Source organism: Falco punctatus (genome assembly GCF_963210335.1).
Source record: "Falco punctatus genome assembly, chromosome: 1".
Lineage (NCBI taxonomy): Eukaryota > Metazoa > Chordata > Aves > Falconiformes > Falconidae > Falco > Falco punctatus.
Genome location: NC_137580.1, coordinates 23,601,041 through 24,055,359, shown reverse-complemented (window position 1 = coordinate 24,055,359; position 454,319 = coordinate 23,601,041). Strand labels below are relative to the sequence as shown.

General features: G+C 45.2%; 12 protein-coding genes across 35 annotated transcripts in view; 6 read left to right on the top strand and 6 right to left on the bottom strand.

Annotated features, from left to right (window-relative positions):
- Nucleotides 1–9,376, top strand: part of SDAD1 (SDA1 domain containing 1) — a 15,866-nt gene extending 6,490 nt beyond the window's left edge. Inside the window, exons 11-21 of the mRNA XM_080405948.1 lie at nucleotides 131–188; nucleotides 759–817; nucleotides 1,200–1,276; nucleotides 2,328–2,425; nucleotides 2,843–2,919; nucleotides 3,315–3,447; nucleotides 4,864–4,961; nucleotides 5,425–5,615; nucleotides 6,140–6,224; nucleotides 6,660–6,821; nucleotides 9,052–9,376. Of these exons, the coding sequence (XP_080262074.1) occupies nucleotides 131–188; nucleotides 759–817; nucleotides 1,200–1,276; nucleotides 2,328–2,425; nucleotides 2,843–2,919; nucleotides 3,315–3,447; nucleotides 4,864–4,961; nucleotides 5,425–5,615; nucleotides 6,140–6,224; nucleotides 6,660–6,821; nucleotides 9,052–9,102 (1,089 nt within the window). The 3' untranslated portion in view covers nucleotides 9,103–9,376. The remainder of the gene's footprint in view (nucleotides 1–130; nucleotides 189–758; nucleotides 818–1,199; nucleotides 1,277–2,327; nucleotides 2,426–2,842; nucleotides 2,920–3,314; nucleotides 3,448–4,863; nucleotides 4,962–5,424; nucleotides 5,616–6,139; nucleotides 6,225–6,659; nucleotides 6,822–9,051) is intronic.
- A 1,654-nt stretch (nucleotides 9,377–11,030) lies between these two features.
- Nucleotides 11,031–23,659, top strand: NAAA (N-acylethanolamine acid amidase). Its single transcript, XM_080409363.1, has 11 exons — nucleotides 11,031–11,315; nucleotides 11,872–12,036; nucleotides 13,940–14,066; nucleotides 14,834–14,924; nucleotides 17,575–17,651; nucleotides 19,049–19,221; nucleotides 20,102–20,164; nucleotides 20,762–20,828; nucleotides 21,382–21,410; nucleotides 22,369–22,450; nucleotides 23,271–23,659. Exons 1-10 carry the CDS (start codon nucleotides 11,110–11,112, stop codon nucleotides 22,442–22,444), a joined length of 1,074 nt encoding a protein of 357 aa, XP_080265489.1. The 5' UTR covers nucleotides 11,031–11,109; the 3' UTR covers nucleotides 22,445–22,450; nucleotides 23,271–23,659.
- Nucleotides 23,660–25,798: 2,139 nt separating this feature from the next.
- PPEF2 (protein phosphatase with EF-hand domain 2) lies at nucleotides 25,799–47,268 on the top strand. Of its 7 annotated transcripts, XM_080408677.1 has the most exons (18): nucleotides 25,802–26,046; nucleotides 30,319–30,505; nucleotides 32,221–32,250; nucleotides 34,520–34,647; nucleotides 35,203–35,260; nucleotides 36,422–36,597; nucleotides 37,622–37,736; nucleotides 39,025–39,071; nucleotides 39,498–39,664; nucleotides 39,749–39,785; nucleotides 39,867–40,016; nucleotides 40,800–41,135; nucleotides 42,559–42,744; nucleotides 43,426–43,568; nucleotides 44,083–44,189; nucleotides 45,228–45,391; nucleotides 45,963–46,050; nucleotides 46,660–47,268. In XM_080408677.1, exons 2-18 carry the CDS (start codon nucleotides 30,445–30,447, stop codon nucleotides 46,836–46,838), a joined length of 2,172 nt encoding a protein of 723 aa, XP_080264803.1. In that variant the 5' UTR covers nucleotides 25,802–26,046; nucleotides 30,319–30,444; the 3' UTR covers nucleotides 46,839–47,268. The 7 variants fall into 7 exon arrangements, with proteins under 7 accessions (XP_080264802.1, XP_080264803.1, XP_080264804.1 ...); XM_080408676.1 differs by lacking the exon at nucleotides 32,221–32,250 and having other exon boundaries at nucleotides 25,799–26,046; nucleotides 39,498–39,785; XM_080408678.1 differs by lacking the exons at nucleotides 32,221–32,250; nucleotides 36,422–36,597 and having other exon boundaries at nucleotides 25,806–26,046.
- Nucleotides 47,269–48,466: 1,198 nt separating this feature from the next.
- Nucleotides 48,467–63,834, bottom strand: NUP54 (nucleoporin 54). Of its 4 annotated transcripts, XM_080409085.1 has the most exons (13): nucleotides 63,686–63,824; nucleotides 61,212–61,373; nucleotides 58,801–58,884; nucleotides 58,537–58,671; nucleotides 57,725–57,954; nucleotides 54,762–54,949; nucleotides 53,685–53,881; nucleotides 51,888–51,942; nucleotides 51,204–51,297; nucleotides 50,602–50,709; nucleotides 50,095–50,214; nucleotides 49,640–49,750; nucleotides 48,467–49,303 (listed from the first exon to the last, which is right to left on the bottom strand). In XM_080409085.1, the coding sequence occupies exons 1-13, from the start codon at nucleotides 63,735–63,737 to the stop codon at nucleotides 49,175–49,177; spliced, it is 1,665 nt and encodes a 554-aa protein (XP_080265211.1). In that variant the 5' UTR covers nucleotides 63,738–63,824; the 3' UTR covers nucleotides 48,467–49,174. The 4 variants fall into 4 exon arrangements, 3 of the variants coding, with proteins under 3 accessions (XP_080265211.1, XP_080265209.1, XP_080265210.1); XM_080409083.1 differs by lacking the exon at nucleotides 61,212–61,373 and having other exon boundaries at nucleotides 63,686–63,834; XM_080409084.1 differs by lacking the exon at nucleotides 61,212–61,373 and having other exon boundaries at nucleotides 58,810–58,884; nucleotides 63,686–63,834.
- Nucleotides 63,835–65,485: 1,651 nt separating this feature from the next.
- SCARB2 (scavenger receptor class B member 2) lies at nucleotides 65,486–88,339 on the bottom strand. Its single transcript, XM_080409191.1, has 12 exons — nucleotides 88,119–88,339; nucleotides 81,553–81,710; nucleotides 77,604–77,751; nucleotides 75,954–76,142; nucleotides 75,096–75,187; nucleotides 74,226–74,345; nucleotides 73,114–73,292; nucleotides 72,441–72,559; nucleotides 70,485–70,558; nucleotides 68,987–69,038; nucleotides 68,181–68,339; nucleotides 65,486–66,609 (listed from the first exon to the last, which is right to left on the bottom strand). The coding sequence occupies exons 1-12, from the start codon at nucleotides 88,233–88,235 to the stop codon at nucleotides 66,568–66,570; spliced, it is 1,449 nt and encodes a 482-aa protein (XP_080265317.1). The 5' UTR covers nucleotides 88,236–88,339; the 3' UTR covers nucleotides 65,486–66,567.
- A 17,336-nt stretch (nucleotides 88,340–105,675) lies between these two features.
- Nucleotides 105,676–108,587, top strand: STBD1 (starch binding domain 1). The gene is made up of 2 exons (XM_080409379.1): nucleotides 105,676–107,210; nucleotides 107,319–108,587. The coding sequence occupies exons 1-2, from the start codon at nucleotides 106,961–106,963 to the stop codon at nucleotides 108,116–108,118; spliced, it is 1,050 nt and encodes a 349-aa protein (XP_080265505.1). The 5' UTR covers nucleotides 105,676–106,960; the 3' UTR covers nucleotides 108,119–108,587.
- A 5,542-nt stretch (nucleotides 108,588–114,129) lies between these two features.
- CCDC158 (coiled-coil domain containing 158) lies at nucleotides 114,130–148,431 on the bottom strand. 6 transcript variants are annotated; one of them, XM_080408534.1, is made up of 22 exons: nucleotides 148,321–148,431; nucleotides 145,376–145,412; nucleotides 143,134–143,264; nucleotides 142,528–142,751; nucleotides 142,042–142,151; nucleotides 141,460–141,787; nucleotides 141,042–141,118; nucleotides 139,036–139,150; nucleotides 135,729–135,848; nucleotides 134,054–134,251; nucleotides 132,324–132,806; nucleotides 131,415–131,604; nucleotides 129,923–130,075; nucleotides 129,351–129,463; nucleotides 128,420–128,578; nucleotides 126,643–126,735; nucleotides 125,177–125,302; nucleotides 122,944–123,107; nucleotides 121,812–121,871; nucleotides 119,811–119,878; nucleotides 118,075–118,293; nucleotides 114,130–115,627 (listed from the first exon to the last, which is right to left on the bottom strand). In XM_080408534.1, the coding sequence occupies exons 2-22, from the start codon at nucleotides 145,399–145,401 to the stop codon at nucleotides 115,572–115,574; spliced, it is 3,213 nt and encodes a 1,070-aa protein (XP_080264660.1). In that variant the 5' UTR covers nucleotides 145,402–145,412; nucleotides 148,321–148,431; the 3' UTR covers nucleotides 114,130–115,571. The 6 variants fall into 6 exon arrangements, 5 of the variants coding, with proteins under 5 accessions (XP_080264660.1, XP_080264661.1, XP_080264662.1 ...); XM_080408535.1 differs by having other exon boundaries at nucleotides 114,130–114,332; nucleotides 115,527–115,627; nucleotides 145,376–148,404; XM_080408536.1 differs by having other exon boundaries at nucleotides 114,130–114,332; nucleotides 145,376–148,404.
- Nucleotides 148,432–202,296: 53,865 nt separating this feature from the next.
- On the top strand, nucleotides 202,297–318,157 carry SHROOM3 (shroom family member 3). Of its 6 annotated transcripts, none has more exons than XM_080408015.1 (10): nucleotides 202,297–202,480; nucleotides 276,936–277,064; nucleotides 287,604–287,735; nucleotides 290,562–293,820; nucleotides 296,897–296,973; nucleotides 300,670–301,581; nucleotides 302,644–303,162; nucleotides 304,000–304,150; nucleotides 308,360–308,632; nucleotides 309,266–318,157. In XM_080408015.1, the coding sequence occupies exons 3-10, from the start codon at nucleotides 287,677–287,679 to the stop codon at nucleotides 309,623–309,625; spliced, it is 5,610 nt and encodes a 1,869-aa protein (XP_080264141.1). In that variant the 5' UTR covers nucleotides 202,297–202,480; nucleotides 276,936–277,064; nucleotides 287,604–287,676; the 3' UTR covers nucleotides 309,626–318,157. The 6 variants fall into 6 exon arrangements, with proteins under 6 accessions (XP_080264141.1, XP_080264138.1, XP_080264137.1 ...); XM_080408012.1 differs by lacking the exon at nucleotides 202,297–202,480 and adding an exon at nucleotides 228,861–257,690 and having other exon boundaries at nucleotides 302,647–303,162; XM_080408011.1 differs by lacking the exon at nucleotides 202,297–202,480 and adding an exon at nucleotides 228,861–257,690.
- A 1,993-nt stretch (nucleotides 318,158–320,150) lies between these two features.
- LOC308072705 (16 kDa beta-galactoside-binding lectin) lies at nucleotides 320,151–323,042 on the bottom strand. Its single transcript, XM_080409955.1, has 4 exons — nucleotides 322,922–323,042; nucleotides 321,391–321,470; nucleotides 320,841–321,012; nucleotides 320,151–320,358 (listed from the first exon to the last, which is right to left on the bottom strand). Exons 1-4 carry the CDS (start codon nucleotides 322,928–322,930, stop codon nucleotides 320,206–320,208), a joined length of 414 nt encoding a protein of 137 aa, XP_080266081.1. The 5' UTR covers nucleotides 322,931–323,042; the 3' UTR covers nucleotides 320,151–320,205.
- Nucleotides 323,043–323,173: 131 nt separating this feature from the next.
- Nucleotides 323,174–346,334, bottom strand: SOWAHB (sosondowah ankyrin repeat domain family member B). The gene has a single exon (XM_080408738.1). The coding sequence runs from the start codon at nucleotides 341,824–341,826 to the stop codon at nucleotides 339,649–339,651; it is 2,178 nt and encodes a 725-aa protein (XP_080264864.1). The 5' UTR covers nucleotides 341,827–346,334; the 3' UTR covers nucleotides 323,174–339,648.
- Nucleotides 346,335–346,469: 135 nt separating this feature from the next.
- Nucleotides 346,470–415,409, top strand: SEPTIN11 (septin 11). 3 transcript variants are annotated; one of them, XM_080408922.1, is made up of 11 exons: nucleotides 347,164–347,319; nucleotides 377,162–377,276; nucleotides 381,031–381,226; nucleotides 385,552–385,738; nucleotides 388,013–388,174; nucleotides 389,940–390,036; nucleotides 391,832–392,000; nucleotides 396,740–396,872; nucleotides 397,907–398,094; nucleotides 409,627–409,754; nucleotides 411,618–415,409. In XM_080408922.1, the coding sequence occupies exons 1-11, from the start codon at nucleotides 347,293–347,295 to the stop codon at nucleotides 411,797–411,799; spliced, it is 1,584 nt and encodes a 527-aa protein (XP_080265048.1). In that variant the 5' UTR covers nucleotides 347,164–347,292; the 3' UTR covers nucleotides 411,800–415,409. The 3 variants fall into 3 exon arrangements, with proteins under 3 accessions (XP_080265047.1, XP_080265046.1, XP_080265048.1); XM_080408921.1 differs by lacking the exons at nucleotides 347,164–347,319; nucleotides 409,627–409,754; nucleotides 411,618–415,409 and adding exons at nucleotides 346,470–346,889; nucleotides 406,642–409,600; XM_080408920.1 differs by lacking the exons at nucleotides 347,164–347,319; nucleotides 409,627–409,754; nucleotides 411,618–415,409 and adding exons at nucleotides 346,470–346,889; nucleotides 402,261–406,262.
- Nucleotides 414,675–450,300, bottom strand: CCNI (cyclin I). 3 transcript variants are annotated; one of them, XM_080409232.1, is made up of 7 exons: nucleotides 449,982–450,296; nucleotides 432,258–432,414; nucleotides 422,255–422,389; nucleotides 418,414–418,488; nucleotides 418,107–418,247; nucleotides 417,040–417,270; nucleotides 414,675–416,353 (listed from the first exon to the last, which is right to left on the bottom strand). In XM_080409232.1, exons 2-7 carry the CDS (start codon nucleotides 432,369–432,371, stop codon nucleotides 415,895–415,897), a joined length of 1,155 nt encoding a protein of 384 aa, XP_080265358.1. In that variant the 5' UTR covers nucleotides 432,372–432,414; nucleotides 449,982–450,296; the 3' UTR covers nucleotides 414,675–415,894. The 3 variants fall into 3 exon arrangements, with proteins under 3 accessions (XP_080265358.1, XP_080265360.1, XP_080265359.1); XM_080409234.1 differs by lacking the exon at nucleotides 422,255–422,389 and having other exon boundaries at nucleotides 449,982–450,300; XM_080409233.1 differs by lacking the exons at nucleotides 432,258–432,414; nucleotides 449,982–450,296 and adding an exon at nucleotides 427,358–427,378.
- Nucleotides 450,301–454,319: the final 4,019 nt, after the last annotated feature.

Below are 454,319 nucleotides of genomic sequence, written 5' to 3'. Positions count from 1 at the left end.
GCAACAAAATCTAAGGCATTTGGAGAGCACACTGTATAGAAACATAGATTGTTTTACAGTGTATCAGCCTGTGAAGGTGATACCAAGTTAAAAGACAAGCAGCTAATCTGTTACAACTCCTTTCTTGCAGCTTTTTCTTTTTAATTTCTACCCCTTTGTTCAGAGATTCCTACAGCCCCATCAGAGAGGTGAGTAGCTACTAGTAGGTAACACTGCTGGTCCATCATATCATATATACAGCCAGTTCTTCGAAGTGGTGCTGCAAATGAGTATTGGTAGCAGTAGCTTAGTAGCAAATAGGAGTAGTCCAGAGAGTGTGGCTGAAGGAAGTAAAAGGCCCTGACGGCCAGAAGTGCAAAGCGATTTGGATTATATGGAAGTTGTGTCCACTCAGTGCTCCTTACCTGAGCATTTGAGAATCTCCAGCGATTGAATAAAATGAAGCTACCGAGTCCCTAGTTCCTTTCAAATCCTGGCTAGCTGAGCAAAGCATGACTGCCTTCTGCTGCTTGTTTTACTGGTGTTGCATTCTAGCTCTAGAGTGTTTCTTATTGTCTTACCTGGCTATTAAAGGCCTGCACTGCTGCTGGGGTGGAGGTCAGATGAGTTCCTAATGCTTGGTGGGAGAGGAGAAATAGTTATCCCAAATAGCTTTAGACTGAAATAGCTTTGAGACTTTGAGCAGCTTGTTGAGTTAACTGTTTCGGTAGGTAAGTTTATCACTCCAGCTTTGGATCTTTTTCCTGCTTTTCTTCCAGAAGTGACAAAGATTCTTCTGTTTGCTGCACAGGCTTCGCATCAGCTAGTACCACCCGAGGTCAGTACTACACCTATATTTGATGATGTTAAAAATGGACAGCAGGCCAGCAGGGAAATAGAACTGAATGTGTTTTGGGGGAAGAATGAGAGGGAATCTGGTCAGACCCTTTGCCTTTAAAAGCTCATGGTAATTTTGGCTATTTCTGCAAATTCCAAGAGATTGTTTGGTATAAAGGGGAACTCCCCCCCACAAACTCATGGCTGATGCTTTAATTTCTGTGAGAGAATTTGTGTCTGAAAGTATTTGCAGGCTATAAAGTGACAAGTCCTGAACTCTGTTTTTCTGTGGAAAGGGCTCTGTTGTCTGTTAATAATGTGTACTAATTTTCATTGTTTGATTAAATAGTCATTGTCTATTGAATCTTCTTTCTTATTTTCAGATTATCCAGTCAGTGTTAATGACGATCGCCAACAACTTTGTCACTGACAAGAATTCTGGGGAGGTCATGACCGTGGGGTGGGTACAGAATCTTAACAAAACTGTAAAACTCTCTGAACATGGAAAAGTATTTTTCTTTTTTAAGCCATCTGAACTCAATCCTGTTGTTCATACTACTCTTTCAAGAACCTGCTTGAATAAAAAGAACTTAGGACAGTATCGCAGCATAAACTAAATTCCCCAGATGATGGGTTTCTGTGCTTAGTGCTATGACTAACTTTTCTGGATTTCATGATGGTGTGGGTTTTTTTGCTTTTTTGTTGGTCTTGCTATTGCTACTTTGAGGGCTGACCTCTTGTCTGTGAAGTAATACATTTGTATATACTCAGTGAGAGGCTAGCATCACCGTTCAGGACCCTTAACTTCGGTGTTTTATGGATGAAATTTCACTACTGTCAACAAATTTAAATGTTGTTGGTAAAGAAACTGTAATGTTACTTTCTTTGACTAGTCAAAAGAGGTATTTGTGAAAGCTCACATGTAATTGGAGAATGATCACTAAACGTAGAAGAGAGCTGAAATGTCCTTTTAGACAAAGCACTCAACAGAGGCAGACTATTTGTGTAGACATGTTGTGAATGTTTTGTGAGATATTCCTTTTCCTCTTGGCATGGTGTTAATCCAGGTATGTAGCATACTGAGTGTCTCCATGAAGACGGTTTAAAAGGGAAATCATGTCAGCCCACAGACTTCTGTTAGACTGTCCTTAGCCTGCTCATAGTTGACTCCAGAACTGTTTCTTGATTTATTATTTTTCTATTTGTTTTTTCCCCTTGGCCTAGCAATTGTTTGACTGCTTTTCCTGTCTGCCTGGACCCAGACTTCAGTTGCAGAATCCTGAGGCCTAGGATCAGACAGAATAATAGCTGTAGAGCATGGGGCAAAGATGGAGGGTTTGGGAGAACCATGGCACAGAGAGCTCCTTGTGATGCTCTCCTCTGGTACACTAAATATTGTATAAATGCTGTATAAGGTTCTTCAAGTTCCAAATAATTCAGTCTGTTACTGGGCTAGTGGGAGTCTCTCCAACTGTGGTGTTCAGAAAATAATTCACTTCCAATATTTTTAGAATCAATGCAATAAAAGAAATCACTGCGAGATGTCCATTAGCCATGACTGAAGATCTGCTCCAAGACCTTGTTCAGTACAAGACTCATAAAAACAAAAGTAAGTGTATTACATGGATAGAACTTCTAAATCTTTTTTTTCTTCTGTATCATCTGGTCCTCCATTGTTACAGTGATGTTTTAATTGTTTGTGTGCTGAGAGGTATAATTTTCAATATGTCTGCTGCATTTCTCTGTATTTTGTGTGTGTATACACAGAGTAGTTATGGCAGGGGAACTTAATTGACAAAACTGAAGAAGGGAAACTGCTTGCTAATAAAGATTTAGCCCTAGGGAGGAGCCGGATCCTGCACTGGAGAAATCAGAGGGAGCTATCATTTCAGAAAAGGCACAAGCAGGCTGTAAATACTGTTTATCTGAGTGGAGTTTCAGTTTGCTCATAATTCTGCGGGTTTTTTTGTCGTTATCCTGACTCTCCCCCCTTTTTTTTTTTCTTTTTTTATTTTTTCCTGGGTAGATGTGATGATGTCTGCAAGGACTCTGATACACCTTTTCCGTTCTCTGAATCCAGAGATGCTGCAGAAGAAATTCAGGGTAAGTGTTGTTTTATGTGCATTGCATTCACCATAAACACAGGCTCGTGGGCTCAAAAAGGACTATGAGAACTAGTCTCACAGCCCCTTGAGAATGAGGTGGAATCATGCCTTCATTCTTTCCCTGCCTGCTCCCTTGCTGCCTTCTGACATGGCGTGCTATTATTTCAAGATTTCGCAAGTTCAGATTTATCAAACTCATTAACAGAAGAATCACACTACAGAAGCATGACTGTCTTCCTAGAGTTTGTTCAGCTTAGTAATTTAAGAACTTGTCTTATTTCATCAGGCAGAATTTATCTTTTCCACCTGCAACCTTCTCTCCCCCAGATTTTTTCGTGGATTTGTGGGCATTAAAATAGCAGCCTGCTTAATGTGTTTTTTGTGAACTTACAGGGTAAGCCTACTGAAGCCTCGGTGGAAGCCAGGATTCATGAATATGGAGAACTGGATGCCAAAGATTATATTCCAGGAGCAGAAGTATTGGATGTTGAGAGTGAAAAAGGAAAGGGAGGAACCCAAGAGGAAGGTTGGCCTTTTTTAATTTACCACTTCTATTCTGAGCATCATTGTCATGAAGATTTTCTTTGGACATAAAACTTAGTGTTCACATATTTAATTTGCTGCTGTTGCATGCTGCATGGCTTGCATGTGTTTGTATTTGTCCATTAAGTACTGATACTGTCCTTGAGTAAGTGCAGCTTATCCAGTGAAGTCTGTTACTGTGTGTTGCTTTGCATGGTAGACACTGAGGGATGGAAAAGTAGAGGGACAAACATTGTACAGCTGTGAAACTTGATGTGTACAGCTCTTCCTAAAGCAAAGGTTTTGTTGCGTATTATAAAACACTGAAATAGCAATTTGAAATAGTATTTGGCCGCTTTAATTCACTTCTTGTGTAAATGCTCCACGCAACGTGAAACTCCTGCCTGAATCAGGAAAAAGCCAAAATAGTCTGGCAGATCAAGTTTGAGTGCATTCAAGATTGTGCAGTGGAAGTGTACTGAAGGAATAAACACCCTGATATATCGTGTTTCTTATGCATGTGAATACAGCAATTAGTGTAACAGTTGTCTTTGCTTCAGTTTCTGAAGCTGATAACTTCAGCACATCAGTCAGTTTGAACAACAGTGAAGAGCAGCAATGCATATACTGTAGAAAGTAACTTAGCTATAAATCGCTTTGCTTCCCTCCTTGGTTTAGATAGCAGGGAACACCATGACTGAACAGTGTAATAAGGATTAGTATCTGTAAACTACTCTGTTTCTTCAGAGGTTGTTCCACATGCACTTTGTTTTGAGGATCTCTAGCTTCAGGTGAGAGTTAAGCTTTGCAAAGCCTAGCATTATGGTACAGCTTGCTGCCATGCTGACTTGTTGCAGGCTGCTTTGAGTATTTTCTGTGGCTGGCTTGGTTTTGAGTGAATAAGGTGTACGTAAATGCATTTCCTCTAAAGGCTCTTATCACCACTTTTCCAGCTTTGTTGAAAGCTCGTAATAAATGCATGCATTGAGGCAACTGCAGCTCACAGTAATGACAAAATACACAAGGTCTTTTAAGCAGTTTGTTGTAGGAGGTGCCATATGCAGTTATTGCTATAAAAATTGGTGTCCATAGCTGAATGTTCATGTGATGTGGGTGTGCCAAGAAATCAAAGCTGGGGTTTTTTTTGCTCAGCTCTGAATTGGTTGCATGCCAGATGGAATTTGGTAGCTGAACTCGCCGGTGGGCAAGCATGGGAGCTGCTGGTCTGTTCAACTGTGGATGTCTTCTAAAAAATCATTAACTGAAAGGGATCAGATGTATGAAGTATCTTATGCCTTTGTAATGTCTATGTAGCTCTAAGACTGGGACGCTGAGACCCTACAGCTTGCCTGTTATTTCAAACTCAAGCAGTTAAGCCAAATCTGTTTTAGCAGCTCTGTGCCCTTCTTCCCTTGAGCAGATGGATGGGAAAGTGCTAGTCTGAGTGAGGAAGAAGATAATGAAGATGGAGAATGGATTGATGTGCATCACTCCTCCGATGAGGAGCAGCAAGAAGTAGTGAGTGTCTTTTACCCCAAAAACAAATGGGTATTGTTAATAGCAGGCCAGATTCTCTTGCTCTGTACCTTGGTGTGGCTGCTTATAAATAACTCTACAGGGCTGTGGAGTAGCTTGACCAGAATCAGTGAGGTTGAAGTACTATTGAGCACCTGTGCTGAAGTATGCATCTTGTTAGAGGGAAAGGGAGAGACTGGGGAATTCCATCCCAGGGTTCAATTCCTTCAAAGCTATGACACTTACATGAGTGCTTTTATTCACTCTGAAATATGGAGTGGATGTACCACTTTATTCTAATACTACATGTTGGATATAAAACTAGGAAGAATCCTAACAGCTGGTTGTAGCATTTCCCAACAATATTGCCTCTACGTAGGTATTTGGGAGGCAAGGATCACGGATCACAACACAGGAATTGTTTGCAAAGCTATGCGTGATTCTTCTTTTGTACTTTTCTCAAAAGGCAGAGAAGGTGAAAAACATGCCCATAGAGGAACGAAAAGCCAAAGCTGCAGCAGTCAGTACAAGCAGGCTGCTCACTCAAGAAGACTTCCAGAAAATACGTCTTGCCCAGCTTTCCAAAGAACTTAATTCTGCACCTGGCAAAGCTGCAAAGAGGAAAAATATTGAAATAGATGATGAAGAGGAGGGCAGGTAGGATATGGACTATTGTGACAAGTGCTTTCTCTTCCCTGTAGTATCTGGTGATACAGCTTTTAATTGCAGCAGGGCACAGGGTGCTCTGCTGCTGCTCCGTGTTCCCTGGTGACGGCTAACAGCCGCATAGCCCAGAAAGGATCCTGGGCCCCCAGGGGATTTGTTTATATTTGGGAGAAAAGACAAGAGGAGCTGATGGAAACTGTGAGACTGTTCTGCTTGTTCAGACCAATAGGCACGTGGGGTGCTTTTTGTAGCAGTAGTTGCATGGTTATACTTCCAGAGTTTCTTAAACTTTGTGGACAAAGCAGGACTTGGGAAAACAGTAAGGAGAGACTTTTATAAAGGTTGTCCCAAGCATGAGGATTAGCCTGAGAGAGAACAAGAAGTGCTTGTGTGAAAGTTTCTAGGAAGACAGTGGTGTAAGAGATGGGTGAGGGGCAAAGGGTTGAGAGGGAGCCTTGTTCTTCTTGCTAGATGAAGCTTTGTGTGTGATGGCCTTTTCTTGGATTTTTGTGTAGGGGAGAGTTGCTTTCGCTCAGAGATATTGAACATCTGCATAAGAAGCCTAAATCAGACAAGGAGACCAGACTGGCAACTGCAATGGTGAGGAACTACGCTATTTCATATCCTCTGTCTTTCTCAATATGGGTTTGTGGGTGGGATTGGTTTGGATTGCTGTCTCCTGCAGGAGGGAGGAGGTGGTGGGGTTGCATCTGTAAGAGGGTGCCCAGCTGCCATCTGTGTTGTGAGAAATGTTTTGTATTTGTTTTGCTTTATGTTTTATCTTGCTGTTGCATCTTGGCTGTAAAAAATAAGTAGCCTCTTGCTGGTCACAGGTGACAGTGAAAATATAGACACACCCAGTCTTCACTATGACTCAAGAAATACATCCACGGTGGAAGAATGCATATAATATACACAAAGTCATACTGAACCTGGGTTTATTGTTACTGCCATAGAACCTGTCACCTTAGCAGCTGATGTTAACTGTAGGGAAAGGGACATGACCCTGTTCTTATATTACATTGTCTATTCTAGGCTGGAAAAACAGACAGAAGAGAATTTGTGAAAAAGAAAACAAGAATTAACCCATTTGCCAGCTCTTCCAACAAAGAAAAGAAAAAGCACAAGAACTTCATGATGATGAGATACAGCCATAGTGTCCGGACGAAAAATAAGCGTTCTTTCAGGGAAAAACAGGTAATATTTAATGTTGAAAATAGATGGGGCTGTTTGAGCAAGTTACCTTACAATGCAGGTGAAGTGCTCTCTGTCCAGTGCCCTAAGTCGTTGCTGTTTGCTTTGATGGATTAATTGCTGGAAAGGCCTGTGGGCTGGGTGGCTTCTCTTGAATCTTACCCCTGAGGAGGGATATCGGAGACTGTGGTGGTAAAGAATGCTTTTGTCAATCTTGTATCTTTTTACTATGCATCGAGGACCAAGCCCTGTTGCAAAGTCATGCGTAGGTTAGGAAGGCAACTATAATGTGGTTTGTTTTCCTTTATGTAAATCAAAGAAGGTCATATTAGAACCCTGACTGTAATCCTGTGAGAGAAAAAATGTTTGCCTGATACAGAGGACTTGTTTTTCAGGACAAGCTTTTAGTGTGTTTCTTCACTCTCCATATTTGTTCTTTGACCTTTCTCCCGTTACTGTCATGTTACGGACTCCTCTGTCCTGGCGTTGAGGTCATCTAATAGCTTGTCACAAACGTACTTAAAGCACAGACATAAATGTATGCTTCCTGAGCTAAAGCTTGGCCACAGCCCTTGTGAAAGGGTGTACAAGCTACAAATATAGATTTGGCAGTCCAGTTACTGTGTTCCTGCAGGCAAGCTGTGCCAAGGGTAGCTGAAGCGATATCTAAAAGGCAAGGCAGGAACTTCAGGGGATGACTTTGCTCCTGGAGGTGCTGGGCAAGGAGCCCACAGAGCTCTACCAGGTGACTGGGGTTAGGTGAGCTGGCAGGAATGGAGTGTGGATGGGGAGCTCCCCTGCTCCTGTGATCCACCTCAGCTGGGTGGCAGCAGGCATTATTGCCTGAGCTGTGTGTGACAGCTGTTGCCAGAGCATTGCGGTAGGCATACTGCCTTGCCCTGTTTCACCTTGCTGTGTTTCACCTTGTACCAACAACAAAAATCTGTTTAAAATCCTTTTATCTAGCCTGGCAGGTGGCCAGGGTTTTACAGGGTGTTATAAAATTAAAATCCTTTGAACAGGTTCCAAGAAAAACTTCTAGAGTAATCAGTTATGCAGGGGTCTTGTTTCTGCACAGTGTTAATTTTTGTGTTTTCTTGCTAGCTTCTGTCTTGTGCTAGAGTGCATTCAGATGCTTCTTTTACAAACCCTCCTTTGTGAGTTGTTTCCAGGATTGTATCATTTGGTTAATGTGTATTTGTCTGCAATTTGTTGCCTTAAGAGCAGCAAGACTGAAAGTGTTTATAGACCAAACAGAGAGACTGTCTTAAGTGTTTCTGTTAAACAGGAAGACTTGGAGTAATATCCTCTGTAGTCTTTTTATTTGCTGTCATTCTGCCTCACCTTAAGTAAGGCTGACCACGCTAACTCAGCTCTCAAAACACACAAAAAATGTCACAAATTAACAATTGAGGCACTTTAAGGAAACTGCTCTTTACCATGATTCTTATACTTTGCTCACTTCTTCTAAAAAGCCATCTTAAATGGTTTCAGTTCTGACTCCTGGTTACTGTTTTGAGTTTAAATGTTATAGCTAAACAATGAAAGAATTGTTTTTTCATACTTTTTTCACTGCAGTTAGCCCACAGCATCAGTTCTGTTGACCATGATTTGAAAATAATTGTTAAAAGTGGGTTGGAGTACCATAATTGCAGGATACTCTTGATCTGCTGCTCTCTTTGGTGGTTGAATTTTAAGAGACTGTTGTCTATAGTCCAGAGCTTACCAACTAAAACATGTCTGAAATAAACAACAAAATCTCTTTAGGGTGATACAGCACTTGTAAAAATTCTAGCATCCCTCCTTTCCCCTTTGAAAAGAAGCTTTGTAATACTCTTTCAGAAAATGCCATTTAATCCTACTTACCTCTCACCTGGACTGAAGTCTTTCTCTTGATGTCTTCTAATTGAATATTAGTGAGGCAAGATCAGTTTGTTACTTTACAATCTCTTTCATTATATAGGTTTTCCTAATGAGGTCTGAAACATGTTGATTTTTTTGAAGTCCAGCTCTTTCTTTAGCTCAACTTGGTAATACAATTAAATGATCACTGCATTTCTGTCACAGTAGTCATTAGCATTTGCCAGTTACTGCTCCCAGTTTTATCTGATAAACTATTAGTGTGTTTCTCTGAGGCTGAAGAAATTGAAGAGGGTTGTTGATGTGACAGTGTTGTTGTCTCATTACTTAATATTCTCCTTACCTGAATATTCCACTCTTGTTTCATATTTAGCTGGCTCTTCGGGATGCACTTCTGAAAAAGAGAAGACGGCTGTTGAAATAACAGGAACAGAAAGGAATACTTAATCACCCTCGAAGAAGTAGCCTTAGAAATGCGTATTTCCACCCACCACCACCCCAAAAGAAAAAAGGGACTGAAACGCCTTATGGATTTCTCGATTCTTCAGAATTATAAACTGAACACTTTGAAGCTGTTGGATATTGTATGTATAGGACAAATGGAAGAGGCCTTAGTCCTTGCAGGATGTTTTTTTTTTTAAAGCATTCTAGGGAAGAAGGCAATTATCTTTTATTAAATATAATTTACTTACACCTGATTTTATATGTGTAATTATTAGAACATACAACCTTATGTAAAAATATTTTACTTGAAGCAATTAATGAATAGGTAATTGGAAGGAAAAAATATTCTGGCTCAGTCTACAAAGTATGTGTATATGATGTCTGTGCCTGTCTTAAGGATGTGATTTTACAGACTAAGCCATTTTCCAAGTGGCTGTTTTTTACCTGTTTAATGAAACCGAATTGTTGTAATAGAGATAAATTCAAGTGAACAGTTAGGAGGAAGAACAGTCTCATTATGGTTTGTGAAGAAAACAAGAATAACATTGGTATATGGGAGATGGTTTTCATGTTGCCATTTAAATAGGAAGGTAGCATCATATGCAGGAGAACTAAGGAATCTTTATGTTCCTGTATCAGTGCATCTCATGGTGGGACTTGCTGGCGTTTGATTTTTGAAGTACACATGGATATACTTCCATGTGTACAGATCCATGTTACTTATATGTGGATCTGTGGATTCTTTACACCAGAGGTGGAACTCTTGCTTCAGCCTTGACTTCTACTGGGACCATTGATGGGTTCTTACCCAGCCACCTGCTTTAATGGAATCTTGAGGGAGTTACAACACCTGTTGCCTCATTGTGTTTGAAATGGGTTTTCTTGTGTGGCCAAAACAGGTGCCACCTGCACAATATAATGGAAGAGCATTTGGTAGGGTGGCTTTTTTCTTCTTGGGAAATGGCATTAATGTTTGTATTCCACATGGGAATGCACTCAGCCTAGGTAGGTTTGTTATGTTGAATACACAATTGTATTCACTTTAATTCTGATTATGTCTGTTGGGGCTTTTTTGTTCTGTTGTCACATCTTGTTTCCTAAAGCAAAAAAAAAACAACCAACACCTTAGAGCCTTCAGGGAGATAGAAGAAAAAAGTAGAAACTTTATGCATCTTCAAATGCTACATTTAAATGCAGTGCTCCTGCTGAGGGAAGGGCAGGGATTGCTACTTGGGAATGACAGCCAGGAGCTGGCCCTGTGGAGGATGTGCAGGTGGGAGCTGGCGAGGCGAATGGATGCAGAGGAGCCGTGGCAGTGTGGGGACTGAGTGTGGAGCAGGGGCTGAAGAGGCCACAGCAAGTGGAGGACATGCACTTTTACATCTAAAACCTGTCTTTACTGTTTCTTTTTTGTCCTTGAACAACTGAGCCCAGTTTCCCTTGGTGTGCGTGTGTCCAAAACCGAATGACAGCTGAGGCAAAAAGGGAAAGGCAATTATTTTTTTGTCCTCTTTGACTTTTAACACAGGTGTCTAGTCTCCTCTCCTCTCTTTTTCCCTCCTGTTTACAGCCTTGCAGTGCCCTCCCGCATGCTGCGAGCTACCCCCACTTGCTGCCAAGTGTCTGCCTGTCTCTCAAAAGCGAGATTATTGGGCTGCCTTTTATAAACGATTTCACAAATGAACTGCCGCTGTCAACCGCAAGTTTAAACCTGTTTTTACCGTGTTTTCATCGCTCTTGTCCCTGCCTCCAGGCGGGCGGGGCGGGCTCGGCGGCGGGGACCGGGGCCCCTGAGGGGATGGCAGCGGCTCGGCGCCCCGCGGGCCCGCTCCTTCTCTGTGCGGAGGTCAGGCCGTTCCCCCGGGGCAGGGTCGAGGGCGGCTGTCAGGCCTCGGGGCGGGCGGGCGAGGAGGGCGGCGCCCGCCATATCCCGGCCCTCCCCTCAGGCAGCCCCTGCCCGGTGCAGGGCTGCAGCCGGGCTGGCGCCATGGGGCGGGCAGCGGCGCGGTGGCCCCGGCAATGGGGGCTGCTGGTCCTGCTTTGCGGGGCGGTAGCGGCGGCCCCGGCTCCACGCGCGGCGGCCCCGCTGCTGTGTAACGTGAGCCTGGACAGCCCCGCTGAGGAGCGCTGGCTGCCGGTGCTGAGACGCTTCGATCCCGCCTTCCTGCGCGCCGCCGTCGCACGGATCATCGAGTGAGTGTGAGGCGGCGGGGCGGGAGCGGGCAGCCCGGCGGGGTGCGAAATGGCCGCCGGGCCCGCCGCCGTGTGCCACTGGCGGAGCGGCGTGAGGGGTAGCCGCAGTCCCCGCCGCTCCCGCGTCAAGGGCCCGTCGTGCCCTTCTCCCGTGCGCCGCCTGACCCGCCGCTGCGGGCCTGGGCGGGAGGGAGGGGGAAGCCGTGCCGCAGGGCTGCTGAACTCCCAGCTCAAAAATTCGGGGTGGTTTGGGGTTTGTGTTTGTTTTTTTAGCGTTAACTCAGTACTACCGCAGTTCTCATACGCTTAGGAACCTTGCCAGGGGATAGACCGGGGAGATCTCTGGTAAAAATAAGAAGAAATTGCACAGTAGGAACCCTGAGGGGCTTCTGTGGGGATGTGGAGAAGGCAGTGAAGGGCTTGGGATTCTCAGGGGTGGCCGGCTGGGACAGCCCGATCAGAGAAACGGCAGGCTCTGTGGGTGTCTCGCTGCCAGCTGTATGTTGCAAATCTCTTGTGTCTCTTTCTTGGCTAACGCCTTGAGCATATTTTGCAGTGAAAGTGTACCAAAATGGGTCCACGAAGTCATTCGGCCGATAGCAGCAGAGTTGGAGTTCTTTATGCCGCAGCCCTTTGCAGGGGAAATTCTGGGGCTGTGCAAAGCCCTGGGAATAAGTCTTGGAGATGGAGTCCTGCTAAACTTCGCCTACGAGTCTACTGCGTAAGTGGCTGGTGCTTAGAGAATCTGGTAGAAATGGGTAGAGGTTCATTTTGGTTCAGCATGGGAGAATGCACAAAAAGGCAGGTGAAGACATGATAGATGATTTGCACTGTTCGTCTCACCCTGTTCTGTGCATTCAGCTGTAAGTTTTCATTCTCATTAGGAAGTTTATGTCCTGAATTGAACCAGAAATGCAGAGCAGTGTTTTTATTAATAAAGGTAACAACGTAGCAAAGCAGTGTGTTTATTTGTTAATAAAGGTAACACATAGCTGTAATGTTTTTGCGTACATATATCTGTGTAAATGTATAAAAGTACAAAAATAATTTCTGCTAATAAGGAAGGGCCACCCATTCAAAGTAGTTGGGTTCATTTATCATCAAAGTGCATCATGTAATGCACTCTTGTCATTTAAATTGTCCTATTTCCCCAAAAAGGAAACTAGAAGAATTAGTTGCAATTTAAGTATTTCAACCATTCATCTGAGATATGGTTGCTTCCAGACCATTTTCTGAATGAATGTTCACTGTATAATGTGAATTTTATAAATGACTGTATAATGCCATTTTTTTTATTTGCACAGTGTAAAATGGATGTAGTATCTTTATGACAGCAGACAACCTCAGTGGAAAAACCACTCCATTTCTTTGTCTTTTTTTGCTCTAGAAGCATGTGCAGGATAATAATAAACAATTGGCATTGCCTGTGACGATTCTAGAATTATTTTTCAGTATAATTTTAATAAAAAAACAGTTGCATACAGCCACTTGTATGCATTTTGATTTTTATTTTTCTTAATGTGTGGTATTTGGTGTTTTTTTTTCTTAATAAGGATTAATATCAGATAAGATAGTAATTTAAATGCTAGCTTTCTTAGTATTTCATAGAGGGCACTTGTCAGCCCTGGTAAGGCCCATGAAATTTTAAGTTTCTCAGCAATATTAAAGAAAAATCAACCGGGAACAAACTACTTGTCTGCAGAATTTTTTTACTCTTGCAGTTTTGAAAGACAGTTCTATGCATCACTGGAATGACAAACTCATAACTTCACAGAAAATAAATTTTTAATTCCCTGCTAATTCAATATACTTCATAGAAAAGCCTGTTTCAATGAAACTGAAATTGTTAGTAAAAAAGGAACTTCATCACACTTCCTGTTCTAGAGAAGAGGTTAGCGTATTACTGAAATGGCTGATACTTTAACAACAGCCGGTGTTTTCAGTTTGAAAGGACGTTGAAATTTTTATCTAGTTGTGATTAAAAATATAAACAGGGTCCAAATTGAAATAATCTATAACTGTCAAAATGAAATCCACAAAGTTTCAGACTGATGCTTTGTGGATGGTTTTAGACCACTTTTCATCTCAATTTAGAAAAGTGTTAAAATGAAATAATGAAAATTTTCCCAAGTTGAAATGCTGCTTCCTACCTGGTCTGTAATATCTGACCTGATGTGGATGGTAGTGAGGCTTTTGAGTTTCTGAGCCAGGTGAGACCTGGTAAGTTAAGTATCATACAGTTTTATATGTTAGACTCTGCGGGAAAGGACTTTCCCTTAGAGTTATCATGCCTAAGTCATATTGGACATTGTAGTGTTGTGCAGTTATGCAGAGCTTCAGTCAAACCATTCTATCCCCCCCTTTTTTTTTCCAATTTGAAACTAAAACTTGCAAAAAAATTTGTCAGTAAGTGTAGGGTGAGACTGTTCTCTAGGGTTGGGAAGTGTAAGTGTTAATGATGTAATGCAAGTTCCCATTTCATTTGTATGCTTACGTTACTAAAATACTTCACAGAGGATAAAGTCAGTTACTCCTCCTAAAACGCTGAGTTAGTTCAAGTATAATATTGAAAGCGTTGTCATAGCTTTTTCTTAGATCATTCTTTCTCCTTTTTGTTTTTGAAGGTTCTGTACTAGTATTGTCGCTCAGGATGACAAAGGAAACATTTACCATGGTCGGAACCTGGATTACAATTTTGTCGATATATTAAGCAAGATTACAATTGACGTGCAGTTTATAAAAAGTGGGCAGGTATCATTTCTGGTGGCTGGGTGGTTTTCCGTGAAGGAACAGGGTATGGTCGTACAGCTGTATAGGCAGCAGGATTTAATGTAGGAATGTGGTTCCTATCCCAGGTTTACTGTATTATTACAGCAGCACAGCCAATCTCTCTAGTAGTGTGTGATGAATGCTGGTTTTCTTTGCTTTCTGGACATGCAGTCTGGTGTGATAAACTGGAACAAATAGAACAGCATAATCTAATATCTCAAGATCGTTATTTGGAAGGAGATGTTGAAAGAAGGAAATGCCAAAATATTAAGAAGAGAGGTACTAGAGAATATAGAAAAGAGATAAGTTTTGGCAGGGACTGATTTTGAGGCTTTTTTTCCAAGGCCTTGTTAACTTTTTTGACCAATGTGTGTATGTTAGATGAAAATTTCTGAAAATGAACTACTTGCTAATGCAGTCCTCGTTAGTGAGATTTTCTTTATATTTATTAGTCTGTTTTGCAAATGGAGAACTTTTTGTTTGTTTCTTGCTTGGCAACTTGCTAACTTCAGCAGTACTTTTGTAGCAGTCTGTGATCATTAACAAATGAAATGCAGTGAATTTTGGTCCTCAGAGTCTTTCTTTACTTTGCAAATTTTGCTGTAATTTAAGACAAAGCATTTTCTAATAACCTCTGTATGAAAATCACAGAAAAAAAAAAGTACAGGATGCTGCTTCAGAAAGTTGCCTGTATTTTAACTAGTGTTCTGTTCCAGAATGCTAAAATACTGCATGTTTTCTGGTTTCAGATAGCGTATCAAGGCACCACGTTTCTTGGTTATGTAGGCTTATGGACTGGACAAAGTCCACACAAGTTCACAATCTCCGGTGATGAACGAGGTAAAATAAATCTGTCTGCCCCACCTGATGTTACGTACATTATTCTAGTTGATTGTTTCCTGCTCGGGACCTCCTCTCATACTCTCCTAGAGGGAAAAATGTAATTCGGGTTGCCAGGAAGAAGCTGATGTTGCATGACTTCTCTTGCCCTCAGGGAGTGAAAGCACACAAGCTGCCAGGTTTTTGGCTGCTACATGGGAGAAAGGTATTTGTCAGCCCAGCATCATCTGACCTTGAAAAGTGTCAAAGGAGACAGAGAACCTTGAGGAAAGCCATAAAAGACAAATTAATGTGTTCTGTTCGAGAGACATAATTTGAGATAGCAGAGTAGGGGCTGAGGGGAAAAAGGTGCAGTTGTGTATAGTAAATTAATGGCTGCTTTCCTAGTTCTCTGTCCCTTTCTCTGTCTTCCACAATTCTCTGTCCCCATGAGGCAGCTTCAAAGAGAGGCTGGGAAGAGAAGTGTAAGACTGAGAGATCTAGGGGAAAGACAGCAGACCCTGAGAGAATGCATGGAGGTACTGGAAAGGCAGCCGAGGACAGATCCAGTAGTAGAAGGAAGTTGAGAAATGTCACTACCGAGAAGTAAAGCTTGACAATAGGAGGGCTGGTAACTGTCAGGAGGGCAGAGGAATGGTCGCTGCCTTTTCCATCAGCCCTTCAGTTTCACAGATATTGAATTATGTCTAACTCAGAGCTTGGGTTTGCCCCTGCCATTGCTTCACTCCTTTTTTTTCTTTTTTCTTTTCTTTTTAAGAAGCATACTTCTAGCTGTTTGTTAGAACTGGAAACAATGTAGTCTGAGTTAGAACCAACACCTAAAATAAATGTTTGTTTTTCACTTGCAATTGTGGTAAGCATTTTTTCTTTTCTTTTTAATCTTTTCTTTTAATTAAACAATCTTTTGTTTTCAGTTTTTTTAATGTTAAGCAACCGCTATTCAGTGTATATGTTATATACATATTCATTGTATATGTTATATACATATTCATTGTCTCTGTGAGTGGGGATTCTACTATGGAGCGTGCACCTTTTGATTCCTGTTCCCTTTGTTAATACTGCCTTGTTGCATTCACTAAATTATTTCCATAGTTTACATTCATGGTTTTTTTTAAGAGCCTGCTTCTGATGCTAGTGTAGTTATTTAATCCTTTCAAAACTCAGTATCCTGGGCTGATACTGAGAGATGCCAACTGATTTTGGTTCATACTAACATCAGCTTGGAAATAAAGTCTTAAGTGTATAAAGTGTCTGCAAAAGGCTTGATATAGAAGATCTTGCAAAGTCCTATGTCTGTGAACAGGCACAATCTGGGGACAAAACCAGTGCCGTCCTGCTTTCCCTGCTGTTTCTCAGCAGTGTGCTTCAACCTGCAGTACAAGGATCATCTGAGATGACAGTGAGGTGGTTTAGTCCATGCACAAACCCATTCTGTTCTCCTGATTCTGATAGAGGAATCAAGTACTGCAAACCTGCGTGTGTGGTTGGCCCCACTTGTCCATCAGCAGCTGATGTGCTGTCATCCGTGTGCCTCCACTTCAGCCATGTGTCACTCATTCAACACATGCTGCAGTCCTGTAAATCAGTTGTTGCTGACTGCTTGCTGCTTTATCCGAACTAAAAGTTCAAATTTTGGGAAACAAGCATGTGAACTACAGCTGGAAAGGGGGGTGACTTTAAATTAGGGTGAAGGTCTATCAAGTGACAAGCACATTGTTTCTGCTGGCTTTTTCTGGTTTTGGCATATGAGTAATTATAACCTTGTCCTTCTGTTTTTCTTAGTTCTCTTAATTTTCTCCAGTAATACAAAAACACCATCACTACCTCTTTTTTTCAGCTGTGTAATTCTTCCTGTTGTTGAAATAGTTCAGGAAGATGAATAATGAGGTGATTGATGCTGCTAATATTTGAGTTGACAGACGTAGACTATTGTAGGAATGGACCAGCAATTCTTTTGGAAATACTTGTTACAAAGTGCTAGTCCTGGTTACAGTCACCTTTGACTCTTCGTTACTTATAATTCAGCTATGAATAAAAACAGTTTTAAAACTGAGCAGCTAGCAAGTTATCAATACTGGAAGAAGTGTGGTAGTTTTTGATAGGACTTGCCAGTGCTGGCAAGTTCTGAGAGATATTGTGTATTCTCTGTACAATGTTGAACACTGTCTTCTTTATTGTCCACCGTACCTCAGACTCCTGCTGTTTTATGGCAGCCTGTTAGGGTTGTGGGCATATTGTACCTTTCAGAAGACACCAAAAAGATAATGATCGCTCATTGTAGGTCTGACATGCTTTCTGGAAAGCAGGGTCATTACTTCAGCTGCTGTGGTTCAAGTTCAGCTGGGATTGTTGCCTATTTATATTTCAGCTCTAGTTTCACCTGGGTTTCATGCTTTTTGCTAGCCCTTCTTCTGGAATGTTGGTATTTTATGCTGATATGTAGCTGCCCTGTTTATAAATTTATAAAGCTGCCCTTTAAATAAACTTAAAAGAATTTATTGCACCGCTCTTTTGTAATACAGTAGAGAGAAAGATTGTAGAGCTAGAGATGGGACGTGGAGAAGAAAGGAAGGCAGGAGGCTAGATTTCACAGGATGTACGTAACATGCATACATAGTAATTTTTATTATTTTCTTTTTTTTTTCCCCAGAGGATGGTAGGTGGTGGGAAAATGCAATAGCTGCTTTTCTGAATCGGAATTACCCTGTCAGCTGGCTTGTCCGAGATGTAAGTGCACTGAGTTATTGTCTCATATTTCACAGTGATGTCATTTGTACTTACAAACTTCCTAATAAATTTGATGTTCCAACTTCTAGTTTCACAGAAAATTCAATAAATTGATAAGTAAATGCATTTTGTAAGAGGAGATGGGTGTTGTCCCCAAAAGTGATGTGTAGGAGAGAGGCAGTTCTAGCCCTTCAGGGAGGCGATCTCTAATCAATGCCAAAAGGCCTTGAGAAGCTGTGCAAAGACTTCTTTCCTAGGGACTACTTCAGCTAGTTGTGATTTGTAATTTAACAAATTGAGGCAGCTGCACTCTTAGATAGTTAGTGTCTCACCCAGTGGTTATTTCACACTACATTTGATATGTTACCATATTAAAAATGCAGAGTTCACCGGTGAGTGGAAGGAGTTGGACCGGTATTTCATATAGCACATTTTGAGTACTGTGTTAGGGTACTACTAAGATAAAACAGATTTGCTGCTTCTCAGATTCTTGAATTACGGTAAGCATGAATGATACAATTGCAGGTATACAAACTCCCTGCAGAACTGGAATGTCTACTGGAGACTTTACTGTTCATAGTTTTTTGAGATTGAGATGTGTCTTGAGGCTGTGACTTGAAACTACTAGCTGCAGTGTTGCTGTCAGAAATAATTGTTCTCTAGGGTTTCCCCTGTCTTTCTGAACAACGTTATTTGATGCACGTTCCCCATATTTGTTTTTAGTTCCTGCACAGCGTTCACTTTTAAAGACGTACTTCAGTAGGTTGTGGCTCTGTGCCTGAAAATAGCTTCATTGGCTGCAGTGACTGTCAGTTTATGCTAAGTTAGTCACCTGGTTGTGGCAGGAGAACACAGGCTTGCTGTAAGCAATGCCTCTGCCTTACTCACCGTTGTTACCTAAATCCTCTGAAACCACTGGCAAGACAAAAACATTGAGTAGGTTTTTCCCCCCCCGCTTCCATCCACTTTTCATCTATCCTGTTGTTCACATTGAAAGACTGAGGGTGTTCCTGAGGATTCAGGAAAATCCTTTGCTGGAGGTTGAATTTGCAGAGTAAGGATATGTCTCTGTCTTTTGAATGGCAGATTTTCCAGCTTTTTTCACTTTTCACCATATACAAATGTGTACATGTATGGGTGTGTATATGTGCATTTATATTTACTGTTTTCTTTGAATATTTGCAAAGTTGGGATTAATGAGTTAATTTACTAGTCATAGGCATTTCATGTTCATATGATTGTCTGTTTGGAAACATGTTTCAAGTAGCACTTTACAGTCAATTGCTATTTTCAAAAAAGCTGGACCTTTTCTTCTTTTTAAGATGTCCCAGTGCTCGTTTTTGTGCTTGGCTGTGCTCTGTGATCTTTGTTTCACTGTGATTTCCTTTTTGCATTAGACCCTGAGCAGAGCAGAGGACTTTCAGTCAGCTGTTCTCAGACTAGCTGGCATTCCCATCATTGCTGAAGTTTACTATATTGTAGGAGGTGTATCACCCAAAGAAGGCATGGTCATAACGAGGAATAGAAGAGGGCCAGCCGATCTCTGGCCTCTTGATCCTTTAGGTGGAGCGTAAGTATTAAAAACCAGTTTATTTTGCTTTTTCATATTCCCTTCTGAGTGAGAGGTAGGCTTAGTGACCCAACATTCTTGAGAGATCCAGGGCATCTCTTACTAATGCTTACAGCTGGACAGGGAAAGCTTGAAAGTCTCTGAAAGGAACCCCAGTTTCTCCTCTTTGAGAAGGAATCACACCACCTTGTCAGGCTGGGGCAGTCCAGAGGGTTGAGGGTGGAAGGAACACCTGTATGTGTTTCTTTTTTAGCCAGATTCCAAAGGAGACAAGACTTGAGGGCCTCTCCTGTCTGGCTCCCAAATATTCTACCGGTAAATTCAGCAATTCAAAATTAATTTTGACCCAATTTGGTAGAAGGGTTGGTAGCTCAAAAATAATTGTTCCTGTCAATTAATATTGACAGCTTAATATATGAAGGAGATAACAAGATAGTTGCCCTGCGGTGAAAAAGGGCACTTAATGCGTACAGTCAGCCAGCGAGTACTGGCTTGGCAACAGCCAGGTGGCCTGTTGGCTCTGTGCACTCCAACCGGAATGCTGCAGGCTGCATCACATGCCTACCTGCAGTCTTTTCTCCGATCATCTCTTTAAAGATCTGATCTTCCTTTTATTGTAGTCAGTAGTAGCTTTGTCACGGACACCAGCAGGAGTTCAGAGGTTTCTTCTTTTTGATTTGTGTTCAGTAGTTTATGGTAAAGGCTGCTATTTTTATCAACATAGGACCCCCTGGGCTTGCAAGAGACATGGGAAGGAGGCTTTTGAGGGATTTTTTTTTCCTTTTGGCAATACAGAGATATTGTATTCTTTGTCTTTGTTAATTACCTACCAATTCGCCTTTTTGCTTGTGTTTATGTTTGTGTGTTGTGTTACATATAGGTGGTTTCGTGTGGAGACAAACTATGACCATTGGACTACCCCTCCTCCTTCTGACGATCGAAGGTAAATTTAGTTTGGAGCTCTGTGGTGATATAACACTTTTATTTTGAAAAAGCTTAAGAGACTTGGGTGTTTTCTTCTCCAAATGGGTGTTAGCTCATTGAGCAGGCAGCTTATTCAGTTTCTGTAATGCCACTCAAAAGGGAACAGATGAGGTAAGGAGCAATATTCATGCGTGCCAGAGGAAAGTCTATGTGGCACTGAGTGGCATAAAAGATGAAAAATTGCAAGGATAAGGCATGTACCCAAAATTTCTTTATAAAGCAGTTTAGTAAAAGCTAAAGGATTTAGATTCACAATGACAAAAGTATTTGATGGCACTAGGAAGGTGCTTGCAGATGACATTTTTTAGGTTTTAGGCTGTGTGGTATGCAAAAAGTTGTTGACAGATTCCTGTTGGTCTGTACTCAGTGTTGTAGTTAGTTACAGAGTAGCTTCAGCAGTGTGAGACTAGATTCAGTCATGCAGAACTCTGGATTATTTTAGGCCAAGGCAAGCATTTCAATGTAAAGGCGTTTAGTGAGACGTTTTTCACATTGGTGCTTTGTAGCCTTTGGAACAGTAAGCTGTGTTTAATGATACTACATTGTTTTCCTGCAGAACTGCAGCTATCAAAGCTCTCAACGCTACTGGACAGCAGAACATCAATTTTGATACGCTTTTTAAGGTAAGCTTTTAAATTCTGCATTGTGACTTAATGTTCTTTTTCAAAGCAGAAGGTGCAGTTACATTTTTGTCAGGGATTTAAAAGCTGTGCAAGGAAGGCATGGTGAAAAAGGTGTACTTTACAACCGTCTCTGGAGAGTTTAAGACTGCTAAGTTTGTTTGTTAAATGTTTCTGAACACGCTTGCATAGATAGTCATTTTGTAATAGTGTACCAATCCAAGTGGAAGGTGCACGAGGTGAATCCCGTCGCCATCATCTTTGTGCAGTTCCTTATTTCAAGCACAATTACAAATATTATGGCAGGCAGATAAAGTGTTAGGCATGAGTGTTATTTACCAGTTAGTTTTGAGAACTTAAATGTTCTGTGTTTCAGAGGGCTTTTAAAAAATATTTTTTGTGAAATTATCTGATATTTAAAAAACCGCAAACAGCAAGAGAAATTCTTGACTTTGCATTATTCCTTTTCATAACTTCATTCTATTGCTGCTTCTAAATAGCCTTTTAATTCTCTCTTCATTTACCAAAATGACAACTCTTCAAACTTTCTGTACAGGTGTTGTCAGTGAAGCCAGTCTTAAACAAGTAAGTACTAGATTCAGAGATGTTCATCAATGCCTCTGGCCATGCCTTGCACCACTTAGAAGTCAATCACAAACTTCCTTAGGATCTTCCTATGTGTCTGTCTGAAGATCTTGCAGTTTCCCAACTTAGATTTCTGCTTGTGCACGTGGCATGCTTTTTTCGCTTCCACAGTGCTCTTCCTCTTTGGTCTGTCACTCTAGCCAAGAAAGTACACTTTGTTAGGCTCGGACTGGTAATGGGAAGTTCCTTTGTAGTAGTGAAACAAGTGACTGCTTAGAGGAGGAGCTGGACTTTATCCTGAGTCATTTGTGCCTTTCATTTTTGGAACCTTTGTATTTGCATTAACACTGAAAATGGCTTTCTTGGGAGCTTCTGATGTAGCTCTGCTTGATGTGTAAAAAGGGAAAAAAAGAAAAGGCAGTAAGTGGGAACATAGCTTTTAGGTACCATTTATAGGATTTCTAAGACAGATTTATTTCAGTGTGCCATTATTGTTCTGCATTATTCCACAAATTGCACCTTTGCAGGTTATCCTGTTTTGTTTTACTTCTGTATCAAGCTCAGTATATTCTCTGGATCAGCCATTCGCGTTAGAGCTTGGCAATGGCTTCTTCAAAGTTAATACTAGGACTTCCTCTACTCTGTTATAAACGTGAGGAAATTTGGAAAGGAGAAGGTTGTGTCCGTGTAACTGCTAAGATTAGCAATGCTAATTTTTTAATACAGTGATAAAATAGATGTAGAAATATAGTTCCTTTGCTGTACTGAGTGGGGGGAAAAATACTAAAAATTTGTGCCACCAGCCTTCATTTTTATCAGTCTCCCACTCTTCCTAACCCTTGTGTACCTAAGCAGAACGTTTGTTTTCACTAAGATTTGTTCTGCTGCTTTGCTAGTTTTATAAATTGATTTTCTTGCCTTTGGAGTGTCACTTACTCTTTGCCTCTTTCCCTACCAGTAACACAGTGTATACCACGCTAATGAGCGCTGCACTTCCAGATAAGTACCAGACATGGATCAGAACTGTGAAGTGAAGAGGTGTAAGTAGCATGCTGGTGCTCCTAGCTAGTGTAATTAAATAAAAATGCCAGCTGAAGAGTCATTGAGGGACAAAGCACTGCAGTGGCACTCAAGTGATCTAGTCTGAATTCCTGATTCTCCTTTGCTTTGCTTATTGACCTTGGATAAATACCTTCCCCTGTTGTTTTAGAGGTAGTTAAATATTGACATTCTTTGCAAAACTCTTGGAGGTTAGCTTAGGAAAAGGGCTTTATCAGAGAGGAAGGGGTGGATGTTGTTGCAACGTAAAAGGTAGAGGTTCACTTTGTGAACGTTTTAGCTGTTATTTTTACCAGTCGTACTACAGTCATGTCTCCTGGTGGTTGACCAGGACAGGAAGCCCTGCCAGAGTGAACTGAATCCCAGAAAGAGGGGTTGGTGCGCTTGGCATGGAGAAAGATCAAGCTTAATTTGCGACAGCCACTCACAGGCAACTGAGTATTAGCATCCTTTGAGGGCTTTTGTCCTGTGAACTTGAAGAAAAAGTCAAAGTGCTTGAACTCACAAGCTGCCTCACATGGTAGCTTTATTGTGTTTGGAGAAAGATATTAAGTGGTGTTTGTTTCTATTCCGAGAAACTCTGGTTGCATTGTCTTTGCAGGAGCACAAGAAACTGCGTTGCAGCTTGAATAGTTTTTTAAACTATTATTAGTATTGTGTTTGTAGAAGTTATATTGTACATTTGATTTTAGCAAGAGTAATTCCTTTCTTTTAGAGATTCTGCACCATTTGTTTCTTTGTTAACTTGATACAAACCTGTGCTCTTTTTTTTTTTTTTTTTCTTTTTTTTCTTTTTTTTAGCTCAACAGACAAAATGAGTAAAAAGCTGAAGCTTTCCAGGACTGGCATATGCTTTTAAAATCACTCTCACAAGCAGGACAGTTGTTTTGGCTTATTAATTATAGAATCGTAGAATTATTTAGGTTGAAGTGTGAGCCATTCAGGAAGTAATGACTTGTTAATTTTAGGTGTTGCAGATGATACTGTTAATGGACTGTAATGGAAGTTTGATTTTATTGTAATCGATGCTCTAGCAGATGTTGATGGCTAAAAATGCTTTTACTGTTTTTGGAAAGAGTTGTGCAACCTGAATGTACTTATGCGCTGACTAATAAATAAAAACCTTATATATTTTGCCTGGCCTGTAGGTCTGAATATAATTAAATAAACATATGCAGCTGATCACTTGATTTATGAAGACCTGTGGTGTTACTCCTAATGTCATCATCCTTTTCACTGATCTTGTGATCATGAGCCTAGCAGGGTCAGACGCAGCAGTCAGCTGCATGCATATCTGTAGACGGTCGTGATTTTATTCATCAGAAACCAGGACCCGTTTGAGGAGTCTTTTTAAAACAGTCTTTCCCCCCCCCAGTAGATGACAGAAGCTTGTGATGGGATAGCAGTGAGGTTGGAAAAGGTTTTCCTTTTCTGTAGTTGAAAGTTGCCTTCAACAGAAAGTTCACACCTAATTTCTGTGGTACAGAGGTGTCAGGGTTTTTTGTTTGTCAGGTTGTGCTGTGACTGCATATTGAATTCAGGCGCTTTTTGGGAGCACCCCAGCAATACTGAAGGATGTGATGAGTCAAAACCAGTGGATACTTTCATGTAAAGCTTAGAGGTCCCATTCATGGACTGCACAAAATTCCTGCTAATGCCAGTGAGAATTTTACCAGAGAAGGTGTGCTCAGAGTGTTGGGTCAGAGCACCATTTCTAGATACATGCAATGTCACCTGTGGTATTTGTGCACCAGTTATGCAAACTGTTCCTGAGAGAGCTTTCTGGAGATGTGGGCCCTTTATCTCCTTGTGCTGAGTTTGGCTCTGGCATAACCTACTTAACTTGCATCCTCTACTTCTGCCTGGATAAATGCGCTGCAAGCTTTGCCTTGACCCAGTTTGTACAATGATGTTAGCAGTCATATGCCAGAGCAATAAATTTGAAAAAAGAGTTCCTGGAGGAAGATGGAAATAGCAGTGACAATATCTCTGAGATTTCAGAACGGCGTTGCTTTAATTCACAGAGGAAGCACTGACTCAAGATACAGGCAGGTTTTCTTTATGTAACAGCCGCCCACACCTAAAGACAAAAGGTTCCCTACAGGTGTGACTTGTCTTCTTGACCTCAGCACCGTTAGGCTGATTATCTTCTGGCAGCCTTGTGCCCAGATTCTCAGTGGTATGTAAATCTAATCAAATGTAGTTGTTTCAATGTGTACAAACAGACCTGGAGTGTATAAGTATTTAGTATCCATGAATATTCAGGAAACAATTGCCTGCTCCTGTTGTGTTTGTGTCTCATCAGCTGTTCGGAACTTGCTCAGGCCCAGCCACAGAACGGATCATGGAAATGTGGGGGTTTTGAGATTTAAACAAGAAATGAAACTAGATTTCAAGAAGTCTTAATATGATTTTCTTTTGCTTTTTTCTTTTAAATTATTTTCTTAAAGAAAGCCTTGCACTTCATCCATTTATAAAAGTTCAGACTTCCTGATTGCCAGCAAAATAAAGCCTTTACGCCAACTTGAACAGATTTTTTGCTAACCAAAAGGACACGTATCTTTCTGGTCTTTGTTTAATGACAAGCTAAAAATATAAACACTAAGAAAGTGGCAAATGACACATCTTACACACTAGATGATTTAACCCGTGAAACGTGTTGAGCTGCTTTTGCGTAAGAATTGAAATTTGATAGAAATGCAGAGAGACAGGATTGTTAATGCCTTAAATAAAACTGTCTTAACAGTGCTGGAAATGTGAAAACATAGAGCTCATTGGTTTTGGAGGATTTGGGTGGTTTGTGGTGTCCTGTTTGTTTTTAAAAGAAGGAGGATCATTTCTCCTTGCGTGAATTGTTTGCTGATTGTCCTTCTGTTTGAGATTTCATCTGCTTTGTGCATTCGCTTTTTGGAGTCTGGGAAGTAAACCAGCTTTTCTGCTTTCTCAAGCCAGTCAGATTCATGACTTAGTTCTATTTAATTACTTAACAATTCTAAGTTAAATACATTATCCTTGCTTCTTCCACCCTTTCATTTCTGTAGTACAGATTCCCTAGCTACAAAGCCCAGAAGATTTTTCAGCTCAACATAGGGAGCAGGTGAAACCTTTTAGTTCTTTTGCCTGCAGGAGTTTTGCATTTGGCAGAAGGCAACTTGAAAGTGTGTAAGAGCTGACTTAAGATGAGAGAGGCCAACATGCCGTATTTCTCATTCATAATCCTTTTCAGTAATCCTAATCCATTTCAGATCTGTAGCCTTTCTTAAGTGTCACATGGGAGAGGATTCTTAAGGCTGCTCAAAACAACTGCAGTAAATAAATCGAAGAGTCTGCGCTTGTTGCAGAACAGCGCACACATTCTGTACTGTGGGTGCTGAAAGACCACGGCACTTTCTGCTGCGTGCCCAAGGGAACAGCTTACTTGATGATTTAGATTCTGAAGAGGGGTTTCTGAATCAGTCATCAAGCAAATCACTTCAGGGATCAGTTTGGGTACTGAACAGAAAAAAAATATTGTTAAAGTGGAGACCTTCTGTTGTGTCTATCTTAATAAATCCATGAGTTAGAAATCAGTGGCAAGGTAAGTTGCTTTTTTATTTCTCTGTAATGATGTTTTGTGTTCAGAACTAGTTACTTGGCACCCATAATTTGAGGTGAAATATCCTTTTTGTATGTTAAGCTGTATAAAACTGCAGTGACGAGTTTTCTATCTGAAATTCCCCTTTTTGGCCCTGCAGTAACTGTGCAGGTGCAGAGGTCAGTGCATGTGTAAAATAAAACAAGCTTCACCACCTTGTTTCCAGCTACAAGACATGCCGAGTCTAATGTACACGTGGGACATACATAGGTATTTACTCTAGGAGGGCAAGGCAGGATCATCGCTTTCCTTAGTGCTAGCTAGCATTTTTATTCTTGGGAGAAGTATTTAATTTTCTTTCTTTTTTAAATTAATCTGTAGCTTTTAAACGGCTCTTTTTCTTTTAGCAGAAATTAAAATTTCTGTTTCCTTCTGGCATCTCTTCCAGTTATTTTCCTTAGTAAACTTTCGGTGAGTCTGCTGTATCCTATTGTGCCTTCCATGTTCTGCTCATCTCTTCCCTCAGTTGTTCAAATGTCCATAAAATTGTCAAGTTAGTGGGGGCTTGGCTGTGCAGGTGATATTCGAAGCGTGTCATCTTCCCTGGGAGCCCCGCTGTTCCGGAGTTAGCTTCGTGTTCACTTTGGCATTCCGTGCAGGAAGCCTTTGATTCGTGGGCGTGGAGCACCAAACTGCACAGATCTATAATGTGGACAAGCTCAGTGATGCGACGCAGTGTGTAGGGTTTGATTCAAAATGCTGTCACCTGCTTTGGTTTTGACAGAGCTAAAGTAATATTTACAGTAAGTCAGGAGATTTACTTAGGCTTTTGTTGTTTTGGGGTGGTTGACACAAATGGATTTGTGCAAGTTTTCCTTTAATGAGTTTTATGTCTATTATATGGTATTATTAAATGAGTCGGTAGCTTGTGTTTTAAAAGCTGCAAAAACAAGTATGTTATCTGTTGGCTTGGGAAGTGTATGTGGAATCTGGCTTTTCTGTGTTTCTCCTGCCTTCAGTAACGCTACCTCGGGTGAACAGGGAATGTGCGTCTTTTCTATGTCTGTGTTCTGCTGAGGCACCAAACTTTCTTGTTCTGTTAGTTGTCTGTGTCTACATGTAGCTCTTGTGCCCATGCTTTTATTGTGGTGGTAGTTCTGCTCTGGTGTAAGTGAATGCAGCAGGTTTTATCGCCTCGCTTTGATGAGCGCGTGTGAAACGGTGAGAAAGGAGCAGTTTAGCCGTCTGTTTTCTAGATGCGTTGTTTTGTCTTGGTTGTGTAATGCAGCCTGTGTTTGAGGTTCAGCTTCATCACTGTTCAACTTCATCATGTCTTCCAGGCTGTGTCTTTATGGGCCTCTGTTCATCTTTTTCTTGGGTACAAGGTTTTAGGAAGGGGAGCGGTGCACATTGCTGTTGGGTGGATGAGGAGGGATCAGAGGTGCTGAGCAGCTGGACTGGCTCTCTTTCCTCCTTGCTCTTCCCACCCTTGAAACAGGTTTGATTCCATCTGGAGTCCCTGGTTTACTGCTGTGCGCTCCTTTGCTCAGGCTGTGGCGCTCAGAAAAATAGCAAAGTGAAAAAGTTCACAGGTCCAGGAATTGCTTGGGAGAGATCTGTTGACAAGACAGTTCACGGTAACGTAAATAGGTAGGTGCCTGTGCTTGCTCTCTGGGACCCTAATACTAGACCGTCCCTCTCAGCAAGGATGGCCAAAATGTATGTTTAAAGTAGGGCCATCCAAATAACAAATGTTTGTTTTGGAGGGAAAAGAGGAAAAGTTCTATTCTGTGTTTCCAAAGGCGATCTCAAATCCAAGGTCCCATTTTATCACAACAGATAGGCAGTACCCCTGAACACATCCTAAACCAGCAAAGTACCCAACTCTGTACTTAAGTGTTTGCTTCAGATTTGTTCTCCATTTTTAAAAAGTGATCTGGAAGTTTTCTAGTTCCTGCAAAAAGTACTTTTTACAGATATCTTAAAAGGCACCCAACTCTTCCAAAAAGCTGAAGCACCCGTCTGCCTCTGAAGCTGGTGCTGCCAGGCTCCTGAGCGGCACTGAAGATACATCCAGGTGTGCCAGGCTGTATTGAGCTCCAGTGGTCAGCCCTTCAGGGATTTCTCTTGGGACTGGCTTGAATTGGGTCCTGTGGACTGAGCTCCCATCAGGAGCTGGAGTGTGTCTTCTGGTGTCATTTCATCTGAAAGGAATCCATGTCGGGCTGTTTCAGACTGCCCTGCTGCGTTATACTAGCACGCAGTAAGGGGAGGTGCTTGGGGGTGGCTGTTTCCAAAGCAAGATCCCGATACAGAGCGAATCCTTCATGCTGTTGCTTCTCTGCTTAGCTGCTACTTGCTGAAATCTTCAGATCTGTGTCTTTGAAAAGAAATTTTTGTTTGGATAGTCGGATGGGAGTTACAGTTCTACACTCAGAAATTTTGAGCTTGAAAATTGGTTTTTCCTGAAATGGGATTTGCCTTGTATAGGAGGTTACAAATAAGTGCTTTAAGTGCTAGGGATTCTGATTTTTGTGTGCAGTTTCCATTTGAGTATTTAATGGTCTGAGAGGTTGTCAGAGTACCTGCATTATTTAAGCACAAAGGCCATAAAACACCAGATTTAATTGGGTGTAATCCTGCAGTGATTTCAGGCCGTTTCTTGACACTGATATAAAACAACATTGTTAGAATAAAACTGGAGTGATTGGTATTTTGTTGAGAGCATTGCTATGGATCCTCCTGTTGCATCACTCGTTATTGTGAAGATGCCGTCATGCTGTTGAGCATCCTGGGCAAGGTAGGGAGTTTCAGCATTTCATCTGCCTTAGAAACTCCCCATGCTGAAATGTTGCGTAGCAGGGCTCATCCTCCTGAGCAAAGCCTGCGTGTACGCACCTTAGCCAGCACCAGACACCTTCCCTCAATTAGCGTGTGTGCAGCTCTGTGGCTGCTTTGAGAAGAAAGACCTGGGTTAGGTGGAAAGAGATTGAAGGAGGCAAAGGGATGGCGGGGAGTAAAGGAGAAGGGCTTTTCCCTCTGCTGGGGAGAAGTGCCTCTGTGGTCACGCTGTCCTGTGTGACCTTTCAAAGTCCTTTGAGCTGTGGTCACCTGCTAGCACCAGGCTTAACGGTTTTACAGGTGTTTATTATCTTCCCTCCCTCTCTCAGCTTTCTCCTCCCCCAGTTCTGGGTTAGAATAAAAATCCGTGGAACTCTTAAGCGATACAGCCTGGGACCGCTTCAGCTGCAGTACGTGACTGGGTTTATATCCCAGAAGAAACATGTCTGACTGTGGATGACATTCTGGTTGTCCTCAGAGTGAGAGATTTCTGAATTTGACCTCATCTCAAAACAGGATCCATTTGCTCTGACCAGAGCTTTCCACAGTAGTAAAGTGACAAAAGTTTGGCTGTCCTGGCCTTTTATACTGGCCAGGATTGGAGCAACTAGTGGTATAATAAGCTCCCACACTCCAGCAGATCCATGAGGTGAGGAAAGCAGTGTTTAACAAAGCTGATTATTTTCTTATGATAGCCAATTGTTATTTTAGACTTACCTCCCCTCTACCTGTTGTACTGCAAATAGATTTAAATACCTTCTGTGTGTTCATCTCTCATAATGAGTTATCCTTCAGATGGCTACATGCGTGATGATTTGTCTACATATACCAATTGTTAATGAAGCAACTTAATGACTTTTATAGTTCCTGATCAGTACTAAATTTTTTTTCCTCCTATACAGCCTATGACTGCCTCCCTTGAGCGGTCACGTGCAGTATTTTAGCACCTTTGTCCAGCTGCTTCAGCTATGCATGAGGAGCGGGGAGAAAGTACGAGGGTTCGGACGTGCAGTCTGCTCTCAGAGCTCAAGATTAATTTATTGTAGCATCTGAAATGAAGGCTCTGGTCAAAGACTGCCATATTGCTAAGCAATGGGATCCCAAAATCAGGCATGTGAAGCACTGTAAGGGTACACAAATGCCTGATCTATACATCTCCTGTACAGTTACAGTGCCTGGCTATGCAATCTCTGCTTTTTTTTTTTTTTTTTTTTTTTTTTTTTTTTTTTTTTTTTTAGGAAAGGTGCTGAAATGATTCCTATTTATGTAGCTGACTTGAAATTTGAAATAGTGAGACAGAAATACAGAAATCCTCACCTCAGATTGTCTAAAAGATACCAAAGTAGCTGGAAAAACCTGGTAGTGGAAGATACAGTTGGACACAAGACAGGTCATCTGCTCATTGGTCTTAAGTGTTACTATCTTTAATTATAGATTCTTGGCACTGTGGGACATTGCAGCTGATTTGATTGGTGACCGGATGGTCTTTCCTGCATCTCTTCCATGGTTTTGATGATACTGGATCAGCCTGCAATGTCCTAGGAGCATCGGTCGTAGAACATGGGATCTGGTAGTTCTGTAAATGTCAACTACAAGTACTCCCTGCAGAAGTCTGAAAATGGTGAGTGATTCTTTGAAAGGTAATCTTTTCCTGTCTGCTCCTGCACATGCTGTTGGGAGGCTGCAGTGGATATGTTTCTTTCCCGAGTTACCTGGTTTTCTTGATAGTATTGAGGCGAGGTTTTGTCTTGCAGTATCCTGTGACAAGGAGTCTCAGCTGTCAGACAGAAGACCAACAGGCTTGAGAAAAAAACGGGTATTTAGACTAGGGTTAGATTAAAATCAAGCAAAACCTGACCAGAAATGAAGCAGCAAATAGCAGTTCTCTTTGAACTAACATCCAATGGATTAATCAGTTGCTGGCTGACGTGTGTGTTGCCATGTGCTGACAGCAAGACAGACGGTATCACCCTGCTGCTGCTGCGGGGCTCCTTTTTTAAAGACTGTTACTGGCGTAGGACTGATAAAGCAGAAGCATTAGCAAAGCCAGAATAAATCTGGCTCTGAAGAAGGTAAGATGGTGTGGCTAAGAAAAGCTGAAAAGCAAAAAGTGTGCTTTTTCCTAATTACATCAGCAAAATGCTCTTAATCTTTGCTAATGATCTGTTGTTTATGGCTCTCTGTATGTATGCAACGATTTGTATTTATGAAACCCTCAGTATGATAGTATCCATTTTCTGGGGGTGTGTTTAGGTCTGCTGTGGAACAAAGGGAGTTTATGAGTGAGACTTTACACATAAGGAAGTGTAAAAAAGTAAAGAGATTACTGTGGCGTTTGAATCATTCAGTCATCAGCACTGGCATAACAGCAGTATGGTGCAACCTGCAAGTGCTTTGAAAAGAAAAATAGTGATGGCATGGAGAAATAAAGCAAGCAGGGATACTGTTGTGACTTAGTCTTTTTTCGTTTGTGATTTTTCTTTGCTGAAAAACTCCACCTTTTATTTAAGCAAGCTAGGTATGTCTGTTGTCTATAGCACCAGAGAACCATGGATTTAGATTAAATGGAACGAAGACGTTCTTTACCGTGAGGGTGGCGAGGTGCTGCCACAAGGTTGCCCCTGCAGCCTGGGCGCTGCCACAGGGTGCCCCATCCCTGGCAGTGCTCAAGGCCAGGCTGGACAGGGCTTGGAGCCACCTGCTCTGGTGGAAGGTGTCCCTACCCATGGCAGGGAGTGGGAACTGGAGGGTCTTGAAGGTCCCTTCCAGCCCAAACCGTTCTGTGAGTCTGTGATTCTAAGTTCAGGGCTATTTTATGATAATGGCTTGCCTATAACAAACAAAGTGTACCATAAAACTAGTTACTTATTTAAAATTCTGCATTAGATCTGATATCTCATCTACAGTTTCCCATGGCAGTAAAACCTCTCTGAATTTCTTGCATCTGATTCTCAAAATCCTTCAGATCTAGTGATCTGCAGATGTGGAGCCACTTAGGACTTTCCACCCAAGTGTAACATGCCAGGTGTCATCCTGTCCCCCTTGTAGAAGGCCCAGAGGCTGTTCCCAATGGAAAACATAGCCAGCAGAACTCTATTGAACTGGCCCTGCACTTGAGTGAAAAAGGGGATGGGGAACCCAAGAGAGGGCGCAGGCTCCTTTTCCATAAGCTGACGCGTGAGCTACGCTGAACTGGCGTATTTTGGTTAGAGTGCTGCCTTTGGCATGCTTTCAGTAGCTTATATGATGATGTACGATTCAGTTTACTGCTTGGATCCTCATAAAATGTGGATAAATCTCTTTCTTTTCCTTTTTTATTATTTTTTTCTAAACTAGTACAAACACTGCCAGATGAAACTCACCCAGGTAAGCTGGTCAATTAGAATACCTGGCTTTTTCAGTTGCAGGGTCACTCTGTAAAAAGTAGTGTAAAAATCCAATGCCTCACCCATCTGGAGCTTAAAATGCTGTGAATGGTGGTATATATGCTCACTGTGCGCTTGATAACAAGTCTTTCATAGACTTTATTTTTATTGTTTTAAGGGATCTAGTTTTCATTGGTATATGTGGATTCATAACTCTGAATTTCTGCTCGACATTCATTTGAAATGCATCTGACATACCACAGTAAATGGGCATTTATCCACTCTTAGAGGAATGCAAGATATTCTAAAATTGTTTATTTTGGAGAGTGATTGTGACTGTGATTCTGGTTACATGCCAGCCAAATTACTGTACAGGGAGTAAAGCAGCTGGTGTTGGGTCTTTTATAACAGAGGCTTGAAGAGATACTGTCAGGAGAACCAAACTGCTGAAAAAAAAGCCAGCCTTTTTTAGTTTTGCATAGCTCAGCAGATCAGTAAGCATTTTCTCAACAAGATATGGGGCTCGGGCAAAGAATATCTAAGTTATTCTTGAATTAAGGCTGGCCTGGTCTTACCTGCTTGCCCATGACTTCAACATGACTCGGTTTCCCAGCTGCACAATAGCAGCAGCTCTTCCCTTTTTGTGCTCTCCAGCTCCCAGCACTGTAACAGTAGCATAATTTAGAAGGAGTATTATTTTCAATACATAAGCCATCAGGATATCTTATTTAGATAAAGGTCAGTGTTTCCTGCTGAAGTGCATGGAGGATGGTTTACGTTTTATAATTATTGCAAGCTAATTGAATTAATGTGACCTTTTTGTCTCTTGCCAGTACTTAGCAGCTCTTGGGGTAGGGGTGGGGGATTTCCTTCTTTTTCCTAAAGTTTCTCCACCACCACCACCACTGCACCCCATTACTCTCCCTGCTTTGGTGAAAGCGGCAGTGTGCTCCTGCAAACCAGATGCCAAGGGAATACCAGCTATCGTTAGAAAATATTTTAACTGTAGGTCTCTAGGGTAGAGCTCCAGAAATGATCAGGAAGGAACACAGAGCGTAATCAAAAGAGAGATGCCAAGTAGCAGAGCTGGTTGGCAAGGTGTTGTAAAGTAACCAGGTGGTCCAAATGGGGTCAAGACCAGCTAAGGAGGATGGAAGAGGTTCTAGGGCAGGGGTCCTCAAACTTTTTAACCAGGGGGCCGGTGCACGGATGAAGTGGCAGGCAGCCATCTGCGGCTGCTTGGTTTCCCCCCACAACCCCCCCGCGGGGGGTGTCTGTAAATACCGGGGGTCAGATTGAGGACCCTGGGGGGCCGTATCCAGCCCGCGGGCCGTAGTTTGAGGGCCCCTGATCTAGAGGTACCTAGAGTTCTATGGCAGAACTTGGAAAAGGAAATGGGAAACTGCGCCAATGTACTTCGCTTTAAATATGCACACACCCCATAAATATGCACTTTTAATGAAAAACACTGGAATTGGGGAAATGCAGAGGAATGGTTATGTTTTAAGGATCAGGGCAAATAGGCATCATTTGGAGGGAAGAGCGTGGTACCAGTGCTGGCTGTGGATTGAACCACGAGCAGGCATCTGCAAATTCCTGGCATTTCATTCCTTCTGTGTCATTCAGTGGCCAAAGATCTATCTCCCTCTTCACTGTGGGTGTTCATTTTGTCTTTATTTTGTTCCAGGGTAATGGTATGTTAACACTTATGCTAGAACAGATTCCTTCTGAAATTTGTCCAGAACCACAGAAACTGAGGTATTATTTGGCTTAAAGGCAGGCAGGCAAACCCCGTATTTTTAAGGCTCTGAAAGGGGACTCAGTGTCTTGTTTTCCCCCGACTCCTTGTGTGGCCTCAGTCAAATCTCTGGTCTCCTGAAGCCCCAGTACCTAGACTGTAAGAGAGGCATGAAAATGATCAAGGTAGATAGAAAGGGAGGAAATTGTCTATTAATTCTGAAGAACGTGTTTGATATTTACACCCTAGTAAGCTGTCGGTAACGCTGGTGCTGAGGAGCCAGCAGTGACGGTTAGAAGTGCTTCAGTGGTCTCTGCTCAAGCAGGGTCAGATCAGCCTCTTGTCATACGGTGAAAAGGAGTGGGTGTTTTGTTATCCTCAGTATTTAGGCATCAGAACACCTTTCCTAAAAATTAGCTCCTGAACAAGAAAGGTCCCTCTTCAGTTTTCAGGGTCAGGAAAGGAACGGTAGCCGGCTCCCTCGGCTGCAGCCACCGGTGCTCAGCACGTTGGTTCTGTTTCTGTCCCCTAGCTTTCAAGGCAGCTGTCTTGATCCAACGGTGGTACCGGCGCCATGTTGCTCGGCTGGAAATGCGCCGGCGTTGCACCTGGAGAATCTTTCAATCCATTGAGTACGCTTGTGAGCAGGATCAGATCAAGGTAAAGCACCAAGGAAAAGAGTATGTAGGAAAATACATAGCAGGGTGGTTTCTTGTGCCACAGTCTCAGTCGTTTCTGGCTACTGGCTGGTAACCCCACAAGTGCTTCAGTGGGCCAAGGACTGGGCTTCCTGCCCCTTTTTAGCCTATTGTTTTCCTGCTTATGTCTGATGAAACCCTACTAATGAGTCTTGAAAGCAAGCCATAAGGACCATTTACCATTGTTTTTCCTGAGTCCAAACACAATAGGCAAGCCTAGTTAGCTTGTTATACTTTAACTTTGATTAATATTCTCTTACACGGTTGCTTTACTGTCAGGCGGGGAGAGGGCGGGCTTGTAGGTGTACTTCTCTCTGTATGGCTGAAGGTAAAGCTCCTGCTTTGACTTCATCACAAGATACTCAGAACTAGAGTTGGTATGCTGTGATTTGTGGTATGTACCAAACAACACGAGAAGGGCATAGATAATACTTCCAGAAAGAAGGTCATGTTAAGTTGCCACTCTACAGAATTTCGTTCCAGGATGAATGACGATGGGCTCTCTCTCTTCTCACAGCTTCACAACTTCTTCAGTTACCTCGTGGACCACTTCACGCCAAGCAGCAGTAAAGAGAGTAAGTTTCTATGTGCCATTGATAGATACGGCGCCAGCAGCTCAGACGGTTGCCCCCTGTATGCCTTCGTTGCCCCATGCTGGCCCTTCAGGATGGCAAAGGGGGCCAAAAGTGTCTGGCATCGGGAATTTGGATAGGGAGTGAATTGTCTGGAGACTGTCCGAGCTGTGTGAGGGATGTGAGGCAATTCCTGCTCCTTAGGAGCTGGAAGGGGGAATAAAGCTCAGTATGTTTTCTACAGGCAATATTAGAAATGTGCCTTTTTTCAGTGATCCCTGGTAACCAGGGCTTTGCAGAGTCCATTTCTGAAGCAACAGAATCCATCTTCAGGGAACTGTGCTCTAGGGTGTCTGCTTTATATTTAGTCTCTCACTTAAACTGGGGCATTGGCGGGGAGAAGTGCTGTAGGAACCAATACGGTACCTTTCTGAGCCTGCAGAGAGCACTGTAAGTTATTTGTTAGTGCTGGGAACTTGCTAATAGGCTTAGCTCTGAAATCTGATGGTAGTAAGTCAAAATTAACTGTTTGCTTTGCTGATCATAACCTGCTGAAGTGCTTGCTTCTTTCTTTCAAACTGGCACCTTTTTTCTCACACCCACCCCACGCATTTTACAGCAAAGCTCTGTTGTGGAAGATACTTCTTTTCAGTGTCTGTATAAAACAGAACAGTGATGTCTTGTTCCTTGAGTTAGACTCTGAGGTGCTAAAGCGATAAAATATGACGTGTTTTATACAAATTTTATGCAACACTGAGAATGTTGGTGCAAGCTTAGAAAAAACAGTGGGACTTAGAAGATAGTTCCTTATTATACAATTTGCTTTTGCATGTCATTGGAAATAAGATTTCAGTTAGCCATGGCAACTGGTGTCCATCTGGCTTTACCAGAGTTTTGCAGAGACGAGCGTAGCTGCCAGCACTGCTGGGCACAGAGCACGTGGAAACTTCTCCCTGCAGCCTTGTCCCCACTGCAAATTCTGTACTGGTGTCAGACCAGGAACTAGCCTCCGCCACTGCTGTGGCTCATGGGCTCTAGCCTAACCAAACACACCTTGCCTTTAGCAAATTATAAGAGTGGTGTTTTGAGCCGACTTAACTTTTTCTTCTCTTTCTTTTCTTAAAAAAAACTACACACAACCAAACCGACCAATTTGCCACCCAGGGGATTTTATCAGTCGCATGTTCATAAGCGGGGAAAGCTTCAAAGAGGCAGAGCTGGAAAAATACTGTGACTATGAATCCATGGAGGTGCCAGACTCCTACACTGGACCCCGTCTTTCTTTCCCACTCCTTCCTGACCAGGCGACTGCCTTGCTGGAAGCTTTCAAACAGAAACAAGTAAGGATCCCAAAAGGAACCACGCTTTCCCCTTTTCTAGGCAGGCATGTAGGACAGATAATTTGCTTTTAGCCTTCCTAACAAGCTGAGCTGCTTGGAGTATAACGAGCTGGCAGGCTGTTTTAAGCAAAGGGGGATGGAAATGATACGATATTTCTACCTGCCACAGGAACTTTTTTCCCTTCTGAAAATGCAGTTCTTAGAAAATGGAAAACTTTTTGGAGGTGTGCATTGATATTAACCAGAATTTCATTTTAAAAGAAAAAAAACCAACCACAACAGTCCATGTTGAACCATTCTGTCATTTTCTTGTTGCAATTCCTCAATTTGTAAAAAAACTAGAGGATGGTCTAGATGGAAACAGCTGATTAAATGTATGTTTTGTGCCATGCAACTTTGACTCATCTAAAATGTAAAGCCCAGAACCAATTCAGCAGCACTAAGACAAGTCCTTGCACCATTGCAGCATTCTGCTGCCATCCCTCAGTCAAGGCGCTGAACTGCAAAATAAGCCAAAACATCCCTTCTCCAAACAAAAAAACTTCTAAAGCAGAGGTCTCTATCGTCTCGACTAACATTAAGTACCTACTCCCTGGCTTTGAGCGAACATATTCCTACGGGACACGTGGCTGCTCACAGCCTGGTTTAATGTGGAAAAGCCAAAGATAAAGATCTAGAGGAGCAGCTTCTTACCTGTGATACTGGGCTGGAAGTTCTGCTGCTCTAGCAGGTGGTGTTGCCTGGCAGATATCGCCTTGTCCACAGGGTACTAGGGCTTTTGGGTTCTCCTGCCTGCCCTACCAGTGCTGAGGCTGGGCTGCTTTAATATCTTCTGTCCTGCTGTCTCCCAGTATTTGCCTCATCTAGTTTGTAAGCCCGTAGGTCAGCACTGAGTGTCATCCCAGCGAGGGTTTCTGCCATCCCGGCTACCGTGGTGGGTCCTTGGGGCCTTTGCAGACAAAGCTGTGTTGCTGCTCCGAGGTCACTGATTTCCTGCTTTAATCCCTTCGCTTTCTCCTAGTAGCAGCTCCATCCTCGCTATGTCTTAAACCTTCTGCATGAGACCAGGAAGCATCTCAAGCAGTTGCCAAACATCAGTCACGTCTCCACCTGCTACAGTGAGGAGGTCACCGTGTGCGGTACGTCTGGGTGGGAGGGCACTGTGCGGTCTCTGGGGCAGAAAACCCACCTGGAAGGGTGGGAAAGATACAAAATGGTAGCATCTGCATGATGCCCTGCTCTGTACCAAATGCAGAACACAAATGCAGTCTGTCAGCAAAATGCATGTCGTGTTGAGAGGCGAGTGGGGCTGCCTAAAATATCGGGGTTACGCTGGGATGCGGTATGTGAGCTGCTACAAAGACCAGCCTGGAGAGAGGAGGGAGCACACTTGCATCGTGACCCTATTTCTGCTTGGTCTAGAACGGGTGGGCATGTTGAGGGAAGGTGGTTTGTCTATCTGTAGTCTATTTGGGATACGTCATTTACAAACCCTGCCCCTGGATGGTAACATTCAGCTTGCACAGCCTGCTGTAGCAGTGGTGCTGGCATGGTGATCATACAAATGCAAGGAGAGGAGGAGGTATGAATGGAAGAGGATGTACATTCGTCTACGGGAAGGTGAAAGGTGCTAATGATGGCCTGCGGCTCTTAGATTTGTTATACATTACAGCAAAGATTTAAAGCATTACTCAACTGGATTCCAAGTTGTCTCTGTCCTGTTGCCCCAAACTTGGAGTTGTTTTACCAAACCACAGAAACTGCACCCAGTCGACCTCAAAACTCAAGTAATTTTCTGTTCTGTCCTGTGGCCTGGGATTATTCAAACAACAAAGTCCTGAAGCTGTTTTGGCTGAGCCTTCATTAGCAGCAGTGTATGCCTGCAGATCCAGATTGCTAATATGTCTTTGCATCCTGTCAAGTAAATTTGAAAGAGACAAAGCTTTTCACCAGTATTTTCCTACTCTAGGATTAATGTTTAAACTTTGAGATATTTCTGAAATGAGGTACTTAGCACATACTTTTGCATGCAGTCAGCTTCTGGAAAACAAACCTCTCTGTCCAATATCATGTGAGATGAGAATTTAGTTTAGTATTTTGTATGCACAGCTTTCTCCCACGTAATGATTGAAGGCAGTTTCTTGTGCCATGTTGCGTTATCGTTACAGATAAATGAACAAAGCTTCTGAATCAGAGTCTTCAGAAGCTGTTGTAGGTTTTTTGCTGTCCTTCCCAGGCTTCAGCTCAAGCCTTTACATCATGTCCTTTTCCTTCAGGCACACTGCCTCGATGTAAGGAAACCTGTACCTTGAACTTCTCAAAGTATTTCAGTGGTCATTAATTTCTAGAGGAGATAGTTCCTAGGAAATTATTTTTGGTGTCTTCTTAAGTTAAACATACTGTGACTTTTCTTTTTGTGCCTGTTAGGAGACTTGCATGGCCAGCTGGATGACTTGTTCCTCATATTTTATAAGGTAGGCACTGTATTTGGAGAGGGAGGCTGTCCAGGTGTTGTGAGAGGTATCGCATGGATAATGCTGAGAACTGTTTGCAGAATTGGGCCCCTACATGTGATTCTCCAGCTGTTTGGTTAGTTTAAAACAGCTTCACAAAGCAGCAGCTTATTCCTGACTTTGTTATCTGATATATGTGTACGTTTGGGAAGTGCCAGTGGACATTTTTTTTTAAGTGCTGATACCAATGGCAACCCTTCCTGACTGCCAGCTTTCACTTTTCAGTGCCTTTGCCACTGGGAGCCTACAGGATAAAAATAAGAGTCAGGATCTATTGTACAAGGTAACCTGGGACAGGAGTGAGCAAGCGTGTGGCTGGCGGAAGGGAGGTTTGTGGACATCATGGGCAGGGCTCTTGTAACCCCCACCTGTTCCTTGCTTTTACAGAATGGCCTTCCTTCCCCTTCCAAGTCCTACGTGTTCAACGGGGACTTTGTAGACAGAGGCAAACAGTCCCTTGAGATCCTCATCATCCTCTTTACCTTCCTTTTGATCTATCCAAACGAGGTTCATCTCAACCGTGGGAACCATGAGGACCACATGGTCAACTTACGGTACGGGTTCTGTGTGGGGCCGATAGCGATGTCAAGTGTGTCACTGCAAAGTCCCACTGAACTTGCTTTCTCCTCTTCCTTTAGCTATGGGTTCACCAAGGAAGTAATGCAGAAATACAAGGTAGGTGTATGTTTCTGTCTCCTTTACCACCTAAGAGGTGGACTTAGGCTTGATGCTTCATCTTTTCTCCTGTCCTCCTAGGTGCACGGGAAGAAAATCTTGAAGATGATTCAGAATGTCTTCTGCTGGCTGCCCCTGGCCACCCTGATTGATCAGAAAGTCCTCATCATACACGGGGGCATCTCTGACACCACCGACCTGGACGTGCTTGAGAAAATTCAAAGGAACAAAGTAGGTTTTATTTCCTAGATATTGCAAGAGACAACAGTGTTGCTGATTTGTGGTGAGGAGCTTATTTTCCTACATGTCAACCTGGCTGATAATGAGACAAATCTAAAGGATGGTCTTCCCTAGATAAGCTGTGTTTAGGTAGACTTGGAGCGGATCACTTTGCTTTAATAGTGTGTGTGCAGGGGGTGTGAAGGGAGAAAGCATTCTTGGCTTCTGGAAGGTGTAAGGATCATAGCCAGGGAAGTGGTAGGTAACAGCACAGGTAAATCAATGTGCCGGTGCCGACTGTAAGAACACAGTGATGAAGAGACTTTGTCCCACAGTTCCTTACCCTGTTTTCCCCCCACTTTTCCAGAAGGATTTTGATAAGTCATTTAACTTGTCTCTGCCTCACCTTCTAGTGGAGAAATGCTACTTCCCTTCTCCAAATGGAACGACAAGCACTAAGCTTAGTCCCGAGTCCTTCCCTTGTTCTGCCACCCGGTTCCCATTGCACATTAAATCCATGTACGCTGCCTTTTGTGAAGCATAAAGTCCATGAAGGGGAGAGAGACAGATGTGTAGTCAGGATGGATGTGGGGCCTCAGCTGTAAACCTGGAACAGCACATCCAAGAGGATAGCACTAGTTAGTAATCTCCTACAATTAATCGGCATTTGATGGCAGCGAAGGGAATTGAGGCTGGGGTCACTTGGCAGCCTGCCAATGGAAGGTGCTCAAGCTGGAGATGTAGCTTTCCAAGCCCCAAGTGGTGCGATCAGCTCTCTTCTCTTACCTCTTTCAGTTCATTTCTGTATTAAGAGGGAAGAAAAGAAAGGATTCGAATAGAAACGTGGAAATACAGGAAATAAACAGGGAGAGCAAAACAGAGGCCGACCCAGCAGAGAAGGAGGCAGCCCCCAGCTTGTTTCCGCAGCCCCGGCCAGCCCCCGCGCCCAGCATGAGCAACAGGCAGGAGTTCTCTCGGTGGGTCCGGCAGACGGTGCAGGAGCAAATCGAGTGGTGCCGCCGGCTGGTGGACATCAGCGAGTCGGAGGAGGAGGAGCTCACCTATTCCAGCATGGTCTCTTTGACGGATCTGGACGGGCCGTGCAGGACTCGCGAGGAGGACTGGAAGCAGGTGAGTAGTCCCAGCAAGGCCCCGAGCGGTGGGCTGGGGGTGCCTCTGGTGTTCTCTCAGATGAGGGATCTCAGTACAAAATCCATGGGTCAGTGTCTGCAGGGGGGCTTTTGTGCTTTATAGAGCGGAGTTACAGAGCAACTCAGTGCTGAAGTGCCAGTGGGCAAGGTGCTGGGGTTTGTACCTACTGCTTGGTATGCCAAGGCAGGCTGCTGTTCGTCCTCAGCGGTAAGCGGCCAGGAGGGGCTGCACGGTGTGCATCTGAGATCTGCTGCTCGGGGGTGTTCTGTTGGATACCCACACTGCATCCAGCCGTCCTGTGGCATGGTTCCCGAGCGACTGGAGAGCTGTGTACGAGAGTCACATAGGCCGCGTGCAAGACTGGTGCCAGCTGCTGCTCTGCTGGCGCCTTTCTCCTACCCTTGCAAGCCAGCCTCTTCACCGGGCTTTTGGCTCTCTGTGCTCAAGGCTTCGTCCCAGCATTTGCTCCTAGCACAATCCTCATCTGCTGTCGTATAAATAAAACTGCTGCTCAGGCACTGAGTGAGGCAACAGGCTTCCGTGATCCACTGCAGGGGAGAGAAAAGAACAGACGAGACTGGTTGTAGAGCCCAGCGGTTCTATCGCTTGCTGCGTACATGGGGTACGTGAAGCCAGCTCTGTCTGTAAGGAACGAGCACATCTCCTTTGTTGCTGACGGAGTCGCAGCCTTGGGCACAAGGAGCAGCCTGAATCATGTGTGGTTTTACCTGGGCTGCACCGCGAGGCAGGTCAGAGCCTGGCAACTTGGTTTCTGTTTGTTAGAGCAGTCTGTCTGTAAGCCCTTTCTGGGCGCTCTGAAACCATCGTTACTTACTTCACGTTACACATGGCACACCAGATCGGTATAAAGCTATATATCGAGGTCAGGGTTAAAGAGATTAAACTCTAATCCAAAGAGTGGTTACTGAGTCAGCACTTACTTGCATTTCTGGAGGCTGCAGAATGTCCTGGTGAGAGAGCAAAGGAGTTTAATGCTAAGCCTGCTCACAGCCTCAGGATCTGCTGGGTGTTCTTGCCCTGGGACCTGCATTTTGGGATGAAGGAGGACAGGCAAGACTCTTTGAGATCTTAGAGGCAGCAAAGGGAGAGCACGTATCAGGCCTGATTTTACAGACACCCCTCTTCCCCCAGGTGCTTTGGGTGTGCTTGTAGCTCCAGGCCATCAATATTGTCACCCCTGTGGTGGCCAGGTCTGTGCCAGTCCTGTGGAGCAGCACAGTGGCTCAGCTGGGATGCAGGAGATATCTCTGCTTCCCTGCACTATGGTAATAGCAGCAGTCCAGGGAGGGAGTCAGAGACAGAGCTGTATTTGCTTAGTAAAATTTGAAGGATAATGTCTGCTGGGTGCACTTTATTCAGTGAATTTTTCTAATCCTTTCAGGTTTTAGACATCCTCTGGAGCGACCCCATGCCTCAGGAAGGCTGCAGAGCAAATACAGTGCGAGGTGGCGGCTGCTACTTCGGGCCTGATGTGACACAGAAGATCCTCGAGAAGCACAACTTGCAGTTCCTCATCCGCTCCCACGAGTGCAAGCAAGAGGGCTACGAGTTCTGTCACAGCCGGAAGGTCAGTGAGGGTGAAGGATGCCTGGGTTCCCCTCCTGCCAGGGTGGGGGTTCTCTGGTGGCTTGTACAGCTCAGCAACAGGACTTTGTTAAGTAAGTACACATAGAATGGTGGAACAGCCTTGTTGGGAGTTACTAAGTGTGTTCCCGGCTGAGGTCTTAAGTCAGGACAGTCTGGAGCCACCCACCTCATTGGGGGCAGCTGTTGTGCAGGCAAAGCATGTCCTGGCGCGTGGGAGCTGAGGAAAGATCCGAACCCGTTTGTGCCATCGCCCCTGCTTAATGCGGCTGTTTCTGCAGGTGGCGGACAGGAAGGTGTTGCTAAGCTGCTGCAGCAACATTTTGCTCTCAGAAGATTCAGAGTCACTTCGGTGACTTCAACAGGAGCACTTCTGACTCCGCTCACTGCAGCGGAGAGCAGAAATCTGTCGGGCGAGTACAGTGAAATCGCAGGAGCCCAGCGTATGGCCAGATCCGTGTCAGACCAGCGCTGCCCTCCAGAAACTCCCGCCTGTAAGGCTGCTGGGCCAGCCGCCACCGTGCTCTTCCTTTTCCCCATAAAACGTGGTGCTTCCACAGTCTGTTGACTCCAGATGGGATTGGTTGTGTTGCTTTCACTGATACGTGTATATCTAATACAGGGTGTATTTACTGACTGTAATGCCTCTCTTCTTGGGGGTTAGGTGCTGACCATATTTTCAGCCTCGAACTACTATGAGATTGGCAGCAACAGAGGAGCCTACGTGAAGCTGGGACCGGACCTGGTTCCCCATTTTGTTCAATACCAAGCCAACAAGACGGCCCACACTCTCACCATGACCCAAAGGCAAGGCTTTCCACTTCCTCTGTATTTACCCAGGGAAAATTCTGGAAGGGAAAACTACAGGAGCTTTGAGAAAGTTTGACTGCGGAGCTGAACTCTCACAGGTTGCTTTACTAAAGAGTAGGGCTGGAGGAGGATTCAAGCTGTGTGCAGAAATTACTGAGGGAGGCTCAAGGGGTGAGATGTGAGCTTTACGAGATTGGAAAGGACTCTCTTTTACAGACTGCTCATTTTCCAGCTTCTCTTTTCAATGTCAAGTTCTAACTTTTGACCCTTGCCAAGGTTCCTTTCTGCTCTGTTACTTCGCACTCATGCAGGGATTCGCTGCGTCAGCTGTGGGGAACCGTGCTCCAGGCGTGCAGCGCCTTGTCACGAACACCGAGACGCAGCCGTAGCTGTGCAGAGCAGTTGTCGGGTCCGGGCAGTCCGTGGACAGGCCAGAAGACTGGGAAGCTGTAGCTTCCCTTTCACTTGTGGCAAGTCCTTCACACGCTCCTCGCTTTTCTGCATCCTCCAGAATCAGCAGAGTGGAGGAGTCAGCCTTTCGAGCCTTGCGGGAAAAGCTCTTTGCTCACACCTCAGCCCTCATCAGCGCGTTCAAGGCCTACGATAAGGACAATACGGGTAAATCTGATCCACGGGACACTCAGGTTAATGCCCTGGTAGGACAGGGTGGGAGCGGCTAAGCTGAGTGTGTGGCTGGTTGGGAGACTCCTCACCGATAGCTGTCAGTGACTGTCACACGGGGGGGCTGTGTCACACCTTGGCAGAGCGTTGGTTGGTCCCTGTTGGGAACCTGCTAATGCCTCAGAGTGGCGTTATAATGAAGGGGTGTTGGAGAAGGAAGAGGTGATTAGCCTAATGTATAGCTATTTAGGCTTGGTACTGGTAGAACCCTTTGGAACAGGAGTGTCAATGCAGAGTTGGAAAGGACAATCTGGAACACATCTGTCACGTGTCACTTGGGAAAGGCTGCGTGGTCTCTAGGGCCCCTTCATCCCTGGAGTCCAGAATCACTGGGAAGAGGAAAGCGAGGGATGTGCTCTGTGGCAGCCGCCTCTGTCAGAGCCTTAAGGAAGGAGCTGAGAGCTGGTAATGCTCTGGCTGGCAGGAGTGCTCTGCATTGCTGACATCTGTCCATTTGTGGGCTTGGGGAGAGAAGGGACACAGTGGTGGGCAGAACTGCTTTCTTGCTTTCTTCCTTGGCAGCAAAATTGTTCACGTAAGTCCCATTCAGCTGCTACAGCGGCTGCTAAACTAGCGGCTTTTCTACATTCCTGGGTCACTGAGGATGTACTAGTGCAGTCGTGTAGGTCACAATCTGCAGGGTGACCCTGGCTGTAAGCCACAAAGATATAATCAAATATCCAAAGTTAAGGGTCTCCCCGTTGTTATTTGCAGTCCCACAGCCCTGATTCGTGGCAGCGACGGAAAGCTCGCTGAGGCTGGGGGGACCAGCAAGTGCGCTTGTGCCTGCAGTGGCTGATGTCGCTATGGCCACGTAGGGTTTTTTCCTGTACCAAAGTACTCAAGTCAGTACAAAGTACTGTCAGCAGCACAGCAGACTGGCCATGCGTACTGCTCTAGGCTTTTTACTTGCCTTCATATGCTTTCAGCTGCCCATTTCTCGGAGGTCTCCATGGCTCTCCCTTTTCCTTACAGGAAGGATCACGCTGAGCAACTGGGCGACGGCAGTGGAGTCAGTCTTGCGCCTGGGATTGCCCTGGCGAATGCTGAGACCGCAGCTGGTGCGCAGCACGGTGGACGGCATGCTGGAATACAAGTCCTGGCTGGATGACCTGGCCATGGAGCAGCGGAGCCAAGAGGTAAGGATTCACCCCCTTCCATCAGAGCAGCTCGCCAGAACCTCAGCATGTGGAACCAAGTATGGTACGAAAGGAGAGTGGATGGATCCTGTATAATCCAAAATCCTGCTGAAGTCAATGGAAAAACTTGCATGAATTCAAGTAGTCCAGAGGCATTCAGGCCACTGTAGAAACAGATGATGCACGTGAAATCAAAACCTGGAGGTATTTTTGAATGCAACCTTTTGAGTAGGAAAACTATATTCCATTCTGAGCCGCAGTTTCTTAACTACACCCAGCAAAACCAACTCTGCAATAGTTTAAAAACATAGCCCAAGTCACTGCCTTCCCTGTTAGCTCAGAAAAGCTGTTTGGAATTGACAGTGTTGCAGTGATGTGCTGTATATGCAGAGCTGCACAGAGGGCCCAGTCATCACAATCCTGTGTCATAAAGCATGCGTGATGCAAAGGGCATTGCTGGCAAACTCTTGAGAGCAGCAAACATTTTTATTTGTGGGAAGGTCTGCAGTAACTGCTCAGGGAAAGCAGAGAGTTGTCAGAAGGGCAGGACTGTGACCATGTTGTCTTTCAGCACATCCAGTCAAGCTTGCTGGAAGTCATTTATCGAAACAGATCCAACTTGGAGACCATATTCAGGATCATAGACAGAGATCATTCAGGTAAGCAGGTGTGCAGAGGGTGTCAGTCACTGCATTGTATTCCATTCTACTATGTACATATGTGTCAGCATGTCAGCGATAAAAGTTTTCATTTAATAGTTTAAGGCTTGGGTCTTTCTCCTCCCTCAAGAGCTTTGGAAATGTCATTGCATGTTTCCACGAACGTGATGCATTTTGAAGGACTGTGTGCAGTCCAGGTAGACAATCAGTAATTAGTTGTTCTGGGGGAGCTCAGTGGAAAAAAAATAGTGATGACAGTAAGGCAGCATACTCAGGATCTTCAGTGTTAACCCACTTTCAAGCAGTCATCGCCACCAAATTACTACAGGAAAGAGAAAAATACAACAGTCTTTGCCTTCTTTTCTTCTCCCAAATTGTATTATGTCTCTTTACTGCTTTCAGTTGTATTTTAGTCAGTGTTCTCCATGCTAGCAAATTTAGTTGCAGCACGTGAAACGTAGATTATGAGGGATTCCTTCGCTGCCTTTAGGATATGCAGGCAGCAAGGGTGGGACGAGGTCAAACCTGAGCAGGGGCCCCTCCTGGCGTGCTGAATGCAGCAGTGCCCGTGGTGACCTTGCACTGAGGTGGCTGTGCCTTCCTTCGCAGGTCTCATCTCATTTGAGGAATTCCACCAAACGTGGAAGCTGTTCAGCTCCCACATGAACATTGAACTCACGGATGACGGCATCAATGACTTAGTTCGCAGTATTGATTTCAATAAGGACGGAAACATCGACTTCAATGAGTTCCTAGAAGCCTTCCGCCTTGTCAAGCAGTCACAGTAGTGAGGACCTGCTGCGTGTTGCCACGTCCAATGCCTTCACTGCCTGCGAAGCCAGGGGTACGGCTTCCGACCTAACCGCAGAGCCTGCCTGCAGATGTGAAGCAGGGAAAGGGAAGGCAGGTACCTGTAGCACTTACTGGCTGAAAACAGTCAGCGCTGTAGCCAGCTGCTGTGATCCGTTTGAGGAAGGTAACGGGTAAAATAGAGAAACTGCACTTCAATTCTAACCATTTTTAAAAACGAGCTGTGTTTTAAGTAGAAATTCCTGCTCAAAGAGAAGATGCAACTTATCTTGTCAATGCACACGCTGGAATGTTACAGGGCTACTCAAGTGTAGTAAAATGGAGGTAGTTATTCTCTGCAGGCAGTTTTTTAACAAGGTAGCAACTGCTAGAGCACAGCTTTCATTTTAATAAAGTTTTTTTTCTAGATTGCTGGCTCTGGGCTGTTTATGCCTTCTCTCGTTGTCAACTCTGTTCACAGCAGTGCCATGGCAGCGATAACACCTGCTGCCCCCCCCGTTGTTCCTTTGCTGCAGTAAGTTTGTTCCACAAGTGCAGTGGAGCAACACCTCGAACAAACGATCAGTCTGTCACTAGCCGGGGGGCTTTTTTAAGAAATCTATGGAGACCAGTTCTTCTACAGAGACCAGAGTAGTAGAGCAAGCAGCCCCCTGCTCGAGTGCCTGTTGCTTGCACGTTCAAGGTATTTTCAAAGCTAAAAAGTGGCGTGTGTGTGTGTGTGTGAAGTGTTGGCAAAGAAAAACCCCAGCATATTTATCTCAAACATGCAGCATAGTCACTCTAGCAGGGGTGCTAGGGTAGAAGACTTCATGCAACGGTTTGGGTTGGAAGGGACTTTAAAGATCCAACACCCCTGCCACGGGCAGCGACACTTTCCGCTACACCAGGTTGCTCCAAGCCGCACCCAGTCTGGACTTGACAGAGGCTGCTACCCCAGCCCTTAAAAAAAATTCTAGCTTCAATTGATTTGTCAGAAGAGCCCCTCTGCTAGAGCCTGTATCGCACATTTGAGATACCTTATTACCTGGCACTACGCTTCCAAAAATTAATCCTTTTCCCCCTTTATGAGAGTTCCACATACGCTTTTTTTCAACTGTAATGGAGGAATCATGCTTCCAAAACTACTCTCTCAAACGCACAATACAGGCTCCAGCATGCTGCGGTTGCATTTCTATTTTTCTATCTTCCAAATTTTATGATCAGAAATATTTTTATTTTTTTTTGTGGCTAATGAACAAAATGATTCTGCCGCTATTGTGTTTGAGTTGTTTCTGCTGTACAACCTCCTACTGCAGCAAATTTTTCTTCCAGTTATTTTCAGTGACCTTTGTAATGAGGAAAAAAGGCAACTTGGGGTGGGGAAATGTTTCTCCACATAGCACCTACCAGCTCTGCAGTACTTGGTACCAGGTAGGATCAAAGGGACATGACCTTGTGTTTTAGTTTGGGGACCGAGGCTGCCACGCGGCTCTGGGGCATTGGCTGTCATAGCCCATTCCCTGCCTGCAGTGCCCGGAGGAGAGTGAAGTGCAGACCCTGGAGTTGTTAGCAGCTTCACTGCTTTGCTGATATAACTGAGAAAGAAAGAGCCAACACCATGCACAAGTTATTACAAAGTCAGACTGAATTTATTACTTTCCAGCAATTAAAAAAAGGCAGAAGACAATGGTCTAGACATTCTGTTGTTACTTATAAGGGGCAGCAAAGCTTTGTATAATTCACATACATAAAGTGGTAAAAACCTTTAGATCCTTGCAGTCCAAAGGAAGGACAGAAACTGGAAACAGAAACTTCCCAGCAGCTTGCGCCAGTAAACTACTGATGTTGCAAAGACTGACATAGTTACAGCAACATACATATCTGCAACAATTTAAGTTAGCTGTTTACATAATAATGTTGCTTGATTGTTTTGACAAAAACATGGAAGCAGGCTAAGCTTTCCACAAACCAAGTCACAAGTGGAACAGTTCCCTCGGCACTGCATTTCTAGGACAATGCTGTCGTAAAAAAAGGAAGGGAAAAAAAAGAAAAAAATGTACAATAGTACATATAGTTTTATAGTAAACCAGTATCTGAACAGATTCAGTTTTCCTTCTTTTATTAAAGCATATACAGCTTTATAAAATATAATATAAACCTTCCAAAGGTCAAGTTCAAAAGCTTAGAGGAGGCTTTGCTAATTCTAAAGATAACAGCCAAAATACCATTGCTCCTAGAAGATACGTGTTTTATTTTACCTCAACAGTTTTAGCCTTGGAAGGTGAACCATGAACTCAAGTGACATGTTCTGTGTAAGCCCAGAGCATTCACCACGTCAACTGAAGACTCCTCCTCTGATGGGAATGCTCTCATTCAGCCCATGTTCTATAAGTTTGATGTCCTCCAAGTCATCTTTTATAATGCTAATTAGGTGACTCAGACCTTCTTGCTGCTGCTTCAGATGCTGTAGATGGATAGTTTAAAAACTGGCATGAGCATAGGTCAACTTGACAGATTTTAAGTAACATCTCTTACAAGTGCCACGGCTGGTGGCCTTGGCACATTGAAAAGCCAGGCATAATGTCTTTGGAAGATGGAAAACCAGCATTTTCTGCACTTGTAGCCTGAACTGCATAGAGTGGTTTTGTACAACACTGAGGCACGGTCACTGAGAACAATAAAAACTACTTCGGCATCAATTACAAAAACATGACATTCTACATACATCTCCCAGCAAGCATAGCTGGCTTTAATTTTGAAGTTCAAAGAGTATCTCAGGATTCTACCCAGTAATACTTACTTGCTTGATTTCCCTTAAGAGGTCTGCATCTATGTAATAGCGCTCTTCCGCCCGCACCGCTCCAAAGTGGTTTTGCATCCTGATTTGGGACATGAGCTCATTCAGTCTGCCCTGGGAAGAGAAACAGGCTTAAATCAAATGTAACTCATTTACATCTGTCAGAGCTCCAGCATGTAACACTCCTCAAGTCACCAGGGCAGGAAGCACTGCCATTCTTTCCATTTTTTATTTTTTTTCAGTGACATGCAAAGGGCAAGAAACTCCAATACTTCGAAGAACTCAAAAATATTTAAATACCTATCAGTCATGCAGCAAACAGCATGATGCTACAGCCTAGTAACACTGCTGGACTTCTGAAAGCTTTTCACAATAAATACATATGCACAGTTTAGAAAACTTACATTCTTTTGCGAGGAAGAAACAGAGTTGTTGGCAAAGTTCTATTAACAACTCACCTTGAACTGTGTAGGTGCATTAAGTTCACACTGAATTGTATCTAACTGTACACGAAGCTGCTCTTCATCTGCTTGAATGGCATAACCGCTCTTCCTTTGGATCTCCTGCTTTATCAACACCTACAACAGAAGCCTTTGAGGTTCGTTAGAGAAGACTTTGCCCATCTCTTTCCTCACTAGCCCATTCATATGTCTTTTTGCCCTTCCTCCAGCATGTCTCTCATCAGATTTGTTCTGTCATTTAGTCTGCTGCTCCAAGACCTTAAGGCACTCCCATGGCTTCCGAGTAAGTGAGAGAGAAGGTTGCCAAAATGGTAGGACATGCTGCACACCTGAAGCTTTCTCTGCCAGCTCTGCCTGTTACTAATACCATTTAAATAAACTCCTAATTTAATTTTCAACACTGGCCACACAAGATTACATGGGTCATCCTAACCCCTCCTCCTCAGTTTGTCTTCTGGCACAAGGCTGTGCATCAGAACGAGTTATTTACACTATCCATGTTACCTGTAATGTTCTGTGAGAAAGCGCCATCAGTTTCCTTTTGTACTGTGCAATTTTTGCCATAGTTGTCGTTTGGTTCTTCTGTAGCTCGCTGATATCTTCTGATATGATCTGCAGAGGAGATGGAGTCAGTTGGAAGTCGCAAGAGTTTCTGATAACAGAAAACATTAGTCCCGATGGTTTCAAAACAACACTCGGTCCAGCAACTTAGCATCCTCACCAAAGATGCTTTCAGAAAGCTTTTTGCTAGACCTCTACTGTTCTGGTTTCTATTTATTTTTACATGCAACTGGGATTTTCAGAAGGCATCAGAAAACTGGGTGCCCAAATTAGCATCCACGCCACTGCGACTTAATTCAGCTGGTTTGACTTGGCCTGTAACAACACAACAAGCTTGAACCCGAAAAAAAACAAAGCTAAACCACACTGCTCAGTTTCTCCTCAAATGATATAATTACGGAATATATTAAGAAATAGTGATAAGGAGTCACAGGCCCATGCACATGGTTCCAGTTTTCAACACACAGGAGGCAAGGGGGGAGGCTCATTTAATAGCACATCCATCATCAACAGCAAGCAGTCACGACAGAGATGAGAAACCTTACATCTAATCGAGTTTGATGCTGTTTGGTCATCTGATCTTGGACCTTCAATCTTCTTAACAGTTCCTTGAAACCCACCATTGGCACAGGAATAAGCCTACAAGAATACAAATATTTCTTACAACGCATTTTTATATTAGACAGGTGGTAGGGATTAATAATTATGAATATAATTTTATGTAAAGTTACGGATAATCTTGGCCTATTATAAATTAAGGTAACACATAAACATATCTTGTTTTTCTAAGCTCTAGAGTCCTCGCTATTCCTAACAACCTGGGGTTGTTTGTTTGTTTGTTTTTCACAAAAAAAAAAATCAGCCTAAGTGATCTGTAGCCACTGGAGGGTACAAAGGTAAATTGCTTCCACTTGCAGGAATAAAGAGAAACAACCATAACAGCTGCAAAAATTAAGTCACAAAAGCTGGTCCCCATGATGGAGTACACCACAACTCCAAGTAATGCAAGAAAGTAAAGCTCTTGATCCTGACAACCCTTAAGTGCCTAAATGGGTAAAGGGATTAGACAGGCATTCCTAGTAATCCTCACTGCTTCAAATGAGATCAGCACTTGACAAAGTTATTCTCTAATAAGTTTCTTACAAGTTACCTGAAGGGTATTACACAATATTGTATATTTCTCCCCTTTCCAGTTCTTTCTGTAATACTTGGGACACTGTTAGACTTACTTGTCAGGATCAGGATTATCGACTTTAGCTTGTTCCCATATAATAGGATCAACACCTTAAAAAAAAAAAACCAAAACAGTGAGTTTCTAGTATGCCTAGATCTGAATCAAGATCACATCTCACAACTGTTAAGCAGGAAAAATACTAGGAAATACACAGAACTTATGAACTATGCTAACCTGAATGACTGTTATTCAAATTAAGGTTAATTAAACACAGGTAGTTCTTAAAAGTCTTGTTCCTGGACTATGGCACAGTAAGTTCAGTCCAAAAGGCTGTCAAGCACTTCTGCTGGTTTGGATGCATGGGAAAGGAACAACCCACTGGTGATCAAATTTGACAATCCATTCTTCAAGGCGAAGAATTCCTACTGTTTCCACTGTCTGCTACACTCACGTCATCTCTCCTCTTCAAGTTGCTTATTGTATAAAAAAAACCCTTAAAAAGTCAATAATTAAGTGATCGAAGTACCAAACCAAAGTTGGTACAAAAGTCAGCAAAATAATCCCAGTAGACATTATTATCCTTCCTAACAAGATTTGTCTAAGGATTTCATCTGTTGACAGAACAGTTGCTTGTTTTGCTGTGAACTGCTTCATCAGGTAATGACATAAAATTAAAGCAGTCTAATTGTACACGTACATCAGCTTCATGCAAGTTATTATACTCTCCAAACCTTACTGCAAATCTTAAATGCACATACCTACGTCTTAAATGCACATACCTACGTCTGTGAGGAAAGAATGGGAAGCAATTGACTTTCTGACCAGAGGCACACATGTCAAAAAGAAAAAAGTGCTGGTAATTTGACATTTCAGGCCAGCTTAAAAAGGAGACCAGGACAGTTAGCTACCATAACATTCTTCACTGCCCAACAACTCCAGGTCACTCCTCATAACAGCTATTGTCTTCATACCAAAACTCATCTCGGGGTGTGACTGCTGCTCTAGTGCTCAGCGCTGACACCTCTTCTCGCACACCTGACCGCTAGATTAGCCAGCCTGCAAGCTCAGTTGCCTTCTCAGTCATGGACTAACAAGCTGCACCCAACCATCGTCACACAGGCCTTGCAATACACCTCCAGTACTAGAGCAAGCCAACTTGCTCGTGCACAGAGCAACTACTTCTCCCCAGTGCTGCGGCGGCTGGAAAACACCGCTGCTTGCCTCTGACTTTTCTGCAACAGCAGGCTGAGTTCTTTTTGCAATCCAGATACTGTAACTTCTGCTGTGTCTTTAAATGGTCTTCTTGAATGTGCTACATACTGTCTGCTGGAAACCACAGGCTGCTTTCCCTGACCCACTGCAGGATGTTCACTGCAAGTACTACGTGGGATACTGTACGGACACAGAGAGTAAGCTACCATTATCCTACGAAATGGAATGAACAGCACTTAACTACTCTGAAACAAAGCTGTATACGTACTGCCTGCGGCCACATAGGCTAAGCGACCCCTCTGAAAACTAGGAAGTGAATATAGGACATGATTATTCTGGTATTTCACTTTTTTTTTTAAATTGGGCCAGTTGAAGTGATTGATGATGGCCAAATTATATAGTTTAGTGTTGTGTGTCATATTACTGATAAATCATAACTGTCTTGGTAGACTACACTGCACTTCAGTGGGAAAGCCAGCTGTAATTAAATCACTACGTCAGCCTATCAGAGTGCCTTGGGAACTCTTGTAGTTTTAAAAGGTGTCTTCCAGTGGGCTGACACCCACTTTTTTCCCCCTGCCACCCAAAAAAGCCCCAGCAAAGGCCCAACTGTGCCCCTGCGCAGCCCCAGCCCACGTACCAGCAGGAGGGTTCTGCAGGAGCTGTTTGACCTGTGCCGGGGAAAGCTCTGTCCTGGCCATGGAGAGGCTGACCCCCAGCTGCTGCAGGGATGATTTGATGTTGGCTTGTTCAAAGTGGGTGTAGAGGGTCGTTGCAGGAACTCTCCTCGAAGTGCCGTTGGGCGAGCGCTCCACAACGTAAATGATCACTTCTGTCCTGAGCAAGACAAGATTCTTATTGTCAGAAAAAGGTCAGCAAGGGTATAGAAACTAAACACAATAAAGAACAACCTTAAATCAAAGTCATTGCCTGTCCCAACTGACTGTTCAGTTCCTTTAGCTAACAGAGTTGTAAGTACCAGCAAAGGCAGGGTTTAACACAACAAGGCAGAAAGGGAAAAGCTGTAAACAGCCTACAAAACTACGTTCTCCACACCTCACCCCCAGTTTTAACAACCATATTATATGGTGATACTAGTACCACATTAAGAATAACCTAAAACCTTGGGCTTTAAAACAGAATGAAAAAACTGCGGGAAAGAAAGAAGCAGAATGTCAGCGTGCTGAAGTACTTCAGGCAGACTAGCCTGAGGCCCCCAGAAAAGTCAAAGCAGACAGCACACTGACATAACACACCGAGAACGAGCCAGCTCAACTAGCCTTGGGAGAGCCTTCCCACCGAAAAAAACGTCTGATACGGAACACTGCAAAGACACTGTTACTGTACACCCCAGCGCTCTTCCACTTTATGCATGACCAAGTGAGGAATACCTCATTGCTCCGAAAATATGAAGTATGTATCCCACCCTCATGGCTAACTTCCTCATCTCCAATTTTTGCAGCTAAGCAGGGTCTGGAGAAGCCCATTTCCTGACCTGAGCTGAGGTTCTCAGCTGTGCACTCCACCAAAAGCAAGTAATATACACAGGAAAGATACGGGACTTAACGCCTTAAGAAAAAGCAAGAGGAAGGAACAAGACACGAAATCAAACTCGGGAGAAACAGATCTAAAATCAAGGAGAAAGGGAGACAAGAGTAGAGCAAGCGCCAACATGCAATACCAGATAGAAAGGCAAAACCGCATAAAGGTCACATACTGGTCATCCGGCATCGTTTTAACACCTTCTACATTGACAGTGAGGGTCTGGTTTCCTCCCAGAATTTTGTGTAGGGATTCTACAAGCTGCTGCTGCTGGCTTCGAATATCTATTTCTTTTCTGTTAAAGACCAAGACCACGAGGCCATCTTCATCTTTGTTGTTGGGCATTAAACTGTAACCCACAGCCTGCAAATGAACAAACAAAAACCGGGGATCTATTACTTAGCAAAAGCACATCTATGTGGCCTGAAGGGGAGGGGCTAATCCCCTCCATTTTTAGAGCAACGGGTTCAACATTAAGTTACAACATAGTCTGAGATGCAGACACATAAAATCAGTCCCCCTTTAAAAATATTCTCTCAAAAGGCCACCAGTACAGTAGCTTTTGAAACAGTTCAGACTTTTACAAAAGGTTCGTTAAGTATCCATTCCCCATCTCAAACCAAGGAAAGCTATGGACCGGGAGATGCTGACTCAGTAGGGGATTTATGCTGCTTCGGAGCTGATATCCATCGGGAACACTGTACAAAGTCACACTGTTCCTAAGTTGCAAAAGGAACCAGAGGACCAGACATAAATACAGAAAAATTACCAGAGTTCCAGAAGAGTTTTACAACATTATTTCCAGGTGTCTGAATGAAAAGTTACCGACAGAACCTAACTGAAAGATAAGCCAACCATAAATCTTTATGGATTTCTTAGCATTTTCCTACTGTAGATCTGGACAGTTTTCTTGGAAGTACAAGTCAAAACATGGGACATGGAGTATTTCTACTAGCTAAGACATGCATCAGGTGAGGTTCTCGCACAAGAATTCAGGACAGCCAATTTCCCTTGTGTTAGCAAGGGTCACGGATTTTCTTGTACAATTGCTTAGCGAGGGTCATGGATTTTCTTGTACGATTGCTTATAAAGTTTAATGTTATCTTTATCCTTGCTGTGATAAAGCTATAGTAAGTTCAAGATGTTTAATTCAACATCATGATCTAATACAGGAACAAACCCTGCCAGCTCCGGTGTAAACTCCATGTGACTTGTAAGAAAGATCTAAACGGTTAACTCGTTATAAGCAAAAGCAGAGCGGCCGTTTTCATCTCATCTTGCCTATGAACTGTCAGTGGACGCATCCCTGGTGAAATGGCTGGCCAGCAGGTGCTTTTTAAGGCATGTGGGTGGGTGGGTGACTTGTACGTTTTCCCTTGTGTAAGTTCAGCTGAAGAAAGAAACGGGCTGGGGATGTGCCCAAGAGCCCGGTCTTTGTCAGCAGAGAGTAATTCCCTGCCGCGGTGAGCCTCGCAGAATTGGCCTCCTTCTGTTGGGCCGTCCTGCCAGGGAGCACAACGGTGACAGCTGAGGAAGAATCTGGGTTTAAGCACACGCCTTTCATCGTTGTGAAAGGCCCATACTGTGGGGAAACACCGGCCAGCACACGGAAGACTAAATCTCATTATGTGCAAAATGGTACTAAGACCACACATACGTGACTGCTCTGCTATTTGTTTTAAAAAAAAATATCTATCTTTCACATTTTATACAATTAAGCATTTTCAAACCGTAACAGATTTTTTTACTTTGTTGTGGTCCTTCAAATGACTGCCTGCATCACAGACCTCAGAGGCACACTCTTCTTAGTCAAGAGCTGCATGCTTCTCGTTTGTTCTAGAGCTGGAGCTGCATGCAAGTGGATTCCTTGAACCCCTGTGACAGCCTTCGAGTAATGCTTCACTCTTATCAGGTATCTGATGCTTACAGAGGCGATAAACCCAACTAGCACATGACGCTTCGCTCTGATACCTGTGCTACCAACTTTCTTAGGCATATGCCATTGCCAGCACACATGGAACTTTTCAGTCCTTCACTTAAGGTACGGAAATTCATAATGGCATTAGTAATGCCATAGGGCCAAAAGTAAACCTAGTATGTGGCACTGTGTAACTTGAAAGAAAAACTGAAACTCTTTAAAATAACTAATTTTGCATCACACAACTTATACTTCGCAATTTTTCAAAGCCCAGAAAACTCTAAAGCCCTTTCAGGCAACAACTTGGAAGCAAGTAAGCCTGCGGGTGCTTTATCAATTAAATATTCAAGGTAACACCTAAAAAAGGTAATACAACAGAAGCCAAACATTTGTTATGCAGGCACTCGTTTTCTGCAAATATTTTATAAAAGTGTCATGATACACACAATCAAAACTAGTCTTACTTAAATATTAACCTACATTCAGGTTAGAAAGCTTGCACTTCAAAGAATCAGCTCGGGAAAGGAGGGTATTGCCGTGCCTGACCCAAATCCACTGACAAGTCTGAAGCTTAGCAAGAAAGTCAGCAGGCAAGAGATCTGCAGTGCCTGAAGACCTGCATGTTCTTTGTTGACATGAGAAGCAAGATCTGGAACTGCTGATGATATCAGACAAGGAACGGAGTCAGCTTTAGCACTGGCAAGGATAAAGGCAGAAGAAATCCAAAGGCTGGTGTATTTAAACCGGCATGCATGCGCCAGGTTCACGGAGGGTTTTTCTAATGTAGACAAAGCAACAAAGACAGTCCCTGAAGTTCTTACCCACATGTTAAGAGTTTCTTTCAGATGTGAAGGGTACTTGAAACAGTTTTTGTAATATTGTAACCTAAACAAATGCACATGAAAATTCATTTCCAGAGATCTGGCTCAAACTAGACACACACACTAATCTGAATGCTGTCATAGAAGAACATTAGTTTCAGAATCCACATACGTACTCGTTATCTAGTACCTCAACACTACCCGGATTTCCAGCATCTATAAACCTTCAAACCTTTTAATGAGCACGTAACAGAATCGTGCACATTACCTGGAAAAATACCGTTGCAGAATACTCTTAACAGTAACAAAATCTGATGTGAACACTCATAAGACAGCAGACACTCAGCAAGCAGAGTAACTGCTTCAGAGCTGTTTGTGGGCAGATGAACAATTCCATACCTTAAACCGGCAAAAGGGGTTTTCCTGCGTGAACTCCACTGGAGCAATGTTATTGTTGAAGTACCCTTTGCCTGTTCCCCAAAAGGCCTGAAGCTGGTTCCATTTTGCCAAAATAGCATCTCTCTCATCTCCCAAGAGTGTTGGAGCCGAGAGGGCGCTGGCTGTATTGATGAGCTGGTTTGACTGGGCAGGTGTCTGAGCAGGCTGGCTGAACAAGCCGCCTCCTAATGCTGTGTTGGACGAAGAAAAACAAATTAACTCCTTTACCCATGACAGACTTGCTTGCTAACACGGACCATCTGCCTATCATTGGCATCACTTCACATTTTGAGAAGCAAACAAATGCACAGAATAAATAAATAAATAAATCCAAACCAGATAACCTTTTTAAAGTGTCTTTTTACACCCAATCTTCATCGGCAACAGAAGTTCCCGAACGCTGAGTTAGAAGATAAATGGTCATTATCCAACTCACTTAAACTCGACACTGTTTTCCTCCCCTTTCTAGTAATGCCATGACTGCCAACATCAATGCTATAACTACTCTTCCCACCACTGCCAAACCAAAGGGGTAAATGTTGTCAGAAACTCATGGGTGAAGCTCAGAAGCTTGCTCGAGCTCTAGTTTAAGAAAAAGATGAGGGCTGCAAATTGAGGCATTTCAAAAGCCACATTTCTGAGAAGGTTCCATCAATCCAGAGGTTAACTGTAACAGCCCCCTTTTATAATACATTTCCGTCTCACTACGTATGTGCCTGTTGCATTCATGTTTTTGTTGCTAAGGGAGTAAGTCAACAGAAGGCCATACTTACTGGTCTGCTGCTGCTGGGTACCGAAGCTTCCAAAGCCTAGCCCAGTTCCCAAACCACTACCCAAGCCAGTTCCAGTTCCTGTGCCAAAACTAGTACCAAATCCAAAGCCTTTGTTCTGGGTAGCACCAAAGAGTCCTGGGGAAATAAGCAAATAATTATTGAGAAAAAGAGAACAGTACCTGTGCAATCCAAAACATTACTGTGAAGGGCTGATGCCCCAAGGTTCATTCTAAAGCAAACACTTTCAGGCTTGTACTCTCTTACCGCTGGTACCTGTATTGGTGGGAGCCGAAAAACTAAACGTTGGTCCCGCAGTGGTGGCAGTTGTCCCGAATCCTCCAAACGCACCTAACAAACAAAGTTTGCAAGTCAGGCAGGCAGCACGCTGTGAGCGGCAGCTGTGCATAACACAACGATAAACTGCACGCTTCAAGGGGTGTTATGAGAAGAGATGTTGACGGATGGATGTATTATGTTACAAGCATGTAGTTCACATTGATCATGGGTGTCGAGTTCACTGTCCAAGGAAATGGGGGAGGAAACATGAATCAGAAAGCAAATACATCTCTGGTGTGTCAGGAAAGCAAAGAGAAAAGCAGCAGTTAAGTCCTGTTCCTTTACCAGCAGGATGTGCTTTCCTTAGTGACAGACACAACTAATAATATTATTTCTTAGATTAATTCTTGGGAATACTTCTAGGCCATGTTGTTGCTAAGTGTTTAATGAACGATCTGATGTTTTGTGAGCTTTTTAAACATTCCTAACCTCTTCAGAACAAAAACCAGAAACAAATCAAGTAAAGCCTGAGGCCAGGGTGCAGACAATTGCTGTGTTTGCACGGGAATGCTGTCACAGCAACAATTTCTTTCTACACACAGGTAAAATTCTACAAGTTTTTTTGTTTGTTTTTTTTTTTAAGCCTAGTTCCTTATCATCCTTCCCATTACATCTCATATTGAGGTTCAACCACTATCAGAGGAAGACAGATGCAAAAGCAATCAGCCTTCCAAAGGTTTTCAGGACAACTAGTCACTGGCTAGCTGGAGAAGACCTAAGTGAGGGCCTGCACCCCACGGTACCAGAGAAAGCCCCAAGAGATCCCTGTTCCCATTTGCCCCCTTAGAAGAGACACCCGACTCAGGGTGGCTGTGCCAAGACAAGTACTGCTGGCCCCAACACCAAGCTGTCAGGTGCTGGATGCCACCACCCCATCTTTTTGCTATGGTGGTGACAACGGGCCATTGGCCCAAGGTACAGCCTGGGGACTTCTGATTAGCCCTGGAAAACCAAGCTGTCTGTGTTTCAAGCCATTTTTACACTGTATTCAAGTGAAGAAAGACAGTCTGATACATAGGATTTGTCAAAAAGATGCTGCCACTGCTAACACGCTCCCACCCCCCAAAATGTCTCTTTAGACCTACTACACTTACCATCCTCTTGTGTCCATACAAAATAAAAAGGTTAAACCATAGCTGACATGCAATCACATTTTATTTTCATTCAGCAAACATCTTAATGCAAGGGGATAGAAGAAGTTGTTCCCTGTAACGTTCAAGTTTTGGTCCTACCAGCAAGTGAGAAACCCTAGGGGAGTACCATCAGATGACACACTTTTTAGGCAGCTTGGTACTCACAGCAAATTTAGTCTTCAAAAAGGATCTGAGAGTGCAAATTGCTGAACAAAATGAAGCATCCAAATTCTCTCATGGAGTAGTTCCAATTCAGCTAAAGAAATACAGCCCAGTAGTGTTCATACCAAATAAAACCAGAATCAGGTCCCTCAAGTGCACAGAACAGGGAAGAGTACGCCAACACAGGGAGCGATGACACTGTGGAATGAATAGAATTCCTATACGAGCAGCGGCAAAAGACCCCAACTGGCTAATTCTACATGAGCAACAGCATTAGAAATCCATGCAGTTCTGCATTTTTATACAAAATGGAAAAGATTTAAATCGAATTGTATCAGCTGATGGCTCAGAACTGATGGATCCACATGGGGCCATGAACTTAAGGCAATACCCAGCGCAGACATCGTGCCCAAGAGCCTCCCAGAAGCACAGAGAGTCTCTTAGCGAGCACTGGGACACGTGCTATCTCAGGGTGCCGCACAGCGTTTAGGAAACTGAGATCACAGTGAGGGCTGCTCATTTCGTGCTGATCGTATAAAATTTGTTTCTCCACAGAAACTGTTGAGGTGTAGTGCATTCATGACAGCCAACAGAAGGCCAATGAGGAGACACAGGGGAAGATGAAAAACATGACTGCAGTAGTCCAAGAATCTCATGTCGGAAAATGTGGCGTTAGGGGCCAGCTCGGCAATTGTGTGTCATCACCTGGATCCAAACAGAGAATCGATGTTGCCGTTTGCTGGGTAATCAAGGCTCAATTTTAGACTGGGTCAGGCTGGTAGGTTACCGCAATTAATTTCCATTTCAGAGACTGAGTATTTGGTACATGGTTATTTTTCATTAATAGCTATTTCTGGAGAATTTAGTAGGCAAAACCCCCTACAAGCCTATGGCTCTCAAACCCATTCCACCTTCAGAGCTTTCACCTCCAGTCTTCACTGGATACGAAGGTTAGTACTAAACACAGATTAGCAGTTCAGAATGTAATTCTTGGACCCCTGCTATTAACATTTATTACAGAACAAGTATTTATGCATTATCTACCTGCACTTGCCAGACTGTTACCAAAATTGAATGGTGGAGTTGAGGTAGTGGAAACACCGAAATTCCCAATATTAAAATTCACTGCAGGATTAGCAGTTAATCCGAAACCCCCAAAATTAAACCCACTGGCAGTGGAGTTTGTAGTTTCAAGCCCACCAAATCCTGACAAGCGGGAAGCAGAAAAAGAGCAAGGTAACATTAGTTCTGAGTAAAAGGTAGGTTCAGGAAAGAAAAGTGAACATATTTTTCCATCACCACGGACAAGACAAACACAGTTAAAAGCAAGAGTAAGATATTAACTGGCATTAAACATTATTTATTGAACACAAGGAGAACAGTCAAAAGCTTTCTGTTTAACCCACTCTCCCTACATCACTGCTGTAAGCATGTTATTTTTCAGCTATACTGCATATGATACAGCTAATGTTTTTCCCATTTTATTTCAAAGCTATACATGAGAATATCCAAGTGATTCAACATTCCCCTTAAGAGTGAGCTTGAACCCCCCAAGACTGCTCGATACAGCTGCATCTGTGCTAGCGTCACGGACAATAGCATAATTATTTCATAAGCTATCAGGAAGGCAGGAATAACCTATCCTCATGCTAACAGCATACCCACACATGAACAGCAACAGCAGAATAATCACAAAATACAACTCCAGCAGCTGAGGCACGACACCTGTCAAATACTCCTACGTGGACTTATTCAAGTTGTATTTGCAAAAATCTGTCCACTCCAGCGCTTGCTGGTGACTTACCTGATGCATCCAGGTTTTTCAGCACTAAGAAAAATGCTAACACAGCAGCTCCCCGATTCCCTCTCCTGGAGTAGCTGTGAACAGGTTCACACCAGACAGACGAGAAGTCCTGTGGTGTGATCCCAGAATTCCTTCTAACGAGCACAACAGACCTTGTAACAGTGCACAAGCAGCGCAAGATTATCTTTAAGATGGGGCCAGAAAGTCTGCATCTACATCAGCCAAGTCAGAGCTGAAGATCACACAGTATAGCCCAGGCTAACTGCAGCAAAGATGAGCCCTGTCGAAGAGCATGTACTCTTAAGAGGCAACAAAGAATTATTTTACAAAGTGAGAGTAAGGAACACTCTGGCTTACATTTCACCTAGACTGCCTGTCTTGCAGCAAACAAGTAAGAAGGAAAAAGCCTTTCTTCCTTTACAAGTTAAACACGTTTACATTGCTCAAAACTTAACTTCCAAGACCACCTCATCCAAACAGGAACACTGCTGCGATCAGAAGTGATGACCCAAGTGACCTGGCAGCATTAACCATGTACCACTGTGCACCACCACATCACAAGCGCCCTAAGAGCAACACACAGTTTTCTTTTGGCAGGACCAAGCCCTGGACGCCTCACTGCCATGGACCCATCACCACTACAGAGGAGTTGATCATGCAGGAGAAAGAAAGCAAACAGAGAAATCCCAGCTGGTACAGTGGGGACAGTGTCCAACTGCAGAGAAGCGGGAGAAAACACCTGGGGAGCTCGCATCTCACCGGCTTCCCCGAGAGGTGAGAGGAGATGGCTGCACACCAGCATGGGTTTATGGAAGGCAGGTCCTGCCTGATGAACCCGATCTCCTACTGTGACAAGATGATGAGGGAAAGGCTGTGCATGTTGTGTATGTGAACCTTAGTAAAGCCCCGACACTGTGTCCCACAGTATTGCCCTGGAGAAAGGGGCTGCTCGTGGCTTGGATGGGTGTGCTCTGTGCTGGGTGAAGAGCTGGCTGGATGGCTGAGCCCAAGGAGTGGTAGGGAACGGAGTTATGTCCAGCTGGTGACCACCGGAACAGGTGGTGTTCCCCAGGGCTCAGGATCAGGGCCATCAACAATCTGGACGAGTGGATCGAGTGCACCCTCACGTCAGTTTGCAGGCAACACCAAACCGGGGGGGAGTGTTGATGTGCTGGGGGGCAGGGGGCTCTGCTGAGGGCTCTGGCCAGGCCGGGCTGATGGGCCGAAGCCAGCTGTATGTGGTTCAACAGGGCTCCGTGCTGGGAGCGCTGCGCTCGCGGCACCGCAGCCCCACGCCGCGCTGCGGGCCGGGGGCCGGGGAGCTGCCCGGCGGGACGGGACCGGGGGGGCGGCTGATGCCGGCTGGGCGTGAGCCAGCGGCGTGCCCGGGTGGCCGGCAGCGGCCTGGCTTGTGCCAGAGCCAGCGTGGCCAGCAGGGCCGGGGCAGGGACCGTGCCCTGTGCTCGGCACCGGGGGCTGCACCTCGCACCCCGCGCTCGGCCCCTCGCTGCACGGGGGACACCGAGGGGCTGCAGCGCGCCCAGACTGCCGCTGCCAAAGCCCCGCCGAGCGCGGCCCCGAGCCCGGGGGGCCGGTCCCCGCCGCCGCCGCCGAGGAGCCGCGCCTCACGAGCGGGGCGGCGGGCAGCGAGCCCGGGCCGCGGCGGGTGGAAAAGGCGGCTCGTTCCCCCCCGCCCGGGACCCCCCCCACTCACCGGTCGGATTGGTGGCCCCGGCGCCCGCCGTCGCCCCGAAGTTGAAGGCCATGAGCTGCTCGGTGGGGGCCGCGGCAGGCGCGTGCAGCCCCGGCGGGTCCGGCCGGAAACAGACCGGGGCCGCTTCCGGGCGCTGCCGCCAACTACTTCCGGGTGGCGCGCGCGCAGTGACGCTCGGCCGCCACCGCAGCGGGCTGTACCACTGCGAGCTGGGGGGGGGTGCGGGAGGGGCCGGCCAGCAGCGAGTGCCCTCCCGCGGGGGGACAGTTCAAAAAGGGCTGAGAGGCCTCAGCAGGTTTTCTCTTCAGCCGGGAGAAGGGAATGTCCTGCTTTGCCTTAGTAGGGGTGTAAGAAAGCTTGTGGGGGAAAAGTATTGTCAGAAATGGGAAGGAGGTACGGCAGCGGCTCGGTGAGGAAAAGCGTGAAGGGGCATGTTGGAGAAATACTGCCAGTGCGTCCGCAGGCCAAAAAGGCTTCAGGAGGCCAAAAAACCTTCAGGCCGCCAAAAAACCTTCAGGCCAAAAGCTTTAGGAGGCCAGAAGCCTTCAGCAGGCCAAAAGAGCTTCTGCAAGCCAAAAACCTTCAGGAGGCCAAAACACTTTCAAAAGGCCAAAAAAAGCTCCAGCAGGCCAAAAAACTTCAGGACGCCAAAACAGCTCAAGCAGACCAAAAATGCCTTCAGAAAGCCCAAAAACTTCAGCCAGAGCAGTGCCGCAGGGCGCGGGCTGTGAGGGTGCAGGGCGCGGGCTGTGAGGGTGCAGGGCGCGGGCTGTCAGGGTGCAGGGTGTGGGCTGTCAGGGTGCAGGGGTGCGGGCCCCCCCCCAGGGCAGGCGGGCAGCCGGCAGTGCAGGAGCGCGGCCCAGCTCCTGCAGCTCCAGGCAGGGGGGAGCCGCCTCAGCCCCCAGCAGAAGGCAGGGTGTGCTGGCTCCAGAAAGAGATGGATGGGCTGTACCATGCTGGTTATGGGACCCACCCAGCCTGGGGTCTCCTGACACCCCTGGGGTCTCCCGACACCTGCAGGCTGAGAAAGGGCACTTCGTGGGGATCTGCCTTATCAGCAATTTTCCCTTGTCCCTGTCTCGACACCATGAATTTGGGGTCAGGCTTTCCCCGCTGTAGGACGTGGCAGGCAGCTAGGAAAGAAAATTCACTCGACTTTCCCTATACGACAGGATCTTTGCAGCAACTGGCTGAGGAAGATTGTGACTAGCACAAAAGTGCTGAGGTGGCTTAACTCCGAACAGAGTGTCTGGCATCCAAAACGTGGCAAGGAGAGCAGCCTCTGGGTAAAAGCAGAGCAAAGAAAGTTCCCAAAGTGTTTTCACAGAGTGTTATTTTTAGCCTAGCTATCCAGGAAGCAACGTGGGGTTTTTTTGGGGGGAGGGACAGACACACATGGAGAAGAGGTGACAGATTCAGCCCACGATGTCAACTAGAGATGTTGCTCCAGAACAACTCCTTTGAGACAACTTGGCTGTAGTAAGGCGCGATGAGTTTCTCATTCCCTGGGCGCATGCTTGCAGTTTGCTAGGTGACAGGTAGCTGAATGTCCGACCGGAGTCCCGCTCCTTGGCTGAGGTTTAGGATCGCAGCTCTGGCCTTCTGCTGAGGCATGTACATGGAAGAGACAAAGCAGCACCTGCAGTACTGTGAGGACCCTAGGCTGTGCCAGCTGCTTTTAGCTAATACAGATAATAAATAATTGCAGTCACCATGAAACTTCCTGGTTGGAACTGCCTCCAGATGAACAAAACTGTTGAACAAATCACCAGCTAGGAAAAAAAACCCAGACCAAAACAATGCAAAAACCAATGCCTCTATTTAGAAGACAATAATACATTTTCAAAATATGTTTTGCTATCTAGATCTAATGGAAATACTTCTCAATGAGAATATTATTTTAATTGGGGAAAAATACTTTTGTGATTTTTAAAACAAGTTTCCACTTGACAAGTAAAAAAAATGTTATGACTTCTCAAGGCCCTACATATACCTTAATATGAAGGCGTGCTTTTGTCCTAAACAGTAAAAGTAACTGCCAAGTCTGCATTCACATTAAACCACGCAGCTGATAACTGTGACACAAATACCAGAGAAGAAAATAACACCATTTTGGTACCCTCCACCATCAAGAACAACATTGTGTTGTCTTTTGGTTTATAAGTTGAAGAAAAAAACCCCAAACCTTAAGGATAAATGCATTGCTAACATGCAATGGGATCCTGTGCAGAGTTAGAACGGTTAAGAGGTCCGTACGGAAAAGCATTTCAGATCATCGGCTTCTTTTTACCTGGTAACTACAGATGCTTAACAAAGTTTCGCTTGGTGTTTCAAGTTAGTTGTACAAATCATTTTTGTGAAAGGCCCAATGACATTAATGATGAACAGTCAGTGCATACTGGTAGTAAATAGTGCGCAACACTTTACAGAAAAGACAACGCTAGGCCTACAGCAAAATTGTTCTTTGTTTCTGGGTGATACCAAAGCCTGCTGTGCTTCCAGAAGGGTACTTCGCAGCCCACACTCTTAAGGCCATTTGCAAATTTTACCCGTGTCATTTCTGTAACGAATCAGGCCATTTTATTTTTGCTGATATAGTGGTTACGATCGTCTGTGGCTGTCAGTGCAGGTACAAAGAGAGTGCAGTGTTGAAAAAAGCAGGATCTCAAGCAGTTTTAAAATGTAGTTTTAAAAGTTGTAACTTAGCTGGTAAGAAAAGTCTCCTCCCTTGATGACAGCGCAGATTCCCTTCCGTCTCTATACCACAAAAATTATACTTGACACGACCATTTCTCCACAGTAGACAACGTTGGGCAGTGGTAGTTGGTATTAGGTCAGCTCTAATAGTTTATTCTCCAAGCTCACATGTTAAAGAAAATCTACTAAGACGTCCTGATCAGTGGGGACCTTTCATCTTCAGTACTCTGAAAGAAAAAAAATGGCAACCCAGCAAGTTAAATGTGGCACACTGGAGAGCTTCCACGGTGGGGAAGCTGGATTGCCGAGACTCCAAACAGGAAAGGAAAAAGCTCTTGGCTACTACGTCTAAGTACAGTTTCCTGTAAGAGAACAGCAGTACACTAAAAAAAGCGCCAGAGGGTGGATGGCAGCGTGGGCAGCGGGCTCACTGTAGCACCTTACAGAGGATGGAAGGCTGTAACCACTCTGGTGGGAGTGGGGACCACAAGGAGACCTATAACTAGCTGCGTTACTTTTGTTTGCAGGAAAAGCAACAAAAGCCATGTAGAGAAAACATGGCCTTCAGGTATCCCTTTGCCATTTTAATCCCTGTGCAGTGTTCAAGAACATCCAAGAGAGCTGGTGTGAAGCTATCCACCTAGGGTGGGGCAGGAATGCCTGGGACAGGGGCCTCAGGTAATGGGGCAATTTTGACTCTCTAGCTGAGCCTGCTAGTAACACAGGCAGGCTCAAAAGCTCAAAGGAAGAAGTACCAGTCTCTCTTGTAAAGGAACCTGGAGTACAGTTCTGAGAGCATCTGCTCATGAAAAGCGCCCTGGGTACCCAGAGAGAAGAAAAAGAATGAAGCCAAGAGCCAAAAAGCAGCTGCTCAAAGCCACTGCTTGAGAAAAGGAGGCTGCAGACCTCGCTGCCAAAGTGCCGCCACTACTGCCACTACCATCACACCCCCAGTCCCGCCGGAGGCATGATGGTAGTGGGTCCCACTAAGATAAAGCATACACATGGTGTGGCTGGGTGCTCAGGAGGTAGGCGTGAGGGTGCTGTCTTACACTGTTGTGAGACAGTATTTAGGAAACACCGTACAAGCAAGACCACACCAAGAACACAGCAACTATTAGGAGAAAACAGCCTACTAGAGTACCCAGTTTATTTCTCCAGGCAGAGGATCCGTAGTTTGTCTCAGCTGAACCAACTGCCTTGCCTATTAGGGTGGAATTCTGCCATCAGCTTTCAATGTGACTAACAACCTTAATGCCAGCATGCCATTTTGGAACAGAACTTCTCATCAACAGACGTACAAACTAGTACTGCCTGGATAAAACTTTCTGCATGCTGTTGTCTATAAAATTCATCTGTTCTTTGGTCAGAAATCTGCATTATGATTCTGAAAAATAATCAACTGGCACAACACAACTGTTTCTACTGAGAATACTGTCAGATTGTCGCTGACTAAACCTGCCCATCAAATAGGGTGGTCTTTTTGCATCTTATCCTTCACGGTCCTCTAGACAGGCTGATTTTTTTATTTTATTTTTTTTTTACTACTGTTGGGAAGGGAATTAGGCACAGGAGACACAACCTGCCTTACCACGTTTCTTATATTAGCTCCATTCCTTTGCTTTGGTGCATTTATTCTGAGTCTATTAAAACTTCCCTTCCCTAGAAAAGTCATTATAAACAAAAACAACATATAAAAATGTTTGTGTGCAGAAAGACACTGAATCAGTAAAATCAACCAAAAGAAAATCAAATACAGGCAGACGTACAGTAAATGTCAAATTCAAATGCTACTTACCTCTTCACTTATTCCCCGGGACCTGCACACGAGCACAATAAAAACAATCCCAAAAACAATTCCTAGAGCCATGATTACGAAGGGGATTGCAGTTACAACATTGGCTTCCAGCAGGACATGCTTGAGTTTGCTGGCAGATGCTTCATCAATCAGAACACTCTGGAGCAGAGAGGGATGAAGAGGGAAAAAGATTTATTTCTGTTCTTCCTTTATATTAGCCCGCATTACTTTTTTGAAGGGTAGGGAACCAACATTCTCACAATTCTACACCTCTGCTTCACTGCTTCTTGATATACTTTCCCTCTAAGAATTTTTAGCTCTCTTATGGTTGGAGAGATTGTCTAGTCTGCATTTCAAAAGAAAGCAGTGATTTTTAACTGTCAGTTTAGGAATGAAATAATATTGGCCTGGAATAGTGGTGTACATCACCGAAACTAGTTCCCTAGAGTCCTCTCTGCATCCAATTAATTCAGTGATCCAGCTGCAGCACAGGAATATTCACAAAAGGCGGTTCAAAAATAGACGTGATCTTGTGAACTCCCACCTCCTCATCCAAGCATCCCTTTTCCTTGTGGCAAATACCTTTGAAATTAAAAGGACTGTCTGACTGAGAGTGTTTTGCAGAGCTGAACTTAATGCTATGGTCAACAAGCATTAGGAGAATGTTAGTTAAGAAACAGCAACAGCTTCCTACCTATCACTGTATAAACCAAGAAAAACAGCGTTTTCTTTTCTGGTTAGCTCAAAGACAGTATTTTTGCAGGCATAAACATACCACAGTGCTGCAAAGAAGTAACAGTATTTACCTCGTTTATATACATCACTGGAAAAATTAGCGTTCGGATGTTGCCTGTTTCACTGTGTAAAAAAAGAAATAATAAGTTATAGTTTTGCAACTTGAGGGCTGTGAAGACAGCTTATAATAGAATAATGATCGAGGAAACTGTCCCTAAAAAACCTATGGGCTGTTCCTTCTTATTCTTGATTTTCACCTCCCTACTGGAGCAGAACAATCTCGATCTCCAAGATGGGTAATAAATCCTGTTTTGGGAGCAATGGCATGTTTTGGGACTTGGTGGGGAGAAAGAGAGAGAGATCTGTAAGAGGCTCATTAATAACCAACTGAATGACAGATTTGTGCCAGTCAGCAGGAATGCTAAGCTAAGCTAATGTTGAAGGTTACTCATATTTGTAAAACACAGAAACTATTGTCCAAGCAACATGCGCACAGCAGCAACCCCCCCTGCAACATTTGGCACACATGAAATAACAGCTTATGCCTAAGTTGGGTTCATGTGCAGCGCCTGGGCACTAGAAAACAAGGTGGTACTTTTCTATAGAAACATTATCAACTCTCCCAAGAGGAATGGGCAGATAGAATACTTCTTTTTTAGTTATAGTATATAGCAAAGCTGTGCCAATAAACATCAGTTCAGAAGCTAAGTAAGAAGAACAGCTACTACACAGCTTCAGCGACAAGTAAATCAACATGCCAGAAAGACACAAGATGAGGGGAATGGTATTTTTGTGCAACTGAGCTGCAGTTTGGGGACATGCCCCTCAAACTGGAATGCCCAGAAAACCAGGCAGAATTCACTTGCAACACCAAAGGAATGAGGCGTTTCACTCATAGGTTACCTGTGCCCATTCGCAGGGTAGTACTGAGTGCCAAAGTTGCAGTACAAAGATTTCTCTTCATCATACCAGTGCAGTCCCAGGCAAAATACTTCTCTCTACCTGATCAAATGAGCCCTCCCTCCTGAGTTTTGGACAGGACTTGCCGGCTGTGATACATTTTGTGTACTTGGTCTACATTTTGTGCTTGTTGGGGAAAGGCACAGGCAGCCCTGTCTGGGGTCATGCCTTCTCATTTGGTTTTCACGTGACCACTGCTGAGAAATGATAGTAAACTGCGATATTTTTGACTCCTAAAAGCTGTGAAGAATAGGACAGCATGTCCTCGCTGCAGTGAGTAGCCACTCTCTGAGTTCTAGCCACACTCCACTGTGGCAGACCCTCTATCTGAGCAAGCCAACCAGTGTGATATGACTGGTGCTACCACAAGCATCACATGGAACCTGTGCATAACATCTTGCTTTTCTTGAGCACTGTCTCTACTCTGCACATGGAACTGCAAAATCTACTTGCTCTGTGAGAAGATACTGCCACTTGTAACTGAGATTTGACTGGATTTCTCTCTCACTTGCTCTCTCCAACCAATATTCCATCTAAACACTGCAGACAAATTCATTTGGAATATCAAATCAGCTATAAGATATCCACCTGGCAGCAGAGAACACTTACAAAAATTCAGGTAATTTTCTGACGTGAACATTGATTTGCATCCGCTTGGCTGCTTGCAGGACAAGCCCTGTCAGCTGGGGAATAAAAGAAATCAATGTTAAAAAAAGAAAAAAAGAAAGGAAATGGGAGAACACAACCTAATATTTACACAGGTGTGGACTTGACAAGGCAAGACAAGACCTCCTTAGGGTTATTACTTATTTTCCTTCACCAAGATATTATTGTAACTCATATACCTACATTCCAGTTTGCCTCTTAAGGATACATGAAGAGGCTGCAATGGAGAGAAGGGTGCCATTGTGCTGTGCAAACTTACACTTGTAAGGCTACAGAGAGATATCCCCTTTCTTCCAGATCCAGCTGCAGTTCTGGAAAAGGCTACCACCTACAGCGTTTTATTCTGGTTTCTGAGTACTGCTACAGAGACTCTGCAATCTCAGCCACAAGGCAAACCTTCCTTCCTCAAGTGTGAAAACCAGATGCTGACCACAGTCAGCGGGAGCGTATGAGCACAGAGTGAAGTGAAACACTTCTCGCAGTAGTGCCACCACTACGTAAGAGTATGCACTTGCATGCACGTGAATATTTTCCTCATTCGAGCAAGAACATTTAGGCTGCAGAGCGGGTGGCAGGGGGGGAGACGCAGAGCTCATTTTGTGGTAGCACAAAAAAGCTGAGTAGCTAGAAGCAGGGTAACAGGAAGAACCTGGCACCAAACCAGGTATGAAGCAGCATCTGCACTAGATCTTAAAGAGAGGAACTATGCAATTGCTTCCTGCTTTAGCTACACATAACACCTTGATGAGTCAGAGCATGATTTTGCCCTTTCCCTCTACCGACATTCGTATGCGTGGATGTAGAGATCAGTGTTGCAGTGGTTTTAGCTGGGATAGAATTTTCTTCACATAGCTGGTATTGGGCTATGTTTTGGAATTGTGATGAAAACAGTGTTGATAACACATGGGTGTCTTAGTTATTGCTGAACAGCGCTCACAGAGCCTTAGGCCTTTTCTGTTTCTCACGCTGCCCTGCCAGTGAGTAGGCTGGGGGTAGGCAGGAAGCTGGGAGGGGACACAGACAGGACAGCTGACCCAAACTGGCCAAAGGCACATCCCATACCATACAACATCGTGCTCAGCAATGAAAAACTGGGAGAGGAAGTTTGCCAGGGCTGCCATTGCTCCAGGACTAGCTGGTGGTGACCAGCTGGGATTTTTTTGCATCACTTGTTTGTCTTACTTTCATTTCTCTCTCCCTCTCCCTCTCTCTCAGTAAAGCATCTTTATCTCAACCTGAGTTTTCTCACCTTTACCCTTCTGATTATTTCCCCCGTCCTGCTCACGGGGAGAGAGTGAGCAGCTGTGCGGTGCTTAGCTGCCTACTGCGGTTAACCACAAGTGTAAAACCATGGACCATCAGTCAGTTACAAGCTCCCTTTATTTCTGACATTTCACAGCAAGAATACCAACAACTCTGTAAGCTGTCATGAAAGACATTATCACCACGCTTCTGTATCTCCCCTCTCGTGATTCCATGCTATCTAAACTGAGTCCAACATCCACAGAATTTTTATTAATTTGCTCTCTTGGACCACATATCCTAGCTTCTTCAACTTGGGGAAAACACATTCAACATAATACTCAAAAGGTTGGGATGGCATGGTGAATGGGAAAAGTAGCCTCATCTGCTGCTAAGAAATATTTCAACCCCTTAATCTCATCATTACCAGTCTGATGGCATCCCTAATTGCACAGGCAGAATGGGAAAAGTATTTTAACTTTGGCTATCCAGCACAATTTGCTCTATACAGCAAATACAAATAGATCAGTTCCAAATAATCTAGTATAGCTTCCTTGAGGTCAATAGGACTATGGCGATACACACCATCCAAGAAGGTGACCTGAACCCATGTGCTTGGATTCACCTACATAACCCTTTAAAAAAAGCTGCACTTACAGGATTGATGTCCAGAAACGTCTCATGATAAGCCTTTTTGGGATGCATGCCCTCTATGTCCTCTATAAACTTTTGATCTGCTTGGTAAAAATGTGGAGCTGATAGAAATATTGGAGCACCTGGAATGTGAAAACATATAAAGTCACCACCTAAGAAAGGCAGAGCAGGATTCAAAGAAGTCTTTGAGGACCTCAAAACTCTTGCCACTGTGCCATTGACAGTAAAAGGAAATGTCCATTCTGGAGCTACAGAATCAGCACTCTGACTCCCTGTCTCCAGAACAAGCCAAATTTTCCTTGTGCAGCATCAGCATGGCTTCATGTCTCCAGCTTGCATGCTGGTCTTTTGCACAATTTTCATTCAACTACTCAGGCATGACAGCTACCCGGATAAGAGCAGAGGATAAATGCCCAAGCTGTTCAGTATGGATCCTGGTACTTCCTTCTGATTCCTTGATTTAAATAATTGCTGGAGCAGATAGCATCTGACAGGAAGATCCCCTCAGATCACTGCTGCATTTTACAACCAATCAATCTCTTGCTGGTGGCCAATTTCACGGAGCACACTCAGAACACTACACGCCTCAAAACGTCCTCATGTATTTCAGATAGAAAGGAGAAATATGTTCCCCACTGATGTCCCTCCAACCTGCTTCCACCACCTAGTAGCATACCTTGCTTGCAGATGCTGACATTGAGGACACCAGTGCCCGGGCAGTTTCCTGGTGGCACACAGAATCCAGCATTGTCTGGGTTAACTGTTGTGTTGGCAAATACCATTGCAGAGGGCACAAAACGGTAGGTTGGGATGCCTGCAACAGTTCCTGAGCTGTCGTACACCAGGTAAAAAGATCTGCAAGGAAGAAAAGCCAGACTCAGATTTGTTAGGTCTTGTGCACACACTGACACCTGCTGCAGAAGTCTGCTGATGCCTGTGTACTAAGTCTGCAGTAAATGACAGACTTGGTTTAAGCCCATTTCAACAATCTTCTATATTACATTTAATAGCTTTAGATCAGCAAGCACACATCTCGTCATTCTGCTGCTGCACAAAATGGACACTCCTGCACCCAGCTGTGCTGCTCCAGGAACACTAGCGCCCACCTTCAGCATTTCAGGGTCTTGCTCTGGGCCCCACATTGCTACTGCCCGTTGTGTGAGACAGTGCTGGTATTCGCTACTGAGGGGGAAAAGGAAAGGAACACAGTCGTGGAACACAGAACAATTTGGCAAGTCCTGAATTTAGCATAACACACATCTATATTGATTTAAATAGAGAATTTCTGGTTGGTTTTGTTCTTCACAGACAGGGCAGTGGGCAAGGGAGGAGACAAGGTGGAACACAAAGAAGGAAGCATCAAGATTTTCTGCATCTTGTTGCATTTCAAACAGCATTACATCAAGTCATGAATCTCTGAAGAAGGCAGCCTGGGTTCTCTAAAAAAGCAAGACACAGAGGAGGGGGTCTGGAGGAAAGAAGCTTCAGGCAAGGTTCATATAATTCCTTCCATTTGCCTCATTACTAGCCTTGCAAGACAGTCCAGTCCACCTTTGCAGTCATCTTCCAAATTTTCACTTTATTTTGAGATAGCACATCCTTAACTTGATGCAGATTGGGGTTTTTTTTGGTTTAATTCTCTCATCCTTCATACCATGAATAGATGCAGAACACTTAAACTGTTAAATAAAGTCACAGGAGGAAAAACAACGGCCTAACATGAAACCTCAAGAGGAATGGATGTAAATGTTCTGCTTTAAAGTCTGAGCAACATTTTCTTCTCCTTACCTGCAGAAATCAGAAGAAAAGATGTAAATGTTCTCATCTTTGCTAATCAGTGGGTGAAAGGACGTCCCATCTGTTCCATTGATCATGTTACATGACTTTGTTGTCCACCAGCTCAATGACCTGAAGAAAACAAAGCAAAGAGAGTAAGGGTTAAAAGATCCTTGAGCGGTGTTCAGGCAATGACAGCTCATGGTCTAATAATTAGACCTGTACCTGTACAGGGCTAAGTCCTATCACCTCAGCTCCGCTAACAAAAAAGGGGATTAAAATGGGTTTAAATTGCATCTGTAGTCTCTTTACACTGGTGCCAGGCAAGCAAGAACACATCTGCAAGTGTTCCTGCCATATATGCAGTTGCTGGCAGATGTTTTGTTTAATGGGAGGCGGATGTTTTAGGCAGTTCATCTTTGGCTTCTCTGTAACACACGCTGCCCACTGAAGAGGCATTAGACACCTGGGTACAAGTTGGCCCAGCCTTGACTCTAGGTACAGAGCAGTGAGGAAGCGTGGTGTCTGGGAACACTGGCTGCGTACATGCAGGAAGACACCCACAGGTGGCTGGGATGGGTGTCCTAGAGGAGGGAATGGAGAGGGGGTCACCTCTGCCAAGAGGCGATCAGGGCTCTGGAGGAGAGTATCCACAGCAGTCTGCTCGCCAAGGGCCAGGGCTGTCTTCCTGTCACAGCTATATGACACATACCAAAATACTGGGGGGCTGGTCTGAAGCTACAGTCGCTAAGAGCTACTGCCATCCTCAGAATAAAATGACTTTTTTTTTTTTTTTCCCTTTTTGTGAACAATGCTTACGTTCATCCAAAATGTGAAAAGGGGCAGATTTGGACAGAGGCCACACCATGCTGAAAAACTTACTCTTTTCCTTTCCATTCCACAATCCTTGAGAAGTTCAGGTAGTTTGTTTCCCCGCTTAGGAAAACATACTCTCCATCATCGGTTCCATTCATCTGCAAACAGATACGTGAGCTTTTAATCACTCTGCTCATTCTGTAACACCTGGCTGGTAACTACAACAGAGTGGCAGGAGCTGATGATGTCATTATGTCAAATCCACCCCAGGAGTGATGGACTTCCCCTGCAGTAAGTGCAATTCATTAAGCCCCACCTTGAATATAAATGCGGTGGAAGTGACTGGGCTCAATTCTTACATCTCCCAAGTGAAGGAAATATAACACTAGAAGAGCTTTTTTTTTCCCTTCAAAATTTGCCACTAAAAAACAGCCCTTAGCAAAAAAATAAACCCACAGCAAATGACCTGAGCACTGCAGATGATTTCCAAGAAACAAGGAGCCCCCATAGCCCAAAACATGCAACCAGAAACTCTGTGGAAGCCCGTAATGGCTCCAGCACAGAAATAACATACAATTTCAATCAATTACTAAAGAAATTGGTCAGGAAAATTTTCTAGGAGTTTGCACAACCAGCCCCACAGAGCTCGTGTTATGCAAGCGAGCACAGGCAATACTGGTTAGTCCTTGGGAAGCTTATCCACACCTGATAAAGAGAAGTCAGATAAAAACACTCACAGCTGTGCTACCAGCCAGTGCCTAGACACAGCCAAACTGAAGAGGGAACATCCTTTTGCTATCCCTGCAGCCTACGTCCTGGCCTCAGCCCAGGCACATCCTTCTCAAGTGGTGATGAGAGTCCAAACTCTGCAGCAAGGAAATCATTCCCCATGTAAAACATCAGAAAATCTCACATCCCAGTTACCTTATTAAACAAACCAAATACTGGATCGATCTCAGGATGCAGAAGATGAATGGTGGACAGGAGCCTGTCTTTGTAGCCCCACAGTAATTCATGAACTGTGTGAACTGTAAACAGGGATTCTTGGTACAGAAGCAGCAGCACTTCTGTGGCAAACTGAAGAGGAGTTGACCTGGTCCACTCCATCGCTGTCTGCCAGGGAATTGGAATAAGGGAGCAATGGTCAGATTTATTGTAGAATAAATAATACTGGCTGAGGCACACACAGACACATTTCAGCACTGCACATGTTTCAACTGTATTTTCAGTTTCGTTATTTCTACTCGCAGCAAGTAATGTGCTGCCTAACAGGTTCTTCAGCTCTTCTCCCACAGGGATGTGCTCTGGCAGATTCCCGTTCAGCCTGGCACTGGCACACAACCAGCTCAGTTCCATGCCATTATCTGCCACAGTCTTAAGATTTTAAGTGAACTGTGCAAAACCGCTTTCTAAACAGCCTAAATTTCACAAGTAAGTTACAGCCGGAGACATGCTTTGAATTTCACCGTTAGGAAGTCACTGTTTACATTTTTAAAAGCCATTTTTCGAAGATAGCCATTTCTCCAAAATGCAAACACCACCAAAATTTCTAGCTGACGAGTGATTTTACAACATGTCCTTAAAAAGGCAAAACCAAAAGAAGGCAATATTACTTGAGCGAATCAACCTGTAGTTCTAGTACTGCCTCTTACAGCACATCACAGTCAAAAATCCGAATAAGAGGTAATCCTTACCACTGCTCAAATGCCTGGGAGGAATTGTAAATACAGTGACTGTATTGTTTGCAAGTTTTAGTAAGCTGAGTCCTATCTACTACTATATACAGTGCATTTATGTATTAATCCATAAAATCAAACAAGTTATTTTTGGAAATGCTGGGGCAAAAGTAGAAATTAAGGTATCCTGTAATTGAAGTCAGTTAAACTACTACAGGGATTAGTTACACAACCAGCCAGTATTCTAGTACAGTCTAATTTCCTTTGGAAGGTATAACAGCTTTAAATTTGCATGTTGGCGTATACGCCTGTACGAGACCAAAAGTAATGGTCTGCCTCTGATCACCAAAATGAGCATTTGTTTGCAGAGTACCTTCACCTAACATAGCTTGGGGTACATGTTTTAACTTTAATTTTATTCTGACAGCACCCTTTCATTCAGCTGTATCTGAAACTCCTCTGCTATAATTTTCTGTTTGAGATGCAGACTTGCAGGCAATTTTTGCGATTTTGACAAAAACAACCTCAAGCATTCCAAACTTTCTCATTCAAAAGTCAGAGTTCCTCCTATACATTTGACATGACTAATTCCCTAGTTTCACTTACTCATGGAAACTCAACAATCCTGATTTCTGCTCATCTCCAAATTGTGTGTGTCAGCTCTCAGCGCAAGGGTGAGGCACTAACACTACAGAGGCGTATGGAGAGGGAGGAACATTAAAAAAAAACACCCCACAACAGTCCAAACTAAAAGCAGTAACTGCCCCAGACATAGACTGACTCTCTCGTTCTTCAATCACATTTATCTACCACAAAGGGAGAGACAATATGAAGCAACAAGCTGCTAGTTATAAAGCATATTAAGATGATTTCTAAGCATAAATGAAAGAGAACTCACCACTGCAGGAATGTTAACTGTTCTAATCAGGTCCACTTCAGGGTCTCCAACTGACTTCTGAGGTTCAAATATATACGTCTTTGGATTCAGAGCAGATACTTTGGTACCGTTGTCCAAAAACTGAACATGCACTCTTGGCCTGTATTCTCTGAAAAACAAGAGAATTGGTTCTCTAATTGAGTTAAACAAGTACACATAACATTAATTGCAATTAACTTATGGCTAGTCTACTGCTTTAAGCACATAAAGGGTTGGATTTTCAGCTCATTGGGAGTAGACTCATTTTTGCTACTGTTGCTGTCAGCAACAAAACTCCCCTTGGTGTCAGTGTAAGCTGAATGAGACCTCACAGGGTGCTTCCAAAAATGCCACCCCACATGTTAATTGCACTTCATATTTTTGCTTTGTCTTTAAAAACCTCCAAGGAAAGAGAACGATTTCAGACCATACAGAAGGATTTAGAGGCACTATATATGGGACTGTCCTTGAATTCTCTTAAATTGGAAAATGAAACTTTTGCCTCTTTGCTGCAGGCAAAATTCACTTCCAGGCTGAACAAGATGTAGGTTTCACATTAAGTCTCATTAACCTGACCTAAGAATCTACCAGAATCTTTCTGCTGGCTTCAAAGTACTAGGAATTCTGGGCTTACATGTGACAGGACCACAGAACAAGCCTCATTTAAGGCTCTTCTCCTTCAATTCTCAGGCAGGAATCCGGGACACAACAGAAGTCCAACTGAATTTTTGCTGTGAACTACTCATGGCCCGGGAGGTTGCTTCTGTTACTGTCTATGTACTCTGACAAGCAGCATAAGACTCAGGATTGCTGACAACCAAATGCAATTGGCAAGAAACATCAAATGCTACCTGCTGGTCTGATGAGGAAGTCAGATCTTAATTACTCTGAAACACATGTCATTACCATAATTCAGTCCCTTGCCACTACAATTTTACTAACAAGAAACATACAATTCTGCAGAACTGTCTGGCTCAGGCTCAAAATGAGTTTTACATGTGGCTTCAGCAAACCTGAAAAGGGAAATGGCAGGCTGTCTGCTCACGGCACCATCTTTTTGGCGTACACATGAAGTGCACTGTATTTCAGAAGTCTACATTGACTCCAGAGTTTGTTGGCTTTTACCTTGCTTTGCTTCCTGTGTAAATTTTAAGTCTCAAGACGTGAAGGTGAATTATCCTGCAAGACCCTGTGCTATGATGTTTTTCATTCATTTCAGATCCTGGCTGCACTAGATCCATCAATGCAGCTTCACGACAGGCTGTATTTCTCTGGTTCAGTCTTTCACATTTAAAGCAAACTGGAAAGGCCTGTGAACCTGTTCTTATTAAAACCCAACCATTTCCCATCTTCCCTACACAAACAGCGTTATCTACCACTGCCACATTTTGGCTTGATTTCGCAAGAGCCTCTTGTACAGCAATCTGCTTCATGTCCTAGGGCTTGAACTGAGGGGATGGAAATTGACAATTGTGAAGTGCCTTCCCTAAAATAGGCCAGAGTTAACCTGAGAAGCCTCTCCAACTCTGAAAGGGCCGGAGAGGAAAATAATACTCCCTGATTAGAGATACAAGTACAAGGCTCTCCGATGTTAAGGACCAAAATCTGTAAATGTGTGCAAGACCAGACAACATTCAAGCATTCTTTGGGACTTGGCAGGCTTGAGCAAATAAACAGCTTGGCCTTTTTATTATTTTATATGCTGCAAATTCAACTTTCAGGATTTAAAAACACAAGCATTACTACATTTTTGTTACAGAAACTACCTCTGTACTCTGTAAACTGGGTTTACAATGTATGTTGGTCAAAACAATGAACTGCAGGAAGGATCTGCAGGAAGAGATTTGATTTAGCTGTCCCACCTCCTCTTTTTCACTCAGATTTTTTTCCTCTGCTTGTCTGGGCCAGTTTACTTCCAGCTTTTCTCCCCAATACTCTGTTTAACAAAAACACTGGGCCACGCACTTCATGTTAGGGCATTTTAGGTGTTCTGCCACATGCTAAATCTAATGAGTCTTTAATGCTTTGCTACATGGGGCCTGTGAGACAAACTTGGTATCTATTTTCTGGCTCGAGCAGGCAGTATGTCTGCAACATCCCTCCCTTCTCCTTCTCCTCCCCCTCCCACATGCCTCCTCTTTTCCCCCACGCGCTGCTGACAGTTTGGTAGGGTTGGCAGTGACAGCTAGGCAAGGATTAAAGAATCTCCTGGAAAAAAAGCACTCCACTTTCGAACTTTCCTCTTTATTCTATCAGATGGAACACAGTACAATCGAATCCTGTTCAGACATGTCAAAATCAGGCTCACCAAACAAGCCAGAAGCAACTGAAACACACAGTGCTGGAACCTGCAGCCTCCCTCCCTCACCCACAACAAACAATTCAGCCTGTGGCATGTATTAAAGGGGAAGGCTCTGCCAGCCAGCCTCCAACCAGCAGCCCAGGCTGGGCCCCTCCTTGGGCACACACCAACCCAGCCAGCTACATCACCAGCTCTGTTCATCCCACTGAACTCTTTCATGGATAAGCTGCAGCTTCACAAACTGGACTACACGTGGTACCCAGAAGACACTCGGAGCTAAGGAAAGGGCAAAAAAAAGAGGCTAGCAAAGGGTGCAAAAGAGCATGAGCCATGTGGTTTCATGTAGCTGTATTACATCTAGAGCTGGCCCTATTTATCTTCCTGGCAGAGAGAAAGCACTGCTGACTAATTATCAGCGCTACACTACAAAGGCCTGAATAAAAGCTTGGGAACTTGAAAGTTTCATGTATCTTTTCTCCAGCTTTACTGGTTTATCTAATACAAGGTGTTTTGCCAAAGCACCACATGTAGTTTTGCCAAGGCTGAGGAGACACAGTACTAAAATACAGAGGAGACAGGGAAAGATTGATGGCAGAGGGTGAAGCAAAGCCAAGGTATGGGAAGAAAGAAACAGAAAGGCAAGACACACCACAGAGAGCTTACTACAAAGGCTCTCCCTATTCTACAGTGCGTTTTCCAAATCCTGACAAGCAGATTCTGATCATTTTACAGCTTAGGTAAAGACAACTCCTTCTGGCACTAAGCTGGTACCCGGTCTGAATGAACATGTGTGACCAGAAGTGAGACTGACAATGAGAAATCAACCTTTTTGCCATGGTTCTCTTACCTCCATGACTCCAAAGACAGTAACACTTCCTGCCACAGGTCTGCTCCTGGTTTATGCTGCTATGTGCAGCAGAGCAGAGTGAAGCTCTAAAGGAAATCTCATTTGTAAGGTGACTTTAAAATCTCTCCATGTGCAGCAGAGTCCTACTGTTCAGTGTGCAGCCCTACCACACAGAAGGAGAGTTCAAGAAGCTGGATAAGCTCCAACACTGCACATGGCCTTAGTAAGTTTGTCTGTCTGTAAAAACAGTAGACATGTCTAACTATAAAGTAGGTTTTATAGTGAGGGCTGGCTGAGAAAGATCCCTGTGTAGTACCACACTCTAACTGGTTTTCTGGCTGCATTTTTACCAACGTGAATTATGCAACTTCGGCTAGGAACTGAGTTCTGAGGGAACACATGAATCATGCTTTTATGCAACCCTCCTCTCTCCACTCTCAAACATCACCCAACTGTTTTTTCTCTCATAAGACAGTAGGCCAAGATGCAAACAACTTCCTCTGTGTTCAGCAACTGAGGAACAGCAGCACACAAGCAAATCTTGCCCAAAATCTGATGGAAGTCACTGCCTTAAACTGAAACTGATTGCAGGTTCTCCAAGTGTCAGCCTAGTTGTACTGTCTGGGTGGGGTATGACCATCGTCCCTTCAATAAACTTCTGCTCACACATTAACAGGTAGGTTTTCTCCTACAATGGGACCCCGACCATTCTGGATCCCACTTTTCAGCTTCCTTCCACACAACAGGTTTGATGAAACATGCAAATAGTGAAATGGTCCTACCGGTAGGTGTATGGCCCTATTTCCTCTACAAGAGGAGTATCGCCTTGAAGCACTTCCAAGGGATTTGTCACATTAAAAAAGTAGAACTGCATGTAGACTGGTGGAGGAGGATCCTCCCAGGCTTCAAAGGTTTCCGTGCCATTTTTCAATACTGTTCCCTGAAACAAAAGAAAGACAGATTAGCTGTTAACAGTAGATTCTGTATAATATGTATAGGCAACAGAGGAATTGTTGTCCTCAGAACAAGTGCAGGCAATAGGATTTGAGACCCCAATTCTATGAAGGCTTATAGATATGTTTTGGTTTGAAACATCTCACTAAGTACAGACAAGATAAGGCACACGCTACAATGGCTTGCAGGCTAGGGGCATGCATTTGTTGTGTTGCCTGACATTTTTCAGAATGAAGGTTTATCAGCTATTACACAGCAATCCTGTTCCATTTCCCATGTCAGCAAAAACCTAACTTAGTGTAAGATACCACAAGATGTGCCAACATTACAAATAAAACTGGAACTCAACAGTGCAAGGCCAAGGGGTCCTAAGAGAGGCCTCTTAGGAGAAACAAGGCCAGAAAAGAAGCTTAGATTCCATGTGTTTTGGTTTTGTTTTCTTTGCCTAAGAATGCCAGATTCCAGTACAGCTGCAAGATTCTGTCTCTAAAGCAATGAGACTTTGTTTTTCAGTGGGCTGTGAGGAAAACTTACAAGTGACAGGAACTGCTTTCACGTAGGCATATTAGGATTTGTGCCTTTCTGAGGTCTCTGAACAGGGCAAAGATTCTTCGCCCTCTGTCTTTAATCACTTTCCTACAGCAATGACAGCACATGCATCTCCAGACCCATGGACCGTCAGTCTATTTTATAAACAATAAAACCTGGACCTACAAAAGAAAAGCTATAAATCATAATTGTACCACAGAAGCACTTAATTAATGGATCAGTAATTCCATTCCCTACTAGCATACACACTATAAGGTAAGTCACAGCTGTACCTGTATGTAGCTCCTTTAGAAACACATAATAGAGGTCTCAACACCTCATTTTACTACCATTCCATTTTAGATAAAATTCACCCAACTACAAAAGCATCACCACCAACACACCAAAATCAAGGCTTGTCATATAGCTGTAACACTGGTACTGCTACTGTGGTAATAAAGAGAAATTTGGCTTGCAGAGTGGAATTTTCAGGAATTAGCACAAAGAAAACTGTATCTTTGAAAACCGTATCATCTGTAGGCGGAAGAAGGGGAGGGGGGAAATAATTTGCAATTAAATGGGTCTTATCAACACTTGCTCCTTTTATTCTTCTGAGAAAACAAGTCAAATATTCTAAGTGCAAGCTCAAAAGCAGGGCAGTCTGACTGGACAGCTGCCACTTCTGGGTTACTGTTTATGGGGTCTCATCAGCCACAGTTGCCTCAGGACTCATTCTTGGCTTTCGCACTTCAGGAGCTGTTTTCTCTCCATGTAGATTTTAATTTAAAGAGAAGACTGTTTCAAAGAAAAACTTACTGGCAGGAGCTTGGCATGGCAGCAGTCTTGCTGAATGGCAATGAAAGCCAGCCCAGCTGGTAGCACTTCGCAGTTTCAGACTGCTTTCCCCTGAGAATTTCAAACCATGTTTTCTGTGCACAGCACAAAAAATAATATTTAAGACATGCTTCAGGAGCTTCGAGCATTTCTTTGGAGCTACCAGCACCTCATATATACCATCTATACCATATACATACAGCCCTATGGTTTTTGATCCCATTTTCTTGCCTTCTATGCCAAGAAGACTCCTCCCTGTATTCCCACAGACCCCTCCTGAGGTTGGTGTGTAGGATCAGGAACAGAAAATCTCCCCAAGTCAGGCATGCTGCTTTCATGATGTCACCACAAAGGGCTGGGAGCAAGGCAGAAATGTATTTAAGACACCTATAGATGACCGTGATAGTTTTTCTCCACACACAGAGAAGCACATTACAAAGCCATTATTTCAGAGGTGGTGTGTACTGAACTAGGGATGTCTGCTCCCTTCCTAAGTTGTATAAATCTCACATCTCTCACGTGCATGAAACGCAATGACTATAAGCTTGACACTGATAAACAGAGCAACTATTGCCTGTCTTGATCGTAACCATCCGTATCTAGGAATTTAAACTGTTCTCTAACAACTACTAAGCATATTCAGGACACCTATCTATTGCTCAAATGTCTGACATACGAGGCAACTAAAATGAGAGATTACTACTCGGTCTAAATGTGCAACGTTTAAAAAAACAAGTTCACCCTGGTCATATTCATTCCAGTTTGAGGCTCCAGTCTATCCTTTATGATGGAGGGATCACATTTACAATGTGCAGGGAGGCTGTGTCCCCTGCCTTCCTCTCCTGAATTAGGCTGAAAACAAGAAGCTCCCCAACTCCATGTAGCATCCCTATGTGTAGGGTTTCCACCACACTCTCTCGATTTGCACAGAAGCATGAGATTACACGCAAAGAGCATTAGTAAGAAGGAAACGAAGGAGCTTTTATCTAGCAGGTTGGTTTAAATACAGGCTCCTGAGATTCTGAAATGGTAAGTGAACCCCTGGGATAGGGCTGTAGAGCAAAAGGGTAGTGGAACAAAAGTCATCTGGTGATTTATCTCCTGGATTCTGCAAGACACCATTTGGCTCTCCCACAGAAATGACATGACTATTTATAGCTCTGTACAGTGACAGCCCCAGTTGTAAACCCAGATTCACAAACTTCTGAGCTGGATTCAGATAGACTCCTGTGAAACTCTCCAACAATAAAATATGACAAGCTCTTTTCTTCTGGTTTTTTTTGCCAAATGTTACAGGGATATTTGGGTCTACCACATGCTATTACACAGCCTAGATCTGAGAGAAAAGGATGAGGGCATATTTTTGAGCAAAACATATGTCCACATCCCTCAGCTGGTGGTATTCAAGTTTAGCTCTGCTGATTTCCTTCCACACCAGAGTAGGATCTGATGTTACACGACTGGGATTGCTTGGGTTTTGTCAGAGCTTGTGTTCACTACTAGGTTGGGCAGGCTGCAAGATACTAGAACAGAGCACTGCTCTTTAAAATATATAAAAGATAGAGCTCCAGTGTAGATATTGCTGCTGTACCATTTAAGGCCAGAGAATCGGATCTTTCCTCCTTTCACATTTATGTGCAAGAACAGGAGACACAACTGCCTCATCCGCTGATGTCTCCTTGTCTTGACAGTGCTTCACACAAAGGAAATAAAAAGCAAGCTTTCCCTCCCAAATATAGCTGTTACTTGTAGTGACAGTGCAGGTGGGAAATGGTACTGAACATTTTTGGAATCTACACAGAAAATTAAATTTCATTTTTCTTCCCTGGAACTACAAAATGTTCTAATTCCAAGACATGTTTTTATGCATTCACCTGCGACAGAATTTAATTGCAACTTTTTAAGACAAGTATAGGGATAAGCTTTCAGAGCAATATGAACAGACTTCTCTAACCCTGCGCCTTGGGAATGGTCTGCTCAAAAGCAGCATCTCAACGGATCCTTCATCTAAGCCTCCAAACTAACTGTGCCAAGAGCTATAAAACAACATAAACCAATATAAAACAACATAAAACAACAGCAGCAAAAAAGGATCAATACATAAACTACATCAAGGGACAAAGTATCTCCCCTGTCCTTCTGGGCCCTAAACACTCCGGACAAACCAGCTCTAGAGAAGGCTGGCAACAAAAGCCCAGTGAAATTTCAAGGGGTCAGAAGACTAAGCACCTTCTAAAATGATCAGTGTAAGGTATGTGGCATAAAGCAAACACTTGAGGTAAAGGACTGATTGCCCACATTTGGAATTAGGTGCATAGATCAGAGGCTGTTATAAACTGCAGGTTATGGCAGTAAAATACATAACCATATAACCAACACAGAGCACAAGGCAAACACTGTGAGCAGCTAGGAAGGCCTTTCTCCTGTAGGCAGCTAATTTATTCTTGTTCATTACAGGCTTTTTCCCCCATTATTCACTGGAGTTTCAGGTGCTAGCCCCTGATAATAAACAGGTATTGGCCAAGCTGGACATTTGATGCGGCGTGGCACTCGAATTCACAAAAACCCAGAAGACTGGCAAATGCTACAGAAGTAAGTTGACAGGATTTAAATGCCTTCTGGGAAAGGTGCTCCCACTGTCCTTGTCACTACGCCTCCGCCTGCTGATTTTTAAGGGGATGTGAGGTCTGACAGCAGGCTGGATTCCCCACTCTTCCCACATCCCCTCTGTATCCAAGAGCCCTGTCTTCGGCTGGAAAGGATGCAGCACACTGAAAGCTGACCCACCCTCAGCGGTTCACAGGTCCTAGGTTTGGACACACAGGTGCTTCAGCTGCTCCAAAATGTGGTCTTCTGTTTCAGCTGTAGTTGAGACTGCAAAGACAGCTCTTCACGATGAGTCAGCTCTGTTTCAGGACCACTGGAAAGCCCTCAAAGGAACATGAACTACCTGTCAAAAGGGCAACCTCTTGCCCCTTCTGCAACTCCTCCAGTGACAGACAAGTTGAGGAGGCTAAGGGCCAGAGCTCAGAGATAACGTTTCATGTCCAATGCCCTGGACTGCAGGGAGCTGGAAAAGCTCAAGTCTTGCCACATTTCAAAGGCAAACTGAGATTTGTCTATTTGCCCAAGGTTTTCTAAGCTGTATACATGATTACACAAGAGACAGCAACTTTCTAGACTACGCACAAATGAGAAAAAGCTCACATGGAATAAGACACATATGGAAAGTAGCCGAATCAGCAGAGTGATTGGGAGCACACTGCTTTGGGGCTGAAAGTTGTACTTCTGCAGCTTGTGTGTGTGGCTCCTGGAGAAGGCCAGGAAGGAGTCCATAGCTAGCGCAGGGAGCAGGACACTTGATTCTGTTCATCCAGACATATGGTAGCACAAGCTGAAGAGCAGGAAGCAGGAAAATACTGAGCTCTGGAAACTTTATCCTGCATTACTGAAAGCTCTGCTGAGCGAATACCAACTTACTCTTACATAATCAACCACTAAGGGTAAGGAGCATGCAGCTAAGAGATAATACGCATAAGGAGGATCACGCCTAATTCCTAACAGTCTTATGCTCTACCACCAAACTATTTTTTTTACCCCATTGCTCTTTTGACAGGAGCATGAAATAGACTTGAAACTAGACCTTCTGCTGTGATGCGGAGGATGACAGACTCCTTTCCGAGGAGACCCAAGGTCTCGGAGATGGACCTGCAAATAAAAGCCTATGCAAAACGCTACTGATTTGGCTTGGTTTGCATACAATCTGCATACATTAACATTCACATCACACCTGGCTTTCAGACTGGCTAGAAAAGGTATGGGCTGACGATCAAATGACTGCAGGATAAACCACCCATTATTACCCATGCTACGCTCCAGCATGGCAGAGGCACATACCTGAGAACAAATGCTGTAGGAGTAGCTGTACGAGCAGTTCCTGAAGAGCAGCTGGTGTGCTGGCAAGCTGCAGGACTGCTTAGCCTATGGCAGCCTTTTGGGGGTTTTTTTGCTACCCCCTGAAGTTTACAGGCACACAACCTGCTTTAAGCTGACTGCCAATCTAAAATTGCATTTGCTAAACCAAACTGCTCTAAGTTAAGACAATACAGCTTCTATGTTAGGAAATGCTCCCTGTCAATACCCCAAAGAAAAGAACAGTACAGTGGTTAGGACATCACAGGGGATCAGCACACTTTGGTCACTAGTTAGACAACAGCACTGGTCAAACCCCTTCATTTGTTAGCACTCTTGGCTTCTGTGTCAAAATAACAAGAGGATAATATATCTCGGACTAGGTTAATAAATAATTGTCCATTTACATGCATCACAGGTATTTTAAGGGAGTTACTAACACAGTTGACCCTTCTCACTGGACCACCAGATAAATGTATCACCAGTATGAAAGAGGAACAAAAGCTCAGACCGTGAACAGTGACAGGCTCTGCATTCGTAACAACACTAGGACGGGTGTCCCTGACCTGTGCTACAAGCAGCCTTTAACAACAGGGTGACATACCTCGCTGTCATCACCCAGCCTGGGAACCTACCACGTGCTTCAGCCCACAGCACCTCTGGCCGTGCTCCAGAGGCAGCGCTAAATGGAGCTGCAGAACAACCTACTGTACAAAAGCTGCAACAAATCTGCCACAGGGATGGCAAAACAGGAGGGGTGCTTTAGGTGTCCCCTGCTCGCCTCGTGAGAGGGCTCCTCACCGCGGCTGCTGCCCCACCGCCAGCGCAGCTGCCCCAGGAGAACTGGTTTTCGCTCCCACTGACCCCGTTTTACCCGGCCCGGCCTGGGCCCAGCGCAGCCCCAGCCCCACCCCGCGCCCCAGCCCCGCCGGGCGGTGGGGCCAGGGGGCTCCCTGCCCAGGGATGCTCCTGCCCTCGCCCAAGCACAGCTGGGGCAAGGGGGGAGCCAGGCAGCGCCTCCCGCCAGCCCCATCCCTCCCTCCCTCTCCTCCCAGGGTGATTCTGAAAGGGAATAAACCGCTCCGGAGGGACCGGGGTGGGAATCGGGCCGTGCTCTCACCTGCTTCACCTGCAGGTCCACCACCGTCTGGAAGACGTGCGCGACCAGCAGCGAGATGCTGGCGATCAGCAGCGTCATGGCCAGGACCCCCACGGTGACGAGGCACAGCGACTTCATGGCTGCTGCCGAGGAAGGACTAGGGGCCGGGCCGCCGCCGCCGCCGCCCGCAGGCTCCGGGCCGGGCGCAGGGGGCGGGCGGCCGCCTCGCTCCGCCCGACGGGCCGGGAGGGGCCGGGACCGGCCGCCGCCGCCGCTGCCTCCCGCCCCCCCGCCCCGCCCGCAGGGGCCGGCGGGGATCCCCGGGTGGCGGGGCCCGGGGTGCTGCCCCAGCGTGGTCCCCGCAGCCTGCTGACCGGGAGAGGGGAGAATCTGTCCGAGAATCCCGGGGGGTGGCGGTGGCAGTGCCGCTGGCGGGGAGCCCGATCCCCCTGGCTGCTGGCGGTGGAGCTGCCAGTGCGTGGCACCATGCAGCGGGCATCTTTAGAAGGATTTCTGGAAAACAAGCAGAAACCCAGCTTCCTTCAGCAAGATGATGAGGGGAAAACTTGTAGGGAACACAGAGTGCCTCTTGACCGAATTAAGCTTCATAGGGATCAGATTATACCCGTCATTCAGTACAGTTCAGCTTCCGCTAACACAGTTAAGCCATCCTGAGAAATAAATTGATGTACCCATTTCTCTAAAAGGCTCCGCAGTCGCGGCCCGGTGCAATGCCAGCAGGAGGGAAAGATACCTGCAACTGGAGCTTTCCCAGCGCTGGACCCTGTGCTAATTGCTTTCCGTTGCAGCCTTCATATTGCACAAAAGGAAGGAAAGGCTTTGCCATACAGGGCTCCCGTTCCGTAACTGTGATCGAGCTGCCAGCAGCGCTAGCGTTTCCAAAGTCTTGAGGCATCCTCTTGCCCTTCCAAAGCAGGAGGCTGGCAGCTTGCCATCATCAGCCTGATCCAAATAATGCCCTCCCTAGGAAAGAGCAAGTAGACCATCAGGTGGATTTCCTGCTTAGAGGGACTGAAGCATTTTCCTTTACAATCACTGTTTCCCGTAATTGTAATTGCAATAACAGTATTTTGTTCCTATGTGCCTTTTTTTTTCTTTTTTTTTTTCTCTTCTTTTTGTTATGAAAGGTTATGAGGTCACATTTCGCAGTGGCCTGGAAAACTAGAATTTTCATGGTTCCACCCATGCGGTAAAAGAAAACAACAACATTGTTCTGGCAGCTTGTTTTCATTTAGATTCCCACTCCAAAGTGGTTTTCTTAGCTCTGTTTCATCATCATCCCTCCAAAAAAGCAAGCAACAGGGTAAATAACTAGAGTCTGGTTTTGAAGGCTAATTAAAGTACAGAATTCTCCCCCCGGAAAAAATCTTCCATGGGAATTCTCTCTCTGAAACCATAAACCTTCCCTCACACCGTAAAATGCTGGCCTTTGGTGGGGACCAGCTGCAGTGACAAGTTTTACAAGCAGATGCCTCCTCCTGCGGCACATTGAATATATTTTCCATGGCTGCTGAAGCAGTGGAATGGAGCCTTTTTTCTTGTCTCATCTAAAGTAGTTTAACTGCTCTGTGACTTCTGTTTTTTAGTAAGAATATCCTGATGCATGCACTCCAGTGTAAGTAAGAAGCCGACCAAGCCCACTGTCTCTAAATCAGAGATAAATACAGAAGAATAAAAATAGATAACAATCCTCTAGTTATGCAAAGCCATTTAAGCCATAACCACTTTTCACAACCATGAAGCAATCTTTATTAACGATGTTAGAGAACATGCTGTTTTATCTGAGCACTGAAACCCTGGGAAATCAAAAGAAAGGCAGGAATATTTAAGGAATTCCAGCAATCAGATATCTTAATCAGGAGATATTTTTTTTTCCTCAAGGCTAAATTTGGTTTGCTACTGCAACAGATAAAGGATTCTTGTAGCCCACGGGACCACTGAAATTCTTTTAGCTGAACCCTGGCATGAGTATTTATAGATAAAGCAATGATTTCTGCAGAATTTGGGGTTTGCTTCCTTCAGTCTATTCGCTTATTTTATCACAAAAATCTACCTTTGCGACACACAGAACCACATCATTTCTCCATACAGATTTTCCAGAGTCTCAGTGTGAATTATTTTCTTTTTCGGCAAATTATTTTACCTTTGGAAATCAAGAAACTGCTTAGTAGCAATGATGCATTTAAAACATTCCTGTGAAGACTCCACCTCTGAAGTGCAGCGTGGGAATGCAGTGGGTGCACTGCTGGCTCAAGGCACAATACTGTGTCATAACTGCAAATCCCTGAAGCAAGCAGAGGCGTATCTTCCTATTCCAAAATCACGATATTACAATGGGGAAAAGCAGATAAGGCCCATGTTCAGTAAAACATGTAAATGTGCTTACCCAAAGAAGACCTCACATCCCCATTTTCCTTTCTTACCCCCTCCCATTAATCTGCCCTCTCCCCACTCTTTTCACTTTTTTACTATTTAATTTGCTATTCCCAAGAATCTCTGCCACTTAGAATGACAGCATTTACAGAAGTCCATGACAGTTACTCTGTTTACATGCTACGCCATTGTCTTATCTCCATTGTGAACTCTTGGCACAGTTTTTTTTCCTTTTCCTGTTCTGGTCCCATCACAACTGGGATCTCAGCTGTGGTGGCCACCTTGCACTAACATTATAAATATGGTGAAAATAATAGGCAAATCCTACTCGGTAAAACATACCAGGTGCCAGCTCCCACACTGTGGCCTCACTGACAATTGCTTAGTGATAAAACAAAAGGCAAACTCATACCTGGGACAGACTGCCCCTTCCCCGTTGGACACCATTCCTCACGCTCGCTGGTAGATGCAACAGGCCTGCAGGCATGATGTCGGGAGCTGTAGGAGAGAAGCTCATCAAAATGGATGCATGTTGCCAGCAGGATCCCTTTGGAAATGTAAAGTTGCAGAGGGTGTGGAGGGCAGGTAAGTCAGAGAGCATCACGTTGTTAGAGTCTGGAGAAACCCAGCTGCAGGAGAACGCACCAAGAAAGCAGTCATGGAGTCTGCCACAGAAAGCTGCCGTCTCTTGTTCTATCCTCGTCACCCACATATATACCTGGGCTACCCTCGATTTCGCAGTGCCTTGTGATGAAATGGGCAAGCTTCATGCTCCCAGGGAGATAGTTCAGGGCCTCTCCTGATCCTTTCCATGTGATAAAATGTTTTGAGAATCCTTTTTAAAAATTCAAACCATGAATGAAATAGTCCTGTCCCATGCGCTGGGAAAATCTTTAAAAAATACAAAAAGTCATTATTTACTGGGTTGTCCACATGGCTTCTTCAGCCTAACACCAGTGACTTGGCTCCTTGGGGTCTATGTAAGGAAGGAAAAGACTTGACGGAATCCCTTGACGGAAGGGATTAGAAATCATACAGCACAGTATCAGCCAAAGCAGAACAGATCCCAGAAAACCTTAATCCTACTCCTGTGATTTAGTAACTGTTAGACATTTCTTTAGTGAATGTCTTATGTTGGCCACAACAGAGGGGTGGAAACAGCAGGTAAGAGGGGCAGGATATTTTTTGTTGTCTCTGTGTGTGCATCTGCGTCTCTTCATGGATCTCTGGCCCTCGCCACCCAAGATAGGAATCATGCTTGTCCTTACTTCAGACTTCAGTGCTATAATCATCTGTCACTGCTGACAGACCTGCTTACACCAGGTCTAACTGGATCCAAATCTTGCACTGCTTCCTTCAGGAGCTATGACTTGAAGGCATACAGAGACATGAAACAGCTTTACCAGAACCAAGTGTAGTTTCATCTCAACAGTGAGAATGCAATTGTAACTAGAAAAGTGTTTTACTTGACAAATACTCTGCCAGTTTCTGCCTTATCTAAAATTTTGGTAGACTTGTCCACTCAGCTCCTTCTGCCACATGACTTTTGCAGTCTGCTTTCATCTATGTATCTGTGGTGTTCTATTTACTTCCATCTCCATCACCATGTTTCTGAATCCTAGCTGTATTTTCCTCTGGAATATACAGTAGAAGAAATTTGGAGGTAAATATTACAGACTGGCATCTTGTAGTTATCAAGAATAGTGCTTTTATGAAGGTGGGGCATCCCTCTCTTTTGCATACTGTCAGGAATTTAACCCCTGGTTGCCATTTAACTCAGCCCAACTCATCAACAGAACATTAAACATATTACAGGTGACTTGCAGGTCCTTAACACTTCAAGTTTCCTGATGGCTCACCCCAAAGAGCCTCTGCTGGCTGGATGTTCCACAGCATGGGCCGAGGAGGATGGCAGAAGCAGCTTTACATGCAGTATGCTGCCAGTCTTAGAGGAGTGGCTCTTGGGAAACACCCAAGTGCATCAGTAACATACAAAGAAAGGTTTTCAGAGACTTTGCTCTTCTGGCTGCCACACGCAGCTAATAAACATACTTGTCATCAATGAATTTACACATACTAGTTTCTAGTACTGTATGCATAATAGACCAATAACCTAATTATGAGATACTGATTTCAGCTGAGAGTTGAGACATTTCTGAAAGGTTTGTAAGTGGGGAGTGATCAAATTTCACTGTACTCATGCTTCAATTTATTCTTCCCACACAGCATAAATTAATGCTGGCAGGTAAGTAGTTCACTATAGGGCAGAGCTACCCTGCGACTACGAGGTTCAACAGCAACCTCAGCAAGGTCTGTGAACATAGCTGCTGTTTGTGTAACAGCAGCCTTTGCTCTTGGCTTAGCTGCATAGGGATGCACATGAAGTAAGTGCATCAGACAGGCCAGGCTGGGATTTGCATTTAGAACACTGTTTGACTTCAAGATTTGGGACAATGACTTTTTAGGAGATGAGAGATTTGTCTGCAGCACTGGGGCTTGCTTCTGAGGAAATAAATACTTTCAACTGTTACGAAAACAGCAGCAAAAATGTTCTTCCTTCTGCAGTTTGGTCCTGCTTGACTCTCATGTTTTTGACACTCCAGCTAAATAACCAGTCCTCATGAACTGTAAGCCACACATACATACACATACCTCTACAAGCATGTCATAATTGTGATATTGATCATGTAGTACATTTTAAAAACACACATTCCTCATAATCTGAGCTATACCAAAATTAAGTGTGGTAATTCACACCCATCAGCTGCTTCTGGTTTGGTTTGCTGCTTCCCTGAATCATCAGCTGCTTCTGTATACACAGCCTCATGACTCAGAGGTGGCAAAGTGTGCCACCCGTGTAGGAGGATAGAGGGTTGCTTCAGGCCACATTTCCTTACTGTTCTTTTCACCCAGATTTCTCTCCTCACTCAACTCTGCTCTCTTCCAAACTTCACCTTAAACCAAATCAGCCCCCGTCCTCTTCTCCTGACCGCATCGACCACTGACCCACACTATGTCCCCCTTACTCAGTTGCACGTCTGGTTCTCACCACTGCCACAGAGCAATGTTAGAGCCCTTGCTGCTGAGCTAGGGCACTAGGAAGCTGGACGTGGCCAGGGAAGCATGCTAGGGGATGGGGGAAATATCTTGTGGGGTGGCTGCATAAGACAGGCTGTGACTTGCACTAAGCTGTGAAACAGAGATCTTGCTAGGAAAGGAAGGAGAGAAAGCTGCAGAGCATGCACTGGGATGTATGGGAGACTGGCAAATGGCATTGTCTGGATAACTTAAACAGCCTAAGAAATTTGCTGAGGACCTGGCTTGCAGTGCCAAACCCATCTAATCAGTAAATCTCCTATGGTCGAAGTTTTACTACCTTAAATCAAGTTAAAGCTGCATATTCCTCCAATGCAGACTGCAGCAGGCAAGAACACTATCTTTTCAAGGGCTTGATCTTATACCCTTGCGCATTAAGTCTTACTCTCCACCAGCTTTCTTCTCCAAGGACACTTCAGGTCATGGAAGGACCATGATGGGTTAGACAGCTAGAGCCCAGGGAGACTGACAGAAATTCTCCAAGCCCTCAGTATTCTATACAGCCCTGAAACAACTCCAGGACCAGCCAGGTTTTCTTGTTCTGTTGCTGATGAGTGCTGCAAACAGCCCTGGACTACCCCCTCTGCATGCCAAGGGACAAGCACGAGTGCAGGATCACCCAGCGAGGAATCGAGAGTACACAACTGAGATACGCCCATGCTGGTCACAGCAGCAGAGCAAAGGAAAAAAACCCTGGCTGTGCCAACACAGAAGAGGCTACCCATACATAATTCAGCTCGGTTTTCTTATCTGCAACAGCAGTGAAGGCAGTAAATTACCTGGCAGGGCTCCTGGTAAACCGGGCAAGCATGGGGACAGGCAAGAGGAGCATGTGGGGCACATGTCCCAAGGACACAGCAGAAAAAGCAGAGAGCACCTGGGGATAAGTTGCATGACCAAGAGATTCTTCTGGCCCTGCAGGCGCTTCCGGACACAGTCTCTTAGCTCATTGTCTGTGGCCCAAAGGGGCTTTCACCCATCCTGCTACAGAGTAGATCCCACCTGGCTCAACAAAAGGCACAGAAAACATTGGCTAAACCCAGCTGCAAGCTCAGGTCAAAGCAGGAAGCCAGGAAGAATTTCACAAAGGAGACGGACCACCACCTAAGCCACCACCCTGAATTATTTCACTCTCATTTGAAAGACAGCATCTTTCCAGAGGTAAAGACAATATAGCTGTTGCTATTCTTCCTTGAAGTGAGCATCCATCCAGCACCTGAAATGCAAAACCAGTCCAGGATTGTGTTCCCTCTTGCCTTACACACTCCCTGCACCTCATGAGTACTTACAATCAGGAAGCTAACAAAGCCTGAATCACCATAAAAATATATCTCTGATCTTGTTCTAGGGAAAGCTATAAGGAATTGGCAGGTTTCTGAAACACCTTGCTAATATGGTCAGATGAGGCATGCGGGTCAGTTACTGAACCGGCCTCACACTTTCTCATCAATATAAGACACTGGAGAGCAGAGCCTTTACTGTCCAGCCTTGAAAACATCTTGTAATAACCCTGAACATGCCAGAAATAGTAAAGAATGTCTCATTCAAACAGAACAAATGGTGATCATATACTTTTTCCTAGATTATGACTCATATGCCTCATAAAAAATTGAGGATTACAGCCTACAACTGTCAGTGGGACTTCAAGGCGCAGATCCCACAGCAGTGGATGAAACTCTGGCCCCTGATCCACACCCTCTGATTTGACAGGAGCTTTGTACATAAAGAGTGCCGAAGTGCAAAGCAAATCACAAGTCAGTTTATTCTGTAGTGCTGCCAAGTGCATGTTTCCTTCAGCATTTGCTGGCATGGGGGGAGGGGACAGAGGGAGAGACCTGTTATGTTTATTTGCCTCATTTGGGATTTAGTCTGAGTGAGTACAGTTTTAACAACCTGTAGCTAGTTTTTAGTGAACTGTACTACAGAGGGCACATGTAAAATTAGCAAACCGATGGCACACGTTTCCCTGACCTGTGTCAGGACATCGTATTTCACATGAATGTGACTCTGACATTACAAAGATGAAGGATGCTCCACTGGAATATGCTAGGAGAGACTCTGGGGAAGCATAGCCAAGATGTTGCTACATCCATGCTCGGCACTCCACACCATTCTTTTGAAGTCAAAGACAAACTTTCTACATACTCCCAAGGGACAAGGTGACTCAGTACTTTTGAAAATCCCACTGCAATGCTGCAGGAGTCTTGTTTTTTTCTTTTGTTAGCCTATGATCAATTTCTTATTGATCTGAAAGAATTCAAGAGTAGATTCTGGAGCTTAAAATGTATGCTGCTGCATTAAAACGTAGATGCTCACTAATTCTACATATTTTATTGAGGAAAAGTGGAGACCTTGCATACTAAGTAAGTGATTTTTACAGTCTCTGTTAACTGCAGTTGACTGTGCCTGCACAGTTGAGCAAGACCACAGACTTAAAACCAGTGTCTGATTTATTTTGAACCAGTCTTATGTCACAGACTGGTATCTCCCCTTGTTCCTGAAATAAACATAGGTATTGAGGGCTGCAATTGGATGATTCTGCTAGCCCGCATTACATTATTATTTATTCAGGTGATCAGCTAACTAATTAAAATTCTGAAATGTAGGTATCTTCTAGCAGGCAGTATCAGCGGAGCGAGCGCAGCACAGCTGAGCTCTCTGGAGTCTTCCCACACACAAATCCTGCAGTCTCAGTCCTTAAGTGCCCCATACTTACTGGCACAGATGAGGAAAGAGACCAAAATGGCTCACATCGGGAGCCTCTTCCTGATTCCCAATGTCTACCGCACTTAAATGCACACTTGGTAGGCCCAGAAGTAAGGTCAGAATGCATCATTCTTACTCCCTAGCCTTACTCCCGACTAGTCAGTGGCAGCTGTTCGTAAACAAATGCTTTATATGTCAGCCTTGATACAAATAGCTTGTGTCTACCAGCTTATACAAAGAGGCTGTGTGTGTGACAGCCCTCAGCTCCTGTCCCAGGGCAGAGCAACACTAGCTAAAGGCACGACAGGCACTGGCTTCCCGGGAAATATGCCAGACAGTGGAGGTTTTAACTGACTGGTGCAGGAGAAGGATGGAGGAAACGATATTCAAGGAGCCCAGACTGGGAAGTTAAAGAAACAAGGGGGCCTAATCCTGGCAGGAAGCCTATGGCATCTCCTTTCTTTAGATCTGTGCACATGCACGATCTGGACAAACCGTTCCCTTCAGTGGATGTAGTCCATCTCCGAGCCCCACCTGAGGAGATGCAGAGACATGCTGCAGAAGGTCAGTGGCTCAGAATCGCTGCCCCTCAGTCTGCCTGCTGAATGCAAAGCTTTGGCACTACGACGTGATGAGCATCTGTGTTTAGTGGGATTTTATTCGGGTACAGTAAACAAAGTTCACTAACTGTCTGGTTGGGCAGGTCACCAGCCTCCCTCTGGGAGTACAACTGCTCACAGCTGTTGAGGGCAATTCTACCTTCAACTATTTGCACCATTTTTTCAACACAAAAGTGACAACACTGAGAAAAAAACATTGCTGGGGAAAGGGAGGGTGAACGCTGCCTGAGAACGACCCAGCACCCTTTTGCTATTTCTAGGCCTGTGCACCTTGCAGAATCTAGCTCATCTGTCCCTGTTCCTTGTCAGACACTGTGCACCAGCCCCAGCACAATGTTGCACTTCGTTGTGCCTGTCAGCCTCAATTTTGAGTATTTAATATCTTGTGGCCAAAAGCAGTGCTGGTCCCTGGGATGGGAAGCATTAAGCTAGACCTTCAGTGCAGTCTGCAATACCTTGTATAGGTTAGCTGTATCCCTTGACACCACAGTAAGGGCAAAGCAGGGAATACTTTGGGGAAGGAAAAAAAAATTACACACCTGCTTGGTTCTAGCTTGTGATCTGGGTCTCAGGATGGAGTTACTCATGTCTTGCCTTTTCCTCCTACATGACTGGGTGGGAAAGGACTTCATGCTTTCTCCTGTCATCAGACCAAAGCAGCACATGACTAAGTGACCAACAACATCCTCCTCCAAACATTCTTAACTCAGGAAAGAGGAACTTGTGGGAACAGTTTCAGAATAGGGCATGCAGATTTGGTATCAGTAAATCTGTATTTCAAGGTGCATGAAAGATTCCTGTGGCTGCCTCATTTATATCCCTGGCTTCTTACTTCTGGGAGGAGAAATATATAACATCAATGAAGATACCCCCCTGCCACTCTGTGATACCAGACCTGTTATCAAACCTGTTTGGGTTGTGATGATAAACACTCTACAACCACAGCTTATAGACCATTTGGGAGAATCCTTTCGCAAGAGAGTTGTAAAGAGTCCCCATATGGTAAGCAGCCAGGAAACAGAAAAAAAGGCAAATTCAGGGAATTGAGAGCTTCATTTTGAATTTGCCCATGTGATTTATGCAACGACCTAATCACTTTCAGCTTTCAGGAAAGCATCATCTAAACAAAGGGAGCATGAACACCCATATTCAGAAATTCTGCAAGGGTTTGGCCTAAGTCATCTGCTGAAGATTAGGAGTATCTTGTCCTCCTGAGAATGAAATACTTGCACTCAGTGATACATGAAGAAATGTGAAAGAATAGACAGCCAGGCTGGGCGTGAGAAAAGTGGTTGTCAAAATAAAGCAAGCTCACTTAGGGGCCTCTGTGACTTAGTGCTGTTTTACTCCTCTACAGGTCATTGGCTCATGTGATACTTCATTTCGATAAACTTCAGACACAGGTCAGCAAAATGTTTACTCAGAAATGCAGATTATTATGCCTGGCACTGAATCCAAAGGAATATTTAAGGTGGTGTAATAGCCATATTTCTATGAGCCTGGTGATGACACCAGTGACATGGCGCTAAAGCCCCCTTCAAGTGTGACAAAAAGCTTCATTTCACAGTAAATAAACATCACAGCTAGGCTAAGAGAATACATGTGGGATGATCCAGCTGAAAGAAGACATTTGCCTGTAAAGCTTGCCGCTGTAAGAAAGAGTGCAAAATGATACCACACTGTACACCAACTCCCTGCTGAGTGTCCTCTCAGAAGGTGTTCTTTCCACGAGGTACAAACGCGGTTCTGGTACTTTCTCAGAATCAACTGTTTTCTGTCTCCAGCTTAGAAGATTATACCTGCCAGCTACAAACACAGATGTCCTTTTTTTTTTTTTTTTAATCACAAAACTCAAGCCTGTGTCTGTTTTTTCAGTGCTCTTTAGACTTTGGACTTTGATAACTTCTGTGTTAAAAGTTATATGAAAATAAGTGTTTGGCTGTCTTTTTTCTATAAGCCTGACAACATACAGAATCTCCATGGAAGCCAAAGCATAATGTCTCTAGGATGTTAGACAGCCACAAGAGTCTACCAGCATGAATTTGCTGGAACATTTTATTTATGACTCTGTTTCTAAAGGCTACTGGGTACTACACTGGGTACCACAACTTCAGTGAACCTGAGATGAGCTTGAGACACTTACCATTTCACAGAAATTAGCCAAATATATTATACTGTGTTTTATGCTTTGGGGTCTCTGCTGCTCCCCATCACTGGCAAAATAACATACTATAATAGAATGGTGTCTTCTTATTGTTTTAGTCTATTCCTGTATGGTTGACCCTGCCACTCTGTTGCACATAGAACTTCCACTGAAGAACAAAGACATTTTTGGAGCATATCTCATTATGTCTCTAAAGAGCATAGAGATTAAAATACTGTGCACACAGAAATACTTAATTGAGCAAGATCTACAGATCTGCAACTTTAACCTCTTTCTACTGGGCTCCAAGGAGAGATTTTCACTGGTTTCTTTTCCTCTGCCTTGCAGTGTCTTGTATTTTCTCCCTCCTCCTTCAAATCCTTAGAAGGTATTTGATTCTCACCTGGGAGGAGGTAAAAAGCATCAGGCACCAATCATGAAATAGCATATGAAGTGTAACTGTACCAGCTAGGGAAAAGGAGAATGGAGAAAAACAAAACAGAGAGCATGACTTGTGGAGACAGTGACTGACAAACTTTTTCAAGCTGGCAAATAATGGCTCGTGGAAAACAATTCTACAAGGGAAAGAGATTTAGGGAAAGCTGTCATTCCTTGATATTACTGGCACAGTACTCAAGTTCAGAGAAAGCACAGGAAATGCAGTAAGATACTGGCCTGGGCAAGCAATAAGTTCTACCTCAAACCCAAGAAGGAATTCCAAATCAGATTACTATGGGTAAGTAGGAAAGAATGGCATTAGACCTGTTAGATATTTTGAGTCAGCTAAGTGAGGATGAAATGCATTATAATAAGGAAATATAGTAGACCAAAGTCAGAATGACAAGCTGTTTCCTTCAAAATCCTTGAAAAACTGGTGTATTTCCAAAGATTCTACTCAATTTGCAGATGACCCCCAGTTAGAAAACACCACAAAGATGTTAAAGGACTTCAAATGGATTCAAAGTGATCCAAACATATTGGACAAAACCTGGAAAATAAGGGAGTGTGAAAACAGGGCCAAATAACTTCTCCCAAGCAGAACTTCTCAGCTGAAATTTCTGAATGAGGAACAAATGGCTAGGTAGGAGTTCAGCAAGGGAAAGATACAGGGATTTTGGTACATTGTAAATGTCAGCAACATCCTGGTTGTGCAAAAACCCGAAGCATCCTATCACGAAAACAAAGACAAACATGAGAATAACCCTCTCTACTTCTCAGCCTGGGTAAGACCACCTCTGGGGGTGATGTCTGTGTCCAGGTTTGGTTGCTGTTCTTTAAGAAGGATATAAACAAATTCCAAGGAAAACAGGGAGAGCTACAGGAATGATAATACACCTATGATCAATGTGCCAAGATGGAGCAAACTGAGTTTCTAATACAGCTAAGAGATAACTGAAAACATACATGAGAAGCTCCAACTAAGTACAAGGGTGATAAAAAAAACCTGGAAATACTTTGCTTCCCATGTTTCTTTGGGACAGAGTAAGTGAGTTCAGGGGGAGTGGACAGATTTAGATTAAAAACTAGCAATGATTTTGTAACAGAAAGGACAGTTAAACAGTGAAATACATCATCCTGAAGGCTCTGGTTTATCCCTCTTTCAGGATTAGCTTACATACCCATTGGCAAGTTGATGTCTTACAGCAGAAGGGTAAAACAGACCAGCACTTCTTGATTGTTAAGATAAAAAGATTTTTTGAAAAGAATCCATGGACCTCTTGTATTTTACAATTATTTTGGTGGCTATGAGGAATAAAGCCCTTAAGATATATCTAAGCTTTACTGTCTTACAACATTTGGATTTTGCTAATAGCAATATAAACATTCACATTTGTAACTGGCAGTAGTTGGGACCCTGTGCCTGTTGACAGGCAGAAACATATCTGCCATCCATGTGGGTGTTGGGGGAGAGCAGGTTAAAAAAAAAACATTCATGGATGACGTCCAGGCCACCAGCAGCCTACAGGTGCCCTGGACTCCTGACATCCCTTTCAGCCTATTGCCTTTGATTCTTTGGACACAAGGAAAGGCTCTGATGGCACCTGGCTTTCCTTCACCATGACTGTAAGCCCTACAGGCACACATTCACTGATAGCTGATTCACTATGAGAAATAGCTTTTCCCTCCTCTTCACTGGCTGCCTTCCAGATTTGAGTGGCTGATAATGTAAAGTAGGTCTGGATCTGGGGTACCCTCATTACTAACCACTCTGAAGGGCAGTTCTGAGGAGGCACTCCCACAAGGTCTAATCTGCCTGCTTCTCTTCTCTCCCTACATTCCTCAGTGTCTTAGTGCAGAAAGCAACTTCTTGGTCAGCAATCTAGGACAGAAGGTATGGGAAACATTGCTTTTCAAAGGCTAGGAGAAATTGAGAGGAACCACGTCTTCGCTGTCTGGAAACGAAGGGCTTTTACTGTCAGACATGCTCCTCGTGCCACCTGCAGGCTACTGTGAAATGGTGCACAGAAAAGAGCATCCAGTGTTCATAGTCGACGATACTCGCAACTAATATGGAAAAAAGATGGTACAGAAAGACAGTCAGGGTTACAGTTTCTTCCCGGAGTGTGAGGTCCAAAGCATATGATTACTTTGCCCTTCCCCTTTTTCTACCTGGGTGGGTGGGGACCCAACGCAGAAAGTGTCAAGCCAAGAAAATCTCCATGGCAGCAGAGTCTTGAATTTTAGATTTTAACCTGGCTTCTAGGCAAAGCTACTTTAGATTGAGCTTTGTGAGCTATGGTTAAGATATCTATGAGATGATGTTGCTTTTCCCATCTCCTTTTAGCTCTATCTTTGGGCACATTTTCTCACTGGGGACAGAAGAAATGAACAAAATACCTTCCGTAGTTGTTTCCGCAGCTCCATCTGTGTATCCCCTACTTGCCTTCCTTCACTCTAACGCGCTTCCTCTTTCACTGCAGAGGTATATTCCCAAGCAAATCTGACCATTTCCACTTAAACTGCCTACGCTTTTTGGCTGTAAAGAAAAAACAAATCACTAGCAAATGGCTGGGTTAGAAAACTTAACAAGAATAGTAGGCAGGACATAAGTCTTCTGTATAATATTCTTCACACTGAAAGAATCAGCATGATTATACCTTACAGCCACTGCAAGTGGTAACTACCAAAGCACACCTATGCAGCACTAGTACTTGGCATCTGCTCTATCAGTAGGAAATATGAATAAGGGAGTTACTATTCTATACTTTTAGGAATCGTGCCAGCCTGAAGTTGTTAAGGGTAGATATGCTGCTTGGTACCTTGACCCTAAAACATGGAAAGAGCAAAATGTGGGTGAACCTATAACAGATCTGAGAGAAACAGACAATGGTGTTCACAGTTTTATGACACCACCTGTTAAGAAGGTACTGTGAGCACTGTGTACCACTGACACGGAGCCCAGTGGAGTTAATGACTGCAGAGCATGTAGGTTATGGGAATGTGCCTGTGTACATTCCCACTTGCTGCGAGAATAAGAGGCATAATATCTCTTACTATTCACCTGACTGGTGACAATGACTGCTTGGGTTTTCACTCTGTGGCAGTGAGAATCCATGGTGTAAGGCTTGGCACTGAGAAAACACTAACAGCTCCTATTATCAGAAAGCTGCTACCTGCTTCCAACCTCACCTGTGACCTGTTGTCCTTCCCCTCGTCAACAGAGTTTCATAAAAGCACCACTGGGTTTTTTACATATGCTGCCCTTATGCTCAGGAAGAGCTCTCTGCAAACCCCTATAAAGCTTCCCCTGCCAAACTCATTCTTGAGTTGTCTGTGGAATTTCCAGAGGCTCCGACAGTATTGCCACAGGGAATACCAGGGCTCCTTAATTTGTATTTCTTCTGTACTTGTTCATGTTTCCATTTTGTTCTATTATAAAAGTAAAACTGGAAGAAGCACTGTGCACACACAAGGCTTGTTTAAGATCAGTACTCTCCACCATTCTTAATACAGCAGCTGTGGATCAGACACTGGCCAGGCTTAAAAGCGCTCCCTAAATAGCATCTCCTAGTGCCACCGCCAGAGCCAGAACAGTGGGATAAATTCACCACGGGTCTGGTTCATCACGGCATTTCTCACTCGCTTTTAAGCCACAGCTGAGATTCCCTGTCACCACACTAGATGGCACAGCTTACAGGATAAAATTCAGAAAGTTCATTTGAGACTGCATGTGGGCCAGGACTTCCAAGCAACAGCTATGGCTGTAGAGTTGTCTAATACAACAATGTAATAGTAAATATCTGCCCTACTGTTTTCGTTTTGAAATACAAAAAGGTGGCAGGTTTGAAGGTCCTGAACTTAGGCCAGTCAGCTGGCTAGTAATTCTGCAGTCACATGGAGCTTTTCAAAATATGGTCCAGCAACTTTACTGAATAAACAATGGTGCAATGAAGCCTCAGTATTCACAGAACACTAACTTCCATAGTAATGCCACAGCAGAAATGACTGCATGAACAAACTAAAATCTTGAATTAATTAGAAACAGAACTGTGTCCTGAGATTTTAAGAAACTATCTCCTTGCCCCTTTATTGCACTGTTGCTTTGTTTCCAATTAAAGCTTTAAAAAAATGCAAAATACATTTTGGAGCACTTCTGTTAATCTGCTTTGGAAATTCCCTTAGGAGGCAGAGGTCTCTGTGTTCTATGGGATGTGAGCATTTCAAGAATTCCTAGAGAGGAAGGGCTACCAAAACCCAGGGGTAAGTCACCATCTGCAATGATCTGTGCGTTTGCTTCAGAACAGGAACCACAGTCCTCAGCATGCTGTGAGCTCTTGGGCTGTGACTCTTCTCACTTCTCTTCTGTCCAGCATCCTTCCTTCTAACACTCAATAAGTGATCAGTGACTCAGGAATTTCAGCCTTAGTATTTGCCAAGAACCTGGTTTTAAAAAAAAGGAAACAGAAAATAAATTATAGACAACCTAAGAGGAGTTCCAAAGCACAGTTTCGCTGCTACCTGGACAGGGTATCATTGTTACAGCCATGACTGAAGCACCTAAACCTAGTTATATCCAGCATAAATGCACATTACTTCTGAAAGGGAAAGGTCTGCCTTTCCTCTAGCCACCGGTTCTTGTTTTCTGTTGGCACAAGTATTTGTCTGGATGAAAAGAAACATTTTCTAAATTTCCTGTGTTAATTTTCAGCTGGATCAATTACCTAATCTGACCCACTTCAATGGGCACATAAAAGCAAAGACCTGCACAAAACAGGAGGACAGGAGAGCTGAAGGGTCAGATAACTCTTTTCTGCAACAGTGTGGACTTACGCTGGACTAAAGTGCAATTCAGCCAGGAGGTTTGCAAATTATGAAGCCTTTTCAGGTCCTGTCACCCACTGCAGCCACTGCAAACAAGCAATCATTGATAAAGCGGAATGCCTTGCTCACAAAAACCTCCCTCACTTCTGAACTGTGGCTGTTCCACAGCAGATTACAAGGATGGCCCTGGTCTAGGAGACCACAGCACTCAAAGTACGTTCGCATCAGCGGATGCTTGGATGCTGATGGCACCTGGAAGCAACTGAGCAAAAATTGCACATGCCCTCTGGGGACTACGCAGGACTTGTGTGGGAATCCAGGATCTGGGTTACAGAACTGCCCTTCCCTGCCTGGCTGGGCAGCAAGCTGGTCTCTGGTGGCACCTAGGTCCTCTGCCTTTGCGACTGCCTCTTTCTGTCATCATTCAAATTCATTTCTAGTAACAGCAGTTACTCTCTGAGCACTCAAAGCAATATGTGTGCTTCACTTTAGTTTCTTCCGTAGATACTGGCTAAAAAAAAAGAAGTCTGGCAACAGAAGAGACTTGTATGAGCATGGAAGATGAATAGAAGCAGAGGAGACCTTTGCTCTTTTCTTGCTCATTAAAGCAGCACACTGCCTTTCATCACATGCATTTTTCTGTCTTCAAAATAAACTGCTCCTTAAGTATTTCTTTAGTAGTCACTTCTAAGCTGTGTTAGTTTAGTGTCTCTTCCTTCCTAAGCTGTTTCATCAAATATATTGAAGAAAAGAAATACTGAGGTAAGCAGCTCCAAAGGCTACCTCTTCATCTGTGCTGAGGGCTGGCAGAAGGATGCTTTTTTAGTTAATGATACAATAATAAATGATTTTTGTCTGCTCTGTTTCAGGGAGACGACTAGGAATTTTAAATTGCAGTACACCACATAGTACCTAAAGAACAGTAGTATGTAGGTGCCCTAACTGATCATCCCAACTGAGCAAGGTGGTGTACAAATACAGACCATGGGACTGTCTCCATTTTAAAGGCTAGGAAAAAGGAATGTAAGTGAACTGTGAAAATGTCACCTACTGTGCAGAGTTTCAGTAGTTAGCACAACTCATTACAGTCAAGTGTGTGTTTTAAGTAGCAAGGCTAAGATGCACCTTGGAGTGGTGAAAAGTAAAAGAGAGTGCAGCCAAAACCACATTCACTGAGAAAGTGCCCAGGCAGGTCCTAGCTTCTCAGCTCTTTTTTTTCATTGTATCATCGAGTAGATTGCTTAGCACATGCCTGAACACGTCCCACACATCAAAGTACCAAAATAGATACTTTTTACTTAAGCACAAGCTCAGCACTTCGTTGGAGGAGGGCTTCAGAGAAAGAAAGCAAAAATATTTAGATCATTAATACTGTGTATTTGCACAGGCCTCCATATTCTGTATCAGCCAAGGAACTTCACCACAAAGCCGTCACACTTGTGCTTCTATAAATTCCAATGACATTTACTGTCCTGTTAAGCTGAGGTAGCACTGCTCTAAATGACACTGAAAGATTAAGAAGTTCACACACTGGAAATAGATTTATTGGGACATCTACTTAGCCATTCTCTTTTCTAATGAGATAGCAGATGGAATCTCATCAGCGGGCTTTAGAAATCAAGTAATGACAATGCCTTTGTTCAGATAAAGGGAATGGATTTTAAAAAGGCAGCAGTCAAAAGTGAATGGAACTGCCTCCCCTAACGCCTTCTCTCTTGTTAATCTTTGGTATTAATAGTCTACACTGATAAACATTTTCATAGTTTATCACTTCAAAATTAACAATTCAAAACAGAGAGTCTTGAGTTGTGTTTAGTAGATTTCTTGGGTTCCTAGTAAGATTTATCTGTTTTGAAATAAAATTTTACATCATCACTTCAAGAGGAAAACTAGGTAGGTAAAATGAAGGTAAATTAAAAAAAACCCATCAAATATCCTCTGCACTAATGGACTCTGAAGTGCTGGTAGGCCAAAAAAGCATCCTGAGCATAATATGGAAGACAGGAGAGCAGGACAAAGTTAAGAAATCCAGTTGTAGTCATTTGAGTATGGTGCAGAAGTTCCAAATTAGTTGTTAATTCACTTCTCAGGGATACCAGAGAAAGCCTGCATTTTCACGAGCTCAAACATCGAAAGCACAGGCGGATCAGACACCCTCCGTGCACCCTGTTAGAGCACACAGACCTAAGGCCACGGTACTGCTAGGGCTAAACTCCACAAGGTTCCGCAGCTGACAGCTCCAGTGCTTGCTTCCATACAAAACCGGGACAAACCTCAGGCACGCGGCCCCCGACCCTCGCGTGCAGCCCCCGCCGCTTGCGCGTTACCCGTGCTGTACGACACTGGCAGCACGGCTCCCCTGAGCAGAGTGCCGGGCTACGGGGCCAAAATGTGGGAAGATACGGGGCGGGGGGAAGGGAGAGATGGTAGAAAAGGGAGGGGGGGGAGAAAGCAAGCTTTCCAACTTTTGCCCCCCTGACTTCCGACTTTCTCCCTTCTGAACCGCCTTTCCCCTGCCTCCTGCCGCCCCCGCCCTCCCGGCGCCGAGGGCAGCCCCTCCCGCCGCGGGGCGGCTCCTCCCCGGGGCCCAGCCCGGCTATAAGCGGCGCCGGGGGCGGCCACCCCGCCGTCCGCGCTCGGCCATGGCCCGGGACCGCGGCCCGCCCGTGCTGCAGCCGCCCGCCGCCGCGTCGCGCCCCACCGCCCTGCCCGCCGAGGGCCGCGCCTGGGGCTGGCTGGGAGCGGGGCTCTGGCCGGCGCTGCTGGTGGGGCTGCTGGCCGCCCTCGTCGCCTGGTTCTGGTACGGCGGCCGCGACGGGCGAGGCGAGGAGGGCGGCCGGGCGGCGGCCGGCGAGGGGCCCCGGGGGGCGAGGAGCCAGGCGGCGGCCGCAGGTACCGGGGCGGGGGCGCTGCTCGGGGCCGGCCGGGGGCTCGCGGCTGCGGGGCTGGGCCGGGCTGCGCCGCTCGACCCCCGCCTGGTTAACGCGGTGCCGTTCGCAGGGGAACCGCCGGGGAGCGGGGAGCCGGAGCTGCGGGGCGCCGAGGCTGCTGCCCTGGCCTTGCCGCGGGGGCCAGGAGAGGATCCAGCGGCTGTAGCCGGGAAGGAGCATAACCACGTCCGCACCAGCGAGCCTCTGGAGGTGGAGCGGCAGCTCCCGAAGCGGGGTGCCACCGACCCCAGGGAGCACCCGCCGGCTGGCACCCACGGCGGCCCGGCAGGCGAGCAGAGAGCCCAGGTGGGACCCGCAAGTGACGGATGGTGCACGAACTCAGCCGGAGCCTCTGATGATGTTTGTAAGGATGGGAGTGAGGAGCGGCCGGGTCAGCCAGCTGAGAGCAGGGACCTGGACCAGGAAGAGTGGGAAGTTGTTTCCGAGCACCTGGCCTGGGGGGAGGCTGGCAAGAACAGCAGCGTGGAAGACTCTGACAGCAAGGAATGGGATCAAGGAGACTGCCCCGATGGGGACTTGAAAGCCAAGAGAGTTGCAGCCGTGCCCCCCATGTTCCAAAATATCCACGTGACTTTCCGTGTACACTACTTCACACACTCTGATGCTCAGCTGATTGGTGTTACTGGTGACCATGAGTGTCTGGGCCAGTGGCACAGCTACGTTCCCCTCAAGTATGACAAGGATGGCTTCTGGTCTGAATCCATTAGTTTGCCAGTAGACACCAAAGTAGAGTGGAAATTTATCTTGGTGGAGAATGGGAAGGTCCGACGTTGGGAAGAATGTGGTAACAGGACCCTAGTGACTGAACATGAAGATCAAATGGTTCATCAGTGGTGGGGATACCATTAATGGGGGTTTGGAAGCTGCTTATCTAATGGCAAACCTGCATAGACTAATTACAGAGCCCCTAAACTTCAACCCTCCTTCAGTAGCAAGCCTCAAGTGCAGAGCTCTGTAAAACCCCCTATCAAACCTGGTAAAAATGCGAGCATCAGATCTCTGCCCTACTCTTTAGGAAATCATTTGGCAACCTGAAAAATCAACTTCAAACACATTCTGAAGATGTGCAAGGTAGGCTACGAAGGCATGAGCAGCATTCCAAGCAGCTGCCTGTCCAGGTAAATCTGGACCCTGGACTTGAGTTTGTGTTGCTTTGAGTGGGGCTGTGGGATGCATCTTTGTACTGACTGCTTAGGGCTTTTGAAGCATACTAGGAAGTGTGGTTACCTACACTGTAATAGTAACTTAAGTGTTTTAACTTATGTAATGTATTAAGCAACAATAAACATTTTCAGACCGACAGTCTGTTACAACTTGACCAGTGAACTGACTCATTTTAATAACTTTGATAGCAGTGAGTTACTTGACCTGAAATCTTAGTGCTAAAGAATTCCTGAAAAGTAGCTGGCACTCTTGGGAGTAACAAAGGTTTAACCCCAAAGGACTTAATTCTCTACTCCCTACTTTGCAGGAAGCACCTCTGCTCCAATGAAGGCTTGGCAGGTAAGTCCCTTTTAGTCAGATCATCCTGCTGAGAGTAAAGGTCAGAAAGGACTGTCTGGGCTTAATGAATTACTTTGTCAGGGTGGGAGCAAGCTTTTTTTTTAAAAAAAACACACACAAAAAAACCAAAACAAAAAAAAAAACCCAAACAGCAACTGGACTGCTGTGATGGCTAGGGAGTAAGATTCTTTCTGAAAGAATTAGGTGGCATAGTCTGCCTACCTAGTAACAATACCCCACAGTATTGTTAGCAACTACTTGGCTTAAACTCTTATGTTGTTTGGTTTTGGGGTTTGTTTTTTTTCCTGAAGACTAGGCTTTTCAACACCAATTTTAAGTTGTGGCCTTCTATTATGCCAGATAAAGTAGAATACTTCCAGCTTCAACCAGTTGATATATTTTTATATGACAGAAGCAGAAAGCTGCTCTGCTTGCCTGCTGTTTGTATTTCTGGTTACAAAGACCTGATGACACTTCAAGTTCCTCTTTCCATAATGAGGAGCCTGGCTCTAGCTTGCAAATATCACCTCCCTAGAGTGAATTTAGTCTGAAAAGCAGTTTTGTAGGAATTCTGGAAGTGCATAAATTACCACTTTGGTCTGGAACATTCACTTCAAAAGTGCGTTGCTGATCTAATTGCTTGTGTGAATTCCTTCCTGCTTTGCATGCTGCAGCAGTCTGAGTATGTGAAATAGAATGGATTTTGGTGATAGACTGGAAGATGAGTTTCAGAGGCTTACTTCCTGCATGTAATGGTTAATGGACATCCAGCTGGGGGGACAATATTAGAGCTGTTACGAAGAACCAGTGTCTGAAATGTTGTTATGGGGACTTCAGATCAGCTGCTTCATGAAACAAATCCTTGGGTGTGGGCTGGCATAGCCACAAAATAGCTAAAGAAAATTTTGTAGGGGTGTTGAAGGGAGAGTGAGGAGTGAGAGAGACTAAGGCATATAAACAACTGCATCGACAAGTTGGAGCTTTCTCTTTCTCATGTAAAACAAGCCAGCCCAGCTGTTGCTACATGACAAAGCAAATTGTTCTATGGGTCAGTTATTCTGTAGATGCTAGCTTTGTTTTCTGGTTGTCTTGAGCAACCTGAAGATTCAGTTGAACACATTTCATTTCCTTCAAGACACCTTTTACAAAAAGAGAACAAGGTAGCAAATGTGGGTGGGAGCTAAACTCAAGACTGACTGTTAGCTTTTTGTTAACTGTGCTTCCAGGCTGAAAAGCACCCCTGTAACTACTTCTGTATGAGAAGTACTGCAGCTCTGGAAGGAATGTGGTATCATTTCTGGCAACTGACTCAAAAGGGAGGACAGAGCTAACAATTCAGCCTGTGATTGATGCTGCTTCAGTGGTCTTTCAACAGGTGCATGTACACACACTAGTCCTCAACTGTCTCAACAGGAAACTCATAGGGTACTTGAGTTACTTACTACATAAACTCAAAAGGAAAACAGGATATAGTTAGCATGCCCTGGGTTAAAAAATGAGTATTAACATGAAGCTCTTTTCATTTTAGGGGCTACTGCTTTACTGTAACAGGTATTTCTACTGTTTAATTATGACTGTGCTCACTGTGTATAAACAGAAAGCTCTTAAGTTCTGACCTTGTGCACCACAACTGAGTACACAAAACCTTTGTGTGGGTTTCGGTCAGTAACTTACAGCTTTAACTGAATGGGTGAAATTGTGCTGGAACTAATGGCTTGGTACCTTAACTGCATTTCTGGCACTTAGCTTTTCTGTCAATAAATGTAAGTGAACAATATACCTAATATACAAGGGTACAGTTGAAATAGAAGTTGATCTTCAGAAATCACTGAAGTCAAAGCTAAACGTTATTTCAAGACGTTTACAATTCTTTTTCCCATTGATGCAGGCTCTTCAAAGAACAAGCTACTGTCAACTTAAAAATCACTTGTCCAACAGCCACTGCCATTTGAGAGTATTTATATGCACTGGAGGCTTGTCTGAGAAGATTAACTGTGGTATTAGATTAAGAGATTTACTAGCAAGCCACTTAACCTACACTAGAATAGATTCTCTAATGGAATGATGAACATGTTTCAAACAGACTAGCCCTGAAAAGTCTCTCAAATTAAGAATTTTTTTTTCATTAAACACCCTGTACTTTGATCCCACAGATAATGCATATAGTTCTCATGATTGCATCATCTTGCTGGACGATCAAGCAAGGTTTATGCTAAGACCTGCATTGCACTTTTGCTGTAACCTCTTAAATTACAATGCCATTCACATCACTGCTAGCCTATGCTAAGTAAATTAAATGTTACTTGCATGGTGAAAGAACACACTAATCTGCTTGTCCAATCTAGAGTATTTTCTCCAAGTTTACAGAGGTGATTTCTCATTATTGAACAATCTATTCACTCAAGCATGAAGGCAGATTTAAACAAAGTTGCCTTCCTGCATAAAAATGATTATGCTAGAATGGGCTGGTATCTACTACTGTGTCCTGGCTGTGAGACCAGTGACGTGACATGTGAGAAACAAATGCTTGCTGACATTCCTATGTGGCTGTAACACCCTAGCAGCCAGCAGCTCAGGATATCTAAAAGCAAATAATAAACACTCTCACTCACAGCATGGCAAAGCCAGAAAGACTGCAACCAACAATCTACCTTTTAAGTTCACCTGCTCATACTGCTGACAATGAACTTCTGACAAATTAGACCTTTTATTACTTTTAGGTGAAATGCAATCTACTCCTATTTGTGAAGTAGTTGGTACAAATGCTAAACGCTGTACCTGGATGGTAAACTGAGCAGACAGCCTGAGGCTGGAATGGGTGCTGGGCATACATCAGTTCAAAGTCACATACAAAAAATTGCATTACAACTTGTTTACTTCCTATTCACTCTACAGGTGTCTTTGCAAAAACTGTGCCCATCCCACATCTTCTTTGGGAAATAAACTTACTGTTTGGAGTGTCTCCACGTGATCCATTAAAAAATATTAGATTCGTATTAGGTTTTTGCTCCAGGGGGGCTGGTTGCCATCTGTGGTGTCCTGCTGTGGTCAAGATTTGCCTAACAGTCCTCCTGTGTTATCCACCTGTATGATATGGAATAATAAAGTGCTATTTGTGCTGCACAGTCCAGGACATATACAGCTGCTCTAGGGCCCACAAGTCTATGACCCTTTTTTCAGCTCCCCAGGCCAATTCTTTGCCTTCTGCTGGTGGCACGGAGGAAGCCCAGATCTGTTTCCAACTCCACTGAGTTCCAGCGCAAGGATGTCAATGCTGCCTTTCTGCTTGGCAGATCTGCCTTCTCTCTGGCTACCTGTACCTCTCCACCTGCTCCCTTCTATTCTCACAGAGCTGCAGTCTGAAACTCTTTTTGGCTTGGTTCCTTGCACACAGCTGAGGTCTGTTCTCATTGCACTTTTGCAGCCTGCTGGGCTACAGGGTGAATACGTGCTCTCATTCTCTACAGCCCACCCTTTCCTACAAAAACTTTGGTAGATCCCTCGAATAAGTATAACAAGTCCAAACTGTGACACACAAGCCATCTAAAATGATACTTTCATTTTCAATACAACCAAAAGGGGAGATGCCTTTATTAACACTTTCACTAAGCTTGCAACACTGTTGCAAAAAATTGCAGAATCAGTGGAAAAAAATTATTAGGAAATACAGAAAATTACCTGAATTAAATCAAAATATGTTGACAAACAGAGGACAGCTTAGGAACAGCTCACTATTCTCTCCTTCCCACACAAGAAGACCTCCAGAGATTTGACCTGCTCTTAATTTAGCTTTGTAGCTTTAAAGACAACAAAACCAAGCTTGTACCTGCATGGCTTGTGCTCATGAAGCTACTTTTGCCGAGTGGTGGTTACGTATCATTTGGTTTAGGCAAAATCACAGGGTAAGCCCCTTGAATTCAAGCATGGCATTCCATGCTGCCACAAATCCAAGGCAATAATTGTTTTTCGGAAAGCAGATGAGGAAAAACACAAATGCTTGCCCCTTGTTTTGTCAGTACTGTTTGCAGCAAGGACGCCCCTGCTACCAGCCCAGCAGTGACCAACTTCTCAGACAGGCTTGCTAAACTCTGAAGGGACAGAACTATTAATCTGCTCTTCATGAAGAGTCCCCAGACAAAAATCAAATGGCAAATTCTGGAAAAGTACTCAATTTGGGATGAGTTCTTCCTCCCCTGTCTTTCTTTCAAAACCTTGTTTCCTGAGATATTGTCAAACACTAATGAGGCTTTAAATATCAATCTGATACTTCAGTGACTCTGTTCATCTTATTATTTTGGAATTGGTTTTAGCATTGGATAGTCTTTTAATTCTTTTAAGTGCAGTAAGTCATTTTCCCACTGCTGCAAAATCCTCAAATGTCAAAAGACATAGGAGGTTTTAAAATAAATTACTGTATGTGCCAGGTGTGCTCAATATACCTTCCTGTTTATTACCAGATCTTAAACTAGGAACAGCCTTTGAAAACATTATTCTTAGGCATTCATATTAAGAGAAGGTTGTCTGTGCTGGTGACTCAAGTGAAGAGCATTTTGGAGACCAGCTGAAAATAGTATGTCCAGCTATTTTAGCAAATTTAATATGGGTGGTGGAGCCTGATATTTAAGACCAGTTAAGTAAGTCTATAACTAGACTGTTATAAGGAAAAAAGTCAGTATAGATTCAAAATGCATTTTTTGCTGCCTAAACGTCATCTATTTTAGTTTTTATAGAGGGATATGGATTGAAGAAGGACAAAAAGTCCCAAACTAGGAACACACACCCCCTCAACTGTAAGTCAAAATATGAGGGCTGTGCTTACAAAGCTAATCCCAAGGCAGACTGTGGACTTTCCATTTTTACTATGAAACGAGCCAAATAACCCAACAAACAGTGAAAATTACATTACAAATACCACTTGATTAGTCTATTCTGCTTAAAGGAATCACGGTAAAGGATAAAATCTGTGCAGTCTTGCGGTTCTAGGTGTGAGGTTCAATACTTTATCTTAACATTAACAGGAGGTATAGGCAAGTTTCCTGCTTTTATTGGAAACACTTGGCAGTTCTGGGACATCTAAATCAATCAGAATTTATTGAAGGAATCACATGAATATGGAGGGAGGGGAAAGCCAATTTATTTTAGAAGGGGAAAAAACCCAAAGAACCATTTCAAAACTAACTTTATAAAAACCAGGACCTGAAATGGTGTGCAAGATCCAGAAGACATGGAAGAAAACCAGGAACTTGAAGCAGTAAGCAATGCCCTGTGGCCAAGTGCTCCTCACAGCACACACCTACTGAAAACGTGTGCCAGCGAAAAAGTCTATTTAGGATGTATTTCTACTCCTCTGTACTCCAAAGAGTGGCATGGTTCCAGGCAAGAATTACAAAATTGTAAGAAATTTTATTCTTAATCTTTAAAAACAGAACATAGTTTAAACACAATGTACATACGTGAAAGTAATCGTAATGTATACAGCATCTTCACTTTGATAGCTTTTTCTCTTTTTAATTTGCTTTCTTTATCTTCATTTCCTGAGCTCTGATCATTGGCGACATGGCTGAAAAAAGCAGCAAGAACGGATTATCTGAAACACCACCTAATGTTAAAATGATTGAAGCCTCAGATGCAGACACCTGAAGCTTTGTAATATCCTCCTACACATTACACTGTACTTAGCAAGCCCTTATAAATGCAACTTCAGTTTGCAATTCTTTATATGCAGGGCCTTAACAGAAAAGATAAACCTAGTTATAAACAGGCACCATCTCATCTGCTTTGTGAAGCCAAAGCACCAAATGCTGGAGTCGTGGTGAAATGCTATTCATTTCAGAATCTCTCTTACGGGATGGAGTGAAGTCAATCCCTTTGCCCCAGCGCTCATGGAAATGGGTTAAATTAGTGCGTACACAAAAGGCTTCCCCCCCCACTTTTCTATAGTAATTCTTGACACATTACAGATATGAATATATTTTTTTATGTGTATATAAAAACCAGGCAAACTGATGATGTTAATGGATGGCAAAGAATAAAAATAAGAACACTTACTTTGTAACTTATATAAACAATTTGATGAGTTTTACCTAAACTGGGTCACTTGTATGTCTTTGACACGTGTGCACTACATGATGTGGGGAAACTATAATAACAAATCTATGCAGTGAGACTTAAAGGGGCAAAGGGGAATCAACAGCAACATGCAATAAGAAAGAGTGCAAAGAAAAGAAATTCCCTCTCACTTGGCATCCTGCCATCACAGGAGCTCATGAGCATTTTCTCAGTGACTTCAAAGGGAGCCAGAAGATAACCTGAAAAAATTCTCCGTCGTCACTGTGGTCATCTCAGATTTTAAAAAATGTTGAGGAAGAAAGGTTATGCTTCTGAGGCCACTGCTTTTGGAGTCTACCGCTGTTGAAGTATCTTTCAGTTTCCATGAGAGTCATCAGCTTGATAAAAATCGCATTTAATTGGACATGACAGCACACAAGGGCATCCCTGACCAGCTGCCATGTTTGAAATGTCAAAGATCTTGAAGCTTATTGGAATTAAGGGTCTGAGCAACAGTGCATTGCGGAGTTAATCTACTCTCCTAGGAGCAGGATAATGTAGAAGTGGGTACTGCTAGTAAAACAGGCACATCTCAACTGAACTCACACAAAAGCACGGGTAGTGCTTTGGCAGGTAACAAGAAGAGTTTCTGGAAAGCATTAGTATTTTAAATAAAAATAGGAATATTTTTGGTAAATTATGGCACCTTGGTTTTTTATCTGCAATGATTGCACCAGGTTTTGCAGGCTTTTCATCTTGTTCTTAGCCTCCTAGGTGTATTCTCACTAGTTTCCAGGGGCTGAGAGGCTAATGAGAAAATTATTCATCAGTATGTTATCACAGATTAAAAAAATTATACAGGTCGTTATAAATTATGTAAACATTCCACCTAAAGTAAAGTTCTTAGAAAATAAAATTTAAAACAACAAAACTTCCAGTAGCAAAGAAAATTAGTAAGAAGACAAGGTTATTAATAGAAATTTATATTTAGCGGTATCTAAGTGAAAATACAACCACATTTCTACTTTGCCTATAAGTTTCCCCATTTGGGGAATGGAGAAAATGTGCTTTTTGTTACTAAAATATTATTTATGCCTACAATATCCAAGTCCCTCCTTGCCAGTAAAACTGCAAGCGTTGTACAAACATTGTACAAAGGAAAACAATAGTGTCAGCTGCATTTTACAAACAGAAAACGAAGGTACAGAATGATGTCATTTACTACGGCCAAGAATAAATCCAGAAATTCTAAGTCTTTGAATATCCAGAGCAGTGCAGAATTCAACAGGCATTGTGCCTGTCTGACTGAACACTGACACCCACAGACAGCCATGGTCACACCAGTACTTTACACACTACAGTCTCTCACCCTGGAGCCTCTTCTGACCAGAACTTGGATCATTTTATCTTTGTGGTAGTCATCAATTCTCAAATAAAAAGAGGCAAAAAAAAATAATAGTAAAAGCAGCCTGAGACGGACATAACTGGCTGATCAGATTAACAAACAAAACAAAAGCCCCAAAACACAACCAAAAAAAAGTGATGCCACTTATCTTCCTCTTTGAACTGAACAATGACTGGTGATTGACTGAATGTTACATTTGTGACCTGCTAGATCTCCTGTGGTCTACACGCAAAACAATTTGTGGTTTGCATCCAATTGCAGAGATATCCACACCACAACGTCTGCGTGTTTCCTGAAACAGGTTGCTCTACAGGTATAGAAACATGCATGTACTCACATAGCAAATTCAGCGCTTTGACAGGGAAAAGCCACACATCTTTGCGCTTTGCTCACGAACAGGTATTTCTCAGTTGTTAAACATGCACTGAAAATACAGATGAACTAAAAAATACACACTTCCTCCTTGCATATCCAGACAGCTAGGGGAAGCAAAGGTCAATGAGCAACAACATTAATGGTCCAGTCAGAGTGACTGTTCAGCCCAGCAGTTTTAGATACCACTCTGCATAAAGAGAAGGTCCTGATGCTTCCAAAACGCAAAAGATAAAGTGACCGAGGAGAAGTCTGCATTAATAAAAACAAAAACACAATACAGACATGCTAATGTTAGGCTGAAACTATACAACAAATCCCACCTGAGAAGCAGGAAACGTTAGTCCTTTTGAGCTCCCTGGAGCTAGGGTTAGATTTCTGCCTGTACTAGCTTAGTGACAGGTTTGCAGCACCTCTATTACACTCATACCTGCAGTGCTTATGTACCCTCTAAGAGAAATGGTGTTTTCAGACCTTGCAAAATAGAGAAATGTAATGTTTTAAAATGGTATTTGGTAGGTATTATTTGAAAATGTGGTTGGTTACCTGTTTTTCCTATCACAGCTACTCATTTTGGGGTCTTTCTGCCACTTAAATGTAATAAAAGCAGTCCTGACAGCCTGGCTCACTTGCAAGTAATTAATAGCCTACCTTGAAAATGTTCATCATCCTCATATGTATTTTGTAATGCAGGAAAGCTTATTTTTATCACTTAGAAGCTACACAGAAACAGCCTTACATCAATATTATCAATAAACCCCAGAACTTTTCTAAATGTGTTACAGGAACCACAATATCTATTAAAAATATTAATATCAGGCAATTGTGTTGCCTGTTACTGCAAATACTGATGTTAAGCATCCCTATGGTCTATTTACCTGAATAAAGCAATGTACCAGTTCTTAAAATTTAGTGGTGTATGGAATTAATCTTCCCTTCCCCTTTGTATAATACATTAATTAGCTGCTACATTTTACTCAATTCATTTATCACAGAAAAAAACCTTCTACTTGAACAGAACTGTAACAGGGTGAAGGCAGTTTGACATAAGCAAGAACAGGTCACTTTTAGGTAAGTGGGCCAGAGCTGCTAAAGCAGTGCTTTAAAATGAACCATCAGTAAATTATGTTTCAATAAATTTGCATAACGTAATTGCACTTGCTGGAACACAAATGGAAGATCAATCCTGTGTCAGCCCTGTACATTTAAGAATTGCTAATGTTTACATTCAGCAACGTGAATGGATTCCATAAGCAATGTATTACAATGGTACATAAAAAATAAATGTTGTATGAAGTACAGCTACCACAACCATAAACTGTGAAAGACTGTATCAGTGAACAATGATGGGACTCCACTGGATTTTACAGAATTGCTGAATGGCTGAATTTAACCCACAGTTTATAACTCACTCACTGTACTGGCTGGGAAGAGACCCAGCCAAGCTCTGTGAATCAGTAAATGGAGGCAGACTTACGTATCTGGGGGACTGCGGCTGCACCCTCTGGAGAGCCAACCTTCCTTGCAGATGGGGATGGTCCATGCTGTGGTGAGGTGCTGGGGCCAGCTGCAAGGTCATCAGGTGGAGTAGTTAATAGTAAGTGTACTGGAGACTTTTCTCGGCATCTCTCCTCCTGAGAGACCTTCTTGGGGGAGGATGTATAACATGGAGCTGCTGAGGAGATGGATGCACTTCCTAGGAGACATCCAAGCAAAAAGCAGTGAGCACACACCTGAAAAGAAACCTGCACACAAGCTTTGACTTTATCTCTGTAACAGTTACAGGACTGGGTTCCCTTCATGGCACTCTTTCACCCTTTTCATTCCTTATTAGCAGCCAAGGTCGCAGGAGACTATAGCCTTTTTTGCAAAACATGCTTGTTTCTGTTAAAGTGATTGTTTACAAAGGCCATTGTAAAGTGTGAAGAATGGCCAGGAAACCTACCTAGGAGAAAGCAGGGCCTGCTTTTTTCAACAGGCTACTTGCTCCATGTTTACCTTCAAAACAGCCTGATGGGAATATCCTAGCTGCTAACAACTCAAGATTCCCCATATGTTACAGCTGATTTGGATCTCATTTCTTAGGTATAAGAAGCAGAAAAAACAATGTTGCTTACACAGGTCTGCCATTTCCCTCCTTTCCAGTAACTTTTTTGAATAAAGCAAATCATAAAGAGACAAGATATGCATACAAATATGCAATCAATGGATTATGTAACACATTTTCATATGTATATCAGACTATGTGTAAAAGAATGAAAAAGTTTGCATGCAACTAATGAGAGGAAGAATTTACTACAATGTTTCTTTTTCTTTCCATTGCCCATTTCCTTATTAACACCCCTCCTGGGATGTCCTGAAAATAATGTGCAGGGTTTCTAACAAACTCCCCTTGTTTAACTACTTCTCAAGTCTTCCATGTGAAAAATGCTACTTGTAGCTATTTTGGAAGCTAAGAAAAATTCCTGGATGTTGCAGTAGGTCTGCTAGAAGGCTGACAGTAACTGCCCACGAGCTTTTCTTTAATGCTCAGAAATATAAAATGAGGATCCATAGCAGTCACTCCTCAGGACACAGGAATTCTAGTCTATCTCTGAAGCACAGGCACTTAAATACTAATTGAGAACGATTAAATATGTATCAGCATCTGCAGGCGATTTTCATAGAAAATTCACAGAATGGATAATCTACGGGTAAGGAAACAGAAGGCAGCTATGACTAGTATCTTCAAACCTGATGCTCAAAGCCATATCCTTACATTTCTGTATAGGTTACTAAATTCATGTTACCACATTTTAAAAGGTACTGAGCACACAGTACTTGGAAGAAAACCAAGAGAATTTGCAATGACCCAATTCCTCTCAAAGCCCATCCATATTCAGATACCTGAATACAGAATTCAAGAGCCTAAAATTTGGCAATTATTTTCCACACCAATTATGCAAGACTATCGCTATTCATGAATAACTACCACAGAAGGTATCCATTTTAGGTGTGCTGGTATCAGCTGCCATGGAGCTGGTTTGCAACAAGATACAGATTTTTCAGTAAGTGCAACAGAGACTTTGTAATAGCACCTGCTAAGAGGTATTTGACTAAATGACCTAAGAAAATGTATTATATTTGAACTATATTTTCTGTAATATTCTGTAATGTTCCAGTTTGACATTGGTATGGCACATTCATCCTCAAATGCAGCCAGTGAAAACTTACCAAGGGCTGTAAAGGGCTGGGTAATGTCTTGGGAGTGAAGATCTGCAGTATGTAAGCATGAAGGAACCCTGCAAGCAAAACCATAGCATAATACTTCCAGAATGCAAGTTTTGCCAAGTTTTACTAATGCTACCACAGTGAGAACGTGAAGCTCTCCTGTGTAATCTCCAGGTCTTATACATGTAAATTAAAAGCAGACAATGTAAATAAGTTCCAGAGCTCCCTCTTAAAAGGGATCAAAGTAACATCACAGCTTTGTTTTGTAATTCCCAGGAAGCTTTTAGCATTATGAATAAAACAATACAAACAAGCTCAGGACTGATGCTGTATTAAAAAAGCTTTAGGAAACTGAATCTCAAATGAGTACTTCAAGAAGCAGGTTACTCAGCTAAGTGAAAGCTTGAAAAAGTGAAAGCCAGAAGTATCCTTTTCCACGATGCTTTCAGTAGCTTAATCTCTAGCTGCAGTCTCCCTGCACAGAAGAAACATACCACTGTTTAAAACCAGCAAAAGCCGTGCCAGTGGGATTGCTGCATTTCACATTTTTAGAAGACTAGCTTGTTTTTAAGCAGGATGCAATGGCAGCCATATTGTAATAGTGAAGAAAAGACATCCTAAAATTTTTGTACAAATTCACTAAAAAGATTCTTACTAGAGTTGGAGTGACTTCAGACTACCGAAGTAATGGGTACCTTTGGGAAATAAAGGGCTAGATCTGTTATGAATACCTGGTACTCATAAAGATGGAAAAAAGACAATAAACTGCTTTAGACAACTAATGCTGTTGTGACCTTCCTTCTGATTACTCACACAACAGTGCTTCTATTTAGCTTCTTCAGACCAGCTTCTGGTTATTAGGTGCCTTTTAGCCTGTATTTCACCTAATAGCGTCAGATGACTGCCATAACATAAATTCTTGCCTTTTCCAGGTTTGGACCTTTGTCTTTTCTCAGAGACTATGAATTCTTAGAGTACAGTGGTATTTGCTAAGGGAATGGAAATGGATCATTGATTAATTTCAAAAACATAGCTAGGCTCATTTTAAATATAAGCACCGAGAGACACTGGAAGTGTCCCAGACAAGAAAAATCTTGCAGATTGTAATGCTGACCTTTAGTAGAAATGCTCCATTTTCCACCAGCAGCTCTGCTATTCCATCTGTATCTATCGTCACCCCACCCTGCCCCAGCTAAGCATGCTCAAAGCATACAAAGTGCTACCTTTCTTTATCATACAAAACCTTCTTGCTCTATGTCAGGCTTTTGTGAGAACCTCAGCTTTGGCACAGACAAAAATTAAAAAACACAAGTAAGATTTTATAGCAAATGGGACTTGCCATCTGGCATCTGATATTCTATTACAGTTACTTTGGATACAGCACAATTTTTAACCAAGGCACTGAGAACAAAACAAAACAAAAAATTGTAATTGAGCTTCATCTCATTTTTCATAGGAGATCATCAACAAAATCTTAGCTCTACTGAAGCTACCTGGAAGCATGTTGTTCTAGCTTTCCATATACCACCTCTGTATCTTTTGGCAAAGATTCTCTATTTAATTAATAAAGTACTCATTTAAAAGGAAATTAACTAACTTCTATGGATCTCAGCAACATCCTGTGGATGTCATTACCACATTTTTCTTTACAGAAAATGCCAAGGTGCTGAATGCCTTTTGGTAAAACTTGTTTAACACCAATTTCTCACTTGTTTAACACCAATTCTGTGGTACATAGAAATATGGGCTTTGGAGGTTAAGGAGACAAGCCTGGCCAATGAATTTTATATGTCGCTATTTTATTGAGCTATCTCAGAATTCTGATCTACAAGGAACTTCTCGTCTTTACTATAACATAAACAATTACTTTCTTTCCAATTTAAAAAACCATTTTGTACAACTCTTTTTATTTCTCAAAATATTGACTGTATCATCCTATTGTATTCACTCAATCAACATCTATATCTGTGTTGTCAGCAACCTTTCCAGAGGTTGATTTCTCACCTCTTGCAAGGATCCGATTGTAGACTGAAGAGAGCAGCGCACCCTCTACTTGCACCATCTCTGTGTAGAGGGATGTAAAAAGACATCAGAACTAGCACTACCAACAGCACTGAGACAGTCTGACAGACAGCTTTGTGTATTGAGAGATTAGGTGTGGGATTCTCCCATCCTCATTTCAGCTCTGCAAGAGAACACTGTTGCAGGAGAGAAAATTTCTCATAAAATCCACGTGGTCTGAACCATAAAAGCTTGTAACAGTATGTAGGGAAGAAAAGTTCCTCCTACTACTGCCATAAACAAAGAACATAGGCAATAATTATACAGTACAGGCTGGCAAAGGACACTGTTGATTGTCATGTCTCCAAAGGATTCTACGGTAGGCAAAGCCAAGGTAAAGGTAGTATATTTACTAGTTAAGAAAAACAGACAGACAGACCAACTTCAGTGCATGATTCCTTTTCCTCATTGTGAAACATAAGCTTCTATATTCAAGTTAACAAAAATTTGCATGCTGATAACAGGCAGACCTGTTGTTCAATAAAAATACCCAGGAAAAGCAGAAAAACCCAGCATACACAGAATATTGAGACTGATGTGATTTTGTTCCACCAGCATGTATTATGGGAGAAGTGTCATGGTTCAAATAAATTTGATCCTAATCAAAGGCCAAGAATTGTATTCTTTTTTATGAAGTGTATCCTCATGCTCTGGACTAGAAACATCAGAATTCGTGCTGTATTCACTTTTCAACTTCATGTACCACTGTCATTATCATTATTTCTGTAAAAAAACGAATTGCCTCCTTTAACAATGAGAGAAGGCATTTTTACATAAGGCAGAAAAGGAAGAAAGGAGTTCTAAATTAAAATAAAAGCGGCAATGCCAAAAAGCAATCAATAAAGGTAAATGGTGTGGTCACCTTCCGTTTCCCTACCACCTAAAGCATCTGAGGAACCTGGCAAACAACAGAAGCTTTCGAAGCTTTCAGATTATCTCAAGTTTACTCATAAACCCAACTTTCTTGCAAAAAGGCATCCTATATTTCTCCTAAAGTACATCAATAGTCACATCCTAGTTTTACAAGGCAATACAAGTACAGCACATAACAGAAATAACAGTATATTACTCTTACACTGTATTCCTCATGGTTGCTAAAGGTGATTTTCTCTCACCATTGCTGTCATCCCCACCAAGATCCACAGAGGGAATGTCATTGTCTGAGCCTGCTAATTCTTGAAGAATCCTCTTTAGACCCTGCAATGGTTCTTCCTTCAAAATGCCTGGCTTGGAAGGCACCTGAAATAAAATCATTCAGTTACAAAGTATTTATATGAAGGCACTCTCTTTTTCAATTCTTACCTATACTCGTCCAAATTCACACGTTTCCCCCCCCTCTACTCTTGTCTTACCAGTTAGAAATAGGGCAAATTGTTTGTAATTTTAGTTAAGAGGTGTTGGAGGCTAAATTATGGTAACTTGAAGACTCTCTGCATATAATCATGCTTTTATCTGGAAGTTATCTGACAGAAACGTGTAAAGCAACTAAATATAATTGCGGGAGAACATGACTAACATCTGTGTTTTGAATAGATGTTGTAAAAAGATGATGACTACTGTTTCAACATCAAAAACATTAAAATAAGCCTTTAATTATGAAAGCTTCCTCCCCACCCAATACAACTATTACCTTTTTCAGTACTCAGAACCAATAGTCTTCACTTATGTGACAACTCTGCTTTCTCCTTTTTAACCTGTGATGCCAGGTATTACTGTATAGTACAAAACCACAGCTCTGAAGACAGAAATACTAGTATATCAGGGTGTTTACTATAGGCACTCATTTCTGTAACAGCTGAGTTGTCTGCAAATATAAACTACTTTATTGCCCAGCCAAACTCTGAGATGAAGTGCAGTATTACTCTCATTTTACTGATCAGGACTGGAGGCAGAGGCCTGGTTCAAAGAATCCTTTCTGTGAAGAACTGGATTTTTCAGACTGTTCAGCGCTTCACACATTCAGAGCACTGCTCCCACTGACTTACACTTCAACTGTAGAAGGAACTGGCTAGAAACATTTTGCGAACATGTTTTCGTTGCAAAAAATGCCATTTCCAATGGGAAGACATTAGTTTCAGTAGAGCTTATATGGAGGACAAATCCTTCGCTTCTTAACAGGTCAATGTGATGCTGAGTCAGACCAAACCCTTCTTTCCCACATTCCAGCTAAGAAACCAGGCTACCGAGCAGGTAGGGTTGCTGTCTCAAGTGCTGGAGCTGCTTCAGTTTGTACTATCACATGAGGGAACCAAGAAGATTCAAGTAGATCTTGAATCAAGTTATCCTACAATCTCTTAGGTCCTCACCATGGTACTACATTAAAAATTGGTCCTTTTTCCTTCTTCATCCTCAGAAGTATAAATTTATTAACTCAAAGAAATGAGAAAGGGAGTGCCTGATGCTGCAGGGATTTCTCAGAATGAACTACCCTTTGTTCCTTGTAAATGTTTGTCACCACATCAGAAAGTAAAGCTGAAAACATTAATGAAAAATATTTGCACTAACTTGTAGTCTCCTACAGATTTTGAGGTAAAAATTAATGAAAAGACCTCTAACAATTTCTGTGGGAGGTACATCAGGTCCATTTCAGACAATTATACAAAATCCATACAGAAAATGCCGAAGTGTTTTGTTGGGTTTTTTTCATGAGAGATTCCAGTTTATGTTTTCTATAATGAAAAATCAGAACAACACTAGCATCTCTTTTATATCTAAATGTAGATGCACAAAAAAAAAAAAAAAAAGAGGAAGGAAGGACAATGGTGTATCTTCTTGAATAATACTGGTCAAAATCAGGGAACACCAGCTTGGAGAAAGTTTTAAGTATTAAAAGCTACTACAGGTAATCAGATGATGAAATTTATCAAGAACTATGTACAAGTCTATTTTCACTGCCAAATATGATTTACAGCAAGTAAAGTACTAACAAATAAAAAACCTGAAACCCAAACTGCTTACAGATCAGTACCTTCAATTGTAATAGTTTATAGATGATATTGGTGATAGAGGTAAAATAAACTTGCTATTACAATCTGTTGAATTTTTTATTGCCCAGTTGGTTTTTACATATATTTTTCAAACAGACAAAAAGAAAATCCAAAAGACCGTAATGTATGAGAAGCTACAAAAAATCATTTAAGCTTTGATGTTAAGAATCTGCTCTTGGACACTCCTACAGATGCTCTCCCATTTAGAAATTCCATTTTTTTATGTTAGAAATTCCATTTTGCTATGTTTCTAGAGTTATTCTGACTCTTTGGAACACCCCTGTTTCCCATGCAGTGCCCCATTTTGAGGCAGGTACTCACATGAGAGGCACAGCTGGCCAAGTTCAGGGAAGGTGGCATGAGAGCAGAGTGCAGCTGAGAAAGAGGCACTATGTGCCGCAGCCTGCCTGAAGCAAAAGCTGATGAGTAGCCTGGGCCCTGCAACTCCTGCAGAGAAATGTTAGCCAAGCAGAATAAGGAAGTGTAGCCAAGCAGAATAAACAGGTACAGACAGCATGCACTCTGTAACAGGGCATATCTCCTAGTGAAATCTTTTATAATATGCAGCACTCAATTCTCAAAACACTTCCTAATATTTATTAGGTGTGCTCAGACATATGTGTGTCAGAACCCTTTTAGTGACTGAACTGGCTGCAAGAGTGGAAGTTTCACTTATTTTCAGAATTTTAACATATGCACTGGAACATCAAGTGGAGAATGTCTCAGGGCCACACAAAATTAAGCAGTCCCACAGTACTTATACCTTTATTTCCCCACTTGGGTGAGAATTTCTTTTGTTGGAGTACGAGACTCCCCACCTTTGCTGTGCTTCATATGAAGTACTTTTTGTATCACTTACATAGATTTGTATTTTTGAATGTAACATGTCATTTCTCACTCAAAATAGGAACTGGGGTGGGTCACTAACATTGACAGTAATTTCTTTTGAGAAAACTACTGTTCCAAGTGTACCATTCATTTATAGTAGTATTTTCACTGCAGCCTTAATAGTTTACAGTTATAAATAAGGCAAAGGTAAATAATATTCTTTATTAAACTCATTAGTAAAGATAGAGTTTGGACTAAATCTCTTGGGCAATAAAAATTTTCCCTATACCCTACCTTTCACTAATGACATCTGTTGAGCTACATAGCAATCACATCCTTCTTTCTCTAACCCTGATGCCTCATGATAATATTTCCTTTCCCCTTGCTAACATTTCTCTTTGCTTCTTAAAAATGATTAATTATTTTTTTGTGCTGCCTAACTAACTAACGTAAGCAAATTAAACTCGGAGCCCTTGCTTCCAGCCTGTATGTAGCTTTAAGGTTGCTGGGTTTATTTCAGGCCTGAAGAAGGATGTGGGTGCCCAAAAGTTTGTTAGTGCTTTCTGTCTCAAACAGTTACAGTAGTAAAAGGCATCCCTACAGACCTTGTCTTTCTAATTCATTTTTTATAATAAAGCCATGAACATTTCTAGCTTTTATTTGCCAAGCACCACAAGAAAATGCTGCAGTGTCACTGAAACCAAACCTTAGCAGCTGAAGCATATGGTCCAATAGTCCTGTAGCTGTTTAATTTTTTTGTTGTCCTTACTGTAAATAGCACTTCAAGTAATTGAAATTAGGGACATGACTTGTGCAGCAATGAGGTATTCCATGTAAAAAGCACTTCAGAACACAAACTGAATTTAGAGTACTTTGCAATAAATGGGGTTAAACCTAAAGTTAGGACACAAAGAAAATGCATCTAACTTTATACCCATGCTTCTTAGTAGTGTGCTTACTTTTACGTCTGAAGTATGCTGCAGTCTGAAGCGTATAGCTTCTTGTTCCTGACACTGGATTATGCACCGACATTCTGCAAATTGCATGGATACCTGTAAGAGAGGATAGAAGAGACATAAATTATTTTGCTAACTTTTTGTGGATTACACTCTTTCCTGTTCTATTTCTGATAAAGAAAGAGCAAGGTACATGTACAGATGCTATCAGTACAGAAATATTGCAGTATGAACAGATGTCTTTCCTGATAGGCTTACAAAAGCAACTGACCGGTTATGTGATCCTAGGAGCTATAATATGCACACCATAATACCACAGAAGGGAGTTAAACCTGTCAGAGACAATCCTAGACCCACTGAACACCTCTGGGATTACCAAATTCAATTGTGCTAGTGAGGCAAAACTACACTGAAAGTTTTAAAATGGATGGCTGATAACTTTGTTGATCTGTCTTTGTTAAGTTGCTATGCAGTCTTTTAAAATTTTACTCTGAAAAGACCTAATAATATAGTTATTTTTCATTGAGTGCTTATCAAGATAGCAAGAGATGAAGCTCTAAGCCAAAGCACAAAAAGAGAAATATCTTTATGGACCATACTGCTTTTATCACTCCAGCAGAGTTTTGTCTCCGATTAAAAATAACACCTGGCTCTCTTTCTGTGCTTCTTTATGACTGCCAGTGAGGCACGGGCAGGCTCCCTGAGACACTGTGGATGCATCGTTCAAAAAGCTGCTGCTTCTAACATTTAACTGAATTGTTAATAATGAGCAAGACGGCCAATTACATTTTATGATGTTTATACAATGGGTGCTCTGCAATGGTATATACTAACATCCTGTCAGACAACAGTACAACCTTTATTAATTTCTAAGAATTGTTACTCTGTGTATCATGTGTTAGTTTTCAGTAAGCACCTGCCTCCACTGTGTCTCAGCTTCTCTGTCAGGTGGCTAGTGCTGTGCACAATAATACATACTATAAAGAAAGTCAAGTTTCCAGCATTTAAAGGAAGAAATGCCACACTTGGGAGGAGGTATCAGAATTACTTTTACTATTTTTTTTCAAGTAATAAAGCAACTTGAGCGCAACACCTCACATGAACATTTACATGCCAAAAAGCTAGAATTCTGAGCAGCTAAAAAAGAAATCTTCCTTCTGGAAGACAGCACCTCACCTGTAGGGCACATGGGATTTATGGGCTCGTCAGACCAAAATGTAGAACCTAGCCTTAAGAGTCAGGTAGGTCAGCAACAGAAACCTCAACTAAAAAAAAGGCAAATGAAACAACACAATGTTCTTAAAAATTTCTCTCGCCCTGAGGGATTCACGGCTGGTTGACTAAGGCCCCAGAAAGGGCTTAGCATGGACAAGAGTGTTGAATCAGGGCATGCCAACACTCAGTTCCAGTGGAGCTCCTGTTTTATTGAATAATAGTCTCTCTCATCAGAGACAGGAGCCATGCCAAGAGTCAGTGGAAGGTATGGGCGGTTGATCTACTGCCTGCAAGGTCAATCTGCTTTAAATTCCCTGCAGTTTGTATTTCCCTGAGCTAGTAAGGAGTAAATCAAAAGCTCTCAAAGAAAATAGTAGCCTTTTACCATTAAAAAAACAGAAGGCAGACTTAACTATAGATACCTCTTCAAGTAAGTAACTTAAGTACCTGTGAATAGGACATACTAAATACAACCTATGTAAGAGGTCAGACATCTTCTGTTCCCAAGTGACTGCAGAGGAAGACACCCAGAAGTCTCACTAAACTGAAAGCTGCCTCAAATTACCTTATCAAGGGCTGTCTCCATCTTAGATATTTTTTCATTCAGACGTTTGTCTTGTGATCTCAGGATCTCCAGTTCCCCGGCAATCTTGGTATTTTCTGCTGTAATATAGCTCAATTCTTGACTTAGTTTACTATTTTTTTGTCTGAGGTAATGCTTCTCCTGAATTTAAGATGAGGACAACAAAGTACGAGTCAAAAACTTAGAGCTACCTACATTATACGGGTTTTTTTTCCTGCAAATTTTTTTCTCTTTGAAAGACTTGAATTAACCCTTTCAGAAGCTTAGCTATTGCATCTTGCAGAAAGATGAGTTTTTGCAACAAGGAGATAGGTCTTACGAAGAAAAGTAAAATTGGACTGGTCTTGATGAAATAACACCTCAGATTTTAGATCCATGCTGAAACTGGAATCTAAAGCTTCAGGATCCAAAGCCAGTAAAGGAGGACAGGTTACAGTGAACAGACATAAATGATCATTTAGTAAACTCCAGCTGTTGGTAACTTAATGATTTCTTTGTCACAGAAAATGCTAGCAAGATCTCAATAGGCTAGACAGACCCAGGTATACAGAGTTTACACCCAGAACTGCAAAGAACCACCCCAAAAGAACAGAGGAGAAGCACTGCAGGCCAAATTCAGCATTAGTCGACATTTTTAAAACAAACCAATATGGAAGAGCATGATTCTCATTGAAACTAGTACTGTTCTTTCAGAGAACAAATATAAATAAAAACTTGCCTCTACGCAAAAGGCCAATTTATGTGGTGGAGGTATCTCCTGATATACGTTAGTGGGAAGACAGAGAAGATGCCCATTGCATCAAGTAAAATTCTTTTTGATCCTTTGTGGGCCAATTGTGCTTTTGGCCATGCATTTCTCCAAAGAAGAAGTTACCTAAATACAGTTAAATACTTTTACACAGACTCTCGTGACCTTAGCTGAATTTGTCATTGCCTCTTCCAAGAATTTAATCTTGCTCTGTAATGCATCTATCTGTCCTCTCTTGGCTGTGATCTGCTTCTGCATTCCCACTGCAGCTTTCATAGCTGTAAAAGACAAGGTTAATTCTCAACAAACAACATTGATTGTGCATTCTGAGTTCTGACAAAAGACTCTGGAAGTCAGCTATCAGCAACATGTTAGAATAAGTAAGTTCACCTAGGATCCCATAATCACTTGTCTATGCAAACTACCCATTGGGATCAGCCAGAGTTTCATCCAAGGTAGTGGCACCAGACCCATCACACACACAAGACAAGAAGACAGCATTCCCTGGTAATATGCATATAGATCATATACAGTGAGAAAACTTAACTCATGGTTTAAGTTTTACAATATGTAGTGAATGGTAAAGTAAAAATATATTTTCATCTGCAATACTGTTTATTTATTTCACAAAATATCTGGAATGTTATTAAAGCATCTATTGAGGGATCAATACTTTAAAAAATCCTTGTTAAAAAGACAAACGTGTGTGATTTTTGGGAAGCTTAATCCATAGTTACCATTGCCATGAGATTCCTCCATAGTCCTTAGAGCAGTTCTGGTCTGTTCCAGTTCAGCTTGGGCAGATTTCAACTGCATTTTCAGTCTGTTTGCAGTACTTTCCATCGCCTCCATTTTATCCTGGTAATACTCCTTCAAATCTTCAAACCCCTCTGGTGAAATTAAGTAAAGATTGAAATTATAGTGACAAAAAGTTATCATCCTTCTAGACTAAGATTACTGCTCTGTCACCTACTCTCTAAAGGAGTATTAGATTCGCAGAAAAGTAAGACATAAAGCAAATAACCATTCACTGCTAACAAATACACAACTAGTAGTTCATTGTCCTGCATGTCAGCTAAAGCTCTGTTTCACCAGAAAAAAATGTGTTCTTTGGTTGCTCACCAAAGCCACCGTCCAAGAAAGTCATATAAATCCATATTTCTGAGTTCCTGCTGCTAGAACCAAATGCATATTGTGACAGGTAAGGGTATCAGTGACAGACAGCATTTTGCCCTGGTCATTCTTCTCTTCAGCCACACTTAGAACTAGACTTAGGTCTGAACTGATCTAATTTGTCAAGCATTCCCCTGCAACCCTGCTTCTCAGCTCTGTTTCTTATATCTCTCTTCAACTCCTCTTATGTCACTCACACTGCTACAAGCCAGTCAGCTGGGTGCTCAGACTCTGTCAACAGCTTGGCCCTAATTCCTCTGTGGTCGTTCACTCCAATAAACCTTTCTTAAAGCTCATGCACCTCGACGGTACCATACAAACCTAAGGCAGATCTTACATGTGAAATCATGGTATATATTTAATTCTTACAATACTTAATGAGTATAGACATATAGTCAAGTTGTGAAGAAATAAATGTTGCCAATGGGTATTTTATGAGAGTATGTGGGTGTGCAGAGAGCAAAGCATGTGAACAGTATCAGCTAGCTGGCTGCAGTGCAGATTTAACAGAGGAACTCCCTGAATTTCAGGGGTTGCCTTGGGTCCGACCCCTAATAATTTTTTAATATATTTTTAAAATATTATCTTGATTGGCTTCCCCACACATTAGTTGTGAAAATAGTGGAGTTAAAACACACAACTTTTATTTAAAATTTTGGCAAAACTACTGTAACACAGAAACAAAGTTCCACTGTAATATGACCATAGATGGTTAATGGGATCCACTAGGGCTCTTAAAAAACTCAGGAAAAAGTGGTCAGGTTTCTATTCTGTGATTTACTAGATCTGCTTCTTTGCTCCCCAGAGTCAGGCAGGTTTAAGTATTTTTGTTCAGGGTAGTGAGAGACTGCCATAAAGATTGTATTCCCATCATCCTGTGCCAGAATCTCAAACCATGACATAGCTCTCTGAAGCAATCTGACCATCCTGTGCTGGCAGGGAACCTTCTGCTGTACCAGCGGCCATATTTGGATTCAGCAAGCAAGCTGCCCTTTTATTTTTAACATCAGCCCGATTTAGCAGCTATCAGAGCTAAGCTAAGTTGCGGCTCCCTACCTGCAAGGCCAGCTAGCTCACTCTGACAGGTGTGGAGTTCATTTATTAGCTGGTCTTTTTCCAGTTTCATATCATTAAGTTCATGGAGCCTCTCGGTGCATGTGTTAACTAATTTAACTTTTTCCAGTTCCAGCTCGCTCAGTCTGGCCTCCATTTCATGTATTCTGGCTTCTTTCTCATCCTCTGCAATCTACTTACATAAAAAACAACAGTAACTATGTTAATATACATAATTATATAAAATAACCACAGAGATGTGCAGACATCATCATTACTTTAAATCTCAGTCACCAGAGAAGTTTGAGGCAAGAAAGAAAAACAGTAAAAGAGACAAATTTCAGATCTGATGTCTTTACAGCATGTTTAACCTTACCAGGTGTATGATATAAGAACAATTTCCATCCTCTTGTAGCAGTACCTGCATATTCACTCCTAATGCTCAGCTGTCTTCTCACAGAAGAGGATGAAATTCCCTAACCTGCAGTGAATTATTTCTGGAGATGCTGACCTGCATAGGACTATCATCCTGTAATTCCTGCCTGAGAAATAACCAGCTATAAACAGTATCCTCAGTTTGGAATTCTGAGTGCTCACTGCCTAGTATTTCTCAGTAACACTTTGTATTTCTGGTTCTGTAACTGGTGTGGACAATCATATCACCAAGGACAGCATGCTATATTCCAGCTTTCCCAAGCCTTTTGGCAACTGCTTTTCACCAGTGAATTATTCATTTTTGGTGGTAATGTGATAATATTATTCTCTGCCCACTAACTCTTTTAGGGCTGTTAGGATTCAAGGTACACTGTCTGACCTGCTTTAAAACCACAGCATTAGCACATTAAGATACAGATATAAAACCAGGAAACATTACTGTCTTACAGAGACATAAATGCAGCATCATTTGCACACCTTAAGTTTTTCTGCTTTGAGTTTCCAGTCATTTATTTCTTCTATAAGCTGAGATTTCTCAACTTCCATTGCTCCAGCAGTTTGACTGTGCTGGCCCACAATCTGGGTCACATTATCAATTTGCTTTTGGAAGACCTCAATAATCCTTTCCTTCTCTAACACCTGCAGTTTCAGTACTTCACACTCCGACTGCACGTTGTGTAAATGGTCCTCTTCATTCTTCAGCAGCTGGAGCTCCTGCATCCTGCTACCAAGTTGTGAATGTAGCTTCTTGATTTCCTTACTGGTAACCTCAAGGGCGCTCTCTTTTTCCTGCAGGCAGGCTGTCAGATTTGACACTGTCTTCTCAGCTGTCTCCAAATCGGTCTGTTTGGCTGTCAGGTCTTCTTTAACTTTACAGAGTGTTTCCTTGGTTGACTCCAGCTGGGTAGTCAAAGAGGAGATCCTTCCAATGCTTTCATTTTTTTCCTTAATTGCAGCCATCTGAATAATAGCAATATAAGGATTAACCAAGATAGATGTTTATTTCTACCTTTAGAATTTCCTGTCACATTTCTAGTTTCCTATAGTTCACCTTAAACATCTGAGATTTACAGGAAAATTAAGTCAGCATGGTCTAGTCTACAATGACTGTGTGATTCTTCTGGTTTTCTTTCCTCTTTCTCCATTTTAATAAAGCAAGTATTGCTTAGCATATTGGTTTTTAGTCATTGAAAATGAAAAATGTTAAACTGATGTAAAAAAATGTGAATGTACTAGCAATGATGGTATAAAATTTAGAGCAGTTGAGGCTAAAGAACTTTAAGTGTTAAAACTTGACTGACTGCACTGTAAGTTGGGAAAAAAAGGTATGTACATGAACAATTTATTACTGATTTTATTCCTGCAGGCAGTAATGTGTACAATTTAAAGCACAAAGTACTGTGACTCAGGAACTGCTAAAAGTACAAAATAGAAGAAAAAAATAAACTTCCTGGTAGTAGGATTTTAAAGGAAAAATAATGGATTGAGAAAATGCAGAACAATGTGTGAGGTAGCACAAGTCTGTGGTTTGGTAGTAATAAAGGAAATAACTTTACCTTTAATCACAATGTAAAGTGAGTTACCTAATTACAGCTTATTTTTGAGGGGATGAAGTCTTGAAGAAAGGGGATTGTCAAGTCAGTGTCTAGGAATCTACTTTGTCAAAAGTAATTCTTTCTGACATAGCCACTGCATTCAGCTTAGGGTTACAAACACAAACATCATTATATTTTCATTAAGCACTACATAAAGTAAGGCATTATGAAGGCCTTTAATTTACTAATTATTTTTACAGAAGTGCTCACTACCAAAAATACTACCTTCAGTAGATTGTTTGTTAGGTCTGGCAGCATCAAGCTTTCCGGAAACTTACAAAATATTTTGAAGGTTTACAGTCAAAATCAAACATGCTATCAGCAAAACATTCATTTTTTTCTAAGGCTTGTATGTCAAAAATTAGAATTAAAAGTAACACTCCTACCTCCTCATTCAGTAAAGAGAAAGGAAGGCTGGACAGGTCAGATTAATAGAAAAAAAATGCAAATTCTGACTGTCATGTATCTGTTTTTGGAAGGGAAATTTAGCATATGAGCTCCAGAGGCCTCTCAAGCACAGTAACCACAGTTACAGTATTTCTATCTGAAGTACAGCCCCCAGTGGGTGCACTTTCTGTCCCCAACCCTATCACGCTGCAGTTGGTCACCAACCTGGCTCTCCATTTGTCTGTGACACTCAGTCCTCATTTCCTTCACGGTGTTTTCCATGCGCTGCAATTGCATGGTTTTGCTGTCTAGTCGTCTTCTCAGGCGGTCAATTGCGATGCTGTTCTCTGTGTTCCGATCCCAAAATCGCTTGTTCTGCTCTTTTTCTAGATTTAGTTCTATCTCTTTTTTATGAAGTTCAGTCTACAAGAAATTGAACCACATTTAGCATTTTTTTGTTCTTTCTCATAAAATTAGCAACATTCAATTACACAATTACATATCCAAATAAGGACTACTGCATGGATTTACACTTGGCAGAAGACAGGAATATTGACTAAACTAGTTTGATACCTTCTACACGTCTTCTTCCAACAACACAGTAACTTTCAACTTCATATATTGCTGCTATATTTATTCTGAAGCATGTTACATCTCAGCATGGAAGTCTTTCATGTAATATATATCTATCCCAAAATCAGTATAAGCTACAAAATGCAAAAAAGGTTATATTGTGTCAACATCAAATGAAAAGCAATGAAGCACTACATTACACACCAAGGAAGGCTGTTCTTGATAAATATCCATCTTTAATACTAATAAGAGTTGTTCATTGCTTGTTTCATTCCATGCAGTAATTTGTCATGTGTTCTCCAGAGCTTAAATATTTTCCACCTCATAATCCTAACATACATAATCTCAATTATGTACTGTTAGGTTTATAAATTAAAATATTAAAAATACTGACATACACATTTCAGAGCTACTCATTCCAAAAATATGCATTTAAAATGTGCCAAAACTGAATTATCAATAGGCATTCTGCTAACCGTAACTTTTGCTGTTGTTAACTATCTGCATATGGTTAAAACTGAAGAACTAAGTAGGAAGCTCAGGGAATGCAGAACGAAAACCTGAGCTGAAGACACAGAAACAAAAGGAATCCTAAAATTAGATTCTTAACCTTCAGTTATGCAATGATTATTCTGACTCCAGTCTCCTCTGTAGCTAGGTACAATCTGTAGGAAAAGATTTACACTAACATATTCTTGAACAGAACACCATATGTAATGGAGTAATTCCAACATCTCCTTCAGAAGCACTGTGACACTAACTGGGCAATCCAGCCTAATGAAACCACAAACTAATACCCCAAAATTCAGTCATCAAGGAAAATCTTATCCAAGAAGAAAAGCAAGGCTAATTATACTACATGAAGCTGTGTGGGATGAAACCAACCTCAAGTGGCAAATTCTTTTTATGCTGTACATTCAATTTGTGAATATTGTCAGTCAGTTTCAAAGGAATGTTTACTGCTGTTAGGAAAATCCCTGATATGTCTTGCAAAATACGCGTTAAAGGACCAAGGTTCCTTAACAGAGGGATTTAAACTGTGAGGTTAAAGTGAAGGTGACTCAGCATCTTTAATATGATTTGCATAGGATTCAAGGATTTTGAATTTATGACAAAGTTCATCTTAATTCTGAATGTCCTGCATTGCTAATGGCAAAAGCCTTTAGGAAACATAACTAATCAAATTTCTAGTAAAAAAATTAAGTTCGAAGATTATTTAAGGGGACTGCTGCACTTTGGAAACAAGCAAAGTACAGATCTGAACACCAGCAGTAAGGAGAACCTTTTTGAAAGCAAGCTTTTTTTCAATACTATCACTTGTTTTTACCAACAACCGATGAAGCCTGTCATTCAGATTTCCAGATTCTTGGCTGCATTGATCTCGTTCTGTCTGAGCTTCTGCTATCTCGGAACGAGCCAGATGCAACTGCTTCGCAAGATCTTCAATCTAGAATAAAGACAAATATTAAGAATTATCTTAATGTATTCTATTTTAAATAGTACATTGGATTTCTTCTAGGTTTTCTTCTAGATTTTACTCAAAAGAAGTCTAAATGCCATCTTTTGCCTCAGCAGAGCTATTCCCTAGGTGTTCTCTGAATTGTGTTGTCTTCTTTCAGTGATTAAGCTCAATTTCATTGCAGAATTGACTGAGGTTCCCAAGAATGAATTGGCTTCCACCCTGATCCACAGCTCTTCAAAAATTCCTTACCTACACTGTAAACATTGAATGGAATGGGAAAAGAGCCACTTTAGAAAAAAGTTCAAGGTTCTTGCTTGGTTTGCAGTACTACTATTTAGAAAAGACAATATAATGCAAGTATAATTAAAATGCAATTTACATGGAATCATCAATGAGAAAATACACAAAATCTTCTAAAGTCCTCTTCTAATAAACACTTGGGATCTGCAAGTTCTCTTTTGGCTAACATTGATTAGTAATGGACCATTTATGCAGGGCTAGACCCAAAACCTCATGCCCTTCACCAAATGGGGGCTTGAGAACATCAGAATGATATGGGACAACACTGTCAAGGAAAAAGTTTTTTTTCACCAAAATCAGATAAAATCACAAATCTTCTCTTCCTAGAGCTCCAATGCCTAAGCAGCAGCAGGACATTATCAGGACCTTTTCTTCCTGTAATTGCCTGAGATAATTTTCAAAAGGGGTTTCTCTCATCTTGTGGAGCCCTCCATCAGGAGAAATCTCAGTAAATCCTAGATTAGTTCTCCCTAAAACCCACCTTACACAACTACTCCATATTTCCACAGAAAATCTCAGCCTGAAGTACACCCTCTGCAGAGCTCAACAGCTGTGTACAACATTACCAACAGGGCTTCCACAGACAGTGACAGAAAAAGCTGTCCGCACACAGGGCCTTTCCTATACAATTAAGTTAATTTATGGATTATTTGGTCCCAAGCATATATTCAGTCATATTCACTTTCTGTTTAATGATACAGGGAAGTTCTTCAGACACACCTAGGCCTAACAGCAGGTTTTATATAGCTAAGGCAGGGAGGTATATTCCTTCACTATGAATACATCAAGAACTCTACAGGCAAACACATTTTGCTCCCATTGGTAGTCACTTTCAATGAAAGGATGCAGCTTCTGGCAGTGTATGAGATGATGGATCAGTCTACACCACTTTGTAATAAATATATTGACATAGGCATATTCAAACAGAACATTTACATATTTACATTTATATCCACTGAGTACCAGATTTTCTGACTGCTGAAACTATTTGGTATCAACAACTTAAACTGGCTTTAGCCCCTTGAAAATTTTCTAGTGTTGAGGTGTTTTCCTACCAGAGAAGCTGCAGAGGAACGCTTGTAAAAGAGAGACGTACAGTAAAAGCTTTATTTAGATCCTCTCTTGCACCTTCCCAGGAATGACAGTCTTAAGATCAAATGATCTCCAGCTATCAGCTTGTCTCTCACTAAGTCCTACCTCTGCAATTCAGTGTATTACACTTGCTATTCAAAAGCAATTTTTATTGGACCAAGTAGTATATTCTTTTATAGATATATAAACCCAATGTGGAGTTGGTAGACTGTGAAAAACAGTCTTAAATTGATTCCCAGTTTCCAATTTTACATCTGTTATGAGGTAAACATTATGAAAGGGAACATGCCCAAGGAATATACACTACAGTTGTAGCTATATATGTGACACGACTCTATGTTGTGCGCTGCATGATTTAAATCAAAAGAACTCGGGTAAGTAGACCTAACATGAAAAGCATACCGTACATTGTACTCTTCCTTGAGATGAAATACAGTAATGGAGATTAATTTACAAATTTTCCATAGTTTGGTCATGACACTGTGAAAAGTCACTTTTGGAACTGACTAGTGTGAGTTTTGATACATGTGAATCAATGGAATCGATAGAAGTGGAAACCTACAAAAACAATAAAAACCAACGTCCCTCCTGCTCTGCTTTATAGTGCAAGCACACATACACCATGGGTCCACAGCCTTGACGTGCACATACCTGCCATTCCATTCCCAGACCTTTTTGGATCAGAGACTACCAGCTCTGCCAAACTTCATGGCACTCCTGTGACCTGAACTTTCCCTTTCCAATAGTATGTAGGAGAAGGATGCCTAAATCCTCATGACTTGTAATCTAAGCTGGATTTGGATCCATTAAGCATTTCTGCGTGGGTCAGCTCCACTGATTTTTAAAGGGACTGGACAGCAACTGTTTTCAGGTAATTTTCTAAGAAACCCATAGATTATCTTTCACCAAAAGTAAGAAAGAACTTAAAGATACTGAAATGGTTTATAAAACTGGAAACCAAAGCAGTGAAATAAGTGAAAGACACAATGGATGAGATACGGAAACTGGATATAAAATGCTGCAGTTAGTGACATGGCAGAGATTCTGTGGTGGGACCGTTAAGAAGTTCCCTCCATTTGTCTGCAGTAATTCCCAGCTGTACTACCTGGAAAAAAGTTGGTGTTTGGGGAAAAGCATGGTTAAAAACAGTTTGTCAAGACTAATGTTTTCTAATAGGATTAAGAAATGGTCTGAACACACAGGTGCTGTCCAACCTCCCTTTTTTACCTATTTATATCCTACTGAAAAGAAGCCTTTGGATTTCAATGAATGTTAAAGATTCCTAACTCTCAATGGGGCATCCCCGGGCACCTGAATTCTTCTCAGGAGCTGCTGTAATCTCTATGATCATCCTTGCATTTATCAAACCAAATATTTTTTCTGGGCAGTACAACTTAAATGAGGAGCTACTTTTACTGCCTGTTTTTTGCTCATATATTCTCTAGTAGTATAGTGGAACAACGTTCTTGTCCTGCATGTCCAGCCGACGTTTGTAGAGCAGAATCATTTTAAGTATTTTCAGAAGGCACCATTTATGGTATCCTCTCAATACATTTGGCTAAGTTATTTTGTGTTCAGTAAGGTTTGCAAAGCTATTTTGTGTTAGAGAAAGAGAACTTGTTCTTAAAAATAATACAGAGAAGCAGAGTTAAGGATAATGTAATTTATCTTCTTGTTCACATAATTTTTCTGAAGCAATCCCTTATTTATCTGGAACATTTTAGATATCTATATATACAGTTTCATTAGCACTAATGTTAACACAGAAATCCATACACACCTTGTCTTCATATATCCTCTTAGCTTCTTGTAATTCAGAATGCAGCTGAGAAACTGTAGATTCCAGGTGACTCACTTGATGTGCATGCACTGAATTTTGTTTTCTTGTTTGTTCCCTAAGAAAAGTTTCAGGTGCAGCAATTAGAAACTGTAAGAACCATGAAAGCATGAAACATTTGTGGTTGCTTTCACTGCAATCAGTATGATCACTGAAATTTACTGTTTTAAAGTATGATTATCATTCACAGTGGGATCACATAAAATTTATGACTTCTGGTTAGATTTGCTCTCTGATATCTGTATCACATAAAATTACATAAACTGAAACATCGATGCATTTATTCCTGATAATAATTCATTTATTCTCAAGCAAGTTTTAAGAAAGCTAAACCTGCTTTCAAACCTACCCCAACTATTCTATGAGCAGAACAGAGAAGCATTTTGCTATCAGCTATTCAGTCTCAACTATGTAAGTCATACATTAATGCATACCGATATTTAATCTCATCTTAAGTTTGTAACACTGCATGGCATGTCCTCATTTTTTTAACTGACACACTCAGCACTGATTTCTGACTCATCAAGTGGTCGGTGAGAATTAAGTGTCCTTTAATTCTCACTCTATTGTTAACGAAGTCAACGATACCAACACAGCTATTTATCCAAAATGAGTATTACCCCTTCTTTAAAATTACTACTCATTACTATTTGTACATATACGCAAACAACGTAAATGTTTAGCCATTCTTGTGATTCAACTGATAATGCAACTGGAAATTAATTTTGTATCTGAATCTACAAAACATGTAGAAAGAAAGAAGAAAAAATGCAGTCACCTAAAACTGCACTCAGCCACAGCTCTTATATTACATACTCTTTCATCCCTTAACGCAAGCCATGTACTCTGCAAAAACTGTTCACAACTCAGACAGCAGAGATTCATCATTCCAAAAACTGGTGGCAAGAACAGAGCCGTCAGCTCAAGCCAGTTTGAACTTCCACTGACTTTGCTGGCCTTACTCTCCTGAACCACAGCAGTCTGAGAAGAGAACCAGCCCTAGTCTCCCAATTCTCAGTCTGCTTAATACATGGCTATTTTTCCTCCCCTCTATACAGCATGGTTTAATATTTTTTTTCCCCTTTTTGTCTTCATTCCGTAACTTAGGCGAAGAGTGCTTAACTCTTTAAATAAAGGCAATACAAAACAAAAGCACAGGGCAGAGAGTAGAATATACTAGCAGCATAAGGCTTCTCCCAAATTAAGGTCAGTCTTAACATTTTCTATACTATAACCAAAAAACATACTATCTCCATCTGGCTTTGGATACTATCTGCATAGCTGCGTACACCATGTGTTTTATCGGTTAGTGCTGCCACCTCCTGTTCACACTCACTTATAAACTGCTCGATCCCATCTCATAAAGAACACAGTGGTTATAATTTTAATCTTGGCAAAAAGTAACTTCACCACTGAGAAGGTAATGGGATTTTTCAGTAGTCAGAAATATAATAATTTTTATGTTCTATTGTGAATGAAATACCATGTTTCGAATTACCAACCTTTTTGAACAGCTTACTGTATAATTCAGGTGGATAGCTGGGGAAATCAGGACTTGAACAAGGAAGGACAACACTCTTGGTGGAATTAGGAAGAAAAAGCTGATGTAACCGCTCTAGTGGTTACTTTCAATCTTTTTCCTTTAACGGTGGAACTAGGCTGCCAACAAATTCTACATGTCAACCTAAGTGACCAGTGACACTTACAAAAGTGAGGTGTGCAGATTCTTCCAAAACAGTATTTTTTGAGGCAGTACGTAAAAGAAGAAATTGTCAGCACAAGATCAAATAAACATCTGGAATGGGAGAAAATTTATTAGGTCCTCAAAAACATTGCTTGCTGCCCCTCAGCCACTCCCCATCGCACCTTCATCAGAAAAGAATTATCTGTGGAACATGTGAAAAAACATCTATTTATGTTTTATGAATAAATAAATGAAGAACAGGTACCTATTTTGATGTTGCTGAAGCAAAAGTTGTTTTTGGGTTTGTGAATCTTTTTTCAATGACTCAAGTTCTTCTTCCACCTATTGTAAACAGATGACAATGCTAAATCCTAAAGAAAAGATGGTCTAAACAGTAGTTTTCAAAGCGTAATTTCCTTCCTTTTCCTTCCACATTGAACTGTGAAAACGTGTACAATACAGGTTAAATTCCAGCGATAAACCCGATCTCAAGTTGGGGACTGCGCAGAAGACTGGCATACCAGCACCTGCCACCTTAACTGTGAAGTAGCATTTGTACCCCTTTATGCCATAACCATTTCCTCAGGCCTGTTTAGATGGCAGCTCACGCAGTTTTCAAAAACATTTTCTAAAAAACAGAACACACGAGTGTTGGAAGGAAAAGCAGCACTTGCTTCACATACCAGGACAACCTTTTCTTTGAGATAGGACACCTCTGAGTCTAAATCTTGCAGGATGTCAGCAAATGCTGTGCTCAGGTTGTGGATGTGTAGGCTAGTAACGTTCTCATGCTCATAATGTTTCATGCCTGTGCTGCCTTCGTAGTCTGTTAGGATGTCACGTAGTTCCAAAAGTACTTCCTCATGGCTGTGGACCATCTTTTTCAGATGCTCAGTTTGGCTGTCAGCCTCCCTCAGCATCTCCTCCTGCAGCTGGTTGGCAGCTTCCAGCTCTTGAATAGTACTTTTTAACTCTATTTTTACATTGTCTTGGCTCTGGGATTCCTTTTGTCTGAATTGGGAAAACAAAGAAATAGTTTAGAAAATAGGATTCCCAACATGGATTTTTATCCTGACTATCAGGTATAACACTTATGTAGATTCACTGCTGCTTTTACAACTACATAATAAGCTGTCTTCTAAACCAAGATGCCATAGTCTCATTGCCTTCCTTCCTGAGGGCAAGTTTCTCACTCAGGAAATCTGGTGTGCCTCTTGAAGCCCATATATACATTCTCCATAACACATCTCTCTTGGCCTTCATACCTAGCATCCTGAAGCGCATCTCTTTCCAGCTGCACTTCCATCAGTTTGGTCTGCAAATCAGCAATTATCAGTCTTAAACTGATTTTCTGTTGCTCATGAAGCTCAGTGGCCTAAAGGACAAAAAAAACCAAACCACCAAGCTAAACCAACCCAAATACTGAACACACAACCTAAAAATATGAGGTTGAGAGGAAGCAGTGTGGGTATGGGAATTATTAAGAGGTTGGTTTTGTTTTTTTAAAAAATATTTCTTAATTAACCAGCTAGTCACAAGTGTGCTGTGGTGGACTGATGGTGCATGGAACGTGATTACAAGGATCGTGCCCACATTACTGCCCGTTCTCTATTTCTGCCTGTCAAATGGCATGTGGGAATCACGATGGCCAAGTACAATTTACAGCAACCAAGGGGCTGCTCAAAATAGCACTGGCAACACCACCACAAACTCATCTATACTTAAGAAGCTGCCCCAGATTTGCAACTCACTTCATTCAGCCTCTTCGGCACATCTCTACCTTTCTGTGAGTATTCTTCCAGAACGTTTTCCATCTTGGTTTTTTTCTCAGAATCAGTATGCATTTCATATTTGGAACAGAAGACACTACTGGGTGAACTGCTACAAATACTAGAAGAGGCTGAGTTTTCCATCACTGTGCTAAGAATGCAAGAAGCTAAAACATTCTGGTTTCCGAGAAATGAGCTAGCAGCACCTGAAAAGCAGATTAAGTGTTGAAACAAAGAGTTGTTACATAAGAATAAACCATCACCTGTACAAACTGGGCATTAGTGCCACTCAGTGCCTATCTATTGACAGTCAAACCTAAGAACTGCCTTTTCTAAGGACAACAAACCCAGCCAATTCTAGGGTTGCACATGGGGTGGGGAACGCCACAGTGTTCAGAGGACATTTTAAAACTGTTCTGCCTTTAACTTTGGCTTGTGTCTACAAGAGCTTTACAAGATGCGAGGCCTAAAGAGGATTAAACTTGAAATATGAAACAGGAACTTACGAGCACTCTTCTAAATCACATAACAAGTCTGCAAATAGTGATTTACTCCCAAATCTTGTTCTGGAATCCATTTAATACTTGCCCACATTAGGCACATTGCCACTCGGTAAAGATTCCTCACAACTTAAAGAAGGTATCACTGATTCCACTGGGAATTTGGCGATTTCTTCATGGAGTTTCAGAGCCTCTTTTGTTTGTCTTTCCAGTGCCTCCCTGCAGAACAGCACATAAAACATTTGCTGAAAAGGCAAGATGGAATACAGAAAAGTATCCAACAGCACTGTGTCACAAATGCAACCTGAAACGAGTGACTGAAAAGAGAAGTGAAACCAAAGAATTTGTTTGGTAATGCTGTTGTATTTTCCTGGTTTGCACTTACATTTGGCAACACAGTGCCAAATCTTCAACTGCTGTAGCTCCACTGTAGTCCAGTACACTACCGTGTTTTGCCACTAGCAGGCATAATGTATAAAAGTCCAAGCAAGTAAAATAACACTTCATCAAACAAACAGAACAAAACTGGCTTATGAGAAGGGATCTCCTTTTCTTACCACGTTTTTCACCCTTGCTGGCTAGTAAAATGTTACCTTACTGACACAAAACTGTAACTTTATGGTCAAACCCACACAAATCTGTCAAATACTTCATTTGCAAGCACAACAAGAAACATCTCAGAAAACCTGCAGAATCAGAGAAGCATTTGGTTATATAAAACCTTGAGCACAGAAGGAAGGACACCTGTGCCAATTCACACCATCTTATTTTATTGAAATTGATCAGGCAACAGGTCATTCACTACATTCCTGGGGTGGGGGGGAATGTGTGTGTGTGCAAAGAAAGTAGAGAGATAAGGGTGTGGGGGTGGGGGGAAGACAAAACAAATTGTTCTGTCCAAAAGAGAAAGAAATCCAATCTAAGTAAGAATAATGGGCAAGTTTTGGCAACTCATCTATAAGCTGTAAACAGAAAAAAACTAGGAAGAAAAATGAAGAAAAAATAGCTGAGGGACAAAAAGGAATCTGAAATAATGGGAAAATATTTTAAGTGACAATTCTATAGGTGAGGGAGGAATATCAGATCAGCAGTGAGATCAGCTCCTTGTCATTTAGCATCAGTACTGTTGTGTGTACATTGCAGGACCGTGACATTGGCAAATGACCCAATTACAACACGCACAGTTGATTTCTGTCCATGCAGCACTTTTTTTCACAACGCAACAAGTCCCTGTGTCTGCGCGCTGCACTTGTTATGCCCCCTCTCTGCATTTGTATTAACACATCCCGATAAACCTGGATTTTCATTCTACAACATCACTGATAAAAAAGATTAGAGGATACAAACGCAAGGAGACTGCAGAGCATGGGGAAAAGCATCCTGAAGAGTCTGTTACCCTTGAAGTAGGAAGAAGGGGCATCAGCTACAGGCAAGGGTGGCAGTTCTACCAACAGTGCCCTGTTATCGCGGAGTATAACCTAAATGCATAAACAGGTTAAAAGAATGACTAGACAAATCCCCAGGACTAATAAATGTCACAGTTGGGATAGACATTCAGATTCACTAAGTCTTTACATTCTAATTCCATGGACACTGGGATACTGAGGCAGACTAAGCAAAAATACCACTTTTTCCTGACCATTTTTCTATGCGTCTGCCACTACACACTGTTGCAATAAGCATGATGGTGAGATGACACTTCATTTTGATCCATCAAAGTCTGAGTGAATCAATAAATCAAAGCTTTAAAATGAAAAATACCATCCCCATTCTTCTCAGTTGGCCACTAATTTTCATACTCAGTAATGATCCTTCTTTGGGAGAAACTTTCAAATATTTGATACACAATTGGAGATAAAAATCACTAAATTCAAGCATCACCTTCTGGGCAGGGAAAAAAAATATCACCCAAAACTGTAAAATCACTGAATCTCACAAGTGTTACTTTTCCAATGCTGAATGATTCTGAATCTAACAGTAGGCAGAATCCTGGAGCCGTGCAAACTCATTATCAAAGCGCGGTACTATATCCTGCTGTTTGTGCAGAAATCCCATTGCCAGCAGGAAGAATGCATTCCACTGTGGACAGAAAGTAAGCTATTATCCTGGCACACAAATTACAATGATCAGTGTAATTCATCTTTCACTGCAGAGTGCCTTGGACACCCATACCCTTAAATTTTGTGTTCTTATCTTTCCTGTCACATTAGTGTAACAAACTACACCTTAGGAATCTGCTGGCTTTCATTTTCAGTGAGTGTACTCTTTACTGTAATGACAGATAGCAGGCACAGGAATTTCTCTGATAACAAACAAAACCCACGTACTACCTTAATTCCTGGATATTCTCATTCATTGTAACAGCGCCTGTGAAGAAAAAGACGTGCCTTTATTTCCCAATATATCAAAAATCAACTTTATGTAATAAGAAATTAATACTGCCCACCTAATTTTAATACTGTAGGAGGAATTAAAGGATACTGAGTGACACAGTTCCTCTCCTTTTTAAAGCCTTATGCTTTGTTTTGGCAGGGTAACACAGATGCAGGCTTCTGTAAGTACTTGTTAGCATCACCTGTTAAGTTTTGCAACAATTAAGTGGTAAATCCTATACACTACCAGCCTTCTATGATGTTTCCAGACACAGAACTTCTCTACAAAACCCCCCAGAGATGAGATTTCTATAAATGTCTGCCATGACCTCATCTACAATTGTTGTCTATCTCAATCTGCTTGATTAAAGCCAAATGACCTTTTTCCTCACAAAAGCACTTTTGGAGGTGCCCAAAAGAAAAGAAAAACTGAAGTCTGGGGCAAGCCCAAGTGGGCAAGTCCAGACTTGTATGCCTTGAGTTTTGGGAGTGTGATTGCTATTAACAGCACTTTGGGGACAAGTCTGTGAACCTTTTTCTCAGGCAATTAAACCCCCAAAAAAGGAAACAACAAAAAAAATTTATTACCCAGGGCTAGCTTTGATCTGGATGGTATCCGATGGGATTTTATTTACACTATTTGGATTTTCCCAAGTGACTGGTCCTCTGGAACACACAGGACTAAACTGGAAGTCAAGAGGTAGCTGCAACAGCAGTTTCTGTACTGTGGATAATTTGACACCTTCAATATACCCTTTTGATTGAAGAAGGGCACCATGGGTGCTTCCTAAGGTCACATAACGAAGAGAAGCTGAGCCCTTTATCCCACCCCCAAGCACCAGAAATGCTTCCTTAAAATCAAAACATTGCCTCCAACCCTCACATAGTTCAACTGCCCCACAAGGACAGGACCATGCCGGGCTGGTGGCTGCGGGGCTCCCCAGCGGTGACACATGCAGGCCTGGCCTGTCACCCAAACGCGGAGTAAGAAAACTCCTTAACACCAAAGTAGCATTAAGAAGCAAACATTCCTTATTGCAGCACTGGATGCATGGGGGATTCTTCCACCTAATATGCGTGCCCTGTGTTACATTCAGGCAAGATTATATAGATCGTTCATATGTTTATGCATTACGTTTCTCAGAAAAATCATACATACTCATTCAGCAAGCAGTATTCTGTTAATTAAGCATCACAAATGCTCCCTGCAGTATTTTAAAGAGTCTTATCAGGGTTTCAAACAGTCGACCCTGTAGTAATCAGCTCACAGAGAACAACTGAACCTCCATTTGCTTTCCCTACATGAACTTGCCTTGACCACAGTTCAACTTCTTTTAGCCCATCTGGTTTCAACTCTGGCTTCGCCAGAAGATCTCTTGTCTTAGTTCCTTCTTGGACTGATTAACCTTCCCTTAACAGTATGAAGTTGCACAACAAACGTTTGATGGTAATCATCCATAGTAATTACACTGAAACAAACAATACAGGGTAACAGACCAAAGGTCCACAGCACGCAGGCACCCTGCCTTTCCCAGGTCCCTCCAGCCTCTATAAAACACCTCAGCTCTGAGGGGCTTTACCTCACCGGGCCGTGTGCCCGCTGCTGCCTCCCCAGAGAGGCCGCTCCCTCATGGGGAGGGGAACCATCTTGCCCCATCTCCGACCTCCTCACGAGGAAAGGGCCGTCCCACGGCTGCGACCCGATCCTCTGGGATCTCAGCGGGGCCTCGGGGAAGCCGTGGGGGAGAGCGCAGCCCGGGCACCAGCCCCCAGCCACAAAATGGCGGCTCACGCGTGCCCCCCTCAGGCTGCGTACGCTGGAGTTAAGGCGCCCTGAGGGGCGCTGGGGTGTTACGGCAGGTGAGATGGCGTTGCTTAAAGCTAGGGATAAAAATCCTCTCATAGGGGTGCTTGGGAGGGTCTGGGTCATCTTTCTCATGGTGTTTGGGGGAAGTGTGTGTGACTGAGCAGACTGAAGGCAGAAGTTGGGGTGGGGAGGCTTCCTCCTGCCAGAGAGGCCTTTTCTTCCCCACAGTACAGTTCAGAAAGAAAAATTAAGACCTTGTAATTTTTACACCAGTCTCTTCAGAGGTGAAATGTTTTTTGAATTCCCAAAGATGACTGCCTCACTGGTATTTTCAATTTTCAGTGAGAGAATGCGTGCAGAGACAAGAGACAGTCTCTTTACTTCAGCAAAGAAAACGATATGGCTGACTGTCCCATTTTGCATCTTTATTTAAGGAGTGAACACACAAGTGTCAACACGCTGTCCCTATTTTCAAGTTATTCAGAAAAACAGCAAACAGCTTATACCAGGCACACCGTGTTACAAGTTTCCAGGAACAGGTGTATGAACCAGGCCCAAAATAAAATCATCAGAGAGCTGAAGGTCTGAGCAAACCGAGATCCTGAGCAAATTCAGGAGACAAGACATATCTATTTAAATACCTGACTAAAAAGAAAACCACATAACTATTCCTCAATGGAGAGCACACCATTTTAATTTAGAAAAGATGCAAAACCATTCATCTAGTTCTTAAAGACAAAGGATGGAAAGTGAATTTTATGTGCACTACTTCAGACTAAGGGAAGAAAAGGAAGAATTAACCAGTTGAAAAAAGACCTCTCCTAACTGCTCCATGCTGCAGAGTTGTCAGTGCATCGACAGCAAAAAACCACACACAGAGCATGAAAAACAGCTTGAGGAAAGAAGAACTTTATATTGCACTACCCAGAAAAAGAGGCAGCACCGAAAAGCAGTATTTTTCTTCTGTCCGCAGAGAAAAGAGGCAAAGGACTTTACAGGTAAATATGCTATACAATATCCTAAAGCCAGGTTTCAATGCTCAGTCTCAGGTGTTAAGGAAGCATGAAAACTCCCGTGGGAGGCAGCCCACGCCTACCTGTGACAGACAGCGGTGAGGTTTGTCTCCCCTGGGTTTTGGACGGCGCGCTGAGGCTTTGCTCCTTGCTGCAGGGCTGGCAGTGGAGGGGAGCACTGATCGTCTCGTATTCCTTCCTGGGTCCACCGAGCAGCTCCCGAACCTCCCCCCCGAGCGGTGAGGAGCCACCAGCCCCTGACCCCTAGCCCCTTTACCCGACTCGGTAGCCTTGGGAACAAACTCCTCCCTGTGGAGCTGATCATGTGCATGAGGTGGGAGCCAATAAATGCTGCATCCAGCGTTTGATTTCTCCGCAAATTGTCATTCAAAGTCGGCTACAGGGGGGGAAACTTGATAGCTTTTCCCCATCAGGGCCCGGGCGCGTAGTCGCTTTGTGCGGAGCGTTATCTCTCTTGGAAAAAGGTGCCCGTTTTGTCTAGTGTTTTTTGGGAGTTTAGGTCCTGAGCACCCCAGCGTCTTTGTTGCTTCGACCTGCTAATCCTGAAACGGCAGTTACAACCTGGGGACAGAATAACTCTTGTGGGATGTAATTCCTGAATAACTTTTCTTCTATTTGGGGAGTATCTTTGAGAAGAAAAATCTAAGAATCACTACAGGTTTGCCAGAAAGAGGCAAATATAAAGTTCTTACGTTTAAAATGATCCATTACTCCCACAGAGAGGACTATGCGCGGTGCAAGGGTAGTACAGCTTTAGAGGAAGGTAATGGAGTAATTTGTGCCAGCAGAGGCGCTGCTTCTAAAATACCAGGGCCATATCCACCAGCCATTTCAGATTTGGTTAAAGGAATTAATAGTGGCTTTAACTGTTAAATATTCCATTATTTTGGGGGACACCCCACCCCACCAGAAACTAATCTGTGTGAACCTCCCATGTTTCTGCATATGCCACATATCAAAAATAAAGGTCTACAGAATTTGACCTGCTCTTTACAAGATGAGCTCAGACACAGGGCTGTGTCATCACAGCTTGCTGTGGTCTCCAGCCTTACAGTAACAGCATCTGGCCATGGTGTCTCAGGTGACTTCAGCTGTAATCCATCTTGCACGAAACAATTACAAGAAATAACTAGTCACAGAAGCCTCTGATCTCAGCAGATGGGTATATCTAAAAGCTGTCTAGTCATCTACACAGCCTGCTAAGACAGAGATAAGTACTACAATTCATTTAAATGAGGTGATGGCTGCCCTAAGCATTTTGTGCTTCTTCTTTTTCTAAAGTATATAACTGAGCCTCAACAAGGAAATACTGGATAACTCCATGGAATCGTGGAATCTTTTATCTTTGATGCCCCTGCTTTTGTGCATCTTGTTAAGTTAGTCCATTCAGAGTGCAAAATGGCCTGTTTCTCTGGAAGGTCTTATGGTAATATATAGAAAACCAGGGATTGTTACAGCTCAAGTGGCCTCGGTATTATTACAGTTATAATGCTTGTATAACAACAACAACAACGTAGCTGATATAAGTTTTTGGTGTTGTCCTGTCACAACTCTTTTTTGATTCCTGGTTCCTGATTCAAACTCATTTCAGCAGGGTGATTCTCTTTGCATTATGTCAGATAGGTGGAAATTCAGATGAAGAGAGAAAATCTGCAATTCTGAATTCAGATACCTTGAATTCACTGCCTTCAGCTGTAACAGCACTTGTGCACTCCTTAGAGGGGTGGATCTCTCACCTTTGCTTGTTGCTTTTCCATTTGCTTTGAGTGACTGAGGGACCCACAGCTAGTTTGTGCCAGAGGTAATATTAAATGGAGATACTTTTTTATCTTCACCAAAGAAAATTCTTTCTTTTCAGACTTCGAAGACAAGTTCCATTTCCAATGCAAAAAGGATGCAGATTCATGAATTTTGCAGCTTGCTTCTGTTTCTCAGCTTTGTTCTTTCCTTTCACTCTCTGATCTCTGTCTTTCCCTTTCTCTGATTTTTTCATATTTCACCTCAGGCCTGTCCAGAAAAGCAGGCTTATACTGTGTCCTGGAAGGATGATGAACTCAAATCCAACCTGGAATCTGAGCAGAGCTTCCTTGTGTATCCCTAGGAATGTCTCTTCAGAAGGAGATTTTGAACATTGGTAGTTGTTTGCAATCTCTTTGAGGCCATACAGAATCTTAACATGTGTTCCTTCCTGTAATTTCTTCTTTCAGATGCAAGACTGACATTTTACAGAGTTGAGTGGATGGATATGTTATAGCCAGCTCAAGCTGATTGGAGGTAAATATAGAAAAGATGTATTTTCTATTTACTTGTTTCTAATTCTTTATATAATAAACCTTCAGGGAATTGTCACCCGAAAAAGCAATGATTCACTTCTTAAGGGATCCTGGGCTGATTGAGGCGAGTTGTCGTTTGATACTTGTGTTTTGTTCAGTCCTACTGCATGTGTAGGTGAATGGCTTCAGGCCTTGGGGAGGGGGGTGGGGGTGAAAATGAAGAAGCTGGGGCCACTGGGGCTTGAAGGCTGTCCATTATTATTTAACATTCCTGAAGCTCTTCAGCTTATACAGAGCCCTGCCTGGGGGCGGGGGAGGGGAGGGGGCTGGAAAGTTGTTCTTGATGAAACCAGTAAGCTAGGACAGCAAAGCACTACTTTCATTTTTCAGCCTTTTCATGCTTTGTATATGACCATGAGCAAGTCACCCATTCCCTCTGTTTCTATCTGTGAAAGGTATGAAGACTCACATTTCTACCCCCTTTTGTCCACCTTGCCAATTTAAAATATAAATTCAAACAGGGCTGTTGCAAGCCTTTTCCTCACTCAGAAGCAGTTTGTGTGCAACTAGAAATACAAAAGACTGCAAAAGGAGGAGCGGATGCAGGTTGATCACATCCGCTTCCTCATCCTGAGCTTTTTGTCAACCTGCTTGTAAGAACAAATTTCTGCCAAACTGGATGTATTGGGTAATCAGTTAACTTCTGCTCCTCTGATACCCAACTCTGAGCCATTTTGGCATGCTACTCCTCCTTAGAAGTCTTTTCTGTACAGGTGAGGGCTGCTTTATTTTGTAGTTTTCTCTTTAGAGATAAATTGTGAATTTGCTTCCTCTGAACTTACAGGATATAACTGAACAGCAGGTAGATTTCAGCTAAGCATAATGTTTAATTCCCCAGCCAAAAAAAGCAGTAACAGATGTGTACAACATTTAGGAGATCAATTTTCTTTCTTTGATATCTAGGTTTACCTTTAATAAGACCTGATGATTTACCAGTTCAGAGACCCAGGTAAGATCAATAACACCACTGAGAATACTAAGTAAAGATTCTGCTTCCTTTCTGAAAAGGAAACATATAGCAAATGCCTATGAACTAAATTGTGCAATGTTTGCATTTAAATCTATCTTAAACAGTGACGACTGATGCTGACAGCAGATGGGGGCAGTGTTGCCCTGATGAACTTCATTTGCAAAAGAAACTTGGGATATTTGAAGTAATTTAGGAAAAGTCAGAGCAGCTGCTGGCAAGGAGGCAGTGCCTTAATGATAAATGTAGGGTTTGGTTGTGATCTCTGAAAAGTGAAATCAATGGTAATTTCTCTGGCTTTAGCGGTATAGTACTTGATAACTGAGGGTGAGGATTCTGATATTACTCTATTCCCAATTTATTTTTTCTTACACTGAAACTGCAAAATTTTAATTCAAATATATTATTCTGTGTGACCAGAAATTTTCTGAACCCAGGTTTCTTCTATTACACCCCAGCATAGTGTGTTTAAGCTCTGTCCTGAGAGGAATTCCTCACAGAAGAATTCCTTTCTTATAGCAAGTAGTGCTAAAATACTTGTGCTATTTGTGGGTCTTGCCAGAGGCAAGATGAGAAAAAAAGATTTGTATTTAATACTTTGAAATGTTTATATGTAGGTGAATGGTGACTGTTGCTTTAATTGTATTCAGCACTGAAATTATTTCTCGGAAGAATTAGTTTTCAGCTAAAGCACAGCAATGCTACTCTCCATGTTGTTAATCCCCCCTCCTTCATCAATGGTTGCTGTATGTTATTAAGTTATCTTGCACTGGTTTTGTTTGCATTGTGTCTGGCAGGAAGTTAAATCCCATGTGTGCAGGCTGGAGTTGCTCCTATCTCTAGTGTTCAAAAAATGCTTTGGCTTCTTTGGGTATTACCAAGAAGTTAGTATTGTGAGGGTGGCCCAGACAGTTTTCTTGGATGAGAAATGTACAAGTAACACAGATGGCAGTGGGGTTCTGTGAGCACCTGACAGATTTTTAACTCCTGTGTAGAATAAGAGCCTGCTGAGAAAGCAGCACAGTATCTGGCATCCTGCTTTGGGTGACTGATCAAACCTTTTTCCTTATCTCATCATGGGTCTCTGATATAGGCAAGCACTTGTATGTAGCCTTTTTAGAGCTGGATTGATAGTATGAAGGATGAGCAAATCTGGATGTAGTTAAGGGGAAAAAATTATGTGCTTGCAAAGGTGAAAAATTTAATAGCATTATTGGCAAAAATGATGTATTCACTGAAACAAATTGCAGTACTGAAGAAAAACTGTACCTTGGAAATTGTGTTGATAACTGTTAATCATCAGCCACTGTAGGCACCATGAGAAATACAGCTCTTATTGAAATTCTGGTGTCTGCAGACAAGGTGTAGTAACCAACATTTTGTATTGAAAATTGACATAATCTGAAGTATCTTAGCTTGTTAACAGGCTGGCACATTCTTACACAGTCTTAAATAGTCCTGATGGCTATGGACAGGAGGATGTATGGCCCCAAGAGACAGCTCCTGGAGCCTTGGTCTGTCTTTAGAAGGCCTGTGGAGGGACAGAAATGAATTGCTCTTTGTGGTACTTGGAATGAGGGTTTTTACAGTGAAACACTAGGAGTGTAAAACTACAGAAATCTGATTTGAGTCAGACTGAAGGGTGAGTTCTGGATAAAAGCAATCTGTGAGCCTGACAAGGATGTGAAGCTAATGAAAACTCAGCCCCTGCGAGGGAAGAAGAGGGGACAAAGCTCAATATAAGCAAGGATTGAGGATCATCTACCATGAAAAATAAAGGGAGGAGCCTCTTTTCTGCGTTCCTCTTCCTGGCTATTGGGAGAGCATTTTTTGCACATGGAGCAAAAAGAAGGCTCTAGGGAAACTGTAACATCTTAAAGGGGATGGGAATAGAGCAGCCTGAAGGGCATGAACAAATGCAAAGAATTCTTGTTTTAGTCGCAGCTTCAAAGCTTTTCCCTCACAGTTCACTATGGGTTTGTTAACACAAGATATTCACAGCTTTCAAAGCCCATAGGAGAAATAATGCATGTCCCAGGCACTATAAGATCAAAAGCGTGAGCGCCTTAGAGGCATAGGCACTGCTATTTGTTTACTCAGCTGTTCCAGCAGTCAAGGTAGTGGTCTGTGGGCTACCCTCTCTATCATCCAGTTCAAGGGCCAATAAAAGAAAATTTTTTTTAACATCTTCAGTATATATACTGTCAACACCCATTTAAGTGATGAGTCAAATGCCTAAGCCTACATGCATATATGCCAGAACAGATGCACCCGCATCAGTAAGTTCTCCAATAGTCATTGGTGATTGCCTACATTAATAAAAGTATCCTAAGTTTGTAGTGTTATTTCTTGTTTCATATACTGGGAAAGCATTGGCCTTTTATGGCAATGTAAATGAGGGAAAGAAATATGCCCAGGGAAGTTGGTAGGCTGCATGTGGAGGAAAAGCACTTTATGAGAGCAAAATTATTAGCAGTGCTTTGCTGTGTTCATTTGGAACAGGTCCATTGTATTTTCAGCAGCTGGCAGTTTGGATTGTTACAATTCCTTGGCAAGTACAATAGAAAGATGGTGGTTTCCGGGGGCATAATAAAAGGGTGAGCCCCAGCTTTTGCACACTGCATTTTATAATTGCGTGCTTGATGTGCACAATTGGGCAGCACAGCCTTACTTGCCTTAATCCATCTCTCTCCCTTTCTCTCTCACTTCCTCACCCTCCCTCATAGCAGCGGTAGCTGCTGCAGCTTTGGCAGATCGTCGGGGAGAGCACAGAAAATGAAAAGAGCTCAGCTATCAACTTAACATTTTTCCCAAAGGATTAATTTCACCTGCTTCTTCAGTTTTTGTGATAGACTTTTTTGCATTTTGTAATGCAATAAGTATGGAGTTATTTAACATTTTAAACCTCTCTAAATAGTTTTAGGAATGGACTGTCTCTCTTCTCCTCCCCCAGCCTTTTTTTTTTTTTTTTTTTTTTTGACAAGTCAGAAAATTGTGAAGTAAGCGAACAGAGTAACTGAGAGCGTGAGAGGGAGAAGACGCTTCCATTCTTTTAGTGCAGTGGGCTGAGGCAAAAAGGCCATTGTAATGGTAAATCACATGCAGAAAGGAAGAAAAGACTGATAATCAATCACAAATGAAGCATTCGTTTGGATTTTGGCAATTTGCTGGCCAGGGGTTTTTAAATCTATAAACTTTTTTTTTTCCTTTTTTTGCCCACATCTTTAAAAGCACAAGTTTGATATACTGAAGACAGGAAGAAGAAGTCTTTACAAAGCTATCATGGCCAGAATACCTGAGAATGGGGAAAGCACAGTGCTGAAACACTAGTAAAACGTTGCAGTTCTGAAGGAGAAACAGCATGCTGAAATGTTGATGGGAAACATTTTTAACCCATCGCATTGGACTTTAGCTCCGAAGAATTTTCCATCTCGGACTCTTCTTGTTTGATGTATTCAGGGATGACTTGTGGTGGGCTTCTGGGGAGTTTAATTTCCAATTTGGTTGCTCTGTGATTGCCTGAGTGGGTTTTGTATTTGACTGAGTATGTGATAGGACAGATGAAGATGTTAGACAATATTAACACCAGCATATCATCTTCAGAGTCCAGCATCGCCCATAAAGGAAGATACATCTACCTGGAGGCACTACTTCAAGGAGGCGCTCCATGGGGATTCACACTGAAAGGTGGACTGGAGCATGGGGAGCCATTAATCATCTCAAAGGTATTTTTCTTATTTTGAATGAAATGCAGACAAATTAGGAATGGTGCCCAATTTAAAGGGAAAGAGTTGTAAAGTAACACTGAAATGTTATATTTGATGATGTGTTTGGCTTGGTCTTGAAAACTCTTGAGCATCTCTTCAAGTCAGTAGGTTTGCTCAGGAGCTACGTATTTGAGAAACGCATGAGAGCTCTTGGCATTGTTTAACTACGAAAGTGCAGGTTTTGTCCCCCAGGAAGTATCTTGGCTTGTAGAAATTTGCTCTATTTCACTGCTATGAACGGGACTGAGTAGGGGACTCTCATGAGGTGATCTTGTGTTGTGAAGTCATAGCATATCTGAGCATATTCTGTAATCCATTGCAACCTCTTCTGAAGAGGAAAGTAAGTGCTTTAAGTCACAGTATGTGGTGTTGGCTAATTAGAAGTGTGTGTGTGTGTGTGGAAACAGTAATAAATACTTGCAGCTAGTTGGTATGTGTATATATTATGGTATTTAATGGTTTTCTCACCCTATGTACTCTCTACTTACAAAATACCTATTAGATATGGTACGCCTTCAAGATTTTTATTACTTTAATTATTCACAATTGAGTATCATCAACAGGCAACTAGTAGCGTAGCTCATAAGGATATTCTGAGGGGAAAAAAATGAGTGGAGAAGTTCCTCATTCTCATCAGAACTGGACTATTAGAAGTACCCAGGTACCTCAAGGTGCAGATACTGAAGCCAACAGATTTTCAAAAGCAGCAAATTGAATCTGTTAGTATCTTAGATATGTTTGACCTATGGCCCCAAAACTGATCCTGAAATTAATTAACTAATTCCCCTAAAAATTCTGAAATTTTATCTGTAGTGGCTCCTAACCATAGTTCTCTTCTGTGGGTGCATTCTGCTTGCTAATAGTATGCATTTATATAGCAAGCTGCTAGGTGCATGTATGTAATTATGTCTGATCTTAGTCCCTCCTGTAAACTGGGACATATGTGGGGAATTCAAAGGATCAGAACCGTTGTCGGCCAAAAGAAAATGCTGATACTCAGAATCAATGTTATTCAAATCCTGCATCTCACTGTGCAAATGCATTCACATGAAGACTGTCAGTTACTGGAATAGTTCACCTGAAATTATTTTTAATTAGTGCATCTACATGTTGAAAGTAAAAAAAAGGGACTTCCATAGAAGTTCTTTTATCATAAAGGAATTTGAGAAATTTCACATAATCATCTTTCTTGCAGGACCTTCTTGGAGATAGGTTGGCATAGCCACATAAAGCAAAACTAGCCTCACTGAAATGGTGCTATACTTTTTAATTTTAAAAACACGAGGTACTAACACTTCATTGATTGCTAACTTTCATTGGTAGTGTTCTGCATTTAGGAGGAAAAAGTTTCTTTTTGCTTTGACATTCTTCTGTGATGTAAAAAGCACACACCCCCTCCTTTTTTTTTTTTTTTTAATTGGGGGCAGGGAGGCAGAGAGGAAGAGAGATGGCTCTGGCTGCTGAACATTAATTAATCTATGGGATTTGGTTTCCACAACAACCAAGCGCCTTAATGTCAGACATGCCTGGAGTGTGCATAGTGCCACTGGGAGCTGTATGACTTGTGCCTGCCTTCTGTGAAACAACACTACAAAAATGTGGTGGGTTTTTTTGGTTGGGGGTTTGTTGTTTTTTTTTCTTTTTAAACTTGTAGCTAATGCTTGGTTTGTGCTGTCAGCGTTAGCATTTCGTTTTGCTTGTGCATCGGTGATGCAGAGCTAGAGAATGGCTTATATGTGAAAGCTGTGCTTTCTGGAATTCATGCAGCACCTATAGCTGTTTCCTGGTTTCCAGTTGCAGCTGAGAAATTCCTCATGTTTGAATTCACTATGTGCTCATCAGAATTAATTGAATATTAGTCATTTAGCTAATTCAGTATTCTTCTTCTGATTGTCCTGTGAAGTAATGAGGAACTGTGGAGAAATAATACATTGAATCATGTTACAGGTTGAATTCTGTACTCGCACAAGAGTACTTACAAAATCATAGAATGGTTTGGGTTGGAAGGGGCCATTAAAGATTGCACTATTCATGCAAGTACACACTAGGAATGATCCAATAACAGTTCTAAATAATATTGCCTATAAGTGCCAGAAAATGTGGATGTCAGTTCTTCATTTCTGATTATTCGTAATTAAGATAGGTGTTTTATTTCTGTGCTGGCTCCCTATTTTGTTTTGGCAAATACATCATATTTATGTCCACTTAATTGTCTGTTTGCGTTGACAGAGTGGTGTTAAATGGCCTTAGTGTAAATAATGTAGATTTCAGCAAATGTTTAACCTGGTACCCATGAAAGCTTGGAGCATGACTTAAAACGGTCAAAGTAACATTGATGTATTGTTAATAGAATACTAGTCATATAGCACGTCTCTTTAAATGCAGTATTCTTCTCTAGCCACCAGGAACTGATGCTTATTTGGGACCTACAAGTCTTGGCCTGTCTCAGCTTCAGATGAAAGGCTGTGATAGAAGTTAAAAACCAAGAGGAGTGAACTTGCAAAAGGCCCAGATGCAGGGAAATTGGTTCTCGCAGCCCTGTGCAGTTCTTTGGAAAGACAGATTTTTCCATCAATAATATGCCAAAAAACTACCACAAAGCAACAGGAGCGATAATTGGGAGTGTAATTTGCAAAAAACAGGCCTGTATTCTCAGCTGGTAGAAGGTGCTGTTTTAGAGATCTGATGGCCATAGTTTTTGTATTGCTTTCAAAACAACGAGTTATCTACCGCCTTTAAGTAAAAGTCCCTTTGCTGTATAGATATGTTGCTGTGCTTCTGTGTAACAAGACAGGCTGAGTTCTCAGTGTGTGTGTGTGAGCGTGCAGATAGGCAAACTTACAGTTGAACACACTAGGAAATGCTTTGCTGAATCAGCCATGATGTTCAGCACATCATGCAACCAAGTCTAAATCAACTTGTCAGAAATGTTGGTTGTGCAGTTGACATGAATTCAGGTAGTTAAAACAGATGACCTTTTAATGCTAATGCTGTTCTTTTTTTCCCTGTGGAAAGACAAACCTATACTGAAGCAGTTTCATGACAGCTAATTCAAAGTCCTCAACACGGGTCTTTTTGTGATGTATATTGCTGGAGGCAAGGGCAGACCATAAACAATTTTTTTACATCCGACCCACATTTTCCTCTCTCCATAGGAAGTTGCTTTGACATTCTCTCTAGTCAACTTTTTTCTGTCTTGTTTCTGGACTGACTATATACAACTCATCACATGAAGGCTGTCATAATATGTTATGATTGGGGCTGTATAGGACATTTAAAAGAACATACTGACTTTCAATGAAAAGACATTTGGAAATGCTAACAGTGCATCAGCAAAATGGAAATTCAGGGTGTTGAGTGTCCTAGAGCAGCACTTGACTGTCTTGGGAAGGTAAGGAAGTTCCCCTTGTCTTCTGGAGCTGACTGTCAGGCCCCAGCACATTAGGACTGTGTGTGGTATTCCTGGTCTGACACTAAGCACAAGTTTTTGAGGGAGCCTCAGAAATAAATTTTGCAGAATCTTCCCAACATTCATTTTTGTTGTACCAGAAAGGAAGGAATGGATGAACAGGCAACAGGTAGTCAGTTGCATGTTCCTTTTCTGCTGTGCCTCAAGGGAACATTCAAAAATCAATACCTAAATTAGCACCAGAATATCCCTGGTTATCAATGGGACAGTGTCCAGAAGGGTGAATCATAGGCTGCAAATTAACAAAATGTATCTTCCCTTTTGTATTGGTTCTGTGTCAATGAAGAGTGTAGGTGAATGTGAAAGGGAGCTATAGTTTTAACAGTCCTCCTGGGGAAGAATTTCTCATTTAGATGAGCTTTATATGAACTTGGAGAATAGCTGTCAATCAGATTCTTTGCTTGGAACTGTTCACAGTTTCTCCCTCTCTTTTCAAATAAATAAATGTCTTGCGGAGGTGAAGAGGAACAAGAGATTGGTGGCAGTACTAAAGTGCCTTTCTAGAATGAGCAGGTTATGCTGATTTTTTCCCAGCTGAGGGAACTTTGCAAGTTTTTTAATTGCTTTCCTTTTCTCAAGCATTGCTGTTTTCATCTTCTGCCCATTAGTGTTTAAAAGGTAACCGGGTATCATAAATGTGTCACTAATACTTCAATCCCCTGTAGTGACCTCTGCTCCTCTGTTTTCAGATCTTGGTTCATATAGTCCAACTTCTGGGGTTTTATTATACCTGTTTAGTAATTTAAGAACCATGTAATTTTGGCCCAGATTTGGGGAGATTTGCTCACAGTGGAAATCTTATTAAGCAAGTGGTTTCTTCAGCTGGAACTAGAAATTTCATGAGAAATGCAAAAGTGAGTGCAGGTGATACTGAATGTTTCATTGGAATCTGATTTCCTTTGTTCTCAGAACTATGATAATACCCAGAAGCAAACCTAGATTTCCATTTCCATATTACTTTTTTTTGGCTCATCCTGAGCTGTAAGGTCGATATTGCAAAATGAAAGTAATGTTCTAAGCAGTAAAGGCAAACTGGTAACAGAAGTGTTCATTCCCTCTCAATTTCCTGCAAGAATTTTAATTTAAGGTAATTGACATTAATCAGTCTTAACTATTCTGGAGCCAGACAATCTACTTCTGCATTCTGTTTCTCATTGCTACCCATAAACCTTTGGAATAGTTTTAGCTGTTGTAGGCCTCTGAAATGCCCTTTTATTTTGAGCTCTACGTTGATGATGTTAACAAAAGAGTTGTTTCTCTTGCCTAGGAATTAAAGCATCGAAAGCGTTCTTTCTCAGATAGTGGCTATATGGGAACACTTTTCACATGCTGTGCTGTAGTTCATCGGTTCCCTTAATTCAAAAGGGTAGGTCATTTACAGGGACCTCGTGCCAGAAGCATGACACAAACTCTGAGGTTTACCTCTCAGCAGGGATGTAGGAAGCAATAAAAGTTTAATAATAATAGAAATAGCTTGGGACAGAGCCTGTGAAATAATCCTGAATTCTTGTAAGGTGTTTAAACCTCGTTAGGAGCCTGATCCAACTTCTGATGAAATGAATAGCCCTCTAGCAATTGGTCCTTACAGCAGCTGGATCAGACTGTCTTCCAGGAGGCTCCCATGCCTGTGCTGCTTCCGTAATACTTCTGGCTATGATGCCTTGTTCACCTTACTTGAGTGAGCTCATAAAGCAGTTAGTGACATGTAATGAGAGTCATCCCACCATTCTTGACAAAACAAAACCCAAAAGGCCATTCTGGTTCCAGCTGGTGCACAGACACTTATCCCTGTCTCTGCCTTTGATCAAAACACTCAAAGTCAGTGTTCTACTGTTAGATCAGTACCAGGAGCACATTGCTTTTCCCCATTCGAATGCCCACAGTCCCCATAAACAAAATTGAATTATCTTATGCACTGACAGGCAAAGTTTCTTCGCATCCATTTCCCACATCCCTGTCTGTGACAAATGGCAATTCAGAAACTGTTAACCTTTTTGTAGGGCTACAAGCACAAAAAGACAGCCAACGCTCGCATTAGAGAGGCTTGTCTGAAGTTGGCAGTCACAATAGACTTATTGGCCCAGGCATGAGGACCTGAAAGTGAGCCAGAGGCATGGTGACTTGTTCGTGATTATCATTTTTTAAAATTATTTTTCCTTTGAAAATGTCTACATTTGTTCTTGTCTGGTTCGATAGGAACTTTTATTTTTCTCCTCACTGCTGAAGAATAGCTTGAGGCCTCTGTGTTCTGAATGTTTAAAAAAATTACACCTTTTCACTACCTTCTCATATACTGCAAGTGGGCTGATGAAGGTTTCCATTTCAAAGCCATTGTTACGCTCATGACTTCTTGCAGAGCATTTTCTGCACTGGGCCATAGATATGGATGTTGTGTATAATGTGGCAAGTTCTTAGAAATGTGTTTTTTCTTGTGTAAAAACAGTAAGAATGGTGTATTAGAATTGCCTGAGTGCTGATCTCTTACTGTTTTAACTACATCAGTTTACAGGGCATGGAGGATTGGAATATTGGTTATTCCTTCACTACGTGTATTCATGGGGGAAAGCAGTAAATGGACAGTGAGTGGGCAATAATTCATTTAGGACTAAATTTTTTGTGCTAATTTTTTTTTTGCTTTTTTTGCTTGTGCTTTGTCTTAGTCCAAAGGCAGGTGAAAAGGTGCTTCTGTGAGCAAAAAGAAGTACAGATGTGCAGTGGCTGGCATCCTGTCTGTGTTGTAGTAAAAAGATCAAGTGCTAAACCAGCCTGGTCAACAGAAATTATTACTTCCTGATTCCCCTTTCCCTGCCCCCCAGGACTTCTTTAAGGTTTGGCAATGGAGAAAGTTGTGCTCTGTCTGCTGATGAGCTAAGGGGTTCATTGTGCAAAATACCTGCCTGCACATCTGACTCTTGTTGCTAGACTGTGGCAATACACAAGGCAAATGCCTAATCGCAGACAACAAGGAAATCTGGATGATGCAGACCTTTGCTTTCAGAGAAGCAGAAGGGAACTGATGCTGTAATTGTTTCGGAAAGCAGAGGGGCAGTTCCTCACCACTCTTCCTTGTTTCTCAGGGCTCAGATTAGGGCCTCACGAAAGACTGCTGATGCCAGCACAAGGGACAGGATCGTCTACCTTTTCTTAAAGCTGGGGAGTTGCTTGATGAACAGGCTTCTATTGTCAGCCCCTTCTATTAGGCTGCTGATCGTTCTGTAGCACAAAAAGACTTCTGTTCACTTCCACAGCACTGAATTAGCAATTGCAGACAAACTGACTGACTGACGTGAGCAGTGGCTTGCTGGGCATTGCTGCTGCACCAGCAAAGTCAGTAGGAGCTTTTCAGACTGTCTGAAGGGGTAGTGCCAGTTGGCCTGAGGTGCGTCATGATGAACCCATCTACCGGGAACACCTTGCTTGTCCTTATTAACAGAGATCAGCACAGATCAATTCCAAGGTGCACAGACAACTCAGTGACATGACTTCTATGGATGTGCATGTGGAAGGAAATTACCCTTGAAAGAAGTCATACCTCTGTGCTGACAAGGGGTGGGGAGGACAACGGACAGGTGTCTGTCTCCATTTGACCAGCCATGCTTTCAAGTTACCACCTTAGTAGAAATCAACCCAAGCTGCAAAGTTTTGGTCCAAATCCACAGGGATGGGTGATCTGAAATATCAGGTCTCCACCACTGCATTGCAATCACATGAGTTACAGAGGATGATATGCAGCTTAATGTCCTTCAAAGACAAAAAAAGGTGTAATAAAAGAAATATTTTCTTCTCAGGTTCTTGAACAGAGATGAATCCTGTGTGATCAAACACAGTATGTAATCCTTAGTCATTAAATGGAGTCTTCATATATCCTGCCCTTCTTTAGCTTACATGGCAGAGGTTAGACAGAAAAATGCCATGTTCTCTTGGCTCTAGCAGGTATAATCAGAGTTAAGATTTACCCTGATCCTAGAATGGAAACCAGAGAATGCACTCTTGAAATCAGTGTTTGTGCAGAATAGGTGATTGCTTGTGAAAGGCTCTACTACATTCAACCTGTCCCACACCGCTTGGGAGCCCAAGGCATAAGAAGGAAAACCATCATCGGTAATAGAGCTGGACCTGAGCTAATCTTATCTCAAATTTCATCAGTGTTTGCCTTCAGGATCTTTTGATGAAGCTCAAGGCTGTGGAGCATGAATCCAGCATGGATCTATTGTGCGTGAACTACTCAGACTTTGGGAGGAATCTTTGAAAGTGAAAATGAGATGAACTGTAATTTTCTTGCCAAGAAACATCAGTAGTCAAAGAAAAAATGTCCAGAGGCCTTGGAAAATTGACTGCTAAACCACAAACCCTGTGTCATTCGTGCATTTCCAAAGCCCTGAGTGGATCACCTGGTGGCAGCAGAGAGCATCCAAGACCAGTGTCAGAAACCACTGAAACGGGTTGGTACCCATCAGCCCGGAGGCAAATCTCTCCCCGACTTGAGAGTTGAGACAGTAGATACTGCCTTTGAGCATGAAGAGCAGATGCTGACGGCCATTCTGCCATCATTCTGGAGTCTTCACGCTGCATTTCTGATCCTGCCTAGGAGGGGCTTTTCTTTCCTGTCTGACACAAACCTGCCTTTGTGCTTGGAACAGGGAATATCCAGTTAGAAAAATACAATTCATCATCAGGACTAGCTTGTCTGATGGAAGATTTGGCATCCTCTAGCTGCCTAGCATGCAGCCACATCAACCTCATGCTTTTGGATTTCTTCCTGTGAAGTCAACAGTGTGGTCTGCATTATGAATGCCTGCCAAGGTGGGTGCTGAAAAGGACCAAGCCTGCTTAGTATATATGAGATGTGGAAGTCAGACCCTTGGGTAGTGCTGATTATCACACAGAAGTAATGGAGCAAGGGTTGCTAGATATTTGGAAGTTCCCTGAAAACTTGTCATGGCTGGAGCAGGATAATGGTCATTGCTGTGTGTGAGATGAATATAATTTAGCAAGTGTAGATTTTTAAGTGCATTAAATATGGCTTCTCCTTTTCCTTGTAAACTCATGTCACATAGGCTGCCGTATCTCACCCAAAGGGTTCCTGCCGCCTTTGTAGGTCCACTTAAAACTCTCAGCTTTGGATCACTTGCTAGATCCTTGTTTCTGAGGGAGATCTGTACTGTATACTTCAGTATATGGACTTGCCAGAACCCTAGCTCATTGAAGAGACTCAGGTCAGAAATCGTTAAATGCCAGGAAGCATCTTTCCTCTGTGGAAATCCAGTCTGTGTCTGTGTATCACACTTAGGACTCCTAGTGAAAAAACATCTTCCTAAATGTTGTAAGTTTGTTTTAAGTAAGAGAGGGCTTGTGTACGTTCATTCACATGGCTGAGCTGGAAATAGAGTTCTGGTCTTCCCATTTTCCACCAGACACTGCCTAAATCTATTTCCATAGCTCTTGTTACTTTACCGTGAACGTAAAATCCAAACAAATAAAAGTTTCCAGCTTTCTTGGTCAGTTGAAATTAGGAAAAGGACGATAGGAACAGACAAGACCAGCTTATCCAGGACACAGCCTGTTAACATCCTGACGGGTATTCAAGTATAATATTAATTTTTCACACTTGTATTAAAAAATCCCTCCAAAAAAAAAAATCAAACCCCAGTGAAGAATGATTCCTGCTGATAAGAAAATCGCGGTGCTTAAATTCATTAATAGAATAGGCTGTGGGATACATTTCAAAGCATGGGGTGAGAAATAAGCTCCCAAATCCCATTAAGAAATAACAGGATTTATGTGCATTCCTCCCATATATTAACTTTCCCCTCTGGAAACGTCTTGTGCTGAGTTGGTGCCATTTTTCAGGCAGGTGCAGTGTTTTGCAGTTCCCACAGACCTCTTCAGATAATCTGCCAGCCTGAAAGCCATTCCCTATTCTCACTCAAGAATGGGGATTTTCCGATGCACGGATGAATGACAAGTTTGGCTGACAAATGTCATAGCTCCATGTTCTACTGGGATTCAGTCGCACACCCTGCAATGATGCTGTAAGCAGTTTTGTCCTGTCCATATCAGCAGTTAAAATGTTTTAAACACCAGCCAACAGAGATAGAAGAGATACCGGTTTTTAATAGCCGTTATCAGTAGTGGGTCATTTTCTGAACATGACTTGACATGTAGAAGTACAATTTGTGATGCTGAAGTCTTTGGGGAATTTGTATTGTCAGCAGGGTCAGTATTCTTGGCACTGTTAGGGTTTCTTCACCTTTTTAATGGAGACAAGTTTTTGAAAATATACCCAATCTTCACATTTGCCATTACGTGTTAAGAGTTTTCGTGACTTTTCCTTTTAAAGGCATGGATAAATGTCATATGTTAATTCACATAAAAATTGAGATAAAAGTATTCTTGAAATATTTGCCAAAGAAAGGGCAAACAGACCCATTTCAAAAAGTGGAAACAGTTTCATGGAGCAGGAGGCCAGAAAGGTCTCTAGGATCCCTGAAGAAGATACATGTGGCAAGAGCTGTTTTCAGAAGAATTGAAAGAGCATACAGTCCACTACATGTTGCAGAAGATTTCCTAACACCTATAGAGAACTACTGACTTCCTGATAAAAAGTGTTAACTATAGTAATGCAGAAGTATTTTTCTGGGTTTTCTGTTCAGCTTGTAAGCAGTATTTATTTTTTCTGTCATGGTAGTGCCAGCACATCACATTTGAAAACTGTAACCCCTTTATGCTATTTATGAGTGTAATAAAAATACCTGCTTCCAGGCATTCAGCATTTATAGTTGTGATATAGTCACAACATGTAAATATAAAAAACCAAATATGGCAATGGGTGAAGAGTGAAGCAGGGGTGAGTCTGCAAATGCACCAGTGAATTTTGTACCTTCTATAATAATGTTGTTGCTTGGAGTTTATGCATTATTTAATTTTGGATTTTAAGATGTTTACAATACAGCAGAATTGCTAGCAGAATTGTATTCTTGAAAACTTGCAGTAGTGCTGGATCCATTATTGTTTCTTTTTTTATTTTTCTGTAAAAATATGCATTATCTAAATGAACACTTGATTTAGAAAAGTGGATTGATTCCTAATGTCAGACCTTATGTTTTTATACATTGATTGATGACCAATCCTGCCAGTGGACAGAGAGATATCCATATTTCTCAAATGCAGTCTCATAGAAACTGGGAAATGAGCTGATGAAATTCAGACCAAAGATCTGGCTGTTTTCCAGGAGCAAATACATGGCAGGACGCATTTCCAGTTTCAAGAGAGAGGCTTGAAATGGAGAAAGAAATGTGAAACATTTGGGCAGAGAGGGGTGGGGTCGTGAGGGAAATCTTCATTTTATCAATGATCCTGCTCCCCTCCCTCCTGCCCTGCTCCATTTCATGTTTGCTTAAAAGCAGTTGCCAGTGTTTGTTGAATAGTGTCAGCACAGAAGGGATGCAGCCACTGACCTGACTATAAGGCAACAGCAAAAGGTTAGCAGAATTAGTCTTGTACTGCAGACTTGTATTAATAGTTGTATTGTGGTGTTGTTGGCACAAACTCTGCAATTAAATAAGTTGTTGGCACCCTTCCCTAGGTTAAATTACTACTACTGTTCCCCCTGCTTGCAAGTCAATGAATACAACACTTTTGGGGAGGCAAGTTCAAACATTTTTGTTCTTTTGCAATTCTGCACATTTCTGATTTCAAGCTAAGAGGTTTCTGCTGGCTTTCCAAGTAGACGTCTGTTGTTCTCGCTCTACAAACAGCCCATGCAAACTAATGCTGGAATAACCAAGCAGGGAAGGAGGTGGGTGAGGGGGAAAGACACAACAGAAGACTGATGTAGAAACAAATACCCTTAGAAGGGGTCCTTGCTTTCTCTCATGCTCGGGCCCGTGGATGTTTCTTAGCACTGGACTATTGTTGTAGAGGATTAGTTTTCCATCACAGTTTCATCAGGGGCACCTTACCCTTTTTATCAGCCCAGAAAGACAGCCACAAACATGGGGGGTGGGGGTATCCCCACCTAGCCTCGCCCAAAAGAGCAAAGCAGCCACTTTTTCCAGCCCAAGGCCCTCTTCCCACTTCTGCTTTAGTCAATGGCAGTTGGGTTTGGCCCAGGGGCCGTGCACCCCTCTGTGCTGCTCTGCAGGACCACTGACAGCAATACACCTCTCCAGTCCTGCTTACAGAAAACTTTGTATTTCCAATTTATTAAGAATTCCTTCTGCTTTGGGAAAAGGAGTCCTTGTGCTTCTTCCCAGGTCTGTCTCTAATTTAGCAACAGATGTTGGCCTACCAGGCAGCACCTATGTCTTTACCTGTTCGCTAGTGGGTAGGTCGAAAAATCCCTCTTCCCTGGCGTATCATAACTTTCCTTTTCTACAGTATTTTCAGTAAAGCTAGCGAGTCAACCACAGTCTGACTTCTCTTCATGACCTAAATTAAGACTAAGTCTAAGACACAGTCCAGTCCTCTGGGGTAACAAGCTGTAAACATCAGACACAAGAACTGGAAGTGTTTCAGTCTCTTATTTCCCTGCAGCCAGTGTTGAAATGCAGAAAGACTGTAGCGAGGCTGTGCTACTTACTGTACGACTTGAGAAACTTGTACATACAATGGTTTTGTAAGAAACTGGTTGTATACAGAAAAATGTCTAGGGAGAACCTTAATCAATGCTTTCCTTAAGACTGGCTGTTATTTAAGCAATCATAGGATGTTAATAGCAAACTGCATTTAGAGGCTTCCCTGTTTGCCAATGACATGATCTTTCTGTGGCTTATATCAGTGTTTAATGGAGATTGATAGAGAGTGAGCCACTAGCACACCAATAGAAGTTGGAGGTTAGGAGAAAGGAGTAAGCAGAAACAATAGTAAGTGTGCTTGAGTGACTCTCTGTCTCTACAACTTCTTATGTATCTCATCAGCTGCTAAAACAAAAGGTTCCTCTGCTGAAGAGAACCAGGACGAGCATCTATTGTTCTGTGTGTTTTATTATTCTCAGTCTGTGATCTTGTCAGATCGCATTAGCTTAACAGGTTGGACTGTGTCACTCCTTGGATGGGAGACTTTGAAATGCCATGAGAAATGACATAAAGTGGTTCAGTCCATAGCCCTGCTCCCGCTGAGTCAGTGCTGAATCACTGACCCATCAGAGTTTGAGGTGGAGAGGGTGTGATAGCACTGCTCTATGAGATGTTCTGGCCTTGGTGATGAGATATTATAGAAGAATATCTCTATATTGGTGGTCTATATATTGGTATCTAGTTGGTGGCATATTTTACTAGAATAAAAATGTGATCCCATGAACCAGATTCTATTTGGGATAAATTGCATACCAACACCAGCACCATCATCTAGACGGTGCTAGATGCAGCTAAGGGTTGAGGGTAGCTGTTGTGAGGTACTTTGGTAGCACATAGCAGAGCCTGCAGCAAAGTGGTTGCATGTGTGTGTGTGTGAGCTGAGAAAAACACACTTTTGAGCTGAGTCGGAACATAGCCTGGAATATAGAACTGAAAGGTATTACATAACTGGATTTGGAGGGGTCCCTGAACACCAATTTCATACTCTACTCTTGGCTTAAATCAGTGTTTTATAGGCAGTGAGAGCGAGCTAGCCATTAGTACTAAAAATAGAGATGTAATAGTTAGGGAGAAAGGAGTAAATATGAAAATTCAGTGCTTGTGTAATATGCTTGTGACGTTTTGATGGTGACAACATACAGCTGGTGCTAGTGAAGAGGTCTGATCTATGCATCCAGTCATCTCAGTTTTAAGCCCTTTTTTTAATTCACAGGGGGTTGTAATCTGTCCTTGTACTTTTGGTGACCAGTTGTAGACCAAGCAGAATACTCAGTCAAATGTCTTTGGTTAGTTGCTGAGTCTTCAGCATTCAGGAGTGAGTCTGGTTTTCTTTAGGGTAGTTTGAAAATGGTGGTAATATCCTGCCATTTCCAACAAAAGCAGTATCTTCCATCACACCCGTGGCTGTGGCATTCACAAATAACCTAAAGGGCACAGATTACTCCAATGGTAGTTGAATCCGAGTGCCAATGCTGCAAGGCTCCCTACAACTGTGGGATATCATTGCCCATCTTCAGTAGCAACACCTAGAAATCTGCAAGGCAAGTTTATTGTGTAGGGGTTTGAAGTATTTCCTAACAAAGTAGTTCAAGGTCTGAACAAATACATGTTCTAAAAGTTGGTAATGTGGGAGCTAAGTAAGGAAGCCAAAGTTATAAAGACACCTTTCTGCACATGAGAGACTATGCCTTTCCAGACTCTGCATATATCCCTGCAAACTCCCTATCCAAAAAAAAAACCATCAAAACCAGGAAAGAAAAAAAAAAAAAGATGGATAAAAGGAAAGTGTGGTTGTCTCATAGCTGCTCAACTGGCAACTCTGAGATCCTTCTGGCAAGATCAACTAAAGCTGAATTTGTCATTGTTTGGCTTGTGTCACCCAGCTGGTCGGGTCAGAGAGCTTCTCTGACCTGAGTCCACCAGTGATGGACAGGTCTGTAGAGGGTATTATCACAACATAATCACATGGAATGAAAGGAAAACTCTGTGCGCCTTTCTTAACTTCCAACCGGGCCCTGCCCCCCGTTCTACAAATCTTTAGGAGAATACATCTTTTCTTGGTTTACTCTGAATCTGTTAATGCTTCTGTTATGTAATAAGGTTTTCACAGCAAAATATGGCCTGGAGAGTAGTAAGTGGAGCTCTTCCAAGGATCCGCAAAGGTCTGCAAATATTCTGTTGTGCTGCTAAAGGGAGCATTAATCATGGTCAGAAATATTTCCTGCTGGATTGTAGTGTGCTCTCTGGTTTCCTCTGTCCCTCAGGCATGAGTGGAAATTCCAAATGACAAGGAGGTAGCAGGTTTCTGCTGGTTTAAGTTAGCTAAATTGGTTTGGAATAGAACAGAGGGTCTGTTAAGTTCTTAGCAGTATTACTGCTCTTGCCAAAACCAGCAGTAGCCAGGAAGAAAAACGCTGGAAATCCAAAGACTGTGGTCAGGAGGAGACCAGAGGAAGAATTCTGTTGGCCTGGGGACTTGGAAATCCCTTTTATCTTTTTATATATCTGTATAGATGCATGCTGGTGGGGTGAGGGGAGTGTAGGAGGAGAGTACATTTGGAGCAGGTGGTGTCAGGAGTTTGGTTGTTCACTTGGATTTACAGGATTTATTTAGTCACAGCATGTTGATCACAGCATGAAAAATAAATTTTAATATATTGAAAACTTGAAGAACATAGAACTATGAAATAGTCTTGGTTTGGTGGCCCATATAATGAGACTAGTTCTTGTGGGTCCTGAACCAAAATTGCTGCACAAGAAGACAAAAAGAATAGAAAAAAATTAGGGGTTTGTGTTGAACTGAAAAGTTTTGTTCAAACCTGTAAAATAAATGCAGGTGAACTTTGAAATGAAAATAATAACCAAAAGCAAAACTAAAATATTCTGCTTTAAAAATGTTAAAGTTTCAAGTTTCAACCCTTTTAAATTATTCTTTCTTCACTGTCTTTTAGGGATGAACACCATTTACTGCATTTAACCTGCATGTGGAAGCAGTCTTGTTCTTGCCACTCAGAATCACACTATAGCTAAATAATGATGCCTTACTCTTGTCCACATATGTCTTTCAAAATGCTCTGCTTGAACATGGAGCAATTTAGACTTCATACAACCTATGAATGACATTCCTTATCTTTGTGACTTATTTTGACCTTTTGTCTTTCAGTTAAATAGATCTGAAACTTGCCAGAATCCTCCTTTTAAGACCTTTTCGTAATAGTGCAGGGAAGGTATTAAGCTCCTAGGAAAGTTTAGGTAGTGAGGAAGAATTTTCATGAAGGAATGGATATGGTAATATCCCTGGATATTATTCCTATGCATTTCATATTTCTAATGCAATTGTGATGCTTAAAACCACATCTTTTATAGGGGTATGCAATGATATCTGCCAATTTGCACTGTTATTCTTTTTCCTCTTGTGTAGAGGAGCAATAAGGATGGATTGGAACCACCCTGTGCTGTATAGGCTGAACAATAGCAGCTGCTGAGACATGAACTAGGGAAAGTGTGTCTCAGATCAGCAGTTCTCAAACATAATTCATAAATCCATCAAGAGCTGTCACAGTGCATCAGCATGCAACAGTATTCTGCTCCTCTTACAGCTCTCCATGTGTCCTCTGAGCACAGCATCACAATGAGGCCATAATGAGCACTCGGGTACTGGCAGGTGATAAGAACAGGGCCTGTGGCTAAAGGCTGTATAAAATTAATAATAAGAGAGGGAGCGGCAGTCAGGAAAAGCAATAGTGGCTGACAAATACAGACTTGGTTTTATTATGCAGCATTGCTAGCATTATTCCAGCGTGAGAGGTGTCAGCAGAAGAATCCCAAAACACAGAGTCATTCAGAACTGTGGGTTACTTACATACAAAGAGTTGCTTTTTTGTCTAAGAACTTCATATTTCTGCTTGCAAGAAATGCCAATTCATTTCATCCTTAGCTACCAAGAGTTTTACAATGGATAGCAAAAAAATGTTTTATGGGCCCCTTGATCCACTGCAGTTTATGGAGTAATGTGCATCAAGCAATTGTTGCTCAGCAGCTCAGGGGTGCAGGTGAGTGAATCCATTGTTATTCTTGCACTTGTGAGGCTGAGGGACTACTCACATTAAGGAGAAACTAATTTTTAATGTTTTTCAATTAGCATTGACTGAAAAAGGCAGTCTGAGCTCTTCTGCACGGTGCATTATTTGAAAGAAAAGACATCTCCTCGGTAGTACTGTCCTCATAATCAGGTGTTATTGTAAACAACAATATCCACAAGATAAATATTTATTGATCTACATTTGGGCTGTATGTGCTACGTGCTGCTTAGGAAAACATTCTAGTCTCATAGACATTATCCTCTCTGGTTGATGGAAACATTGCAAACTGTGGACTGGATATAGCTTGTTTGATGTCAAACAGGCAGTGTCACCATCTCTGATCCTTAGACATGTTTGCAATTGAATAGCTGCTGGCAGAGATCCATGCACCAAACTCCTGTTTAGAGGCCCAACACTTAATGCAGGAGATACTTATTTTTGTCTTTTACCAAGCACCAGTGATTTTCAGTTTTCCCTTCAAGTCTACCAAGGAAAACATCTCTGAAAATAACACTGAGCAATGGCACAAATGAGTAAATGCATTTTTGGAGACTATGACAATCTCTGATGGAGAGGGGTGCGATAGGTAGCAAGATATACAAAATGATGTTACACATCCCAAAAGTGCATTGTCACCTAAATACCAGATTGATGTGCTTTCGGTCTTTGTGTGTTGGGCATTTTTGGCTGCTTGGTGAGTTGAATAGAGTTGAATAGAGGTGATGTTATTGTATAATCTCTTATTCTGATCCAAACTGATGAATCTAGTCAACGTTCTCTGTGATTTGTTATGCTTCTTGCTGGCATAGTATCTATTGTGTGGTCTTCGATGAACCACAGGTGTGAAAAAAGGAAAATAACTTAGGAAAATAATTCTTCCATGTTCCCTCACCTATTTGGAGTCAGAGATTTTGTTGCTGTATGGGGAAATAAAATGTTAGCAAAGGCCTACAGTCTTTGTACCTTAGTGTTATCATAGCTACAGGTGGTTGCTTTTTCCATTTCTGTCTCCTCAGACTGTATCTCCTGGGCAGACACTGGAGTAAAGATATGTGTGTCCTGTTCTCTTTTCTTCCTATTTCTTCAGTAAGGAAGATAAACATACACCCAGCAAACTGTATCATTTAGCTTTAAATGGTGTGGCATTGTCAAGACATGTGTGGGAAATACTAAGCAAACAAGACTGCAAAACAACTGTGCTTTAATTCCACTTCCTTGTGTACGAAAGGCATTTTTAACAGCCCTTCCTTATCTGATACACATCAATGAAATTATTTCTGTAGCGTAGTCATCTGAGGCTGTCCTTGGCTGTCTGTAAAATGCTGGCCAGATGTGATACCTATTCTGTTCTTATATTGCATTGCCAGTAAATAGCACTGCCAAAAATCTTCAGAGAAGGTAGTGGAGAAAGATATTTCTCTTTATTATTATTGGTAACTGGAGCTGAGTGAAAAATGGATTTTCAGGTCACTGGATGTTAAAAAAAAAATATTTACACTTGATCCAGATGGTTTGTTTCAATAACAGTTTTAGATTTGACAATTCCCAGAAATAACTTGAACTACTAAAATCAAATCAAATAATGAAATTTTAATTTAAACTGAAACTTTGAAACTTTTTGGTTTAAAAATAGTGAACTTCAGGCAGTTTTCTTTATCATGAATATCTTATCAGAACCAGTATGTGTTTGGAAAATGTTCCCACTACTAACATGTCACCAGTTGGACTAAGTCACATAGGCATTAGAAAAGTTGATGAGCGGTCTTTAAAGCAAAGTAGCTGATAACTGGATTTGCAAGAACACTCTGTGTCCATTGAGGTTTCCCTAGTTCTACAACTAAGTAGGATTGAGTACTCTTAAAAAATCTGACTTTCTGACTCCATTTCCCTGTTGGCCACTGCTCTTATTTATTGCTACTCAGAAGCTCTTACCCATGGTGTTGTTCCACCCAGAGGGGAGGCTATGGCCCTTTGCCCATGAATAAATACTGCAGTGGAGAGAGGCAGGGTAAAAGAATGCTGTGAGGTTACTCTCCTATGATGACCATCATCCCCAGGATGGGAAAGAGGACCTCCAGAGGAAAACAGATGTTTCCGCTGCCTGAGCTAAAAAGCTCAGCTCTAAGCAGAAGGTTGTGAAGAACTGGATAAGGCCAAGAAGTAAATACTGTGTGCTCAACATCAGTGCTTAACCTCCCCCCACAGCCCCAGCTGCTAAAACCTTATTCAACTATTCCAAATAACTTCTCAGATTTGTCTCTAAATCTCTAGGGGTAGCACTAATCCAGGGAAGGAGGTTTTGGTAGTGTAAGGTCTTGTCAGTAGAGCAGCTTGTGTGAGTGATGCAACTTTCCTTAAAGCTGGCACACATACTACAGTCGAGTATTTCTATGCCTGTGTAAGCTGTTGACTTTGTGCTGGATTCACCATGTAGGCTTCATTGGCACTGGCACCATACGCATGTGTTAGTGCCCGTAGCCCTAGCCCAAAGAGGTCTGTAGCTCTCCCACGCTGAGACTGAAGGTTAGACGACTGACACTTTGTTACGTGCTTCGCCATTCTTTGCTCAGTGTCGCCGGGCCCACACCTCAACTGCTTATTTCTGTCTCTGGCTGCGCTGTGCTCTTTGTGTTTGGCATCTAACTACATGTTGCTGGCTTGTATCAGCCTGGTGGAGCATGCTGTGGGAGTGGGAGCTACCTGGGTGCTGGTGCTCAGCATAACCCTCTAGCATCCCACAGCAATGTTGGAAGGTCATGAGACTGGGTGTTTCTGTCCAACCTTGTTCTCAGTTAAGTATTGAGATGGCTGTAATTCCCGGCACATGAGTTATCACCCTCGAGGGCTGCCTAACTCAGCTCGCCTTGGCTGAGGAGTCGTGGTGTTTAACCGACTCAGCCAGCTCTAAGGTTAACTGAGGACAGCTGCTGTATGCAGGGTGCTGGCTTGCTCCGCAGCGGCCTCATGCATCTCCTCCGCACACGAAACATGGGAACAGTCAGAACGGTATTTGAGAGGAGGATGGGAGCGCAAGCCAGCTCTCTCTGGGATCTGTGCGTGTGTGTGCTAATGAGGCCCAGAGGTGATGCCAGCCAGCTATCTCAAAGTGTAGTTTGCACATGAGTGCACCAAGAATGCACCAGCTATTCAACGATAATAAGTTTTTATAAGCACACGTTTCTGACCATGTCAAATTTTGTACCCATTCAGCTGCTAAAATCCATGGAATTTGACACTGGGGAAACAATCACATTTGAGAAGAGCTTGTACAAAGGGAGACTCACATTGCTTCCCAGCTAGAGCCTGAGCAGTTGATTGGCTTTTCTAACACAATATCACACGTTTATTCCTTAAGCAAGATTGGAACTTTAGAAGAAGGAAGACTAGTCAACAAGATTAGAATAGAAAACATTCTTAGAGAGTTATATTAGCCATAAAGAACCATCTGCTGGCCATAACTGCAAAAGTAAAAGGAGATTTTTCTTCCACTGTTTAGTATGGTAGGGTTCTACAAACACAGAAATGGGGCCTCGTCTGTTCTCAGCTCAGAAATCCCAATATTTTATCTCACATTACTTATGTAAAACATGCTTAAGGGTATGAATAAGATGAGCAAACAGAAAAGAATGATGTTCCTAGAGATCTTGGTGTCCAAATACCCAGACAACACCAGAAGATGCTGATGTGCCCAAGGGGTGCTCACAGTGAAATGAGGGGAATGAAGTAGCTCCTCCTTTAGAAAAAAAAGATGCTGGAGTCTAAATCATTCCTGCTGTAGAAAATCACTGGTGAGAGAGACTCAATAAGCATCAAGGAGGGACAGTGGAAAGAAATGGGGCCTGGGAATGAAGAGAAAATAGGGATCAGGATGATCCTAAAAAAGACAAGAAAACAAAAATCAAAACTGCTCAGACTTCCATCCCCCTCAGGTGGGATGGACAGGGTGTGTCAGGTTTGATCTGGTGTAAATTGGTATCATCTCATTGATGTCAGGAGGTTCACCTTCAAGTGTGTCACCTCTTCCTACTTTTTAAGACTGCCTTACAAATCACATTGCCTCTCAGCACTGTCCATTCCTTAGTTTAGATCAAAATGCTGCTGGGGTTTAGTAGTTCCCTGATTCTGGGGACGTCATCACTGCGCTAGCAACAAGGTGTCATCCTTCTTAAAAAGAAAAAAGCTCTTAGACTGACTTTTTTTTGTCCACATTGCCTTCCTGAATGAAGTGTTGAAGTACAGGAGATGAATGCACTGAAATCTCATTTCCCACACTGCTAGTCTGATATCGGTTTACCACAGTAACCACTCTCTGGAAAAATAAACATTAGCTCAGAAGGCAAACTGCAAAATACAAAGAGATGAAATATTAAGGAAATTGTGAGCAGTCACTTGAGCTTGTACAGTAACACTTAACTTTCTCACCCCAAGGGCTCAAGTGAGGTGAACAGAGTTACTGAAACTTATTAACCATGAATCCATTGTTCGTTTTAAGCTTTTTCTATGGGGTGATCGATACTTTAAAAACTGCGTGGGAACTGAAGAGAGATTAGGAACAAATAATAAAAGTGAAACCAGATTACAGGCCTGATCCTTTCTCTGCAGTGGTTTTGTGCAGTTTAATTCCTGGGAAGTGAGGAAAGCAGTATGGTTCAAGAGAAGGGGCCCTGCGGGTGGACCAAGGAGCTTCTGCTTGCCATCTGATTCCACCTCTGTCCCCACTCACACCATCTTTTGTCTCACTTTTGTTTTGGGGCTGGAAGAGACTCGGCATACTGTTGAGGGTGAAATAAAATTTTCAATTCTGCCATGACAAACTTGCTGCCTTTGACAATAGCTTTGTACAGTGCCTGCAGAAGTAAGGCATGGTTTTTCAATAACCTGTGGTTCATATAGAGTTATTTTTTTGTGATGCAAAACACTGCTGAACCCTTCCCAAATATACCACCAGAGCAACCTGCTGTGGGACAGCACATGGTTTTCAAGATGAGGATTTGGATCAGCAACATGTATATTAACAGTTCAAGACAAAAACGCAGTAGGAAGATACTCATGCTTGAGGTCTACCCACTGACACATGGGAGATGCTTGGCAAGAGTGAACACTTCCAGTAGTAGCAGGTAACAAAGTAATAGTTGTAGGTGATGGGCATGAGACTTTTGAAGTATTGCACAGCAAGGGCTTTAAAAGCAAGACTGCTGAGTGCATCTGTGAGGGGCATGATGAACCCTCAGGACAGAAATCTGCTCTTGAAATTGTCCTGTGGTAAACCTGGAAGGAGTCAGTGAAATGTCAGTAGTATTACTTCAGCTGTGCACTGGTGTAACTGAAGCAGAATTTGGTTCTAGCTATTTAAGTGTGATGGATGAGCATTATTATCTGTGTGGAGAAACTCAGAGAAGATGGCAAAGTCATCCAAGGACAGCCCTTGGGAGTTGGCCAACATCCCAGATCTGCTCTGTGGCATCAGAAAATGGCCTTTTTTTGTCTGAGCTGCTTCTCTCCCAGCAGCAGAGGAAATAGCCTCTTTCCTGTCTGATACACCTTTGCTTCATGTTTACCCTGTCTTTTCCAGGCCACAACTGGACTTTAAATTGCTGTTGATGGGAAAAAGAGAAGTGGGAGATGTGTCTGAGCTATGAAGAGGGCACCTTTCATAGGACAGAGAGGCCAGACCTTGGGAAAAGGTCTGTCTCACTCTGGGATGGGGTTTAAATGACCCTAATCCCTCTTTAAGTAAAAAGTTAAGCTGGTTTGGGCTTATTTTAGCAGGCTGAAACTTCTCTTTCCCCTAGATGAAGACAGTGGCTGAGGCCTGAATGGGCAGGTAGGGACTTGAGCAAAGTGATTAGGGCTGGAAACAGGGAAAATTAAGGAGTACTGCTGTCAGCTGGGCTGGGCTGGTTCACAGTCAGTAAAATGGCATGCTCACAGGATCATGCTGTCTGGGGAAAAATAAAAAAAGGGAGAAATTGTGTGAATAAAGTAGAATTCATTACTGCTATAGAAATAAAATATGATGGCCTTTTCCTCTGAGTTCTGAGGAAAGATGTATATCATGCTGAATAGCCATGTGACCTTTTTCTTAGATCCTGGGTCAATTTTGCCTCCTCCATCACTCCCATGAAGCTATCTGATTTATCGATTTCCAGAGGCCAGTGCTTTAGCTGATGTCAATCAACACATTGATCCAACTGGAATGACACCAGGATCTCAGCTGAGAAATTGGTCTGTGTGTTTCTTTCACTCTTTCTTTTACTGGAGTGAATAATGCATCCCTAAGGTACAAAACTAATTAGTGCAGGCATATTGCTCTCTCACACAGGAAAGACTCAGGAATTCAAGTAGGCAATGTTAAGCATAAAGCTCAGGCACAACGTTCAGCAACATTTTGAGAGAAAATAATTTTCCAGCTGTCTTTCAGACTAGGTCTTTTGGAAAATTCACTTGCAGTAGTTGCAGTGGGGTTTTCCTTCCTTGCTCTGCTCTTTGAGGAAGGATGCCAGCAAGACCAGAGTAGGATGCCCTGTTATACTATTTCTTAGAAAGCTGGACTTTGGAATAGAAATTCAGCAGAAGGAAAGCAACAGTGGAAGCGAAACCATCCTGTAACAGAATTCCATGTACTGCTTCAGCAGTACATTCAGCCTCTGAACTGACATTTCAAAGAGAGGAGCCAGGAAAGAAATGCAGGGAAACATAGTAAATGCATCAGGTCATTCACTTGACTGAGTTCTTTTGCTACCCAAATAAAGAGCCACACCGGTTTTGTTCAGAGGAGTCTTGCCTTCCAAAAGGCCGGTTTGGCAAGGAGCACTTCTCAGCATCGTCCCAAGTGAGAAAGAAGAAATATATGTTGGCTGACATTTGCTTAAATGTCAGCCACTTCCATGTTTGCTTGTGAGATTGGAAGGGATCGCAAAAGAATTTGATTAAGCAACAGCATGGGTACTTAAAATGTTGAAAAAACAGTTCCTAAGCTGAAAGTTTCTTAGACTGTACTATGGATGGGGTGTCAATGCAATACAAAAAAGCTGCTGTAATGAATGGTATTGGACAAGAATATTTTATAAGATCCAGTGCTAACAAAGTGCTGAGATTCTGGGGTGCATAATGAGATGTGGTAATTAAACTAAAGTAAATGTTTGTGATTTTCAGCTCTTGCTGTTTCATGCGCTTTTTATTCTTAATGTTAAGGGTAGAAAATGATAGGTTATGTATTTCAATTCTATCCTCTTTTCTGTTGTATTGATTTTGAATGTCTACATAATTTACAGGGCCTCTTGGCCTCTTGTTTCTGCTTGCATCTGATTTATTCTTAACAAAAGACAATTTAACCATATAAATCTCACAGTTGTGTATGCTTGTGTGTCTTAAGTCATTCATCTCAGCATCTGTGTATATGTAAACTTGCAGGATGCTTAATAGAGTATTTGAAACCTGACTGTAATAACAGTTCATGGTCTGCTTTATTAGCAGACAATATTCCTCTGTGATTCTTTCTCCTCCTTATGAGAAAGTGAACAGGCATTGTCAAGTATCAGTGTTACCATTTATCATATCTACCTTACATCTTAGCTGACACTTCAGACAAAAACATGGAATTGCCAAATGTGTCAGCCTTCTCCCAGGGCCACTGGTAGGGCTGGTGGTGGAGACATGCAGAGAACAGATAGTTGGGGAAAAGGGTGAGTGTGGAGGTGAAATGGCAGTTGCAGGATGTTCCTTAGCACTTTGTCCTTGAGCATTTGTGAAAGCTACTGAGTAAATATCATCTGGGAGAAGCAGAATCCAGGCTCCATAAAAGCTGTAAGTCGTGATCTCATGGTACTCAGAGAGTAACAGTGGGAGAATGAAGCCAGCGGGAGCTTGTGCTTTCTGATGAGAGAAGGAGGTAGTTTGCTGGGTAACTAAGGTCACTGGAAGTGGCAAATTCTCTTTAGGTTCTTTTTCTTAGCTTTGTACCAACTTGGCTGGTATTGGATTTCTTCTTTGCTGATCGCAAGCTGTAAATCATCAAGGATGTAAAATGCTGCTGTGATGTTAGCTGTTCTGGCATAGTCTTTGGTCTGTGTGGGCATGGAAGAACCTAATCTGCTGAAAGTGCTTGTGGTTTCTTTTTATGTGTGAGGTTCAAAAATGCCAAGAAAAGGATTTGGGTGGTCATATACAGGTACATTTCCAGCCTAAGGGAACCAGAATAACTCCAATGCCTTTGAAGTCCAGTTAACACGACCTGGGGAGCTCAGCTCTACATGCTACATGGCTTTAGTTCCCTGAACCCAGTAAACCATCTGAATACAGTGAATCCTATGGCCAACTTTCTAAACCTTCTGCTGAGGTAATGGAGCTAGACAGTGGAAGAACCACTAGGATTTAAAATGTGGTTTATGTTTTTGGACCGATAAGGAAAATAATGTGTTAACCGGTTTGAATGCATGTGTCTATCACATTGGGTGACCTGGATGCATTTATTTCTTTGTCGTCAATCAGATAGTCAAATTCTGATTTTAGAACTGTGCTGTGTTCTCAAAATACTTTAAAATCTGCAAGAAATTATATGTACATGTAGTATTATGATGCCTACCTCCAAACTGATTTCACCTGTGTGCATTTGGGGACCTGAGCCTTTATATTGCTCTGCACTGATTTCTTCTCTGTACTTCCAGAATGAAAAAAGCATTTATGAGATATGAGATACTATAGTGTCTCAAAAGGCAGCAGACACCTAAACATATTGTGAGCATTTGGGCAAAAGCCATTGTTTTAAACAATACTTTTTAATCCAAAGCAGTTTTGCAGGGTTGCAGTTTTGCCAGAGTGGGCCAGGGAAGAGCCGTATTTGAAGTTGTAATAAACCGGCAGCTTATCTGGCTGTATTTCAGTCTGCCTTATCAGTCAAGCTGACATTTGTCTTCCAGTTCCAGAACTGTTATTGTGATATGATGTGTGAAATGGAAACAAGACAATTAGTGTTTCAGACATGCTGAGCTGGCACGTGAACCCACTTACTCTAACTCAAAAGGAACAAATCTGACGTGGAGACCATTCAGTGTAAATAGCAGCTACAAAATAGCAGTATGGCTTTATTTTCTGATCATGGTAGGTTAACAACTGCTTGTTAGTCCCAAGGTGTTCTTTCCTTCCCCAAGTCCATTACTTTGGAAAAGAAATGGGGTTTGGCCTTATTACTCAAATTAAGAACTTTGATCATGAATCTCAGTAAGTGATGAAGCATGTATTATGAGCTATTACAACTTTATTGGCAAGTGTCAGGGCAAAATTGTTTAGGGACTGAGCACAGGAATGGATGTTAAGAGCCTTTTCATTTATTAATCACTTCAGTTCACATCTGAAACTCAGTCAGCTGAAAAGTAATCAGCTCTGGAGAATGGGCACATAAAGCAGAACACGGTCAGCTCATAGCTTGGTCTGATATCTGTGTTTCACTACTTGCACTTTAGGAGGATATGCCAGGTTTAATGGCTCCAGACAATGCTGAGAAAATGTTCAGTTTATATAGAAGTTTATTAGATTAACTGACTAGGAGACATTATGTGGAGAACTGTGTGAGACTGCCAATCCTGATACTTCATGTTTTAAATTGCATATTGAGTATTTTCAGTTTAACTACAAAAAATACACCACCAGTGGCTGGACGCTGAAGCCAGAAGATGTGTTTAGAAACAAGGGGTAGCCTTTTGTTTGTGAAGGACCATTTATCAGTGGAACAATTGACCAAAGATCTACCACAGCAGTTTCTTAATCCTTGGAATTTTTAAGCTGAAGATGGGTTCCCCACCCACCCCCACTAAATGTTTCAGGTTGGTTTATGCAGGAATTAATTAATCATGAACCTGTATTACTATGCTGAATGTTCACAACCTCATTTTCTGGCACTAGAATCTAGAAATTTATCCCATAGGGTTTATGTGGTTTACAAACTTGACTAACAAACTACAGGAAAATTGTAGGAGTCATTCATAAGTCCTTGCAGAAGTCATTACCAGCTCACAAAGCATATGGGATAAACCTGTAACTACTTCCACAGGGTGACAGATTTTAAAATCTTAGAAAGATGATACTTCAAAGACTTTTTCACATTTTCATTTTCATCACATTTTCAAGTGATTTGTGCTTGCAAGATTTTCTAAGAATTGATAAGTGCACACCTTACTAGTACTTCTGGGCAGGAAGGTGATTAGTTGTGAGAATTCAGCACCGGGATTCAGTGTGAGCACTGCAGGATACAGTTGGACTTCTTCTGGCAAACCCTCTTGTAAAGTATTTGTTCGTAGAAACTGAGTAAGATTCTTTTCTGGCTTCCTACCATTCTTCTAGCTATCTTGGGATTGATAATGTCTGCTCTCAGTGTTTTGCAGAGAAGTGAAGGTAAGATCAGGAATCAAACTGTTTATCCGTTTGAGAGGTGAAATCAGGACTATTTAGGAAAATTCTTACTGCACACTCACATTTGAATTATAAAACTACCAGTGCCGTGTCAAGGCAACTGTATTTGGTACTATGACTGTGTTAGTGCTAAAAGAGTGTTAGGTCTCAGGAGAGCAGAAGGGAACATGATTTGCTGTCAGAAGCATCTTGCTCTAGGCATAACCAAAGCACACAGCAAGAGACAATCCTTGATCACAAAGAAGATATCACTTAACCAAAGGGATGGAAGAGAGAAGCAGACACAAGAAGTAATGCTGTTTGGTTTGTAACAGAGCTCATTTGATAACAATTCCATAGTGTTAGCCTCTAGATGATACAGTTTCTTACAAAAGGTGTGTGTATTCAGGGGTCTGGGCTAGACAAAGTTGCTGGAGTTTTTAACAGCTGGACTGTACTTTTGATTTGCTGATATCTGAGAGTTACTTTTTTGTTTGAGGGCTAATAGAAATAGCTATTATTGTTTAAACATGTTTTTAGCTGTCAGAGCCTGAGTTCTAGAAGTCTTCAAGACTCAAATCCCCTGTAGCCCATGGAAGTGGAAGTGGCAATAGATATCTCCTAGCTGATGCTATGAAGCACGTAAAATCTCACAGCCTAATAGGAGAGGTGCGTGGGGAACAGGAGTGCATTGGCCATCACAACCAAGAAAGCAGTTGACAGGTACTGATTAGCTACATAGAGCTGTCCTTGTACCAGGGTTACCTTTTTGCTGCTGCTTGGAGTGGAGGGAGAAGGAGAGGATTTAAAACATTTTTGTTCATTGAAGTACGACAAAAGACCTTATTCTGCCCAGGCATACAGCCCACAAAGCTGTTTAGGGAGTGAAAGAATCAATTGAGGCGATCCAGCAGTAGCAGAACAAAAGATCTTGGCCAGTGTAATTAGCTAAGTACTACATGCTGTTCCTTCAGCCCCCATTTAGTTAATCAATCAGGACAGAGTGTCGATACGTATTTCAGGCAGACAGCTGAGTGAAAAACATCTCTTCCTCTGATAAGCAGGCAGAGATCATACACTGGCCAGAATCACCTGGGCTCCTCTGAAAGCCATGTCTGGGTTGTGTTTATATGGATACATTTTATCGATAATTGAAACGCACTTCCCAACAGAAGGATATCCAAAAATGAAGGCAGTTCTTGTGACAAATGGTGACAATACAAGTGGCAAGTACAGAGGACTGGTTTTGCAAGTGAATGCCCTGTGAAGTGAAGGGTGTCTCAGTGGTTTATGCCAGCTGAGGTGCTGCCTGAGGGAGACTGATGGCAGCATGGTCAGTGCTTAAATGTAAAGGACTCTTGTAAAAGGAGCAGGGGAAAAGGAAGCATTTCCTAAAAGGTAAGTTGGAATGAGCTAGCAGGAACAGATTTGGTCCCTAGGATGCATCAAAAGCACTCAGAATGTGGGCTCCTTCAGTACTTAGGTAGCACAAAGTTGAGCGCTGGGGCACACATTTTCACGTGCCTCTGTTAGGCATTTAGGTAGGTAAATGTCGCTGTGCAGCTGCACCAACTACCCCATTGCAGCAATTGTGAGCTAGTGGCAGTAGAGAGCACAAGCACTATAGGAAACTTAATTCCTTCTCCCCAGAGCTGCTAGTTAAGCAAGCCTGAGTCTGGTACAAGGCCTGTGTTTCTCTTTGTCTTACAGATTTTGGGAGGAATTCTAGTAAGGAAAAGAGTGGGGCATCTTTATTATATCTAGCTTCTGCTTCACCCAGACTGGGCTTCCGGAGTGAATTTCTGGCATGGAGGAAAGATGAGCAGAAGGACAACCTGGAAGCTAAACATTGGGCTAGGACTAAGGAATGTCTTGGTTTGGTTTTGGGGTCAGTTGCAAGCTGGTTTATGCAGTCAGCAAATCCCCCAATATGCTACGCTTTCACGTCTGAAATGGATAGCATAGCACTCCATCCCTATCTATGCTTTGCATGTTTTTTAGCTCTGTGAAGGCATCACAAGCATACTGTTGCAGCTCTAATCTTGGTAGGGATCTCTGAGATCCACTCTTGTGCTGAAAGTAATGGTCAAGAGGCCACCACCAACACAGTGCTGTTTTCATACACAGTGAGAAACTCCATATTTTAGCTATCCATGTGATTAAGGCATTAATCCTTGCCCCAGTAAGGGCCAAAATGGTGGAGAGAATCAAACTGCTAAGCCGCTGTTCAAATCTGGGGGTCTGTCCTGTCAGCAAAAAGGAGATTCAAAAAAAGAGGGTCAGCTGGCTCTGGTCCTAATTCAGCTTGAGGAACAGATGCTGAGATTTTTACTGTAACTGTTGCTCTGTGCAGCTTTTCAAAGGGGCAGCACTGTAAATTTTTAATTATTATGTTGGCGAGGGGGAGAGTAAACGGCAACAGTTCAATATTAGCATTCACAAAAGTCTCTGCTGGGACAGCTAGAAAGTCAGACTTGCAGCCCTAAGGTTTGTTGTCCCACTTCCCTGTGGCTTTGCTCTTCTCCTACCAGGCCCTTTGAATGTGATCTGAAGTCTTTAAAGCTTATCCAGGTTTTTCACATGTTCAACACAGTCTGCTTTGATACAGACTAGACAGCACCTGTTTTAACTTACTCATCCTCTGAGAGAGAGGATGTCTTTAAAAATTATCCCTTCCATGAGCTACCCTGCTTTCAACCTGTGGATATGGGTCCAGGGTCATGTCACACACAGCCCTTGCTGCTCTCAGTCTGCGCAGTACCTTGCTCTCTGGCCAGTGCTGGTGGAGGAAACGTTGAAGGGCTGTGGTGGTGTTTGGTGTGAAGAAAGCAGGGGAAAATTTTGCCCAAGATTTAGATCATAATTTAGGTTCTGGGGTTTTTTAATGTGTAGGGTCAGTGGCAAAGCTGATGGCAACACAACTAGTCTTGTGAATCACTGCTCACTACTTCTTGGATTAAGCCTGGCACGCACAGGGATTGCTTTTTGAGGTAGTGGATTGGGCTGTTAAAGAGAAGAGGCTGCAGATTTCAGGGTTCAAAGTGTGGGTTTTCTTTGGATTTGTAGGCCTTGAGGAAGGGTTGCTACTGGCCATCTTTAGTCATAGCAGAGTGAAATGCCCATTCCGAGCCCTCTTACAGTGGGAGGACTTTCTCTCTGAAAAATAATTTTGTGTAGATATATATATACACACACATATATAATATTTATACACACAAACACATATATATACACATATATAATCATCCAAACCCCATTAAATGGGAAAGACATATACTGAATTTAGCAATGCTTGGTCAAGTCCCCAGAATGCTATCAGTTAAACTAATAGTTAAAACCCGATCAGTGTCTGCCACAATATTTCTGCTTTGAGGTTTTGAGTGTACTTTTTGTTCTTTCCTCCTAGAACTTTTACGCAATCTTAAAGTTTTCTGCAGCTTGTTTGACTCAAAGCTGTTGTTGCAAATTTGTTTGCCAAAGGGAACGTTTTCATCATTCACAGGAACTATTCTTAAATTCTGCAAAGATTCCTTAGGTGAGAATGATATCCCAGAGAACTGTACAGATGCTGTGGGTATGGCAGCTGATCTCAGGGACACTGCTAAGCAACTCAGAGCTGAAACAATTGACCATATTCATTGAAGTGGTGGGCAGACCATAGGGAGACAGAATGTAGTTACCTTCACCGGAATTTGGCCAGCGTCCCAGCTACTGCTAATGCCTCTGCTCTTACAGAAATGTCCTGGGATTTTCATTAATGTATGATTCAGCTTATAAAAACATGTGCCTACTGCCCTAGCCCCTGAAGCTATGGCAATTAAAGAAATGCTCTTTAGCCAATGTGTAATGACTGGCTTTAGCAGGCACATTCCCTTCCTTTCTAGTTATTTATGCTCCCCTCCCCTTCTTTCTCCTCCTCATTCCCAAGATACAAGAGTAAAGTTTCCAGTGCATTGTGTAAAAAACACATGTGGTGAGTCCCTGTGCCCCATTCAGGTAACGTTACAGTCTTCATGTAGCTGCATGGTCACAAAAGTGTGCTCTGTAAAATCAATCAAATGGGTGTTGGAGGGTAACCATCTCTAAGAAGGCCTGATTCTGGCTGTCAGACTAACTTACCTTCTGCCAGGGGATGAGGGCCCCATGAGTGCTTGCTCCCATTGTGTGTGAAGCAGGAGTATGATTTTTCAGTGCTTAAGACTGAAGCTAAGAAATAGAAAAGGTTGTGCAGTATTCAGATATAGAGTGCTCCATGTACCCAGCTGAGCCCATCTGCATTCATACATCAACTTGTGTCTTTAATGCTGCTGTCTCTGGGACCCAGCACTACATGCAAGAAGAGAGGAGGCTAGCAAGTCAAATGGGCCTTTTCATCATGTGGGAGCCAGGTCACCTTTTTGTGTGCTGCCCTAGTTTAGGTATAAAACTGGCGTAAGCCTAGCAGCAGTCATGGAAAACATGCCCTTGTAATCCAATTCTTTCCTGCGATCAAGGGCCTTTCGCTGCCGATAGCCAAACAGGTCATTTCACATTGCCCTTGTTAGTGGGAATCTCGTAGTTGTTTGTCCTATCAGTTTATTTTCAATGACATTTTTGGAAACAGAAAAGCAGCAAAAGAATTGAGAGAACTGTGAGAAACCAGGAAATGGTACCATGTGTAGGAGAAGGCAGGAAGGGAATGTACATTTTCAGTTTGTATTTGAGATGCTTGCAGTGGACTTTTCCCTGACACACATGGCAGGGTAAGAATTTGAAACCCTTACTCTAGAAAGGTGTTTACGTGTCATACTCGTGGGTCTTTTTATTTTAGATGCAGGGCAAGGTGTAGATATAAGCTTCCACAAAGTTACCAGCCATCTGAACTGAATACTGAGGTTTGTCTTCACACAGAAAACAGTTTCAAAAGACAAGCTTAAGAGCAAGAGCCCTCTGGTATGCAGGAAAGAGGAAGACAGTGGGCAGTGTGTCTGGTGGTTTTATAGGTATGTTTACCTCATCCATCTCCATGGCACCTGACAGCAGCACTGGCTCTGAAAACTTGGACCTGCCTCAACGTGAACTGCAGCTAAATTCATTTATGTGTCTACTGCAGCTAAAAATAGTTTTGCCACAAAATATTTGGCTTGATAAATGAATAAACTTGGAAATGCAGCTATAAATCCCCTTCCCTAAAAGAAGATAAGACAGTTCCAGAAAAGATGGGGCTGCTTCAGAGGATTCAAGCAGGGAGAGGGATAGGTGCTGTGCACATAGCTTAATGAACTTCAGTGGTGCTAGTACAGCTGGGACAGGACAAAACAGAGCACAGCCTTACTGCCTGAGCTGTTAATTTGATTTTCTGAGGCATATTCTGGAATCTGAGCTCCATGCGCAGCTCTACTGCTGGTAGTCCCAAACCAGCTAAGTTCAGAGTCACCCCTACACATCCATACGAGCTGCAGTATTTTGGGAAACTTGTGTCTGCCAACAGGACGGTTGAGCTGGGGGAAAACTGCTGCCCTCATGAGAGGATAAAGGCTGGACCTTAGGGAAACAGGCATTGTACTTTGTGAGGACTAGGAGCAATTCCCATACGTCATCTGCCAGGATACCTGTAAAAAAACCACAGAGAGCAGGCACTAACATCTTTGCTCTTACTATTGTGAGAGTGGCTTTAGGGAGTACCTTTCCCGGTCACCCACATCTGAAGGGATTTTTTGAAGGTAGAACAAATATGCTTCTGTGCATGCTCTACCAGCTTTTACATTATTAGTGTCCACATCTGCAGCATAAAATTGACAAGAAAGTTCCTGATTACTGTGAAATGCCTTGCTAATCACTAGCTAAGTCTGCTCTTACTGTCTTCCTTGCAAAATTGCTCCAGCATTTTCTTGAGCTGGCAAAAAACACTCCCTATGCAGGTTGAAGTCATTTCGGCTGACCTGTGGGCAGGGAATTTGGGGGTGCTCTTGGCCTCTTGGGCACTAGTTAGAGAATTGACACAGAGCACAAACAAAATGCATTCAGTGCTTATTAATGTGAATGTTATCCAATGTTTAGTAACCTAAGGTCCTTTCAGGGCAAACCGATAGGGAGCATGCTCAGAACCACAAGGTTAATGGTAGTATCATCAAAAACCTTAGCAGCAGAGCAGAGAGACCACAGAGATTGTGCTGGCAATGGGAGGGATTGGAACGTATCAGCCAGACAGGATGAAGAGGTCAGGACCCCTTCTCTCTCGTTTTGTAATCAGAGGACTGCAGCATTCCCTGTGAGTCCGGGTTTTCAATATCTAAATTAAGAAATAAGGTAATGCCACTGTTGAACAGTTTATTCTCACTTTTCCACACCATAAAACTTATTCATCCATCTGCCTTTAAACCTTTGAGATATTTACTCTGGCTTAAGTGCAGCAACTGCTCTATATTCACAATAATAGTAATTGAACAGCCTTTCAGATTAATTTGCCACTTGTGCATAACTCATGTTACTGAAAACAGAACTACCCATAGTTTTGAAGGGTGAAATTCAGACTTAGAACTGAGCTGACAGGGTTTCATTCCTTTTCTCATTAACACTACATGAACTGCTCTTTTGCCCCATCACTAGAAAAGCATCCCCTCACGGCTGAGTCCCACCAGCTACAAATGAGAGTGGTGCAGAGAGCAGCAGTTGTCCCTTGAATTTCCAGCTGCCGCGGGGTGGCAGCAGGGGACAAGGATAGTGACTACAGGGTCTTTGAACAAACCGACCACAGCTGCTGTCTCCCTCGCAGAATTTACTGCTCCATCTCCTTGCTGCTCCCAGTAAGACCACGAAGTCCTGCAAGACATCCACAAGGTCTGAGCAAGAACAGGCTTTTCAGTTCCTGTGTTCTTTTCTATTTGGGTAGCCTGGTAGGACCCTGTTTAGGAAAACGCTTATGCACAGCTAAAACTGCATGCTTTCACGTGGGTTCATGGTGAGCAACTTCTCAAGTGCTCGGCCAGCCTATCCTGTCACGAAGTCACGGTATCATGTGTGTGTGCAAGTAGGTGTGCACAGCAGTAGGTGGATGGTGGTCAGAAGTACATGGACACTTTGATCTTTAAGATATTAATTCTTCCTGTGTGAAATTGATAGCTTCACTGCTTCGTGTGCTTTAGATCATTTCAGAGTACTTGATTGTGATTCTTTACTCTTTGGGGGTTATGGTAGCGGCACAGAAAATGCTGCCAGGGAGTTCTTTCCATGGGTCGATTTCGAGCAAGAAGGCTCATAGATGGTGACATGACATGGGCACCAGTCCTGCCGATAGCCATGCCTTTGTACCATGTGCTGTCATGCTCCAGTACTTGGGGGACCAGAAGCAATGCATTTTGTTGCACAAATGCCAATTTTTTAAAAATAGCTGCTGCACTTGGATCTGTGGAGCTGACGATCTCAGCAGCAGCACTGAGGATCTCAGAGAAATAGTCTTCCTTTTGTCTCCAGGAGGCTCTTCCTTCAAGAAAGTACTAAAGCACACTGGAGGTACAGTGGGGAGAGAGGTCAGGGAGGAAAGGGTGACAAGCTGATCTGTAGGCAAGGAAAATGTATCTCCAGGGCTGTAAGTCTGGCGTCTTTCATGGGCACTAAATTCACTTGAGAAGACTTTTTAGTAATTATAGAAGGCTGGGGGAATAAAGAAGGGGTTTGCCAAGTGTGATGTGATGACAATGGCTTAGACCATAAAATTCCTCTTTTGTACTGGCACCGTCACTCTAAGCCGTGCGCTGTTGCCATTATCTGGTCCAAGGGGAGTTCTCGCTGCGTTATTGTGGAGTGTGTGTGACCTGGCAGCGAGTAAAAAAGCATTGAGCCGCCATGCTGTGATGAACCGGCCCAGCTACTTCTGGAGAGTCCGTTAGCATTTCCTTCTCATTACCTAGGGATGCCAGCAGTACTCTCTTGCCCTGAAGGACACGTCTCTTGATGCTGAGCTGTGTTTTAATTGCTGTTGGCTGCTCTAAGCTTTGCTCTTCAAAGGGTCCCTAAAAATTTTGTTGTCTGATTCTCATTAAAATGAGTGAGAAGTGAATACCTAAATCCCTTAGGCAGCTATTGAATGTCTGGCAAGAGCTCCAGTCGGTTCATCAAGCATGGCTCTTATGCATCATCTGGTTTTTTTCCTCTCAGATGTAGACCATTTAGTGATTATTTGTTTCTATTAGTAGGCTCAGGGAGAAAGGAGGAGCATGATGAAGAAGGGAATATAGGGCAAAAGAAAGAAAGGGAAATGATACAGCAAACAGAGAAGAACAAAAACTATGGAGACAAGTAGGGAACCAGCAATATAGATGGAAGGACGTCCAAGGGCAGTCCCTCTTGGTTGTAGAAAAGGGAAAATTGCCATAAGAGAAAATGGCTGAGAAAGTACCATCCCCCAGTGCTGGGGATGTGGTAGAAATATTGAGGGGGGGAGTCTCGTTTGGCATCAGTACAGTGTGACCTGGCAGTCAGAGAAGAGAGTGAGACTACAGCACTAATGTGTGATTGTTTCTGTGACCCTGGAAAAGTTACATAAACATTGCTTCTGTTTTTATTCCTTTCTGATGTAGGAACAATACTTCCTGCTGTCTTCCCATGGTGTTGAAAGGTCAAACTAGTTAATGGAAGGAAAGTTCTTGAGGATCATTACTATGTTGTCATTACTATTATTATTGCTGTTTATAACAGGTATAATGGAAGTGTTAATATTGGGGAAGGGAAATAAGGGAAAGAGAAGTGACAAACATCAAAAGCAGTAACTGGCCATGCTGGAGCCAAGTATCTGTCTCCAGGAGAAATGAGTACTACGTGTTCCAGTACCCAGAAAATCCCATAATTTTAGGTTTACCTAATTTATGGAATTACCTGATTGCAGGACAGATTTTCTTGACGTTTTTGTTTTGAATTCATGTGAGCAATATGCCAAGACAGGAAGTTCACTGTCTAATCATGTGGTGAAAAAAACCCTCAACAGGTGTGCTTTCAGAGTCTGCTGGTTATCTTCTTTCTTCTCCAAACTGATCACAGGTGTACATCTCAGCTGTATTTTCTTACAGGGAAATATTGTCCAGTTACCCCAAGAAGAGACAATCCAAAGGAAGTGTAGTGGCAGCTGGTCACCCTGTCAAGCTACAGCCTCTAGGTGTTATGGCAATATAGGCCATAACAGCAAGTATAGAAAAGTAATACAAATGTCTGGGAAGATGTGCAAAGCATCCTGTGAAAAAGGGCTTAAAGTAGTGCTATGTAACAAGGATTGAAAGGCAAGTTCCAAATGTCATTCACTCCTTGTTTTTAGAACAGGCAGGAAGGAGATTAAAGAAATAACTGGATTTCCTACTATGGCAGTTCCTGTGATGCTAGGTTTGGCTTTCCCCAGGCTTGAAAAAAAATTGTCCTTGGAGTAGGTAATAAACATTATTTTGCAGACATGTCTTCAACTGGTTTGTTTTCCTAGATGGCAAGGACAGGAGGAGGGAGGGTACATAAGGTCATGCTGTGAGAAGAGAGTATGCAAAGTAAAAGGAAACTGCCAACAGCAAAAATTAATATGTTCCTATGCCTATCCCTTTGCACTCAGTGGAAAAGGTGGTATTACTTGAGGTGGGACAGTCTTTGCACATTTTACATCTTGGTTTGTGAGTGAATGTTGGCTTGTGACATCCCAGTTTGAGGGATACACTGCAACCACCAAGGAGGGCTGTTTGGACATGGTATGGGGGGGTCCATACAGGTGCCTGTGGAAAGGATTAGGGATCAGTTGATGTCACTGACTGAAAATACCAGGGTTTGTAGGGGTCAGGTGGTCCCTTAATAGTGCCTTACCACTGTTTTAATAATTGGAACTGTTACTACAGAGCCATCAGCTTTCTCTGGGGCATGGCCCTGGGTGAGAAACATCAAGTGCCAGGCTCAGTTCACCTTTGTGGGTAAAGCTGGTATATGCTGCGTTGGCTTCTGCCACGATGATCAGGATAGAGATGGTGACAGTGATGTGGAGTCACCCTGCACACTTGGAACACAATAGGAAGAGGAGTGACTGGGGAATGGGAGTGTGTGAGTAGACCTGGGTTTACCAGTGATCCTCAGCTGCCATGCTCTTCCAAGCTGCACTGCTGCGATGGACTCAGTAGCCATGCAGTAGCTTTGAGGCAGTACTCTCTCATATGTTGGGTAGAGCCACATGTTTGATAGCCCCCCACTTAGACTGTAATGGGCTCACTGTTTAAATGCCATAGGAACCTGGGTTTTAATTATTGAAACTTTGTGAGAAATGTGAGAAAGGACTGTGAAGTTGGGGGCAGGATGGCAAAGCAGGGTGAAAAAAAGGAGTCCTGAGTGCGGAAACCACGGGTGTGTTTAGGGCAGAGCAGAAGATCTTTCCAGTAGACTCTTGGACAAACAGCTATTTTTAACCTTCACATTGCAAAGCAAATATTAACTCTCAGACATGTGCAATCACTGGCTTTGTGCCTCTGGAGAGGGGCGAGCTGTATCAGATACAACAAAGTAACAGGGAATGAGTTCTTGTAGCCCCTTGAGCTGATACCACCCTGATAATTGCTGCAGACCAAACAGGATCAAGTTAACACCCTCCAGGCCCCAGTATTTGTATCACCTGGTAATATACCCTCTGTGGCATCCATGGAATGGATTGTTCACAAAAAACAAACAGCCAACAAAGAAGTAATGCTCTCAGATTCCCACGTGCCCGGGTAGGGTGTGTTTTGCAGGCAAGACTGCTGGGATAAAAGCTGGCCTGATGCAGGAAACGGAGAAAGCATTCCCTCAAGTTTTAATGCTACGAAAGGGCGAGCGTTACTCCATCTGCACAGGCATCGCTTTTCCGTAGTTGCTCTGTCTGTGACTCAGGTGTATATTGGTGGTTTTTTTCCTTGCCTTGCCTGGTTGCTGTGTGCTGTGAACAACAGGAGGGAAAGGTAGGAAGAAACATTAATGACGTTTGAGATATTTGTTCCCTGAACACCTTGACACAGAGCAGCAGGCAGCTGAGTGCTGAGAGAGCTAGGGAAGAAGCCATCCCCTGTCCTTTAGCCACCTTTTTCCTGTCTCTCTAGGCTAGCAGAAGGACTGTTTGCTGCCACTGTTAAGCATGTCAGGATGTTTTGCAGTCAGTTCCTGGGCACATCACAGGTGGCTTTATGCTGGCTGCAAACAAGCTGATTTTTCCCCTGTCCTGCAGGTTCTCTTGTTTCTCCTTGCCTCTGTGTTTTGTTCACACATTGCACACGTCTGCCGAGACAGACATTGTAGCTCCAAATGTAGCTGAGAGCAGGCTTTGCTATCTTTCTGCTTGCTGTTGTCACAGCTTTTCCACATCTCTTGTTTCCTGTCCCTCTGTTTGTCTAACCTGTCCATTCAGACTGTAAGGCTTGGGGCAGAAACTGTCCGTGATAATGTGTTTGTACTGTGCCTCTAAAAAAGGGACCTGATATGGCTCTAGGCATTACTGTAGAGCAAACAGAGATTAGTTCCTTGTCTTGTATATATGAAGAGGGGTGGAGAAAATTTATTGTTAGGTTTGCTTCTTGTTGCAGAAAAGATCCTGGAGGCTTCTTGAAGGCCCGAATCAAAGCTGTAGCATAGATCCACCTTTCTATATGCATTAGTTGAAAGAAGACTTGATTTTCCCTGCCCCTGCCACTTTTAAATGTAAAAATCTCTGTGGGAGCCTAACAGTTCTGTGCTTAAGAAGGTGGAAAATTATCTTAAGAGTTAAGCCTTCTTTCCTCTGCTGGCTTAGGAATTTAGAGTCACCAAGAGGAGTCAGACTCAAACTCATCCAAGCATGTCTTCTTATCTCTTGTAGCCAGCAATCTGTTTTCCATTCACTTCTTGCCACTTTTTGCTGAGGGGCTGACTGCTGAGGTTAACCTTGCTCACAGGACAGGAAGCAATCACACAAGAAATGGAAAGGTGTGGAAGTGTTGGAGCCTGCAGAGTAGTCCTAGGAATGACATTGAATCCTCACCACTTGTCAGTAACTTGCATCAATCCTGTATGGATCACAGTGGCATTTCTGCAGCTGGATTGCTGCTTTGGTGCCCACAGCCACTTTGCCTTGGCACCTGCCCTTGGTAATTTATACTGGAAAAGAACTTGGTCCTTCAGGGAGCCTCTTATCTGCACTGGCAAAGGGGCACTTCAGTGTATTGCCTGCACTCCCGGTTTCCAGATCATCCAGGTTTGGAGACTATGGGAAAACAGTCTGGTTACTCCTGAGCTGGGTTTTCCCCTGAAGTGGGGATAGCCAGGGGTGCAGCCAGGCACTGTAAATGGCACAGGGCTGGCGATGGCCCCTGCTGTCCTGGGGTAGCGCAGGTGCAGGTGGGGAGAGAAGGGGCAGCAGAGAAGGGGTGGTGCTCAGTCATCAAGGGGTAGCAGGTTTCCATCTGGATCTGTAGCACTTCACGGGGAACAGGCAACACTTTGCTATTGCTTCATGTGCTTCGTTTTGGCTTTTGGGAATACCCATAAAAGGTGAGGTCCTGGTCCCCTTTGTGTCAGAGGCTCTGTGCCATTTTCACTCAGCATCCTGGACAGATTCCAGTTTGAGTAAATACCACTGGCTTGCCTGAAATCCCTTGTCTGAAAAACACATGAGCAATTCCTGCTCATTTCAGCTTTCATCAGGTCAAGCTTCAGGCACAGACAACATACGGATTGCCTCAGGCAGCAGCTCAGGGAAACAGGAGAGGAGCAAATGACGGGGACTAGGAGTGATTTCTGCAGATGTGTCTTGAAGGAAGCCGCTCTGCCCCAGTGAGGGGTGGATGGCCTTTCTCTCTGAGTAGTGCCTACCTTTGGGCACCTGGAAGTGGGAAAAGCAGCTTTACAGCAGAAGCAAATCCCAGCAGTAGGGAGGGGAGAGGAAAGGGGCTGGGAGCTGGCTGTGCTCCTTGGTACCCCACTTTCTTCAGGCTAGCTGCACCACTTTATCTGAAGCCAAGTGCACCTGATGCTGGCAAAAGAGATGAGAGAGGGTGCTGAGCTCTTGCTGTCTTGGTCTCCTCAACTACCTGAGGAGGGCACAGCACTGGGGGAAGCTCTCTGCCGCAGCCCTGACATTCAATTTTGCCACTTCTGAGAATCGAGGTAGCATATTGTGTGTATATATATATATATATCCTTAAAGCATGAACTGATGATTCAGTGGAGGGGCTGGTGAGCTGATTTTGTCCTGACAGATAGGAAATGAGTCTGCCTGTTCCCGGAGACACATATACACACACATGCTGCAAGGAAGCTGTAAGCTGTCTGTGACAGTCTGGTGCAGCCCTGAGCTCGTGACTCTTCTCTGTATGGGGTCAAACACTGCTGAGTTTCTCTGATGTCAGCCACAATGCTAAAATCAGAGCTGGTGAGTGTCACTGCGGACACGGTGACTAGATGTCCCTCTGGGTTTACAGTGGTGCCTCTCTGATGTAGTATCTGGAAAATAAGCCTGGGGATGCCAGAAGTGTTAGTTGTGAATGGTAGGGGCTGGAGTTCTTGCTAGGTGTCTTGCTCCAAGCCAAGTAAGTATATTCATCAATATGTTTCAGGCTATATGTGGGAGAAAATATGTTGCCTTGCCTGTGTTAAAAAAACAGATTGGTTTTTTTGGAAGTGTCAGAAAGGTCTCATAGCACTGCTAACCCTTCAAAATGGTGTAGTTTAGCTTGTTCTTCTACTGAATCAAGTTCAGCTTCTCAAGATGAATTCAGTCTATGTGAACCTTGTATGACAACCTGGAATACATTAGTCTCTCCAGTACTATATGCTTTGTACTTGGGAGCAGAAATGTTACTGTACAACAACCCAGAGCACTATGAGAAAAAATCCCTTCCTTGCTTCCCTGCAGAATAGAACAATAACTAATTTGGAAATGCTTTCTTCAGCTTGGAGTAAATGTCAATAGCTAAGTTCTCTTGAGATGCATGTCTGCATCAGGAGTGGAGAAATCCAGCAGAGACATGGCTCCAGGGGGAGACCTTTGACTTAACTAGTTTTTGATTGAATTGTCTTAACTGCTCTGTCATGCTGACACAGAGGTTGGGGACAATAGGGAAGAATTTCTGTCTGCTGTATGGGAAACACTTGCTGCCCCCAAGTTGTGACATGGCATTAAGTCTGAATGAGGGGAGCAGCATATTCTCTGGAGTCATTCAGCAGCTCTGCAATTTTGTTTTTAGGTTTGAGAACCATCTCTGAACTCCACAGGGACTTAAAAATCTCCATCTCTAATGTGAAGCCTGAATCAGTCAGCTACTCAACGAGTTTACTGAGCAAGCCAGATTTGGCTCAGTGGGCCTCTGTGTGCACTGCTCTGTACTGGGTACAACATGCAACTGGTCTGGTGTGGCTGTATTATACCTATTAGTGGACAGGTAAATGAAAGACCCCAGTCTTGCCTGTTTGGTGATCCAGTCTGGGCACTGAGAAGTCATTAAAGCCTTGACTGTTGAATCTGGAAACAGGTACAATCAGGTTTTCTGTTGTTTTCTCTCAAATACAGCTGGTCTAACTCCTTCCCTCAAGTTATACCAGTGCTAATGACTTTGTGAGGGACAAGGAAGAGATGAACCCCAGATTCACTGGAAATGCATCATTCCACTGGAAAGAATGAAAATTATTCCCGTAAAATATTTGAAAGCAAGAGATCTAAAGCAGAGAACATGTTTTTGTAATGCTTCTCCTGGGTGAGTCACGGATTCCCTGCAGCAGAGGAAGCTACCTCTCTCAATGCCCTTGTGGAGCAAAATTTCTTCCTCTCTCACCCTGTCGGTTCCTATAAAATCTTTTTCAGCAGCTCAGGAATTCTGGACAGCCATCTCCAGCAGTTCATTTGTGATGCTTCCCTTCCCATCGTTACAATATCTGACATGAAAAGGGCAGTAGTTTGTCACTGCAATTGCTGCTGCTTCTGTCAACACCCAGCTATGCTGGTTTACTGTTTTTCCCAGAGCATCTCCCAGTGTCAGTCAGGAGTTGCACTAACCTGCTGTGTGGCACAGCTCTCACTTGTGCAACTGCATACAATGTGCATACATATTTGCTTGCTTGCTTTTCTTTCTTATTGAGAAACTTCAGCAAGTAAGTTTACAGTTTAGGAATCACATGCACCGTTCATAATATAAAGGACACAAAGATGGAATAATCCATCTTAAAAGCTACAGAGAATTTGTTGTTACAAAAGCTCCTCAAAGAAAGGGAAAAGAGGAATAAATAAAGAAAACTTCTTTAAAATAATCAAGAAAGGATCTCAGTTAGACAGCATTCTCTGAACCTACAGTAACCATAGCGAACCAACAAAAGACAGTAGTAATAAGTCTTATGTATCCTTGGTGATCTGCTTAAGCAACTTCTTGCTTTTACAGTAAGCCAAAAAAAAGGGAGAACAGATGGGTTCAAAGTCTGCTGCAGGATCTATTGAATGACAAGAAGCCTCTTCTAATGCAAGAAAACGGACTGGAGTGTTAATGCAAAGCAGGACCAGGGGTGGCCTTTGGGATTTTCAGGAAAGGGCAGTGCGCATGGAAGGCTTTACTGGAGTAAAGACAACTGAAGGGACTTGAGTTTGCGTCAGCCCAAGGAGACTATTGAGGCGTATTGAAGTGGGTGTATTTCAGGAGAGGCCAGCTTGGCAGGGAAGTTCTTGTTCTCGCCTTCTGAAAGAACCTGAAAGAATCAGCTAGAAATGTTTGTGGAAAACAGGAGAAAGAGGTGTGGGGGAGATGCTGAATTCACAGAAGTTTGGTGGGATTTCACAGGAAGTAGGAACCATCTTGTAGGTGGTTGGTGGAACAACCTCTGGAAGGGGAGGCTTTACTGTTGAATGGTTCTAATTGACATGGACTCTGCCAGGGTCAAGGCCTGTGAGCTAGGGATTTGCAGAAGCCCTGGAATGAGAGCCAAGGTTTGGATCATCGCCACCCGCAGAGGGCTCACACATTAAATAGACAGGATGGGCAAATTTAGTAACAATTGTGTCTGTTTTATAGGTGGGAAACTGAGGCATGAAAACTAAGAGTCTTTATGTTATTGTTGAATGTTTTGCTGTACAGACGATCCTGTTGATTTCAAGGAGAGGGGTTCTTCTCCCCACGTGGCAGTGCCTGGGCAGCTGGCTCTACTCACAGCACCTGCACTAAGACCAGCTATTGAATCCAGCCCCCTAAGGTTTAGTCCAGAGCATGAAGTTCAAAACCAGCCTCTTTTTTAGGTATTCATCCACCCTGTGCTTGTCAGAGTCACCTCTTATAACTCAACTTGGCAGAGTAGTTGGCTCAATCTGACCAAAAGGAAAAAAACTTCAATCCCTGGCCAGCTCCTGCTGGCTTCTGCTTCTGATGGATGAATGACAATCCTACAGCCAGAAGGTTTGCTGGCTGCATATCACCTGGTTTTTCTCAGCTTAAATAAACCATAAGTAGTTATTATTATTATTGTTGTTGTTATTATTAATGTTATTGTTATTATTATTATTATACCATAAGGCCAGTGGTGTCCTGGAGCGCATTAGGAGGAGCATGGCCAGCAGGTCTGAGGGAGGTAATCCTCCCCCTCTACTCTGCTCTGGTGAGGCCACATCTGGAGTGCTGTATCCAGTTCTGGGCTCCCCAGTTCAAGAGGCACAGGGAACTACTGGAAAGGATCCGGTGGAGGCTATCAAGATGATCAGGGGACTGGATCATCTCCCGTATGAGGAAAGGCTGAGAGAGCTGGGCCTGTTTAGCCTGGAGAAGAGACAACTGAGAGGGGATCTTACCAATGTCTGCAAATATCTTAAGGGCGACTGTCAAGGGGATGGGGCAGGCTCTTTTCAGTGGTGCCCAGTGACAGGGTGGGCACAAATTGCAACACAGAGAGCTCCATCTGAATGTGAGGAAAAACTTATTTACCTTGAGAGTGACAGAGCACTGGAACAGGCTGCGAGTCTCCTTCTCTGGAGACATTCGAAACCCACCTGGATGTGGATTCTGTGCAGCCTGCTCTAGAGGAGAACCTGCTTTAGCAAAGGGTTGGACTAATGATCTCCAGAGGTCCCTTCCAATCATGACCATTCTGTGATTCTGTGATAAGAAGTCGTCCTGGATATTGATTGACCTCTTATGCTAGGTCCTGTAGCTCACGGTGATTACATTTATGGCACAAGTGACTGTTGCGGGTGATTTTGACGATGCTGGGGCCACTCAAACTACTCCAGTACAACTTGCACGCTTAAAATGGACTGTATCGCTGGCTCTGCCCTTACTGACTGACAGCAAGCACTTAGAACCACTTCAGGTTTAGGGAACAGCTGAAGACTTGCCTTCTCATTTCCTCTCACTTGGGACCTGGTATACAGGGTGAGATGGGTTGTTCAGAGAAGGTAACCACATGCAGAAGTGGCCTGCCTGCATATTATTTGTCTGCTGTGGCATGCCTATCTCTGCAAGCATCTTCCATCTGTAAGTGCTGAGTGCATCACAGACCCAACAGGGTTCCATCCTTGACTTTGTTCAGCCTTGGCTGGTGAGGCAGGTGTTCATTTCAATAGGTTACATGTGCACTGAGGTTTGTTTGCTTTGTTGATAATTGTTGCATTGGGTAGAGAGAGAGTTTTGTGTTTATAGTGCAGCTTGTTTTCTTTGAATCATTCAGTCCTTTCCTTGAAATATCACCACTCCTTAAACACAAATATTTTCGGAGGCATTCAGAGAGAAGAAATGAATGTGGAGCATCTGAGCCTTGCTTTGGGAGACAGTGCCTTGTTTCTAGACATTTGGTGAAAACTTGGGAGTCTTTTTGCCTCTTTTGACTCTCTGAGTGGTAGTGCCACATTGTAATGTGGCCTGTTGTGAATGCTTTCCTTCAGGAACTATAAGGAATTTGCATCCAGGGAACCCCAGTAGAATAGATGGTACGACTGTACCTAAGCAACAGGCAAATGAGAAGACTAGCAGATTATTAATGGATGACATAACTATGTAAACAACAAAAGATCAATCCGTATCTCCATTTATATTCTCTCTAGGTACGTGAGTAATACCGTTTCAATGTTGCCATCAGAAGCTTCTAATCACAAATAGTAGGTCTTGTGTTAGGCCTTGCTCATGGATAGTTTAAGTACACCGGAGCCAAGCACATCATTCTCAGCCTCTGAGTACAGATGACTCGGTGCTCCTGCTAGCAAGCTTTCCTTCAAGGCTTTCTTTATTATGGTGCTGCAGCTGCCTACATGGCCTTGTAAGCTGCAGTTTAAGAGCCTGGACATAGGAATAAGCTGGAACACATCAGGATTTGAAGAAAGATTTCTTTCAGAGCTGTTTATAATGTTAGCAACAATATAAAAAATATTGCAGGGTTTAGTCTTTCCATAAAGCCTTCAAGTTTACATGATTTATAAAGGCAATTATGGAAGAATCCAAGTTTCTATTTTCACTAAAAAAGAGGAGAAAAAGAAATATCTATCTCATGTGGTTGCAAAGAGAACCTTAAACCAATTATTCTGTGGAATGGAAAAAGCTAGAATATATAATTACAATTTGGATTATTAGAGGATAAAGCACAGATCATGATTTTGTTGATTTTTTGAGGTCAGGGTTCAAGGCAGGTGTTAATTCAAATGCTTCTGATGAGTATCTCAACCTTTGAAGTAATTGGTCTTTGTTACAGGAAATATTTTTCCAAGAATGCCTTTTCTCCATTATATGTGATCTAACATAACAAAACAAAAACAAACAACAAAAATCCTTTCTGTTGATTATATCACAAGTTAATCTAACTCATAGTATCCCACTCTATTGTATTTCATTGAAATGATACCCACCTGTTTTCCTTTACAGCAGCAACAAACTGGAGCAATACTTCATTTTTAGTTTGTTATTTATTATGCTGGCAGCAAGGTCTAATGTTTCATCTCACCCTTCCTGGTAATTGTGATACAAGGCTCTTTATATGAAGTTTCATTCCTGTGGTTTTATCCATTCTTAAGAAGAAAAGAAAAAACTCATTCATCAGTGGAATGACTTCCTGGTAGGATGAATGACAATGATTTTTACCTAGCTTTGTAGGGGGTTCATAGAAATTATTAGCTAATGTTTGTGGAAATCAGATTTTAAGTTTTAGAAGGTATGCAAGCTGCAATTTTATTGTTCAGAAGAACAGATGGGCTTCACCTGTGAGAAATCACCATTCAACACTGAAACTAATGTTCTGCTAAAAATCAGAGTAGTATGTCTACATGTGCTGATGGGTTATGGCTCAATTACACTTTGCCTGGCATGACCTGAAATAAAAGTAACTTCCAGAAGCGTGCATGCAGTTTCACTGCTCAGAGAATGGTACCCATGCAAATAGCAGCCCTTCCCCGGCTGGATCAGAGTCTTAATCCAATTGAGGTACATTTCTTTGTCTCAGAGATGATGTCTGGGAAAGTGAAGGCCTGAAGGAAGAGGTTATACTTCTGATGTGCCATGTGATGTTATACTTAAGTGTGCGTCACACAGCAATTGCTAACACAGGTCACAGCTTCTGTTGAACAGGGTCTGCCAAGTGCTTTGAATATCAGATTTTGTGGTGGCAAGTTTTGTAATGAAAGCTGTATCAGTTGCACTCTGAACCGGCGGCACTCCTGCAGCTCCAGAAACTCAGGATTTCCAGTGCATTAACCAGTATATAACCTTGCCTTCTGCTATGCTAGCATGCCTTTGCAGAGCGGTACTACATTAGTGAACAAGGCTGAGCTTCAGAGATTCTGGGCCAGATTTTCATGTCCTCTGCCTTGTCATTTACTTCTTTGCAGAATTGGCATATTTCTGTTGGCACACTGATGGAGAATCGGTGTGCATGAAGGACTACACAATGTACATGGTGGACCATACAAAACAGAAGGAAGTGCCCTAAGATTCACCTAGCTTTGCCGCTACTTGCCACAGACTGCTTACTTTCTCATAAAATTAAAATAATTGTCTACTTTCTTTAAATCCCTAGCTGAAAAACCCTACAGAGGTGCTGCATGTCACTAACTACAAACACCTATGTGCATCTGCTTTGTTGCTGGCCAGTAAGTAAGAAGCTGTTGTTAATCAGCCAGCTTGATCACAGAGAGAAGCTTGGACAAAAAAAATCACATCCAAGCTCTTCTAATCCTGGCTTTGCCCTTGGGCTTGTGCCTGGGTGCTTTTATCAGGAGGTGTTCCATGGACGTTTTGCTGGCGTTTGCTGCTTCCAAATATCAAAGACTTTTCAGGCTTTTTCAAAACAATGCTTCTTGGCAGAATTAATTTGGTTATTGATCCCCAGCTTCCATTTATATGAAATGTAGGGGAGGCAAGCACAGACCTTTGAGGAAGCTGGCTGGCAAAGGGAGACAATGTTTCTTAGTCAGATTGCTCAGTTTGGAGCTGGGTAGACCTAATTCCTTCAACAGAAGTGTTTGCTCAGCTCTGCATGTGATAGCCAGACTGTGGCAGGAATGTCTTACTATTTCTTTCTCCTCTCTTTCCGGCGCAGATCGAAGAGGGAGGTAAAGCGGACTCCCTGCCTGCCAAGCTGCAGGCTGGTGATGAAGTGGTGAACATCAATGAGGTGGAACTGAGCAGCTCCAGGAGAGAGGCCATCTCCCTGGTTAAAGGGTCTTACAAGAAACTGAAGCTAGTCGTTCGCAGGTAGGCAATCTTCAACACTCCTTCCCTCCCTTTCTCCTGCCTGCAGGGTGTCACAGTCATTCTCCTTACATCTCCAGCTGGAAGCCTGTGGCTTGGCTTGATCTTGGCAAAAGCCTTGTTTTAAGAACATAGGCATGAGTCCAAGGGCAAATGTTTGTTCTTTTCAGCCAACTCTTCTATGACTCCTTTGTCACTGATACATCCAAGCATGTGTAATATTTATCCAAATCTCTTTTACTGCTCCCCTGCCACATGACAATCCAGGGTTCCTGTTCAGTGATTTACAAGCAGTCCTGTCTTCCTTCAAAGTGCTTAGGGCTCCCTGTGAAAGGGTGGCAGTTCTGTACATAGCTTTTCCCTCACTTGCTGCATGTTATCACTGTTGCTGTCACAGCAGAAAGATTTCCACTGGCCTGACCAAGATTTGGAGCTGCTTCGTGTTCTGCAGGTGAGTGATAGAGCGGCTGTGCTGACCAAGGGCAGTCTGACCAATATTGTATTCAAGATGTGATCTAGGGGGAAGAGCCACTTCATCTGCATCTTTTGAGAAACAGCCCCTGTGCCACCACCAAACGAGTGACTTCTCACATGTTCTATGTCGCCATTTTCCTGACTTTCAAAGGTCTTGTAGATGGTAGTGAGTAGTGATGCCAGCATGCTGTTTGATGGTGTGCTGAGCATAACTCAGTGAAGCAAATTGTGCTAATCCTCTTTGGTGACGTGAATAATAAATATGTTTGTCTTAGGGTGAGGACACAGAACTTGAATCTTGATGCACATTTTGAATCAGAGTTGTTAGGGTCTGCAGTCTGGGGTGGAGGTTTAAGACCTTAATAGAGGTTCTTCCTGTATTTTTACTGTGGGCATATGCAGTTTTTTCTGTGCCAGTTAGGTGATAGCTGGTATCACTTTATGGTGTGCTCTATCCTGAATTTCCACACTTAGCCAGAAAGCAATCTGGGTCAAGATCAGCACAGACCTGAGGAGTTGTCATTAGCCAAACAGATGGTGTCAGCTTGGGTCGCTAAGTTGAAACAACTAACATCTGAGCAATGATGTCCAGGTAGGGCAGGTATGATCAGCTCAGACACCCTCCTGCTCTCTGCAGTATATCTCGTGCTTTTGCTGGCCGTACTCTGTTGTTTACCTAAAGCACCTTTGGGTACTGGCAATGACCTTATGACAGATTCTGAATATTCATATACAGAACTATTAGATGGTTTGGGTAGCCATTGGGAGGATATTTGCAGAAGTAGTTTGTTGCAATTTGGGTGTTTTCCAGAAATAAATGGTTTTAAGGCCCATGTAGATTGTAGTCCACCTGTATTGACTATACAAAATGTTTAAATCAAACTAACTCAGCAAAATTGTGAAAATAGAATCCTTTGTCACAGTTTAATTTCATTTTGCCAAGATGAACTATTTGGTTCTATTTGGTGTAAGTTGAGAATTGGTTCTGGTGTTTGATCTGTCCACCTAAGAGGTAAAAAGAAAGGAAGGAGAAACAACGCCTGGAGCCCCATTGCTGTTGTCTCATCCCAAACTTCTTCCTCTCCACTTCACTGAAGTATTTTCATTAGCATCATTTCTCTGGTGGAGACTAAAACCTGCCTGTATTTTGAAAGGCCCCTTTGCAGCCTGCAAACTGGGAGAAGTACATTGGGAAGGTCAGTGCCTGTGTGTCTCAAACAGGACACTGACAGCAAATAAGCAGTCATGCTCTGCCTGGATATGTATGGACTCACATACACATATGTGCACACATGCATGTATATGTACCTATGTATGCATATATGTCTTTATACATAGAGAAATGATGTACTCAACATCAGCAGTGTCATAACCAGGCCTAAATTCAGCAGTTCTTAATATTTCCTTGGGAGATGCCTGAATCACAGGACCACATCTCTTAGAAAGCTTTAAGGCTTTCTTCAAACTAAAAGAGAAAATGAGCAACTTTTAAATTTCCTTGACTTTTCACATGCAGTAGGAATCATGAAAGACAGAGCGATCCCAATGGGCATTGATCACATGGTTGTTATTATAGTTGGTGAGTTACTGAAATAGGAGGTGTCCACCTCTGAAAAAATCAACAATCAGCAGTGCTTTCTGTTCTGAAATGACACTTCAGAGTGTAAAGTAATAGTATCTCTCTCCATTATTTTTAAGTTCCCAAGACCTTTTCACCTTTTCTTCTCCTTTTTAATGAGTATGCAAGGGTATTTGATGTTTTCCTGTTTTGGAATACCATAGTGAACTTGAAGAAAATTTGGTTTGGAGCCTTTCATGGTTTCATTTCATCACCACTAGAGAGATCAAGCATGTTAACTTCAAGAGGTATTACATTCACATATTATTCCCTTGCCAAGGTACTTCAAGCCCTTCGTGCACATTTAAAGCTCAGTGAGAATCCATAAACTTAGAACTGAAAAATTGCAATTAAGAGCTAAGAGCCCAGCCTTCAGTTCAGGTAATCTGACACAGTCCCAGCTGACTCTGCAGTGATGGCATGAAAGCAGCAAAAGAACAAAAATGTGAGGTCCTGACTGCTTTGTGGGAAGTGAGTCACAAGTTTTTCTGAATTCTCCCTGCCACCAAAAGTGGCAAGACTCAGCACTCTGCCTAGCTGGTGGCAAGGTAGAAGACAAAGATTTTGTCTCCAGTGCTAGAGGGAAATTGGATGAGAAGGGATAAAAGAAGGATCCCAGAGGAGAATGGTGAGACAGAGAAAAGCAGTGAGGGGAAAGTGAGTTTCTGCATTAAATAAACCCTTCCAATAGCATAAAATGAAATGAGGCAAGATGTGAAAGAAACAAATTAAGGAAATCAGCTCAGTACAGAACCTGAGCCACGTAGAGCCTTCATCTCACGTAGGGGGATGCTGCTGGGCAAGCAGCATATCCATGTGATAAAATGTGAACAAAGGTTTGCAAGCCAGACTTGAGGTGAAGCCACAGCACTGAGGATGTGCAGATTATCTTTACCCTAAATGTTAATTAAGACTGGTAAAGGAAGCACTTGTGTGCTTCCCTTTTGGGATTGGTGTTTGTTGTGTTGGCAAGAAGGTGATGTTTTGCAGTACTACATCATCTGAAAATAAATTATTTTTGGAGTGCTTGAGATGTTGATCTTTGTAAATTGGTCATAATGGTCTAATTGAGGTGGATTAAGGTTGCTTGCTGCAAATACCAGCAGTCTGAAAACTGACTGACCAGTCATTTGTGACCTGAATTTTTAGTCTCTGATTTCAGTATTTCATGAGAGGTCTTGCTTAAGGAGTGACACAAACTTACACTGACACAGACTTTACCCCTTAAAAGCCACAGGCAAACAATAGCAAAGTCTGCTTGGTGTATGTGGTTTTGGTCCTTTCCAAAGCATATTCAAGGTCAGCATGTTTTTGAGGTGTGATTCATTGTTTTTCAAATTAAAACCTCAGAAGCTTTCTATAGCAGTGTGATGGTGACACCAGACATCACAATGGACTGAAAGTGCAGATTTTTTTATTCAGATGTATTGCAGTGAGACCATCAAACAGAGGACCAACAAAATACATTTGACCCCCCTCCACACACTTGTGTAGCCCACACAGCATACTCAGATTGCTATTTAGTCTTGGGTTTTATTTTAGGACAAAGGTAAGCTTTTAGTACCAGTGGCAGCAGAGTGAGCCTCTAATTGTGTTACTAAGCAAAAATCAGTGTTACAACACCTTGCTAGGTCTGTAAACACACTGATGCAATGATGTGTTATTTCCTTTGAAATGTCATCTGCAAAGCTCCTGATGCGTCATTGTCACTCTTCATCAGCCTGTTATTGATCAGTTTAACAGAGGAAAAGAGTGGGAACAGTTTTAATGAAAGGATTATGAAGGGAAAATTGGGTAAAAGTCAATATGAGAGGAAAGACTGAAATAAGCAGAGATGAGAAAAATTACCTTTCTCACAAGGATACTTAACAAATATCAACGGTTATAAACAAATAAACAGTACCAGAGTAGTTAGTACATAAGACTATAGTCTGCCTTTCATTCCTGTGCAAACGTCCTGGGGAGTTCAGGGAGGAACTTGTAGTAGGAGAGACACGTAAAGTAGTGAATTTATATGCTTTCAGCTTCCTTGTTTGTAGACTTAGAGTAGGTCAGAGACAGATAATGACCAAATGAACCCTAGTGTTAATTAAGTACTCTGTCTATTGCCTAAGATAATGCTTATTTGGGAGATAACTGTTAAATGATATTTCATAGATGCTCTCTAGCTGCATTTGCTTTGTCTCATCCTCACCTCAGGAGCCCTGAGTGGCAGTTTTCAGATGTTCAGCTTTTTCTGCTTCTTTAGCAGGGCTGCTCATGCTAAACTTGTTTAAAAGGCTGTTCTTAAAGCGAGTCCCTTTCTTCCTGCCCATTCCTTGCTACCTCCCTGCACTTGTTTTGCCTGTTCATTTCTAGGACAATAGACTGAGCCACATGTGTATTTGTTCATTGCTGTAGACCTCAGGTCTGCAACTGGTGTGCTATGAGGAGGCTTGCTGATACTTCACACTTCTTTGTGCTGAAGCCAGAATAAGCTGGAGTAAGAGCTACTCTGCATCTCAGGGAATTACAAAGCCTTACTGAGTGTACCTTAGGTGCACTTTCCAGTCCCTGCTGAGTTATGATTTCCTGCCTCATATACCTTGCTGCTTGTATCTTTTGTATGCTTGCCACTGGCAAGGTGGATTTAGCTTGGTGGTCTGTTCCAGTCCTTTTTCTGCTCCCTGATTCTGAAGACATTTATAATTGTGCAACAAAATACCTGTTTTCTCCTTGCCTGCTTTTAAATACAGGGTTTTTCAGGACACTTTTGTCTGCTGGCACAGAAGAAAGCACATTCATTTTGTTCTGATATATTTCACACTTGAGCATTCAGTCCTGCTAGCCAGATCAAATTGCCACAGGTAAACAGAGTGAGGGGAACAACCTTTAAAATTATCACTGTGTATAGAGACAAACAAATATCGCTTCACTGGCGACAGACTATGGGAGTGAGCCAAGAAGTTAGGTCCTTGGAAGAGAGGTCTCCACAAGTATTTCCTGTGATAGTCTTCAGCATGTCTCTGTCACTGCTGGTAACAAACGTCTCTGAGTATAAGCAAAACCAGTTCCATCAAGCCATAGGCTGATGCTGGGGAGGTCTTTTTGCTCAGGGTTTGCCAATTTGGGAACAGTAGGTGTGAATCACTATGAGGAACTGGAGAGACCAGTTTGTTTAATGGTGTAGCAGGGGCTTGCCTGCAGTCCTCAGCAAACTACCTTAGATAGTTTTTGATACTCAGTTGATCTTTAACCAGCTGGAGGAGACTCAGTGTTTAAAAACTAAAGCTACAAGCCACAGAAATAAAGCTTAGCTGTTTAATTGTGAAAGACGGGTTATTTTTTCCAATTTGTTTTTTTCTTTCACTTCCTCTCCACTTTCAGTATCTAAGCAGTGTTGGGTGCAATTAAAAAAAGACCCAGGCCTTTTCAGTGGTATCATTTCAATGAAATTGTGTTGTGCATGCTTGTATCGGCTGAAGATAACGCTCAAAATGTGGGCATTGCCTTGTCTGCTTTACAGCAACCACAGTGGCCTACAGCAGTTGCCAAAAATAGACTTTTCCACAGGTCAGTAAGCAAGAATGGCTAGAATGGCTGTCAGAGCGTCACACTGTTTACATAGTTTTTACATTCAACGTGTTCGTAACAGCAGCAATTAGATCACTGAGGCATGATGGCAAATGTAGCTGTTCTGCGAATATCATGCTGAAGGGAACGACAGTCAACAGGGACAACAGCTCTCAGATGCCCTTTCTAACACAAACACTGTTTGAACTAAGGCCTTCTACAAGCCATTCCCTTAGAGTTGCTGTGGCATTCACTGTTGCCTGGTGCAGAGGGCAGAGGTGAAAACATGAAGTCATTCTTGTTGAGACGACAGTATGTTGTGAAGTGAGCTTGCCACGGGCAGTTTGGTCCATATTCTTGCTGGGTGTAAAGCAGCTCCGTTAACTTGAATGGAGTTCAGATGAGTTACCTCAGGTCAGAATTTGGTCCTTTGATTCTTTAAACTCTTGGATCCAGTGTCACTCTTGGTTAATGAATGCAAAGCTCTATTAAAATTTGCTAGTGGAACAACAAGCAAAAATTTTATGCCTAGAACTACCAGGGCTTTAGGACCTTACACTGTACATGCTGACGTGCAGGAGTCCTGCAGAGCACTTCTTCTGCAGTGTTGTTTTTAGGGTTCAGGCCAGCACATAGGTTCTGGCTTGGGATGTGAGGTGCTCTGATGGTGACGTTTGCCTTTGCAGAGCCAGTGAGATTGCATGAAGTATGAATCTTGTAAGAGCTGTGGTTTACAGAAAAACTGCATGCCTCCAAAACGCGAAACGTGTGTTCTTAGCATGTGTCAAATCACACAGATACAACTGACCATAGAAAGCCTGTTCAAGTATTATTTATGTAGCTATATACAATATTACATCAAAGATAAAGTACATTCAGTTTCTATAGCATATAGCTGCCCTAACATCTTCTTGCACTCTTGAGGCTCAAGGCACACAAGCTTAGTGCTTCTGAGACCACCTCACCCCTCAGCCTTGTTCTTCTCCAAAGCTGCCCATGAGCGAATCCTCTGCTCATACAAATAAGCAGTAGTTTGAATGAGGATCTAATGTTTTGGGCTTGGTGCTTGTTGTCACCATCAAGATAGATACTGCAATTAAAGTACGTGGCTGCCACGGCTCCTGATGCCTACTAACAACTTTACGAACAGCTTTACCTGTCCCAAGGGTGTAAGTTTGTCCAGTTCTCATAGTATGTTTTATGTAGAGGGGAGGACATGTGACTGTATCATCTCTCTTTCTGGGGCAGCTCTGTAGTGAGGCATAATTAAACAAAGAGATACAAACATAGCAAGGATCAGTATTCACAGCAGTTGATTTTCTGTTTTCAGTGTTAGTGGTTGGTGGTGGTTTGTGTCTGCCTCAAGCTTAGCAGTGCCTTCGATTCTTTTCCATCTCAAAGAACCTTAGGCTAAAAATACAAGTCAAATAAAGAAGGAGCAGGGATAGAAAACATTATCCTCATTTTCCTGTTGTGCTAAAAACTGTGCAAAAAGAAAGGATTAAGCTTATCCTTGGCTATAACCATAATCTGTGTGTTTGTTTTCATGCTTCCCTACAGATTCCCTACATTACTTGGGCTATTCAGCTTATTCTCTTGGCACATCCCTGTCCCTGGGCCCCCTTGCCTGAATGATAAGACCTGGGGGAGATGCTGGGATAAGTATGATACAGCCCTGAGACCGGGAGTGTCAAAGGGAAGCTGGATAATTCAGGTGCTGAACAAACTGAGAATTCACCCAAAGATACACCTTCTGAAAACACCATTCCTGTGGCAGACAAAAACCTGCTGCTAAGTGCCAGGGGCTGTCTCATGCTTATGTAGTCACTGCACTGCAAAATGCTGGGGCTGGGAGGACATTGGACATGTGGGTATATTTGTTCTGCTCTTATCCTCTTCTTGACATGTCTGCTTTCAGGTGCTACAGGGCTACTTGGGTCTCTGTTCTGCCACAGCATGGCCAGTGTTATGTTTTCCAACAAATCTGGTTCTAATCAACTCATTAAAAGACCTCTGTGGCAAGATCAGGAATTAAACCCAGATATCCTGAATACTTAAACCTATGTCATAGCTACAAAGCTGTTCTTATTTTGGCACCAAATTGGCTATAACTAAGGCTTTAACAAACAAACAAAAAAAAAAAAAAAAAAAAAAAAAAAAAAGAAAAAGGTCTTTTACTTTCCACTCTACCTGATAAATGACCCTATCGAAGTGTTGAAGTGTGGGAGGAAGATGTCAGTCGTACTGACATCTGACACTCAGAGCCGATTCAGACCCATGGAAATTGGTGGAAAAATTCCCACAGACTCAAAAAGGCTTTGGCTTAGACCCTCACTGAGCAGTGATTTCCCTCATTGACGAGGAGAAAATGGGCCATTCCTAGGGAGAGGGGAAGCTGCTGGCATTTTTACAAAAAGACAAGTGCCAACACAATTCTTCAAAGAACTCTGTGGACTAATCCTTTCCTCTTATGACACTAATGTAATTTTGTGTCGTATTTGACAGTGTGCCAAAAAATTGCATCAAATAAATCCAAGTTTTGTGAATGAAATTAATTAGGATAGGCATTGGCTCATACCCCACTCTGTAGCAGTGCAGGAACGTGTTTCCAAAGAGCTGCTATGTGGTGGAGTTATTTTTTGTTCAGTGATGATGACTGGGGGAATGGGAGAAAGGAAGGTTTCGTGCTTATGGAATTTTTAAGACTGACAGCTTGAGAGGCCAAAGCTGGCATTAATGCTGGTAGAGGACTGGCAGGGTGGTCTTGTGACTTAGCGCTGTTCTACATTTGGTTGTGAACTCCTCCACAGCTTTCCAGTGTGTCCTTGGTCATATGTCCTTGTTTCTGAGCTCTCCGTCTGCCATGTGTCACTGATGTTCTGTTGTGTGAGACCTTGGAGCAGGGAGAGGGTCTTTTAAAGGACATCTTTTTAACACTAAAAAAATGAGCCTTCTGTTGGAGTCTTGCATGAGGAGACAGCTCCTCAGCTGATGCAAATAGGCGCAACTGGCCAAACCCCACCAGGGTCCTGACCTGTTGTTTGTACAGTATTTCCGAGGTCTGCACAGCCTGTTCCCAGGTAAGTAAAGGCTTTTTTTCTGTTGTGTGTTTGTTAAATCTTTAACTGTCTCAAGTATCAGTATTTTCATTAGAGGAGTTTTCTGTGCGTTCATCAAAATGTTTGCAGTTCCTATCTCATTAGGAAGGGTTGATGAGAAACATGGGGCAGACATCTAAGAGGTGAACAGAATTCAATTTTGAAATCACTGGCAACAGGCTTGCTGTGTAGGATTTAATTAGCTACAGGTTAGGACTGCCAGGCTTTTAGGAGATTTCCCACATTGAGTAATAAATGTGAAGAAGATCTAGATACAGTTTTTGAAAAAAAGGTTTAGGCCACTGATGAAGACAGTGGGAAAATGCCTTGGAAAAAAAAATGCCCCCCATGTTAAATGTGTCATTATGTGGGACATTAAAGACTGGCCCCTCACCTGAAACTGCATTAGAAACACAGCAATTTTTAGCCACCGCCACTGCATTAGCTGCTTCTTTCACTGAGTGCATTTGAATTAGTTTGCCTTCTTCAGGCAATAATCAAACTGGGGTTTGATTTGTCAGAAAGTGACACTGGAAAAGCTGAGAAATCACTGCCAGCACTGTACAAAGTGCTTTTTAGGGTGTGAATCTCCTTCTTTTGGAATTTCCTGAGGATTAAGTTGGAGCTGGATCAGATCACGATAGTATGAAAACTTGAACAAACAAGCATGTGTTCTCTGACTGATCTGTGCCTCACTCCTCTCTCTGTGATTGTGTCTAGGCTGACCTTTAGTCAATAGGGCAAATACCTGGACTTGCGTGAGATTCTGGTTGCCTGCACAGGTGCAAAGGACTGCAGGATGACAGCTTCACAGGGTGACTGACTGCAGGTGGAGAACTGAGAATAACTGAATTTCATCACCTTTATTGTAAGAAGCTGCAGTTGCATAGCTTTAATTTCAAGAGCTGACTATAAATATTGATTCATAAGGCATTTGTTAGTTGTGTGGCATTGATACATGCTGATGTATGCATATCCGTAGCCGGGTTAAATATTTATTTTGCTCAGCTACACCAGTTACCCAGGAATATAAAACAGTTTCCCAAAAACTTTTCAGTTTTTCCTTCTTGATCCAAGGTTTCCTCTGAAAGGGTGGTGAGGTCAGATAAGGCTAATAAACACAAACCTAATCCTACTGATAGAACCGAGTTTGCCTGGATTTACTTCAGTAAAACAGATGTTAGTGTGTAGTGGTAGCTGTAACTACTTTACATTTTTTCATTAACGGACTTGTATGGGTCACCCAAATCCCTTGGTATTATTTCTCCCTTGTGGCTAAATAAATGGAATATCTCAGTCAAAAGAATAATGAAGAGCAGAAACTGCACAGACAGTATCAAATTGTCTTTTATATGCACAAATCTTCCTGTTTGTAGCAAAAGGCAGCCTAACTCACTCTCACAAATGCAGGTGGACAAAGAGTATTCACATGTATGCACCTGGCTAAAACACTGGCTATACCAATAGCTCCAGAACATTTTTTTTTTCCAGTACCCCTTTCTTCAGCTTTCTGTCTGCTTTGACTTTTGCATTAGGAGGGAGGTAAGGTTGGTTTTCAGTACATGTATGTAAAATATTTTCATGTAGGTTAAACCTACGTAAGTAGACCATAACTTCTTATTTTTTTCTACTGAAGAATGTCTAAACTAATTAAAATCAGAAATAATGGTAAATAATACATCTTTCAGAAGCTGAAAAGAGCCAGTTAGCTCAGACTTAACCCTTAGTCTTCTGTGTTTACCAGGCTTTTAAAAATTACTGCTGTTCTGAAGCGAAATTGCAAGAGATGAATGGAGGCAGTCAGTGCCATTCTTTGTCTTGGGCAGACTGGAAACTCCTCCCGTGTGCTGGTGTTTGGCCTGGGGCATTGGGTTCAGTTTGTCCTGCTGACAGGTATTTTTATGTGGCATTGCTCCTTATACTCACTTCCCTTATAAAAGGGAGGTAACAGCTTTCCTGCCTGTAGGGTATCCGGAAGTTAACTGCATTGAAGAGGATGATGCTTTCATACTCTTGAAGTAAAGGGGATATTGAAGTGGAGAAAGTGTGGTAAAAATTATGGGTGAAATTGTGAATGATGTATGTTTTGGCCGAACAGCCTGACTGGGGAAAAAAAATATTTATGGTAAAATAGATGTGAAATTGAGTGTTCAGTTTGGCCTGTAATGTAACAATTTGTTCCCCATAGGAAAAGCATGTTAATCGAATATATGCAACTTACATTTAATGTCTGTTTTCAGCATTCTTTTGGATGTTAAAGCAGCCTGGCTGGGTAGAGGGTACCTGAACCTCCCTGGCTGCATCAGGCTGATGTCCTCTGTATCAGGATGGGTCCAATGTGTTGAGGGCCATGTACTTCTCTGTGGTATTTCCATGGACTTTCGACAGAGCCATGTGTCCACAGCCTTCTGGTGTCTCAGGGCTCAGGCCTGGTGCCTTGACACAGGAGAAGAGGCAATGCAACTCGCAGACGATGGTTGGCAGAAGGGAATCGTTGTGGGCATGTTTTTCAACCCTGAACCTGCAGTCAGATTGCTATCCCTAGCTTACAGGCCAGTGAGCAACAGAGACCAACGTCCCTGCTGTACCTCTCCTCCAGTGTTGGTTTGTATTCCCCACCCTTTCTCGCAATTACATTTTTCAAATGAAATTTGAGTGGTGAATTTTGAGAGAAAGAGTAAATAATTCGTGGCTGGCTGAAAACACTTATTTATTGAACATGGTTTCTTTTCTCTCCCCCCAAAGCCCAGTGTTAATTACAAGAGGGGGCCAACCCCTAGCCTGCGGGGAGCCAGGACAGAGCTGACTGGCACTTTCACTCCGCAGATTTCCCCTTTGCTCATGGTCTCTGCTCCCGTCTGTCAGGCCTGCTGACGACTGCTTGGGAGGAGGGCAGTAATCTGAGCTGCCTCTGCTGAGCAAACCTCCTGCTTTTTACTGCGGGATTAGTCCCGAGGTGCCTCTGTGCACAGCACCTGTATCCGCAACTTGTTATCTTAATTGCTATGCTCCTGTTTCTCCACTTTCCAAGGCAGTAGTGCCGTTCCCTCCTGTGAGGACTGCACTCACCAAATGGCAGGCTGCCTCCGTCGCAAGGATGGGAATACCTGAGACTTGGGCTGGTGTCTCAGAAGGTAAGCAGCCTCTCAACAGCTACAGCAAAGCAGGCTGGGCAGGGCTTCGTGCCTGTGGAGGCACCAGGACCTCGCGGTAGGGCTTTGGGAGAGGGAGGACAGGAGTCTAAAGGACCCTGTTGGTCCTGAACGTCACGAGCATCATAAACTTCAGAGCAAATAAGTGTTCAGGCAGTGCATGGCGGATTTTTCAGCTGCTGTTGTAAGCAAGCTTGCAGCAAACGGGGAGCCAGTGCTGTGCTGCTGTTCAAGTTCTGTCACTGTGAAGCTGTTGAGCAGTGTAAGCAAATCTATTAGGCTTTAAGCTAGAAAGGTGCCAGAAGTTCATAGGAGAGGTGAACTTCAGAGACCCTCCGGAGTTGTACAGCATGTTAAGGCCGTTCCCTCCCTTGGTGTCAAAGGGTGCTAATAATGCCATGCACTTGGGATGCTGAGTCTTGTGAGTGGAGAATCTTACTCACGTACACATAATGATCTGTCGACTGCATTTTACGATTTTATAGTCTGGAAGAGTCTCTCTCTGCTCAAGTTAAGTGGCACTTTTTTTGGTCTTCACCTTTTTAAAGTCAAGAGTTGTTAAAAGTGGGTGTCAAATCAAGCCAACACTTTGTGTCAATGTTTAATACAGATGGGCTAGCCGTACAGTATGGGATATATTCTTGTTTGATTAACACGGTAATATTGCAGATACCAGGAAGAGAAGATGAAAGAGGCTGATTCTTAAGAGATTGCAGTCAGTATAGCTCCAGTATGAGCCAGCACAAATTTATATTCGTTGAAGACCTGTCGTATATTATACACACACCTATATGCCCTTTTGGATTGGTTGTGAATCATAAAACTAAGTTCGTTGAACTTTGATTTTGATTATTTCCTGAGGGATTAACTCCTTTAGTAAACCCGTTAACTAATCGTTAAACTCATTACCTGCTTCATTGCTATTAGGATATCTTTAACTCCAGGTTTGTTTGGGGAGCTGTCAGCTACAGTCCTTGAAGCACCCCACTGGCTTCTCACAAGCCAGCTGTCCCATCTGAGGAAGACATGCGCACAGTGGGTGTTTGTATGTTCCTGCCTGCATACGTTTGCCTGCTGTCAGGAGCATACATTTGCTTAAGTACATGCCATCAAGGGCAAAACTAGTTGGTATGTGAGTAGCCATAGAGATTCCTGAGGCAGTGGAGCTGACAGAGGTCCACAGCATGTAGGAAGAGGCTGGTTTACAGCACAGATCCCACCACCCTGAGGCATGCCCTGATGCCTGCACAGGTAGGCATGTTCCCAGGCTGCAGTAATGCGAGGAACCTGTTGTCCTTTGCTGAAGGATCCATGTATGTAGACTGCAAGGCGGCAGGGAGCTCTGCAAAGGATGGGTCAGTTTTTCCCCACTTTCATCTCTTGCGTGCTGTGACTCTCTCCTGAGGGGAACTGCAGGCAGGCAGTATCACAAACAAAGCGTTCAGCTATAAATTAGTGTGGACAGTCATGCAGGGGCAAAGGATTAGCTTGGGTCCTAATCCACTACCTGCTTGAGTGATTTGACGTCTCCTGTGGTCTTCATATCAGGTTGTAGGTGAGCCAGACGTATATTTCTTCTCTGTTCCTGGGATCAATTTAAGCAGAGATTCAATGCTCTGTAGTATATAATGTGGGGAAAGGTGATGTACGTAGTATCTGAAATTTGAACAGATGCCTGAATGAAAAACATATGGTAGTCACCTCTCCTTCAAGTGAATTGAAAAAATCATCTAGGGGTGATGTAACTGCTTTCTCTGGTCTGTTTTACAGTATCTTAAAGATGAGTCTTTCTGAAGCCTTCAAAGGGTTAAAGGCAATACGTCACAGAAACCCAAGTGGCTGAAGAAATACCATATATTAACATTTACCTCAATTGCCAAAGCTTGGACGTTTCTTTCTGCTTTTAGAAATCACAGCCTGCGGGGACCATTTAACAATAAATCGTAGCAACTTGGCTGTTATAGGGCAACCCATGTGCATAGGCACTTCAGGGCTGTGCCAGCATCTCCTTTGTTCAATAAAAGTAACAGCAGGAATTTGATTAAAGACAGATAGAAAAGAGGGGGAGAGAGAGGGCAAAGCATAGGAAAGCTTAAAGAAAGAAAGAGCCACCTGGAAACTTCATTCCTCCTTTATTTCTAACTTAAGCTCATAAATACCAAATCTAAACCATTGTGTGTGTGAGAGGGAGGGAAAATTTCCTGCATGCCTGCACAGAAAAGCCTGCACATGCAGTCGCATGAACCGACTTTTAGCAAAAGTCATACTCTTCTCAAACTTAGTGCTTGTGCCTTGTCTGCATCAGAAGAAAAATGAACCATAAAAAAACTTTATCCCCTGGTGCTTTGGAAGAACAACATTTGGGAGGGTCAGGCAAGTCACAGCCATAAAGAAGAGTGGCAAAGGATTTTGGATGAACCTGCTGATGAGCAGTGAGCACATTTCCCAGGCTGCCTTAGAGCAGCCCTGCAGCTCAGCACAATGCAAATGGCCAGCTGCACACGTCCAGTACCGCTCTTCATGGTTAGCCTACAGCATCTGCCGCTTTGTATCCATCGTTGTAACACACTCCCTGCCACCCACCCCACGCCCCCCACCAAAAAAGAAAAAAACAGTGACTCGAGCAGCCAAATGCAAATAAGCCCCAAAGAGCCCTCTTATGCATGATCAGTAAGCAACAGGCAAAGCACATTCAAATTCCTTGCTGCAGAGCCAACATGACAGTTGTTTGGGTTTAGGAGACCAGAATGGTATGATTAAGTGTCGGGAGTGATGACGGATTGACTTTTCTTTAGCATGGCTGTGCCTTGGGAGTGGGAAGGCTTTGCTGTGCAGTCGAAGGCACACTTTGGTTCTCAGGCAGGATTTTGTAAAGCACGGAGAGGAAGGCTGAGCCTGTGAACTCCTCCCCAGTGGGGACATCTCAACAGGGTTTTACGTGTTCTGGGAGCTCTTGCAGGTAATCTTGCCCTGCATTAGACTAGATGGAGCAGCAAAGCAGAATGCTGTACCTGCAGCTCATTGCTGCTTCTGCTGTCTCTCTTCTATGCACCTGGACATCTCTGTGACTTAAATCATGCCTCTCCCCACTTGGTACTTTTCTTGCTCCATCTATACGTTGTTTTCCCTCTCCACACTTTCTCTCACACTTACCAGCTGTTAATAGCACCTGTGAGACAGTGAATCCCTTCTGGCAGTGACCTCAGCTCTGGACTGTGCTCCCCTAAGCTGTTTTGGGTGTGGTGATGTCCTTTGCAGCAAAAAAGATGTCTCTGCCTCAGTCCAGCCTTCCTCACCTCAAGCTGTTATTCTGAAGGCTGCTGCCTCCTCCATCCAGGGAGCAGGAAGATGTGCAGCCCTGATCTGGATCAGGCCCTAAGGGGCTGTTTTCTCTCTCCCTCTGATTCAGACCAGTGCAAGGATGCAGAAACGGGCAGTGTCCAAGACTGAGCCTCTGGTTAACAAACTGCTTTCTCCCAGTGATTCAAACTCTCAGAAAATAAAGTATTGCCATTGTATATCACAACTCAGTTGTGGGAAAATGCAGGGACAGAGAGGGACGGCAGAAGGCGGAGGGGGTGGGAGGACCGAATGTGGGGCTGCTGCTGGCATCCCGGCCCGCAGCTTGGCACCTCGAGGAGAGAGGTCGGGGGGGGGGGGGGGGGGGACACGCCGCCCTGTGCCGAAGGGGGCCGGAGGTATGTGGGGAATGCGAACGGTATGCTTGAGTGGACAGCTTCAGAGCAAGGCGCTGGGATGGCTCTCCTGCCATCTGTTGTGAACCCCGCAGGCCCATAGCAACAGCGTCTCAGGAATGGGGCTGCTTTTTTTTTTTTTTTTTTTTTTTTTTGTCAGAAAGAAATTCTTCCTTGCCCTCTTCCCTGCTCCTGCATACGCATACTCATGAATAAGCAGTAATGGGGCTGGTATTCCTGCTACAGTGATGAGTGCTAAAGGAGAAAAGGATCTTTTAGAATTCAGCTTGTATTTGATTTGAGGAAGTGTTTTCCTTTCTGAACTGTGACGTTTTAGGAATGTGAGCCGATGTGTATTATTTATTGTTAATTGCCAAAATCTCGTTCTATTCAAATCAATAGTGGATCTGTATTTATCATGAGATACATTCAGTAAAGTCTCCGGTGGATATGTAGCCACCAGAGTGTCCTTCTTGGTAAAACAAGGACCACTTCTGCCTTATTACAGATGCCAATGTTATAACTGATGTAAATAACCCCAATGTAATGATATGTTGTGCCTGTCATTTTCCTCAGGCCCTGGAGCACTTCTGTTCTAGCTGAGGGGCTTTGCTGCATAGCGAAGTGGTGGGACTGGATTCTCAGAGGTTATAGATAGCTCAGCATCACTGGTCTTACTGAGAGATGCAGACTTTTATGCCAGGGATGATGTTGCCACATAAGAACTCTGTCTCCTAAAGACAACGGTGTTGAGATGGCATGCTGCCAGGGGGGCTAATACTGAAAGAGCCTTTATTCAGGCAGCAGGGGTAGGAACTGTCTGTCTGTCTGTCTGAGTGAATGGTTTTATTCCTTCCTTTCCCCTGGAAATTCACTTTTGAAAAGCAGACTTCTTTTCTCCCCACACCTTCACTTTTTTTCCCACTGTCAGGTAACTGTGGCCTCATTCCTGCAAATTGCTTAACCTCTTGCTGTGACTCAGCAAAGCAGATTGTTTTCAAGCAAGTGCTTTAATTCCTTTAAGACCAGGAATTACATGTTGTAATTTTATGTGAGAGTTTCAAGAGGTTTGAGGTGAAACATTCAGAAGTTTGGGCTATTTAACTTTTCTAAAGAGTATATTGATTTCTTTAGTATTTCTATGCCTAACAGCCTGCAATAAATACAGAAATGTGCAGAGAAGCCTCCATAGACAAGAGGGAGTCAGGGAACTGGCAGACTGAAACAAATCTCTCAGATGTTTCATGCCATTTGTGAAGAGATGTCATGCAAGAAGAGAGGGAAGGAAAAACAGCAGACACCCCCCACCCCAGTGCTCAAGGCTGCATTTGAAGCTGGATACACAGCTATAGTGGCTTGATCACAGGGAGGAGGGTATAATTTCAGTGAAAGCTGATAGGTACGTGGCAGGGATGAAACTCTCCCTATTAAAGGTATTTATTGTCAGTTGACAGCTGTCAGTTTGCAGTAGGTGATTTGTCTTCCTGTCAGCTCTCTGAGAACTAGGTATATTTGCCTAAGGTTGTAGAGAAGGGTAAAAATCCTGCTTTCAAGTGCAGGTATCATTTAACCATGATAAGAAGGCAGGTAAAGCATTTTCTTCTGCAAGACGGCTGTGGAGAACAGGGAAGTAAAGTCTTTCTGGTCCTACCAAGATGGGAAAAATCAAGTCATTAAAATCTGATACCTACCTGCTTTTAATGAGAGAAACGTTGTTTGAAGAAATAATCTCAGCCCTATCACCACCAAACTATTTTCAGGACCCATTAGCCTTTCACCTCCTCATATGTTTTTTTTCTTTTCCTTTTGGTCTCATTCAAGGAAAATGGCAATGCTTCTGCAACAAGAGATTTGGGCTTTAGCTTTAATCAGGAGCTTACTCAGTCATAACCATGCTCTTACAGCCTTCCCTTCCAGTAAGTGATCCGCAGAAGAACGAGGGGAGTAAAGTGTAGAAAACAACACAAAATCAAGCACTTGGTGTCTTCAGTCATGCTTATTTCTTCAGTGAGCTTATTTCTTCAGTATGGGTATTTTTATGGTTCTGCAGTGCTCTCTTCATCTTTAGTCTCTTTTTCCTCCCACTTCTTTGTAGCAGTTGGGGACTGTGGACTGCAGCTGGAACTACAGACATGAGGCTGCTAGTATTTCTGGCCTAGCTGGAAAAAGCAATGAGCAAAGGCAAGCTGCAAATGGATGTTACGAGCTGCACTACGCAGACACAAAATCTGACTCAATTTAATTTTACTTTAGCATCAAGTTATAAGTTTCATTTCTTTGGTTTGCTGTATTCTCTATCTGAAAGTTGTAATGTAGAATAAGTGCCTTCATCCATGCACACACGCTCCCACAATCTTGCAGCTGTAAGGAAAAGCAGCAATGTTGGGTTGTTTTATTTTTGAACAGTGGGCTCAGTAGAGGAAGGTTGTAGGTGACCAAGCATTATTAAGGTTCAATGTCATTCTCTCTCTTGAATGTTTATTAGAGTTTTTTACTTTGCACCATTCTGAAGAATGTTTTATAAGTGAAAACAGAACTGCAGGCTTGATTCTTTACTGAGTCAGAGTGCTATTGCCTGTGTATGTGACATACAATATTTGCTTTAAAGCTTCAGCTCCTGAACCAGGAGATTTGTGAGGCTATCTGCTTTTCAAGTTTCTAGCTCTCATGATTCAAAGCCTAGAAGACAAGTCAAAATTCTGCCTATACTAATTGTGACAAGTATATGACTTTTAACCTGCTCATGTGATTTTGGGGGCTTATTCATGCTTTTACACAGTTGGAGCGTAATGCCTCAGCACAATGCAAGGAGCAGAGATGCTGTGTGATATTCAGGTTTCACCTTCCTGTAAAGATCACTCGCTCCCATCACAGCTCCTGGCACCGTGTTACCCCTGAAAATCCAGCCCATAGCATCAAGAGAGCCTCCATTCAGCTCACAGTTTTGTGGGAGGCTGCTCCAGCAGAAATCTCTCTTTTTGCAACAGTACAGCAACAATTATTATTGCATTATAGTAACTTCTTTGGGCGTGGGTAAGAGTGAAAATGAGTAATTTCCTTTGCCATCATTTTGTTACAAGTTTCCAGCCTGAAAAGCATCAAAGTTTCAAGAGTGGAGATGAGAATTGCCTACACCAGAAAAACTGTGTAATGAAGCCTCCTGCTGAAGAGGGAGTACTGCCTCTTTGTCAGTCTGTCTTTCTTCATACCACAAGAAGCTGGCTAAAAAAGTTGTTAAATCTTGAGAAAATTTAAAGCCTTCGATCTGCTCAGTTCTAGGATCAGCTACTGGTTGGTTCAAGGAAAAGGCTATGGAAGTTGCCTGTTCCTTGTGTCAGAGCTCCCCAGAAGTGTTTCCCAGTTGCTAGCTTCATAAGGCATCATGTAGTACTGGACTATCCTACTGATTCACCCAGTTTGAGATCTTGCTTCAGGTGGTGGCTGGTAGAGGAGGTTCAGAAAACATCCCTTCACACACCTTCTTGGATAAAACCCTTGTGACAGGAAACGTCATGGATTCTGCCAAACTTCCAAGTCTTTCCTAGCTATGCAGCTGGAGATGCTGTGGACCATGACAATCACCAGGTTAGTGTTCCTCTAGCAGCCTGGTCACATCCAAGAGTTTACCCACCATCTGTATTTAAACGCAGACGTTGTGCCTCTAGACTGAGATGTGAAGATGCGCTGTCTCTATCCCTTGTCCCCTGTTGCCCAGGAGTCCATTTCTCTATAAAAAATGTAGCTGCTGTTGTTGCTGTTCCCGCACCACAGCAGCCCTCCAGAATCCTTAATGTTCTTGAATATTTTCCGCCTCAGCCCCAACATGTATCATTAGATGGTCTTTGTTGCTGTTGTTTATTCCCTGACTTTTGTTTCATTTAGACTGGAATCTGTTTTAATCCCAACCCAGTTTTATTTTAAAAGTTACCCATCATCAGTACGCGACGAAAGTTTCTTTGTTAAAGACAAATGAGCTAAAAAACAATGTGAATTATAAATGGAACAAAATATATACATGCTTATTTCAGTGCTGCTTGTCCATATTTCTTTATTTCTTTTCCTTCCTTCTATCTGTGGATATCAAAAAGCAAAAAGAATGCCAAGAATGTCACATTGCATTGAAGTTATACTGACAGTATATTCAGAGCAATCCACAGCAACAGCTGTATTGCCCATATATCTTCAAGCAGAAAATTGTACATCATCTCAGACAATGCATCGCATTACAGACCTACACAAGGGCCACATTGCAGTCACGGTGGGAACCATCACTCGCGTACCCTGGTTTGTTTGTGTGCACAAGAATCATGCTTATAATATTGCTGTAACATAGCACTTTGCATCTAATTTAAGCAATACTGGGGCTTTTGTTTGTCTTACAAGGTCTAACCTAAAGACAAAAGACATAGTCCAGCCTGAAGTTTGTGAGACGTTACCAGACATTCATGTTCACACATACACGCTCCGTCAGAGGAATTTATGGCCATTACGATGTTTTCTAATGAGTACAAAATGAGACCATTACATATTCACTTAATTAGTTTGACAGATTTTCATTTAAATATAAAAAGACTTCTAGTCTTTAGAGAACAAAAGGAGGGCTTTGTTTCCAGTGCGGTTTTTGACTCTGCTTTGCTGGAGCAGGAGGTTGGGGGTGACAACTGAAGTGAGACGATTTAGTGTGAATAATTCTCATCTTTTGATTTCATGTTGCCATTTCTTTGCTGCTTTTCCAGTTCCCCTGGAGCACCTTGAGGAGAGCTGTGTGTTGTGGCCCTTTCAGTTGCAGCCAGGAAAACTTGAGCGAGATCTGGGCTTTTCCAAAGCATGATGGACGCTTTGAGATTTGGGGGGTGGCAGGTGGGGTGGGTGTACTCTAAGAATATTAGAGAGCTGCTGTGAGCCCCGAGTGAACTTTAGTCTCCAAACCCATTAGCTCACTGGGTCTCACTATTGGTCTTGTTCTTCCGTCTAACTTACATCCCATAGTATCAATGTAGCCAATTCCTGCTTTAATAAAAGTTGGTAACTGGCATTACCAGCTTGCCTGCAGTTTTATTATGCCCTTTTAACAGCTCCATGCATTACAAAGAGTTCCAGAGTACAGCACAAGCCTTGACACACAACAGACGAGTAATGCTGGGACTTGATCTTTGTGGGACCCCATTCATTTGTGCTCTTTGAAAATGTCTTCTGAAATGCCTGCTCTTGCAGATTGACTGTGATTCCATGTCTCAGGATGAAGTGAGAAAGAGCACCATACTCTGATTTCTTTATAGCCTGGAGCACGCGGTGTATTGGTGTGGGCTCTGGAGCTCATAAACACTTTTCTTATCTTTGTAGCTGTCCCCTGGGAGCATAAAAAACAAGGTGAAGTTGCTGTGGGCTCACAGCTGTCACTGTAACGTATGCTAACCTGGACTCTTCTTGAGCCTTTCTGAAAAAAATAATGCTAGTACAGCTATCCCTACAGCTGTACAGTTTCCCTGCTCTAAGCGTAGTGGTGTGGAGTAGCCTCTAATGTCTTGATCTGTGCATCTAGGCATCTCCTAGGCAGGATCAGACAAGCACTGGTAAATAAATGTCATTATCTGAGGGTGTGTCAGTGATCCAAACTCTGTCACACTTGGAGTTACCCCCATGTCATTGGAGCAGGAAACATTTGCTGTAAAAACAGCTACTATCCATGTGGAAAAATGCTGATATTTCAGCAGAAGTCTCATTTTTAATGTATTTTGGAAAGAGAGGTATATTTGTTCATGGTTATCATTGTGAAGGGGGAGAGACTGTAGGCAAGCAAATGACATGACTTCCTTCCCTCTCTGCCGGTCTTTTCTACTTATTTCACTCCACACAGATGGATCATGTGCAGCCTGGGGCAGTACCATGCTCTGAATGCTCAGCACCTATTTTTTCTGTTCTGGATTTAGCAAAGAAAGCGTCTAATCCTTGCACTGTGGACTTGCAGATTTCCCCTTTGTGTCTCACTTACATGCAGGCATGATAGCATGAAAAGAGGCAAATAGCTGCCCAGACACACCCAGCTTTCTGCTTTTTATGGTATTTCTTTAATAGGACAGCTCTGGTAGTCCAAATTCTTCTGCAGGGGGGAAAGTGCCTTCAATCATATGACTATGGAGATTTCGGTAGGCTGTGTGAGCAGTTCTGGCTGGCAAAACCTGCTTGCAGAAATATCTGCTCAAATTTCAGAGACACAGAAATTGCACAGTGGTGTCTTTAAGCCTCCTTAGTGTGATTACACTCGGTATGGTATTTTTCTGTAAGGGTCAATAGGACCATGTGGAGTAAGAACCACAAGTTCTGCCCTAGCAGTGTGTCTTCTGCAAAGGAAGTGTGTTTGGGCCAGAGAGAAAATAATATGGTGCATACATGCAAACATGAGTGAGAGCAAGCTCAAGGTAGCTCACAAAAACTGCTGCTCTGGAAGCCTCATCTTTCCTATGCACTGAGGCAGACATCAGCAGAGGAAGTTACTCTCAGAACTCCAAGGAATCATTTGAGGTTGGTGTAGGCTAAGAGTAAAAGGTCTCTTTTCATTGTGCCACATTTCTGTGTGGAAAGAGGGAAAAATTTGTTTGTGGAATTACTTCATTAAAGAGCCTCAGGAAATTACAAAGTTTGTGGCACATTGTTTAGCAAAAATATAAAGTGTGATCCTAGGTACCATCTCTTCTTTGTCTGGAAGGGAGCTGAAGGAATGTGTCCTTGCTCCTTAAGCTGTCAGTCTGTGTCAGATACTGCAGTAGCTGTTGATGGGAATACAATGACATTGATTAGAGATTTTTTCACCTTAGTAACTTTAACCACATGGAACAACATCAACTTTGCCACTGAAGCCGTGCAATGTATGACCCCAGCTCTCCAGAGCACCAACCACACTAATGCTTGTCACAGTCATTCCCCCAGTGTGCTCACCGCAGGTATTGGCACCCTAAGGCATGTTCTCCATTTGCACCGAACTTTGCCTGTCTCCATAGGAGAGCTGAACTTCGCCTATCTCCATAGGAGAGCTGAGGTGGTGAATAACAGGTTTTGTGATACCTTGGATGTTATCATGGGGCACCTTCAGATAACACTTAGTCCCTCCTTTCCCAGGTCCCTTACTGGCTTTGTTTCTTCCCGACATAACAACTAGTAATCTTAAACAACCTGGGGTTGGGCCTGGCCCTGGCCCTGAAAAATGTCTTCCCGGAATTTGCGTAACAGAGACCATTTAAAACATAAATAATTTTGAAGGTGAATGCTATTTTAGCAACATATAAATGACCCCTTCTAAAAAGATCAGTGCTCCTTTTAACTGGTGTGTTGTCTCTAGTGTCATTTAACAAAGGGAGCTTCAGAGTACATAGAATTGGCTCCTTTCAGTAATGTACCTGGCAAAGAGTACCCCCTGGAGACTGACTCTTTGAGTCTTATTTCAGTTTTGCATTTTTTAGGATCTTTTTTCCCAATATCATCCTGCAGGAGCAAGTTCTGTTTCTTAAATACTTGAGCATCAGAGAAAAAAGAGGTGGGGGTTTTGTGATTTATTTCAGCTATAGTGATTTCTCTTTGGAAAGGTTAGCAACAGCTACCAGCTTGCTCTTTACATTTTTCCATGCCTTTTTCACATCTGTCTGTGGTCATTTTTCCTTCAGTTTATTCATCTTTTGGTATTCCGTATGCTCTATTGGCATCACTTCTGCTGTGAGTTTTGTTCCTAAATTGGTTGGGATATGCAGCATTTTCAGTGATTCATAAAGAAATACGTGCTTAATTTAATTTCCATTTTTTAGATGCTACATGTTGGCCTGGTCACCTCTACATGATGAGCACTAAATATAACAATTTCCAAGGACATTTCTGTACTGACTAGCAGGAATTCTTAAAAGTCAACATGAAGTATCCCCCGAAGACCCATGTGTGCATCCACCATATCTAAACCAAAACTCCTTGGAGTATGGTAGATGTGCATTACTTTAGGCTTGGATTACCCACCTTAGATCTGCCCTCTAGTACAACAGGTTAGTCCCCTTAAACCATTCAGAGTGTTTCTTTGGTTCATAACATGCCATCTCTGGGGCCACTCACCTTTGTGTAACCAGCCTGTATCCTTATCGGAGCTGACAAAGTTTGTTCCTGCACAGGGGTTACACACTAGGAGCCAGGACTAAGCACACAGCTACTTTATTTGCACATCTAAGTGCCTCTTGGATGATGCTGTTAATTTCATGGACACTTGAGGTTCCCTGTGACATTATAAAAACCAGCTTTCACGCTAGAAGATGTTGCACAAAATACATATTGGCTTAGCTGTTGTGACACTTCCCATGCCTCCCTTTAACCATTTAGAGCTTGTGGCCCAGTTGTCCTTTGGTTTACTATAAATGTTCCATCCCTGGATGTGCCTCCTATATATTGTGTCCAACTGAGAGCAGGAAAAATTTTATTCACGGGTTACGCATGCCCACACTTTGGAAACAGAGCTGTGTAATTTATAGACAGCACAAGGTATTTTGCCACTTGTGTGTGCTAAAACCTCAGAAGTGCCTCATGTTTAGCCTCAGCTGCTAGCATACCTGAGAAGTCCCCCTGCCTTGTTGTTCCTGGAGATAGTCAGGTTGGCTGCTAATGTCGGGTAAGAACTGACCTTTTCCTCAACCAAATGCAAACACAGCTCTTTTTGTGTTTCATTGGGGATCCAAGTGCTTTTATTCCGTGTTGTTTGGTTCTGTCTTCCTTGCCTGGGATGGGCTTTTTAAAATGATCTAATGAAAAGGAGTTTGGGCTTAATGATGAATTAGTGCTATTGGAATTTGAACTGCTCTTGTTTTTTCAAGTTATTCTTATCAGAGAGGCCATGCTTCTGGAAGAGGAACAGAGGCTGCACCTTTCAGCAAAGCTGACAAAGCAGGAAATGATCAGCCAGCCCTTAACAAAATCATAACCAAGCATTTACTTTGAGCCACAGTGGGAGAGACCCAGACTCATAAATCAACCTGTTAAGCCTTCAGACAGGAGTTTTTGGAACCTCCTAGCTGTTTCTTTTTTCTGCTGCTGATAAGAAGTCTTTTAAGGGTGCAAGCTTCATGATACCATTAAGGACAAGAGCAAGTGATACTGCTCCAGGCCTGGAATCAAGGCACTGAGTGACCTTACCCCTCTAGAAACAAACACCAGCAACTTCAGCTCTGGATATTTATTACACATTAGCACAACCTGACGTGAGGTACCAGTTTATCAGGAAGGAGAGGTGATCATGTCTGTGTGGAAGAGGTAGAATTCCCTGAATTATTTTAAGAAGGCATGTTGAAGGAATCAGACCCTGTCCGAGCCAAATAAGTGATTTCAGAGCAAATAAATATATTCAAATAATGTAGCCTTTGCCCCCTGTCTTTAACAACATGGAAGCAGATGATGATACTTCATAAAGTTATCTCTTTTTATTATCTGTATTTTGACTGATACCCTGGAGTAGCCTTTTTCAGACCATGACTGTTTTCTAGGAGCAGAGGTGGCAGTGTGCAGCATAAGTAGCCAGAGGTGCTGGCTGCGGTGTGTGTCTCAGGAGCTTAGCTTTAGTGGTAGCGTAGGACACAGCCTCTTAGATCCCTGCATGCTGCTGCTTCAGCTTCTTGGAGAGATATGGGGACTGTGACTTTATCCCATTTTGCTTCCTGGATTACTAGCAAGGTGCATACAGAGATGTCAGGCAATGTCCCCCCTCTCCCAATCTCTTTGAAGAGGTTTCCAAGGGCTAGGTGTCTCTGTGACCTAGCTGTCCCTGCTGCTACTCTATGTGGATGGGAGCTCCACACTGCCTTTTATTGCAGAGTCTGAAGGTTAAGCTTAGCCAGAGTGAGTGGCTGAGGGGGAAGCATCTATCATCTTTTCGCAGTTTGATTCTGCACCATGGAGGACAGGAAGTGTTCTGGTGTGTCTGAAATCAAGCCCTTCAATAAGACCTGTGTGCGGTCTTAATACATGTACATATCTTGTGCTCTGCAAGGAGGCGGCAAGCCTTCATGTGAATGGGTAGGGGCAAAGAAAAATACAAATCGTCAGCACTTAACATCATTTAAATTTGGAAGTAAGGCGGCTAGTATTATTCTTCACTGTTTACCCAGCCCTAATCCCCTTGGAAGCTTAAGGAAAGAATAATTAACCAATACCTACTTGTAAAAAATCAGCAGTATACCTCTTTCCTCATAGGAAACATTAAAATAAAGGCTTGTAGTTACATTGTGTAAAGTCTGATTACTAGGTGTACAATTTCAGACTCTTGTTGCATTGCTGTAATGATGGGTAACTGCTTCCTCTTGGAGCAGTTTTGTGCAACTTGGTGTTTTGCGTTGTGCAGTCATTGGATAGAAGCAAAGAGAAGGTGCACAGGCAGCTTGGCAATGCAAAGGTATGCCACTGGGCTGGTCCTATAACAAGCGGGATGGAAATCCTGTAACTTTGCTGAAGCAATGTCCATTTACTGTAGAGTAAAATGCTAGTCAGCATTCTTCCTTTTGTCCCACATTTTTCATCAAAATAACATAGGACCTTAGCAGTCAGGGACAGCACTAGCCTGTCGGTCTTTGTCAGGTTGTGTGGAACTGCCTAGGGAAAAATACAAATGGTGGCTCCGCAAGAAAGAGGGAGATCTGTAAAAAATCCCATCACTCCCTAGCCAACTTCCATTACTCTGAAAAGGAACCCACTGCGCAGAAAAGTAATTGCTTAGTACATAAACGGGCCTTCGATGATAAATGGGCCCTAGAGTCGCAGAGAAACCTGTATCAGCCTGCAAACTGACAGTCGCTTTCTCCCCACGAAACATTACCCTGACTTTTTTGGCAATGTGTTACTGGCTCCTCGCTGTTTAGGCTGGAGCACCTGCAGAGCTGAAGGGACAGTCTGGTCCCTGTGCATTCCGCTTGCAGCCTCTATACTTGCAGGGCTAGCTGGCAGGAGAGCAGTAGAATAGGAACCAGATTGTCACTGCTGAGCAGAAAAGAGTTTTCTCCTTTATTTGGAGGTGTCAAGGAGATATAAGTTCAAATATTAGAGGGCCAAGATGCCAGGGTTTCATTTCAGCCTGTGCCACATATTCACTGTGAGATGATAGGCAAGATGTTTGCTTTTGTGTATTTGCATTTCTCTGTCCAGGCAGTGTGTGTGACCGTCCATCCTAAGGTGAAGAATATTATGAGGCTTAATTACCATGTGCAAAGCACTTTGCAAAATACATTTCACCGCTGAAGGTATGAAATGGCAATTAAAAGAAAAAAAATAGGCTCTGTCTCTCTAATTTTCAGAGGAATGCCTTTGTACTTTGACTTGGTTGCTGTAACCGCAGCCCAGGAGATTTTCCTGCTAAGTAGATAGTGAGGGGTGCTTTGTAGTGAAAGAAAAATATCGCCTTCCTCAGCTGCAGTCACCCAAGAATGAGTCTTTTGAAACTAAAAAGAGAAGCAGACTCTTCATCGTTCTCCCTCCCATCCAGCTTATGGGAGCCCCCAGGCCTATTCAGCCCAGCATGCCCAGGAGGGGGAAGCTGCCAGTTCTAGGGAAGGACACACAGGACGTTGCTGCTGGTGGAGAGAGATAGTGTTCAAACTTCATGTAGCTGGAAGGTTGCCACGATTGCACTGCTAGGTAGTTAGTTATGGTGTCTCTCCACGGCTTGGAAGATGGGAACTCTGGTCGCAGGGCCAGTGTAGACCTTCGCCTTTCTGCTTCACCTCTTCTCCACTGCCTAACTGGTCATTCTGTCTTTGTGGTGGGGCTGGCACCGTGAGCACTACAAATTTGGCTTGTACTTCCAGTACCTCTGCAAGCATGTGTAATAAACGGAGCACCCCAGGTACCTGTAGCTCTCCATAAGTGTTAGAATCTTTAGAATTTCAAAAGTGAAGCTGACACTGTTTGTAGTCTGCTCACTGCCATCCCAGTAGGCCATGATAATGGCTGAAAATTACTTTTATGCTTAGAATTCTGGCATGTCCCTGCACCTGAGGATTCTGCACTGCTTTGGCTCTTGTAAGGTTCGCCAGAAATAAAGAACACAAGACAAGGCACAGGAGCTACCATAAAGCAGTTCTGCTGCAGAGGAGAACCCAGGGAAATGCAGCTTTGTAACTTCTGTACCTTCCCTTACGTGTATCTTTGTTTGTTTGAAGTTGAAGATAAATCATAAGCCACAGGCCTGGAAGCCATTTTACAGCTCATGGTGTGGGAATGGGTGTGTGTGGGTGTGGGCGCGCGCATTGCTTCAGAGTAAACTGAAAGTAAGCCATATTTGTTTTGTGCTCTTGTTTAAGAGAACTGGGCAAAAAATGGTGAGGAACCGCACAGAGTTTGGGTTTACTCTGCAAATTGTCCATATGTCTTTTGAGGGTATTTTGTTCATTATGTGGTTTACATACACAAGTGCAGCTGGTCACTAAAAGCAGATTGCAGGTAAGACCTGTCCTTTGATGGAAGTGGTGAAGCAAGAGCCTCTTCTCCTGCACATGCTGTTTAAGGAGGCAGCAGTAAGTGCTGGACTGACCCCGTGAGTTGTGCAGACTGAACAGAACTGAACAGCCTGAGAAGCTAATGGATCTGTAACAAGGAGTTGCAACAGTTCTTGTAAACAGGTTTTCCTGTAATATATTTATTACTCCAAGCCTCTCCTGGGGGTGTTTCTGTGCCTTTACATCCCCTGTATGCACCTATGATGTGATGCAATGCCACACAATGGTTGGTGCACAGCACATCCAGCGTGCGATGTGTGTGGGCCACAAGGAAACCACTGGCAGTTCTTTCCAAGGGCTTTTGCCTTGCTGACAAGGACAAATACTAGAAGAAAAGAAAGGAAAAACAAAGGGATGAACTGGGAATTGTGGAAAAGCCACAACAGACCCTTCGTCTCTTGCTGCAAAAATACCGCCATGTATGTCTCAGCACAGTTGCCATTGCTAAGGCCTCTTCTCCTCCTTCTGCAGGTTTACATGGGCACCCCCTCCCCTCATGACTGCAGTGGGACTAATCAGACAATAAGGATTACTCATGTGAGTAAAAGCTTGCAGGCCTGAGCTGCCAAGTGTTGCCCACACTCATGTTTGTTCTTCCCAGCACTGACCCACCCTGGGAGATGTGCGGAGGAGTATTTTCCAGGGCCCTGAACTTTTTAGCCACAGTCACAAGGTTAATTTGAGCTGTCTTACGACCTTCTGACCCACAACATGCTCTGGGGTGAAAGGTGCTTTGTTCCTTGTCCCAGTTTTGTCTGAGCCTTGAGGAACGGACACTCTGAGAAGCTAATGTGCTGTCCAGATAATGGAGAAAGGTCCAGCAATGTCAGCTTTACTTGGCATTAATGACTGATCCTGAATTTCTGTTTTAGCAGATGGTAGGGTGGAGCAACTCCTTTGCAATGTCCTATATCTTTTTTTTTATAAATAGCTTGGTCAACTTCATGACCTGGTTCCTATCCAGTGGATGCTTTGGATCAAGTCTAGTCCTAAAGTGCTTTGTTGAAAAGAAATAGCTGAAATGAGGGGATTAAGACAAAACATTTTTCAAATAACCAAATAATCCTCTGCAAGTGAGCTGGAGGCAGTAAGGTGTGCTGGATACAGCACTGGCTTTGAAATCAGGACACTGGCTTCTAATTATTCCTAGTCGTTACCTACATGGTTGTATCTCATATGAGCCCTGCTCATGGGTTAGGAGCCAACAGTGCTTGCTGACATAAAATCAGAGCAAAAGGCAGAGGCAGGCCCTCAGGCAGCAAAAATCTCCAAGTATGCCCTGTGGTATCGGGTAGTCCTCATCAGCCCAAAGGGTGTTACGGCCATCATTGTGGCACTGCAACCTGATTCAGCAGGTCACGTGTATTTGTGACAGAGGTGTATTGCCCGGGGAGTTACAGCATGGAGTTATTTGGCCCAAATACGTTTATTTTATTAGTGACATGTGGTGTGAAGGTTTTGTGCTTGAAAAGCACTGAGTGGCGTAGCAGCATGGCTGGTCTGAGAGCTGCTTTGAAAGAGGCCATTGCAGTCTTGAACTGTTCAAGAGATTTGTCCTGTGAAATAGATGAGCTTTACCAAATGCTTTCCATCCTCGGTAAGACCTTCTTGTTTCTTTTTCATGACAACAAGCAAATGTGATGTTTGAATGTTTTTTTGATGATTGTACTTTTCATGTCATTTCCAGAGCTAATTCACAAACAAATGAAGAGATGCCATTTTAATAACCTCGTTAAGTAGGAATGCAGCTCTTTTTGAATGCATGGTATAGCTTGTGCCTATTAGGTATGTAAGTTTTGTTCTCAAAGCAACACTCAGTAGCAGAAAGTCATGTGGTTTCTTTCTTATGCTAAAACCTTTTTAATAACAGTACAAATAATAAGGGTCAAATTCAAAAAGTGTTTGCAAGATGCAGTTTGCTCTTGCTTTATCAGAAGATGCAACGTGTAGGAGTAAACACAGAGTTACTTAATTTTGGCCAGTGCTGCTGCTCTGCTTTCTGTGGTCTGGAACAAGGCTCGGATCAGACTCTTCACTGAGTTGCATTCTCTTAATCCTATCTGCAACAGATTGGTGTTATGGAAAAACAGTAATTTCTTTTGAGAAACCTTTCCTGGCAGCAGGACATGAAACAGCACTAGCTATTACTGAGAACAGTTCTGAAAATTGAAATTTTGCAAAGTGTTCTGTTTGGTGACAAGACATCAGTAGCTACAGTTCTGTACTCAGCAGAGGTGGTATAACTGATCCTTGCAGCCTTCCTCTGCTCTGAAGTGATCATTCATCTTTCCATTAGATTTAGACATGTGAGACCCCATTCCACTCCCAGCTTTGCCACTCATCTCCAGGGTGGCAATGGATTTGTGCTTTACCTTTTCCTAAAGAAAAGACCTAAGAGCTAAGCATTTTTTTTTTCATAGTTGAGATGTACGTAAGAGGATCTCACTTTAATTTCAAAGTCATTAAAATATCTTCTGTAATGGAACTTGATGGGCAGACATCTTTCATCTGACTTACCCCTGGGGTGGGGTGGGGTGACTTACGAGAGTTTGTATCAAATGGCTTTTTTTAAAGACTGAATAGGGTTTCATAGTTACCATAAGCTGCCTAAGAATTCTGAAGGATCTTATCTTTTTAATGAAAATTACTCCAGTGTAAATCTTATGCCAGCTCTGAGCTCATGCTGTCCCATTTCAGGTTCCTTACCCATGTTTGCTCTTAGGGGCTACCATTCAAAGGTGGATTTAACAAGGATAAAATTTGCTTGATGAGAAGATTTTTATGTTTCAGTGTTGCTGCCATTTCAGCTTCCCTCCGGGGAAGTGAAGAGTACAATATAATAGCTGCTGCGATTGCTTGCTGGCTGAACAAAGCAATCACCGTTCATGCTGGAGGGAGATGGTACATTGCTATGTTTCTGTAAGGCAGGAATGAGTAAAGTTTATAAGAGTATTCCAGGAAAAACATTCAGTGATTACTTTTAGGAAGTTTTCACTGGGATGGTGCGCAGCCATGGTGCCCTTCCTGGTTCCTGAGCTCTGCCACTGGCTTTAGTGACTCCTCCTCCTTTAAGAAGATACACAACGTCTTGTTCATTCCTTCGTCTGAAGAAACAGAGGAACGGGGTAGATGCTGGGAAGAGGAACCTCAGGAACTATCCCCACATCTTATGCCCACGTCTGGGGGAGGGGGAAGAAAAAAAAATAGAAAAAAAGTGCAGTTACTTGACTGCTAGTTTGTGTGTTTTAAGGTTAAGCCAGGCAGGATTCCTGATGTCTCAGGCCTTAATCTCTAAGAGCCATACATATTGGTCACCTACATTTATTACCTGACACATCGGTAGGACCAGAGGACAGTTGTGATGTCTGTTCCCTAAAAGTAAGGGCAGGATTTATTCTTGAGGTCAAGGGACCAGCTTGCCTCCTTGCCAGATTAGAAGCACAACCTTTCCAACCAGTTTGTCAGCTCAATTATTTAGCAACCTGCTTTGTTTATGCTATAAAACCTGGCTCCTGTATTGAATGTGGACTGCCAGAGGGCACAGGAACAACAGAGTGAGTTGCTTTAAATCCTGTGCATAAACTGCATCAGGCCTTAGAGATGTAAAGAGAAGGTTTCTCTCTAGCTGATAGATTTATTCTTGGTCACATTCCTGTGACCCCAGCAGAGGAAACAGGCTGAGCAAATGGGGCAGAATATAGCTCATGCAATGTGGTTAGAACAGAGAGAGCTCCAGAGCAAAGACCAAAACACATTCTGCACAGCTGGGGGATTAAAGCCAGACCGACAGACAATAAGGGCTTTAACTCCCTGCAGATCTTTCACCTGACATTGTCTTTAAACCCATTTGGGCTCAAAGAAGGTGAATTAGAGAGAGATTTTCCTTGAAACCTGAGCTAAAGAGTCTTGAAGATGTTAATACTCACCTTGGGCTCAGACCTGCAACATGCCTTTCATGGTGAGTCCCTAAGTTCAGTGAGCTGCTCCAGGCCTGGAGGTCATGAGGTTTTCTTTATTCACTTCACTCACAAATACAGACATAGTTAAAGGCAAGCTGAAAATGCATGATTTACACTTCAGTCTGGCTCTGACCTGTCCCAGAGTTTGGAAATTGCTCCACTCATAATTTCATTGCCTTTGTCACTTACTGGGGATGTTTGTTGGACTGCTCAAGCAAAAGGGCATGTTGCCTGCGATCAGGAGTTTATAGTGCGATGCAAAGTGCAAGCAAATCACTTCAGAAATGCCTTTTGCACATGCTGCTGCCATGAAGGTGATCAGCAGACTTGATAGGAAGGCTCACCAAAATAAGTGGTTCCTGAGTGGCTCAGTCCTGTGCACTGCCAAATATTCTGGTTTGATCCAGCAAAGCTTTTAAGATCATGATCAGCTTTAAGAATGTGAGTAGTTCCACTGAAATGATCTGGATTAGCCCCATGCTGGTGTGGGGACAGCACACGCAGCCTTGCAGAATCAAGCCCTTGGACAGAGAGGCCATGTGCTGGAGGAAGGGAGCAAGGTGACTGCCGGCACTCCTGTCACAGAGTAGCACCCTGGAATTTAGGGCAAAAGCACATTGCACTTTTTTGTTTAATGCCAATCTGCCTGAAGCCCTCAAACTGTGCAAGCCAAGATCAACAAAGGAGGCTAAAACCTCTAACACCAGTTTCTCTTATTTGCTGACAGCAATGTCAGGCACAAAATCAAATTCTTTCTGGGTGTCAGGTAAGTCAAAGACTGCAGAGTGCCCCATAAGGGAATTCTTGGGGATTTATGTTCCATCAACAAGACGAGAGATAATTAAAGCCTGAATATTTCTGCTAGGCTGGGAAACAAAAAAAGAACCGTCTTAATTCCTTAAATTCCTCATGCCAGGCTGTAAAATATATTCCATTCATGCCTGTGTCTTGCTGCTTGTTCTCTCTGTGTCTCTTTCTTTAGTATTCAGCCACCTGTTTGTAACCAGTGTCCTGCAGGTTCTCAGGGTGGCTTTCTTCTGCGCTCTCTCTGCCCTTGGTCTTGTTGCTTTGACACTGAGGCCTTGTTGTCTGTGAGAGACAGTACATTAGAGCTCCCTGGCTTGCCCAGCTCCCATAACTTCATTCTTGGAAAGTTTCTGAGTTTCCCGGGTGATAAAACATGAGCAACATTTGCTCTGACCTGAATCATTTCTGAAGGCATTCAGCCCTGTTTTGTTATGAAGGTTACTCAGGGTGGGTGGTGGGGCATGAGAATTCCCAGTAATGGCAATTCCTGAAAAGTGGCAGAAAGTTGCTGCCTGCACCTTTTACGCTGCAGAATTGTTTTGAGTAGTTTTTTAGTGTATGCTGAAAAATACATCTGACAAGCTGGAGGGTAAGAGACACCAGCAGAACAAATCAGCACATGACGAGATTGACTGTCACTGCCTTCCCCCGGCTCTCACTAAAAAGGTGGGGGGGGGGGGGGGGGGGGGAGGAGAGGAAAAAAATCCAAGCCCCAGTTCTGTATATATAGCAGCTATCAAACTGTCAGAAATCACTACTATTATACTATTATAGCTGGAGTTAGAATAATATAATAGTGAAGTGTTTGCTAGGCTTGTAAAAACCTCCAGTCATTGACTGGAGACCAAACTAATGAATCAAGCAGGACAGTGTTTAAAACTGTTAAAACCCCTATAAAATGACAAAAAAACCCACCCAGTAAATAGCTCTGGAATGTTGTGGATTGACTGCTTGGGATTTTTTTTTTCTTTGCTCTGCATTATTTATCCCAAATTAATACCGTATGCATGATGGGTGGCTCAGGGTTTTACAGAGACTTACGGAGAAAGTTCACTAACGGTTCTCAAGCAATTACTTTGAAGTCCGATTCTGTTCTCATTTATTCCGGAGTAAATGGGAAATAATTGTGTGCATCACATGTCTGTTTCCTTTGATATAGTATATGCTAGGGGATAATAAGACCTTGAATATCTGGCCTTTGCAAAGAGAGATCCAGGCCACTGCAAATACTCTCATTTTATCTAGTTTTTACTACATTTCTTGTGCAGAAGGATCTTCTGCTAGTATTGATGTGTCAGTGATGACATGCTGCATTTCTGCTCCCAGCACCAGCTCACAAGACCAGCATCACTTCTGGTAGAAATCCAAAGCTTCAGTTTTGAACTTTGGAAATATTCAGTCACAGGTCCAAACGTAAAATAAATAAGTAAATAAATAATTTTCCTTAATGGATTAAATAAAATACCAGAACTGAACCAAAACCCTAGTTCTGAAAAACTTCAGACTTGGAAGTGGGCTGTTTTCCTTGGTGAGGCTCTGAGAACTTGCATTTTCACATTGTTATATTTGTAAACATTATTTATCTATTATCAACAGTAAATAAATAGTAACACTGGTTGGTCTGGCAGGCCAGCACCCAGCCAGCAAAACAAGACACCACGGCTGAATATCTGTGAAAGGTGTAGTGAAAACTGTCCCCTCAATCCCTGTGGAAGGGGGGGGCAGGGGAAGACATGGAAATTTGGAGACTAAAAGCCAAAATATTTCCTTTCTAGGTGAGTCACTCTTCCACTCTCTTTAGAAGCCTGGGTTTCATGATGGGATGTTATGTCACACATTTCGCCACAGTTTATCTGCCTGGGGAGAAGGGGTAGGCCATCATGAGAGATGTTACCTGACCAAACCTGGTAGCTGAATAGCAATCTTCAGCATGGTGTCATTTCCCAGTCCCATGGCAGTGCTTGGATGGCACTGGCTTTCTTCATGAAAACAATCATCATCTTCTGTTCAAAACAAAGTATCTACTTTTTAGCTTGAAACGTCCTCTTAGAACACATGAAAACTTTGGAACAGGATCATTTAGCAGCCAAACCCCCATCATACACATTGACTTTGCCTTTCATGAACCTTACCAGCACATTGGCAGCTCCTGCCAGCATGGCCGAAGGTCATTCTGCAGCATCTCTGCTGTCAGGAAACAGGAGGGTTCATGGCTAATATTACGCCAAATTAACAGACAGGAGTTTAATGCAACATCAGTTATGTATGAATACTTGCAGAAGGAATCACAGTCCTGCTTTAAGCAAAGCTCTTAGGCATGCACTTCAGGTTAACGTAAGTGCTTTCCTGTGTTGTGTCTTGGAAACGATGAATACAAACTTGCCTTCATTTTCCCCCAGATTTGCTTTAAACATAAAAAACTTGGCAGTGACAGGTAACGTGGAACCTTTTCCTGCATAAATTTTGTCATAATGACAATAAGGCAGACTGAAGAAAGCTACCAAAGAGATCTTAGTAGGAGTTTTAGAGTATGATATCAAATGAACTTGTGAAGAACTTACTTGATGTGACATTGTGAAGCTTCACATTTCATTATTAAACCTCTGCAAGAGGTGAAGGAGCTTGCAGAGATCTATCAGTATCACTGTTCTAAACAAAATACAACATCCAAGTAGACAGTTCTACGGGAGAAAGATTTATGTGAGATCTAGTGACTAAAGAAAACTGTTTTTGATCTTTGGAAGAAACAAGTTGCTTGCCACCGAGATACCATCATTTCAGAAGTCATTTTGCCTCCAAAGAATCAGAATTTTACTGTACCAGTGGTGGAAGGAGGTAGAATATTAGAGAGGAACCTTTATGCCCTCTCAGCAAACATTTGATTTTCTTTTAGAAGGAAAAATACAATTTTCCACCTGGTTATGATTTTTGAAGCTGCCAAACCCAGTTTGCTGAGTGGATCTCTGTACAAAGAAAGTGGGGTCACAGTCCTTTCCAGTCAGACAGACACCTCAGCCACCTACATTCAGGAAAGCACGTAAGCCTCCCCATCACGCCAAGCCTGTGTGTGAGTCTTATTACAGTGGACTTCAGCTCATACTGCAAATTAAGCATGTGCACAGAAGGTAGGAACGTGCTCAACAGCCAGTGCCAGCTTCAAGCACTGTCCCAAATTAGGGTTGAAAAGTAGAAGCTGATCATTCTTTCCATGTTCAGGGTGACAGGGTGTTGGAGGAGGTTGATAAGAAAGATCATGCTCCTGTTCTGTGCTGCATCAGAATTAGAAGTGGGACGTAGCTACACAAGGATCCTGAGTGCTGGACAAGAGTGAACTACTTTGCATGTGGGATAACTGAGTGAAAAATTGTGCTGTAAGTATGTCCCTTTTTCTTTAGAAATACGGAGGATCTCAACTATCATAAATTACATAATTTGAGTTTCCCTCAATCTTTTCTGTTTATCAGGCCATTGAGTCAGTAGCTTTTTTCAGGTGAAATCTGCCAAGAGGAGCTCTTTTTGCAGTGAGTTCTTTATATGAAAACCCAGTGACCAAGGTGAAAGGAGTTTCCGAGGGGCTTCGATCCAGCTGGAAGCTGGTCACCCAAGACCTGCAGGCAGTCATCTGCCCTTTATTCAGAATCTTTTTGCTTTAGCATTAAAAGGAAGAGGGTGGCTGAAAGTTTTTTAACTAATGCAGCTTTCCTTCGTAGCTAGCCAGAGTTTCTGGACAATTTGTGTCTTCTGTTTGGTCAGGTAACTCAACTGCTATCAGTATTTATAATAACCCATGCTTTATCCGTTAAGCAATAGAAAGATTTTAGCTGCATGTAAAATACTGATGAAAGTGCTCCCTGATATGTTTGCCTAACTAGGATATGCTTCTGAAAAAGAGATGTCACAGCATTTATAAGAGATCGTGGTCAATTTTTCTTACCATAAGAAGTGTCTGAATCAGACTCTGACTGTATTTTCTGCAGGCAGAATAATTCAGATTAAGAAGCTAAGGACAGCTTTTATGTTGCAATAAAAGGAAGTTTACATTGCCTTAAAATGTTTAGCCATCTTCCCTGTGATCAGAGTGCTGTTGCTTCGATCATTGTTAACTGGCTTTATTTAATTCCTTGGAGTCACACAATGTATTTCTTTGTCCTGTCACATGTGTGAAGATCCACACTTCATTTTCAGCATCACAGTTGTCTTTGCAACTGCTTGTTACTTGACATCATAAGAGTTTCTCTACGATAATAGAAATGATGGCTTGATGAACTTTGAAGAGTGGCATGTGCTCAGAAATGCCCAGTATTAGCATCAACCTGCCCACTTACCTGAACTGAAGCCAGTGGCAGGGTCAGATCCTGCTTTTCCTCCCACATTTTATGGGAGCTCGCAAATTTTGACCATGGAGCAAGAATTACAGGACATTTCATTTCCCTTCTGGGAGTACCTTTGACAAGGGTTTATATTTGAGATATGAGATGTGAATGGATACCCCATCATTTCTGCCCTATCGTGTCTTACTGTTTAATTACAGTGTTACACAGAGCCCCTGTGGGGTCTCACAATGTGTGGACAAACGATGTTAGTCCAATCAAGACAAATTCTAAAGGAAAATCTTTTAATACCCACGGTGTTTGAGGGAAGTCCATGCAGAAAACCATCTTGCTGTGAAGTATTAGCAAGGCATCCACAGTCATCTTTAATCCAGGGTGTAGCTGCTTTCAGTGTTAGCAGCTTCACAGATGTACACGGTGGGAAGGGAGGAACCATACTTGGATGATTTTACAGAGCAGTTGGCTACCTGGCAGTCCAGTGACCAAATGTTAATAAAAACATTCCTGTCTCCAGCACAAGACTTGTGAGTCTGGCCTGGCTGTCTGTAATTAGAGATGTTGAGTGGATATATTGTTTTTGGAGTGGGATTATTGGTACATTCCTTGCTTCTGGTCCTCCTGGTGGCATGTTCTTTGGGACGTCCAGAGGAGTTCAGTATCAGAAGTGATCAGGGAAGGAGCAGGGCAGGAAGCGGTGTGAGCAGGCTGAAGATCAAAGGAGAGCACTGTCCTGCTGCTTGTGTAGTCTTTAATGAAAACATTTTAAATTTCAGCACGTCATTAATGAAGCTCAAGGTAGACTGATCTCCTGTTACTGACAGAGTGAGAAGACATAGACCCCTTGCATGGGGAGGGGAAAATAACCATAAATTTAGCAAATACACACTGCTAGGCCAGCAAGAGGGAGGGCAGAGCTCACTTGGGAAAATGAGGATGTTCCCCCCAGAGGAAGCACAGTGGATTACGGTAAACTGGTGGATTACAGTGAGCTCCTGCACCAAACCTGTAACATGCTTGCACCTTCATTTTGCTCAGCCGTGTTTCCCATCCCAACCCTAACCTACAGGCCAAGCTTTCAATCAGAAGGGATCCTTATCTTTTTTCCTTCCTTTCCAAAACTGTGTGAATGGCTGGGCAGGACTCTTTGAAGTCAGTGGGGTCTGCAAACTGCTCTGTGCTTTTGAAACTCAGGCCATGAATTTGGGCACCTGCTTTTTAAAGCTCTTTATCTATAAATTTAACAGTGTTTCAGCTTCCCTATCTATATGACAGGTCAAACAATTCCTGCTTTCTTCAGGATCTGAAACAGAAGTGGGGCAAAAATGCCTTTATCTTATAGGAAAATCTTATTTAACTTAATGTGGATGGATCCCGCATGATGGACCTAACTGAGACACTATCTTTCACAATATAATAAGGAATGAAACCCTTTTCATAAAAGTTTTATAGTACCCTCTATGAGAAAACTATTTAATTTGAGAGGATGGCACAAAATATGCACAGAAAAGTTATCATATATGATTCAACAAGGTGACCTTTTCTCCTAAGGATTCCCTAGGTTTCTCTGTGGTTTCTCTGTCATTTCTTTTGGGATTCCCATATTAATTTCATCATAGTGCTCCCCGCCTTTTTCATCTCTTTCTTTTCCCCTCCGGGGCAGGTGAAGAAGCAGCAGCAGAGGAGGAGAGGCACGCATGTGACAACAGCTTTTCCCCAGCTGTCAGCCCTGAAGTATCACTCCATACGGCAGGAAGCAAAGGACTTTCCCAGGACTGGTTCTCATTGCTAGAGGAAAAGAGGCAGTATCTGAGGAGGCTGTATCTGAACCAGGAAAGACCAGGCTATTGCCCAACTGCGGCCTTTAGTTGCCAACATAAGGGCTGGGCTGAGAGCACCTGTAGGTGTGGTTGTGAAACTGGCAGTAAAATTTGTTTCCAATCTCTCTTCAGGAGTATTAAAGATCACACAGGGTAGTTGATCAAAACCAGAAAAGATGTGAGAACTGCTGTTTATTATCATTTCCCAAGGAGCATGACTCCACTGTGAAACTGAAATAGGAGCTTTTATAGTTATTTGTAAGAACATTTCAGGCTCTGAAGGAAGTGTCCATATAGGGCTGGGATAAATCATCGCTCCTTTGTGCAAGTCCGTGGGGCATCACTGATCTGTTTGAGCTTTGATAGCTCAGGATCACTAAAACGTGGGGCTTGCCATTAGCTTCATAGCAGATGGCAGCGCTTTTCTAAGGGGTAACAAACAAGTCAGACTCTCCCTCTTGCATCTCTTCTGCTTTTCCTTCCCTGTTTTAGCCACCTTGCTCTCCTTTACACTTGTCTCATCAGCTCAGCGCCTGCAGCAATGGCAATTATTGCAATGTGAACATACAACAAGCTATGGCTGTCTGACTGCTGGCGAGTAGAGCTCTGTCATTATTACTGCCTGCCTGTTAAAAGGGTGAGCAAGGCTGGCCCCTTCTCTCTTCCTGCCCTTGGCCTGCCTTCCCATGTGCTGCCTCACCTTCCCCGTCACAATCTGCAGCACTGATGGTGAAGGTACTTCACCCTTCTCGTTGAGAACAGCCTCCTGGCCGAGCTCACAATGCAGTCAAATCTGCATGCACTTAAGAAGATCCTGGCCTTCTGGACCACTTCGCGACGGTGCGTACCTCAGCTCCACGGGTTTGATTGACCTTATGCAATTTTTATAGTCAGTTTGGTGTTTTATGCTCTACTTGGGCACAGCAGATCTTTTGCAAAGCGTTCCCTGGTAGGCCTTTTGCTGTGGCTTGCTCATCTATCATCACAATTTTTGCTCCCTTTGGTGACAGTTGAAGGCAATTCACTGCTACTTATTTTGTCTCTTTTGTTTTGTGAGGGACTGGACAATCAGAGACATGGTGAGCAGGGACTCTGCATTTTGCTATCACCTCTCATTCTGTTTTGTGTCATATTCTTCTTTTAAGCATGAACCTGTATAGGTCAACACAGTTGGAACTGTTATGCTGATACAACCAGCTGTGCATAGGAGATGACATTTTTCTATGAAGCAGTTCTAGCCTACCTCAGGCCCGCTAAGCAGCAAGCTGTGAATGGTGCCGTCAATGGGCTGGTTTGCTTTCTTCATCTGTCTCATGCTCAGTCCCTGCAAAGACTCTATACAGTTTCTGTATTGTGACAATGTATGTTTCTGTTGTTGAATGTATTGTTATAGATGATACGTTGATCAGAACAGCATCGTATCACACTGGGAGCTTAATCACAGGTAGGCACTGGGTCATTCAGACAAGTCCTGTGCTCACTTGGTTTGCATGTTTGATCATCAGTCATATGGAGTGCGTAATATTTGCTCCTTTTCTGTTGGTTTGTTTATTCAGGGGCTGGGTATGAGATTCAGTAGTTAGTTGAAGTGCTAGAGACTGCAGAGAGATCTGTTTTCCAGACCCAAGACTGAATTTGCAATCTTCTGTATTTGATTCTAGAAAACAATCTGCTTTGCCTTTGCACAGAAGCAGAAATGACCGTGGTGGCACTGAGTATTTTTGCCCAACAAGAATTAGGATTTAACGATAGCAGGTGTGGAGCAGCCTTGCTTTATAGCAACAACATAGCTTATAATTTAGTCTTGACCTTATAAAATTACAGGGCACCTTCCTTTTGCACCAGGGCACTTGCCTGCTAGTGTCACCGTATTTGGTGCAAATTGCTCTGAGGTATTTTGTAGGGTGAACTCTCTTCTTGAGAGCAGATTGAGGGCACAGACTTGTCAGTAGCTACTGATCAGCTGTTAAATGGTCACTCTTTAGAGCTCTGTTGCCATATAGTTTTGAATTACTATGTGATTCTTGAAGTTGTCACTGTTCACGTGATTATTTTTCTTGGGGTCCAGGTGTTTGGGAGTTAAAATATAACTGGCTTGGCTTTTCAGAAATACTTGATATCTGTGACACTCCCAAGGAAATCACCATGAGCTGCAGCTTAGACATACTTAAATCTAGATGTTTTTATTTAAATATCTAAGTTTTTAGATGTTTTACCCAATTCTAGATTAAGTCATTCTCTACCGCTTAGAGATTCAAGTGTTTCTTTTTTGTTATTTACTTTTAAGTGTTAAGTGTGAATTCCTGTACTTGGCCTCTTCCCATGTAAATCAACCACAATTTCTTTCAGTGATGGAAGCTAACAAGAGTTTAATTGTGTGATAGCACAAGGTGACTGATGTCGTGGTGTCATGGCATAGGTGTTGTGATGCTGAGCGGCTGCCTGGGCGGCCGCAGCAAAGGGCTTTTCCCTCTGTCAGAGCTGTCAGAGCACAGGGATAAATAACAGGTGGGAAATGGCAGGGGAGGTTCTGAAAGTGCCATTGCAAAACAACTGAAAAAATCCATCAGCACAAAGTGGCAAGACCTGTAACTGCTCCTTAGAGACTGATGCTAAAGGAAGCAGTTTCTTTCTAACTGAGCCTTCGCCTTTTTTTTGCAGGGTGTTGGCCACATCCTTATTATTTTCCTTTGGCATTCTTGAGCTCACGCCTCCAGCCTGTGGATGAGACGGCCTAGGAAGGATAGTGGCTCAGTGGAAACCATGTAATGCTGAACACCTCCACGGTGCTCAGAGCATGGGCCCAGCTCTCCCATGGGATGCCTGGGAAGAACAGAAGGAAATTGTTGCCAGCCATGCCTTGCTGTACCACCTGGGACAGTGCTGGGGGGAAGAAAGCCTCCAAGCCAGAGTTCACCAAGTAATGCTGACCTAATTAGGGCAGAAATAGATCCTTGCATATACATGTTGCAAGTAGTGCTTGCCAAATTCTCCATCCCTCAGTCTGAAGAAGTAGCTGAACAAATTCTGTTCTCCATAATTTCAGAATAATGTGTAACCACAAGATTTATACATGACATTGTGTTCATAAGCACAGGAGAAGGTTCTTTTAGACCTGTTGACTTGCAGAAAGTGACTTGATTCAGACAGGGGAAGCAAAACTTTATCCAACTGTAAAAGGGAATGTAGGCACTTAAAATTTTAGTCTGGAGGTTTTGAAAGTTAAAATAATATGAAAGGTAAATTAAAGTGTATCTTTATGCATATGGTAAATGTAGTTCTCATTTCGGGAAGTAATTGGTAAGATGTCTCATAGAGGACTAATAACAGGGTAGAGCAGATTAAGTCATCGTACTGTGACATAGCTCTGTGTCCTCAAAGTGAGCATAAACAGTAACTACCAGCAGTGCATGACACAGGCTTTACCACAGGCTTGTTCCTGTTTTTTACAGATAAGCAGCCCACAGAATTCTTGTTCTTGGAAGAGACATAAACAAGCTCAGCCTATTCTGGGATCTCATAGGATCATAAATGAAATAATTTAATCAGCATCTTGAAAATGTCTCAGACCAAATTCATTGCTGGAGAGCAGACCCGAGTAATGTGTTTCAGTGGTTCTGTGCAGTTGAGTGGCACATGAAATCTCTTATAAGAACATACTTAACATACAAACCTGGTGATGATAATTTGCAAATCTTGATCTACCTTTTGCTAGCTTAGAGGTTTTCGCTTCTCTGGCTTGTAGCTGCGCTGTGCTCCCATTGCTAAATTATTTGCAGTTGAGGTTCTCTTTTTGTTTTTTATTGATTTGCACAATGGTTACTTGTGAAATGGCTTGTAAAAGAAATTGAATTATTCTTCTTACCAGACTTTGAGGGATCCCAACCATATTTTGGCATCCCAGCCTATTAAATTCGGGCAAACCTCAGGCACTTGTCTTTCCCTATTGATTAAATAATATTCTTCCTTTCAGGAAACGAATTCCAGTTGACCTGAGCTTGTGTCACAGAGGTAGAGTCTATGTACATATGGTGAAACTGAGATCACAGCTCCCATATTTTAACAGAATTAGATCTGGACCAGGAGCTTCACACTTCTGATACCTTTCGAAGCATTTTTCTTTGTTTTCTCTCGTGTACACTGCTGAACACTTTTATCTCTGTTTTTGGTGACTTCATGGTGACCCTGCAGGCCTGATTGTCAGTGTGCTGGGATCTTGCCAAAAGCTACAGAAGGGGTGGAGACCTCATCATCACGAGCTTACATCAGAATTGTGCAGGCTGTATTTAATTGCAGATTACTAGGTGATAAGTCAGTGTTCCTTGCTTAAGTTCGATTACACTTCTCTTAGTGAGTTTGATGGAGACGGCAGAAGAGATGGCAGCAGCAAAAACATGCTTGTAAAGAAGAACAAAGCTTAGGCAGAGCAAACCAAGAGGGCATGTTACACGTGGAACATGACACGGTGTGTATAATAAATATGAAACTGAGCCCACAGAGGTTGTGATGCAGTTGAGAAGATGGTTATATTAGCTAGATTAAAATTTTAGAAGTTTTCATCGGCAGTACGGAGGCCATGGACTCACAGAGAATTTATAAGAGTCAGCTTTGCTTGTGGGCAGCGCACTCTGTGACTTCCCCAGACAAGCAGCTGCAACAGAACAGTTGGAGGCCAAGTACTGTGTTTGATGGGGCTGTTTGCAGACTTGTATCTTTCCTCACCTTGAAGATGTTATAAAGGAAAATGCATAAGGATGGGACATATTTTCTGTGCTCTGGTGGCTCTGCCTTTCTCTACTGGTTTCCCTGAGCTTTGTCAGTAACTTGGTGTAAGTTACCCCTCATTGAAACAACAACAATCAGCTGAAAACTGCCTCTCATTAAATGTTAGGCTACTGACTTGGACATAGGCATGCAAGAACAACTCCATTTGTTTTTTAAACCTTTATAAAGCCATTAAAGTAGAAGTGACCACTGACCTAGAAATACAGCAGCTGCATCCCTGGCAATCCCTAAAATAGCCTCTTGGTGACCTAGTTTCTCCTAGCAGTGAGCATCATGCTGCACAAGCCTGAATCCTTTCTAGTAAACTAATCAACAAATACTTCTTGCTGCTGAGGTTTTGGAGACATTGCAAATGAAGTGGTAAAATGAGAGGAACTGTGAAGCTTGCAACTGCTTGGAAAAATCGGGCTTTAGATAAGCCTTAAAGGCAAGAATAATTAGTCATGAGTGAAATTTTTCAGTGTCTGAACAGCTGCTTCACATTCAAATGACCAAGTTGCAGTTTTCAGACACAGTCCAAATCACACAGGACCTGTTAAAATTGTGGACACATGAGTTGCTTGATGTTTTGGGAAATGTGCCCTTGTATCTGTTGTTTAAACCCAGAGACGCTGTGCAGTTTGCTTTTCCAACTGCACAAATATTACAAGAGAGTGTGTACTGTAGGCTTTCAAGATGCAAAATCTAAGTAAAAAAACTACCCTGATTTTCAGACTTTGGGGCAATTTTGGGGAGTGTTCCCTCTCGCTTAGGCTGCAGTTTGCAGGAGTGGTGGAGTGTGGAGTAGAGCAGAAGTTGATAGCCTGCCTGCTTTGCAAGCCCTGTCTGTCTGTACACGGATGTCTCTGATTTCCATTCTGCATCTTTGTTAGCTTTGGTAATAGCCTTCCTTTTTACACATAGCTATTAGCCTGACCTTATCTCTGTAGTTAACAATATGATACGTTAGACATGCACTTACGGAGCCCCTGAAGAAGCAGTCCAACCTACCCAGGACACAGCAGGTTAGGGAGTATTAAATGTAAGCCCTTGGGAACTCTCCTATAAGCTTATTTTGTTTTAATTATCGTTTTTGATTTCCCATTTTGGTTTATGTAGAGCAACAGTGACATCCATTGGCTCATTAAGCTAATCAAAAGTACTGTACACACAACATGTATTTACTCAAGGTGGAGGGCTGTACTAGAGGCCTCCAGCATTAGTTTCTCATTTAGATAGCAGTTGCTTGCTCTCCAAAATAACAGCCTCTCTCTTCCTGTAGAAACCTGTTTGCATTCTCATTTCAGATACTTCAGACTCTTCATTCCTACTAGGATGCTTAAAACATGGTTTTTAAGATGTAGCTTAAAGCTGGGATTCTCTTTTCATGAAAGATACCAAGGCACATAGAGGCAAAGCTGCAGTTATCCTGGAAGCAGAATTGTGGCAGCTCAGAGTTGGTGCGGTGACCTTCCCGTGTGCCTTGTGTGTGCGAGGTTATGGAATGCTGAATTCTTTGAATGATTTGTAGCACTGCAGAACCAATCCATGTAGGAGAAAGTTAAAACAATTTTGCTTCAGCTTATTTGCTGGTGATAATATGTTACATTTCAATTCAAACAAATAAAAAGTCTGTTTCATTTTAAAAGCTGCATCCTTTCTTGAAGACAAGAGGGTTTAGAAGGACCACAGAAGAGAGAATTGGGTGAGACTGGGACATGTCGTGGAGGAACCAACAGCTGGAGGGTTGTAAAAAAAACCCAGTGAAAGAAAGATTCAAAGTCTGAAACAGGGGGAGGATTCAGTGACAAAAAACCAAACCAAACCAAAATTATTCATCTGAGAGGGAGATCTGGAGGATTCTGATTTCATTCAAAAAAACCTGAAAACAGTTCAATTTATTTTTAACCTTATAGGTGAATCAGTACATATTTCCTGCTGACATTTCATTGAACAGAACCAGTGTCTGTAGTAAATTTTTGAGCAGCTATAGTTACAATCCCATTTCGAGGTCAAACAACCTGTCTCTGAAAGCGAGACTATTTAAGAAGGAGGATTGTGTTTATAAGCCTGGGGACCCATTTTTGTTGCCCCACAGCACAGTGCAGCTATTGCGGTTTGTATCTGCAGTGAGGTGCAGCCTCTCCCTCGTGACTGGGACAACTGGAACTTTACCCAGCAAGGTCAGCACAGGGGTTTTCCCTTCCAGCATCACCAGAGACAGAGGAAAAAAAGAAATTATGCTGATTCACGCTGTCTGATTTGGAGTCCAGTTCATAGCTCTTAATTAGAAAGAAAATTGTAAGTGCTCTGCACCTTTCTTTGAAGCAGTCGTAACTGAGGTGCTCAGCATAAGGTCTTCCATTCACTTCAGCAGCTTTGGATCAGTAATCATGTCCACAGCACCTGAGAAGAGTGATCTTACCTTTATTTAGATGATCATTTCCAACAGGAGAGCCTGGGAAACATTTCCAGGTGATGCTCAGTGTATTGGAGAATTTCAGACTGCACTTTGTGGGTGGGTGTGCAGTGAGCAGGAGGGAAGCTCATGAGGAAGCTTTACCCCTAACCCTTCAGAATGCAACAGCTGGAAATGCTTTTGTCCAGTTTATATGATTTTAGCCCTTTGAGTGTCTTTCCCTTACCTGCGTGTCTCTTGCATTGCCACTTTGTAGTCTCACAGTTTACCAATCTTTCTGCTGCATATTTTAGATATTGCAGCCTTATCCAGCTCAATGCAGGCACTCTGCTCCCTTTTGATACATCTTCTTCCTGCCTGCCTTTGGGGCCTTCTCTTCAGAGATTTGCTGATGCTTTCCTTGCTTTTGCACCTCCCTCTGAAGTGCTTTCATGCCTCTCCATGGATGCTTGGCCATAGCTAATGCCAGTGCACTGTTGCTATGCTTTCACGAACCAAAAGAAGAGAACGTAATTTCTTTTTTCAGCTGTCTTTCCATTCTCTAACTGATTTCTCTTTCCCTCACACACAGCTGCTTTGCAGGTCAGCCACATCCAGCATTTGGGTTTGCAGGGGCCAGTCTTCCCAAGCCATTACCAAATGCTGGTATTTCCCTGGGTGTTGACTTTTTGATGCCTGTTGAGTTGCTTTTCTCATTCCTGCAGTATGTGGTTTCACAGGGAGTGGCTGTCTGTTGGCTCAAGTTTCTTTGACTGTACTTTGTATACATTTTCCATAATCAGGGAGGAAGACCAAGAGCCAGACAAAATCCTGCTGTTTGCAGATAACAACGGATAACATTGTTGTGCTAACAGACATTTGCATAAGAGATATGAAAACAGCCCCATTCATACTCTTCTGTGACTGTGCTGGGTCTTACAACTGCTTTGAAATTTGAGGTGGTTTGTTGCTTGATTGCATAAGGCAACGGGCATGGCCACACCTTTCCACAGGCTGCAGGTGCACTGGCCTTACCTGTCCTGGATCAGCCTGCCAGCAGCAGAGGGATAAGGACAGCATTCCTGCCAGTGCTACAAAGCTCGTGGCATCTGGAGGGAAACGGTAGACTGCTTACAGTGTCTTGTCTACAGATTTCAAAAGATGGAAAGGAAAATACCATATTTGCGCTCCAGAGCAGGCTACTTACCCATAAAGTGGGGATGATTTAGAAAAAAAAAATGTTCAAATGCCTTTTGGTAATGAATTGGCCAAAAGGTGGTCATCTTTCTAGATAAAATATTGACATTTCATTGAAAAAATAGATTACTCCAAAAGTGCAATTGCATTTAGAGCACCATACAGGGCAAAGACTGCACCAACCAGTTTTTACACCTGTGAGCCCTGCATTTATACAGCCTTTCCGGTGAAGACAAACAGGGTTATCATTCTGAAGTGTGCTTGTAGCCTGCAATGAAAGGAAGGCTTTCTTTCCCAATGCTAAGGGGAACCAGGATTGATGCTTTTCTATCACATAGGGACCTTGTTCTGTCTGTTTGTCTCTAATTAGTAACATCCTGTGCTGATTGCTGGTGTCACACAGTAGCTTCCAGTACTGCCCACTCAGGTACTTGATTTTGCTTGTGCTGCTACACCAGACTGGCAAAATGCAGTAGATTTGAGGTAGCAAGAAAGCTTTAATTTAGAAAGTGTTCTCTTACATGGGATTCTGCTAGGAGCTACTTTAAGACTTGCATGGGTGTCTACAATGGCACAATGTGTCCCATTTCTCTGCCTGCCTGGGGTACCCCTGTGCTTATGGCAGAGACAAGTCCCTGCCATGGGCTTTCATGGTTCTGCTGTAGCAAAGGGGAAAGAGACGTTTTCTCTTTTACTGAACTCCCAGTGTTTCCACGCTGTCATGAACTGGAACTGTTTGCACATTTTCAGCAAATAATGCTTTATTACTGTCTTGGTGAAAGGAGGAAGGCAAAATTAAAAAAAAAGAGAGAGGGAGAACATCCCGTGAACCTGCTGTTCTCAGATCTCTCCGATAAGGACAGTTCCAAGTGCGTGAGAAGTTTCCTACTCCAGGATTTATTTACTTCTGAAAGAAAAGCCACCTTCATCTCATTATTTTATTTTCAATACAGGTTTTAATTTGGTGAGAAAATATCTTCCCCATAAAGAACCTATTCTGCCTCATTAACTCCTATAAAAAGCATCCCCCCCAAGCCTGAAATGTTAAAAGAAGCATAAATTAAAGCTAAGTTTGTTGTTTGCTGCTTTAATCAACAAACAACGTTAAAAGGGACCCACAAAAGGTTCTGTAAACTAAATTTATTAGTGAGCAGGAAAACAGGCCTTCAGCTGCAGCCTCCTCCCCTTCCCAGCCCCCTGAATTTGGAGGGGGGTGGGTTTTTGGAGTTAGTGGTTTTGTTTACAGTGTTTCACTCTCTTAGGCAGGTTGTTGTGGTCCCATGGATCTCTGTCAGACCTTTGTGATGCAGCTGAACTGAAGTGACTTGGGACAGAGTCTGTTAATTAGGTCTTCAAAGCCTCCTCCTTTTCTTCTTCACTGTACAAATGTCCTTTTTAACTCTTCTTTTCCCTAAATCTGCTTGTCAGTAGCTCAGGAGGAAAGAGAAAGTTTTTCACAGCAAGAGAAAACTGCTGTTCCGTCTTCCTTTCACCTCTCTGGGATGCTAGAGGAAAAGTACATACACATCTATTTTCTGCCCTTTTTGTCTCCATTATATGTTTAAGAAGCCTTCCTCTGATTCCTCTTTATGATTTCATTGTTATCATCATTTATATCTTAGGGCTATCTCCACTCACAAAGTGGTGCTCACAGTGTCTGCGGTACCAAGAACTGAGGAAAAGTTCAGGGACAGACATAACCTAGAAAGTTTCACTGCAGAGGACAGCATAGTTGAAATGAAGAATTAACTTTCCTGAGCAAGCACATGTGAATATGTAATTGCTTTCTGAATTTCCCATAACTGTGAACTTCCTTACAAACCTCTTGCATTCAGATTCACTTCAATCTTAAACCAATTTTTCACTAGTTTTATTTGGGAGAAGCTTCCATGAGAAAATGTAATAATGGATTCAATAATGGATTGCTGCAGGGTTTGGACTTCCTCACTTCTTAATTTTTTGCACATCTGTCTTAAGTTCACTCTGAGATAAGCAGTGTAAGAGAGATCCAAGAAAAATCACTTTTATTCACTGTAAAAAATGGCCTTCACCATTAGAGAGCAGTTTCTGATATTTATCCGAACACCTCCTCTCCTTCCAGGAGCTGATTTGAATTGGAGATGAGCCAAGATGGGGAGCTTCTCTAAACTTCCCCCAGCTTCATGGGCTTGGATTCAAACAGTCCTGGCTCTGAACAACTTGTGGTTCAGGTTTGCAAAATTGAAAGGTGACTGGGCACATTTTGCAAAACCTGAACCTCCCCTGGAGTGTTGCTCTCCTCTGATTGATAGCCCTGGCTTCAGCCCCTCCTTGCTCTCCCTCTTCATGGTCTGTGAGTAGGTCACAAACAGCTCCTCAAAGTAAATCATCCTTCTTCAGTGCAGCCCATGTCTTATTTCAAAAACTAATTTCCTCTGCCCGTCCCACGCCTTCCCTTCCTCCACCAGCAAACGTGACACAGGTCTCGCATTTCACACCAGCTGCCTGAGCAAATGCACAAACCTGTCCAAATTTACTGTAGCCTGGCATCTGCATTGGCTAGCAAGCCCATGACATAAATTAGAGGCACAAGACAGTTTCCTTTTGGGGCATTTGATATTGTCCTTTCATCCTTCAAATAAGATCTTTTTTTTGGTTTGTTTCTGTGAACCAGCTGCAGCTCAGTTCTGTGTCCAGCAGCTCGTGTTGCAAGAAACAAAGAGGACGGGCAGGCAGGGGAGCATGGGATGAAGGGGAGCGCAGGGATACGGGGCTCTGTGCTGTTCCAATGCCATGCCATTCTTCCAGTGCCGTGGCAAGGGCACACGGGCATGCGGCACTCCCCAGCCTCACAGGAGACATAGCAGCTTTATTTAAACAGGAAGAAGGAAGTTTTTCCGGTTATCCAGTGCCCTGGGAGCACACTGTTCATTGAGCATGGCCGTACCTGGCATCCAGGCGCCAGCGCGCCTGGGGCCAGGGAGGTGGAGAGCAGGAGCGCTGGCTCCTGCAGGGTTTGGCACCACTGAGCATTGCTGCGATGCAGGGCTCAGGTGCATCAGGCTGAATGCAACCTCCTAAAGATGTACTCAGCATTTATGTTCTGTGTGATACCTGGGCTTTCTCATTCTACCAGTTAGCCTTTATCTTTCTTTAATTTGCTGCTGGTCCTCTGATGAGTCTCTTCATATTTATTTCCCTTTGGATTTTTTTGCTGTTCATTTGGGGGTTTGGAGGGCTTTTTTGAGGTGACTAGAAAAAAGCAAAAGAGAAAAATATCCCAGATGAATGTCCGAGTCCTTTGTTTCCCCACAGCACAGTTATTCCTGTCATCTCTGGCAAAATGCATGGGAAAGGGGGAGTGCTTTGCAGGTCTAGGGCAGTTGTACCCACTTACTGTGTACTTGCACTGATCTTGCTAATACAGAGCAGCCTCAGCTCAGGGAAACATGCTGTGTTTATTCTTCCAACCCCATTACCAAGTCCATCAGTGTCATGAACTGAAGCAGGTAATAGCTGGAAAGCCTCATTGCCCCTCAAAATGCCCCCAGTCTGCATTTCACAAGGTGTGCAGTTGGTGTTGTGTGGTTCACTGACCAGAATGCTAGGATTTATTTCAAAGTGGCCACAGACAGTGAACAAACTTATGGCAACATAAAGTGGGCTGCTGTAACCTGACCCCCAAATCATCACAACCATGGGTCAGCTCTCTCCTGACCATCCAGACCTCTAGTTGTGATGGCTCCTGCAACCGGTTCCCAACAATTATTTGCAAGAATGGTGCAAACATAGCCCTAGGGCGTCTTCATTTACTCCCAAAGGCAAACATAGCAAATGGTTTTTGCTAGGGTGGTGTGTACACAAGTTTTTCTTAGGCTGTCTCCCCCTGCTGCAGATCCAGCTGGCAGGCTCCAGGGCCGATGACAGCAGTGTATACACTAGGTGTTCACTGTGACATGGGAGCTAAAATGAACTTGTCTGCCTGCTTTCGATCTGACTCCTGCCATTGCCAGGCAGGAAGGGGCAGTAAGATGGGCAAGGTCTTCACCGCACCCGTTGAACACGTGCTTATATCCGGCTCTGCCATGTTTCACTCCATTTCTAATGCAACTTGCTACAATTGGGAGAAACACGTCAGAAAGCCAGCTGGGCACAGGAGAGTCCTGCTCTGGTTTCTTCAGTTTTTCTTTTAAGTCAAAGGACATACATTTTTAAAGGCAGTGAGAACACCAGCAGAACCAATGAAAACCCACTGTGCCCATGATTGCAGTTTGTTGAGGGAGACTGTGTGACCTCTACTCTTGTGCTTAAATAGGATTAAACTGCCATTGGAAGCAAACACCAAGTAAGAAACCAAAATCCTGCAAGAAATGTTAAAAACAACCTTTTGAGTCCTCCCCCTGATTCTTACTCCTTGCAGAATATTTCATTTGCTAGTGGTGTCACAAGAGTCACCTGGTGGAGAAATCATTCTTTGTTATATGTATTCTTTCATTTGGTAGAATGGAAGGGCTTTTCTTTTCAGAATAAGCACTGAAGGGCTCAGCATTTAGCCTGATCCCTGCTGGGAAAAGTTATGGAGGTAGTTCAGTGAGAGCTGAGCTGTGTGAGATAGGTGGCCCTGCTCTGCTTGCTGGCCAGCACAGACAGCAGCTGTGGTGCAGCAGCTGCTTAAACACATACAGAACAGCATGCCATCCAGGGCTCCTCCAACCAAATAGTGAAAAATTGCTTCGTTTTTGAAGCAGGATCAGGAGAGAATGGCACAAAGGCCAAAGTGCAATTTTCCAAGCTGGCACTTGGTGCGAGGACCCAGTATCACCAGCAAGATGTGAGTGTGGCTTTAGATTGAGCAGAATGGGTTTAGCTGTGTAAGGCCAGTGAGGCATCTTGGCTAGGACACTGCCATCACCACTCAGCAGGGCACTGGTCCAGTGTTGGCGCAGGGGGTCAGCACATTCCCCTACAGCCTGGCTGTATCCTGCAGGAGAATGGTCTGTGCATTTTAGAAAGATACCGCCATCTAACCTGAAATGTAAGTGGTGTCGCGGATGCAGGAGAGAAACAAGGTGAGCTGTGGACACTGAGCACCTCTTAATGTGGCTGTCCATCAGCCAGAGCTACCTGCAGCACCTCAGCTCCCCAGCCTGGATGCTTGCCTGACCCATGCCTGTTTAGTCTAGAAGGGAAGCTGTGGTCATCGCTCCAGGGCAGCATGGCTGGAAGTTAGGTTGAAGGTTTCCTTTTGTCAGCAGTATGTGCTTGTTATGATCTCTCATAGTTAATTCCCGCTGGGACTAACTGCCTGTCATCTGCCTCAGGGTGAGTACCTGTGCTATCATAAGTACATAATACTTAAATAAATACTCCAGGGTTATGGGGAGCCTCAGATATATGCTACAGATCGTAATTTTTTGCTGTTGTTTTTATCACAGAAGGACCAATGTTCATAAGCTTTTATGCTTACATGCCAAGAAAGGACGTTGTTTCATTGCCTGGTACCTTCTAGGAAACTACCACTTGGTATCTCTCAGAGTTGCTGGCCAAGATGCAAAGTACGCTTAAAGCCTTTAAAATCTCCATAAAAAACCCCAACCATCTGGAATCATTTCATGAAGCAAATTACTGTGGGTCCATCTGGCACCTAATGGGACAATCCTGACATATCCTGCATATACCGGTGTGGGAAAATGCAGTGTTCCACATAGCTTTCAGGTCAGAGAGAGAAGTCACACTCAGAAGAAATTAAAGCAAAAGTCATGCTTTTAACTGAATAACGTTTGCAAGCAGTAGTTCTGCTGGCATCAGGTGGTTATGCTGGCCTGTGGGTAAAGTGGTCGGCTTTATAGCTGGGCAATGTGTGTGTTTGGTTCAGATCAGAAGGGGACCCTTGTCCAGAAAGGGAACCAGAGGGCAGCCATCACCTGAGTAATCTTGCCTCACCGCTATTACCAGGCTGCTTAATCTTGCTTCCAAAAACTGACCTTCATGCCATAAGATAGCAATTTAGAGGTGTTAAAATTATTAACCCATTTTGATGGCGCATCCCTTTAGGCACATGCATGGGAGGCGTGTGTTATTGTCCCCTGAAGGAAATCTGACTGTGATAGCCATGCTAACTGTGTAGTGTGCTCAGAGTCATCATAAACCAGGGCTGTATCCAGTTGTGTGATAGCAGGCCAGATTTTATAGAGGCAAATATTTTTCACTAGGAAGCACAAGTGAAAAAAATATGGGAAATGGTACTTAACTCTGCTATGAGAAGTGTGGCTTCATGGTGGGTTTCATAATTAAGACTCATGACTAATGCTTACTGCCTTCGTAACATCACCTCAAGTGTTTCTTCTGCATCTCGCATTCTAGTTTATCACAGGTTTTATGATTTACACATCCTGCTAAGCATTAAGCATTTTAGGCTGGTGATTATGAGTTAGCAGGTAAAGAAATGTCAGCATAAAAGTAGCACTGACTGAGCATAATTTAGCCTGATATAGATGCATCCATGTAAAAGGCCGTTAAGCCACCTGTATTATTTTTGGGGAGTAGAATATGTTAGTTCAAATAAAACCGACAGGAACCGTTTTAAGCCAAGACAGAATAAGTTACTTATGAACTGAAATAAAGCTATCCGTGTAATGTTTTATGATAGCTTAATAGTGAGTGAATAAACGGCTACAGGGAAGCCGTTTGTGACAAGCGCCTTGGAAAGTGGGATCCTTTCCCACTCGAATTAAGGGCATATCCCTTTTCCTCCCTGTATAAAATATTAATTTCTCCCTCTGTAAAATAGGGGTATTTTTTGATAGCCTTTGGACATTCCTGGGTGAAAGATCTGTTATGGTAACTCATGTTGTGAAGAGGAGCTTTTCCAGCATCTCCCTCAGTCACCTCCTTGGGGTCAAAAGGGATTTTCTTTCCTTCAGTGAATACGCATCGTGTTCCCCCCCAGACTTGTCATCTTCCTTCTGCATGGCTCTGGTGCTCCCAGCAGCCCACAGTGGGGTGGTGGTAAAGGCTGCCCTGTGGGGAGCAGGTGCTGTGTTCATGTCCATGTGCAAATCCAAAGGATGAGGGTGAACGTGGAGCCACCTCTTGAGAGGAGACAGCTACCAGACAAAACCCCAGGTGTCCTAAGGGAGGATACAGGGCAGAAAGGGAGAGGAAGGTGTTAGGCATCAAAAGGGCAGGAAAAGGTGGATGGCAAGTGGCAGGGAGGGAAAGCAGAAACCTATTTCATTTCACCTGCAAAATCTGTCATCACTGGGAAGAGGAAAGTGAAATCCTGCTGTCTTAAGCCAGGAAGACTTCCACGACATGAAGTCTGGCAGCTTTAATGCCTAGACATAAACCAGCTTGGCTCAGTAACAGCACTGTGTGCATTTTATACCAGCCAGGAACAGGACATTAGAAGCACAAATTCCTACTTCAACTCCTTCCCCTGTGTGTAACACAACTAATTCCACAGCTTGAATGGGTTTGGGGTGTCTTTAGCTTTATTCACAGTAACTATGAGAAATGAGAAGGGTTTATTTATCTCGCCTCTGCCTGTCATCTTCCTACATGAGATACAATTGTTCAGCTTCGTGTAGCTTTTAAATTAATTTAGTATGTCTCATTTGCTGATTAAATGTCCTGCACGAAGCAAACCTGGTAGGTGACAGCAGATGCTGTTAAAGCCAGCCCCGCACTGACCTGACTTGCTGTGGCGGGTGAGAGTCACCCCCGAGGGCAGGAGGCTGCGATGGTGCAGGCTCACTGTGCCAGCCCGGCACCCGCGACACAGCCCCGTGGCCTCGGATTTATGGGATGGCGGGGCTGGACCTTTCCCGGGACACATCAGGGAACGGATGGCGGTGCTTTGAGGAGGTCTGTGCACCACGGCCAGACGGGAGCTCAGGCTGAGCTGATGCTGGCGGCAGAGCCCCGGAGGAGCTACGAGCGGGGCTGCGGGTGGGGGCCGCTTCGCTGGGGGCCCGGGCGGCGGTGGGCGGTGGCCGGGCTGTGCAGCCGGGCGGGGTGCAGCGGCCAGATGTGGACGGCACCGCTGGGTGCTGAGGGGAGCGGGAAGCGGGGGGGGGCCGCACCATCTATCTGGCCGGGGGGTGCAGGCTGCAGCCTTCCTGCGGCCCCCCTCGCCCCCCCCCCCCGCCTGCGCCGCTTCTCCCGCGGCAGCCCCGGGCAGGGCGGGCTCCCCCTGGCCGGGCCGGGCCGGCGGGGCGGTGCTGGGGGCGGGCTGCCCGCCGCGGCACCTGCCGGGGGCGGCCGGAGGCGCCGCCGCTGCCGCCGGGCTCCGGCGCCCTCGTCCGGTGCGGCTGTGAGCGCGGAGCCGCCGGGAGGTGCCGGCGCCCCGGGGCACGGGGAGGTACGGCGGGAGCGGGACCGGGGCGCGGGGAGCGGGGTGCACGGAGCGGGGTGGACGGGGAGCGGGCCGCGCCGCAGCCGGCGTGCGGGGGAGCCGCGGCGCGGGGGGGGCCGGTGTCCCGCGGCCAGGGCAGAGATGCAGCGGGGCGAGGGCGGGGCGATGCGCGGCGGCCGGGTTGCGCGGGATGCCGGGGGGCACGGCGGTCGGGGATGCGCGGGATGCCGGGGGGCACGGCGGTCGGGGATGCGCGGGGTGCCGGGGGCACGGCTCCCGGGGTGCGCGGGGTGCACGGAGCGTGGCGGACGGGGAGCGGGCTGCACGGCAGCCGGCGTGCGGGGGAGCCGCGGTGCGGGGGTCCGGTGTCCCCGGCCAGGGCAGAGGCCCCGGCGCGGGCAGGGCAGGGCTAACAAAGAGCGGCGGTCCCACCTGGCACAGGCGGAGCCCCCCAGGGGAAGGCAGTTGGAGGTGGCAGCACCGTCCAGTTCCAGGTGCCATGTTCTTGTTTGGTGGTTTTGGAGCCTCTGGATGCGGGGAAAGAAGGGGTGTAGCATCAGGCCCCACCATGCTATGCTTCCATCTGTCCGTATTACTCGGAGAGATTCTTCACGTGCGACATAAAACCCATCTCTTTGCTCTGGTTGCACGCACACCTCTAGCAGCACGGCATTCAGCTACCCTGTCTGTCCCTGCTGCAGCTGGGCCAGGGTTTTGGTGTTTGAAGGGTCCCCTTACAGCACTTTCTCTAGAAGGAGTTGCAGGGCATCTGAACAGCAGGAGGTTTCTGTTGGCGCACACAGCGTGGCTGTTGCATGTTTTAGTAAGTAGTGTAGTGTTCTTGGAGGTGGTTCTGCTGGCAGGCACCTTGCAATGAGATACTGGGAGAGAAGCTGAGAAATGTTATCACCTGGTTGGAATGACCCACAGAGTCCTTAAAATGGCTAAGAACAGAATTATATTCAAATGTAACATTATCAGCCAGCATCTTTGGGAGGAATGTGACCCGCACACTTCCTTTGTGCATTTGCCTTCACTGCAATTTTCTCCTCAGCTTCCTCTGCCCTGAAGCTCCAGAGGTCTATTTTCTCTTCTTCCCTGCTATAAAGCCTTTTAAAGCTGACCTCTGCATGTTCTTCTGCCTATACTCAGCCTTAAATTTCCTATCTGTTCAGTGCTGCCTGTCCATTAGGTGACACCAGCAGCACCCGTTCAAGCACGTGCATTTTTCATCCCAAACTTTGGTTGTGTTTTGCCCTCTTTTGCCCAGCAAGCAGCAGGGTGTATCTCAGCAGCCTGGTCTGTTTTCTCAGCAGTGGAGGTCTGACTCAGGCCCTACTAGGTGTTCGTCAAGATTTTCCTCAACTCCAGTAGGAACAGTGTTAGGAAAAAATCACTGCCCTAAAACTCTGATTAAGAGAGGTGAAGTCTAGGCCAGCCTGTGCTTGGGAGGGAGAAGGGTGCTCCTGCAGATTCGTAACGTAGGGATTTAGAGGTCTGAGGACTCGTTGGCCCATACTGAGTGATGCTTGGCACCTGTGGTTCTTAAATCAGAGGGAAATTCAGTTTGACCAGAATAAGGATTACTGTAGTTTGTAATGGGAAGTCCAGGCTGTCATTTAATAATCACAGAGGCTTTTTTTCCAGGGATCAGGAGGCCAGAAGTTTAGGTACAAAACATTGCTGAGAAGCCAGCGACTACATACAGTCAGCTCCAGCCTCCTTGGCATTGCTCTGCAGAGAGGGCTGCTACTGTGGCAGGTGGGAGTCCTGCCTCTGGGAGACAGGCAAGCTGTGATTCCACAGCAGCCAAGAGCCTCATCAAACCTCCCTGTGTTCAGTAGGTGGCAAACAAGCAGACCCCGGATTCTTTATGAGGAGAAAAGTGATGTGATGTAGAGCCCTCCTCCCTCTGCGTAGTGGCCTAGCTCTTGGCAGGAACAGGAGAAAAGCTGTGCTCCTCACAGTAGGATGCAGTTGGCATTGGTGAGCAGCTGGACTTGGGAAGTGTGCTGAGGGGACAGCAGTGATAGGGAAAACATCCTTCCTGCATTTGTTTAGTTAGGATGGACCCTACTTGAATGGTAAACCCTCCAGGTGAGCAATCGTCCTTCACCGTGCTGTTTGCAGAGCATCTGGCACGATGGGGCCTGGTCCATACCTGGGCTTCCTCACCTCAGTGGCAGTGTAAGTATGTAAAATAAGCAGGATATGACATCAAATGGGGTATTTTATAATGCCACCATTCCCTAGCCCTGCATGATTCCCATCAGAATTTCTAGCTTGGTTAATGTTTGTTTAGACAAAGAGTTATGGCCAGCACTGGGTGTTTGGTAACTGTGGCTCAGTGTCTGGCCTTTGGACATCCAGGTGAAGACTGCAGTACCTCTGCTTCTGGAATGGCGTTACGGGTGTAGGAGAAGGGGTGAAACCTGGAATCAGGGTTTTGAGGGCTGTGATTCAACAACGCGCAGTCAATTTTAAACCTGTGATAGGCTGACTTGACCCTTAGCATGGGTTTCAGCAGAGCTAATGTGATGAGTTCTTGGTACTTGCAGTGGCGAGCTGACTGAGTTTATTGGATGTGGGAGTAGAGAATAGCTTATGGTCATTATTATGATCAGAATTTCAGGAAGGATTTTAATCCCTTGTGCTCCTTCTGCTCACAGAGCCCTGACAAAAGTGGCTTGATCCTGCTGGCACAGCACCATCTCTCCCATCTTCCTCTCTGCCCCTGGCAGGGAGGTACTCAGCCTTCCCAGACTGAGCAGCATGCTGGGAAAGTATCTGTGTTTCGGAAACTCATCTGAATATGCTTTTCTGGACCACAGGGTACAATCAGTGAGACCCAACAGGGCCTCTGGCTCTTTCTTTTTCTTTTCTGTGTTCCTCCGCTCCTCCTTTTAACTGGTGAGAATGTGAGTGAGGCTGAAGGATGTACAGTTCTGACTCTAGTGTGAGATGTAGGTGTTCAGCACATGCCAGAACGGAGCACCAGTTTCACTCTTGTCAGCATGGCCATTAATGTGAGCATGTCTTGATCATTATGATCAGCAGGATCAGGCCTACCGTAGCCACAGTCTTCACACTGTATCAGATGCTTGAGCTATCAGAGCACTGGGAAGGAGAACCTGTTATTGATGTGGAAGTGGAATGAAGCTGATTTTTGCTAGCTGCAGGCCTAGCCCCAAATCTTTGACAGGTCAGACATTTGAAATTAAGTAGTAATTGCCCGTTACAAATGCTTATTCATGAATGTCCCCAAGTGGAAGCTTATTTGTGCTCTGGATTCCTGTAAGAGTGCAGTTGGGAGTCTTGAGTCTTGCCACACAAAGACTACCTTTATAACACCGGGCATACAAGCAAGCTGCACAGTAGGGATAAAGCGCATTGCCCTGAATGAACAATACCTAGAGCTCAGCTAAACTCCTGTAAACCAGGGGAAAGACAATGACAGTGTTTCCCTAATTCTTGTACCGGTTTTAGACAAAGCCTGACTCCAGTCCAAAAGCAGGATTTCACAGCCTCCCGCTTTCTCACCCACCCTGTCTGACAGCCTCTGACATGGCACCATCCCTCATTGTGACAGTGGCAATCAAGCAGAGTGGGTCACCTGTCTCCTGTCACTGCTGCTGCCTCTCACTCGTGGATGCAACAGGGGTGCTCCCCCAGGGTCATCTGTCCTGCAGAGGAGACTGAGAAGGATGTAAACTGTCGGTGTGCATACTCATCTTCACAAGCATTTCCCTCTTCTTGGCAAGTGCTGTGTTGAAACTAGATGATGCACTCCAAAGAACCCAAAGTTGCAACAGGATATAAACATCTCAAACTTTGTGATAGCCAAGTGGAAAGAAGCAACACATAAGAAAAGCCTGTGGATGTTTGAAAGCGATGATTTAGGGGAGTTGTTACCAAGTCTGAGTGAAAAGCTTGTCTAACTGTGATGTGGTGCATGCTTGCCTGTATTCAGACAGAGAGCCACTTCTCTAATACTTTACATTCTAATTACACCAGTGCTTAGTGGCACTGTCCTTTGAATTTAAAGAAACATGAAGAATTTCAATCATCAGTTGTTCTTGATGGAAGAGAGGGTTGTGTGGGGTTTTTTTGAGAAAGCGGTAACTGCTGTGTTGGCTCAGTTCTAGTGGTAGGGAGAGGGATAAGAAGGGTAAATTTGTACTTTTGAAAGAGGAATCTGATGAAAATGAAACCAGCCCACTTCACCCTGATTAGATTTCATCATGTTGTGACTTCAGAATGCCTTCAGCATCCTGGCAACAAGGGCAAAGATTTGAGAAACGTCCAAAAGTTAAAAAAACATAGTTCCTATGGATTATCAGTGTATCTGTTTTTTAAAAAATCTCATCCTCACTATTCTTTCAGCAACTTAAAATAGTGTTGAAGAAAAGTATTCGGGCAGACAATAAAAATAGCCAGGCCAAGTGCTCTCCAGCAGTGACCTGATCCTGTCTCATGTGTTACAGAAGGCACAGATTCCTTTGCAGTTACAAACAGGCTCCAGACTGGAGACAGACTCCATTTCAGACTAATTTAAGTAAAGTACGTGATGATAACTGATGCTCGGCACACAGTACAGTTATAGTGGGGACAGGGCCCCCCGTGCAAGATGGCTGCATCCTAATCATGCTATGGCAGCTTAAGTTTCCTGGGATAGATGGGAGCAAATTACATGCTGTAAGGCATAGCTCTAAAAACTAAGCTCCAGCCCTGATGAAGAGATCAAACCTGCAGTATATTTGCCTTAATATTGCGTTTTCCCATCTAGGCAAGGAGAAGGAAACTGTATTTTTACACAGCTCACAAGTTCTTTTAAGCAGATTTCCCAACAGTTTGTCAGTTAAGGGTATGTGTTAGTTCTGGCTGTTCCAGGTGCAGAGGACGAGGAATAAGGTAGCAAGCATTAAAGAGAAACAAGAAAATGCAGGGGTAAAAGAAGGCCTAGCAACAGCATATAAACAAACCCAAAATTTAGCTTGTCTCAAGTGAGGGGCAAATACAAATCCAAGTATCTTCATTGAGCTACATCAGTCGAAAGACCTGGCACCATCATTGTGTTTCACCCAGTGTGAACTCCTTTTGGTGATGAGACAAACAGGAAAGCTGGGTCTGTTTCCAGGCTCTGGCACAGGCATCTTCAGCAGAGTCATCTGGCAGAAATTAAGCTGGGCTGGTTCCCTTCCCTGGTTTGCAGTGTGGCTGCATGCATGGTGCGAGACGGCATATACTACCACCCAGGGGCAGGAACGATCCATGGGGAGAAGGAGAAGCTGCAATATTTGCTCTTGCAGCCAAGGAGTTTGCCTTGTGAAATCGTTGTATTTGTTTGTCTTCCTGTGCAGACATCTTTTGCCTGGGAGCTCTCTTACTTCATGCTAATTTGAGTGCTTAATGCACTGCAGTCCAGACATCAGGACGGGGCTGCTCTGCGTCAGGGAGGAGAGCAGTTAAGCCAGTAAGCCTCTCTGGACCAGAGTGAGGTGTGTGTTGAGAGGTAGATTGAAAGGAAAAGATTTTATGGGCCCCAGTGACTTTATTGTGAAGGATGCCAAACCTTTGGGCTGGAAACTGTGGGCTATCACTGTGTGAAGCAAAAAAAGGAGCTTAGTTTCTAAGTGGCTAATGAGTTTACTACCTTGTTTCTGTCAAGGGTTTTGCAGGGGTGATGCTGATTAATGTCATGTCCTTTCCCCAAGGCTATCCCCTTCCTCTTCCATCTCACCAGGCTCAGTCTGACACCATTTGTTAGGCTACTTGTCCCTGATTTGTGAGGAATAAATATTGACACTGATGGCTGCTTAATAGGATTTGGGTTTGCTGTTCACTCTGTGAAAGAGTTTGGCACTTCTGACTCAAATGACAATTTGTGTTTGGGGCTGGCTCCACCAAGACTAATTTTGGAGGGTTTTTCTTTTAATGAGGATGGTCACAGTGTATCCTGTGTATGAGCAGAGGCTGAGACTGGGGATATGTATTGCTTTTTCCTATTGGCATGCAGAGTGGAGCTTTCCAGACTGTGACTACAGATCATTGCATGTCCCTAGCAAAGATGTGGCTTCCTTTGAGAGGGTGCTGATGTTCACACTGGGGAATAATATTTTTTCGTGTTGAGCTGTCTTCTGTTAACTTGTAAATGGCTTTCTTCTGCTTAGCTGTGGAAGACCTCAAGTCAGACTGCCAGTTAGCCCTGCAGCGGGTCATCTCCTCTGCGCTTTCTTGTGCTGGGAGCTGCTCTAAGGAAAAGCATTTCAAACTGTTTCAGAGTGGCTGGATTTTTAAGATGTGTCTTAAGTGACTTGTGAGGAAGGTCCCATTAAAAGCTGATAGGCATTTTGCTTAAGTGGGGTTTTCTGGGTTTCCCCAGAGCTGTGAAAGACTCCTTATCTACAGAGTAGCACCTTCACGTCCTGGGAACCCAGCAGGATTTGAGACATTTCCCTGGAGATCAAAGCCATATGCTAATCTGTAGTGTCACTTTTCTTAACTGTTCCTTAGGTGCTTTGCTCCATTGGTACTCAAGGGCAGCATCACCGGGGAAGACCCTGACCTCATCCAGGTGTGTGTGTATGTGCTTTTCCCCACCTCCACGAGCACTAATCCAGCCCTGCAGCACATGCAGTAGAACGTCCACAGTCCCAGCTTCAGATCTTGCTTTGACCCCAAGGAATTATTTGGGTCTGGACTCAGGATTGTCAGACCAAAACACAATAGACAAGGTGATGGGGAAGAGGGGGAAAATTTTTCCTGTTGGCAGGGTGCATAGAAAGAAGAGCACCCTGGGTGCAGCACACAGGGCTATGTATGGGAAGGATGCTTATGATATCTTTCAGCAGGAGGAAGGCAGAGGTCTATTTATGCTCCTAAATGGCCTGAAATGTCTACATTCCCCAGTCCTGTGATTAAAATAAAAATGTTCATGACTTCTTTACTCTTAGCAGTTGTTCACATATCAGTGATGACGTTACTTAATCCTGTTTCTAATGTAGGCTGTATAAGATTTCATCATGTAGAGAGCTATGAGTTAAATCTTTACTTAGCTGTGCCACACAAGGACAGACAGCATCCCACCAGGAGCTAAGACCCGGCTGCTGGCAGCTGCGAAGGTTTTTGTGGCTCCAGTGTTAGTTTCTCATCCATCTCCATTCAGCGTTAATCATGAGACTTGAGCCCACTTGTCTTTTCCACCCTTACAATGCTTCCCCAGCCTGCTGAAACTGGAATAATTGATTTATTGTTGCTTACAGTCCTCCCTATTCTTCACCTCCCTCTTGCTTCCTTTTTTAAAATTAGCTGCTCTGTGCATGTTCCTGAGCGTACCCCTCACCGCTGGCGGCAGGAATGTGCGGTGGGGTGGTGGTGGGGCTGCCTTTCCCGCACCACTGGCACCAGGCTTGGTGTGGCTGTCCCCACCTTGCGCTCCAGCTGGCTTCGCAGGGCAGGGGTGGGTGCTTGGCCCTTGCCGTTGTTGGAGGAGCTGTGGGTGCTGGGGCCCTCCATCGCTGCTGGGAGGCAGCGGAGTCAGGAAGGCTGGATCCTCCTTCGAGGTGGTTTGTCTGAGCACAGTGGGGATACACTGAGGTATAGCACCAGGCAAGAGGGGCCGAGGGTTGCTCTCTCGTCTGCTGTGTCCTGTCATGGCTGCAATCCTCATCCTCTTCTAAACTCTTGTTAGATAGGCGTCATCTCTGCTGGACTGGCAGATGCTAAAAATAATTTGAGTAACAAACAGATGTTTCTTTAATTTTGTAGCTTAGCAGCCACCTTTTCTGTATCTTGCTTTGGGTACTCTATCTTGATCGAAAGTTAAAGAATCACAAAATTCTCAGAGGGCAGAGCTTTGGCTTGGGAACATTTGTAATTCGAATGGCTTCACTTCCATGGGCTTTGCTGCCTGTATTGATTTGTAGCTGCATTTATGGATGAAGTTACAAAAAGCTGTGATATCACTGCTGCAGGGGAGCAATAACTCCAGCAAACTCACTGTACTCATTAAAAATAAAAATGCAAGCAGGTGATCAGCCAGCTTGCAAATCTGCAAATTCAGCAGGCTTTTGTTTGCTCTGTGCTTATACCACGCTCTTTGGATTCAGTATGTACCTGAAAAGCTCACGTCTTTCTGCTGTTGCCAAGGCTATTTTTGTGCCCTCCCTGGGCTGGTACATTGGTTTTCCACTGGATCTGTCTAGTTAACAGGTGTGATGAACCAAGTGGAGGTGTGATGAACAAAGGACAGCATTTCTTGACTCAGGGATGGATGGACAACTAACAGGCATAGCTGCCTTCTATAGTAACCATATTTTTCAGCTTTTCTATAGTGCAGTCCCTGAGAACTACAGGTCTCCGAACTCAGTGCAAAATGATACTGCAGGTGCTGCAGAGATGTTTTGTAAAGCAGCTGGCCAAATCTTTATCTCCTTACTCAATCTATACTCATTTTTCACTTGAGCAAATCTCTTGCTGAAGTCCTGAGGAAGTAAATGCATGCTGTGTTGACTAAGGGATGCAGGAATTTGTCCAGGAAGGAGTGGGTGAGTGGGAGGGAGAAACGGCTCATAAGAAGTAGCTCATATTCTGGGGATTAGGCATTACTACACCCATGAAGGTGATTTAGGCCTGTACACTCCACCCTTCAAGTTACTGCAATTAAAATCTGGCATACCAGGAAACACCGCCGAAGCAGTCAGGTTAGAGAGCGAAGGGATAACTCAGCTGCAGACTTCAGTGGGTTCTTGATGTTGAATGTCCATCATGCCTGTGACAAATACGAGTGTGAGGCTTTCTTCTGCCCCCTCTGAACAGATGCTCAGGTGGTCACTTACTCAGTACCAACTGCTGAGGCCAGCTTTTCAAAAAATGTCTGAGCTGCTGTTCCAGCGCTTCAATAACATCGATATTTTCAAGAGATTACTGCTAGGGTGAAATTTCAGGATGTGTTCCTTAAAGTACAGTGCATATAGAAGCCAGGAAGAGAGATCCAGCTGTGCTGGTGGAAGAGATTAATGCCCTCACTTGCTCATCAGTGCCAGAGATCTCATCCATCTGCCACTGGAACGGTTCCTGTAAGCACTCCCTTAATCTTTAGCTCTAAACCATTTAAATTGTTGTTCTGAACTGACCTAGTTTGGTTTGCGTTTAACATATTAGGAAGTGCTCACATAAACCACTGCACCAGCAGACTGAGTCTGGCCCCGTCTCCTGTGTGCTGCTGGAAGAGGTTCCTGGTGAGGGCTTTCAGGTCTTGGGTCTGCACCCTGTGGCCAGGTCCCAGGTGGGGCACACCTGACATTCAGACCCGGCCCTAGGACAGCCCTTTTGTATCTGGAAAATATTACTGTTCTGAAGGGTGAGTGTAAAAAGAGCAATTCTGGGAAAATAACTTCTGCTTATTTAATCTGTCTCTGAGAACATAACTTTTTTCAGCAAAAAAAGTGGGTTTTTTGGGGGGGAGCCTGCAGCCTTTTCCCATGGAATCGTTTTAATTCTCTAATCCTAAAATGAAAACCAGTCTTTATTTTATGCAAGTATGACTTTTGCTTCCTTTTTATGTCTGCCTTTCTTTGTAGGAGCTGCAATTATTTGTTTTCATTTACTCTTGTCCTTTAGAGCTGGCTTGTGCTTTCCTTTGTGTTATGTAAGAAAAGTTAAATGTTCTAAGTTATACAGAACGACTTCTGGTCAGTATGATTCAGCATTGGGGTACCACAGAATCTGTAAAGATAATGTTATTGTTTTGCCTCTGTGCAGTAGTCATGGTCCTTAAAGGGACAGATGTGTTAATGATCCTTCTTCTTGTGTGAGCTCTGCAGGAAGTCTTCATTTCAGGCACCTCTGACAAACTGGTCTGAGCACTTCTACACCTCAGAGAGAGTTGATCCCAACCTTTTATGGCCAGGTCTGGAATGTTGTTCCTAGTGGCCTCCTGGTCCTATACAGCCTATGAAGGGGGGTGACAATCTGATTCCCCAGTGCAAGTCCCACAGTGTGCCCGAAGGCCAGTGGCACTTGACGTCTCTGGGAATACTCAAGAGATTTTCAATAATGGTCAAGAGCAAGTCTATAGATATTCCTGTTAGTTGTGGGGTAGAATAGGATGAAAATGTCATTTCTCTGTATTTTTACTTTGTTTTGGACACAATGAGTAGGTAGACCTGTTTTCTAAGGGGGTTAAAAGTGTCTGAGTGCAAGGTGCAGGAAAGCATTTCACTTAGAAGTAGAGCTGGGTGCAGGGCAGATTGCCCTCCACTTTTTTGTGGTGGTACCATTGGACAGACAAATACAGTTGTAACCTCTCAGTTCGGATCTCCTGAGAAGGTGAGCTCTCCCCTGAGCAGGCAGAGAGCTGCTCAAGTTGGTACTAATTTACACCAGCTGAAGAAGAGAGTCCTTTACTTCCATTGAACTACATCCTGAATTACTACTTTACAGAATTAAGTCATGATCCTAGGAAGATTTGGGCCAGAACTGCACAGAGCACACTTCACCCATGTGGGAACACCAGTAGGCTCCGAAGGCTCCTGAGCTTGATGGGTAGAGCAAAATCATGGCCAACGACAAACCTATCTTGTACACAGACAACCACTTGTGGTAAAAGCCCAGCACCACACAGAGTTGGTGCTGTGGCACTGAGCATTTGGAATTATTATAGGAATCATTATTCCTATAATGAAAGGAATGACCTTTTATTATATATCAGTGTGTACAACCCAGGAATGTTGGGCTCCGGTGGCTGAACAGGCAGGCTCTCTGGGTGGTACTGTGGCACAAATAGTAAGCTATAATTGAGTATAACCATAAACTTCTATTACAAAAAGCCAGGAATTGACTAGGGATAAAAGCTAATTTCTCAGCCCTATGGGTTCCTCCTTCCAGCTAGGGTCCAGGTCTTTTTGGCAGGGCCATGCAGGGAACTGCACTCCGACCGCCGGCTCGGCAGCACAAGAAAAGATCCTAGTCTTGAGGGCTGCGTGCCCAGCTGCCTGCCTGCACACTGAATTCACGTGCACTGTCTGAGGGCGAACTACTCATGCAAAGCAGGGGAAGGTCCGCAATTCAGAAAGCATTGATTTAGGGTGTCTTTAAAAGGGTGGCAGTCTCTGGGGTTGGGGTCTGGGTGCAGTGGAATGCCTATTGTCAAACCTAAAGACCAAAGTGAACACTACATATTGTGGGCCCAAATGCAGCTGGCACAAACCAAAAATGTGCATGTGAGTGCCTTTCTAAGTACCCAGTAATCCTCCAGGGCAAAACGAGGATTAGGTCTCTCTCACAGACAAAGAGGGAGTTCATTTTCTCAAAGATCCTTAGCCAATACCAAATGAAGTGAAGAACCAAAATGAATGCGAATACTCCTTTCAGATCTTTGCTTGCAAACAGGTATAGCGCCGGAGCAGCTTGTTTGTGCATTTGTGTGGGTCTGTACAAACACAGCATGGCCAGATTGTGGGATTGAGGTCAGGGCAAATAAAATCCACCCAATCTCAGAGGAAAAGGAAAGCCAAAAAACCACGGGACAAGTAGGACTAGACAGTATTGCACAGTCAAAATGTGGTCTCCTTCCTCCAGATTTTTTCTCGGTGGACCTGGTGGTCAGTGCTCCTTCAAGTTGTTTAAATTGGAGTTACCTAAGTGAAGAGCCCTCCTAGAAGGAAAGCTGTGAGCTGAATTAGTTCCAAGTGACTTCTCAGCCTCTGTGTTTGTTTGCCCTGAAATACCATGTGCTTCACATAGGAGCCGTGAGATTCAAAGTTGTGGGTGCTCGAATGTGACATGTATCTAAAATTTGCCATCCCAAGACAGCTCCATGATTTCTTAGCCTTTTAATTTGCCTGCAAACAATGGCCTGTGCGTTTAGAAAAGCACAAGCCACCTCTGCACTGTTCCTGGAAAATTTCTTCTTTTCTCATTTGGTGATTGGCTTATGACACAAAGATCAGCTCCAGTAATCCTGCCTTAACAGATATCAGCCTGGATGTGCCTGAGCCCTACCAAACAATGAGTATTAAATAGTCCTGTTTCTTAGAAGTGGCAGTCAGCAGCACTCTGAGTGGGTTTGGGTTGTGATTGTGGGATTTTTCCCCTAAGCTTTACTGACCTATCTGAATCCAAGACGTAGATACTATTGTTTATACTTGAGACTGGGATGTTGCTGCAGAACTCTGGGAGGAATGCCTAATTCAGTCCCCAAATTTGTGTGCTCAGTGAACCTTACTGAGATTTCAAAACCTGTCTTGCTCTGCGTTGAATGAAAAAGTCCTTCCAGGGGGTTTTACAGTTGGAGCCTGTTGCATTTTGAGGTGTCCACAAAACAGTCTTGAATTCCTTTTCCGCCTTATTAGACTGTGGACTTGAACCTGGCTCTTCCCCATCTCAGGTCAGTGAGTGTCCTAAGTGGCAGGCTAGTGATTTTACCCAGGAACTGAGAGACTTTTTCCCAGGAAAAGCTTTAGTCCAAACTGCATGATTTCCAATGAGAAGTTTCAGTTCAATTTATGATAACTTTTCTGATGAAAAGATTGGTTTGTCCATGTATTTCCAGGTGGTCCTGGCTCTTTGTCTGGGTTTGGGGTCCCGTGAGCACAGACTTAACAAACCTGTGCAGACCTTGCCGCTACCAGCTATGACCCATGCGTGCTCTCGTCAGGAGAGGATCTGGGTCTTTGTGCTCTGACACACAGGGCACTTCCACTTCAGCTAAAGGAGATTCTGTGAGCATGACAGATATGTGGATTACAGGCTATTTCTGGACCAGTCACAGGAGGTAACAAAATAAGAAATACGTAAGCTATCCTGTCTTTTCACTTCAAGCGGAGCGGGAGGATCTCCAAAGCAGCATGCCCACTGGCAAGTGCAAGGTCGGCGCCCAGGATGAGCGTGATCTCGCTTCCCTTCTGCAACCCTGCCCAGGGGAGCCCTCTCCTAACAGCATGGGGAAGGCAGGGAGGCTTGCTGTTTGCCGGGGGAGGGGGGACTGTTGCGGAGGCAGAGTTTTCATTCACAAGGAGACATAATTCCAGCTCATCAGCTGCTGAGGGCTTGCCTGTAGCCTGCAGGATGAGGATAGCCAGAGGTGAAGCTTCTGAACTCTCCTTCTGTCACTTGGCTGAGGGGGGTGGATCTCGGGATGCCCTGTGACATTGTGTAACCGGGGTGCTATGAGGATAAATCAGCAGCTTTAACTCCATCATCTCCCACCTTGCCAGGTTGCGGAACCAAGTTCTTCTCTGTTGCAGTTTCTCCTTATTTTTGGGTCTGTGCTATGCTTTTGGTGTTTCTGTAGTGGAGGGTTGCCTTTTATGTTCTGATTTATGACAAAGGGAAAAAAACCAGAAAATGCCTACAGACCTCTGCAGAACTTTGAAGACGGATTCCTTGCTTTAATCTCTATTTCAGAAGTGTCAGTTTGTAAGCAGTTATTTTTCTAGGAATGCTTTTATTCTGATAGTGGTTCTAAACACTCCTGTCGATCCTAAATGATTTAAAAATCAGAACTTAAGCTCCATCCTCTCTTCTAGGAATAACAGTGGGCTTATAAGTAATGAGACATTAAAAATTACTAAACCTATTAATATTTGGCAGTTTGATCCTCTGGGACTTAGGTCTTCTGTTTCTGTGGCAGCAAACCTGGCGTTAGTTTAAAATAAGTAATCGTGACTCCAAGAGGTGGAACCATTAGGAAAATATGCATTTTGAAAAATTAAAAAAAATACTTTAATAATTTTTAAACATAGTTCCAGGTGCTGTTTATGGATGATCTTAGCCATGTCCTAGACTCATACCTAGAACTACAGACAGCCAAGCAGAAAAGCAGAGTACAGGATAGTAGTGCAGGCAGAAGTGTAATGCTGATGTGCTGGAAAACAAATGCTACGAGCAGACAAAGCTTAAGAAGTCTGATTTTGTGTGGCTTCTCTGTGTAAACTCTGTGTCCTTTTTCGGAATTGTAGCCAGGCAGCTGAGTTCACACCGCAGCATTTCCTCAATGAGAGCAATGATTTATACTACTTCCAGTATTCGGGGAACTATTTTTATGAAACATGGAGGTTAATTCATTGAGAATAATATCTGTGCAGACCCTGGCTGAAATTCATCAGGTGGTTCGGATGTAATTGTTGGGGGATTTGCTGAGCAGAGGCACGCACCCCCACTTACTGTCTAGGCTTGATTTAGGAAACCAATCTGTACTGGAATGTGAAGATTATAAATAAGGATAAGAAAGACTGAAGAAAGTGAAAAAGAAGAGCCAAGAGCCCAAAAGGTTAAGATAAACAATATGAAATGGTTCAAGTATGCAGGTAACAGGAGGTCAGTGGAGGAGGCAGATAAAGCAGCCAGAGGAGGTCAGAGTCATCTATGGTCAGAAGCAGAGGATCTCCCTAAAGCAGCGAGTGAGTTCTTCAGGGATTGTGGCGGCTTGGGATGGACATGAGACATCGGATAGTAGCAACAGGCAAACCAGTCTTGTAGGGAGTTCATTCATATAAGGCCACCCATGTTTTCTTGAAGAGCTGTGAAAGGGGTGGTAAAAAAATAGGGAACTCTTTTGCAGATGCCTGCTTCAGAAAAGGCAGAGCTGAACGCGCGGAGGAGGGAGTGCTGCAGGGCCAAGAGGCCACTGCCTTTTGCTTCTGGCGGCTGGTGCTCCCTGCACGAGGCAGGGGCAACCAAGCTGTGGGGCAATGAAACTTCCGAGGAGCAGGCTTTTCTTCAAAAAAGGCTTAAATCTGTCGTACTGTATTATTTCGCTGTTTGTCAAGCAAGCATCAGGAAAAAAATCCTAACAGGCCATATTTTTAGACGATGGAAAAGCTGAGCAGAGTGTCTTTGTATGGCTACTCATTAACATGTGTGGTATTAAATACCAAAGGCGCGATGGAAGCAGCAAGTATAAATAACAATTCATAATTTAACATGAACTTTGCAGAAAAGATTTCAGAGGCAGCTGCCTGCCTCAGGTGGGAGGTAAAGGAGTTTTAAATAGACTGTGCTAGGTTTCCTGTCTCCCACTTGGAGCTTCAGAAACAACATGGTAACAAAAAGACCAACTGCAGGCCACTCCTTGTTAGCTGTGCAATTGTAAGGCACTTTGCAACATCCTGAAGTAAAACGCAGCCCCGACCTTACAGAGCGTCCCAGCGGGCTGGGTGCTGTTGCAGAGCCATCACGCCGTGCGGTGCTGGGGGCAGCTGGAGCTTTAGGAGAACGGTCGCTCTAAGGAGAAGGTGTGAGTGGTGACAGTCAAGATGCAAGGTAGGCCCTCGATGTCTTTGCCCTAGGGTGGCTGTTCCCGTGTTACGGTTGGAGAAGTATCTTTATAGACATCAGCACACTCTTGATCATTAGACTGAGGTGCCTTTAGAAATGTCTTAGAAAAATCTTACGGGATAAGTAGTCAGGTCACTTGGCTGAGTGTGAGGCAGAAAGCTGCAAGGGGAGGAATGGTCCTGGGTTTGTGAGTCCTGTTTGGGGAAGGTCCCCACCTCGGCAGGTGCAGCCCTGATGCTGGCCTCAGGTGTTTTCCATGCTCAGCCAGCTGGGCTTTGGCTGGCAGCAGCCCCGCATGGGTATCGTTTTCTCTGGCAAAGCACCCAGCGGTGGCCGTTGCTGCAGAGCTGCTGTGCTCCATCCCTGACGTGTGTGTACTTCACTGGTGGAAGGATCCTCATCTCTTGTGTTCCCCACAGGGCTTGATTAGTGCTGTTATTTATAGACTGGCTGATTAGTTTTCAATGTCTTATTGAGCCCGACGTTCCACACAGAGCTCAGTAATTATAGTTTTTTAAGAGGCTTGGGAAAAACTCCATTGCATTTCCTTCTTACCCTCAAACAACAACCCCAGAGCCCATGCAGACACTAATTAACGTTTTTTTGTCTCTGTGAGGTAAACCCCAAAGTAATGCATGCTGGCAAGCACGGGTTTCTCACTGGGCGAGGGGGAACACCCAAGCTGCTTACCCTCCTGCTGCTGGTAGCTGCTGATTGTGAGGGTCAGATCTGTGTGGATCCATATGGGAATGCCTGGAAGTGACTTACTTGGAAAGCTTTGCTCACAGCAGAGTTTGGGGTCTGTGTTGTCTCTTGCTTTCTTCACATGTTTTGAAAGCTTTTTTTTTAAAAAAAAAGAAAGAAAAAGGACCCTAAGCGCTGAAAGATCACTAGGCTGTGGTGACTGAGAAGCTGTAGGCACTTATTTATATCAGTTTCTCAGGCTGCTGAAAACTCTTTTTAATGTATTTGGCACAGAGGCAGTTTCCTAGTCCTAAAGATTGTTACTGGCTACTTTGGAGGTAGCTGACCAGAGAGGAGACAGGAGCAGCTTTACTTACTGCAGGAGTACAGCTGTTGTGTAGCCTGGGAGAGCCAAAGTCCACTCTTTGGGAAACAGGAAAGAAGACTGAGCCCTGCCAGAGTTGTGGTAGGAAAATTTCATTGCTTGTGTGAGGTGTCTCCTGTGAACGTGGCAAAGATCTTCTCCTGTGTCAGTATTTGCTTTCAAACAGGTTGAAACAGCACTCTGAGAATTGTCTCAAAGAAATCACCTTGACCTGGTGTTTTGGAGTTGTGATGAGGGTTATACACCATGGCAGTTGGCAGCCCTTTGGGGGACATCCACATGCTGTTTCTGAAAGGCTCAGCACCTACATTGCCTCTCAAGATCAGCAGGAGCCACAGGCTTCGGCGCTTCTGCAGATATGGCCAGCCCCTGGTAGTGACCGACCAGTTCTGACGCGTGCAAGGGTTACTCTGAATCTATGAGGTATGGTCACAGCCAGGTGCCTGCTGTCCCCCTTAAACTAAGGTAGCATCACCCCAACATGGTACTGCCTGTGAAGGATCCTCGGGTAAACTGTATCATCCCTTCACAGCCCCATCAGCAAAGCAGGGAGGTGAGGGATGGTAGTTCCCTGTGTGGGAAATGAGGCCTGATAGGGAGGTCAGGACTTGCCCCAAAGTTAAGACAAGTGCCTCTGCTGAGATCCTTTCTCCTCTAATGGGATCCTGCCACAGTGCTGTCAGTGAGACACCTCATCAGGCTTCAGCATGACACACGGCAGCCTTGCCACCAATTTCAGCTGTGCGTAAATGCTCCCAGGGGCTTCGTGGGGCCCCTTGCCACAGAGTCTCAGGGGCAGTGCTGCAGGGCAGAAGCGCAGTTCTTTGTGGCTGGGACCATCTCTCCAGTGTGTCCATACAAAGCCTTAAACAGAGGACTTTGTCCTCTAAACACTACAGCTGAGTATGTTTTGCTTACAAAATTGTATACCTATTTGTATATATATATATATATTGTTTAGGTACAGTCCTTTAGAGCCCTCATCTGTAGCAGGCCTTCTGTCCTTTTGCTATCTTGCAGTGAAATCTCTAAAAATTAGTAATTTTTCGTGGTAAACTTGGTAAGCAAAGAGCACTGAAGCAGTTAACGGTACTGGTGCTTCAGAGGGCTGCAGTAAAGGGGGTTGTGCTCCTGGTGTATAGCAAGGCTGGTCCGAGGGCAGGGAGGGGAATCTTTCTGTTTGACGAGAGGCTTGACATCATCTCAGAGGAGAGGGGTGGCAGAGACAAAGCGGAATGGGATTTGGCACACGGAAAGAAAAGGCAGCTAAAGCAGGAGTTGGGGTAAAATTTGGGTGATGATAAGCAGAGCGAGCAAAAAGGCCGTTCCAGTTCAGTCACTTCCCCTAATCTGGGTGAAAGTGCTGCTGCGCTTCCCTGGTATATCTCATCTGCAATGTGAGGCTTAACATTCCTGCCTGGCACGTGGGGGCTTGGGGAGGGAGCGTGGGGGAGGACCAAGCCGGACACAAAGACGGCTGGCCTCTCACCGGAATGGCATCCAAGCCATCTCAGCTATCCAAAGCCCCAGATGCCGGCATGTGCGCTCAGCCTGCAGCCCGCTGAGCACACAACAAGAGGCAATTACAGCGGACCTCGGGCCACCGGGGCCTGCGGCGGCCGAGGAACGCATGGAGGGGGTCCTTTCAGGCGCACTTTTATTCAGCGTGGGGGTTCCTTGAGCAAGCAGAAATTTCCAATCTCTCCTGCGCTTCAGTGCTAAAAATGGGAGCGAGTGGGAATACTGGATCGTTTCAGGCTCTCCCGTGCCTGGGGGAAGGAAGGAGCTGAAGTGGTGGTTATGCGATGTTTGTGTGACTTCTGCACGCGTGTGATGAAGCAGGGTAAATATTTGTTTGCTAACTTTGTGGAAATATCAGTAGAGGCAGGGAGAGGCTTTTTTTTCTTGCTGTCACTGTGTGGACCTTTCTCTTGGCTTTTGTCTCGGGTGTTCAGTGTTCCCTGAGCTCTCATAAGGTGGTTAAGTGTGGAAAGGGCATATCCCACAGTGGAACCCCTGAACTCCACACTTGGGGATTTAGAGTCCCAAAATGCAGATGTAGGGTAATGAGTTTTGTACCATGTACCGAGAAGCAGTGCCGTGGTATTGTGCAGCTCCTCCAAAATGGTTGTGAGGGGCACTCACAGGGGCTGAGTACTGCCTAGGTATAAAGGAGAGCAAAATTTCACTCTTGTAGCCTGCCTGGGCAATGACATAGAGAACAAAAGGGATACACATGGCTTTCTGTGATACTTTCTTTGCGTTTTTTAAAAACTAGACTGATACACCTGCCTTGCCCCCTGGGTCTGTGTATTGCCTTCTTCCCTAAAATCCTTATAGCATGTAGGATACAAGGGCTCAGCTTTTTGTGTGTCGATGTGTACATGGCCTTGGTTTCTTTTGACAGGGACACACATGCAGCAAAGGGATGCACTGACCTGTCTCCCAACCCACTTAGTCCGGACTGTGTGACCACTGACTTTCAGCCCAGCAAAACCACGTGGTCGGGAGGAGTTAAGTTACGGCTGAAGACCAGGTGAGGATGCATGTGTCTGTGTCCCTATCTGGTGTGTGTGTTTTGTGGATGCTGCTCTTGGAGAGCAGCTGGCAAACTCCACTTCCCTCTGCGGGAGCGAGGGCAGCAGTAATGCTGGAGTGAAGCAGAGCAAATGCCCAACATCTGCAGCATTAGGCAGTGGAAGAGGTTCAGAACGGTTTCTTAAACTCAAGCCCACCTTTTCCCAAGGCTTCCTTGCCCTCAGCACAGCAGCAGGGAAATTAATTCACCTTTTGGGCCTTGAGTCAAGCATCACTATTGCTGGATGTCAGTAACATCTACACAGGGCTGGGTGTAAAATCATTACTGCTTTGGCTGCCAGTATGCCTGAGAGTGATTCACTGAGAAGTGCTGGAAGATGTTTCCTTTCTCCTCAAACAGTTTTGTTAGTGGTGGTAAAGGTCATCAGAGATGCTGAACCATATTTATGCTGGAGATACTTATCTCCACAAAAGTGGTGTAAGCCTGCCGTGGCTCCCCAGCTTTAAGGGCCTGGCTTTCCAAAACCACCTGGCTTCTTCCGAGTCTGTGAGTTTCAGTGGCAGTTTAGCATTCGTGACAAGACTCCTGAGTGCCTAGCTGCATTTTTAAATGATTAAATGTCTTCAGAAGTCAGTTTCCTGAGTTGCTCTGGATCAGCCAGTGTTGTGGCAGAGCCTGGTTTCCTTCCTTTATCCATGCAGTTTAGGACCAAACGCTACAGCATTTACTTAGGCAAAGCTTTTGCTGGCATCAAAGAGCCTCTTATGTCAGTCAGATGGTACTCTGGATGACCTCATAGATTTTTGTGTCTCAGTCTCCTGAGATTTGCACTGTGAAGTCAAAGCAGTGACTTTTATTGGCAACATTGCGTTCAGGCCAGACCTTGACTTACTCAAAGTCAAGAAGCTACACCGATTTCCTATAGCTGGAGGAAATGTGGCCCAGTGCCTGTCAGTGAGAAGCTGAGAAGGGAATGCCACATGTGAAGTCACGTTCTGATCTTATCAGCAAGGATGCACTTTGGAGCAAACTCACTGACCTTAGTGAAGTTGCTCCAGCTTTTAGCCACTGCAAACAGTTATGGATGCTGGCCCTGCACAGCTTGGGTGGCTGCAAAAGAAGGAGAAAAGGCTCAGCTCGTCCAGCGGTGTTTGTGTGTATGACCTCACCACATTTGTTTTGCTTTCCTCAAGATGAGGATTTGCACCGTAAGTTATATCTCTCTCAGATAGAGCAGACTTTAGAGGCTGAAAAAGCTCTCCTCAAGCTAGTTTTACCAGGGAGAGATTTATCTCTGACTGGGGTGTGGGATTCTGCAGTTCCTGAGATATGTGACCCACAACAAACTTGGGAAAGGAGCCCCCATAGATCTACCACCTCCCTATAGCAATGAGTTATTCAGCAAATGCCCTCTGTAAATCTTGCTTGCCTGTCGATCTGGTAGCAGATCTTCGCAGAAGCGCCAAAGTTTAGCATTTCACTTGGATTGATTTGTCTTTGGATACAGAGCCAATGTCTTGCTTTACTTTTCCGGCAGTGTTGGAGGCTGTGTCTGCATACCTTGGTGTAACTCAGGCTGAAGCTTTGGTTACAAACAGGAAGTTGCTTTAATGTATAAGAATTTGAGTGTGGGAGAGTATTTCAGATTCAGCGACCTTTGCTTTGGTCCTAACACCGGATGCAATTCCCCTGCATATTTGCTTTCTGCAGACTCTACCCTGGGCGATGAAGAGGACAGGCTGTCAGCAGTCCTGAGCGGTTTTGGAAATTTTGGGTGATTAATTAATGTCCTTAGTCAAAGGGGAAATCCAGAGCTCAGGACTGGTTTCTCAGATGTTGCAGTTGAGCATCTATGGAAAGGAGCAGCACAGCACCTGTCTGCAGTTCACCCTCCAGACTGCACACTCAACAATTGCTCACTGAGGCTTGCCTCATTTCCTCCGATGTGCAAAGTAAACAAGGCCAGTGTGGTATTGCAGCCAGCGCAGCCACATTACTGCAGCTCTACTGATCGATCGGTAAAGTGCAATCTGAGATGAGAAGGAGGGAAGAATTACATCTAGAAATCGAAATGCAGGGGTGTCTTTCACCAAAAATATGTGTAGTATCAAAGTGATTAAAATTTTCCCTGGGGTATCCCTCAGGGACAAGTCTGTTAGCTGTTCTGTGGCTTGAACTGTGTTAGATCACTACAGATCTGCTATTTCGCTCACCCCACTGGTGTAAGTCCCAGTGGCCAGCTATCCCACCCACTCCCTGCGGGAACAGTGGGAAGGTGAATTCCCAGCTAGGACTAAATCACCAGTTCACCTGACTAGCTAAAAGTTTAAACTCCTCTTGGTACTCTTTGTCTTTTTTTTTCTTGCAAGCAGTCTGTTGTGAACAGACACATACACATACACACACACACAAATGTATGCAGATACGTACATTTATTCAGTGCACACACCTAAAGGACCTTCTTCTTCTCTGCCATTTATCATTTCTATGTTAGCACTTTGGTGTTGAATTTATTGGCATTGCCTGTGATTTGTAGCCCTGTAACTCAGAGGAGAACCCAGCTACTGTCTGAGATGCTTACCCTGAAAATCCCCTTGGTTACCTGCCGTGACTCATTGTCCACGTTACATTTGGATAATCAGGCTCACAGGGCAGCATTTCTGCTGCCAGCCACTGAGTTCCTCCTAAGCACTGAACGAGACTAGGAAAACACATTCCTTCCATTGTTTCTAAGTCTCTCCTGTTGCAAGTTGCTGTGTGTTTGATATCAGGGTGTGAAAGAATCTAAGCTATGCTTGGTTTTCTGTCTTTTTAACTAATTTACTGACTGGGGAAGAATGAGGAAAAATTATTTGAATTAAGCCTGTTGGGCCAATTCATCAATATGGACAAATCAATGCAGCTTTCTGACTTCTGCAAAGCTGCAGGCAGGGAAAGTTGCTGCAGGGTCTGGCTGCTGAGATTTTCTGCTTGTGCTCTGAGAGATGATGGGAATGCCTGGAGAAGACAGGAAATAATAGGGTTCCTCTCGAAGACCCTAAGTCAGTCAGCTCTCTTTTCCACATCTGTTCTTTCTTCCTCTTCTTCCAGCAAAGAAAACGGAGTAAAATTGTAGCAGGAAGAGGAAAGTGGCAGAGGATCTTTAATCCAGTGCTCACCAGCTCCTCATTCTAGTTTACACTTGCTCTAAGTACCAGGTAGGAGGCTGTCTTGGCTTCCACATGTCTAAACTGGAGTCCTGTGTGAACGGTGCAGATGGGCTATCCTGGTGGCAAGTACCTTCTCAAAATAGAGATCTGAAATGCTCTTTATTTTGTAGTTTAAATCATACTTACGATGTCAATTGGTAATGCTTTCTTTAAAAAAGAAAGCTGTCAGAAGATCCCAGTAAGACAAAGTCCTTGAATCCAGTAATCAACAAGAATGAAGCTTGTATACATCCCCTCTCACACAACAACCAAAGCTGCACCATTCCTGTTCAAGCCTGTTGTTTGGTTGGTGTCAGGGAATGGCAGTGGGACCCTTTCTTTGTGTAGGGCAAAGTCCTCAATCTAAATATTGCCTGTCAGACATATGCTGGGGCAGAGGGAAGGCGAGGCAGCAGCGCAGGGCCCGGTGCGTAGCACTCTGCGGTAGGCCCGGTGGGTGATTCCCTGTAAGTCACTTCACCTCTCAGGGCCTTTGTTTCCTTTTCTAGAAAATGGATAAATTCCCCTTTCTTAGATAAGACAGCCTGGGGGTTACCAAAGAATTGTGATAACACAGAGGTGTGACGTGCAAGACCAATAATCATTAATTACAGTGTTTGACTGTTCCTAAGTTCAGCTAAGGAGTGACCGTTGCTCACAGCTGCCATCACCTCCAAGCGATCCCAGTGCTTCCTTCTGCAGCCTGGGGTGGAAAGTTTCTTTCAAGAAAAGCCATCTCTGGTCCTCTACAAACTGGCAAATTTTTCTGCAGCACTGGACGCTTTCATGTATCCTCAGTCGTCCGCACCTTGTCCCTTACTAGAGGCAGCATGATGGCCATTGTTGTGCCCTTGGTCATTCCTATCCACAGAGTAATCTTTCTGCGCTGTTTTCCTCTGCCTACTTTTGCTGCCAGAGAGAGAAGAGGGAGAAGAGGGACAGGCTATTTCCTGCAGGTGGAGTTGAGAAGAATGGTAGAAAAAAGTCTGTATGTACATCCACATACGTGGCTGTCATCTCTGCTTTCACACAGGGCTTTTCTTTCCAGTGGTATGGTGGGGAGTTTCTCCCAAAGAGTCGGTGATGGTAGTGGTAGGAAATCTGAACAGAAACCTCTTATTCTCTGCTTCCTCAGCCCAGAGAGACTTTAGGGAGCTCAATACCTGCCTCCCAGTTCTGACATGGTACTTGGGGCCTGGTCTGATGCAATCCAGACATCCCAAGTGATGCTCATCAAAGGGAAAAAACGAATAGCATCCGACATGTCAACTGGAAACAACATACAGACACAACATCTCCCTGTGCCACTGGGAGAGGGGCTGGAGGGAGAACTGAGGCCAGACTGGCCTGGGGGAGAGCCCTGAACTCAGCTGGGGTGTTTGTCTTACGGTGTTTCCTTTTATTGTTTTGATTTAAGACTGAGACTGTTAAAAAACTGTGAGATACTCTGAAGAGATTCTCTGGGTGGGGAGTTGCTCTCTAGAAGTTGTGAAGATGAACATATTGTAGAAAAGAGTGTTGTGAGAATATTCACACATTTCACCTAAGTGTTTTGAAGTGAGGGTTTTTTCAGTGTGATTTTTACTTAGGGAAGGTTTTAATCTGAGTGTCAAGAGGGGTGCGGGGTGTGACTCTGTTTCCTTTGTAGGTGAGCAGACACTCTTGCCCAAGATCCATGACATAAAATATCAGTTCATATACTTCAGGTCTTTCTCAGGAGTCCTTCTTTTTACTCAAAATTGCGAAGGGACAGAGCTCACTCTGGACCTCTCCTGCCCTAGAATTTACCAGAAGGGCTCTGTGAGCCTAAAAAGACAGATTCAGTGAAAGACACATCAAGCTGATGCCATTATGGTCCGACTTGGCCTCATCTGTTATGCTTATTTTTAGAACCATGACTGAACCTTAATTAAGAGCGACGTTGCTTTGAGTAGATTGTGGCCTCGCTCTGTCAAAATCCTAATAGGCTTCTGAGTGCTTTAGTTTTTCCTTCATCTCCTGCTTAATAGCTAGGCATAGGGACTGCAGCAGTGCCTTAGGATGTCTGCAGAATGTGTCCTTGTTCTGCTAGCACTCCTTTTAGATGTGACCATCTTACAGACAGGACCATACCAGTGAAAATTCAGATTGCAGGTTATGCTTTCTGTCGATGCCGGTACACAGTTGCCCTGGGAGGGTGCACATGAATTGCTGTGATCATGATCTCTCCATATAGAAAGAGCATACTGCACCCTGCAGTGGCGTATGGCTCAGGACATGCTACCTCTGCCAGATGCTTTTTGTTAGTTTAAAAATATCACTAGCCTGAATCTTAACCCCTGCGAGGGTGACGTGGTAAGGATGGGCAGCTGCCTTCCTGGCTTTCTCTTTTGTGTCTCAGTGCCTGGGATTGGATCTGAGAGGCACAAGCTTTGCATTTTGTGTTCAAAACTTTCTTCTCTCCTACAGGAGGAGGGTCTCTGCTGCACAGCCCTCGTCCCTTCCCACCTCCCAGATGAACAGGCCAGGCCATGGCTATCCCTTCCAGCTCCAGCAACCTCCCACACCTGGGCCACATGGCTGCTTGGGAAAAGCACATCCACAGGGACTGTGTTTGCCTGCAGTAGCACAGAGTGACCCTCTTGGCCTTAGTTCTCTTCTCTATCTCTTCCCATTTTTCTTTGGCTCATTAACACCAGCAGCTAGTCAAAACCATGCCTGCAGGTCACAGGGAATGTGTCCCAGTGGCCACTGCTCCTGCCTGCATCTGCAGGTGGATTCTGCACCTTGGGGAGAGATGCTCTTCTTGAAAGGTTTTGCTGCCTTTACCTTCAGAGTTCCCCATCTCAGCTAAGGAGGATTTTGAAGCTTGCTGGGACAGAGAAAAAATGAGCGCGAGGTCAGTGGTAGAAGAAGAATTGTTCGCAAATGGTCTCTATTCAGCCATCTTGGATGATGTGTTTGACAGATGTGAGACATGAAAACTTAACTCCCTGCAAGCTCTGTGGGCGTGTTGCAGTAGGGATAGATCAGTTTAGCGGGGCACTGATGACTCTGAGTTGCTAATTGATCAACCACAACATCCCCTCCCTGGCTTTCACTCATGAGCTTTCTAAAAGGCTGAGTTACATCCTGTTACTGTATGCAAGGATAAAATCCAGCCTGTTTCCTAAGAGAAGGTGCTTTCCTTGTGAAATCCCTCTGTTCTAGCTTCATCAGCTTGCTTTGATACTCTCCCACTAGGTCTAATCTGCACAGCAAGTATGTCCCATGATGTGCCCCAGGATCCTGCTCTGTGAAAGACCAGGATATGGCATGTGAGGAGGGGGAACTGCTTCCTTCCCACTTCTCATCCCAACACAGAAACCGGTCCCATAAACTGGGTATAATGACAGTCCCACTTGCAGTTCTTGTTACGGCAGCAGCACTTGGTATTGCTGTATTGCTGTGCTCCTCGGTGTCAGCCAAAGTGTGCTGCTGGCTGCTGGCAACCTGGAAGCTGCTGTCAGAAAGCTGGCACAGAGTAATCTGCAGGGATTTTTTGAACATCTTTTTCTTTCCCTCTTTTCTCTCCCCCTGGGGGTGGGGGGTGGGGAAGGTGCTCTACTTGGAGCTTTAGGGAAAGGGAAACTTTTCTAGGCAAACAGAAAAAATGAAAATGGCAATTTGAAGAACGTAGGTTGTTTGCTTTGGTTAGAGATGGTCCTGTGAGCTCTTGGAGGACACTGGGCTGGAGTACATTTGAATTGCAGGGCGCTCAGGTTCTACATATACTCTGGCATCGGTGAGGAACAGTATGTAAAGATTGGAAATAAGAATGAATACATTGTTCTGGATAGTTTGAGATTGTAACCTTGGAAAAAAGATAAATCAACCTTTCAGTTACACTGTGAATATAGCTTCAGATGGCTCTTCTATAGATGCTGATTCATTTGTAGAGTATAGAGTTATAGAGATAGTTATAAAGATATCTTTATAAAGTTCCATTACTGTTTTGCATACAATCCACAAAAATAATCTACAGAGATTACAGAGAACGCACTCACCTCTTCCTAATAACAGAGAACTACAGATCTAAATGGTAGAGAGCCTCAGAAATGTTAGTATGGTACTTGCAGCCCAGACTGCATCAAGCCTTTGCCAGACTGCATTAGAGGAGGCTGCTAATGGCCAGTCACATTTTTGTCTGAAAATGCTGTGACTAGTATACCAACAAGGAGCACCCAGATAACAGCAGCTGGACAAGATTAAAGACTATTCTTTTCCTTTTGGTTTTCCAGTTTACAGTGTGAATTTGGCAGTATCTGGTATGTAATCAGTGTTACAGCTGCCATGGAGCCTATTTAAATGCCAGTATTGCATCAAGGTCCACTGACTTCTCCAGGTATCTTCGCCCCAAGGCATTTGTCATGATGCCAACCTGACCTGGATGCCCAGGTTATCTGATCACTGGAGGTGTCCACGAGGAACCAGGAGTCTCTTTTCCAGCCTTGGCATTTACAACAGAGGGATCACTTTCTCCGTTATCTGAAGTGGAGAGTTTTTTAGTAATAAGATTGTGCAGATGCTTTCACAAGTATGGTACAGGTGCAGTCCTTGAGGAACTAGTATAGGGATAAGGTGACGAGGTTGTTTTGTTGTTGTTGTTATTACATTTTTAAATCCTACAACCTCCTAGAGCAAAGTGTCAGCTCTTGGTCCTAGTTTTGTTAAAACAACTGAGCTACACCAAATTTATACCAGTTAAAGATCTAATAATTTATTTGTCTTCACTCAAGTCAGAATTAGCTGCTGCATTTGCAAGTTTTATCACTTAGCCAATCTGTCTGAGATAATTCAGGTCCTGACATTGTGGACTTTACAAAAGCAGTTCTGCCCCACTTCCCAAAAATAGTTTAATCTTGCACTGGTTCTTATTGCTTCCTGAAAGTTATGCTCTGCTGTAAAGCAAGTGTAACCAAAAGCTGTTGCAAGATGGGCAGAATAACTGTGTTCAGCTCCCTCTCCATCTGTAACGGGAGATAGCTGTTCTCCTTTAAATGCTCTGGTGCTCGCTGTCATATTGCACTGCAATTCCAGTCCTTTTCCCTAATTAGGCAATAATAATTATAAAATTAGCTTAAGGAAGTAGGGTGAAGCAAGGTGCTGTTTTCAGGTGTTACAGAAGGCTGAAGGTAGGAACTTCTTGGTGTTCCCTGAATGCCCACACACAGGCACCGGCAGCACTGGCTGTGCCTTTCTTTACAGCCTCAGAGCACTGTTTCAAGGAATCTTTCAACTGATTCAGTGGAGACTGGATTGGGCCCCCTGTTCTCTGCCTTTTGGTGCACGTGTGCACAGAGACCCTCCGTACTTCCATCTTGCCACCTCCTTGGAGATCACCTGTGTGAGTCTGCAACATGAGCTGGAGATCATGTGTACTGCAGCGCTTCCTCTCTTGGCTTAAGCTTGGCTAAGATTCAGTTACCCTTAATCCACGTTTCCAGGATCAGGTAGGTGTGGAAACAATGCAAGGTTATCCCTCACTGAGCTGGTATGGCATGTCTTCTGACTTAAATTCACAGCTTTGCTGCCCATGTGTTGTATTATTACAAGGATATCCACCAAAAGGGTTTTAAATACCTGTGGCTCAGAAGATGGGCTATGCAGCTTCCTTGCAGCTTTTTACTGATCAAATCAAGGGGTAACGTGCTTTGCTTGTGTCATTCAGCGTGCTTTCCCAAGCAAAAAAAGATAATACTGGAGGCTCATACTACTTGGTAGTACAAAGAGAATTTTTAAATCTCTGCAACAGAGAAGGCAAGAAAGCGGGTTATTCTTAAGAAACAGTTCTGTCAACTTCCCATCCGGCAGTGTTTAGCCTCCTTGTTTCTCTAGGCAAGGAGCTTAACAAAAGCACGCTGTTTTAAACGCACCTACACATGTAATGGTAAAGCAGTGCTCAATTCAGCTCACCCTCTGTAAACCTCCAATTCAGCTTTCCTTAAGACAATTCTGTCACAACAAATGCTAAAAGGAAAGAATACCCCTTTACTTTCTTCTTTTAGCTGATGATGAGAGAATGACCTGTGCTTCTGCAATCTAAATGGAAAAACTACTGGTGAAATGGCTCTACCTCTCATTTTCTGCATATGCTTTTCCATGTCGTGGAACGTCGGCTGTTGCCAATGTTAACTTGTGCTAGTAGAGGATCTGACCCTAGCAATCTTTTTTTACCTTGTACGTTTCTCTGTATCATTTCTTTTCACAATCTTAGGCTATCCTAGGAGAGTCCTCTTTCGGTGTCTGGTTTACATCTGCATAGGGCATTTTTATCTATTTACTTACTCATTCAGGACACGCTGTACTGTGAGATTTTCAGTGAGACAAACACTTTTAAAGACGTGTCATATCCTTCTCTTGCATTTATGCTTTATAGGTAGTCAAGGCTGTCCCGCAGGCTGTCTTATTTGGGACTTCAGTGGTACGCAGGTCTGGTGCTGCTCCTCATTCTCACAGGAAGAGTTAGAAACTGTGGAGATGAGTACTACAGCAGGGGGAGAGATCCCCCATGGAAAGCAGGGGGAGGATGTGGCATGTTGAGGGTACTTGATTGCTAATCTCCTGCTTTGACTTTCCATTGCACCGTTATGTGCTTTAAATAAGGTTGTCTGTTTTTTTTCTCCCAAAAGCTGATGGAGGCAGGTCTTAGCATAGGTGACTGAAGCAGCCGAAGGGCAGCTGTGCTGTGCTGGGGCTACCGCACCCAAGCTCACAGGGGGGACAGCTGGCAGGCTGCAAGGCCCTGGGAGATGTGCAGGGTGCACATTGCTGGCACTTGGTTGTCATATCTCTCCTGCATTTTTGTCAGCGCTGAGGAGAGATCTAAACAGCATTGTGCGGGCTTCCACCCCCTCATGGTATTTGGTTCTTTAAATGACTTTGCCAGCCGTCACTTTAAAATGAAGGGAAGCTTTTGAGAAAAGTGCATCCGTAAGAATCACATGCAGCCGCCCTGCTTGGTGCATCCTGTGGGAGTCTGCATGCAGCCCAGCCTGTAAATTGATCCCTGGGAATGGGCCCCCAGGCTCGTCCCAGAGGGGTAAGGCTTCTGCTAGGAGGTAGAGGGGAAGACCCCCGCATTCAATGATAACCCGCTTGTCTGCCTGTGCCTGTTGCCTTGCAAAAATGAGGGGGAGCGTGTTGTGTGAATATGTCAGGAACAGTGTGTGATTAGTGCTTGATTCGCTTGGAAGAGACAAGAATGTAGCAGTGAAACAGAAGTGAGCACCAGCAATTTTAAATGTGGCCGTCGGTGTTACTTCCTGTTCATCATCCTTGGAAGAGCTGGCCTGTTGCTAATGTGCAAAATCCTTCTGCTTTTACCTAGGCGGAGTGAAACTCCAGGCCGTCCTCACTCCTGGCATTCAACCAAACTTGCAGAGAACCAACCCGATCCCAGCATGATGCAAATATCTCAGGGTATGCTTGGAACCCCTTGGTATCAGTCCTACCACTCCAGGTAAGCACTATACAGCGGTGTTCCTGTGCCGCAAAGGCAGAGATGTAAAGCAGTGTGCGTTTTTAATTTAGTATCATTTGCCCTGTTTTCACATATCTCCCACAGGTGTAGAAATCTGGCTCCCAAGCTAGCGTGCCTCTAAACTACTCCCCCAGTCCTATGTACTTCCTTGTTTCCAGTGTCATGCTGGCTTCAGGGAGGCTCTGCCGCATGTCCAAGGATGTACCCGGATGGTACTGACTACAAGATCAGGGCCTAAATCTAGAGCACAGGAGTGAAAGGGGACAAAACATGTGGTGGAAAAATGTTACCAGTTGCCTCCATACAGCTGGATGGGTTTATAGACAGCCAGGGTTAGGATTAGAGTTAGGAAGGCTTCGGTTCCTGTTTGGTTAGCCAGATAAAGTAGATGTGCTTTCCTCCATTAAGTGCTCTCTGAAGTGGCTAACAGCTAGGAAATTAATTGCTTTAAAAATCCCCCTTCCCACCAAGATGGGAGCTCACACTGTCAGGATGTTAATGCAACTTTCTGTGGATCTGGATGCAGGAGCCGGAGCCCTGCTCTACGTCCTGTGCACTGGCCCCATGTAGAAATGCAGTATGATTGTTTCCCCAGCAAAGAAAAAGAAATCCAAAGTCCAAATTAGCCTATTCAAAAAAAAGGTGGAGGGGAAGAAAAGGGTGTAGGTAGCAGGGCAACGGTGCCCATCAGCATAACTGAGCCGCTCTCAGGAGCAGCCGACAGAAGTGCATCACCAGTGATACTCCCAGGGTGAGAAGTTCAGTGAGGGATTTCCTGGGTTTGGCAATCACTTTCTGCAGGGGTCAGCTTTATCATAACTGCATGTGCATGGCTGTTTCTCTTAGAAGTTAGTGCAGTCGTTTATCAGTCCCCAAAAGGCTAAATTAGTAACCTTACTGCTGTTATAAGAAGGTCATATGAGGCACAGCTGGTTTTGGCTGCGTTTTGTAAACTCTCCTTATAGTAAACTAGAAGCACCATGTGAGTTTTGTAAACTCTCCTTATAGCCACTGGGATTTAAACATTTCTTCTACAGGCGAGACTGAACCTCGACAGAGGGGAGAAAACAGAACATTAAGAAAAGTGAGGAGATGGTTGCAGAAAAAAAACACGTTTGTCTCTGGCCTGTAGCACAGATGATGCTGTAGCATATTCATTTTCCACCGAGGGGCTTTGCTTCCCCGCTGCAGCTCCTGGCAGAGCCTTTGGCAGCTCGGCTCTGTCTCCTGGGTGCTTGAAGGGGAGCACGGGGAGCATCTAGTGGCCAGCTGGCCAGGGCTGTGCTGGGCATTGCCAGGGAGATATTTATTTGAAACTAAAATAGAGTGGTTCATTTAAATGAGTAAACCAGCTCTATCCTGAGATTTGCCATATCTCTTTCTGCCTGTGTCTGTGTTCCTCTGCATCTCTCTGCAGAGCTGCTGCTTTTTCCCCTTGCAGACAGGCTTCCTTCTGCCCTTCCTCATTCGTAGCACCCTTCTTCCACCCTGTCTGTCCCTTGGGCTTGTGGGTGTGAATCCAGCAGGGTGGAAGTGACCACAGCTGGGATACGATCTGGAGCAAGCTTTAAGCTCTTCAGCAGGCACTTGTTAGGGAGGGGGTTACCCACAACACCTGCTGCCTCCTTGATTCCCAGGGCTGCCATGCATCCCCAGCTCCCTCACTGCATGGAGCAGGTTTGGTTTTGTTACCTGGGTGGAGCACAGCATGCAGAAACAGAGTTTGCCTCTCCTTGTGCCAGCTGAGGCTGCAGCTTGCGCTCTGGCAAACCCAGGCTCCTCTCTAGTCCTGCTTCCAGCTCTGAGCCTTGCGCTGCTGCCCTTCGCGTGGGACAGCAGGCTTTCCTTTCCTGGTGCTTTCCTGTGGCTCTGCCAGGACGGTCCATGTAGTTGCACAAGCAACTAGAGAAAGCGGTATCTAAGGGAGGGGAGCTGGGAACAAAGGGAAGGGAAGTGAAATCCTCAGGCTATGCTCCCCCATCCTCAGTGTACCTGCTTGAATCTGGGAGGAGAGATTAGCCAGGGGAAACTCCACATACATTTGTGATATCCCCTTGTGAGGTGTCAAAAGAACTGTGGGCAGCACAAGGAGCTCCCTTTACGCTGATAAATGTCTGAATATCCTTCATTTTGAGCACATCTCTGGTGGCCACGAGTCCACTTGACACACATGTATCTCAGAGCAGGTGCCAAGGTGTACCTGCAGCTGCTGTGCTGCATGAGGAGGTGGCTGTGAAGACTTCTTGGGGCATTCTCAATCTGTTTCTGTTGTTGCACCCCCACTTGCCTCCACACACAAACACATGCATCTCTTCTCTGTCTTGTCAGTTTAGTTTTCTTGCAGCAAACAAACTATCCTTGGGGCAGCTGAATGTCCAGGAAGCCTGCCAGGGCATAGCCTTCATCTCCATAAAAAGAAATGAAATGGGGAAAAAAGAAAGAGATTAGCTTCCCCCCCCTCCCCAGAATGCCTCTCGTGCTCCTCTCCTCCTCCTCAGTGGCGTCAGCACTCATTCAGCTTTCCAAGTGCTTTGGATAGGTTTGATGGGTGGGATTGATCCTCTCTGGCTCCAGAGATGCACTGTCTTTCCCTCCCACCCTTCTGTGGTAAATAAGAGCCATGTGTTGCAATGTCAAGCAGTTCCTCTTTGTGAACTGGGATGACTGCAAACAGGGGATGGAGCAAGGCCCAAATATGGGTTTTCATCTCAAAACTAAACAACTTCCTTCTGAGCTCACTTTATAAGTTGTTGTGCCTCTCCTCTGCTGACAGTGGGTTTTTACTCTTCTCTCGCTCTTCCCCAGCTCCTTGACCAGTGATCTCTCTGGCTTTGAGCATGGCTACCTGAGGAGAAGTCCTGATCAGTACAGTTCCCGGGGCAGCATGGAGAGCTTGGACCACTCCTCTGCTGGCTACCAGCCTTGTCACTTGTCCCCTGCCAAATCCAGCAACAGCATTGACCAGCTCTCGCACCTCCACAGCAAGAGAGACTCTGCCTACAGCTCCTTCTCCACCAACTCCAGCATCCCTGAGTATCCCGCTCCGTTGTTCAGCAAGGAGCACTCCTGCTCCACAGACAGCATGCAGTCCCGAGTTGGCCTGCAAGATGGGATGAGGCAAGCTGACATCAGGTATGTCAAGACAGTCTATGATGCCCAGCAAGGGATCTCCGAGGAGTATGAGGTGAAGTCCTCCGCCTTGCTTCCAAGCTGCGAGGGCCGGGCCTCGCTGGACAGTCGCAGCCATGGCAGACTCCACGGCTTCAGCCGGCACAACGCAGCTCCGTCCTGGGCACAGCCAGGCCAGGGCTCCTTGGACAGCAAGAGCCAGCCGCCCAAGGGACCTCCCTTGCCTCCCACTCGCAGCGACAGCTATGCAGCCATCAGACATCATGAGAGGCCCAGCTCATGCACTGGCCTTGATCTGAACAAGCCTGGTCGCACCCAGCCAAAAGGGGCCTGGCCGCAGCTTGTCAGCACCCTACCCCAGGGGCCGCTGCTGAAAACCCCCTTTGGAGAAGGACATCTGCACACTGTCGTGGAGAAGAGTCCGGAGAGCAGCCCCACCATGAAGCCCAAACAGAGCTACTCCCAGCCAGCTCAACCAGGGCAGCCCCTGCTGCCTACTGGTGTCTACCCAGTACCTTCCCCAGAGCCGCACTACGCCCAGGTGCCCCAGCCTTCTGCAGGCAATAATGGGACGCTTTATCCAGCTCTGGCCAAAGAAAGTGGGTACCCTCCGCCTCTTCCAGTCTCTTACGACAAGGCCATAACCAGCAGCAGCACCCTGGGCTTTGATGAGAATGGAAACCAAAGCACTACAAACAGAGCAACCATCTTCTACCAGCCCCCAGCAGCTGAAAGAAAGCACGATGCTGCAGCAAAACTTCTCCCACAAAAACCTCCTAGCCTGGCAGGCCCAGAAGTCTGCCTGACCACCTCGAGAAAGGAGGAGTTGTTACCCCCTTACAAGGTAGCACACAGCAACCGAGAGACCGCAAGTACTGTACAGGCCTCCAAACACATTTTTCAAGCTCCGCAGCCCCAGCTGAGGGATGCTAGTGAGAGAAAAACCCATTACCAGCCCAAAGAGGACTGGGCGGCTGAATCCCAGGAGGACAAAAATGGCAATGCACAGATAAATGAGAGAGACACTGCTGCTCACCACCAGTGGGGTCACAGCAAGCCCAAGCAGTATGGCTTCTCTTCCTTGCAGAACATCCCAGAGAGCTCGAGGAGGCAAAGCAGCTCCGAGCTAAAAGAGATGCAACCAGGTGAGGGTTATTCCAGCACCAAACTGTCCTTCTTGAGCAGCAGCAGTAAAGAGAAGGACCACAGGGGACAGGAGCACAAACAGTGGAGTGATGTGGACCCACAGGCCTTTGCGAGGCAGGAGGAGGAGGACACAAGCATCACTCCATTCCATGCTGCCGAGCCAAAGTGTGAAGAGCCCCCTTCTCCGCAGCAGCCAAAGACCTCTGATTTTGGGAGGAGTCGGCTTAGCTCTAGCAGCGCCCAAAGCTTTCCCTATGGCAAACCAGATGCCAGCAAGCCCCGCTGCTCGGTGCTGGAGAAGGTCAGCAAGTTCGAGCAGCGAGAACAAAGCAGTCACCGGCCCCAGAATGCTGGGATTCCCAGCTTCGGTCAGCACTACGGGCCGAGCAGGACGAGCCAGCCCTCCAGCACAAGGTGCTCTCTGCACAGCCTGGAGGACATGCGGAGCAAGCTCCACGAGCCTGGCCAGCTGCCCAGTGAGCCAGGCAGGGTCTCCAGCCCCTCCATCAGGAATGGGAAGCTGGAAGAGGCTGACTGGCGCCCTGTAGAGCTGCGGATGGCAGCTTCAGTGAAGCAGGCAAGACCTAGCGAATACTACAGCCTGTGTCCTGAAAATGAGGTGCAAATAAGGGTGGCTCAGCTACCGAGAAGTAAAAGCACATTCCAGCTGGGAGGTGAGCCTGAGAAAGAGATCCTCTGGAAGGATAACGTCCAGGATGCCCACGGGTCGCAGCTGGACACACCATTTAACAGGGCCTACAGGAACAGCATTAAAGATGCTCAGTCCAGGGTGCTGAGGGCCACTTCCTTCCGTCGCATCAGCCCCCCATTCGGGAGTGCACACAAGAGGGTGACCCAGAGGCCTGCCTCAGCCCACGTGGGCACGAGGAGCATGGCAGCATCTCCCCACACTCCGAAGGAGAGGCACAGTATCACACCAACAGAAAGCAGCCTCTCTGCTCTGGACTACGCCAAGACACAGCACATCTTGCGCATTGGGGGCCGAAAGCGGCTGACAGCAGAGCAGAAGAAGCGGTCTTACTCGGAGCCAGAGAAGATGAATGAAGTGGGCATCTCTGATGGGGAGCCATCGCCCTTCTCCTTCCAGAAGAAAAGCATCCATTTTGTCTTCCCGGAGAATACAGTGGCTGACCGGCGTAAGATCTTTGAAAGGGACAGCAAAGCTTCTTCTACCGCCAGCCTCTCCAAGCCGGAGCTCAAGCAACTCCAGCAGAATGCCCTCGCCGACTACATCGAGCGCAAGACAGGGAGACGGCCATCCTCACAAGATATTGGACTGCTGAGGGAGCGCTCCCACAGCTCCTACCTACAGGCAGGTGGCCCAGACAGCCAGAGCCTTTCATCTGCCTCCAGCATGAATTCCCTCCAGGACCAGAACCTTTACCGCCGGAGGGAGTCCATAGAGCGGATATCCAGGACGGGGCGGATATCTTCTACCCTTCCTCCTGGGCTGATGGGCTGCTTCGATATGAGTGGAGATGAGAAGACAGGGCACCAGGACAGCTCGGTCATAAGCCGACCAAAACCAGAGAGGTGTCGGGATTACAGAGCCAAAGTGGAGCTCACCAGAGGCACACAGACAGACCTGCTGAGCATGCAGGGCCAGCCTCGCTACAGGAAGCAGGAGCAGGTCTTCGAAACACCCTCCACTGCCAGGAAATCTGGGAAATCAGTGTCTGTAGAAGACTTGCTTGATAGGTACGACAATCAGACAGTCCCTGTGCATGTACGTTCCAGATCATCTCCCACGGCAGATAAGAAACACCAGGTATGTGGAAGCCGGATCGTGTGTGCAGGCCAGCAGGGCTCTCTGAACCAGGGAATGAGGGGGGATGTCGGAGGACAGGCTGATGTTCAGTCACGGCAATTACTCCATTGGTTAGAATGAGGTTAAATGCATGTTGAGATAGAGACAGTTTATTGCATTTAAATTACCAACATGCTGTTTTAAATGCTTGCTGGCAGGGTACCGCTTCTGTTCAGCTTTTTTACTGCTGGGGCTATTTCAGCGATTTCAGTGCATATGCTGGTAGATGTGTGTGTGTTCTTGCTGCTGTGGACATCCCATCTGAGGTGTCCTGTTCTTACCTGTCAGCATCACCTGAGAAGCGCTGAGCACCTTTCTGGTGGGGTGTACCGTTAAGGTAGTGATAAGCTGTAGCTGCTGTTCTGCCTTGGCCCACTTCCCTGGTGCAAAGTAGAGAAGATTAAAGGGTGCTTGAAATTGCCTTGGCTCCCACTGTGACTGACAGTGCTGGGAGATGCTCAGCAGAGGCGCGGCTAAGTAACTGTTACGTTTTGCCTCCGGCCCTGGAAGGAAACATTGCAGGGAAAACTTTGTGGAGACCCTGGCCGCTTTTTCCATGTCCCCTGCTTGGTGGCTGGGAACATTGCACTGATGTCACAAGTGGGGAATTCAACTGACTCTGATGATGGTAAATAGCAGAAACAGGCTAACTTCTTAAAGAACAACTGCCCAGATCAGCTTTTCAGCTGGCTGAAATCTGTTCAGACCTATTTAGGTAACTGCAGCTAATCGAGCTGCACAGATTTACAGCGGCGATGGGTCTGCTGCTGCATCGCTGTTTCCATGCCAGGCTCTATTCGTCACAGGGAGAGAGAGGAAACAACCAAAATGTGTGGACAGGCTCCTCACTGCAAATAGTCTGAGTGTTTGGACAGTCTCACATATTTACAGGGCAGCTGAGATCCAGGACATCTGCTACTCTTGCACTTGCTACCAGCCCAGAACAGATTATCTAGGTGCAACAAAGTGGTACTAAGTACTGTAAAGGAGGGTCTGGGCAACATCTCAGAAACAGGCCCAACTGAGATGTGGGGGAAGGAGCCATCCTCCCAGACTTATTGTGTGCTTCATTCTAAATGTCCTCCCTCAACAGACCTCGGATCCCACGCTACATTTTTAAATAGAGAGAATTAAAAAAGCATCTTGTGAATATCAAGTGACCAGAATGCATTTCCATAACCACTCCCATCTCATCCCATCATCAGTATTTTTCCACACCAGGCAGGCATCAGACTCATCTGTGCAATTTTTCACACTTGCTGATCATGAAGCCTTGCATTCAGCAAGAGGACAGTCCTTAGAAAGAGTTAGGGTGAGGGCCAAGCTGCGACTCTCTCTGCCTCCTGAAACAGTCAGAGTGGCAACAAAACCAGGCATCCAGAAAGAGAAAAATCACCAAAATGTGCTTCTTAGTGACAGGTTGGACAACAAGCAGCCCTAATTCATTTTTACCCAGCCTACTCTCTCGGGCAGGGGACAGATAGGGGACAGCTCTTGAGATCCTAATTTCCCTCTTGCTGGCTCATTTTTAATCTTGCATATGTTCAGCAGCCAAGCCAGGGTTTCTGTGTGTTGGAAGCTAACTCGAGGAAGATGATGAACAGCACTGCAGACCTGCTCACAGGGTCTTAGCTCAAGTGTAGAAGAGGGGAGAGAGCCCTTACTGCTGTTTCCCAGAGCAATTTGGCTGTATCCACTTCTGGAATGAGGATTTAGGCCCATAGGCATCAAGGGACTTGTGAAAATCCTTTCTTACATCCTAATTCAAGAAAGCATGTTTGACTTCCAACATGTACATCAATCCATAAGTGTCTGTTTGAAAGGGAAGTATATGTTTAAGGGCTCTTTTAATTACGTTTGTTTCTGATCTGTCTCCAATACAAAACCACAGCTATGAAAGTGTGGGACAAAGCCAAAGCAACAAGGTGATTTTTAATTTTGTAAAAGTTTTTATTTTTGGCCTTTTCCCATTTTTTGTAGGTAATGTTTATTTCCAGTTTAGCAGCAAACTTCTCTGCCTCACTGTATGCTTTTCAGGGCCTGGTGTACCATGTCTAATGTTTCTTTCAGGCTGCATATAAATCACATTGCACTGTCACTGTAGGGATTTGTTCAAAGATATAAAGAATTTGATAGCCATATGGAATTATTAGCACTCAGTCTTCAGAACACATTCTCAGCCTTCCTTCCTCTCTGCTTTTTTAGTCTGTCTTAGCCTGCATATCTTCCAGCTCCCAGGCTCCTAAATCAAGATCTGTGCTTCTCTCCCTCTGCAGCAGCACTGACCAAAAAAGCAAATTACTAAGGGTGTGGGGAAGGGGGCAGTGAAATGCTTTCTGCTGGAGAGATCGTACGGGAGAAAATACCAGCCTCTTCAAAAGCAGGCTGAGCATTTGCTTTCATGTCTCATAATAGCCTGGTGTCCGATGGTGGGAGCTCTAGGGCAAAGAGAGTCAGATTCACAGAGGCATTTCAGCTGCAAAATTTATCTGGTATTAGATGACAGAAATGCCTAAAGAAGAGGTAGTTCCTGCCCTTTGGTTTTCAAAAGAACCAAGTGCCAGACTTTGTGATGGTTTTCAGCACCTCTGCCTGTGGCTGGAGTGTCCAGCTTTTGTGGCATTCAGTATCTCTGCAGCGCTTCAGTCCTGTTTTGGCACAGATTGTTCACTGTTTAGCTTCCCCGGTTAAGGCTGCTTCAGTGATGTCTCAGCTTCTTCTTGCATGTAGAACAGAGGTGAACACCCAGATCCCACTGATACTGTTCAGCATGTTTTTAGAAGAGTCAAGGACTTGCTGAGAGGTTTTAAAAAAACATTTTTCTGAATAAGTCTGCCTGTTGGTCCACAGTCCATCCAGAAAAAGGCAGACAGGTCCTCTAAGCAAGAGGAGGGTGCTGGAGAGCAGTAAGCCGTGCTGGAGTATTCCACCCATGTGTATACGGCACAAGCTGTGCTCTCTTCTTTCTAGGAAGCATCGGTGATTTGTTATTTTGTTTCGCTTTCTGCTCACTGCTAATACTGTCTTTGCCCTCCAGGACCTGCTGAGAAGGGAAAGCAGTGAATTTGGCCCCATGGTGAGAGATCCTTTCTATGTGATCAGCGCAGGAGCCAGGTGGGTATATGTTAATGTCCCCTTTGTCACTGCAGGATCAGCTCTTGCCATCCTGCTGCTAGCAGCAGTTGTCCTGTGTTGTCTATATAAACAGATGGATCATGACAAACTAAAGAAAACATCTGCATGGACACAGTTGTGGGTGTGCTGTGACTGGCAGAGTCAGGAGGAGTAAGTTGCTGTGAACCCTTTTTTTCACGATAGACGTTAATTCACTATCAAGTCCTCCTCATGTCACTTGGACCATGTTTCTGCAGCAGATTTCCAGTTACTTAACTTCCAAAATGTGTTTGATCTGCTGTTAGAACCCCCATCCAGATGCTGTCATAACTGAAGGATTCTAAAGGAAAAAATACCTTGATGTCCCGCTCTGGTATTCTCCGGTCCAGGATGCTGCATCCCCAAAAGCAAGCGAACATTTGTGTGGATTAAAACCAGGAGATTTCATTTATCTTGCTGAACTAGGAGCTTGCTTTGAGGCTGTTTTCCTTTAGGTAGACAGGATATTTTGTTCAGCAGCAGGGGAGAGAGAAATGTTTCTTAAAAATAGAAAAGTGTAATCATAAAACTATATTATTAGAACTTATGTAACTATCCACTTAGCAGTGGATTGTTTTGAAGTTAACTAGAACTGAAGTTGATCTTGCTGTATTTACATCGAAATAATAAATAGATGTTTGCCCTGAGCTCTGAGTGCCCAAACAGCTAACTCATATTACAGTAAAAACCATCAAGAAGGACCGAAAGAATTATTCACAAAGGAGCTCTGTTTCTCACAAACTTGCAGTAGATGTCAGCCCACTCTGTTATCATAGTGGGAGTTAACAACGCTGTCTCCAAAGGTCTCACCCCTCAGCTCTGGGTCAGTAGTACTCAGCTAGGAGTAGAGGAAGGCTCCTAGTCTAGCTGGATCTTGGTTCTGGGTGGCTGGCCATTTTTGCCCCTAAGAAGACATAAATGTTGTTTTAGAGAGACTCAGTCAGCCTTCACGCACATCCCTTAATGATTATTTAAAACACACCCGTTTACTTTGATTTGGAATAACTTTTTCCATTTTTTTCCCTAAGAGAACAATACAGCTGGTTTAGTTCATTCTGCCTCCCCATTTCTTCTAGAGATGGCATTTCACCATTCTTCTCAATAACTACTTGAGGCTTTCTTCCCACCACACACACCCCGGCCCCAACCTATTTTCCAAGTAACAGGATTGAACACCCAAACTGAAGTTTACTGGGGCACGAAATGTAGGTTTCTCATTTGCATGCTTCACTGCACAAAGATTATTGGTGTTAACAGTTTTATGATGTTTCTGCTGCATACACATCCTGCATGCTCTGTAAACACATTTCTTCTGGGAACGTGAGGTTGCTTTCTTGATCAGAATTGGATTGTCCCAAAAGATAAAACAAAAGGATGGGAGAAGACAGGAAAAAGCCCTGGGCTCTGAGGACACAGGGTCCCACTATACAGACTGCAAATCCTTCCCTACGAGCCTTAGCTGCCAAGTCATTTTTCTTATGTTAGTGCACCTGAAATGACCTGAAAGAGAACAAGTATGGGTTTTGGAAGCTAGAGGGCTATGGTCGTGCGCTGCTGAAGCTGGTAGAAGTTTTACATTTAACTCCCACTGAGAATGGGATCTGAATCTTTCACAGACCGAAAGGGACGGGTAGACCTGGAGCTTACGCATGTGTCAATGAGTCACAGAAGGAGTTCCCCTATTCAGGCACTGTTGAATGTTCCCAGGCCTCGGTGCGAGTATTTCACAGTCTGGTTCATACGGGATTATTGTCAGGTCTTTAATCCATCCCTTAAGAAATGCAGTCTTTGCTGTCTCCTGTGATTGTCAGCCCAACACAGCTGATTTCTAGCCAGTCCTCTCGCATCTGACCATCACCATCCTCTCGCTGTCTGCAGCGTGCTCCGTGCACAGGCCCTTCAGGGAAGGCAGTAGCAGGCAGTAGGAATTGTGCTTCTAGGCTTCCTTGGGACCCAGCTGCTTAATGTGCCAGGGAGGAGATGGGACCACCCCTGCCACTTCTCTTGCTCAAGGAGGAAAAACGTCAAACAGTGAAGTTACAGAAACCCTGGTCAGCAATCACTTGGTCTGGTTGCATGTGCTCCATGACTTACGCTCTGTGCTCGTGCACTGCTCCCCAGGTGTCATACAACAGCTGTCTCGTAAGCACTGTTGCGAACGGTTCTTGCTCCACCAGTTTTAGAATCCACAATTCCTTCCACAGTAGGAGAGATCTTTCAATTAGAGAATTACCATCTGGCGTTTCTGACAAACACTGAGCATCTGAAAAGAACACACATTGCTACTGTCCAGGAACCACAGACAATACCAAGAGCAGTCTGTCTGGGAAGTTTCCCCACCCCCGGGCAAAGGCTGCCAAATTCTATTCTCGGTTACACCAGAATAAAGCTGGAACGACCCATGTCTTTGACAGAGTTATACTTACTTTGTACCAGTACATCTGAGAGCAAATTTGCAGCCCAAGTCACAAACATCACAGATTGGCAGTGTTGGATTATTTGAACAGTGCATCTCAAGAACAGAAAATATATTGGCAGGAGAGCTTTATTGTATTTTATTGTTTTGTGGTATGGGTTCATGTTTTTGGCCATCTTCTCTCACATCTGCTAGTGGTATTATTACTGCTCATTTTGTTTTCCAGCTGAATAGCCATACAGGCAAGTGGGTTTGACTGTATTCTGAGCAGGATCCTCACTTCAAAAGCCAGACACTGTTTCTCAGACTCAATTGAGATGATCTTAGAAGACCTGGAAGGAATAATTTAATCTGCTGGCTTTGCAGCCTTAACATCCATTTGCAGTTGAAAAGTATGGGCTTTGGGTTTTGTAACATCTGCCAATCCGAGAAGAGCTCTTTTTTTCTAACAGGATACCAAGGCTCTAAGAGCTTTTTTAAATTATTTTTCTTCACGGTCAAAATAGTGCATTTTTTTGGCCTTGCTTTGTTCTCAGGGACAGTTGAATCATTTTAATGGCACCTTTCTGAAAGGAGAAGGTAATATTATGGGAAATTCCGGCCCATTAAACTTTTTTATTAATTCTGAATTTGGCTCTAAGCTTTCAGAGGTCTGAATAAGTTTGTTAAATTTCCTTTACTGAAATCAATTCTCCTTTATTTGGCATCATTGTGTGATCAGTGGATGGAGGTGTATTGGGATTTAGTGGTGTACAGATACATTCATTAAGCAAAGTGAAGCTAAAATTCTTAAAATTTCCTGCAGTTGAGAATGGACTGATGGTGGATAATGTTAAGTCGTCTATCTTAACAGCAGTTGCTACTAGCCCCATCTGTACAAAAAAAGAAAAATCAAAGCAAGGCTGGAAAGGAAGCCAGGCACTTAGGTTTTCCTAATTTTTTTTCTATTCAGTTATTACTGGGATGCTTGCTATGTGTGTGCACATGTGTGTGTGGTCTAGCACGCACTGAAAATTATAAGAGATGGTGAGGGGGAATGGATCTGGCTCTGTGTCCCTAGCATTAGTAGATGGGATTTTACTACCAGTTTCAAAGCACAATTGCACCTCACCTGGATCAGCAGGCACAGACCCAGGCCTCTGATATGGTTGCATAATTTGCTAATTAAGGAGGTGCACAATAGCTTTTCTTGCTCATTGATTAACTATTAATCTTATCGTGGTCTGTCTCTTGGTATTTAGGTCTTTCAGCAAGAAAGAAAGAAGCCACTCAGAAAAATGGGCGTTCACAAGTTATTATCCCCACCCTCACCACAGCAGCGAGGTTGTCACCGGGTCCGCCACACTGACAGAGAACCACAAGCTCTCAGAACTTTCCAGGCCAGATAGCAGGACTTCTGCGTTTGTCTCATCCCCAACAGAGGCAAGGAGTCACTATCCTGAGCAAAAGCAAGGCTTTAAACCCTTATTCCTTAACCTTACTGCTGGATCTGGCCAGTCCTCCCCTAATACGCCCACCCAGACTCCCTCAGACTTCCAGAGTGTGGGTGATGGCCAGGCTCTGAGACAGCACCATGCCAAACGAGATGCCGCTCCCCCTGAGGGCAATGGTAATATTCAGGCACAGTCTTTGGATGCTGTCCAGGATAGATCCCCTGAGATTCCCACAGAAGAAATGATGTGGAGAAGGAAAGCTGGGCTACTTCACAGATCCCTCCCACCTAAAGTGGTGTGGGCTCATTCAGTCAAGGACAGCTACCCAAGGGCTACGGTGTCTCCTCCAGCAGCTGGGCCAAAGTTCTCCCACAGGTGGCAGTCCCTGCCAACACAGAGCAGCACTTCTTCTGACCCAGAGACTCCTTCTCCCCAGGGAACAACCCATCTCCGCATCTCGGAGTCGGCCCTGCAGCTCACACCCCCGCCATTGCTGCAGGACGATGAAGACGACGAGGTGTTTGTCATGCCTTCCCAGCCGGGTGTAGTTGCTCCACCTTTCTCTCCCCCACTGCCATCCCGTCCTTTTCCTGAGCTGAGCTCTTGCACTTCTGCAAACAGCACAGAGGAATTCCCACCTCCCCCTCCACCAGCGGCGCTTGAGGGGAATGGGACAGCTGGAGACAAATCCACCAGGCTCACAGAGGAGGCCAAAGTGAGGTAAGGGAGGGCTGTAACACAGCATCTCGGGCGCTGTAGGGCCATATACAGTAAGATATGCGGGGCTCCAGACAAATGTGACTGATGGCAGCTCTGCGTGCCATGACGACCTACCCACAGCTGCTAGCTGTGCAGGAAGCTTGCAGAGGAGTGCATGCGTTGTAAGGGGAGAGGGACAGACAGACTCACTGCCACTAGACTTCGCTGGCTGCCACGAGCATTGTCAAACGATGTGGCCAGGTCAGGGCACTAAGCAAGAAGGCAAAAAGCTTTACAGCCCATCAACAGATGCACTGTGGCAGGTGCTTAGCCAGCAAGGCAAAGGGGGTTATGGGTGAGAAACTATGCTGGTCTCCTCCCTGCAGTGACCGTACAGATTTCAGTGGAGTTGCTTCTTACTCGTGCCAGCATGAAGGATTAAAATGGCTGCTGACTCCTTCCAGTTACTGGCTTTTGAGAGAGAGCTATGAAAATCCATTATGGTTTTTCTAAACAGTTAGAATATATTTTAGACCTGGCACAAAATAATGCTGTTATGAAACAGTGACCATCTGCCAAGAAGCAACAACACAAATATGTCACAGTCATACTGTATATTGAATTTTTCCTGAAGGATAGGACTTTGGGCTAGGTGCCCAGCTGGTCTAACACAGCACAGCTTCCCTCACTCCAAGGAGCTGCTCTTACTTCCATCTGGGAAGAATCTGGACAGGGCTGTGGTAGTGGTTGGCTTTTCCAACATTCAGAGGACAAATAAGTATAGGCTGCTCAGGATGGTGAGATGCAACGTCCCCAGCCTTTGAGCAGAAAACAAAGTGACTTGTCACTCACTGGTTCTTTCTGTGTTGGAATAAAAAAATGGCAGTGTCCAGGCTGAAGGGACAATATGCTTCTGGTGCCAGTAGCTACATACTGTGGGCCTGTCTGTGTTGAAATGAACAGTAAGATGCAAAAATAAGTGAGAGAGAAGGAAAACCTACTTGTTGTAGGCCTTCACCATGTGTTTACAATGGTCTTGTGTGGTAAATTTATCTTCATCTCACAGAATTTTTCTGTCCATAGCAGCTTCAAAAGCTTTCCCAAAGTCCTGGCTGAGAGGGAGATACCAGGATTGGGCACCAATACTGGTGAGAATAATTGGCCCCTCTTGCCACCTGCATCAAAGAGGACTAGCTCTCCGTCTGCTGTGGATAAGCAGCACCCGTTACCTGCTTCTTCTGAAGGGCCTCAAAGTGCTGATAGACAGGCTGTAACTCAACCTGAAGGCAACCACAGAGAGACAGCAGTCATCACCAGAGAGTCAGAAAATGGCAGCCTGGACTCCGAGATACTCAGCGCAGCACCTCCAGTGAAGACAAAGAAAAAGTCCCCAGAGGATATTAAGTCAGAGGCTCTAGCAAAAGAAATTGTCCATAAAGACAAGTCTCTGGCTGATATCCTGGATCCGGATTCCAAAATGAAGACAACCATGGACTTAATGGAAGGGCTTTTCCCCAGTGGAACCAGCTTGCTGAAGGAGAACAACATGAAAAGGAAGATGACGCTGAAGAAAGCTAGCAGGACAGCCATTGAAGATGACACGTAAGCGCTGCTTGTTTGAGTTGTGGGCTAATGTTGCAGCAGGATTCGCTGCTTGCTTGCTTATAAGGACAAGCCTGTGCTGGATTTTTTGCATCTGTATAGGATGTTGGCGGAGAGTGAGTTTCTCAATTCCCAGGCGCGAGGACTGGCAGGGCACTTCTGAATGCCCTTTCTCATGAGCTCAGCTGTATATGTGGCCTTTGAGCTCACCTTGCTGGGCTGCGTAGATAGTGATGCAGAGCTTGGTAACAGGCAGAAATGAATCATCTGTGGAGATGTTATTTGATTTTGCTTTCTTAACCTTTGTAATCTGAAGCAAGTCAGTCCAACGCACAGTGACAGAGAGATGACAGTAAAATCAGTGACAGGCAGAAAGATAATGAGAGGCCAAATTTTGGAAGGAGGGATGAGGGCACCTACTTATTACAGGGGGGTGCAAATATCAGCCCAAGTTCTCTAGTGTGATTCTTTTTTTGAGGTAGAGACTCCCACGTGACAGCTGGGCAACCATACAGAAATAAGTTGTAATGCACCAAGCCAGATAAGATGGTCAGGCTAGCCATCACCAGCAGAGCTGTGCTGATTTACCTTCAGCTAGGATCCAGTCCTCTATGGAGTTGTTAACTAGCGAACATGTCCACAGCACAGCTGTGCTGTTGGCGCAGGGGAGAGGAAAGCAGCTGACATGCACCCTCTGATGGCAGAAATCGGCCCTTTCCTTGGTGGTTAATAGCACTGGGAAGGTACCAAAGAGGGAGCGCTGGAAAACCATGAATCTAGGCATGGGTAAAAGTCAGGCTCCGACTCAACTCCTCCTTTTTCTTCGCTGTGATGTAGGAGAGAAGAAAAGGAAGCTCCTGTAACCCTGGTCACCTGTCCTGCTTATTACAACGTTTCAGCACCCAAAGCAGAATTGCTGAATAAAATCAAGGACTTGCCAGAAGAAATAGATGAGGAGGAGGAGCTGCTGGACATCAATGAGAAGAAGGTAAATTCAGCACACACCACCATTTATTTGCTGGTTACATTTCTGACATAATAATAAGCCCTAAAGTGGACTTTAATTTGATATCAGCTTTTGGAGGTCCCAAGTTGCGTGGGGGCTTGGTGCATTTAGGCCACCTGTGAAGCTTTGTTAGGATGACCCAGACTGACCAGAGAGCTAACCTGAGTACTCACTGCAAATCCGAGTAAAAATCTTCCACAGCCCCGAGGCGGGTCTATATTATGCCAAATGCTGAGCGTACAGGTTGCAATAGGCGGTCCCTGTCCCATAGCGAGGAAGGAAAAGGGAGAGGTCAAGTGATAAGCAAGGACAGCGCAGGTTAGGAACAGAGTCTAGCTAGTGACGAGGTTTCACCCTAGGATTTTCCTCTTCACTGAAGCAAATTCACCCAGTTTACCTGCTGTCAGCACTCACTGCCTCCAAAGAAACATTGGTTACTTTTTTCCCCCTACGCCTTACCGTTTCACTGACCTGCCGAAAGCCATGTGCACCTCAGCAGCTCAGTCAGCACAACTTCCACGCAACGACTTGGATGGGAGGAGAGCAGAGCAGGAGAGGAGGAAACATTTTCCTCTTTTATTGCGGCTACATTTCAGCGAGCAATGGCCCCTGCAGTTCTTGCTGTAGGCTTAGGTGCCCTGTCTCCCAGGGCCTTTGCAGGGCCTTCTAATTTGTCCCTGTGGTTGCCTCACATTGGTTACCTGGTAATTACAGACAATGTTACGAAGATCACAGATCCCAAGGAGCCACAGGCAGGTAGTTGCCTGTCTGTGCCTCCCTTCACACACCTCCTACCTTTGTGTCAAAAGCAGCTCTGCCTGCCTGCCTGTAAATTATAAACATCCTACGCTGCGCTGGACAGAGCAGCACAGCCCATATTTCATGCTGTTTGTACAACAGCGGAGTTTAAACATGCTGAAAGACACAAATATTCGTGCAAGTCCCATATGCTGTAAAATAGTACTTAATTCTTCCTGCACTGAAATCAGGCATGGATTTAAAGAAAGGCTCTCAAACTCAGCCTCTACGGCAGGGGTCCTCAAACTTTTTAACCAGGGGGCCGGCACGCAGATGAAGTGGCAGGCAGCCATCTGCGGCTGCTTGGTTTCCCCCCCCAACCCCTGGCGGGGAGGGGGGTCAGGGGGGGTCTGTAAATACCGGGGGCCGGATTGAGGACCCTGGGGGGCCGTATCCGGCCCGTGGGCCGTAGTGTGAGGACCCCTGCTCTAAGTCAAAGTGCAGAGAATGTATGTGTCTCTGGCACAACTACACCTTTTCCCTCTGGGTCTTCATCCCCATGCAAAGTATAAAAAAGCAGAGAGATCTGAGGCTGGGTGATGTTTGCGAGTATGCAGTTTGTCCTGCAGCCCTGATTTGGAGAGCTCAGCTCTCTCTCGTATTGCCTTACTGTTTCTGTTCTCAGCTTTTATCTGAAAAGCAAAATCTGCTCCCTACCAGGCTGTACTACAAGGACAGCTAGAATGCGACCTTCATCAAAATGCTCTGTAACACAAATTATGAGTACCAAGTGAGTAATTAGCCCTATTTTGTGGAGCATTTGAGGTGCAGGTAGGACCCTGTCAAGTCTTTAGGAGCTGTCGTGCCATGCTATTGGAATGGGTTAGAGATCCTCGCTGTGCCTGCCATCTCTTATTTCTGTGGTCCTACGCAGATTCAGGGTGGCAAGTCTACACAGATAGATCATACATGTGTTGCTAATCAAAAGCACTTGCCTAAGGCCTTTGTCTGCTGCTTTAATTATCTAGCCCAAGACTTCGGTTGTAGAGCACCCAGCTTCAAAGGTAGTCGCAGCTGCTGCCTGTAGCATTTGATCGATTCTTGGGGTGCTGTTCACTTGAAAGCGAGCCGCCTGCTTATACCAATGTGAAAGGTAGGGAGCGATTAAGATGAAGGTGCTGGTCCAAGGAGTCAGTGGACACGCTTCAAGCATCTGACGGGCTTGCAAGTAGATGTGAGCCTGCCATGGAGGACAAGTCCCAGGCCTGAAAGGTTACATTTGCATGGAAAAACAGAAATAGATGGGAGTGACTAGGCCCAGACAGCAAGATCTGCCTGGCATGTTTGTTCACGGTCTGTGTGAAACAAGGTTTGCATAGTCATTATCTGAAAAGGCAGCTACTCTGAGAGGTCATTTGGATAAACCAAGCTCATTTCCATTGTAAGTATGCAAAGGAGCTATATTGGTTGGCACTTGGGATTGCAGGAGAGTCCCTGATTAATGAACGCAAAGCAAGTATTTTGCAGTCTCCCTTTAGCTCCCATGCCTTCAGAACAAAGGTATGTCACTCCCTACAGTCCCGCAGCATCCGGCTATGGTTGGAGGGCCGGTGTGCACGTTGAGCAAAACTCCTGGAGCAGGGAGGAACAAGTGCCAGTTCCGAGCAGCTCGGTCCTTCTGAAAACCTGTTGAAGTTAATGCCAGATTTTGTGTCCAGCCTATAGGGTCCTGCTATAGAGTTTTCCCCTAGCATCATAATCCTTGAAAAGAGATCCCTTCTTTTGCCCTCAGGGTTTGGTCCAGCAATCAACTGGTGAGGACTTTGGATCTTTCTTTTGAAGGTGGCATTAGCATCATAGGCACAGGGAAGGGCGAGTTTTGGTTCTTGTCTCTGGGTGCTACCTGTTCTACTGAGGGGAGAGTCCAACTAAAGGAGTTTTGGCTGTCCCTTATCCTAGCAGGTGGGATTTAGTACCACCTTTGCTCTCCTCTCCTCCCAGGTAACAAACACCATGATTTAGCAGTCATTCCAGCATAAGCCTGATAGCTGACGTTTGTTTTAACAGAAAATAGCATTTTATTCAGTCCTTGCATACATGTGGAAGCTGACAGTAGACTGTAGTGCAGCCAGGAAACCAGGCACTCCAGAGGACGCATGCAGAGCATACCATCTAGTGGTGTCTGGCTAAACAGTGCTGTTAACTTCCCGGCTGCAAACCCAGCCTTTTAAACCCCACTCTGCCAGGCTACTGCTGGGGATAAGGGCCGGTTCAGAGCAACCCCCAGCCTGACCTGGGTTTGCAGATCCTTTCTTCTTTGAAGTAGACTGCCTTCCTACTTGAAATGACCGTTGGCTTTGACGGAAAGAAGACTTTGAGATAGTATTTTCAGGCAGCCTTGTGATTTACTTCTATTTCATCCTGCGGTGTTTGTATGCAGAGTACATTTACGTACACGTAATGGTGCCTCAGCAGTGCATAAACTGGAAAATACCTAACCCTTGTATGAAAAGCTTTTCCTGCTCTCTGTGCTCTCACTTCTGAGTAAACGGAAGCAAGAATTCCAGGCCCCAGGCCATAGACTTTTGCATGTCTTTTCCCTAAATCCTAACAGAAATCAGGATCTCCAGCACATGTGCAGCACTGCTGTTTCTCGAGTAACTGAACCCTGGGGGCCTCCTTTTCTTCAGCAGTGAAACAGTTGCCAGCATTTTCACAAAATGGGTGTGTGCTCTCTGCGTCTTTGTTCAGTCACTGAGTAAATTTAGAGCATCTTTGGTGTAAATGCTTCTTGATGCCTCTGTGTGTGAGGCAGTGCCTGCACAGGCAGGGAGTTTTGGTCACAGCTGAATTTGAGGCTTGCACCTCAACACTGAGGCCGACAAGTTTGAAGCAGTCGGTAGTTTCAGGGTACTATAGGAGGGGAAAATATGTAGTAATTCCTTTTTTCTTGCTAAGCCATGTGTAACTAGTGAGTGTCAGCTCAGCCTCCTGCCATACCATTCATACAGCTTAAATTCATTTTTCTGCCGGTGGTTTTGTACAGTTCTGGGTCATAAGAAATACAACATCCAAACAAGGCTGGAGCAGGGAGTGGGGAATATGTAGGAGATGTGGCTGTAGCTCTTTTCACTTAGAGACTTTAAAGAACATACATCTTTCAGGTGTAGGTAGCTGGGTATTAGAATATGGTACATCAAATCAGATGTCTCTTTTCTAAACGTTCATTGATAGCAGAACAAATACAGCTTCTTACAATCTGACCGCTTATTCAGGTTATCACCTAAATGTGGAAGTCCAGAGTTTTCTCTGTTTCCTCCTTAATGTCTTTGTGCACTGTTGCTGGCTTGACCCTGCTCCTCAGGAACTGTAGCCATATCCTCTTGTCATCATGCATGTGACCAAGGTGATCATGGTAATGACTGATGTGGCAATATGTTTCCCTTCTGACAGGCTGAGCTCATCGGGAGCTTGACCCACAAGCTGGAAATCCTGAAGGAAGCCAAGGAGGGTCTGCTTGCAGACATTAAGATGAATAATGCTCTTGGAGAGGAGGTGGAGCTGTTGATCAGCAAGCTATGCAAGCCTAATGAGTTTGACAAGTACAAGATGTTCATTGGCGATTTGGATAAGGTGGTGAACCTCTTGCTCTCCCTCTCGGGACGCCTGGCTCGCGTAGAGAACGTTCTGAGTAGTCTGGGGGAAAACGCCAACAGTGAAGAGCGGGTACGTATCTGCACAGCCACAGCCTCTGGGCCTTTTTCAGGGTGCGGGACAACAGCAGTCACAAGAAGGTGCTTTTATAAGCTAGGATCTCCAAAGGTTCACAGGAAGGCAGGTGTCTTAGTGCTTATTTATAAGCAGTGGCAAATGCAGTTCCATCCCAGGGAATCTTGGTCCTGGTTTGTATAAATGTCTTGGATCCTGTGGCTTTTGTCTCAAAACAGAATGGCTGTGTTTGGGACAGCAGGTCTATGACCTGCAGCTGGAGGCAAGGCTGTATGTTGTTGTGCATTGTGGAACAACTCTTTTGCCTTTTGTCTCAGTTGAAGCTGCAATTTAACATTATTTGGGTGGTTGTGAGAAGCAAAGCCAGATTTTCCTGGTAGTTGTTGCTTTCAAGCAAGTTTTACAGATTTTCTTGAAGCGCTTTCTGCCCCCCATTGACTAGAACATTCAGAGTCTGATACAGTGGGACTCAGTCATCCTCCTCCCCCACGCTTTTGACTGCGTTTCTGGGAGCTTAGCAGCCATCCCACCTCCCCCAGAGGCAGCAAACATGGTGTCGGGAGGAAGGAGAGGGGGGAATCAGTGAGTTTGGTGCTGCTGATACTGAAGCGCTCTCTCTGGTGTGTGCAGAGTTCGCTGAACGAGAAGAGGAAACTGCTGGCTGGCCAGCATGAAGATGCCCGGGAACTGAAGGAAAACCTTGACCGCCGAGAACGGGTGGTCTTGGAGATCCTGGGCAACTACCTCTCTGAGGAACAGCTCCAGGATTACCAGCACTTTGTAAAGATGAAGTCCGCGCTCCTCATAGAGCAGCGAGAGCTAGACGATAAAATCAAACTGGGTCAGGAACAGCTCAAGTGCCTGATGGAAAGCCTCCCCACAGACTTCACGCCCAGGGATGCAACAGCAGCAGCTGCCCTAGCTGCAGCATTTGCTACCTCCGCCGGGGTCGGTGGTAAAACACCTCCAGCAGTCTCTTCCTCACTCTAACCTTTCCCAGGTGGACCTGGGATACAGTCCTCCTGCTCAAGTCTATTTAATCCAAGTACTGGGCAGATGGTTCTCTACAAAGACAATGAACAGAGACAGGTTTAAAACAAGATTTTAATGAAGGAAAAAAATAGCAATACTAAAGGTTTTATTTTCCTTTCCTTCCACCTCTGCTTCCTGGAAACTTAAATCAATGTGGGGGAAAATCTCCCCCTGCCAGAGATGAGGAAGAGGCTCACGAGAATTAAATGCATTACCTTTAATAAAAAACATGACCTCCTCTCTTCCCTCCCTTTCCTGCCTACCTGGCGCCTCATTAAATAATGAAGGATCTAAAAGAATGAAGCCTTAAAAATAAAACCAACCCATTCTACTGAACATTATTGATATTTATATTTTTTAAAAACAAGACAGAATGTGTAAGGTTTTGTACATACTCTAATCAGTTACTTGATTCTACTTTGTTCTGTATGTAGAAAAGACATTTAATTTTGTATTTTATGAAAACCTTAACAAAAAGAGGGAACCCCAAAGATAGTCATGCATTAGCTTGGAACATCTCTTCGTGGTTTTGTTGCTGTTGTTGTTGTTTTTTAATATAATAAAGGGCTACCAGAAGAAGCTTCAACCTGTTTCAACACATGTTAAATATACCCTTCAGTGGCCTTGTGAAGGAGATTTTGACCAGGAAAATACAATCTGTCCTCTTCTGGATCTCATGATTCTCTGATTCTGGAGTTTAAATATGCATTTATGAGAACCTGCATCTCAGGAGTCCACGTTAGCGTGAAGCAACAAACTCGGGTCTGGACTGACTGTGGGAGCGTGGCACAGAGTCTGTCATTGTTTTGAATAATCTCACTCGTGGTCTGTGTTATTGTTGCAGCCTGAATGCATTTCCGTGAGCTGTGAGAGGGATAGCTGATGACATTATTTCTAGGCCTGTTTTTGTGAAGGGATGATGTGGAATAGGACTTTTTTTCATACAGCAATACCTCATTTGTCTGACCTCACTTCATCAGAAATGATTTTACAAGCTAGAAGAGGCATTAACTCGAAATCCAATATTCTCTTCCTACCCACAGAAATCATGCACATGTGATGATAATGTGCACCCTGGTTAGATAGACAAGACCCTACCATAAAGACTATTGGATTATTTCCTAGTCAGGGCAGCCTGGGGTAACTAAATTTGCCTGACTGAACTTTACTGTATCGACTTAACCAAGTGCTGGAGAATTGCTGCCCATTTGCAGTCAGCAAAGCACATTGGGGCAAACCCCCTTTTCTGTATGGAACGTGCTTTCCTCTCTAACAAGCTGCATCACTGTCTGAATGAAATGGCTAGAAGCTGCACGAACAGATGACCACTGTGGCTGATGAGCCACATTCAGGTTGCCTCTCTTCTAACCTTGCAGGGATTTCCTGCTGCAGCCACAGTTCAGGTTTATCCTTTCTCCAGGGTGTTGCATTGTGCATCCCATCCTATCTTGCCACCAGGACCAGAGCAGGGATTTCACTTAAGTGGCTTTTCCAATTTCAACTCTAGTATGTGACTGAAAATTGCAACATTCATTGCTTTCAGCACTGGTTTTAAATCCCCTTGGTTTTTTAATAGCTCACATCACAGCTCTTCCACGAGCAGCTTGGCAGACTAAAGAAAGTGCCAATGCCCTTCTGTCATACCAAGCATCAGTTCTCCAACAGCCCAAAGAAAATCTACCTGGTTATGGAATGGCTCAAGAAGCAGCGAGGCAATTACCTGTGTTGACAACAAACATCCTTTTCATTACTTCTGAACTTGAATGCTGTTCAGGGTCCTACAGTGTTTCATGAGAATCCTAAGCAGGGGACCTGATTTTTATGCTTAATAGCTGAATCAAAAACAAAATTGGAGGGAAAAGTATTTTTGGGGTGACTCAAGAATAATTATTTATTTGAATGGAGTTTCAGAAAGACAGTGAGGGGAGCTGTTTCAAGCCAATCAAAACATTCAGTTTTTGCTAAAAAACATCCGTCCTACACAGTACTTCAGTTTATTATATTTATAAGTTGTTTTAATTCTGGGGTTTTTTTTGCAGCCACCTCGCCATCCCATGCTTAAAACAAATCAAAAAGACGTGGCAAATCTGGCAGGCCTTTGTGAACAGCCTGAGACCAGCCAGGAGGGCATTTTCCATTTAGTAAGTTCTTTCCTGAAAAAGAAAGTCATGCAGCCTACCCCCAGGTCAGGAAGAGCCTCCCATCCAAACAGGGCCTGCCTGTGTGCTCCGGGAACCAGCACAGACTTCTTGGGGAGCACCTTGGGCTGCGCACGCTGCGAGGTCCAGCCACCTTTTCCCACACGGGATGCATGATTGATGGCAATCGTCACTCTGCATGCTGGCATTACGCTACGAGTCAAGTGTTTCCAAGTGGCAGGCAGTTGGCCAGCTTTGTGGTGGTGGTATATAAGGCTTTACTAAATAGTGTGTAAAATGGTTTCTTTTGTTGGGTTTCCAGCCAAAAATTTGGAGGTTAAGAGTTCACGGTGGTTTACAGGAAATTCAGACGTTTGGCATGACTCTGTGGTCCAGCACGTTTGGGGGCTGATGATGAACGTCCTACACATGATCCCACTGTACACACAAGCATCAACTAGTGGGGCAAGTGATAGTTACTTACATTTTTATAACAGCTTAGGTGTCCAGGTGAAAAATGAGTTTTAAAGCCCGTATTTCTGTTCAAAGTGCTGGTAAGTTTATCATTAGGGAAACTGTCTTCACACAACTAACTTTGTTCAAAAATTGCTCTCCTGACTGCAGGGTTTGCTGAGTTTGGTAGAAGCACATCTTAACATGTATTTAAAGGTAATTAAATATTAGCCAAACCAACAGATTTACTTCTCAGCACCTTTGGCAAAAAGGGCATCCTATTCATTGCTCCTTATCCCACCTTGCTTTTCCCTTGTGTTTTAAAAACCAGAGTATAATGGAAACTCATTTCCCGAAGTGGTGACATGATTTCATGGGCCAGGAATACCATGGGCAGCATTTTACACTTACTGTCTAGTCCTTGTAAACTTACTGAAACAAATCTGAATTTTGGGTCCGGCTACATGAGATTTTTACATCTGTACCTGTAGTTATGTGGCCGCTGTGGAGAAAGCCAGTAAGCTAAGTACAGCGAGCATGATTTGCATTGCTACCCATTCCCCAAAATGCAGTCTTGTGCATCCCAGAGCTGGGGTATTTCCCCTTGCAACTGCAGCAGAGGCTAGGCATTAAAGCATGTTAAAAACAAATTATTCAAAACACATCTCGCAGCAAACGGTGGTTCTCAACAGGTGAGAATTTTTGCTAAAAATTAGTCTTATTTTTAGAATGGAAACATCTGTTTGGGATATCGCAATGGAATACCCTAGCTCCCACCCTGCCACAGGGACAGCTGCACTGGCTGAGTTTGCTGGACAGCCTGTGTGGCTTCCCTCCATAGGTGACCAGTGGATGAGACTCCCAAGTCAGTTCAGATTACCTGAGTCAAGCGCCTTCTCCAAAGCTGTCTCTGGAGCATTCCGACGACTGTTGAAGGATCCTGCAACAGCTACCTGGCTCCTTCAGCTGGCTACAGTCGATGCCTTCAGCACAGGGTGAAGCACACAGTCTCACTGCACTAGTTTGAGGAAAAATCCTAGTAAGGACAAAGCAGTTACACTTTTGACATACGTTGCCAGTTCAAAGTAAAAGCTAGTTATGCAAAAGCAAGGCGGTACTCCATTGCCCGTTATGTTACATTGCATTTGCACATCATGGTTAGGAACATAGCATTTTTCCTGAGTCAGAATTCCTTAAATTATTACCTTCAACTTCCAGCTGGTTTCTGAGGGACCTTTCAGGAAAAAGGCAGATACAAATCATCATTCCACAGCCTCCCGCTCAGGCTGTCGCCTTGGCACTAGAGAGCTGGAGTGCACTTTTCCTGGGCTTTGGGCACAATCAGACTGCGTTGCTGTCATAGCACCCAGACCCAGCACAGGGGAACAGGAAAAGATGAGGTATGCACTTGCATGGTGATGCTGTCTGTTGCGCTGGATATTGAAGCAGGTCTTTTAAGCCTTGCTCTCTGTAAGTCCTCACATGTTCACAGCAATACGCTGTGCCTACAGTCTGCTCTGCCACATGCTGTGCCACGTGATACAAGCACCGTGAAAATCTAGTCATCTGGCTTACAATTTGCTTTTTTTCTATCTGAGCCCTTGAGCAATTGAGGGTCACAAAGTATTCATGTCAGATGCTTTCCTTAAGACTAAATCTAGTGAAGAGTGTTTACATGCTAAGGTCTGTTGCTTGTAAGTTTATACATCAAAATCTTTTGTGAAGGTTACCTAACAAAAAGGTCAAAACACACAGCCCCAAAACAGTTTGTTTGTCAGGCCTGATTCATCATCTCTACAACTCTGCTGCTGTCGTGGTTGTTTAGACCAGTAAATAAGAGAAGCAAGTAAACCAAACTGGACAGCATTTCATACTCACTCCACGCAAATCCTGAATATTAACATGAACAGTGACTTGTCATTTGCAAAATGTGAAACAGAGCAAGCTTTTCATTGGAGAGCCTATGCTTTACAGCAGTATGAGCAAACTAGGGGTGTTATCTAGAGACCTGATCCCCAGGTTTCTCCATGCCTTATTCAGCCATCCACCAGGCCAGTGTTTACATCTGGCCTTGATTCACCTAAGAGCTGTTTCTTCCTTTATATCCCTTCCAGAGGGGATGCATGCTGACTCTGGTGTAGCGTTATGGTTTGGCTGTGTTCCTACAGGACTATTGCTTGTGCCTTTGCATGTAAGCTAAGCATCGTACACCTCTCATGTATTACAGGGGTTTTCTAGCAATACATTACTGAACAAACATCGTTCGTGTTGTGCAACTGAATTTATTTATGTGGCCAGAGTGGTCTCAGTCTAGGAGACAGTCCTTTCCTGCCTGGCTTGGCCAGACTCTGCTGTCCCTCTGCAATACAAGCTGCAGAAATAGGTTGCATTCGGGGTGTCAGGTAGTCGGAAGGGTGCTTGCCAGATGCTTATGCACATGCATGTTATGCTGTTGCTTATGTGCATACAGTAACACAGCCTCTCCAACTGCAGCTGTGGCCTTTGTGCTGCTTGCTGCACGTTAGTGCTAAAAATCCTTGCAAAAATCTGCTTTCTTGTTGCCTGTTGCGAGATGGTGGGGAGCTGGAGCCAGCCAGGCTCATCACCCTCAGCTGGGTTTGTAGGGGCGTCAGTGCAGCCTTGCATGGATTGGGATTTGGGATTAGGGAAAAGGGCTCATTTTCTGCTACACTGTAAAGAAAATATGGTACCTGTGAGCCGGGCAGCTTTTTCCTCTGTGATTTGCAGCTTGAGACCATGTCTTTCTGCTCTGTGAGCAGATAGCCTTCAAATTAAACAAGGAAAGCCAGCAGTACTTCTGTTCATGTTTGTTTTAGCACTGAGTGAATTTTTAGGACGAAAATGAAAAAATAAATAATAATAAAAACCCCCACATAATTCAGCTGGGGAGAATAAAAGCTGGTCAAGGCATGACCAAATACTGAGGAAACCGCTCACCAGGGACCCGCTTTTGCAGAGCTTGTCGTGCCACAGGTGTTTTGCTGAGCTAAAATAAGGCTGTGTCTAAAAAAAGGATCCAGGCAAGACTAGAAAGGATGGCTTTTGAAAATTAGAAGCTACTGCAGGAGGTTTTGGAGGAGAAAGTAGCTTTATGCAGAGGTTTCTTCTGGCTCCCCCAGCTGGTTTTGTGGCGGGCGCCATTTTACCTCACGAAGGAGCCATTTTACATCACACTGCTGGAGGAAGCTTTGCGCAGCAGAGGGAACACCAGGGGACACACATCCCAGCACCCAACCCTCACCAAAACCGCTAAAAATTATAGCAGGGCTTGCTGCCCCCCCTCCAGGTGTGTTTTATACAGCTAGCACCTGTGTAGTCATCAGGGCTAAGGAGGGACAGCCGGCCAGGAGGACACACACCTCAGCCTGAAGCCTGCTGAGAAAATGTGAGTAGATCTGATATTTTTATACTTTTTTTTTTTTTTTTCCTCACGTAGGAAGGCTTTTCAGCCTGGGTCTCCTGTGGAGCAGCCGGGTTGGGGTTGAGGGGGAAGAACATCCCAGTTTTTCTTGGAAAGCAGGTGCATTGGGGGTTTGGTTTCCACAGGGATGTCCTCAGAGGGAGGGCCCCAGCGTGTGTGAGCATGGTGGTGCACACATCCAGGGGATCTCAGTATGGCTTGCAGGCCCAGTGGTGTCCCCCGCTGCGTGACAGGACTTGCCCTCATCCCCTGGCTTCTGCTCACAGACAGCTCACCACAGTCTGTACTAGGAGCCTGAGCCAGCAGCACCCAGCCTCCCTCACGCTACAGCAAAGGGGAATTGCGTGGTTAAGGTTTTCCATGCTCTGCACCAGAAGGTGAGGTGGGGTGGGGGGGCAGCAGTTATCAGATAATGCAGCTTATGGTTTGAAGCTGGCTTGCTGAAAGTAAGCGACAGAAGTTCCCTTTGGTTTGTAAATGTTGAAGCTGAGACCAAGGAGTGGGAGGTGAGGAGACAAATGAAGACAACTACCAGCACAGAGAGCTCTTGCAAAGCTGGCTGGTGATCACCTTTTCATTTTGTACAACAAATGTCAGTTAGTCTCTTATATCCATTGTTCGGAATAAGTTGTCTTGCACCATTTTGCTTGTAAATTCCAGTGGTAAGTGACCCAGCCGGCTTCCCATGCCCCACTACTATCTGGATTGCCCGTCAGCTTCCCTAGCACTCTCCTACATGCTGCACATACACCATGCACGGTTTCTAGGTGCACAGTGTCCTGCAACTGTCTTTTGAGACTGTGCTGAACAGTGTGGCATGCTTGTGTTGCTACAGGGTCACTTGGATGGCCTATTTCTGTCAAGTGAAGTTAATGTGAATTGCTTAGGGAGAAGTTATTTTTTGAGGAGACAAAGCTGCTGGTCTGTCTTAGCCATCACTGTTCTTCTAGGTCTTGCATGAGATTTTAATTCCTGTCACATCTACTGTTTCCAAAATAATCTCTTCTTCAACTGGGTATTTGTTCTACTCTTCCTAGACATGAGGTGTTAACATACATCACTTAATTTGTGTTCATAGAATCATTTAGGTTGGAAAAGACCCTTAAGATCATTGAGTCCAACCATTATCCTAATATTACTAACTCGACCCCATGTCCCCAAGTTCCACATGTACACATCTTCTAAATACCTCCAGGGACGGTGACTCAACCACATCCCTGGGCAGCCTGTTCTAGTGCTTGACCACCCTGAAGAAATTTTTCTTAGTACCCAATCTAAATCTCCATGTTGTAACACAAAGGCTTGCAGCTATTTTGCAGGGTTTTCAAGGTCAAATTTTCCCTGCCATGACCCTGTAAGGAAATCAAGTGATAGAGCTTTGATTCCTGGTGAATAGCCAGGGATGGAGGCAGAGTACAGGTCAGCAGACTTGCAGGATTTAGCAAATGCATCCCTCTCAATAGGGATCAGTATTGTTTCCTCCACCACCACTTCAGTCTCAGTGTTCGGGCAACCAAGGGGCAGATTCTTCCTGTAGGCTGTTGGCTCCTGTCAGGATGTGATGCTGCACTGCAAGACTGACTACACATGATGCAGGATTTAAATAAATAAAAAATAAACCCTACACTGTTAGGTCATGCTGTGGTGCTTTCTGCTCCTCCCCAAAGCAAGCAGGGCTCAGGGTCTTCACAGAGGTACTGACAAGCTGAGTTCACTTTGCACCTCCAGGAAAGCATACACAGCAGGGACAAGCCCTGCTTTTACATTCACTGTGACCCTCTGCCTGCAGCAGGGCATAGCATTCTTGCTTTCCCGATTGCTCTAGCCAAAGTCCTGTCATCAGTCTAGGAGCCAGCCAGGGTACTTCGCATTTACTCTGCCTGTTTACCGGTCTTACTTATAGGAACAGGATTATTTATGGCTCTGGGACATGGGAGAACAAAACTGAAGAGGCAGGAAGAGCTGGCAAAGGCATGCTTCCTTCCTACCCTTTCTCCTGTTTTGTGGTCTCCTTAGTGGGAGCTGCCAGCATTAGAAAGCAGAATAAGCCAAAATTAACTCTTGTGGAAAGTACGAGAAAGGGGTAGCCCCCAGGAAGGCACTGTTTGTAGCCTGAGCATAGCAGTCAGGGACACTTGTAGCTAACCTACCTAGAAATCAGGACTGCCAGCTTAACAGGCAAAAACAACATCAGCATTGTTTTTGTCAGTGCCGAGAGACATAAAGCTCATTTAATCAGGGCAGCCAGGAACAGGGACAGCAAAGGACAGCTGTAAGCTCCCCTGTGCCTCTGCAACATAAAGTCTCGTTTAACTTTAAAGCACTTGTATGCTTCATCACTTAGCTTACCTTCAGGCAGCTAACGTAACACAGGGATAGAGGGGAAAACAAGACAAAGGCCATCCTCTTTTCCCCAACCCCCCACCCCAAGTACCAATAGCCTTCAAAAAAACAAAATCTCAAGACTTACTTGATGAGGCAAAGCACCAGCAAGACTGGTCTTATCCTTTGCCTAGTAAAAACATCCTATACTGTAAATGACACAGTATATGCAGAACAGGAATTATAAGCACTATTATCTGTGCCCTTGTTGGTGTCAAATGAGATAGTCCTGCAGCCAGCCCCCTGCCATGCAGGGCACATCTGTCCTTCTCCCACATAGGAGGTAGGTTGCAGCAACCCCTTGCCCACCCTCCTAGTAGGTGCAGAGCAGAAACTTTTGCTGAACATTGGTACCGCAGCAGAGCCCTTTGGTGTGTTCCCCAGACACACACACACACACCTCCCCAGCAGGACAGGTGCCCAGAAAGCCTCCTGCTTATTTGCACACCAGGTCCCTTACTATCATTAGCTGCATCAGCTTGGGAGAGCAAAGAGGAAGAGCCCTGACTATCCACAGTCACCATGTCTGTGCACAAAGGCTGCCTGGCAAGACACAGCTACAACTCATGCCCTTCTGGCAGAGCTGCAAGGCCTCCATAATGAGGGTTATCAAACAGCAGAGAGAAAAGGACATCAGTAGAACAAGAGGGTCTGCCCTCAAAGAAAATCCACCCCCCATCACTCACGGGCATACCCAGCCCTCCGGCACCTGCTGCAGTACAGATCTGAAGAGTATTACAGCTGTGCACCAATCGTGCTGGCCAGAAGGCAACAGGCTTGCAGCCTGTCAGCTTCTCCATAAAAATCTTCAAATGGCGAGGTACTGTGCAGAGTGGTATTGCCACTACCCAAGCAGCTGGCCCAACTGCTCAGCTGTTCAAAGGTGCAGCAAATGCAGCCCTAGTCTAGAACAGCCCTGCTGAGAGAGATTAGCCAACAGGAGTCAAATTCCACCACTTCAGCAGCACCGGCTAAGGGAAGACCTCACTAGCACAGTCAGTTACCAGCTGAACTGCTCTGGGGCAGCACTGCTGGTAGCTTCAGCAGTCACAGAGCCAGCACCCTAACCTGGGCAGTCTGCCCAGGCTCCCAACTCTCCACAGCAGGCAGGACTTCTTTACCTTTTATCAGATCCTGAAATGCTGCAGCAGCCCCACCTCCAGCCCTGTCATGGGTAGGCATGGCTAGCAGGCAGCTGGGGAATAGCAGTAGCAGACACACTCCAAGGCATTGCACAAGCAGAGCAAAGAGGTTGTAAGCAGAGGAGACTGCTAAGCTTTTTTCTTTTTTGTCTGCCTAACTGCAACTAGTTGTGCTTGGTGCACTCAGGAGTTAATACCTCTAGTAGCCTTGTTGAATACAGCCCTCAGCTGGAGCTTAGCAGCCAGGTGTTGGGCTACTACCTGGCTCATCACCTATACCTGAAACATTGCTAAGCCACCAGCTCCATGGTACAAAATGATACCGGGTCTCTGACAGCATCAAAACATCAGTTCATGAAGTAGCACAGACTGACTGGATCATCAAAGACCTCACACCTAAGCACTGACAGGCTTCACTTTCCAGTCTTTTCCCCTGGCAAGTACAGTTAGTCTGACTTGCCTGCTCTACTCCTTTTTGTGCCAGCCTACACCACACTCAACTGCCGAGCATGTTCTTGGAAAGCAAAGCTGTTTGCAAGAGCACAAGCTATGCCCTGGTCCCTGTCAGTCCCTCACCCTCAGCAAGGGGATGTGATCAGCACTTTTTGGTCAGAGATGGCACAACAGGTGCCCAGCATACACTTATTTGAGTTTTATTCCCCAGCTGGGACTAATCCCAGAGTTTAGAAACCAAATAGCCAGTGACCACTCACTGCAGCAAACAGGGTCAAGGGAGCAACTACTGCTACAGTAGCTTTACTCACAGTAAATCATGCTTTGCCTGGCACATGGTCTAACTCTGTACCAGCTGCAAGGCTGCAGTGCAAGTAGGCACACAGATTGACACACAACCCTTCCCATGCCCACCCCTGTAGCACACACAGGAGCAAGCAGATTAGAGCAGAAAACAGCAGAGGAAGCAGCCATTGCAAGTTTGGGTTTATTTCACTAAGCACAGGGGAGAACACAAAACAAACCAAGCTATAGCTCATTGCTGAACTTAATGGCTTTAACTTTAAAGTCACCCTCCACAGCCAGGTATTCAATTTTCTCCATGCCCAGCCGATTAGGAAACTGGAACTCCGCCTCGGGCACCTTCACCGTTGCTTCTGTTTCATTGTAGGAAATGCAAATCTGTAGAGAGCCAGAAGAAGGAAGGCTAACACATCACAGCTCACAAGCCTCCCTCCCCACTACCTCCAGTCTGGGTGTGGTACAGGTGAAATGGCTGCTGGTGTCAAGGCCATGCTCACTAGCTCAGTCTCCTCCCTGCCCAGCAAAGCCACAGAGGGGAGGAAGCTCCTTTGTGATGTCCCAAGTCTAGCTCCAAGCTTCTGCAACAAAGGGATGAGGCAGACCTGGTCCGAATCTCGGGTCAGCATTTTAATTGCTCATACTTGTTGGCTTGCAAAGGAAGGCCAGAGCAGAGCACTTAACACATCTGAGCTGTTGGTCATTGACTTGAGCAGAGCAGGTCTAGACAGCTGGTTTTAGTTGTGAGACTCTTCCCCCATTGATTATTCCTGTTTCCACACCTGCTCCTTCACCACAGATGTACAAGGCAGCATTATAAAGCCGTACCCTGGGCCCCTTGGTGCTCTGTACCAGAACCTCACCTCGATTTTGTCACCTTGCTGGAAGGGAAAGTCAGCCTTCCTGTCCTCTTCACCCCAGGTGCCATCCTCCTTAGAATTGCATACAACGGTGTTGACATCCCCGTGGCAGTTGAAGCGAGGGTTGAAATGCAGCATGAGGGTGCTGCTGTCCTTTCCCACATTCACAGCAAACCTGGGGAAACAGAGAGGCAGTGCTGGTGCAGGAGCCTCAGCTACCCAGTGCTGACAAGCTGAATACAGCAGGAGCTCAGGCTTCCCAGTGCCAAGCCAGTTCCAACTGCTTAGTAACAGCCAAGCGCTACCAAAGGTTCAGGTTGCCATACGTAGCAAGTCTTCCACTGGGTAAAGGAGAATTAGTTCATCTCACAAGCAAGAAACCACACATAGGCTCACCCAGGGCAGGAAACAGCCATTCCCACTGCAACCAGTGTCAAGGTTTCTTTTTTTTTTTTTTTTCCTCATTTTCTTTTGCATAGCATCGAGTTAGCAAAGGCCAAAAAGCCACGTATTTGGCTTCAAGTATCAATCCATCCACCATCCCCTCACTCACCCTTTAGCATCAGACAGGATCTTCCCTTTGACCTTGATGCACTCCCCGGGCTGGATGTCCAGCTGAGTAACGACCAGTCCCTGCAGGGCCAAACCGCAGGAGTTAGTCCCTCCCAAGGCAAGCCTAGCACTCTGCTCGGGCTACGGCACAGACCAGCTCTGGAAGACTCAAACGTGTTGGCGGCTTCATGCTAGAGGAAGGGCTGAGTCAGGCCAGCTGCCTGTCCCAACCCTCTGCCAGAGAATCCTAGGCCACAGCTGCCACCTCACTGGCATCTCCCACCCACTATGGAACGTAAGCTGACAATGAGGTGATTTGAGCCAGTAGCGGGGCACAGGTACTGATTAATCAGCTGCCACAGAAGGCACCCTTGCAAGCCAGCTTGCATCTGCCGATCAGCCATTACCATAGGCTTGTTAGTCACAAAGCTTTTTTCCTTTTTTAACACTAGGTCTCCCCCCTTCCCTAGGTAGGTCTCCAAGTAACAGGAGCCACCAAAAAGGTTTCTTGTCTCAAAGCAGGCTACGCAGACAGACAAGGCTCAGAGAAGCCTACTTCTGGCTGCAGGCCGGTAAAGCAGAACACACAGCGCCTCCCAGGGAAGCTCCCACTGAGAGAGGGGGGCTTGACCCTTTCCTCAGAACCAGCTTATTCACTCCCACTGCCACACAGCCCCAGAACAGCACTAACGTCACTAGCCTCCCACAGCTAAGAGGAAGACGTTGTTTAGTGAGGTCAGGCGTACCTCAAATCATGCTTTGCTGCCTGTCCTCCAGGCCCAAGCGCAGCAACGCCGAGCTCCACTCGGAACCATGTGCCAGATGAAGCAGGGAGACTAATTTCAAGTTACTTATGTTGTTTGATTGGGGTGGTTCTTACCTGGCTTATGCAGGCCCGAGCCCAGTACCCCCTAGGTCTGCCAGCCTGCCCCAGTGGTACCTGTCCTCATGCCTGCTCCCTGCTCTGCCAGGGCACAGAATGCTGAGGTCAGATTTCCCCCGGTCACTAAACCGCTTATTGTTGCGACACCAGCCTTGCCTTCTGGCTCTGCTTCTGCTGGGGCACAGCCTGGAACAATCTCAGTGCCCAGGTGGTCTTTCAGGAAGAAGTCAGGGGTCTGGCATAGGTTAGAATAGAACACCAGCCTGCTTTCCTCTGCTGTCCCATTAAGAGTTAGCCCAGCCCTGTACCCAAAAGGCACTTTTCCAGAAGGGAAATACAAAGTTTCAGGAAAAAAAAAGGTATAAAGGTTATTCAAACTGTTGCAAATAGTCCCAGACGTTTGGAATACTCGAGAATATACACATGCATTAGAACAACTTCCCCACTCGGGTAACAGGCTAGAGAAGAGGAGGAGACAAAAAACGGGTGGTCAGCCCTCACTATTCCTCCCCCAACCACGTATAAATCTAGCGCTTCCTCCCAGCTAATCCTTTTCTCCTCCTACCTCTGGCACCAAGCTCAAACCCCACACCCAGCCAAACCCTAGTCCTGCTTGGCACACCAGTCCAGTTTGAAGAAGGCCACTCACTTGCTCCATGCTGCTGCTGCCACCAGGCAGGACACCCCCTAGCCCCTGTTCCACAAACCGGAGTGACTCAGCGCTGAGCTCCCGCAGCTTAAATCACTTGGGCAGGACCATCACATGACGGAGGGGGGTGAAGAAGGGGATCAATTGCAGCTGTTCGGGGCTGGAGCTTTCCCAGCCATTTAAAGTGGGAAGCGGGAGATCTCTACTGATATTGTACTTTGCAGGCAGTATGTGTATGATTTTAAAAGCTAGTGATTGTTTGCTTCTGCGTAATCCTAGAAATCCTTACTGTAAGCTCTTCTAGCCGCTACGCAGTGTATGTTGGCTCTTATCCCGGGAGCTCAAGTGTGGCTCTGTGCCTGCAGCGAGGTGGCTGCTTTTTGTTAAGTGATCCCTGCCTAAAATCAGGGTTGGAGTCCTCACGTTACTGCTGCCTCTGAAAAAATGTGTGTACACATCCTCCCAGCCCAGCCTCACGCCTGCAAGGAGCCTGGACTGATGGGAGCCCCTGGGTACAAATCGTCACTACTTGCCGTTAAATGAAACCCACGGATTTGTTATATTCTACGCCAGCATTTAGAAAGTGCCTGAAAGTTAAGGTTGGTTGTGTGGGGCACTACTAGACGTGTGAATTCAGGCTGCAGCTTTTGAAAAGTAGCGTGATCTGGCTGGTTCCATTCCCGTTGCAAAAGACTCCAGAGGGAAAAGAGGAATGCTTTGTTAGCGGAGGAAGGGGCTGGGCAGGGCTGCGCCCAGCCAGCAAAAAAGAGGTTGCTTTCCCAGCTAGTCCGTAACGCCTGCTTTTCCCCTTTACTACATCCTTTAAAAACACACAGCATGACTTCCCCAAGGGTCTCCGCAAGGCAGGGAGGCCAAGGTGGGAGCTGCTTTGTGGGTCTGTGTGACTGGATCAGCTGGGTGCCACTTTGGATTGGCTTTAGCAGGGGCCTCAGACCTCCGTGCCTCAGTTTCCCTCATACATGAAGTGATGTTAAGGACATGCAGCTTCACAATCCCACTTGTAAAGCTTCAGTCAGAGCTGCTATGTAAATGCAGCATGCTACTTGTTGGTTAAGCCGTGACTAGTCTGTGAGATACCTCTCCAGAGATAACTTTAGGAAGGGCTGCACAGGACAGCTTATGAAACAGTGCAGGTATTTATGGCCAGGTAGCAGGAGGAGACATGCTGCCACACAGGTGGCTGCTGGAAGTTCATGAGAGCGTGCTGGCTGTTATATGAACAGCATCCCGACTCATCCCAGACATCCCCCACACCCGCTTCTGAACCTTCACATAGCATTTCAGCAGTCTGTATGACACTGGGTCAATCAAAGCTAAGCTGCGTTTGAACTAGAAAGTCACAAGCCTGAATTGGAGCCCTGTGACTGTATAAAAGAGGGCAAAATGCTGACTGAAAGTACTGTAGGGAAAATCCTGCACACGCTTTCGCCTCCGACTAAGTCCCCGGCTGTCCTACACATATGGAAGAGCCATGCTGAGGTCGGGAGGTAACTGCAGGAGCGGAGCTGCAGGTAGCAAATGCCACTGAGGGTAGGCCCCCTCCACGGACAGTTTGGAGAAACCCCAAGTAATTCCACCTTAAGCCTGCCCCAGTGTCTAGCATGATGTTAGCTGAGATCACGTGTTATAGATAGGCTTTAGGTGCCTGCTTTCTGTGGCCTGAGTTACTGTTCAGTTGTTCCCCTGGTCGCTGCCTCGTGTGAGAGGTTGATCAAATTCTGTTTGGTGGGTTGGGGTTTTGTATTTGTTTTCCATTCAGCTCTGTGAAATCCCTGGAGATTTCTCTCCTCCTTTCAGTGCTGCAGGGTTTCTGGAGAAAGAGCTGCTGGCGAGGGGAATCGTGGTGCTGGGGCGGTGCAGTGCCATACTGTTGGCTACTCCGACTCCCCTTCTGAAATGTGTATTTCTTGTGAGCTGCTTTTCTGGCCTGAAGCCTCCTCCTCTGACCCTTCTGTGGAGACTGCACTGTTTGTTTTCCTCAAGTGCTCTACACTTGCAGCCTAGTCGGTTTAGCAACAAACCCTTTGGTCTTGCCCCTGATTTGAAGTCTCCTGGTCTTAAGCCCTGCGAAATCAGTGAGGTACTTATTCTCAGACTACAATGCTGAGATGCCCAACTGCCCTCCGTTTTTGCCAGGGATTAAAGCCAATGGTGGGGAGGCAGAAGAAAGAACATCTTCCCTTTTGCAGCCTGCTGTGGGAAACAGTGGGAGAAAATTCCCCAGTGGGTCTCCTTCCCTTTCAGAGGGTTTATAAAGGGAGACAGGCTGCAAAGCAAGGGCACGAGCCTCTCTGCACAACATGAGGGAGAGGACACCTTGCACTGCCCACAGAGAAAGGGCTCAGCCCCAACGCATTCTCCTTCCCAGGATGGGAGGTTTGTGGCTAGAGAAAAAAAATTGAAAGCTCACAGCAGGCTGGCAGAAGGGTAAGGTGTGCTTCCAGCAGGCAGAACGCAGACAAGAGCCCAAGTTAGCTTTATCTGGATTGTAGCAAGGGATTGCAATATCTACAGGCCCTGAGGGAGACGGTAGTTGGGGTACATACAGTGTATGCGTTCCCGTTTCCAGGACTTACTTTCACATGTAAGAGCGTTGCACCCACCAGGCAGCTCTGGCGGAAGCAGGAAGAGAAGAGTCATCTCCTGCTCATCTAGAGGGTGATGCCCAGAGGAATTCTGCCCTGTAGGGAAAATTAAGGGTGCCCTCCCACCACCTGGCCTTGCAAGCTCGCTTGAGGGCACAGGGCCCTGCCTGGCACCAGGTTCCCAGCCCAAACTGTTAATTAATATCTTGATTTACCCAGGCTGAAGCCAGACAACTGGCCAGTCTTATTTGCTTGTCTCTCTCTAGAAATACCCCAGTTTTGCTTGAGAAAAATGTAAATACCAAAAGGATGTAGCACACCGCTTGTTACTCTTTTTAATCTTCTGCAAGAGAAAATACACCCTTGCCCTTGGCAAGTCATATCCCTGGCTAATCGCTCCTATCCTTAGAAATGGCTTACCCCTGTTTTTAAAAGGTCTAAGACCACATCAGTGCTGCTGGCTGACTCCGGGACTGTGGTATCTTCTCTAGCTACATGACACAGGGTGCAGCAGCCAGTGTTGCTGGCTCTTCAGTGTCTGTGCCTGGTTTGTCTTGCACTGAACCCACTCACACTGTAGTTGTTGATGCTACATATCCTAAGTTACTCATTGCTGTAGCTGAGAAAGAGGCGCCATTTCTTGCTGAAAGAGCGAACAGTAGCTTTCTCCTCCTTTGGAGATGGCATCTGGCCCCAGCTCCAGCACAGCAGTACTGTACACATGCCTCCCTGGGAGGGTGTCATGGTTTAACCCCAGCAGGCAGCTCAGCCCTGCACAGCCGCTCGCTCACACCCTCCCAGGGGGATGGGGGAAGGGATCGGAAGGGTAAATGTGAGAAAACTCAGGAGGTGACATAAAGACAGTTTAATAGATAAAGCCACACATGCAAGCAAAGCAAAACAAGGGATTCATTCACCGCTTCCCATCAGCTGGCAGGTGCTCAGCCATCCCCAGGAAAGCAGGGCTCCATCACACAAGATGGGGACTTGGGAAGACAAACGCCATCACTCTAAATGTGCTCCCCTTCCTTCTTCCCCCAGCTTTATATGAGGAGCATGACTTCGTATGGTATGGACTATCCCTTCGATCAGTGGGGATCAGCTGTCCCAGCTGTGACCCCTCCCAGCTCCTTGTGCACCCCCAGCCTACTCGCTGGTGGGGTGGGGAGCAGGAAAGGCCTTGGCTCTGTGTAAGCACTGCTCAGCAGAAACTAAAACATCTGTGCTATCCAAACACAACACTATACCAGCTACTAGGAAGAAATTTAACTCTATCGCAGCCAAAATCAGGACAAAGGGCGCCACAGCTTCAACCATTGCACCAGTGGGAACACACCCCTGAATCACTTAGGCTGGCCAGGGGAGGGAGAGAAACTGCTCCAATTCATTTTCACCAGTGCAAGGATCATGCTGGTAAAATAATGACAAGAAAAAACTCACCCTTTTCTCGTGTGAGCTAAAGCTTACAGTTTGCTTGGAGTTCAGGGGGTTTATTGCACTTTCTTTACAGAAGATTTGTTCTTGTCTCTAAGTTCATTCAGCAAAGACAGCATCTTTCTCTTGCACTGTCTTTAGGGAATATTTGTGTCAATACTGTCTGAGTGGGATCCTGGTCTCAGCAATAGCCTCTGGTTAGTCTTGCAACCTAAATATTATGCTGTTATGGCATAATAGATATACAAATTTTATATATATATATACACACACACACACACACAGAGCTGTTTTCTACCTCTTAAAGTATCTGGGCACTTTAACTTAAACAATCCTTTGCTACTGCTGTTGAATTATCTTGTTCTTCCTGTTTCTCCCATAGCATATTAGTTTGTCTCATCTGAAAGGTTTCTGCCTTTTGCTTGACTAGTTATAACCCCCTGAAGAGTTAGTTTTGTTGCACACAGTTTCTCTGGACCCTTCTGCACCAAAGGTCCCTCACATGGATAACCAAAACAGTGCTCTCACCACTATGGTATCTTCCAGTCCTATGCTTTCCATGGGGGAAACTTCAGGGTTAGTCTGGAGACTGCAGGAGAATAGAGCCGGACTCACAGGAAAAATCTTTAGCCTGCTCTTGAAAGACAAAGGGTGACTCTGAAGCCACAGTCCAATTTGGCAGGAGGTTGAGAGGCCCTCCCAAAGCCTGCAGGCGCTGAGCCTCCCAAAGCACTGCTTTGGAGGGAAGTTTGTGCCAGGAGGAAGGGCTGGAGGTCCAGCCCAGCCTGGATGCCAGCTGGGGTTGCATGGCCACATGTCACTAAAGCATTTTTATCCCAGAGGGTTTCCTGATTTCAGCTTTCCCTACATTAAAAGGGAAGCACCTCTATTCCAAGTTAATTATAAATTAAGTTAATTATAAAGAACTTCTTAAACTATCTCAAAGTGATGAAAGGAGTTTGCTGATCCCATCAGTGGGGTTTAAAGTATGTCTCATCATTCTATTTCCCTCATTAACACCGACCCAAGCTGACAAGCCCTGTGCTTCTCTCATCTCTCAGCGGATTAGATTTAACTAGAGCAAATTGTTAACTAGCCAGGAGAACTGGGGCTTTGTTATTTTGGACTCATTTCACTTCATAACCTCCCCTCGTACCTTTTAAGTTGGCAGGTGGCAAACATATCTCCTCGGAGTTTATTGCCTCATTTCAAAAGGAGCTGTTTGCATTTGTTCCTCATTGGAGGTCCCCACTGCTCTAGACTTAGGAATCCAGGTACATCTTTCCTTCCTCTTTGCAGCTCACCAGGCAGCAGGAAGATTCATCTCTCCTCCAAACTTGCCATGCTTGCAAGAAAGCAGTAAAAAGCAGCGTGCTGCCCCACCGCTGCACACTGCCAGGCTGCACTTCCACCTGCCAGGCACTCTTCACCCATTTCTTACCAAACTAGAGCTCAGGACCCATGTCACTTGGGACAGACCTGCGCTTGTTCCCCTGTGACACCATGCCCCAAAGAAAGAGATCTTGCCCTGCAGCCGGAGGCTATAGCAGCTATTGCAGTGTGAATGTGTAGTGGAGCCCACAGGCTGCTGACCCTTCAAGTGCATGTTTTCTGGAGGTTTGTCAACTCTGTCAGTTTTAAGTACTTATTTGTCTTAACAACATTGTTGTTTACTTTATATCTATGACCACATTGCAAACTTCTGCAACAGGGAACAGACCCCAGAATGCTTTTCACTGGGATATCACAGTAGGATAGCAGCACTTCCCAAGCCTTATATATTTGTGTGGTCTAGCTCCAGACAAGCTGGGTTTGATTTGTTAGTCATGATCAGCTGCAAGGGGACTTGGCGGGGTCAAGAGAAGATGAGGAACTGTGCCTTTTGCTATCCTTAACCAGCTGAACAAAATCTGTACAGGCCTTGAATTTGTTTACGTGGTGTGCAAGAGATGAGAAAAGATCAAAGGGAGTTCAACTGCATTGCCCTCCCCAAGGTACGCAGGCAGGGAAGCTGGTTAGCTGGGTATGGACCCTACATGACCGGAGCAAGAGGTGAAAGACCACAAGCAGCATAGCCTGTTGTGGTTAAAAATAAAAGGAGGGGTGCCTATGGAGAAGGATAATCACCAGAGCATGCCTTCTATATTGCTTTCATCTTGAACTATGGTGATGGCACATGGGTTGGGGGTCTAGCCTTTGTTTTATTTCCTGTTCACAAATCAGTTTTACTCATCTAGTGCCATCCATAAAGTTAAAGCTCCTGGGTTTTGCCAAGAAACCTGGGATGCTCTTCTGAAAGATTGTCCCGTTCCAGGCCAAAGGACTGGATCTGCATTGTCACAGTAGACACATCAGGAAGCATTACTTTCTCCATTATTGTCTGACACAGGAGTGGCTTCAGCAGGGCTGGGAGGCAGAGGCAGCAGTGCAATGCTCAGGTTGAAATGCCTTACTTAGCCCTGCTGAAGTCAGGAGAAGGGAATGTAGGAGCTGGAGGTCCCTGGAGCAGATCTGGCACCTTCCAAGGCATCTGCAAATGCCAAAGCCATCTTTAGAAGAAGTGCATTCCCCAACTTCTTCCCTGGTGCATCACCATCTGCAGAGGCCAGCATCACTCACCTGCTCTGCAACAGCAAGATGTGCTGTGCTCAAAGCTGAAGAGCTGTCTGCTCTGCCAGTGTGGCTAGCCACAGGCCCATTCGTGGTACAGTGATGCTGCCAGGACTGCACATCCTCATGTCATGAGATCTGCAAGGCATGGTTTGGCAAGCATAACCTGGGTTGCTGATAAGAAATCAGCAGTAGTCAAGTCATCCTTTCCACCTTCTTCATATATAAGACGTGCAGAGGGCACTGGCTATGGGTTCCTATCCCCATTCCCAGCAGCTGACAGAAATAGTATCTGTTGGTCCTTTTATATTTTCTTCTTATGACTTCAAAGCTTGATTTTTCTTATGTCACTAATTATGCAGAACCTGCAAGGCAGAGGTCTCCTTTGTACCGAAGGACTGTAGCTTCTTGTTTTGGACCTTTGGCAGAATCAGTGGGGGAAAATACCTCATAATGACTTTGAACAGGGTGGGACCAAGCCTTTTGCCTCAACCCAGTGTCCACAAAAGCATTCCAGCAACCTTAAGCTGGATTGATTTAGAAGAGCTCTCTTCTAGCCTGACATATAGCACATACAACGCGCCAGGATGGTTTAGAAACTCAAGCCATCTGGAGTGCTTTCCCACAAAAACATGTGTGTGCCAGAATTCATCTCCTTTGAGCCACCCACAGTGAGAAGGGATTGTATTAAATCTGGCTTAAGTTTCTCAAATTCAATTTTAAGCAAAAGAAAATTGTCAGTAAGTATTCGGAAAATGACTTGGAAAGAACAAGCTGATTAAAAATGTAACAACAAACGTTGAAGAAACATTAACACTGTCCATTCTGAGCCTCTGGATACTGAAGAGCCTTCGAAATGATGCTGCTTGGGGTTCATTTCCTTCCCCTTCCTGCCACCTTCTCCCTCAGTATTTTATCAGCCAGATTTAGGGTTTACCTGAAATGAGTCCTAGGTCATGAGGGCTCCCATGCTTCAGAAACAAGCTCTGATCTTCTCTGGCTGTGAAGTGCAATGAAGACACACTCAGGTTTAAGACTGACGTTGCTAGATCCCTTCCATATAGCAGCTGCATAGCAGTATCAAATGCAGGCACATCATTTGATTGTCTCCCCCATTATTGATGACAGGCCGTTTCTCAGGTGGCTGGAAGGTGACATCTCAGCTGACGGCTAAAGAAAGCCAGTTAGAAATACGTGCATACACACACATTGAGAAATACAAGTGGCAGTTCAGTAAGTTCTGCTCGGAAGCAAGATCATCATTACCAAGCACTGTGGGCAGATCAGAAACCCTGCTCCCAAATCCCCTGAAGGCTGTGGTGATCTAACTTGCAGCTCTTGAGTGCGTCCATAAAAAGATTCTGGCCACAGCATGGTGAAATGAGGCAGTGGTGGGGAGCGCTGGGCACTGCAGGACACAAGGGAAAAGGAAGGCAGACAGGATTTCTCACACGGACAAGAAGCATCATACCAAAAGCCTCAGCCATGACTCATGACATGGGTCGCATGCCCCCGAGTCCCATGGAGAGCACAAACACAACTGGTTACCTTAATGCAGCTGCCACTACAGCAGTCAGCAAAAGGTGGCAGACTCCACCGAGGCATACTCTAAGGCACTGCCCTCCCATGGTAAATGAGAGACTGCAGCAAGGTGTGCTCAGCACCAGAAAGGAAGCAGCTGTCTGACAGAGCTTGACAGCACACAGTCCCACAGCACCTTTGGAAGCCTCAGCCCAAGGACAGACAAGTGGCACACCTGCCAAAGTCCACAAGATACAAGCTGAAGGGAAGCACCACTCCATCTGCCCTCCCCTTTGATCCCAGGCAGGAGGAATAGGACTTTCCAGAAGCTATGTCTGTACGCATGGATGCACAGATCCATGACTGACTGCTGCTCATCTCCAGCACAGACCACCCAGCAGCTAAAAAGCCATCCAACGTTAAATCAATAGGCAAGCACTACGAGGAACAGCAACCCTGGGCTGTCGTGAGGCAGCAACGAGAAACCAAGGAGAGGGAAGAGTTGCAAGATGTTTGCTTAAATCATCTATTCAGTATTTATAAAGCAAAGAGACAAAAACTCCAAATCAGATGCAAATAACTCCTGAACTGAAAGATGTGCATTTCCTTGAGCATTCCATTCAGCAGATGACTAAACCAGTTCTATTGTTTATGCAAAGGAAAATGTGCGACTTCCCTTGACTATGCCCATCTGTGCATCTTAACCTGGAGGCAAGACTGCCAGGCTTACTGACCTCCTGTAGATGGTATTTATTAAAGCCACTTGCCTGGAAGCTGTCCTGCTTTGGCAAGAGCATTTTATTGCTTCCCCCCCCCCCTAAAACTCTTAAGCCACATCTAGTTAAGAGATGTACAACTTTGTATGGTGCCATGCAGTGGCCTATCTTTTTCTGGAAACAGATGTGTTTTGACATATACATACTATGTGTTATAAAAAAACATTGCTCATCCCCCCACTTTCCAGAAAAGAGGCTTTATATATAGGGATTTCTGATAGGTTTTGTCAGCTTCTGTGCTTGCTGTGAGCTAGTGTCTCCTACTGCTGTGGTACCTTCTTGCCTTTGCCTGTGGACTGCAGTGACCAGGACTCAGATAGGGAGAACAAATACAAGTTAATAGGCTTGTGGCTTATAAACCTCCAGAAAAAAAAACAAAAAACAAACACAAAAAAAAAAACAAAAACAAAAACAACCCAAAACACTAGAACAAGATTTAGGCTTTACCTTCTTTGTCACTGATGTTATGACTCACAGAGCTAGAAACTCAGCTGATGAGGTATTTCAGTACAAGAAGCTATCCAGGAAAGAAAAGAGCAAGATTATTTCCTAACAGAGTTGGACTGTTTCAGACATGTTTTCTTATACAAGAGTTAATCCCTTCCAGTGTTTGCATGGATTTGCATTTTACACTCTTCAATAATATCCAGCACGTGCCTAGCAAAGGTCTTCCTGCCTTTGGGGTGATTTGATGCTGCTGCTTGGCACAAGCAACAGCGCCAGGTAAGGGACACAGCCTCACTCAGACACAGAATGTAGTGCAATTTTAGAGGTCAAGTCCAGGTCACAGCACAGGGTCCCACCTTCGTTGCCCAGTTTGTGTACATGGATGCATGTGTGGGCTGTACCAGAGGCGATGGCATAGCCAGGCAGGGATATGAAGCAATCCGCAGTGACAGGCAGGCTTTCCCTTGGGTAAAGTTGCAGCGAGACTGAAGCTGCAGGAGAGGAAGCGATGGCACAGGGGAGGGGGACTGTCACTGCCCCCAAGGTTTGCAAAGCCTCCACCAAAGCCCTTCAAGCTGCAAGTGAGCAGCAGCGTTTGCTTCTCCCTCTTCTGCTCCGGAGCCCCACTGCCTCCCCTAGCTGCTAGCAGGCTTGCAAACCACCTGACTCTGAGGACAAACCCTGCCCTCATCCTTATCAGCTCCCCATTTTGTTCCAGCGCCAGGAGAAGAAACAAGCCACAGCTCTAAGGGCTGGCTCCTGGTGCCCAAGGACAGGGTGCCAAACCAGCAAGGCTGCTGTCAGCCCCTTAAACAAAGGCTGCAGCCCCATGCACTCATTAACCTCCGATAAGAGAGCAGCCCAAATCCTTGCACTTCAGATACCATCACCAGGCAGTGGAGAAATGCTAGGGAGATAAGGAGGGCAAAGTGCTTATTATCAGAGGGAGCAGAGCTCTGTGTCACTGTAGCAATAACACTCACGTTAAGGCGTGAGAAGTATTTCTTGTCCTCTCTGTAAGCAACACTCAAGAGATTCCCGTTTCCCCTAAGCAATATCTTCTATTTACCAGTGGCACACAGCAGCCATGCGGACTTTGGACAACCTGTGACAACGCCTGCTCCGTGCCTGGCTGGGCAAAGCTATTTGTTCCCTGCTGAGTTATCACAGGACTCCAGACCCGAGACACACACTAATGCAAGTTCTTCTAATTCCCACTTTCACTAGACTGTTCCGGGCTACATTCAGGTCCATAAAACACCTCTTCTGGTATCAGATTCATCAGAACATTCCTCAGATCTAGAGCTGTGTCTCAGGAAAACTGAAAGACTGAACCCAACACCTTTTTTTGAAAAAGGCCCAGCAGCAAGGGGGAGATTTGGTGACACATCCTGAAGGGGTTTGGTCATTGCTTCCCGAGATAGCATTAGAAATGCAGACTGAGGCCAGTCCCCGCAGACTGATACGCTTGCGTGGAGGAACTTGTGAATAGTTCTGATGGGCGTTTCATTCACAACAGAAACAATGACTTCTCTAAAAAAATCATTGCAAATATCTTGTGGCCTTTAAACACATAGAGTACATTTCCCTAGGAAACACATAGAGACAAAAGCGTCAGAAATCTTTATCACACCAATCAAGCCTGAGCAGCCTTGTGCTTTCCTTCAGTGCCATCAGAGCTAATAAAACTAATTGCAAGGTAAAGGGATGTTCCACAAATACAGGTTTTGTTTTGCTTATATTTATGAACAGGCTGTACAGTAGGGAAGTCCTGGCAGACATTAGGAATTTAAGTATCCTGACTTTGCCAAAATCCAATACAGATTTCAAGTACTATGAGCCTTAGACTAAGTATGTCTTTGCCTTAGACTTGAGCCTAGACTGTGAGGCCTAGAGTAAACCATCCAGAAAAAAGTTTGCTCTGCCAGGTCAAGTTGACTAATGAAAAAAGCATAACCTATACAAGATCATCTGTGACTTTACAGACCAGCTATTGCACTAGAATTTGCTGCGCTTAGTTAGGTGTTTAATACAAGGGTGCCTCAGCACCAAGCCTCCTATCCAGAGCACTCTGGTGTACCAAACCACTAACCTGCATAAGGCTGCAGCACTTCCCCCAGAGTCAGCCAAAACCAACCCTCAGGTTGTACAAGGAACTGCACCGCTTTTTCCTTATTCACCACCTCTTAAAAAAAGTTATTTTTTGCTTCTGATTTTCTGTCATTTGTAATACCTTCTTTTACTTGCTCCCTTTCTAGTTTTTGAACCCTTCCTCTCGTTTTCACCATTTTTTAATGGCCAACAATTAAATGCTTTACACGAAAAGTTTCCTGCCCCTATATTTATCCTTTATAAGCTTTCCCTTAAAGTAAGGTAAAAATCTGTTAAATAAAACATTACCTCAGTCACAAAAGAATACCCTGAAAGTTACTTAACTTTTCTTTCCCCCCGCTTCTTACTTTGCTATCTTACTGCTCTTTAGGCAAGGTCCAACAAGAATAATCTCCGAAGAAAACAACTACAGAACAAAGCCTTTCCCAGCCTCATTTTAAGCAGGTCTTGCCCAGTACTAAGGCTATATAAGGGTATAGGTCCTATTGTTTTCTTCAGGTGTGGGGGTTATACTTCTGATTGGGGATGCATAGGCGAGGCAAGAGTGTTTTTTAGGTACTCTTAGAAGTGTTTGAAGTGCGAATATTGTTTGTTTCAATGGTTTTTCTTTTTGAAAGCAGACAATAAATATTTTTTCATGTATGTTAAAAAAATAATGTTTTGGTAGCTGGCTTTGATAAGTTGTCATTAAATATTTTTGCTAGAATAGTGTAAGTTCATATCATAAAATACTTTTGTTTCTCTTTATTAATAGTAAAACGAGTTTTGTTTGCTTAAATAGCATCGTGTTGGGGATGAGGGATATTGATTTAGTTAAACTGAGAATTCAGCTTTCAGTGCTTTTTAGTGTGACCCAGGTTCTAAAGATAATATTTTTTTTTCCTCTGAAGGGCTAACAAATCTCACTTTAATGGGGGAAAGTTAGGCTGGAGAAAAATGTACAGTTAATTTGGGTTTTTATTCTTGTAAAACCCACTCTGCTAACCTGCCATCTGGTACTACTTGCAGTAAATGCAGTCATGAGAAATTCTAGCTTTAACATGATTTAGTGGTAATTAGGGTTGTCTCATTACTTGTTAAGTGTGCAAGACATTCTTCTCACTGTGGAGTTGTATATAATCAAAGTCAAATGGCATTTGTCACAGCAGAAAAAAAGTGCATTTTGTGTGATGGACTTCTCAGTGTGGGGTTTTTTTTTTTTCAATCCTACAAGTTCTCTTTCTCACTGCCTCAGAAAGTGCTGTGATCGAAAGGATGTGCTGGCCATTAGCTTAAGTTAGCAATGTTCTGCTGTATTGCTCATCTGCTTTGCCCAAGAACACTTTTTTAATTGCATGGAAGTCTCTTGGGTTGTTTGAGCTGGGGTCCCACCATTGCTCTAGCATTTGGTCCTTGTCTAGAGGCTTGTAAAAAACAAAACTGAGGTATGGCAACCTGTTACTAGCTTGCTGCTCTCAGATTGGGAAATTTAGTGTATGTTTGGTGTGTTTGTAGATAGGAGGGTCCTCTGGGATTGCAAACTTTGATTTGCTGAGTGGGAGGAGCTTTGTATCTGCAAAAAATAGCTCTGCCACAAAACACACCTCACACTGACACTGCCCGTTCTGTGCTGCGTTTACTCCAGTCAGCATAAATGATTGCTGGTTTAAGCACTGGTCTTGCAAACTCGTATGGTTTAAAAATCCATTTTATTGGGCTTAAGTGACAAAGACCTTACAGGCAAAGGACAGTTGGTGACTAACAAGGAAACTTCGTTAATTGCAGCAGACTGCCAGCTCACCTGTGCAACTACTGTTGGTAAAGGCTGCAGCATGGGTCTGACCAAAGCCACAATCTGGGAACATAATCGAGACCTTTACAGAAGCCACATGACTCAAGCTCAATGTCCAGATCTGCTGGGCTGTCTGCTTTTTAGCAATCTAGTGAGTGGGTGTGGAAGCATGTGTCCCAGGAGCAGGGAGGTGGTAAGAAGGGGGTACTGTCTTTTCAGGGTTACCTTTACTATAGCTTTGTAAGGCTCGGAGTTCACAGGCTTGAGAATATGTGACAGACAGAGGGTACTGTGTGAAAAAATACTCCCCTCCTTCAAGGATGTGGCTTTCAGAGTACAAAGCAGTTTGTTAGAGACAAGCATTGGAAAGCAGAGGGGTGGACTTTGTCATCAGCAGCCGTCAAGTGGGAAGTGTGTTTTCAAAAGCAAGGAGAAGATAGGGCAGAGTCCTGCTATGCATTAATCCATGACATGTCCTGTGTTTCAGGGCGGTGCAAAATCAGATGCCTGGATAGGGTGTGAGGCAAGGCGCCACGTCCACCTGTAATGAGGAAACAGCGGCATGCACGGGTGTGGAAGGGGCCAGGCAGGCTGACAAGTAAGTAGTAAGGAGGTCAGGAATGCTTTGAAACAGAGATGCTCAGGCTACAGGTGTGTGTTTCTGGGGGTGGATTATTCCTGGGGGGCTGGACCTATGATGCCTGCATCATTCTGCCTGTGTGATGCTCCAGGGTGGCAGTGTGATTCCCACAGGCATGGCTGATGAAAGATCTGGCCCTGCCTTCCACAGTGGACTGGAGATGGCTTTTACCCTGTCCGTCACTTATTTCACCAGCAGAAAACTTGGAGGATGAGGCTTTCTGTAGGTTAAGAGAGTGGTTATTCCCACAAGCAGTGACTGACTGCTTTTAAAAAGTGTGGTGTAGGAGCTGTGCAGTATTATCAATATTAGCAGTCCAAGAACTCCTCAGTAATCCCAGGATGATAAACCAGAGTGAATGTACACTGGATCCAGTAGGGAAAGGGGTTTTAGCACTTCAAACTTCCTAAGAGTTGCTTTATAATTTAAAAATTGGAGAATGCAGCTTGTCTGTGTCATCTCAACAGGCGAGCAAACAGTGGTCACAAAATCTTTCACAACTTGTTGGACTGCTGAAACACATACTACCAGGGAGAGAAAACTGCTCTGAAGGTCTGCTACAGCGTGCAGAAAAAAAAAAAAAAAGCACTACTTGGATTTGCGTCATGGAGAAAGGTCATGGAAAGGCTGTAAAATGAGAATCCCAAGGTAGCACTGTCCTTCTCAGTCTTTGTCTTGGCAACACTGGAGATAGTAAGGGGAAAACCTTCTTTGGAAGCTGCAGAGGGCTGTGGAGCTGAAGTATGCTCCCTGCCAGACAGCTCTAGTCAGCTCACAGACTTCTTTCATTTCGGGTTTCTTCCCTGAAGCTTGCTGTATGCAAAGGCTCTGGTGGCATCCCTGATAACCCCGTCAACAGGTTGCTTTTAAGAGCTTCTAGCTGAGGGTCGTGGAAGGCTTTAGTGAGCCATTTCCCAAGGGAGCCTGGTGCATGATGTGGATTGTGCCAATGGCTCTGAATGTGGTGGAAGACTTCAGCGTTTTACCAGGCAACAGCCACTTTGCATGCTGGTGCTGATCTAGGCTACAACCCCTAGCTGGATCTAAGAGGAAGGAAGATAATTAGGATTCCTCCTGCTGTGAAGGAGTCCTGGAAGGCCCTCCAGGTGTCCATGCCAATGGCTCTGAGGCTGCATTGGAGTAAATTGTGTTGTCCTCTCAGAGTGGAATGAGCATTTACAGGACACTGCCTTGGTTTACTGAGCTCTTTCCCCTGTGAAAGGAGAAAACCAGGTTGGGAAAAGGCTGCAATATTTTGTGGCCACAGAGTCAGGCAGAGTAGCTTCGCTTCTGCAGGACAGTTTCTCCCTCAAATAAACCCCAAGCAAAGTGGAGAGCTCAATTAGTGCTTGAGCAAGGGCTCGAGGCATTCCCCAGCATGCCTGTTATGCAAGGGTCTGGTTCTGCTGCCCTGATTCCCATTCCTCCCTGAAACTGCAGGCATTTAGCCACATGCCTCAAATACATGAGCCATCCCACCCACTGCACTCGTCTGCCCCAAAGCATCCCGCTGAAGCAGAGCCAGCAGCCCTAGTTTCACAAACACTGATGCCCACTGGTCCTATATCTGGGGTGGCCCAGCCACGGGTGAATCAACCAGGCAGTGATGTACCCCTGTCACATGTATCTTAGCTCTCTTCCTGCCTTCATAAAGGACCTATAGGAAACCCAGATTAGGTGCAAAATTAACCTGTTGCATTTTTTGACTGTTTAGAAGCTCATCCATGCTAAGTCAGAGAGCAGAGTACATTATAGGACCCACGTAATCCAGTGAGATTCCTAAAGCCAGCTTTTTATTTGTAAGCTCTCAGGAATGATTGCACTGGACACCTCTTCCCTGCACCTGGACCCCCAATCCCACCCGCTCCCATCATGAAAACACCTAATAAGTAATTCAGAGCTAAAGCCTCCGCGGAAATGCAGCTCTGGATATGAAACTGCCTTCCCTTTACAAGCTTGGACCTGTACCCACAGCACAGCTCCTTTTCTGCCCAACGCAGGTTCATGCAGCAATGCTCTCCAGCTGCAGGTGTGGGAACAGGGCTCTAGCCGCAGTGCGGGTACCACTTCCTAGTCCTGCGGTGTGAGGAAAGGGACTGGAGGTGCAGGAAGGAGGGGGCGGTATCGGTGCTGCCGGGCTGCCCCACATTCCTTTCTGCATGGGCTGGTGGGCAAGGCTTGCTGAGAAATGGGGTGGGTGTGTTACACCCTCCTCTACTCAGGACTCTCCAGCTGCTGTGCTCTGCCACAGCCAGTCGCTCTTTGAGGACTCTTGCTGGAAGGCTGCACCTTGATCAGCTGAGTTTTTAAAAGTGGGACTCATCCTTAATCTGCTGGGATTAGAAAGGGACGCAGTCTTAGCTACTCCCCAGAATTTAGGTGGTGCAAACAAGTGTTTTGCAAACACCAGGACCAATGACACTGTCACTGTAAGCAACAGCAAGCACTCCACCCTGGTTGGCACCAGGCTGTGAGCTTCACACCGGAGTTTGAGACCCCAAACCCATGGTCCTGCTAATGCTGGTGATTGTGGCTGCACCAGCAGCTGGTGCCAGCCCTGTGGCATGCATAGGACTTGCCCACCAAGGGTTCTGCCGGCTTCCAGCAAAGTCATTGCTTCCTCTCACTGGTAGGCAAGAAATGGGAGGGAGGGCAGAAAGGCTCAGACAACAGTTCATTGGATTAATTTAAGTACATTCTTTGATAGGTTCAGTCTGTTTCACAGCTTTTTTCTGCCTGCGTGGCTTCCTCTTGCAGGATGGCCACGGAGGTCCCATCTCCACTGGCAGGTGATGCTGGGGAGCTGTCTTTCAGTCACTCTCACTGCCGGTTTGGTGGGATGCTGCCCCACGGCCATGCTGCGGCCTGAGGCAGGCAGGCAGTGCTGCCTTGCCAGCAGACAGTGAGACCTTGCTGACAGAGGACACACTGCGAGCCAGGGGCTGTGTGGGGAACATAACTGTGCCGCGGGGTGCCCCCAGGAGCTGCCAGATCTCCCCCGAGGTAGAGCTGCCCAGGTACTCCCAGGGCTGGCGCCCGCTGCTGTCCCGCACCTGCACCTGGCACCCCAGCTGCAGCACCAGCACCTTGATGATGGGCTGGTGGCCATGTATGGCAGCCAGGTGCAGCGGAGTGTACCCGCAGCCTGAGCGGACATCCACGTCCAGGGCCAGCCCAACGCGCTGCGCTGCCGCTGCCAGCTCCTGCAGGCCTGGCCCATCGCCATGCTTGGCCAGCCAGTGAAGGACTGTGAAACCTGACATGAAGTCCCGCTGCAGGGCCAGCTCCGGCTCTTCCAGGAAGAGCCCCCGCACCTGAGCCCAGCGCCCCGCTGACACCGCCACCAGCCAGGCGTGCTCCCGCTGCCCCAGTGGCACCAACAGCCCCCGGGTTGGGACATTCCTCAGGGAGCTCTTGGAGACCACGGTGCGGGGCTGCCGCCCACAGTTGTCTGGCAGCGATGGGGGGATGCCCTGCACCTCCAGCAAAGCAAGTTGGCACCTGATGCTCCTGAAGACAGGCAGCGGTTCCAGGGAGCTGCTCTCTGGGGTTTGGGACCCTGCAGGGCCCTGTGCTGGCAGCAAGGACTGGGGTGGATGGGGCCTGGCAGGGGGTGGCTGCACAGGTGGGGATGGGGTTGCAAGGGTGGGGGACAGTGGTGGGGATAAGGAGGGGGGTGGCCTGGTGCAGGGCAGCACCCCAGGAGCTGGCGGCAGCGGCAGGGTTCGGCATGGGTACAGCAGCAGGGCTTGAGATTGGGTTGGTCCCTTGGAGGTCAGCACCTTGGGTCCCCTTGGCGGAGACAGGGGTGGCCTGGTGGGGAGCTGCTGCAGGGACCTGGATTGCGATGGGGGCAGCCTGGTGGAGGGGAGCGCACCCGGGCCCGAGAGGCACGGGGGGGATGCGGGGGGGCTGGCGGGGAGTGCCTGCAGGGACCGGGACAGGGGTGACACCCCGGGGACGGACCGCAATGGCAGGGACCGGGACAGGAGAGGCTCAGCCAGCGGTGGCTGTGGGGACCGTCTTGGGGACAGCAGCCTGGGGCACGATGACAGCGGTGGGGACCGGGATGGGCCGGTGGGGGCGCGCCCCCCTGGGCCTGCTGAGGGCCGTGGGGCCTTCAGTAAGGGCATCCCGGGGGCGGGCTGAGGCAGCCTGCCGGGGGGCAGCACCCCGGGGCCCGATGGCAGTGGCAGGGACTGCGCTGGGAGCGCTCCTCGAGGGCGCGGTGGCGGCAGGGACCCGCGCGGGGCTGAGCCGGTGGGAGGCAGCACCCCGGGCCCCGGCGGCAGCGGCGGCGACCGGGACCGGCACAGGGGCGGCCCGGCGGGAGGCGATCGGGCCCGGGGCGGCACAGCGGGGGTCAGCGCCCCAGGGCCCGGCGGCAGCGCCGAGGGCCGGGAGCAGGGTGGCCCGTTGGGGTGAAGCGCCCAGAGGGCCGAGGACAGCGGCCGGGTGCGGTACGGGGGCGGCTGGGCGGGGGGCGGCGGCCCGGGGTCCGGCGGGGGGACGGCGGCGGCGCGGCGTGCCCGGCGGCACTCGCAGCAGGGGCGGCCGCGGCTCCGGGCGGCACAGCCCCCCGCGCCAGCGACCCCCGGGGGCTGCCCCCCGCTAGGCCGCCCCTTCGCCGCTGCCTCCCCTGGGGCGCCGCGCCGCCCGTCGGGGTCGCGTCGGGGCGGCGGCGGCTCCTTCTCCTCCTCCCGTTGCTCCTCCGGCGGCGGCGGCGGCAGCTCCTCATCGAGGAGGTCGCGGTACCTGCGGCGGAGGACGATGTCCTTGGAGGCGCCGGGGACGGCGGCTGGGTGGACGGTGGCCAGGGAATTGACGAGGCTCTTGAAGTACTCGCGGCGCTCCCGCCGCTGCTGCTCCGTCAGCGCCGGGTCGCGGAGGAAGCGCTGGAAGTGGCGGAGCAGCGCGGTGTTGGGGGCCCGGCCCCCCGCCGCCCAGAGGAAGTCCAGCACGGCCTCCTGGCTCAGCTCCCGCGCCATGCTGCGGGGCTGCCGCTCCCGGTGCGCGGGGCTGCCGCCAGGTGCGCGGGGCTGCTGCGGCGGGGAGGCCCGCCTCCTGTCGCGCCTCCTCCTCCTCCTCCTCCTTCCTCCCAGCCCGGCCGCCACCCCCCGGTTGCCTTTGCCCGGGGTGGCGGCCCCTGGGGTGCGCGGCTGGGGTGACAGCGGTGAGGAACAGCGGCGGCGAAGCGGGGCAACGGGGCAGAGGGGCTGAAGGAGCCTTGCTCGGGCTCTGAGAAGTGCGAGGCTAATTGCTGGCGTGCAGCGAGGAGAAAGCGTGCTTCGTCAGTCCTCGTGTCACTGAGGGGACAGGAGAGATGGGCACCAATTGAAATGCAAGGAATTCTGTTTGTGTGTGAGATGAAAGTCTTTTACAGTGAGGGTGGTCAAGTGCTGGAGCAAGTTGCCTGGAGAGGTTGTGGTCTTCATCCTCAGGGACATTCAAAGCTCCACGGGACACAATCTTGCTCCGTGTGACCCTGCTTGAGCAGGGCATCTCCAGAGGTGCCCTCCAACCTGAACCGCCCTGTGATTCTGTGACTTGCAAGAACTGGCCATAAAGATACACGGATGTGATGTGGTTCAGGATAGCTGTTACAAGCATGTGGGATCATACCCATGTAGAAGAACCACACACAGATACCAAGAGTGCCCGAAGTCAAACTATATCTCATATCACCTTTGTATTCATTGCGTGGCTACCTCAGGTAGGATAGGTGTCAGGTTGGACACACCATTGTACTGGAGCAGGGATCTAACGTGGTTCTATAGTGCTAATACTGTTATCATGAGTGTGGTGCATTACAGCTGAGAGGAATGGATAAGATCAGTGCCCCAGCGGGCAATATGCCCTGTATACACCAAAGAAATGACACCTCCTGCCCCAAGGAGTTTGGGGTGGGAATAGTGGGTGGAAAGTGTGGGAGAGAGGGTGTGCTGGTTTTTCTGTCTTACACTCAGCCAACAGAAGCATGGAGGGACCAAGCTCAGTATAGCTTTGCTGACTTTAAAGAGGTTTGGATCAGGCCCTAAGTCACGCTCTATAAATCATCCCTACTGCAGGCACCCAGGTATCCATAAATATTTTTAGCTGCTTGTCATCTAGGCAGCTGGAATATCCTTCAGCCCACTGCAAACCCAGAAGTGTATGCAACCTTCACAAACTCTGGGCAGAGATTGCAATAGATGGTGTGTACAGGCTTGCGATTTCTGTTTCGGTAACACAAACCCTTAGGATAACTTGTCAGGTTCAGACCCTGCAAACACATGCGGCAGAGTTGCTGTCAAGTAAGCAAGCTGCCAGGGTCTGTACTTGTAGATGGCTGACCAGTGGGTTTCTGCTGTAGGACGCTATCAGTCTGGTTTACAGGGTAAATTGCCCTGTGGAGCTGCAGGACTGCTGAACTGTAACCTCCGGAGTGGTGGGAGCAGCCCTAAAAGGAACTTTGAAGGTTCTAAGTTAGAGGTTACAGTTTAGGCAATGTATCTAAAAAGTCTTCCCGTGTGCCAAGATTTGCGTTGCTTGGGTGGCACAGCAAGAGGAACTGCACTTACGTGCTCTGCCGCATCTTGCTTTTGCTTTTCCCCATGGCATATATTGTAGGAGAATGTGGCCACATCCCATCAGTGGTGTTCATCTGAGTAGGGTGCAGGTGCTGGGAAGAGGGTAAGGAGCATGTTAATATTTTATCATTTTGCACATGCCTTTGGTACAGTTCTTCAAGGCACAATAAATACCTTTCGCCTTCTTCTGATGAGACCTCAATTGCAGTCACAGCTGTGATAGCAGCATGCTCTCAGCAGAAGTGGTTGAAGTGAAATTAATGGAGCATAATGACATAATTGTGATCACAAATAAGAGAGAAGGGTAGATTGTGAAGAAAAAACCCCAAGTTAATAACAGTGGCAAATGACAACACTACTATGAAACTGTTGTTTTGGCTTAATGGATTAAGACATAAGCAAGAGGCTTTCCATGATACCACAATTTCATTTCAACACCCATTTTAATTAAAAAAATGAATTTAAATTATTCATTTAAATTAATTTTTTAAAAATAATTTTAAATATTTAAAAAAATAAAAAATAATTTATTATTATAATAAAAATTATTATTATAATAAATAAACAAAACACCATTTAAACGTGGAGGTATTGTCTTGCTTACTATAAGTTTAGCTTTGACTAAAAAGATAGAGGTTTTTCTAGTGAGAAATATCAGCACTCATTTTGTAAACTTTTTTCTTGAAGTTAGTAATACACAGTCAGGTGGCATTAAGTGACTGCTGAAGTACCTGCAGGACTGAGACCAACACTGAATGCTGATGCTTTTGCATCACTGGGGTTAGAAAAGCTTTACCAAGCTTGTTCAAGTGAAATGGGTTAAACTAACACGTCTCACTTGACAGTCACTACTGGCTGGGAGCCTTTTGCTTACCTGACAGCTCAGATGATGGAGAATAATACGGCAGTTGGTTGTAACCCCTTTGGTTACAACTGTCTGTGGGATACCCTTTGTAGGCACATACACAAGTCTGCTGAAAGAGCAGCTCATGTTGATTCAGAGGCAGACCAAAGGCTGGCACACATCACCCCCCTTACAGCCTGAGCTGCAAATCACATTTTGGGATTAAGGGGGTATAATGCTGCACGAAGGCAGTGAGAAATGCAGCCCTGCTACCTGGAGTTCCTTCATTGCCTGCTTCGCACTAAGAGGTTTAAAGAGACCCTTGTTTCCCCTTACGTTCTAATGATTTACCCTGTCTGCAAATTGGTCACATACGGTTGAGGGTAGGAGTTTTCGGAATGGCTGAATTTACCCCAGCCTCGCTCTCTTTGGGAGTTTTGGACTTAGCAAGTCTCTTGATTATTTGAGTGAAAGTGGAGTAAGTTGTGAGTAGTGCTAACCACAAAATGGAGGCAGGATCAAGCATTACTTCAACATTAAAAAACAAACAAGCCCACCGCTTAGTCCTGTAGGTTCCTATCGTTGTGCAAGAAGATGTTGCCTTTAGGGAGCTATATACCTGCATTTGTTTTTAAACAGGAGGTAAATTAACCAGAGTTCTGTGTCTACTTGTGTATTTTCTCATCCCATGTAAACTGACAAATTGCCCCACAGCTGACGCAAAAAGTTGTTAAAGCATTGATGTGCCATATCTGCAAAATGATGCAAAACAGCTTTCAAAAAATGGAAACAGTTGCCACAGGGTCCCTAGAATGAGGGACTGGCAATTCCCTCCTCACGGGTACTGATTTGTTAGCAGCAGTTATGAAACTTTCAGGAGCGAGGGGTCTGCTTCTTCCCACTGAACACTAGGAATGCAAGGAACTATGCTAGCTGAGATCTGGAAAGATTGCAGAACATTTTTTTGCCTTGATGTGTTGTTTTTCCCTCTACTCTTTCAGCATGAACAGCCATATCCAGGAAGGTCTGTATGCATGAGTATCAAGGAGAAAACTCAGCCACAGCTCTCCCAGCTTTGGGCCAAGGAATGACACGGTGAGTCACATTAGGGATTTGCAAACGCCAAAGATCTTTTCATCCCAGCCGAAACCAGGACAGTTAGTTAAGTTACGCTGATGCAGGAGAATCGTGCATGCCTCTAATTCAGACAAGGGGAAGCTGTGTCGGCCTCACCCTCAGGTGCAACGAGGGAACTCTTTAGATATGATCATCAGGTTTCTTTCCACTAGAGGCTGCACTGGTTTGAGCACATTTCCCAGTACAGGCATGCTCAGCACCTCTGCACCGGGAGCCGTGCATGCAGGAGGAATTTGCTACAAGAGCAATAACATGAGTCTAACATAGCAGCCTCCCTAGGATATTAGCAGTAACGCCTAACAAGTTAGTATAATAAATGCACAGCAACAACTACGCTTGCAAAAATTTACTGGCAGAAACCCCATTAGCGTTTTTTGGTGTAGTAGCTTTGCTAATGATGGCTGGAGCTGTACCCAGTTAAGGGCTGCTGCCCCAGGTGAGGAGCAGTGCCAGGTAGTGCTCGTGCACTTCCTTGGGTTCCTGTTCTGTCTGGCAGCTGTGGGAGCAGGAATGGGTGACAGCTTTCAAGTACCAGCTCCTGTGTCCTTCAAAACACGATAAAAAGAACAGCAGGAATAAAGTGCCTGGATTTTGTAGCCCTCTACAACCAGCTGCGTGTTTCTGCATAGTGGTACAAAAATGGCTTCTGGAGTGAAATGTAAATGCTTTAGGTTGAAGGGTGTACAAACAGCAAGTGTACTGCTAAGGTCTATTTACTTACTACCCCGGGTCATTTATTTGTAGGAGCTGCTCTTAGCTTTTTTTGCTTTTTTGTTTTGATTCTGTGGATGCTCACCTAAGGGAGTAGCTCTGATCTGTCTGTAACTCGATGTGTTCTTCACATGTGTGGTGAACTGGGTCTTTGTCTTTTGTAACTTTTTGGGGTTTTATGCCATGCAAGACACTGCGGGACCTGACCCAGCAGGGCCCTTCCTTCGTTGCTGCCTCAGTTGAAGACTTGCAAGCAAACATGTTGAATTTAGCTGTAAAACTCCTACCTTTGCAGGTAAAGGAGTGTCATGCTTCACATCAGGGTGTTAAGCATTTTGCCAGTTGGAGCAGCAGGAGCCAGCTGTGCTTCACTTCATTCCTGGAAATCATTTACCAGAGTGGGAGAGTAACTGGCCACCACGGCTGACGTACCCGGTTTCTTTAAAAGCAAAGTATGGGTGTGTTGGCAGGAGGGGAGAGCTCAGAGAAAGAAGAGGAACGAGCTGCCCGGTTTTGCCCTCTGTGTCATTACACGAGGGCATCGCGCGCTCCTGTCGGCACGCAGCCCAGCCGCGGGAGCTCCTGCCTGACTCCCCATCACAAATGCCTCTTCATGGCATCCCTGTTCCTTCTTAACCAAACCGCTGGCGGGAGGACCTCGCCATTCGCTTGCTCAGCCGTCTCTTTTTTGCGCGGACCCGTGGAGCAGAGGGTCTCTCAGCTTTCAGCTGTCCCCCATCCCCGCCATCGCTGTGGGGCTGCCGGAGCCGGGGAGAAGGGACCCTTTCAGGTGAAGGGGTCGGGTACCAGCGGGCAGGGCGCAGGCCGAGCCCTCCCCTCCCCAGGCCAGTCGGATTGTGGTGCAGAGCAGCGCGGCCCCTGCCCGGAGGGCTCGCCGAGAGAGGGGCTAATTGCCATTACGGCTGGGGTACGACGGCGGTCCTCCTACAGCCCACCGAGCCTCCAGCCCTCTTTCGGGGTCCCCCGGGCGGTCGCGATGCCGCAGCCGCCCGGGGCGGTGCCGCCCGCCCGCCCGCGCTCCGCGGCGGCCCCGGGGGAGGGCCGGGGGGGTCCCGCCTCGCCGCCCGGCCCCTTTGCATTGCGCATGGGCCCTCCCCGCCGGGTGGCCATGTTGCAGTCCTAGCAGGCGGCGCGGAAGCGGCGGGTCGGGGAGCGCAGCGCACTGCACCGCGATGGCCGTGGCCGTGGGGAGACCGGCGGTGGGTGCGGCGGCGGGGCGGGGGGCGCGGTGCCGGGGGTGAACTGCCCGAGTGCAGCGGCGTGTGGGGCCGGCGGGTGCGGGGATGCGGCGCCGGGGGTCGTAGGGGTGCAGCGCCCAGCGTGTAGCGCGGAGGGCTGCGGGGGTGCCATGCCGGAGAGGACGGCGGGCGTGCCGGGGCGCCGCCGGCCGTGCCCGGGATCGGGGGTGGGGTGGGTGTCGGGGGCCGCGCAAAACTTTTTCGCCCCGGTTTGGGGCCGCGACTCTTTGTTGCAGCGGGCCGGGCCGGGCGGCAGCTCCGCCGGGAGCCCTTCGCTCTGCGCCGCGCCGGGCAGGGGGAGCAGCGCGGTGGCCGCGCGTGTTTCTGCCCCGCCGGTTCCCACGGGTGGAAGCGCCTGGGAGTGGGGAGGGCTGGGGGCTTTGGGCGCTCGGCTGCGGCGGGCAGGAGTGGTGGGAACCCCGGCGTGGAAGTCTCCAGAGGGGCACGCGTGTTTTGCATCTTCCAGCGTGAGCGTTATGCTGGGGATGTGGGGGCCGGGAGTTCTTTACATCCATGTGGAGAAAGACAAAAGATTTCCCCTTTCTTTCTGTAAAAGGAGGAGGAAACCCAAACAACCCAACCCAGCCCCACAAAAACTAACAGATGCTCTTTCCCGGGAAGGGGGAGGGGGGAAAAAGGTCTCTCTTGCATCCAGCTTGCAGAAACGTGAATGAAACTCCACCGTGACCGGACTGAATGCACTTTTGTGCATCGTCGGCCGAGGGAGGGAGGGAGCTTGCCTGACTTCCCCGTAACTTTGCCAGTGCTTGCGAGTAAAACAGATGTTGCCCATGAGCGGAGGACTTGAATGTGGCTCCATCTCGTAATAAGAAAATGGTCTGTGTTCAAGATGTGACCAGGACGAGAAGGTTTCTGTTAGCATTTATTCCACGCTTATGGGTCTGTGGGGCTGTACAGTTCCTCTGATGTGGCAAAGCAAATGTATGAAGATGGGGTTAATGGTGTTACTGGAGGTGGGGAAGTTATGCTACTGAGCAAAATAAAAGCTGACGTTTGTTAACAGAATACCTGTAAATTATACAAGTTGTTTGTAAAGCTTCTTCCGAAATGATTCCTTGATCTTAAAATCTCAAGCGTGCTTGGAAATTGAAGTTTGTCTTTCATTGTAAGACAACACATTGAAATCACTACTTCAGCTCGTTTTTAGGGCAGGCTGCAGGGTATTGCTAAGCAGAGCCGTTTTGCTTTGGGGAGGGTACAGCCTCGCAATGTGATTAGGCTCGGGAATGTGGCTTATTGTGAGACAAGATTGCTGTTTGTTCTTGCATATGTGTTTTGCTATATTTCTCTGTCATTATATTAAACTGATGCGACCACTCAGCTTCTCACATTTTTGGTAACCGAAGTCCATGAGCAATCCCAAAACAGCATGCATGGGGGTTTTTGCACCAGTTCAACTCAATTCCTATCTGTGTGCTGCTGAGTCCAGTCCAGTGGGACTGACTGCAGAATAAAGCATCCTGCAGCTCAAGAAGCATGTGCTTGTGGGAGAGGGAAGGATGAGGGCACTCGGCTTCCTCGTAAGTGGTTGGTGGGCTGACCCTTCATCCCCCAGAATTAGTCCTTTTTGGAGAAGAGAGTTGTTTTATCTTGGGGTGATAAGAGAAGAAAGGACAGTGGGCTGGTATTCAGTAGATGTCAGGGGTGTTTCTGTTTTGTCTTGTATTCCACCTTATCTAATCCTCTCTGCTACTGCTTTGCATGCTGCTGTTGTGTTGCTGGCAGGGTGGTAGGGAGTTTGAAGAAATGGTTAATTATACGTTAGTGCAAGGCGAGACTGATGAACGTTTGCCTCTCAAGCTTTCAATGTAATAACCGTGTTTTATAAGGACCCCAATGGTATACGTCTTGTTGGAGGGAGCACAGGGGTAGAATTAAGGAAGGGGGAAAGAAAAGGAATGAAATGAAAAGCGAGTCAGTTTGACTTAAAACTATGATAACGTTCCTGAGTCACAACCTTTTACGTCCTGGCAGGATATGACACCATGTTAATTGTAAAAGCATGCATAAAATATAACTTCAGTGAACTGCTCTGAAGTGTCTGTGTTTAATTGTAGCAGAGCAGGGCGTGTTTTCTAGGATGGGCGGCTTTCATTTTAAGGTCCTGATCTGCAGATGTGAAGGCACATGTGTAATGCACTGCCAGTAATTTCATTTGACTTAATAGACTGATCTCAGTATGTAAATGTAAAAGCATGCATAAGTAAAATTTTGGCAGGATTGGTGCTGGGAGCTGCCACGGGACCTCTCAGCTGATGAAAGCCATGCGTTTCCTTAAACATACATCAGAGTGGAAGGATGCATATGGTCATCTGGGCTCAGTGTGAGATGAGCCACTTGTAGTCTGGAAAATGTTGAGATGTGCTAGACAGGGGACCCCGTTCCTCTTCCTGGGTTAATTCACAGTATCTTGACCACTGCTGGATGGTTTCTCAGTAGTTCAGAGCATGGAAGAGGGTTCTGGCCTCCCTACCCTGCGTTTTATTTGTTTATACAGTTACACGTTTACAGAGTTATAGTGGTCTAGTTAAAGGTGCAAAACTAAGGTTTACTTATATGCATACACTAATGTAGACTCCTTTCCAAGTCAAACAAAACCTGATGGAAAATATGAATTTTACATGGTTCCCATGTAAAACGTTATCTGAGAGATTAAAGCAGTGCAGTGTATTCTTCCATCTGTTTTAAAAATATTTGGTAATGAGAGACTGCCAGTTTCCATGGAGGGGGAGCTAATAAAAGAGAGAAACAAGAAGGTAGAGCAGGGTTAACAGAGCTGAAAACTCTTTGTGCTTTGTCTTTCTCTGAGCAGCAGGTCTACCAAAAACCCGCTGGGGTCTGCGAGAGCTGTGGGGCAGTGCCTTTGGAAAGCCCCATCCATTGTGTTGGTAGGTGGAGCAGGGCCACCGTGACCACTGATTTTAGGCAATGAGATAAGCACTGAGAAGGAGGATAGACACTTGTCTCTTGTGCTTTTGCTAGCTGAGTGTTTGGTCCTTTTCATTGACAAAGGTACGACTGGGTGAGAGAAGAGCTATTGCAGGTAGAGAGCTGAGACTGAGAGAGGTCGGGGGATGAGGTGGGTTGGGGCTGGACCCCAGGGCAGGGAGTGGGCTGTCATGCTCCAGGCACAGGTCAGCAGTGTTCCAGCTAGTTGGAAGCTTGGCGCTTTCCAACTTAATGGCAAGGCTGAACTGTCCTTGTGGTCAAGTATCCTCCACAGAGCATCACAGGGCTGTGGACTCTCCTCGCATTGAACGTGGCAGTGTTGTGGGCTTGGGTGGTGCTGCTGAGATGGCTAGGGGCATGAGTTTTGGTTTCTGTGCCTGCTTTTGGCTGTGAAGTGTGGCTTTTGGGCACCTGGCCTGGCTCAGCTGCCTGCACTGGGAAAGCAGACCTGGGCGGCGTGCATAGGACTGTATTTTAGTTTGTGAACTCTTCATTTCCTTTATTCACCTCGACGCCTTGTTTGCAGTAGGAAGTTCTTTCAGACAATTCTTGTTGCTCCTGTTGATGTTAACAATGGTGGGAACCTGCCTCCTTCTTGCCTTGTTTTCGGCACAGCCTCAGTTGTGGAGCAGGTTATGTGTCCAGCCCGCCCCAAGCTCAGCCTCTAGGTTTTCCAGCATGAAGTGAGCTGACCTGGAGTCAGGACCTGATGGAGATACTTGGAAAATTCCTTATTTTGTGTAAATGAGATCATGAGGAATCAATTTTTGTGTCTGAGTAGGGCCTCTGAAAAAATGATGGGGATTGATTAAGTAAGCAGCATGAATCTGAGAAGTAAAATATTTACTCAGAGCTGAGGCATGTTTTATATGTCCCCTTCCCACCCCTGCAGCCCCCAAGAGAGATGGCTTTACTGGCTGGCTGCCCACTCTGGAGCAATGTGAAGTTTGTCGCTTCTTTTTTTTGCCTTTGGTATGCCTCTTCCTCTCAAGGTAATGCCAAGAGTGCGGGCATGAGACAAGCCACAAGCTACTGTGTGGCTTTGCAGGAGAAATGCCAAAGGGACAGGGTCTTCTACTGGCTTGGCAAATGCTTCTGCCTTGTCCAATCTCTTTGTTGGCTTGGTTTGTTTGCTCTAGGTTCCAGTCCTGTAAGCTATAGTGACTCTTGCAGGAAAAGATAGCAAAGCAGCTTCAGCTTAGAACAGTTGGGTGCAACCAGGTGATATAAAAAGAAAGCAAAAAAAAGCCCCACAGTAGTACTGTAAGCTTTTTTTTTTTAGGTACGTTGTCTAGCTGCCTTCACTTCTATCTCTGTGAACAGCTCTTCAGCCTACTGTAATAAGTGATGCGTAATAATGGTTCAGACAAACACCACGGTGCTGCTAGCATTCAGCGTAAATGCTGGTGGAGAATGCTCCAGATCAGACTGAAAACCACATTCAGGGTCTTGCTGTCTTAGCTAAGAGCGGCAGTAACAGAAATTCACCCCAAATGCTCTTCTTTCTCCCTATAAGTGCTAGTTTGCATACTGCTACGTGATGCCTTTGGTGAGATGAGAATGAGAGATGCTTTTTCTTGGCTGCTTCGTTACCTCCGGATGCTTTTCCTCCTTCTCTACGCCATGGTGCCTGGTTTAGACTTACGTAGGCCAGGACTTGCAGGAGCCACCAGAGCTGTTTTCATCCACGGCTCAGGCAGGTGTGCTTAATGCAGGCATAGGCAAGGCCCGCTTGGCCTGGCGTGAGGCAGTGGAGGAAGAGCCACGAGAAGGAGGAAAAGCTCTCTGTGGTTTTCCATTAGCAATACCCAGCCCTTCTGCAAGCTTTCTCCTGTGGCTGTGTTCTCTGCTCATCCAGTAAAAGCGATACCTGCTGTTGGCATGAAATGTGGTCCGAAGGCTATTACTGCCTTTTCATTAGTAGTACAATTATTTTTCCGAGCTCTGCAATTTGTAAGTCTTGAGCTAGCTTTGGGACTCCTTACTTAAAAATACAGGCTGCGCCTGTGTTCAGGAAGATGGCTGAGTAGTCTTAGGATCTGAATTTGCAATTAGAGCTTTTAAAGTTGCTGAAAATATGGAGGAGCTGAATATTTTTCTTGCAGGCTTGGGCTTTTTGTTTTCTTCGGTAGCATCTCCCATAAGGTGATGGCAAAGAGCAGACTACTACTGGTTTTGGGTTTTTTTTTTCTTCCATCTCAGCTTATAGCTTTTTTAGATCTTCTATTATCAAATTGGATTTTCTGTTAACATTTCTGCATCCCAGATTTATATTCAGATGGGATCTAGCTGCTGGCAGTATGTTATTGAAGTACTGTAATTGCAGGTTATTTCTTTACCAGATCTGGTCACGAATATTTGGTGCAAGCTAATGGAAAAAGCCTTGTTTTAGAAACATTTTGGTTTTGCCACAGATGTTGCCTGCTTTGCCAGCAGCTCCTGGGAACTGATCGCAGTGCACAGCAGTAGTTCGAATATGAATTGCTTCTGGAAATCTGCATGCATCTCATGTATTTAATTCAGAAATTATATTAAACTCTCTCACATGATGGGAACGGAAGGGGAAAAATAGTGTTTTGAATCCTGAGGGGGATCTTTGTAAATGATTTGCAGGACTGTTTGGGGCTGTCTGTGGATCTGAAAGTGTTCTGCAGAGTCTGGGTGTTTTGTGGTGGGTTAACTGGGTGTAAAGTGAAGTACAACGTCCTGTGTAAGCAAGAGACTCAACAAAATCTATTTGCCAGATGTGTTGAATGCACCAAGTGTGCAAAATGCTTTGCTTAAGCACATTAACGTGGCTTGAATTAAGTTTCTGACAGTCTGGTAGTGGCTGCCTCTGTTTTTGTCTGTAAAGAAAATTAAGGTGGCAGAGGAGTGAGCTGGGTAGATGGCTTGCTTGGTGACAGCGCGAGCTTGTATTGCCCTCTTCCGCAGGGTAGCACAGTGACTGATTTGCAGTGAAGTACAAGAGCTCAAACTGCAGCAGATTGAATTGCAAGTCTGCTTTTATTCTTTCACATAGAGGTTCCCACTTGTAGCCACAGCCAGATCTTTGCGTTTTGAAGCACAGAAATCACCTCCTTTCAGCCCCTGTGAAAACCCATCTCCTCCAATCTGAGTCAGCCTAGGAACTTTTGGCAGCTTTCAGATGAATGAAGAATAGCAGGGTGATGGTCCTGGTTTAATTTTTCTGGGATAAAATTTGGCAGGCAGTAGCCTAGCTTGGAAATGAGAAATTTGCAACCTGGAAAGGTGAAGGTATCTGGTTATCATTGACACTCGTTCTTGCCATCTCTGCAGTAACATGGATTACCCCACATCCTCCAGATGTGTGTAGGAAATGTACAGAGTTGCCAATAAAGAGGATGTGCATAAATGTAGTTGGATTTTCCTTTTCTTCTTCATATGATTAAAGATTTTTCTTTTCTCTGTTGCCTTTTTTAATTTTTTTTTGCCTTTTGTTTTAATTGGTAGAATTAAATTTTTTGGATATCAGCAGAATGAACTTGGAAACAGCATGGCTGATGATATCTCAGTAGTCATTGGTTTTGTTTTGTTCCTAGTTTGAGATGTCAAGACTGATATTTTCAGAAATTGCTGAATTAAATAGCTGGAAACAGTTCTCACTTATTCTCCGCTCTTATAGCTAAAAGATTAGGTCGTCATACTGTGAGCAGGTATATTGCTAGCTGTAAATGCTAACAGTGATTATAAGGCTTAACACAGCCATCTGGGACTGAACATATGCAGAGTCCTCAAATCTTCATGTCAAGACCCCGAGAGGAGCAGGGATTTTGCTAGGTCGTCTGGTGACTTGCTGTAGTGGTAAATCATACCACTTAACCACCACATCACTTGGCTGCTGCTTTTTCCTCCCCAAAACCTGTTTTGTGTCCGGATTGAGCTATGGCAGGTCTCATTGTGCCTTTTTTTCTTCTTGGTCGGTCAGTTCTACACTGAAATATTTTGCCCGTGTGTAAGCGCAAGGGTGTAGACACTGGGGTGGGGGTGGGGGAAGTGTAATTTTTCAAATTCTGTGTCAGGAATTTTATCTGTAAAGCTTTCCCTAGTTGTGGACAGGTAACTCAACTTGCTGCTGTTGTTGTTTTTAACAGAAGAAACAATGAATCAATGATTATGCCTTCGCTAGCTTAGAGAATTAGAAGATTAAGTTTTTTTAATTACATTTGAAAATGGTTTCATTCATTTCCTGTATAGTATGTGTAATTTTCAAGCCAAGAAACATCCTTAATGCTTATAAATGAATGCTTTTCTGCCCCAAAGTATCTTTTATCACAGAAAATGCCAACCTAACCTCATTCTTTTTCATCTGTCTCATTAATATTGAATACATGGCACTTTAATATGGCAGCCGAAGCAAAGCAGAGAATTGGAGCTAATATCTGACAATGGCAAGCTGAGATTAAATGACATCCTAGTGCAATCTGCTATATATAAAGTAATTGGTATTTTCCAGGAGCATTTGACCCAATTTATGTGACTTTTATGGTGGTTTTTTTTATCCCCCTGCCCCCTCAAATCTGTCTTCAGAGGTTGGTTAGTCATCAGGATTTCTGAGCCTTCAGCCTGCTTTTGAGAAGATGCTGGGTGCCAGTCAGTTCTCTGAACGTCCTGGGGAGGTGAGAGATGCTAAGCATCTTTGGGGAGCGGGTTGTCAGGGGCCTGAGGGTGCTCCCCTGGTCACTGTCAAGGCTGATGGGTGAGGGGTCCCCACAGGGATGTGCCATGATAAGGGTCGGAGGATGCTGCCTCTGCACCTGGAAGATCTGTTTCCACTGTGCCAGACCGATTTTGGAAGTCATGAAACGAGTCCCTGGCCAGAGTCAGGAGGCAGCCCTCCTTCCTGGCTTTGAGTGAGCTCTTGCAGAGTGCTCCTGTCTTTCTCACAGGCTTGGCTCAGCTGTGTGGGGAAGGAAGGGAGGGTTTGGTGATTGCAGCGCAGGTCCAAGTCCCTGGTGTCTGGTGGAAGTAGTGGAGGTGGACAGTGGCACCAGATACTAGGAGCTGCTTTGTGCTGGGGAGAACCTGCGTGGAAATCTGTGCTTTGGCCCTGGGTCAGCTCTTCATCGAGGCAGCGGTAAACCCTTCCTGATGCTCTTGAGTTGTAAAGAAAGAACTTCTCAAAGAAGCCCCTTCTGGGATGCGCAGTTGATGGTCACTGAACATTTAGAACAATTTAGTTTGGCTTCTGATATATAATTGCCAAAAAGCAGTAGTGTCAGGGGACCTTCGGGTTTGTGTTTCCAGGTAGCTGAATATTCATCCTGCTGGAAATTGCCTTTGCTGTTTAGCATTTGGAGTTATGCAATTATTAATTATTAGAGCATTAATTACAAGACCCACTTGGGATTAAGGCTTGAATGGCTGGCATGCTGCAAGTGTTTCAGCTCCTGATTTGCTGGGTGGTCTTGGGCAGATACCTTCATTTTGGTATGTCTTTGTTTTCTCCATGTGTAAAGCAGATGAGAATTCCCTTCTTTGTTTTGTAAGGGGCAAAGCTGTGAACAATGAGTTAGTAGCACGGGCATAGTTACCTTTACAAACCTAGCCCTATTGCGCAAATCTAGCGAGATCTTGTGGCACAGAAGTGTTAGCAGACCAATGCTTTTAATTAAAAACACTTTAAAGAAAATAACTATTCAAATACAGTAATGCACAAGTTATGTTTTCAAGGAGATTTAACAAGTAATTTCAGTAAGTAGGCCTTAAAAGTGAGCAGCATGAGCAACTCCACTGACCTTGTTTCTCTGGGTTTACGTAAATGCAATTGAGGGCAATTTTCACATAGAGCATTCCTAAGAGATGGCGAGTTTCTCTGTGGTAGGCCAGAACCACTTCAACATCAAAGCCAGAGGTGGTTTGGTTTTGTTGTTTAAACAAAAGCATTATTTGAAATTGTAGTCTGATGTGTGACTACAGTCTGTTCCTGAACACAGCTACATTTCCCCCAGGTTTGGCCTCACCAGGAGTGGAGCTCAGAGAAGCATTTTTTCCATGGCATGTGTGCTACTTGGTTTTGATATAACCTAAGGAAAGCAGTATTTTTTTATAGCCTAACCAAACAACCTGATGATTTCTTCAAGTGGGATGAGCCAGAAAGCTAGAAATATAAATCCAGGCAGGCTAGCTGTGATACGGTTTACATGCAATGAAGGGAAGTATAAAGTTCACACAGGCTAAAAAATGGTCGATGTTTCTGGTGTGAAGGAGGTGGTTGGTCCGCATGTAAAACACTCATGGAGACTAAGGAGTCCCAAGAGAAGAGTGTGCACGTGCTGTCCCCATCCACACTAACTGTGGTAAACAGGTCTTTTTCTGGACTGTGTGCCCTGAAATACCTTGGCAATTGAAAGCTGCCCTGAACGGGCAGGGGACTTGGTGTGTCGGGTCGGATGCAGTGCCTTGCAGAGGAGGGTCGTGGCCCAGCATCTCTGGTTTGGTGGTGCTGAACGCTAGGAAGGAGGGTGGAGATGGCTGGATGGGTGCTGTCCTCCTGGCTTCTATGCAAGTAGGAGAGCTGTACAGGTCTGCTCTTGAGGTTTATGCTCCAGCTGGCACCTTTGGGAGCTCCTGAGTGTCCCAAGGAGATGTGAGTAAAAACATCATGCACCCAAGGGTAGGCTGCTCTCCTGGGGTCAGCGTGTGTTGGCCTGCCGCAGGACCAGGCGCTTGGTGCTGTGTTGGTACTGTGGCATGCAGAGTGGGAGCTTAACACTGCATGTACAAACCCAGCTCTTTCTCCTGGACGGTTGTGGGAGGAAGAGCTGGGTGTTAGCCTTTGTCCTTGAAGACTTACCAAGTTCCTGGACTGGTTATTTACCTGTCGGACCCCAGCTGCTCTGGGCTATAAGCAGCCCATGCAGTGCTGCTTGTGGCTTCATGCATTACCTACTTCTCTGAGCGATGTGGAGGTGGAGACTGCTGCATCTCCAGCCTTTGCAGTGTTAGTAAGGAATATGCAGCGATCACTTACTTTGGTATCTCATTAAATAACTCAAGCCAAGGGCAAAAACGTGCACCACGCATGGGAATTGTGCCCCACTTTTAGGAGAGGGAGGTCTGCAGCACTTGGAGTTGCAGAGCATGTCAGAGCTCCTTCATGTGAACTAATCTTGCCTAGTCCTCTGCAGGAAACACTCGCTCGGAGCAGCTGAATTTGCCTTTGGGTATGTTTGTCTTCCCCAGTCCTTCGGTTTGGCTGTGTACATTTGTGACAGGATTTACCTGCTCTGTCAGGTCTTTAAAGCCTTGGTGCTGTGGAGAGATGAAGCACAGTGCAGCGGAGCCTGCTCTCTCAGCAGCACCCCTGCTCATCTGTCACAGTCGTTCTTGCTCTGTGGTCAACTTGTGCTCAGCTGTTACGTGGTATGTGCTGGCATAGTTAGTCGGCCAAGCTAAACAGTTCAGTTCTTTGCTTACAGATGGATACCTGATGTGCCCTGCTGCCTATCCTGGTGCTTCCAGGAAAAAAAAAGGAATTGAGGTCGAGCCTAGAAAAATGGGGTCTAGTATGGGCAGCCTGTAACCTGTGTGGGACCCTAGCCAACGGGGCTGTGTGCTGGCCCGGCAGCCTGCCTTTGCAAATGTTGCTGCAGGAGAGCAGCCTGTCGTGAGCTGCCTCTGTGCTCTCCTGCCAAGGCAGCAGGACGGGAGGTGGCTGGCACACCTTGGCACCAGATCACACTTCTTTGGAGCGACACCTCTTAGGGGGAAAAGAGGATGAGAAAGCAGAGTATAGCGTGGCTATACAAAGCTACCCCATAAAAGTAACTGCAGGAGATGCAAGCTAATGGCAAGTCCTCCTGCTTATTATTGTCATTTGGAGAAACAGCCTTGCAAAATCTTCCGTTCTTCCCTTCCAAAAATTGTCCTTGAGCTATGTATTTCAACAAAGCGGAGTGCAATATGTATTGTCTGTACTCATAAGATTGCAAGACTTTGAATTCTACCAGGTATATGTTTAGTTTAACTGGGAAAAGTCTGAGCAGCTGGACTGTTCAGGTGAGTAGTATGTTAGCTAATTTGTTCTGTTCACTTTTGGGGTGTATCAAGGAATAAATTTGAAAGCGTGGGTTTAATTTTTTGCTGGTCTGTTACAAGCAGTGGCATGGATTGCTCCAGCACAAGTCTTGACAGGAGGTCAGAAATTAAAAGTAAGTCGGGATCAGGCTGCTTTTGCTTTCCTTTAAAGCACAAACATGACTGGAGTAGACAACCAAAGCAGAATGTGGTGGCCAACATTAATTCATCTGTGGGGGTGGATACTTGCTCCAGTTTAACCTTGTAGCTGGGGTCCGTTGACAGCTAATGGATGTTGCAGCAGCCTGTGTATGGAATAATTTATGAATTTGGAAGAATGTGATTCCAGCAAGCACATGGGTGAATGCCAGTGGTTCACAAACCTCTGCCTATGGTCTTGTGAGCAGCAGCCTGCTGCAGGAAAAATAACATTGGATTAGCTCAGGACAATGTTGGGAAGTGTCGCGCTTAGTTCCTAAAGACTGGCCCTTCTGCAGAGCGGCACTGGACTCTAGGCAGGATATTCTGAAGTAAGCAGAAATATATCAGATATGAGTATTCTTCATGCATCAAACAAGAAGTGGGAAGCAACAGGGAGTTGTTCTTAGCTACCGGCTTTTCCCAGGCAGCCTTTGCAGTATCTCTGTCATTTGGGAAGACAATTCCCTTGTTTCAAGTACTTGAGCTGTCTGAGCAAATGCCAGGTTGCTTGATCTCACAGCTCTGAGGCAGCTTGGTGCCATGACAGGCCTGTTATCTGGCTTGGCAGTTTGGTGTTAGGTGCCTTTTCTGCAGCTGAAGAAATTGAAGTCTTACCTTGGCACCAAACTCAAGAGCCAGATGTGAACCCATCAGCGCTCCCTTGCCTGTTTCCAGCTATTCAGCCTCCTGCTTTTAATTAAACTGTCGCGCCACTGCAGGCAAAGCAAGACCAAGGTATCAGAAGCCAAAGGTCCAGCTCACAAAGGCATTTGGGAGCCTTGGTATGTGAATGGGAACCCTTTGACAGCATGTAGGGCAGGGTCAGTGGCTGCCTCCCACTGACTGTGGTTTGTTTGCTCTCTGCTCATCTGGCTGCTCTGTGGCGGGGCTGAAAGCACTGTTGGAGGCTGGCGTTTTCCCTTCATGTTGGTTTTAACAACAAAGTGTATCCTCACACCTGAGGAGCACTTTCAATAATGGTTAACCCATTGCAAGTGCCCTCAGAGCATCTCACTGTCTTTCTTTGCAGAAGTTCATGTGCACTGTTTGGTTGTGAGAATCTCTGCTTTGAGAATAATTTCAGAAGGCTACAAGGAGACTTGCTGCAGTTAATTTGTGTTGCCTGGTGTATCTTTGCACCTTACGCCTTCAGATGTGGTCACACGATAGAGCAGTGCTTGCACCTGAGCAGCTGGAGTGGTTGCTTTCTGCAGGGGTATTGGCAGTGGGGTTAGAGCCCAGAAACATTTTGTGTTTCATCACCTGAGCTACTGGATGGAGAAGGCATGGCCTTTAGACAGGAGGGTGGAACTCCTGTGTCAGGTTTGTTTGTGGAGGTTGGGCGGTTGGGTCAGATAGGGAAACAAGCCAAGCAGAAACTCCTCAAAGACCCACAGGGGCTGGCAGGTTGTTAATCCCTGAGAGGGGGCAATTTTGTAGCCCAGCCTGTAGTTGTCACCTGTAGGGAAGTGGCGAGGGCAGAGCGCTGCCCGCCTTACCCTGGGGCTGCTGGAGCTCTGCGGAGGCTGTGCCGGTGGTGTGAGCTTGCTGCTGAAGCAGTGGGAACCTCTGCATTGCCCGTATGGGAGGTCAGTGACCAGCTCAAATACAAGTTCACTGTTCTCTCGTTAAAGACCCCATGTTCCCATAAAGCATGTAATCCTTGAAATAAATGTTGGCCGTAACGTACAGGATCTTCTCTTTCTTTTGAAAGAGACTGATAACCAAACCACGTTTTTACTGCAGGCCTTTTCCTGGCAGAGCCATGGTGCTGGGAAGCACGATGAAGTGTTTATGGCTAGCAGAGCACTGCCAGTAAATGTCACATTTCATAGGAAGAAAAATGATGTTTGCAGCTACCCCCATAGTTTTGGCTAAGTAAGCTGGCTCCACGGTCGGTGTGCTCAGCGAGGAGCACTGCTTCTCCCAGCTGTGGGTACCAGGGGCTGTACGGACCTGGCTGTGCTGGCAGCTGCTGCTTTCAGAAGCCTTGGATAACTTGTTTGCTTATCCCTTTGCCTGCCCTGACAGCATCTCCCCTGTCATTTCCAGGCCAAGTCTTGCTCCTACTATGTGCGTCAATGACTGCCTCTCTTGTTACAGATGTCGAGCTTTCTAGTGGACAAGTTGAAATGTAATTCTCAAATGTTCTGTAGCTTTGACATATACCGTAAGATCACTGAACGCACAGCTCTGCCAAGGACCATGGTGGGACAGAGAGCTTTTTTAAAAATAGCTGTAGGAAGGCTGTTAGTGGAACCCTTGTGGGGGGACGGGGACACATGACAGTGGAGAACAATGACAACATGTACAGGATGGTGGGATCAAACACAAAATGCCCTTACTGATAATAGATGTGGGGAAAAAAAATCCAATGACTAGAAAGTAAGTTTCCTTTGCTCTAGAGATGCAACTCTTCATACTTGATCAGGTCAAAAGGCATAAAGCTGTATGTTGTTATATTGTAACAGATTCTAAGGGGACTTATGTCTGATGTCCAGAGCTCAGAGAGGTACAAAATGAGAACTGTGTCTGCTAATTTATGTTGCTGCTGAGTGCTGGCCAGAGGCCGTCAGACCCCCTTCCTCTTAAGCACCTGGAAAAGGACAAATGACCAGTATAGCTGATAGGATTACAGGCCTTGATGATGGACCTGCTGCCAAATTATGGATGTGCATTGCTTTATCAGAGGGATCTTATAATAGTAATGGGAAACCATGCAGAGCATAGCTGTATCTATTAGACAGTTATTCATAATTAAGTGAATTAATTTGATTAAGTGTATATGATGGTGTTAATGCATGACTGCTTCGTGCCCTGAGTTTATAAATCAGTTTGCTCTTCTATGCTGTTAAATATGTGACTGCAGTGTCTTTGATCAGCTTACTGCACAGGTGATACTGGGCACGTTCTTGGAGTGCACAGCAGGGGCTGGTTCTCCTTGCTGACATGAGAGGAAATTCGAGAATTAAGCCCACAAAAGACAGAGCTGTTTCCTTTCCTGCCAGCGTGCCCTGGGACTGCTTTCTGGGAGCAGGCTTGCGGACCATGGCACTCTTAGTACTGGAAAACCTTTGCGTGTGTTGTCAGGTTAGTGTGCAATACGCTTCCTGAGGTTTTAGGGGATTTTGTTTGTTTGTTTTTGTTTTCCTGGTGCAGTAAACTTTGTATGGCTGGAGCTTTGGGCCCTCCAAAGTTGATAGTAGGTTTTGGATCAAGGTCTCTGAATTACTTCTAAGAAAGAATAGGATTTTACTGTTACCAGATGTGTTTAATTAGTGTCTAGAATTTAGCCACTAATGTAAGTTTGTTTATAGACATACTGTTAGTATTTTCATTTAGAAAATTGTTGTCTACATGCAGTTGTTCAAAACAGTACTTAATGTTAATAAATCTAGCAACAGATTTTAAAAAATATTTTTCTCTTATTTCCTTATCCTGTGCGTTTATATGCTGTTTCTGTTGGGCTTTTTAGTTTGTGGATATGTATGTCGCTTTTTCTAGAGCAAAAATTGAAGTTGTTCACCAAGAAGAGCTAAGCTTACAAAAACTGGCTGACAGTTCAGGGGCTGGTAGCATCTGAACCTACTTGCCTGAGGGGAAGTGTGGGACCTTGAGTATTTATTTGTTTTTCATTTTGTGTTGGACAGTCTTGAAGAAATTTCCCCCTTCCCAGCCCCAGGACTTTAATGTGGTGATTTTTCTTTTTGTGACTGCTGATGCATAACTGGCGTTTGTGGGAAGTTGAACGTGGAATTAGTCTCATCTCTTAAAGAATGAGCTTCCTCCCCTAGGAAGGAGGACTTCTAGTCCTACCGAGGACATCTAGATACATGCTTCTTAGAAACTTGCTGAGGGTATTCACTAGCACTACTGAGCCTGAGATGTGCAGGCTGTAAAATACAAACCTGCCCGGAGCAAGCGCAGCCTCTGATGGTAGCTGGTGTCTATCAGGCCTGTAGCAATGCTGTGGTGCTGCACTTCACACCTGGAGCACCTGAGCCTCCTGGGTGTTCAGCTGCGGCAAGGAGTGATATTTGGCCTTGAGCAAACAGCTCCTTGGGCTGTGAGAGGCTTTTCTCCCTCCTTGCGTATACCAGCCCCCCTCTAAATCCTTTAGCTGACAGTAATCAGCATCCCTGCTTTTGACTTTGTGAGCAGGATCCTAAACAGTGGTAGTCTGACCTCAGAGAGTGGGGTGAGAAAAAGAGAAATGGAGTGTGACTTGGGTGTATCACTTGAGCCTCCATAGCCCTTGCTGTTCACAGGAGGACTTGCAGCCTCTCTGTTGGGAGTTGAATTTGAGGAGGGAAGAAGCTCTAACACCTGAAGGTATATCCCTGCATGCAAATGTTGAGTTTGGTCTCCAGTGTTAGGGCATCCAACTAGATACAAGTGCAGAAGCACTGTTACTGGGAGAGAAACTGATTACTGAAATGGCCCCTGTGCCAGCTGTGTCCCCCCTTGCACACCCAGCCTGGTAGCACCAAGCTGGATCAGTTGCTGGAGGATGGGGAAGGAGGAAAAAGGTAACTGTACAGGCTTGTCCTTTATTATGAGAGATTCATGAAGGGGGGGGATCACGGGCAAGTTTTTCCACATGTAGTGACCTAGGCCAGTTTTGCATCTGGCTTTATTTGCATTATTAGGATTAAACTAATCTGCTTGAAATCCTTGATGATGGGAAATTGCTGTTTGCCAGTGCTGTATTGCTGAGGAAAGTCTTTCTCCAAGCTGCGTGTCTGGTTTGGACGCCAGGTTGTTAAGCTTGTACCGTACTGTACTCATGCCCAGTCGTTCTTTTCCTAGTGGGTTATCACTGGTGACTTAGCCTTTTTTTATTAAGCCTGACATTAGCCTTTATTACAGGCTTTAAAGATTTCTGTAGTACAGTGCTTGGTATAAAATGGGTGGTTGTTGGGGAGGTTGCATAGGTTTCGGTAAGAAGTTGCTCTGTTGGCTCGCATTTGTGTATGCACAATTGTATTTATGGTGTTGAGCTTAACCTCACGGGGAAGGCAGATTCTTGTTCTCTTGGTTTCAGGGGCACTGGGGAAGTGCTGATCTCAAAGCTGCCCTTGAACCATGCGTGACTACGTGATTGCTTGGCTCTTGCCCGTGCTTGGGAACCTGGCCAAGTGAACACTCCTCCACACGCACCCTCTTGAGTTGTCTTCCCCACAGACCGAGGCAGCGTGCAGGAGAGAGCAGTGGGTTTCTGGTTAAAGTACCATCACTGAAGAGCACTGCTCATCTGTCCGTCTTTCAGACACGTGCTGTTACATGGCTTTTTTCTTTTAAGTGGCAGCTGACAGGCACTTCTCGGATGTCCGAAACTGTGCATGTGTTCGCTTGGAGACCACTGAAGTGGAGGACATGCAGTAGGTTCTGTTCTGAGCCTGGCAGCTTAGAAATCGTTGGTGTCTTGGTGGAAAACCTGGTAGCGAGTACGAGCCCTGGCAAAGGAGGAGAGAAGACAGAGGCAGTGAGAAGGATAAAGGTCATCTCCGAGCTTTAGCTGAGGCCACAGTAGTATTAGTTCATGATACCAGACCTCTTAGTCATGGCCAGGCCTGCTTATAGCACTCAAGTCAGTTGGGTGTGTAGCCACAGCAGTTTTAATATGACAGATTCGTCTGTGCTCATGCATTTTGCTGAGGAGTTAAGGCCTGGATTTCCCCCACCTCAGGCAGACTTTATTTCAGTTGCCTCAGTAGCTGCTCTGCCTGACTACAGGTAAAGGTGCAAGAAAATAAAGGCAAACTGTGTGGCTGTTTCTTATTCTGAATGCCATGGATTTATCTGCTTTTCCAGGTCCTTTCTCCTTTGCAGCATTTTCCTTCTAGACATCTCTCACACAGGCAATGTTGCAGCTTTTACTCAAGGTGATAAAACTGTAGCCTTCAGAAATCACAGTCTGTGGCTAGGCTAAAACATGTCCTTTCCTGCTAAGGAGCACCTCACTGTGAAGTAAGCTGCATTAAGGAAATCATCGCAACTTGTATAAAAAGAGTAAGGAAGGCTGGGGTGACTGCTGGAATTGAAGTTCCTGGTGTGATCTGGTGGGAAAACTTGCCCAGCCTTTTGGAGGCTGAGAGCTGCAAGCTAAAATACAGCTAGGAGCTGTGCAAGTGCTGCGTGCGTTGGGGAAGGGGGCACCTGGTGGAGCTCAGAGGCTCTGCCAGGAAGATGCCGTGTGCCGGGGCTGGGCGCAGGGCAGGAATTGGGGGTCTGGTGCTGACCCTCCCTTCTGTTATGTTTCTTGGCAAGCTGGGGGTTGCACGTAAGCCCTCTACCCTCAGTGCTGGCACAGACCTGCTGCCTCTTGCCAGGATCCAGCCCTGGGGTGGAAGCTGGGTTCAAACAGCTCAGGAGCCTGGTGCATCCAATGAGCTGTGATGTGGCCTCATTGCCTTGATAATATATTCCCAATTGTACCAATGAAACTATTTATTTTATTCCCCAGGAGCTCCTGCCTCGGTAAAAAAAATAGGTCCCTGCAAAAGGAACCTGTTGGGCAAGCCTAACATTAGGTGCCATTGCCTGTAGTTGGGGGAAGGATCTCTCCCTGCTGCGCCCAGCTCCCAGGATAGTCTCCTGCGGGGAAACTCTGACTCTTGTTTTAGGGTGATGATGTCTGCCTGAGCCACCTTTGGGAGGTGAGAGCACTTGGAGGGTCCGGAGAAGGGAGGCAACAGTATTGCTGTCTGCCTGCTTTGTGAGTGGTGTAAGGTGTTTCTATGAAAAAGTCTCCACTTTTCCAGTGTCTTCAGAGGTGTTTGGCCTCGCTAGCAACCTGCTCCTTTTTATTCCTGCCTGTGGGTGACCTGCAGCCAGTGAAGCATGAGGTGAGAATGGTCAGGGCTGCAGGAGTCTCCTGCTGATGCTGGTTGGCAACACCATCAAGATCCCCTTGAATTACTGTGCTGTGGCACGGCACAGGGCAGTGAGGCAGCGCTAGGTTTCTCTGCCTTGGCTGTAGTGTCTGCAAAACCTCATTCTGGCTGACTTGTTCCAGATGGTAGGTAGCCGGCTTAATTTGGGCTGTCTTCACTTGCTTGCTGACACGGGCTCCTCCTGAGTTAATTAGCAGATGAAGTTGATGGTACCCATGCTTGGCTGTCTGCAGTCATGGAAGTCTGATGTATGGGTGCTTGGGGGGACAGGGAGGAAAAAATGATATTTTTTTTTTCTACTTTGGTGCTGGCTGGGGCTGCCCAGGCTGGCTTCAGCAGGAGATGCAATTTCGAGTCTCTCGCTTCCCTCTTGGAGACATCCGCTTGGTGGAATGTCTCTGTGACTTCATGGATAGTTCCTCTGGCTCAGGCAAAAAAAAAAAAAATCATGTGAGTTGGATTTCCTTGCTGGTCTGTTTGCAGCAGTGGCTGAGGACATGTTTTGGAGAGGACGGAAGTGTTCCGTCCTCAGAAGGGAGTTTGGCTGTGCTGCGGTGGGGGCTCGCAGTTCTGTAGCATCTTCCACGTGGTGTTACTTGTAGGTAGTTCTGAACAGCTGGAGTGCAAGGAGAGCCTTTTCCCTTTTCGGCGTGCGGGGAGGAATAGCTCAACATGAACTCCAGTGCGGAAAATAGGTGTGGGGCAGAGGGGGACTTTCCACATTTGTAGGGATTGGGATAAAAGGCTTATCTCTGCCACAATCAAAAACTGGAGCTGTAAAGCTCATCCTTGGGTTCCTTGTGACTAGAGAGTTAATCCTTTCTTCTTGTGCTGTAAATGTTTATTTAGCTGTCTCTCTTCTGCATTTATGGAGTTCAAACATTTTGGAGTGTATGTTGGGCAGTTGCTGGTGTCCCATCCAGGGATTCTTTGTGACTTGGAGCATCACCAGGATTGTAGTGTTCATCAAATGCCTTGGCCATCCTGCCCCTTTGCAAGTGATGGATGTGGAGAGGACTGTGGGAACGTTCCTGTCTGTAGGCTGCATGCGAGAAAAATGTTTTGTCTTGCATTGCCTATCGAGTCCAGAAACGTTAAGTCTTTGGAGCAGTCTATCAGTGCAGCAAAACACCAGGCGGGTAAAAAGCCTCGTGTGGAATGGCCTTCTGGTCCCATCTTCTCCTAATGATACCAGTGTCATGACTGTGCTGCAGACCTAGATCAGATGTGCTTTCCTCTGGAACAACTCTGACGATATTTTTGGAAAGACGAAACACAGTGTTTCAAGGCAACGTCAAAAATTTGGAATTAATGAGGTGGAGGGAAGGAAGTACTTCAGCTAAAATGGGGACTTGCTCCTTGAAGCTATGTACTACTTATGAAAATTTTTATGTAGCCTTTCCCTGTTAAAGGCAGGAAAATGAAGACTGGCTGAAGGCAAGCGAGGAGTTGCTGTTGAGTCAGCTGAGAGCTTGAAGTCTACAGACTAACGTTTTGAAACTGTCACCTAAATAATTCAATAAACCTTGACCTTTTCCTCTGCACACAGATTCAGTTCAACTTAATTCCGCTTCCGCTCCTGCTGAAGAGAGAAAACTGCACGCTAAGACAAACAATGTTATTTGTAATCCTCTGTATTCTTTGCTATCCTTTTATTATTAATGGTGAATGACTTCACTGGCACCGTAGAAGAGCTTCATGTACCGTAAGAGGCTATGCACATCCAGTTTTCCTTTTCTAAGCAGATGCAAGGGCTATGGCTTAACACTCAGAAAATTAGACCATGCTGTAAATGCATTAAAATCTGTTTTTTCTCCTTTGTTATCTGCATTACTTTGTCAGAACCACACTCAAGGGAACATTAGCTAGTGAGAGTAAAAGCACTGGACTTGTCTAAATCCAAAATGTTTTCTCTAGCCTTTTATTTGATATCCTTAGTGTCATATATGCATGTGCATGTTGCATATGAATTTCAGAAGAGCTGGTCTGAGACGGCTCTTTCAATCCAGTTGATACTGGATTGACACTTCCTTGGTGGTACTGGACCAGTGAAGTTTCCCTAAGGAATTCCATTGTGTGTCTAGCACTTGCTGGGACCCTAAAAGTCCTGGTAGGGCTTTCCCAAAGAGTACATTTATCTGCTTCATTTAGGTCCTCCTGTAACTCCAAGCCCCAGACGAGATGCCAGTGCACTGACCATGTCAAATCACATGGCGGAATGATTATTTTTTTTTAATATATATATATATTTTTTTTTTTTTAAGTCAAAACCTGTTTGTATTTGCTGCTGTGGTACCAGGGCATTGATTGTAGAAACCATGTCTGTATATCAGCATTGTCTTAAGATTTTGATATGAAGACAATTACTGTGATAAATCTGTACTCTTTAGTCTAGACTCAGAAGAACTGGTAAATAAATTATCTGAAGCTATATGCCTTTATATATGCAGCTGTGTGCGTTACTTGGAGATTGGGTTTGTGCAGACAACCGTAGCATGTCTGTGTGCAGGGTAGCACTGTGCCGTGTTATCCCCCACCAGCCTCTGAGCAAGCTGCAGGACACTGTATCGGTGCAGATCCTAATCTGCAGATTGTTGCAGGACTAATTAATTATCCAGAGCATGATTTGGGGCACCTTTCAGTCCTGGAGCTTGCTGAATAGGAGCTGACAAATTCTGCCCTTGATTTGCGGCTACAGTTTTTCAGGAAAGAAAACACAGGGTTAAGGAACTACAAGCCAGTCCTACTTGGCTGTGCCTGCACCATCTAGCAAGGAAAGCTGTGGCTTTTTATGTTTGGAGTGGCCCTTAATTTGATTCAGGTATTGGAACAGTGCTGCCTTGTTACAGTTTTATAAGCAAGCCCCGTGGGCTGCTTTGCTTTCCAAAGATCTCTGTATTTTGCTCTGGTTGTGTTCACACCCTTAACTGGACTGGAGTTTGGTGGAAGCCTGGGGAAGGTTTGAAGAAAACTTGGCAATGGGATCAGATGCTCTGTTCCCAGGTTTGTGTTAATTCTACCTTCTTGTGCCCAGGAGCCTCGCTGGGTTCATGTATCACACTTTCTTCTGTGTCGAGTCCCGTACTGCGCTGTGCCTCCAACTAAAGATTTGTAGCGAAGTATAAATCCACTTAATGGCCTGCGATGCAGCTGTTTGAGGGCTATTTTAAGTGCATGACAGTGGAATACAGAAGGAAATGGCTGTTGCTGGTTTTTCCCTCCCTGCTGTCTTGCTGGACTATATCTGTATGTGTGATGGTGTGGGAGTGTGTAGCCAGAAGGGCTGGAAAAGGGGTGAAAGAACTGGGACAGTGGTGGGGGGGAGCAGAAAAAGCATTTCTAACGTCCATGTAGAGACATGCCTTCCTGCCATCTCCCAGTTAGCTTCTGCCCTGCTGATCAGAGTTGCTTTTAACTCTTCAGATTACACGTTCTCAAGTCTAACAAATATTCAGCCTTCTATACTTGCTGGTGTAAACTGGCGTAGTGGTACAGGCTGATTCGTGTGCTGTATTGCCGTGCAGCAGCCGGTGGTCTGTTGGGCCATGGTCCCCATCAAAAACATCTCATTTGGTGCTGGTGTAAAGGATCCCCCAACTTCCTCTGCGGTGCCTGGCTGAGAGGGGATGGCTAGGGATGTTAAAAGGGATATATTTGCCTTTCACTGCATATGGCACCTCAGAAGACAAAAGGTGGGGAAATTGCAATAAATCACACACCATTTTTTGGAATGGGAGGAGTGGAGCATTTCAACCTGGGGAGCCTGGTACTGAATAACTCCTGTTTTATTTCATCAACCTCATACCAGCAGTCAAAGAGGCAGTTAGTTGCATGTTGTCCTCCTGTCAGGAGAGAGATGGGCCAGAGAAGCACAGAGCATCTGGTTCTCATTGGGCTCTGCCTTTGGATGGACTTCTTTCTTGTTTTGTCACATTAAATCTCTGCCCCCACCCCCTTCCTCCTTCCTCTCTCCTTTTTTTCTTTTCTTTTTTTTTCTTCCCTTCAGTGAGTTTACAAGCCTTGCTGGAATGCACATGTGGTCCTTATCATCCGCAAAGTCCAGGGTTTTTTTTTTTCTTTGCTGGTTAGCAGTTTGTGACATCAGGGGCTGTTAGAAGCATTAGTCACTTTTACTGCAAATAGAAAGGTCCGTGGTTTTTGGAAACCTATGGAGGAAAATGTCTTTTATGTCAGTTCTTGGCATAAATGGAACTGTTAGTGCTCTGAGCTTGTGCTGACCTTTAGCCAAACATTTTGCCTGGAAGACAAATGTTCATTCCCACTCTCTACAGCCACTTCTGAATTGTCAGATTTTGCTGACTTCCTTCTTCCCAGAAGAATGCGACTGTATCCTTTTTCTCCATCCTCCTGCTGAGTTGCTGCAGCTTGCCAATGTAAGCAGTTCCCCTCGCTTCCCTGCCAGCGTGCCTTGGAGGCGCCGGAACAGCAGCGCTCGATGGGCTGATGGGCCGCGGGGAGCGTGTCCTTGCTGCGTGGCAGGGACTGCAAACTGCTGGAAACCAGGATATTTGGTGCTGGATGTCGGGGAGATGGGCCTTGGGCTTCCCACCTCACACTGCATCCGTGCTGGGGGATCTGGGACTGGGGCAGCGGATTTTCCACCGGCAGGCACAGCCTGGGTGGGCTACACCTGGGCAGGGGCCGGCTTGTGATGCCTGCTTGCTGTCCTCCTGCAGTGTCATCCTGGATTCGTTTAGAGTGCCAGCCTTCGGGAGAGGATTGCTTCTGCGTGTAGCTGCTAATGTCACATGTCCAGCATCACCCAGTCTCTGAGGGTGTCCCCTCAGGGGAACCCTTTGCTTTGTCTTGCTGGCAGCCTCCTTTGACTGGTGATTCCCTGGGTAAAATCTCATGTATTTGTAGAGCAATATTCTGTGCAAGGAGGGGCAGCACAAGACCCATGCCTACACTTCTCAGTCTGCTGCTGCCGGCTGCTTTGGCCAAGTTGCTTCCAGCCTTCCTCCCATAAAATAACCTTTTCTGCTATCCCAGTTCTCTGGGATTAGATGGAAAAACCAGCATGTTCAAGGAGAGCCTTTTTGTGTTCCCTGTGACCTCTGTGGTGACTGAGCCAAGGGAGCCAACTGCAGCATAACACTTTGTGGATGGTATTTCTTGTTACTGGGAGTAGGGAGACCTGGCTCCTAGTTGTTTTCGGTGTTGCTAGAGGGCTGCTGCAAGGGACTTAACTGAATGAAGCACACACACTACTGAGAAGCTGTGTGACTCTAAGCAGCTACAGCTGGTGCCAGCTTTTATTCTGGAAGAGCAAGATAGTATAAGGATGTCCAGCCCTTGGGGGCAATACCTGCAGCAGTGAGTCACTTGGTGGGTTGGTGGCAAGGCAGGAGACGTTAGCCATTGGGCTTGCCCACCTCTAATGCATCTTCATGGCTTGTTGACACAATCTACAGAATGAGAATTTGTCTTCCAAAGGGGTGTTCTTTCCCTGTTGAGAGAGAAGGGAAGAAAAGAAAGGGGGAAAGAAAAAAGACTTCCCAGACACCAGTAGCTTGTGGAGGCATCTGCCCAAGCCTGTGGCTGGTCAGCAGCAGAAGCAGAGACAGGAACTCCCCCTCCTCTGCTAGTGACACTGATGGTTATCCTGGCCTCAAACAACAACAAAGTCCTTCCTTCCGTGATTAATTGATTGATTGCTATGGGCTGTTTTCTTGTGGCATGACTGCACTAGCCATGGCAAGGAGGGGAAAGGAGTTGTTCTTTCTTGTCATGTCCCCCCCCCCCCCCCCCCGCTTGAGTTCCTTTGCCCAAGAATTAAGGGTTTAGCCATCACTGAAGTCTGTATAAGGAAAGGGATGGGGGTTGTGGGTGCTGTTTCAGGGAACTTAACAGTGAGCTTGGCTCTGGCATAGGCACTGGGAATACTTTGTGCCCTGCCGACAGGGAACCCCAGCTGTCAGGTTTAACACAGGGAGAGGGGACAACAGACCCATCTCTTGCTGACTCCTCTTTGCTTCTGTGCTCTCTGCTCTTTCTGGAGCCACCTTTTTGTCTAGGCAGATTAAAGTATCTCTGAGGTCCCTGGCTTTGGATGCAGCATCTAAGGTTACTTCAGAAACACGGGAACGCGCGCATAGTAATAGGGCAAAAATGTAGCTGGCCTGAGCTGCTGACAATAAAAGCTTTTAGGATTTCTTAAAGGTGCCTGCTAAATTCTGTGGCCTCAAATAACTAAACACTTGCTTCATATTTGTGGTTGAGCTCAATATTTTGCATACCAGCATTTTTCCCTCTTGAATTTGAGGCTCATTTTTGTTTTCTTTAACTCTTCAGAGGCCATGTGAAACTGACCCCCAGCTGCCAGGAGCAGTGGGCCAGGAGGGGCTGAAGGGGAATATTTTGCTGGCAGCCTTAAAGCAGAAGGGTCTCAGCCAGGAGCTTGCTTGGGTTCAGGGAACAGCTGTCATCATGGTTAATTCCTGAGTGGGGAGAGCAGACCGGGGCAACAAATGCAGGTGTCCTTGTGAACCCTCCTCTTAGGCCTTTTGGGAGTGACACTCTTCTACCCAGGCAAAGAGTAACTTATCTCAGGTCAGCTACCAGACACCTTCTGAAGTGTAAGGATATGGCTCTGCTTTGTGCTGCCTCTGGAGAAGTGATGTGTTTCTGAAGATGGTACCCACCTTGATATCCACTTTCCCATCTGCGCGGAGGCATACTGTTGCTGACTCCAATCAGGAAAATAAGTTTTCCCTTATTCCTGCTGGCTCTGCCAAGCCACTGTGGCTTAGGAAGAATGAGCTGATTCTCTCCTTGCACATGCCCCATCAGCCAAATGGTTTTATAAAGCTTCACTGAATTACATCCAGGCAAAGCCGCTGTTTGCCACAGAGCATCCGTTACAGCATTGCTTGACCTATAAAACCTTTGCCACCGGGAGCTATGTATGAAGAAAACCAGATCTGAATTGGACCTGACAGGGCTCCAAGATTGCAAACCTGTTCTTGTTGTTTTGCAAGACGTTTTTTTCCCCCCTTAAAATTAAGAGTGCTAGGATGTAGGGTCCTGGCAATTAATCTCTTCACAGCAACAGCAGTAGTAGACGCTGTGCCTCTGGAGACCTGTCTGTGCTTTACTTACCCCTTTCCTTACCCATCTAGAGTTAAAACCAGCAGCTGTGATAACAGCATCTGAAAGATTGTTGTTGACCCGAGAAATACCAACTGTGGGATGCCTTGTAGGTCACTCTGCAAAGAAAAGTGATCAGCATCTTTCTCAGTAAACAAGCATTTATTTCTTCATGCTGCTCTGTAGTTTTTGTAGGGGTTAGCATACAGCTCTGGAGGTTCAGAATTGCTTTCTGCTCATGCAGATGGGACACGAAGAGGGAGGGAAGATTTGCCCTATAATAAGGGATTCAGTAAAGGAGGCATGACTATCTTAAAGAAGAGTTTGAAAATTAAGACTGCTTTTGGAATGTCTTAAGCTCTCTGACATCTGAGAACATCCGGACTCCCAAGTCTGGCAGTATATCTGGTGCAAATTTGCCATCTGAACTGCAGTCTATGGAGCTGCAGTTCTATCCATGCTTATCTTGTCCATCACTCCTGAAGCTGCAAGCAAGGTGAGGTGCTTGGCAAACAGTTATTCTTCTAGCACGCTTGTAAGAGGTCAGCAGTTCCAGATACAGTGACTTGTCTGTGTGTTAAGAAGGTGTCCTGTAGGACTATGTTACTGTGGGAGCCAGCTGAGGAGTTGTGTGAGTCCAGGAGTGTATTTAGGTGTACTGGGGAAAGAGAGGAGTTGTTCTGAGCTCTGCTCATCTGCTGAGGAAAAATGAGGAATACCCTTGGGAAGAAGCTGGTGAAGCAGGGTGATGGTATGCTTTTCCACTTGGGGTGAAGTGCCCGGGCAGCACTTCTGCCTTGCTCTGGGAGAAGAGCCCCGTGGCAGGAGGAATAAATGAATGCTTGTAGCATTGCTGCCCTGGCTTGTTGGGTGCACGTGGAGGCTCTGGGCTTGTCTCTGTTGGGCAGGAGCCTTTGCCCGTATCAGTCTTTGACCACACTTCAGCTGGAGATGCCCAGTTGGCAGTGGGATGACTCAGCTGAGACCAAAACTCAGCCCACTGACTCTTCTCAGGAGCTTGTCGCAGTGATTCACAGCCAGAGCAGCGCGGCCATCTGACTTAGCATCCCGTTGTTTTTTAAATACTTCTGTTTTGCCAGACTGAAAGCGTGAATCACTTGCCTGTTTTGCTAATTATACACTGAGCAATCATGCTTGTTGCTCTCCAGAAAAGGCTTCCTTTCCGTGTGTATAAAACCTGAGCTCTTGAGCAGCTCTTGAGTTTGCACTGGTTTCACTCTTTACCCCTTCGTCAGGCAGCCCAAGGGCTGAAGGCTGCAGCAGTGTTGAGCTAGTAAATCCAGAACTGCCCAGTCCAATGTAATTGGGCTAATTGGTAAAATTGTCCACTGTGGTTTTGCAGCTTGGCATCGTTGGCAGACCTATGCCTTGGCTGAAGGGGCCACAGAGCCTTGTGGAAGGTGCTGCAGCTTCCAGCCTGCCGTCTAAACCTCTGCTGTGGGGAGAGCAGAGAAGGGGGGGCAGGGTTCTTCTCCTTGTGTCAGCATCCCTGTAGTTACGAAGCAGGAGTTAAGCTATCCCCTTGACAAGGGTGAAAGTGAGAGCAGAGGCCTGGCTGCAGTGGTAAGAGGTTACACAGTGTGCACATCTCCCTTTTAAATCCGTCCTCTCAGGAGCAGCCTGTGTTTTCCCCCAGAACATACCAGCTCTCCAAGTCCACCTGCATGCACTGGAGTGGCAGTTCTGTTGCACAATGCTTTTGTTCGTGCGTGGAGGGAGATACTTAGAAATTCTAGTCCCTTTGGCTCTCCTGCCTTGTCCAAAATGTCTGTGTGTGCTGCACTTGCAGAAATGCACATATTTTCTGTGTCTGCCCTACTCAGCAAGATGTGCTGCAGTCTGGGGAGTGCTGGGGGAGGTGAAGACTTGGGTTTGCATTGCATCTCTGTTCGTGCCTTGGGCCTCCGAGCTTTTTATGAGTGTTTTGGTGTTTTGGGCAGATACCAGGCTATGCTTCTGTCTCCCGTTATGCAGCACAGCTTCTGAAAAATGCTTGGTATTGAAAAGCATAGAGATAGGTTTTGGGTTTTTTCCACTGTTAATGTTTGCCACTTGCAGGGAAAAAAACAGAAAGGGGAGGGAACTAAACCAAGGAAGGTATGCCACAAAATATAACTGACACAGATGCAAGAGATGAGTCTCTTGCTTCTGTTCCTGCTGAGTAACTGATGATGAGGCAGTACTTGCTTTCCCAAAATATATCAGGGAAAGAGATATTGGTGCTGTGCTGAGAGATGTTCAACACCCACCACTTTCTGTGAAGCCTGTGAGTCACGGGTACCTATTGCTTTCTGGGCTCTGCTTCTAGCTCCCTTCACTCAATCATAAACCCAAGCCTACTGGCATTTTAAAAATACTAACGTTAGAAATATTTAACCCATTATCATTATGCCTAAATCCCAGCATCTCATTCCATTGCTTGGGACTTTTCCAGGGAAATCACTGTCGTGGGTAAATGAGGTGATGGTCTCTTCTGTGTTGGTTTTGTTTTGGTGGGTTTTTTAACCCAGTCTGAGTGAAGGAGGTGGCATCTCTTAATCACCTTAGGCTTTTGTGGTACGGTGCAGGTGAATAGCCGCCCAGGATATGGAGGGACGGAGGTGAATTGGTGTATTGGCATTAAGCCTGCAGACAAGCTTGGTTCAGATGTTAAGAGAAGGCTTATGTATCTAGTGCAGGTGTCAAGCTGCACGTGCCAGCATGGCAAAAAGGAGCCTTTTGCCCCTTTGTGCTATGTGCTGATGGCACAGACCTAGATGTTTTTACTTTGAGATGTTGCCTTTCTCGGTGAATTTTTGTATGTGTGTTTATTTTTTTTAAAGTCTGAATGGTATTTTCATCAGCACTCAGCCCAGATGTAGCTTATTTCTTCCTGCATTTGATGGCTGGTCTGTATGTTTTGAGGAGGGAAGTGGAGATGCTGAGAAATTGTGCAGAGAGTGGGAAGTCCTCCTCCACTTTTGATTCTTATTTTAACAACCAAAGAGTGTCTTTCTCCATGTCTGCTGCAAAGCCCACTGATTTTGTGGAAAAGAAGCTGGTGCTTCCAGCATCTCTAAACCAGGCTGAGACTGCCCACACTGTAATTTAGCTCAACAGTATGGCCTCAGCGGAGTGACTCTGCTGGAAATGTCTGGAGAAAGGTTAGTATCTTCAGTTAAGGATCTTGAGTTAGTATCTTCAGGACAAGGAACTTAGGAGAAAAACGTGTGAAATAACAGTAGAACTGCTCTAAGTCTGCTGAGTTGGTGGGTTTTTTGGTTTGTGTTTTGTTTTGTCTGCGCTCAGGATGTTGGCATAACAGCGATTTGCCAGGGAAGAGATAACTGGGCTGGCTTCTTATTCCAAGCCTCTCTGTGAATTACTGTACAGCTGTTGTGGAAAAGTCCTAAATATAATCATGGAGTTGTTTCCAACCTGCCTCGTGCAAGGTCTGTGCTGCCCCATTACCCACTTTAAAAACTGCCTTGCGGTGTTTGACGTCACCAGCTCAGGTGCCCAGGCAGCTGGGGGAGCAGAGCGGGTCCCCGGGGTGCCTTGCATCTCTGGGGTGCCTGGCCTGGCTGCTTCTCCTGCTGAAGGCATGGAGGGGCAGCGCCGTGGGCTTTGTAGGTCATGCAGGAAACACTGGCAACAGTGCCCTGGTTTCTCACCTCGTGTTGGAGGAGGTTATTTGTAAACCAAGGCATCCGCAGAGCAGCATGCCTGCTTTTTTGCTTTTTTCGCTTCCGGTCAAGGCCTGTAAAAGCTGGAAAGAGATTTAGCTGGCTTTAGAGGCAGTGTTGCTATCTAAGCTATGTCCTGCTGTGGCCATGCTGGAGGGTTGCAGCAGAAGTGTTGGTGTTTCCCTCGTACTGCTGGGAAGATGGAGCAAGTCTGAGAGAGCTGCTCCTTCCCTTTGGCAGACTGAGCTGAGGAGAGCATGAGCTTCCTCTCTGCTTGTCTACACAGGTTTCTATCAGGACTAGGTTTTGGAGTTGCAGCCAGGACCACATCACAACCTATGTCCCTCTTTCACGTGCTCTTTGGGAGAGCTGGCCTCACTGGGTGGTTTGGGGACCTCGAAAGGTTCCAGCCCTTGGAGTTGGCTGGTTTCTGGTGCAGAGCTGTACAGTGGGCACAAAGGAGGCAGATGCAGCTGCTTCACCAATTTAAACAGGAATTGGTCTCATTGCAGCTACAACCGTGTTTCACCGTGTGTCTTCCAGGTATCTGCCTAAATAACCTGTGGGTAACTGTAGGAGTATGTGATGCTGAGGCTTCAGAAACAATGTTTGGGTGTTGCAGATCAGTACGGAATCATGGTTTATTAGCCTCAGGCATGGAGAAACAGTCTGGTTGTGCTTGCATCCCTTGGGATTGGGGACGTTTCAGTTTGAGCCCCACAGTGGAGAGCTGGATAGAAGTAAAAGGACAGTATATTTGGGAGGCAAACCTAAGACACAAAGATCCTGTGTCCCAGAAACTTCTGTGTCATTACACAGTTCTGGTGGGACTAGGCACAGACTTCTTCCCTCACAGGGGTGTTGCAACCCTGGTAAATGCCTCTCTTCTTGGTCTTACAGAGTGATGACCTTAGGAACTTGTCCCTCTCCGGCCACGTGGGCTTCGACAGCCTCCCTGATCAGCTGGTCAACAAGTCAACATCTCAGGGCTTCTGCTTCAACATCCTCTGTGTGGGTAAGTCATCCTGTGTCGCTGGGCCGTCAGCTCGTGCCAAGGGGGAGCACACGTAGCCACAAATTAGCACTTTCTCCTTCCTGCAAAGGGCAAGATCTGAGCCAGTGGGGACCAGAGTGGCAGGGAAGTTTCTTCCCAGAGCTGCTCCAGGGTAAAATTTAGTATCCTCCTTTTCCTTTTCTCTCCCCTGTCCCCTGAGTCAAAACATGGAAATCTCTAGCTGTTAAAATCTACCCTTTGATCTTCCTGTGGCTCCGCTTTCCCCAAGGGCTGCCCATAAGGAAACTGAGCCAACTTGGAAAGTAAATTAATTTTTTAAAAAATGTTAACTTAAATCTGCCTTTTTCTGGATAGAGTACAGAGTTTCTCAATAATTTGCATTCCTTCCCTTCCAGGCTTTGCCTGCCTGTCTCATTATATTCTTAGTTTCTCCAGTTGGAAATTATGCCACTTTTAGTCTCCAAATGATGCACTTGAGAACAAAGCCTGTCACCTGTTCCCTGCTGTATTTACTCCGGGTGCTGCAAGTTAGTTTTATAGCCTGAGTTACTGTGTTACATTTCCCAAACTGTTCAGAGGATGAAATATGGGGAGGTAACTTCTTCCCTTGGCTACAGAGAGATACCTCCTGTCTTGGCACTCTGTGGATACTATGCAATTGGAAATCCATTGCTTGGCCCTGAGGAGCTGTGTGCCAAAAAGGCTTTGACCTATTGGTGGACCTCTTCAAGGTGCCCTCACAATGCAGTTCTGTAAATTGACAAAAACGGTGAGTTTTACTCCTAGTTTGGCAGAGCAGTCTGCAAACATCATCTTTCCATTCATTGTTCATTTAAGCCTGCAAGAAGGAGGAAGTATTGTCCCTTCTAATTAGTTACACTAATTAGCTGGAAAAAGAATCCACAACCCTCTGAATGTGATTTTTCTATAGCAAACAGGATTTATGTCTGCAGTGCAGGGTGAGCAGTCTGAAAAGAAATCTGGCAAACAAACTAGACTCCTCTCTAGCTTTGTATGTTGAAGAAGGAGATAAGAGAATAGTTCTACTTCTGCACACTCCAGCTACCAACTCTCACGTGACTCTCCTAGCAGCACGAATCCTTTTAAAATTCAGCAGGGAACAGCCCGATTAGCAGGCAGCTCTTTGATCAAAATGGCATAAATGAATTGCCTTTTTCTCTTGCAGTAAATATTCCTCCTTAGCATGACTTGATATGTCTCCATTAACATAGCAATTTGGTCCAACTGATTTTTTTTTTTCTTCCTTGTAAAATGTGGTGAGCAACCATTTTTTGCCCCATACGAGAATTTCACACAAATTGCTGCAGTTGTCCAAGGAACAGACATCCCCCCCTTTAAAAAAAAATAAAATAAAAAAATAATCATGTTTTGAGAAAGAACACAAGTAACTTTGGCTTTGTAATGTGATACTTTTAATTGTGGTGTGCGTTGATAAAAGGCTGCAAAGCCCATCTAGCACAGCATGCAGCATCATTGCATTCACATCAGGAGCTCACTAAAACACGTCGCTTCAGAGATTAACAGTCTGTGCCATCAGTTTAGGACTGATCTTTTCATGTGGGTTGAGCTCTGTGTGAGCCTAGGTTTTGAGCTATAATGCCATGTATACTTTCTGTCTTCCCCCTTCTTTCGTTTGTTCATTCTTTTTTAAAAGTTTGCTTTATGACCTGCAGCTTCCTAGGCTAGGAATGCTGCTACAAGCATCTCTGCTCGATTATTTTACTGGGCTGCAAGTAATTGCTTACCTTCCTGAGCCTAGCGTGAAAACAGTCAGAGTCAGAGCCAGAAAAATGAGCCGTCAGGTATCACAGAACAACAGGCAGCTGCTGAGTAGCAGTGCTTGTTTCTGCGGACAGAAGTATTATATGGACGTTTGAGATCTTCTGAGTTGGGGGGTTGCATATTTTGAGAGATTTTGATGCTAGGAGGGCTGCGTACAGCACAGAGAGATGGTTGAAGGTAATCCCAGATGCAGGCTTTCCCACCTGATTTTTTGCATTGCTTTTTTGTTAATCACTTAAGATTTTGGGGGGGGTTAAGAGGTTGGGATAGGACCCCCTCACAAACCCAACCTGCAAATGCCAGAGCTGCGCACTGCAGACCCAGGAGGTCTGTCCCAAATCCCATCATCTCTCAGCTGGAGCAGCTTGAGGACATTACCTCAGCACACCCCCTGCTCACAGCATGGCTAGGAGTAGCAGTTTGAGAGTGTAATTGCTAAGAAAACACTTTTGACTTAGAAATGGGATTTAGGCTAATGCTTTCATCCATGCTGTTAATTGCACTGGGGATTAGTGAACCTGTAATAGTTTTAGAAGGTGGTATTTAAGCACTGTGCTATTTAGATTTTTAAAAACTTTTTATGGATTTCTCAGTCTCAGATTTTCATTGACCCCTTTGGACTATGGGGTTTTTGTGGCCCTCTTGAAAAAGGAACAGAAACTGAGCTGGAGGGGGAAAAATGCATAAAAACATGTGCAGAATCAGATCTCTCCTTGGGTATCAAACTTGTAGTTGAGAGAATTTACATCTTGCTTTTGTAAAGAAAGTTATATCAGAACTAGGACTTAGCCTACAGTGTTAAAAACAGAATTAAGTATTTCTCAAATAAGAATGGCTTCTTGCTGTCCTGAATACTGATGTTGCTTGCAAGGTGGGGAGGCTGGGGCTCTTCATGCCATCAAGCAGGAGGGAGCCTGCATCACCAGTCAGATCATAGCAATGTAAAAACCACAGGCAACAGCTGAAGACTGCTGGAAGCAAATGCTTTTATGAGAAAGGAATGATTATTTGTGTCTCTTGCATTGCCAGTGTAGCAAGTCCAATAACGGGGTTCTAGCAGCAGCAGGCATTTATGGATCTGTTATGGAAGGAGTCCTTTCCCTTCCCCAAGGAGTGGGGGGCGCTCACTTAGCAGATATCTAAGTAACTTATTAAAACTATCTAGGTTTCCTTTTTAATTTTTTTTTAATTTGTTTTTCCCTCTTCCTTCCAGTTTAGTACCTTCTCTTCAGAGAGTCTTACAAGCCTCAGCCTGTATTCTCCAATTCCTCTGTTTCCCATGGGAAATGTTAACAGTAGTATTACTGGAAAAGACTGTGTGCCTCTGTGTGCGTGTGAAATAAGCCCCTTTTCTTCCCCAAAATAATGAAAAATCCCTGAGGTCAATGGTGCTGATGCATCATGTCTGGTGATGCCCCTTTCGGTGTCCTTGCCTGTGATTGTGGTACACCTCCCTTGAATACCCAGCCCTCAAATCTCCCTTGCCATTCCCAGCGCAGCAGCCTAGCTGTTCACCTGTGGGTGATGACTTCACTCTGAGGGCATTTGGTTTATCTTGGTGTCTGTCCGTGTAGCAGCTTTTGCGTAGCAGCGGCCCTTTCCAGATTCACATCCCCAGCGTGTGGTGCTTTGATGGGGTGTGCTGCAGAGACCCAGGCGGTGTGACCTGCAGGGAAAATTAGTCAGAGTCCAGCAGCAGAAGCCAGAGCTGCTGTCACCTCCCAATGTCCACAAAGTCCTTGCTTCAGTCCTGGGGGATCGGTGAAGGTGGGGACTGTCTCAAAAGACATCTGTTCCTGAAGGGATTATATTGCTCAGCCATGTGCACATAGCTTAATTCCACTGCTGCCCAAGTGGGGTAACTCCTTAGCCTGGTGAACATGCCTGGGAGGAGGAAATGAGAGGGGGAAAAAGCAATCAGACCATACTAACATTGCCTTTGTCTGCTCAGGTGAAACTGGCATCGGCAAGTCAACGTTGATGGACACTCTCTTCAATACCAAGTTTGAAAGTGAACCTGCGACGCACAACGAGCCTGGTGTGAGGTTGAAAGCCAGGAGTTACGAGCTCCAGGAGAGTAATGTCCGTCTGAAGCTGACTATTGTTGACACGGTTGGATTTGGTGATCAGATTAACAAAGATGACAGGTAAATTTATTTCTGTCAGGAGAAGGAATGCTTGTGCTGATGTGCTCTGAGATCTGGAGGGCCCGAGCCTCTGTGGGGAGCAGGTCACTCACTGTGCCTGGTGGTGGTTCCTGATGCGTGTGTGGCAGCTGGTATCACTCATGGCACCGCTCACCCCATGAGACAGGTAGAAGTAAGGAGAAACTGAAGTGAAGAATAATCAGATCAACTAGACTGCAGAACTGAAACTGTGTTTCTGCCCTCCTTGGCTCTGTGCAGCTCAGTCCAAGTTCTCTGCTTGCATTGCAACATGTAAATACTGGAAAGCATGAGGTCAAATTGCAATTATGTTGTATCTTTTAGGGAGCTGGAACTCAGATCGTAGTTCCTGTTCACACCATCCTGTGGTGGCTCAAGTCGAGGCAGACTGAAAAGAAACACTATGTCTGCGTGGCTGGGTTCAGACAAAATGGCCTTTATTGTTTATACAAACTATTTATGTATCTTAGACAGTGCAGGTGTCAGAGTCTGAGAGGTTTTTGTGTTGTCCTTCTTGCTTGCTGTTTGCTGTTGGTGTAGGTGCCCGTATGCTGCGGTTCTAAGTTCTGATTCTTCACACCCTGTTTACATACCTGACAATTTGTGGCTGTCTTAAAGGTACACGGTTAAGTCTTTGAAGTCAACTAACTTGTCTGCAGACCCGCTGCAGACCCCAACAATTCCCCCTTTTTGTTTTTTGAACAGCTAGTACCAGGTTTGTCATGTTCTGCAGGGCCCTTGCAAACATGACGGCAACCAAGGCAATAGCAAATAAACAATACTGCCAATTGAGTGAATGGATGCCAAAAAGGCTGAAATTTTCTCAGATTTTGGTAACATGTTGCTGCAATGGGGTGCCTAAAATCCATGCAGCACATACCATCAAAATCCTCACAGCCATGTTCTTGAGCCAACAACAAAAAGCTAATAGTTGCTCTGTTTTGTATGTAATGGTGGCAAATTTGACTCACGTTCTTAACTGCCTAACAAACAAGGCGATTTAACTTTTTAATGCTTTCCCTGCTGTTGCTTCGAATAAGAGAAGAACCACGTTCCCATCAGTTCCATAAATCAACTACATCATTACCATGTGTTGATTTATGCAGGTGTCATGGTCCCATCATAGCCTTTCACTACATTAGCATCTACATAAACACAACTATCGACATTCAAAGTGCAAACAATATTGACTTCTTTTGGGTTAGCATTATACAGAGGTAATCAATTATCGAAAATATCACGACTTTCAGTAAGATTCTTCATTCCCCGCATACATTCACTTTTTTGCAACAATGTCTGCCAGTCCGTTTCAAGGAAGGGCACACCAGCAAGGACTGGTTCAGTAAGGAGGCCACACATCAGTTGTTGGGTTGACTGGCGACAGCAGCGCTCCCACGATCCGGCACGCTAAGCTCAGGCCGCACACAGCGAGCAGGTATCCATCGCGGACCTTCATCTGTAGAAACACAAGCGTAACCTCTCCCCCAAGTTAACAATTCATCCGGTCCTGACTGATGCCCGGTACGAGGGTCTTCATGCATACTAAGACACCTTCATGCTTTTGCTGCTTGTCACCAATTGACACAAAATGTCGCACAGTGGGAGGCACCTCATGGTCGGCAGAGATTTTCAGAAAGTTCAAAACATAACATGCTTTCTCTAATTGTGCCTCTGGGGTCATTCCCTTCGTTCCCCCTTTTTTTTTTTAAAAAAAAAAAAGTTAGTGCCACTTTATTAATAGACTCACACCAATTTATACCCCCAGCTAAAAATACACACGTTACGCAGGCTTTGTTATTTAAAAAGTAATCGGTTAAAACTACTCGTTCACACACTTCCATCTCCGCTATGATTGGTCCCGGTGCGGTGCCCACACGCTGCTCCCCCCTTCTGCAGGCATCCTGTTTTTTCTCATCTTTCTGTCCAACTCTCCTATCTCGCTGCGAATACAGTTTCTCTGTCTCCCTTGGCCTTGCATATGTCCTTCACAACACTTGCAGCTTGTTACAGTTTTGGCCTGCTCGGCCTGCTATTACAACAAAGTGGTCTGGATAGCTCTTAATATGTCCGTTGTCTTCCAGCCATTCCACAAATCCCCCTTTTTGTTTTTGAGCGATCCAGAGCCCTTTTATTATTCTGTTCATAATTCTCATAAAGCAATTCCACACACAGATCAATATCATTAAAAAGATTACAGTGGCAATTAATACCGTTGTCCTGTGCAGAAACAAATCTTTTAACCATCCAGTAATTCCTAAACTCTGTAGCCAGTCCGTTAACCCATTCTCAGTCTTTATAGCCTGTATATTTTTTCTTAACTCAGCAAGCTGCTTATGAATAGTTTGAGTGATCAAATTCATACAACACTTCCCATAGCGCTGTTCACTATAGGCTACTCTCTACTGTTCATGCTGTTTCCTTATCTTCTAGAGGTGAGATCACGTTCCTCCTTTGTTTCTGTCTCATCCTAGTTTCTTCTCATACTCCCTTAAAGTTATTTAACTCTTTGCTGCAGGATCTCAGCTGCACATCATCAAAGCAAGGCCAAAGCTGCACATTATCAATGTCAAAACAACCCACTGTCTCTTTTCTGTTGTTCCGTACAATTCTACAATTCCTTTTTTTTTTTTTTTTTTGAGGGGTGGTGGTGGGTTTTTTTGTTTGGTGGGTTTTTTTTGTTTGTTTTAACAGCAAAAGATCAAGCCCCTGCTTTGCTGCTCCTGCTTCTAACTAAGGGTGCGGAGCCAGAGCTGTGAGGGGCACGTGCTGGCTGGAGGGAGGAGAGCTCTGCGCGTCAGACGCTGCCATATGCTCTCGGGAGAGAACAAAAGCTGCTCAGCGGAGGAGCAGGTGCTGAGAGCAGGGATGCTCGGCAGCTTGTTACCGCCGGGTCGCTTTGCGTTTGCTTCATTCGGCAGACAAGAGGAGCCAGCAGTACTGGTGGTGAAGCTCCTCCAGATTCCCTATCGGGCAGTGGGAGAGGGGGCACTCGCAGGGCAGAAGGGCTTGGGGAGAGCTTTTGTTCTCCTGCTGTGTCCCGACACGTACAGCTGCAGTGGGCGGGATTTTCTCCCAGTTTGAGTCCTTCCAGTCCTTATTTTGCTCTGCTTTTTTATGGCGTTTTCTCAAAAGTGATCTCCCAATGTAAGGCCTTACTGTTTTCTTTGCAACACACCTCTGTCTGAGGTTTTTGGGGTCTCATGGTCAGAGGCAGAATTTCTAAAAGCAAAGAAACCAGAGCAGCAGAAACCCACTTGGTGAGATTCCTGAGACCCTCTGTGCCTGCAAAATAACAAAGAGCACCCGGTGCTGTCTGCTGGGTGGCTGCTGCTGACAGCCCTCACACAGCACTGGCTGTCTCTTGCTATAGTTCTCAGCGGGTAAATTGGGCAGGAGTCCGCTCCGCTTCACCAAGCGTTTGGAGCAGCTGCTCAAGGAGCTGCACTGGCATCGGGAGCAGAGGGGCCAGACCGGAGCCTTGCTGGCTGCCTGTTGGAAGGGTGTTTCAGGAGGACCTGACAACTCCTGATGGTCTGTTTATTTGTCAGATTGGAGAGGCTTTTGAGGGAGGGTATTGAGCTCTCAATTCATAGCAGTGTTAAGGCAGTGTTGTCTTGGTGCCTTGCTCTCAGTGCCCTCCTTTGAAATCTTCCTTGGGCTGCAGGTCCTGCGGCTGCCCTTGGTGGAGGGGGGAACAAACTGAGCAGTTTCCTTTCCAGAAGCACAATTGGTTAGTCTGATCAGGGCACATTACACTGCACCAGCTTGTTTTTCGTCCAACAAAATGGTCCCCTCAAAGGACACAAACAGTGCAGTTGTCTCTTGAGCTTTGCTCACAGGCTTCAATCCTGAAAAGTTCCTTTTATCACCTTGTGAATCTCCCTTCCCTCGTTTAAGAACACAAACAAGCTTTTGGACAAGCTAGGGTAGGTGGGAGCTTCATGTTTAAATTATCCTGTATTGGATGATTCTTGGTGACACTGGCAGAGCGGCAGCTCAGACTTTAATTGGAGAGACTGCAAAATACTTTATTTTCAGGGTAGCAGTCTTGCGTGGTTGCCATGCCCCTAAAGTCTGGGGTCTCTGCTACTTTGTCTTCCTAATGTGTCCGTGGTACTCGACCTGTGCACCGAGTGGAAACACACGCTTGCTGAGGAGGGACTGTAGGTTGGGCAGGGAGGGTCCTACCAGCAGCGCTTGTCTTGTAATGTACACAGCGCCCGTGAAGCTTCCCGAGCATTGATCAGTGACCCGTGTTGTCCCAGCAGTGAATGCTCTGTTCTCTGTGCCCTGTTTTCTCTCTCTAGCTACAAGCCTATCGTAGAATATATCGATGCGCAGTTTGAAGCTTACTTGCAAGAAGAGCTGAAGATCAAACGATCCCTGTTCAATTACCACGACACCAGAATTCACGCCTGCCTGTATTTCATTGCGCCCACTGGACACTCATTGAAGTCCCTAGACTTGGTCACCATGAAGAAGCTCGACAGTAAGGTACTTACTGGTCGTGTTGAGACCCTCACATGGCCCTGCTAGTGTTTTTATGATCTTGCCGCAGGCTTAGTTAAACCTGCTCTGAAAAATCCTGGTTTTGGCAGCAGGGAGTTGCAGAGGTGCCGTGTGAAATCTTTACCTTGGGCTGGCTGCGAGAGTGGGTCATTGTTCATTGATTCATATGCTGCAGGGATTTATTAAGAGTTTGGGCTCCAGCCCTCTTCCACTCCCATCTCGAGGTGGGAAACTTGGCCGTTTGCTCCCCAGCTGTGCTATAAGGTTAGTGATCTGGGGGCAGGAAACTGTATTTATCAGGGTGCATTAGGAGGCTGCCGTTCTTTTTGCTTTCCTGGGTTAATTCAGCCAAGTTTAGCGACAGGTTTGTTCACAACTGAAAGATCAGCTGGCTGTTGAAAGAGAACATGAGTTTTCCTCCTTAAATGAGTTGTTTTTTTTAAAAAAAGAGGTTGAAATTGAACTCTGGTTGTTCTAGTACTCAGCGACATAGTTGCCACCTCTATTTCACTTTGTCCAAGAAATTAATTAGGCTCTTGTACAAAACCTGGTTTGGTGTGTATGAGATGAGAAGTACATCTAAACCACTTCAGGTCATCTTCCTAATCAATGGTAAACAAATCAAAATGCTGTGTCTCTGTGCTCTGACTGCATCCAGCTAGATACAAACAGTGATTTGATCTTCTATGGCAAATGTAGTGTTGTTCTAACTGTAATCTGATAAACAAGAAGAATCTGAATAAATGTTACTCAGCACATACTTTTTCAGTTACCCTCACAACTAGAAAGAATGAGAACCAAGCTTGGTTTAAACCATGGTGGTTTTTACTAGATACTTGGAAGAAGATTTAATCTTTTTTCTTCTAGGGAAGACAACTGAGGTACAAATGTAGAACCTGAGTATTTAAACTGAGCTTTCTCTGTGCTTTTTTTACATTGTGATTAAGCAATTTAAGTCAGTCCACCTTGCACCTTTGGCTGAGTGAATCCTGATTCTGCAGAAGATAAATGATGGCAATGATTCTTTATTTCCTAGAGTGGCCTATTGATTGGGTTTTATGCAGTGATGCAGAAGGGTCCCTGCCCTATTCAACTTAAAATAGGGTTATGGAGATTAACCCAAAGTGAGCTAATTGGCATTCACGTTCTATCTTTTGGCAAAGGGGGATTTAATAACTCCAGGCCATCTTCCGAACAGAATTAAATGATGTAATATAAGAGGATTTTCAAGTGCTGTAGTTAAAATCCCTTCATATAGGTCAATATCAACATCTTCCTCACTACAGCGTCTGTCTGCTGATGCAGGGAAAAGCAAATCCTGCAAGATCAAAAGCAGAAGTTGCCCATCTGGAGGGAGTGGAAAGGGAAAGAAAGCAGGATTCCTTGTCCTTATGCATTCTTGCTTTCTCCCAGCAAAGCAGATGCCTGTGTGGTGCTTGCTATGTGTTGATCCCTTCAGCCACGCTGAGGGACTTTGCTGTCTCCCCTTGGCTCGTTGATGGTGTTGCTGTTTGCCATCCTGCTGCCTGTGTTGCAAACAGCCTGTCTAGGGAAGAGTCAGTAACTTACCTTCCATTTCTGTGTTAACCCCATCATGCAGTTCTCTAGGATGATGATTGTAGAGCTCTGCAGGGAGAAATCAATCAGAGTCCTGCAGTACAGCGGTGTGTGGGAGCATGTGAGGGCATGCAGGTGGAGGAAGCGTGCCTCGGTGTTACTGCCAGCCCCCACCCTGCAGGTCGTGTCACTGGGTATGGACCATCTGCTTCCACCTCCAGTGGGGTAACAGCAGCGCTGCTGCCCACCCAGGTGTCCCCAGTTAACAACGCCGCAGCAAATGCCCATGAGGGGCTGTTGTTTTGAGTGTCTCTCTTGTAGGAGTCCAGCCTGCTGCAGTGTGTAGAAGTGTCTAGATGGTGATTTCCTTTTTTTTTTTTTTTTTTTTTCTTTTGGAACAGCTTGTAATAATCTGTGACAGCATTTCCTGTCCAGCCAATTCGGATGAGGAGAGGAATACAACAGGACAGGAAATAACATGTTGCCAAATTGCATTTGACTTCTTTTTAAGGCCATCACCACTGCTGCCTGAAAATCCTGTGTAAGGCAGTGGTGCTATCAGAGCAGCCCTGGGGAAGGTCTCCTGCTGTGGGTGCTGTGGCCTGTGGCATTTACAGGGCCATTGCTGCAGGATGCATGCTGCTCTCCTGGTGATGCAACATGTGCGGTCCTGTACATAGAGGTGCTATCTTTGTCTTGCAGGTGAACATCATCCCCATCATTGCCAAGGCTGACACCATTGCAAAAAACGAGTTGCACAAGTTCAAGAGTAAAATCATGAGTGAGCTGGTCAGCAACGGTGTCCAGATCTACCAGTTCCCAACGGATGAAGAGACGGTGGCTGAGATAAATGCCACGATGAGTGTATGTTTTTTGGGGGGAGGGTTTGCTTGCCTTGGTTTGCGTGGGCCCATCCTTGATGGTAGGGCCTATTGTACCATGTTTCTTCTGGCTTTAAAGCTCCAGTCTAAGCACAGATATCAGGCTGGCCAGAAGGCTTTTGGAGCTGGAGGTACCTGTCACACATGGGCTGCTTGGCCTTCAGTATGCTCCATTGTCTGACAAACGATTCTCCTCTGAGCATTTTTTTCATATCCTTCCCCTATCGCAGTATTCCCATCTCAGGAAAGGAAGAGGATGGGAGGCAGGGCCCCGAATCAGTCAGGGCAAAGGGCTGGGGTTTGGGTTTCCTGTCCCAAACCACCACTTGGTGCTTGGTGGGGGGTGATTCACGTCTGCCTTTGTTTCGCTTTCCGGTGAGAGCAGGGGCACAGTCAGTGATGTTCCAGCTCTCGGCAGGGCCGGTGGCCGTCAGCGGCCCGGGCTCTGGCTTTCATCTCCTTCCCCTTCCTCTAACGATAGGGGTGGGATCTGAGTGCAAACAGGGTTGGGGTAGAACAAACCTTTTAGTGGGGTTTACAGAGGGAAACAGTTGTTTCTCATGGGCCTGACCTGGAGTGCAAGGAGAAGAGCCTGATGCTCTGTGAGGTGCATCACAGCAGTGCCGACAGAGCCCTTGGGTGGCTTTAGCAGGGGCACATAACGCCCAAGAGGATGTGTCAACCCCAAAGCAAGCGTACTCAAAAGCAAGTGCAAGGACAAGGCTGAGTTACCAGTTTTTACAGGGAACAGAGGCATTGAGATTAAGCCATTTCCTTGCAACTTGAAGGCTTTTGTGAGATTCCCTGCACAACTGCTTGTAGATGGGCAATTGCTGCATCGAGCTGGATATCAGACCCTCTCCAAACATCTGTATTGCCTCTTTTCCCTGTCTATGTTTTGTTCTCAGCAGGCATAAGCTGGGACAGAGAAGGATGTGGCTTGTGTTTTGCCTTCCTCTGGTGCAGCCTGGCTGCTGGGAAACTCCTTTGCCAGTTAATCACGTCTCCTCTGCCACCTGGCTTCTTCCTCTCCCACCCAGTCTGTGACCACAGCTTGGCCAACATGGCACCCACTCCCAGAGCTTGTGGCCAGTCCTTTTGGGTGCCGTTAAGGCAGGGATAGCACCACGGGGGTGAGCTGGCAGCAGCAGCGAGTTCACTCCTGGCAGCAGCAGCCACACTTCTGGGAGTAGATCCCAGACTGTTGCCACCACACCCTTGGAGAGACTGGGACGGAGCAGAGCTTGGTGACTCAGACGTGTCAGCCCAGGGCTGGGTCAACTCCGCTCTTCCCCTTGCTCACAGCTTTGCCCTTTTTAAGAGGAAGCATTAGCGGTTATTTCTAGCAGCAGAAACCCCCTGAATTTTTCGCCTACCTTCCTTGGGAGGATGTACTTGTATTTTCTTTTCTTATTGTTTAACAGTTCTTTTTTTCTCAGCGTTCAAATTCATTTCCAGTTTGTAAGACTACTTCTGTGCTTAAGGTAGTTGTGCTTTGTAATTACATGAAAAATATGTATATGTACATCTCTTGCCTTTTTAGGACTTCAGAATTTTGGACTTTAAGTCTGAGCAGGTTTCTCATCCAGATTGTCCTGTTGCTCTTTCTGAAACACCAGATGAATTGCAAAGGCATTTAAGCGATTGAAATGTAGCACAGCTGGCACAGTAAATGTCTTTCTTCAGAAACAATCCCTGGCAAGGCAACAAAGGAAATCCCTAACCTAATTGTCCCTTTCCTTTTCTAGGTCCACCTTCCTTTTGCTGTAGTTGGCAGCACTGAAGAAGTGAAGATTGGGAATAAGATGGCAAAAGCCAGGCAGTACCCCTGGGGTGTTGTGCAGGGTATGTTACCAAAAGCACAAAGAAGATCTTGTCATCCTGTCTTGTTCTGATGAAAGATGCATTCATCCCTGGATCGTCCTTATCAAAATCTGTCTCGAGAAAGCAAGATCACAGCTCTTAAGATTTCTCCTTAAAATCAGGGCTTTGCAGCCTAGATCCATGGAGGGGATTTGCCAGTGGGGTGACGACTGCTGGCTTTTGAGAAAGCAGGGTAGCATTACTAGGGGATGCTAAATTACTAGCTTGAGAAATGAAAACCTGCTGTTTTCTGTTCCTTAATGCTTTTCTGCCAGCAAAAAAGCATGAGCAATGGGGAAGGCTTAGGCAGCTGAGTGGTTCAATTTGGACCTTGCATGCAAGCCTGAATGCAAATGTGTAGCTGGGGGATTATCCAGGGAGGTCAGCAGGTGCTCTGGCCTCTCAGCTTGAAGAGGGAGCAGAACTAATTCAGCACTGACTGCTTGGTACTTCTTGTCCTGGTATCCTAAACGGTGGACATGCAGCTTAAGTGTGCAGTCCCCCATAAAGTCAACGAGAAGCTCCTTTCTGTTGCAGAGTGGAGTCTGGCTAGGGCTGTGCTTGCAGCCCAGGCTGTACTGAAGCTGCCAAAGGCAGGGCTGGTACTTGCTTTCCCAGCCAGCGCTGAGAAGTACAGAGTTGAGATGGTGGTGGTCTGCTTGTGGCTTCAGCTGTGTATCCAGTTGGAGAATGGTCCAGCAAGCTGCAGGGGAGCATTCACAGGACAATTTTACGAAACTCACAAGTTTTTCTCAATAATACCATCTGACCCTTGAAGCAGCTTCAGATTACTGTCCTCAGCTGTGTATACCGGAGGATAATGCTGGGAATAACTCACAGTTGGGAAAGGAGTTTGTATGTTTGGGAAGTCTTGGACTTGACACGTATCCTGCTGGGTTCTTGCTGTTCCCAGGAAACTATGAGCAGCTAGTCAAGGAGATTTAGTTGGATACCAAAGAGACTTTGAAAATCCGGCTCTGAACTGCCCCTTTCCAGAGACAGCTGCTCTGCTCTGAAGGATGTGGGTCCCTGGAGGCACGCTGCAGAGAGAGTTGTCTGTTAACAGCACAGGTGCCTGCTGCTTGCTGTTGCATCCTAAAGAGAGAACTTCTACCCATTGTCTTTAAGCACAGCCAAAGTGTTTGCCCGCGCGGAAGCGTGCAGCCCTCTGGCCATGGGCCCTTTGCCGGCTGAACAGCTTGCTCGCCCAGGGGCTGACGGTGCCACACCAGACCCCGCTCGGAATAGAAGTTGCTGTGGGAAGCCACGTTATACTGTGTGTGCTGCCTCCCTTCAGTGGCAGGAGCAGGGTGTTTAGGGCTCTGTCATAAGGGTAGCTGGCATGGGAAGGGTGCAGCGTCTCTGGTGGGGTCTTCTCATAACCTTTCCTTTCACCACTGCTGCAAACTGGGACTTTGTTGCCTACCTGGGCTCCTGTGGGTGACTTGGATTTAAAGTGATAAGTGAAATCCTGCGAGCAAATGGATCGTCACCTTGCTGGTGCAGAAATGCATGGAGAGGCGGGAGGTATGTGACAGCAGGGCAGCACAGAGGTCTTGCAAATCCAGTGAAAGGCCTCGAACTGGTGCCTGTGTGTTGGTGTGGGATGGTTTCACCCCCAGTTCAGCAAGGTGTTTTGGTGCAGGCTGACGTGGCGTTCTGCTCGTGTGCCTGAAGAACTCTTGGGCTTGCTAGACCACGGCCCAGGTCTGGGGAGAGAGGGGACCTGGTGCCTGGGTTTAACGTTCTCCTGGTGGATGGTCTGTCTTTTTTGCAGTTGAAAATGAAAATCATTGTGACTTTGTGAAGCTGCGTGAGATGCTGATCCGAGTGAACATGGAGGACTTGAGAGAGCAGACGCACACCCGACACTACGAGCTGTATCGGCGCTGCAAACTGGAAGAGATGGGATTCAAGGACACAGATCCAGACAGCAAGCCTTTCAGGTAGGACAGTGTAACTTGGGCCTTGTACAAACAGAGGTTGGAGGTTTGGGGGCTGCTGATGTTTGCAGAAACCAGGGAGGGAGTAGCTGTGGTCACTTAGAGCAGCTGAGGGCTAACATGTGGCTGAGGAGGAAAACCTTTGCAGTGCAGCCTTGCCCTCAGGGCATGGGATGTGTACAGGAGAAGCACAGGAAAAGCCTGGGTGGCTGAGAAAGCCAATTCTTGCCTTAACATTTTGAAAATGTCTGCAACCCTGCAGCAGGGCCCTGCAGGCTTTCTAGAGCCTGTAAATGTCACCAGGGTGCTTGAAGGTGATGTGTTTTGAGGGCTGAACATGACCCATTTCCGATCAACCTGGAAGGATTAGGAGGAAGAGGCGCATGTCCGTGGATCTCTCTGCACTCTGTTTCTGAAGTTCTGTCTGTATTCTTCGTGCCCTACTCTAAGCACCCCTTGCTCTGCCGTGTCAGATATAAGCTGCTGGCTCGTATCACTCACAAGTGTGTGCCTTTCAGTCTGTCTCCTACCTGTCGCTTGCCAGCAAGTACTAAAAAGCGTTGAAAGAATTGTTTTTGAAATGCTCCTCCTGTCACAGTGCGGAGAGCAGTTCTCCACTGGACTCTTCAAAGTGATTTAGCTGTCCACATTTGAAACTGCCCGTTGCTCTACGTGGCTGAGAGGCTGCTGTAATGCAGAGCCTGCAGTGAGGATCACTACTGTCTCCTGGTATCTTCGTGTTCTCAGCACCATGGAAGGGGGCATGCCTTTGTAAGGTATGGTGAGAGTGTTGGTGGTATTATGCAGTCAGGGCTTGTAGGCATGTCTGCCTGGGAACAGTTAACAGCAGTTAACTTTGTATTGTAGTCTTGTCATTTTTTCAGGCTGGGACAATCTCATTTTGGAGTTTGGAAGCTGTCTGTAGTTGGTTTTTTTTTAAATTATTTTACCCCTTCCACCCTTGCTCTTGCTTTCCTAAAACCTATGAACTGTCCAGTCTTACGTGAAGCTTGTGCTCATCTTCCTTCTGGCAATACCATGAGTCTTGAGTGAATCTTTTGGATAGTGAGTTTGTTAATCACTTCAGAAACTCCTCCTGACACTTTTTGCCCTTGGAGGAGGGCAGGTTTTGAAACGTTCAGATGATAGATTAGTGCCCTCTTTCCTCCACTGCCGACTCAACTGTGTTTTGCAGGCAGCTTGCTCTGCTGCAGGTCAGGACTGCAGGCAATTGCTGGGCTTGAAAAGTGCAGCTGTGACAGTGCTGAGACAAAGGTGAATCATGTGATGAGGTATAACTGGTTACCAAAGGGGAATTCCTGGGATAAATGTTCTTGTTGACCCTCCTAGGGTTTGTCACAGCTGGTCCAAGGTGCGCTATGAAGAGTTGCCAAGGGCTAATGCTTGAGGTTTGGTTTATTCCTAAATGCACAGTTTATGCTGTCAGACAGCTTTATTGGTCTGAAGCCCAAGTCATTAGCCAGGGACAACAGCTGTGTGGGAATTTGGGAGGGAGTGTTTGTTTTCTCCTTGCATTTCCTGTTTCCCATTCCTCCCCAACTTTTCCCCAATAATTGCACCCACTGCCTTAGCAGCATCCCACGCTCCTCTGTGCCCCAGGCAAAGGCAGTCAGAATTAAACGTGCATCGATGTGGGTTTACCCCCATAACATGTGCACATTGGGAATTGGCATACCAGTCCCTGAGAGGGCAGCCCTGCAGCTGGCTTGTGTGGATAACCATGGACATGGTTCATCCCAGCTCCTCAACAGGGGAAAGCCAGGCGTGGTCCAGAGCAGAATGCAGAGTTGGGAGCCTTGTGTTCTTGTTTCTAGAAAACAGCGCTCGGTGGTAAGCTGAGCAAGGTCTGTGCTACAACATGGAGTTTGCATCAGTTCAGGGTTTGATTTGTGACTCGCTGAGCTTATGCAGCTGCATCTCTTCTGCAGCACAGAAACTCTGCTGGAATCAGTCAAACCCAGTTCTGTTACTAAGCCCAAGCATGAAGCTTTATTGGATTTCCTATCTGGAGAGCAATGGTTTAAGATGGGCTCAGCCCTTCCTTTTGAGGAATCTGAGGAATTTCCATTGCTTCCTGTATATGAGGCCTCTTTTGACCAAGCTATAAGAAGAAAGGAAATGAAAATGTACAGAATTTCTCCATCGGTTACATGCTAGTTCAGAACAGTTTGCTCTGGGTGCCTCCTCCCTCTGATAAACAAAAAAACCCCATGATCCCGAGCTGTTTAGCCAAGGCTGATATATATCTGAAATGAGGAAAACAGCAGGTTCTTCCTTCTGAGACCAGGCATCAAAAGCATGCCTTTCCCCCGGGTCTGGGCCCTGGGAGCTGCAGGGACCGACACTTCAGCCAGTTTACATCAGCCAGGAGCAGGGAGCCTTTTGTAACCCCTGGGGTCAACAGGGCAGAAGACCCCAGCAAACCGTTGGTGCTGTGTAGGCGCTTGTGGGAATGTGAAAAAGGGAGGCTGGCGGTGTTCATGAGCCCCATCGTGCTGGCAGAACCCCCGCTGCTTGTCCAAGCTGCATGAGGTGAGGAGGGAGCACCCATGCCCCTATAGGCATCTGCTCAGTGAAATGGGGACCCTTCTGCTGTCCTGCATCTGTTGTGGGCTGGTTTCTCTGCTGCTCTAGTTAATTTTCTGAAACCACTTTTGAAAAAAGGATATTATTTGCAAGGGCATCATTCAGTGTGTGGGTGTGTGTTGGGGAATCAAGTTACTCTGGTAATCTAGGTTCATATGTTTATATACTTAAAAGGTGAATTCCCTTGTCATCTTTGTCTGTGAGAAGCTGCAGGGATCCCAGCTGGTTTGGACTGTTACTCCTTAGGGCTGTAAGTGGGTTTTTCATATGCAGGCTGGAGTTGCCAGGCCAGTTTCTCAGAGAAATTTCCTTCTGTAGAAGTCGGAGTCATTTCAGTAGAGAATTAAATTGGCTGGCTTTAGGTTAGTGGTACGTTTTTTAAGCTTGAAGCTGGGATTAGCATTGAATCTGGGAGAATTTAACAGCAAGCCCCTGCTGCCCTCACTTCTGCCAGCTTTATTCTGCTAGCCTATCACCTGGCGTTGTGTTTTTGGAAACAAGCTTTGCAATTAATTGTTTGCAATACTGGATATGAATAGCAGCATGCAGAATTTTCCATTTCAGTCCGTAAGGCTCTGCTGCTCCCTAGTATAGTGTGTCACTAATTGCAGATTCAATTTTTGCTCGCTGAGCAGTGAAGGCTAATCTGCCTTCAGGGTTTTCCTAGGCTCTAGCCAGAGCCTTCAGAAGGGTTTATGAATTTAAGTTTCAGTGTCCAAAGTCAGAGGATTAAATTCAAGACTGCGTTTTAGGGTAGCTTTGATTGGAGTCTCCTCATCTCTTATCTGCTGTGCCTGGTTTGGCTCTTGATTTAGTTAAGAATCCAACAATGCCTCTTGCCCTGTTCTCCCATGAAAAGATTTTTGTCATTTTTTAGAATCAGCATTTTTGCTTCAGTATGTGGGAAGCTGGTGTGGTCAGCTGGAATCGTGTGATTCTTCCAGGGCGGCCAGTGCTGTGCAAGAGCAGCTCTGGGCATCCTGTCTGTGGAGTATTTTAGGAGGCAGCTGAAGTGCCCAGCAATTAGCTGTGTTAAACCTAAGTGTTGGGTTGAATCTGTCAGGTTTTGTTTCCCAGTTCAACACCCACAGCCCCTCAAAAAACCCAACAACCTAAACAACAAAAGCAAGCAACAAAAAAGCCACCAAAACCCCACCACGTGCCAGGAAAGGCAAAAGCTTGGCTTTAATGGGATTAAGATGTTCCACTAGCCCAGTGGTTAATGTGTTCCTTAGGTGCATGGATGCAACACATCTGTATGATATCAGTGGAGTTTTTGTTTAAAAAAATGCATTTTCAGAAAAGCATCTTGGGGGAAATAGTTATCATTCCCACACTATCATTATGGCTGGAATATCCAGATCCATTTAAGGAATAAAATGAAGAGGAATTTGGCATCCAGAATTCCTAAGAGGCTCTGAAAATCTCAGAGGTGCATGGACAACGTATTTTTGTGTCCCAAATCTTTGCTGTGGTATCTCAGTGCTGGGGAAATAAAGGAATGACAAGAAGCAGAGGGGGAATAAAGGAATGAAGGAATCCAGTAATGTGGTTATCTGGAGGAGGAGCGCTGCTGCTCATTTGCAAAGGCTTAGCCTCCCTTGACAGCTAAAGGAGAGAAATGTCTCCCAAGGTAGCTTTATCTAAATGAAGCCCCTGATCTGAATCCATTAGCAATGAGTAGTGCAAATTAGGTTTGCTCTGTCAGTGTCATGCTTACAAACTACTTAAAGCTAGATCTTGCACTCTGATATGCCCGTCTGTTCCACAAATCTTGCACTCGCCATGAAGAGGTTCAGGACAAACGGTGCGATAGCCGAGGAGGTGTGACTCAAACAGATCACAAGCCATGTGAGCATCAAGGGATTGCTTATGTAGTGGCTCTTTATTTTCGCGGATGGTCATCCTGCCTGCAAAGTGTTTTACAGGATCCTGAGCAGAGTGCTCGTGTTTTGCCTTGCCAGTTGGTCTCCCATTGCTGCCACCTAGGTTCGGTGGAGGTGATAGTGCCTTTGTTGCAGTCGGGGACCTCTGACAAAGTTTTGTGAGGAGACGAGGCGGTAAGATCACCAAAGGCTGGAAACTCATGACTGTGCTTGAAACGCAGCTCTGACTGTTTTTGCTGTTTTTAACAGCCTCCAAGAGACTTACGAAGCAAAGAGGAACGAATTCCTGGGTGAACTCCAGAAGAAGGAGGATGAAATGAGGCAGATGTTTGTCATGCGAGTGAAGGAGAAGGAAGCAGAGTTGAAGGAAGCGGAGAAAGATGTGAGTATATTGTAACTCGGAGGACTTCCTGTAAGGATTTAGGCTGGGGCTTTTCCAAAAGAGCCCTTAGAAGGTGAGCATCCAGACTCCAACACCAAGCCTGCAAAGGTGCCTGCTGCGCATAAGCAGTCTCGAGAAGCAGATACAAGCTCAGTTCCCGGTCCTGCTGTGGACTTGTGGCGTGGCCCCATCACACAAGTCCTTTGCCACTTTTCTGTGCCTGTAAAATGGAGCAGGAGTATTCCCCGGATTTGGGCAGCTGAAGGAGGACATATGGAAGAAGTGGGAGGTGCCGCAGCGTGACAGTTAACAGAAATGCCAGCCTTGCTGTGCTGTGGCAGTCCTCTGCTCTCTCACCTTTTCGGTCCCACCCAAAGAAGGGAGTATGTGTGCTGCTCAGAGTAACGTTGATTTGCAGTGGATCTTCAGCCGTGGTGCAGCCAGCACTGCCCTCGAGCAGGCACACCTTTCTGGAGGCTGTCAGTAAGTCACTAGGGACTTTTGGGAGAGCAGTAGGTCCTGCTCGGCATGGCTGTGACAGAGCTCTTTGGGAGCTGCCCTGCTGTCATTTGCTCCGTGGGTGTGTAGGTCAGCACCGGTTCCTGTGGGACAGAGAGGATGTAGGTGTCCTGCTAGGGGAGGGAGCTGTTTCTTGGGCCTCACGGAGGGGCGTGTACTTCTGCAGAGGTGCAGAGAAGAGTATTGCCCTGAATGGCCGCGTTTTCTGGCTTAGCACAGGCACGAGAGAGTCTGCTCGGTACACAGCAATGAGGGATGGGAAACATGGGGGTCTGGAAATGTCCAGAGACTTGGCATATTCCCGCAGTGCCTTAAATTCCCACCATCTGTGTGCAAGTGTGTGTTAATTGCAGGGCTTTTCTCACGAAGTCAGACGTGCTTGGGACAGGCCAATGACTTGTTGTTAATGCAGTGAGGCCTCGGTGCCAGCAGAACTGCTTCAGGCGTCGTTACCAGTAATCGGGGTGAAACGTTCTTCTCTTCCCGTCCAATTCTCATTGTCTCTGTCCTGGCAGCTTCACGAAAAGTTTGACCATCTAAAGAGGACTCACCAAGAAGAGAAGAAAAAAGTGGAAGACAAAAAGAAGGAACTTGAGGAAGAGCTGAACAGCTTTCAAAAGAAGAAGGCAGCAGCTCAGCTATTACAGTCACAGGCCCAGCAGGCAGGTTCTCAACAAACCAAGAAAGACAAGGACAAGAAAAAGTAAGCGGATGTCACCCACATCCTTTGTAGGGTTTGTTACAGTTTGGGAGGTTGTTTTTTCTTTCTCGCTGCATGTCTGTATTTGCTTTTTCCCATTACCAGACTGGAAACTGGGCTTTTATCAGCCTGATCAAATAAAATATTTTTTTCTAAAGGGTGGGCCAGGGACATGATCTTAATTTTTCTCTAGAAGAGTACCTTCAAGTTTTATGTCGAAGTCTGACTGGTATGGGAGAGCAATCGGATGGTAGAGGTTTGGCCTGTGATCTGTCCAGCAGCATCTGGAACAGCTCTGGGGTGTTCTGGAGTCAGGTTTATCTGTCTGAGCCAAATTTGTTCAGGGGGTCTCTACCCGTCCTTTCTTTCATGCAACAGTAGTCTCCAGTTCCCATTCCTTAAGGCTATAGTTGTAAGTAGACATAGATTAGAAACCAAACCCACCATGTTATTTTTACATGGGAAATGCTAGTGCCAAAAGTGAATACTTGGAACCTTGCTTTGAAGACATGAAGTTTTGGTTTTGTTTTTTTAAATAACAAACTACTATGGTACCGTAATTGCAGGTCAGTGGCTTTTGTGGTTGTATCGAGTTGACTTAATAAGCTAAGAAACCCATACCTTTTAGTGAAGATAATGGCACTGTTTTCTACTATTTTATATTTGTATGGTAGGAGTGTAATCCTATACCCTCCAGTACTCTGAGCAACTTAGTGGGCACCAAGCCTATCTGTGGGCAGAGCCTGTCCCACGGTTGATATTTGGAGGTGAGGTTTTCCGATGTGCTCAGTTTGGACCTAACTCTGCTTCCATTGAAACTGGAGGAACGTTGCCATTGACTTGGGCTCAGTTAGGTCACTGCAGAGCTCCGCTGAAAACCTTGAGCTCTAAATTGATCCAAATTGACGTAATCTCCTTCTGGCAGCCTGTGCTCAGAGATGGCTGGGTTTAGCTTGCTGTTAGTGCAAGAGACCCCTGTATATGACATGATACTGGCTACTTCACTGGGCTTGAAAAACCAGAACACACGGTCCACGTAGATGGGATATATACAGTGAAGCCAGCTAGACCTTGCAGAGGTGAAGCAGACTGTGCCTGGCTTGTTTGGATAGTGCAGCGAGTCAGGTTACTGTAACACAGGCTGCTCTGAGGCCTCCTGTCCTAATTCTGGTTTTTCCGTACCTAGCAAGGGGATACTTGTGCGAGTCCCTTCTGGGTCACCTGTGATAATGGCACTAGTTGATAACTGCAATCGGGAAAGCTGTATAGATGGTGATGCAGCAGATCTCACTGGAAAACGCTTCTTTAACCCACACACAAAAATGACGGTTCCACGCTTCTCTTAATAGCTGGTAGTGAAGGGGTGCATTCCTTAGCAGACCCTGGCAGAGTAACCTACTCGATTAACACTAAGCTGTCACTGTTGAAAGAACCAAAATGCCAGTAGGAATGTGGTATAGACACTTTCTCTCCCTTGCTAACCTGTGAACTGAAGTCAGGTCTGAGCTGTCTTGCAGCGTGAGCCCACGAGATTCTGTTGTATTGCATATATACTAGTATATTTTTATACTTTGGGAAATTAGGCTGACACTCGCTGCATGTCCCCTGTCCCTACTGCTGGTTTGGTGCTTGTCGTTTGTTGCTTCTGCCCCTGGCTTCCCTGGGGAAGGTGGGGAGGGCCTAGGGCTACTTCCTCAGCTGATGTCAATTGATGTAGCTCCTATGGAGCCTTGCTGCTTTGTGCTGAGAACCTGGCCTTCGGCACCCGCTGAAATACATCGAGTGCTTGCGTGCTGCATGCTCTGCGTGGGTAGAAAATCATTACAGGCGGATCAGTGTCATGCTGAACTTAGAAACAGCGTGTTGGCAGCTAACGTCCAAGCATGCTGAAATACCGTTCTGCAACGACACCTGTAAACAGGATAGGCTGAAACACTGGTGTTCTCTCATGTGAGAGGGCAGATGTGGTGACCTATTTCCTAAAAAGAATGGAAAATTTTGAGGACTCTTTATCTTATTTCTTAAACAGAGTTGGTAGCTTAATATTTGTAAGAACTCTGCAGTCAGTTTTTTCACCTCTTCGATACGAGACCAGTGCAGTATATTAATATTTGTAAGAACTCTGCAGTCAGTTTTTTCACCTCTTCGATACGAGACCAGTGCAGTATATTAATATTTGTAAGAACTCTGCAGTCAGTTTTTTCACCTCTTCGATACGAGACCAGTGCAGTATATTAATATTTGTAAGAACTCTGCAGTCAGTTTTTTCACCTCTTCGATACGAGACCAGTGCAGTATATTAATATTTGTAAGAACTCTGCAGTCAGTTTTTTCACCTCTTCGTTACGAGACCAGTGCAGCATGTAATAGTCCGGGGCGTTTTGTAACTTCTGGTCATCAGTGTTAGCTACTATTTGCTTCTGTGAAGTTGGCTGGCACATGCACAGTGTTGTGGGTGTGATCCATGGATGTTTCTAGCCACTGTGACAAACACAGTTTCTGCTTTGCTGATGCATTCACAGAAATCCAGTCATGAGGAACATGCACGTGTTTTAGTGTGTCCTTTCAGTGTCGTTCCACACCAGGTGCCGTAACTCCTTTGATTGTTCTTTAGTGTCTGAATTACTAACAGAGGCTTTAAAGGGAAATGCTGATGCTTCTGCCTTGTAGCATACCTTGTTTTTTCTAAAGGCTTTAAGTTTCTCCTTGCACTCTACTGAACAACTGCAGTTTGTATAGGTAAGGCTTTCCACCTTTCTCTGTGCTGACATGGACTGTGGTGGTTCTTGTGCGGTTGCCAGAGGAAATCCTTGCCATGCACGATCATTGTAGCCTCCCCAGAAAGTAATTCACGGGAATGCTTTTTTTTTCTCGAGGTGGGATTAGATTTCTCCAACTTGGACAGCAGACTTTCCACTGTGCTGTACAAGCCAGAGGGAAGGTTCAGGGTGAAATCTGCTGCTGGCCTACCTCCATGAGGGAGAATGTGGCCTGCTTGATTTCCAGACTATTCCTGTAGGAACAGCTTGGGGGTTTAATACCTTTTTTAAAAATTAGTAATCCATTTCTCAGATTCCTGTAGCTGAGGTAAAGTTGTTGCAGCTCAGGCCTGATGACAGAAGTGTGCTGTTTGCAGGAGAGCACATCGATGTACCTCGGGCAGTTGTGTGACTGTAGAATAGACACGTACTGAAGTGCTTCCCTGAACATGGGACTGGGCATACTTACCAAGGCCCTGCTGAAATTTTGGGATGGGACTGTGCTTTAAACCTGAACAATCTGGAGATGGTTCCTGGCAATGGACTTGGCAAAACCAAATAGGAGCAGCAAATAGCCTTCTGGTGCTTGCCTGTTGTTTGGTAGATGGCCACATGCATGCCTCAACATGTGCTGTTGTGTTACGTGCTCATCCTCAACCCCCCCAGGAGCTGGGACCATCTGTTTGGGCTCTGTTTCTGTTTATTTCAAGCTACTTCTGAAAATTAGATTAAAAACTTTTTTCCAGTTTCCTTTCTACACAATAATTTCCAGCCCGATGTGACTGGTCTGGCCGTCAACGAGTCATGCTTAGCCCCAAAGCAGTCCCCAAGATGTGACACTCAGCTATAACCTGAGCTGCGACACGTGTCAGGGCCTGGCCCAACGCCCTGTAAAAAGAGGGGTTTGTTGGTGTCTGAAGGACCTGACTTGGTGTCTGAATGCTGATGTGCCAAAGTGCTGGGAGACATCATGGTGCCCAGTCCTGAGACACCCGCGTTTGGGTGAGGCTACACACAGAGCCTTCCGTGAGAGCACCCTGTAACGTGACCCAAACAGGACACCTGCAACTGTACCCCCCGGCCATGCACGTTCTGAAAAAATGAAGCTTAAAGACACCAGCCGCTGTGTGGTTACCACCTGTAACCTTGACTAACTGATGTGTTTGGTGGTTCAGGTAGTCCTGCCCCTTGGTTTTTCTTTTTGCTTTTGCTTGTCATAGGCTGGAGTAGAGCCCAGCCTCAGGGTTTAATTTCTTTATAGTTCCATAATCCATCTGCATGCCCACCCACTAGAGCGGGTTGCTGGTGTTGGCTCTCCCGGCTTTCTTTGATTTTGATTTTTTTTTTTTCCATTTTGAGTTCAATTATTGCTAACTTTTTTGTTTTTTTGTTCTTTTTTTTAACTTGCAGTGCAAGCTTCACATAAAGCCTGTCAAGCCAAGGATGTTCCTGCATTCACCTGCTTTTGCAGTAATGTGTCTCTGCCATCTGTTTTCTTTCTTTTATCTTTTTTCTTTTTTTTTTTCTTCATTTTTTAACATGAATAACTATTAACTCATCTAATAACATAGTGGGAACAAGAAGGAAGAAGGATTGGGTACAGGACTGTATGCAACTGGATGTTCAGGTGTGGGTGGAGGGGCAAAGTAACAATACCATATATTCTTCTTGTCAAAACCAGCAGCAGCAAATCATTCTTGGCCCCAAATTGGAACTGAGAGTCAGGGCTGGACATCAGCAGCTCAGGTGATCATCACTGGCTGGGTCAGGTCCTCAGTGTTGCTGGCATACCCGGCTCTCGGAGGGCTGGCTGCAGCAGCCCTGGGCTGAAGGGGGTCCCTGGCTCTGCAGAAACCAGCCGCAGGGAATTACTGGGTCATAGCCCTGTCCCTGGTGTGGCTAAACCCTGGAGTTTAGTCCGACCCTATTCCTTCAATAGCTAATGTGTCACAGCAATTACGAGTCCCGCTGTTGGGGGAGAGGGGGGGGGTATGTGTGTGTAGATAACCAAAGTTTAACTGACCTTGCATGCCATTACATTTGCATGATATTTTTTTTATTAGTTCCTGTTTTTGTTGTCTGACTTGATCATAGTAGTTGGCTTGGATTTATTGTCATGTGCTGGCATATTTTCACAGCCACCCTTCCAGTTCAGTGTAGTAGCTACCTGCTGAATGCTGCGGTGGGAACCGAGCGGCGCTGCAGGTGCCTGGGAGGACCGTACCTTATTACTGCTTTCCATGGGTTACTTGCCTGACCGTAACCTTTGAAACCTCACTTCAAATAGTACCTGGTTTCCAATGCGTGTGATCTTAGGAAGACTTAGCAGTCCTTGTGGAATCAGACGCCTGGGTAAGGGGGAAGGCATAGCCTTCAGCATCCTCTTAGAGCCTTCAGGAGGGACACGGTTTAGTGATGGCAGTGCTGGGTTAACGGTTGGACTTGGTGATCTTAAAGGTCTTTTCCAACCTAAATGATTCTATGATTCTAGAAGGATTCCTGCATGCACTTAAATACAGACTTGCAAAGCTGTGGGATCCAGAATTTCGTGTCACGGGAGAGAAGGTGCCTAGACGTACATTCCCTACGCTCCCCACCAGCCCTCCTGCGCCAGGGACAACGTCCCATTCAGATGTCCCTTGAATGTGCAAAGGGGACTTACCATCAGCTAGGCCTCGCTGCATGGCCAGCACGGGTGAATATTGGTCTGTTTAATGTGTATTTTCTATGCTATTGCTTTTCGGACAGGCTCTTTCCCTTCCTTCCCAAAAAGTGGCGAGCCATGCTTACTCTATGACTTCTGGATTTCTTTCTCTTCTGCTGATGTACAGCCAGCATTTCCACTGCTCCTAGCTAGGTAGTCTCCTGTTTCTTTCCTTAAAGCACTCTTAAATAACTCTTTCCACTTAAGTCTTGCACACTGCAGTTCTTTGCTTGTTTCTGGGATGGAGTTTCTTGCCTCTCTGGGAGGGGAAAAAAAAAAAGGCAGAATTACCACCTTTTTTGAAGTGCTGGACTGTGAAATGTGTTTGGAGGTTGGCCTTTGTGTTGTCTTGCTTTTTAACCTTCACTGCTTAAACATGGCTTTGGGAAGAGGACATCTAAATACAGTGTCTTAGACAGACAGCAAGAATTGATTGAAGATGAATAAGCTGGAAATGGAACAGTTGAGACTTTTCCTTTTTCTCTTCTGTTTTTTTTTTTTTTCATGTGTTTGTTTTTTGGGTGTGGTTTTTTTACCTGGTCTTATTAATCATGATGCATTTTTTGTCAAGTTCAATAGGTTTGCTAGGGAGTTGTTTGGAAAAATGAAACTATGGTTCTGTGTCTTCTGGCAAATCAAGCTTTAAAATCTTGAGTTATCAAGGAATAAGTTTGGATTTTGTCAGGTTTTTTTACAATGACATCATATGCACATCACTGAATACTTGTGTTGGTATGCTGTGCTTCAGCTGTCTCTGTGCATGTCCTCTTTTTAATTACCGACATTTTGTGCCAAGTAGAAAACTAATTTTAACGTTTATTTGTCCTGCTTCATTTAACAGCCCTTCAAGGGACGTTTGGCAGGGGAAATCAGCTTTGTCTAGCTATACATATTTTTTATTATTATTTTTTTAACAGAAAGCTGTGGCCAAGTGTGTTAATGTCTTTTTGGTTGAGTTTCTTTCTCCAGCCAAAAGCAAGCTGTTTTGGAGAAACTGGGAATAAACTGTGAACTTGCAGAAGTTAAAGGTACTGGTTTGGGTTTTTTGCCAAGGAGATGTTAATGACTTTTTTTTTTTTCCCCTTAAACTCCTGGGCCATGTTTAGCTTGTTACTGCTGCACTTCTTTCTTTACTTACACCTTTTTTCACAGTAGCACCTGATTCTGCATGAAGCAAATCATACACTCACATCTAGTTGGATGTGCTTTTACCTTTGCATGTAAGTACAGGAGTAAAAGATTCACCCTTTCTGCTTCACTACTGATATGAAACCAGGTGTGTTTTTTCTGGGGGGGTGTCTTTAAGTCCGCTTCCTTACAAGTGGCATGGTTAAAACTACTTTAAAACTTTCTGCAATAATCTGCTTTTGCCAAGATGTTGGAAAGAAGCCGTAGGGAACATGCCTTCCAGCTTCTGTTGGATGCCTAAAGCAACGCTGCGCAGCTTCTCTGCGTGCTTGAAGCTACCAAGCCAGCTGGTGGAACCGTGGGAGGCAGTTGCATGGGCAGAAGCCTGGCTTGAGAGGCACTGCAGCCTTTAATGTGCATTAGGCAGTGATGGTAACTAGCTGATAATGCCGAATGTTCCTGACAAGGTGGATTTCAAACCTTAGGATAATAAAAAGGACCAGGAAAGCACACTAAAATGTGTGTTTCTGGGATGATGGTGTTCCCAGGGCATGGAGTGAACCCTCAGAATGGGAAAACACGCAAAATCCAGGTCGCTGAGAGGGGCCGCGATAGCTCTGTAGAGGTGGGCACGCGTGTGTCTGGCAGTCAGCCAAAAAGGCAGAGGTGAACAAGGGTTTGCTCCCCTAAAACCTCACTGGGGTTGCACTGTTCCTGTCCAGGAGGGCAGTAAGTAGGAAGGTGCCCTTTGAGCTCACAGGTGTTCCATGCACCATCACCTTGCATCTCCTGCAGTGTGTGATGCTGCCAGGGAGGGGGGGGAACAGTGACGGACACCCACCCTCTGGGCTCCCCGCCAGCCTGAAAACTGCAGCTGGTGTCACCCCCTCTGTGTGCTTTTGACAGCTTGACATCCTGTCGAGGAGATTTGGATTTCTGTGTCTCCCAGCGTGTCTTTATTTAACATGACCAGTGTTTCTCCAGGTAGCTCTCATTCAGCTTCTCCTAAAATGTCCAAGTGAAAATGGAAATGTCTTTTTGTTTGTGATCATATCAGATAATGTCCATTTGAATCCAGTTACCGTTTGCCCTTCTAAGGTGTTAGAAGAGCCGCATTTTTGTCTCTTCTCCAAGGACCCTGGTTGCATTTGCAGTGTATAATATCCATGATGCTCTCATCAGCCTGTATCAGCATGGAACTATACAAATATGAAGGGGTTTTTTTAATTAACAGAAAATAAAGCTGTGAACAGCGGTAGAAATATTGTATTTGTATACATTTTTAATATCCCGATTGCCTTAAACTATAGATGTAGAACTTTATTACCTTGCTATTTGAAAATAACCTGTGTTTGTAACTAAATAATTGTTTAACCTACATACAGTGTTAATGCAAATTATATGTATGCATCTGTTAGATATTGTCACTTTATTTGATGTTAAAATATTTCAGTTTTTGAACTACAAATTGAATAATAACCTTGTAGCTAAACTCAGTCGTTTCTTGTATATGCTTTAGGTTATATACGCAAATAGTGCCAACACTTGAAGTGGGGAGAGGAAATATATTTTTACCCAAATGCCTTGGTCTTTGCGTGGCCTTTGTGACTTTGTTTTGCTGTTGCCATTTTGTAACTGTGTGAAAGGAGAGGCCGAGGCAGCGCGAAGTTTCCCAGCAGCTGGGTTGTGTTTTGGAGATGCCTCTGTAGGTTTGTGCCAGTGTTTGTCAGTCGCTTTTTGTGGCGGTTTGTTCTCCAAATCAGCTGGTGTCTTGGAGAGGTCCAGGCCTCCCCGGTATAGTTGGGTTGTGGCGCATTCCTTCCTTCATGGCTTACTTCCTTTAAAATGTTGTTCCTCCTTTTTTTTTTTTTTCCCTCTCTCTCTCTTCTCTCTCCCACTTTTTCATTTCAATTCTGAATCTCTGTTTCTTTTCTTTTCTGTTTTTCTCTTTTTCTGTAGCTTCTTCTTTATGTAAACGTCATCTTGCCAAAGCCCCCACACCCTCTCTCCCAGTGGACAGTAGGGCACTGGAAGAGCCTGCAGCTACGGGTGCCAGGAGAAGAGCCATCTCATTCTTCCATCACGTCTGCCCTTCTCTCCTTCCCTTTTTGTTTTTCACCTGTGCGTCTGAGGGTGCACTGTGCTGTGTGTCTCTGTGCGGGATCTGTCTGCTCCCAGCGTGTCTCCGACAGAATTGAGGCTTCCAAAAATGACAGAGGTAACGGCTGGAGGAGGGAGCTTGGCCATGATGTGACATACTGCACCGGGTTAGTTTTGTGGGTTTTCTTTTCTCCCCCCTCCCATTTTCTTTCCTTTTGCCATAATACACACGTGTTGCTGATGACAAATAGAATGACAGACTGTGAATGAGGGTGAGTGTGTAGAGCTGGAGTATTTCATTTCTGCATCTAAAGAACACGTCTGGCTGCTTTGGACACCACAGCTTCATCACAAGTACGTCCTGTGCTCCTCCGACACGTGCTGAAAATAAGTCCTTAGACCTGGATGACTTCTTGTTTTCAGTCCGCAGCCGCACGAGGCGAGGATGGCTGTCGCACACCATGTGCTGATGGAGCCTGTTCTGGGCAGCCAAGGCCTTACTATTTTCTGGCTGATCTGCCTGCATATGAGCAAAGTAGGTATCTCTTCTTGTACAACTGAGCTGCACGGACTTGTACTTCGCTTGAGGGCTTCATTTTGTTTTCATGAAGCCTAATTAGTGATAATTTTTTTTTACCAATCCTGAACATGGGATAGCTGTTCAACTTTCTAACTTGTTTACTTTGGAAGTGAATTCAGTCAAAAAGCTTGAGAAGTGCCAAAGGATTGTTTGAAGGTAAAAACAAAGCTCGTAAACTTGGTGTGTAGTGACCTCTAGCTGGGTTGGGGTGGATGGAAGGGGACAGCCTGATGATCCTCTCTGGATATTTTTTCATGTGGGGTGATGCACTTTTTTTTTTTTTTTCTTTAACCGAATACTAGTGATTTATTCTTCTCATCTGTGACCCTTAATCAAGGAATTCACCTCCTTTAACCTGCCGTGGAAAAGATGCTATTAAATCATCCAGGGTTTGCCTCCTCAATCTGTGTGCGAAGCGCAAGCTGCCACGGGTCTCTGCTGAAACCTGCTGGGTTTTTTTAAAGAAGCACAATATTTTTCAGCACTCTTCAGTGACAAGGGTTAGACACTCCTGCCAGCCTGGTGGTATTTTTCTAAAGTGGCAGAAGAACTGTTTATCCTGGAAAACCTTTGCAGCCAACTAAGTGACTTTATAGATACAATCGGGAAGATTATTAAATACTGGCCTTGCGCATATGCTGTAATGATTTACCTGGTATGTAAATGGCATTGCTGACCATTGCTCAAGTTGAAGGGATAGGGATATTAGCACAAATGTAGCTTAGGACAGATTTTGCATTGATACTGACAACGGGGCCTGCCCCACTCCTTAGCCTTCAGCACTCTCAGGTGAGGGTCTGCACTCCAGCCACTGGTGCTTACCAGGAGAGCCAGATCTAGAAAACATTTCACATCCAGCCTTTGGAGGATGAAACAGAGTCCCTACCGCCGCACAGGCTGAGGCCTTGAGGGTGTTGTTGGATTAAACCTTGCCTGTGTCAAGTCCTTCCTTACTCTGCAGGTGCTTTGCTAACTGGGAGCAGGTTGCAGGAGGGAAGCCTTCTTGTTTTGACAGGACTTAGGCAGCAGCTCTGCATGCACCGGGCCAGCCATACCTAGCAAAAAGTGACGGGCCGAGCCACACGTTATCTGAAGTGAATCAGTAACCCTGCAGCCAAGGGCTGCTGCGGGACTGGGGCTGCTGGTCCTTGAGCCACCCCTGTGCCTCATCCAGGGCGACTCATCTCTGGCCTGGGGTTCTCTGCGCATGAAGGCGGTTGCTGTTTACTGAGAAAATGTCTTGCCCATTAAAACACCCCATTTACAAGTGCTGTGTCTCTCTTTTTTCAGTGTTGGCACCTAGGCCAGTCTGCAGTGTCAGGGACCACCCAGGGGCCTTGTCGTGGCTTGTCTTTGCAACCCCCTCCATGGTGGTAGCCTCCAGCTTGCCAAAATACCTGTTGGTTACTTGCCCAGAGGCCACCCCACCTGTGGGACGGCCCCTGCAGCACCCTGGGCAGTGAGACCCTCCCCAGTGCCCCTGTTTTGGGGAGGGAATCCTCTTCTTATGTTTCTCATGTTCCTTGGACTTTTTTTTTTTGCCTTCATTTAAAAATTGTGGTGTGGGTTTATCTGGTGGTAGGCGTCTAGCCTATAAAATCCCACCACTGTGCTATAGCCTCTCATGAAATAGTCACTTACGTATTTAGTTCATGGTCTTGGATGGGCACAGAGCTATTCTGCTGGGCTCTGCCTTGTGTCAGCTCACCCATGTTGGGATGATGACAGTGGTTTGGGACCCAGGGTTGGTCATGGGTGGCTGGGCATCATTTACTGCAAGTAAGAAGAAAAAAATTAGGTGGTGGTGTGTTGTTTGGGGTTTTTTTTCCTGTACTTAAAGAGAGGAATCTTAGCCATGTAGCTGTGCCTTGTGACTCTGAAATCTTGTGTGTCAGTAGGAAGTCATGACCAAATTTGCAGGCTGGCAACACTGAAGGAGTATCCCGATGGATTCCCGTCTGCCGGGTCAGCCCTGGGCTTTGCCAGGAGCTCTGCAGACCTTGACTTTTAGGGCACTTGTGCCCTTTGCAAGTGCAGGGCTGTACTGGAGGAGGTGGTTTCTCAGCAGCTGGAGGGGCTCAGGGCTGGGTGACCCACCAGTAGTGCTCCTCTGTCAAGAAGGTTCGAAGAAGGGCAAAACCCTTTTGCTGGTTGACTTCTAAATCCAGATAGAAATTTTTTTTAAAAGCTTTATATAAAAAGAAGCAGGTAAGTGCAAACCAAATGCCAACACTTACATGACCTGACCTGCCTTTATTTTGCAGCTGTAGAGTTTTGCTGTGCTGGTGCCTTGAGTCCTGCATGCACCTCTGGACTTCATGTCTCCAGAAGGACGTAGTGGAGTTAGAGAAGGGCACTAATGACAAAATGGGATGGAGCAGCAGCCTGCCAGGTGAGACTGCAAAGGCTTGGAGGCCTCAGTTTGGAGAGAGAAAGGCTGAGATGAGAGGGAGGATCAGCCCTGCTGTGAGCTTGGAGGTTGCAGCAGGTGTCCTCTAGAGGTCCCTTGCAGCCTAAATTTATTTAGCCTGATTCTGTGTTACAAAGTCCGCTAAGTTATGATGATGGTGGTGGGTGCTGACCTGCTAGTTACCCCGCTGTCTGACTAGAACCAGAGAGCACGTAGCTAAAAGGAAATCAGCTCAAAACAGAGTAACATTCTTACAGAGCAGGCAGTACCCTTCTGGAACTTGTTGCCCCAGGTTGTTGTGGCGGATGGTATCTGCAGAAGGTTTTGGGGTTTGGGCTTTTTTGGTTCGTTGGTTTTGTTCTCTATTTTTAAAGGTAAATTCATGGGGAACAGAGGCACAAGGAACTTTAAGAGGGGGGAGCGGGATGAAACATCTGACATCCAGCAGTCTGGTGGTGGTGGATGCTGGGGCAGAGGGAGGGGAACGGAAGGCATGTGTGGGCGCTGCAGGCGGTGTTTGCAGCGAGATGTGTGTCGGACAGGGCTGAGCTGCAGGAGCGCTGCCAAGGCTTCCCCGCACCTCTGTGCTGGGCGGAGGGGCTGGTGCTGTGCCTTTGGCTTGCTCCTCCATGGCACACAGCTCTTGGGGGAAGAGGTGTCAGCGTGGGGAGGTAATTGCAGTGTGAAACCTGTTGTTGGACAGCCCAGAGGGGTTATTTGTCACTTGGTGTCATCAGATGCCCCCAGCAGAGCTGGGAAAGCCGCTTCATCCACAGGAGTAAGCTAGTTTAAAATCGTTCGTGGGCTTAACCCTCCTGTTGCTGCTGGGGAGTAAAAGAGCTTTAAGGAGCTCCCAAAGTGCAGAGCTAGGAGCAGCTTCCAGGTTGGAGGTGCCCCATGGCAGCAGCCGGCGGGGCGCAGTGCCATGTGGCTGCGGGCTGGGTGGCAGCGTGCCTGCCAGAGGGGACTGAGGTATCCACCTACCAGCTGCTTGAGGAACGAGCATCTCCCCCACGCTCACTATCTGCAGGTCTTGTGTAAGAGAGAAATACTTTATGAATGATCCCCCCGGGCTAACTGGGAGGAAGGAGGTGAATCGGTATCTCTGAGGCAGTGTTGTGGAGAAAATTGCAGAGAGGTTACTGCTATCAGGTCTTCAAAGCAAACCCCTGTGAGATGTTGAGGGAAGATGGGGTGTTGCAGAGAGTAACAGCTGCGCGGCACATAAAGGTGAGCTGGGAGTATTGCTAGGCGGCTTTGAAACAAGTAGCAGTGCTCTGCCGAAACACAGCTGCCACGCGCCCGGGTGCTCCCTGGGGTTTGGGGCACTGTGCTGAGCAGCGGCGTGCATGGGTTTGTGCATGGAATGGGTTTATCCCGTTGCCCCAGAGGGAGGTGAGGCAGCACTGAACTGAGCCTGCAGTTTACAACTGGTTTCCCTGCAGCTGGCCGTTCACCTGACCCCTGTGCTCAGCGGCACTCCTGCCATTGCTGCTCTGGGCCTCTGCTACACCAGGCGGACCCAGTGCTCGCCATCTTCGCTAGGTCCGCAGCATGAAGCATCGGGGTGCTGTGAAGCTTGGGGGAAGGCCACATGAATATGAGAAGTCACGGGCATCAGGGGATATTCTCCTCTGCGTAACAGGCAGCCCTGGCAGTGCTCCAGGATGGTCCTGTGTTTTGACAGCGGGAACAACATACAAGTCAGCCCGCTAGCGGAGTGGCGAGGCAATGGGTGAGGGCTGCATTCGGGCTGTGTCATTGCCTGGTGGTTGGTTGGTTGTTTTTTGTTTGTGGGGAGGAAATGTGAGAAGTGGGAAATGTATTTTCTCTCTGGCAATGCAGGTTGTTTCCAAATCAGCTGGACCTTGCTGTGTGGGGGAGCTGGTCGTGCTGGGATGTGGCTCATTTTGAAAGGCAAGCCTGTCTTTGAACATCGCCTTTTTAGCTGCAAAACACTGCAAATCTGTCCACCAGTGCAGCCAGCAATGCAGACCTGCATTCCATGGGCTCCTTGCTGGCCCTAGCTGGCCTGGGACATGGGTGCTTGCTGCACCAGCAGCAGGAGGAGATCTGCAGAGCTGAAGAGCACCTTGTGACATTGCTGCAGTCCCCTGTGGAGGCTTGTGTGCCAGCCCTGGCCTCCGAGACCCAGGGTGGCTGGTCCCTAAAGCACAGCTCAGCCAGCCAGGTCAGCACCAGGACAGGAGGGCTAAGCTGGCGCTCCGAGTCCGGTTATGTTTTGCCCCTGGCTCACGGCAGAGCTCAGGGCCTGCACCTGGGGCACGAGTGGTTTTGCAGGTGAATCCTCTGTACCCCACTGCATCTGTACGCCTCGATGGTGCCGCCGGGCTCTCGGGTGTATCAAGGTACCACAGGCACAACCGGGCATTCTCTCAGTGGATGCGTTCCATACATGCTGGTGGGTTGAAAGGGTGCGTTGAAATCTAGTGTGCTCACAGGAAAAGCAGAGAGGAAGGAAAGAGATGACCTCAGGCGGTGCATTCCCAGTGGCAGAGAGGGAGTTTTCCTTTTGCATCCAGAAGAGCAAAAGGCAACAGGATGCTGCTGGGCAGCGCAGCTAGGAACTGGCCCACAAGTGTCCTAGTGCCTGCACGAAGACAGCCGGGCAGCGGCCTCAGCCAGGCCCTGCAGGGGGGCATCTGCCCAACTGGGGACAGGCTTTGCCTGTCCCAGCCTTGTTTGCATTGGAGCTGCCTGTAGCCAGGCGAAAGACAAGCAGCATGGACTTGTGCATAGCGCCAACAAGATAAAAAGGTGCCTCCTTCTGCGATCTGCTCCGGGGCTGGGGGAGTGCTTGGGTGCTGGGGGCTCCGGGGTGTGAGGGCTGCCTTGGCAGCAGGGGAGGTTTTGAGCCCTGCCTTTTCAGGCGGGTGCCTCAGGTGCACTCCGGGTTGGTGCAGCGCAGGGGGGCTGGGAAGGTTCCTGGGCCCTGACCCTTTCCAGCGTGGTGCTTAATACCTGCAGAGCCAGAAGTAACGCTGCCTTTAGCGAGTGCAGTTCTGAGGGCAGCTGGTGGTACCGTAAAAGTAATTTTGTGACTCTCAAAAGCTGCTTCTTGCTAGAGGCATCTCCCTGCCCCTTTGCTGCAAACAACAAAGTTGTTGCTTTTCCTCAAAGCAACAACAAAAAGGTTTCTTGCCTGCAAACGTGGCACACCTGGGGCCCAGCGCAGCTCAGCAGCCTCCGTCACTGCAGGGCTCCGCTACCAGGGCTGTGCGAGCTGGGGATGCGCCTGGTGTGGGGACAGCCAGGACCTGCTCTTGTCCTGTTGTTTTTTGCGGGAGAAGAAAATGGTGAGAAGGAAAACTCTGTTGCCTTCTCACAAAGCGCCTCACAACCACGGCTGCAGCACATCTGGTAGAGCAGAACTGCTCCGGCAGCACCCAAATCTCTTTCCTGACGCCCAGCTTCCCCCCCTTCTGTTCCAGCCGGGGTCCCGCCAGCTGGCACACCAAACACCTTCCTTTCTCCAGCCCGGCACCAACTCCTCTCCTTCTGCGCGTCTGCAGATGGCTTTGGGCCGGGATCCTCCCGCGTGCCTGTGTGCTGCCGCTGCTGCAGCCGAATGGGGAGCGCATCCCTGAAACTGGGAGGGAAGGAGCGTGGGGCGGGGAGAAGCCAGCGGAAGGTGAGGCTTAGATTTATTGCCGTGGGATGACAACGCCGTGGCACTTCGGGCCCATCTTCTTCCCTGAAAAACTCTCTCCACAGCGGTGTACGGTGCAGGCTGGCACCGCTGGAAGAGGCCTGGCTCACTTCTGACTGCGGGTGCAGCTGGAGCGCTGAGCAACTGCTCCCTTCAAGCTGGATCACTTGAACCGCCGCTCACACGCAGCAAGCGCGCACAGGCTCCCCTCTGTGCAGAAACCGCGGGTGCCTGGCTCAGTGTGAAAACGGCCTGGCTCTGATCTTTCTCATGCTAATGTTGTTTTATCTAGTGTTGGAAATCAGGGCAGTTATTTTTATTTCGAGCTGTTGTGCTGTGTAATTTAACAGAAAAAGGTGTTCGCCTTGTAGTGGGTTTGGAGCAGTGGGCGTCAGGATGACGGAGCTCCTGCGGCGAAGGGGTGTTCTGCTGGGGGTGCGGTAGGTGAAGCCCCAAACCTGCGCAGCACCCTGGCTGAAGAAAAGCGAGCAACGGGAGAAGAGAGAAGGTCAGGGACTGGTTATACCATAAGGAGGACAGAAAGGGCTGGAAGGGGAAAAGGAAGGTGCACACCCCGCCGAGAAATATGTCTGTGGGATGAGATCCCCAGGACACGGGCAGGAAGAGAGCTGAAACCCCGAGAAGTGTCTGTCACAGTGGACTCCGCGCAACAAAACCAATGGCACCTCAGGAGATGTAAGGCAGGAGGGGCCGGCTCCTCCTGAAATTCAAAGCCAGCCGGGAAAAAGGTGAGATTACAGAGCAGAATCAATTCCATAGCCTACGAGTTTACAGAGAAGAGCAGAAAGGAATTCTGTGCTAACCTTTTCATTACCAGACGTGCCTTTCAGTGGAAGGGGTGTCAGGCAAGCAGGCACCCACAGCCAGCCTGAGCTCAGGAAACACGACTCCAACGAGGCGTTCCATTCCGAATAGCAGAAAGGAGATGGCTGCAAGATGGGTGAGCTGGATGCACCAAGCGGCCTCTGCTCAGCTGGGAAGAGGAACAGCCTTGGGACCGAGGAAGGAGTGAGAAGCACCGGAGTTGAGGCTAGAGCTGGAACCGCTGCAGAGGCGGTGATGAGTTTGTGTTGTGCAGCTCTCCTGGCACCCCGGCTGCCCAGCGCCCCTCAAGTCGCTTTGCCACAGCTCTGGCACGGAGCAGCTCCCTTGCGGCCTCCAAGTAAAACCGATCCTGGACGGGGGTGAAAAGCACAACACCAGACTCGGAATCCAGGACAACTTTCTTTATTGCTACCAGAAGGCTTTCATCAGTACAATGGCTCCAAGTACGATACCTTCCTCAGGGCTGTGGAGAGAGCTTACAATTGGAACGGGTCATTCTGAGAAAACAGAGGTGTACATTTAAGAGACAAGTTTTCAAAGGTTTTACGCTTGGTTAGAGGTTACATGAACACAAAACTTCCGGGTTAGGGTATTTTGGTTTTGTGGCTGATAATTACACACCTTTCAAACCTCAGGCGTACGTAGCTGCCCCAGCACCTCACCGAGCAGTGTGGGTCACATGCTAAGCGTAGAAACATATGGGGAAAAAAACAGACTCTGCACTATTTAAGGTTTACACTTGATGTAGAGTCAAGCAGTGGTGAAAATCCACACTGAGTGCAAACAAGAAAAAAATACCATTTTTGTTGAAGTGATACAAAATCCATTAGCTGTTTGCTGTGTTAGAAAACACAAACTGTTTCAACCTGGAGAAGTCTCTGTGCAAGGTACAGAGAGCAGCGGCCGGCTGCCCGAGTGTTCTAGAGTACTTTCACATTCCTGTGGCTATTACTTAAGTGTGGAGCAGCTTGCAAGCATTGGTTTTTGGTTTTTTTCCTGACTAACCTTTTATTTAAATCCAGTTTTTAAACATTATCACATTTAAACACCAAAGTGCTAACAAAACAAAAAAGGTCTTTTTCTTTAGAAAGGAAAAAGAAAGCTGTCATGAAGGTCAGGTAGTACAGAACATCATGCACAAGACTTGCTGAGAATTAAAAAAGGAGCAAGCAGAAAGAGAGCAAGGAGCAGATGGAGATCGGATCAGAGAGGTGGTAGTTGGCTGGGAAACCTGGAACAACTCTGCACGACTGATGTGAGCTCTTGGACATGGAGGATGGGTTACAATACACAGGAGCAGAAAAACAGTGGGACTGACAACACTAGAAAGAAACAATTTTTTGCTACTTTTTTTGTTTGGTTTTTGGGTCTTTTTTTAGATTTTTATACTTTTTTGTGTTTTTAAGTGCTTAAATAGTGGAACTATAATTAGCCGCACAAGAAAAAAATTCAAAAAAGGGTTGGGATTTTTTTTTTCTGTTTTTTGGCTCCCTTCAGTTCAGCCTGAGAAGGTATGGCCCCTTCTTCCCCCACTGAGAACACAGGGTGCCAGGTTCTGCACGGTTTCTAGAGTAGCTGTGGTGGAGCAGGTGGTGTGCGCCCACAGCTACATAACAGAGACTGGCTGTAAAGGTGGACAAGGGGAAACGTTGCCCTCCTGCCTCGAGACATCAGCGCCACAAACAGAGCCCATGTTTTCAAGAGCCACTACCTCTGGAGCAATGTCTTCGTTGTAGAGACGCTTGATACCATCGTAGAAGTCATCCACTTCCATCTCTTCCACTTTACGCTTGGCAGAGGCTTGCTTGCAACCGCTGGGAGCTGGCAGACGCTGGTAGAGCGCAGCTGTACCTGTGACTGGCACTTCTGGCCTGCCGTTGTCCTTGGAGAAACCTGGCCCTGGGACAGAGGAGGGCTGGCATTTGAACGCTCCTCTGTTACAGGTCACCAGGGTATGCTGGAGGGGACTGTAGACATATACAGAATTGGGCAGCAGAGAAGACTGCAGAGTGGAAAGGTGATGTGCCACAAGCTCCCGGCAGTGGATCAGCTGCGAGCTATCCATCTGGAGGGGGAAGACAAGCAAAGATACCGGCATTACGGGATCACTGCCAAGGAGAGGAGAGGCCGTCAGCCAGGGCAGGGCAAAGGCTCTGAGCACACCGCCACCCAGGCCCCTCACTTCTCAATGACATGCTGGATGCAGGAGAAAGTAAGCGATAAAGGACCAAAAAGACCCCCAGCACGATGACTTGGTAAGATGCGGACCCCTGCTCCTTCTTACGCCTCATGGGAATAGCGAAGAGGGGAAACCTTTCGGATATTAGAAGGTTTCACTGCGTATTTTCAGCAGCTGGAGTGTTTGTCTTTGCAGTACTTGTCAGGACCACCCCATGCACTTAGCGTGAATGGCTGAGCGGCTAACCAGGACTTTCTCCCCAGTGTGGTGTTTTCTCCGCAGTGCAGAGTGCCTGCATACACCAGGACACTCAGCTCCTCCCTTTGTCACCTACTGCATGCAGTCACCATCAAAACTTCGCAGAACTGTCCCAAACAAACCCTCGCTTCAGGCTGAAGCACCGCCATCCTTGCAAAAGCGTAACTGCAGGCAGAGAGCAGCAGCTGGGGATCGGAAAGCCCCGGCTGGCTTGGCTTGGCTTGGCTCGGCTCACTGGAGTATGGAGCAAGACACAGCCTCCTGCGGCGCCCAGGCCCTCCCCGCTGCCATGTGCGGTACCAGCACCCCCTCACCTGTGCCTTCTGGAGCAGCTCGATGATGAGAGCCAGCCAGTCGGGGAGCAGCTTCTCCAGCTCCAGGCTGACGATGGCCAGCGCCAGCATGGAGCCCTTGAACTGCAGCAGCTGGTAACAGGCCATGCAGTGCAGCAGCTGCTTGGTGAGCGCCGCCACGTGCTGAGAGGGACTCAGCTTGGGCAGGATGGTCAGTAGCTGAGGCCTGTTGGACACCGCAACTGCGTGGAACTGGGGGGGGAAACAAGCACGTGAGGCAGCTGGCGTCGCTGACAGGCAACCCCACAGGCAAAGCCAGGTCAGACTTCAAGAATGGCATGCGACACGTCTCTGATGCACAAGGATTCTCCAGCTTAACAGTCTATTTCTGCACCGTGGGGGAAAAAAAACAAGGCGTTGAACCTGCCAGCAGCTTGGTGCCACCTTTCTGGCAGGACCTGGCATCGTACACATCGTCTGCCTGGGGAACGAGGCTTCCCGGGGCTCTGCAAAAGCCTACCCCCTTCCACCCTTCTCTCTCGGCAACACAGGTCTGGCAGTTGGTGTCCTAGACAAAAACCCCTTTTCAAGCAAGCAGAGGATGAAATTCAAGAGAACCTCAGGACACTTTCCGTCCCTTTGCCTTACCCATGAATCTGGTTCTCTGGCCATGCCCTTCTGCAGCAGGCACAGAGCATACCCATCGCCCAGCATCAGCGCTTTCTCCATGGCTGTACTTAACTGCTTTTGTGCTGCCTGGCATTTAGCTCTGAGCAAACGCACTAGCAATTAAGATTATGAGGCAATGTTTCTCAGGAGTGGTGAGTCTTAGTGTGTAGTTTAACATGCCTCAAAACAGGCCAGATGGTCAGATGGCACGCCCACGTTTTGGAAATTGCACCCCAAGTGTCACAAGTCTCCTGAAATTCTTTGGCAACGCTTTTTCTTTCAGAAACTACTTGTACAGAGGAATTACAAACACATCCTGAGGTCTTTGCTCCCCTACAGGTACAGTTTTTGTCTAGGTACCTCGATACATTATGTACACCGACAGACACCAGAAAGAACACAAGCAGCCCTTTACTTACAATATGAAGGAAATCCAGTGGCGTTGCCATGTGAAGATCCCAGTTCAGTTTATCCAGGATAATCTTCTCCATTCGGCGAATTTCAGCTGGAGAACAACCACAAAAGCTATCCCGAGCCAACACCTTCAGTACTGGAATCCTCTGCAAAAGCCAACACAAAAAAGAAATGAGAGAACCAGTCATTATAGAAATCACACAAAACGCTTCGTTCCTGTCCTGGCAAGCGTCAGCCACCATGTGCAAGCAAAGGCAGGACTGGGAGAGCTGTGTTCACACAATGCTAAGGTGGTAAGAACAAAAAAATTACCTCATCTTCCTCAATGGTCTTTGCAGCAAGGAAGAAGCAGCTGATTGCAATACAGTTCAAGTACTTTGGACGGGCCTACAGTACAGAAAAGCAGAGAAGTCTCTGTGTGAATGTGATGCAAAAATTACGCTCAATCCTTTCTGGTTGGACATCCTGAGCCCCAGGGTCTCGGCTGCCCAGGCACTGCGTTCCGGATCGACAGGCTGACCTCCTACGCCACAGCAGTGGCAAGCCGTGCCAAGCAAAACTCCACACTCCGTGATGTAAGGCAGAGCAGCAACCTGCCAGCCCTGCGATCGTAACTGGCTCCCACTGATGTGCAGCGCTGGAGTGGAAAGAGCTCGGGTTTAGGCACCGCAGTAGAAACAGGAAGGAGAGAATCAGAAGGGCCAGACTGTCACCTGGCAAAAAAAAATAAATATTGCCACTCCATCTGCTTCAGCAGAGCTCTGCTGCTAGTGCTGCTGGGGGTCAGACACAGAATAGGCAGGAAAAAGAAGGTAATTTATGAAACACTGTCCTTGCCAAGGGATGTGTAAAACACCCGTGAAAACCACTACTCATGTAATTTCACATTGCAGTTCTCAAAACTGCGGCGCGGGGATTGTCAGAGGAGAGGTGGTCCCTTCCAGTGAGTTGTTTTAGGCAGAGTAAGTGAAATTTGGAGGGGAAAGGGTGATTTTTCACGTGCATCAAAACCTCCTTTTTCTGCGGCTCGGCTGGGGGCAGAGGGGGGCCGCAGGCTGCGTGGCTGTAAGCATGCGGGCAGTCCCTGCGATGGACCAGGCTGCGCGCATAACTGAGTATGGCACAGCGGCTGGAGTTTTCACTCTGCAGCCATCTTTGTCAATGTGACTGTCTGACTTGGCTTCCAGCACCCGCATAAAAGCCATAGGATGCGGCCAGCAACTCCTTAGTGGCTGGGGGCCGGGAAGTGCAGAGCCGCTGTTCCTAAACCTTGCTGCAGCCGAGCGGGTAGCCAGCTGCAGAGCCGTGCCCCCACCTCCGACAGCCTACTGGCAGCTGGTGCTCTTCTCTCCACATTAGAAGATGCTGAAAGCAAAGGTAAGTGAAAATCCTGCACCAAATGTGAAAATCTACTTACAGCCTGAACTGCTGCCACGATTTATTCTTGCTAGGTAAATTTTAGCAAATGCAACAGAGTTTATGGGGTAGCTGAAGGGTGAGTGCCAAAAAAAAACAACCCCACAACCATGCAGGATTGTGTCCAAACTGAAAATCTTTACCTACGCTCAGCCTTAGTTACTTAAAAAGGACCATGCTATGCCTAGAGGTTTGGTTTCCTAGCGTAATTTTAAACTTCTACTTAAATATGTTTAGAAAATCCACACTTGGGAGCGGGGGCAGTGCGTGCACACATCCACATCCGCTTGTGCACTCAGGTGTCACTGAAAGCAAAGAGAATGAATTCCCTTAGGGCAAGACTGGAACTTGTTCTTGACCATTCACGCAGGTTCAAAGAAAACTGTCAAGTTAGCACAAAATTATGTTCAGCAAAGGAGGACACCTTCTGTGTCACATTCAGGGAAAAGCACAGGTGTCCAGAGCAGGTTCCTACCATCAGGGAAGCTTTTTCTCCCCACTATTTTTAACAATAACTTTGTCTCCTTCTATCCAAGTGCATCCCCTCTAGGGACTGACCTGGAAGGAACACCGTGTCTTCTGCCGAAGCACGCTGAAACCCAGTCACCACCCTGGTCCCCCCCAGGAGCTTCTCCCTGCCTTGCTGGCTCTTCACACCCCAGCAGGCGCTGCTGGGATGGGCTGCAAGCGCCGCTCCGTTGAGGGTTAACGAGTGCTGTGCAATGAGTTACACCAGCACTGCTGGAGTGGGTAACAGCCCCAGGGGCAGCCAGTTGGAGCAATTTCAAAGCCTGTTCCCGCTGAAGGGAAGGGACTAGTTGTCCTAATAATAAAATCCCACATGGCAGCGCCTGGTAAAAAAATCCAGGAGTTAAGCTGCATTAGAAGAATGACAGCTTTATGGGAGAGGAAAACTGGGGGAGGGAGCACAAAGCCCCGAGCTGTTTGAACAATGCTCACCCAGACTAAACACCTTTCCACATTCCTGCTCACTGCCTGAAGCACGAAGTGGACTCCTTACTCATCTTCTCATACTCTCTTTGCAGACTTCTTGGCTGCTGCAAATTACTGAAAGAAAAACTGTACTCGAGGGCATTAGCTGTTGAGGGATTTAAATCTACTTCCCAACTCAGTATTTCAGTAAATTGGCTCTTTTAAGATCTCTTAAAAAAAAAAAAAAAGCAAAACTTCCATGGCTTGTAATGAAAGTATTATCAATATTTATTAATATTTAAAGGAAAGCTTAATGGATGATGTCGCCTGCATTCTACCAAACTAAGTCATATTGAAATGCAAGTGCACAGGCTGAGAACACATTCTTCTGCTCAGATTTCCTAAGCTATATTGTTTACCCAACAGTGCTGGTGACGAGCTTAGACACACATGCAGGAGCTTAGACACACATGCAGATGAGACTGCGGATTTGACGAGCAGGGAATGTAACTGAGCAAATATGCCAAGAGATAAGGCCACCTACAGCCTGACTTCACAACTCAAGGCCAGGGATTTCAGGTTGTTCAGTCACTTGTAAGGGTGCCAAACAGCCCGAGCACAGCACATCTGACTTGCTCCCGCAGCAGACTTACAGGGACAGAAGAGCAGCAGATCCCAGATGCTGATTTTTAACTTTCCTTTTTTTAAAAAAGCACCAGTTTCTATGGTATAACAGCCCTAAAAACAAATGGGCGCATATATACATTCTCTGTTCAGTAGAGCAGGAGGGGACAGCTTATCACTTTGATGGCCTGCACCCATGCTCCTTACCTCTCTCCTTCACATCTGTCTGACTGGTATCCTGGTATCAGGAAGCTCTTAAGTCTGTCAGACTGGATATAGAGCAGGTTAGTAGTGAACTACTCCCCCAAAAAGCAATCTCCTCAAGCTGTATCTTCTTCCCCACCCCCTCTTTTTTTTAATAATTTTTTCATTTCCCTGCACTAGCACACTTGCCAGGCCCAGACCTGTCCTCACGTTTGTTTCCTTTAGTTAGTTCACTGCTAGCAGGTGCCCACCGCAATTCTAGGTGGTACAAATGAGATTAAATGCAGTTAAAACACCAGAGAAATCACAAGGTGAGTAGGGACCGTCCCTGACATTACTGTCGGAGGGCGCTGGGCCCGTTTCTAACGGCAAGCTAGCAGGCAGTTCCTTTAGCCTTATGAGTCCGTTTAGGTTAAGGCGGAGTGTTTTCTCTTCATCTAAAGCATAACCTCTACGCAGCTTCTTTTTCTCATTGCTTGAAGGAAGGAACAGGGACTGCGCTGAGGCAAATTCAACATTCAAACCAGTTTAAGAGCACGCACGTAGCTGAAGAGGAAGGGCGCTTCTCTGGGGTTAGTATACGTTTAAACTAATGAGCTGCATTAATGATGGCAATGGGCAGAACAGAGGAAAGAGGGAAAATAAGTCTCAGCAGGTCCAAGCACTCGGTCAGTTCCCAGAGAACTGTGTGTTCTCATTCAAGCAATGGCTATTTTCACCAGGTGAAAAAAGACTACGGAAGGGATCTACCTCCTGACGTTCCTGGCGGCAGAGCGTGCTGCCAGTACTGCCACCTGAAACTGAGCTCCTGGAGCAGTGCAGGTACCATCCTGCACGTGTTTGAGAAAGGAAGCGGGTGTGAGGGCAGAGGGGGGAAGTTAGCGTTTCCGTACAGCCATGCTGCTAGGACTGTACACAGAAGTAGCTGAATGGGTGGTATGAATCTATTTCAATGTATGTTTCTGCAAATATTTACCTTTACTGCAGCTAAAAACCTGTCCAAAAGGCTGATGGCCAGGGCGAGCGTTTCTGGATAAAGGTGGAACTGGTATTTGAGCTTGGCCAGCCACTGAATGACCTCATCCCTCTGCTTTGGAGAAATGGCTACATCCTGTTGGAGAGAAAAACAAACTTTTCTTATACACAGGCTGAGGGAGTCAGAAAAGACCAAACATTTTACCTCCACAGGAGTTATTCAGCATGGAAACAAAGCCTCCTTTGGAAGGGGGGGAGGTGATGGCCTCGAGCCAGCCTGAATCACCCCTTTGTTCTTGCTGTTACTTACCCTATCCCAAGTAATTTTCCCTGGAAAAGACAGCTTTCCTTACAGCAACCTCAACCATCACTCAGAGATTTCACTCTGCGTTGGGGAAGAGAGGAAGGATGTCTTGTCGTTTCTCAAGTACTGACAGGGTATTCTCTAACTTAGTTCTGAGTGATTTGGGTTTTTTAACCTCCTTAGAACCATGGCAGATGCAAAGACATGCCCACCTTGAACAAAGCCAGACATGCTGTGGGAGCTGGGCACATGCACAGCTCCTGACAAACAGAAGAGGGGAGGGACCGAGCTGGTATTTTAAGAGGAAAAGTTTATTTTTCCTTCAAATTACAGGGATTTTTTTTAGCTCAGTGTATGCTAAAAAAAGAAAATTCCAAACAGCTTACAGAAGACCTTTAGCAGTACAGTTAACTGCACCGTGGTAAAGCAGGTAAATTTTCACCTAAAAAACAGTTTGGGTTTGGTTTGTTGTGGGGTGGGTGTGTGTAAATATATTTTTGGCCCAAGTCACTGCCATTGATCTGTTTGGACAGCAGCTGAATTTCAACCACACGTACAGATCGCTCACTGACATCAAATCTTTCTTGCTGCCCTTCTTCAGAAATATTTACAGCTTTTCTAGAGCCTTTCAATTCAGCCAAGTAAATGTCTGGTCTCACTTCAACAGGGATTATTCAAGATGATTAGCAAGGATCTGTCCAGAAGTGAAACCAAACAAATTTCTTCCACTGTGCTCAGGGTCCTTGTGCTCATTTGGCTACTGCTGAGATGGTTTAAGAGAATGAAACCAAATGAAATGCTGGCTGACCAGCTTCTGTGGAAGAGAAAGCCGAGGGCTTGCTGCTGGGCTGGGCTGGAGCTGTCCTCCCAGCAGTTAACACAGTAGGGGGAAAGGAGCAGGATTTTAGAAAATAAACCCACCCACTACTGATGCAAAATCAATCCTTCAAGCTGCATCTATCACAAAAGTACCTACTGTGCATCTTGCGTAGACAGTAATGTGCTTGGTAACAGGTCTGCTGACTCTCCTGCCTTGGAGTCAAGAACACGTGTGACAGCAGAGTGTTTAAGGCAGAACTGTCGTTACACCAGGGCCTCCACAAGGACACCAGCTTTGCACCTTTCACTGTCACTTGCAGTATGCCATCTTTACTCCACGCTGACCCTCCTTACTGGTGCTGAGCTCCACGTTCAGCACCGAGTGGAACAGAACGGATGGGGAAGGTGGTGGGGCTCGAGTGCCCTGGGCTGAGTTCCGGGCTCTGCGGCAGCGGGCACAGAGCTGGTTACGGCTGCTCAGACACGTGTCTTGCCAAAATGCAGCCACCTGATTCCCTTCGAAAAACGACGACGGTGACAGCGCTACGGCAGCAGGGATCTAGTCTAAAGACACAGGGTTGTGCAATCTCAAAGCTGTTTCTTTCAGCTGTACTAGCTGGGCTAATGAAGCGATACTACCTCTGCCTGCCTGCAAAATGTGCCTTCAGTGCTGAATCAGGTGCTCCCCTGAGGAGAACAAAGTCCTGCCTTGTTTTCTCTCCTTTAGCCCTGACGGTGCAACAGCGTCAGCAGGACTGTGTCTGATCCAGGTGGGCCTCTGGTCTCAGCTGGGGCCTCTGGATGCCACCTGACTACAGCATGGCCTTTTAAAAAGCACCTACCGTTTTTCAGGAGAGAAGAGAAAATTAATTTCCTTAATTCCAAGAAACGATGTTTCTTTCTAAAATGGTTACTGCAATTTAAGGGTGAAATCTGAGCCCCACCAGGGGCAGGACACCTGCTGTCTGCAACGCGTTGCACTCGTTCCAGAAATGCCTAGTTCGATGCACCCTGGGACTGTAATGAATGCACCACACAGCAGTAAGGAGTTCATGAAATACTCTGCTAAAAACGTCTTTTGGACAGCGGGATAGGGACCTAAAATGTATCTGGGGAGTTAAAAAAAAAGGGCAACACAATGTTAAATACTAGCTGTCCTCACAGAGCGTGCTTCTGTAGCAAAGGGAGGCCTGCACAGCTGCACCTAAAACAGGCAGAAAAGGGAGGAGCAATAGTGAAAAGATGAAGTTCCTTATTGCTTTACTCGTTGCACCTGGTTTTAAATGGAGGGAGACAAAACTACAAAAGAGCTTATAACCACAGTCAGGTCTGGACAATATTGTGGACTTTAAAGATTTCAAGCAGCTTAAAGGATTATTTTGGAAATGCAGTATCTGGGTGAATCCAGTGGGTAAGCTCTGTGTGTACCTGCTAAAAGCCATCCTGAAACCATGCCATCAAACAAAATAAACCCGACTTAAAAAACCTGCCTCTGACTCTCAAATCACCGAACTGGTCCCGCCACAGCAGCTTCACTGGCGAAGGCAGCAGGAATGGGCTTGGGCCCTTGGCCAACAAGAGGGGAGCTGCCTCCCCTGGGTGCTGTATCAACAGGACAGCAGCCTCCGTCCCCCCTGCACTCCCTCCTGAGACACAGGGTCTGCTCTAGAGGGGGCAAAACCAGCACCTGTGGCACTACTTGCTGGGGAGGCAGGGCCCTGCCTCAGCAGCACCGGGGGAATCTCTCCCATCCCCTTCCATTCCTGGCAAATCCCACTCGTGCTGGACCCCAGCAGAAGCAGGCACTGGCTTCAACAGGCTCCTGGTGCGTCTGTCCTGGCTCCATGCCTTTCTCCCTGTGCCGGCCAAAGCAAAAGGTTAGGCCTCCTCCTAAAAACAGCACGGGTGGGAAGGGAAAGACTGTCTTTCCACGCTGCCTCTCAGTGTCCAGTCCTCGCGAGATCTGTCCTTGTATCTTCTCACCCTTCATGGGCAGTGCGAGGCCGTATTTCAAGACTCGGGAGTTAACTTTAAATGGCAAGGCCATAATGTAAAGAATAGCAATCACACACTCAGCCCCAGCAACAACTTTCCATGTGAAAAAGAAATGGTGTTTAATCTAAACCACTGAAAACCAACCGTTTGTCTAAGCAAGATAAAAAATTAAAACAAACCAAAACCAGTCCCTGCACAGAGCACCATGTTCCTTTAATGTGAAGAACAACTGCAAAGTGAACTCACACCCAGGTACATGCGCAACAGAAGTAAGGCTTCAGAATAAAATCTGGCTTCGTAAGAACCATCTGGGAAAGCAAGAAAAGGAGGGACATCTCCAGCTCTCTTCTGCAGTAACATCAATCCTACAAAAAGCCTGTCTGCTCCAGTCTCTAACTGCAAATAAAGGAGCACAAGGGCAGGGGGGAGAACTCCCTTGCACAGAAAGACCAGGCACATTTAAACCTCCCCCCAGCAGCACTAGGAAAGGTCGTTAAGGCCCCGTTTACGAGACAGGCAGAAGGAATGAGAACGGCTCCCACCGCACCACAAATCCTGCTGCTACTTCCAAGCAGGGCCAGGAGCATCCTGCACAAATGTATCGGTCTTTATCCCTCTCCCTCGAAGGCGTACTTGTGTCAGCCTAGTAACACAAATAAGAAATGCAGCACTGTAAGATTAATTAAACAGTGAGGTCACTGTTCCTTAGTTACATAAAATTAGAAGGAAAAAAAAAAAGAGATGCTACGGTGACTGAAAGCAAGGAAGTCCCTTTGGGCTGGAAAGCACAAGTCGCTCTTTGGTGTGGAAGTGGTTTCCCACAGACGTACAGGTCTGTGTGTGGCCAGCTGTTCTGTTTTGTCGCCACAAAGCCACCGTTGCAGAACTTAACCCCCGGGGTGGAAGAGCACACTAGCCTAGCATGACAGCTTTAATTAGGGAAAATTAACCCCAGCACAGCAATGGCAGACTCTGTTTTCACGCAGCAGCAGCAGGTTGCTCCAAGACAATCCATCTCCTCTGGCTGGCACTCTGTCCTCTCCTTTTCTTTTTGGAGGAGAGGCCAGATCAGAGCAAGCCCTGACCTACAGATCTGGTTGCCCAGCCCAGCACCAAAGGTTAGCAGACATGCACATGACTCCAGCCATTAAAAAAAAAGACCTGACAGCACTCCCAGCTCTTCAACTACAACCACCACTGGGATCAGGCGCCTGACTGAGCTGCAGCCCCACTCACCATGTGCCACTGCAGGTGCCCAGGACCCCCAGCTGCTGGGGGCAGGCGGGGGGGGGTGTGTGATTGCGTTACCTGCCCCCCCTCCTGCACCAGCCAACACAGACCGAGCCCCGTGCAGGTGCCCAAGAGCTTTTCTCTGGCCCGGTGCCCGTGCAGATATTTGCAAGAGGCGCCGCTTGGCTCACCCGCAGCAGGAAGCTGGCGGGCAGCTACACGAAGCAGGAGGGATTTCAGAACTGGTTTGCTGTGCAGGAACACCCCATGCAGCACAGGCAGGGCTCTTGCAAAAGCGCTTGACAAGAGTTCTACTGAGACTGAAGAGACACGGCGCTGCGGCTGCGATGCCTTAAGAGTAACTTGTACAAACTGCCCTGCACACGTACAGCCGTTTGCTCACAGCTCTTCGTCTACCTTGTGCCTGGGACCGACAGCCACGCGTAACATGGCAGGCTGAATGCTCCTGCAGAGCGCGAGACCAGCCACTGCTCCTTTCCTCCCTCTCCATCCCACTTAGTCCTGCTTGGCACCTCCATAAAATAAGAGGTTTCCGCAGCTCTTTCCCCCGTCTTCCACCTGAAGAGCACACAAATAGCTCCAGCCAGCCAGAGGCCGGTGGGAGCAATGGACAGAGTGGAGCACACAGCGAGCCCTGCTGCTATCAGCTCAAAAAGCGATACCCAAGGAACACAACAGCCCCATCAGATGTGCAAGTCATCAAAGCTATTCCATACTCACGTGTGAGCAACAGACCTGCATCTTCTTTTCCAAGCAGAAGGCATGATGCTAAGTCCCACCTTTTCAGAGCACAACACACTGGGTTTGTTTCAGCACAGACACAAAGAAGCCACCTTGCACGAACTACAGAGCTAACAGAATGCATTTGGGACACATATGGGAAGTGGAGGGAGGTCAGCTTCTCTCTCGTTCTTGCGTAACACAGGTGTACATCACGTTGACCTGCTTCCTGCCATTATTTGCTTGATTCGTTATCAAGAAGTATCCTCTCCGTCACTTACTCTATCGATGAACATGCTGTGAACGATTCCTGTCAAGTACTTCAAATCACACAACATGAGGCCAGTTCACATGCCGGGACTGCGTTGCTTGACTGTACCGAGTAACCGCCACGCTGCACTCACCGCTTCTGTCTTTTTACCGCTCCAAAGTGAGCAACCGCGGAGGTCAGTAATTGTGCCCAAGGGAAGGAATACAGCACCCCGTACAAAACACACAGCCCTGAGGCCTCCAGCATCTGCGACGGTTAATGTCTTTATTTGCCCGATTCCCAAATCAGTGCCCCAAATACCGTTTCTTAAGAGTCCCGTCAGAAAGGTGGCCACGAGGCCTTGGCGATGGCGAGAGGCACACAGAGCTGTTGTTCTGCTTCCCATTTACTGACAGCCATATCGCCTTGTCACCATCCCCGACCCAGGAACCCTGCCACAGGGCTCACTACATGCTTGCTGCATGGGACGGGAGGGCCGGAGGCTGTGACTCAGGCTCCAGAGTGCAAGCACAGTGCAAATCACCTATAAGGATACCTGGAGACTTTTGGAAAATGCAGTCTAAAAAAAGCCTATTATCTGTGAACTCAAACATGACTCCATTTTATTGCTGCCTAATCTAGGAAAAGCACCTTACCTGGTAATTTTTTCTCTTTAATATCTGCTGTCCCAGACAGAGGTATTTTGCTCTTTCCCCTATTTGTTTCTGCCTAGTCCCGCCATAGGCTCCTTGGGGAGCAGGCAGGTGACCTTTATCAGGACTGGGAGGTGTCTGAAAAGGGCAGCTGTAAACACTGCAGCCAAATCAGTCCCTCCTTGGGTCTCAGGATTGCTCCTTTTAGGCCAGAGCAACCCCCAGCTGACACCCACTGGGTTGCTTCTCGTTTGGACCAGCTGGGGATTAGAGGTGCTCTCTGGATACCGCTCACGAGTGGCATTCTGCAGGGTTTGCCTGCAGTTTAGTGGCACAGCAAAGAGCTCAAGCAGCACGACCTCTGCCATCTGCACAATACCATGCACAAACACCGGGGAGAGAGATTACTGCTCAGCAAAGCAGAAGAGCTGGATGCATTAACCTCACAATGTTGTACAAAATTGGTAAGTCAGCCTCCAATTTACTTGCAGCATAAAACAGAAGGTTGAAAGAACAACCCAAGGACATGTGGTGAGACAGTGGAAAAACTGGAAGTAAACTGAGGTCTCCTGATTCTTCAAGAGGTACAGAGAACAAATGAGAAGACAGAAAGAAAAAGCCAGAGCAAGCAAGAAAGGAGCAATGATAGAAGTGACACCCTGTTTCTGTCAAAAATTAAAGATCTTGGCTTACACATCTCTCTGCTGCAAGGTTACCTGGCAACATGCAAATCTCAACCTTTGACCAGTCTTTACTGCTTGATTTCTCAAGCCTTAATCACATGAAAACTTCTGAATGTCACCTGCATATTGTATAACTCCGGAGGGGGGGGCGGAGGGGAGGAGGAGAAAGCCACCAAATACATTCAGAAGCACCAGGAGTGCTCCAGACTCGGCCCACCTGGGTTTCTAGGCTGAAAAGCCCTTGTGAGGTCTGGCTTTGATACACCGCAAATACCCGGAGCCAGTGGCCTACATTTAAAGCAGGGAAAGTAGAAGAAATATACATGCCAGTAGGAAATGGGAGTCTTCAGGCAAAAAGTAAAAACAAAACAGAAAAAACACATACATTAAATTACCAGGACCGAAATCCCCCACAGTGTCTGCATCCTGTAGTGAAAATGCAGTGTCTTTCTGTACCAGTTTCTTTATTCCTTTCAAAGACCTCAGCTCTGATACATATTTAGAAACTGAATTTGTTCCGGTTTTAAACATTAGAACCGAAAATGTCTCCTAAAAAGTCAAACCTGAAAGTTTACTCCTGAAAAATTACCTCCAATCTCATCATTAGGTTTTGGAGGACATATTCACATGTCCTCATTTGCAAACCAGATGACTTCATTAAAACCCTTTCTGTAGTCGATCTACCTTTGTAACACAGAATGGAAAGTTACACAGGCTTCAGGTTGCCAGATCTGATACACAGGAGGATGCAGATTTCCTGACTGTCATGGGAAATAAACAACAGTTTCATACAAGTGAGGTTTTAGGCTACTGCAGCTGTTTTCAGAAGAAGGCAGAAGGTGTCAGGGAATGTGTCCTTCTTCCAGACATTACAGAAAACAGGGTAATTCACACTGAACGTCCGTGACTGCAACACTGCCAAAACGAACGCTGCAGAAGTGGAGGAACATGTGACGGTTTGAAGTTGGGTGTCACAAACCGTAGGAACAGTGAGAAAGACGTGACTACAGACAGGGTTTTCAGCTGCACCATGGCACTGCAAGTCAGGATTTCCCCAGAGCAGACAGCTGTGTTTATGTTCTCTATTAAATCTGACCTTTGTGCCTTTTACACATACACACAGAGAAGTCCATCCAATTTAATGATTATTTACTGCTAGAAAACATTTAGTATTATGGCATTCTAGCTGATAAAGTCTGAAATGACACATAGGAAAATATAAAGAAAAAGGTTAAAAATACAACAGAGTTTTGGGAGTGGAAATTCCAGGAGCAGAAACCCCAGGGGACAAGCACAGAGGGCCAGGAAACACTCCCAAGCACGGACCTCAGCAGTATTGTCCAAGTGCAGGGAGGAGGGTGGGGAGAGATCCTTCATCATCATGACATAATTGCACACTGAAAGGACAAACTTGGTATTTGTCCAGGCCAGACCCGAGACTCTGCTATTAAGCACAAACCTTACACTGGCTTTAGCCATCAGTCTGTTTCCACACTTGATCCTACTCTGACTTTTCACAGCAGGCAACCGAGCTGCCTCCCCGCTTTCCTGTTGGGCAGACTGCCAAAGGTCCCGCTAACTCCTCTGAGTATTTGCCACTGAGGACAATGCTTCATGAGGTGCTGCAAACCTCAACCGCAGTGAACGTTATGACCCCCTCAAGGTCCCTGGCAGCAGGACAACTGCTCTCCACCACAGACAGGGCCGAGGTCAGTCCTGCTGCTGTAGCGACAACTCAAACGCGGCACAGGTGGGGAACCTCATCTTCAAAGGGCACCACCACCACAATCCTGCAAGGGAGGGATCGCTAGAAAGCCTGTCTAATGCAGGTGGCAGTTTCTGAGCCACCAAAATCAACTTCACCAAGGCAAAAATGCAAGTGCTTTGTCCCTGTGAAATCTTCACACAAGAATCTGGTTTGGTTACACTCTCTGAGTCCCCAGCCTATCTTGTTATATCGTAATCTTATCTCCCTATATTATAATCACTTAATCACTAACCCCCGGAATACTGCCAGCATGGAACAACGGGCTGGTTTACCATAAACCAGGGTCTTAAACTGGACATGCCCAAAGACAGTCACAGCTACAGTATACTCAGCACCTCTGTCAACCAGGTCACTTATTTGCAAACAGAAATGTGGATTAACAAAATAGGGAACCCGTTAAAAAACTATTTGCTCCTACACAAACCCAGCAGTTTCTTGTTCACTGACAGAAAAAACAAACGCTGTGCTGATTAACTTTGACAACAGCTGACATACTTGCACGAACGTTTTGTGTGAATCAAGAACAGCAAGGAAGGGTCCGAGCGCATCAGTGTGGTTATTTCTGCCCAACCCAGTGACAAAGTAACAGAAACTCTGTGACAACCGTCCTCACATTTCACGTTTTGTTTTAAACAAAGGTTTGTGGAGTTCACAGGCATTTCTGAATGCACATGCTAGACAGATGGCTCCTCCGCCAGGAGCACAAACACAGTTCAGGCTGGGTAAGGCCGTGAGCGACCTGGACCAACCTCCCAGCTGTCCCGTCGCAAAGCTTGAGCAGTAGGTTGGACTATGGGACCCCCTGTGGTCCCTTCCACCCTGAATTTCCCTCCAGTCCTGTGAGAACATTCCTCAGTGGAAGAGGCGAGTGCCTGGCTTGGCTTCCCTTGACATGAGCTCGCACCCTGCTCCATAAATAGTTCTGTTAGAGTCTGTGGGGTCCTTCCTGAAGCAGGCAGTGCCTGACCGAGTCGGATCCTCATCTTGGCTTCGGCTGATACAGCTACAGCCTACTCCGCTGACGTAGGATGATGTACCGTAAGGAAGAATCCGGCTCAGAATGGGAGAAGGTGGCAAGGTCAGGCTTTCACTGGGAATATGTTGTTTCAGGGGGAGGCCTGAGCTAAGCTAGTGCTAATGGTTCGAGTCAGAAGGCATCCTTTCGTGTGGAGAGCCAGCATTTCAGCGCTGCTATTAGTGAATTTGATCACTATGAAGATGAAGCTGCTTTTAAGAACTGTTGCAGAGTTGGTACCCCCAAGAAATGTGCGTTAATTACCCACACAATTTGTAAAATGATTTTAATTATGACAATGTACGTACATGCTTTCACAAGCAACGGCAGAGCTCTAACACTGTATGCTGTTCAGCACGTTCTGTACCCCTGATTGTGGCTAGGTCCCTCAAATAAAAAAGTAATCACTTACTTCACAACCTAATTTCCCAGGTCTCAAGCAAAAGGTAACTTCTCATGCAACAGCATCAGTCATTCACATAAAAATACACCAGAGGATAGCCTCATGCCTTTACCAAGATGAATGATGTGAAGAAGAGACATTACCTGATTGGGCTGAATTTTCGGCACATGTGCTTTCCACATTTGAGCTTCCCTAGAGATTGCCGTCTCCAGAAGGAGAGACAACCTCTGGCTCTCCAGGGGTCCTGAAAACTTCATGGTAACCCTTGGATCCACCTGCCACCCAGCTGGATACAGCTACCTGTAAAAGCAAAGACAGCCTGGTGAAACACTGAGCTGTGCCCGTCCGGTAAACTGAGCAAAAGCAAGCACACAAAGGTGACTAAGGCTGCAAGAAACGGACCAGGCTCATCTGTAACAGACAGTGACTGGGTACTTGGCAAACCTACCAAGGAAACCCAAACCAGTCGGCTCAGATTCAGATGAAGCAGGGCCAAAATCATCCACAGGTCTCCAACACCTACATGGGCTGGAGAGTCCTGCCGCTTTGAGGTTTTCTGCTTCTCCGTTATGTGGGCAATCAGGGCAAGACTTCAGCAGCACTAAAAAGTAGGGGTGTTTTATGAAAAATACTTGAGAAGAGGGAGGAGCAGTACAGCAAATATAAAGGGGATTTCAGTGAGTCAAGTTGCCCTGGCCCAAATCTTGCTGCAGTTAAAACCAGTCTACCTGTGACTTCAAGGGAAGTTAAAACTGACATTCAAATATTTTTCAAAAATTCCAGCCTTGGAGCCTGGTTGGTGCCAGCCTTAGCCCAGTACTCTCAGCAGCAACAGGAAGTTCTGTGCAAAACAGAGGAACATTTGTTTGATAACTTACATGATTTACAGGCTGAAGCCTGACAAAAAGGTCAATGTTCTCCCTCTCTGCACAGTATGGTCTGTAGCTTCTCACACAAGCTGCGACCCATTTCATGTGCAATGCAAATGTACCAGGGAGTTCAGGAAGGTTCCTCTCAGGTCTGAACACTCTGAACATACATTAGATCCACAAAACATTAGGGCACATCTCTAATTTTAGATAGGAAATGCATTCTAAAGGCGGAAAAAAGCGGCAAATCCAGTGGCGGCCTTTGCAAAGCAAGAACTGACTACAAGCCAGGTACGTGGCCTGCAAGGCCCACAGTATTCAGAAACACCTGCTTCCACTGGCAGAAGGGACAATAAAAAAGCAAGCCACTTAAAGTAAAGCACTTTTCTATACACAAAACAGAAAAAAGGGGATTCTCCTGACCCTAGCGCAGTCTCACTCAGCAGTTACGATGTGGCAAGAAACTTGTAAATTTGAAATTACAAAGTGGAGGCAGGATTTTTTTAGTTTTTTTTATTTAAAGACAACCTGCTTTCAAATGGAGAAAATTATCTGATTGAAAAGGTTGCTCACATTGTTCCAATACTGCCCACCATTACTCTGGCCGCAAACTTCTTGAGAGTATTAAATCACTTAGGCAAAACAATTCAGCCCTGAAGGGTAAATCCATGGGAAAGTTATTTGAACTTTCAATTCCTTCTGTGAGCTCTTGTGAAATATGCAACAAACAGGTGGATACTGGCCAAACACTAACCAGGCTATTTTATACAGACCAGTTTGTTAATACAAGAGTCTATGCTGTATTTACAGGAAATAAGGCAACACGTTGAATCAGAAAAAACAAACAAAGTTCAGAGTTACAACAATCAGTTTATTATAAAATTTAACAACAGCAGCTCTGAACAAATGAAGATTCAGAGTGTTTTCACAGAGGTAAGAGAAACTGTCAAACAAGTGTTTTTCTTTACCAATCCACAGAAGGGGCGCGATACACACAGAACCTGCGTGAGGCATAAAACCGCACTCAAGTCCCACTTACAGCCAAGCAGGTTTTAAGTGGCAAATAAACGTCAAGCTTCTCGGTCCTGAACAGAAACCCCTTTTATATCACGTTTTTACTGAACAAATGCTTCTCCATGAACAAAGGAGAGGCTGTACTGGCTTGGCATACCCCTACACAAGGTTTCCAGCCCGTCACTGTAAAGACCCAAGGTGAGTGGGGCCATATACTGGTTTTCCAGCTGGAGGGGACACCATGGGTCCCGGATTCCTGAACGGGGCTCAGAATCATTCCCCATTAGCCCCCAAAGGGCTAACTGAGTATCACTGTGGACTGAAGAATCCCTGTTAAAAGTTCCTCACTTGACCAGAGGGATAGTCTGCCTGCAAAGAGGTGAAACTACCTTCCTCTAAACAGAACCGTGGCCTGAACCGCAGGGTATTTACGTGCGTTTCTTTTTTAAGCCTCGGAGTGATGAGACTCCTACCGCTGTAAATGGGGCTGCTGGTGAAGCTGAAGGGGAAACCGGGATACCCATCCACAGCCTCCCTCGGGGGCGTCATTAGCATCTCATTAGCCTCTCATCAGACAATACACTCGGGCTCGGCTGGTTCCCAAAGGCTGCATCACCCACCGTTTCCAGAGCCATCAGCGCCTCCAAATGCGTTGTAAAGCCCTGGGAAATGAGGATAGCGGTGATGAGGGCTGCACCCCTGCGCTGATGGAAAAAAGCAGTTTAAATCGCAGGCGCAAGTGACAGATTTTGTCCCCTCACCACCGCATGGGGGGTGGGGCGGCGGGCATCCAGCAAACAGGGATTGAGATTGGGGAGCGCAGCCTTCCCACCTTGCAACTCAAGAGCCCCAGAAAAGGGGTTTCTCCAGGTCTGTGCAGAGCAAAAGATGGGTGACTTTTTAAAAAAATTATTTATTTATTATTTAACTGAGCCCGCAGATTGTCAGCTGCTATGTACCAGATAACGCTAACTGGGTAACATCCCACAAGGTATGGGGTACAGTCCCTCAGGCCACATTTGGAGAAGACAGCCATTAAATGTGTGCTCGTGAGCACTTGGAGTTGCACAAGGTGAAACGGAGAAAAACGGTGACATCAGGACCAGACCCAAAGCTCAGGACCCGCGCTGAGCACCAAGAGCCGGGACACAGCAAGCTCCTCATTGCACGCTTGTCAATAAAAACAATCAGCAGCCATATTTAGCCCAACCGCGTCTCCTAATATGAAATATTGACAGTCCTTTCTTGGGTTTGCAGGGAAGAGAGAGTAATTAGCCACCCCCCAAATCACTGGAGAAAACATGAAAAATTTCAGGCCTAAGCAAGCATCCTCATGCACCATTTTTTTGGTCTGTTGTGACTGACAAAACATCCCCACAGTATTTACAACACAAGTGGGTTTCACAGGCCTCTGGGCCCAGAAAAGATCTTTTCCTTACCCTGATCCCTTTTTTAGGCTGTCCCTGTGCTGCCTGGACTGGTCAGCGGCCCCAGCAGAGAGCTCAGGGGCGACCCTGGAGCACCCCTAAATACCAATGGCCCTGCAAGGGGTGTTTTTAGTGAGCAGTGATGGTGACTCTTCTTGAGTCACCAAGGGGGAAAAAAGAGAGGGGAAAATAACCTTTCCTCCTGAACTAGGGAGGCAATTCAATGAGGGCTGAGGCCCAATAACCTTTATAAGGAAAAAAAGAAAAGGAATGACGTGCTTGAAAGTTTCCGTTGGAGCAACAGTGGTGCACAGGCTTTTCCAGCACCGAGAGCATGCCGGGCAGCTTGCCAAGCACCCCGAGGGCTGAAACAAGTTTGCATCTATGATTTACATAGCTCTTATTCAGATAAACGTACACCATTTTGAAAAAATGCCAGCATGCTCTACATGTATGCAGGGCTTCACAAAACACAAGGGAGCCACTGCAGAGCGAGCACTGCTCAGTGCTTGGAGAAGACAAGGAACGGGACCGCCAGCACAACTTCCCAAAATCCAGCGCATGGAAGTCGGGTGAAGAACACAGAGGGACTGGACTCCTCTCCGCTCAGACCGAGATGAGAAAACCTGAGCAGAAAGGCAACGTCGAGGCTCCCATCAGCAGTAAAGATACTTGTCAATGCAGCAGGCACCTCTGCAGAGCACAGCAGTGCCAACGAGGGCTGAGCCTGCCCTGACAGCACGGATTTGCTCCAGCCGAAAACTCACATGCATTTTTTCTGCAACTGAGCCCAAGAGACCCACAGCTGAAGGAACTGCCAAAGCTGTGACGGTCACCATAAACTAACTCACCCTGGCTTTTTCCTTCTGTTTCCCCAATTTAAAATTAAACTTCGGCTCCAGGGTGGTGGTTAGGTTTGTTTTTTTCCACGGTCACTTGGGGAGTTTTTAAAACACTGTTCAAACAGTTCACAAAGTTTCATCTTCACTGGAAGGTCAGCTAGCTACACTGAAACTTCTTAAAGAACAGCTGGAAAACTAGTAAAGTAAGGCAAGGCAATGCATTGGCTTTGTTCTGACATCTCCTGTGAGCAAGGTCACAAGCTGCAGTCTCAATCTTGCTCTGAAATTAGAGGCAAAACTTTGGTGTGAGGTTTTCACTTGTATGAGGCATTAAAAATCACCTGCTTATCCATTAAAAATGCCCTGACTTGGTCCAAGAAATGTAACCCATCTCCTAAAGATCTCTCTTTTTGATCCAAGTTTATAAATGACTTAAGGAGGTACTCTGAGTTTCCCTAGAGAAGTTTTGGGCTGCTAAGTGCTGCAGGCTACGGTTTTGTGTTTGCAGTAATTGGGGCAGGTCACTACATAGCCAGAAACACTTTTTGGTTTGGGGCGTGTTTGTGCATCTGTGTAGGATGCAAAATAGTTGAGCTTGGGGGGGTGGTGGTGTAAAAAAAAATAGTAATCTGTTTCCCTGACAAAAAAAAAAAGTGCCTCCTGCAGACAAAAGATGCAAGATCGTATTCTCCACTGGCAGAACAACCTCATAACAGTTTCTGATTTTCCCCTGCCTCCAGTTGCAATTAAGCTGTGCCAATACAACTCCACTGTAAATAGCATCACTGAAATCATTCAGGGCAGTAATAAAAACGTCTCTTGTTTTGGTTGTGGGTTGTTTTGGGGGTTTGTTTCTTTTTGGTTTGTTTTTTCATTTTAATATAGATCATTTCAAGAACAATTAACAAGATTTCTAGGACTAGAGACAGCCTTAAAACCACCATCTTTATTTTGTGCATAAATCCAGGTGGATATTCTGAACAAGAGAGGTAATTCCAACAGAGCTTAACCACCACATGCACTTCTGCAGACCTTGTAAGTATTTTCAGCACCCTGCAGCCAAATCTGCTTCAGCTTTAACAAGCATTAATACAATTTTACAGATGACCTGAAAACAGATTCTTCTGGGTGGGGGAGGAAGGGGAAGCAGAAGGAAGAGAGGAAGGAGACTGAATTCCTCTGAGCTCCAGCCAGCCATCTGTGATTTCAAATGATCAAAATGTAGTTTGCACTGCTAGAAGAAATCGTCTAACTGCAAGCTGTGATGAGAAATTTCAAAGCTGTGGGCGGGGGGTGGGTGGGATGGATGTTAATTTTAGTATCTGGGGCTTTCTCTTTGTTTAACTCTTTCCTCCCCCCATGTCAGTAAAGCAGCCTAGAAATTTATGGCAGAAGAAGTAAATGCCTACAGTGTTAATTACATCTCAGAAGAAAAAAGCAGCAGGCATAGGCTGCTTTTACAATTTTACATTATTTTTGTGCCACATAACAGTTGTAAGAGGACAACGTTTTTGTGGCTTAGGCAGTAAAATCTCCCATGAATGACACACTAGTGGAAATCACTGCTTAGCTTTCTGCCTTTTCAGCTTGCCAAAGCACAACCTGATGCGATAGTGATAAGCAGAGGACCAGCATGGGTTAAAATCACCTGGTTTGCGCTGTAGAAAGTAAATAATGCTGTAGCCTGGTCAGTGGAAATAGCCTGACAGAGTGTGAGACAATATATGGTATTTTTCAAATTAAACGACCAGGAAAAAGCTGTTTGGGAATATAGTTTCAAATTTCCACATCTAAATAAGCAAGTGTATTTGAAGCAACGAACTGACTTGTATAGAATGAATACCAATATGCATTAAAATAAGAATGCGTTCCCCCATGAGAAATGCATTACTATCAAACATAGCTATGCCACAGGTACGTATACAATATTGCACCTTTAACAAGCAACGTATTTGACTTGTGCATAAGCCAGCCACAGACCTAAATTGGGAACGAGGTAATTTTATGCAGGCTGGGAAATGAAGAGGGCCCTTGCCATTTGTCTGTATGACTCACCCACAGCTAACTCCCACAACCTGCTACAAAGGCAAGTCTGTGAGATATTTTGGCAGCATCGTTCAGGCAGGCTCATGTACATCACACACTCGCCACTTCTTTTCCTCCAACCAGATTTTTCCTGGGAGAGCAAACAAAGTTGACCTCATTTTAGTGTCGGTTTTCCAAAATGAAGAAATTTTCCAAAGATTTTAAAGAAACCCGCCAGTGAAAAACACGGGTCTGCAACTGCAGAAAAAGAGAATGCAGAGCAATGTTTTGATGTGAGGGAAGGGAGGTGGTTTTAAGTCTGTTTTGAAACAGAAAAATCCCAGGACCTATCTAGCACCTATGGAGGAGGAGCAGGAGCCCTCTGGAGAGGGATGCATCCTGACCAGCAGCAGCGTACCCTTTCTTCTCACCACCATCTTTTGTTTCAATTTTGTTCAAAAAGGAAAGCTCAGATGGACTTTGCTGCAGCACCGTAAACACTTCTAGATTTGTAGAGCAACATGGCAGAAAACATGAACAGCTTCAGTTCTTCACGGTATTCCCTATGGGTAGCAAAAAAATCCAGCAAGAAAACAGGGAGAATAACGGGGGGGGAAAGAAAGCTTGGATGGGGGCGTTTTTAAACAGGAGGGAGGGTGCCACAGAGCTGCTGGTGATGGCAGTGGTGTAAAGCTGCTTGCTGCCTGATGGCTGTCACGCAGGGGGGGTCTGCAGGTACAAGCCTGAGCCGTTCTTTCTTTTTACAGCAGCCACCGCTTTGCAAAATCTATGCTCGCTGCCCAGCCTTTCCTCTCCTAACACCTGGAGACCGTAAACCTGACTAGTTCTAAGAAATTTCTGCTGTACTTCACTCCCCAAGCCTCATGGCTGACACCAGGGTTTTGCTATTAAAGGGAAGCTTAAATGGTGTTTTCCAAAGCAGGGACTTTCAAAAAACAAGGTAGAAGATGAACTCCCAATTGAACTCTCAGACAATGTCACCATTCTTCCCTCCTGGCAAGACAGGCATGCTTCCAGACCCATGCCTGCCCTACCCCCTTTTCTAACGGCTCTGGTTGGAAATGCCGGAGGAGGTTTGCATTTCCTATTTGTCTCGGCAACTGCCAGCAAGAGTACCTCCAAGCAGCATTTGCCCAGAAAGGCCTTTGGTCAGCAATGGCTTAAATTTTCCATGCCACAGCGCCGAGTGATGCAAACAAGCTGTTTCAATCATAGCTCCTTTCCCTTTTGAAGCAGCGTGTGGCAACATACCAAGTAAACTGTGGATAAAAGGTAAACTCGGAATCCAGCCCTAGGAGACCAGCTCCAGCTGCATAACGTATGGGTCTGACACATTGAGGAGATGAAACTCAATACACTTTAATGAATTCTGCTTTGAGATTTTGGTTTATTTGAACCTAAAAATCAAAGGAAATGTTATTAACTGATGGAGGCTGTTTGCCTGCATTGACTAAATTAAGCAAAAACAAAACCCTTGCAAACCAAAACCCCTCCATGCCATTTTATGAACACTTGCAAAAGAAACTCTTACATTTTATACTCTTTCAACGCTATGGGGTCATCACCTGGCTGCTGATTGCATGCAAGATGCTTCTTGCAGATGTAAACTCCTCACAACGTTTATTAAAATCAGCCAAGGGCCTTGGGCTAACATTTCGGTAGGAACGGACCCTGCTATTGTTGGGCATGCAGATCTCACCGCTCGGAAAGAGCCACGCCGCCAGGCTAGGAACGTGAGCCTTTATTGTGTGCACTAGGGTATCTCATCAAGGGCAGGCTGCCCTCCTATGGGACAATCTGCGGTCACATGCCAAAAAGGTGGTGCTACCTCCTTGCTCAGAACTGAAGCACGAGACAGGTATAAAGGCACTACAAACAAGTGTTTGCTGATATGACGCCCGTTATTCTTACGGTGTTTCCAACCTAAACGACAGGTAAATCCATAAGAGCAATGGCTGAGCCCCGCACCAAACTCTCTGTATGGTGCCAGCAAAGGAACGAGCCCAGCTCCCAGAAGCAACTAACCAAGGTTTGCACAGCAGTCTCTGGGTTCTCTGGGACCTTCTGGATCCTTTGGGGACAGGGTCCAAGATCACTGTGGAACACCTGGGAACCCTCTCAGAAACCTGGAGAGTGAGGCTGTTGCTAGGTAAGGATGAGGTACGGGTAAGCCACGAGGCTGTCAGCCTGAGGGAGCTCTAGCAGCTGCTTAACGAGCATGATCAGCTGCCCTCTAATTAGGGAGAGTGAAGCACCCCTCTTAGCCAGTGCCTGAGTGAGGTCTACATAAACACGAGCCAGACCCAAGGCATCAGGAATAAATTGTAGAGGTTTATGTAGAAGCCTGCTATGAGAGTGGACTCAGCTAGAGCTGCTCCAGTATAAACTGGTCCACCATGGGGAAGTTCTTCCAGCAAATGCTGGAGCAGCTGCCCCTGCCAGGGTAGAGCTTTGGATGATGGGCATAGGCCTCCAAGTTCCAGGCTGCAGGGAGTGTCTAGGGCCTCTCTCCAAGGCTGGGAGAGATGGCCCTCAGTCCTCCAGGGGTATGTCAACTTGGAGGAGCTGTGGAGCCAAGTGAAGGAGTTACAGGAGATAGTGAGCAGGCTGTACAGCATCAGAGAAGTTTCATGGGAGACAGGGTCTTCTCTGGGACCCAGCAGCCTGAAGAGCCTCAGCCCCCATCCATAACAGAGAAGTGAGCAGTGTCCACTCCCACCATCAAGGTAAGTGAAACCTCTGGAGGAAGGGCAAGGATGGAAGTGGGTGACTTCTGGCACTAAAAGGCAAGTTCCTGTCCCACCTAAGGGCTTGTAACTGTGAACTAGGTTCAGCATGCTCGTTGAAGAGGAGCCAGATGTGCCTTTGGGCAAAAGATATGAGCTACCTGACCCTAAACCATACAACACTTTTAGGAAGAAGGGGTGAGAGACTGTAATGGGGAACTCCTGGCTGCAGGGGACAGAAGCATCCACCTCCAATCTGACCTATCATGTAGAGAGGCTTGCCGCCTGCGGGGGGCCCGGATGTGCAATGTTGTCCGACATTCTGACTGCTACCTCTGCTTTCCCTCCATGTGGGCATTAGGGAAACTGTCGAGGCAGCCTCTAGAGTGTCAAGTGACTACGGAGATTTGGGGGTGGCAGTCAAAAGCTTGGGGGCCCTGGTGATGTTCTCCTGAGCGTAGGTCAACAGTTGCCTGCAGAACTGGTGTTCGCAACAGCAGTTTGAGTTCTATGACTGTGGGATCCTGCTAGTGGAGGAGCATCTGCTTGGGAGGGATGGGATCCACTTCACCCAAGCTGGGCAAAGATATCTCTACCAGTAAGATGGTGTCCTGGTTTCAGCTGGGAGAGCTGATTTTCTTCTCAGTAGCTAGTGCTGTGTTTTGGCTTCTGTGTGAGAATGTTAATAGCACATTGATGGTTTTGATTGTTGATGGGTAATGTTTCTACCAAGTCAAGGACATCTCAGTTTCTCAGGCCTTCCCAGCAAGAGGGCTGGAGGGGCACAGGAAATTGGAAGGAGACACAGCTAGGACAGCTGACTCTAATTAGCCCAAGGGATATTCCAGACCATTTGATGTCATACTGAGTACGTCAGCTGGGGGCAGGGGGAATGGACAGGACATTTGGCATTACGGCATTTGTCTTCCCGAGTAACTAGTTGTTAGGCGTGATGGGAGCCCTGCTTTCCTGGGGATGGCTGAACCTGCCTGCTGATGGAAGGAGTAAATTCCTTGTTTTGCTTGGTTTGCATGCGTGGCTTTTGTTTTACCTATTAAACTGTGAGTTTTCTCACTTGTACTCTTCCAAAACTCTCCCCTATCCCACTGTGGGGGGAGTGAGCGAGCAGCTGTGTGGGGCTTGGTTGCTGGTCAGGCTTGAAGCATGACAGATGGGTGACCCTATAAGGATGGCTTTGAACTAGGCCTGATAGAGCAGGGATGGAGTTACCAGGAGCCCTTTGAGAGCAGTGGACAGGGCTGATGGGCAAAGGGCCTGAGGTGATAGGAAGGGACCACAAAATCAACAAAAAATGAGGCTTAAGTGGGGTCACTTCCAGGATTTGCATGCAAGCAAGGATGCACCTGTGAGCTACCATTATGGAGGAACTCCCCCAAACTCTTTCTGGGAAAGAAGCTCATTGAGCTGCTTCTCTGAAGTGCATGTATGTCTATGAGCATAGTGGGGAATAAACATGGTGAGACCTGTGTGCAGCTGAACGGCTATGATCTTGTTGGGATCACGGAGAGGTGGTGGGATGGCTCCCGTGACTCACAACACACAGGAGTGTTGCAATGGAGGGATACAGGCTCCCTAGGAAAGGCATGCTGGAAAAAGGAGGATGGTGGAGTCTCCCTTGATGAGAAAGAACAGCTGGAGTGCATGGAGATTTGCATGGGGATGGATGAGGAGCCAACTGAGACCTTGTGGGTGAGGATTAAAGAGAAAACAGGTAAGAGTGACACTGTAGTGGGTGGAAAAACAAGTGGATGAGGCCTTCTACAGACAGCTGGAAACAGCCTCTTGTTTGCAGACCTGGGTCCTCATGCGGGACTCCAACCACCCTGACATAAGCAGGAGGGACAACACAGCACGGCATAAGCAATCCAGGAGGTTCCTGGAGTGCACAGACTAAAACTTCCTGACCCATGTGACAGAGAAACTAAGGAGAGGTGTCCTGCTGGGCCTCATACTCCCCTACAAGGAGGAGCTTGTTGGGGATGTGAAGGTCAAAGGCTGCCTTGCCTGCAGTGACCGTGGGATAGTGGAGTTCAGGATCCCAAGGGCAAGGAGGAAGGTAAGCAGCAAGCTCACAACCCTGGACTGCAGGTGAGCAGGCTTTGGACTCTGCACAGATCTGCCTGGAAGCATCCCATGGGGCAAGGCCCTGATGGGAAGCAGGGCTCAAAGTTATTCAAGGATCACCTCAAAGCTCAAGACTTCCATCCCCACAAATACCACATCAGGCAGAAATGCCAGGAGGCCTGTGTAGATAAATAAGGAGATTTTGACACAGTTAAGACACAAAAAGCAAGCACTACAGAAGGTGGAAGCAAGGATGGGTTACCTGGGAGAATATGTAGGCAGCAAAAGGAAGGCCAGGGAATATCTGGGCAACACTACTGAAAGCAGAGGCTGGATGAGCAGACAGTGAATTGGACTGAAAAGTGGCAGAATGAATGTGTCCAGAGGGTGGTGATCAGTGGCACAAAGTCTAGCTGGAGGTGGTGACTAGTGGTGTACCCCAGGGGTCAATACTGGGCCCAGTCCTGCTTAACGTGTTCATTAATGATCTGGATGATGGGCTAGAGAGTACTCTGAGCCACTCTGCAGGTGACACCACGTGAGGAGTAGCAGCTGGTATGCTAGAGATCTGTCATGCTGCCATCCAGAGGGACAGCCACATGCTGGAGAAACAGGCTGCCAGGAATCTTAAAAAGAGTCAGTGTGGAGTCCTGCACCTGGGGAGGAAACACCCCAGGCACCAATACATGCTGGGGGGTGTCTGGATGGCAAGAAGTTCTACAGAAAAGGCCCTGGGGGTCCTGGTGGCCACCAAGCTGATCATGAGCTAGTGGTGTGCCTTTGTGGCATAGAAAGCTAGCGGTATCCTGGGCTGCATTAGGAGGAGGGCTGCCAGCAGACTGAGGGAGGTGAGCCTTCCCCGCTGCTCAGCACTGGTGAGGCCACACCTGAGTGCTGTGTCTGTTTGGGGCTCCCCAGAGCAAGACACATGGATGTACTGGACACAGTCTAGTAAAGAACTACTAATACAATGAAGAGACTGGAGCAGCTCTCTTACAAGGAAAGGCTGAGAGCTGGGATTCTTCATGCTGGAAAGAGAAGGACTGGAGCAGGACAAATGTTACATACATATATAAAACACATAGAGATGGTTTGGGGCAGAGGGAATGTAATATATATAAATAAAGGGATGAAAGAGAAGGTTTGGGGCAGGGAGAATGTTACATATATTTAAAAAAAATAAAGGGAGGGTACAAACTGGATGAAGCCAGGCTCTCTTCAGTGATGCCCAGTCAGTACCAGAAGCAAGGGGCATAAAATGAAACAGAAGATGTCCCCTCTAAACATCAGGAACACCTCTTTACTGTGAGGGTGACAGAGGACTGGCAGAAGTTGCCCAGAGAGGTTGTGGAGTCTGCATCCCCAGAGGTGCTGAAGAGGCATCTGGACATGGTACAGGGCAACTGGTTTAGGTGGACCTGCTTGAGCAGGGGGGGCGGACAACATGGCTTTCAGAGGTCTCCTCCAGCCTCAGCCGCTCTGTGACTTTAAGGGCCTTAGGCTCAAAGCAGCACAGTTTGAGGGTTCAGCTGTATGCCCAGAGCAGCTCATCAGTTCTTCAGGCAGCAAATGCTGAAAGCAGAGCAGAAAGGCTTAAAAAAAAAAAAAGCGCAAACCGAACCTGGCATTATGTAATGTCTCACTGCTAGTCTCCTAACAGCAACACATGCAGAGCATGATTCACTCCTCCCATCGCCAATATAACTTGGTATAAATCAACAGTAACTTGAAGGAAGTAACTGAGGAAAATCAAGCTCACAAAGTATGAGAGCGAGCAGTAATTTCATAAAATAGGGCCAGAGGCTTTCAAGCTCATAAAAGCTAACTCTCTACAGGCAAGGGCCAACAGGCATTCATAATCTAAAGCACCACACACCACCTTTTGAGTAATATAATCCCCGGAAACCAAACAAATACAACGTCTTTATGGGGGGGGAAAAAAAAAACCAAAAAACCAGAAACAGGATTCAGCAGTAGTTCTTTTTGTCTTTCGGCAGTAGCTGGTCATTAACATAAATGAACAGCAATAAAACCAAACAAGTTTATACCCAGTTCAACACCCACATCCAGAAAACATGTAACTACAATGGCTTGATTCCTCTTGACAACAACAAAAGAGAATTTTATCTGAAAGCATGAATGCTCACCAAGGCCCGTATTTCGCTTTGCAGATTCTGATTAGCTTTGGGGTAAATTATCAGTGATTACAGCTAATATCAGGATACAGTGTGAGGCACTAAAAAGAGATAATTATGAGGAAATGAGGAATTATCTGCTGTTGAAACAATAGATCAATTATGAGGTACAGCACAGTAGCTGCAGAGCAGCATTCTTGGGCTCTGAGAGTACTGTCTCCTCTTTCTCATCAACCAAAGACAACCCACAGTTATAAACTTTAATTGTCCTCTAGGAGCTCGAGCTTGCTGACTAATTAGCCTCTTGTTGAGACAATACGGAAAAGGACATAATTCCAATTGTCCACAAAGCAGGATGGCACAGGCACACTCCTGGCTCTTCCCTATGTGCTCATCTCTCCTTGCCCTATGAGTAAGAATTTAACAACAGCCTTGATATCCCCAGTTCCAGACGACCTAAAATAGGACAACAGTCCGCAACCTAAAATAAAATAAACCCAGGGAAGGAAATGGGAGGTGGGGTTACTGACAAAGAGAAAACAGTATGTCTGAGGCCATACGTAACGGCAGTCTGAGTTGTCCTGCTTCCACAAAGCATGCTGTGCAAAGTCCCCTTTGGTCCTATAGATGCAGGCACGGTCACATTTGCAGTGCTTTTATAAATGGGAGATTAAGCTGCATTTGATGGTTGTGTTACAGCAGCTGCATCCGTAAAGGAAGCAGGCTTTTCAGCTGCACGGCAGCACTTAGGAGCAGTTAAACCCCAAGATTAACACTCAAAAATTGTTAGGAAGGTAAAGGTTGAAGCTTTTGGGAGCCAAGCTCTTGTCTAACAGACCACTGCAGTCAAGAGCTACCCCAGCCAAGAAACAATATCTCACTGTATACAGTGAAATACCACCAAAAAGGCACAAATGCCTCTGGCAAAGGGGTTCATCCAGCACCTCCCATTATCCTGGTAAAGAAAATGTTTGATGTCTGGGCTGATGAGCAAAATGGAGTATCTGCAGTAACATGTTATTCGCAAGTGAGCTTTTACATGACTATTGCATAGCAAGTGCAAATACCCATTACAGTATAATCATTTGCAGTTAGCAAACACACAGGAAGGGAAAATTTCTGTTCCACACTTAGATGGGAGGCACCTAAGATTTTTCCTTCCATCTGAATGACTTCACCTTGCTTTTTTGGCATTTGAAAATAGCTATTATTGTGCTGAATTCTCAAAGAAACTGCTCTCTAGTCCCAGCGAACCAGAACCCCCCTTGAAATCCATCTCCTTGATGGCAAGCCTGGATTTCCTGCTCCTTCATTGGAGTGTCCTGGTAAAAAGTACCTGGGGGTTTGTACCTTCTCTAGCCCCATGAAATCCTGGGAGAAAACAAAAACACCCACAATTTGTTCCTGGACAGGTTAGCCCTAGACACCCATCTTCTATCTTGCAGGGGAGGACTTCCAGATCCCACAACTGTGTTCCACTCAGTCTGGAGTGGAGTCTTCTCCTTTCCTTTTTGCTAGGGCCTATAGTGATAGGACATGGAGTTACAGCTTTAAACTGAAAGAGAGTAGGTTTAGATTAGATATTGGGAAGAAATTCTTTACCGTGAGGACAGCGAGGTGCTGGCACAGGCTGCCCAGAGCAGCTGTGGATGCCCCATCCCTGGCAGTGCTCAAGGCCAGGCTGGACGGGGCTGGGAGAAGCCTGGGCTGGTGGAAGGTGTCCCTGCCTGTGGCAGGGGGTTGGGACTAAACGGTCTTTAAGGTCCCTTCCAACCCAAATCATTCTATGATTTTGCTCCCTGCTTGGGCAACAGAGTCCTAAGTTATCACTTGGTGGTCAAAATGTGATGTCTAGTTTTCCTGAAGCCACTGGTCCGGCCCAGGCTTTTTAAAGTATGTCTCTGGCAGGCTACGGAGCAGTGTGAAATGAACTGCAGATCGTGTATCTACCCATTCTATCACCCATTTCAGGCGGCTAATTTACATCAGCATGACAGCAGCACCAAATCTTATTTACTAAGAGGTGTCATGTAAAAACACAAAGATTAAACCCGTGAATATATGTGCTCTCAAAAAGCCAGCTCAGCATGTGGTCAAGATTAATTACCGCTTTAACCAGCGCATTGCTGCACGTGTGCAAAGGAAAGCATCTTTCATACCGGCCTGGGGGAAGGCATGTTCCATCACACAAACACGCTCATGCTGTCATTTGTTGCCTGCTCAAGGTATGCTAAGAAGCAGGTGAGCACAGAAAAGTTGAGAAGGGAAAATCCAAGAGACTGTAATTATAAGGGAGATGCCCAAAGCTGTGAAGAGCTAAACACTTGGGTCCATCCACTGACTTGAAAAGCTTATCCCAGGGCAATGACACAAGTGAAAGTAGTGGCACTGAACAGCCTCACACTTGGACGGAAGTCTGTAAATTTATACATGTCTGTAAATATAACAAATAATCTGAAAATAGGAAAATAACACATTTTAGAAAGTAAATGTTGATTGCATCAGTGTTAACGTAAGATGGCAGACAGACAGCTGTGGATACTGCATTACCCTGGAAAACAGATGTCCCCATGCCTGACTTGTCGATTCCCTCAAAGTCATCCCAAGGCTTCTAGGATGTAAGGATACTGAGCTACAACTGTTCCCCTAAAACCATACCTGAACCAGCTCGAAGTGCCCTTTACCACCTGGTTGTGCAGGAGAGTCCTGAAGGGAATGCTGCACTGCTGGCAAAGGCCAGAGCGTGGGGCAGGGCTAATGAGGGGGTCTCCTCACCCCATGGGGCTGCGGCTGCTCGCTCAGAGCAGCAAACAGCAGGCTGCGCTGAGGCATGTCAATGCCTTCAACCGCATCCAGGAATGGCTGCTGCCAGCGAGACCAGAGCAGAGACACACCGCAGGAGTGCTGCCCTGCTCACCACAGCTCTCACCATCACCCGATGCAGCCTTGTGACACCCCAAACACAAAACAGTGGGAAAGCCCAGCCCCAGCAGGCATCAACCAAGCAGGACCTTTTGTGGAGAGGGCCCTGATAGAGCGAGGCTGTTATCATGCAGTGCCAGGAGGCCAGACGCAATCTCAGAGTACTTTTAAATAAGGACCCAAAGCAAACAAGCACAGGAGTCTGTAAGAATACAGAACGGACACAGTAAAAGGAGCTTCTAAGATGAGTTCTGCCATGTCAAACTATACACAAGCTCTAAACAGGGGTAATGGATAACTAGAAGTATATATGTATCATGTGAAATTTCAATTCCCGTTGGGGAGAAGCCAAAAGATCAGCTTCCCACATCCCATGCCAAGGTCTGTGCAGGCACAGATGAGAGCGAGCTATCCCCCAGCCTTAGGAGCCAGCCAAACTACTTTAAAGGAAATAAAAAAAATAAAAACACAGTCATTTGCAGGGATCCAAAATAAAACCTTGGAGACAAGGAAAAGACACTGTGATTTGCTTTTTTAGAGACAAACTCCTACTCAGCCTCACCTTGCGAAACCTGGGTTCGGCATACATCCCCCAGCTTTAAGTCGGGGCAGGGGGTAGCCCCAGGGGAGCGAGGGCCACTGCCACATCTGCCATCTCTGCACGGAAAACACGAGATGCTCCAGAGAAGGGAGCTTCACAACCATGTGCATTTTGCTCAATTTACATACATAGTTAATAAAAGAAATCTCACCCTTCTGTCTTTGAAAGGGGCTGTGCCATGGGCAGGCTGCTGCAGTACACCATGGGAAGAATGTTTTGGGAGCACACAAAGGCTGATGCTGAAAATCACTTTTAAACTCAGGCTTGAAACAGTCTGCCTTCTATAACACCTTTATTTATATATATGTAAGGGCAGTGAAAATGCTGGATTGTTCCTTTTTCCTTCCTTCACTGGTTCAAAAGGGGAGGATAAAGGAACAGGTCTTCCTGTGTTCAATGGACAAGTTTTCAGGAGGATTTTTTGCGAGCCTGCTCTCTACCACCGGCATGAAATAACCACCGTAACCTCGCTCCGTAAGCTCGCCCCTTTGAGGCGGATTTATAGAACAGAGCGGCACTTCTTCCATCGCAGACAGGCGGCCGAAGGCGGCACGGAGAAGAACGCAGACCGTCTCTGCAAACCAAGTACACGAAGAGGAGAAGCACCACAAATTACGTGTGCCACGATGAGCTACCAAGAAGTCACACCTGTGGCACAGATGCGCTGCTCAGCGCCCCCCACCCACCCGGGACAGGGGCCTGGCAACCGCCCACACCCGCAGGGCAGGGGGGTGAAGCAGGGCACGGCGGCCACGGCCCGCACACAACTGTTGTTGTGCTGCACGCACAACGCTTTGCACGCCCCGCGCGCTGGGCGCACACACACGCACAATGCGCTGCGCTCGTGCAATGCAGGCGCCCCGCGCACACACTCGTGCAACGCACGGGCGCTTTGCATATGCCCCGTGCACCTACTAGTGCAACGCAGGGACGCTTTGCACGCGCCCTGTGCACACACTCGTGCAATGCACGGACGCTTTGGACACACTCAGGCAAAGCACGGGCGCTTTGCACACGCCCTGTGCTCACAGTCGTGCAACGCACGGACGCTCTCCAAACGCGCCGCACACGGGCGCAACGGTGCGCCACACACACGGGCACCTCATACCGGCGCCCTGCATCGCGCACCCCCGGTGCCGTGCACGCCCACCCCCCGCGGAGACTCCCGCCCGCAACCCCGGCTCCCGCCCCGCGGCTCACCTCCCCTGCGCGGCGGCGGGGTGCCCGGCGGGGCCCTGCCATCAGCACCCCATGGCGGGGCGACGGCGGCGGGGCTCCTCCGCGGCGCTTCAGCACCGTGCGGGCCCCATGTCCGGGGCGGCGGCGGCGGCGGCCGGCGGGCTCATGTCGCCATGGCGGGGCCGCGGCGACGGGGACCGGGGAGGGGAGGAGGGGGGGGGAAGGCGGGCCGCCGCCGCCGCCGCCGCGCGGGGTGGGGAAGGGGGGGTTAAAATAAAATAAAATAAAAATTAAAAGGGAGGGGGGGGGAGCGAGAGGCAGCCCGGAGCCAGCCGCTTCCCGGGGGGAGCAGGGGAGGGAAAGAAGGGCCGGCGGGGCGGCCCCGCCTCCCGCGGGGGGCGGCGCGGGGCGGGGCTGGCGGCGTGGTGCCGCCCCTGCTCACCGCCCGCACACCCCCGCCCCGCCCGCGGGCACAGGCTGCGCCGCTGGCTGCCCGCGCCGCGCCACGGCCCGCTGAGGGGGCGGCTCTGCGCGGAGGGGGAGGAGGGGGAGGGGGGATTCTTGCCGCGGGCCGCCCGGCGGAAGGATCGCGCGGAGCGAGCGGCCGCTGCGTCGCCGTCCTTCCGCGGCGCCTGCGCGGCTGTGGGCACGGGCGGGCGCTGAGGGGGTGCGGATGAGGGAGCCGGGGGCCGTGCTCGGCTAGCGGGAGCGGAGCCCGGCCCGCAGCGGGGAAGGTTCCGCCGGGCAGGGCCGCGTGGGCAGCCAGCTCCCCCCGGCGAGCGGCGCCTTGGGCGTGTGTCTGCTCCTCCGCCAGCCCCGGCGCCGAAGGAGGTGTCAGCTCGCCCCCCTCGGTGCCGCCTGGGCAGCAGGCAGGGTAAAGCTTTGAAAGTTTCGTTTAAAACACTGGCGAAACAAGGAGCGAAGGCGTTCGGAGGCGCCGCGTCCCCCCGGGGCCGCCTGGCCGAGTGCCCCGCGGGCTGTGCGGGGGCCTGCCCGCTGCCGTCACCGGCCCCGGCCCTGCCCGCCGCGAAGGCTGGCAGGAGGGACCCGCTGCCCGGTTTCTCCCGGTTTCCGGAGGCCAGGCTCTGCCTGCCAGCCCCACTCCCGTAGCAGAAGACAGATGCCCGACGTGCCAGGGAGGCCGCGAGGTTTTCCCACAGATCCAACTAGCCTTTTGTCTGCCTGACTTTAGAACTGCACACCTAAGTTTGTGAGTGTTCAATTTTGTTGTAAGTCCTCCGTCCTCTCCTCCGTCCTTTCCTCTTTCTTTCTTTTGTTTTCCCAGAGCAGGTTGAGGGTTTGTTATACCACTGTACAGTGAAGACCAGGAAGAGAATAAATACTTTGCATGAAAATCCTGGCACTGTGAAGGTGAGTGGCAGAACCTTGCTAGACCACCAGAGGTTGAAATTAACAGATAAAAGCAATAACTTCAGAGCAAAGGCAACTTGTTTTCTTCAAACTCCTTCCAGTATTTGTAGTTATGAGCTGTTCAGGCAGCACAGAAAGGAGGATTTCCTGTAGAGATGATAAGCACAGTGACATAAATCAAGTGTAGAGAGAGCACAGAAATTTTTTTCTATTTATTTCCTGATAAATTAACTCTGAATCAGTTTGCTAAAAATTCATCTGTCATAAGCATTTTTAACCCTTTCTCTAGTAACTCTCAGGCCACGCTTGCAAGACTGAAATAAAAGGCTACTTTTGCTGCAGCAGCAAACTCCTCTATGCATAGAGTGAACTCTTCGAATCCAAGCTTGCTGTGTGCTGCTCCCTTTCATTTTTCTTACTTTTTATCTTGAAATCGGATATGCCTTTTAGAACTAAGAAGGTGCAGAGAATGGCAAGTCCCACAGGAATTTTATCTGGCTTTTACATTTTCATTCTAATTCTTCTGGGTCTCAGCATTTAAGGATCATTGTTGAAGAAGTCTACAGCTGTTGCAGTGGTTTTCCAAAATCTGTCGTACCACTGGTAGTTTGTGGCAGTGATCAAGTGAAGATAATTGAGCTTAGCTGGGAAATTCTTGCTGGAGGTCTGACCAACACTGTCCTCAGATTGTTCCACTCCCGCAGTTTACAGCAGCTCTTGCATAGTCTGACTATTTGCTCAAGGGATTTCCATCAGGGCCCTTCCCAGAACATTTTGTATGTCAATGCTGGGAGCCCAAGGCAGTGCGGTACATCCCCAGACCAGCAGATTGTGGAACTGATGGTTTGGCAGGAACCTCTAGTGCTGACTTACTGCAACAGAGTTCCTTTTATTTGTCTTGTGCTGAATATGCCCTCAGCTGGATACATATGATTACAGTCCTTTGTCCTCAGTAACAGTAGGAAGGGACAATTGAGGCAGCACCCAGCTGAGTTGAAAGTAGCGCAATAAACTAGTCGGGTACTGGATCAGTACTCCTTCCGAAGGAAGAAGGAAATGCTGGAGACTGAGGAGTTGCCTGGTGCAAGAGGGACCTCAGAGCAGGTCCTCCTAGCAGGGCAGTCATTTGAAGGTGAGGTCTCTCAGGACCGCTTCAAGCCTCTGTAGGAGGTGGCCTAGGTCTGGGCACAACCGCCCAGGGGTCAAAACAGCATCACAGTTGAACACACTCTGAGAAGACAGACACAGCATGTGCCCAGAGCAGCTGAGGGTTATGGCGGGCAGGCTGCCATAAGTAAGTGACTGCCAAGGCCAAGGGATTTAGGCAGAATGCTGAGAAAGAGATGGAGGCAACCAGTGAGAACTGTATGTGTTTGGGGAGAAAGGAAAAGAGGCAATATTAAACCTAGAAAAAAAATTAACTTGGTGAATGTAATGAAGTGCACCTGGATGAAGACCATTACACCATTACGAGCAGGTGTTCTGCATGCAGGGACTTGACACACTGTACAAAAATCCAACACCTTGGAACAGTATAAAGACCCCAAGTGTCACGTCAGCCAAGGAAGAAGTACACTTTAGTAGCAGGGAGAAGACCTGTTCGTTCCTGTGGGAGGAAATGAAGCCTGTCTATTTTAAAGGGATTTGACAGGACAGCTGCACTGTCACAGGCAGCAGGTACAGTGGACTCGCTGTCCAGGCGTGCAGGGGACTTACAGCAATATGGGTTGCCCTGGTTATAGCAAAATTAAATGTGTCCCAGCCTGGTCCCAAGACAGTGTGACGGCATGCAAGTATGACTACACAGGCAGCCACTGCCTTAACGCAGACTGGGCTCTAGGAAGGTGACAAACCAGTAAATATCAGACCAGTGAGGGATCAATGTTAGTGGAAACAAGAAAATCCCACATATAAGGCATGTGTAGTCCTGCCTTTTACCTTACGTGGTGCCTGATTTTTCTACCGCTGAGTGGAGGGAAAGAAGACAGACTACAGGATTCACAGCCAAATCCCAGTATGTGGAAAAGGGAGGGGACATAACTTTGCAGTAGACATTTCTGTCTGTGCTGTTTAAACACCCTTCAGAGGGAAAAACAGATGATCTTGTGGTTTGGCTCCGTGTTCTGCTTTGGAGACCCAAGCGCTATTCACTGCATGACCTTTGCCCAGTGAATTAAACCAACAGATGCAAAGGGTAATACTAATTCTCATATCCACCGAACTTGGGCGCACACAAAGTCCAGCATGGGCAAGCAAGCTTGATGAGTTCAAATATGTATGCAGACAGCAACTTCAGAACAAGGATAAATTTACCCTTGTGTCAGGTTGGTTGTGAGACTAAATTAAAATATTTTGCAAAGCATTTGAATATCCCAAGGGGCTAGGCACATGCAAACTTTTAATAATAACTGCTGTTTGGATTTAGCTGGTCGAGTTCAGTGTAGTGTGGCAGAGTAGTTATTCCGTTGGTGCTTTGACTCCAACCATTATATAACTCATCTATATTTATCACTAACCTGAGATCTTTAAAACAACAAGCAAGTTTTGATCAGCCCAGAGAAGGAAATACTGATGTTGGTTTAAAGAACAAAACACTCAAAACCTTAAAAAAATTAATGAAAAAGTTCTGTTGTTCTTTTCCAAACCGATCTCAGAGATAAAGTTTGGTGAGCAGCAGAGCTCTCCCTGGAAGTCATGTTGATCACAAAAGAGGAAGGGCCTGGGGCATCTCCTCTGCCTGCCTCAGGCTGAGCTTGGGCTGTTGGTAGAGGAAACCCTCACAGAGGCATCTGAGTGCTCATCGAAGCCAGCAGAAGAGATATGTACGCTGATGGCACTGAAGAGATCTCATACTGAGGCTTACTCAGGGCTCAGAAAGACTTCTCTTCTTGGAGGCAACTCCTTTTTTTAAAAGACTGGAAACAGGCTCAGAAGCAACTTTTCAAAAGGTGCAAAGAAAGTTACACTCTGTTTTCTTTGTCTGGAGGC

Bases quoted from the DNA above. Each gene is read 5' to 3' on its own strand.
- NAAA (XM_080409363.1), top strand. From the start codon at position 11,110: ATGGGGCGGGCAGCGGCGCGGTGGCCCCGGCAATGGGGGCTGCTGGTC. The intron at 19,222-20,101 runs GTAAGTATTAAA...TGTTACATATAG, and splicing joins CTTGATCCTTTAGGTGGAGC to GTGGTTTCGTGTGGAGACAA. The intron at 20,165-20,761 runs GTAAATTTAGTT...GTTTTCCTGCAG, and splicing joins CCTCCTTCTGACGATCGAAG to AACTGCAGCTATCAAAGCTC.
- PPEF2 (XM_080408676.1), top strand. From the start codon at position 30,445: ATGGGATCTGGTAGTTCTGTAAATGTCAACTACAAGTACTCCCTGCAG. The intron at 41,136-42,558 runs GTGAGTAGTCCC...TAATCCTTTCAG, and splicing joins GCGAGGAGGACTGGAAGCAG to GTTTTAGACATCCTCTGGAG. The intron at 44,190-45,227 runs GTAAATCTGATC...TTTTCCTTACAG, and splicing joins CTACGATAAGGACAATACGG to GAAGGATCACGCTGAGCAAC.
- NUP54 (XM_080409085.1), bottom strand. From the start codon at position 63,737: ATGGCCTTCAACTTCGGGGCGACGGCGGGCGCCGGGGCCACCAATCCG. The intron at 51,943-53,684 runs GTACGTGGGCTG...TTTTTTTTTAAG, and splicing joins CCTGCAGAACCCTCCTGCTG to GTGTTGATCCTATTATATGG. The intron at 49,304-49,639 runs GTAAGTATTACT...ATCCATCTACAG, and splicing joins TCTTAAGGGAAATCAAGCAA to CATCTGAAGCAGCAGCAAGA.
- SCARB2 (XM_080409191.1), bottom strand. From the start codon at position 88,235: ATGAAGTCGCTGTGCCTCGTCACCGTGGGGGTCCTGGCCATGACGCTG. The intron at 75,188-75,953 runs GTAACTGGGATG...ATCTGTTTGCAG, and splicing joins TATTTGGTTTGTTTAATAAG to ATGAATGGAACCGATGATGG. The intron at 73,293-74,225 runs GTAAGGAGAAGA...TCTTCCTTGCAG, and splicing joins TTTTCTTCTGATTTCTGCAG to ATCTTTTTACCTGGTGTACG.
- STBD1 (XM_080409379.1), top strand. From the start codon at position 106,961: ATGGCCCGGGACCGCGGCCCGCCCGTGCTGCAGCCGCCCGCCGCCGCG. The intron at 107,211-107,318 runs GTACCGGGGCGG...TGCCGTTCGCAG, and splicing joins GAGCCAGGCGGCGGCCGCAG to GGGAACCGCCGGGGAGCGGG.
- CCDC158 (XM_080408534.1), bottom strand. From the start codon at position 145,401: ATGAATGAGAATATCCAGGAATTAAG. The intron at 141,788-142,041 runs GTATGAAGGCCA...TTCCCAATTCAG, and splicing joins GATGCGCTTCAGGATGCTAG to ACAAAAGGAATCCCAGAGCC. The intron at 119,879-121,811 runs GTGAGAAATCAA...TTTTGCTTGCAG, and splicing joins CAATCGGATCCTTGCAAGAG to GGTTCCTTCATGCTTACATA.
- SHROOM3 (XM_080408011.1), top strand. From the start codon at position 257,566: ATGGTGCAGGCTCACTGTGCCAGCCCGGCACCCGCGACACAGCCCCGT. The intron at 257,691-276,935 runs GTCTGTGCACCA...TTCTTTTGACAG, and splicing joins GATGGCGGTGCTTTGAGGAG to GGACACACATGCAGCAAAGG. The intron at 308,633-309,265 runs GTACGTATCTGC...TGGTGTGTGCAG, and splicing joins ACGCCAACAGTGAAGAGCGG to AGTTCGCTGAACGAGAAGAG.
- LOC308072705 (XM_080409955.1), bottom strand. The intron at 321,013-321,390 runs GTGAGTGAGGGG...CTGTTTCCCCAG, and splicing joins ATCCTGTCTGATGCTAAAGG to GTTTGCTGTGAATGTGGGAA. The intron at 320,359-320,840 runs GTGAGGTTCTGG...GGCTCTCTACAG, and splicing joins AGCAAGGTGACAAAATCGAG to ATTTGCATTTCCTACAATGA.
- SOWAHB (XM_080408738.1), bottom strand. From the start codon at position 341,826: ATGGCGCGGGAGCTGAGCCAGGAGGCCGTGCTGGACTTCCTCTGGGCG.
- SEPTIN11 (XM_080408921.1), top strand. From the start codon at position 346,554: ATGGGTGTGTTGGCAGGAGGGGAGAGCTCAGAGAAAGAAGAGGAACGA. The intron at 388,175-389,939 runs GTATGTTTTTTG...TTCCTTTTCTAG, and splicing joins AGATAAATGCCACGATGAGT to GTCCACCTTCCTTTTGCTGT. The intron at 396,873-397,906 runs GTGAGTATATTG...CTGTCCTGGCAG, and splicing joins TGAAGGAAGCGGAGAAAGAT to CTTCACGAAAAGTTTGACCA.
- CCNI (XM_080409232.1), bottom strand. From the start codon at position 432,371: ATGAAGTTTTCAGGACCCCTGGAGAGCCAGAGGTTGTCTCTCCTTCTG. The intron at 422,390-432,257 runs GTAATGTCTCTT...TCTCTCCAACAG, and splicing joins CGAAAATTCAGCCCAATCAG to GATGTAGCCATTTCTCCAAA. The intron at 418,489-422,254 runs GTAAATATTTGC...TCTGTACTGTAG, and splicing joins GGTTTTTAGCTGCAGTAAAG to GCCCGTCCAAAGTACTTGAA.